At 30.9% G+C, this 539,661-nt stretch overlaps 20 protein-coding genes and 1 long non-coding RNA gene across 28 annotated transcripts; 6 read left to right on the top strand and 15 right to left on the bottom strand.

The window, feature by feature from the left end:
- Nucleotides 1-5,484: 5,484 nt before the first annotated feature.
- LOC141530091 (major facilitator superfamily domain-containing protein 9-like) lies at nucleotides 5,485-7,906 on the bottom strand. Its single transcript, XM_074246963.1, has 5 exons — nucleotides 7,724-7,906; nucleotides 7,495-7,626; nucleotides 7,232-7,361; nucleotides 6,942-7,151; nucleotides 5,485-6,280 (listed from the first exon to the last, which is right to left on the bottom strand). The coding sequence occupies exons 1-5, from the start codon at nucleotides 7,763-7,765 to the stop codon at nucleotides 5,577-5,579; spliced, it is 1,218 nt and encodes a 405-aa protein (XP_074103064.1). The 5' UTR covers nucleotides 7,766-7,906; the 3' UTR covers nucleotides 5,485-5,576.
- A 269-nt stretch (nucleotides 7,907-8,175) lies between these two features.
- Nucleotides 8,176-17,997, bottom strand: LOC141530092 (obg-like ATPase 1). Its single transcript, XM_074246965.1, has 11 exons — nucleotides 17,875-17,997; nucleotides 15,588-15,769; nucleotides 15,449-15,509; nucleotides 14,220-14,347; nucleotides 12,654-12,829; nucleotides 11,803-11,880; nucleotides 11,618-11,715; nucleotides 10,411-10,551; nucleotides 8,708-8,804; nucleotides 8,490-8,612; nucleotides 8,176-8,415 (listed from the first exon to the last, which is right to left on the bottom strand). Exons 2-11 carry the CDS (start codon nucleotides 15,766-15,768, stop codon nucleotides 8,305-8,307), a joined length of 1,194 nt encoding a protein of 397 aa, XP_074103066.1. The 5' UTR covers nucleotide 15,769; nucleotides 17,875-17,997; the 3' UTR covers nucleotides 8,176-8,304.
- Nucleotides 17,998-73,471: 55,474 nt separating this feature from the next.
- Nucleotides 73,472-105,226, bottom strand: Sp1 (transcription factor Sp8). 2 transcript variants are annotated; one of them, XM_074246959.1, is made up of 3 exons: nucleotides 104,777-105,226; nucleotides 75,705-76,686; nucleotides 73,472-75,636 (listed from the first exon to the last, which is right to left on the bottom strand). In XM_074246959.1, the coding sequence occupies exons 1-3, from the start codon at nucleotides 104,882-104,884 to the stop codon at nucleotides 74,690-74,692; spliced, it is 2,037 nt and encodes a 678-aa protein (XP_074103060.1). In that variant the 5' UTR covers nucleotides 104,885-105,226; the 3' UTR covers nucleotides 73,472-74,689. The 2 variants fall into 2 exon arrangements, with proteins under 2 accessions (XP_074103060.1, XP_074103061.1); XM_074246960.1 differs by lacking the exon at nucleotides 104,777-105,226 and adding an exon at nucleotides 97,347-97,923.
- Nucleotides 105,227-162,148: 56,922 nt separating this feature from the next.
- On the bottom strand, nucleotides 162,149-163,902 carry LOC141530093 (uncharacterized). The gene is made up of 2 exons (XM_074246966.1): nucleotides 163,784-163,902; nucleotides 162,149-163,289 (listed from the first exon to the last, which is right to left on the bottom strand). Exons 1-2 carry the CDS (start codon nucleotides 163,874-163,876, stop codon nucleotides 162,402-162,404), a joined length of 981 nt encoding a protein of 326 aa, XP_074103067.1. The 5' UTR covers nucleotides 163,877-163,902; the 3' UTR covers nucleotides 162,149-162,401.
- A 15,321-nt stretch (nucleotides 163,903-179,223) lies between these two features.
- Nucleotides 179,224-181,722, top strand: LOC141529757 (transmembrane emp24 domain-containing protein 5). 2 transcript variants are annotated; one of them, XM_074246447.1, is made up of 5 exons: nucleotides 179,224-179,361; nucleotides 179,454-179,937; nucleotides 180,799-180,995; nucleotides 181,083-181,149; nucleotides 181,441-181,722. In XM_074246447.1, exons 2-5 carry the CDS (start codon nucleotides 179,749-179,751, stop codon nucleotides 181,669-181,671), a joined length of 684 nt encoding a protein of 227 aa, XP_074102548.1. In that variant the 5' UTR covers nucleotides 179,224-179,361; nucleotides 179,454-179,748; the 3' UTR covers nucleotides 181,672-181,722. The 2 variants fall into 2 exon arrangements, with proteins under 2 accessions (XP_074102548.1, XP_074102547.1); XM_074246446.1 differs by lacking the exon at nucleotides 179,224-179,361 and having other exon boundaries at nucleotides 179,385-179,937.
- Nucleotides 181,723-182,290: 568 nt separating this feature from the next.
- Nucleotides 182,291-193,723, bottom strand: Exn (Ephexin). The gene is made up of 10 exons (XM_074246433.1): nucleotides 193,515-193,723; nucleotides 192,407-193,423; nucleotides 189,872-190,816; nucleotides 189,176-189,660; nucleotides 188,427-188,581; nucleotides 185,691-186,293; nucleotides 185,218-185,415; nucleotides 183,686-184,508; nucleotides 182,833-183,149; nucleotides 182,291-182,733 (listed from the first exon to the last, which is right to left on the bottom strand). Exons 2-10 carry the CDS (start codon nucleotides 192,827-192,829, stop codon nucleotides 182,516-182,518), a joined length of 4,167 nt encoding a protein of 1,388 aa, XP_074102534.1. The 5' UTR covers nucleotides 192,830-193,423; nucleotides 193,515-193,723; the 3' UTR covers nucleotides 182,291-182,515.
- Nucleotides 186,431-187,511, bottom strand: LOC141529758 (uncharacterized). The gene is made up of 2 exons (XM_074246448.1): nucleotides 187,186-187,511; nucleotides 186,431-186,966 (listed from the first exon to the last, which is right to left on the bottom strand). The coding sequence occupies exons 1-2, from the start codon at nucleotides 187,229-187,231 to the stop codon at nucleotides 186,626-186,628; spliced, it is 387 nt and encodes a 128-aa protein (XP_074102549.1). The 5' UTR covers nucleotides 187,232-187,511; the 3' UTR covers nucleotides 186,431-186,625.
- A 2,223-nt stretch (nucleotides 193,724-195,946) lies between the features above and the next one.
- LOC141529759 (acyl-CoA-binding protein homolog) lies at nucleotides 195,947-196,971 on the top strand. The gene is made up of 3 exons (XM_074246449.1): nucleotides 195,947-196,107; nucleotides 196,387-196,501; nucleotides 196,662-196,971. The coding sequence occupies exons 1-3, from the start codon at nucleotides 196,093-196,095 to the stop codon at nucleotides 196,793-196,795; spliced, it is 264 nt and encodes an 87-aa protein (XP_074102550.1). The 5' UTR covers nucleotides 195,947-196,092; the 3' UTR covers nucleotides 196,796-196,971.
- A 1,836-nt stretch (nucleotides 196,972-198,807) lies between these two features.
- On the bottom strand, nucleotides 198,808-200,287 carry LOC141529760 (uncharacterized). The gene is made up of 2 exons (XR_012479659.1): nucleotides 200,161-200,287; nucleotides 198,808-199,785 (listed from the first exon to the last, which is right to left on the bottom strand). It is a non-coding gene; the product is annotated as an uncharacterized LOC141529760 (long non-coding RNA).
- Nucleotides 200,288-200,514: 227 nt separating this feature from the next.
- Nucleotides 200,515-204,018, top strand: LOC141529751 (solute carrier family 2, facilitated glucose transporter member 3). 3 transcript variants are annotated; one of them, XM_074246439.1, is made up of 9 exons: nucleotides 200,515-200,650; nucleotides 200,909-201,016; nucleotides 201,084-201,160; nucleotides 201,463-201,588; nucleotides 201,662-201,935; nucleotides 202,152-202,442; nucleotides 202,508-202,914; nucleotides 203,533-203,804; nucleotides 203,878-204,018. In XM_074246439.1, the coding sequence occupies exons 2-9, from the start codon at nucleotides 201,010-201,012 to the stop codon at nucleotides 203,969-203,971; spliced, it is 1,548 nt and encodes a 515-aa protein (XP_074102540.1). In that variant the 5' UTR covers nucleotides 200,515-200,650; nucleotides 200,909-201,009; the 3' UTR covers nucleotides 203,972-204,018. The 3 variants fall into 3 exon arrangements, with proteins under 3 accessions (XP_074102540.1, XP_074102541.1, XP_074102539.1); XM_074246440.1 differs by lacking the exon at nucleotides 200,515-200,650 and adding an exon at nucleotides 200,671-200,815; XM_074246438.1 differs by lacking the exon at nucleotides 200,515-200,650 and having other exon boundaries at nucleotides 200,876-201,016.
- Nucleotides 203,820-206,533, bottom strand: LOC141529754 (solute carrier family 25 member 35-like). 2 transcript variants are annotated; one of them, XM_074246444.1, is made up of 5 exons: nucleotides 206,451-206,533; nucleotides 205,461-205,842; nucleotides 204,511-204,732; nucleotides 204,319-204,433; nucleotides 203,820-204,237 (listed from the first exon to the last, which is right to left on the bottom strand). In XM_074246444.1, the coding sequence occupies exons 2-5, from the start codon at nucleotides 205,803-205,805 to the stop codon at nucleotides 204,044-204,046; spliced, it is 876 nt and encodes a 291-aa protein (XP_074102545.1). In that variant the 5' UTR covers nucleotides 205,806-205,842; nucleotides 206,451-206,533; the 3' UTR covers nucleotides 203,820-204,043. The 2 variants fall into 2 exon arrangements, with proteins under 2 accessions (XP_074102545.1, XP_074102544.1); XM_074246443.1 differs by lacking the exon at nucleotides 206,451-206,533 and adding an exon at nucleotides 206,060-206,201.
- A 24-nt stretch (nucleotides 206,534-206,557) lies between these two features.
- On the bottom strand, nucleotides 206,558-209,219 carry LOC141529753 (solute carrier family 25 member 35-like). The gene is made up of 6 exons (XM_074246442.1): nucleotides 209,138-209,219; nucleotides 208,880-208,979; nucleotides 208,076-208,457; nucleotides 207,786-208,007; nucleotides 206,865-206,979; nucleotides 206,558-206,787 (listed from the first exon to the last, which is right to left on the bottom strand). Exons 2-6 carry the CDS (start codon nucleotides 208,903-208,905, stop codon nucleotides 206,561-206,563), a joined length of 972 nt encoding a protein of 323 aa, XP_074102543.1. The 5' UTR covers nucleotides 208,906-208,979; nucleotides 209,138-209,219; the 3' UTR covers nucleotides 206,558-206,560.
- A 134-nt stretch (nucleotides 209,220-209,353) lies between these two features.
- Nucleotides 209,354-211,485, bottom strand: Gas41 (YEATS domain-containing protein 4 Gas41). The gene is made up of 4 exons (XM_074246445.1): nucleotides 210,972-211,485; nucleotides 210,432-210,713; nucleotides 209,714-209,894; nucleotides 209,354-209,638 (listed from the first exon to the last, which is right to left on the bottom strand). The coding sequence occupies exons 1-4, from the start codon at nucleotides 211,035-211,037 to the stop codon at nucleotides 209,469-209,471; spliced, it is 699 nt and encodes a 232-aa protein (XP_074102546.1). The 5' UTR covers nucleotides 211,038-211,485; the 3' UTR covers nucleotides 209,354-209,468.
- A 139-nt stretch (nucleotides 211,486-211,624) lies between these two features.
- Rpt6 (26S proteasome regulatory subunit Rpt6) lies at nucleotides 211,625-214,142 on the bottom strand. Its single transcript, XM_074246441.1, has 4 exons — nucleotides 213,984-214,142; nucleotides 213,689-213,833; nucleotides 211,955-212,868; nucleotides 211,625-211,888 (listed from the first exon to the last, which is right to left on the bottom strand). Exons 1-4 carry the CDS (start codon nucleotides 213,999-214,001, stop codon nucleotides 211,748-211,750), a joined length of 1,218 nt encoding a protein of 405 aa, XP_074102542.1. The 5' UTR covers nucleotides 214,002-214,142; the 3' UTR covers nucleotides 211,625-211,747.
- A 1,018-nt stretch (nucleotides 214,143-215,160) lies between these two features.
- LOC141529750 (putative inorganic phosphate cotransporter) lies at nucleotides 215,161-220,303 on the top strand. Its single transcript, XM_074246436.1, has 5 exons — nucleotides 215,161-217,080; nucleotides 217,870-218,749; nucleotides 219,198-219,517; nucleotides 219,600-219,844; nucleotides 220,111-220,303. The coding sequence occupies exons 1-5, from the start codon at nucleotides 217,047-217,049 to the stop codon at nucleotides 220,297-220,299; spliced, it is 1,668 nt and encodes a 555-aa protein (XP_074102537.1). The 5' UTR covers nucleotides 215,161-217,046; the 3' UTR covers nucleotides 220,300-220,303.
- A 51-nt stretch (nucleotides 220,304-220,354) lies between these two features.
- On the bottom strand, nucleotides 220,355-224,175 carry Ate1 (arginyltransferase 1). Of its 2 annotated transcripts, XM_074246434.1 has the most exons (9): nucleotides 223,859-224,175; nucleotides 223,632-223,758; nucleotides 222,837-222,988; nucleotides 222,213-222,700; nucleotides 221,980-222,135; nucleotides 221,675-221,847; nucleotides 221,184-221,454; nucleotides 220,959-221,073; nucleotides 220,355-220,609 (listed from the first exon to the last, which is right to left on the bottom strand). In XM_074246434.1, the coding sequence occupies exons 1-9, from the start codon at nucleotides 223,959-223,961 to the stop codon at nucleotides 220,500-220,502; spliced, it is 1,695 nt and encodes a 564-aa protein (XP_074102535.1). In that variant the 5' UTR covers nucleotides 223,962-224,175; the 3' UTR covers nucleotides 220,355-220,499. The 2 variants fall into 2 exon arrangements, with proteins under 2 accessions (XP_074102535.1, XP_074102536.1); XM_074246435.1 differs by lacking the exon at nucleotides 220,355-220,609 and having other exon boundaries at nucleotides 220,894-221,073; nucleotides 223,859-224,172.
- A 2,818-nt stretch (nucleotides 224,176-226,993) lies between these two features.
- On the bottom strand, nucleotides 226,994-238,409 carry Swip-1 (EF-hand domain-containing protein D2 homolog Swip-1). Its single transcript, XM_074246339.1, has 4 exons — nucleotides 237,772-238,409; nucleotides 227,820-227,967; nucleotides 227,428-227,562; nucleotides 226,994-227,351 (listed from the first exon to the last, which is right to left on the bottom strand). Exons 1-4 carry the CDS (start codon nucleotides 237,939-237,941, stop codon nucleotides 227,217-227,219), a joined length of 588 nt encoding a protein of 195 aa, XP_074102440.1. The 5' UTR covers nucleotides 237,942-238,409; the 3' UTR covers nucleotides 226,994-227,216.
- Nucleotides 238,410-241,118: 2,709 nt separating this feature from the next.
- On the top strand, nucleotides 241,119-242,695 carry LOC141529489 (splicing factor U2af 38 kDa subunit-like). Its single transcript, XM_074246033.1, has 5 exons — nucleotides 241,119-241,279; nucleotides 241,369-241,456; nucleotides 241,573-241,639; nucleotides 241,877-242,165; nucleotides 242,286-242,695. Exons 1-5 carry the CDS (start codon nucleotides 241,236-241,238, stop codon nucleotides 242,524-242,526), a joined length of 729 nt encoding a protein of 242 aa, XP_074102134.1. The 5' UTR covers nucleotides 241,119-241,235; the 3' UTR covers nucleotides 242,527-242,695.
- A 12,805-nt stretch (nucleotides 242,696-255,500) lies between these two features.
- Nucleotides 255,501-433,731, bottom strand: LOC141529831 (uncharacterized). Its single transcript, XM_074246547.1, has 2 exons — nucleotides 433,316-433,731; nucleotides 255,501-255,618 (listed from the first exon to the last, which is right to left on the bottom strand). The coding sequence occupies exons 1-2, from the start codon at nucleotides 433,501-433,503 to the stop codon at nucleotides 255,501-255,503; spliced, it is 306 nt and encodes a 101-aa protein (XP_074102648.1). The 5' UTR covers nucleotides 433,504-433,731.
- On the bottom strand, nucleotides 390,151-432,778 carry LOC141529336 (uncharacterized). Its single transcript, XM_074245835.1, is given in 4 exon segments — nucleotides 390,151-390,630; nucleotides 390,633-391,053; nucleotides 432,568-432,693; nucleotides 432,755-432,778. Coding segments are annotated over 4 exon segments (1,005 nt in total). The 3' UTR covers nucleotides 390,151-390,196.
- Nucleotides 433,732-505,647: 71,916 nt separating the features above from the next.
- Nucleotides 505,648-529,600, top strand: Ed (hemicentin protein echinoid). 2 transcript variants are annotated; one of them, XM_074245867.1, is made up of 7 exons: nucleotides 505,648-506,468; nucleotides 521,521-522,985; nucleotides 523,413-524,641; nucleotides 525,590-525,755; nucleotides 527,810-527,994; nucleotides 528,583-528,858; nucleotides 529,440-529,600. In XM_074245867.1, the coding sequence occupies exons 1-7, from the start codon at nucleotides 506,396-506,398 to the stop codon at nucleotides 529,598-529,600; spliced, it is 3,555 nt and encodes a 1,184-aa protein (XP_074101968.1). In that variant the 5' UTR covers nucleotides 505,648-506,395. The 2 variants fall into 2 exon arrangements, with proteins under 2 accessions (XP_074101968.1, XP_074101969.1); XM_074245868.1 differs by lacking the exons at nucleotides 527,810-527,994; nucleotides 528,583-528,858; nucleotides 529,440-529,600 and adding an exon at nucleotides 525,950-526,368.
- Nucleotides 529,601-539,661: the final 10,061 nt, after the last annotated feature.

Raw genomic sequence — 539,661 nt, 5'->3', positions numbered from 1 at the left:
AATATAAAAAATAATAAAAATAAAATAGAATAATAATATTTAATATATATGTCGGTACTTAAAAAAAAAAAAAAAAACTGTACATGCGTTGAAAAAACAAAATACCGCGACATCAATTTCGATCCTCACGTTTTCATACCGTACTTTTGTGAATCTCACGTGCAAGCATTTGTAGAGAGAAAAAAATAAAAAATATTACATGCGGTTATTTTAATATATTATTGAACATGTGATTGATGTGACTATCGGCTGTTATTGAGTGTTATTTAATAATAAAAATAATAATAATAATTTAGTTAAATAATATTTATCGAAACAAAATAATGATTGTTGAAATGGTTTGAAATATTATATTCATCGAATAAGATAACTTGAACGAATAAATGTAAAGCTATTTTTGATTATTAAACATGTTAATAGAGCCGAGACATTTATTTAAAGTTTTAAAATAGAGATCGAGTTGAAGGTGGATTTGATTTACGTTCATAATAGGGTAATTTAAGGGGCACACCTAGTGTGAAATTTCGAAAAAGTCGATTTTTTTTTTTTTTCATATTTCGGTAGATTACACCTTTAAAAATAACATATTAAAATTTCAAATCGATATATCAAATAGTTTTTGAGTTATAACATTTTAAAGAGCAGCCGCTCGGCAGCTAGAGTGTCATTAGCTGCGAGACGTACCTGAAGTATTGTTCAGAGTCTACTGTCTCTTCTAGCCCCTATAACACGATTCCAGTTTCTATTGTTGGCTCTCAGGTATACAAAAATATATCATTATAATAATTTCTACAAATTTCTAGAAATTTTTCGTTTACTGCCACGTAAATTATTTTCGGAGCCAGACACATTTAGTCTCATTGTGATCGTTGTATCGAGCGCATCATAATTTTACACGTGCTATTTTCTTGAAAATGAGTGATCAATCTTCATATTAAAATAAAAAAGGAATTCACAATGTTCCTAAGCATCGATCAATTGCGAAAAAACGCAAGTTTACCGGAAATAGATTTACATTTGAGCAATCTACTGCGAATACCAGTACGTCCGCAGAAAAGTTATTACAAAATAATGACAATAATGTTGTGATTGACCCATCTCATGGATATTGTATTTTGCAATTTTTATCAGTTTTTAGTGCAATTAGTAATTTAGTGGTGTGTAAAACCTGTCAAAAAAAAGTTACTTTCAATCAAGTAAGTTCAAGAGGCCTAGGGTTCAAAATTGCTATTATTTTTGTGAATGTGGCAATTCGTATATTAATTCTGGACCAATGATTAATAACGCATTTGAAATAAATAAACGTATTGTTGCTGTGATGCGTCTATTGGGCATCGGAATAAATGGGATAAATTTTTTCTGTGGATTAATGGATTTAGCATGCAAATTTTACGACCAAACTTTTGCGGGATGTTTTACGAATTTACAGATTGCAGCCGAAACTGTTTGTAAGCTCAGTATGCAGCAAGCTATAAATGAAGAAAAAGAGCTTACATTAAAGAAAGAAAATTCGGAGACAAATTTGACTGTTAGCGGCGATGGTACCTGGAAAAAACGTGGCCATACTTCCCGTTTTGGAGTAGTTACGCTGGCAGGAAAATACAGCAAGAAAATTCTTGATTCATGCGTAAAATCTACATATTGTCAGAGTTGTGTTTTTGGAAGAAAAAAAAGATAGCGAACCTGAAGATTATGAGGAATGGCTATCATTACACGATGAAGAATGTGATGCCAATCATAAAGGATCTGCCTCAAAAATGGAAGTGGATAGTGTAAAAGACATGTTTGGTCGTTCCATTAGTAAATATGGTGTAAAATATACCCGCTATATTGGTGATGGTGATAGCGCTACCCACAAAGGACTTATAGATTTGAATCCTTATGATATTCCTGTTGCTAAATTGGAATGCTATCTACATGTGAAAAAAAGAATGGGAACACGTTGCCGAAGTGTAAAGAACATTAATAAGAAATTAGGAGGAAAAAGTAAAATGTATTATGAGGAATCAAGATAATGTAGATGAAATGTATAAAGCAATCTGGGCAACATTTTATCATTTCTGTTCAACTGACAAAAACCCAAATCATAAAAATTGTCCAGAAGGCGCTGAAAGTTGGTGCGCTTATCGCCGCGCGGAAGCTGAAGGAATCACTAGTACATTTAAACACGATTACCTCCCACTGGATCCAGAAGTACAAGAAGCTATAAAACCTATTTATGAAGACTTATCTCTCGATATGAATTGCTTGATAGATGTAAAGGTAACAATACTCAAAACAACAATGAAAGCTACAACGGTTTACTTTGGCACTTTTCACCCAAGCATCTTCATAATGGCTTCAAAACTATTGAATTGTCAAATAATTTTGCAACTGCAATATTTAATGACGGTTATTCGTCAATTTTGAAGATATTCAATGTAATGGGAGTGATAGTTGGACCTGCAGCAAGAGATTTTGCGGCTCTTAAGGACGACACGAGAATACGAATCGCTGATTATCGCCAAAGGGCTTCTTCAAAAGAAGGTCGATCATCTCGAAGAAAAGCTTCTTCAGCTGAACAAGCCCTTTTCGAAGAAGAGGAAGGTGTATTATATGGCCCTGGAATAGCAGATTAGCTGTAAATATGATTTTAAACCACTTATAACAGTGGAAACGATCATTTTATCTTTAAACGCGTTTTTCTCGAAACAGCATTTTCCGAATTTGCTGCAATGATTACTCAAAAACAAATGATCCGATCACTATCGAATTTTTTTTACATGTTCTATATATAGTTCTCCGTACAATGACCTATCGATTTTTTGATCTGATCAAAAATCGAATTTTCGCAGGCCACAAACGACCAAAATTTTAGGTAAAATTCGACTATTTTTTTAAAACGCCGCCATATTGTCAATTTTTGATTTTTTTTTTTATCGTAGGTCATTGTACAGACAATATTATCTAGTTTAACGAGATATTTTTTTTTAGATTTCATCCACGGAGAAGGCCGGAATCACTGCAGCAGTGAAGGAGCTTTTTTTTTTCGCGCCGTTAGAGATCGACGATAACTTAAAAAATATTTAATTTTTTTCTACAAAAATTTCATTATGTATTCTTAAAACATGTATAAATATATTCTTAAAATTTTAAAATAATTGATAAAGTATTTTTTTTAATAAAAATTCCCAAAAATCACGTTTTTTTTAGGCCGTTACACTAGGTGTGCCCCTTAAAGATTGAGAACGGCGATGCGGCTCGGCGAACGCGTGAATTTCTTAATATGTGTATGAAAACTCGATGCTATTTCAAAATATAAATATAGATAGAATTTGAAGGTATGTGTGTAAAAGTGTAAGAGTGTAATGAAGATTTGCAGGTATTTATAAGTACGGATATTTGTATTTGTACAAAGAGGTAATGCAAAATGTGTGAGTGTATGTGAATCTTACTATTTAACGTATTTTATATCCTCCGGTGAGAAAACGTAGGTGTCTTAAAAACCAGCTGAATTATAAAGGTCTTGCCGATGATATTATGCTCACTTGCTGGTGTTATATCCCCATGGAGCAGACTTGATGCACCCACGAGTCGCACACGTGCGAGAACTTGATAAAAAATTCATAATTTCGCTCTCAATAATTCACCAAGTGAGAGATACATGTATGAAGGCAGCCGCTGGCGTATGATGTTGTATGAGAGAAAGAAAAATTTTAATGTCGCCTTTTTTTCTTAACATTATTTAGTTTTATGTTATGCAGATGTTTTTGAATTCACACCGATTTATCAATCGTAATTTATAACGAGGATATAAAATTATTTTAACAGTTTTTCTTTGAATTTTAATAAAGTACTTGTAAGAAATTTTTTAAAGAAGAAGTTTTGTCCAAAATATTAAAATCTGAGATTTTTTAATTAATTCTTATAGTTTTTTACAACAAATTACTAATTATTTTACATTTTTTTTTAAATTGAGTTACTTACGCGATCTACCGTCCAAGTTATCAAGTTCTGATTCAATTACACTAAAAATCTTTAAATAAAAAAAATGTCAATTGAAGATATTTTCACTTTTATAATAAATTATGATCAAAATTAATAAAAAACAGATATAAAAATTTAATTGTAGAATTTAAATAATTGTAAAATTTTTGTGGGCAAGAATGTTTCCTACACACAATTTTAAAAATTTCTTACCGACAGAACCATCTCAATAATGCCGGGTTCTTTTTTATTTTCAGAAGACTAAGTACCTGCAGTTAATAAAATACAATTCTATTTTATTAAAAAACAATCTTTATTTTAGTTCATTTTTTTAACTAAAGATTTCGGGTACCAAATAAACAATAACATCTGACACAGTACCAGGTACGTAGTAAATTTCTACTTATTATTAATCTTAACATCAAAAATAATAATAATAAGTTTTTAGTTTGGATCAAAAACATTGCATCTTAACTCGTAATTCACGAGTTTTTTTCAAAAATCAAATACATTTATTGATTAAACTGGTATGTACATAAATATTCTATATAAGTTTATTATCAAAATAATTTTTTTATTTTTATTATGTTTGAAATATTTATTAATTTTTATTTGTAAGATATTGACATGCAAAAGTCAGTTTTTAATATTTTATAACTAAATTATGTACTAGCAACCTTGCAGTCACTATGTGACCTCCGTGACTTGTGAACTATAAAAAATAAAAATTTGGCTTTATTAAATAATAATTATTGTTAAATTGCACTGTAATTGCTTAAATATTGATGTTTTTGAAGATATAAGCTCATCCCGATGTTACACTCATCAAGAGCTTTTATTTGAGTACCCACATGCATGTTTGATATATTTTTCATATATTCATATATATAAATATATAAAATATATGAAAAATTGATGTGGGTACTCAAATGAAAGGTCTCGATAAGTATAACATCGGGATGAGCTTATATCTTCAAAAATGTCAATATTTCACGATATAAAAGGTCATTTCTTAATTATGTATCTAGGGATACAATAACACTAAATTTCATTAAAAAAACCGATTTTATTATAAGGCTATCCTGGATACAAAATTTTTCTTGTTTTCTTTACAATGCAAATTTAAAAAAATATTTATTAATTATTTAATATTCCAGATTTATAATGGGGTGGAAATTAGAGATCGTAAAAATGGCACTGTACATTTCTTTTCCCGTTGGATTGTTCCATTGGTTCAACACATCAGGAACATTCACAGAATCCTTACAAGAAATGCGAGTTGAGTGTGCCAAGCAGCAAGATTTAGACGGTAAGAAAATTTACGATTCTTTTGTGGACGAGCAAAATAAGTTACAAGCATTGCTGAAATTTCAAGAATAAAAATCCTTGTAATTAAATTTAAAAGAAGAAACTTGTAAGATGTGGTAAAAATAATTGCTACACTTTCTTAACAGTGCAAGTAATTAATATTGTAAGAAAAATTACTTTAGACTTAAAATGTAAATAAAAATTATAAGCTTCTTTAGTATTTTTCCGTCTTAAATTATTAATAATTTATTTTATTTTATCTATGGTAAGTATTTACAAATTTCATTATAAAAAACAAAAATTTATTGACTTTTCGGATGACTTCTGCTTATCCCCAATGCAATAAAAATTCCTATACTCGCAACAAGGGCTGCCAAAAAGTTAGCGCTGTTGGTCTCCCAGGTGTCTTCGAAAACCCCGGCGACCACAGGGGTAACCAGACGCGCCAAATTCGAGACACTGTTTGACGTACCGACAACAGACCCGGTTTGTGAAGGTGGACATTTTCGCATCAGCATATCAGTTAAAATTATCCTTAGAAACATGTGGCTAGTTTTGAGAACGACTGTCCAAAGAAGAAATACCCTCAAGCTGCTTGCAAAATAAATCCCTAGGTATCCAACAACCATCAGTATGTAACCATGCATATTCCGCTTTTTGTAATCCGCATCAGAATTGTACAACTTGTCATTTATTTTAGTGACAAACAGTCCAGTAATAACACCGACGAAACTTTGAAACGCTATTGTATATCCTGAAATTTTGGGAGTTATATTAAATCGCTCTTGTATTTTCAAGTTGTAATTAGAGTGGTACAGGCCCGCTGACATGTCGAGGACAAATTTTAACGCAAACACTTGGCCAAACAGGCGCCAATTCACGTCTGCAAGACTATGTACCGCTTCAGTGATTTCTTGACGCAAAGACTTTGATCTATGTTCATTTTTTTTTTGCTGTTCAGACGCATCATTTTTTGTTACATCATCGAGATACAGGTATCCAATTACTGTAAATTTTTTAATTGTATAATTAATTATTGTTAGTACTTATTTACTTCATTCAATAATAAAATGAATAATATTAAGGTAAAAGACTCATTTATTGACACTGGCTTAGTTGTTTGACAATTTTAATTTTATTCTAATTAAAAAAAAAAAAAAATTATCTTAAAATTTATAACTGAGTAGCTGATTTTCATATTTTAAAGAAGTAGTTTTTTTTAACTTTTAAACATTAATTACTTCGAGAATTATAAAGATTCCTAAACGAAAATCGAATTGTAACTTCATAACCGATAGCACTTTATAGCAAAATTAAAAAAGTTCGATAAAAATATTTAGAATTGAAGATAACCAGTTTTTTGTCTCGATTAATCAAAAATGAAAAGATACCCTTTTGAAAATCAGCTCCTCAACTCAAAAATTATATTTGTTAATTTATTAGAATTAAGTTTTTTGTTTTTAATTAAAATAAAATTGCAAGTGTCAATAACTAGGTCTTTTACCTCAATTTATAATTAAAAAAAATAATTGAAAAATATTACAAATAACAAATATTGAATTTTTTTCAATACTTATTGATATAAAAATTAAATACTTATTACTCAAATAATATTTCAATACTTATTGATAAAAAAATTATCAATTTTTTTGAATTATAATACACACCGCTGTTCAAAAACAATAAAAATCCAGTGCAACAAGCAACATAACGGAATCCTCCGTCTAATTCAGATAAATGCCCGCCTATCGCCGGGCCAATTGTAAAACTTATTCCAGCAATCGATTTTAAGTGTCCAAACAATGAAGATTGATTTTCTATCGGGATCTGATCAGTAACTATTGTACGAATTAATACCTGTCCATGTTTGAATACTCCTGCAAAATTTAAATATAACTTTTAGAGATTTAATTTTATTTAAAATAAATTAATTTAAAAATAAGAAAAAAATTGTTACCGATTGCAGCTCTCAGCAATAAAATAATATAATATGAGTTGACTAATCCAATAAGTAGATAACAACAACCGACAATTAAATAAATTGTTACAAATAATTTTTGTCTGCCTATTTTATCGCTCCAGCTACCCTGGAAAAAGTCTTATTATTAAATCAATAAGTAATATTATTTAATCCAATTTGAAATAAATTTTGAAGGTGGATGATAACATTTTTTTTTTAAATTAAATATTAGGTATGAAAAAAATTTTATAAATATTTACAATTACTGGGCCGCTCAATAGTTGAGTGAGAGCGTAAATAGATGTCATCATTCCTATCATAAAATAAGAAGCGCCTAATCCTTTTAAATGCGCTCCCATTGATGGTACTATTAAACTAACGGCGAATAAATCCTGTAAAATAATTTTTTTTTAATTTTTACAATTACGCATTACTTAATACAGTTTATTATATAATGAATATTATTAATTCATAATTTTTATAACTTACCAAAAATGCCGCCAAATAAATCCATTTTACTTTAGCGCTCATTGTTAGGAAAATAATTAGCTAAGTTACTGTACAAATAAATAATAATAAATAATATATTTAATAAAAGCACATGTTGAATTAATACGTGTTGAATCAAAACGTATACACTTCCGTATTACGTATCCAACTGAGGTAATATCTCAACATTTTGATAGCATATTTGTATCGTCATCCTAACAGCTGGTTAGTTGATAATAGATTAAATAATAATAATAATAATGAACTATTACCTGGTGAGTCGTATCAATTTTGACATAGTTTGAAAGAATGCCGATAGATAACGCTAGTAATATAAAGACTGGGATTTCTTGGACTATAAAAAAAAACTTATAAAATTGGTAAGAAAAAAATTTATTATCAAATTTCAAGATTTAAATTGATCGACACTAAAAAAAAAAACAATTGAAATATTTAATTGATAAATTTATATTTTGTATAAATTGTCGATATAAATATCAATTGACGCTCGCAATGCAATACCAAAAAAAAAAAAAAAAAAATTTATGTGTGACATAAACGTAAAGAAGAACAGCGTGTTATCATTTTTTCTTGGCATCTTTCAGTCCAGCGCCGGCGTTAAATTTAAATAGTATGATATCACCATCATCAACAACGTAATGTCTACCCTGCTGTCTGTATTTTCCGGCTGCCTGTAATGATTAAAGATATTTCTGTAAGCTACCATTATTTATTTATTTATTTATAATAATAATTTTTTAAGTACCTTGACTGCAGCTTCGGAGCCTTCGTTTTTAAAGTCCTCAAATTTCATGACTTCAGCCATGATAAAACCTTTTTCAAAGTCCGTGTGGATCCTACCGGCAGCTTGAGGCGCTTTTGTTCCTTTCTGTAAATTTTATCAATTATTATTACTTTTTTAGAATTCAAATTGATTTTTTTAAAAGTAATTATTGTTAAGAAATAATAAAAAAAAAGGCAGACCTGAATTGACCAAGCTTTGACTTCATCATGTCCAGCAGTGAAGAAATATTGGAGTTGCAAGGCTTTGTAACCCTGGACAATGATTTTCTCAAGCGCGCTGAAAAAATAAAAAGCAAACAATTGTTTTTCAATCGATTGAAAAAGGAAACATTTTAAATGTAAAAAGACTCATCAGTTGAAATTAGTAAAAATATGGTTGGTTCAGTAATAAAAAAAAAAGGAGATTGAAAAAAAAAACGAAATGAGGGAGCGGTAAAAAATTTTCCTTACTATTTAACTGGTAAGTCTATTGCAAAAGAGCAATAGTTTTAAAAGCGAACTGCTTGACCGTGAAGTATGATTGTCTTGGACTAAACATCGTCTAATGACAGGGTATACACCCTACGGAGAAAGATAGTGAGAGTGAAAGGGAGCGAAAAAATATAGAAAAAAAGGAAATAATAAATATCTAGAGAGAGAAAGAGAGTAATTGAATGCGGACCTTTAGACTTCGGGACTTCAGAGAATACACATAAACCGAACGACTTAATACTGCACAATTTTATCATTCTGACTAGAGGTTTTTGAATCGCGCAGGGAATTAGTAGTATTTGAGGGTGAATGGGCAACCCAGTGATCTTGTGGTCTCTAAAATAAAATCATTTCAGTCTTATGATTACTAGTTACTGTTGTCTTAGTCATAGAGTCATTTTTGATGGGCATCAGTAGGCATTTTAGCTCGAAAAATAATCTTCATTCCCCTTTCGTAGCTTCTTTAGTTTCATTTTATTTTATTTTATTTCAAGACAAAAATTTTACCGTCATTGGTAGTATCAATTTCCGTATTGTTGAATTAACTTTAAAACGTAAAATAAAAAACAAATAATAATAGATGACGAATATCAAAATTTAGGTTCTTAATTTGTTAAACTACTTCTTCGAATCAATTTTATAATTATTTTAAAACTTTAACTGTAATAGTATTTGACCTATATTTTCAATCGAAATGGTCAGTTACGTCGGGAATTCGATCGACATATTACTCATAAAGAGTTTAATAATACTGACGGTAAAAAATTTAAAAAAAAAAAAAAACCGAAATGGTTTTTAGAAAAATAAATCTGAATTTGAAAAAAAAAAAAAAAAAAAAAAAAAAGGGAAAAGGAAATAAGTAAAACAAATCGTACATTGCAACCCTCTAGCTATAGATGACCCAGTGTGGATGATGATTCAGAGACGGCATTAAATGCATTATTATAGCTTTCATCGCGAACCACTCGAGGTTTTTATGCAATTTAACAAGAATTTGAATAACACTGTGTGCTAAAAAATATAATGCTTCTTCTTCGCGAATAGCGAGTGAGTAAATGATCCTGGTTTTATAGATTCTCAACGAAAGGGATATATAAGTCTAGACATGATCTGAGAATAAGAGTATAAGAGTATAGGGGAACCCTTCCATTATTCACTAAGCCGGCAGTTCGTAAGTATGCTCGACGAAGATGGTGCTCACTTAGAAACTAAGCTCGAAAAATTTCGTGGGAACTCATATATATGTTGCATATTACATATTATACATTATATATCTGTATGGATATTTTTATCAATTATAATTTATGGAGTAAAAATATTTTTATTGACCGTTTTGCGGCCATCAAACTTTTAAATTGTCTTGTTAATTTTATATTTTTTACCTTCGCGTTCAAGTACTTTTAATGACTCACCTCGTAACTTTGGATTCCTCAAAGTACTTTGCGCGTTCAGCGTCGTCCATATCGATTACTTTGTTCTCAAAAACACCGCTGAAGGGTATCAGTGTTGCACCAGGGTCATTTTTGTCTACCCACTCCTTTATTTTTATGAGCCTGTTCAAATAAAATTACAAAAAAAATTATTAGCAATAATAATAACTGGGAATCTTGCAGTCACTATGTGACTGTCGTGACTTGTTAACTATAAATAAATAAAATTTTGCTTTATTAAATAATGACTTGTTAAATTGCACTGTACTGTTCTAACTATTGACGTTTTTAAAGATATAAGCTCATCCCGATGTTACACTCATCAAGAGCTTTCATTTAAGTACCTACATGCATTTTTGATATATATATATATATATATATATATATATATATATATATATATATATATATATATATATATATATATATATATATGTGAAAAATTGATGTGGGTACTCAAATGAAAGGTCTTGATGAGTGTAACATCAGGATGAGTTTATATCTTCAAAAATGTCAATAGTTCATGAGATACAAGGTCATTCCTTAATTATGTATCTGGAAATATAACATTTTCAACTGTAGCCTTTTTCTTATTCTCTTAATAATATAGATTATTAATTGATTTTTTATTAAAATAAAAATTAATAAAGATTGACAAAATAAAATTCCAAATCGACAAGAAAAATCAATAGTATCATTTTAAAAAATTACCAGCTTTCAAAATACTTAATGAATAAATATAATCGACTGTTACTGAACTACTGGTTCTAAGCGATTATTATTATCAATTGTAATTATTATTTAGCTGTATGATATCAGTCTAGTATTTATATGTATAGCAGAATAGTGTGAAACATTAATGCACGAAGGACGATGGCACGACATGTTTTCAAGTTTCGTTGAAAACCAATAACGTCGGTATAAATAGTATATATTCTATGTAAAATACGACGCGTGCGTTTTAAATTGTTTCGTGAATGCATTTTTAACAGTGTACTCACGCGGTTTCGGGTTACAAAGCTTTTATGGCGACAAAACGCATTTATATGGGTATAGTAATAGTAATAGGGCAGTAAAAACGTTAAATAAACCTTCATACGTTGCGTATTGATTCTATAGAGACAACATATTAACTTTTACATACGATAAAAATAAATATAAAATAGTTAATTATATATTTTTGACAAACCATTTATTCTTCTTACGAATATAATCCTTTTCCGAGAGATTCACCAGGTAAATTACGGGCTTCGACGTCAAAAACAAATATTTATTGAGCACGTCGATCTAAAATAATTATTAAACATCAAAATAAAATTTTGGATAAATTATTAAATTAAATTAACTTATTAATTAAGAAAAATAAATACGTACATCATTAACACTCCAATCAGCAAACCTGACTTGTTGTTTTTCTTCTACCAAAATTGTTTTGACTTTTAAAAGAGTGTCCTGCAATGATTAAAAATTATAATTTTATTTAGTGAATTTATATTTATTAAAAGGGTAATTTAAATAATTTGGTAGTTGAAAAAAAATGTAAATTGATCTTGATCGACTTTCAACTCAAGATATATTAGTTATTATGATAATAAGCTCTCGTATTTATTCGTACAGGCTTATTGAACATGCGATTCTCCACAGTTGAGTAAGTGTCATTATCTTTATAAAGTACCGATTTAACCGAGCGTGCAGGACTAAAAGGTGGGGCTTGTATAAAAAAGCGTTAACTATCTTCAAGTGGTTTATATTTTATATGTATGTAAATCAGAAAAGTATTGTCGAAAACTTGGAAACAAACTGCAGTTGTTAACGTAAGCTGGAGTGTATTCTTAAAGTTGATTAGTCTAACATTCTATTCAGAGTTCAGAGTTTATTAGTTCCGAGAAGCGTTGAACGCCACCCTCTTAATCCCGTACGAGGTTATTTAGCGCACCATATTTGCGATCTATCGAAGAACTTGTTATTTCAGAGTAGCTCAAAAGGGATGTACTATTTATTTAGATTTGTTTTCGTTTTTTTATTAGAAAAAAAAAAAGATTGGAAATTTTATTCGTGATCTACTGGCATTACTTTTAAATTAGCTTTCAAACTTTGTTTTTTAAACTTTGAGAATTTAATTGTTTTGTTGGGGATTTTAGTTGTTGAAACATGTTTACTTAACATACTACAAGCATGAACAATAAAAAAAAATACTGATAATTAAATACAATCTGATTACTTACATATTCAGGCTTAAGTTTCTTGTCATTACCACGTACGACTAGTTTTTCCAACTTTTCCAGATGACCATTGAGCATTTCGATATCCTTGAGTCGCAACTCTTCACAGATTATCTCAAGATCTCTTACGGGGTTGACTTCACCTTCGATATGGGTAACATCGTCGTCTTCAAAAGCTCCTAAAATAATTTTATTAAAAATATTCATTTTTAAATTATTATTTAGAAATTTTTGGGGTTTTTTAAACAAGTAAATTATTGCAAATAAAATTTAAAAAAAAATCAAAAAAATTATTTCATAAAAAAACTATGAATATTATAGTAAAAATTTTTTTTTAATCTAGATTATACTGCGTGATATCTAGATTATACTCATTATAATCTAGATTATAATCATTATAATCTGGCTTATACTCATTATAATCTAGATTATACTGCATGATATCTGGATTATACTGCGTGATATCTGGATTATACTCATTATAATCTGGATTATATTAGCTTCTATCTAAATTTTTTTTTCACTTAGTATAATCTATGATGATATCCAGTGTCATCTTGTTCTTCCCGTGTATAGATAAATTTTTTTTTTTAATATTTCCTGAGTATTAATATATTTTTTTAAATAAAACAAAAAAAAATGGTCAAATATCAGGTAATTGTTAAAAAATTTTATGGACTTCTATTCCAAGTAAACTTTTGGTAAAAAATAAGATTGTCTTTCCAAGTAGACAGTTTAATTATTTAAACAGAATATCATAAAACTGAGATAATGGATAATGGCGGTAATGAGTAATAAAAATAAGGTAATGAATATTAAAATAGACAAAAAGGAAAAAAATTGACAAATGGATACAAATAACGGAGTCGAAGAGAAAACATCACGCACAAGAGACTCGATCGTATAACCACGACAATTAGACTTCCAAGTGACACGCAACCGTTATTGACTCTCTAATTCAATTACTCGACACGTTTTCCGCACTCGTATTTATCTTTTATTTTTTTTTTCTACCCAGTATAATTCCGCAAGTAGACACTAATAACCCGTTATTTCAATAAGCAAATACGTTCCTTGTGATGTGCGTCGAGTTCATGAATGTGCAGTACGGTACTACACGTAATGCAACTCGAGGGGTGAGTTCTTTGCGTCTAAACCTCGACGACCCTTGTGCATTGTCGGAGCGGACGATCGTGCAAAGTTTCCACATGAGAATTCTACTGGCAAATGAAAACTTTTTATGAATGAAAACGATCAATATCGACTGGATATGACAAATTGCAGTCTACTTTAATTATACACCGTAATTGTGGTATGCATAATTGGATAATTATTATTATCTACCTCATTTCTCCGTAAGAGATCTATATACAAGTTTAGTTTTAAAAATTCGTTTAATTAATTCAAGTATTATCTGCTGTCGATTTACGTTTAGTAATGCAATTATCATCACGAAAAATTTAACCACCGCTTGTTTGTTAACTCAGAAAAAAAAAATGTATTATTTCGTCAAAAATAATTTTTTGTAATTTTAATAAATACTTAATTATAAAAAAAAAAACAACGTACTGCATAAATGATAGATCGCATCACAAGCATTGATATGCGAAAGAAAAGCATTTCCTAATCCCTGTCCTTCGGCAGCACCTTTGACAAGCCCAGCGATGTCGACGACATTCAAAAATGCCGGAACTTTGCTGGAAAAAACATCAACAGTCGTTAATTAATTACTCTAAAATAAAGTATCAATGCATCAAAAAGTAAAATTACTTCTCAAGTAACATAATCAAATTTCAATGCCATCATCATCACATCCACCCATCGGGTTACTTTATAACTGAGATCAAAGGGCCGAGCTGACATGTGGCCTAGATTAAGGGTGTCGTAATATAAGAGAGAGCTTGCGCTGAGTTTAAATGCAGTAAGAGAGACAAAATGAGTTAAATTTGCAATGACAATGCATTTAAATGCTAATGTTGACCTCATTAAACAATTAGTCTTTGAAGACAAGCCTCAGTATAGTAATAGCTCAGTATGTGATATGTATAGCAAGGATGATGGGTGCTGATTAGTTGGCTTTTGTTACGCTGTAACATTCTACAACACGTGGCTTTAAACTTAAATAACTGCGAGAATTGGGCGTTAAGGATAAAGTAAACTTTAAACTATCACATACATTTTATACTTTGATCTGCTGCTGATTAACATTATTATTTATATTTTATTATTATTATTTATACTTTTATTTTTAAAATCAAATAAGAGTTTACTCAAATATTTACTGCTTACTAGTCTTGTGTAAGCTTTTGATTTTGAATAATACTAAAATGTTTAGCTTGACGTTTGACGTTCAAATATTTAAACACGCCGTTAAAAAATTTCAAAATGTCACGATTAGATGTCTTCTGCATGACAATTCTCGGTGATCGGTGATCGGAAAAAATTAGTATACAGTGGTGTTGGTAGCAGCAAAATTTATGCATGTATTTGTCGATACAAAAGTCGGCTCTGATGGTATGTATATCGTATATTTTGGAGATGAAATTCGGGATAATCTACATTGCAGATCACGTTTTATGGAAACGTGACCCTCACCCCCTCTGCTGGGCTGGATAAAGGCAGTCGTAGCAAAGATGTATGGAAATTACGACAGTTATTCCGAATAGTTTCCTCTACAAGGACTTTAGCATGCATATGCTTCACATATATTTAGTTTATTGATTTATAACTTTATATTTTTGTTTAAAGGATGTTTCAGTTTAAAAAAATAAAAATTTAAATAATAAAAATAAACTCACCTGACGGGTTTGTAGTACTCGCACAGGTAATCGAACCTCGCATCAGGAACTGGAACGCGACGTGCTAAATAAATATAAAAAGTTAGAAAAAAATAGAAAAGTAAAAAAAAAAAATCTTTAACGCGGAGCTGATACTTATTTTCATTGGGATCAATGGTGCAAAACGGGAAGTTTTCGGCAGCAGCTTGACTCTTTGTGAGGACATTGAAAAACGTAGACTTTCCGACGTTGGGAATCCCAACGATTCCAATCTTCAGGTTGGTGCCCACTCGCCCGATTAGCGGCTTCCGTTCTGGCTCCTCGACTTTCTTAGGAGGCATTCTGGGAATAATACACGGACAGCCTTTTTATATTTAAGTAACAACTATTTATTTATTATAGGGTGTTTCAGACAAAGCAGACGGTATTAAAAGAACCATGGCTCGAAGCAACCTACGAATCAATCCCAGAAGCATTTGGACACTACTTTACTTATCTAGGAATCCATAACTAAAAATACGAAAATTATTAATAATTACAGTGGTATCAGTATAGAAATAATCGGACAGCATCGGTTGCATTGAAATCGGCTACTTATATACCACATACCACTGTATTATCGTAAATGAATAGATGCGAGCTCCGTCACTTTATTATTACGGCCGCTTCTGTTGCCAATTGATGCAATCGTTTCCGAGATCATTTTACGATTTTAAACTAATCACCTCCGGCATTATTTTTACCTTTAATTTTTCTCGTTTTATTTTAAACTTATAAATTTATAGTCTTATACTAAAGAACGTAGTTTACTTCTTTAATTTATTTTTTATTATTAATATTTATATTTTGAAATTTTTTTATACAAAAAAAAAAAAATTACTTGCATGAAAAAATTCTTCGGAAAGTTTTTGAGCGAAAAGAAATTTTTTAGACTCCAGAAAAAATTTTTCTTTCAATCAAAAAATTTTTCTCCCAAGAAAAAATTTTTTTTTTAATCTGTTATAATATGAATAAAATTTTTTTTGTAATTTAGAACGATTTATTAAATTTGTTAACGTTAATTCATACTTTAAGCTCCAGTATTTTTTTCCACCTCAATTTCTTTCCCTTTCTTTTAATATATATGTATATATCTAAACATTTAAGTATATATGAAATACCTAGGGGGTATATAAAAAAGCAAAGTTGACTGAATACGCGGTTTTCGCTGTATATGCGCTCGCGGTGACTAATTATATTAATGCGTACGGCATCGAACGATAGCAGTGTTTACCGCAAGATTACCGTTGGTATCTCTGGGGACCGCGAACCAACAGTTTGCATCTTCTCTTGGGTATCAAACGATAAAACCGTGCAGAGGTTGGCTGAGGATATACAGGACGGAGCTGTTGCGGCCGCGGGCGCTGCTATCAAAGTATAACCCGAGAAGAGAAAAGGACGGCAGACCCGCCACCGAAGAGTGCACCGCCGCGATTTACGTAGTACATAGGGCCCACAATAAGGATACAATGAAATAAAAATACTACGAGGATGAAGAAGGTTACACGGGGGAGGAATATGCCGGGTAGAGGCTTGATCACTGGGCACCGCGACCACGAATCACCGGCATCACGCCGAGAATCCGCAACCAAGCCCCAGGCTCCCAATCGGCCACCGTCTCTTGTGATTCACCGGCTTCTTTTCTCCCCACAAATTTCTTTACTTTTTTTTTGTCTGTTATTATTTTATAACTTTTATCAACAACTTTATGGAATTTTGTGTTTATTAAAAATTTATTTTTTTATTTAATATTTAAGTTATAAAAAAAATTTTTTTTTTGAATTTTTAAATAAAATTTTATTTTTTTTTAGGAAAAAAAAACTATTTTCTATTGAAAAAAAATTTTTTTTCTTCAATTTTGTTTTAAATAAAATTTAAATTAAATTATTAAATATTAGTTAATAAGATAAAAAAAATTGTTTATATTTTCTTAGCAATAAAATTAAAATAAAATTATTAATTATTAATCAGAAAAATAAAAAAAAAATTTTTAGTTGTTTTTATTCTTAAATTTAAATTTATTTATCGATTGAAATTTTTAAACTGTTTTAATTCGCGGGCAACCGACTCAAGCGCGACCTACCGGATAATTCAAAAAATAAAATCACAGTGCATTCCACCAGTACCACAGTCCAGATTGAAGAACATAACCTGATGTTGCAAATAAAAATTTAATAGTCTAATTAAAAATCCTTAATGTTATTTTTATTTTTATAAATTAATACAGCAATGATAAAATAACAAAAAATTATTTTAATATAAATCAATCCATTAAATATTACATTTTTATGAGATGAATATCAGTACTCCGTATAAATTAATAACAATTTAATTTTTATTTTATTTTCTTTCTGAGAAAAATGTAAATGAGTAAAATAATTAAATAAGTAATTTAATATCAAAAATACCTGGTATAAAAACTAAGTGGACACCGGCAATTGTAAGTATATAAATATATAAATGCTCAACACAACGTGTGAGGTTTCGACAGCACTACACACGGCACGGGAGAATGTGACGTCATGTACGAGGTTATTTTAGTTTTTATTTTCTGTTCACAGGATTCGGTCTTATCCACGGACATTAAAGAAGAATCCGTGAAGATAAAACAGACAAAGTTCATGTTCTCAAACAGATATGAGATATATATTATAGTATTATAGTAAGTAGTAAATTCTTCATTTTTATTTATTGCATAATTTTTTTATTTTATATTTGAGGTTAATTCTTTATTAAAAATGAAGCTTCTGACATGAAAATTAAGTTAGCCAACAATGACATTAAAATTAGCCGGCGTTCAACAATTTTAGATTTTTTCTTATTAATTAGATTAAAACAAAAAATGTATTCTTACAAAATTGCATGTATAATTTTTAAAACATTCTGCATGTTAAATTTTTTCAATTAATTTTTTTTTTAAATAATTTTTTCAATAAAAATAACTCTAAAAATTTTTTTTATCAAAAAAATTATAACAAAAAAATAAAAGAAAAATTTCATTTGTAAAAAATTAAAAAAATTTTTAAAATTAAAAAAAAAATAATTTTTTTTATAATATTCAAATTCGAAATCGTTCAAAAAGTTTAAAACATTGTAAACTGCCAGTTTATTTCATAAGTCGACATCTCAAAATTTTTTAAATTAAAAAAATTATTACAAAAAAATTTCGCATGTAGAAAATTAAAAAAATTATATGTACAATTTTTTTAAAGTATTTTTTTACTTGTAATTTAATTGATGAAAAAAATAAAAAATTGTTGAATGCTGGCTAATTTTAGTATCATGTTTATTTCAATGCAAATTTTTACAATAATTTTCTTGGTCTGAAATTCTAAGTAGATATTATACATAGTTTAAATTTTATCTTAGAAATATCTCCTTCAATTATTGAAAGCAAAAGCATCCCGATGTCTAGAAATTTCATTAAAATTTTTCAAGCTACTAAAGTACTAAAAATTTGCAGTAAAAGTTAATGAAGATGATAATTGTTTTAGAAGAAGTACATATAAATCTAAAATTATTATAAATATTGTTGATGGCACGTAATATTTAATAGATATTCCCCGTAAACAACTGAGACAAATGAAATGAGTTCGTGGAAGTATTAAAGTAGTGGTTTGATCTACTAGAAAGTGGTCATCAAGAGAAGTTGATTGCGACGTAGTCGCGTTCACAGAAACTATAAACACGCACAATCCTTTACGTAGGATATCGCGGCGCGACTGCTCAGTTTAAAAAAAAATCGTTATTTTTTATTTTCCACCTTTGGCTTTAATTTGTAATAAAACCATTTAAATAATTATTATACTCATTAACTTTCTTCAGGCAGTTGTTTATAGCAAGTACAATGACATTGAAAACATTATGGCTTATTATTCCCACAGAAAATTACGTATATAATGAACAAACTGGATTAATAATCAAGTGTCGGTAATTGGGGGAATAAAAAATTAAATAAGCAATAGAAATTATACAATATTGTTATTTTTATTCAATACACATTTTATTTTTATATAAGTGGGCTTATTTGTATTCTTCTGGTTTAGTCACTCCGCAAAGGTTTCTCCGAATTTACGCGCAATTATTTACAATTCGAGTGAGGGATAATATTTAAATTGCGAGGGAATTAAATAAAAGAATAAAATATGCCTGATGGCATCGGAGAGTGTGTTTAATGCCTGTCTTGATATTAAACTCCAGACGCTCCTTTGCTTTTTTTTTCGTTATTATTTTATAAGTACATATGTACGTATATGTACACTGTACTTTTTCTGAATAGTAATAACTTTTATTTTAATTTATGAATTATAATAAACATAAAGAAAATATTAATACTTTTGGAACGAATTAATAATTATTTAATCAGTGAATCGTGAATCCATAAATATAAGTAACAAAAAAAATATATTTAATTTTTTCCTTGATTAATTTGTAAAAAAATTTTATCTTTTTATCTATAAATTATTTTTTCACGATCAGTAAATTTGAAATTGTAGATTAAATTTTTCAAATAATTTTTTTAAATAAAGTCAGTTGAAATTTTAAAGCCAAATTGACACCTCAGAACATTTAAGAGCCAACAAAACGATTCTTCTCTTTGCAGTTATGAATATTGACCAAGTTAAATATTTTATCACCTGCGATTAGAATTCTCAAATGATTCTGCGGTTGGTCAAGATCACAGCACCAGGCTTGAATTCTGAATGGCGCGTGAGTAGTCCTTGTGGCGTATGATTATTTCAATTATTTTATTACGTACCTTACCAATCTTGGCCCACATAATACATATAATCATACGCCTATTCTCCAGAGTGAGTGAAGTAGTGAAGAGTTATTTTCTCTCACATCTTCCTTGTATACATGATCCACAAACTTGCTCATCGTTTTAACGATATTGTAATTTCGCAACCGCAGACTCATCCCTTTGAAGTCAATTGTCTTCATATATATTATATATGCATAACCATAAATATATATAAACATAATGTAGCCTTAATCGTTTTTGAAGAATTTTTTGTCCATCATATAAAAACAATTTATTATAGAATTTCTAAATAGAAAAAAAAAAATAAAATAAAATGATTACACTTAATTTATTTGGACAAAATTTTCACACGGCTGTTAAATATCAATAATTCGATGGTAAATCTTTAACGACCTAGTCGATGTAGGTATAGAAATATTGAATGTAATGCATAACAAAATTCACTAAACTACGTCGTAATAATTTCTCGGCGACTTTAAAACTATAGACATAATGGGCCATCGGATGCATTAAGTGCTCCATAAACTTGAAAATGTAGCCTCCTTGTTGCCGCCGTTTTTACACTTTTTATAACAAATATTACGTACAAAAGTGAAGACTGCACATCCGTTGTTCCTTATTCATCAATCTTCCAGCTCTTACAAAGATCTGGTTTTCTCTCTTTCACAATTTTTTTGCAACTCATAAGCTTAGTTAAATTAGCATTAAAGTATATCCGTTTTGCGCCGAAGGCTCAACGCCAGACTCTTTTATCTTTTCGTCTTTCCATATTTAGCCAAGTACCCTCTAAACTTTTTAATAATCCCAATATTCTCCAGACTATCTCTAAATATATTTCCAAATGGCTCCAACAATTATCTTTTTTCTCAACAATAAACCTTTTTTACCAAACACTAATTGCTCTTCACCAATATCTTCAGCCGTAAAATCCATTAAATCCATACTCGGCGAGCAAAAATATCCTTCCTCGCAGCAGACACATCAACGTCGTTTAAAAGAAATTCAATAATTTCAATTTTATTGGAGAAATAATTTCCCAAAAGTACTTTTACAACTCATCAATCATCCTTCAAAGTCAATAAAAAACAATATTCAATACTTTGGCTTTGTAACTTCTTCAGAAAAAAAAAAAATTACAATTCACATTTTATATATCAGTGTTTTGAAATTTCTTGCTCGTAAACATTATGAGTAAAGTAGCGGAACCTCCATCAAGTAGTCGAATTACTCTTGGGTTCCGCCCGTCAATTGTTACCAATTGTTACCAATCAGAGTAATACGTGTGATTACTTCGCAAAGGAGAGAGAAAGGTGGTCATTGAAAGTTTACTACACTCCTTTGTACATATACACGTATAAAATAAATATACACGTACATATTTATACAATAAATAATACGCTAATATATCCATGCTCTGATTACACGACACATCCTTTTAATACACCCCGTTAAATGTTGACATTTATCCAACCACCAATGCTTATCATTATCTCAACATTTTTTTTTCCGTAGTACAAAAAACTTAGAAATTTATAATGATCAGTTGGGAAAACTAATGAAAAGTATGTGCATTATAAATATGTACACAACTTGCTCACCTGTGCTATGATTTTATGAATGTGATGCACTGCTAAGTATTCATCAGTTTTATCAGTGATCATTATAATTTATCGACAAATAATTGTATGTAGTTTGTGGAAAAACTTCTACGGTTATCATTTATTCATTTATTATACACTTCTATCAAAAGCGTCATTTATCACGTTTATCACGAATGCATATAATAATCTCAGATAAATATAAATTAAAAAAATATTTTTCAGGTGTAGCTGAGACAATTTATACTCAAAGTCGTCTGATGAGTTCTGGGATCGATAATTGAGCATGGTGTGCATAAGAGGTGTGCAATTGGTTGGTGGTGCATTGTTGCAGATCGGCTAGTTACTTTAGCCTAAGGACATCAAGACCGATTAACGTGCTTAATATAATGCGTATCCAGTAAAAAACCTGACCGGCAAGTTTGGTACAAAGCTTCTGAGATGTTATGTGTGGATCATCGTGGCAAAATAAGAAAACGAGTAGTGCGTTCGTGCATCGCGTGGCTAAAACGCGAGAGTATATTCGCTGGAGTTGGTTATGTGGTAGCCACGCCTCCTGAGACAGCCGCCAGCCAACAATTAAGATTTGATCGGCAAAAATGGTTGAGCCAAAATGGCGCTGGCCACTGCATATTTAATATATTATTGTGATGTGAGCTACTTGATTCAAGGATCATCATAATCATGATCATCAATATATGCATCCATAATACAACCCATTAGCTATCCAAAATTTTCATACCGGCAATTATTAATGATGATGATGATCAACAGCAAAGAGGAAGAGGATCCTGGCTTGTTTTTGCGGACTTTTATTTGGGTAATTAAAAATCATAAATTATTCATTCGTTATTATTTAAAATTTAATAATTCACAGTAATTATGCTGAAAAAAAATTCGTTCCGTTATGCTAATTTTCAGTTTTAGAGATTATTTTCGGTAGACTTTTTTAATGCAACCCTATAGTATCCGGCAGATGATCCGTGATTATGATTACAGACCGTATTTTTAAAGTTTTGTCTTTACACTTACCTGATTTTAAGATTTCTTTTATCATCATATATAACCAAACGAGTATATACCGCGAATAATACAATAACTGAATAACTTTTGTCACGCAATTGTTTTCTTGTTCATTTCCGTGATTTATTTACAAGGATAGTTTTATTCGATACACGAATCTTCGTGCTCAATTGGCTATTCCGGATAGTCTGGTGATTACCGTATAAATCGTCTTGTACAGTCTGTATATGAGGGGGATTTTTCTGTGGCTATTGAAGAAGAATAAGAAGTAACCCCTTATCAAATCCAACCAGTATAGATAGTACATCCTACCTATCCTATACTCTAAGGGAAATAATCAAGCAAAAAACAAAGTAATCCAGAATATATAAGCCTTATATCGATAATAGCCTACAAACTCTTTTTTAACGAATTCAAATTGCAAGTGCAAGTGCACGCTATTCATCCATGTTCACTCCAAAAGAGAGATAGTAATAGAATTAAGTATAGAAGAGCTTACCTCTTTACCTCTACACTCTGAAACTGAGATTGAGTTAACTTTTAAAAAGATTTATTCTTGACTCACGTGTTATCTTAATATTATTGAAGAGAACTCAATATTGAGCGGAGTTGAAAGCACTAATCATCATCTATGGGCTCTCTACAAGGCTACTGTTCAGCTCTCACACTTACAACTCGACCGGCTCATAATACTAACTCTTTTATTCCCCATAATCGGTAGCATGCTAGTTAATGTACCCCTAATAATGCCTGGAATATTGCTCTCGGATGTTTGGTTCCTTTAACACTCACTACACTCTTTATTATTATTTTTTATTCATCCATAAATGTATTCGTATTTTAATTTACATCTTCCTGATACGATGATTACTCAGATACCGATTACTTTCAATCATTTACTTTTTTACAATATATCTCTTATATTGCTTAATATAACTGTTAATTTTTTTTTATTCAATGGAAGTTAACCATTTAAGTAAAATATAAATTCCAGTCGTTTGCGATTCGATGAAGAGAAACATTAAAGTAAATTAATGACCATTGAGAAAATTTGTATCAGGATCGGCACAGCATTAAACAAAAAGTATTGAGGCTTGCATTAGTAGGGCGGTTTTGATCGTTTCAAAATAATTGATCGGAGCAATTTAAACCGATCTCGCTGAATGATTATAGGAATCTGCTTCCTCGAGACATCAGAGAGGAATGCCACGAGTTATTCCCTCTTCTGTGTATAGTATTATATCTGGTTTCTGTTGCAAGCTATCTCAAGCCCAACAAACACATCTTTATACCCATAACTTGTAACTTATAAGTATTGTATACATATCTATGAAGGATGCTGCTGTATCCGATACTACAGAGAGTCAGTCCTCTCTTTCTGGAGCGAGCGACTTATCATTAAATGCATCTGATAATATCCGATGAGAGCTTGCTCGAGGTAATTGTTTCCTTCAATTTATAGTGTTACATATACATATTCCTTACCTAGATTCGACGATGATATCTCAGCGTCGTTTCATGTTTCTTCAGGCCACGCGATTTTCGTTAAAATATTTTCTGTTATTTTTACAACGCTTACATTATAAATAAATTACCATAATATTTAGCTTGAGTAACAATTTAGTGGCATTATTTTACAGTTAATGATACATTACTCGGAAAAAAATCCAGTAGCCATCGACAGATCGGATCGACATAACAATAATGATCAATCGTACATATTTTTTTATTTATATTTTTTTTTGCAAAATTTTTAGGATGAATTTAAGCGTTGGAGCTATTCATTACGGGTTTAACGAGCTTAGAATATATTCAGAGCCTGGGAGTTTGTCGGGGTTGTGCTGCCGCGTTGAGGGATGAAATTAGCATCGTCTAGCCTACACGATATGGAAATCCACGTGGGTAATAACAGCTCACATCAGAGTGGTGGATGGTTTAGTGGTGTGTTACAAAGTCGAGGTCGCGATGCAAAGTATTTTTCGCGGAAACCTCTGGTGGATGGAATGCTATGGTAGTATTATGGCTATATGGGTTATATTATTTCTGGTGGTATCATCTTAACGCATATATCGTGGTTCTCTTTTCGGCGTATCGGGAGTCGTGGGGCATTTTTCGGTGGTCTCTTTCTCTCGGCAGCTAAATTAAGAGTTCTGCAGGGCGGCACACTGGTGAACGGACCTATGGTTTAAGTCGGATCTCCATGCAAGATTGCTGCCCCCGGGGGTGGTAGTTCTTGTTCGAAGGCGTATACCTCTTTCAATGCCCCTCCATTAAATCTCTCGGGCGGTAGACACCAAGATGATGCGAAAACTCGTTCTTTTTATGATAATATTAACTCTATGTATTTTTATATATTTTTCGTGTGTATAGGTACATATCTGTTAATATTACTGTGAGAATAGTTTTTATTGGTTCTTCTAAAAAGTACCGAATTACACTCACATATTATTACCAACATTTTTACGGCCAAATTTCTTTCAATTGTTAACACAAAATCTTAAACTCACTATCAATTACAGTCTTTTAAAATTTTCAAGATTGGCTCTTAAAAACTCTATAAACTTTTAACCGTTCACCTTCACGTTCAGTAGTTTTTAAATATTTAAACCTAAACCCAAAAAAATTTTTAGATATCTATCCACGACGTCTATATAGAAATTCTCGCTTTATGAAAAAATTATATGGATCCTCGGGTCAAAAATATTTTACTCACATAGAAAAAAAAATTTATTTAAAACAAAAAAATTTTATTTTATCCAAATCAAATATTTTTTTGAGTTAAGAAAATTTATTTTAGAGTCAAGAATTTTTTTCTGATAACAATAATATTTAAAAATGTTGTTATTATTTTTCAGAAAAAAAATGTTAATGATCAGCAACTTGTGTAGCCATGAGAAAATCTATTATACCAAAGCAGCATCTGAAAATTAGCGGCGCAACAAAAATGTTGACCCTAAGGGGTGTGTCGTAGGCGTGTGGGGATGCCAGCTGGTCTGCACGCGTCGCGTATCTCAAAAATCCTGCTCGCGTCATACAGATAAAAAAAAACTACTCGGCACTTTTATTTTGAGTCTTTTATCTTGTATAAACAATACCTGCATCTGTACATAGCTAACCGAAAAAAGCGCATTAAAAATCATAATCATAAAGCTTCTTACAATGATGTAAGAATCTATCAACCGTGATTTTTATTTTACTTGGCGTTTAAGCACCGGAACTCGCGAAATCTGAGCTTTGAGATCTACTTCCTGCTACTTTTTAGCCTCATTCTTCTCCGATTTTTCCAAGATCCAAGGTCTACTCCTCCCACCGCCTCATCAAAGCGGCTCCTTTTCTCATAAGGGTTGTTCTGATTCTTTAGGTCTTTCACGACAATGAATTCACGATTTTATTCATATTTACCAGAATAGAACGTATTTAATAAAATAGAACAGAGGACAAATAGCAAAATAGGGTATAGAGTGGATATAAAAGTCTTTACAATAATAAAGGTGGGTGTTAACGCAACGATTCTCGTTGTCACTGGCCCTATGCACACCATCAACCCCAAACGGGTGTGTGGTGTGCTCACGAGCCCCCGACTATGTGTCATTTAGTCATTGTGTCAATGACTACTGTCACGTGCTGGCTTATAGGTTAAGCTATGAATGCTTCGTCGCCTTCGCTGTCAGATTCAGAAGATTTGCTACCGATAAATTAAATGAAGTATACACTTTTAAAGTAATAATACTTAAATATATAATATGCTCATGCGTATAATTACGTAAATACAATTTTTTATACTTAGTCCAAGATTTTTTGATAGAAAAAAACCTTAATTGAGTTAATTATATGTTTTTTATGTGCATTAATTGCTAGTTATTAATTTATTCTCCAGACTTTTATGATTATTGATCATTATTTACGCTGGTTATTTTAATTATGTACTTAATCGGTTGTTGATTCGGTTTTTATTAGTATCAGTAATAAATTAATCATAAAAAAATTAATAAATCGTATAATCATATTCTGTGAAGTTTGAACGTACGTATATAATGAAAAATAATTAAAGTTTTTCGAATGTTTTTTTTTTTTGTATTTAAATTGACTGATGTATTAATTGACGATCAAGTTAAATTTCAATGCATGCATGGTGTTTTATGTGTAAAAAATAGAGCGGTACAATAAAATCGAAATGAATGGCTAGATCAAATTTAAACAGAATGAAAATATGGAGTAAAAAAGGTGTGTAATAACAGTAATCAGTCCCATGGATATCTGATTCGGGCGTACACGAAAATGACCGTGCAAAATGATCAGCTTTTGAAGTAACTTTTTAAAATATTTCTGATTTCCGAGTTTTTTAATTTGCAGGTATACTTCGAATTTTATAGCCGAGAATTACAATGACAGATGTTATGCATGTATTACAGTATGCACGAGATGTTATAAAAAATACGTAATGATACGTTATTTATTTTAAAGATGCTGCACTCATTGAGGATGTGATTACGATAATATTTAATCAACCGGTGTTTTTATATTAAATGTCCAGAATTTTTTGCCAATTTTTTACGATATATTAATAAGAATTCAAAAAAATTTATTAAACAATATTTTTAAGGAGATTATATAAAAAATAGTTCTATTGAAAAATTTTCGGCACGTGCATAAAATCAAGATCAATAACATACAAAACGTTATATTATGTTCACCAAGCAATGACATACATTATGTATCTTTGAATACATACATGCATGAAAATTGAATAGTACCGTAGAATTAAACGCGTTTCCTGTAATAGAGAAAGATTTCCCGTGATCAGTTATGCCAGTGCAGCCATGTACACACGCCCATCCTACACGTCTTTAAAAAAAACTTCCACACTGGTCTCCTTACAATATTATTGTATCGCTTCCTGTTGTACATTTGACACATTAACTAGTCCCATGGCCCATAACCTTTAGCGGTATGTTTTCTTCAGCAACTCGTGTTACGTTCGATGTTCATACACAGAACACTGATGTGTGTATCTTATATATGAGATTGGTCTAGTAAATACATCCACCATACATCTACAGTTGTAGTTTTAAAGCCTAAAAGACCCGAAGAAATATGTCACAATGACACGAGAAGGCGTAACCGATTGCCGCGGAAGTGCAAAGTTACAAAAGAATAAACGTCGTCGAGTGAGCTACTAGTTTTCTTTCTTTTTCATACATTATATTGTTATATATTGGATTTTAGGTACAGTATAAAAGTTTAACATTTGTATTTATTGAAGAAAAATAATAATGAAAGTAGAAGAAAAACCGCTAGACGTTTTTAAATGACTCACAAAGTGCCGGAAGAGTTTTATTGGTTTTAAAATTTAGCGAACGTATTTTCGGCGAGCTTTATAGTTTATAGTTGTCGTACGGTTTTCTTTATTGTTGAAATGAAATATCGGAATTTAATGAATAAGAGCTTTAGAATTCATGAAGGCACTGACCATTGAATTATGGATATTGTTAACTGGTAATATTTATTGTTACAGTTCTGGAAAAATATCGTAATACATCTTATCTGATAGTACTGCAGACAGATTCAATACAAAAGTGAATTTTGTATGATTTATGTGTTTTCTAACTAAGAGATACGTTTGGCGATAAATCATAATGACTTATATTTTCTTAGTGTTGAATTATTGTCAATTTTATAAATCATCGAATTTTATTTTTATTTAATTAAACTTTCAATGAAAATAATACAAAATTTTCTCGAAAATACTCTTGTATATTTTCAAATAAATATTATTTTTTCATTCTAAATAAACATATATGATGAGTCACAATTATCTCGAGATCAATGTCACAAATTAACGAAAGTGATCTTTGCAAATACGCTTTATCCAGTGAAACCTTCGTCAAGTATCCTAAAATTCTTTTCAACAAGCTCACGTGCGAGAAAACACTTGAGATAACATCCGTTTAAAGCTGAAGGATTTTTAAGGGTCATTACAATCGTTTAATTTTCAATAGCAGTCATAAAAAGTAAACGAACGAATAGTTACGTACTTTGAACTCTAAAATCAGAAAAAAATGTTGTAAAAAATTATTATCAAGGTTTTTTTTTTAATTCTTGATTAAAAACTATTAACACACAAACAGAAAGAGTTTGTGTCTCTATTTAATGTACCGCACCGTATAGTATAAAATACACATGATGAGTATGTACATAAATAAACGAATGATGATGCTCAGCCAAGACAGCTATCAAAAGCAGTTACTGAGTTGGATGATGGATGAAAAGAAAACGAGGATTCGAAAACGATAAAAAAAGCCGTCGGCGATGGCCGAATAGTGACTTCTTCTTGACTTGTTTTATTTCATCTGCTTCTGTCCATTAGCGGCACAACCTCTTTTTGGTCCACCATGACCATCTGTTTTTTCTTCGGCAGTAATTTTCCTTATAATCGCACTCTAAAAGCTTCTTTTAAGTATTTACCTGAAAAAAAAAAAATGAATAAAAAAGTTTAAAGCTACTACCTAATTCTGATAGTTGGATTCCGTGAGAAAATAACGAAATACCATATAATATATAATAAATTTATATGTGTTCTAAGTGCGTATAAAATATAATGATACTCATTAAAATAGATAGGGCATAAAAACAAAATAATAATTTGAAAGAGTCATTAAACATTGTCAGCTCGGAGTTTATATTCCTTATTAAGGATTTTTAAATTTAAATTAATGATCTTTTTGTCATTAACAGTCTTGCTTTCTACTTTGAATAAAAAAAAAGCTTTAACCCACAACTAAAGCGCCAGAAACCGGAGTTAACATTAGTAAAATATATAAGATTAGTTCCCGTCATTAACATGATCGATGAACCTATATCCTGTTTGTTTACCTTCATCAAGCCGTTTCAAACTCTGGTTCTGGCCTGCTCATTGATGATCCAAAGGTTCGTACACACATAGAGCATCAAATCTCGAAAACTAATCGATTTAGTAACGAGTCTAACGATTTCACTACAATTTTTACGGTTTTAAAGGGCCAAACTTTAAATTGGTTCGACTACGCCTCCTGAGGACGGAAGTAATCGTCTTTTTTCAATCGTTTAACTTTCAACTTTTCCCATGGTTTATGACTTGCAGAACTGAATTTATAATGCTCGAAAAAAAAATTTATCAATTATCTCAGATTGAGTTTTTCTGACCTAATCGATTGATTTTCACCGAATCGCGAGATCACTTTTGACTTTCGCATTAAAGTACTTATAATACCTCATATTCTCTTGTTCTTGTGCAACAGAATACAAGTAGAGGGAAAATAAGAAACGTGAACGTAAACAGAGAAAAGGATTCTCTCCTCGAGTCCTTGGATTGAATCGGTCGGCGAAGAGAATCGTGTAATGAGTTGGGACAGGTCTGGCGCCGGTGGCTTCGTCACGGCCTTATTTTGCTAAGCTCTCCTTCTTTTTTATCATCTTTTCCTCTTTAAGCCTCTGATTGTCTTTTTGGCACACTCTCGTAAAAATATGTTTTTAATATAACCCAGAATTTAAAAAAAATTTAATGTCTCACTAAAAGAAATTAATTCTTTGATTTTTAACAAACTTTTGTGTAGACAAATATTAAATTTCAAATTTAAAAAGAAAAAAAATTATGACAAATTCAACTATCAGCTGATTCAATAAATTTTATCAATGACCCTTCGAAATTTTGTAATATTTCATCATCCGGTCATTCTGGACCGGAGATTGTCTTATAAAGGGTGTCTCACTGTTTAAGCCTACGTCTAACACCATTAAATTACATTTTACAAAAAATATATGGGTAAATGTATATAGTAGCGAAGTTATGTTATGTGTATAAATGTAATATATATATTATATATTTTTGAACGGCACAAAGTGTCCGACGTATCTCGATAGATGATCACGTCCAAAGACAAGGGTCTGACTGCTACTCGATTGTCGGCTTCTTTTACCTGTCGCTTCTCTCACTAAATAAAAGGATACCACTAGTAATGACTTTTAATTACTTCATAATGAAATCGTGATTCGAGCTCTCGGCGCCAGGTTACAGGTTCCAAATCACTGTTCATTGGATTACAGCTTTAACAAGAAAGGAATAAAAAATTATAAATTGTGTAGTATCAAAAAGTATACTGAAAAAAAATTTGATTCTAAGGAAAAATTAATGAATCAAGTAAAATTTTCTTTTATATTTTTCGAAAGTACATATATTTACAATAAACGGACAACTCCGTTTATCCGCTGTTTATTTATATAAAAAATATAAAAAAAAAATGAAGTCAAATATTTTTTGTGTTATTCAAGAGTGTATTGAGTTGAATAAAGTTTATATCAATATCTATAATAGTTTCTATGTAAAAAAATAATGAATGTTTGCTTTTTTTCGAGCGTCGGAACTAGTAGAATGATCCTTTAAATCGAAAAAAATTTTTTTAATAAAAGAAATTTTCTACTAAAATCAACACGATGAAGCTCTACAAAATGATTCTTTTGGTTCAAGAATTTTTTTCTAAAATGAAATTAATTTTTTCAGTCTACATACTATATATAGTAAAGATAAAAAACTAAAATTTGATTACCGGAGTGAATTAAAAAAATGAACGGTATGTCACCGTAGCAAATGAATATTGAATATTTTTTTTGAAGAGAAGGCAACCCCAAAAAATTTTCAACAATGGATTTGGTAAATGGTTCAGTTGAACAGTCGAGTCCAAAAACTTGACGTCCGTGACCAATTAGGGATCGAGAGCAAGTAGCTTATGAGTATGCCCGGAAATGAACTCACCTGCATTGTACATTTATTTGGAACCTGCACTGAAAGGTTTCTAGTGCAAACTTTGAGACGAGGCTCTAAAAGCTGAAAGTACGGAGCGAGTGGCATGCCATCAGTAGACAAGAAGAACGAATGAATAGTGAATTACAGAGAAACTCGTCAACAAGAGAATAATAAGAGACAGCTAGCAGAGGAATAATCAGCCTAGCATACCACTGCAAGAGATACTGATTCATCTCCACTAGTTGGAGTAGCACCGACTCGCTGCTGGATCACGGTGAGAAGGGAGTGACTAATGTGTCTGTGGCTACCTGAAGAAGCGGGCAAGGTTCAAAGGATTCACTGGCGCCGTCACCCTCACCATCTCGCCACCTTTTTTCCTCTTGTGTGTGATCTTACAGCCCGTTGGCACTCTGAATATGCCACCAAACGATCTACAGTCTATATACAGGTCTCAAGTCTACAGTCTACATCTTTCTTCTGCTTCTTTATTATTATTTTTCCGACGTCAAAGACTTTTTTATAGCACGGTCACCTTAGGATCTGTTTAAGATAAGAAAACTAATTGGCTTATACGATTTTTATCTTCAAATATGTTTTACCTATTTTTAATGCCGATGGTTATCATTATGGCTTTTTAAACTGTTTGTAAATTAACTTTTACATTTAGCTTCTCACTTTTTAAATTAACTAATTTTTCGGTGGTTCTCGAATTTAAAATTTAAATCTCTAAATTGACTTCACTTACATGGACTTTTAAAATAGTTCAGTTGCAAATTATATTCGTCATATGCATACTGTCTATTTATTTTCTTAAGGCCGTAATGCAGTAAAAAGTTAAGACAGTCATGCAAGGCACTAACGATAAATTAATTTAGAAAAACAATACGTATAATTTTTAGTAAACTCTACGGCAATAAAAATTATCCGCAATTTTACTAATTGCGACAAAACCATTATTTAATTTAATTAATTAACGAGATGGTGGTTATTACTAGTAATCTGATGGGAATCGGTGTATATATTTAATTACATTGTATTACATAACATTAAACATGATATACATTGTTAAAAATACAGTAGCAGAATGTAAAATAACGATATAATAACGAAAAATTTTCTCGTGCAGGCACAAAATAATTCGCAAGAATAATTCGAGTTATAAACACAGAGAATGAAAAACCTGTAAAACTATTGTTATTAATAAATATAAAGCTTCTTAACTATTTATCTTCGTTCGTAATTACACTTACATTTGTATTTATACGTATCGTATAACATATCATTTTTTACGGCTCATGTGCATGAATTATTACTTTCGCACTTTGCCTTGAAATTAAACGATCACATCGTAGAACGATTTTTTTTCATTCAAGGGTCTATAGATAGATAAGTAACAGATCATAAAAATGATTCCTTTATGATAATTGTAATTTTATACCTAACAATTTTTTCAATTTAGTTTTCAGCAATTAAACTTTTAAAAATTTCGATTTTTATCAGCAATTGTTAATTGTCCAGAAAAAAAATTGAATTCGGTCAATAAAAAAAAGCTTATTTTTTTCTGGAGCGAGAAAAAATTTTTTGATTCAAAAAAAATTTTTCTATGACGAAACATTTTTTATTTTAAAAAAATTAAAAAATTTTAAGTGGTTGATTTACCCTTCAACACTACTCATACATTATGAATTTTCACAATTTACAATTGATAATATATATTGAACGCATCGACATGATTTGAATCATATAAGCTTTGGATAATATAAAATAAATTTGGTTCGTGTCTATAGCTTTCGTGTCCACCCTAGTGCAGATTTATCAATTATTGACGAAGCTTCCCTATTTAAACTATCATTGACGTATATTACACATAAATGTAGTATGGTAACATATTTGATGCTTAGTCGACGAGTGTATTCTGCATATTGTATGAGGGCGTAGCCCACATGTATGTGCGTGGTACGAGAGATATTATTATTTAAAAGACATAGTGACTTGTCCAATAGTTTATAGTTGATAGCTGATAGATATATGTGACGATACATTAAAGTTGTATCGTAGTTTGCAAAGAGCTAGAAAGGAGTACACACACCCATATTCTATTAGCATCAAAAAGAGACGGAACAAAATTTACGTGATGCGAAAACAGAGCAGAAGCAAAACCGGACCGTATCATTACCACCGTAAAATTATGCGATAGAGAGTAGTGTGTACATGCAGCTTGAGTATATATTCCCTCATCAATCATTTCTGGAAATTCCGGGCTGACTGCACGGAGTACATACATCGGGATACCGTGCTGGTACCACTAATCATTTATTCTAGCATATACGCCATACGCTACACATCGCACAAATCAAATGGTAGTATCCAGAGCGAGTAAAGCTTTCAATATAGTAGTCTACTATGCAAACGTATATTTCAACATTGCATACAAACTGTCAACAGAATAGTCTATCAATAAGTCTGTAATTAAATTCCATTTCTGTTTTCGGTTATGTAAAGCCCTCAGTTCAATATATTTTTATTTATATCCCAATCCGCACATATGTATTCAAATAACTGACAATGATTTTTTTGCCCTGTAAAAGTCCAAAAAATATTGTTCAAAGTCCGTAATCATTTTCCAAAATTCAATTTCATTTAATAAAACTACTCGTGGAAAAAATATCAGGCTCTGTATGACAATAAAAAAATCATTTTTCAATTTTTCTAAAAATTTATATGATTATTAATATTTTTTATTTAAAAAAAAAAATCATTTAGTTGGTCAAGTTGATCAAGCCAAAAATCAATGTCAGATAAGTTTCTAAGGAAATAAAAAAAAAAATGATTTTTATTTTAAAACAACACTAAAAAATTAACTCCTTTGTAAGGAGATGGTTTACCGTTTATACCTCCCTCGTCAGAGATTACCAAAATTATCTCAGACAGAAATATTATCTATGAGTATATATATGAACACATCAGACCTGACATGGGTACGCAAAGTCATAACGAAACATATAAAATCATACATATGCCCTTTTATGGCTATATATTTGGACATCATAAATTTTTGGACATCAGAAAACAGAGCATATGCAAACATCATAAAAAGACCACACCGCATGCTTAATACTTTTGTTTTAAACGCGTGCGTTTAGAACTTTAATATCCGGCTCGTAAACTCTTTTCGTGGTTATAATGCTTAAAACGGTGAGCATTTGGTCGTGTATAAGCCTTTCGGCGACCACTGGGGCTATAAAAGGCCAAAGTGATTTGGTAGATGTTATTCTGCCGGTTAATGAGCCATGTGGGTTTATGCGTCTTTGCAATCGGCTACCGGTTTTTTTGTTACCTAGCCTAGTGTAGCACTAATTACAATTTATTGACCGCTGCAGGTTCATCATAAACATCGCGCTCAGAATTATTGTTCCGGACAAAAAATCCGAAGCTACAGCTACCAGCCAACATATACACATTATTCGATATAACATCCTCGCTCCTACTCTTTTAATTTAATTCTGGACTGTTTGTTTCGCGCTGCTCGATGTCTGTCAGCAGATTGCGACCCATAACATAAGACACACATATATGTAATGGGACATTGAATTAGAAGTAGGTTGAATGGAATCTGGTCTAGTTATTATTACTTCAGATGGGTCACGGCGCACATCCGAAAAATATGACAAGTCTGTTCCACCCAACGCCGCCCTGGACCACCTAGGGGTCGTCAGGGGCGGTTGAACGGGTGCCCTTGGTACGCCTTAACGCGTGCTGAGGCGCTACACACCACACTGCACCTTGGGGGCCAGCCAGAGAACGCGCATTACCGCTCAAAGAAGATTACACCCTTAAGTACGGGCTGGAACACTCACAACATCATGCGTGATTCAAGGCTCCAAATTATCTCGGCGGGGTCGTGGGCGTAACATGTACTCGAGAATACAGCTGCTTTTGCTGATGATGTCAAAAGAGCTGAATCAAAATTAAAAGGACGGTGGAGGCAAGGCCAAAGTTAAATAGACACAGCATACATGCTGTTATGTGACAAAAAGGTTTCAATCTGTATTTAGTTTCATGGATGCATGTCCTCCTTTAGTTTTATTTATAAAAGTGTGTCATTTTATAAAAGTATGATCGCGTCAAGAAAACGCAGACAATTTACTTTAACGAACCAGCCAGTTGTCAATTTAGATTTTGTTTTGCTTGGAATTAATTTTGGACGTGCTGATGATCAGTTCATTATAGGTAGGCGTTTACTTGATACACGTGCCAGTCAAACCCTTGGGGTGGGATTCCAATTCTTCTCTTATCAAGTAAAGATACAAGACCCAAGAATAAATGAGGTCTTTTACGTAAAGTCCCAACTTGTACTAATCATTTCTCTGATAATGATCAAAAGAAACGCTCGCTGGTACTGTTCGGTAACACTTGAGGACTCGAGTCTTTAGGGAGAGTCTTGTACGTGACATTTTGGTAAAACATAAGAAGAAAACACTCACAAAAGGAAGAAAATACTCAAAGCTACTAGAAAAAATATTAATTGGTCTTATAATTAGATTGAGTTTTAAAAAATTGAAGTTATTTTTTTAAATAACTCGGTAGTATTTAAACCTTTTTAATAAAACAGACAGAAGTAGGTGTATACCTTGTAATAAGTTGAGTAAACTAGTTGAAAACTTGTATTACATTCGAAGCATATAAAAGTTAGAGGATTTTTTATTGTTTGTAAATAAACTGCCACAAGAGAGTCGGCTTATGAACAAAAGAAAATTCTTGCCTGGATCCTGTCCTGGATGGATATCCCCAAGAGCTCCACCTCTTACTGCTGTTATTGTGACCATTTTTTATCCGTTTCTCTTCTGTGGGCAAAAATATTATTTGGACCGCAATCTCAAAGATTGTTTTCTCTTAAATCGGGTTTTTAAACGTTTTAAAACACGTTGAAACAAATAAAAGAAGAAATATGTGTATCTGTTTCTGTGCTCTCTTCTAAGATACATAAGTTACAAAACAACGCGCCACAGTTGGTGATGAAGCCACCTGTCAGCGAGACCATAGGAATTCCGTTCTCCATTCGCTCTTGAATTGTGTTCGAATGTTTAATTTTTCACGGGTAGTGTATTTTTGAATTCTTTAAACATCCGGATCCACTCCTTGGGCTTACGACAAGCTTATTAACTTCTCGTTAGTAAGAACCAAATAAAATCTAAAAGATCAAATAAAATAACAAAACACATATTATACAAACAAGACGAAAGACCATAAAAAGCTCGACTCGTCGCTGGTTTAAATTAAATTCAACAAAAACATAAAACTGAATCATAAAAAATAATCGAGCCCGATGTTTGTCCTGGTTGACAGATGTTGGATGCATCATGGATGATGGCTCCAAAGGACCAGCAAATTGCCGTCATCTGTGAGAATGTAGGTAACAGCTCGAAGCTTACACATGTAGATGCGTTAAAACTTATTCGGAGAATATTGGAAGCATCAGTTGTAGACTTGATTCTCAAGAGCTCTTGTTAGAAATTCAAAATTTTTTTTTGCTTTGGTGTCAGGTCTTACGCCATAACTTTCCCTCCTATCCGATCCTCTGTCTTCTATATCTGGACTATGGCCCATGAACTGCCAGCTTCCGCTCAATTAGCCCATGGAGCTCAAGCCGTTCGATCATCTCTCGGCGCTCATCAATCATACTTATACTTGCGACACTATTTTTTTGAAGCAACTCCTTAGGGTTTTTTTGCGACGACCCCTCTCCAAAACTATAAAAACCACTCGATGTATTTTGATGCGCATATGAACTGGTTAGGTACTAGCTACTATATTTATATTGTATAGTAATAATTTAACGAGAGGGAGAGAGGCTATAAAGACTTAAACAACGAAGGGTTCGGCAGCAGTTCAATAGCCAAAACGGTCACCAACGTACTTACATATTATAAAGTAAGTAAAATAAAAATTCTCTTTGATATCACGCGTAATCGGATCCTCGGTCCCATATCTTCACGGAGCATTCATTCTGCCGGCTCCCAGCTGCTTCCGGTGGGCGTTAACGTGAAAACGGGTTCGCGATTATTTTTTCTCGTCCTACAACTAACCTGGAGGTTACAGCACAGCTCTAAGCTGTAATAACCATAACTATACACCGGGGCCTCATTGTCCTCCAAAAAAATGCCTGTCAATCTCAACCGTGAGCGTTCTATCTCCGCTCGGCTCACTGGGATCATGTAAAAGCGCTTAAAAAAGTGGAATACAGAATAAAAAAATGAAAAATATAAATTATCGCACGTGAAGTTTGGTCGCGAGGCCAAAGGGTGCCGCGCGCGGCTCCTATCTCAGGGGCGTAACTCAGCCCGCGGTGATGACGCAACGGGGGTCGCCGAGGCGGCAGGACTCGTAGAGCCTCCACGCGAATTATCGTCCCGGGTGGTACTCACAGACTTTGACGACATCAAGTAAATGATGTTATAAAATAAAGTCGTGATGGTGATTACTGATCTCGGGTTTCATTTACTGGCTTATGCCTGGATCCAGGAGCACGTGCGTTTATGAATCAAATGTTCAGTGGTAGAGCGTTTATTCCGTTGTTTGGGTCCCGCTGACTTTTGAGTTGATCTTTTGCGCCTGTCTGAGCTACTAAGTTGTGGTTTTTTTATTTTTGAATTTGTTTGGCTTATAACATTATTTTAGTTATGTTGAATTTAAAATTTTCTTCACCTCATACACTAAAAAAAAAAAATAATTTTTTTTGTCAGTGTAGTTTATAGCTTACGATATATTTTGATCTTATTCTAAATTGAATTTTGTAAGTAGAGAGAACGATGATTATCCTTTTTTGATGAAAATGAAAGTTCAAATTTCTAAATAAAAAATAAAATTCTTCGATAGAAAAGTAATTTTCTTGTCCTAAAAAAAATTTTTTTTGCTCCAAAACAATTTAGGTCTTTTGAAAAAATATCTTCATTCATAAAAACTTTTTTTTCTTTGTATAAAAAATCGAATAAATTAAATTAATATTTGGATGAAGGTGAGAAAATTGATGCAACTAATAAATTCTTTAATAAAAAAAAAAAATTTCCAAACTTAAAACAAGTAGTAAAAAATATTTAAAAAGTATATGTGAGAAAGAACAAATAATAATAAATATGGTAATTATTGTAATCTGAAAATCGTGGGAGGACAGCTGGGAGGCTCAGCAACTCTTCACCTCAGCCGTGTCTAAAGTTTGATGTGCTACTACGAAATTAACTTCTCAGGAGGTCCATTTTTACTTAATTAATATCATTATTACGTATCTACAGTGGCTTTATTACTTGGTAACGCTTAAAATATTACAAAAATAAACTTATCATTTCCTATTTCATTTACTCCTGAAGAACTAAACTTAATAAAAATAAATACTATTTATGTTTCCTAGTCTCCCTTTGTTTTCAGTGTTATAAATAGCCACCCTCTTGCAGACATATTCGCGCTTTTTTGCAACATTGAATCGAGCTTGCTTAACACTCTCTGGCTATTATAAATTTATGCTCCTATTGTAGTTTTATTGAGTACATTGTACGTATGTACACAAAAATATTGTGTGAAAAAAAAAAAAAAACAAATGTCCACGTGGTTCTTAGCTGAGAAATCGCGGTTAAAAGGCTTTTGTTCCGCCTCTCAACGTTATTGGCCGAGACGGAGAAACGCCTCCTCACCTGTTATCCAGGTAAAACCAGACAGTGGGAAGGCTTTACCTATCAGTGTTCAAATTATACATGTATATAAATATACATATGAGGTCATCAAGTAAAGACTTGAGCTAATACAATAAAACTTTTATGAATTGTTTATGCTCAACCAAATCAATCGTTTTGTCGATCTTATGTCATACTTTGATATCAATCCTTCAATTATTTATACGTAAGGTATAATAACATTACCCAGAAAATTAATTTCCCTTAAATCATTTATTTCCATAAAAATTAGTTTCTAACTTAGATTTTGCACCAAAAAAATTTCAATTACGATTAAAAAAAAAAAAAAAAATGAAGTAAAAATTAAATTGAAATACCGTAAAAAATAAATAAATAAATCCAGAGGACGTCGTTTGGTAAAATGGCGTCGTTAATATTAAATTACGTCCATTACATACATATACATTATGGATGATGATCTGCGTGCATTGGTTGGTTGGTTGCTCCGCGGTGCAGAGCAGAGCGTACCCTGGAGCTTATTCCGGCCAACGTTCCCGTCAGGAAAATTAATGCATACATGTTATATGTTATGCGCTGCAGTCAGCAATACAGTATCACAAAGTTGTTACAGCGAGTGTATTATATATTTATAAGATATAAGTTAATACTATATACGAATAAGAAGGAGCAAGACGATGACGACGAACAGAATGAGAGAGGAGAGTAATATAACGTGAGCAAAACATGTCAGCAACATTGCTGTTTGTCATGCGACCGTGCCTATCGACGACTGCTATCATTTCGAGTCATTTCATTCTAAGGGTGTGACCGTAAGGTAATTTTAAAAGACCGATTAATCAAAGATTACCGAGCGATACGGCGCCATTAGGCCTCTACAGTGAGTCTCGAGAGGGTAATGTATGCTGTCGACTCTGTATGAATCCAACTTTTTCCAATACAGGTACCTACAAGTCTATGTATATGCATTTCATAAGTATCACCATATTCAGAAGAATGAGAGAAAAAATTCAAGCTAATTATATACATGTATGCACGCATGAATTATATTTTATATTAGTCGAGAATATATTCATTGATTGAAAGGCGACGGAGAGACGAGTCATTGATTTTTATTGCTGCTCTTTTAATTTAACCGGTTGAAGATAGGACGCATGAAGACGCGGGAAATTTGAATCCTGGTTAGGAGAAAAGAACGTGAGTTGATATTGGACTGAGTTTCTAGTTTTTGGATTGAATTCTTTGGGACAAATGAAATTGAATAATATTGAATCGAGTGTCTTTTATATTACAGAAGTAAAAGGGAATGATGTTTTATCTTTTTTCGCGCTCAACTCTTTTATTTTTGGTGTCTTTCTTGTGACTAAGTCTTCACACAGAGCCTTCCCCATTGTGGCATGTTCACTCGAGCAAATGCACATCGCCGGCAGTTTTGTTCACGCATAAATGTGTGCCTGGTTCCTGGTGAGTATATTTGTGTGGATGTGTTATTCAGATCTTTGGTGGCGACGATCCTGGATGAATTTGTGTGGGTATCCTGCAGTGCGTGTATTTACATATCAAAGTGCCATCCCTCCTGCAAAAGATTAAGCGACTCGTTGACATAATGCCTTCCACAAAAAATATATGGATGTCAGAAAGGAGTAGAACCGATTTTTTGTGCTAATACGATGTCTGGTGGTAGTTACTACCTCGATTTCAAATTTAAGACTATTTGCTCTCAATGTCTAGTGGATTAAATCATCCAAGAGTTTTACAAAAAATATATCAGATATTTGCATCAAATTTTAATTTTAAAAAAAAATTCTTTTTATTCATTGATTAAAAAAAAAATCAATTAAAAATTTATCAATTTTTATGGCTGAAAAAAAAATATATATAGGTGGGTTTTACTTATATGTAATTATAAAAAAAAAAAAAAATATACATTGCCTCGATTAACTTTGAGTTAGGATAATCTGAGAGCGTTCGTAAGTTAATTAAAAAAAATATTATGACACGCGTTGAGAGTATCAAAAATTTAATCAATCAAAAGATGAAATCTGAATTGATCAGATGTGAATGTATCAGTTATCTCAGCGAAACTAGAGGTAATTGATGTTTTAAAAAGTAAAAAGTTTGAAAGCTATCATCGCTCGATCATCGTGTAAATAGGCCCGTCATCTCTTGAACCCTATCACCGCATCAGTGAATGGAAAATGGCGTATCTATCATCTTAGCTTCAGCTCGGCTCTCAACACAACACGTGAAATTTGTCAACGCGTACACGTACGAGCTAACCTTTGAGCACACGATCGACTGATTAGCTATGGGTGTTATAAGATAAAGAGAATGAAGCACAATGCATATATATATATATATATATATATATATATATATATATATATATATATATATATAGATATAGATATTTATATAACATATCGTTCAGAAAGACTGGGTAATATCGGTAGCTTGACAATGCTCAATGCTCCCCCATATTTCCCACGTCGTGAGTAGGGCACGTCGTCACAATGGAATTGTATGACAACCCCAAGTGACGAACAACTCAGACGTTTACTCTACTCTGTCAGTGCATATTTATATATATAATGTTATATTATACGAAAACGGACAAAACAATTTTACTTGTATGTGTCGCTTGTAAATGACGACTCTACACTCTATGAATTTTTAAGCCCCCGACTCTGATACACTTGATCTATCCGATAAAACTCATAATCGTAAATGTACACAGTTAATTTTTTATTTATCAAATAGAATTTCATTACAATACTCAAGTATATTTCTAATAAAGGTAATATTAGTAATAGAAAAAAAAATATGCTGACTGTTGAGTGTTGACTTTATAAAAAACCTCGAGTTTTGAAAGGAGCTACGCTTTCTAAAGAAAATCTTGAATTACATCGGGCTAATTTCAGGTAATGTCTAATCCACAATAAAAACTCCCTGTTTATAGATTTTTTTTCTGTTTACAGCAAGGGGGGTAATTTTCGGATGAAAGAATATAATTTTAAAAAAATCGCTGGCTCTTTTACGCATAAAAAAATCTGTCAACGTTTCCCGGAAAGTCGTAACTCGTAATAGGAATTTTTTTTTAGTATTGCGGATGCAGGAATGACATGTCGTTAAATTTAAATGCCTTGAATTAAAAAAATAAATTTTAAATTCGCGTCTCTATTGTAAGCTAAGCTGCACGCAAATATATGTGCCTGCTTATTAAAACTAATTATTGTTCTACTGACATTTTCCTGTCGTTGAACGTTCAGCGATAAAAAAATTTTTTTTTGTCAATATATATATATGAAAATTTTTATTAAAGTAAATCGCTGGTTGCTTTTTCAGAAAAAAAAAAAATATATTTTTTTTTCAATAAAGAAAAAAAATATTTTACTTTTGTGGGTAATTATTAATTAATATCTGTAATTTTAGGAAACAGTGGTTATTATTCCGCGGCATTTATTTATCATTTTATTAACGACCTGCTATGCAGTCGGGGTCAAGGTAGGCATTTGTCGGAATACTGGGTTTTACGTTTAAATATTCTCGTGATCGGATAAAAAAATATTAGAACGACTTAATAAGTCACGATTGCTCGAGAGACGATTGCTTCAGCCGCACACTGTCTGCTGATGTCTGACCATTTGCATATACGATTATAGACTCAGCCTCAGCAGTACACAGCTGAATAAAAATTATAAATTCCCGCGCCAACAGGTCGCGCCGGGTGATACGCCAAAAATGCAACGCTACTTCTCCGTTTTTCTCCATCGTGAGATTGTTTCTTGCAATAAAACTATTATTAAATTAATAAATCGGCGTTTAACTCTTAAATTTTCCATTAATAATATTTCATTTTGATAAATATCCACACCATAATGGCTTTGAAACTTGGTCAAAGTTTTTATGAGTTATGTATCTTGAAATATTTTTTATTTTTGCAGTTAAACATTATTTAAAAAAAAAAAATTAAAAAAGTTTAAACGTTACAGTATGACTCAAAAATAAAACGACAAATTCGAGTCATGTTACAACGTACAAGGTAGGGAATAATTGATAATTCAAATAGTAGTATATAATTTATAGTAATCGCGACACGATAACAAATATAAAATTTAAACCACAAAATAACAACAATAATATGTCGGTAATATATGATTGCGTGTGTTGTAAACAGTGCAACCAATCGTGTACCAGGTTGTTTCTTTACCTCACATGTTTATGTATATATATATATATATATATATATATATATATATATATATATATATATATATATATATATATATATATATATGGATGCAATAATATCATAAAAGATTGCTCGCTGTCATTGCGAATTATAACCCACGGTTTGTGAATCTAGTAAATATCTAGCTGCATATATTTTTGTAATATATATCCGCCGGAACAATATTAATTCTTGTGACTTTCCATACTTATTACATTGATAGTTATAGTTATAATATTTAATAAATATCTATTAAAATATATTTATTGCAATAAAAATTTAGTATAATTTATAAATTCAGTAGTTCAGTACATCCTCAAAGTTACGAATTATTTTTATTTCGCAAGTGCTTCGTGGATCAAGTTATCATTTAAAAAGAAAAATTACAAGAGGTTAAGGCACTTGATATAAAAATGTTTTAATGGTGAATGTATACCTATAGAATAGAGAAATAAAATTTAATAACAAATAATTAAACCACTTGATTTTTATTGCACGAGGTCGTTATGAGTTAATGATCGTGTCGAATAAGTGGGTATTAATTTTTCTAGAGTAGCTTGTTATTTTTAAATTTATTTTAACGGTGTGTATGCCTACACGGAGGATATGGATATTATTCGTGCCAAGGGTATGAGATCTGAATAAAAGAGCACAGGAGCCATCGCGATTAAGATGCTGCAAAAGAGCAAGGATTGCGGTATGAAGCTTGTGCGGAGTTAATAGTTGTGATACCCGGAATAAAATATTGTTTTATAACGTATTAGATACAAAAATATATTGGATACACGCGATGGATGTATAACGGTTTTTTTATTGTGATGTATATGTATATTAAGGGAGTCTATAGCCAGTGCATGCATTGCAGACAGGAATAGTCGGTATATTTTTGGATTCCGCAGTATTGAATCCAAGCGTGATGCTCGGCTTGATTTATATGATAGAGTATAAATTATATACATGAATTTATGCGCGCATTTATATGAAATATATATGTATTATATGAGTATATCTTGTACTTGAGTTGCCGCGAATCAATGTTGGATCCGAATGTAGTTGCATATTACAATTTATATTTAACGTTTATGTAAAATATATTATTTGGATAATAATTTATTATATAATATGAGTTTCTTTATTGAAACGAGGTGTTAGATTTAAATAATTAATTTTTATAGTCTTTCACCTCAATAACGGTGCAATAAAAATACTTATTCAATCGATTTTTTATCGTTAGCAGTTGAGTATGCTTGGGTAAAAATAATTTTTGCTTACTGAGGAAATGTAATAATTTATTTTGACAAGTCTTAATGTTAAAAAGTGTATTGTCATCTTTACTTTTTAAGTCAAATTTTTTTTTATAGAATTTTATTTATTTTATCAACATGGAAATAAAGACGAGTTATTAATTGGTAGAACCAAACATCTAATTAGGAAGATCTAGATTCAATTCCTGACTTGGATCAACCTTAATTATTTTAAAAAATCTTTATTTTTACTCAGTAAACTTTCATCTTAAATTAAATGTAATTAAAAATTAATATTAATTTTTAGAAAAAAAAAAAATCATCTTGTCAAGGAATAAAAAATCAACATTAAAGATTATATTCCAATTTTATTGATACAAAAATTATATATTTATTTCTTCTAATTTAATATTTTTGACTTTGATTAAATGAATATTTACCGATCAAATAATACTTGTCTTAATAAAATTCCAAGCAATGATTAATTTAAAAAAAATCGTTAATAAATAAAATTTTTATACATTTTTAAGACTCTATAAAAGTAAATTACTATTATTAAAATAAAAATTAATTGAATTTTATAAATCCAAGCCGGAAGTCATCTAGAAAACGAAAGACAGCTAATTAAATTTTCACTAGCGTTTACGACAAATTAAAAAGTTAAAAATCGGCGGTCTCAGCCATTACAGCGAGTATTGCTACAGGTAGAGACGTAAGACGTAAAATTCCATGTCAACTGGACCGCAGATCTACGATCGTATACCACCGGGGTCCAGAGACCAGGGAAGATTGTGACCAGAGCGGCGAGATCAAAAGCATCGAGAGCGGTTCGTGCGGGTCCATCATAAGCTTTCATGAGCATTCGGTCTCGGTTCGGATCGAAACGTGACGCGGGCGAGGCGATTTATTTGCCATTGCCGCTCCTCATTTCATCGAGACGTGCGCCGCCGACATCGCGATCATGTTCAACATTAATATATATAAAATCCAATGACGACTCTCTTACATCCGTATACATTTTCATCTTCAATCTCTCTAAACATATACATTCATTTTCATCTTTAATATTCAAATTCAATCAATAAATCACAGTGATCGAACGTTATTTTCTAAATTTCACTCACTTATCCAATAATTATTATATTTTTGAATATAAAGGTAAAAAAAAACACGCGGAAGGGCAAGTTGATTAAATTTTCTTAATCTTCATCAAACAAATAAAATTGCTTGATTTTATTTTTCATCATCGCTGTACCTCAGAATAAATTTTATATTTTTATTTTTCATTGTACATAATGGGCATCGCTTTAATATTATTTGACCCGAGCGTACCAACCCTTGAATTTAAGATCCTGAGGCACAGTCCTTGTCATCACGACGATGACAAAGATATTTACTCTTTTATCTTTTGTAGACCGATGCTCAAGCTCTCATCCTCTTTTCTCCGCCTATCCACGCGACTCTCCGGCACCGCGAACCGCAAGAGCTCTGTAATTCACGTGATGAGGCCGCGCGCGACACTCAAGAGACAAAATGCCTCTTATATTATTCTAATTGAGATTAAATATTTTATCTTACTTCCCCTCTCTTGCTTTTCTCTTCTTACTTGTTCTCGCAAACTCAATATTGAATTTTATTATTATTATTATCATAATTTTTTTAGAATCAAAGTTTATTCTAATTATTTATTGGTAATATATTAAAATGTTTTTTATCAATCTATTTATTAATTTATAAAATTTATAACAATAATAAATAAACAAAATATTTTATTACAACAAAAGTTGGAGTATCTTCGGCTTATTGTTAGACTGAATCGGACTGTGCTGCCACCTGGGCCTCAGAAAGAAACTACTCTAGCTAAATCGTCGATTAAATAGTAATATTTCGCGGTTAAACTGCGGTACATAGCGAAAAAGAACTTTGATGCTGTAAAAAAAAAAAAATTACCTGAGTTCCCGTTGACGTGGGGGTGGGCAATTGCGTCAGGAATGTTAATGATCGAAGGAAGAAAGAGCTGTCGGTGGTCCAGCAAACTAAAATTGTATCTTATTCCACGCAGGAGTAAAAAGAACGTTCTTTATCTTTTTCTAAAAATAAAAATAAGAAAACACTTTTTTTATAATACCAAATAAATTAATATTTTAGCTTGTATATAACAATACTGAAACTTAAACACAAATTTAATCGTGTATACCTTGATGCAACAAATAAATAATTGACGCTATTATTACAATGGGTGTTGAAAAGTGAACCGCAAATCGTGTCGACGTTAATCGAGATTCGATTTATCGCTTATTCAAAGGAATTTAGCGAGCTGAGGAACTCGAAGATGAGGTTACGGAAAAAATAAATAACTTAAGTTAGAAGAAGACTGAGGAAAAGGTGGATGAAGGAATGGTGTGCACGGTGGACGGTGGGGGTGGAGATAAAAATCAGTAGATTTACGGTGAAGAAAAAATATTGTTGAACTGACCAAAAAAAAAATTGTTTTTTCGGCGCGTTAACGAGGATCGTTTTAACGACGATTAACCCTCACCCTGAGTGACCTGAGGATGGTTGAGTGTTTGCGGGTCTTGGTCGGGAATTGGTAAGAGCAACGAACCAATTTCCGTAGATTGGCCTTTTTTTTACGGATACAACTTACACACTAAAACCCACACTGATGTACTGTAACTTCGTGAAAGTTTAGTATATAGTATATAGAAATAAAATAAAATAAAATAAAAGTAGAGAGTCTGTTGCTATCGCCATCACACTGCTGAGAAAGACGAAAGAAAAAAAAATCCTTTTTTGGTCATCTATATACTATATACTATATACTGGCGAGAGAGAGAGAAATAAAATAACAAGCAGGCGATATTGAACCGGAGCCCCGTCGCGTCGCTTACCCCAAATTGTGTAAATTTGCCGGGTAACTATTTATCTTTATGGCCCGGTCAGCATCAACTGACGACGAAACCATCACCAGAAATTCCCAAAAGACGTTAAAAGACTTTTCGCGGACTCTTAGGAATAAACTCGAGTAATCCTGACCACTTTTATACTTTTTTTTTCTTTTCTTTCTGTAATTTTTATCCTCTACTCTACCTCCGTGAACGGATTCACAGAAAAAAATGAAGCTTGAATTCGCATTGATTCCTGGAGCTGCTAAAAGAGGCTGTAAAACCTTGCCCAATTTTTTTTTAACGATAATAGTTACCGTTTTTCATAATTCACCTCTTTGGGGCCGAAATTCTTGAGTTTACCGCGACTATGGGATCCAACGTCTAATTCAACTTCCAAATGTTTAAGTTATTTTTACTTATTCATCAATAATGCATTAGATGCATTTAATTAAAGTTTAAAATTATCGGAGGATCTCATCTGCTTTTGTTAATAGACTGATTTTACGGCTCTTCAATTTGTTCCACGCGTACATGTACAATCACAAAGTGTAGGTTGAAAGCCACGTGGCGAATTTGTCTGAAAAATTTGGACAATACCAAAGTATTTGGGTCCTTGATGAATCTGAGGGTGGGACTCGATTTGGATTTATAGGGTTCGCATCAAATTCCGAGTAGCTTACCCTCCAAGTAGGATTCCCTACGGATGTATTAGTTTTATGATCAATCCGTACTCTGATGAGAAACGGAAATGGACTACTGTTGTTTTTTTGAACTACTCTCACTTTTAGTAAAGCTACCTCTATTCAATGTTTGATTGTCACTTATTTATTTATTTATTTTTTGATTTCTATAATCCGATAGCAAAACTAGTCATCAAATATTGCACAATAAAACAAATAAATAATTTTACAATGTAATCAAACTTTTAATCGATAAATATATTGCAAAATATACAATAAAATGTTGCACATTCGTGGTTATATAAAAAATAAATTAAATTACGCTGAAGGTTATGATAAAGTATTATATAATACAATAAAAAAAAAACCTTGGAAAAAAATCATGGACAGATCTTAAAAAGTTCCCTTAAAAGGCAAATAATAATAAACTTTGGTGCAAATTTCGAAGAAAAATAAAAAATTATTATACTAATGAATGAAAAACTTATTTGAGTATTTTATCGAAGATTAACCAAGAACTTTGGATTTCATAAGCCAAATTTGAGGTGAGAGGTCAGATGCATGGAAAAAAAAAAAGACAAGCACATGGAACAAGAGCCAAGTTTAAGCCCCTCGAGTTTAGTTACACTGAGAGGCTGGTATATGGTTCTGGTATAATAATATATGGCGTGTAGCAAGTATATGGTATAGAGTACCGAGTATACCAGACTAGATGGCCGGGGTTCCAGGGAAACCCTTCGGGTATCCTTGAGTATCGGAACGAATGATATTTATCGAGCAGGAAAATCAGCAGTCAACTAGAATCCCAAGGGTGGTCTTTACGTCTCTGACCCATCGTCTATCGATAAATAATACCCTCAGGCTGGCCATAAAGTGAAAATCATACCAAATACGAGAATCTCTATAAATATTTTTCGATATTATTATTCATACTTGTATTAGATATTTCCTTGTATATTTTATTATGTATGAATGTCAATATAATACGAATAAAAGTATTATTTAATAATGTATAGACTCTTTTAACTCTTAATTTTTTTATTTTTAAAATAAATTGATATATAATAGTTCAGAATTTAATTTAAAGATGATTAACTGGATTGCTGGGTAATTTATGTCATTTAAAGTCTTTTAAATCTCTAAAATCCTCGGGGCAAAGTGAAATTTAAAAATACGTCGACATCTGAGAAAATAATAATAATTTTGGCATAATCGTCCTCAGAAGGAATGAGAAGTATAATAATAATAATAATAATAATAATAATACGTAAAATACAGTAGAGCAGTTCGTGAAGAGGACGAGGAACCTTATGGTTTCCCATGAATTGGATATCACACGATGCAACGTATAACGATACATTATGTTATCCCGTGAAATTCTAAGTAAGCTGGATCTGGCTCTGAATGAGAAGCTAAGACTGCCAGAGCCATTAGCGCTGTCCTAAATATCCTCGAATGAATGAATGGTCTTAGTCTGGCAGTCTCTTCATTGGAACTTTTTACAGGTTGCATCCTGCTGGGCTGCAGCCGCGGGCTATTTTACACAGGTTGTTACACAGAGGACCGATCTATCGACATCCGATACTAATTGCCCCAGTTAGGCTTCTCAGGTGTCTTTTATTGCTCTTTATATTTTCTTATAGCGAATAGTAAACCTTTTGACGCACGTATATACTTTTCTTCTCATGCTAGGCTTCTATTTAATTTTTTTGATCCAGCCAATTATCACTCCAGAGTTACAAAGGAATACCTGTTTGATATCTGATAGTCTTACCCCATTTTATACTTTTTTTACGCTCGATTTACTCGATTTATCCGACGACCCAATTTAAAATTTCTCATTTTAGATCTTCCATATCAAGTTTATCTTCTTTTAAATTATTTTATGTAATATCATCGACCATAAAAAATATATCTTTACATCGGACTTTATTGTATGAGAAGTTTTAAAAATTTATTATCCAGTTGAAGGTAAAAAATATCAAACTTCTAATAAATAAAGTGATAAAGTATGATTGGAAAAAAAATGTTGATGTTTAATAAAATTCAATATAAAATATATATACTCTATAAATATATAATGAAGTAGCCTATAAATAATATACTTACAAGACAGCATCAAATATTAAACATATATAGAGTGAGTGATTTAGTTTTATGACTTGATAATTTACATTGCAGTGAAAAAACAGCTATAAAATAATTATCACATTCATAACGCATCATGCAATTATTGACAAACTATATTCTGTTAAATAATTTATAAAAAAGAGCCTTATACTTATCGTTGGTATGTATTCAATCACACGGAAAAAGAACAGTTTTATTTTTACAGTTTGTAATGGATACATTTCAATAGTTTGTTGTCCCTTGCAAAAAATTATAGTTTTAAAATATAATTTTAACAAACAAAAATCACAATTTCAAACAAAATTTTTTACTGTTAAAAAAAATAAGTAATTTATGACCAGATTTATTACTTTTTAAATTCTATGTTAGAACATAAATTTATTAAAACAATTTTCATAAACGAATATTACATATTTTTACAAACTCCACTTTGTAAAAATACAAAAGATAGGTTCAATTAAAAATCTCATTTTATCTACTAGAATTTTGCAAATAGATATTAAGGTTACAAAAAATGTTCTTAAATAAATTGCAGTAAAATTCTTTGATTGTAATGATAATTTTGTAATAAATTTATTCTACAGATTAAAAAAAATTTTTGTAAAACTACTATAAAAATTTTAACATGATCTGTAATTATTCAACTATTTTTTTTCTGTGTATTAAATTATTAATGACTCCGATTCTAGTATCCAAATAATTTTGAGAAAAAAACATTAACCATCAAGATTGACGCCTCACTCATTTGCTAATAAGTATTCAGGATATAAAAAAGATTTAATAGCTGTGAGCTCTGAAAAAAATGATTAAAAGAGCCATAACAAGGGAAGTTAATAACCGCGCAATTCACACTTCTCGAAACAATTATGTGTAGTGTGTCGTGTGTGAGACATTCCAAGTCAAGCATATATATCAGCCCGAGTAAGTATTTAAGAGTAAGAGTAAGGATACGCCATAAATACTCGAGCAAACCACTATATCTCTTTCGTTTTGGTTACCGCCCAAAGCACATGCTCTCGCAAAACTGAGCAGAGGCGATCCAGTACTGGAAAAAGACACAACTCTGATACTAAACTGTGAACCCATCGCTAGTTACCAAAAGCAATCATTCCTTTCTCCCTTCACTTTTTTTCTTTTTCTCTTTCTCTATTCCGTTACACCCTTCATCAGCATCTTCTCGACGTCGCTACTCCCGATTGTCTCACACTAAAAGCATCCCTCTTTAGTCTCGGAATCATTATAAAACAAAATTCCCCGTATTCTCTTGTTTCCAAGCTAAAGCGTAACTGTAGCTGGTTTATCTCAATAAATTTTTTAGTCAAAAATAAATTTCTCGATATGACATTGTGACCTTTTGGTCGTCTGTCACCAAACGCAACGCCTTACTCTGGTACTTTAAAAACTATTTATTTTTTTTTTTTAAATATAAATAAAATAAGTCCCTAATTCACCGGTTGCAGCTATGATGTGAGTCTTTTATTAATTTCAAAGACTTTGTAACCAGTAAAATAAAATCGATTTGGCCATAAACAATTTTACTAATGTGATACACAATCTGTCAATTTTCCACCTTCATTCAATGACCGAAAATTGCTAAAAAAAATTTATAAAAAGCTGAAAAAAATAGTAATTTGTCAGTTTTTCACTTGTCACTAATATACGATTTGATTTAATGATATTTTTTATCAATAATTTTATAAAAAAAAAATTATCAACCAAAAAGTCGGGAATAATCTTTCACAAATGATAAAAAATTGACAAATTGTCAAAAATTAGAATAAAGTAATTAAAATCATCGAATATTTAAGAATACAAAAATGCATTACAGGATTAATAAATCAGTTGAATATCAATGAAAGTAAAAAAATATATTTTCAGAATTGTGTGACAGAAAATTCAAATTTTTTTTTACAATTATCTTTATCAATCTTTTACCGACAGGCTTTATCAATAGATTTTATCTTTCACGCTTGCAGTTTGATCCATTGAAAGTCAGATTCAAATTTAGATATTGTGTCTCATGAATGGATTTTGTAGTTAGAGCCACGGTTAGTAACCTATGAACATTTGACTGTAATGCTATTAAATTTTAAAGCTCACAACAGGACATTCTGCTCGAGTTATGTCAGAAATAATTTATTGGTGTTTTATATTTATGATAAAGGTGAGTTGTAACTTCATCCGTACGAAATAATGTTATTTAGTACACTATAGACTGACACGATAGGTATAGGTAAAGATATAAATATCTCCCTTAATAGATTAGTGTATGGTGCATGGTATGTGTTGTAATGTGTGCTATAAATGGTAGACAAAGAAAACAAACTATTTACTTGGCAAATGTACAATCCATCAATTATGTTTAGGCTAAATTCCTTAAAGGGCCATAAAGCGCAGATGGACCAGAAAGAATAAGCACAAACTTCCTTCTGAACATTGGGTTCGCTATAAAACAAACTAACCGCCGACAAAATCTTAGCATTGCTTGTACCCTCTCTCTCTCTCTCTTTTATTTTTATTTTTTTCACTTTTATTCTTCTCAGGGCGTGTTACGAGCTCAGACTTTATCGCCTCGTGAACTCGTAACTCTTGCACACAGTTTTACGAACGAATTGTCGTCGATGAGTAAAAAGAGTTTGTGTTGCTCGCTTTTCGTTGGTTTGTATCACTCATTTTTGTCTTCCAAAAACACTTTGTTTTTATTTTTATTACTCGTATATTTTTAATCAACTGAAAAAGTAATTTTTATTATTGGTTATTTTATTATTTTTTTTTTTTTTTTTTTTTTTTTTTAAAAAAATTTTCACGACACTTTGTGACTCTGTCTGGGACGACTAAAAAGTAATTTGTCATCGTGCGGCATTGTGGTCGCGCCTCTTAGACGCAAAAAAATGCCATGATAGAATGAATTCCTTCAATTCCTTTGACGCGGTAGCGCTCCAAAGAATTATCCACAATCGAGATCCACTACATAACACTAGACTAGACTACAAAGTAAGAGGTAGAGGTAGTAACTACAAAAACGATCTAAAGCACACCGATATCATTGTTACCTCGCGGTCTGTATACGACGCTTTGATTTATGTATTCCTTTTTTGTGCAACAATGCTAACACAGCCTCCGAATAAAATTTAAAACCCTGGGCAAATGAAATAGGATGACTTTACAAGGGTGTTATACACTATTAAATCCAGTAGCTTTACCCTGTAATATATATTTCTCAAAAACCCCCGTTTTATTATTATAATACATATAGATCGTTGGATACACAAGAGATTAGGCACCACGACTCGATCATCTGCTAATATTTGTCTTCTATTATCTCCTAACTACATAAATAAGTCTTTATAGTATATATTCTATTTAATTATCTCTCATTAATCTTTTTATACTTGACCAAAATGATAAGTGATAAATTATATGTCATTTTTATAGAACGTATTATATATAATAAACCAGTGTGACATGTAATAAAAATTAATGACAGAGGGTCAAAAATTTTTCAGCTCAAAATTCCATTTTGAGAAATTATAAAGAATTTTATCAACTTAAAATCGGCAAAAAAAAATATTTTTAATTAAAAAGATGTTTTTGAGTTAAGTTACACGGAAAGAACGAGATGACACTGGATATCATCCCCGATTATACTGAGGGAAAAAAAATTTCAGATAGTAGCTAGTATAATCCAGATTAAAATGAGTATAATCTGGGATGATATCCAGTGTCATCTTGTTCTTTCCATGAACACTTGGAGTAGCATTTACTACAGAATGTACTAAAAAAATTGCTTCAATAAAATATTGAAACAGGAAACAGTTGTTTAACTTATTCAAAGTCAATGGGTCAAAAAAATATAATTAATTGAAGTGGCTTAAGCCAATAGCAGGGTAATTTTATCCACTTCAAAAAATAATATTTAAACTAATTGACTTTGAAAACTTTCTCTTTACGTATGGAATCACCGCATAGTTTATAATAAAAAAATACTTGTGAAGGGTGAGTTAAATTTACCCTGACATGGTCAATATAGCCTTTGTTATTGATTGTAATTATTTTAATAAATATTAAATTTCACCGATATAAAGTAAATTTTGATTTTTTATCAAAATATTTTCATTATTATGAAAGCTATGGTCATGAAAAAATATTACACTCGCTAATACATATATTTATAAATAACTTTTCAGTTAAACTTGCTTATTAATAAAAAAAACGGATGTTAAAAAAACAGAAACACGGAAACTGTCAAAAAATGCACAACCGTTGCATGCATCATTTTTTAACCCTCGGTGTTATTATCCCTTCAGGCATATGTGAGACATGTATTCATGAAAAAACTTTCATTATTGACAAGTACGTACGTGTAGAAGGCCCGGAGCAAGTTCTTCCATCTGTCAATAACTTTTTTATTTCTCTCATTTTTCTAAAGATTAAATTTTTTCTTCCGTCAATTTTTCTGCGACATGAAAGCGTCGAAGGCCACAAGACCTTACAATCTACACATATAAGTACCCAAGGTGATTGGTTACTCAAGTGTAATGACCCTTTTGAATACACGAATGTCATTCAAAAAAGCTTAAAATAAAAGTTAAACGTCATTCATTCGAAAGTTAATCCATTATTGCCTTCACTTAATTATTTACATAATGTAATTGATACATCGTGTTTGAAACAAGAGTTTGGCCCGGTCTATCGTTATTTATGCACACCGTGGCAGAATGAGGAATGCTCCGGTGCCTCCCTGACCCACCTGGAGGCGGAATCGCGTACGCCCTTGCCGCCCTCAGGCGTATGGGGGCCGCACTGTATACCCGCGACTATCGTCACTCTCTCGAAGATGTAATCCATGTTTCTTTTTTAGCTTTTTTAATTTGACCCCATACGAGTGTACTCCATTGTCGTCTGCCAACAAAATGTCCATTAAAACTCTTACTACTTTCACTTACCGTCATGCAATAAGATCAAAAATGCCGTCAATAAAAAATATTAAAAATTTTTTAACATAATTTTTTATACAAAGTTACTCTACACAGAAAGTACTTGATTGCAAAATTAATTTTTATGACTCAAGATTTCTCAAAAAATTTATCTAAATTATGATAAAAAAATCGGAAAAAAATTCTACTTGTAGAAATTTCAAAAAGCCATCCATCGAATTGAAAAAAAAAATTTTTTTTTAAATAATCATTTGCCTTTTTCACAAAATTTCAAGTACTTTATTATTTTTTCTCAATACATCTAATACACAGAAAAAAAAATTAACTTGATTCAATTAACAAGAGAAAAATTCTTAAATCAAATGAAATTTACTTAAACCAAGAAAAATTTTTCAATTTAAGAATTTTTCTATTCAAATCAAGAAGATGAAGTTCATCAAAATTATTTACTCGATTCACGTTAACTTTGTCCATTAATTGTATTGCAAAACATTGATAACCCAAGAATTCATAAATATCAAAGTTAAACCTAAAAATAAAACGATGTTTAAAAACTGATGTGAGGAGTGACCAGCAATCTATAAAGTTTCGAAATAAATCCATAGAATTGAAGAGATGAAAATAAAACAAACTTTTCATCATGATCATCAATCTTTGATGGACGAGCATTAATAGTTTAGTTTGGTAAAATTGACAAACCATGTCCACCCCAAATACCAAATCGAGGGATTCGGTTGCCAAATGGTAGGCGTGTTTGACCAAAATCTTTACTACTGAATAGTACCGGTTCTCACTGGCATATAACATAAATAGTGTGACTCTGGTTACTATTATGGAGGAAAACTACAGTAGCATAACCAAAAACTATTTAATATAATGTATATCAATGCATCTGCCCAACATCCATACAACAACAATAAACGAAACTCGAAAAGCAAAAAGTGCGAAGAAAGCTGTGGGACACGCCACTGAACCATTATTGTTTAAAATAATATAATGTAGCACGCGTGAATATCGGGGACAGAGGTCTAGGCGTGTCACATTAGTTACGCGGACTATATAGACTGAGGCTACGGCTAAGGCTAGGTAGAACGTGTCCTGGTGGCAATTGTCCTCCGGTGGATCCAGTAAGCAGTAAACCAGCACCTGGGAGTGAGCACCACGCCCTGATATGTAAGAGGCTTCAAATCATGGATCGTGTATTATGTGGGGGCAATTCAAGCACCCTCATGAGTACAGATACCTCGCATTGCTCTTATTCTGTATATTCATCAGGACATCCACGATATAGTATATCGTATTAGTACGTCCTACGTCGTACATCGGATTGCGGCAATAGAATTCTCCTACCCTCTCCTCAGCTTGGATCTATAGACGATATGATGACGCTTATATGACATACGGATCATGCCAGGAGACACAATACGTCTCGTTCATGTTATATATTATGGAGTACATATGTCTGTCGGCATTGTTCAGATGCCGGATGCACCAAGCCATCAAGGGCAACTAATATGGCCACGTAACATACCCAACCGGTTATACCCATCTACAAATAAAAGTATGTGCTCATATGCACGCATCTTCCTCTTCTTGCGCTAAGTCGACATGTTCAACATCAATTTTTCTGGATAAAAACTCGCTTTATATATTTTTTAAAAAATTTTTTTCAATTTACCGTCGTTATTTTTATACATGTGCTCATTTTTTGTTCATAAAATTATCAAAATTTTTACACTGAAAAAAAAATTAATTTGATTCAAAATAAAAATTTTTGAATTGAGAAATTTTACTTTTCACGAATTTTTCTTCTTATTTAAGGCAATTAAACTCTTCAAAATTATTTCATTGGTTGCAAAATTATTCTCTTGAATCAAGTCAATTTTTTTTTTCAGTGAGTTTATATTTCTAAATTCATTTTTATTATTTTTTTTTTTCTAGAGTTTAAAATTTAAACAACTAAACACTTAAAGCTACAATTCGCGTTTCTGAAACTTTTTTTATACGACCGTTTTTCTCCGAGTTACAGCCTGCTGAAACTTAAAGTATTAAAAAATGGAGTAACACGGAAAAAATCTGCAATTATTGTAAAGCTCTAAGAGAATTCATGCATCTATGTAAATTATAACAAATTTGTCAGATAAAATATTTAAACGTCCATTGATCATCAAATTTCGAATTATACAGTTCAGTAAAAATTATAAAACTGACTTTGCAAGAGAGTTGGTTCTAAACTACCCCTATTTAGATCTGACGCGCATTTATTTCTTTAGCGTTAACTTTTTTCTACACACATGCACATTTATAGCTTCTAAATTCATGAAAAAAAATAGTAGATAAAATAAAACGATGTACAAAAATACAAAAGTCGAGGTCCATCAGAGGATTGGTGAAAAGCAGATGCATGTGGTTAGAGCCCAGATGACTTGCAAATGACCGGCAGAAAGAAGAAGGCTTGCTGGCATATGCTATACATTCTCATCCTGTTCAGTGTTGGTGGATGGTGTGCATGTCGATGGATCTGGACAATTGATGATACAATAAAGGATCTAAAAATAAAACTCTTTCCTTAGAAAAATGCCATGGACTATTGATACTTCATACACGTGTTCGACCACAATCACTCATCGTATTCTTCAACTGACCCGGTTTTTTTTTTTACGCATTGACGCTGGCTGCGAAGTCTGTCGGGTGTATAGTACGGAAAATAAAAGAGCTACCCCGGCGATTAATATAAACCGCGAAACACCTTATGCTCCAGTTGTGATCGAGACATTGAACGCAGACTGTGGAGTAGAAATAAATATATATTATATGTACAACCAGTAAGTTGTGTGTATGTACGGTGGTAATACACTCTCATCGATCAGTCACTTTCGAGATAAATTTTAACGCCTTCGAAGTTACTTTAATAACAGTAATCTTGCTGTATATAAGTATATATGTGTAAGAATATATATGTTGGTCGTAGTACTGTGGCGCGTGTCCCTAACATATAGGTTTAATTTTAGAATTCAATGGGGGTTAGAAATGTATACTTACATTGGATAAATGGAAAAGTTAAGCAAGAGAAAGGGTAGCGAAAACTTTAAACTTTTCAAGTACCGTAGATAAGTACATGTTTGATTTTAGGAAATAGAATCATTCCTGGGAAAGTTTTTTTTTTTTTTTTTATTTAATTTTCTTTTTCTTCATTTTAACCCCAAATAATAGTTTTGAGCTATTACACTATCGGAAAAAATTACTGGGGGAGTAAAAGAGATTTTATAAATTTTTCAGTGATTTTAAAGGGTTATCTCTGAGTAAAACCAATTCATAGGTTAGTTAGCTTGAACGATTGTTTATTTAGCTTCAATTTTATTTTTTTGTCTCGCGGGAAGAATTTCACAATAAATGATTTTTTTTTTAAATAAAATAAAATTCGTATAAATATTTATTGGAAAAAGGATATTAATATTCCTGGGAGTTGAGAGTAATGAGCTTGGAACCGGGACCGAGTGGTTGCGAGTGTCGAGAGCGGTTATATTCTTCTTCACGACATCCAAAGCACTGTAGCGAAACGTGTCATTTCTAGTAATGTAACGTAAGTACGCACGTAACAATAACGTATAGACGTTTAATTATCATAGAGTAATGTCTAATAACATATATTATAAGAACGGGTCGCCATATGGAGAACCTTTGTGTCCGCCATAATAACAGTCGCGCACGAAAAGAGTTGAACACGCGCATGCGTGAAGAGTACCTCCTCTTTCCTCGTGGTTCTCCGATCCTTGCCATTGTTTCTCTTTTCTCCCTTATTTTATTGTGCATTTTTCTTTATATATTATTATATTATTTAATATTATTTAATATACACACATGTGTGTACAGACACGTGAATCATACGATCGCGGACTGGGACTGGGACTGCGTGCCACTGATTACCGTAATTCTGTCATTCCTGTTCCGGTATCGGCTGCTAATTATAACCATCGATTTCCAACGCCACTTCCTTGGTTCTGAGTCGCTTAATCGCGTGCCAATAAATTTCACCACGCCAGTTTTTGCCTTTTTGTCAGTTATAAAACTTAAACACTAACGAATATGTCTGGATTGCTTTCCGGACTGCATACTATAACTAACTCTTGGGAATTTTTAGCGCGCAAGGATGTTGAATAGCAATGTGGGAAAATTGAAAAATTATGGCCGACTTGTGTCTACTCTGACAAAAGAAAAATTCAAAGAGATACAAAGTATCTCAAATAAAAAAAAAAAAATTTATATGAATACACTCTCACTCTTCTTATTGTTCAATAAAATGTTTGCATATGCAACTAAGTAATAAATAGCCAAGAGGCTTTATAAATTTTCTAGAGTAATTTTTTAAGACTTTTCATTCATGAACAAAGTAGCACTTATATTATGCAGGTCAAAATGTGGTCTACCTCAAGCTGTTCTCAACGCGTCGATCTGGAGGGTCCTCTTGTGAAAACTATTGTCATTGTCACTGTTGTTATTATGTGCTTGTGTGCATGCATAAAAGACGCAGGAAATAATATTGTGAAAAGACCAAAACAGTGGTATTATTTTGACCTCTAAGTTATTATTGCAAGCCCTCAGACGCTGTTATTATTTACGTCAGAATACAAACAATCCAATAGACTGCTGCGTAAACGATACTTGAATTTATTGATCTCGAGTTTTCAGAGCAAACATCGTGTCAACTTTACAATAGTTTTTATTGTTGGTAAATATTAGCAATAATGAATAATAATGATGACTTTTGTTGACAAATTTCCATTCATTTCATGCTTCAGTTGCTGTCATGTTTTATTATTCCTCGAAAATGACAATAAGAGTCTTTATCTTAGAAATTTCTCCATCTGCTTGATTTTTTTTTTTTCGTACGTATATTTGTCAGATTAAATTTGACTGCAGTGACAATTGAAAAATTTATGAATTTTTATTTTCAGAAGCTTGTGAAAGTGACTTAATATTCAACAAAAAATTTTTTTACATGAATTTATGATAAAAATCTTTCAATATTCGAGAATTAATTTTTATATAAAAAAAAATTGTTTAGTGGTTTAAAAAAAATATTTATCATCGATTATTGTTTTCCTTAGGAAGCTTTTTAAGAGTGTGTGTTAGCCTGACTCGAAATGAAGTAGTTTACATAGTAGTTATTACGGCGTGAGCCTATAGCTGTAATACTCAACAATTCCATCTGCTACGTATTATGTTTAACAAACCTTAAAATTATGTTATCAGTAAATATTTAAAAACATAATAATACTTAATAATTATGATGAATAATAAAAATAATGAAAATTAGTATGAGTACGTAAACGTTATTTTAAAATATTTACACGGTGGTTTACATTGTTGATATACATGTCAATATGTCACTCGGACTGAAACAGATTTTTTTACAGCCAAGTTGTAGTTATTGTGAATTATTTATTTACATCTAGACGCTATCACGTAAATTATCAATGATAGGCTATGAAAAAAATCGAACATTGAAGCATCAATATCAAAGTATCAATATATTTATTTTAAAGACCAACATTTATGTATTTTCTGTTTATCTGCTGAATAAATATACTAAAAAATACGTGTGAAGAATAAACGGGAAACACAAATGACTATGGACTGGATGTTACACCCCCGAATTTTTCCTGCAAAATGTCGAATTTATTCAACAGAGTCGATGATCATGCGGGAAAATATTATTTCTGTAACTTTATTCGAAATCCGAAATCTGCTGTAATATGACGAGCTTATGACAATAATGCATAAGTAGTAGCATTATATTTACGTACACGAACACGAGGATATAATAAATAATAATGAATATAAAATGTAAACGTATGGATACAGTAAAATGCATGTATGGAAAGTTTTCATCAGAACGGCAGCCATTGGGGAGCAATTCGACTTTATTTAATACCAAAAAGTGGGCGTGCATGACCGCCAGATTCGCCCCAAATGTTAAATCACTCTTGAACCATGTTTACCGATGACGATGACAATGGATTACATACAACCGAACATAACGTCCGTGCAAAATAACCCCGAATAATAAAGATTACAAAAAAAAAACAACATTTTTTAACCCATTTTATAATGTCATATATTATGCAGTCTATTGATCTTGCGACTGATGTATCTGCATATATATTGCCTGTGAAGTAAACATATATGTTATATATTATATAGGTAGAGTAAACTATGAACAGATGAATGTATTTCAAACGGTTTAAGTTATTCATGTAATCCCGCATTCACATTGGAAAAATAACAATGTTTAGAAGAGATTTTGCTAATTTGGTGATAACAGAATATTGAGATTTGATAAACACACAGAAAAAAAAAATTTCTTGAACCAAGAAAATTATAAGGAAGACCGAAGTTATTTTGGAGTAAGAAGAAATTTTCTTGGCTTAAAAAAATTTAACTTCGTTCAAGAAATTTTTAATCTTCTTCAAGATTTTCTTGATTTAAGAAAATTCACGCTTGACTCAAGACTTTCTTTCTTTCTGTTAAAGAGTTTAATTGCCTTAATTTAACTCAATAAAATTCTTCAAAATTATTTTGTTGATTCAATTTAATTTTTTTTTCTTTAAAGAAAAAATTTTTCTTGAATTATTCGGTCAGTTTAAATGACTGTGAAATACATCGTGTAAAATTGGTGAAAAAAGTTTTAAACAGACAGACCCTTTGAGGGTGTAAAATAAATAGTTTCGGGTCTATACATACCACAATCAACAATGAGCAAGTTAATAAAGCCGTTCGAAGTTAATAACTCGTGCGTCGACGATCGTCGAATGAATTGCTAATTCGCAAGCATCGAAAAGCGAGTCAAATTGAATAAAGAAATGAATCCTCAATTCTCTTTTATACTCTTCACCCATCAGTTTATAACTACTGCCGTGGTGCCGTTAAAGAATTTAAAGATATAGACGTCAGTCGTGAATCATACTAATTGCCAAAGTGATTAAACGCTCTGTTCTAAGAAGTTTAACCCTCATTCAGAGCTTCTTGAGCATTCTCACTCGAAGAAACCCTAACAGTATTATTATAAATGTATATATAATAGCAGAAATAATAACCCATTGAATTCTTTACTTATTTCACTAATGCTATTATCCTTATTTAAATTAAAAATACTATTTACGCTTGTCTTTGTCTGTTTTTCTTTGTTTCGGTCCTTGATAATACAAACACTCGTTTTATTACCTTGCAGTAAAAAATGCTATGTCTAAAACAGGCCACGCAATTCTTTCTGGTCTTTGCTGTTAAGATAATTAATTTCGATGAGATATGCGCTCCATTTATTTTTTTATAATTTTAATTATTAAAAACACTCCCTTCTTATTCTTGCTCACATAAATTAAGCTATAATTTTTAATATAAATAGTTGAAATTATTTTTTAATAATTATTTTTAAAAACAAATTATCGATAATTTATTATTTTTACTTAAGTCAGAATTTTAATTTAATTTTGATATAAAATTGTAAAAATTAATAAACAGTTTTCATGTATACATATGATATTATTTAATTGTATGATTTTTATTTATTCATATCTGTCAATTTGATGGTTTATCATCCATAAAATTTTTTTGCATGTGCTTTAAAAAATATTAAAAAAAAAAAAATTTTTACAATAATATTTTCTTAAAAACTGAAAAGAAAAATTTCTGTAAATCAAAAGTTAATACACTAAAAGTGAAGCACGTGTCTAGTGTCGGATATCATTTAACGACACACCCGCTTCAGGTCAGAGCTTTCATACAGACTAATGATCCCCGTTATTGAATATCTATGGTCTTTATGTATTGCCTTACTGTCAACTCTGCCACGCCAACGTGTCAAACCTTCAGGACCTCCTTCGATACCTCTTATATATATATATATATATATATATATATATATATATATATATATATATATATATATATATATATATATATATATATATATATAAAATACATAAATGTATGCTTACACATTCTGTATTATGAAAAAAAGCTAACGTCAAATATCGTACGCCCACCCAACACCAATTCTATCTCATAATAGACTATACAGTATAATGAACATGCACTTACTTAAATTATTTTCAAATATTGTTACAAAATATTATAATTCATCAATTTTATTTCAGAAAATTTGGATATTTATATTTTTCAGAGTGCATTAAATTTTCCCCTCACATTGTACAATTTGAATTATTAACGGTAATTTTTAATTGAAAAATAAAAATATAACGGAATCAGAAGAGAGAAAAGAGTGTTATGTGTACAGCTTATGTCCTCCGACCGACATCAACCACATGCGAGACATCTGGCATAATACGTGAATATACTTACATGAATGAGAATTTTATATGGTTTGTACTTTCGACTGTACAGAGAGTAGAGTCAAAAAGACGACGAATTTCTGCAATACCTACCACGCCTTCTTGTCACATTTTTGGGCTTATATGTATGTATATATTGTGTTAAAGAGGGTAAAGGGTTTCGTTAATTGAAATAAACGGTGAATTTATTTTATTGGGCCAACAACTATTAAGGTGATTGTTTTTTAATTTTGATGGTAATTAAGAATCAATGTGATCACTCGGCTGAGAAATGTGTTGTGATTCGCGAGAAAATACACGCCGGGAACAACAAAAGCTACCAGAGCGTGTCAGGCATCCTGTGTGTGCATTAATAAAATATAAGCAACACAGAAAAAATTCTCTTTAGTTTATATCATGAGATATGGAAGAAAAAATAGAAAAAATTTGTTTTAATATTTATCTTGATTTCTCAGTCAATTTTTTATGACAGTAATAATGCAAAATATTAATTACTTTATTATTCGCAGTCTATAAAAGTAATAAGATGAATAAATTACTAGTACTCAGCAGGTAAAAATTTGCATTTTTATTCTTGAATATCGATTCCGGGTTGAAGTGGAATTTATAACGAGGAACTGTTTTAAGTTGGGGATAAATAACTATTCCAAGGAGGTGTGGCTGTGTATTAAGGCGACTATTGTTCAGTAATTAAAAGAAGGATTTAGCACATTGTTCAACATCACCTGCTTGTTTTATTTAGCTTTGTTTTCTTCTTTACACGCTTATAGTTTTATTTAGGCTTGTGGAGTGACCACGTGCGATTTTACAACTCGGTGAATCTGTCAAGAGACATCTCGTCAGGGGATCAATGAGATTCAGTGTGATATTTTATGCGAAAGCCGTTGATTTTAACCCTTGAACGATGTGGCTGTTATTTTTTGTAATTTACTTTATTATTATTATTATTATTATTATTATTATTATTATTATTATTATTATTATTATTTTTATTCTCAATAAATAATTAAAATATCTGCTTATAGTTGTGTAAATCGATTTATCGAATCGCTAATAATTTATAAATGTAAAACATGATATAAGAAAATGATAATAAATATTAATCAATTCAAATTATAAAAAAATAATATGCATTTATTTTATTATTCAATATTTTACATAACATAAATTAATAAATTTATCGTTCAATATTTTTACATTTCAAGCAAATAAACAATCATTGCAAGCTTGTAACTCATGAGTTGTACATCATAAATAATAATTTTCATTGAACTATTATTGAGTACACATATACCTCTGTACACCAAGACGAAGATGAATGCTATGGATAGTTCAATATCCGTTGATTCAAATAAATGATGTAGTAATTGAATTATCTGATCAAATCTATCCTCGGTTAATAAAAAATAAATTCAATTATCGTATGCAATAAATAATAAAAATGAAGATTGAATTTACTGCTGACTTTAGTCTATACAAACTTACAAATGCAAATAAATTAGTCGAGTATTTACACAAATCGTGACGTTAATTTGATGAGTTTAACACAAACTTGACAGTATAATGTTGATATATACGAAAGCACATATGTTATTTATATATTTATGTTATGAGCTGATTATGAGTTCATGTCAGTAGGCTTTGAATAATTTCCATTAGACGCTCTGTATCGATTCAATACAATGTTAATGCATTTGTCTTGTTGTTTTGTCATTTATTAACTTTAAGTCTTTTGACTACTGACGCTAGATTGTTGTGTTGTATGTTATACCATACATAGATGCATATGACTTGAATAATCTAAAGCAATGCTCAATGCTTTTGATATTTTAGTGAAAATGTAAAGACAAATGTAAAGTAGATGAGCTATATTGCGATAGATTTTTCATGTATATGCTTACATACACAACATGAGCATCGATTAAATTATAACAAAATCGAATTTAGTACACTTATAGTCTCGTTTAAATGACAGTAATTTAATACCATTGCCCTGATAACTTTCTATTGACAGCAATTATATGTCGACATTAATATTAATTTAATAAACTTATTTCAGAATATGTAGAGTTTAAAGTTTAGAACGGGTTAACATTTACCGTGTATTTCTCCGAGGTTTTGCATTTATGTTAATGTTATGGTTTTTAATAGTTTACTGCGTATTTATATAAAGTGATCAATATAGCCGCTGACTTTGTGATATATTATTTTTTTATCAAAGTTTTAATTTATTCGATAATTATTTATTGATCTTTTTAAGTTAAATAAAGAGTTTAAAATTAAACTCTCATTTATTATGGTTGCACTATTGATCGGTAAATTATGGTTACTTGTATTGAAAAGGGTTCTTTTTTTTTAAACTGAATTTTTCAACTTTCCGATATATTTAAGTCAAAATTTTCATGGAATATTTTATAAAAAAAATTTTTAAAGTAAAATTTTAGATTTCTAATCACTTCAAAATTACTGTATGAAATTTTGAAGTGATTATAAAAAAAATATTTGTGATTAAATGTCAAGTTTTCTTAATATTTAATGATAAAAACTGGATATTATTATCATTTACAAACAAAACATTAAAAATTATTTCTAAGTTACTTTTACAAAAGTTTTATTTTCACATTAAAAAGAAAAAGTAAAGAACTAGTCTAGTACTTATAAAGCTTGCCTATTTTACTATTATAGATATGATTCGCAAAAAAACTTTGACAATTCAAAATCGATCCAACCATCGAACAAACTTAAATATACAAATTGCCTAAGAATTATCCACAAGACACACAACGTAACTAAACTTATAAATAACCTAGATTTATAAAAATAAAATTTTCAACTTCCGGTTGTATTTTTAATTCCAGTATTAGTTTGAGTAATTTTACTCATTTTTAATAGAAATGATGTGCCGAAACAAGCGCGATTTTTTAGCAAGCTAAAGATGCATTGCATGAAGTGAAGGGTGTTAAATATATATAACATATTTCGTTGGCAAATTCATTTAGAACTCCAAGATGTCTACTCGCCGGAAGTTGTAAGCTTCTTTTCCCTCTGTTTGTCTTTATTTGAATTCTTTAACTTATTTTACTTTTATACTTACATGCATATTAGACTAAAATCATCATAAAAAAAAAACATTCTAATCACAGTAATTTTATTAAAAATTTTTTAAGTTTAATTTTTTATAATAAAAAAATTTTTATTTAATTAAATAAAATTTTATTTAAATATTTAACACAAAATTTTTTACTGTGTATACTTACATGTAAAACACATGTAACATATTTAATGAATCAAAATTTTATTCATCATATCATATGAAGTTTATTCATTGTACTTTTATTTTCTTATTCTCAGATTATTAAATTAGATATACAAGAATTGTTGAATTGATTTTTGCTGGTCATTCTTGTCAACAATTTTTCATACACATACACATAATTCATCTGAAGACATCGAATGCATGACGAATTATGTATTCATGATACCATTATTGTGATACTTAAAAAAAATAAATTTTTTTTCTTTTTTAAATAATTTTCCATTATATTAATACATAAGATATCAATCCTTCTGCGTCATGTTCTATACACTTGATATAATATTATTAAGTCACTTTAGTCATTATAAATACGATGGTTATTATCATATAAATATGAATTATGAGTTGTGATATATTATATATGTAACATAAATTAGCCTATAAATAAAAGCATTACTCAACTTATGCAATAATACTTATTATTATTAAAATATTTATATTTATACATTTATACATATTCATGAGAGTAGCAAAAAATGATTTCCATGTGTCCTAAAAAAATAATTTTTTTTATGCATTGATATGTATTTTTTAAATTGTTTCTTATTAACAATAAAATAATTAAAGTAAATAAAAGTAGGTGGTTTTTTAATCTAGTCCTGTTACTGGTTGTGAGCTACGAGTGTTCGTTTGATCTTGCTGTTGATGACGGTTGACGTACGACGATAAATCGACGTCAGTTAAATGCCAACGGGGCACTTTTACTCACCAGAAATATGATGTAGTGTCGTTAACACGTCTGTTAAATAAACATTTTTTACTTTTTTCAAATTAGGCTAAATTTAAAAACTTTAATTTTTTTTTATAAAAGTTTATTTAAATAATTTTATGTTTAAAATTTACAATGCATAAAAAAATTTAAGGATTAAATAATTTTATTTGCAGTTATAAATAATAAAATATTTTTTTTAAATGTCAAATATTTAACAGTTAGACTCTACAAAATATTAATTTAATTTTTCTTAAATTTAATGATCTTTCTCTGCTTTATTTCACTAATTTTTTTTTCAATTTATTATGAATATAAAATTAATAAATTTACTTATTAAATAGTGAAAAAATTCTACAATAAAAGTTTTTAAAAATTAAAAAGTTCAAATTAATATAATAAATAATATTTTTTATCGGCAAAATATTACTTTTAATTTCTAGTCAAAAATATAAAACTTTACCAAACTTTTTATTAATTAATTAATTAAAAAAAAAAAAAAAAAGTAATTTAGGTTTATATGTATGAAAATAATCGTCTTTCAATAATAAAATAAATAATAAGGCAATCAGAGTATCGGGTATGTAGATAATGGCGTCTAAAGAAGTTATTTGAACTCCTGGGTGGCTCGATTGATGTGTCCTGAGGGCGAGCGAGTATAATTCAGTCGGTAAGGGATGTGACCCTCCCCCATTCCAGCGATGTATGTGAACAACCAGACACTTTAATGACCTTTAACGATCATCAATTAGTTTCTAGTGGCAGTAATGATATCAGCTTTGTGTTACACCACCGCTGACCAGTCACTCGACTACGTCGTTTGAATTAAGACCATAGGGTTGTCATTTCGGTGTTGGGTGATCATTAGCCTGGTTAAATTCTTCGGCTTGGCCATCCTCCTCCAACAGTACAATCCTATAATTGAGAATTATTCAGTGACCTAATGACATTTTTCTCCACGTAATACCGACATTAATTCAGACGCGGCTTTATAATTATCCACTATAATTATAATTATAATTATCTCATAAATAAATTAAAAATAACAAATAAAATTTTGGTAATTATTACTATAATTATTGTAAATTATAAATATCATAATTTTCATTTAAAATTTTTTTATTTTTTGTCTCATTTAATTATTACATTATTTTAATGAAATTGTTCAAAAATATGTTCGAATTTGGCGGGATTTATTGTATGTAATATATATATTTTTTTTTTCGTATGTTATACTAGTGGTTCTTGGTATTGAAGCTCTGATCCAAAGTAAATTTCAAGTACAACCATCAGGCATCAGGCATCGGATACTTCTGACATTAACTGTTGACTGTTGGCTTCTTCATACAAATTTTGTCTGTGATGGTTTGGAGCCGCCTACTCATATTATCCCTTAGCAGGAACCTTGCTCTGGGTCTTCCGTCCTTACTCTATCCAAATCCAACTATATAATATAATACTAACATTTACTGTTTAGTTAATACAGCATAAGTAGACCTATACAAACTCATCTCAATTCTCGAGTAACATAAGTATATACAAGCAAACTTGAGATTTTGAAGGGTGGCACTTTGGTAACAAGACGCGCGTGCCAGACTTGTTTCTGTTTGCTCAACTTGTGTCAGTTAAGATTTGATGAATTTTTCTTTTCTCATTTTTTTTTTTACTGTTCAAAGAGCTAAGTCGATGACTATGTTTATTTATAATGCAAATTATTGGTGTACAAAATATACTTTGAATAAATAGATCGAATTAAGAAGTTACATATTTTAGATTGCGTATCAACCAGATGGTGTCTTTTGAAATTAATTTATTGTAATTTTTATTTTTGTAAATGATAGAGCTTGAGACTTGGGTCAATAAACTTTTATTTGAATTTATGTTAGTTATTTAAATTTTAATATGATTTGTTTTTTGTGAAGGGACCATTTTTAACAATTATTTCTTTTACATATATTTTGAATTTATAATTTTTATTATGAAAAATATTAAATTTATTTTTTATTAATTGTCTTAATTTTTATTAAAATTTGAATGGTGCTTTTTGTAAAATAAAAAAATGGATTTATCGTAAGCGTATAAATTTTAAAAGTTTAATTTTTGAAAAATTTAATAAAATTATATTTTTTATATTATTTAAAAAAATTATGAACAGTAATTTTATCAAATAAAAATTATAAATTACTCAAAATAATGAACATTAAAAACTTTTTCTCAATAACAAATTTTTTTCGACAAAAAAAAGTAAACATTAGGATATTTTTGTTAAAAAAAAATAACATAATGATGTATTAAAGTTAAACAGGCGTTTTTAGTGTCTAAATTGAAACAAAGGGGTTGTTTAACCGTACATCCTGTACCATCTACTCCGGAGGTTTATACCTACTACACATTTAGCTACAGTTAATTTTTTAACATCAGAACTCTACAATAAAAAATAAACAGAAGGGTTGACATAATGATACCCTGAACGTAAATTAATTTAAATTCACTTTAAAAACTTTTCATATGGTCTGACTATTGTAATAGAGGAAAGGAAATTTTTTTTGAGCATTTAATTTCATAATAATTTAATATCATGGTATGCTTTTCAATATAAAGGTAATAAATAAGGATCACTTCTGACGCTTGTATCCGGCACGCAGATTATCTGGGTCACTCGGCTGGCATAAGAAAACACGTTAACGTTTAAGAAAAAAAAGAGTTCTTAGTTTTTAATTTTTTTACTGTGTCCTCTAGCCGCGGAACAGCTACGAGTGATGCAGATACAGCTTGTGATACTAGATTTTTGAGTAATAAAGCTGCAGTGTTGTTATACAAGTGGGAGTGGGATATTTAGATGTGAGAGGGAGAAAGAGACGGGAAACGTGTAAAAGAGGGAAGTTAATAAAAAAGGCATGCGTCGGTACGACTTTGGTAAAATGAGAGCTTAGTATCCGAGAGTATGTGGGATTAGTATGAGTATATGTACGTAAGGATGTGGGAGAAGTCATGTGAGTGTCACAGGGTTTGTTAACTACACCCAAGGGTCTTTCATCATCGTTCATCGTGTGGCGATCCTGCGGTACACTTGTACGCTTTGTCACACGCCGACGTCACACTGATACATTCAAATGAATTTACACTAAATCCTCATGATTTCATGAGATACCTAACACAGACAGCCTTGAATAGGATCCATAACACAAGCAATCGCCACCCACGTCTTTTTAGTCTTACTCATTCATTCGTATCTTGTATATCTATCGTTAACTTTTTAAGTCTTTCTGCGGTAGTACTAGTTAGTGGCTGTGATTGTCACTTTTTATGTATTTAGAGTTTTTTATAGCTAGATATTTTTAATGAGTGCTTTTATTTTTACGATACACATTTTTATTTTATTTTAAATTATTTTCAGTTAATTCTTTTATTAACTGTTCATTTTAATATACTTTCTTCCAAGATTTTTCTGTTTTATTTATTTAATATTACTTAGACTTAAATTAATTATTTTAAAATGTTATATAATTATATTTTTTTTAATACAAGTAAAATTAATTATAGGATAATTTAAAAAATAATATTTGAGCATAATTTTCAAATAATTTACTTGCGATTAGCCTTAAATAATTATAATTAAAAAAAAATTTTTTTTAAACTTCTTTTATTTTAATTTTCAAATAATTAAAATTTTTTTATTATTTTTATATAATTACATTTAAAAACAAAATAAATTTTTTTTTTCATTATAATTTTTCAAAAAATTTACTAGTCATAAAAATTTTCATTATAAAGTTTAAAATTTTCAATAAATTATGAGTAACTTTTTTTTTTTTAAATAAATTTATCTTATTTTTTATCATCAAAAGTTTTAAATAATTTACTAACAATTAAAATTTTTTTTAAATTATTAAAACACTAAAAAAATTTCTCAATAATTTATCTCGAATTAAAAAAAAAAAAAATTATTTTTACGATGAAGTATAAAAAATTGATGTGTATTATTAAATACATTTATGATAAATTACGTTAGATTTGAAAGTGTGAGAATTAACAGAAGCAGTAAGAAATAACGAAACAATAAAGTCTTTATTTTAGACAAGAAAAAAATAAAAGAAAATAATAAAAAGTGAATAAAAAGGTGGTAGATGATTTAAAACCGTGAGGGGTAATAACATCAGGAGTGCGATGCGAAAACGACAGACTCACAGCTCTGTTATATTAGTCGTAGACTGATGTGTGATATACATATATATATTTATATATTTATATACAAGTATAAGACCAACAGTGGCTGGTACGAGGTACGATGGGGCTCCAAATTGAATAACAAACGTGTTCACCCTCCTCAGTTAAATTACCGAATGGGCACCCCGTCTAGCGAGCTGATCGACATTAACCGCACCCCCCGCGAGTCGTTGTGGCGATCCCCAAGCCAAAATCAACTCCTGCTTCTGCTCCTGCTCCGGTCGTTGCTTTGCATAATGATCTTACTCCGCAATCTCTGGCATATTGATCCTCGTAAGAAAACATTCGTACCCTCTGATGTGAAATCTGCTAGAACCTTTCTCTAAATTCCTAAATAAAGAAAATTCCTAAATGATTTCAAACTTAAAAAAAATTATAATTATTAAGTTAATAATTAAGTAAATAAATAAATAAATAAATTAATTAATAATGATAATAATAATAATGAAAACTTAAATAAAAATTAATTATAACTATTTATATTAATATTTATGTTTAACGTTTGCTAATAAAATTAATGGCTGTGAAAAGTATTATTTATTGCGGAAGTGGTGTGTAAATGTTCTCGAGATGCAATGGAGATATAAATATATACGTATATATTTACATGTGGGATTTTAGGAGCATCGGAACGTGTCAGGAAGCTTTTGAGCTGAGAGAAGATCAGAAAAATAAAGTATTAAATGAGAACAAGAAAGTCGTAGTGCTAAGAACTAAGAGCCGAGTCATCCCCGCTAATAATCTTCAGTTACATACTTAGGCTTTTTTTTGTACAAGCTTTACTTGGCCCGTAATCATCACCATCATCAGCATTAACATCAACATATAATCGAAATCTAATAGACGAAATGATTAGTAAGACCAATAGAATCGAGTCACCGTGACTGACTATTTTAAAGCCAATGAATTTTTTTTTACTCCCTTTTTCTCTTGAAATAAATTAATCGAATCTTCAAAAATAAACTATTTCGTTTTTTTTTTTTTTTTTAACTCTATTAAAAAATTTTATGAAGGAAAATACAGACTGTTCTTTTTTTTTTATTAAAATATTGATAAGAAATTTTTGTATTTTCTCGCATAAAAGTTAATGATTTAATTTACTGCACTAAATGTTTTGTGAAAAATAAAAATTGTAAATGGAAGATGCTTTTTATATCCTCAAGCTTTTAGCAGGTTTTAGAGACTAGAGTGATTTTGATATTAAAAGTTTTTAGTGACAACTAAAGAGATGCCATCACCGTAAGTTAAGCGGCGTGATATCCCAATGGATGAAAGAGAAAAAGAATCGAGTGAGGGTAAATTGAAAGGGGAGACAAGTTGCATCATGGGAAATGAAAGGGGGCTTATATATATATATATATATATATATATATATATATATATATATATATATATATATATATATGTTATGATGGGACATTTCATGGCTCGTAGAGTTCGGAAGCTAACGGGCCATGTGATATTAACCACAGCAAAAGCTCCCCTCGAGGTTTAGTTTTATTTCTTTCCCACTTATTTATTTTATTTGCTTTTTATGTTTATTGTTTGCCCGCGAGCTTGTTGTTTGATTTTATACCAATGTGTCTTTGTAAAAGCTTGTACAGTAAATAAGAAAGAAAGAAAGATTTATTAATATAAATGCATCTACGAGTTCCGGAAAAATTAAGGGATTAATGTACATGATGATGGGAAACACGTGATCAAAATAATGATAAAAGCTCGATTCGTACTCACAAAAAGCATCGTTTATTTTGTTTTTTTTTTTTATCTCTCTCAAATGAATTTTCATAATCATCTATAATACTTGAATAATAATTCATTAATAATAATAATAATTAATAATTCATAATAATAGTTAACTAATAATAATAATTAATGAATTAATTAATTAATAATAAGAATTATGGTAAAGTAATTTGATAGTAATTTAATAATAATAATAATATTAGATAGTTTAGATTTATATACGGGTGGGCGTGATATGAAGCTCCATCCGAGTACAATTCCACGTTAATTTGAAATATTACAACAACGGGGAGTCTAATACGAAACAAAGATTCGTCTAACAGAAAATAACTCTTAAAACCGTCCACCCGGTCGAGAGCCCATCTGCGATTGGCCCTCGACGCGTTATATATATATATATATTTATATACTTTGTTTGTATTTATATTTATATTTATATTTATATTACATACATATATATTTATATATAGGTCGATAATTAATTATACATTCGCGTCGAATCGACCGAACATGGAAACTATGATATCGACAATGACAATTATTGTACAACTAATAATGTATGTACGTGTTTTAATTAAATATACGCAATATATATGTATTTAATATTTTTAATATTTAGAATTTAATTTTAAAACTTTTCTAATAATCGTGTGTGTCTTTATACAATATTATATCACTATAAATATAATATCATTTAATATTTCACGCGCTATGTATAATATTTACAATTAGAACAATAAATTTAATAATTAATTAATTAATTAATAAACAAAGACGAGTGCATTGAGACGTGCCAGCAATGGCGATAAGTATTCTGTGATTAAAGTGCGTTATTATTATCATTATTATCATTAATATTAATATCAATATCAATCATATATTTATATATAATAAGAGTTGTGTATAGGGGGAGGGATTTAGATATTATGTACAGGTGCAGGAGATGCAGGGGAGGAAGTTTGGGGAGTGCCAGGATTTTGAGTAAGAGTGTAAGAGTTTTGACGTTGTTGTTGTTGTTGTTGTTGTTGTTGTTGTTGTTGTTGTTGTTGTTGTTGTTGTTGTTGTTGTTGTTGTTGTTGTTGTTGTTGTTGTTGTTGTTGTTGTTGGTAGTGATTGTGTCGTTGTTGTTGTTGTTGTTGCTGTTGTTGCAAGTGGTGTTGATTAATTTGGTGATGTGTAAGGACATTGACAGTGTGGTGTTGCTGGTGCATGAGGTTCAGGTTGAGTGGGTAGGATAGTGGGGAGCCCAGGGCCGCTGTGGTACCGTTATTGCAGGAACCGGGTCCGGGCCCCACCGGGCTCAGTGCATGCTCATCCCCGCGTGCGGATGATGATGCGCCGCCGCTGTTACAGAGGTTGCGTGATGATGAGGATGATGCATTAGTGGCGGGAGATGGGGGTGGTGAGGATGGTGAGGGGTCAAGGGGGGAGGTGTCATCTGCATTGGGGTCATGGGAGTTGTTGGCTGTTGGAGACCGGTGGTGGTCTGGGAGGTGCCGTTGGCGTCCTGACCCACCTGAGGGCCCACTACCACCGCCAGGGCCTGCTGCTGTTGAGGCTGCTGCGGAGCCTGGTGCTGACCCTGCTGCTGACCCTGAACAACCTGACCCGGCACCCCCTGGGCCACCACCGAGGTGGAGCTGCTGCTGTTGGAAGTGGGACTCTGCTGGCTCCCGTTGTCCTCGCTGTCTGAGCAGGACTCGGCTGAGGAGCTCCCCGCTCCCCCCTTGCCCTTGCTGCCGCTGCTGCTGCTGCTGCTGCTGTGGGTCTTGACGTGCTTCGCGAGATGGTCGCTGCGCATGAACCGCTTGTTGCAGACCGGGCAGGCGAATCTCTTTTCTCCGGTGTGGGTTCGAAGGTGCCGCTGCAACTCATCCGAACGTGTGAACCGCTTGCCACAGAAAAGCCAGTTGCAAACAAACGGTCGCTCACCAGTGTGCCACCGCAAGTGGGCCTTCAGATGTGACGTCTTCCCGTAGACCTTCCCGCATCCGGGAATATGACAGCTGTGGATGTTCTTCTTCCGGAGGTGGACACCGGCGGGACCGAGTCGCTCTGCTTCCTGGCAGTTCGGGCAGTCGCAGGTCGCCCGCCCGGTGTATCGTCGCTGGGATCGAGGTGAGGGTGCTTGAGTTACCACCCCAGTAGCACCTTGAGGGCTACCAGCTCCTCCGGCTCCGGAACTCGCTGCGTGGTGTGCGTGGAGTCCGAAACCAGGAGGCCCGCCGGGTAGCATTGACTTGTACGTGTCTTGGAGCAGGTTGTGGCTGGCTGTGGTAGCTGAGCTCAGCAAGTGGTTTCCAGCCAGGGCCAGACTGGTTGAGTAGTCTGCCGAGTAGTTCGCCATCTGAGCGTGAACGCCAACGGTACCGCTTACGTCGAGCCAACCTCCAGTAGTGGCACCGTGGACGTCCCACCACCCGTCGCTGGCTTTTATGCCACCGTGGGTGGCCCCAGTCATCGTGTTGAACGGCCAGGACTCGTAGGGGTGTCTGCCGTAGACCGAGCTGAGGGTCGCGCCCTCGACCTTGCCCAAAAGACTGCTCTGGTGGTGGTGCGGGTCACTGGCTGGTTGGACTGACGCCGTGCCCGGAAAGTACATGTCGCTACCATACTGGGGCGCGGTGGATGCACAAGAGGTTACTGGTGCTCTTGCGTATCCACCACCTCCACCTCCTCCGCCGGTGCTTCCCGCGCTGCTGGTCGCTGTTGGCCTTTGAGTGACTCCTGTGGTGGTGCAGCCACCGCCTCCGGTGTGCTGTGGTGAACTCCCGCTGCTCTGCGGACTCTTTTTCCATGGATGAAAACCTTTCCCCACTGCGGCATCCGCCAAAGGCGGAGGGCTCTTGTTGCTCAATTTGTTACATTGTGCAGCGAGCATCGCCAGTGGGGTACCGCGAAGCCCGGGATGTTCCTGCAACATCAGAAGTTATATTTAGATTAGTATACATTTGTATTGATTTCCTGGTTATGGTTATGGTTATCGTTATGGTTGTATCCTTTATTTTCGATACTAATCCTAATTTAAAGTTATTCAACATCCGTGACCAAGAATGAGGTTAATATTAAAACCGGTAAAACTACCATAGATCCGTTATCCGTAATCACGTCGTCTAAATTGTCGATCTTTAAATAAGTTGTCGTTTCCGTTCTGTCGGGCTTGGTTGTTACCATATAGTTTATAAAAGTTTATAAAAGCTAAACTGAGGAAAAAACATATTAAAACAAGTGCAACGAGCCAAAAAAAAAAAAATCAAACTCGGCTTAATGACACTAAATTGATGTACAAGGTATAGGCTCTACTATAGCGGAGGCCGACTAGCTTTTATATGTTGGACTAGCTCTTGGAAATTTTATGAAAAGTAATGATGTGTAGAACACTCGACTTTTATGTTAATTCAACTGAGCTTAACATATCTGAAAAATACTAATCATAATAAAACAAAGTAGACAGCTACAGGCTCCATTAAGTAATACATTTTTCATCCTCATAAAGTCCCTAAACTATTATCAAAATAGAGGGTTTCGAAAAACCAAATCATAATTTCGTCAAATTTTTTATATTTACGTAATCATAATTATATCTACATGCTGATAGTAAAAGTATAGTACAGTAATAATAATAATTAGAGCCAATAAGAAAACAGCAAAAACGACTGAGATAGAAATGAGGAACGGATGGCAACCGAGAGAAACTATTATACATAGGAAGAAGGAATTACGAATAAGTTAAAGCGCACCATCCCGCAGACTACGGCTACGACTACGACAGTTTCGAGGTAATGAGGCCGGAGGCAAATCGAGCGGTCTCATCAAGACCAGTTTCATGCAAATTATTAGACTGGTGATTCTGTTATCTTATTCTCTCTGGCTTCTGGACTTGCTCGTTTGGTCCACTGGAAACATTACGGGGGCGAGGCGAGGTTGTCAGCTACTACACCGACTACTACTCCACCAGAAGTAAAACGAAGCAACATTCTAGCAGACTGATTAGAGCAACCGAGAATGAGCCCTAGCCGTAAAAAGCTGGATGACCCGAACCCGATGGTGCTGGTTTGTTAAAACGAACGAAGTTCGTCTGAGCAAAGGGAGTGAAGATACCTTTGCCTTTACCTTTCGAACAGAACAGAAACCAGAAAGGCATTGTAGAAAACCAAAGCCAAAGCCAAAAGGTCCGCGCGGAAGCGGCAGGAAATTAAAGTCTGGCGGCCCGCGGCCATTAGTAGCCGGCGCCATCGAGGCGACACGCCCCCCACGCGGTTCCAAGCATCTACACCAACACAGTCAACTCACACACGGCAAGTTACCTTCGGACACTCTCATCATCATGTAAACCCACAACCCCGACCAACCTGAGAATGGTACAAACGAAATGAGGTTACAAAAAGCATCAGCTCTTCATCATCATCTCATCTTCCATTCACCAGTTTTTATAATTTGTTTTATATGTTATGTCATTTATCACAAAAAACTACAAATGTTATTTTCATTTTGATTAGATTTATTTATTTTTTCTGTTCATAATAATAAAAAAAAAAAAAAAAAAAAAAAAAAAAGTCAACTCTAATAAATTAATAAAACCTTTGGAGTAACTTTCAATCAATAGTTAACTATCAAAATATTTAAGAATTTTTAATTGAGAGGTTCTTTTAATTAAAAAATTTTTTTGCAACGTAATAAACTCTCTAGATCTTTGAAAGCTCAAAAATACAACAAGATTCTATTTAGAATTTTTTTATCATCATTTTATTTCAATATAATTTGATGACATAAAGTCAAAACACTAAAAAGGACTTTGTAGGGATCAAGTTTCTTTGTTCAAGCATATATAAAGTAAACTTATATATATGCATTACACACGGCAAAAGTAAGCTAGCACGTAATACATAGTACATAGAAGATAGAGAATAGTATATAACAGTGACTCTGGTCTGGCTTTGAATGACTAGACGCAAAGACAGAAAGTCACCCCATTGGGGTTGACGATTGAGGCAAGAGGGTGAAACACCGATGAGGATAGGAAAGCACATACGGCGTGGAACGTATCTCCGCTGATGGTGCACGGGACCACGCCCTCTTCAAGCTCGGTCGTAGGTTATAGGTAGGGTAGGTATTGATCCAGTGAAACTACTACAATACGACGTGCCCTCCGGAGACAATGACATCTCTCAATTAGCCATCGAGGAGCTAGATCCACCCCCGAGGACCAGGACACATTCCCCGACTTCAAACCCGTCCTATCCCGGATTGTTCGATTCTGATGCATGAACACCACAAAGAGAGGAGCCGACAGACAACGCGGCTAATAAATCCAGTCAATGCTAGCTACTCCACGATATTATGAATAATTGCCTCCAGATCCGTCTCCATTAGTGATTTCAAAGCTCACTACTACTCAACTAGTAGATTAGACCATTCAGAATTACTTTATCACACGTCAAATGTCAAATACGTTAACAAAGCTGTTGATATTGATTGCTAATCGATTTGCCAAGAAGTATCACGTGTTATGCTTTAATTATAGATTTGGTAAAAAAGAATAATTGATGAAGTTCTTTGTTCCGGTCGTAGTAGTAGCAGTTAATAGTTTGCTGGTATTACATGTGCAAAAGTATAATAGTATATAAGTTATAGACTACTAGTCGCCGTTAACATAATATAACTTGGGTTATTTAATTCACAAGTTAACTCTCCGCGCGGTTGCTTGAGTATTCCACTCATACTGTCTTATCTCTTTGATGGCAGATGAACACGTTAATTATCGCAACAATGTAATATTTACAACTGAGCCTCTACGGCATAGTAATTGCTTACGCACGCGATATTTTCTCATTATATAGACTTTCACTTTCTTGGAAGTTGAACCTAGCATCGTGTTTTTGAAGAAAATTCAGTTATTCTTCTTACTTTTTGGCTTTCAACCATGAAGTCGAGCAATTAGTAGATTGCTAATTTATAAAATGAAGTTGTTACTAGGTGATAATAATAGCGAAGCCGGCAAATCAGCACATCCAATGAATAAGAGCAAACTAATCCACAAACGGTGTTTGAGTTAGAGACTTAATTAATGCTAAAAATATGTAAATGGATTAGACAATGATAAATCTGTTGTCGGCAGGTTGTAAAGACGGCTAATGCTGGAAAACGTGCCGACTGGACTCTTTTGTCTCAGCATGGCATTTACCAGTGCCGTAAGAGTATTATAGCTGGTGTAGAGACCCGTATGACGTCATGGGCATCATAGAGACCGACTAGGACTAATAATAACGCCTGGGGGCGATGCTGAGCATAAATTAAAACCAGAAAACTGTTTTCTGTCTTCGTTCCTCCTAGATACATCACACTTAGCATCTATCTGCCTTCTGAGAAACCCGCCAACCACGAGATATACTAGCATCCAGCGGATACGGTTAAAGACCGGCATAACGCAGTGCTTTTTTAGCCAGCCTAGAGTTTGCTAGCCTAAGCCTAGGTCCATCAAGCCACAGACGTTCCAACCCAAAGAATTAGTCAATTAATAATACCATCTTTTTACTTGTCTCATTATCCAACCAAACGTTTTCTTCATTTCTATTTTAATTTTTAAATTCACTCCTAAACTTTATTATTATTATTTAATATTAATTATAAATGAAATTTTATGTGATATCGCTGCTCTTTTAATCAATGCCGCAACTATACCATATTTTTTACTGCTCACGCGACGTTTCCCATCAGCTATCGAACCAACAAAATGGTATCCACGATAACGTCGTTAAACTGATGTTAAGTTCAGAAAAAAAAAATATCTTCCTTATCTTTGTGGCATTGATTCAAACATAACTAAAAGGCCGTATCAATATGATAAAAAATTAAATTTTTTTTATATCCTTTTCGATTGTTCTCTTCAGCAATTTAACCGGTAACTAATTCCAGAAAATACTTGTGTTGTATTAGTATGACTACAGCAGTAAATGTCTATGATTATGAATGTAATTGAAATAGTAATAAAAAAGACAGGATAAAGTGTTGGCGTCAGTGGGCAAACGTCGGGTTACCACAAACACGTAAAATGACAGCTGGTGATGAAAATAAGTATGTATAAAATACAAGTGTGATGGAGAAATAGTATCAGCAGCTATACTACCCAGTAATGTCGAGTATTATAGCTGGTATAGTTTTATACAGTGTGGTATAGTTCATTTAAGTACTCTTGACTCCCTTTACTTTATTTGATAGAATATTCGACACTACTGACAGCTCGATGGACAGAGTGTGAGGGTGCGAACGAGGTGAAAAACCAAAGGGTGAGTTTAGTAAAACCCTGGTGATAGGTTGCTGTTGTGGCAAACCACAGCTGACATTTCTTTCTTATAAATATTATTTGTATATTTCTATTACTATTGCTAGTAATAGTATAGAGAAAAGTTAACAGTAAGCTCTACTACTATTGTCCGTTTCAAGCTGCTTGACTTAATATGTATTCTTTGATGTTCATATTATAGTATGTATTTTTTATTTTATTAAATTGTGGTAAAGCCAGCGCAAAGCCGACATGCAGTTGGATATTCTATTACACAGGTTTTGATAAAAGCAGCATTCGTGTTGTGTGTTGTGTGCTCAGTGTGATGTAAAAGAGTCCAGAGTGTAGAGTCGAGTAGATAGAATTTATAATATACACGCTATGTCCACAAGTCGTCACACCCTTTCGCTTGTATCTTAATAACGCTAATGCGAGTCTTGCGAGTCTACAAAAGGACGCGCTTCGCTGCAAATTGATCTCGATGAACACGCCGTACACCGTACAACGTACTACAGACCTGTAGTATATCATATACGCTCAAAGAATTATAAAAATAATAAAAACAATTAAACGCGTAGCAAGAGGATGGAAGAATGTTTTATGGGCTACAGAAATTAGCTGTACAGTGCGCTGTATTTTTCTCGGTTCGGGGATTAAAAAAATAGATGGACTGACGGAGATGTGGATGATGAAGGAGAGGTAACTGAGGAGCAAGAGGAAATTGAGGAAGTTATAACGCAAGGAGGGGGAGGAAACAAAAAGATAGAGGAATCGAAGCACCTGCTGTAGAATTTTGCTGGGCGAGCTTTTGATTGGATTCACCTGCGCCGTTACGAATCCACAAGTCAATTGTGATGCGATACCAAAACTAAAGAGATTAGGTGATTTTTTTATTCAATTTTAATGCTAACTTGACATTGCGAGAATATCAAGTTCATGTTTTTGGTAGTCTTTCACAATTTTGATTTTTGTCAACTTTCAAAAGTTATTCTGACAATTGTCAACATAAATAAAAGAATTTAATTAATCCTTAGTAGAAAAATTGATTTGATCCGAGAGAAAAAATTTTAATTGAAGAAAATTATTTAAAAAAATTTTTTTTTTTTTTAATCAAACCAAAAATTTTTAAAGATTTTTTTTCTTGGATCAAGTTAATTTTTTTATCTGTGCAGTAAATACAAAATAACTTTAAATTAAAAAAGAATCTCATTAATATTAAATACTTGAGTAGAGATGTTTAAAACATCACAATATTTTCTCTGATTAACTGATAAAATTAATGTGGGTAATTTTAATGCTAATTATTTGTTTTATCTGCGCATTTAGTTTATTTGCACATTCGCATGCATAAGCATCGATAAAATCCGAGCGACTTGCTTGAGATTTTCTTACAAATAAAATTCTTTCCCATCTTCTTCTTTAAAGTCTATTTTTTGCTTTTTATTTTACTTGCTTTTGCGTTTTACTTTCTTTCGTGAAAGATAATTGCCAGAGTAGAGCGATTGCAGTATATATACCGTATATACGGAGTGGACTCGTCCTCAGCAACCGTCGCTCAACGTTAATGACTTTGGCGAGGATGTCGAGCAACCAGGCAAGGTTGTAAAGTGCTTACTTAGATACACATCCAACAATTTTTAAAAATTATTGACATAATTTAAAGTTTTATAAAGTGTCTGGCTCAGTGTACCGGTTGAAAATACAAAAACCTGTATATATCCATATCCAGTTGCTGTTTATAAATATATAAAAGTCCCAGTTCTAAGTTTTTGAACAGCAAAAAATGATGGTTTTTGCAGAGAAATATTGAAGGACATACAAAATTCTCGAAAGTGGATTTTTAAACTGGTAGTTATTGGGATTAATAACGTTATTCATGAGAGAGTGACCTGGGGCTAGTCTGCATCAACACCAATACACCTTTTTAAAAAAGATAGTATAGAATATATTCTCGAGCCGAGAAATCAGTAAGGCAGTAGTGGATGCCCATCGGATCGACGCTGTTAATTCCCACCATGAAACCCGGCTACCTGTTACCCTTCTTCTAAATTATGTTTTTTAATTAAATCCATCGTGAGAGCAGAACAGTGAATATATACACGAGAATAGAAGGAGAAGAAGAGGATGAATAAAAACGAGAACAAGAATGAGAGGAACACAAGAGTGAACTTGCACCATCAGAAGCAATCCTAATCCATCCTCTCTCCTGTGCTCTTTTTATCAGTAGACTCCATCCTATTTACTGATGATGATGATGATGATGATGAGTGTGCAGTGCGTTACCAAAACAGCCCTGTGTCTAAGACTGGTGGTCATCCTAAGTATCCCGAGCCCGAGTGAATTTTGCCGCGTGGCCCCGGGCCAACGGGAGCCGAGATTTATTCGGTCATCTCTGCTCGGGCGCCGCTATTTTATTTCTCTAATCGAGGATGAGCTTTCTGCTCTCTTCTCACCATCACCACCACCAGCTTCTTACTTAAATATTTATCATCGCATCTGATAAAAAGAAAACAAGAAGAAGGTAATTTAAACAATTCTTTGGATCGTGTCTATCTACAGTCGGGGCTAATTTATTTTTCGGGTACAAGCCGACGTGGGAAATTCCGATAACACCGGGAGCTACAAGAGAGGAATGGGAGTAAAAGAAAGTTTGTTGGGTTACAGACCACCTCTGCTTATTCATATACATACACTACACATGTTGGATTTATATATATATATATATATATATATATATATATATATATATATATATATATATATATATATATATATATATATAGAGAGAGAGAGAGAGAGAGAGAGAGAGAGAGAGAGAGAGAGAAATGTCAATTCATTAGCACTCGTAAATCTGTCGCGCTGGCAAACGTTGAATATTAAGCGAGTTATTTCACTTACTGACCGCTATAACTCCTTGCCAGTTAACGTGGTTACACCCTTGTCTCTTCCTTTCACTCTTTATTATTACCAGTATACTTGCTACACCACTCACCGCTTTACTTACGCGTTTAGAAATATATAACTTTTCGTTTATTTTCTTTAGAATTTTCTTTAACTTGTTTCTCGGGAGCTTGACGTGCCGATCAATGTGTCTAGGTGATTGGTTATCATAAAAATTTTATTTTGCATTAATAAGATACTATAGATTGCAATTAATCATTTATTTTTACTCAATCCAATCACGGTTTTTATTAATGGACTTTTATTGTAAAAAAAATTTAATTATTTTCTTTATTAAGAAGTTTTTTTAAAAAAATATTAGATTTTTTTTTTCTTTTAAAATTTAATTGTATATTAAGCAATATGATTTAAAACTTTAATAAAAAAAAAAATGTGTAAATAATGAAAGTTTAAGACCATCTGTTGTAAAAATCTAAATTACAGCATTTTACTCCAAGAGTAAAATTTATTAGTTGATTGGTGTTCAGAGAACTCCCGAGGAAAAATGACTTCCAAGTAACATCTCGTTATAGCGAGTAAGTTTTAGTAAGTACTATACACTTGTAGGACAAACGACGACTAATACTACTACCGAAACAATTCAAGATTTTTTTAACCGAATGAAGTCTTCATTAGGATAATGAGAGTGATATAAATCTTGTACAGAATACGCTTATAAACACGATGAGTATTAACTAACATACAGTATATTTCTCGGATAGCTCAACTCAGATGTTGAATGCAGATGATTGTATGTATCTATAGACGGCTGTATGTTTGGTTTTAGCAGTGAATGGAAGCTGCTATTTAACTATATACCACATATTGAAGCAGCAAAGGGATATGGATATATATTTAAAGCATGTAGAGGGTGAGACGGAAGCGGCTGTGCATTTGCATGAGATAATTTAGTGATACATAAAATTCAGCGGCAAATTAGCGCCCGAGTGTCCAACCTATCGCCCGGCATGTGTTTTATTATAATCTCTCCAAATATGTATACTGTATATTTGTTACCTCATCTCGGATTAATTCTTCTAAAATACCGACAATAAAACCGTCAGCATGCCGTTCCTACTATTCGTGAATTTTGAATTCAATGGTAATAATAATAATAAGATTCTATTAATACTTTTTTTAACCGATTCATAAAATATTTTATAAACTTCAATGTCTCTAATTAAATAATAAGCATTTTTTTTTAATTCCAATTAAAATTAAATTCCATATATTTTAATTTTTTTTTTTTTTTTTTTTTTTATTAATTAAATGTCACTTTTTGAATAAAATTTTTAATAAGGTAGTAAAAAACTAATTTATGTAAAAAGAGTGTTAATATAAAAATGAAATAGGTAGTGAATTTATAAAAATAAAAAGAAAAAAAAATACTATCGATCGAAGAACAAAACTGATCGTTCAGTTCTTATGAGAGTAAATATATGTGTATAGACATGCATAGGTGGAGGCGTAAAGGAGTATATCGGTAGCCTGATGCATTAGCATATAGAGGGAATAGCCCTGAGGCCGTGTTCCTGTGTTATAAACCCGCCCGACGGGCGTAGCAAAAGGGCTCGCGTCCTTGTATATTTATTAACCGAAAATACATTAAAATCCATCACATTTAACCTCTCTCCGTCTTGTTAAGGACCCACGGTCTAATTTACACGACAACCATTTTCATTTTTATTTATTTCCCGCTGTCCAACACCTCAGAGCTCTACTCGTGAGACCCCAGAGACATCAGACGTCAAAATAAAATAAATTTTTAGTAATCAAGTCTCCTCGCTTTATTTTTGGTAATTTGCTAAATCTATTGTCCGGACAAAATATATCAAGCACTTTATTGGATTTGGTTTTTTTTCAGCCAAGGTGGTCTCTTAGGCGGCCTTCTTTCAATTATGAAAAATCTCCAACGGGTCATCGACGTGTAAATAGCGTCAAGTTAGGTAAGGACGCATTTTTATATATATGTATGTTTATTGTAAATGTATGTGGATAGTTATTTATAGAAAAAACTTAACTGCCATAGAGCGTCGAATTCTCAGGCATCGAAAAATATTATAAAGAGATAAATTGGGCGGAATATTAGCATTTAAACGAAGGTGCTATCGGACAAAAAATTTTAACATGTTATAAATTTATTTTTAGATGCATATATATATTTATAAATGTACGTATTTCTAAAGACGTGTTTGTGTCAGGTTCTTCTCATGCTGCATCATCACGCGGGTCGCGGATCGTCTTATGCACTAATTTGTTTCTCAGAAGACAACCACAACGAACTAAATTAATGTTTCGAAGAAAATTCCGATTCTTATCTTTATCTCTGTCTCGTCAATGATGGATCAATTAATTAATGTGCCTTCAATTTATTTATTTATATAAAATATGTTTCCCATTGTAGTTTTAATTGTAAATGATTATTGTTTCGACATTAGCAAGGTTTTTTGAGTTATCTAATGATTAACCTGATAGATATGTTTTCTTTATATATAAATAAAATTTTGATGATAAACAGCTACTGGTTTTACACGCAATCCAGCTATTTCCTCATCACAGGAATTGCCTTACCAGGTTTACTTTATCTGATCTATAATTGTCACTCATGACAATCTTTCTATGCAAGATTATTTTGTACTGACTGACATGTTTTATTTTTTTTTTTTTTTTTTTTTATGAGTCTTAATTTTTGCATTCAATACCAAAATAATTAGCGCTGTTCTCGCCTTGTCAATTATGAAACAATTAATAAATAACTCAACAAAAGAATTGTTTTGTATAATTAACTGATGAGTTCTGACTGATTTACAAACAAAAATTTTTCATCGTTATAGTAATTTAATTTAAAAAAATTAAAATAATGCATATACATAATAAACATGAAAATGTAAGAGTAAAAAATTTTAAAATGAATTTATACAAAAATATGATGTCGGGTTCTTTAAATAAAAATATAATTGCCAGAAAATAATTTATGTTAAAAATAATTGTATGGTAAGTATTCTTTATTTCAATTATATTAATAATATAATAACATGTATATTTACAGATGGAACTGTACATGCAATGTAATATGAATTGATATTTTTGCAGTGAGGTGCTAAGTGAAGGTCACTTTGTGGCGAGATAAACGCACATGTATATTGCAGGCCAATGAGGGTTAACTCCGCTGAGTAAAGTAATTTCTTGAGATAAATTGTCTGTAGTCTTCGCGTGAACAAAAATATTTATACTCGAATCGTGTAATTTTTACTCTTACACTTACACGTATAAATATCTATAAATGTATGATAATAATAACAATAATAATATTAAATAAGAAATTCTTACCCAGCCAACTGTTACAAATAGCACTAACAATAAAACCGCTACTAAATCATCCTCATTTAACTAATTTCAGTGGTCTAATCCTCGGTCTACAATAAATATACGTGGTTATATTACAACCGCAGAATATATTAAAATCTAACATAAAAAATCGGATAAATCAATTTTTTCATCGATTAAAAATTAAAAGACCTCTGAATGGTTAATTAAAGATAATTTAATTTTATTATATATCTAAAATATTTTTCGAATGCCTGCGGAGGTGATACATGATCTAACGAACTAGACAGACTTTTAGGTTCCAGACTGAACATCGCAGTATTATATCAAGTGTCTCTTCTGCATAATTTAATATAATACACATACACATACATATATGTAATACAATCGGGAGTTCGTTCACGCTAAAGCTAACGAGACTCAAAGTACATGCTTACCGCGACTGTGAATTATATTCTTGATTATAGGCATTATGTACATGTAGCGCAGTAAACGGCTCGAAGTAAGTGCATCAGGATTCACGTGCACTAGTGTCATTTATTTTAGTATCGTCATATTTAATTTAAAGCCTTTTATTTTGTAGAACAAAATACGTATGTATAACTTCTAATTATTGTTTATGGGTTATTTTATTGCCTTGATGACGATTATTGCTTCTGTCAATTGAAATTTAATGTCTTTAGATTCAGAGAGAACCGTAAAATTGAGTAAATAAAATCACATAATTATATATCATGAGTCTTAATTATTGTAATTCTAGTAGTTATTTATAAACAGGAAATTCTATTTCCTTCGAAATAAATTTTTTATTTTGACCGTATAATTATTTATTAAAAAAATTTTAAGTATAAATTGAATTGATACGAAAAAAATTTAAGATTAAAAGTAATAAAAAATTAATAAATAGAGTAACTATAAATCAGTTGTTGAATTATTAACAAAAGCTAACAGATAACTGCTAGCTCAATAATCTGCATACACTCGTTGACTTGACAGTTTATTAGTGATGTGATAGTTTCTCTGGACAGCTACCAGCTATTGCGATATACTATACACAGATATCAATTCTCAAATGAATTGGTTCGCGTGTCTTCGTCGGTGTGCTGAATTTATAGCTTCATCGCGTATTGCACCCGCGTTTTACACTCCGACACTCGGGGGTGTACATCCACATACACATACAAGGGTTTATATTGCGCGATATCAACCATAGACCATACATCGTCAATAGAATGGCTATACGGATCTCTTAGTAATCTCGCGGTGGGATACGAATAACTCATACGGTGATTTCTGTACACGACACGTACACACCAGAGTATGTATATCGAATGGTTGGTTCTCTTGATTAACTATTCTCTGCGCATCAATAGCCATATATTTATAAACATTGATATGTACGTAAATAAAGTATAAGTTGATAAATATTCTATCGGCTTTAGGTGTGAAATGTCAGTTAATGATAGTGCGTCTATTTTTTTTTTCTAGGCTTGAGAGTAAAGACTGAAGACTGTTTTCAATCGATACATTTCGCCACGTGTTACATAAACATGTAATTTGTTGACTAAAGATTTACTGCGAATTTAAATTATAAATTTACTTTGATGCAGTAAAAGTAATTTAAGGATTTTAATAATAATAATAATAATAATAATAATAATAATAATAATACTGATGATAAAGCCAGTAAGGGAAATAATTGAAAGATAAATTGGTAATCCGGCAATTTTCGGATACAGTAAATAATATATTTATTAGTTTTAAGTTTATCAGATGATCGGTATTGAATCAGTCCATTAGGAGATCCCTAGCTCTTCGTCAACCCTCGTGGCCCTACGCACACTTTTACTCTTTTCGAGATCACTGCAACAGACTGTGACATATTAGGCCACCCCTCGAGGACATCATCACCGTATAAGAGACTCGAGGGTGACTCCGCAGTTTAATTTATTGTTTCGTTTGCTATCTAGTGCCCGGTAGATGTGTGTGGGCTTGAAAATATATGTATGTATGTGTTTTTGTGACACAGTCGTGGGAGACAACTACCCTTATTCTCCAAGAGAAACATTCTGGAGGATAAATACGTATAAATTTATCGTTTTTACCGAAAAAGACCCCAAGTTAATAAAAACTCGTAAATAAATTTCACTTGAAATGCTTTCGTACACTTGATATAACATTCTTGTGAATTTTCATCACACATTTTATTTTATTCATTCAAGTTTAATTTTTTTTAACCGTACTATTATTAAATATTAATGTTTATTTGCAAAACGTCGCGATATCGTGAAAAATTCAAGACTCGGGACTAGGTGATTTATCTCAGCAAGTGTTATAAGTTATATATAAGTAACAGACGCAATTACAATGAGTTATATGCAGCGAATCGTTGGCAAAATAGGCGATAATGTGGCTATTAGATGCAACGATCAGACTGCGATTATCCTGTGAAGAATGAGCTGTAACTGTACATATTTTTTTATGTTCCAAGATAGGGTTAAAAATCATCGAGAAAATTGTTTAAAAAAAGTTTGAGGAATAAAATAACATATAAATAAGTGTACGGGTAAAGTATTATATGAATAGCATCAATTTCATAACGGTGTCGAGATAGATTAAAAGTGAATAACTGAAATGTGTAGCAGCGGCGAACGACCGTTGCGCAACTTGCAGCTGCATAATTTTTAGCCTCAGGCTCTCAAAAGGTATCCAGTACTCCTTATATGCGCTCAGTAACTTTACCAATGCAGGGTACCAAAGTCAGGACTACGAAGTTGTCAACACACCGAAATGTAAATTAACTTATTATATGAGTGAGCTTGTTGCCGCGTTCAGCAAGGACGACCAATTTTTAACGATAATTATTCATTTTTGTTTAACTTCTTTGACAGTTGGCTTTTCGTCTTCCATCTGTAGGTTTTTTGTTAATTGATGTACATATTGAAGTATACACACTAAAAAAAAAATAATTAACTTGATTGAAGAGAAAAATTCTTGAACAGAGACATTTTTTGTGAATCAAGTAAATTTTACTTAAATCAAGTTAATTTTTTTTTAATAAATGCATTAATTAAATTTTATAAAATTGCAAAGTTCATAAAATAATAGATTGAAAAATAAATCCGTTTGCGAATGATTAAAAATTATTGAATAATCATGATTCATGATAATGTTAAAGAAAATTGTCTGAGTAATAAAAAGACTGTAATGTACCAAAGGAAAAAGTTAAATAAATAAATATATATAAAGTAATTGTTGACAATAGAAAATCAAGGGGTTTTCGGCTTCCACTTTTCATAGATGAGATTTCAATCGATAAACCCATCTCGCGGACACAAAACGGTAGATAATGATACTTTCCAATGCAGTATACAGCCGGTTATCGTAAAGGTCGTGCAATTATTATATTATATATTTATACGAACAGGTCTTATTATATGTACGATATATCGTACATACACATATACATATACGTGTGTATTTATCAACTATAAATATTATTATCATTATTATTATATATTTATTATTATAATATACAAGTGTGTGTATGTTGAGGGAAAATAAGACGAGAAAGTGGTTGTGTAGACGTGCATGACTCTTTACTTATTCTCTTCTCTTCTCATCTTTACTCTGTACTGGCAGCTTCGAGCAATCACGACTTTACTAATATAAGTTTTTAATATAATGCAAAACAACAGCAACATGATCGCCGCATAAACTCAAACAGTCGATGTAAATTGTCCAATAACCATTTTATACAAATAAACACCTTGAGAAAAAAGTTTAACATGATGCAAAAAGTCGTTAAGTGTATATCGATGTACTCACTAAATCTCAATGTCTGTATTCATTGTTTTTTTAAATAATTCTTTATATATTTAACCTCTAATTCTTCAATTAAATTGTCAACAATTATTAATTTTCAGTAGATTAACAAAATAGTTTCTTCCTAATTACATTGTATATTTTTTTTAATGACTAAAATCTGTAATTAATCTTCGCATTAATTATTTTTAATTATCACCCGCGATAATTGGACAAAATTTATTACTGTTGTTATAAAGTAACGTTTTGTCTGTTTTATCTTAATCGCATCATTTATAATTTATATTTTGATGTAAAATATCCGATCGACAAAACATTTCAACTATTTTATGTCAATAAATTATTTTTATAATAAAATGTAATAATCTTTGAGACTGTCAAAAGTTTAATGATGGATTAGGTGTCAATAAATTTATTTACATTGCGTCAACAAATAAATAAAAATAACAGTAAGCTTCAGTCGAAGAGTGATATGAAGAGAAGTATAAATTTAAATGCATCGTCTGTCACACCCGATCAGACACATCACCGAGCCGATAAATCAAACACACGTCTGGTCTGCTGTATAAAAACGGTGAAGAGTATGAATGCAACGTTTATGACGCTCACAATCAATGTCGGCGATGTTTTGGCTCGCGCCACATGATTTGGCACCCCTGCAGGGACTCCCGACGTGGCAGCACCTCGATTCTCGGTGGAACTCGTGAGAGGGCCGTTCGGCAACGGTCGTACTCGTGCGCGCGCACAAAGTCGTTGCCTGGAGCTTATTCAGATTCAAGGGACTTGCTTTGCCTTTAAACACACTGGCGAACAGATCGGGGCTCTCATCTTGTAGGAGTTTTTTTTAAGGAATTTTTCCCTCGCGAGAGTCATCCCAGTCTCGTCGGTCCAGCTATTTGTTGAGACTAAGAGCATGTTAAGAGAATAATAATCTTGATTCTTTTTTTCTCTTAAGAAAACACTCGACTATGACGATCCGATGATGCCAAGTCCTGATGATAATACACGGTAATTCAATGTACGTACCCACGTAGAGTACATACATTGTTTACAAGGCCCTCGAGTCTTTCAATTATCGTCGATCACAGAGGTGCCACGATTGACGCTCCATGATCCATACTCGTGGAAAATAAAAACTATTTTGCTGAAATGATACCTTTCGATTCGATAAAATGGACAAACAATTGTTTATTGTTGTTTTTTGTTTTGGGTTTTAGTCAGATAAAAGGCTCTTATGGTTTAAATATTATATTGAATAAATTTTTTTAAAATTAAACTAAAGATAATACTCTCGGCTAGAGAATTACACTGGAAGCAAGAAAAATTATTGTCCAGATAAGGATTTATTGGCTCAAGAATTTATTAAAATGAACCATTTAAATTTATTTATTTTTTTTTTTTTTATTAAAGAATTCTTTAGTAAACAAACAAATAGCTTTGTTGGATTGAGTAAAAATCAATTTAATCGATTTGATAAATTTTTCAGACAAAAAAATGTATTCTTAATAATTATCATACGGAAAAAAGAATAATTAAAAAATAACATTTTTTGTAGTAATAAAAGGAGCTCCGAACAAAAAACTGGAAAAATTCCAGTTTCAAAGAAACATATTATTATTTACAAAAAAAAAAATTCCAAGTATTGTTTTTTATAGTTTTTAAATGAAGTTTTTACAGACTTTGTAAGGATTCTATTTTCTTGGTTTTTTTTTTAAACCATCAAGCTTTTATGAATATTACTTTAAAATGTAATTTTTTTTTTTCACATTGTATTGTCTAAAACACATTGAAATATGGTACATTAATTGAATTTGGTAAAATAATATTCATATTAATTTTGTGAAGAGCTATATCATTAAAAGCACAGATTAGAAGCATGACTCTTGCAGTCTCAAGAGTACTACTTTAATAAGTTGGACGATTTCTATTAATTAAAGTAATTTTACCCGTCAGTAATATTTTCCAATTATAATATTATTAAAGTCTATTAAAGTGGAATGCAACAAAATACCAGAAATCGCAAGTACGAAAAATATTAACAGTGAGACATTGATGAATTGACAATGACATATGTAAAGCATTTACGGCTTAAAGTGTCAAGAGAATATATATGTGTGAGTCTGTGTGTGTGTATGATATACGTTGTTCCTACGATCCGTCTCAAAGGTATCATTTTAGCCTACGTTAGAAATTCATTTACAAACGCATATAATATATCCACATACATTTCCTGAGCGCAGTGTCTGTGTACGTTGTCGATCAATCATATCTTCATGAAACATGGTTCTTGCAACTCTTGAAAGACGCGAGAACAAGAACGAGTGGCAAAAGCGCCTCAACTACATTTACATTACTACTGTACATAACTTATATTATTTATATTTAACATATTAATATGTACTAGTGGATAGTAGTAACAACAACTTCTGGCAACCATGGGCTTTGTACATTTTGAACATCTGGCATTTGGTAACTTGATTCACTACTCCGGAAGTTGGAAAATCAGTATAGGTGTTAAAGTAACGTAAATATGATAAATATCATTTATATATTTATACATTAATGTAAATTGGTCAAATTGAAATGTCAACATGTAAAAAATAAATTTTACTTTTTTTTTTAAAAAATTTCGTATTCTATAAATTTTTATTTAATAATAAAAATTTGTTCGAGGAAATTTTAAAAAATTTCAATTGGTAGCTTCAAATATTTCCACCAACTAAAATCCTTTAAAAATCCGAGTGCAAAATGTCAAGGGCTTTTTAAATTTCAGGTAAATCTTCCACTTTATGTGAAACGACAATAATAATTGACGAATTTCAGGAGCTAGGAGTCCTCATCGCTACACAGGAGTGTAGTTTTGGTTGTTTGAAAAAAGGACATGCGGTCCCTTTATCCCCCGTGACGAACGACGGATGGGCACGTTACAACAAATGTTCACTCGGGCCGTTCGCAGTCCATTGTTGCTCTTGAAAATGTCAACGGGCGACTACGACGGCAATCACTATACGGTTATTCTAGTTTAGTGGCATAGACATAAAGTAAGAGCCACGGTTGAGCATAACCATACTCCAATACTGGATGATCTCGAGTACTGGATGGATAGTCCAACTAAATACAAAATAGAACGTTTAGTAAGTACATAAAGGCACACTACTGCACGCTATGCCGCTGAATCGGATTATGGGATCAGCCGCTTTTAGGTTTATACTTATTTGTGTGTCCCAGTCTCCAAACTTTTTATCTAATGCTCATATTATACTTGATGCCATTAAAAGTGAAGTGGAACGAAGATTTTTCGATAGGCAAGAGCAGTAGGCCACTTTTGGGTTTATTCTCATAAGTTTTTCAACATTTCTTTTTCTTCTTCCATTCTATTATTATTTTTATTGTTATTATTATCATTTGTCTATCGATGCATCATGCAAACAAGATTTTTACGCAATGTGACCGATGGTCTGTCATCATTTTGGGTTATTGGTTTGACAAATTAGCCCCCATTCATACGTAATCGGATAGTATTTTGACAACTGAGCTATACTTTGCTCAAATAAATATTTTTTTTATACAAAAATCCATTTTTGAAATATTTTGCTCCTCTGTTAAACTTGAAATAGAGTTATGAACTAGCTCTTAAAAAAAATAATAACAAGACAACAATAATTTCCTAAATGTCAAACAACGAGGTAATGACTTTTTTATAAATATATAAGGTATAAGTTAAACTTGCAATTATAGTCGCGAAGAATTGTTGGTGATTAATTATTTAATGAATACGTGTGTATGAACCATCGAATGTACGTACGAATAGACGTGAGCAGTCGATAGCAATAATGACAAGGATATTACACAGTATTATTTATTTATATTTATATTCGCTTCACCGTCTGACAGCTAACCATTTAAAACTCATTAATCCCATCAACTCTTTTATCTTTTAATAAATTACCGCGCTCATTATTCATTACTCATTATTATTTTTATTTTTATAAATTTTATTGATGAACGAGAGTATTAATTTTTTATTGAATAAAAATATTTTTGAAAATAGAGAAAAGAAGTGAGTGTTAAATATCGCGTCGCATCAAGGAAGTGTAAGTATTTTATTACATATCCCACGCATCCTATCAAGTGAATCCTGTCGCACAAAAGAATCTGAGATAAATAATTGACTCACCCTCTACTCAGCGGCAGGTAGTCTATAGTCTACATCTATAACGACATCCACCTTTATTTTATTTTATTTTATACAATTCTTTTATTTATATTCGAATACTTTTTACTTTTTACTTCTTTATTCTCGAAGAAAAACCTTGTGTCAAACATTTAAAACCCGAAAAAACGATACTCGATACATTTAGATTTTATTCCCATATATGACACTAGAATTTTTTTTAAACAAAAAATTTCATCCACATTTTGGATAAAGATTGTTAAAACTTTTGTGTGTAAGAAATGGATATTGATGTAAAAAATAGAAAAAAAAAATTTTTTTTTCAACACCAAGAAATTGTTAAGCTATATATTTTAAATAAAAATATAAATATGGATCGATGTTTATATATTCAGAGTAAAATGTTGAATACCCGTAGAACGGGTTATAGTGTATTCGTGACTTTAAATGTCAAATATGTATATAAAAAATAAAGAGTTTAACAAAGAAAAAAAAATCAACTCTAATAAAACGGAATTTTACTTTCAGGTCGTGCAATTTAATGTGAGCTACATTTACAATCTGCAGTCAGTGTGTTATATTTTTCTGTTTGAAAGAAATATCACGCACGTGTGACGTTACCGTCGATTAATATAATTTTTTAAAAATAAATTTACATTGAAAGAAAATAATACGCTTGGCGATTCTGCAGTTAGCAAACTTATAATTAATATTTAGATTTTTTGTTTGTAAATTTTGGTTTTGTAGGCTGTACACTGTATGCTGTAGTTTTTTTTAAAATCCTGTGAATTTAATAACTTTTTTACCGTCGTCTCGTAAATCATCCGTCGAGACTGGCGGCACTCTTTGCAGTCGAGTCATAAAGTAAATTTCTAGTGTATATACCTACATATTCAGGAAGGAAAAGGGTTGAGTGGATGTATGGTATAATATTAAACTCATGTTATATATTATATGAAGAACGTTTTGATGATGTTATGGGTTATGTCTTATATTACGAAGTGTAAGAGATCAAGTATCGGTGTGAGCTGGCGACGGGTAAAAAATTTTTTGGCCCACGTGCTGTCTTAGATAAAAACTTTACTATTTGTCCTTGTGAATGGATGTATTTAATTTAATTTAATGTAATAAAAAATACCTATATATGTATATATCAACTAGCACAGTATGTATGATGTATTTGTAGGAGTAAGTGTGGGCATTTAAATGTATAAGAGTATTTTGGCTGTCAAAACAGAGACCAGAAAAGCCCGGATGATCCGCCGGCTAATCCTCGACAATAGGAGATTACCGGGATCTCTATATTCTAGCCTCACTAAATTTTATTTACGGAGCATAAATAGCCGGAAGTAAATTTATTTATACAAAAATATTAAATGTGTGAATACCGTTGAAAATAAATTAATAAAAAACATGATTGATGTTTGATGAGTATAAAAATTACGAGCAATAAATAAATTATATAAAGTGAAGATAAAATTTGTTGACTTAGTCGATGACGATCTTGAGATAAAGATAGAGAAAGAGAGAGAGAGAGAGAGAGAGAGAGAGAGAGAGAGAGAGAGAGAGAGAGAGAACAAAGGACCGAAATGAATTGTCAAAACGAGGACTAATTTAGTCGTTTAAACGACAAGATCTTGCGATGTTATCTGATGATGACAACGCGGGTGTAAGCTTTTTTTTACTACCAAGACTAGTATCACCGTAGTCATACTACGGCTGCTACTTCAGAGTTCTACTACTTACTCGACGTTGCCTGACATTACTCAACATTTGAGGCATAACCCACAGGACAAGCCTCAGTAGCACCTGATCAAAGATTATAAGATCCGAAGTGGTGAATGTACCTGCCGGATTAAGATTTTTATCGCGTCAGACTGCCAATTGTCAATTTAAGTACCATTTTTACTCCAATTTAAGTATTATTTTTGAGTTAAAGTCTCCTAATTTATCTTTATCTCTATCTTTACCTTGACCATACCGAATTTTTGGACTTATCACAAGACTTATCTGTATTGACACTCACCATGTGATGAGCGGGCGACTTAGAGATGGACTGAAGCTGCGGATAAAGCTGACCAGCCGCGGCTGGTGTCATGTCCGTCAGCATCTCGACAGTATCTGTGCGTTCTTGCTTCACACAGACCTCGAGGAACTCGCTTTTTATGTTAATTATTGTCAAATAATTAATACACACTCGTAAAAAAAAAAAAATATAAATATAAATAAATAATTAACTAACTAAAACACCTTGAGTTTTCGTACTTTTACTAATTGGCAATAATTTAAAAATTATTTCACTCCAATCACGTCACCGTTATCATGAATGATAATATCAATAATAATAATAATAATAATAAATACTAATAATAATTAATAAATGTAGAACAACTAATGCAGTAACTCTGAGCCGTGCGGCCGCGATCGGTCCGCGGTGCTCGGGATGTAAAACTTGAGAACCTATTGTAGCAGTTGTTCGGTGTGTACAACACAATACAATAGAAGATTGTAAAATAAAGAAGGTGAGAACCGGTTAAACAAGCAACGTGTGGTTCTCGTTCTTCGCGCGGTGACAGACTGGCCGGCGAACCGATCGGGGTTTGAAGTCGATGGTGATACGCCACAAGAGCTGGGGAATGCCGAGCTACAAGAGTAGGGAATGCTATACACTCGCTATATGTGAACTGTACACTTTACACCACATACTGTACTGTACTGTGGTACGGTGGTGTACAAACTGTAGAGCTTGGAGTAAGGGCACACCGTGGACAGGCACACCCGACTGTGGATCTTTTCCCCTTCACGTGAGCCCGGGAAAAAGGGGGCTGTACAAGGAGGGCGGAATTGACGTAGATCTGGTGCCCGCCCTCGACCGCCTACGAGCCGAATCCACTTCAATTTTTGCTGGTGGGGCTCTGTACTACTCTTCACCAGGATTAAACACAATACTGAGGCTCTTTCTCCCCGTGGATAAGATAACGCTGTATTTACTCCACTCGTTCAGCTGTTCTCTGTTTTGGGTATATCTGTCTCTCTATCTGTTTCTATCCGTGCTAGGATTTGCTGGTGTTTGGTGTGGCAGCGAGGATAGGGATAGGATTGTCCCCGCGAATAGAGTCCCCACTATTGTCACACATCCACTGTACGGTGGTACGCGGACTATGTTGGGGATTATCAACGGTTTTGTGCTAGAACCGGTAGTGTAGAGTAAGAAGGCTTGCAGCTATACCGGATCCTGTACAGGATTGACAAGGATGAAAAATGGTATTGAAAGTGGAGGATAGTGGAGGAGAGTCTGCTGATGTAAACCGTGAAATGCGCGCGCAGATATACTCACGCGGTTTGTATCAGTTGCTACGCTGATATTGTATGAGAAGTAAGGTGGTCGTGCTATGAATTACCCTTTCTATTGCACAGTGTCGCGATAGGCAGACTCTACTACTTAACTGGATAACTTCGAGATGCCACTGCGGCTGCCTAAACTCGATTTTATGATCGGATAATTTTTTGCTGTAGATATATGTATATATATATAAATGTGCATGCTGTTTGATTTTTTTGGCTCCTTTCGGAATTTATGGCCTGGAGTTTGGATCCTTAAATCGACGAGTACGAGAACTTTTGAAGGATGCAAATAAGAGAATTTGCTTTGGCTGTATGGTAATTTTTTTTATGCTCAAGTTTAAGGCGACTAGGAATTTTTTTATGGATACTTAAGTGTTTTATGTTTTTCAAGTTTATGTTCAAAATTTTTTTTAACTATTAAATTTAAGATGTTTTACTTTCCAACGTTTGCCATTTAGTTTTTTCGAGATCAATTTTTTTTTAAGTTGGTCCAAAAAACTAACACATGAAGTATGTGTTGACAATATTTAATTATATACATAATAATGATGATTATAATTTTAATTATACATAAAATGTTATGCATATGTTTGGAAGTCACCCAAAAGATTGCATGTCCTCACATGGATACTAGCGTTTTAATATGATTTTAATCGGAGAGTTTGAATTTCAAATATTATCGACTTAACTTGGACTCTGTGTAATAAAACGGAGCGTATGGTGATGTGCTCTATGTAATAATGTTAGAGGAAGAGTAAGGGTCAATTATAAGCTCTCTTGCCGTAACGATCAGTGCTATTGAGTACTTCTGGTCTGACGTAATCAAGTACCTTGAATATGTTTGATGCTATTTGTATTTCAAATTCTCGGATTAATTAAAATAATGATTGATCATCTTCCGACAATTTTATTTAATGATATATACCAATCAAAATAGAAAAATATAATTTTATAAGATATTTACAAAGATTCAAAAAAATTTTGTAAAAATTTTTGTGAAAATTTATCTTTTAATTAATTTAAAACTAATAAATTTTTTCTGTCAATTATGGCTACGAAAAAAATAAAAAATACATAAGACTAAAAATGATGTATGAATAATAAATCAAAAACTGTGAAAACTACGGCAAATTTGATGCATTAATCACATTATCTAACCACCCCCAAGTAGAGCGACGGTGGCAAAGGCGATGAATTTGGACATCGCGTGCCATCCTGCCACAAAAGGTGTAGTGTTCGATAGCCGGGCGAGCTGATAGAAGCTTGTTCCTGGTATGCATAGCCGCCGTCGGATACAAGGGGGCGGCGAACACGAGGCGTCGTTGGGCGCGAGAAAAGGGGTGTTTTACAATGACTCGCATGATCTTCTCTCTCTGATAGATATTAGCCCACGCACCTACTACAGAACCGTGAATTTTTGACGCGATGAGTAAAGATGCGTGACAGGATTAACAGATAAACGATAGCTGTACACATAACAATAATAGTCTACTGGTAAAAAACGTAGCAAATAAATGGCTCTTTTGTGTAACAGATATCTCGTTCCTGATTTGAAAGGCTAACTAATATATGGTAGTACGTTTTTTGTGATTTATTAACTCCAGTTTTCTATTATTGAAATATGTTTTTTATTTCACGCTTTTATTCTTTTATTATGTGGATTTATGACTACTGTCATGCTTATTAATTTTTTTCAATTTATTTCAATAGTTTTTTCTCATTAGAAACTATCATTTTAACTTTTTAATAAGTAATAAGCAAAAAAAAAAAACTAAGATCAATTTAATGAAAAAATTATCGAATATTTAATTTTTTAAATAATTAATTAGTAGTTAAGTATATACTTAACGGCAAAAAAAAATGAACTGAATCTTTAAGGGATTTGAAAAAAAATTTTTTTAATCCTTAAATTAATAACAATAACTAAAATAAGTATGTAATGGTTGTTTTAACTAGTAAGTATTAAATTATAAATAATAGTGGGTATTTAAAAAAATTTTAAGTGTAAAATAATGACATGGAACAAGTGACTAATTAGTGGCAAAGATAAAAGTTGTCTATGCCTATATTAGAAAGGCAAATGACGTGACAAAAAAAATGCATAGAAGTAAAGTAGCTGACAGGTTTACACAGTTAATGTGTCGCCCTCGATAACTTTTTTTCCTTCATCATCCATTTACTAATTCCTTCACTTGTTTTTTCTATTATTGTTATACATAATAAATATTCTTCCGGAGCTCGGAGGATTCTCGCCGATTCACTCACTCTAGAGGACGACGTAATCTATACTTATCGGCTTCTGTGAGTATGGATCGACTACTCGGGCTGTGATCGACTTTCAATGATGGATCGTTGATTGGCAGACAGAGACTTCGGGGTTGAAAGGGAAATGGGCTACGGGGGCGGATAATAACAGAGCGGCGACGAAAGGACCTGAGTAGAGCTTAGAGCGGAGACAAAGACGCTCGAGGAATCATCTCTCTACCACGAAAAAGACAGAGCATACACACACATACACACATATAGACATACACATACGCTTTTAGCTGAGGATAAGGATCCGATCCGAGCTATATGCTGATGCTTTATAAAGACTTTTTGCTCTGGTGTTTTTTCATTGCCATGTGGTCATCGGGAGAGATGCTGATCTGGTCTCGGTCATAATTAACTGAAAAACCCTCTCTGAAGATCCAACATAAGATCCATCATCCAGTTCATAATTTATCCATTTTTTTAGTTTTGCTAAAAGCTCTCGATCTTATAAATATAAATTCGATCTCAACTCTTGATTATATTATAATATTTTTAAAAAGCAATATTAAAATTTAAAATAAGTAATATACACGTTCGTTAACGCGGATAAGAAAATTGGAAAAAATTCGTTTGACTTTTAGCATGTACAAACATTGACAAAAAATAAAACAAAAAAGGAAAAACTCGTTCGCGGTTGATTTACGCGCACATAATAACGCCCAGCAATGATTTCGTCAGCTAAGAACGTACGTACACTCGAGTCTTGAGTCTTGAGTCTTGAGTCTTGTCTCGTCCTCCTCGGCAAACTACTATGTACCATACGGATATATTCACGTGTATACCGGAGCAGGATGACGGTCGTGCTGTAATGGGGATGGGACACACTAGACGCTTAGATTTATGAGATCTTCTCGGGGAATACTCCATAACTCATTGTCACTTTTTTTCAGCAACACTTATTCTACACTCCCGTCTTGTTGGTATTATTATCATTATTTATTATTATTATTGTTATTATATTTTTCATTGAATATATAAAACTCACATAGTTAAGAAATACTAACGGCGGTTTTATGCATTACTGCACTTATTTACTTAAGTCATAAGGACGTTAGAAGACACCAATAAAATAAAGTGTGATGACATATTTAAAGATTAGCTTTCAACACTTACGACTATGTGTTCTGGTGTGTTGATTAACATATTTATGAGTTTATTTATTTGGAATATCGTTGAATAAAATTACTGTTAAATAAATAATGATAATAAAATAAAATAACAGAATGGGTATTATAAAATTTGATTGGTATGTTATTTAGCGAGGTGATGAGAAGTTGGATTTGGGTTTGGGTCTGGCCTGATAAATTGAATATTTACCGGTAATATTTGCGGTGTAGTGGTGACACGAGCCACTAATAATAATTATTTATATTTATGAATATAATGTGTCCTTAAAATTAGGTAAATGACGGTTAAAATAAAAAAAAAAGCTGGCGTTAAATTAACGCGCATGTACCTAGGCCTGGCTGAGGGAATAAGTTGAGATTGCAGAATGACGTGCAAACTGAGGGACGCCCTCGTCCGCCCCCTGGCAATGCGGTAATCACTATAATTACGTATCGAGCCCTTATATTAATATCCCCCAGCAACATCTCTTTTCCTTGTCGATTTCGTCCTCATCGACGTTCATTCGCCTTTCTTCGTGAAAGCTACTTCTTCACAACCTTTCACGCGAACCTATCAACCCAGATTTAGTGGTTCAACTTGGTATACATCTATAGAGATACATATTTATAATACATACAATATACAATATTATATGAACAACATCTCGGCATTTATGACCGACATTTCCACACCGCAATATCCATTTTACGTAAACGTCCGTGTTGCTTCTGCTGCTCCTGCTGCTTGTATATTTTTATGGTCCATCTTACTTTTACAACATTGTTAAATATTATTTTTTTCAATATATATATTCGTCTATATTAAAGAGCTGTTATCCTTAGCCGCATAATGTCTTCAGGAAAATATTAAATTTAAGTGGATTATCTATTTTTTAAATTATTAACATTTTTTTAAATTATATTGAGAAAAAAAATACTTGTATCAAGAATATTTATGTTCTTGAAACAAAAAAAAAAATTGGTTGAATTGATTAAAAAATTTCGATTTAATCCAAATAATAAAAACACATCAATATATTTGTATAATAAAAAATTAATGTAGTAAATTTTTTTTTTTTTTTTTACCAAATTGTAGAGTCAAAAAATTCTTGGACATATTTTTTTTTGTCAATGCAGCAAACAATTTAACTTTCTAAAATTGAATTTTTTATTCTGTAAAATATATGTAAGCTAAAAGTTAAAGTCGACTGAAGTTAAAAAAAAAAGTATTAACTGGACAAATTGATTGAATACAAGTGTAAAAGGCACATAAAGGCACAGTTGTAAAAGTTTCCGGTAGTTATAAGTATAAGCTATTATCCAGCATATACATATATGTATACGTGTACATGTGAGGGTTGAGGTAAACAGTACAGCGATGAGTACACAGCTCTAGAGCTGTAAAATTGCCCGATAAATTGAATTTCCATTGGCGAATTGGCAGAATGCGTAGTCGAAATAAAACGACAGCTAGTTCGATTCGATACGTAAGTCCGGGATGATTTTTCATTGCTTTGCAGCATATAAACTGCGTACCTACCAGGACTAGACTGAAAGGACTAAGAGGAGAATTAGATGATACGTAGTTATGCCGGTATTGGCCGTTATGGATGCCGGGAGATGAACAATTAATGAAGGGGTGGTTCTGTAACGCCCCGAACGCCGTCGCTCTAGGACTCATTCAGTCGATCATCGGTTGATCTTGTCAAATATCGTTAGGGACTCACGCTTTACAAGTTTAAATTGCGGAAGGCGTCTGTCGACACCATCCCCAAAAGGCACTTGCTCGATTGGTGTGCGTGAATATTTCTATCAAGGCCTGTCTTGTTCGAAGCGAGGGTATCTAAATATTTCGCTAAATAAGAGTCGACTTTGACGGATAAATTATTGACTCGATTTAATTATTGTTTCAGGCTATTTTTATGTTATTATTATTATTTTTTTTTTTTTTTATATATTCAAGTGTCGTTAGTTGCTATTAAGAACAATAATGAACGCATATTATATCTCACTCAAGATGACTGTGGTATTTTGTTAAGAGAGTCGTATGTGATTAAAGTCACACGCTAACCTCGTAAATTTTCTATAAACAACAACCTCAGGAGAATTTGCGTCATGATGATGAGGAAAAAAAAAAAAAGCTGCATGAAAGAATAAAAAAAATTGGAGTAAGGTACAACGATGCAGAGTGCAGTGTTAACAGCAATTTCGTCGAGTGGAAAATTGGATTCTTATCGGGTTAAATTTTCATGAAAACCCCTTTCTTGCTCGAGAAGTAATACTCATTGACTGGACGTCCTGCGTCCTATATATTATACTACATACTGCGTCCTACAACCTATCACCGTATATATGTATTATTTATACGCGGTCCGAGAGACTTTATAACGCGTGATAAAATCATTTGCATGGCTTACAGCTCATCGTGCCACTAATTACCGGGTGTGCATTGAAAAATGTTTTACAGCATGCGAGAATTTAAATATACTTGGGCTACTCTCACTACTCACTGCTCTGATAACACCGTACCGGGTCTTAAGTAAATCTTGACGGTTTCATTGCAAAACTCTCGGGCTAAATTATTTTTTCAAGATTTTAACTACTTCAGACTTTATTATTATTTTTTTTTTCATGCTTTGTTTATTAATTTGTTAGTTTTTAAAATAGATATGTACTTTTTATATAAATTTACCTCAAGGTATTCCGTGTCTGTTGACGAGAGATGGTTTGACTGTGACATTTGTGTCATTACCACACTCTGGGGGTGAGCCGGCTGAGGATACTGATACGCACAATTCATTTTAATAAATTACAGTCTGATTTTTTTTTATAAAATTAATTTAATAATAAACAAAAATTTAAATAAATCCACTTTTATTTTTATTTTTATAATTCACTTCTACTCCGATCACCCTTATTGTCAATAAATTCCTTTCAAATTACATGATAAAATAAAATAAAATCACTGATAGTATTTAATTTAAAAATAAATTCACTTTACCTCAGCACGTGTGTTGTTAAGTGTAATAACAATGTACGAAACTAAGAGTTTAATGATACGTATTAATAATCGGTGATTAGAGAAGTAATGGGGCCTATTACAATATCTCGAGAGAGCAAAGCAAGCAAAGGATTGGATATCGATGCGGCACTCATCAAGGAACAATTATAACTGAGGTTTTTCGAACGGCGCCGGGTGTCGGGGGCTACAGAGCTCAGAAAAGAGAGAGAGAGAGAGAGACGTAGAGAAGAGAGCTGAGCGGTCGTTCGCTCGCGCGGAGGCGGATCATTCCCGCGACTCGCGTGTGTTCACTACTCGAGTAGAGGATTTAACTCTCTCTTACTACTCTTTCTCCAGCATGGTGCTTAGCTATACACCAGACTCTTTTTCTCTTTCACTCTATCAGTATTTCTCATTCACGGTTGCGTGTGCGCGGAATAGGACACTTGCCGATTCCTCGCCTTGTATTCATCCGCGACGTGATGCGTGGGCCCGGTTACGGTACGACTGGGCACTAATACCCGCGAACGCTTAACGAATCTAACTCCATACATGTTTGTGTTATATATTAATATATATGAGCTTTTATGCAGGGGAAGGTGTTGCTGTTGTACTGGTGGGGTCTCAGACCGCCCTCTAACCCGTCTTCATCTTCCCGTCTTCCCTTTTTGTACCCCTTTCATCTCCTCTACCCCTTTTTTACCTCCGACTATCTCTGCCGTGAGTCTGATCTCCACCAATTAAAACTCAAGCAAACCACGTGGGATATTTAGTTTTTTTTCCATATCGCGATTTTTTTTAGGTCAAGTATTCTCATTAATATATTTAGAGACTTATATTTTAATCGAGTTATTTTATTATAAAATTGACAGAGATTATTTTTATAGGAATTGTTTTTCAACTTTTGTTAAAAAATTTTCAAAAAGTCAGTTCCTGTAATTATACTGACAGATGTTTTGGAAAATTTTTTTAAGTAAGTCGTTTATGTTTAAGTGTTTAAAGATCTGTTAATTAAATCGGTAATCGGTGTATGATTAATGCAACAGCAGCTGAGTTTGGTCTTCAATGCCATTGTCGTTATAATACAAAAATGTAACAACCTTCTATAAATTACAAGCTTGAAATATTTATAAATAATAATAAATTCATATATTACACTCGAAAGAATTTGTCGTCTTAAATTATCCGATAATTTCGATTTATTAAAATAAAAAAACGATTAAAGACTAACTTTCACTTTGTTTTTATCTTTATAGTTCAATGTTAATTTTAGAAATCTTTTTTTGTCAAAAAAAAGCAGATGTTTAAAAGATGTCTAAAAAGGTTAAATTTTATAAATTTCATTGTAAAGTCAGCATAATTTTTTTTTAATTATATGGTTTAGTTTTTACTTTTCATGTACCGCTTTTTTCTTTAAGTCAAGGAAGTTTTATGCTTTAAAGTTTTTTTTTTTAGATTAGAAAATATTAAGCTTTAATAGAAAGGAACTTATTATTAACCTTAACATTTATAAAAGTCTCAAAGCTTCAGATTAAAATCGTAACAAAAATGATGGATTGATAAAAAAAGTCATAATATTACAATTTATACGGCGCATTAACTTCTGAAATAGGCAAACAGAATCTCGTTTATACATCAAAGACATTATGTATGCTATTAGCTATTATATATCGGCAAGTGATATTTCATAATTCGTTTAGTCAGGCATAAAATGTCAGACTGGTACAAAAAGCCACGCGTGATTAGCCAAGACATTTCAAACAAAAGTAACTCAACATATAATAATAAAAAATAAAATAATAACTACAATAAGTTAACTTGAGTTTAAAGGTTTTAGATAAAAACATTACACATTATACAGACTGCAGACGATTTTAGCATTCAAACTTCGAACATACTTTGTTAACAGAACTCAGAATGCTTGTTACGACTATGACGTACATAACAAAGTCTAGATTGGTAATAAATCGCACATATATCACGTGATGCTTTATTACTTGTTAAGTTAATACATAATAAAATATTGTTGGATTTATGGAGTAATGCGGTACATTTGTACAGTATATTATCATTTAATTAGCTTTCGTTCTCTGTATGAAAATTAATTTAAGTAATAATCATTATCAATGACCTAATGATGATGATGATAATAATAATTATAATGATAATGATGCTCAATGGAAGGTATTTAATTCGTTCACCGTGAAAATGAGGAGCCATTATAAGTTTACTGTATGGTATCTGATTGGAGTTGTCCAGTGTGACGATGAGTACGATGAGTATGTATACGAATATTGTACAAGTACAATAGTATGAAGAACAAGAGTACTTGTATACAAGTAAATTAGTGTAGAATATTCTCAGGTATCGACGTGGAAAATCTAATGACCTTACAGTACACGATACGCGTGCCTGTTACGCGCAAGGACGCATAATTAAGTTATTAACTATATTACCACAAATCATGTATTATTTAACTATTTTACTATTTGTGTGAGTGCTTAAACATTTTAACATTCTTTTAATTTTTAACTCAAATATAATTTCGTCGTTATCTACCGTTACGCTATAAAAAAAAATTTTTTGTGATTTTTAATATTAATTACTCATCAGAAGAATAGTGAGCTTATTAAAGATCACACGAATTTTTCAGTATAAGAACAGATTATTGACCAAAGATGAAAACAATGAAATGAAACTTGAAAAATTTTTCCAACTTGAAATTATTAGTTAGTGTATTTGAAGTTTCATCTAATATAACAAGCTAGTTCATTTTCTAGTGGATTTAATAGGTAATCATTTCATCTACTTGGATCCCGTTAATTTTTTTTTCCTTTTTTTTTTAATATACATTAAATAATCCGTATTCACTCTTCGAAATTTCTTAATAAATAATACAATCGTTAAAATCCAATTTTAAATGTTCAAATGTCGCAAATGGTAACACCCACGATTACGGTGCTCGTTCTCCATGTTTGATGATGGTTAATAGAAAACAATTCGTCTTTTATGATTCGTCAGTGAAGCAATGAATGAACGCACGAGTTTAAGAACAAACTAGTCGTTTCTACTTCATCTTATGTCTCTGAACTTGTGTATCCACATGTGTGTGTGTGTGTGTGTGAATGGATGGATGTGGGTTTAAGAATTTAGTTTTAGTAGAGAATGAACGGGTAAATAAACGAATGAATGGGATGTGAATTGTTATTAGAAACGAGCGTATAATAGTCGAGCTTTCTTCAAATAGACTGTAACTCGATGCACTGGGAACCTACGCAGCCCATTCTCATTCATCTATTTCGAGTTTGTGTTTATGAGTCTCTAACATTATTAATCATTTATTTTTTCATTCATTTCTACCTCTACCGGAAATGATTAAAGATAAAATTCTCTATTTTTTGTTCTTAATCGTCAAATTTAATATCAATCATTAGACAATTACTAAGTTAAATATTTTCATGTTAGAACTAAAAAGTTTGGAGTAAAAAAATATTTAAAAAAGTATCCGTTAACGTTAGACTAATGATAAATGAATTCTGAACAAAAAATATTTAATTTGTTCAACAACATACTTTAAAAAAGTTAAGCGACAAGAAAAATTTCTTACCGTCACGTTAAACTTGAAAATAAACTCATTAAAAATTCTTCTAAATTAATTATCTCGAAAAGAAGGACGAGAAATTTACGCCCTAAAATTATCATAATTTGAGTAATACTAATGCGCGTCTAAAAAATTTCCTTGAAACGAAACCTTCGCCCGTTAATTGCATTCTCATTATATTAGATCTCGTCGCCAGTCGGAAAGAACGACAAAGCAAGAGCAGTTGGTTTATATATAAATAATACGTAGTGTATATATTTAGCACAATACAATTTTTTGACTGAACTTTTACCGAGGAGAAACCTTGCCCGGTGCCCAATGAGATCGATCTTCTGATAAACACCTAACCCAAAAATAGTACGAAACCAGGTGCAGATGAAAAGAGGGTTTTTCTTTTGGAAAAAGGCCGAAGTTGGTAAAAGTGGGTGGATATCGCACGTGACTAGTTAAGGTTAAGATAAATAACTCGAGGTCTAATTGTGGGCCAAATAAGTTGTAGTTTATGTATACAGCCGGTCGATATAAGAATAAGAACTGCAACTACTATATATATAATAGGCTCATGCAGGCGCGACCAAAAATCGTAATAGGGAGCAGGAGAATTTTGGATAATAAGTGAAGCGAGGAAAAATAATAAGAAAGAGGCGGCGGAAAAAATTAAAGAATTCTGTGTAGGCTGTATTTTATATAGTGGCTCGTGTTTTCAAGATGTGAGAACTTGAGAAAAAAGAATTGGATGGACGACGGCTGCGAATGAGACGGTCAGTGTTGAGCATCAGAAATGTTGAGAAAGAAAAGAAGAAGAACGGCCGTTTTCTTTGAGCTCTTAGATGAACGCGCTCTGTTATTATACATACATCTTTCTCGTGTTCTTTCTCCGTCTGTTGGTCGTGTTATTTGATGGCCAAAGAAGTGGAAGTTGGTAATGCTCTATAGGTATGTAGGAGCAGAAGGGTATGCATGTAGATGTTTAGAGAAAGAGAATTAAACGCAAGATAGTTGAGAAGTCGGGCCGTTACGCGCTTACTCGCGAAAGAAGAGAAAGAATAATAGCCTCCCCCTACGCAGCCTGCAATTAAAACTCAAAAGTTGTATACTCTTGGGGTTCTCTTGTAGAGTAAGCGGCCATCATGCGCCTCTGCAGCCTCGTACACCGCGGGCTTGCTGAAGAACTAAAGACCAAAGACCAAAGAAGAGCCCAAAGCAAAGCGAGCCGTTTTGTTTCACTCTGTCTAATCGATTTAACTCGCGAGAAAAATTTGTAATAAAGAAAAAGATAAAAGGTCGTGGTGCCTGCGTGGAGATACTTTAGTTATAAGCGCTGAAAAAAAAAAAAAAAAAAAAATATATATATATATATATATATATATATATATATATATATATATATAATAGTTTGGGATGGAGGAGAACCAGAAGAAGTAATGATAAAAAAAAAATCTTGAGAAAATGGCGGTGTTTAAAATAAAATAAAAACTGTTGAACAAAGTGTCATAAATTCAGTTGCTCTAGAAATTCTTCCCAGCACTCTTTATACTCGCGCTGTGTATATAATAATACTTGAGAGTTCTTCATTCGCGCCTTCACTTCGGCACGTGCCGATAATCTTTGCTGAGACTGAAGAGAATAAGCGAGAGTGTTTAAGTGCCCTCAGGATCCAGCATCTCGAGCAGATTATTTCCCTTGTCGCTTTTTTACTTTTCTGAGCTTTTTGTAGATTTTTTACTAGTTTTTGTACTATTATCTGCTACAAAGTAGTCAGTAGTCCCTTTTTCCGGCCGGACGGGGAAATGTTTTTTTACTTCTGTTCTGCTTTCCGGAAATGTAAGAGATAAAATTTTGTCCAGGGGTGGAAAGGGTGAGCTAAAACGCACATGTGCGGACGTAACGCTCCATAAACGATATCTTTCAACGTTTCGTTTGATATTATTCCGATTTTACACAAAAAATCATGATACAAATCTTCTACCTACTATTATGCACTTTTCTCGTACAATCTTTATTCAAATAATCGTTCTAATTTATGATTATTATTATTATACATTGGTTTAATCGACTATCTGTTCTAAATCAATACTAACAAAAAATTAAATTAATTTAACAGAAAAATTTTAAACCAAAAAGACCATTTTGAATCAAGTAGAAAAATCCTTAATCTAACAAATTGTTCGCGGTCCAAATAAACTTTATTTTATTAAAATTTTTTTAAATCAAGTAAATTTTTTATCAGTAAACAATGTGAATTTTGAAATTAAACGAATATTGATGTGATAATTTATAAAATTATTCTGTATAAAATTTTAAGAGACAATTTTATTTGCTCGAAAGAATTTGAAGCATTGAAATGCTGTAACCAAAAGTGATAATAAAATGTAACTAAACATCATAGTCATAACATGTTACATGGGAATTACTGTTTATGAAGAAACTACTGATTAAACGGGGAATGCATAAATGTTTTTATCTGAAATAAAAATGGTAGGTTTTAACAACAGACTATTAGTAATGTGAATATATGTATGTATAAATACATGTATAAGGGCAGAAGAAGATGAGGGTGCGATGCCAACGGTGGCAGTGACTGAACTGGCATTACGGGTTACGCAGGCGGGGTAATCACGATGATTCAAACTCTTCAGATGGGTCATCATCTCGTCACTACGTCACCTAAGGCTAGAGGCGTACGGACCATGGGATTACACCCTGACCCTGTCATACACAAACATAAACATATACATTTGGACTTATGAATACATACATATAATTCAACGTCAAAACATAACAAATGTGGACCAAAAATAAAAATCCAGGCGAAGAAAAAGGAAAGGAAAACGTCATACGAGCATTTGACTCGAGTTAATGTGAAGTATATTACACTCGGACTATTTTTCATAGGAATAAGGTATAAGATATCAGTGTCTCTGTCTTCCTTACAGTGTATTGTATACATTAAATATACTATACTGAATACCGACAGTGTATAAGAGTCGATGATGCGGATACCCGCCAAAAAAGGAACGAATGGTTTATGGACTTATCAATCATTTGGTAGCCGCTTTTGAGACCGTGGTACGTTCTTACCGATGCAGCCTGTTATTAGCGACGATTAAAAGATTCCGAGAGACGTGAGAGGACTGTAGTGGGTAAGAATCCTAAAAGAGGATATATATACATATACATACATATATACATACATATTACTGCACACATACTGCAGAGAAAGAATGAGCTTTGCTTGAGGGAGAGGCTGAGCTTATACGCTGCAATTAAAAAAAGTTTTCACATTTAGATAAATTGTTTTGAATGATTTTTTAAATATCTTTTCATTAGCCTCTTACAAGAACCTAGTCACAACATTTGAGCATGAAAAATGATTTTACTTTAGAAGAACAGATTTTTGATTCGCTTCATTGAATAAATTTACGAGCGTATTATAAGCAAGAGGAGAATTAGGGGTAGATGGAAGAAATATTCACGATAAGAGACATTATCGCGAACCTTGCGTTGAGATGAGCTTATTTATTGCGCTAAGTAAAAATAATAATGATAATGAAGAACGGTAAGATTGTATTACATTATACTGTATTACCATACATGCATCACGATTATTGCATGATGCTGTTAATAACAAAAAAATAATAAGTTTATTTACAAGTGACCTTTGACTCTAGCGAATCAAATAAAAAACAAACGTAAACATTGATGAAAAGGATTTATGATTTATCGACACATTTTACATTGATATGTATGTTTTTAAATTATTATTTTTTTGCTGTACGATGTGATAGTAGTGCATACAAGTTGTGAATAACGTAAGTATGTGTATGTGTGGGAATAAACATGTTTGTAAGGGTAAATGATTTATTTAGCAATGTTTTACGGAAGATGCATTTTGATTTTTAAGATAAGATTATCGAGGTACCAACATGGCGGACTCGCCAGTCGCGGATCGGAGAAGGTGGGCTGCAGCTTACCAAGGTGATATATGCTTCGTTCGTGCCTTTATACCGGTATATATACTACTATACGAGCATACTTGTGTGAGCCGTCAAGAGCTCGGTGTAAGTGGGAGAAGAAACGCGTAAAATATTGCGTGGGTGAGAAATAAAATGGTGGGTATATATATTCGCGATATCTATGATGTAAATAATGTATGTTATAGAATATTCTGTCAATTTTGATAAAATCAAAATATTTAAAATAGATTTATTTTTAATTAATAACGAAAATTAATAAATTAATATGGAAAAAATTTACGACAAAAAATAATTTTTGACAAATAGTCATAATTTATTTATGTTTATATGCGTTGTGCTTATATTTATACTGATCCCGAAGAGCAAGAAAATGAAGAAGATGACACACATGAGAAAGATATTTTCAGAAAAAAACAAATTTAATGCATTAAAATATCATAAATTAATGTTAAATAAAATTGGGCAAGTGACAACGAGATGAAAGTAAAAATATTGCGTTATAAAAGTCCATGAATGCTATTACGTATATTATGTACTTGCATTCGATTTTTGTTTATATATGTATGGATGCGAATAAATAAGAATACATGTGTGTAAAAAAATATGTACAGCAGAGTGGGTAAAAAGTCTCTGGTCCCTGCAGTACCTGGTCCCCGGTCTCCGTTCTCTGGCGGAGAAGAGAGAAAAGAGGAACTGCGAGGACGTAGAGAGGGCTCTCAAACCCGGTAATTAAATAGCTGAACCCTGCAATTAGGGCCACTAAATCGTGGCGGGCCCTGGACCCATCGAGAAGGGCCCGCCAGACAGAAAAAACAACGTCCGAACGCTGCTTATATCTCACAACACACGGTTTTACTTCTTTACTCACTGCTACAAGAGCCGAGTAGGTCTTAAACTCTACCTTCACACACACATATTAACATTTATACATTTATACATGTATATAAGTCTCGCGGGGGTGGTTTAGTTACATGTGGGAACCTGATCGAAATGCATTAGATGTTCTCGTAGTTTGCTAAAAAAAAATTTTCATATATACTATTTTTATTTTCTTTTACAAAAAATCCATCTCAAATCTAAAAGGATTGTTCCTTTATATTTTTTGATTTGATCTGGTGAAATAAATTTTTTTTCTCTAACTTTCTCACAATTTTTTTTTTTATATCAGAATAAAATAAAAATGTGGAGTGATACTTAAAAAAAATGAAAACATGTCATATTTAATGGTTGTAAGAGGTAAAAGTGTAAACGGTGCTTAAAGAGTTGAACGGCCGGGTATTCGTGCCCGAGTGAAGAGTGGATGCATGTATGCTAACCGAAGAAGAAACAACTTTGGATTCAGCTTACTTCGTGGTCAAATGGTTGATTGTGTATGCATGTAGCGGCGGACACGATTGAAGATAATGGTAACAAACCGTCTTCCTTCCTGAACAGAACGTCCGAGCATAGGAAGGGGCCCTTAACCTTTATTTCTTGTACGAAAGGGATGGGAGGCCTTCTTGGTCGCGATGCATCGTGATTTCCGTATGCAAAATTGAACGTGCGCACGCACCCGCAGATAGCAAGACAGTACGAGGGTGAGCTGGATCAAGAGTGAGTGAAATAAGGGGGCTTACCAGTTGAGGTTTTGGTGCTATCAGAAGGTGAGAGGGAAAAAAGGACTAGCTAAGGAGTGAGATGGATGGCCGAGCATCACGCTCCTCACCGTATTAAAATATCACCCCCTGCTCTCCACATTCTCTTTGCCTTTCAGTTAAATCACCCTCCCGTTTATTTCGCGGCTATTTTTTAGGCTCATTACCGTCACAATCTTTGGTATTTTATTACTAACCTGATAAAAAAATGAAGTAAAAAAATTTTTGAATAAAGTCAAATTTTCTGGAGTCAAGAATAATTTTTTGTAGTTTAAGAATTTTTCAAATTCTTAAAAATCATATTCTTGATTTAAAATTTTTTTCTTGCAAATCAAGTTAAATTTTTCATCAATGTAAAGGTACAAGCTCTAACTGCATACCAGATAAAAATTTTTTTAAACAAAAAATTAATTTCTGTATTTTTTGTCAATAAAAATATTTACTCAAGTTTGACCTGATGATGTCTCTGATCAAGAAAAAAAAAAACTTAAGTAGCTTGTCCAAAGTACACCGTCAATAAATTTGAATAAATGAATACTAATAAATAATATTCAATTTCAGGTAATAAGAATCTAATTATTTCTCATAAGTACTAACAACAATAATTTGCATGCTATTAAATATAAAAATTTTTTCTAAACACCTGCAATTAAATAATCATAAATAATGAAGCCATAAATTAAAATGAGAAACTAATTGCTCGAACGAAAAAAAATTTGTCAAAACATTTTTTTTTAATTAATATATTTTAGAATCTAAGTATATCAAAGTACTCTGTAATTAAATAATAAAAAAGTATTAACCTTTTTGCAGATACTAATTGCAGAGAAGATCTAAAATATACAGAATATATATAATTTAAAATTAAATAACTAATAGCTACTTACAAATTACATAAAATTTTTTTATTCTACACTACACACTCTACACTACCGGCAACATACATGGAAAGAGATGATTAGAGGCAAACAATTTAATTTTATAATTAACGTAACGTGTCTTCAATCACCGATTATCTAAAAGTAACATCTCTAACTCGAATAACCTGCGTAGTTTACAGTAACCTACTCTTACACAAGTGTATCATGATACCCGTGGATTCATGAGCGTTAATGGATCTTGCTCGCGGCAGCTTCAATCTAAACTAATCTGCAATGTTTTATGTTTTACGATACACTGAAAAAATATAAGTAAGCCTCTGAGCAGACTCTGGGGGTTAGAAAACGCGTGATGCAAGTTAAGGCTCATCTTGTCGATTACTCTCTCTTTAACGCAACTGGACGGCGAATTAATTGATTCTCTTCATATAGGGGAGCAATAATGCGTGCATCTTCTCAGTAATAAATTTAAAATTTAAAAGTCAAGTCGATATTTATACACATACCTATATTGAGTAAAGGGACTTATTCTCTTAACTTTTGAGCTCAATTGAACATTTGTAAATTTATTGATTAAGTTAACCTTTCGGTCTGTATATTTTACATTCAGACTCAGGCTCATATTTATTACACAAATATTTCCCATTTAAATCGATAACCTATCGCGTTTGCCAAGAGCTAGCTCAGACGCTACTTCAATTCACTCAATGATTAAACATGTATACGTAAGATATATATATATATATATATATATATATATATATATATATATATATATATATATATATATATATATATGTATGTATAAGCAAGTATTATCGCTTCCTATCACGTTTACTCGACGGTTATAAACTACGTTAATTACAAAGTTAATTGCAAAAAGTTTTAACATGCTTCCTCTGGATAATATAACCCAACAACTCTCGTGCCAAGATAAAACCCTTTATTTTAAATTAAATACTTTTATTATACCTCGGGTTGTGATTAAAAAATGTGAAATTAAAAAGATTATTTTAACTTTAATTAATAATGTTAATAAAGTCATGGAGTCAAGTATTCTGGCTCTGTTCACTTAGTTTAAATATAAGAGTACATATTTATACACTGATAGAAAAGTTAAATTCATTGAAGAGAAAATAATTTTGAACCAAGAAAATTAAAAAAAATAAATTAATTTAGTGGTCAAAGATATTTTCTTTTCTATCAAGTTAATTTTTTTATCAGTGTACAAATTTTTTCTGACTGATGGAAGGAATTTTTACACAGAAAAAAATTTCTTGACTGGAGAACAAAATTCTTGGCTCAAAAAAATTTTCAGGTGCCTGAAGGAAGACCGAAGTTGTGTTGGCCGAAGTAAAAATTTTTCTTGAAATTTTATTTTTGGTGGAAGTAATTTTTTTTAAATTCAAATTATGGTAAATACTTGATACAATAAATTTTTATACTTGATCAAGATTTTTATCAAGATGTTGATTATCAAGAAATAATTAGGAAGAAAAATATTTTCTTGGCTCAAGTGAACCTTTTTTTCTGTGTAGTTGCGCATAACTGTTTGGCTGGCGAGTGTCTTTTTTAGTCAGTAAATAAAATGTTGCCTGGGGTGACGATCAGCGGGATTTTTAAGCGGTTGAAATTGTATCGAGAGGTTAGTGGATCCACTTGAGATTTTTAGTATTTAGTTGTGCTTTTTTCCGTCTAGTTTTGGCTTTATTCACTTGGTCTTGTACTTAATTTTAGTCTCATGCTCAGGATCTGGACGTCACAGTCACGAGTCTTGAAATAAACGCGCCACGGGGTCGCTGTTATGTACTGTATAGTAGTGGATGAGAAGCGAGTAGAGATGAGGAGGGTAAAGAAAATAAAAAGTCCCGTGTGGAGAGGTGCCCGCTGCGATCGCACGCTGAGAGATAACCTTCGCCACACACCTCCGTGACATATTATTGAGCTCCGGGTGTTAACGACTTTACAAATAGGCTAACTAATAATGTATTCCACGTGTGTTGACGCGATGTCGTGTGCACTTACAAGTGTGAAAAAAAATTTTTATGTAATGTAATGTGAGGTTCGAAGTTTTACGACTCACTTCAGGTAATGCTTTTGCGAAGCTGGTATTTGAATTTCAGATTTCTCACTCAGATTAAATTGCGTAAATTTGTATCATTATTTTTACTAAATTTACAACTTTAACAGAAAAAAAAATATATTGTTTTATAAAAAAAAGTAAATTAATATTTTAATTAAATATTGACTAATGACATGATTAATTACAAGAGAAATCGAAATAATAAATTTAAGTTTTCTATTTCAAAGAAAAACTCTAAAAAAATGAACAAAACAAAATAACTGTAAATAAAAATTTTTTTGGAATAAAAGACTTTTTGTTCCCTAACACAAATGTACAAGAGTCCTATTTTGTCTCCAGCACTTATAAATTTTATAGTGCTTGAATTTTCTCAGAAATTCAACAAAAGATCCTTTGCCCGGATTTTCCCGAAACAAATGACAAAAGTTCTTTAAATAGAAATTTTTAATTTATTTCCAAGGGTTTTTATTGTGAAACTGTTAATTGGAAGTTATTGTACTGCTGTTATTTTTACTCAAGTCAAACTTTCCAATATTTTTTAATTGAGATTGTATTATATAAAAAAATTAAATGAAATATTTTAAAATCAATAATTTATGGAACTGTTCAATTAATATCGTTTTAAAATAATAAAAATCTAAATTAATTTTTAATATCGTGTAATTGATTGAGTTAAAATTTTTTGCAACTTATAAAAGTTAATTCAGAAAAAATATACGGCTATACTTAAAAATATATAAGTGTTTCAAATAATTTGCACGCCTAAATATTAAAAAAAAAAATACATATTCAGTAAAAAAATATTTAATGCTGTGTAATGACGACGAATGAAGTTGAATATGGTCGTCTTTGGAGAAAGAGAAAATGAAGATAATGATTGCGATAAGCAACTAAAGTATCAGGGTGTTAACGACGTGGCACTTATAATCCATACAACATACAAGTATAAACTTTGTACACCATTTCGTCCCAGAGTAAGAACGCGTATGATCGACTCCTCTCCTCTATCAGGCAGTTACTCTCGAAGCTGGGTTATTTGAAATCCATCCGACTTTTCTCCTCGTCTATCTCACATAAAATATATAATATACAATATATCTGATATCTGGCGGGACCGTATCATATATATCTAGTAATACATATCACGCGGTATGAACTCGCTCCTCTCTTCGCTTCAGAGAGTAAAGTACAGGCATGCAGTTAGAGTCTACTCGCGGTTACCACGTGGTTATCAAGTTAACCCTTTGGTTGTTGGATATCCCGCGAGCAAGAAGTCTGCGGCTACACTGCTGACCAAGTCAGTGGAGAGCCATCCAGCCGTAAGGTGTGAAACCACTCGAAAGCAAAGAGCCCAGAAATTGCGTCCCATTATCCGGTAATGCCTCGGCGTGCAATCGCTTCTACACTCTTTCATCCTCATCTTCTTCGTCTACATTCTGCTCGTCCTCCCCCCTCCATCCCCCTGCTAAGATTTACACCACTTGATGCACATGCACTCCAGACACAGTTTAACTTACTCGCTGTTTCTGCACCGCAATATAAATTCTCTCTTTCTCACTCTCTCGCTATTATTTTTACCCACTCTCTGTACAGGCTGTCGATACCCATTCGAAGAAAGTTCATCATCGCGTACGGCTTCTTTATTTTAAAATAACCGCGTACTAGTTGCCCTGATATGTATACATGTATGTATAGTGATATAAAAAATAAAAAAAGAATAAAATAATAAGAAATCGATGGTGGATGTTGAATGAGAGTTTGTACTAACTGTCGATGGGTTTTTTGACCTCGATTTAATTTAAAGACGTGTATCAAAGGTATCAGATAATAATTATGATGTTCAAAAGTTAAATTAATGAATAAAACTTATATATTATCATTATCATTTTGCATACACGGAAATCAAATGAAATTGTAAATATGAGAAGGTTATTTTAATTATAATTAAGGTGATAAAAAATATGGATGAAATTGCGTGGTTAAGAAAGTTTGATGAAGATTAAATAACGATTCTTAAGTTGAATAAAAAAAAGGACTCTCAAGGAAAAACTTGAGGGTATCATGGATAAAATATATTTCATAAGTGGTTGGATAAAACGCTTGTGAATATCGTTGGATTAATATATATACATATACGTGTCTTCACTGAGAATTATGACCGCATTCGTCTCCATTACCCGGGTGAATCATTGGACGAGCTGAGCTAACCTTAAGGGTGAAACTCACTCCAATCGGGGTTTTATAATTACGCATCAAATGCTTTACTTGCATGACTTTTTTTCAAAGTAATTTATTTCAGAATTGATAAATTTAAAGTTTGAATTAATATTTATTTAACTAAAATTAAACTTTGATTTTTAGTATAAATCTATTAGTATAGAGAAATTTTGTTTAAATAATGGCGGACGAGGGTAGTGCTAGTGGAAAATATAATGGTCTGAATCATTTTGTATCATTTTACCGGCACACGCGGCTGGCTGATAAATCATCCACTCGGATGTGACCACTGTAGTGTATACGAATTGTCCGTATTTACCGACATACATGCTCGTGTACTATTTCCATCACTGTTAAAGTGTACATATAAATATCTACATACACCTACACACTACCCAGGTTACGAAGTTCTACTAACACTAGCACTAATACCCCGGGGTAATTTTAGTATAAATTTCTATTCCCTCGGTCGAGACTGCCGACGCGTTATTATTTCGCTCCGTGCGTAAATTTAAGCCGTACTGTTGTATTATATTCGATTGCGGATTACTGGATATGCTTTGCAATTGCGGTACAATACTGCAGACCATGCCCTCGACATTATAAGTAAATATCTAATGGAAGTGTTGGATACTTTGACGCATACATACATACATACACATATGTATTTACATATTTATAAATATTAAATTTATATTATTGTGTACTTTTATTGTGTTGAGGTTCGTGACATGTTATAATACAACGATTTGATCAGAATGAACACCTGCAATAGTTTTTAATATTTTAATATCTTTTTCCATCGAAAACAGCCGACTTGAATCAATTATGTTATTATTTTTATTACAGATTATGTGATAACAAAGAATTTGTTTAATATTTTTCCAAGTAAAATATTTACAGAGATACATAATTGTTAACTATTTAAATACGATGTACTACAAAAATAATTATTTAAAATGTATCGCCGTAATGTTAAAAAATAGTTTTAAAAAATTACTGGAATAAATTTAACTGTTTTTTTAAATAACTAATGTATAAGTGAGGCTTATTCTTATTACGTGTCTCTAACTTCTTAACTCTTTCTGCTCGGTAAATATTTAAGGCAAGCTCATAAAAGTTGAGCCAGACTTGTGCCTCACGTGTAAGTATTCTATTTGGAATTATATACAATAACGAAATAATAACCCGGCACTTATTCGAGTGTGTCAATTACAGCACAAGTACTGTATTATGTATAAGGTAATATCCATTAAGAACAAGAGAGGAGAGCTCTGGGTAAAGAGGAGAAATATAAACTGAGTATACTTTCAAGAACAAATTTAACTCGCTACTGCTAAGCACCATTCGTGTTTTCAGTCTTCAGTCTTATAGTCTCTCGCCTCTTATTGCCAAGGTGTATATGCACTACTTAAGTCATTTAATAAAACATAATACAACAGTAACATTAACATCAACAATAAGAAATGAAATAAAGATAAACATAAGGGCTACTAATATGTATGTATATACGAGAACGTCAGAGTAAAGCTCACTTTAAACTTCAACGCCCTGTAAATTATTGTCATTTAGAGTTCAGAGATGCTCGTTTAAATTTTTAACGGGTTGATAATTAGAAAATAATGCCTTCGTGTAAAGAAAAATACTCACTAAATTATGGACCGTGCGGTTTAGTTTTATTTCGCAAACAGCCTCCCCAAGATAATTCTGTACAAGTATTTTTGTTTATTTGTTTGTTTATTTTTCTTAACGTTTTTTACGGCGAGACTATTTGTCTTTCAGCATTACTCAGGATCCGATCGAAAAACCATTCTATTCAAAAGCATTCGAGTAGTAGTAGTCAAGAACCCAGAAGTTAATCTCAATAATGTTCGCGAAAAGCGGAAATCCAAGTCGTAAATCCACGAACTGAAATTTCCTTTTCTCCCTATTTCTCTTCTCGGAGTTACACGACAACGCGTTTTAACTCACCCTTTTTCAGCCGTTTCTTTCTTTACTTTCACTCCAATACTTTTATTCCCATTTTTTGCTCCAAAAGCCTTTTTTGTTTTAGCTTTTGTTCAACAATTTGAATTTTTTTGCTTTTCTCATTACAAAAAAATCACAACCCCTTTAATTTATTTTTGACTTTACTTAATTTTTTTTTTTTAATTATTATTAATTATTAATCAATTGAAATTTTCCTTTCTAATCACGAGAGTAATTAGAAATAAATTGTTTAAAATTTATAAACAGAAAAATTCTTTTTTTTTTTTAATCAAATGTACTTGAGTAAGAGAAATAGTTAGTGTGCATTAGAGTATAATACTCTGGATGTCGACACGTGTAAGCAAAAAGACATCCCATAAATAATTCATACAATTAGTACAGAAATGTCTGACTGGTTAACTAAAAACATTATGCACCCATTAAGCGAGAAAAAGCTCTCAAAATTTTAATTTTATTGTTTTTTGCTTTTATTTAAATAAAATTATAAAATTATAATGGATAGAAATTTCCCGCTTTAATTAACTTTATATTTTGTCGAGAATAAAAATAAAATAATTGGTGAAGACTTGAACGTTTGGATATTGAAGAAAATGAAGGTATAGGTGAGTGACGCAGGTATCAGCCTTTATACAGCTATATACTGTCACCAACATCGAGAACAGTAGTACGACTGTTGCTCTGTAATCGTGAGTCGCGCGGGAATAATTATTACCTTTGGCCTGTCATCAACGAGGACATCGATGTGCTCAACTACCACCGCTATATCGGCACTACCACAAGTAAATCGGCTGGGGTGAACTCATACTCTCTATCTCTACTTTCTATGGATCTTTTACTCGTATTATTATATATAGCGGAATTACAACTGTATAAATGTAGTTGAAAAGTACCCTCGTCAAGCCGCATTGTAGCAGTAGATTTCCAACGATTTTGTATGATAAAACTATTCTCGTTATACTTGTTATGTTTTTATTCATTTTATTTTATCGTAATTTTAAAAGTTTTTTTTTTTTTTTTGTTCAATTAAAGAAAATTTTATCGTAATTTTTTAAGTTTATTTTCTTAATCAAGAAAATTTGTATGTTAATTTTGATGATTATATAAATGAATAAAATTTATAAGTTCGATTGTCGATCTGATACAAGCATAAAAATATTAATTTATTTAGTATTCAAACTCAAATTACTATTTCAATTTTATAATTAAATAAAAAATTTTGATATTTAAAATATTTAAGTTAAAAATAAAATTTCTGATTATTTTTAAGTCAAAATTTTGGACTTAATAAATAAAATGGGACAATTTTATTTACGAAAAAAAAAAAAATTGTATGTTATTAGAAAAATATAAATGTATTTATTAATGAAAAAAATTTTTTGTAAGACTTTATAACATATTTATAAAAGTATAAAATAGCAGTTATTATTTTTTATCGTTTATAAATGAATGTGGAAAAAAGTAATTGTAATGAAAGATTGCGATTATAAATGAAGTTAAAGATATAATAATAAAGGTAAAATAAGAATTAATAGTGGAATTTAGATATTAAGCTGAGATAAAATAGCAGTTCCACGTGGATAGCTATGTAAGACGTATTATAAGAAAACCACTAGCACTCATGTATATTACTCTATACCTACAATACAGATTACTCTGCAGAGCGATGCAGAGAGTAGGCTATACATACAACACAACAGAGAGACTGATTACCAACGCAATGTCGTAGACCTCCTTGAGTGGTGTGTGCGGTTTTCCAGCGCTATTAAATAGCGATTTAGCCGGCGCGTTAGCAGCTGGTAATATCCTCATAATGTACCGCGTATCTCTTACATTCACGTCCTTCTTACGACTCACAGCATTTACATATAAGAGAATGTGGCGCTTGAATATGTTATGAGTGTTATGACTTTCGTTTCGGAACAAAAAAAACACCGGATGAAAAGTTGTTGACCTTTAAAAACGTCCTACGGCAGGTCAACAACACTCGGTACCAAGTGTTAACAATATCAAATTTTTAATAAATAAAAATCAGAATAAAAATAACTCAAGTGCGGCAGAAAAAATTTTCTCACAGACAACAATAAAGAATTAACGACGAATGCGTGGTTAATTAGAGTTTGCCTCGAGGCCACAATAACTGATTGTAAGTCACCAGCCAATTCAGATTAATGCAATTGCATTATTTCCACTAGCATCATTATTCATTACAAAACTCCCCCCACATTTCTATATTGTCTGATAGCTGATGGAGAATGACAATTGAACCCATCTAATTCGTTTTATTCCACGTCAATTGAGAGACAACGATTGTATTGTACAATCGCCATTGGATCGAATTATAGAAAATCATCACCAAAAATAACAGAGAAGTCCGGAAAATTTCAGGTAAATTAAACAATTGGATGTAACATTGTTGTGCTGAAAAATTAAACTGAAAATTTTGATTAAGATAATAATTTTCTGCCGAGCTTAAAGCCAGCTCAGAGTTTAATTTTGCTATAATTACAAACTCTGATCCAATCCATGCAGTTTAAATTTCTTATCCTGCATTGACTTGTTTGAATCAAATTACAGAATACAAAATTTATTATAATTACTATAACAAATGCTACTATATATATTAAGCATAGATTCATTATATATATATTTTTTTTTTCGGAATAATTTTTATTTTTGTGAATAAATAATATTCCAGCGTTGAGAAACTATAACTCAGCAATAATAATAGCAGGCCGCGTCTGTTCGGGAGAGATTTAATTGTTGGGCTGTGCCAACCGTCATGAGAAGTGTACGATATGCGTTGGACGTTAGCAGTATTATAGATATAGATATAGAGTAGTACGAAGTAGAGAATCACATAAGAAAACAAAATAGAGCACAAGTGTGTAGGCTCTTGCACAAAACTCGCAAGGATCATCAGAAATGGCTTAAAGAGATATAGAGAGAAAAACATTTGTATTTTCAGCGTAACGCCCATATCTCTTTTTCTCAGTCTTATTATATTCGTCTTCAGTCTCAGTCTTCCCGGCATCTATCCACCCTCTTAGCCCGTATCTCATTAATTTAGATTTTGTAAGTTCTGAGTGATTAATTTCGTTATAACACTCTATTAAACATTTAAATCTCAATTACCCTCTAATTAAATAACAATCAACGGTTTACTTTTCAACCAAATGTTTATAATTAGGTAAATAATCAATTGCTCTGAATATATTGTTAATTTTTCGGCTTTGAGGTTTTCCGAACTTCAACTGGAGATGTCACCCATCGTAACGAGATCCGGAGATGGACCGCTCGAAATAACGCTTCAAAGCCGGTAACTGCTGTAATTGTCGGTGATTAGAGGAGTCATAATTACCGGGCTAGGTATAACGTTACCACGTCCATTCATTCTCGGTACACTTCTCTCGTTCACGACACTGAATTCTCGGTTTCTGTCTTCCGCGACTATTTCTTCATCATCATCATTATCTTCATCATCATTATCATCAACGTCATTATTATTATCATCATCCACGTCATACGCTTTTTCATCTCGTCTTTCATTTAATTCTCTTTAACTTCTATGCTCACACTCGTATTAAATATAAAACATAAACGTCAATAACCTCTTAAATGCATAATAACAATTTTTAATTAATTAATATCAATTTTTATAATGTTTTACTGATAATTTTGCTTTACAAGTAATTTTTTCTTTTTTATAAATTTTTCTTAGATTGACAAAAAGATAATTAAAAAAAAAAAAAAAATCTTGCATTAAAAACAAAATTTTTATTAATCAAGTAAATGTTTCTTAATTAAAAATATAATTTTTTTGATTTAAGAGAATCAAACTTTTCAAAATGATGTTTTCGGTTAAAAATTTTTCTTAGTAAAAAGTTTGTGAAATTTTCATCTTTAATAGCGATCATAATTCATGAAAAAAATACGTATGACTGCATTTGTATTTTATGATTAACAAGTTAATTGCAGGTAAGAATAAGTTTTAATTTTTTTCCATAATAAACATTATTTATTCCGACATAAAAACAAGGAGATTATGACACAAGATTAACTAAGCGTCCTATCACAACTGCAGACGTACAAAGAGATATCGCGGAAGATAAAATAAAAAACCCTTTAATAACAGCCCTGACTTTAAGCTATTACTGACGTAGCTCTTACCATAGATGAGCCCCGAAGGCTCTTGGCGCTAAAAAAAAACTTCGTGACCCGAAGAAATCTTTTACTCTTTATTTCAACTCCGAATGACGAGGGTGCAGTTGCTGTTGCTGTATATAATATTTTTTTTACCCCACTAACCCCAAATGTTTTGACGTTCCCGTCGACCGCAAAATTATACACACACATTTGTATGTCCATGCAGAATCGGAATAAGAGTAGAAAAAATATCCTGACGTCTCAGCAAACCTTCCTGAGCTCGCTGCCAGTTTTACCTCCGGCAAAATACAAAACGTGAGAATAATGTTACTTTTTTGATTTTATTTTTAAAAATAAAATATGTTATTATTTATCTTGTGTAGATCTTCAGTTGAGACGCGATCTAAGCTTGGATTCGTGATAAATCACCGAGGCTGAGTGTCGATAATCGCTGGGATATTAATCATTAATAGTTTTCAATATTTTATTTTATTTTTCGCGTCTCTTCGAGGCTTCTCTTAAATCTCCTTACAATTTATTTGCACACACACTAAACTGCGAGGGGGTAAATAAAGTTATAAAGGCGTACTGAGAATCCAGTTACACAAGATCCCGAGGTACAACACGTGTTAAGTTGTCTTAAGTTTGCGAGTTTATCGCAAGTTCTATCGAACAATTTTCTCGATAATTAGATATCATATCCACTCGCTTTGTAAGGAATGCAGTGAACAAGCATACGCAGTATGAAACATACACAACACAAGGCTCAAGCGTAAGTGTAAAGTAATGAAAATCTCGTCCATCGAGTCCTGGTATTTTTTATACATTTACATTTTTTTGCATACAAATACATCGATAAAAAATTCTTTTCAAATTAAATTTCTAAAAAATAGCATTTATTATTATATGATTAATATAAAAGATACTGTGATTATTTTAGCCATCTAACATTTTGCTACCAGAGCAATTGAACAAATGGTAGGAATCTCTTAGAAGGTTAAAGAAAAAGGTGTAAGGGTTCTAAACAGTGATCCCGTGGGCTGATAAATTTTTAGAGCGATGGTGGGAGGCAGCTGCTCTCTTAAAGTTACTATCGATTGCTATATACGTATATAATATAATATAATCTTTGTATATTTATTGTGAAGGTTGTATATCGCAAGCATAGTCGGTATAAAAACTTTTATAAGTGTATAATATACCTTTAAGGAAGATTTTATCGCTCAGCTGCCGCGGACTGAACTTCATATCTCTCAATAGTATGGCGCATTATCTTTCCATTGTATGTACTATCGATTTTTACTCGCAATGATTTTACATCGATCGTAAACCTTGTATTTTATTTAAAAGATTTTTCTACCGTGTTAATTAGTGAAAAAATTTCCGTTTACATATTAAATATTTCATTTAAAAAATTTAATATAGATAAATTTTTCTCGATCAAATTTTTTTGATAATGAAATTTTTATTTTAACAAAAATAAAAAATTGATTGAGATTAAAAGGCAGAAATGATGGAGTGTTTAAGAAAACATTGAATATATTTATCTTAGATATAATAAATTGTTGAAAGAAAAAAAAATAATCGAAGAATTTATATTCTCCCACGCGTGTGCTGAAAAAATTCTTCAGATAAAAATCACCTCTTTAATTTTTTTTAGACCTCTAGACTAATACATTTAAAATTAGCCTCATTATTAGTTCTAAAAAATATATATTCACTATCTAATCATATTTATCGTAAAATGAAAGACTAACTAAGCTGATTTTGAAAAGATATTAAAAAAAAAAAAAAAAAAAAAAGAAAAAGCTCCGATTTTTGGGAACTCCAATCTCATTATATCGTCAGGATAGTTATAGACACTTTTCTTTGCTGTCAGGCTTTGGTCGCAGTTTTAGCGACGTTAATCAAGAGCATCGCCGTAGGCGTGGATGATCCACGCCGAGGCCGAGGTTAACATTAACGCTCGTTAATGAGCCAGGGCTAGATAATTAGATATTTCGCACGTTGTTTCCGCGTATAGAACCCGTGGGGATATTTTTTCGTAAGGCATCTATGTCTGAGAGTTGAGACTTTATAATATTCATCCTCATACTTGAAATCAGATTTTAGATTTAATAAATGATTAATGCAGCATAAGTGTTTTGAGATGATGATACATATGCCACAGAGGCTAGCTCGTTTGACATGCACCGATGCATTCATATCAATCCGCTCTACTCATGAATATTCATCTGTTACTTTCATGAATACCTTCATATTTGTTTGTATATGTATGTAAGTATGTAATAATAAGTGTGTGTTTATGGATAGGTTATAGATAAATATAGAAATACTATAATGCTGTCGCATAAATTTGCCAATGTGGGCATGCGTTACCGTGCAATCATTAATTGCTGCCTTCGGCACGAAAACATTAGATCGAATCAAATTGTGTTGGACTCAGATTTATAGATACAATCACAATTTATATATATTATAATATATATGGTGTGTGTAATAGTAACAGCAGTCGATATTACATTATTTTATTTTATTTATTTTATACTGGACTGATTGATCTCGCAGGATAGTGGATAATGCTTGTTTATACGCGCAGGAGTGCCAGACCAATAATTGTTCGATTTAAAAAAATGACAACTAATTGTTTCATGACGTTAAATAACTTGTCAGTAAGTACATCTGAAAGTGCAATTTATTATTTTTATTATTTTATAAATGAATAAATTTGATTGATTGATTTAATGAATTTTGCTGATAATAACAGCAGCCATAAAGCCGATAATTTATGTATTTAATTAATTATTTACTGTGGGGTTAATTTATCTTGTAATTGCGAATAATTTTTAACGTTGTAAAGAGCACGATGGGGGGTGCACTAATAGAATTTCAAGTGAAAAAAAAAAGAGATAATGTGTTTTAGCGGAGTGGCTGGCACAGCTGTCCAGTATCTACTACACAGCCCGACCAGACAAGTTTATTTTCACTGACATATCGCGTGCTGACTTTCTTAACCTAATTTGTTCACTCCAATTTATCCTACAAATCAAATCTAGATTGGTAATCAGTTCCTTTTTTTATCATTTACTCTTCAGGTTACAGGAAACAAGTGTAATTATAAATTAACTAATCATTTAATAGAGTACAACTGAAGTGTTTAATTTTTAGGAGTGACTATTTATACGTGTATAAAAGTCTTAATAAATTTTTTTACGTTTGATTATTTTGAATCAAGCATAAAAATTATTAAATCAAAAAAAATTTTTTATCAGCATGTGAATAAAAGTGTCCTAAATTTGAAATACTTTCAAAAACGATAACAATAAATTTTTAATATTATCATTGTAATTGTTATGTCGGACTTAACGTCCGACATTTTTATTTTATAACAAATAGAATTTAATTATTCATAAATAATTTTATGTTCTTACAACTAATTACATACATTTATTTTATTTTTAAAATTTTGTTATCTTCAAATTTATCAATAGCATTTTCAAAAGAAACTTATTTGAAAAATTTAGTTTTAGTTGGGCCTGACCATACTAAGGGATTTGAGCCTGAACAAATACCCTAATAGAATTTTAAACTTTGTCGAGATCCGAAATAGAAGTTTTCGATAACAAAATAAATGTATATATAAACAATAGTTTAAATAAAATAAAAGTAAATAATGATAAAAGAAAAAAATAAAAAGGAATGTTATGATAATTCTAGTATCAACAGAAAAAAAATATATATATATATATATATGTTGATAATTTAAGGAACAAAATTTAATAACTATAATTTAAGTTTAAACAAAAAAAAATAAATAAATGTTTTCTTTTATTTTCGAATAAAATAACGTCTTAAATAAAAAGAAAAATTTAGATCTAAAAAACTAATGACAATTTGTAATCTATGCACAAATTAATTTTTATCTAACTAATTTAATATAAAAATTTGGTCACAGTAAATAATTTAATGTAAAATAGTACACATGTATGTCTTTGTCTATGCATAAATGCGCTTACGTATACACAAACACATAGATGTATAATAGAGCATAAGAGTAAAGGAGAAGCGATATTGTACTCTGACCCAAGTAGAGGGGACTCATGCAACATTATAGAAAAATCTAAGAGAAAGGGCAAGGGCTCAAGGAAATAGAAAAATAATTGGACATTATTTCTCCCATCTAGTAAAAATAAGTAACGCCCTAAAATTTGACACCTTTACGATTTTTCAACAAAAATATCTCTCGTTGTCCTGTCATCCAAGTTTTGATGAAACCACGCGTCAGATTCAAAAAAAACAATTGTTAGTAAAGTAAATTTCAATTATGTAAAGAAACGGTAACAATGACATTTAAGTAAGTTCTTAATTGAGATTTTTATGTTTGTTTTAATAATTCAAATCTTTGTATGATAATTTTATAATATATTTATTAAATTGAATTCATTTTCTTATATTATAACTTCAACCCCTTCCCATAAAGCTTCAGATCCTTATCTATTAGCCTAACGGCTAGGATAAAAATAATTAAATTTTAGTTGCGTTTTCGACGTAACATAATTATAAAGTGTAAAAAATTTCCCCGAGTTTCTTTTGAATATTCATTCAGAGCAAAAAAATAAATTTCTACTCACAATTATATCAGCCAATAATTAAATTTTCTTTTAAATATGTTGAATGCTGGTTACTTACAGGCTGAAACAAAAAAATTTCATATTAATTTATGATCATTGAAATGTAAATAAAAATTTCTCTAACATTAGCTCATTGAGGGGTTGAATAACCCACGAGTAAAATATTAGTATTAAGAAAAGTCCATTATAAATTATTGATAAAAATAAAAATATTTTTGTAAAAGTAAGATCTGTTGGTATACGTGGAATGTAAGTAAGCTAAGTTGAAGTATGTACGAATTACGGAAATAGTGGTACTTGGTTAAAATAGGAGGGTTGATATGCTGTAGTCCTGGGTTATATGGTACACCGCCTTGACGGTGCAAGTTTTGGAGAGACAGAAAGACGTGATCGATGCTTGTGGGATGCGAGGGCGTTTCTGGTGCGGGAGGCGCTCGAGACAAATGGACGTCGCGCGTCTCTCGACCACGCCCTCTAGCGGGTGAAGAGCTTTACTACTCTCTACCAGAAAAGAACCACGACTGAGAATAGCGTAGCAGAAGACAGGAGCAAAAGCAAGAGCTGCACATCCAGATCCAGAGACAGAAGAATCGCTAAGTACAAGAGGATTTTACGTCTGTGTACGTGGATCTTTTGCTGTGCTGATGAATACTCACATTTATGCCCGTGTGCTCGCCAATAATATTCACTGACTACAAATGTTCTAAATAAAGGACAATCCAAGATTCGTGAGAACGTTCTACGTCACCAAAATTTCAAATTATTCGACGCACAACGTAGGAGAAAATTAAATTATGAGTAAGGGATTTTATTCAATATTAGAAAAATAAATTTTTCATTAATGAAATTTAAATTTAAATAGCTTTGCCTGTAGATTGTTTACTATTGAATGAATATTATATATTTATACTTATTTATAAATATACTTGAATGCGTGACACGAGTATATCGAAGATGATTGGTGTGATATCTGGCGTAAGATCTTGATAGCCGGTATATTACAAGAATCACTAACGGATTTGTTAACAATAGACCGCGGGATCGCGTCATGGGTACAAGACGTCCCATTGCGAGACCACCCAAAGAGCATAGCTGTACAATGTCGACGTATCATCGAGCTAAAGTGTCTGTAAACATGTCTAGTGTACACGTATATAAGTATAAGTATTTATACTTTGTACTGTACATGTGGGTTATGGCGCAAAAAGTAAAGCTGTGTGTCAGAACATAACAGCGGGATTCACAGCATCGAGCAGATAACGCCGCAAATGCAGGTGTTTAGTGTCCGCCAGTCATCACATTGTCATTACTTACATTAACGTAATATAACTTGGACACATGAGATCTGTACCTGTGCAGTAAGAGGTGAGGCATCGGTATACATTATGTTTATTATATGTGTATATATCTGTATAAGGTGGGATGTACGTCCTGTTTATCGCGACAGGGGGTAAGATTATGTACGAGACATACTTTTCATTCAGTGGATAAATATCAAAATATTTATACTTCGAGTCACAATAAAACACAATATTGTAATTATTCAATTATTATTTCATTTTTTTTTGTTAAAAGTTGATTGAAAATTTTTTTTACACGATAAATGTCTGATCAAATTAAAATTTTCTACTTAAAAAAAAATGTTTAAAATAAAAACGTATGTATGACATTTTTGTAGTTAAAAAATAATAATTGTAAAATGAAAGAGATAAAAAAAAAAAAAAAAAAAAACAAATATCTTAGAGATAAATTAATGGGTAATAAATATGAGAGACTAAAAGAAAAGCACGAGGGAAGTAAGGCAAAAGGCGAGTAAGAAGTATATAACGAGAAGTCTTGACAGGATAATAGTATCTATTGAGACCCATTGAACCCGCGTGAAATTGTTCGTCTCTCAATAATCGCGCCCACGTTAATAACAAGAAAAAGGAGTTTAAAAATGTATATTGTAGAGAGACAAACTAAAACGTAAATCGCTGCAAGCGTCGTAAGTGTAAGAATAAAAAAACATAAAAAAGAGACAGTGCGTCCATCTCGATAAAAGACGCGCCCACGACGTTTTGCAGTTTGCAGGTACACGTACAACATACGCATAACAATGATGTACTTCTCAGTCTTGGCCGTATACAATGCGAGGGAGACTCCTTCGATAACGATCTCGATTCTCGATACTCTCGCGTGGGCTATATTATTCCTCAGTGTTTCTACCAACGGCATCCGCGCGATGTCCATTCAATTCAATATTTCTTCGACAGCCGCCCTGTGCGTGGGTGGACGAATGCACCTATACACATGTGTATATATCTTCATACACGTATATAAGCATTTTTAAACATATCAGTAAAGTATCTATCTGATGGCTCGGTAAGCCTTTCGGAGCGCCTAATAATTTAATATCATGACTTAGTAGTAAATATTTTCATGATAATGAATTATTCACCGTGTATTTTATTTATTTTATCTCTTAGCAGATCTGATAAATTTATTAAAAACACAAACTCCATTAGACATAACAATATATATTTTAAATTCAAATATATTCTGGTCCCATAAAAACCAGACATGTCTGCAGACATATAGAAGAAAAATAATAAAAAATAATTTCCTTTTCTTCCAAGACAATTATCATTCGTGCAGAGAATTTACATGCCGGGAATAAAAAAAAATAATGGGACATTGAAAATTACATTTTCCCGGGGTATTCTCGTGTCCTTTTCTGTATACCCTGCACAGATCCTCTCCCGACTAGTACAGTGAATATACATGTAAACAGACAACGAAGGAGAATGGAAAGCCAAAGAAATAACAAGAGCACGAGATGAGAGGGAGGATGGAAAAAAGAGGACCGTAGATGTTCGCGTTTGCTACGACGTGCTCGAATTATTAATCTCGTCACGCGTCACCGCCCCAGCATCCGGCGTTCGCGGGGCGCGACACGAACCCGGCGTATATAGCAGGAGCGAAGCTGAGTAGTTTACAGGCGACGACAACCTCGCTGACGACGACGTCGCCTTGATATTCCTGATGATCAAGTAAAATAGAGCTTTCAAGTCTTGTCTGTAGAATGTACTACTCTTATTAGTGTATGTATTACTCGGTACTAGTATATATATATGTATGTATATACTATTAAAAGGTTACATTAGGACCGGTGATGCGCAAGAGCAATGAGAGTATGTATACTATGTAGAGAAAGTGCCTGAAGGCGCACGCGCGCCCAATATAACGCGTGTGCCCTGTGTCACGCTTATGTAGCCCCCACGCGTGCCTGTGTGTGCACACGCACGCGTTTCTTTATCATCCTCTGCTCTCTGATGATACTTTTATCGTCAACATCCCGAGAGACGCGCTAAGACGCACTGCTAAGTCTTTGAATAAATTGTTTCTACATACATGTTAATATATTCATGTATGTGATTGTAAATTTTTAGCATGTGTGAGAATTACACGAAGGTACAGCTATGCATGTGCGTCACGGCTCTCTGAGTTTATGTGCCACGCCCATCGCGACCAAGCTCGTTCATCCGCGACGAGAGCAAAGACATTGCTCGAGGACAAGATAGCAAACATGATGTCTCGTGGAACGGAGAATTAAGTTTTGGTGCTCAAGGGTCAGCCAAAAATATCGGGTAAAATAAAATTTATTTATCTCTCAAGATCACATAACATCGAGTTTAAGTAAAGAGATACACTTGATGTGGTGTCGTTGTTTTTTTTACTTTTTACTTGTCGGCGCAAATAGTTCAGTAGAAAAAAATAAATAATTTTTTTTTTAATAGAACTAAAGTTACGGAACGCGAAGAGACGATGAGATCAAAAACGAATGTATGGTATTATTTTTATTCAACTGAAGTTTTAGGCTCGACGATTTTGATTTGATTTTATATAAAAATAATTGAAATAATTGGATTCGGAAAAAACTTAACGAAAAAATTCAGCGAAATCAGATAATAATAAAAATGAGGAGTAATTTTAAAAATTTCCTTTTTATTTATTATGTATAGTTGGCTTGCTATCTATCTTGTTGATATGTTTTTTTTTTTTTTTTTCACCGTTACAATGTATGTGTACGCTCGGAATCACAATGGTCCTCTTCGTGTCACTGAACAGAGCTAATTATAAGCAGGAACTTATATTCTCTTTTTCATCGCAGCGAGAGAGATCAAGATTTGTAGAAAACAAAATTACCTGCCAAGTGACCGAAAAGCCACAATGCAATAATGCCCCCGCAATAAGACACGAAACAAATACACACTCGTACCCACACTAATAAATAATACTTATTAAAACAAACGTATTACTGCAACATGCTTGTGTACATATCATCACACACACATTTTTATACACCTGGCAGGAAATTCAGAAACAGAAACCGGATACGCTACCACGAATCTTTATGCACGGATTCACTAAGTTATTACAATTGAACATACATTCTACATCTCACTTTCTTACATATTTAGTACCGTGTCTTATTTAATTTTTTTCCTCCTTATTAATATATTTTTTCTCGCTTTATTCTTATTTATATCTTATTTTTAATCACTTTATATTAAATTATCACACCTCCTTAAAATTAAATCTACTTCTCATTAAATTCGTACATTGTATTACAATTATTCATCTATTGTCATTACATTACTTATCTCTCTCAGTAATAACTTGATTATATATTAAATTATTAAATAAAATATTAGCAGACACCCTATAAAAATTAACTCAACATCTTCAATTTTCATTTCATTGTAATACAATCTTGCATTCCCTGTCATTACATATCATCACTTATCTTCCCCAATAATAACTTGATTACATATTAAATCATTAGATAAAATATTTACCAACACTCCACAAAAGTTAAGCCAATTCCGTTACACATCCATTCTTTGTTACATTGTGGTGCATTTATTTTTCTTTATTTTTACTCTTTTTATTCTCATTTATTTGTTCACTCACTAATAACTTGATTGCGTTGAATCCTAAATAACAGCGCAAGTAATAGCACCCTATATAATAAGTTGTCTTTATTTTTTATAAAAATTAAATAAATTATACGATTGAGTGTAAGCAGTAAGCATGCAGATGATTGTGATTTTTTTATTACTGTAGGACCTTATAATAATACAAAGTTTCAAATACGCCGGTAATAACAATAACTAATAACATCCCATAAAAATTAAATAAATTATATGATGAGATTGAGAGTAAGCAGCAAGGATGCCGAAAATTATTATTTTAGAATTTTTGTAGTAATCTGGATTTTCAAATGTACAAAAGTAATTACACCTTACATTGTATAAAAATTAAATAAATTATACAACGGCGATCAAAAGTGAACAGTGAGCATGCAGATGATTATACGAATTTTTGATTATTGTAATAATCTGAATTTTCAAATGCAGGTGTCAGTTGCTTTTCGCGCGTGCAGCTGCGCTGGCAAAAAATCTCTGGACAAAGAAATAAATCTTATACAAAGTACCAGACATATAAATACAATAAGAATAACTAATACTTGTTTTAAGATTGAACATCGTATCATATCAGAATGAGGATGAGGAGTTCCGGCAGGTATGTATCCTAAGTAAAAGATTACATTTGATTATTGTTGAGCTTCACATCCACATCAGGAAGCGGATAAAGAATATATCTGAGCTGAGATTACCCGGACGATACTGAGGATGTACATCTACAAGTACCGAGTACAAGAAATATAATTGCGCGTTCATGCTCCTCCGAGAAGATCTCAAGAGGTGGATGAAACTTAAGAGAGACGCCTCCCATGACTCCCGGTTGTAATTATCGAGTCCTCTCCTTATACTCTGTAACTCCCTCTTACTATTCATCCCTGAATTAACACAAGTAACCCCGTCTTCAGTTCCAATCTCATCGCAAGCTAAAATCGTCAACGAATGAAAAATAACGAGTAATTATTATTTGAGAAAGATACAGTTGATATGATATGCTTATTTTTATTTTTGTTTTTTTTTTTTCATCTTTTTATTTTTTTATCCTCATGCATAATTGTGGTGTTTTGTTCTTGGTCTTGATCTTCAGCTCGTCGGAAGTATTGACGCGAAGATTACTAGAATTAACCAGCCCTTACACCCGTGATCCACGCTTGTATAATAAGAATAAGCCTCTGTATACTTTGGTATACTCAACCTGCTTGCTCTTGTATTCGAAGCGAGAAAGTGCTTTTTAGTTAAACCAAAGTCAGGCACGGACCATTTTAACATAATCTAATTCTGGTCAGGTAGAAGGATTTTCTGCTCTATTACCGTTACTACTAGCCACTCTGTCACCTTTTTTGACAGTTTCAAATGCTAAAAGATTTCATGATGAATGTCTACAACGGTTATTTACTACTAAGGTTTGTTATTTTTCGTTGTTATCAGTATTATAATCTTTCATCTTTTACGCTTTTTTAAAATGCCTCGCTTAAATTTGAAATTTCGAACATTCGAGTGTTTATTTTTAATATCTAAAGTTAAAGAATTTTTTAAATGCCCTAAGATTGAAAAGTGAAAAGCGAAGATTAAAAAATGACAAAGGTATTTTTAAATTTTAGCTTATACTTTTAATAAATCATTGAGTAGCATTGTATCTCGGGAATTCAGTGGGACTGTACTCAACAGTCGACTCGGAATTGCAGAGCGCTATTAGTTATACAAAGAGCAAATGAACTGGACATGAACAAAGTGCAGTGAATTGCAATCGGGCAAAAAATTACCAGGACACTTTAATTGTTTAATAAGTAGGCTCAAGGCTTAAGGACGATTATATATGTATGAATGACGATAAGCATTGCCCCGAGTGACTGCTATGAACTTCTTGATCTTGAAACTAAGATCACGTGAATGAAATGATTATCGGTTTTATCTCTGCTCTGAGATGGCAACTCGAGGGCGGGATGTATGTATGAATGCCGCTTCAGATATGGTATGATACGAGTGTGAGTAATATTTTAAACAACTCGATTCAGCCACAGGCTAGACTAACTTGTCATTATTCATCATATATTTCATTTACGTACGTTATTTAATCATTTTTGCTAAAGCATTTAAACTCCTACTACTCAAGCTCAGAAATATTATGTATTTTAACATAACTTAATAAATAAATATTTGTAGCCCAGAGTGATTGAATTTTCCAAGAAGTAAGTTAAAAAAATGATATTTGAAGTAAAACGGTCTCATTTAGCTCCGTGTTTTCTTTGATGTTTAAGATACGAATCAGTTCTCACGGATTTGCTTTTTTAACTTTTTGAAGAATTTTCCCTAAAAAAAGTAATTCATCATTCGCCATCGATTTTCCCATATTACTCGAAGACCTAGCACCAACTACTACCAAGTCTAGATCCATTGAATCCTCGTCATCAACCAGAGCAAAAATTAAAACTAAATACCGATTACTAAAGGACTTGAATTTACGTGAAGATTTAGTTCGAAAATTTCCCAGGAGTTGGATTTGCCCTAAGATTAAGAACAAAAGATTTAACGACCAAGTGTCACAATTCTCAAGTCAAAATGCACCTGCAAGACCAAAAGATGCTTTCTTTATCTCCGACAAGATCGCCGACGATTATAGATGTAAATAGTTTAACCAAAACTAGCTTGCATTTACATTTTACGTACTTCCCAAACAGCTTACTAACTTTTATTCCTTCAGAATTACAATAAAGTATAATATTAAAAATCAATCAACCTCTAATTTTGAGCATCAATCAGAATATTTGATCAAACAGTTTATATAACTAAACTTATACTTATTTTTATATTCATATAACACATTGCTATCTACATCTATACGTATGTAAAGTTGCAGTTTGTACGGGAAAAAAAAATAATATTGCGATAAAAAAAGTCAGCGTAAAAAATAGAAACGTGTCATCAACGTGCAAGGTGGACTGGGTGGAGGTGGAGTTGTGCTGCTTCAGGTAATACCACATGTCTCTTGATGGCTACGAAAATCATAGGGTGAATTCTTTTTCTGCAACCGCGTAACAATTCCACTACTATAGGTTATGGCTATTCACACAAGGACGTGTCATGTGTCACCCCCGTGTATGTAATATGTAATATTCCATCAGTACTTTGAAAAAGATAAAAAAAATGATTTAAAATACCTACTGGACAAACCTTAACATTAAAGTTGGCTGTGTTTGTGTGTGAGGTATCATAACGATGAGTAAAATTATTGTGTGTCGAGTACCGAGTCGACAAATACATAATAAAAGATTGGGTACCACCATGGCATGGACAGACAATGAGAATAGTATAGAATTATTTCAACACTCTTTACACGGCTCGAATTCGCGGAATTGCAATAACATGAAAAATAAAATAGACGATAAACGAGTATAAAAGTGTATAGTTTAGCGATAGATAATTGATAGTAAATTTGCAGGTGATTTATTGTTGATAATAAGGGGTAAGTAATTTTATGTTTACCATGAGCTGTATTCTGTGTCCTTTTTTATTGGACTATTGTCAGTGTCATCTTCAGGAAAGACACAAAATAGCAATAAATAACTCCAGCCACCCTCGGTGTTGTGATTATATTACTTTCTAGCATAGAAACCACGAGCGAAATGGAAATGTATTACGGATGCACGGGATAGGAGCAATGAAGCAAGTCAACGATATATATATATATATATATATATATATATATATATATATATATATATATATATATATATATATATATATATATATGTATATGTGTATTTATAGTGTAATGCTAAGGGTGAAATGTCGGGATGAACCGAGAGAACCCCTCTGGGGGTGCCGACCCCGCGGCAGATTAAATCTCGCCGGTTAGCGTTTGATTAAACTCGGGATTGAGACCAATGTTAATGCTCGGTTAGCGCCCGATTGCTGCCCGGAAAAATTGACAACGTTATTTAACATTGCGACGTTGCGAGTTATAATAAAAAATAAATTTTATTTTATTTTCTGCGGTGAGAAAAACTTAATAAAAATAAAAGTGATTGGTAAAAATTTTATGTTACACGTCTAGTTGGATTAAATTAATTTTTTAGATTGAAGGAAGTCGATTGAATTTACTCTTAGACTCTTCTATTTTTACAAAAAAAAAAAAAAAAAAAAAATGATATTTGTGAGTTTTATTGTAGACTGGAATAGATACACGTGGATTCAAATGGGATCGTTGTAAATAATTGATTGTTGGTATATTAATTTCAGACGAGGATTGTATTAGCCAGGATATCGTGTCAAGGACCACCCGCAGCGAGTGTTCACCATAATACACTACTCGCTACTCACTACTCAGTCTCTCTACTCTTATAATACATACGTATGTATGGGTATACATATAGACGAGCACTTATGACCAGGACACCACAGCACAACACACATGATGGTGATCAGTCGAGAGAGCAGTCAAGGGAGCCCACACACAACTCACGTACGTTCTTCTCCCCATCCGGGATTTTGCTAATAAATTATTAAAGGACAGCAACTGGCAATGACGCTGTTTATATTGCGGTGAGAACAACCGCATCTAGTCACATATGATTGTTACTTTTATCCATATCATTGTATCACCAAATGATGACTGTAAAAAACTCTTTGATTCAATTATGAATCAATATTGTATGAGTGTGAGATAAAGAATTCATTGAAAAAATTTTTTGATTAAAATCACGATTGTAACAAAATACCAAGATCCATTTTCCTCATTTGTAAAACGGACAAACTTGACATACAATTGCACAAAAAAAAATTTTTTTTATTGGAAAAATAATTTTTTTGATGTCACTAATTCAAGCAAAATTATTTAAACTAATTTTTTTTCTTTTTACTTATTTTGAATGATAGACGATGACGTTAAAATATATTTCTGAACATTGTAAAAGTTTTTGAGGGAAAAAAATTTTTTCAGTTGTCCCATTTTACCCTCCTTGCCCTGTTTTGCATTTTCCTACCCTCTATATTACACTAAATATTAATTTTGTTTTAATTTACCCTTTATTCTAGACTTAAGTGACGTTGATCTTCAACTTTTGAAAGGCATAAAAATAAACAACGAAAAATTAAGAAGGGTTCAGGGCAGTGTTGATGGCGCCATGGACCAAAGATCCTTTGTCTTGCCAAAACACCCACGCCACGTTAGTATAAACTATTATGTATACCCATACTAATCCTAAGAATGCTAACTAAAGCGATTCCTTTGCTTTACTCTTTCTTACTACTCCCTTTCACAATTCATCCAGGCGGGTCATCCTTCACTATCTCAGGTTTCAAGCTCCGTCTGAGCTCCAATTCGTCAGTGAGCGAAAAATTGTTGCATTTTTCTTTGTTATAACAAAGAATAATGACACCCTTGACTGTTAAAAATTATAATTAAACACTTGCTATGTCCTCTCATTTTTAAATCCAAAACCAAATTCAAATAATTAAATAGACAGAAGTAGTAGCTTAATTATTTAATCAATTAAATTACACGAATGAAATAAATTAATGAACTGATAGATTTAATTGATATTAAGGTCGGTCAGTGGAAGCAATTTGAGAGGACAAACGATTATTGAATCGATAATTGAAGGAATAATTAGTAAATAGTTGATTAGCATACTATCCAATTGATAGTGGATTGGATTTATTGAGGTAGAAATAATAAATTGATTATCAATTAGTATGTGATGTAACCAACCACCATCAGCACCACGATGACAACGAGAACGAGGAGTATTATTATGTACATGATGGCACGATCAGTCGAGCTGATAGTTGATGACGAGCAGGAGTAGTGTTGGATGCGCCAGGAGAGCAGATGAGGTAAAGCGCTGCGTCGACGTCGATGAGGTAAAGTACACGTAATTTCCGAGGCTCTAATTTGTCAAAGCTTCATTACGTGAAGCCAGAGAGCAGAGACCCATACTTAGTGTATAGACGTCGGGGTAATCATAGTTTAAATTCGGGTCCCATCTATTGAAAATCAGTGGCTTCGCAATCAGAACTTGAACTCGAGCTTGAAAAGGCGAACAGGGGATAGGGATACGTTCGCTCTGTTCATGCTCTGTATATAAGGGATGGAAGTTAAAATTGAGAGTTGAGAGTATTATATATATTGGGTTGAGGTGGATACAAGAGAAGGCTATCATAGGAATAGGGGCAGCGAACATTTGATCCGCGGCGAGTCATCAATATTGCATGAAGGGGCCCCGATCAGCACGCGTCCAGATATATACTGTTATGTATACTGAGCTACGATCGGTGAGAGCACTTTTATAGAATCAAAATTTAGTGACTAGATTGGAGTTTATACTTTTAAATAGTTTTCTCCGATCTTTTATTTGTAGTGGTGTAGGAATAGAACAGAATCGAAATTTATGATACTTACAAATTAATTAATTCGAGGAAATGGATTTCATTTAAATTACATTACTATTTTCGAGGCTTCTTTTTTTTTTACTAATTTATTGTGATTAGTTTTTATTTTAAGGGCCTGAAAAATTAGTATAATAATTATTCGTTGTTTGAATAAATTTTATATTTTTCATGATCTTGATTTAAAATTTTTTTACCAGCATAAAATATTAAGATATATTAATGAATTAATATATATTAATGAAATGCCGAAAAAAAAAATAAAAATAAACTGTTAATTTAGTCATCAATAAAAATGTAAGGAATATAAAAGTACTTTAGTATAAAATTGAAAAAATAATAATCCTCAGAAATCGCGTGGTTGTATCACGAAATCAAGAAGAGGAGGAGTTTTGAGTCATCTACTTTCCGCGATAGTCGTAACGTCCACAGAATAGAGCTTACGATTATATATACTACGACTACGATAGAGTGGTTACGATGATGATGCTCTCGGTAACACGTTTTACGATAACACTGAGTTGAAATAACGCACAAGAGGTTCCACTAAAGTATTATTTACTAACTTTTTACTGCTTCCACCCCTTGCCATAAAAATATTCTTTCAATTTACAGTCTGAGTCTGCTCAATTTTCACATCACAATAAAACGTAAAATAAACCAACTTTAATTAAATAATTAAAGTAATAAAAAATAATAACCAATCAAACATACGCTAATTTAAATTAAAGCAATTATAAAAAGGTTAAGGGGTTGAAAATAACTTTACAAAAGTCATCAGACGATACAGGTTTATAAGGGATTCATTTGAAATTGGTGGCGCCTCCAGAAAATTAGTTTTCTGTCGATATCAATCAGCTGAATACTACTCTCCTGACTGCTGACCTTCATCTCTGATCATCATAATATTTTTTTATTCCGGTTCTGATCACCTTATCTTTCATACACACAAATAAAACCTTTATGTATAACCCCTTGAGAGGTTCAGGTATCCCAGATCGACGATCGACCATCCACCATTCACCATCTACGAATACAAATGCGTCGTGAATCACTAAAATCACAAAACGAATAAATGATTTGATAATAAATAAATAAAACCCGCCCCTTTAGAATGGAGGTAGAATTAAATTCTCGAAATGAACGGTATATTAGCAGTACTTCACAACTATGAATAAATAAAATTCAATGGTTGTAATACTTATACATACAAATGATTGAAGGTACATTGAGTACGCGTAAATTGTCTTACATATATGCTACATGTGTACCTGCAGTATCTCTTCCAGTCAGAGAGAAAATCTAGAGAGCTCTTCGGAGCGGGTGATCTCTTCTCTTATAGTCTTACAGAGAACAGAGTGGGCAATCGGATCGACCACCAAAGTGGCGAAGATTGCAAAATAAAACGGGCGGATACAAGTATGGAGATGCAAGCATGGAGAAAAAGAGATATGGAGACGATGGAGAACTTTATATAGGTACATTAGAGAGGTACACAAGATGTCTGAAATAAGAATAAGAATAACAAGTAAGATAGAAAGAGAACAAGAAAGCAATGAAGATGGAGAACTTGCTGCTCTTAAGACTCATACTCACAATATTACCAAGACATGTGATATAAGAGTTGGTAAGCTGAAAGCTGAACAAGTTAGAAGTTGATGAGAAGGCCAATCATACGTGTATGCTATGACTTTTAGTCTTTATGTCGTGATGTTCTTATTTGTGCTTGATATCTCAAGTACGAGATGCTGGGGCGGAGATGTGCATGGATGGGGCTAAAATTGAGCACGTGTGTGTATGTGTGTATGTATGTTCAGCATCATTAACGACGTAAATAAGATGTGGCACGCAATAAAACTGAGATTGTATAAAATGGAGCAAATCCTGCTTTAACAGAACCAGACTAAATATACACGACGTTTAGTCTTGTAGATTTGATTTTACTCGCCCACACTCAATCAGCTGAGTGTATCATCGCTTTGGAAAAAACGAACTATGCGTTATATATTATGTGTGCTAGCTTTTCGAGTTATATTCTATGATAGTGATGGTTGATCTTGTATGCGCTAAGAAAATGGATATGCAGAGCCAGCTCTGATGCATGGATGAGGCTGTCTTAATCGCAAATAAACCAAGCAGATCGGACTCTTGAGCATCGTGAGAGTGCACCCATGATTGCTGGATTAATTGGATGCTTTGCTGAGGGTCTATATAGATATACTCCTGTTTGATGGTTGTACACAGGAGCGTGTACGAGCATGATCTACTCTAAAAGACTCTGGGATGCTTGTTATTCCTTTTGTATGGGTAGTATAGTAGGATAGCTGCTTATAATTTTATTTAATGCTTCCACATTGTGATTTTTAATAATATTTTGCTGGTAACCTCCAGTCACTACGTGAACGTGACTTTCATAACTATTTAGCTAGCTTCAAGATTCATGCTACTTTAATCATGTAGAATGCAGACGTAGACCAGATTCCCACTATTCAAGAGGTCTAATACTTATTATGGTCATTATTTCTCGGTACGAGACAATTGTTTGAGTATATATCATTCATTCATTACTTTCTAAGTATTTAAAAAAATTTTTGATAAAATTTTATCAAGTTCAAAACACAGATGCTGAAAATTTTTTTGACCTTTTTTTCACGTAAAATAAATTTAATTTTTTATTAATTGAGATTAAATCATTTTTTCTTCTAAGAAAAATTAAAAAAATTCTAACATATTTTTCTAACTTTCTATAAAGCTAAATTTTGTGATCTCAGAAAAGAAAGTTTCTACAGGATGAAAATGCTGACTTTAAAATAATTTTTAGAGCTATTTCATGATCATTGCTGTGATTCGAGCTGACGCGATGAGAGTAAGGCAAAGACGAGCTGAAGAATAAAGCTTGGAGAATAAAAGTTTAAGTGAAGAAAGGGTTTGGTTCTTATAAACGACGTGACCGCGACGAGAATCGATGGGTTTGGCATTATCCAGTACTCAGTGGACCCATGCGTGACTTTTATTAGCTGACTCGAGATTTTTTTAGATTCCGTTTTATAAGACATCAAATCTCTATTTTGAGGTTTATGTGTTTTAAATTTTGTTTTAGACGATCAGATACATGAATAGAAAATAAATCGAAGGGTTATATTATTGTTATTTTAGAGCGAAGAAATAAATGGTAGAAGGTCGAAGAGTAGAGGGTGCACGGGATTTTTGATAAAGCCGAACCCTGGGACATGGAGAACGTAAATAAAAGTGAAAGAGTAAATAAATAAATAAAAAAAGAGCGTGAAAACGAGCCCCACTCGATTGGAGAGGACAAACAGCGCCATAAAGATTCTTTCTTTAGCTATGGATGAATGGACCTACCGCAGAGGGGAAATGGACATTCGTCGCGAATACAGAATGGAAGAGACAGAAGGAGTGCAAGTAAAGAGCGAAAAAAAAAAATATCCTAACCGGTGAATATGAAAAAGTCCACTTGAGTTCTCAAGAGATGTCTGATCATTCGGTTTTTTCCCTTACAATGGCCCCTCAACTTCAACTCATGAATATCTTTGTACCGCTTAATAATATACGAAATACCACACCGAGTATCTGCAATAACGCTTTCCATATTTCTACAACAATAAATTGAAAATATTTTAATACTTTTATTTATAAAAATGGTAATAATAATTCCACGACAAATATCGCACTCAATAAAAAGATTATGTAAAATATCCGAATTTTTGTTTGTTTTTTGGGAATGGTACATTTATGATGTTGCGTGTCTGTCACTCAACATTTAAATTTCTCTTGTACGTTTTTAAAAATTCATGAATTATATACAAATTTTTGAATAATATATTTTTAAAGAAAAAATATTTTTTCGATAAATTATTAAAGAGTTTAAATAATTGTTTAAACTTATTTCAATTATTATAAAAAAATCATCATAAATAATGCATAAATTAAAAAAGAAAATTTGCAATAAGATTTTTCGAGAATTTATTATTCAATAAAAAAATAACGCAACACCTTTTTGCATTAGAGCTAATTGCATCCACAAGCTACGAAAAAGAGTATGAATTAATAAATTTCTAGAAGCAGCAGTTGATTATTTCTTCTTCTGCAAGTAAAGATACTTTTTTAGTTTTAAAATAAAAATTATACTTTCGCTATCTGTAATCTGTAAGCGTTTGAGAGTGAGCGTAAGTAAGTAAGCAAACAAATAAATAATAGTTTCCAGTAAGTCTCGTAAAATAGTTTAAAGATATTTACTAAAAGAAAAAAAACTATTCCCGCGGTTAATCATGTCCGGACGGCGAGAACTCGAGTCGTAACGCCGTAAGCAAGGTCGACATTCAACATTCAGCAAAGAAACACTGCAACAAACTCAGATCTTCTCTCTACTCTACTCGTAAGATCGCGTGCCGTTGTAAGTTTTCGCTTGTTGAAATAAACCGTGAGTATAATAATGACGATATTTTCTGTCGGCTTTTGCGCAAAGAGTCACGATCATGTCGACTCTCTTGACTGGTACTGACCGGTAACCCTATTACGCGGAAGTGATACAGGTATCTATATCTTAGACTACAACTAACTTTAAACTTTGTATCTTCTTGGGATCCCAAATTTCACGCGATGGATATTTCATCATATATCTTCGTGTCCTTTATTATCTTTTTTTGATTTAGCTTGATCGCTTTAGCGCCATACTTTTCAAAAAACAACAAAGCAATGATATTTCACATCCTGTATACTCAGATGAACAATTAAATTAAGTAATAATTTTTAAACATTTCAAAAAATTGAATCGAAAATTCTTTCATTTAAATCTTTTGATAATTATAATTTTCAGTAAATTACAAAGTTTAATACAATTAAATTAATTTCTTCTAAAAATTACTAATTTTTGATCACGAAGCGTCAAGCAGACAAAAAAAGAAGGAAAGTCCACCGTCGCACCAAAAAAGATTTTAAAAAATTTTAAGGTCAGTAGCTCTGCTCTAATTTTAGAAATTTAGGACTTAATAATTTTCTAGGTAGCTAAAATGCAACAGGTTTAAAAAAGACAAAAATTCTTAACGGTCCTAGAAGTCACGAAGTTGTGGTAGTAAATTTTTTTTGACAGAAATATAATTGACTTGTATTCTGACAACTAATTAAAAAATAAAAAGAAAATTTGTATTTTACAATAATTGATTTTTATCACATCAATTAACAACTTTATCAAAATATTTAAATTTCATCTTAAAAATATCTTAATTTATTATTCAGTAGTCTTATTTTTTAAAATCAAACTTGTTTTAAACTGTCAGACATTTAAGGTCTATGAAAAATAATTAAAAGTCGGTAATAAATATAAAAAGTATATAATTATAAGAAAAAGTGTATATAGTTGAATGATAAAATAAATAAGAATAATAATAATTTAAAAACAAGTACTTTCGTGCAGTATGTGTATGTAATGACAACGTTCTCTAAGGCAATTTTGTTGAAAGTTAACTACCGTTGACCCGGCGAATAAAAGTGTATACTTCCCTAACAAGCAAAACAGGTTCACAACACAGTGCATAGTATTCAAAATCACTTAACTAATTATTAACTTAACAAAAGTAATAACTTAAATAATAATTGTAATAATAATGATAATTATAATTACTATTATATACAAGTACTTTTAAATCAATATTTATTTTTAAATTATCACAAGCACTTTTTCCTTGAAAATAAAACCAGTAGTTTTAAATAACATATATATAAATAATACATACATATGTTGTTTATGATGTGTATAAAGATTGTCACAGTATGTAATTAAAAAAAAATATGACAGCTACGCACGCAAGATTTTAAATACACTTTTATTGTCATTATTATTATATACTTTTTTTTATTTATTATGTTTATCATTTTCTATCAATTATAATTATTATTTTGATCCCACTGTTGCTATTGACGTATTAATATTCCTGCACGCTTGACACCAATTTTTAGTGTGCAATCAACGACCTAGCCGCTGTATTAAAACCCCTTTCTGATTTAATGTCGACTTTTTCCGGTCGACTAGTCCCTTCGTAGAAGAGAATTCAAGTCCAGACGATCGCAGTTGCGGAGAATATCATGAAAAAATTTGTGAAAAAAAATTAAATATGAATTAAGTTTCTTGTTCCCGGGGATCTTTTAATGGTTCCAAGGTCATTTAGGATGCACGCGATCAGATTGTGAGTTTGAGAAAAACGAGTCTCATGATTATCATTATCATGATGATGATGTGTATTAAATGGGTGGCAATAAACGAATACATTTTAAGATAAAATTATTTCTTTAACTCTGACACAAAAAATCTTTGATGATTTACTTTCCTCAATTCATTGTCATCTTTATTAAATGGTTCTGAAAAACTTGTTGTTGTAATTTATTCTTTATTGCTGTGGATCAATATATTTAAAAAAAAAAAAATTAAATATCAATTTTTATCACTTAGAAGATAAAAAGTTTTTAAAAATTCTAAAGAATTTAAGTGAAATTTAACATTCCCTGATACAAGCTCTTCAGAAGATGTAAAAATTAATAAATAATAATAATAAGAGCGTTTAAATCGATTGATACTTAAATATTATAATTTTCAGACAGAATTAATATTAATAAAAAATTAAATGTGTATTTTATTGTTGATATAAAATTATCCACGCACTATTTAATAAAGCTCATTGAATTTAGTTGATGATGCGGACTATTGGAAGAAAGAATGAGCAAGAAAAAGAGCTGGCCCCATCAAGCACAGCTTCACAGAAATGATGCTCGAGAGCGATTATCGTGCTATTACTGCGACCACACGCGAACGATGGTCGTTTACATCAACCGCGAGATTAACAGCGAGATTAAGCGGCCGCAGGATCAACTCTGACGATGAGTGTAAGCACGGAAGATATCTACTATGCTTAAACATGTATCAGAAATGAATTTTATTTCGCCATTATAAAATATGTATATTAAAAACTACACAAAAAATTTCTAAAAGCAAGTTAATATTAATGATAAAAAATCCTTTTAAAATTTATGGAAGTTAATGATGATACGTCAACCGCGATCAAGATGCTGCTCAGTAATGTTTTTAGTAAACGAACAATTAAAATGTAGTCAGCGTTATCTCAGATTCATGTGCTGGGAGGTAATTAAAATTTATCATCCGATGCACATGCATCACACATACACTTGTCATCGTTACGTTTTATATTTATGTGAAAACGTTTTCGTGATACATACGCGGTGATAAGCCAAGGATAGGTGACACACTGACAGTATGAAGGTGCTTTGAATATGCCAATAAAAAATTCTATTGTTATTACTAATGCATTTTTTGTGACTGATGTCGTGTTGTCATATCTCATATAAACGTATGTTTATTTTAATATTTTTTTTTTAATTTATCAAGCGTGAGTTTCAGCAGTTACATTAGTCGGGATTAATCTATTGATCCATATTTTATGGTTAAGTACTTGTAAGCTTATTTTTTTATAAGGTTTAAAAAAAGATTAATTTTTAACTTCACGCTTTGAAAATTAATAATTTTTTTTTTTTTTTTTTTTTTTGATACTAAGTTATTGATTTCAGAACGATTTTGAAAAATTAAGTTTTCATCAGATCTCTACTTTTTGAGATCTAAGATAGCCATTCTCACTATTCCTTGCTGGACTCAAACGGTTGAGACACGCAACATGGCATTCGAAAAGGTTTATTGAAACTTAGATCTGATTAAGTTTAGTCTGTTTCAAAAATATCAAAAAATAAAAATCAAAAAAAATTTTTTTTCTAAATAATTTCCAAGAAATTAAAAAAAAAAATTTTATTCTGAAACAATTCTCAGATTTTAAAGTGGTGAAAGTTAAAAAATCATTTTTAACTTTGACTAGATCTTTTTGATAATATTTATGATCCTAACTACTCTCTAAACCAATTGAAAAAATAAGGAAATTGTTGAAAATAGCAACGATACTGTAGATGCAGTGATGCCAGGACACATTATACTTGGATGCAGGGAAGGGTCAATTTTATGACCTGAGGTACCGTCCGTACTTTTTGGGTTGCCAGCGGTCAGAATTAGTGTCAACTGAACTTCCGTGACAATCGGTCCACCTTTGTATTATAATATTATCGATTACCTACACTGTATAAAATCTTTAAAGCATTTGTTTGTGTATCTTAGAGTAGTTTATTATTAATAAAGTCAATAAATTGCAACAATATTTTTCCCAAATAAATCCTATATATTATATCATCTCAACCTTCCAACCACAGGTTCCAATAGAAATCGTTGATCAAAATTTTTATTTAATCCTATGAACTTTAAGTAAATCATAACTCAATAAATCTTTCAACAACCGTTGACATTAAGACTGAGTAATAAAACTTAAAAATTCTCCGCTTTCCAGTAGAGAATAGAGTCCACTAATTTATCAAAATTATACTTCAGAGAGTTAAATATGCCTAATAAAATCTATTTATTACAAAATTATTGGTGTATAATAAGCCATAGACATACAGCTAAGCAGTGTATGCAATTTATGCACTTGTCTTAAGAGCAGTAAGTCTCGTTTCGTCATATCAAAACGGGTCGGCCAGGTTATTTAGAAAATGGCGGGTGGTGGCTGGTACGCCTAGAGGCTCGTCGATTACTCAGGAATGAGGAGATACCGGTATCGCGCGGGATCGACGAGGCCCGTATAGGAACCACAAAATCAAACCAGCTGGGCTGCAGCAGTGCATGTACCTTGGGCCCCACTATTTGGCGCCTTATTTCGCTACACCCACGTGCTAAAAGCTTTCTCTGTGTATACCTCGCTGCAATGGTGTCTTGAAAAATATTATTTAGCAACCAACGTATCAAATATTTAAATTTTCATTTTATCTAGTATCATTATCATTATCATTTTCGCTCCAGTGTACATAATTCTCTTCTCTGTAATCTACTAACGATTTAACATGCATAATGTCCATGTTATAAGTTATAAATTATTCCAAACCTATTTATATTAAATCAAAATTTCAGTCTAATGATCTCTGTATGCAAATTGACCAACTCCAGTATTTAAAGAGCAATAAAAGTCACTTTTTATCTATTAATAATGGACATATGGTCTCATTCTTCGGATTTCAATAAATTTTTTATCTTTGTAAATTATTGAAACAAAGTAAAATATGTTTTGAGCAACTGTAATTTTTTAAAAGCTAATGTTCATAAATTAAAAGAAGCGGAAGGTGATTCATATGTATCTGCAAAGTTCTAAAGAACGAGTTCAATTTGAAAAACTTTTAAAAATGATAAAAGACACTACATATTGAGCTCCGGGAGTTGAGTACACATAATTCAACAAGAACATCTTTGAAAAACCGTTATTCGGCCATCTGTCAGCTAATAGTTATTGTATACCGTTCGATTTATACCTAAAGGCGAAATAAAATTAACTTTAATAATTTGAACCTAGTCGGCTTCCTTTCTCATCGCGGTCTCTCGCATATCGTCGACAATTTTCTAATAATTTCTTGTATTTTAAATTTCTATTATATCTTTATGAGTTAGGGTTAATTTTGAATAAATTCATCAATGCGAAATAACAAGTTTTTTTTTTTTTTTTAAATAAAAAAACAAAACAACATAGCAAATGTTAAGTTTAAAATAATTTATATAATTTTAAAAAATAATAAGCCTACTTTTGAAAATAATTTTCTATTTCAAAGATACTGAAATTCTAAAAATTTTATGAAAAAAAAAAAAATGTAAGGTAGCGTGAAGGAATTCAAAGTCAGGTCCCTCTATTTCACAAAACGGAAGCTACGTCACGAATTCCTCATAACTGGCGATATTGAAATCAGAAAAAATAATAAAAATTACAATAAATTAAAAAAGTTAAGAGACGAGATTTAATAAATAAAACCCGACAAGTTGTATTGAAAGGGGAAAAAAAGTGATCTGCCAGTAGCTAATAAATAAGAATTAAGATCTCGTGCGTTAATAGATTAGTTTAGTTGCCGTTTTTCTGAGATTTCCGAGAACCCAACCGGAAAGAACAATAAAAATAATAAAAACTTCAAACAAATTTTTACCAAGGCAATAATTCTTAATGTACATTCGTCGCCATTTGTTTTAATGACATCTAATTGCTTTCCAGCGTTGCGCACAGAGAAACACACCGCTCGATATGCTATAGCGCGCACTTAATTTGTACAAACATACGTCCGGACTATTATATATCCTACATAATTCATACATGTACTTAAAATATTTGTAAAAAAATATATAAATAAATCGTTAAAACTACATTTTTATGTTAAAAATTTTATTATATTTACTGCATTCCAAAAAAAAATTTTTTTTTTATTTTTAGTAAACAATAGAATGCTAAAGTGGACGAATAAGTTAGCAGCTCTCACGATCGAAGCCTCGCGTGGCGGACGTAATTTTCAAACAAACTCGGGAATTCCTCGAAGCGCGATCTACAACGTCCAAACAAAACGATCTCACTCGACCTGTCACTCCTGCCTTTATTCATACACAGATCTGAAAAGATGAAATTTTTTTCATTTTTTCTATCGGCCATTATCATTATTATTTTTATTACCACCATCGCGCTATTTGATTCTCTAAATCATGCAATCTAACAGTAGTTTCAAAACCACATAAATTTGTCCGATTACCGACAATCATAACAATTGTTTCATTTCTGTAAAATCTTTAACCTAAAAAAAAAAATCTTAAACTCACTATTTACACGCGATAAGGATACATATTATTATAATATATATGTCGAGATTGTTCATTATGTTCAATATTGTAATTTATTATAAAATAATACAGAGTTGTATTTAAATCATAAGTTAAGATATTACACGCGCGCGAGTTTATTTTATTTTTAATGTTACTTATGTATGCTTTGTTGTTTACTAGCGTCAGAGGAGAATTATTTATTATTAGGTTAATATGGATTAACTTGATAACACTGAAGATGAAATATTAAGTGATAATAGTTTTTTTTTTTTAATTATTGCTTTCTTTGTTTAATCAGATATTTTATAATTTATGGCACTAAAATGTTATATTGTGTAACATTTATTGTAATATTTAATTAATTTTAGATCTAATTATGATTTCAAATTTGAGTCATTCTTTCGAATAATATTTTCATACCTAGAAATTAAATATATAAGTATCAACAACCGTGTTGTTGTATTTATTTCAATATAACAAGAGGAGGAAAAATAAATATCTTGACAAAAGCTAATAACTATAGTTGGCACAAAGTACATAATATAATGTATCCATATTATTATAAATGCTAAGAAAAATCTGGTGAGTATATTTGATCGCGTGGAATAAAGTAATGCACCGTGGTTAAACTTATTCAGCAGAAAGAACGAACGAGAAAGAGAAAGAGAGAGACCCCGTTGGCCTGTCTCGTTCGTGACCCTTCGTGTCTCATTCAAATCGTTATCTGTAGTTGTAATTACCTCGTGATTATTTCTCTTTTTGCTACTCGCAAAATCAGCCGATGATAAGCCTAATAGTCATACACCACGCATTAAAAACAAAATTAAAAATACACATGTGTACGTATATGCTCGTATGAATAAATAACCAAAATCACTTAAACGCGACCGATAAACGTTCGATAAAAATCATCATCACACATATTATGGATTTTTAAAATTACCATTTCAATTTTCTTTTATACATATTTAATGATACCATAAAAACAAATTTTTAATTACCAAAAAAAAATGAAATCTCATTATATATATTTAAAAAAATAGATAAATATATAACAGTGACCTTACATGTCATTCATTATCATAATATAGTTAAAAAAAACTAAAATGTCATTTTTATTCCACAACAACTCATTAAGTCCTCGTTTTTTTGTCCATTAGATTACCTAATAAACTGTTCTAATAAATACATATATATTTCATAACATATCTTAATGAAAATATAACAATTCTCAATAGATGTATATAAAACGTCTACAACAAAAATAATAATAAATGACATGGAAATAAAAGTAATTCCCCGAGTAAAAAAATTTTTTCCAGATATAGTAACAATAATGGAATTAATAACAGAACATTTAATTTTATAGTCTTCAAATTAGTCGTTAATTATAACCATAGTTATAGTACTAATTACTCCACATAAATGTATATACTTACTGGTTATTAGATCCATTACATACATTGTGTCTAAATAACATTGTATTATCAGCGGAATAAAATTAAAATTTTTTTATTATCCCAAGTATAATTATTATCGGTATACAAATTGCCGCCGGAAAAAGGAGCTATATATACGATACGCGGCTAGCAGTGTAGTGTACAGGATTTGTACCAGATATCTCTCGCGCAGTAAACACGCCCGTGTATTCTTTCTGCTTACTTGGCGTGAACTGGCACGAGACTAGTAATTATTGCATACTTGTGGCACGTCCAGTAATTATTAGTGATCCGTTTACTCGTACGTTCATTCGTCTATGTCGTTTCATTTAATCGTGCCTTTCTTACCAGACATACACTAAAAATAGCTAAACTAAACTTCAGAATGTACCTACAAAGTACTGAATCTGATGTCTGAGTTGCCGCTGATCGACAGCTCTATAGCATACCTTTAAAGTTCTTTAAAAAAATTATGAACTTATATTATTATTATATTAACATTATATATACAGTAGGAAGGCTGTGAGGATATTTCATACACAAAAATTTATAATTTTTATTTGATTTCTTCTTCTAGAGTCGCGTCTTGTTCAAAGATAATTTTTTATTTTATTTTTTTGTATCTGCATTTGTATACGTAATATGCATGTTAGATGAATATTGTGTGCTTGAGTAAAGTCAGAAACTGTTTTGGCTGGCACACACAGAACACCGAGTCCAAGAGTAGAGACTTCGCAGGTAATTGCTAGGCCGACGGGTCGATAATGAGCCTTGGCTTCGGGGAACCGATTACACCCGGCCCGACCAAGAGCCAAAAACTAAACCTGGACGATATGAACCATCCAGGATCATCACAAGCATACTCTCACACACATGCTGAATTTTAAGTTTGCAGGATAGGAATAGGGAGATGATGAGTTGAGGACTGGAGAAGAAACCTCGACAAAAAAATTTAAAAGTTACTCTTTTGGTCTATGAGGTTACACGGGCTAATGGACGAAATCCTCGGTTCCCACCGAATCCACCGAAATTGGATAACATTTTTTTTCACTTTTTTTGTTGGTGACCCATACCCTTTTTTTTATTCAAGTGTGTGATGATGATAATGAATTTATAATGTATCATAAATATGCTTGTAAATAAATAAATAAATAAATAAAATAGGTGTGTGGCAAGCATGCACACGACAGGCGCAAAACAATTACAATATATTCATAAGCTCATCGGATTACTCAATCAACGCTTGTCTGGTTTTAAAGACTCGAAAGTCAATTATGGAGGCTGAAAAAGGTCGAGGGGGTTAATTCTTGCAAGATATACGCCACACTGTATCCACTGTCTACTGAGAAAAAAAATAAGTAAAGTAATCGGTCATGATTTCTCAATAATTCTCACTGATCTCTGACTCGGTTCATGGTGCTCGAGAGTTTTGCTAGATAGGTGCATGGTTACCGTTGGGACAGGTATAGTCTAGGTTACTGTTTTCTCGGGTGTCAAGCGTCGTAAAATTTAAGTATCTAGACACTATATAACCGAAGGGATAACTCAAGCCCAGACTAGTATAGTGTCTGGAGGTACTCGGAAATTTTTCAAATTCCAGACTGCAGACTGGCGACAGTACTTCAAGCCTTTTATTTGACTTTAAATACATATTTTAAGCCATTAATACACAAAGGATAATTTACTGTTCTTTTCTGAAAGAAGTTTTTGTCATATCCGGTATTTCCAGTCTGATGTTAAAGTTAAGTACAATTCAATTATCATCAACAGGGATATAAATGAGATAAAAGGATTAAAAAATAACATTTCGAAGCTGAGAAACTATTTAGGGAGTTAAATACATACTGAAAAGTCAGTAAGACTATTGTTTGGATGTAATTTTTCAAGATTAAGGAATAACAAAGTTATTATACTAAGAATATCTTTTAGTCCTAGACTATTTGACTTAAGCAAAAAGATTTAAAAGGATCAAAAAATTATAAATTAAAAACATAATTGCATGCAATAAATTACTATTGCCTCCAAGTCAATTTGTCGCTTCATTAAGTAAGTATACAACTACGCACGGATTTCTTGGAGCTGGAGCAAAAAATCATCAGTATTAATGAATGAAAAAGAAAAATTCTTTTTGTGATAACGGAGACGAGAAGATAATCATAACGGTTAAAACTAGATCAAGTTATGGAAAAAATAAAATTATGGCAAAGCATAAATATCTTTGATCTAACTTTATCGGTGATTTTTTTAGCATATTCTCACTCTTCCGCGTATACAATTGACACTAATTACTAAATTATTGGTAGCGAAACAACACTAAAAAAGATTTAGTTTGTAAGTATAAATAGCGAACAAGTACAATAAAAAAATTACAAACATCCTGCATGAGATCCGAGCGGACGTCTATGTATCATCTGAAACAGTTCATACACACATGGGTAAATTTATATACATGTGTACATTGATGTTAGTTCTTCAAGTTGAATGCTACTGGGATGAGAGATGGGTGATCTAATTTCCCAAGCAGTCGTGCAGAAAATGATCGTCGGGTTTCATTACGAAACGGCTTCCAGTCTTCGCCTAAGGCATCAACAACTCCTAAAGTTCTCTTCTGCTTCTTTTAATTCTTTTTTATTTTTTTCCTCATAATCTCATACATCTATATATGTATGTGTACACATTTATACATAAATGCACATAAATCTCAGTATTTTGTTCCTTATCACATTCATTCAACTCGTAACGAGATCGTAATCAAACTGTCTAAATTGTTCATTCCTAATATTTGTTCGTTTTTGTTCCTCATGATGATGACAAAAACAAAAGGAGGAAAAGGAGGAAAAAAAAGGAGGAACAAAAGGAGGAAAGAAAAAAAAAACATACTCTTCTTAATTGCGGCTTTTAAAAGGAATCATGAAAGCCAGGGTTTCATACACGAGCAGAAATAAATTTTTGTAAAAATAATAAATTATTGGTTTGCAACAAAGTAACGATTTCACGAAACTTAAACGCTGCATTTGAGGAAATTTTATAAAAACGGAAAAAAAATAATTTAAGTATATATTTATCGACCCACTTTATCATGTAAATGATATTTTTCTGAATGAGTGGTGCAGCTATTAGTCTCGCAAACATTTCGCTAAAGGGTCTTTATGTCTCAACAGGGTTATGATGGGTTTGCACCTGCATTACATTGTTGCCACTGCACGAATCTGATTCCCAGGAACGTAAAAAATTGAATACTCAGTACTAAATTGCCTGTCGGTCGTTCACTGTGTATATAATATTATTTATACAGTAAACGTTAAACGCACAGTGAGCAAGCGATGAATGTTGGATATTAGCGACCTTGCTCGGTAGGGCGGTTTATTTTTTCGAGTATGCTCAAAGCGTATTTACTTGTAATGAGATATTGGTACGCAGCGCATCTCTTGTATGCAACTCTGCTCGAGTAGATCGGCTAAAACTCACATGCATATGCTCACCTACGGCACACACCGCGACCCTGATAATGATTCCACTTTATCACACCGACAATTATCATAATGAGCCAGAAAATTTAAATATATTATAGCATATACCGTGATGCTAGCTAATTGTGGACTTAAAATTGGAATTTAAATGACCGGTAATCAGTGTAAATTATTTGTTAAACAAATTAATTCTTCGATTCGTGTATATGTATGGTTAGTCAATTTTTAGTAGAAAATAATGAATGTTAAAACTTTTTTTTTTTTTAATTCAATTTATCGCTCGAATAGTTTAACCAAAAGTTATAAATAATAATGACTCAATGCAACAGGGAGGCTATTGATGATCTCTGATGAATCTTTTAGGCTATTTTTTTATAAATATAAATGTGCATTCAAAATATGATGTCTCAATTTCAGCGGCGTTGCATAATTCGGCAACAGCTGTAACGTCCCCTCGAACGTTTGCCGTAGACTTGCCGGCAATACGGCGAATTGGTTCCATCTGGTGCGTGCCCTGATTCCTGACCGGTAGTTTCTGCCTCAGGGGGTTGACGTCTTCGGCGATAGCGATATCGTTGTCGTTCTTTGATAATGTATACAAATATTAGAAGCTTCCTTTTTTATTTACAGGTGTACTATTACTTTAATAAATTTTATGTACAAGCTTTATTTTTTCCGAAAAAAATCTAGTCAATTATTGGATAAATTTTTTTTCTCTGAAAACGCTGGAAGAAAAGTATATCGAATGGATGTTTAAAAAAAATTGAGATTTGATTGAAGATACAATTTTTTTTCATATTCAGATACGTCTTCTCCTTCAATAGAAACCCTAAAAAAAACCCATGTAATTCGACGCTTTTGATGTTGAGACCTAAAAGGATGAGGTAATTGTGTCAAGTTTCTTAAATATCATTTTTAATATTTTATTACATTTCTTTTATATTCTTCATCTTGTCGTAAAATTTTTTTCAATTGTAAACTTTACAAAACTCTTGAAATCCACCTTCCGACGGCAATGATCAAGACTTTCGTTTCGTTTATTCGTTCTTGAGAAAAAAAAAAAAAAAAAAAAATACAAAAATATACTTTTTTCAATAAATTACAATACTAAGTAAATTATATAACGCATTTAAAAAAAAAAAATTTCCGTCTAAAAAGCCAATCAACTGTATTGTTTTTTATTTTTAAACTTTGAACTTTGGCTCTCGTGGCGCCTCACTTAGATATAAATTAATTAGATTTGTGTGGGGGTGTGTCAAACCTTAACCTCGTGTTGGCTGTTCTTTCTAATACCCTGGCATCTTTCTTTTAAAATATATTATTTAGTTGGATTTTTATTTATTATTTACTTCTTTTTTGAATCCTTCCCATCTGACTAACCGAACCCGACTGGCGAATAAATATAAACTCGAATGCTCTCGATCTTCGGCACTTTGCTCGCATCCAAAAGCATAAGCTTATAAATTAATCAACGCCTCTCAACCCATCACTGAACATTAAAAACAGTTAAACAAATTCATTATTTATAAAAAAATTTTTTTAACACAACCAGTAAGCCAATTTGTCACACGACAAATTAGGTGTGTAGATCTTCTCGAGATATACGATTTTAATTTTTAGTTTTATAGTTTAATCTGCAATTTGTATTAACATTGATTCCGAACAGAAAAACATAAGAGTAGGCGAAAGGGGCGCTGTCCGCGAGCAGGTAAAACCGTGAAGGATGTTTGATGTATAGGGGGCGTATAACCATTCTAACATAGTAACGTTTATTATATTGGCGGCGTGTGACTTTTAGCAGAGGCGCTATATGTATACGACTCTTAACTGAACCTTTGAACAAACTTTTAAATCTCATCCATACATATATAAGAAGAAACAGTTCAGAGGGTTAAAACACCACAAAAGGTCGCTTTTGCTCGAATGGATCTACTCGTAAGAATATTTCGTCTTCCCTCTTGTGCTTCACCTATCCGAGAACTCGACACTGCACAAACAAACTAATACACATCATATGTATGTATTGTATATGTATGGGACGTAAACACAAGTGAAGACCTTTAAGAAGTTATCCACAGAAGAACCGCGTAAATTTACGATCACGTCGGCGAAGATTGTTAAGAGAAACCAAGAAATCATTCTCCGCAGTGTTATATACGTTTTCTAATAAACAGACTATGAATTACTATCGACTGTTAAAGATACTATTATTGTTGTTATTTACGATTATTAACTAACAATGTATTTATTAGTATGTATACAGATAAATTTAATCATCAAAATATCAAATTAAAAATAATTATATGATTATATATTTGATCAATTAACATTTATGTTAACTCACGTTTATGCTGATTAAGGGTGGACTGACACCCCGGCGGCCTCCACCGCCCCCAATTTCCGCCTCCAGTTTGACGGGATACGTTTTTATTTATTTAAAATAACAACTTTGTAATAAAATAAATTACTTTTTTTTTTGTTTTTTTTTTTTTTTTTTTTACCACAGTAAGCTAAACAACGTGATCAAAAATAATTGTAATTCAATTTGTTAAATAATGACTAATAATTTTTCACGAGTAATATAAATATATAACCACAAATATTATTGTAAATTCAGATAAAAATTATCACACTTATCGTAAAACATATTTGATAAATAGTTATAAATAATATCGACACATTAATGACTCGTTAAATAATGTAATAACACAATATTGTTGAATATGTAATAACAATAATAGCAAGTGCCGGGTATTATTATATGTATTATATAAGCTACTGACTATTGAGTGAATAAATATATATAAATAAACAAGTATTATATATAGATATAAAATAACACTGATATGATATTAATAGGCGACTCTGAGCACATGGAACTCAATATATAAAGAGACTTATCGACGACGAGCGCGATGAGAGCGCCCAGGAGAGAGGACGGTCTTGCTCTCTCCCACTCTTATGTATCAGAAGGTTTAAAAGTTCCTCCAGGTGCTCCTCGCTCCTCTCTCAAGCACATCGCATACGAGCAATCGCCGATTATTTTCTCCTTTCTTTTTACGCTTTTTTATTGCATGTTGCAATTTATCGCGCGCAGCATAACAGCTAACAGCGTTACGAGCAGAGTGGAGTTCTTTAAGCTGAGCCCGGTATATATGGCGCTCGAGCAGAGCCCGCGACCGACGCAGGTGCGATTAGATTTTTTTGAAACTCAACCGTGAAAGCAATCCGCGAATTAACTCTTAAAGCCGTCTGAAAAGGCGACAACCGTTCTCCATATAAAGAGGACCAAGATATTTCAATTAAAAAAAAAAAAAAAAAAAAAAAAACATGTGTATAGTGTTGAAAATAATAATTTCGCTTTTGTCACCGCAATCTTTCGCACGGAATTGCAAACTCACGTCGGGAGTAACCGAGTGGCCAGCGCTCTCTTTGAATCTCTTGCACACTAACTTTGCGTTCCGCGGGTTCCGCGTACTTGGTTGAACGCGACTCTAGAATTACCGTGGCGCCACCTCCTCCTCCTCCTCTTCCTTTTCCTCCTTCTTGTGATTCACCTCTTTTACCGCGTCCTCACTCGTGTGTACGTCCTCCTCATCCTCTGTTTGCCCCTCTTTCAGCACACCGACTCTGTCATGACTCTGCAAGCCGTTTTCTTTGTCCTTTACCTTTATCCTCTCTCAACTCTTCTCGGCTCTATATATAGACATATACATACAATGCAAAATGTACGTACTAACATAATACAACTATCACTGTATGTACTTCTCTATCTATTGGTACACGCAGCAACGCAAGGTAGTGGTGCTGATCTCTCTCAGGTGGACTCTCCCGCTTGCCTCTTCGTCTACCGGATTTTTCCCTGTAATTTACTCCGCGGTCCAATGCTTTTTTGCTTTATTTTATTCATTTTACAGTGTGACTACTCTGCTGGTCTCTCTTGCGGGTCTCTGCTCTGCAAACGCGCCAGCCATGAATCTTTGCCGGAGCTTCGGCCACGCGCAACGCCCATTTAATAGCACCCTCGTGGCTTTTTCCATTCACCCTGGTGCCATCTGTTGAATTATTCGCTTACTACTCTTCACAACTTGCTCAGTATCCAGTATCGTACAGACATCGCTTGGGAACCCCCGAATTTTATTGAATCCGTTGATTTTCTTTTTACTTTACCTTTCCCGTAATCCTCGCCCTGATCACCGTGACAAATCGTTTAGAGCACCGAAAAATACTTTTAATAATTTTAATAACTTATGATAAAAGAATTTTTGTTTGAAGTTGAAGAAAACTCTAAAAAATGAGCATATAAAGTTAAAAAAAATAGTTTTTTGACTATTTCTTCAATTATTACCCAGGCAATTTTTAATATTTTATTTTTTGAAAGCTTTAAAAGTGGAATGATTAAATTTTGATGTAATAGATTAAGATGGCTATTATTATATACTCCTCCGGTAGCAAGAGATGAAAGAAAAATGATGTTCCTGATTTGTTGGAATCGTGGCACCTGCAGGTAAAAAATACCAACATCTATCCCATGAACTGCTTTTTGAACTATCCCTTGAGTTATTTTATTGTAACCCCGCGGACACTTACGTACGACTATCTCTATACTCACACATTTATGCTCCTAAAGGTAGACGTATACATGTAAAAAAGAGGATGTATCGGGTGACAGGAATATTTCAAAATGAATCTGATATATTATACATATAAGGGGATGATTCGTTAGATTTATAAATGAGAAAAAAGTTCCCAAAGATGTATATATTTTTTTTTTCAATTCAGCACATGAAAAAATCTAAAGGAAAACTTATACTTAAAAAAAAAAAATTTAATAAATTATTGTACGTAAAATAAATATAATTTTATACTTTTTTTATTTATCTCTAAAGTAATTGTCGCTTTTAATTAAGAAATTCTTAATGGACTTAGTTAAAATAATTACTTTATATACTGTTTAATTATATAATTAATTACTATATAATATATAATATTTACAATTTATTTATACAATATCTTAAATATCAAAAATTAGTGAAAAATAATTTTTAATATGAAATTATATATACACCCAAGGCAAATTATCACAGTACCTCTTATCAGTCAATAATGATGAGGTACATTACATTACCTCTCTACAGTCAGTCGAATTTTATTTATTGATAGTAATATTGAGCAGGAATATTTGATACAGCAGCAGCTCCCATGATCGGCTGCTCCTGGCTAATCTCTTGAGTTACAGTGGAAGACTTATTTTCCTTGTTCTGTTTCTTAGCTTTCTTCTTCTGATTCTCGTGAGTCTTAATGTGTTTTTTCAAGTGATCACTGCGCATAAAGCGTTTGGGACACAGTTGACAAAAAAAACGTTTTTCCCCAGTGTGAGTCCTCCTGTGTCGCTGAAGCTCATCGCTCCGGGTGAAGCATTTTCCACATCCGTACCAATCGCACTTGAACGGGCGCTCTCCAGTGTGCCAGCGGTGGTGAGCTTTCAAATGCGAAGTCTTTCCGTATTTTTTTAGACAACCTGGGTAGTGGCAAGTGTGCAATTTCTTGCCATCGCTGTCGAGTTTGCAATTGCCATCGGGGATGCAGCTGGGACACTGGCATCTGGTCAGCTTTTTCTTGCGCTTCGACTCTTCTTCGCTGGACCAGTACTGAGGACTCAGTTGCTCGTACGAATTTTGAGACAACTCTGATAAAGTTGGAGACTGTCGGAATGCAGGCATCGGTTGCATTGCTGTCAATTGCGGTTGAACTGCTGAGTAGTCAGGCTGATGCGTCGGCCAAAGTGTCGCTGCTGTTGATGTCGACGGCCCAAGAGTGGATGGAAGATTGTACGACGTCGACGGTGTAGGCTCCGAAAATGTGCTGTATCCGGAATAATGCTCTGGACTCCAGAGATTGGGTGATTGATAGGCTGCATGAATTGGTTCATGCTGGTAATGATGTGTGTCGTAGCTAGTTGAGGGATAGGAGTGGAAGCTTGACATTGGATTTGACATACCAGCTGTCATTGGTGTCATTGGTGTCATCATTGACATGTTCTATAAATATAATTAAGATTGATTTATTAATTCACTATTTTACGACCGACAAATTATCAAAATTTTGAATGAAAAAAAAAATTTATTGGTTAAAAAAGTTTATCAATTTTTTTATGAATTAATTTTATCCTTTTTTTCTTTGAATTAAATTTTTTCCAATTTATAATTTAATGAATTCGTTTTGAATTGTTACAAAATTGGTGAAAACAAAAATGAGTAAAAATATACTCCCAATATATATTAAATGAATAAGAAAAAAAAAGTAATTTTTGAAATGATCGTAAAAAAAAATAGTTATTGAAGCGATGAAAAAAAATATAACACGTTATAAGAAGATACTTGAAGTATTATCAACTCCATATAACTATCACAAGAACCTCACGCTTCGAATGTAATATTACGCCGTCAAATTACTATAATCACACACGAGCACCGTGATAATTTGCCGTAAAATTATTGTATACTGTTGTTGTATTCTATAGATTATATCGTACCTGTGAATAATACATGCTCGGTGGCATCACTTCACACTTTTCCTCTTGATTGTTGTAAGTAGTCCTTTTTTTGCTTGATAAAACTCCTGACATCTGATTATTCACTTGATGATTCTTCGTGTTTGTTGGTAATCAAATTATTGTTACCACACACCCACTAAATATAAGTATATATATATATATATATATATATATATATATATATATATATATATATAAATATAAATACATATATGTGTACAATAACACTTATTAAACTTGGACCCGTTGAGAGTTAAACGCAAGGACGTTTCAACGGAAGCCGAAGGACGTTTTGAGAACACACGTGGCACGATAAACTTTCTTTTTCGTTGTTAGCAATAATAACGAAAAAGTGTAAGTAAAAAAAAAATTTTTCCCGAGTTGTTGGGACGAGTAGCGGCCACAGGCGCTTGCAGATAATTACTACTTGACTGCGTTCCGTCCGATTTAATAACTATGTGGACGAATGTAGAGGGAGGACTATATCTATGACGACCAGTTCTTGGTCGCTTGAGGAGGGGGTAGGCCTGTTTGGATCCAATGAACCAGAGGGGACAAACCGATGCGCATGCGTTCTCCCCACCACTAGCACATAAATCAACCCCAATCCTACGGGTTTAAGGATGACAGAAAGAGATAGAATTTAAAGGTTTGATGGTGTAGGAGCGGGAAGATGCTTTTTAGTTCTACTGTATGGATTTATCTTACTCTTACTCTTACAATACATGTATCTATTTGTGTGTATTAGCCTCTAGACCTATAGGAAAAAGTATTTTCCTACCCTTGATGCTTCGTAGTCAGATTCTATTGTAAACTTTTAGGCGTTTCCCTCTCTCCTAAATACGCAAAATTGATTTTGTTGGAGCTCTTGCATCTCATTGCATCTCTAATTTTAAAAGGCATATAAAATTTTATTTTGCTAAACACATTAGACTCACTCTTATTGAAAGATTGTTTTTATTAAATAGTTATGAAAATATGATGAAAAATTTATTAAGTGTGATTCAAAATTTTTATATAAAGTTATCTCAAAATTTAAAGCATTCTATAGAATATATGTTTGGTAGAAATTTAATAAAATTGTCATTTTTTACTGTATTAATATTAATATCAGAAAATTTCAGATAATGTTTCTTTGAAAAATTGTTTCTTCTTGGACCTGAACACTCAAGAAATATTACAGGATTTTAATTTGTCCCGGAAACCGACGGAAAATAATTGGTCTCATTTTTCATTTTTTTTTCTTTTGAGATGTATTAACAAGAAAAATTCATCTAGCCGAAAAACTTATTAAAAGAAAAAACATTTTGTAAAACGGTGGAAAATTTTTTAAAATATTACAGCGCATCGTACACGTAAAAAAATTTTCAGTCAAAATTTAAATGCATTAAGGTGAATACGGAAACTCCATAAAATTAAAAAATTTTTAGGTTTGCATATAAATTTCTTTTCATAATGGGAAAATAAAATTATTAGCCAAGAACAATTAAATTTTAACGAAAGGTACACAATTAAGTGGAAATTTTTAAATAAAAGAGAAAACGTTAAAAAAATTAAAAATCAATCACGAGAATCAGAGAAATTAATAATGTTTCTAACTTCCGAACTAGGGGAATAAACATAATAAAATAAAATAGACGTTTTATTTTTTTAGGCATCAAGAACACCGAACTCGGAAGTCCGCTAGTAAATCAAAGTCAAATGTCCTTAACACCGGACACAAGTGTCTTTTGGTTTTTCTAGTTACAGCAGGGTGATGTATTAGTATAGCAGTGTAGGTGTAGAAAGCAATGCCCGAAATGTCATAAATTAACGGAACAGTAGTAGGCCTGCTTGCTCTAGCAAAGGACGAGAGTGGTCTTACAATACCACGAGACCCATAGTGGGCCCTGATGTGCAATCTTAAAGCCAAACCAAAAATGACGTAACTTTTCAAAGTGACTCGTTTATACAGTGGCTGTAAAATGATCATCGGTACACACAGAAGTGATGACACGCTTTGGCTACCGATGTTAAATGTACGTCTATTATTACTATTATTACTTTGACTCGTCTTACAAATGCCGAACCACCAGCAAATAAAAAACCATCCAGATCACAAGCTACTGCTTATTGGCTTTCCCGTCTTTTTTTTCACACGCTTTTTACCTCTGTAAAAAAACTGTTCCGCTTTTTCAGAACAAGTGTAACAATTGGGTGTCATTTTCAGAATCACAAAGCTATAAATGACCAAAATTATTGAGCGTAACCGGACATTCAAGCTTTTAAATGTTTTTTTTTTTTTTTTTTTTAATAAAATCTTTTTTGACAACTAAAAACTCGATTTCTACGTATGCTTTGACACGATAAATCGAGAGGTTGTTTGTTCAGCAGCTTAAATTGAAAATTTATCAAGACATTTTGAGTTTGTGTAACGTGATTATGTAGATGTTTATTTTTTTCAAGATTGTACCCACATGTTACCTTATTATCACGCATTTCCAAGAAAATTTTTTTCTTGGTGCTTCTATTTATCGCATAGTCAAACTAGTAACATATTTATCATGATAAGTTTCTTAAATATAAATATTTCAAAAAATTATTGCCTTAATAAATATTACGTGAAATAAATAATAAATAAATATTTTGTTTTTAATTAATATTTAATAATTCAATTATACACACTGAAAAAAAATTAACTTGATTAAAAAAAAATTTGGAACCAAGAAAATCTTTTTAAAGAGCTTTGTCGACTTTTTTTTCTTGAATGAAGTTAATTTTTTTTTTTTTTTGTATAATTTTCTCCAAAATTACTTTGTAAAGAAATCAATTTTTAAATCCGGAAATATTTTCTGTTACAAATATCATATTGCATAGTATATATGAGAAAATATTAAGAAAGGGATCGCGTGCTTGATTTCATAGAAAAAAAGGTCCATCGATCATTTTTTCTACTCCGAATCTGTATACAAGAGAACAAAACTCAGACAACCACATAAGCGATTGTTCTAAGTCTCTTGGGACAAATATGTTATTTTTACTTCAGTTTGTTTGCTGGTCAATTCAATTCAATAAACCAAACAGAGTATCTATACGTATATGTATAAACATATACATTTACAAATATACACATGAATAATACTGGCCTTAGCCCAAAACCTCTAGCCCGGTATGGTGGATTATCCATCTGTTGATGATCTGGACGTACCGCTGAGATACATGTGTCTCAGATACTTAGTTCCGTTAAGCTTACGCACGTTTAGTAGTTTAGTAGTGTTGTAAATCTTGTGACAGTGTCGAGCTGAATATTCTCTGCTGTCTTTTACTAAAGGGTGAAAAGCACGCCAAATCCAATCCTTTGGTCTTTTTCAGTTACCGTATCCTTTAAATGTATTGTTGGGTAATAAGCTGCTTAGTGACTCGGCAAGGGGCAATTTTCTGCCCCCGTAAATAATATACCCATCATTTTTTCAATAATCATGTTATGAACTTTTTTTTTTCAATAATGGAACAAGATAAACTAACAAATTTTACAAAAACAAAACAACCGAGTTATTTTTATCTTGTGAATTAAAAATCAATACATTTTTTATATAAATTTACGATTAAAAACATTTTAAAACACGATAATAAATTAAATTTTAGAAAAAAAAAATTTAAGTTTAAATTTCTCTTTATAAATTTTTTCTCTCAAGATGTTTCCTTTTAAAGTAATAAAAAATATTTCTATTGAAATTGAAAAAAATTTTGTAATACTGGATAAATGATGTCTCAAGTAAAAAAAAATTTTATCGAGTAAATTATTGAGGCAACACACAATTTTTTTTTTTTTTTCGTTGAATTACAATGGGCTTGTTTAAAATTTGAGAGGTTCGAAAATTAATGTATTCTAATTACTTATCTCAAAAAATCTGACCAAAGCACTAAGTGTTAGACTTGATGAAAAGAAACATTACCGGCAACTTTTCTGCGGTATGCTTATCGTAAACGATAATCTCCGATACGATAGAGGTAGAATAGTTATATACTATATTGTAATATACACGTAATTTTAAAGTCAAAAAATAACAAAGAGGTGAAACAAATGACCTAATAGATGAAATAATATTTGACAACTGGGTGCCGAGCGGGACCTGCAGAGTGAAACCAATTGGAGTAAAGTGGGATAGAATTGTTATTCTAAAATAAAAAAATGAAAGCAAAAATGGCAAAGTAAATCTTTTGCTCTGTGCTCTATGCTCTAGTATACAGTGAACTACGACAACGACAATGCACAGATCTGTATGCTAACTGTTGGGAATTCGATGCATGATATATTATACCAGTACATAACTATTTCTCTAGAGGCCACGAGACTTATTGTCGAAGACATTCAGACGCGCTGGAGCGATGCGAATCGCGGGCCAGCTCAGGTCAGGGAGTCCCCTCATTTTTTTCTTTCCTTTCTACGCTTCTGTATGTATTATATAGATATTTGTATACATGTAGAACAATAATATCACTACGACAACGTGGAGAGAATACAAGAGACAGATCGACCTGTTCCCAAAATCGATTACCTGTTTTTCCGAGATAAAACCGTCAGGTGTGTGTATTTTCCAAGAAGTTAGGTGTTTGCAGAAGGATTGTCTCATAGATATAGATACAGATACAGATACAGATCCCCTACGAGATTAAAGTCAATAGTCCAAGAAGTGTAGTGTTATTTGTTGTAGTACTACCGTTTTGTTTATAAGTTATTCTTAAATTTACTATTAATTTACTATGCATAAGTGATAGCATAGTTTTGGAATTTCGAATATTATAATTTAGAAGATTCACATATCCACAAGACAGTGTTGAATCAGTGGTTTATATATTTTTTCGGCTTTTCTTTGAAGGAACGCTGAACGAGCATATAAATATAATTCATTGCGGCTGAGCCTGCCACCAGTGGCTATTTTCTTTATAGAAAAAATATAAAAAAATGCCATACGGTACCCAAGTTGGTCATAACTCAGAAAGTTTTATAGTCTGCTGGAAATATCAGCCGATGAGTAAACGGAGAAAGAATAAGTTGATTTTTAAAGGTTTTTATATATACGAATAATTTTTAAAATATATTGACTCGATAAAATATATATATAATTTTTTTTAATTTGCTACCTTTATATATATACTTGAGGCTGTTAAATTGAATGTAAATTCGAGTGTGATTTATAAATAAAAGTTATTATATTATAGTATTTTTTATATTCTTCGTTTCTATTTTCAAATAAAATATTAAAACAAAATTTATTTATCATTGACTTGAAATGGCAAATTTTATTATTAAAAAGTAATATAAATAAAATTTATTTCTTATTTGACAAAAAAGTCTTTAGGAAGCAGATGCTGGAATAAAATAATTTTTTTAGCAGCTAATTAATTTTAATTTCGTCACTGACGGTACATGACTAAGGGCAATGATTAGTATTTCTGCATCAAGATTCGTTTTAAATTTTTGGATCATCATCAAGAGCGAGAGCGCGCCTACGAATAACGCTGAGGATGACTAGGTAAGAATATAAGAAAAAATAAAAAAAAAGAGCAAAGGTAAGATACCAAGACGACGAGGCATCATCCTGATCCTGACAAAAGTTTCCAACAATATGAGCACTTCTTAAGAGCTAATGGAGCAAGGATCTTTGCGCAGTTTTCACACGACAAAGTCTATAATAATACAAGATTAGCTCAATATGCCCTCGTTGTACAGGCCAGGATTACTAGACTGGATGTAGTAAGAGAATCGAGATTAAATCTGAGACGATTTTAGATGAATAGAGATATATTTATAGGCGAGATTTTTTAGCCAAAGTGCATGTACAACAATGTATTTTTTTCTAAAATAAATAAATTTATTGCCAAATTGTTTGTAATCGCTTTAAGATTAAATCTAAAATGTAAACAATAACTTTCGGAGCATTGTGTGTTGAAATGTTGGTGTTTGATTTTTTACATTGATCGATAGGGACGGAAGGCCAAAAAAAAAAAGAAAGGATCTTCGATCACTAGCTCATTATAAATAGCAATCGATCATGATGACCACGAAGAAAATTCTTCTGTTCTTAACAATTGTGTAGGCAGCCTGGAACCATTCTTAAACAAACCAAGTGCCGGCATACCGATAGAAATGGCTTTAAATTCATTAATCAAAAATTTATATGGTCAGAAAATGAGCAAAAAATATGTTTAAAATAAAACAACGCCCGAAAATGGATAATAGATCTACTGCCTTATTTATTTTTGCTTCACAAACTAGATTTCGTTGCTTTAAAAAAAAAAAAATAATTGAAACAAGAGGCACACGTTCGAGTTTTCTCAAAAAGTCATTAATTATAGAGAAAGTTTTTTTTTAAAAAGTAAACATTTTCCGTGAATTAGAAAGGATCTAGATTATTTTGGGATGTCAGCTCAAACCATTATACATGTATATATATTTTGTATTTTTGGTTTATAAATGAACAGAAGAAAATTCTAAACTTCTGATCAGAAGGAAATAAAGTATGTAAGAAATACTGTAATAATAATTATTTTTACAAACAAATATTGAAAAAAATGAAAAAGTAATTTAGGAATATAAAGAACTGATTTATGAATTTTCGTGTACAGAATAGTAAAAAAATTTTAAGGCCTTTTTTTTCCTATTGTTGTTATACAATTACAAATTTAATCGTATGCTAGAGTGGTGGTGTGAGATCGATATTAATAGCTCCATCATAAAACTCAAAAAGTCATAAATTTGCGTGATGCGCGTGGATTGAAAGTTGTTTTTTATTTTCAAAGTGAGAAATCATTTTTTGAGCTGAGATGGACGCACCAGACAGCTAAAAAACCAAAAGAAAGGCTCTTATGTTAGAAAATTCGGTACAAAGCTCTAAAGAAATGAAATAGACGGACGGTTTGGTCGTCACAGTGCGACCTGTTGCGTCTTGGGGAGAAATAAAAAGGCAACGGGGGTGCTAGTATGCTCATAAGTCCGTGAGAATCTCGGAATCAAAGAAAGCCGTCTTATTGTAATGTGGCTCCATTACGCAACCTGACTTGTGTTATGGTACGCTCAAAAAAGGACACCCTGTCATACGGCGCGACCATGTATGATGTGGTTTCATGTATTAGGAAAAGCATTATGATACATTGAGGGTGTTTTTGGTGTCGATTAGGTATCTTGTTTTTTTTTTTTTTTTTTTATAACCTCACCCCAAAACCATCAGGGAAAATTCGTAATTGTTTTTCCCATGAAAATTTAAAAAATACTTTTGAAGAATAAATTTAAATCTCTATTCAATTCAACCCTCTTCTTTCTGTTTTATATTTTTTTTTCATCAACTGGGAATTTTAAAAACATCAATACTTGTATATCAAATATTGTTAAATGCCTCCGGAGACCTCTGTACACTGATAAAAAAATTAATTTGACTCAAGAGCCAAACTCTTGAACCCAGAATACCATTTTAAAGAAAATCATTTTCTTGATTTAAGAAAATTTTCTTATTTCAAGAATTTATTCTCTTGACTCAAAAAAATCATTTTCTTTTGAGTCAAGTTAATTTTTTTATCAGTTTAGGCAATTCTCAGTTTCAAAAGTTAATTAGAGACAATTACTGTAATTACTACGATAAAAGAGTTAAATCTTTTGCACAAAGCAATAAATAAATCAATAATCCGCCTTTATTAAAATTAACCCTGAAATAAGTGTTGGTCATTTTGTGCAGATAAGAAAAGTTAATTTATTGCAGACAGACTTATTTAGATAATTATAGAAAAGCCAGACAGGAAGAGACATCATTGACAAAATTTACTCATTCATTGAAAATTTCAAAATTTAGGTACTCGTTCAATAATAAGATACATATTTTTCAAAATATCTTGACTGCTGGAAATGTTAATCCCAGTCATATATATAAATGTAAATGAGAAAAATCCTAATCCAATCGGTTTAAATCCTTAAAGTACATACTTTTCTTTAACTGTTTGAGTTTAAACGATATATCTTCTTTTGAATATATATGTCTTAGACTCTTTAACTACATATATATTTTACAGGATTCACCCTTTTGTTTTCCACTTCGTCTGCAGGTAAACGGATTATTTCTTTAAATGACTTTTAAATTTCTCAAATATTTTCAAAATAAATATACAGACTAATACATGATCAAAAAAATTTTTATATATATTTTTCAATATGAAATTTAAAATTTATAATAAGAGATTTTATTTTGAACCTCAAAAATGGTTCTGAAAATAAAAATACAAGTTAAAATACAAATTCCTTAGTAGTGTCAAATTTCAAAATAGACAACTCAATACACGCATACTTAGTATTCTATTTCTTACTGAAAAAATATTTGCAATTCTTACAAAAGATCAACTCAACAAAAGCAACTTTGAGGTATAAGAAAAATAAATAAAAAAAGAATCTCATCTCATCATTAATAAAGATCATTTTTAAAAATGTTACGGATTATGTCAAAATTTATAGAAATATAAAAAAGCATCTTGTTTTTCAAGTGTATTCTTTACGGAGTCAAGTTTTCATAGCATCTTCTACCCTCGACTCGTTGGTTATTCTATTATATTCTCATATTTACTATCCACCGGATTACCAGACATACGGCATAGAAAAAATTATTCAGTTAGAAAAACCACTAGCAAATCCATCTCTGGAACAACTTACTCCGTGACTTCTTAATCCTGTATCCAAGAAAAAAATGCAACCCAGCGTTCGGAAAACACCGCATCTAATGAGATTAATCCCTACTATTTTTTTCGTTAATTTTTGGAAAAAAAACAACATTACATTCCTAACATTTTTTTTAAATTCATGGTTTCTTGTTTTGTTTTTTGTTAGTGTGTATTTCGCCAGAATCCATAAAGAATATTTCTAATTAATTAAACCCCGGAACTTAGGCCTACCAAAATATATAATAATAATTTTTATTGTTGTTATTATTATGATTAATATACGCGATAGAAATAAAAAAAAATTAAATCCAAAATATTATTAGCTTTTATTTTAATTAGGTTGACCTAAGCTAATTTGTTACAAAAGTGGCGCTTGTGTGATCTAGCGGATTAACTAGTGAAGAAAGAACTCCTGGAGAAAAAGTGATTGAAACAGATATATACATAACGTTTAAAAAAGCAATATAAATATATAAATAAAAACAAAAACTCTAACGCCGAAAAGATAATGATTTGTGTATCAAGCTCCGGGAATTGACCGACATTTATTCAGTTTTGGTTTGGCATATAGTTTTATCTCCGTATATTATATATTTATGTATATTTGTACGTATATGTATACAAAAATAGAATAGAATAGAGGAAGATCGAAGACCTCGAAGAACGACCAAGCAAGGTCGGACTGATCAAACAGTTCTTCTGTCCCACGTCAAGTCGACGGGAAAATTAAAGTGGATATAATTACTTGTTGGCGAACCGCGAGAGACCCAAGTAGTTCCAGGTACGGTCGTAAAGCCTTTTGATATTAAACTAACGAATCTGTTACGCTCGTCACGAATTTCATCTTGCGTATGATAAAATATTGCGATTAAAAAATTTTTGTGGATATTATATGTATGCCAGAAATTTTGGGCAACTCTAATAAATTTACAGACAATTTTTGAATATTTATAATTAAGCTAGCTCAAGATTAAGTAGCTTCGCATGGACATGGAATATTATTTTAAAACCTATCTGTTTAATTTTGTCAATAAATATAAATGTAGATATATAATAAAATATTAATACTTTTGTTATTCTAATGTAAAGAAATGAGATTTTTGTCAAAATTTTGGAAAAATAAAATCCAATATTTTGTTTGTTTATTTTGTTAAAGCAGACATTTTTTCTGGAGATGTAAAAATAAAAATTGCTGTTTGGTTTATAGTTGCATGTGGATATGTATACGTTTACAAAATAACAATAGTTATATTTTTGACAAGTAAAAATTTTTGACATCGCAACTGAACATTTCCGAGAAAGGTAAGAGAACTACGAGACCTGTGTTGTATTGTGTGGTTTTATCTTTCAACGGCCTCGTTTGTTCATCTTGACTCCAACAGCGTAGTTGATCCTACGTCAAATGGACGTTGGATTTTCTTAACTGGACAAGTGTCTAGATCATCTGCATCATCGCGTCCATCATCTAAATTTTATATTTTATCATTGGATTTATCGTGAAATTTACGATTTATTAAAAATTGACAAAATTAAATATGAAAATAAAAATATTAACAATCGTGTATGCTGTGGAAGTAAGTTTATGAAAAAATTAGAAACGGTCTATCTAAAAAATTCAGGAAAAAATCAGCTGTCAAACTTTGTGACATCCTGGATCTTGGAAAAAAATTTTTTTGACATTTGTGCTTTTATAATTTTGTAAAGAAAAAATTCAGAATATAATCCAAGTAATAAAATAATTTTATAAGAAATATACTATCTAATATTGAGCTGTCAATTATTTAAATTCAATAAAATCAAAAATAAACAAACCGAATAAAAGAATTACAAGATTTTGAGAAAAATTTAAAGAATTTTCAAAAGTAGGCCTTCTTGTCCTAATTTCTCTTCTTCGTAAATAAACATAAAAATTGAGTTGCCAACAATGAAAGTGTACGTATATTTAAATTACATCTAAGTTTATAAAATAGTAAATTAAAAAAAAAAAAAAAAAATAGAAGAATAAGAAAACTAATTTATTACATTTTCCATGTATAGGACAGTTGTTCACAGTTAGTCTTTTTTTGACTATAAACCGAACAAAGTCGAGTAATTTAAGTGTCTGAGGCAAATTTGAAACTTATATAAAACTATCTAAGACAACTTGGGCCTCCCGCATCGTAAATGACCCATAGCAAATGAAGATCATGGAAAAGCTCGTAAAAAATCTCACCTGACTTTATTTATTTAAGTTTTAAGTTTGTTTATGAGCGTTATAATTTTTGGGAAAATAGAAAAAAAATTTACAACCCGATTTATTACACGCACTCAGGTTCATCGACATGGTGATTCTTGGTAGAGAAACAAAAATAATAATAAATTTAGTAGAGATGTAAATATAAATTTATAATCTGTTACTTTCACGGTTTTTATACTCTATATACAGTAGTCGATATTACAAAAGTCAAAAGAATAGTTTTTTTCTGAAAAGTATGAAAAATCATCAGAAGCTAGTTCATTTATAGATCTGCTCTATATAAGGTCAGCAGATTGACATCGGTCCGATCAAAGTTAGCCCCCTGTTGAGACCAACAAGATGCCGACGGTTAGGTACATAGAAGTCAATTTTGTAAAATAGATGGCAGTCGTTATAGTTCAAGTTCACCGACAGATATGTACGCTCTTCAAAGAACTTTATGCCCCTATGTGGGGCCCATGTGTTTGAAAAATTAGTAATGATCTCTTTGCTCAACATAAGGGCTCGCCGAAAGATACATGAATCAATCTCGAAGAAAAATATTTTTTTTGTCAACCTTATTTCTTACAAAGTCAAACTTATTTTACTATTTAGTATATTGTATTGATGCATGTATATCTTCATCTTTGTTATTTATTTTACTAATATGTATCAGCTAAAATAAATAAAAAAATTTCTGGCCTGTTACTGAGGACTACACTGTAAATCCAAGTGTTTTAACAAAACACACATAAAGTGTTTTGTTCCTATCTTAAAGCATTGTAATCACTTTTAAAACACTTCCACGTGTTTTAATTTCCTATGTTAAATGCCCATTTGTAGTCACTTTTAAAACACTTGGATTTACAGTGTAATGATAAAATATTTATTTATTTTTGGTATTAAGCCAATAATAGCTTATGGATGAAAAAATTTCATGAAAAAAAGAAATTTCTTATTACAAAACTAATCTTCTTAGTTATAGAAAATATTTTAAGAAACGAAAATTCTATTGGCTCAATTGATGTTTATTGAGCTATGAAAACTTTCTTGTCTCAAGAAAATTTTTTCTTGCTCAAAAACAATATATGGGTCTTCCGAAATATTTTTTTAGTTTTTTATAAATTTTACACCGAGAGAATTTTATACCATTATTTCACACTACACAGCCGTGTTAAGTGCTCCGGGTTCATTATTATACCGAAGTTTTTTACAGTGTGTGAGAATAATAAATCATTGAAAGTTTTTAAAACTTCTTATTCACGTTGATCTAAACTTGAAGATACGAGATAAAGAGTAAAACTTTATTCCTCAAAATAATCATTGGAAAATTGGATTTTCTCAAATTGTTCTTAATCTTAGGTATCTTAATCCAATCTCTTTAAAAGTCAGTGTCTCGGGGTCTAAAGGACTGGTAATAAATCAAATTTTTCTACGTGCATACTATGACCTCATGCTAGGAGCAGTGAATTCAAAACCCAACTTTACCCTTTCGTCAAAGTACTTAGCTACCTGAATAGAAATTTGAATCACTGCAATATTGACTTTCTTTAGTTACAATGTCATTTTGGGGTAAAAGATTAACAGCGAAAAATTAATAGTATTTTTTGAGAGTATAGGAATATTATCAGCGGTTACACGGATGATTCAGTCATAATAATGAATCATTATTACAAAAACAATTTTCCACTATACTAATAATCTAAAATTTTGTCTCACACACAAAAAACAAATTTCTTGCGCCAAGAAAACTTTAAGGAAAACAAAAGTTATTTTGGAGCAAGAAGAAATTTTCTTGGCTCAAGTAATTTATCTTGTCTCAAGAGACTTTGACTTCATTCAAGAAATTTTCAATCTTCTTTGATGTTTTCTTGAGCCAAGAAAATTTACACTTCAGTCAAGAATTTTTTTTTTTCAGTGCAATAAAATTCCAGTTTATTGATGTTCGTTGAAAAAAAATAAAAGTTTTTTTTTTTTATCTGATTATTGACATCGACATGGCAATTATGATAATAACCAACAGTCCTAGCATTGATTTAATATTCTAATTCTATGTATGCAGTCCACTGAAGCTTCACTGCAATTCTAATTGTATATGACTTTACTATAATCAATGACAATAGAAAATTACTCTGGCTTTGAAATTTTATTTTTAATGTGCTCTGATAGTTATTCGAATTTAAATTCAATGTATGATTTCTTCCTATTCGAGAGGCATAATTCCAACTAAAGTAAAATATTAGGATATTTTTTTAAATTTCAATATAATTCCTATGTTTCAATTAAAATTATTAACTATCGCACTTCCATTTGACTTTTTTAATTGCATTCAGAAAGTAAACAAAAATTAAAAATACTAAGATTATAAAAAGAATAAATATATTTACACTGAAAAAAAAATTAACTTGAATCAAGAGTAAAATTCTTGAACCAAAAAAATAATTTTGAAAAAGCTCATTGTCTTGAATCAAGACAAAAAATTCTTAAATCAAATAAAATGTACTTAAACCAGGTGAAATTTCTTAGTTTAAGAATTTTTTAACTCAAACCAAGAAGATGAAATTCTTCAAAATTATTTACTTGATTCAAGTAAATTTTTTTTTCTGTGTAATAAAAATTTAAAAAATAATTATTTACGTTAATAGAAATAATTTTATGAAGAAAAAAAAAATCTTAAAAACTTAGTAATTGAATCCTAGAATTCTAATAATTTATATAAAGAACTTTAACACGTCGATGTTGATCAACAAACATTATTATAAATAGATAAAATAAAAACCAGCATTTAATAAATTTTATCAATTGAAAAAGATAAATTCTGACTTACCGGCAGCGCTCCATGATACTGCTGACGGACTAGCTCGACTTTCTTATAATTGAATTTTGAATTTGGCGGGATTCCCGATCTTCAAAATGGCTGACTTCCAACTGCCCGAATCACATCAGTATCATTTTGTCACATCAGTACAACACATAACACAAAAAAAACACTCACACTCAATCACACCACTTTCACTTTTATTAATTTGATATCTAAAATCAAAACATCATAAATAATTAAATTACATTTTAAGAAAAAGCTTGAAAAAATTCAACAAGCTAACTACGTGTATGTATATACATCAGGCTTAAACTTGTTTTAATTGTTATTTTACTTCTTATATATTTACCTCAATTAAATTTTTACATGAAATCATGTCTTGTTATAATTACTCGGTATCTTAATTACTTAGTTTTATTATTATGTAGATATTAAATACTAAAAAATAGACATTTCCGCGGGACTGTATTGCTGGCGCCGGTGGACTGTACAGGAATGAAGTTGTTTAGTTCTAACCGACGTTGTTTCTGATTACCCCCACCACCGTATTTTTAAATTTTAATTCTTATTGGCCAATTTTAACAAATTCGTTATTTATAAATAAAATTAAGTATTGTTAATATGAAAAAAAATATATTGTATGTTTAATTAAATTTTTATAATACTTTGAAATTTGTTTATTCACAAAATTAAAAATTATTTTTAAAAATGTTAATAAATTAATATTATAAAAATATTAATAAATTAATATTATAAAAATAAAATATAATTAATATTATTAATTATTTATGACACTGTAGTTAGCAAACATCAAAATAAAAATAAATTTAGCAGATATTTATTAATTGTAAGAATTTTTTTAAAAAATAAATTATGGTAAAAATAAATTAAAAAATAATATGACATGTAGAAATTTTAATAAATTAAAAATGAAATTTTTTTAAAAATAATTTTTAGAACAAGTAACAGCTAACTTTAATGTCATTACGTCAAAAATTTTTGATTTTTTTTATTAATTAAATTACAATTAAAAAGATATTTATAAAAAATTACACTTACAGTTTTTCAAGTTTTTTACAGGTGAATTTTTTTTTTTTAGTTGTTTAATTGAAATTTTTCCAAAAAAAAATTTCTAAAAATTTTTAAATGTCAGCTAATTTCATTTTCACAATTATTTCGATATATTTTTATAAATAAAGTAAAAATAATAAGTTTTATAACCCTGATAGCCTTACCTATAACTTACTGTCAATCTACGTCCGCAATTTGAAGCAAACTTGACGGAAAGAGTTGGCAAAGCGAGCGATTACCTATTAGTTACCTATAACTTACTCTGCAAATAGACGTCAAAACTTGCTGTACAAGTATTTCCTTCAAATTTTAGTAAAATTGAAAGGAAATTTAACTACAAGTTTGATTGTTAACTTGTATTCAAGTAGCGGTCGTAGATTTCCGTCAATTTGCTTACAACTGTTGTTGAGAGAAGAATTACCGCCAACTTGATGTATAAATTAACCGTAACTGCTGGAAGTCAACACTTACTGAAAAAGCGCTGGCTGTCAGGGAATTTTTTAAAATAATTACAACCAGTTGCTGATAAAATAAATGCCGACAAAAATTTACCACTTAAGATACTAAAAATATTTAATTGAATTAAATATAATAATATAGAGTATGAAGTAAAGATAGCGTACTGAATAGCTGTATTGTTTTTAACCTGTCTTGACAACACAAAAACATAACTACAATCAATTATGAATTTTTAACATAAATAAAAATGATAAATAACAAACAAACAATCAACAATAGAATTGTTTTGTTGACAGCTTAATAAACTAGGTTATGACAGTAATAACATTGTCGACAATGAAGTTTGACGTCCCACCAGAATTACTAAAGATTAATAAAATAATTTTGCATAAAATTTTCAGAGTACATTGGAGCTTGGTTACCGTCTTAAGCACCGGAGGAAAGGAAAGGTAAGGAGGGAGAAAATAATACGCTTAATACTTTCTCCGGCTGTCCGGCTGGACCTCCAGATCTAAATAACGGCTGTGCTGGTATGGTGGATACCCAACTCGCAGCACACTAGGCACCAGTCTAACAGCACTTTTTTTTCTGTCTGTGTGGAGGATCACATGTCAGTGTACTTTACAATATTTTATTTTATCAACTGAACTCAACATAACTGCTCACCAATGAGCGAATAAACAGTCATAAGTTTAAATGAATTTAGTGAGTTATTTATTTATTGCCGGGACATTTATTGTCCTGGCGAGCTGTGATGATTCAAGACCTTGGTATGAAACTCTTCCTGCTGTTGCGATGGACTACAAAGTGCACATCGATGCCGGGAAAGAGGATTGTTACTTCCAGTATGTAAATCCTGGAGCTACTTTCTTCGTCAGTTTTCAGGTTAATTTTATTTATTATTATTTTAATATTAGTTAATATATTTATGGTATTTTTGAGAATAGGTTGACGGATTTGCTATTCCCACTGCCACGTCATGAGTTTAAATACCCCACCATATGTTTATTTTTAAGCGGCGAACGTCGAACCATAAAATATCTGCCGGATGCAGAGATAAAATTTTATTATATTTTTATAAAATTTTTTTTTTTAATATTATTTTATTTTTTATAAGTGGTTAATTAGATTTTAATTGTAACACTGAAGTTAGTGATCAGCTGTCAATTTTAAAAATTTTTTAACAATTTAATTACAATAAAAAAATTCATGAGTTAGCAGACACTTGACAATCCTTTGATTTTGCTTGGAAAATAACGAAAATTAAGTTAGCCGACAATTAAAAATTTTAATAATTTATTTTATTGAAAAATTATTTAAAAAAAAATTTTAATGGAGAAAATTGTAAAAATTACACATGCAATTTTTTGAAAATGTTTTTTTGTTATAATTGAATAACTGAAAAAAAAAAAATCAAAAAATTACAAACTTCGTCTAAATTTGGTATTCTTGAAAAATAAACTAGGAAATAAAAAATTATTTATAAAAATCTAATTTATAATTTTTCAAAGCTTCTAAAGATGAAATTTTTCAATAAAATTTTCCTGCTATAATTTGTTTGTTAAAAAAATTCTAAAAATGATCAGATGAAAAATTTTCACTTGTAATTTTTATTAATTTTCACATGTGAAATTTTTTAATAAATTAATTGCTATAAAATTCTAAAAAAAAATTTTTAATATCTGTCAAGTGTTATTTTTAATTAATTATTGATAAAAATAATAATGAACATATTTTTATTGCTAGGTGCTGAGAGGCGGTGATGGAAAGGCTGGATTTGCAGTAAGAAATCAAGCAGGTGAAATAGTACTTCCTTATCAATGGCGGGCTAGTGCTGATTATCAAGACCAATCAGGGACTGGTGGTTACTACAGTGTGTGTGTTGATAATCAATTTTCACGTTTTGCTGGCAAATTAGTCAATTTATATATTACTGTTATCAGGTAAAAATATTTTTTGTGATCGATTTTAATTTTATTCTTATCTTATCTGATACTTTTATTGTTATTTAATTGTTATTCAATTTTTAGGTATGACCAGTGGGATAAATTTACGAAAGAATTAGAAGAATTAAATCTCTCAGTTGAGAACTTTACGGTAATTTTTTTTTTTTTTTATTTAAATAATTCATCAAAAGTAGAATGATATCGACTTTGTAATCTAGTTTAATACATCGCAATCTTATTAAATGGATTTGAATTTTTGATTAAGTTATAAATAATTAATCTGACAAAACAATAGCTCGTTATTGACTTAAAAATTATTTTGTAATTTATACTTTTAATTTTTAATTTAAAAATTTCAATTGACAATGAAAAAAAAAATTTTTTTAATTAAATTATAAAGTCAAAATTAAAAAAAAAATTATATTTATTTTTTTAATTACAGAGTACGATTGTTAATGTTGAAAAAAATATTAATGAAATGTTACACACACAAGTTATAAGTAGAAGTCGAGAAGCACGTGATTTAAATTTAATAACAGATAACAATTCGTATGTTCAAAACTGGTCTGTTGCACAAATTATCGTTATTATTGCAACGACGATATTACAAGTATATTTTGTAAAAAAATTATTCCAAGAGCGACCAACTGGTTCATCGAAAATTCGCATTTAATTTTTATATTTAAGTTCTCGTTCATATTTGAAATATTTAAATAACTTAATGTTGGAAATTTGGACAATAAATGAAAATATTAAATTATAAGAATTGTAACAGAATAAAACAGAGATAAACTTCTGTTACATTAAAGAACAGTGACGTCAAAACGAATGAAAAAGTAAAATTTCATTAAATCTGTCTGAAAAAGTAAGTTATTTTTGGCCTAGATACAAATTCCCAAGATTAAGTTATTTAATTTTTATATTACTAGACTTACTATTGTTTTTGTATGTACGACTGTCTTACTTTAATCACGATCACTTATTTTCATCTCAACAAATTGTATACTCATTTCATTATTAATTTTATACATACACAAAATGACTGAATGTTTATAACATACTTATACATTCTAAGTAATTATATTTTTCCTTCCTTACAATATTATTTTTTAAAAAATTCATATATATATATATATATATATATATATGTATTTTTTTTTTTTATTGCAAACCAGTAAAGTCTAATCTATTTAAATTCTTTTACTGTACATGAAACTATTTTTATATACAATGTATTTTTCTCTATGTAATTATTTTATTAAAATAAAAACAAAAGTAATTAAACACTTAAATATCAAATAACATTAATATATTTCAAAAAATTTTCAATAAAATTCAAAAATAAATGTTACAATTTAATATCTCATATATACAAAACAAATTTTTAAAAAATATTTTTCACCATTTTTATGGAGTAACAAAAATTGACATTAAAAAAAATTTCAATTAGAAATCTAAAAAATTTATACAATTGATTTTAATATTTAGAATAAAACAACAAAAAATATTATATCACATCATCGATTAATACAAACCGATTGTTTAGCGTACTGTTGTAAAAGGCTCTCGCTGAGTGCAAGAAGTCGATGTCTCTGTCTCAGATTTTTAGCACGTACATGCTCAGAAGCAACTTCTTTAGTATAATTACCAGGAAACCAGCCTTGTTCACCACCTACTAGTTTTTCTCCGAGGTTCCACCCATCAGCCATCTTTCTGAGAACGTTTATCACGTCACCTATTTGATAAAAAAAAAAAAAAAAAAAAAAAAATCAATAATAATCATCGTTTTAGATGAAATAATTTTACTTAAAATATATTAAAAGAAAATAATCACCTGGTTGAAGCGATAATTCATCGGGTTGTACTGGAGTGTAAGAATACAAAGCCATAACTTGTGGACAATCCCATGTTTCATACAACGTTTCACCAACTAAATTTGGTTTGGGGGGTGACACTGCATCAAGCCATCTCTCTCTTTCAGTAGCATTTTGACAAGACAAAATATATTCGACATGCCGACTGCAGTAATTGTCGAGTAATGTTAAAATCATCGCATGTCGTCCAGCGAAAGGCGAATCATCAGGAACTTTTTCTAGTGCAATAAGGCTTCTTTTACACGAATCAATCACTGAATATACTTCATCTTGATTACTGAAATGAAATATTTAAATCAATGAAAAAGTTATTGAGATTAAGAATGTGAAAAATAATAATAATTAGAAACCTTGCAGTCACTATGCGACTGCCGTGACTTATGAACTATAAATAAATAAAATTTTGCTTTATTAAATAATAAATTTTGTTAAATTGCACTGTATTTTCTTAATTATTGATCTTTTTAAGGATATAAGCTCATCCCGATGTTACACTCATCAAGAGCTTTCATTTGAGTACCCACATGCATTTTTGATATATTTTTCATATATTTATATATATTACATATATGTATATATGAAAAATATATCAAAAATGCATGTGGGTACTCAAATGAAAGCTCTTGATGAGTGTAACATTAGGATGAGCTTATATCTTAAAAAATGTCAATAGTTCACAAGATACAAGGTCATTTCTTAATTATGTAAAAAAAACCGATTTTATCATACGACTATTCTGGAGACAAAATTTTTCTTATTCTCTTAATAATATAGATAATAATAATATTAATAGTAATAATAATAATAACTCACTTTGACTTTAATTTAGCAATAAATAAATGATCTGTTAACAGCAAAAGATAAAGCGGAGTCTTGTGAAATTTTTTTCTAAATGTCAGTACATACTCAGTACCAGGCTTAGCGAGTATTTGTGTAACAGGGCCGCTTCGTACCAGATACCTATCACGCAAATCAATAGACGGTACCTTAGTCGTGTACTCAATTTTTTTAGCCAGTGAAGCCATTTCAATTTGTCTTCCGGCGACTCTTGCACCTTCATTACACTCGGTAACGACTCGCCCGAGTACAGACAGAACTTTTTCCCAATCGAGTCGTTCTTCATGCTCCGTCGACAGTTTCGACAGCACCGCATCGGCGAGTAATGGCAGTCTTGTAACTCGTTGCATCGGTAACATTAGAAATGAGTGAAGCGACAAACTCTGACAAGCTGGATGGGACTCTATTCGAGTAACGGTTTCTACGAATTTTGATGATTTCTTAGAACGAAGTTCTTTCAACGTCAAGTCAATGCTCACTTGATTTGAGCAATAGTCCGTGTATATTTTGGAGCAACGTTCTGCATGTTTAAGTAACACTTCCGGAAGACCTTTTAACATCGGATCAGCACGCCACACACTCTCTAATTCTGCTAAAAGTCTTTCCGATGCTATCAAAACACTCGGTACACTGCCAAACAATTTTTCACGGTCTGTTGCTGACAGTGCTTCGTAGACCAGCTCATGGTTTATCAGAAACTCATTAACTAATACTCGCAAAGAATTTAAATATGATGCTTCAGAAGTTATTATTTCAAATTTGGCTTCTTGTAATTTTTTTTCATCACTTGTTAGTTGCTCTGAAATTTTAATAATTCATAAACTTTTTATTTTGTTTTAATTAACTTTAATAACTTAAAATTAAAATAAACTTTTCAATTTATTGTAACTAGCAACCTTGTAGTCATTATGTGAATTATAAATAAATAAAATTTTGCTTTATTAAATAATAACTTTTGTTAAATTGCACTGTACTTTTTTAACCATTGACGTTTTTAAAGATATAAGCTCATCTTGATGTTACACTCATCAAGAGCTTTCATTTGAGTACCCACATGCATTTTTCATATATTTTTCAAATATACATATATATAATATATATAAATATATGAAAAAATGATGTGGGTACTCAAATGAAAGGTCTCGATGAGTGTAATGTCGGGGTGAGCTTATATCTTAAAAAATGTCAGTAGTTCACGAGATACAAGGTAATTTCTTAATTATGTATCTAGAGATAGAGCATTTTCGAACACAGCCTAAATATTTATTATCATAAATTGACTATTGGTGAGAATGATATGAAACCATGAAAAGTCACAACTCTAGTTCAAGACTTTTCCAATAATATCAAATTTAACCATAAAAATCCATTTTATCATACAAATACACTGGCCACAAAATTTTACTTATTTTCTTAATAATATAGATTATTGTAAGTCTAATTTATAAGTAAAAAATAAAAGTTTTTTTTTATTTAAAATTTTTATGTCAATAAAATACTAATCTCACCTAGTAAACCACTTTTAATAACTTGAGGCGTTTGACTCCAAAGAGTCCTACAACCAGGTTTACCCAATTCAGAAGCTGACGGCAATGAATCTTCGGTATCACCATAATTGTCTGAATCTGACTGAAAAGCACCACGGAATGTCGAGGCCGCATAAAATTGATACAGCGGTTCTTCCGATAAAATATTGTAGTCATCAACTAAACAAATCAAAATTAATTATTATTATTTATTTAATTATCAATTACGATTGCAATGATGTACACTATGAAAAACTATAACTATAATTAAGCATTTAAAAGTGAAAATAGTTTATCATCACTTTCTCTGTCGCATAAATTCATATACGGCTCAAGTTAACAATTTTATTAATAAGTTTATCCGTATATAAATTTATCAGATAAAAATTAGAAAGGAATATTTTTATTTAAATAATAAAAACTAAAACAGAGTAACATTGAATTAAAACTCTCACCTGCATTTCCATCACGTTTTGAGTAATTAGCATTAATCCAATTGCTATTTTCATAAATATCATCGCAACTAGTACTGGTACTCGCACTATTATTATTATTATTATTATTATTATTATTATTATTATTATTATTATTATTGTTATTATTTCTGACACTTGTATCATTATCATTGTCGATATAAAATGTTGACATTGCCGCACTGGAGCGTTGAAAATGTTTTTTGAAGTTAAACATTTGACTCGATTTGATATTAAAGTCATCCGTATTTGAGTCTGTTTCCGTAGAACCAGAAGTTCTTCTTCTCATGCGTCCTAAGCTTCCTTTAGTAATACTCCAAGTACGTTTCAATATCTTCATACGTTTCCCAAATGTCCCAGTGAGACTAGATTCTCTTGGCGGCGGTGGTACCGGTCTTAGTGGAGCACTCGAATTAATTCGTTCTCTCGTTGATTCATCAATTAAATCCGCAGTTAAATTTTTATTACTTTTACTGTCTGATGAATTGAATAATTGACTTCCACTATTAATTGGAGCCACTTGATTAGAGTCATACGGCTCAAATGAATACAGTGTCTCGTAGTTTGAATCGTCTGAGCCCGTATCTGTTGATAAATTAATTTTATCTTTAATGTTGTTATCTTTAAAATAATAAATCAAAATTAATAGTAAAAAAAAAATAAATGATAAACTTAATAATAGATTAGGCATTTATGATTGCTGTTTTTTAATCAAAGAGACGTTATAATAATAATATTTTATTTAATAATAAGGACCTTTACATTGCAGAGTAAAAATTTTTATGTATTATTGAATAAAAATTAAGTAAAGGTTTTATAAAATTTAATTAATAAGCAGTAATGTTGCTTGTGACTGATTACTGGTAAAACTACTGGTAAAAAAAAAAATAAAAAAAAAAAATTAATGAATTTAATTATTATGATTTTTCTATTCTACTCGCAGAAGAATCTCCTTCGAAGAAACCTTCAAGAACGTAGCAGGATGTCTCCTGGATGTCCACGAGTGCTTCATCTCCATCTTCGCTCTCAACAGTTCTAAGCTGGACCAATCCTTGTGCGTTGTTTGTAGTAGAATTTGTGGCAGAAGATGAAGTACAAGTTGTCGTTGAGTTTAGTTGATTTTGAGTTGTACATTTCAGATGATTGACATCCTTGAGGTTCGTTGGTCCACAATCCCTCCACGTCTGTGGATTTGTTTCTTCCCCACTCGCAGTTGGTCCAACGATGAGAACCGATCCCGTACCAAGGCTGACAGCCACTTAAAATCATTCCCAAGGTCAATAAAAATCTCTCTTTTAATGTCTCTCAATGTAAATATGTTATCAACGTCATACTCGATATTTAAATTAATATAAAAAATTATTTCGCAATATTTAAAATTATTTAACAATAATTAAATACAGGTTGTGTCCAGTAATGACCTTCTTATTAGTCACGATACTGTAAAATAATATATGACGTAGTTACCAATAGTTACCTTGGGTATTAGGACGTCGTGACAATGTTTTCAAGCCTGATCTCATCCTGATTATTTACAATCACTTGTTTTAAAATTCAAATAAATAATATTATTTAAATTATCCGTGTCATTAATATTGCAATTACTTGCAGTGTAACTTAATTGTTATTATTTGTATGTAAAGAAGAGAATTAAATACGTGCGGGTGCCGTTGCCGGCTCGCCCGTGACTGAGAGTGAGAACATTGGATATACCAACACGCAATATGCGCTTTCACCTTGCTAGTACTTCCAGCCAGTCACTCTTGTATTCTCCATACTCCATACCACATATCCAGCTCCAAGTTTCCTCCATCTTCCTTTAATTATCTCTTCTTATCTTGTGCTGCTTATTTCTATTCAAACATTATGTGTATTAAATTAATAAATAATATTCTCACTGATTTAAATAAATTTTTTTTCTATTTACCAATTTCTTATTTAAATTTATTTCCTCTTACTTTTTTTTTTTAATTCCCATTGAAATTTCTCTTCCTCAAGTTTATTAGTATTCTATTCACAATCGAATCGAATAATAATGACCGATAAATGCACTACCAAAACGTGATCTCATCTTCAACAAATTCACTTTTTTCACTCAACAATAAATCCTTTTTAAACTCTACGTTAAATTGTTGTTGCGCAATCGTAGAAAAAATAATCACTCTAATAAGTTTATATTTTATAAAAATTATTCAGTCGATTAAATTCAACGATTTATTACAAAATTAATGTGAAATTTTAACAATATCTTGTTACATTTATTACTTATTTATTTAAATATTTTTTTTATTATACTACTTATTCAATTTAAAAACAATGATAATTACAGTAACAATATAAAAAAAAATATATTGTATTAATAACAATATATATTAACGGAGAAAACTTTTACTTTATAAAAGTTACCGTGTGATCACGTTAAGAACAATTATTACATGCTCATAAAACAGTTGTTGTTGTTCTCAAAGAAAAATATGCTTCCGTAATATGAAACAAGAAAATAGTTGTAGTTTTCATAATAAATAATTAGGTATGTATACTTATTCACTTAGATATACAGTTTAACGTGATGCACTCGAGCACATATTTCAGGTGGTTATATCAAACCTAAATCCTTTCTTTTTTATTCCAGCTCCCAACTGCATGTGCATATATAAGCATCTATCGTACGTACTTACAGTTTAAAGTCAAAATACATATTTCACGATACATACTTACCAGAGACAGTGGACGGTCGAGATACTCGGTTGGTCGAGCGTGCTGAATTCTTTCGCGATGCTTTCGATCTTTGACGACGCACTTTCCGCGTACGTCTTTGTCCCGATTTCTTTTTATTGCTCCACGCATTTTGATTATCAGATGCATTTCTTAATCTGTAAATTAACATAAATAATTAAAAACTAGCAACCTTGCAGTCACTATGTGACTGCCGTGACTTGTAAACTATAAATAAATAAAATTTTGCTTTATTAAATAATAACTTTTGTTAAATTGCACTGTACTTTTTTAAAAATTGACGTTTTTAAAGATATAAGTTAATCCCGATGTTACACTCATCAAGAGCTTTCATTTGAGTACCCACATGCATTTTGGTATATTTTTCATATATACATATATATAATATATATAAATATATGAAAAATTGATGTGGGTACTCAAATGAAAGGTCTTGATGAGTGTAACATCGGAATGAACTTATATCTTTAAAAATGTCAATAGCTCACGAGATACAAGGTCATTTCTTAATTATGTATCTAGAGATAAAGCAATTTCGAATGCAGTTTAAATACTTATCATAATAAATTGACATACAAGATATTGTAGCAAAATTTTGGGAGAACTCTAGAGTTTCTCATCGAAATTCAAATAAACATATTTTTTTTATTTAATTAAAAAAAATAGCCAATCAACAAAATTTATTTTTGTTTTAATAAAATAATTTTATCAAAAAAAAAAAGTGAACTTACAACGCTCGTAGATTTTTAGACAATCCGTTTATCGATGAATTTTCATCCAAATCCTCCCACTCAGATTCTTTCGACGGATCTAGTTGACCAATGTTAATGGAGCCAGCATAAATACTATTAACACGAGATTCACATAACACAACACCTACATCATCGTAAACAGTAACCTCATCATCAGCATCCTCATCTACTGTCGAATAATTATTTCTCATGTATATTAAATCGTGTTCTTCTTTATATTTTTCTTTAAAATTTCTTCCATTTACGACTTTACTCGCTGAAACTTTATCGGCATTCTTGTCATGCTCATTACCACTACCACTACTGCTACAACTACTACCACTATTTTCTTTCTCAATTGTGGGTACTTTAGCTGACAAAGGATCACGTACAAGCATAACATCATCGTAAACTTGCTCGTCTTCATAATTCACTGATCCATTTACACATAATTCTGGTACGCCCACATCGTCATACGTGTCATCCTGATAAAATATAATATATAACAATTAATTATTATGAATTCTATTTATATGAATATAAGTAACTGTCTAAAAATTTATCTTAGATTAATTACTTAAATAAAAACAATTGTTGTAATATTAAAAAAAGGAAAAAGGTCAGTTTTGTTCTTCAGCTTTCTATCTATAAATACTTAATAATTTTTAATAAAGTAATAAGTGATTAATAACTTACAAGAACATGCAGTGAAGGTGATCCAACATCGTCATACTCATCATCGTTATCATCATAATTACACAGCTCAACTCTTTCAAGTTTTTCCAGTTTCTTATTATTATTATCATTACCAGAACATTTAGCAATGCGGCTCCATAAAAAACTAGCATTTGCTTGAAGTTTCGACGAATAAACAGCTGATTCGTTATTTATTTTAACGAGATGTTCGTCAGAATTTCTCGTAGAATTCCCAGTGATAGATACCGTTGTTTGTCTTTTATCAAAAATCGTAACAGGTTCGTTAATATTATCATCAACTAGAGTTTCCGCCGATGAACTTCTATTACAAATAAATTCATCGTCATCAGCCATTTGTACAAAACTATTCTTTCTTTTATCGCTTATCAACGTTAGAGTCGCACATTTCTCTTTATGATTAATAATTTGCATTGAATTATCATCAACATTTTCTAACCAAGACCATCTTCTCACACCTGCTACATGAACAAAATTTGATGGTAATGACACATTACGTTTTGGCCAATTGTATTCATTATTATTATTGTTTTGTTTATTAATATTTTTATTATTATCCTTGTTTGTGTCTTTGTATTTATTTATGGGCAATATATTATTTATTAATTTCCTAGTACGTTTATGTTTGGGCACATAGTGTAAAACAGTTCGGGTAAAAATCCATCTTGGTTTAACAATGAACCTTTTTTTATTACTGTTGGATCCAAATTTCGATGACTGGCAGTATCTTTTTGGGCGTGTTATTGTAAATTTATGATCTAGCTTTGTCTCAGTCTTATTTTCCCACGAATCATCACCATCTTTATAATGTATATCATCTTTAAAGTCAATGTCCGCTTTATTTGTAGTAGTATCATCAACTGCAGACTCGACAGACTCGGTTGAGATTCTTTCTTCTACATCATTGTCCTTTGTACTCTCCAACTCCTAAAACAGACACAAAGAGTTTATGTTTATTATATAATATACAATATTAAACTTATAATTGTAATTATAATTAATAACTGACATTGAATTAAGTATACAAATAATTAACCGAGTATGTAATTATAAAATTGTTTTGGCACACTTATTAACATGCTATTAAAACATAATTAAGGCATTGCAAAAAAAAAAAAAACAATGATCATTTATAAAAACAATATTTCGCTCAATTATATGCTATGAATAATTGTTGACATTTTAACATACACCATTGGATCCGGTCTTAAGTCTTCTGAATACTCAATCACGACAAATGAAAACCTTGAATGATTGTCAAGTATAAACTTAAATAAAATAAATAGTGAAAGTTTTATTTCCAATTATAATTTTCCATATTACGCTAACTGAATACAAATTTAACTTCTGTATTTTAAATATCAGCGAACGGTATATTTTTATTTCTAATGTAAATTAAATTCATTTATTGATAAAAAACTTATCAGAAAATTCTTGGAGCTATTAAAGTTTAAAAAATACACGTTTAACACATTAAAAAATTGATAACTAGATTTACCAAGCATTCGAAGATTGTAATCGTTTTATTGACACTTTTAATGTTTATAGGTAGCACGAAAAAATTTTGTTAAAACCTTATTTAATAATAATAATTAATTAGTGTGATCAAACATTAAAGTTAAATTGTTTTTTATTTTTGTATTTTATTTACTTGGTTTTAATGCCAAGGTGTTAAGCCAAATGGTAAATTTTATATGCACACATCAATCAAGTTCATCTTTAGATAATAGATAAACAAGAGAATAGCTTTGTTTAAATTAAGTAAAAATTATTTCAATCAATTTAACAAGTTCTTGAGCTAAGAATATATATTCTTGAAAATTTTCAATAATATAAATTCTTGTATCAAGAAAATTTTAATAAAAGTATTTTTTTTCTCAGTGCATAGATAATGTTCAAATAAGTACAATAAATTTTGGAGTATTATATTATTTTTAATTATTCATTACTTAGTAGAAAATCAAATAATTTAATTTTGAAAGTCTCTAAACTAAGAACGTTTGAAATTTTAATTTTTCAATTTCAATTAATCAATTTTTTCCAGTGTTGTAACAAAAAAATTTTTCAATTCCGTAAAAGAAATTTTTTATCAATTTTTTTTTTTAAATAAAAATTAACCATATGTTTGATAACGCTGAAGTAGACAGACTTTAAATTTTTTTTTTAGAATTTTTTAGCAACTAAATTATTAAAAAAAAATTTTTAATAAAAAGTTTCACATGTAAAAATTAATAAAAATTACAAGTGAAAATTTTTAGAAGCATTTTTTTTATCGTAATTGATTTGTTAAAAAATTTTTTTAATTGACAGCTGACCGCTAACTTCAGTATTATTATGTTTGATGTTTGTATTATCATAAAATAAAAAAAAAAAAAAAAAAACTCCCTATCATTTTTGAAATGTTTTTTTCTCTTATCAATTATCGTAAAAAAAATAAATTTATCAATAGATAAAAATGACCGATCATTGGTGACTCTAAAAAATAAATAATTTAAAATAAAACTTAAAAATACAAACCTTTGAATCCAGTTGGGAAACAATTGAAGTCGAGGAGTCATAAACAGAGAATGAAACAGAAGAATCATTGTCATCACTTATAAAATCAGTATTATTATCAATGCAAACAATATCATTTGGCACCAACTGGAGTGGTAAGCTGGCTCTCCTCAGAGCTAAACTGTCAATTGTATTTTTGTTATTATGCTTATCATCACTGACAACGACAATATCACCATGAAGAAAACTCCGATTATGCAATATCGTTGAATTAATCGTCCTACTTCCCATTGTCTTGCACGCAATATTATTTAATAACAATTTATCATAATGATTATTATTATCTGAATTGGCAACGCTAGGTATCCGTTGAAGCTGCATAACCTCACAAAGTTCTTGCTTTTTAAATATTTTAATTCTTTCAACTCCAACGTTAAAACTCATCCAAACTCAATTAAGCATTTAAACTAAAAATAATAACGACAATAATTAATAAATGACGGATAAAATTTTCACCACATATTATTCATTTGATGATAACAAAAAATGTATTTCCGTTTCAACTCAGATTTTTTTCCACCATCAGCACTATCATCATTTATTACTCACTTACTTCTGAGTAGTTAATTAGAAATGAAAATAATAAAAAACATTTTTAATTAGGAAGTTTAAATTCCATTGATTAAGATGATACTGAAAGTTAGCCGTCAGCTGTCAATTTAAAAAATTTTTTAAACAAATTAATTACGATAAAAAAAATGCTTCTAAAAATTTTCACTTGTAATTTTTAATAATTTTAACATGTAAAACTTTTTAATTAAATTTTTTTTTATAATAATTTAATTGCTATAAAATTCTAAGAGAATTTTTAATATCTGTCAACTTCAGTGTCATTGATTAAGCACAATAAATCTGTCAATTAATCACCACTGATCAAAATAACCGGCGTTTTAATTTAAACTAATATTCGCGCGCTCCATTTTAAATTTTAATTTAAATCACATCACATTTCTCTTCAGTCACTTTAACAACAAATTCCTGTGAAAATATAATTTCCAAAGATTAATAAATAATAATTAATTTAAATAAAATAATTAAGATTAATTATTGTAATTATAATTAAAAGTACCAGAGTTAGTTGAGCAAGTGAAAAGTATTATTACATTTATATTTATACTGGGGAAAAACGCGAGCAAATAAATCGAGCGCTGCGAATCGTCTCTTGGTACCGACTGACACCAGACACGTGTGTGAACGTCGTGTTCTGTAGAAAGACCATTTTACAACTTGTAACTTGTATACGTACATAATAACAATAACATTATAAGGAATGCGCGCCAACAGAATACAACAGTGGTAATATATAAAAATATAAATATATGTATATCGCCGTATATTTTTATTTGTTTAGAGTAGATAGAGCTAAGCTCACTTTTTACTGTTGTTTATTCTTCCACATATTTATTATTATTATTATTATTTATTTAATTGGCCATGGAGTCGAAACCCCTTGCGGCCATCCATAATTGATACAAAAATTTACATATAATTATATAATATATAAAGCAGTTATTTACAAACATCTATCTAAGTATGTACATATTTATATATCCTTATTCCAAACTCAAACCTAAAACAAAATGAAAATGAAGTTAGCCGACATTTCAAAATTTTTAGAAATTTTTTTTTTTTTAAAAAACTTAAATTAAATAATTAAATAAAAAATTTGAAAAACTATAAATGTAATTTTTTAGTTGTAATTTAATTAATAAAAAAAAATCATGACACTGAAGTTGACAGATATAAAAATTTTTTTTAAATATTTATAGCAATTAAATTATTATAAAAAAAATTCAATTAAAAAGTTTCACATGTAAAAATTAATAAAAATTACAAGTGAAAATTTTTAGAAGCATTTTTTTATTGTAATTGATTTATCAAAAAAATTTTTAAAATTAACAGCTGACTGCTAACTTTAGTATTATAAAAAGTCCAAAATTTTCAGACGTCTGCTAACTTCAGTGTCATAAAACAAAACGGTTTAAAACAATAATACGTAAGTATAAATAAAAATAATAATGTAATGTTAAATAAAAAAAAAAAAATCGTACTTAAACTTTAAACTCAAACAATACGGACAGTTTTAAGTTACAGACATAATGCAACAGTCAAGCACGATTGGTCAGTAATTGTAACCTAAACTCAACTTAAACTGGCAGGCAGAAATTTTTTAAAGAGCCACAGTTCCAGGCCTAGAGCCCCTTCAAATCCTTCAATGGAGTGGAAAGATGAAAGACGTTGTCAGAGGAGGAGACCAGTACCGCAAATGCTTGATACAATCTTCGCGGGGGGATCGGCAACCTTCGGTCTATCTCGGTCACATATTTCAGGGCCGTATTTTTTAACTTGTTGCTTTTGTTTTTGTTTCACTTAACTTGCGACACTCGATAAAACCCACTGTCAATAGTCAATAGTTATAACAGTGATGATTGATGGTCTGTTTAATATTAATAAGCCGATATCTGCTACTGTACTCTATTAAATTCCTTTTACTTTACTTAAACTTACAGGCACTGATAGCGTTGGAGTTGGAGATAGACTTACTATTAGACTTATAAGCCTAGCTGTTTATAACTATAACTAAATGGTAAAAATGGTAATGATATTGAGCATCGGTATTGGAGATATTGGAGTTATGTATACATGCGGATACTGTTTCTTGAAAAACGTTGAAAGGAAGTTGAAAGAGACTGAGTCATCTCAAAGAATGTTTCAGAGTCTCAGCCTCGCAGGTGGTACCTGATTGCTGATGAACGGAGATTCCAATGATGTGGCCGTTCTGTACATTGGCCTCATTCAACTCCCGGATTTTTGACCGCAATTTTTTTATTACACATGTAATGCACGTATATATACTTAATTGTCGGTAAGAATTTTTTTTAAATAAAATATTTTGATTAGGGATCAACATGCATAAGTCAGGTGATAAAATATTATGACATTAGAGTTAGCAGTCATAAGAGAATTTTTAAATTTTAAATTTCATTTAATTAAAAAATGATTTTTAAAAAATTGGATTTTTAATTTTTAAATGTCAATTTTTTTTGCCATAATTTATTTGTTGAAAAAAAAAATTCTAAAAATTGTTAAATATCTGCTAAATTTATTTTCATTAAAATATTTATTTTTTTTTACCGGAGAGATGATCATTACAATTGATTTTCTTGCTTTTCTATACCATGTCTTTTATTAGAATTTTCATTACTGATTAATTACTATTATTATTACTATGTATTCATTTATATGTAAGGCCCTTAGTAAGCTAAAGGCTTCAGGTTTTAAAAATTTTGATAAATAAATAAATAAATAAATTTAAAAATATATAAAAAGAAAATAGCATTACTGATTACTGGTAATGACTTAATTAGACGCGCACCTTTGACTCAAGACTTTTGATTGGTGTATAATTCTGATGCCTTCGATTCTGTTTAATCAATTTATTTTATTACTCGGATTTAGTAGGACTTTGACACTTAGTGCCTGCTAAGCGTACCAGCAAAGTTTACTTGCTACTTGATTGCATAAAACTCAACAGTTATTACCGCGAAGTCAGCGAAGAAGAATCTGCTCTGCACTTGTCTGTCAGAAAGCATATCAAATTTTTAAAACATTTAATTTTATTCCTCGGGATATTAAACTAACGGAAAATGTCGCTAGATCAGGTATTCCTTGTTTACGTTTTATGAAAAAAATTTATCTTTAAATTATGCAATTTAATAATTTATTTTCATTGCAATATGTTAACAATTTTTATCATGGTACAGCAATCTTACATAATTCGTTGCTTTTTTAAAACAAAAGTTATCGGATTATTTAATATTACTTTGTTTTCATAATAATCGAGCGTGTTTGCGTTTAATTATACTTTTCTTAAACAAAGAAAAAAGTCAGGTTGTTTGTTTTGCTCTAATTTTTAATTTTATTTTTAAATTTATTTACAGGAATTTGAGCAAGCTGCTGAAGATATTAAATCTTTGACCAAGCGACCATCAGACGATGAGTTGTTAGAATTGTACGCACTTTTTAAACAGGCTACGGTTGGTGACGTTAATACTGGTGAGCTAAAAATCATACGATTTATAAATTATGTATGAAATTAACTTTGCATTAAACTAGTTTTATATTTTTAAATTAATATTCCTAATAATAATTGTAGTTAAGTTGATTTTTACATTCATTTATATGTATGTTAATTAATTATTAATAAATTTTCCAGGTCGTCCAGGAATGCTCGACTTGAAAGGCAAAGCTAAATGGGATAGATGGAATAGTAAAAAAGGAATTTCAAAGGATGACGCTAAAAAATCATACATCGCTTATGCAATGGGATTGCTCGCAACGTATAAATAAATTATTTTACTTTTACTTTACATCTTGATGTATACGTCATACTTATTGTGTTATTTCATTTAAATTCTTGTAGCAAAATCTGAATAATTTTCTCATCCATTATAATTTATAATAAAACTAAATTTTTTTGTAAAATTATCTGATGTTATAAATAAAAAATTGTTTAATAAAAAAAATTTACTCGGACTTTTATAATTAAATTTATTCATAACACAATTTGTTTAATTTGCGAAATTTCAATACTTTAAACCAAAATATTATGTGCAACTTACCAAATATTTGAATAATTTAAACTCAAATATTTGCCAAAGAAGAAAAAACACGTAAGCGAATTCCAAATATTTTTTTAACAGCAGATTGTTTGATTTTCACGATAAAAAATTGCTGCAAACGCTGAACACAGATGTTAAGTAAATAGTTTTTTTAAATTACTGTAAAAAATTATCTCAATATTTTTTTATGAAATTTTTTTAATGAATTTTAGGCTTCATTTATCAACAATATTATATCAGTACACTACTATCAGAGATTTTATCTATGTACTTAAATAGATCTAGAAGTATCCTCGATAATACTTATTAATAACTATAAATTTAATCAGCCACTCATGCAATTAGTAATTACAGAAAAAATTTCTCATGATTAAGCGTACATTTAGTATATTATTGCTGAATAATTAAATACGAGCGTTTAAATTATAAATTATTGATAAAAAAATCTATTTAAATGATAATTCACCAGAAGAATAAAATTAATTGCTTTAATAGATATATAAGTTCAATTATTTTCAACGTCAATCAAACTTACCTCAGGTAATTTTTTTCTTAGCTTCTAAGTTATAAAATGGTAATTATTGTTTTAATTAGAGTAAAATGATAGCAAAATAAACGAAACTGAAGATATTTATTTATTTCTTCTTTTGGTAGCTAGTTTTACGTATGTTTATATACACACTTGTCATTATTATTATTATTATATGAAAATTAACTTAGCAGATAGTTGATAATTGTAAAAATTTTTGTAACAAATAAATTATGGCAAAAAAAAATTTATAAAAAAAATTGACATTTAGAAATTTTAAAAAACTACAAAAATAATTTTTTGGAGCAAATTTATTTATTAAAAAAAATGACATTAAAGTTAGCTGTCACTATTATAATTGTTTTATTTTTTTTATTAAATAAATTTGCTCCGAAAAATTAATTCTGAAAAATTGCATTTTTTACTTTTTTAATTTTCTAGATGTCAATTTTTTGTTCCTATTTTTTTTTTTTGCCATAATTTATTTGTTAAAAAAATTTTTAAAATGAATTATTATCTTGTGACAGGGAAAACTGAACTTCCCATGGTCGTTATCGACCACTTTATTGACGCCACGATAAATGAGGGTTTTCCCTTACCGTTCGATTTTGACAAGTAGTTCAGACTTGTCACCGGGCGTGCAAATCGAAAGTCCCCACTGCTGTCCCCAAAAAACGAAGCGGGGTTGACAATAGGAAAGTTCGAGAACTCGGAGTCAAGGGTTATAAAAGATCCGACAAAAGAAACATCAAGGCTTTTTGAGCCAGGCCCTGGAACAAGCAACACTTTTTGACCCAGCCCCTGGAACAAGTAACACCTTTTGAGCCAGGCTTTTGAGCCAGTGACGCTTTGAGACAGTGAGGCTTTTGGCAAAACAGTGAGTCAGTGTAGTGCTGTGTAGTAAATTCTGTCATCAAGATTTGGGACCATCAAGAAGGAAGTCAATGGACGATCCGGGATTGGGAACCCTTTACTTGGAGTCAGATAGTTCATTGAAGACGAGAGAGAGAGACCAATCAGCCGCTGATTTCGCCCGTTTCCACCGGGACCTCACTTAACGTTTGGAGAGTTGTAAAAGTTAAGTCAGGTATTATTATTACAATTATTTCAGGCCAAGCTTGAATTTGAAAATTGAGAGGCCGAATTAACTGTAATAAAATTTGTCAATTAATGATCGCTATTGTCTCAGATGTCACTTTTAATTTAGTAGATTCTTTTATAAGTAAATTATTCATAAATGTCAATTAATTAGTTGTTACAAGCCTTTTAGTTATGGGAAATTATTTAGTTAAAATTATTTGATTAAGTTGAAATAGTAGAAGCATTTGTGTAATTTAGATAGTCAAGGTCACTTTGGAATATATGCAGTTTGAATATTTAATGAGGCTTGTTAAATTTGTAGAATTTGAAATTTGAAATTTTGTAAAATTAATTCTAGGCCGTTGGGCTGAATTTAATTAATTTAGTAAATCTAGTAAATTAGTTTATTGAGAAAATAGTTAATGACTTTAATTGAATAATTTTGATTGATAAAATTTGGTAATGAATTAAATTAGTGAATTTGGTAATTGGTATTAAAGAAATGTTAAGCGTAAAATTCAAGGAATTTAGATAATTAGTAATTCGAAGAAAATTGAGTAATTAGAGAAAGTGTGTATTAAGTTAGCGTCCGGTGGACGATTTTTGTATGGAATTTAGTGAGTATTTAGAAACGTTGTATAGACGCCCGAGTCGGGGGTACAACGGATTAAGTTAGGAAACCGCTGCGTAGACGCCCCAGTCAGGAATAGGTTTTAACTGGTATTCCGTCAGGTTGACGAGGTAAATTATGTTAATTGGTATTCCGTCAGGTTGACGAGGAAATTAAGATATTGAGATATTCCGTCGGAGTGACGAGGTTGAATAAATTAGTTAATTAGTTATAGGAAAAATTGGCAAGGGCCATTTAACGTAGGTGAGAGGTTCTCACAATTAAGTTAGTTTTAAGGAGATTGTTAAGTTTGTGGAGTTGGTTAATAAATCAGTTTAATTTTTATAAATAAATTTTCTCAGTTTTATTTACAGCCTTTCTCGGACTTCTCACGACCCTGTCTTTTCCCTCTCATGCTCCTCCGGTTTCTGGGACACCGTGTCTAAAATCCCAGTGGCGCCCTTTCTAAAGAGGAAAGGGGTAGCTAACTGGACCTGGGCTAAACCCCAATGGTTACAATCTGATAAATTAATTCTCATAAAAAACATTAAAAAATTGTTAAGTGACAGCTAACTTTAATGTCATAAATTAATTTAACACATATTCAATAATTTTAAGAATTTTAGCGACAAATAAATTACTGCAAAAAAAAAATTGACGCAAAAATTTTAAAAAATTAAAAATGCAATTTTTTAAAAATAATTTTTACGAACAAATTTGTTTGTTAAAACAAATTTTAAAAAATGGTCAAGTGACTGCTGATGACTTTAATGTCATTATTATTACATATAAATTATCTAAATTACAAAATAAATTTATCTTCAGTACAACTACAATTTACAAGCAAATAATAAGATAAACATAAAAATAATACCTCTTCTTCGATCTTGACCCGAACTCACATAGTTTTTCTTCAAACAATTACTTGCAAAGAAATTCTTTTACGTAAATACAAACTATAATTATTTTCTTAATTACATTTTCGCAAACATGTATTTTTTCTTGAATGTTAATTTTTAATAAATAATTTTTAATTCATAGATAACTTTATTTTGAATCGTCGGTAATAATGAATGCAACTTTCTTTTCTTGCAATTAGTGTTGCATTTTGCCGCGAATCGAACAGAGCAAAGTATTATTATTGTTTTTATCCAATCCATTTACATACATGTGTTTATTTTTATGTCATTCAATTTAAAAATACTTTCTGTACAAATAATTATTCATATAAATATCTAATCGAACATCCATAAAACATGACGCATAATCGTTGCTTGTAAATTTTGTATCAAACAAAGAGAGTTGTCAGAAATAGATAAGAGCTGTTTAATTACTTTTTTAATTGCTAGACGTTACAACATAAGGTAAAAAAAACTTTACAATTGTTACCAAAAACTAACGCCGAGAATAGTTTCAAATTGTATATCTGAAGAAGAAAATTACTGTGTTTTATAAAATATAAAATATAATGGAGTAAAAAAATTAACCAGGTCAAAAGCCATCATTTATTGAAATCAAGATAGCCTTTAGTCAGTGATTTAATAAAATTTTTCTGTGTGTGTGATAATTTTCTATGTCACTTTATAAATATTTATCAAGTTCTGTAATTATTATCATTTCAGTAAAAAGTATTTTAATCCGTTGGACAGTTCCTTGTAAACAGTAGGTTATACATTATATACCTATGCTCTATACCGTCTGTATATATTAGTAAACAGTAACCATGGCAGGTGAGAATTTTATTTAGATTTTTTTTTATTTTATTAAATTTTAATAAATTTATTTACTTATTTTTAGATACAGAAGCAATGAACTTGTGCCTTCCAAAACCAAAATCACCAACTTTTATTCCAAAACAAGAGCTTGTTGACGAGGTAAATTATAAACAACTTATACTAAAATTAATGACATTAAATTTAGCTGTCGCTTTACAATTTATTTAATTTTTTTTAATAAATAAATTATAGAAAAAAAAATTATTTAAAAAATTGACTTGTAGAAATTTTAATAAATTAAAAATGCAATTTCTTAAAAATAATTTTTTAGAACAAATTTTTTTGTTAAAGAAAATTAAAAAATTTAATTTAATTTAATGTCATTGGATATTTTTTGACTTTTTGAATTTATAAAAATTATATTAAAAAATTGCACTTGGAATTTTTTTAATTATCTTCAGAAAGAAGACGATGGTCCAGAAGTAAGTAAATGGACTCCGTTGCTGATGTTAGGAGGAGCAGTTGCTTGCCTTGGATCAGCAGTTCCTGCAGGATTTAATATAGGAGTCGTAAATAATCCCGCGCCTGTAAATATTTAAAATTTTTTTTCCTGATCAGTCTAATTAAACAAAAATAACTTGAAATTTTTCATTTATTTAGATTATTAAAGAATTTTGTAACGAAAGTATTGAAAAAAGGTTTGACATAAATCTGACAGATGGATGGCTAAGATTCACGTGGTCAGTAGTTGTGTCAATATTTTTAATAGGTGGTATCATTGGGTCACTTATTGCAAGTGTAATTGCTGATAAGTACGGAAGACGATATGCTCTCGCAGTGGGAAATATTTTTGGTATTCTTGGTGCTGGGTGTTTTTTGCTTACACCTACGCTCAATTCCGTTGAAGTTATTGTACTTGGAAGACTTTTTGTCGGTAAGTTTAATAAAAATATTCAATTATAAATAATCATAAAAAAAGGCCATTCGGCAGTTGAATGGAAGTAGATTTCATACTGAATAAAAAAAAACAGTGCAATAGTAAATTTTATAATTTTAAAGTTCCGTCATGAGGATCAATGCAATAATTAAATTTCTATGAAATCTACAAAAAAAAAAAAAACAAATAAAATCAATGAAATATTACTCATAGGATTTTCCGGAGGCATGGCCACGACATTAGTACCAATCTATATGATCGAAATAGCATCATTGTCTCAGCGAGGAGCCGTTGGTGTATTATGTCAATTAGGAATTACCGTCGGAGTATTTTTGGGACAAGTTGCCGGCTTAGACAGCGTCCTCGGTACCAAAGAATCTTGGCATATAATGCTTGCTTCTTTTGCACCACTTTGTATCATATCTTTGTTGTCTCTGTATATTTTACCGGAGAGTCCAAAGTACTTATATATCATAAAACAAGAAAAAGAGAAAGCAACTCGTGGTGAGTAATTTATTCTATCAATTAAATGCAATCCTCGAACAAGCTATAATTTTTTAGTCTTTCAGAACTCGCACGATTTCGCAGTGTCGACGCTAGTCTCCTGTACAAGGAGATACAGACGCTTGAAAAAGAAGCTGCATTGCGTACAACTTTGGATGCCTGGTCTTTTAGCCGTATTATCAGAGATCCGTCTGTTAGACTGCCATTACTTTTAGTAGCATCAGTACAACTTGGACAACAATTGAGCGGTATCAACGCTATTTTTTATTACTCGCAAGATATATTCAAGGCTGCTAAAGTGAATGATACTGCCAGCCAGTTAGCAGTCCTTGGGACAGGGATTATTAATATTTTTATGGCTGTGATATCTGTTCGTCTCATGTCTTCTTTTGGTAGAAGAACATTATTTTTAATAAGTTCTTATGCCAGCGCAGTATGCCTTATTGTTTTGTTTATTGGATTAGCTACTATTGTAAGTATCAACGGAAAGTATGACACTGAAATTAATCAACCTATAGGTATTAACATTTTTCCATTTTTATAATATCTAAATTATGATAAAAAAATTTGATAAATTTTCATTTTCATTTTTTTGAACGAAATTTTTATTTGATTTTACTGATATATTTTTTTTTTTTTTTTTTGAAAAATACATAAAAAAATGAACAATTAAAAAAAAAAATTGATCATCACAGTTTTAACAAATTTAAAAAATTTTCAAAAAAATTTATTAATTTTTTAGAAAATTGTAATATTCAACTTTTTTTTTTTTTTTAATTGCTCGTTTTTTTATGTGCTTTTAAAAAAAATATATATATAAAAAAAATACAATAGAAATTTTATCAAAAAACATGAGCCAAAATTTTTTCTAATTTTTAAAGGCAAAAAAGCTATTGAAATTTTTATTTTTTTTTCACGACATTTTTTATCATAAACATTTTTTATAAAAAAAAAAACCTAAAAAATGTTAATTTTTCACCTAATGATGGCCCAAACAATTACCAAAAATTTTAATTAAAAAACTCTACATCAAAAATTATAATTAAATCTTAGTCAGTTAAAAAAAATTAATAAATGATATTACTTACAGGACAAAGCTGCTTTTATACCTTGGGTATGTATAATATCCGTCCAAATTTACGTACTTACATACGGAATCGGAATGGGACCGATTCCTTACTTTATTGGCTCGGAATTATTCGACGTATCACCTCGTCCAACTGCAATGGCTGTCGGTAGTATTTGTAATTGGGGTGGTAATTTTATTGTTGGATTATTATTTCCAACTATTGCAACGGCTTTAGGATCACCGACTTATTTAATATTTGTCTTTTGTATAATCGCCGTCGCTCTTTTTGTCAAGTATATAATTCCACATTTTATTTTTAAAAATTTTAATTTTTATTTACACTAATATCAATTAAATTTATTACAGATTTTATTTACCCGAAACTCGCGGAGTAAGTACACTAGATATCAAGGCACAGTTGAGTAGAGGACTCCGTCGACAGTCAACATTAAATTCTTAGCCAAAAATGAATTTTTATTTTTAATTATTAATCATGACAAATTTTTATAAAAGCTTTTATTACCGTATTTTTTTACTTCACTACAAGACAATAAATACGTTCTAATTGTTCGTAAAAACAGAAGCACAAAACGGTATGAGGACCTATCCTCATCCAGGTGGAAAAGACTCCTTTGTACAAGCCAATGAAGCCTTCTATTTTAAATATTTTGTAATATGCATCGAAATAGCTGCGATACAAGAGGCCTTTTCCGCTGGAATCTGTGCCTAAATAAAAATATCATGTTTTATATATTAAATAAAAAACTACTAGTTGGTTATAGGAAAATAAAAAATTTTTCACATTACCCTGATTGTATAGTCGTATCGATATAACGTCGAAGGGTTGCATAAAAATAGCGACACAAGTTCCACTAACAAGAGCTGAGCAAAATGTCAGTAATACTGGATTTTCACTGAAAGTCTTCCATTATAAATTACTCATTAAAATTAATATCAATGTTTTATTTATTTTTAAAAATAACTAATGGTTGACGTTACTTTAATAGGCTTTAACCAGTCGCCAACAATACTTAGAGTCGTCAACTGTATTGCAGCACTGTTAAATATCCTGGGAGTGTTGACAAAACACTGCCTGTACAATCCAAAAATTCCAGCTTTCTGCCAATGACTTTTATAAGCTGCCCACTCACTCGTATGCTGATGTTGATAGCCCGTTGTTATTGATTTTTCAGCAGATTGTGACTGCATTTGTGTTTTTACCTAAACCGCAAAAAAATTTTTTTAAATCATCTATATTATTAAGAGAATAAGCAAAAAAAAGTACAGTGCAATTTAACAAAAGTCATTATTTAAGTCATTTTCTCTACATACACAAATGAGAAATGACCTTGTATCTCGTGAACTATTGACATTTTTAAAGATATAAGCTCATCCCGATGTTACACTCATCAAGACCTTTCATTTGAGTACCCACATCAATTTTTCATATATTCATACATATTATATATATGTATATATGAAAAATATATCAAAATGCATGTGGGTACTCAAATGAAAGGTCTTGATGAGTGTAACATCGGGATGAGCTTATATCTTTAAAAATGTTAATAGTTCACAAGATATACCGTCATTTCTTAATTATTGATATTTTTAAAGATTTAAACTCATCCCGATGTTACACTCATCAAGAGCTTTAATTTAAGTACCCACATCATTTTTTCATATATTTATATGTATTATATATATGTATATATGAAAAATATATAAAAATGCATGTGGGTACTCAAATGAAAGCTCTTGATGAGTGTAACATCGGGATGAGCTTAGATCTTCAAAAAGGGTAATAATTAAGAAAATACAGTGCAATTTAACAAAAGTCATTATCTAATAAAGCAAAATTTTATTTATTTATAGTTCACAAGTTACGGCAGTCACATAGTGACTGCAAAATTGCTAGTTTAAATTCATTAAGAACTGACAAGAGTTACCATGTAAAAAGGACTTCCCAAAACAGATCCAAAGCATCCAGATATTCCGGATATCAATATTGTTCTCGATACTATTGTCTGTTCATTTTCATCGACAGTAATTCCACGAGAGCGAGCCGATTTATAAACTCCCACTTTAATTCCATTAAGTACAGCTTGAAATGCCAACGCCGATAGGATTCCTGATTGCAATCCAGCGATTCCTTCGTGTGAAGCTATCACATAAGCTGCGTGAAATGTACTTTTGTAAAGGGGTTTATAAGTTCCTTGGCGTAACAATTCACCTTGCATTTGAAGTCGCACTTTAATCACGTCGATCGGATTCGTGAATAGTCCTGCGCCCATCGCAGCTGTCGCTCCAATTAAATATTCCACTAACACTCTACAACAAAATAATTACTATTATTATTTATGCACTTTTTTAAAATTCCCGCCAAGCGCATGCGATTTATGCAATTGCACTTTATAGGTGTATTTACATTGTTGCATGTTACTATTTCAATATATGATCCAATTGATGTAATTACAAAATGTAAATAAATATTTTACAGTTTAATTTATATAAATAAAAATAAAAGGCTAAAATTTATATTACTTACGGTTTTTTTACTTCTTTTGTATTTTTAGACATCTTAAAATAACTAAATCAACTAAACATTTTTTTTATGCACAGTATATTAAATTAAATTAATTAAATAAGCTTACAATTGTTATTTTATAATAAAATTACAATAAAATATTTTTTGTTGTTGTAATTTTTTAAATAATTCCATTAATGATAAATTATATATTTATATTTGCCAAATAAACTTTAAAACAAATAATAGAACTTGTGCCGAAATATAAATAGTGATTACGCACGTGATTTGACTCTATCCTAACTCAAATGATAAAATCACTTATTATTTACATTTAAAAAAAAAAAAAAATATTAATATTGTTATCATTACTTGAAATTTTTTTTTTCTTAAATTAAATATTATCACTTACTTTTACTGGCAAATTGAAATAAATAAATTAATTATTAAATACTCTTTTCTATTTCTACTATTAAATATTATAAATAATTTAATCCCTGAATAAAACTAAAGATTTATAAACTAAAATTCTTCAGTGAGTAAAGTTATACTTTTTTTAGCGATTAGCTTATCATAAAACCTCTCGAGATGTTCATAAAAACATAAACATAAGACAGTATGTGGAGCAATCCTCATCCACGTAGGAAACGTTCCTTTATATAATCCATATAATCCCTCAGTGCGACTTATTTTAATTAATGCATCTAAAAAATTTTTATACAATACTCCTTGTCCTCTAGAATCGGAACCTGTAATGAAATAAATATTGTATGTAACTTTAAACAGAAAAAAATTAAATAAAAAAAAATATTTTTTATATAATTGCCTTGATTATAAAGTCTCGTAGCGACTACATCAAATGGTTGCATTGTCAGAGCAACCGAACTACCACCAATAACTGCTGAGCAAAATGTTAACATCAAAGGATGTCCATTAAATATCTGAAATTTTTTTTTTTACAATAATTATAATAATAACAACAATAATAATCTATATTATTAAGAGAATAGGAAAAATTTTGTTTCCAGGATAGTCATATGATAAAATCGGTTTTTTTTAGTGAAATTTAATGCCTTTTCAAGGTTTCATGTTATTCTCACCGATAGTTAATTTATTAAGATAAGTATTTAGGCTACGTTCGAAAATGCTCTATTTCTAGATACATAATTAAGAAATGACCTTGTATTTTGTGAACTATTGACATTTTTTAAGATATAAGCTCATCCCGATGTTACACTCATCAAGAGCTTTCATTTGAGTACCCACATGCATTTTTGATATATTTTTCATATATACATATATATAATATATATAAATATATGAAAAATTGATGTGGGTACTTAAATGAAAGGTCTTGATGAGTGTAATGTCGGGATGAGTTTAAATCTTTAAAAATGTCAATAATTAAGAAATGACGGTGTATCGTGTGAACTATTAACATTTTTAAAGATATAAGCTCATCTCGACATTACACTCATCGAGACCTTTCATTTGAGTATCCACATCAATTTTTCATATATTTATATATATTACATATATGTATATATATGAAAAATATATCAAAAATGCATGTGGGTACTCAAATGAAAGTTCTCGATGCGTATAATGTCGGGATGAGCTTATATCTTTAAAACAGACACATAATGACTGCAAGATTTCTAATAATAATACTAGTAATAATAATAATTATTTTTTTTTCTAGATTATAAATTACAAATGACAAATAGGCAATTTTAATCAAACTTACACTAAAAGTTTTGAGCCAATCTCCAATTAAACTAAATGCTGTTAACTGAGTAGCAGATCCAACAAATACCCGAGGAATATTTGCGTACCAACGTTGATAGAGTCCAGCTAATCCAGCTTCTCTCCAAAGTGACTGAAACGCAGACCATTCACTTGCATGACCGTGTTGAAACCCAACAGCTATTGACGTTTCAGCTGTCTGAGCTTGCATCTGTGTCTTTACCTACAATACAATAAATAGTAAGTTTTAAAATATTAATAGCAAAGTTATCATAGCACTAAATAACTTACCAAGTAAAATGGACTTCCTAAAACAGCACCAACGCACCCTGCTAATCCACTGACTAATGCGGTGCTCACGATATTCGTTTGTCCATCCTCGTTTACAGTGATTCCATAAGTACGCGATATTTTGTACGACCCTAATCTAATACCATTGAGGACAACTTGAAACGCCAGAGCTGAAGCTATTCCTGACTGCAATCCTCGGATTCCTTCGTGCTTTACTATCATGTACCCGGCATGAAAGGTATTTTTGTAATACTTTTTATAAGATCCTCGGGCTTCTAACTCTCCTTGAAGTTGAAGTCTTATTTTAATTACATCTATCGGATTAGTAAAAATTCCAGCTCCGACTGCTGACGCCGCTCCCAAGACAAATTCTGCACCAAGTCTGAAAAATATAAATATAATTAAATTATGAAATTAAAATTTGTCGACGTTTAAAAATTTTTTTTACTTTCCATCAATTAAATAAGTTCAAAAAAATACTTAAAAAAAATTTCACGCATAATTTTTCAAATTTTTTTTTATTAATTTTTTTAATAAAAAAAAATTATTAAAATTTTCAAATTTCAACTAATTTAATTTTTATATTTAAATACATTTTTTGTTCCCGCCAATGACATTGCACTTAAGAGAAAAACATCAATGAAATTTCCATCATCACATGATGATTGCGTAATATTACGCTTAATACTCGTTTGTGTCTATATTCTATTATGAGCGCAGTAAATGAACAAAATAGACAATTACCAATTTAAAATTTTAAATTCAATAATAAATTATAAAAAAAAAAGTTATTGAATAACTTACGGTTTATTTTTTATTGTCTCTGTCATTTTGCTCAGTTCGTGTGATTAGCTATTATTGTATAAATTAATAAACCACGTGTGTAGTTTACAGATGTTGACAACTGAATAAAATATGTATTTATTGTGATGACGTACAAGATTTTTTAGTTATTATTATTTTCTCCTCTCAATTTATTTTTATCGACATTACCAATCAAATAATAATAATAATAATAATAATAATAATAATAATAATAATAATAATAATAAATTATATTACGTGAAGATCATTTCAAGAATAAATTAATAAATTCTGTAAGATATATTTTATTAGTTTATAAATATAGGCCAAATACTGAAATGCGTATAATTCGCAACTGCAAGTTAAAATTGAATTCTCGAATGTATTACACGTATTATTAGCATAAAGTTAAGAGGGAGGAGAAAGATAATAATTAAGAGGAAAAATATTTAAGATTGTATCGCTGTTGTTTCCTTGTTTTTTTTTTTTTTTTTTTTTAATAAACAATATTTATAATTAATTAATTAAATTCTTAGAAATATAAATTTTTATAAAAAATTAGTTGTCTTATTTATTTTATCAGTCATTTTTAGTGAGTTCCCGGTAAAGGAGCTTTTGATACGGCGGCTATCTCATCTTTGAATTGCGCTATTGTTTCTTTAGCCAGTGTCAATTTTTCCTTATATTCAATAACCTCTTGACGAATTTTATTGCGTGCCTCGGCAATAGCTTTCAATGTGCTCTGTTTTTTAGCTTCAACTAAAATTATCAGAAAAAGATATCACAATTGATTACTCCAGTATTAAAAAATAAATAAGACCGAGTGATAATTACAATCAGTTTCATGTTTCCATGGACCATGGGTCATCGGCCTGGTAGTGCTGAGCAGATGTTGCATCAGCTGTGTAGGATCTTGAAATACTATTTCTTCGTAAAATTCAGACACTAAATTTTTTTTACCATTCTGTGCTTCTGGTGGTGATTGAAATAGCTTTAATATGTGATAAATAGTGACCTAAAAATAAATTTTCGCATTAATACTGATAAAAATACCTCAATTAGAGATTAAAAGCTCAATTTTTACGAGATTAGACAATGACAGTGAAGTTAGCAGACATCTAAAAAATTTTGATTTTTTTTATTAATTAAATTTCATCTATAAAGATATTTCAAGTTTTTTACATGTGCAATTTTTTTTTTTAATTTTTTAATGGAAATTTTTTTGATAAAAAATTTATAAAAATTTTTAAATGTTAGCTAACTTAATTTTCATGATTAGACAATAGGGTGTACCAAAATGTAAATTTCGTGATGGACCTCTAAAAATTTGAATTTTAAATTCTGCTTTTAATAAGAATTGTGTTTGGAGATTCCCTGACATATTTTGTATAACTGTTATAAGAATTATTATTATTTTATTTTGTTTCTTTTTATTTTTGTCAATTGCTATTATTTTCTTGAGTTGCAATCTTAAAAGCAGAGCTTAAAATTCCAATTTTAAGAGGTCAATCACGAAAATTACATTTTGGCACCCCCTATTGGATATACTTACCGGTCTTTCATTTGGATCATTGAAATAAATTTTAATAACTATTTCAAATTCTCCCCAACCAGTTTCAGTAACCTCATACGGAGGTTTTGTAACAATTCTATTTTGATTATTGTAACTCTCATGGAGTTTAAAGTGTACTTTTTTGACGTACGCCGACATATCCTCATTGTTGTATGGTTTTACATACACAGTCCACTGATGAGTATGACCATCTTCTTCACGTTTTTTACCAAAAAATCTCGCTACATTTCCATATACCAATGGTTTAACAATTGTTACGCCCTAAAACGTCAACAAATTATTATTTTCAAATAAACAGTACTAAATGGAGGATGATGCTAAAATAAGCAAACATCTAATAATTTTTTTAATTTTTCCAACAAATCAATTATTGTAAAAAAAATATTTTTAATTATTCCACGTGTGGAATTTTAGAAAAAAAAATTTTTTTTTTATTATAATTTAATTGTTGGAGAAATTAGAAAAATTATTTAGATGTATATTAAATTCAGTACTGTAAATAGAGGTTAAGAAAATTACCTTTACTCGACCACCAGAATCTGGGCCGAATTCGTTGGTGGTAGCAACTGCCATTACTTTGAACATTGATTGAATGTTATTTAATTGAACTCATTACTACTTAATAATAAAAATAAAAAATTTTTTGTTATTGACAGTAACTATTCGACCGACGGTACGGGGCACGGGACATGCAGAAAAATGGTCATTTTATGATCTGAAGTTGACAGACATTGTAAATTTTTGAATATTTTTATAAGAATTAAATAATTATGAAAAAAAAATTTGATAATAAAAAACTTTACAAGTGAAGTTTAAAAAAAAGTTATTCGTAAAAAAATTTTTTATTATGATTGATTTATTATAAAAATTCAAAAAATTAACAGCTGGCTAACTTCAGTCTTGTGGTCATTTTCACTAATTTTCACGCATGCGCACATGTCATCTATTTTAAGCGCCAAAAGTCACTAGATTCAAATATGTTAATTTAAATGACATTAAAGTTAGTTGTCACTTGACAATTTTTTAATTTTCTTTAACAAAAAAATTTGTTTAACAATAAAATTCCAAGTGTCAATAACTGGGTATTTTACCTTATCAGTTGAAGTATTAATTTTAAGAATTAATTACATTTAAGATAAAAAAAAATAATAAATAAATACACTAGTAAAATGTACTTATAAATATTATTTAAAATTTTTTATTGTATCAGTAGTTATAATTAGTTTAGAAAAAAAAAGATTACTAATGTATAATTCAAGTATTGTAATAAAAATAATAAAGAGTTGCAAAGCAAATTATTTCCACAATTTTTTAATGGACATGTTCTTTTCAGAATCTTTCTGCATAACCTTTGCGACTGCCATTTCAAAATCTTCTTGAGTAACATGAACTCGGCGTTCACGAAGTGCGTACATTCCTGCTTCAGTACAAACTCCCTGAAAAAAACATTATTATCAATTATTTAAAATAACTATCTTGCAAATAAATAAAAATAAAATTACCTTGACTTCAGCACCAGAAGCGCCAGGCATAAGTTCGGCAATTTTTCTCAAATTAATTCCACGGGTTAAATTCATTTTCCGTGAATGAATTTTCAAAATATCAAGCCTAGCTTCTTCATTTGGTGGAGGGAACTCAATTTTACGGTCAATTCTTCCGGGACGAAGTAACGCTGGGTCGAGGATATCAATACGGTTGGTAGCCATAATGACTTTAATATTTTTAGTGGCTTCAAAACCATCGAGCTGATTCAGTAATTCTAACATGGTACGCTGTACTTCGCTGTCACCCCCAGATCCTGATTCAATACGCGAGCTACCAATGGAGTCGATTTCGTCCATGAATATAATTGAAGGTGCGTGTTCCCGAGCCATGACAAACAACTCACGTACCATACGTGAGCCTTCTCCGATAAACTTCTGCACCAATTCCGAGCCAGATACACGGATGAAGGTACACTCGGTGTGATGAGCGACTGCACGGGCCAGAAGGGTCTTACCAGTTCCAGGAGGTCCGTACAGAAGCACTCCTTTAGGTTGGGCGATTCCTAGGGCGTCAAACAGCTCTGGATGCTTGACTGGCAACTCGATCACTTCCTTTATTTCCTTGATCTGCTTGTCTAGACCACCAACCATCTCGTAAGTTGAGTCAGGAACTTTTTCAACCATCATCAACGATACCAACGGATCAACTTTGTTAGGAAGAATTTTGTGCAGCGTGTAGCTTTCATTTCTCAATGCTACACGTGAATTTGGCGTTACGTCGTTAATGTCAATGTTTTTGTCCAAGTCGACCACGAATTTTCCCTCAGGGTGGACTTTCACAAGGACTTTCTTCTTGTCCATTGGTTTTACGACCTCTCCTACGTAAGAGCCTTGCTCTTGGAGGAGTTGTAACTCTTCACGTAACATACGGACTGTAATAGCAAAAATAGTGTCAATAATAATCCTTACTAATATTATAAATGTGAATGTAAGTTTGTTTTCTACGCTTTCACGTAAAAACTATTTAAGGTAGTACCTCCGCGAAAAGCATATTTTAAGAAACTTATGCACAGTAAAAAATTTTGTGTCAATAATTTAAATAACAATTAAATAAAAAAAATAAATATTGTAAGACACTAAATAAAATGTAGTTCTAATTATAACATGTCCATTGTTTACAAAATAAAAAAATGTTTAAAAAACTAAATTTTAAATTTAAAAAAATATTAATGTTTACAAAAATAATTTATATGCTATGTATATATATTTAAAAAAAAAAAAAAAACCACATAACACTAAAGTTGACAGATATTAAAAATTTTTTTGGAATTTTATAGCAATGGAATGATTAAAAAAAATTTTATTAAGTCTCACATGTGAAAATTAATAAAAATTACAAGTGTAAAAATTTTTCATTTTTAGAAGCATTTTTTTATTGTAATTAATTTGTTAAAAAAAATTTTTAAAATTGACAGCTGACCGCTAACTTCAGTATTATAAAACCAAATAAATATTTTTATTTTTAGTCGGTTAATATTTATAACACTGTTGGCAACAACTACTCTTGCAAACAATGAAACATGTCAAGAATGAAAATGTCATAAAGAAATTTTGAAATTTACGATTTAAATGATATATATATATATATATATATATATATATATATATATATATATATATATATATACCAGAATAAAAATTAAAAATATAAGTTATTAACAAAATAAAAAAAAAGTAAAAATAAAAATTTACCCTTGGCATTAAGTTCATTACGCTGAGCTTGTAATCGCCGTAAATTTTGACTTTTCTCCGAAACAATCAGCTGCAATTCTTCAATTTTTGTGATATAATATTGTTTAAATCCTTCACCATTATTAAATTTATTATCGACCTCCATCTGAAACATCAAAATTTTAATAAATAATAATTCAATAGCGATAAAAAAATAAAATCAGTATGACAGACAAAAATATAACCAAACTAATGAATTAAAAATATTAAATAAATGAATAAATCAAGTATATAAATTTATATAAAGTAAAATTACCTTGTTTAGGAGCGTCATTTTGTTGCTTTTTTGTTGACTTGTTGTTTATAATTATTATATTAGTCTAATAAAGTCAATATACTAATTATTCATTTAGCAGGTCCCGGACCAACAGATGAATGAAGTTATCTGCATATTTACTGAAAATGCTAGTCATCACTAACTTTTTTAGTTCGTATATTTATCCCTAGATGTCATTTAAATTAGAAAAATTTTTGATCTATATGGAAATAGCCTTGATATTTTTAAATTCTTATTTTACTTTTGGTTAAAATTAAATTAGCCGATATTTCAAAATTTTTATAATTTCTTTGATTGAAAAAATTATTACAAAATAATTTTTAAAAAAATTTTCACATTTAGAAGATTTTAAAAAATTGTACGTGCAATTTTTTTCAAGTATTAAAAAGTTTTACTTGTAATTTAATTGATGAAAGAAATAAAAAATTTTTAAACGTCTGCTAATTTTAGTATCATTTACTTATGACTTTAAAGTTAGCTGTCACTTGGTAATTTTTTAAATTTCTTTAACAAAAAAATTTGTTCTAAAAAATTATTTTTAAAAAATTGCATTTTTAATTTATTAAAATTTCTACAAGTCTATTTTTTTAATAATTTTTTTTTACTATAATTTATTTGTTGAAGTAACTTAAAAAAATTGTGAAATGACAGCTAAATTTAATGATATCATTTCTTTTTGTCATAGTCAAATAAATTTAAAAATTTTTATTTAATTTATGAAATTAAACTAAATAAAAATTTCTCATTTCGAGAAGTCATCGACAAAAATGTTGATCAATTGAACAAGTTTTAAATAATTAATAAAATCTCCTTTAGCTATCTTATTAAGGTTTTCAAAAAACTACTTTTCGTTTTTTTATTCACAAGTAGAAATTTTAAAATTTCAAAATAAAAATTTTTTCTTACTCAATATTAAATTTAACAATTTTTTTTTCTAAGAAACAAATATATTTTTAATTAACTATAAAAATTATTCGTAATTATTTCAATAAATTACAGCGCATTGATAATCTTTGACATGGAAGATAATTCATGTAGTAATCAAGTTAAATAAAATAATTAAGTATCAAAAATACAAACGTCCATTGTAAATCGTTCAATTATTTTTATAAATCAATTCTATTAGTGTAATTTAAATTAATAACAAATGCTGGTAGATTACTTCGGTGATCAGCAATCTGAAGAAACGCCATTACTTTATTCTTCTAGAGAAAAAAAAAGTTTGTATTTTTATTTATTTATATTTAATCAAATATATACAATCGTTATTAATTTTTAATATGAATTGGTTAAAATTTTTTTCAGTCAGAAAAGTTTTAAAATTTTAAGATAAAAAAAAACTGTTGAAGGGCTTAAATGATAATTTAATTTGATAGATAGTATGAAAAAATGGTAAATAAATTTTAAACATTTTAATTTTTAAATTGAAAAAAAATTTTTTTGAGAAAGAAATTCATATTTTCTGCCCTTTAAAATATAAACGATATCCAAATATAAAATATAATTTGTATTCTAAGTAATTTAAAATTTATTACGGTAAGATACGAACTGTAAAGTGCAAATGACTCAGCTTAAGAAAATTTTATTTGAAGAACAGAGGGCCACTCTATTTCAAAACTTTATGTTCGCTTCTAGGATTAAATATGAAGTGTATAATTCTTTTCGACACAAGAAAATAATGAGAATTATGATCCAGCATCATCTATTAATCATTATTCAATTGTAATCCCGATTACTTGGTACGGCTTGTACTATATACAGATTGAAGTATTAGTACTGCGTTACTGAGTAGTCGTGGTTGCTTCTTCATCGCTTCAAAATTTTCCAGCATCAATCATTGATATTCAATACTTGCAATTGTAGTTCCTGGGTAAAGCTAGTACTGTATAAAAGTAAAATAGAGTACTTCCATTGCTCAGTAACTATGATTGCTGCTTCATCGCTTCTTCATTTTTAGCATGCATTATTGATAACATCAAATAACTTCAATCACAATTACTTGGTATTGGATGTACTATTTTTTAATTAAAGAATACAAAGGCTATTGATATCCAAGTTTTAATAATGTGTTTTAAGAAATTAATTTGTTAGAAATTTTCAATAATTCTATTTCTTAACTGAAGAAATCAAAATTTCCTCACAGTAACAGTGACTTTTTCTTGAAAAAAAAGTACCAAAATTTAAATGCAGATTTTTTTCTTAATTGCATTTTCATTCTATTTATCTAGATTTTTTGGAAAACTAATACTATTGCCAAAGCTTAACGCACATAAATTTTAAAGACTTAATTAAAAAAATAATTAGGCGTTATAGTTTTAAATTTTATTTCGATACCGTGATTAAAGGTTTACTCATGAAAATTTGTTGTAAATAAGAGAAAAATAAACATTTTGATACTTGTAATAAACATTAATGAAGTTATATTGTTACTATACCCGCTTATACACCTCTTCAGTCGATGAATTACTGTTGGTGAATTTTTATTGAGTTATGTAAGCAAACAAATAATTTTAAAATACAAACAAACGTTGATAAATATTCACGCATTATTTTAGCGAGGAAATTCGGATAAATGTTTGGCAATAAATTTTACTTTTGTGACTAACATGCACCTAAATAACCCAATTTTTTAAATTATATAAGTTATCTACGGAAAATTAAATATATGTGTCAATGAAAAGTAAATAATTTAATTGCGGGTTTTTTATTTATTAAATTATTGTTTATCGTAAATGAATAAATTTATTAATTATAAAAAATATTCACCACGATAAAAAATTTTTAATCCTTTCAAATTATTTTTAATCATATTTTAAGAATTAAAAGTTTTCCGCAATATTGCAAATATTTTCCTCCAATGATATCCATCGGTTATCAAGCATGCACAGACGCTAACGGATGTAATTGCACCTCAGTTCGCTTTCGATCATCAGAATTAACACACCGCGGGTTTACTGGATTTTAAACGTCGCTTTGACAGTTAAATGTTTTTTTATTATTTTTATAATTCATTCAAAAATTATTTTAGCAGACTTGGTAGTGATGTACAAAGTATTTTTGAATAAATTTAAATCACGTGAGTTTAGCAAATATTTAATCATTTTAAAAATTTATTATTTTAAATCAATCATGATTTGTCTCATTAATCAATTCCGGATCGTAAATGCTAACATGATTAATTTGCCACATTACTAATTAGTCCTTTTTGTATTTTTTTATTACTTATTAGTTTTTAATAAAAAAAAAAAAAAAAAATGATTATTTTTTTCGATAAAAAATATAAAATACTATTTTTTTTTTTTTTACGTCGCAACAATATTTGCTACAATTTAATTAAATATCAACAAATGTCTAACCTGCGGTTTATAGTTACAAGTCTTAAATTTCCGTAATAATAAATGTCGAGTTACTAATAGAATTATCGTTCATTTATTGCTATTTTTTTGCTAACCGATCGCATTATGTAATTTATTATCGCATAAAAAATGCTAAAAAAAATTTTTTAAATTAAAAAAATTCGATTTTTGTCACCGTTTAAAATTTAGTTGGCATAGTAATAAACATTTATTGTTTCTTTGTTTTTAATATATTTACTTAAAAATAATTTCAAATGAAACTATCAAATTTTACTTATATCGTCAAAAAAACTAGTCATAATATAGCATTAAAAATTAGTGACAATTGTCATGAATTTGATGAAATGGTTGAGTGAGTAATTTTTCACGTCAATCTAAATAAATAATATAAAATAATTTAAAAATTAATATCGATTGTTTTTAGTTTTAAATAAAAAATTATTATAAATAATTTTTATATTTAATATTTATCAAAAAATTAAGTCCTCATAAATAATTATAAATTACAGAATGGATACCAACACGCGTGATAATATGCATAATGATGTTCACATGCTGCTGGACGAGTTACATGTGTCGATTGCAGATGAGTATCCTCGCAGTGCCAATGATAAAAACTTTAGAAGATCAGCAATTATCAAATGGAGCGTGTGCAGAGACTTCAAAATCGCGAAGATCTGTTTTTATTGACAGCGAAGATTCTTCTGAAGAGTTAAATAAAAATGGAAACTTCACTCACGTGTTGTTACCTCGGAAAATAAATACGACGGATACGGTATTATTATCAGATGACAATGATAATACGTATTACAATTATACGGATGCGCTGATACTAGACACGCAAAAGTCAAAAAGAACGGCGGGATTTCACCTGTTTTCAAACGCGCCCTTCAAATGGACGCCATTTATACGTGGGCAGTTAATATCTGCGTACGCTTGGGGCAATGTTCCGGGTAATTTTCTTGGGGGGGTTCTTGCTCAAAAATTCGGCCCGCGAAGAGCTGTTCTCTGGTCCTCAATTCTTGCAAGTTTCGTGTCGTTGGCCACGCCGATACTCGCCCAATTGTCATGGATAGCTTTGCTCATATCACGGGTAATTATCGGCTTGACTGGAGGCATAACTTTTCCGGCGTGTCATACTCTTGTGGCAAAATGGTCACCACCTGACGAAAAAGGGAGGTTTGTTTGGACACTCCAGGGTGGAACTTTTGGCTCGATATTTTTGTTCGGTATTATTTCGGGAATCGCGGAGAAAATAAATTGGGAATCAGGTTGGTATATTCCGGCGTTGTCGATGATGGTCTGGATTGTTTTTTGGTGGTTTTTAGCCTATGATTCGCCGGAAGAGCATCCTCATATCGGTGAAAAGGAGAAACAATTTATTGTACAGTGAGTTTTTTATATTTGCGAAATATTGATGAGAAATTGTTAATTTGTAAAAATTTTAAGTCCTAATTTTTGATAAAATTAAAAAATTTCTCATTAATTTTATCATTTTTGATTTTATACTCCAAGTAGAATTTTCTACACGGAAAGAACAAGATGACACTGGATATCATCCCAGATTATATTCAGTGATGTCTGTGGCGAAAAAAAATTTCAGATAGTAGCTACAAAAATTCCAGATTATACTGAGTGATATCTGGATTATACTCATTATAATTTAGATTATACTTATTGTAATCTGGATTATACTAGCTACTATCTGAAATTTTTTTTCATTCAGTATAATCTGGGATGATATCCAGTGTCATTTTGTTCTTTCCGAGTACCAAGTTGAGTTTTTTTTTTTTTTTATGTAAATTAATTATTTTATAACAATAAAAACTTTTTATAGATCGCTATCAGGTACGGTCAACGTAGAAAAACCGTCTTTCAGCAACACGCCGATATTAAAAATACTAACATCAATTCCTTTCATTTCCTTGGTCCTCTGCCATTTTGGAAACGTCTTTTTACTATTTTTCTATCAAAACGGTATGATGTTGTATCAAACAAAAGCTCTGGGGTTCAAATTAACCAAAGGAGGAGTTGTCTCAGGATTACCCTGGGCAAGTAGAGTTTTATTCGCTTTTATATTTGGCTGGATTGGCGACACGATTAAACGAAAAGACAAGTTATCTGTTACGGCATTGCGGAAGTGCGCAACAGTATTTTGTAAATATTAATAAAATTATTTATTTTCTTGTCAATTAATTAAAAGAATATTTTAAAAGCATGATAATGTTTAATTTTTTAGCTCATTTTTTGCCGGGAGTTTGTCTTATAGTGGTCGGTTACCTCGGATGCTCGATCGTTTGGGCAAACGTCTTTCTGGTACTCGCATTAGGATTCAACGGCGCAGCGTCAATTTCAAACTTATCAAACAATCAAGACTTGTCACCTAATTACGCTGGTTTTCTTTATGGTATTATGAACACAGTTGGCTCGTTATCGGGAATCATGATTTCTCCGATTGTAGAAGAGGTGGCTGGCAAGTGGGGGGTAATTATTTATTAATATTTAAAAAATTTTTTATCAGTTTAAATCTCATCTGCTGCAACTTTATCACGCAAGTTATAAAATCTCAAAAATTTAATTAAATCTGCTACCTTTCGTGTCTGTCAGTGATTAAATAATTATAGCGCGTAACTTCATTGGTGACTAATGTCCGTGTCGCAGATATTACACTGCATGCTATCATCAATATTGACTATTAATTATCAATTTAAAAATACTGATAATAATTACAATGAATATTTTTAAAACAGCATCCAATCGAAAAGTGGCAAATACTTTTTTGGATAGGAGCAATTGTTTGTATTACTTGCATGGTAATATTTATCATTGGCGGAAGTGGAAAAGTTCAAAGTTGGAATGAAGTACGATCAAACAATCCTCATAGATCTAATCCTTCAAGTTCTAATCGAGAAGAGACAACAGCAACTACAAAAACTTGAATAATTTGTAAGGATACTTAGCAGTTAAATGACAATAATTATATACAAAAAATAATAAGATATTGTATGTGATATATAATGCGACTAAATAATTTAATTATTTTGCAAATTTAATAAATTACGATAAAAAATGAGTTTATAATTGGCCTGTGCTGTGCATTGACAATGGTTTCATTCGCGGATAATATTTTTGTATTTTTTTAAATCCAATAGTACGACAGGAAGCATAGGATGATAGTTTTCTCATTATATAACACATGGCATATTAGCGTTATATAATTATATAGTTGGATATATAATAATACCCAATCTGTAACAAAAACTCTTGGAGTATTATTACGAAGGACACTTATTACGCTAATTATAATCTAATAATTTACAGATAATGATTTATGCTCAAGTATATTTGTTGTTTTTTATAATTGTATCTTCAAAATCTTTATATATATATATATATATATATATATATATATATATATATATATATATATATATATATATATATATATATATATATATATATATATATATATATATATATATATATATATATTTTTTTTTTTGAGGCATAAAAAGCAAGTTGTTAAATCAAGATACTTGAGTAAATAATTATATTAATTAAGATCGTACTAAATACATATTGTGAGCACATTTTTTACCAACTAACTCCGCATATTCTTTAACTTCATTACTGTCATCCTTGTTATCGCTAAACATTCGTCTTATTCCCTGGACATTTCGATATGTCATTTTCCCGCGATAATAAACGCGTACCTATAATTAATAAGTTAGTAGTAATTATTATTATTATTATTACTGTAAAATTATGATTTTTACAGATCTGATTTAATTAAAAAAAAAAAAATTTAATAATTGAACCATACCTGCATTAATGCGTCGGTATTAATTACACCGTCTTCGTCGAGTGCATTCAAATCATCATTAAGTCTTGAGTATTTGGTTTCATTTAATTTAGGTATGCACTTTTCAATATCAAACCACGAGTACGTTTCCGGGCACAGTAATTTCGAGGGACGCATTTTAGCTTTGTAACGCATTTTCGGAATCGTGTGGATGTAGTAACCCATATAATAATATTTCAAGTCGGGCGCTGTTTTATTTAATTCTCTTACTAATCGTACTTCCATTAGAGAGCTGTAACAATTACTTGTTATTAATTTTATGGATAATTAAAATTACAGTTTATTCAAGTTGCGTAATCTCGGTAATAATTGCTGATTTGTTTAAATAAGTAGAACGATAAAAATAATACAATAAAATTTGTAATTCAAGGCAATAAATTATTGATTGATGTTAAAGAAAAAAAATTATCTAATGGGATGAAAAAAAAATGAACATTATCTTAAATAATCACCTATAAGTACCGAGTGAAAGAAATGAATATTCAGGATCATAGAAAAAATAAACACTTGACACACATGATGGTAATATATCAATAACTCCAACGGCCATTAAATTATTATTAAGCCAATATTGTTGGTGAAATGAACCGTATCCCAGTGGTGGTCCAGATTCTGGCTTCCAATGCTATAAAATTAATTTATCATTAATAATTGTATCTGTATGCAATAAAAATTATTTTTATTAATTTCCAGCTTTTAAAAAATATTCCAAGCCAAAAATAAATAAAGTACGATTAACAAATGATAAAATAATTACTTTTAAAGGAGTTTTCCCTAAAAAATTAAGGAATGACTGTTCATCACATTCGTCTTCCTCATCATTATGTACAGCAATTTGATACTTTTTAAATAATTCTACGCTTTGATTCAAAGTTTCCATAAATTCTTCTGATGACACTCGTACTAATTTCACCTTAAAAAATAAATAAATAATTTAAATAAAATATTCTTAAAAATAAATGGAGCAAAATATAAATAAAAATAAATTACTTGTAACTCATTAACACCATCGGAAATATTATTTAATAACTCGTCGATAGTTTTAGTTTTATTTTTATCTTTTTTTTTTTTATAGTAAGATTCAATCTCTTCCAAAGTCTTTCCTTTCGCCAGTAGCCGGCTTCTCGCTCTTTCAATTCTAATTAATTTAGCCTTTCTCGGCAAGTCGCTGTCTGAGTTACTCGCCGCTGGCTCTTTAGTATTTACTTTATCACTTTTGCTACACGAGCAATTTGCTAGACTGTTAACAGATTCATTACTATCTTGGACCATTGTCACAGGTTGCCATTGAGTATTATCAATTTCATTGTTTACTTGTTGATGACTATTGACATGATCATTATGGTCCAAGATTTGAGTACAAGAATCACGTTTAGTACCACAATCAACATCTACAGACATTTTTTCTCCTTCTAAAATATCTAATTTATTTCTCGTTGTATGCTCAGCGTAATCTGGCTCCATTATATTACAAATATCTAGAAAAATTTATATTAAAAAACAATTGTCAGCTAAGATAAGAATAGTTTTTAAAACTAATGCTTCATATCTAATAAAAATTATTATATCTATTAAACAAGGTTAATCGTTATTAATTTAACAATAACAACTTACCTATACCATTGGGATTATTATGATGAATTTTAGTTCTTTTACTTCTCTTTTCATTGTAATCTTCGTCTTTTTTTCCTTCTTTCAAAAATTTTGTTACACGTTTTATTATTTTTTTTTGTGATTTTGTGACAATAAAATTTAATGCTTCACATCTGTAATTGAATAAATAACGTGATAATATTAATTACAATTAACATAAAGATTCATCGATAATTATTCTATTAAATATACACAAGTGTCACTTTTTAAACTTTTTTATCCACAAAGAACAAGTCAAAAATTTATTTAAAAAAATTTTTTTTTTCTTTCAATAAAACAAAAGGCCAAATTTTTATAAACAATGAAATTAATTAATTCTTCAAATAAAATCTGATTCTTGAATTAATATTTATCAGAAATCAAAAAGCTGGAAATTTTTCAATTTTGTTGATTTTTTTCTTTTGCTAAAAAAAAACTGAAGTTAGCCGTCAGCTGTTAATTTAAAATTTTTTTTTCAACAAATCAATTACAATAAAAAAATGCTTTCAAAAATTATCACTTGTAATTTTTATTAATTTTCACGTGTGAAACTTTTTAATAACATTTTTTTATAATAATTAAATTGCTATAAAATTCTAAAAAAAATTTTAATATCTGTCAACTTCAGTGTAATTTGCTAAAAAAAGTTTTTTTAGAAAATTTGATTGTTTTAATTTTTTTATACGTATTTTTTCTTATAATTCAGTTGTTTAAAATGATAAAAAAAAATTTTTAGATGCTTTATTAATATAATTAATTAAAATTTGAAATAATTACTTAATAGTATACATAGGACAGCATGTTTCATCGTTTAGTGGCTTGTAACAATAACAACCACTTCTTCTCCAACCTCTGTCTATTAACGATTGATAATCCTGAACTGTCAGTGAATGGGCCCACATACCTAAAAATGAAAGTAACATATTTTAATTTAAAAAAAAAAAAAACAAAATTAATAAATAAAAATTCTTTTAAGAATATAAAATTCATAATTGGTTAATTACCATGTCGCTTGTAAGAATTGCGTTTCTTACAATAGCCACATGAATATGTACGAGATACATCAGTAAAATAATAATCAACAACGCTAAACATATTTACTGCCATAGTATTTATAGAATAATTTTTTTCTTATTTATCAGTATAATTATTAACTTAAATAAATATTTCTTATATTTTTGTAAAATAGAATGACCAGATGTACAACTTATCAATATATTATTGTATCTGTCATTTAAAAAACGGTCTAATCATGGAAAACAATTAATTAATACACACACACATTTGCATCGCAAACTGCAGAGAATGAGAAACAGTAGAATTTCTTATTTTATTTTTTTTTTCTTTATTTATTACGGTTGTTATTGTTATTATTATAAAAAAAAAAGACACAATGACGCCATTGTTCCTAGGGAAAAAATTAATTACTAGATTTTAACTTTAAACTTTCTTTTTTTTAACCAAACTTTTTTTTTGTCGAAAAGTTTTTAGAAACAATAACATTTTAGTTGTTTTACTGAGAATTTCATTAATAATTGTAATCAGTTAATTATTCATATTTATGTGAGTATAATAAACAAAAATTATTTCAGATAACAGTCTTACCAATTATCGGTAAGAAAATTTTGTAAAAATGTGTACTGGTTAATATGGCGACGCTGATTGTAAATGCCTTTGACTTATTATTACATTAACTAAGAAGCTTTTTAATAATTTACGTGTTTTTAAATGACTGAGTAACTATACAATTGAAAAAAAAATGTTTTTGTTAATTATCTTTTATATTTTTCATCAATAACACGGATTAAGTTAATTAGAACATAAAAAAATCACCGTCAATTATTCAAAGCAAAATATGGCGCCGTAAGTTTATTCTAATTACAAGAATCAATTTTTAATTTTATAATTCTTATAACAAAATTAGTAATTGCAATTGAAATATTAATATTTTAAAGCAAAAAATTAATTTTTAAATTTAAAGAAAAAATATAACTTATTTGAGTTACGCGGGAAATCACCGGATCTTGATCCGTTAAAGTTCGAAGTTTCCCGAAATTCAAGCGGGAGTTGGTGCACAAAATGGCGTCAGCGGAGTCGTTACTACCAAGCTGCCCGGGCCTCACGGATGTATTTTCAATGATTTTCATTATTGATTTGTCATAATTTATAAAAATATACATATAAAAGCAATCTTTAGCTGCCGAGGATCATTTTGATGTATAAATTTTATATTTTTATCCTTAAAAAATATCCGATGTCATGGATTAAAAATTTTTATTTTTGCTATGCGAAATTTCTAGACTTGTTGGTAAATATGTTTTTAATTCTTGATTTTATTGTCAATATCAATGAAATTATTCATTATTTCGAATAATAGAGTGACTATTTAAATAGTCAGTAATTAATTGAATATTTCGAGGATGAATTGCTGAATAACATGATGAATATATATACATACACCTAGGTGTATATATATATATATATACATAGATGGGATCCGAGGTGGGTCCCGGGAGCCATAAAGGCATACAAAAAAAAATTTTTTTTTTCGGAAATTACTTATTTTTGTATGAAACGTGCCTAAATGCAAAAAAAAAATTTTTCCTAAATGCAAACTAAAATTTTTTTTGGACTTAAAAAAAATTGAATTTTCAAAAAATATTTTCATTTTGAAAAAAAATTTTTTTTATACGCTCCTATGGCTCCCGGGACTCACCTCGGATACCATAAGGGCGTACAATAAAAAATTTTATTATTTTTTCCAAGTCCAAAAGAATTTTTAGTTAAAATAAAAATTTTTCTTTGCATTTCTGCACGTTTCATACAAAAATACGTCGGTTCCAAAAAAAAAATTTTTTTAATGATAAAAAATAATTTTTTAATATGAAACTCAGTGGATCTGGAAATATTTTTGTTTCGTTCGTAAATAAATATCAGGAAAAATATGATCATATATTAAATAGTACTGCAGTTGAATAATGATGGTTTTAGTTTTTTTTTACTAAATATTGATGATTTATTAAAAATCAAAATTTTCATTCGGAGAAATTCAACAATTAAAATTTTTTTAATTGTAAAAAATGAAGGATACTTAAAAAAATCCTCGTCACGTGAATATTAGATCTTTCAATTCATTCCTCGTGGATATAAGGCCCTTATTTTTAATCGATAGATTCATCAAAATTTTTTAAAGTATAAATAGTTACTCATAAAAATAAAAAATCATGAATTACTTATATCGTAATTTTCTTTGATATAATTTTGTGATGAATATTGAGAATATTTTTTTATATATTTGTTTTTTCTAAATAAATGATCTTTTTTTATTTTAAATAATTTAGTAGAAAAAAATCATAAAAATTATCATATCTATTTTTATTATCATGGTTTTGTCGGTACTCTGAATTGTTATTATGCATTGGTAAACATTTAAAATACATCAGTGACAGATAAAAATTTATTTTACAATTTTGAACAAAAAAAAAAAACTAAAACTGAATTGTGATAGTAGTGATAAAAGTTAAGGTGAAGTTTTAATAAGAGTAGTGAAAATTAGTAAGTAGTAAGTTTTAATAGTGAATAGTTTAAATAGTGAATAGTTTGAGTAGTGAAAAGTTTGAATAGTGAATAGTTTTAATAGTGAATAGTTTGTGTAAAAACAGTGGTTAGTGACATTAACAATCAAATAATAGGCCATCAAGTAGAGCAGCGCCACAACAAACCGATGATCATCACCGGTAAGTAAGAAACTAATATTATATTTTTAAATATATTTTTTTATTAGAACAACAATTTTACACATTATGTGTTAATATATATTTGTATATTTCTTATCACGACGCTTAGACATTTACAAAATAAAATATATGATTGGAACACTTATTAGGTACATTAATGAAATGAGATTGCAAATTAATTACACAAAAGCGTACAACCTTTAAATACAAAACTTAACTAAAGAAATTTTCTTTAAAATAATTAAAAATCTTTGAATTGCTTTTAAAGAAAAATTAATATAAATAATACAAGTAAAAAATTAATCATATAATAGACACGCGTTAATAAATCTTGTAGCATTGAGAAAATTTACAAATTAAACGCTACTATAAAAATACTTTAAAAATTTATCTTAAAAGCTATAAAGACGAATATAATACATTTATATATTTCTTGCGAGTAAATTTACGATAACAATGAATAAATTCTCCAAATAATTCAACGAGGATTTAAATATTTACCATGTCAATTGATATATGTGTAAGAATTATCTAAACAATTTTTTGTTAAAATTCTAACCAATCATTCGTTCTTTTAATTCATTATTTAGTTATCGTAAATTATGGTACTTTTTAATCTAAAAAATTAGTTATTAAAAATAGCAGCCTTCTGACGGAATTGCGCACGTCTCATTGCTTTATCTTCTTCTTCGCGTTTTCTTTCTTCTTGCTCCATTCGTATTTCGTTTTCGAACTTGCTTGACTTTCGCAATTCCTCGATCTGAAACAAATAAAAAATTAATCGCTCAAGAGTGAATTTGTAATTAAATTTTATTATTTCAATAGCGAAATATTACCTTTGCTTCAAAGAAATTTTTAGCACCAGTTACTCCGACTTCATCGACGTTTACTTCAGTAAGTCGAGCTAATTGACCAAGCCCGGAATCTTGTTCCAATTCTCCGGCACGTGCTTTGCGGTAGATTAGTAAAAACTATAAAAAAAAATATTGGTTAATTTAAAAATATCTTTTTATCCACTTTAAAAGAGATTCAGAAATTATAAAAAATACTGGTGATTAAATTGCAGAATTTATTTCCTTATTGGTCAAATTTAGTAAATTACATAAAAATTTCGATTGTAATAATTTTTTTTTTTTTATTTAATTATTACTTATTTATTAAAATATTATAAAAAAATAAATATTAAATTAATTATCAAAAATATTAAAAAAAAAAAATTAACACTCACTTCGCGGAAAGAAATACGACCATCATCGTCTTCGTCAACTTCTTTGATCATCGCTTTAAGTCCCAAATGAGTTTGAGGTGCTCCTAACACCTCCATCATTCTTTTCAGCTCAGCTAAATCCAGAAATCCATCACGTCCATCATCAAATCTAGAAAAAAAAAAAAATTCTATTAGTAACAAAAAAAAATTACAAAAACGAATCTCCTATTATAGATTAGAAAGTCTCAGTATAATACACGGAGTAAATTAAACAATAATGATAAATGACGTAACAGATTAACGTGAAAGAAATTGATTGACAATTTTATTGTAAAGTAGTCCGAAGCGATCACACGTAAAATAAACCGATAGCTAATGTAATGTAATGACGAAAGAGTTCAATAATGCGAAGTACAGAGTACAAAGTAAATATATCTCAGATCAGTGATTTCTGTAAAAGGTTCCAGGTCTCAAGTTTCAAAACGTTTCGCGTACTTGCAAAAAATGTTACGTAGTTGTCACTGAAAATGTGATCTATATTTTTCTGTCCATAATCGTACTGTTTAGTTACGTAATAACGCGAAGTTAAAATTGATTAGGTTTTATTTAAAAAAAAAAAATAATCATTGAGAGGCTTAATTAGATTCAGACAAAGGATGAAATCTTTAATACAAATAAGATCATTAAGAATTTTACAATTAAACCAACAAAGATCACGATAATGAAAATAATAGAGGGTATTTTAGAATATTTATCCATGACCTGCGGGACACCGATAGCTCGCGAAAATAATTGTACTGCTTTTGAGGTAACTCACGCTACATCGGTAATAGCCAAGTACTTGAACCGTTTAATATTCCGCTTACGTGTTTTGCACAAAACCAGTTACCTTCGCCAGCAATTTTAAAGCCACTATCTTGCTGGATTTATATAAATAATATAAATTCATGCAGCATTTATTTATTTATAAATTCCTTCATTTACTTTTTAGTTTTTTTTTTTCATTTCTAAAATCAAATATTAACTTTACACATTTATTTATACATACATATTCTTGTTCGAATTAACATGTATAATTAAAATTTAATTATGAGTTTTACGACAACAGCCACGAGGATTAATTCCTGGTACCACTCGCGATTAATGATATATTTGTATACCGCTTTTTATTATGTCTTATTATTCCTCGCGAGTATATAAAAAATTTAAAACATGCACTGCATCATAAATCCTGTTTGCAGACGTAGACAAATTTTTTGTTTTTCTCATATCATCTTTTAATCCACACCTTTTATAACTGTAGTATGCGATGTAGTTATCTAATGCATTTTTGTAACGCTAGTCTTTCATTATTATTATTATTATTATTATAAAATTTTTTAATTTGATACGAAAATTTGAAGATTCAAAAAAACAATTTATTTGTGATGAAATGACATCAAATCAGTAAAGTTGCATTTTAAATGAGTTTCGAATAAACTTGACCGAGGAACAGAACCGGCCGATGTAATGGGTACATAAAACGTAGGCAGTCATATCAGCTATAAGTAACGTGTATATAAATATATACATATTATTTGTAAGTGATCGATAATACTGCAGGAAAAGTTGGTCCCACGTGTAGCGCGAGTGCAGCTGTTGAGTTATGTTTTTTTTTTTTTTTTTTTTTTTTTTTTTTTTTTTTTCGGACTTAACACCTACTGAGTAAATATTTTTATTAGTAGAAATCTTTTATTTCATTCAACTTCCCGATGATGTTGATAGCATTAAACAATTTTTGTTTTTATAAATAAATTACTTATTGCATATTATTTGATAAAATTGACCTTGAGATTTTTTTCTTTCTAATATTTCGTCACCACAGACTTGAAGAAGATTACAGAAAAATTCAATTGAAAAAATTTTAACCTGAATTTTTTTATAGAGATGCAATCACAATTAAATTTGAACGAGTGTTCAAATATTGATCGACCTATTTTTTTTTTTTTTTATTACATTCTTATTTATGAAAAGTAAGACCCTATTGAATATCCTTTCGATCATATTAGTTAATTTTTTTTCAATAGTGTCTTGAGTATTTTTTCCAATTTACTTCGATCTTTTATCAATTTGAACCTTTAAGACGCGTATCTATATTAAAGATTTAAAAATTTTTTTAGCTTTTGCTCTGTTTATTCAAGTGCATTAAGTTTTGTATCAGATCTTCTCACCAAGAAAATATTAAATTTTTTATTACCACTTTATGATAATCTAGCAAGTTATATATCGGTAGAAAATCTATAATCATTGTATAGATAGGTAAAATATTTATTTATCTTATCGTGTTCAGTTGTGTTAAATACTGAGATAACATAGAATAGTATAAATTCTACGATGGTCCTTTTTTATGCACTCAGTTTTTTTGTTCGAATGTAAAAAGGAATTTAATTTGAAAGGTTATTAAGATAATAATAAACAAAGTGCATCACGGTAAACGTGGTAAATAAAAGGTCTCGGCACACATATTAGCTGAATAGCGAGAAGGGAATCGATAAGCCTTGGAAGCCTTGAAATACCATCGCGTGCATTGATTTTCCTTTCATTTTTCTTCTTGCATTGCATACACAGGAAATAATTTAACGGGAACTGTTTTTTAATCAACTTTATCCTAAAATTATTTCGTTAATATCTTTTATACAGTATTTTTATTTTTCCACAAATAAATTGTTATATCTTTTTATCTAAATATATAAAGTAGAGTAATAATTACAGATACGCTTGTATTAATACTGATACACAATCACACAATATTGACTTTGTCGTCTGGACTAGTTTTATGTTACCGTAAATGTAGACTGATTTTATCTGGTAAAATGTAAATATTTTTATTTTCGATTATAACATAAAAATACGTTTGTATTTTTTATTGGAATTGCTAATCACGCTTGCGTGAATACGGAGTATTTTGTATTGATCGCAAAGAAAGATCTGCAATGAGAGAATCCTGAGCAGATTATATAGATTTAATGTTGATGCTCTCAGAACTCGGTCAAGGTGGACTCTCGGTGACGTTGGTTTGTTGGTAAACTTCTTATGTATCGTAAGATTCTAATATAAAGGTTTTTCTTTAAAAAAAAAAAATCTAATAATTTATAAACAATTTATTTAACTTTTTTTTTTAATTGAAAGGAATAAAAAAATTTATTAACTATTACTAATGTTAATTTTTAATCATTTAGAAAATATTCTCATCATACTTATAAAATTTACAAGAATGAAAATATCATTTAACGTTTAAAATTTAAGTGTTCAATTTCAAGTCATAGAAAAAAAATTTCTCTTTAAGTTTTGAGAAAAAACTAAATTTTTCGATAAATTGGCTAAGAAAATTCTGAAAAAATATTTTTCACCAACCAGTTGAGTCTCTTTTATTAACTACATATCCTCAAAATTATTAATCTATCTTCTCTGAGAAGATTTATCACTTGGCTTTTTAAAATTTTTTATATTTTAATTTTCCAAGAAATAAATGATTAAAAATGAAAATTGACTTCCAATTTTGGTAATTGAATTAAATTTTTCCGGTATGATTTCCAAAAATTGTACACAGTTCTGTATATTACATTTATAATTAAAGGATCTATGTAATAAAAAAAAACGATCAAGATGCAAGATCTTATTAGATGACTTTTATAATTAAACTTTCGATTATCAATTGCGTGTAATAAGATGCTCAACATCATCATATTGTTAAGTATAAAAATTTCACTACAATAAAAGTGAAAACATTCAATTACTTCCGTTATTATTATGCGGCAATTTGAAGAAAAAAAAAGTGCCGTTTATTTAAAATTATAAATTTATCATTCGAGTACTGACTAATTTATAATCATCTAATGTGTTGATTTAATAATGCAAACACTCTACTACGGGTTATAATATATATTATTCAGAGTATAAATTATTCAATATTGCACTCAAGTGTTTCATTTAATCAGTTAGCTATTTCCGTATTATATAGAGGAACGTAACTCCGGATTTACTCTGAACTTTTTGTATTACTACAAAATATAAATATAAATAAAATGAATCATTGATTTCGGATATTTCATTAAAATTGAACAATAGTTTACTGTAGTTTTTTTACTTTTCCAACTTTGGAATGAAACCATTGCCCGGAGTTTTTAATTAGTTTATGGAGCACGCGAGTCTATAAATCGCTAATGGCTGGAGCGTACATAATAAGAAGCGAGTATCTAAAAATGGAAATATGAGTACGTGATATCCTCGGAAGACAATAGACATAAAATGTATACACATATTAAGCGAATGTGATCTCACCTACACCCAAGAAAGTAGAGAAAGAATAAAATTGTTTTTATTTTTTTACATACAGACACAGACTCAATGCAAATTATATATTATCTACATATATTAGTGTACATAAACATGAGGGCAATTACAACAGTGGGAAGAGAAAATCTCAAGAAAAAAATTTTAATAATAAAATGATAGAATTTTTCTTTTATTGGTAATTACATTTTGTCCTTCGGATTGACAATTATGGTCATACAATCGTAAAAAGTCCATTATAAAAATATAAAGTCGTATTTATTGTCGAATTTATGGCTCTATCTCATCACTACAAAGACCACAAAGCCCTTAAATGATATTTTTACTTTGAAATATTTTTATGCAAATTGGGGCACTTAATTTTATTACTATAATAATTTTATCATTATCTTAAATGTTTTGTTTTCACTGACAGATCTTACTTCGACTAATAGGATTTTTTAATAGTTAAAAAATTGCTTATTAAAAAAAGTAGCATTGAAAAATTTTTTTTTCTTAGTAAATAAAGTTTTAATAAATCCGACTTATTGCTCCCAAATGAATTCTCTCAGTTAAAGTGTACTACTTATTGGATTTCTCAAAAATGACAGCAAATAGTAGGCAAAAGTGGATGCAATCTCACATTACAGGTTTTATGTATCCCGTTAGTGTAAATGGAAATAATGTGTAAGTTTGGATCTTTTCCGGTTTCTTAATTTTAACGTTATCTCTCGTCAATTTCTCGATTGATTAAGTGAGTACATGCGATGGACGTCTATGTATATTCCCGATTCCCGTCGACATGACGAGATAAGATATATTAAGCCCATACGGGTGTACTTTCATTTTATTTGTCGTTAGCATTTAATTCACGTTGCTTTGTTCTGTATCGTACAAAACTCATGAATAGAAAGCAAAAACGAGAGTTACTTCATGTTTATGAATGCGAGGAAAGTCATTGCAACAATTTATCATTTTTTTAATTTAATTACTTCAGTGTACTTATAGGAATTATTCATTAACACCTGGTATAATGGATTTTAATTGTTTTTTTTTTTCTTAATGTTGCGATGCTATTAGTTATTAAAACTATTAACGGTAATGTCATATGAACATAACGAGTAAATTCATTACATCGATTAAAATTGACCGTCACACATTACACATTGTCACCGGTGTAATAGTAATATGGAGCTTTTTTATATATTAATTGCGACCGAGTTTATTCTGGATGACCAAATTTAGAGCGGGTATTATTACATACAGTAGGAAGAGATGTATGTGCTATTTACGTGGTTTAAAATTTTCGTGAGCTCACGGCAGGAGAGCTTCGCGTAGGTAAATATGATACTATTTTAATTTTAATGCACTTCCAAAATAACCGGAATTATTTTAATACTTTCTTGCGTCGAAAATATTTACGAGAGAGCAGATCAGTTATGAAGGTTCTATTTTGACAACAAAAAATAAATAAATATATATTTATAGAGATTATTAATTTGTAAATTAATCACGCAATTTTTAATCATTTTTATTTGTTTATTTATGTCTTGTATTTTAAACTTTACTCTATTTATTCGTAGGCCAAAAATAGATTGGCACTAAATCAAATTTTTTAAATACTATTTATAATTCAAAGTGCATAAATCGGTCTTATAACGGAGTAGACTCACGCTGAGAATAATTAATTAACATTAAAATTGAGATTGATATCACTATCGTTCTGGGTATTACAAGTATAACTGATATACATAGTTTGATTGTTTAAAGTGAGAAGGATAATTTTTTTATTACCCGTATCAATGACAATGATAGTTATTGTTTAATACACTATTTAGGTGTGATTCGATGAGAAGGGAAGTCAGACGTCATGTTGAAAAATCAGGGCAAACAAGGGGAACGACCTGATTGCAGCGTTTTAATTAAACGGGACCAGGAAGTTAAGCGCCCGGTTCGTTGGTCGCCGAGGTCAGGGAGCCAGTCAGTCGAGTTATAGATCTTGTTAACACAAACAGTTGTCACTAATCGTTATTTAGTTTGCCGCGGTTTAACATCGTCCGGGTGTGTTGATTCACCTGATTAAATTCTTTGCTGGCGAAAAAAATACTAAAAATTTTTATTGATGATAATAATAATAATTCACGGTAAAAAATTTTCGGAGCAGATAATTTTTAATTGATTCAATTCATTTGGAGTTAAATTCACTCGGAATAAGCGTCGATTTATATTACTATCATTAAATAAAAATAAAAAAATTTTTTTTTTCTTTTTCTAAGTAGAATTTTTTATAAAATTCTCTCTGTATTAATTTATGATTTATAATTATTATTATTATGGACGACGATTTCAATTAAAACAAAATGATAATTGATGTTAACTAGCCATTGATTGGTGACCGTGAAAACAAGAATAGCGAAAATTAACGTGATATAAGATATACGGAAAGTTTTTTTTCCGTGTGGGTGTACTTGAGAAAGGATTAACGACAACAGGTTTTTACTTATAAGAATAAGTGGAAATAATAATAATACGCGCTTAGTTGTCTAGATGACTGGAGCTGAGCAGACTGAGTACCCACATGCGTACCAAGTTTTAGCACTATTATTGTATGCAGCAAGCTTGACGCAAGACACTACTGAGTCTTCGGATGTTCAGATACGAACAGAGTGTTTGATTGTAGGGTATTATGTGAGTGCAGAATATAACTTTGACGGTGTTAATCTGTCATATGATAGTTTTATGTTATGAATCTTAAATGTGTCACATTTCCAAGAGTAACAATGAGCTATAATAATTTTTATTGTACGCAACTTATAAATACTAATGCAACTACTCAGCTTGTATTGCGATATCAAATATCACGCACTCACGTTTATTGGAGATAATAAAATTATTTTGAGTTTTGTACGAGTAAAGAATATATACTATGCCTTTTGAAGTTAAAGTTCAGGAGAAAACACTAAAAATTTCTTTGGTGATTATTTTTACCAAGGATATTTTAAGATCTTCAATCTTCAGTAGTAAAACTTTCATTTGAAGCAGACAACAATGATCCACAAGATTTTTGTCAGTCAGGTATATTTTTAGGAATTTGGGAGTACAATACTAAATTTTTAGCCAGGTGTTTCCTGCGATTTTTCAGAATTAGAAGATGACGTTTAAAATCTTTCTACCGTAGTTATTTTTAGTCACTAAACATTTCAACGGGCATAGTTTGGACTATTTTGCAGTATTGATTAAAGTTACTGGCACTGTTATGAAATGAAATGAAAATTAGATGAATTATATAAATATTTCTGAGTCATCAGGGTAGAGTATTTCTAGAAGTCCAGGTTATTGACCGCCCAGGGAATTCAGTAATTTAGTATGCAGATTTCATGTCGAGAATATTTGAAATTGGATTTACTTTTTTATTAATACCGTTTGACATAAATTTGACATCTGAATTCGTATTTTTTTTTTAGATTTAAAGTGACTGATCATTGCGATGTGAGAGATAAAATTTTATAAATCTTGAAAGATACCATCGCGCTTTATCTTGAGCAAAAAATATTAATTATGAAAGATATCTTATTAACACGAGCAACTAATCGATATTGATGGAATCTTTAATTAAATCAGCCAATTTTACGCAAAGTTATCGGGCACAATAGTAAATCTGATATAGTTGAATAAAAAAATAAATAAAAGATAAAAGATCTGACAGTTAATCCACAGATAATACGTATTATATAAATCGAGGTGTTCCAATTGAATAACTTAAATAAAATTGAATGCTTTGTAAAAATAATTCAAATCTCATAAATTTTATAACGGTTACAATAAAAGAGTTATAGTTTTACATAAAGCTAGTAATTTAAATAAATATAACTGCATGTAGTATAAACATATAATAGCAATAACTATCCGGGGAACAATCGTGTATACATTACAAGAGCGGTTAGTTATTGTAGAAAGTTTAGGGTGATATTAAATGTAAACTTTAATTAGCAAAAGAACTGAATAGACAAGAGTTTATAGACTTGAACGTATATATTCATGCGTTGGAATGAAGCTATAAACATATCATTTTTCGTAAACGAGCTTTCGACGAATTAGAGTACAGTAGGCAAAGCAGACAGCAGAGTAAAGAGCAAATGCTAAATAAAAGTTACGAGGGGATCGGGATTTATTTATAAATAATTGTATCGGTTGAATTGGGTCCGGTAACAGATACACTACACACTGTCATGTGTAAATTTAAGTGTCTTTTATCTTGTCAAATTGAGAGAAAGTATACGAAAAACTCGCGTGACACGTTTCTTCTCATCTTTTATCCTTATACAATTAAATTTATTTGCTTTCATTCTTAAATCAATAATTTAAATTACAATAATAATAATATTCTTAAAAAAAAAATTAACATTTAATATTTTATTTAAATTAAATTTATTTTTTAAGCGGCTTTTAAATTTTTGTAAGCAGTTTTATTAATTTTGATGTTCGGTATGTAAGTTAATTTAAATATAGATTGCAAACAAATTAATCCGACACTTGCTAAAGCTAGGAATGTGCTGTACAAATACGAACGTGGATTAATTAATTTGGGAATTTATAATCACTTATTTGTAAGCGTTAGAGTCTTTTGGTTCATTATATCTGTTGAGGCATATTTATAAATAATAAAAAAAAAAAAATTGAAATTTATTATTGTGGTCAAGCGGAAGAGAGAGAGAGAGAGAGAGAGAGAGAGAGAGAGAGAGAGAGAGAGAGAGAGAGAGAGAGAGAGAGAGAGTAATGCATTACATCTGCAGAAACGTGTCCGGAAGCTGAACAATAATTGAATGTTTCAAAGAAATTGCTAAGAATAAAGTATACCTACAACAATTCCAAGACAATGATAAGTCAGCGGGTTAAATGGAACAATATACAAAGCAATAGTCGACCTTCGATCTACAACACCTGCACAGATCTTTGTACTGTACGGAAGCTATCGATAGATATTTCAACTGTAATACATACAAAAAAAATTCAACTACTAATTCTGTGTTCACAATTGTTGAGCTCAAGATGGAGTAAATACTACTCTACTATTTCAAGTTATTTATTATTTAATAATAAATTACTGACCGTAATAAATAATACTTAAAGAAAATTTCTTAGTAAAAAATTAAGTGTTTTTCTTTACTTGTTATTTAAATTAAAAATTACTCGTTAAACTATTAGGGAAAAAAATTATTATGAAATATTTTTTAGATAAAACTTTAATCTTCTGAATCGTTTTTAATCAGTATTGTGACAAGTTGTTTCAAAACATTAACATTGCATATGTATACAATGATAAATATCCACTAAATATACTATCAAGAATGTTACTTAGCTGGAACACAAATTTTAAAAAATTAATGACACAACACTGATAAAAAACTTCATGAAAAAATCTTGAACCAAAAAAATTTTTACTAATTTGAGTGAATTTTTTCTATTTGATACCAAGTTGTAAAAAACTCTTAAAAATAATTTTTTTAGTTTAAGATTTTTTTCTCTCGAATTTCATAAATGTTTATTGCGTAGTTTTTTGATGTTTGATTTACCTGACAATGGTTCACACAATGCATGTTTTTTATCAAAAAAATATCTAGTATTAGGCAACAGAACAAAATATAATAAAATGTAAACATACCTATTGAAGGTCTGCTCGTACTGCTTTATCTCTCGGCGTGATAACTCATGGAACTCGGTGTATACGTTGACAAATTTGTACTGTTTTTTAACTTCTTTTCCTTCTTCTAAGTCCTCGTTAATTCTCTGCCTTCTGCTGAGGATATTGCTGAGCTCCGCGTCTGCCGGCATTATAATAATTTAATCGTCCCTTTTATCGTGATTCGGCTCTACCGAATTCAAGAGTCCAGCTCCTTTATCTTAATCTCGGCTGACACCCTCTCCTCCTCTTGTCCTGGTCCTAGGCCAGGCTCTCAAGGTCGCCCGTGAATTCTTAGCAGTCTGGAGCGCAGATTCTAATAAATCCGTGACCTTCAAACAAGTCAGGGGACCTTTATATCGATTGTCACTCCTCTTGACCTGCAATTTTTTACAACCGCAATCTCTGCGCGGTGAGAACTTTAATCAGCGATATAAAGTTGTTTGTTTAAATAATTTATTGACTCGGATTTATTTTTTCAAAGGTGCTTGTTTGCTTTAATTATTTTTCGATACTGATAAGCTTTGTTTTTGTTTGTTTGTTGTGATTTATGATTTGTGTGTGCAGTCAATTGACACAAGTTTACGTGTTCACACTGCAACGACCGCGCGTGGACTAATAGACTGCTCAGCTCTCAGCTGGCGCTTGAACGCTGACCTCCCCAGCTCGCAATTTCCCGGCCCACGGGAGCGCCTGCGCCTTCTTCGGGATCAGCTGCCTATTTATTTATTTATTATACTTTATTGTTATTTATTATTATTAATTTTTTTTCATCTCTATTGTGATTTATGTTAATAACAACATTTGGGAAAAGTAATTATTCTTTTTCTTTCAAACTGTTCTTAATTAAAATAAATTTCACTTGATTTGAAATTTTTACTCTTTAATTAAAGATTATCAAACTATTTAAAATTGTGTTTTTAGCTCAAGAATATAGCCCTTGAATTAACTTAATTTTTTTATCAGTGCATTAAAAATGCTCTTATCAAAAAACATTAGCTGAAATTATACATTTTATTCTTGATTGTTATTTCTATTGCTAATGTCTTATGATTACACATTATACTTTAGATAATATATTACAGGTTACAAAAAGCTATGAAAAAAATTAAATTTTAAAGAACCATTGTTATAGTTAAAATGAAACGGTGCCGCGATTAGTCATATGCGGTCAAAATTACCGCGACAAAATGTTCATGAAATAGTAGTAACCGAGTATAAAGTAACCGTATGTTACGATAATCATGACAAAATAAGTGTGCTAGATTATTCGTGCGACTAAATATTCGAATGATAATAATAATTAAGATTTAAGAAATTTGAACTTTTTCAATTAAATTTGAAAATTTAAGACATGAAAATTTTTTGAATTTTTTTTATTTATAAATTTGGAATCTTCTCAAAATTTATATGTTGACTTTTAAGAGGTTAAAGTTATTTAAATCACTATTATAAATTATAACGATACATTTGTGTTATTAATTGATTGACACTTTTGAATCTCTGAACAAAGTAAATTTATACGATATAATCAATCATAGAACCCACTGAATCTATTACAAAATTTCGTAGCGTTATTTTTATCTACGTAGCCCGTATATTCGTCGTCGATCTTTATATTTATATTCATCTCAAAAATTTTATATTCGTTATTAGAAAATTTGACCTAAAAATAATAGCATTTGTTAAAATCAACTAATATAACAATAAATTATATTAAGTGAGTCACTTTATTTTATAAAAATAATCACGCCGGACTTTGACAAGAAAAAAATCACTAGAATTTTGTATTGTGACTCTAATCAAATTATTTAATCAAAATAACTAAATTTCGAAGAAATAAAGAACGATAAATTTTCTAATTGAAATATTATTGTGTGAAAACAAACTTTTTATTATCTTCCGGCACACGACGTTTCTCTTTAAAACTATCCAATACTATTGTTATTGTAACTACAATTACTTTTAATTATACATTTGCGAAAACAACGTTTACATTTATGTCTCAACTTTAAATAATTACATTTCCGCGGTTTAGGTAGTTTCGTTAAATGACAAATCGGGCCACGCGACCGTCCTTAACAGTTGCGTTGCTGTTCTAAAACAAATCTCCTGACAATTTGATTCATGAATGCAATTGTAAATATAAATAACTATAAATACACACTACGCGGAGTATGGGTGGAAAATTGTACGCTCGTGAGCAGTCGAAATAATTATACACTTAACTGTAGTAGTAATTAGTTACTCTCGTCACAATACCAAGCACGTTGAATCATTCTGTTACTGTACAAATGTATTGTTGTGTTTACTCTTATATTACTTTGTATTTTTATTCTTTAAATATAACTTCAAGCATTATATACGCACGTATGGCGCAGAGGACGAAAGCGCGATAATTGATAAAAAAATCTCTATTGCTCTTGACACATGAGGTTTATATTAGTCAGCTTTTGACGAACGATAAATTTACATTTTATCGGTCAATGTTCTTGTTTTATCAACTGTGTTTTACTAAATAATTTTTTATGCAATCTTTTCATTCCTTTAGAGCAAAAATTTCATTATTTATTTAGTTTTAATTTTTTATAAATATTAATAACAATTCTCAAAAATTAATTGATTATTTTGGAAAATTAAACTTTCATAAAATATTAAAAAAATAATTTTTTACCGTAAAAAATTAGTAAATTTGATGATATTATAAATATTTTTTTTTTTATTTTTATTAAAATGAATAAAATTTAATTAGGGTCAATTTTTTATTTTATTGATCGGAAGAATATATAACTGGCTAGACGGTAAAATATTTAGTATGCAAATAAAAAAAATCGATTATGTGAGTCATGTAGAGCATATACGACCACCCTAGATACAACTTTTATCATTAACAATTGTCCGTCATCATGATTCAAACATCTTTCTCGTGAACAACCCCACTTATAAAGCTCGCTAAATGAAAATTGTGAGTTACATCGTGCAGTAGCGTGTACACGCTGTCATAATACAGATTCGCTTTAGTGATGAGTCATCACAACGTTCTGCAAGTTAAAGTGTAAATCAATGTACTCAGTGCAAGATAACATATGTACATATTACACATATGTAAACACCTGCATTATATTTTTCATTCAAAATTATCTTATATTGCGCTCGATACCAAGTTGGTTGATAAAGAAGTTTGTCGATGGCTTGTTTTGAGTTGCCAGCGCCATCTAAGGTCCTGTTTTAGCTTCTGGAAGCGATTTCTCGGAATCTAGGGTATTTTTCGGCGTATTATTGTCATTTCTCGTTGAAAAAAAAAACATCAGTACGTTGTAATAGACATTTTGGCGTCTCGGCGCAATGCTAATTTATTTGTATGCATTATTCTTGGACGTTTTTTAATGTTTATTTGTAAGTTCTCTAAATCCAAACGAGTGTGAGTGTGAAATAAGGCTTAAATTATGGCTGAGTATCTCGCCTCAATTTTCGGTACCGAAAAAGATAAGTAAGTGTACATTTGTTATGAATTTTATTTTTTATACTAATTGATGAGGTTGTGAGTATTTTTTTTTAATAACTCTCTTAAACTTTTAGAGTTAACTGTTCCTTTTACTTTAAAATCGGAGCTTGCCGTCACGGCGATAGGTGTTCACGTATTCACAATAAGCCGACATTCAGTCAGGTAAAATTGACAACTAGAAAATTAAAAAAATTTTTTTAGTTATTATGATCTAGATCATTTAGATTTAGACCATTTAGCTGAAATCAATTTAAAAAAAATTATTTTTTTTTATTTAGACATGTTTGCTTCAAAATCTTTATGTTAATCCACAAAATTCAGCAAAAAGTGCCGATGGATCACATTGTAAGTATTTAAATATTTTCGAGTAAATTATGAATTTACTTTTGACTTTAGAAAATATTTTAAATTAAAAATTAATTTGATTGAAAAAATCAAATTTTTCTATTTTGAGCAAAAATTAATCAAATATTTGAAAATTAAAAAACTAATTAATTAAATTAAAATAACAATTTATCGTTAAATATTTAAGTATAAAAAATTAAAAGAAAAGTTTGTAATCATCCATAATAATCATTTTAGTGGTTGCCAACGTGAGTGATGAAGAGATGCAAGAGCATTATGATAATTTTTTTGAGGATGTATTTGTCGAGTGCGAAGATAAGTATGGAGAAATCGAAGAAATGAATGTATGTGATAATCTGGGTGATCATTTGGTTGGTAATGTTTATATTAAATTCCGGCGTGAAGAGGATGCTGAAAAAGCTGTAAGTAATTTAAACAACCGGTGGTTTGGAGGTCGACCCGTTTACGCAGAATTATCTCCAGTGACTGATTTTCGAGAGGCCTGCTGTCGTCAATATGAAATGGGGTATTATACTATTTTCTTTGTTTATAAATTTGTTAAATTAGCATTGTAGATATTTTTACCTTTCAACAAAATCAAATCAAATGTTATCATGCATTTGTAAGATAATTGTTTTCATTTTAGCGAATGCACCAGGTCAGGGTTCTGCAATTTTATGCATTTGAAACCGATTTCACGAGAACTGAGACGATACTTATACAGCCGCAGGAAAGGTGGAAAAGGTCGATCGAGATCACGCTCAAAATCGCGCGGTCGGGAGCGAAAACGGAGGTCACGATCGCGAGAACGACGATCACGATCGAAGGAGAGACGTAAAGGAGGCAGAGATGATAAGGGCAGAGATGGACGTTCCGGGAGATATTAAGCTCAATAATTGGTTCAATGATGTTTTTCAAATGTATTGACCCATAGATTTACAATTGGGATTAATTATGCACTGATAAATTTTTTTTTTTCATTGTGATGGATTATATTATAGTTATTGTAATACCTGATTACCTAATAATTGTATTAATAAAAGTATCAGAAACATATACTTGTTTAGTAAAATAACAGTTTATTATTGATTGAAGGAGCTCGGTGCGATATTTTTAATTATTTTCTTTCCAAAATCAAACATTGTTCAAAAAACACAAAAACAAATTGCGGCAGTAAATTGCGGGAAAGTATTTGTAGTATCAGGGTAAATTGATGTACACAAGCACAGATAATATAGGCATTTTCTCTAGCAGTTTTGTCAGACCTGTAATCGATAAGACGAAACATTTTACTTCTGTTGGTAATAGAGCATGACACAGACGTGCGTCATAAATTTTTTGAACACACGGTGGCGCCCCTTGGTCTTTTGAAAGGTTTATTAAACTTTTAGCCGCATCGCGACTTTTCAAACGTTTCTGTGTTTTTTCATTTTTCCAGTAAAACAAAAAAAAAAAAAAAAAAAAAAAAACAAGAAAGTTGACTAAACTTTCCGTAGAATTATTATGACGCTTAATAATTATTCGTCTACCATTACTCTAGAAAACAATAATTCGTCAAATATCATTCACATAGAATATTCTGAACAAAGCTCATTATTTCAAAGTTTCATTATTTATTCCCTCGGATTCATTTCCAAATGTGGGTTAGCATTCAATTTCGTATCGATAGCAGTGATGTTATCAAATTTGAGAACGTCAGTATCATCATTTGAATATTTAATTTCCGAGCTATTAAAACTGCCGATGTGCAGAAACGAGAGAATTTCATTATTATTTATGTTTGATGAATTCGTAATTAATATTAAAAGCTGTCCTAATTTTTTTAATTTCTTCAAAATCTATTTCAATATCGATCATTGTCTCAAGGTTGCAATCATTTTTTTAGTTAAAAAAAAAAATGCTTTTGAATAAATGATTATTTAATCTACTTTTTTTGCTCTGGTTCTCGGTTCAATAACGTTGACTTTGTATTTTTCATGGAGCTTTTAAATAATTTAAATTATTGATTCTTTATTTTTAGTGAAATTAACTCTTAATTTTTTTTTCAATTTTAACTTGCATAACATAATGGAACTACTTTCCTTCTATATTATTAAAAAAGACATTACATAAATAAAGGTGCTTTATAACCATTGCATAATTTGCGATAATCACAATAGTATTTAAAAATTTGAAGAAAAAATGAGCACGTGTTTTCAAATTATATATAATTGAGAACTTTCATGACAATGAAGTACTACTAGTGCATGTAGTATACATAAGATTCGCCAATGAACAGTAGAGTATCTTTCAGCAGCAGATGTTGGCCGTGATTGCAGCTGCTACTGGACTAAAACACCTGCCGTTACTTTTTCGTCGAGTGCATGGCGATACTGCGAATCACTGTTAAATTATCTCTCGCCTTTTTTCCCCACCCAAAAGCAACGCTAATATATATATACATACACTTCGATACTTTGCCAGATTACGTGCGAAGAAAACAAGCCCGGGTTGTCATAAATCCAGATGTTTTTTCACCTTTCGAAAATAAATTTGTTTGTCTAATTCAAACTGAATTTTTTACCTTTTGTCTTATCTATCATTTACAAAACTGTACTGATCGACGATGTATACAAAGATGTCGGTTGATAGAGCTTAGTCTGTAGGCTACTTATTTTTACTTTATTATATTTAGAAAAACAGTTTTATTTACTCAAATTTCTGTTTATCTTTTAATCTTGATGTGAGATTATATCTAGTAAATGAATGTTTAATTGATAGTTGACACGGAAAAAAAAAATAATATGAATAATTACAATAGTAACATCGTAATCCAGGACTAGTCTTTCAATATCATAATTATGATTTTATAGTATTTCATCGTAATTTTTCGTGTAATTTTCTTTCCGTGGATTTACAAATTCGTTGTTTATTAGTGCAGCGAGACGTAAAAAATCCAAACTGATTGACCGCTGTCTCGCACGACTTGCTTCCAAAACCACAACCCTCATTGACAGGTGGTAGTTATAAATCGACATTCTACAATTGCATCAAATTTAATTACAAATGTAATTAACGAGCGCGAGGAATCGAGAATGTTTTTTTTTTTTAATTATTCAATTTTATTGTTTTATAGCTCAATCAAATATTTTATTGAGGTCATGCATATACGTTGATAAATTCAGTTTGATTCAATAAAATTGATGAATATTTTTAAAATATTTAAAAAAATAAATTTATGGTAATGAATATTAATTAAGGGGGGAGACTCATGTAAAATTTTCAAAAAATCGATTTTTTTTTTTTTCGATATTCTGAAAGTATACTATGTTGAGCGTGTACTGACCAGCCGGAAAAAAAAAATCTCGAATATTTACAAAGTTATGGCTAATACAGTGGAGCGGGTCGGAGTACGTATTGTCAAGTAACGAGCCAGGTAGTCGGGGCGCTTGAAAAGGACCTTTCTATTATAATACCTAGAAATATTTATTTTGTTCAACTACCGAGAATCCCTTTTAGTATATATATATACATACTTTTACATTCCTGCACACGTGTAACATTAGTACACGAATAACCGTTAGTATAGAAATATATTTAGTTTAGCTGGAGATTTCTTCGTGTTCAGTCGATTTTTAAAAGCAAAAATGCCGAATTATAAAAAAGGCACACGTGGCAATATTGCACGAAATATCTCCAAAAAACGAAGTTATCAGGGTAATCAGTTCACCAATAAAGAAGGTGAAAATTTCGAAGCCAATACACGCCACAATGAGAGTGCCAGTGGCAAAAAACTCCATACCCGTGATAGTGAAGAAATTATAACAAATCCTTTACACGGGTACAGGATAATTGAATTTTTTACGGTGTTCACAGCTTTGTTGGAAATTGTGAAGTGCTCGGTGTGTAATCAGAAGATAAAATTCAGTGAGTGTGGTTCCAGAGGTCTTGGTTTTAAAATTGTTATCACATATCCATGTGGTAATAAAATAATCAATTCAGGTCCTTTCATTCACAACGGATTTGAAATAAACCGGAGAATAGTGTTTATCATGAGACTTTTGGGTGTTGGAAGAGAAGGAATAAATGTATTTTGTAACCTGATGGATCTATGCACTGGTTTGAGTAAAAGTTGTTACGCTAACATTGTGGAACACATTTATAATACAGTGAAATTATCATTTGAATTTCTATCGCAGAAGGCAGTGAAAGAAGAGATGGAAAAAATGTTGAGCAAGGAAGAGAAAAAATATTTTAAAAGTATCTGGAGATGGTACTTGGAAAAACGTGGTTTCAAATCAACGTACGGTGTTGCAACGCTCATAGGATATTATTCAGGGAAAGTTATTGATTTGAAAACAAAAAGTAGTTACTGTCGAGGCTGTGTTTACTAGAAGAACAAGACTCATACAGAAGAATTCCGTAAGTGGAGTGAGTATCATGAGGATGAGTGTCAACAAAATCACGAAGGTTCGTCAGGAAAGATGGAAGTCGATGCCATGAAAGAAATGTTCTCGACTTCAGAAGAAAAATTTGGAGTAAAATATGGTAACTACATTGGTGACGGAGATTCTAAGACATTCAAGGCTATTCTAGATTTAGAACCTTACGGTAATGAGTTACCAGTAGTGAAGAGTGAATGTATTGGTCATGTAGAAAAAGAATGGGCTCTCGACTTAGAAATGTAAGAAAAGAAAAGAAACTTTCGGGGAGAGGAAAACTAACTGATAAAGTGGTAAAAAAATTAACAAAATATTATGGTTTAAGTATTCAGAGAAATGTTAACAGTGTTGAAAATATGAAAAAAGCCATAATGGCTACTTATGATCATATTTTTTCCACTACAGAAAATCCCCAACATGATAACTGCCCTGAAGGCGTTGATAGCTGGTGCAAATGGCAGAAGGCTATTGCTCTAAATCGAGATCCTCGAGAGGAAAATTTAGCTCCATTACTTGGTGAAGATTTAAAACAGCATCTTTTACCAATATATCAAGATTTCTCCAAAGATGATTTACTTGAGCGATGCCTTGGTGGTCATACGCAGAACGCGAACGAAAGTTTTAACGCTACAGTTTGGCGATTATCCCCAAAACACCTGCATTCCGGACTAAAAGTAGTCGAAATTTCAGCTTACATTGCTGCTGGGATATTTAATGAAGGTTATACTTCCATATTAAGAATAATGAACCTTCTGAATCTGAATATTGGCACTTATGCTAAGATATTTGCGGATAGTACAGACGAAGAGCGAATAACCCGACAGAATCGTAAAAGCCTTTCAGAGACCAAAGAAGCTCGTTCAGCTCGCAGACAACATCAAATAGATGAAAATCAACTTTTGAGGAGGCAGAAGGACTGTTATATGGACCTGGAATTGCAAATTAGTCGGTAAGTAATTAATAATTCAGTAAAACTACTCATTTTCCTGTACTGAAACTTTAAACGCGATTATCTCGAAACTACTTTTTGAAAAACTGCTCGTGTTGTAGCTCAAAAAATTATTGACCGATTTGTTTGAAATTTGGTGAGGCTTTTCTCTACATTACTACCGGAAGGATAAACCTGAAACTTCAGGTATTTCTGATTGATTACTAATTTTTTTGGGGGTAAAAGGATAAAAAAATAGCCCAAAATCGTAACTTTTTTTTAAGGCTGATTTTATATTGGATTTTATCCTTTTTTTTTTATTTTAAAGGTTTATCCTTTCCGTTTATATCTCCTGAAAAAAAAATTTTTTTTTTTTTCAGATCAACGGTTCATGAGTGACAAATAGAGCAGTTTCGGACCTCGCGTCGGAGGCAGCCTACAAGACATCATGCTGAGCCGCCATTTTGTATTAAAAAAAAAAAAAAAATGTTTTTTTATAATCTTAAAATGTTTAATAAAGTTGTGTTAAAAGTTCGAAACAATGAAATTATTTTATCACTGTAAAAAAAAATGTTAAAAAATGACCGATTTCGGGGCATTTACATGAGTCTCCCCCGTTAACCGTAATGTCATGTTGAATTATTTATTAGAAACAATTCTCTTACACTAAAGGTATTTTTACTGACATATTATAAAAAACTTGATAATATTAATTAAATCATTCGTTAACGTCATTCAATTTAATATATTTTAATCTCATTTTATTAAGACATGAGTTGAAAAATTAAAAAATTTTTATTTTAGGACCGATTTAACGTAATGGATGTTTATTGTGAAGCGAAAATTATTTTTGAATAATGGTAAAATTTTACTTCAATAAATAAATGTTTCTATCGGTGTATTTTTGGCTGCATTTCAAATTCAGCCAAGTATATAGCGTCAAATCTTACACCAGATGATGTTAAAAGTATGATAACTTGACCTAATTTTTTTAATTTTAACATTCATATTTATTAAGTGATCAATAAGATGTGATTTTTTAATTTTTTGTACCAAATGAAAAATTTTGATAATTTAATCGAAATAAAATGCAAAGTCAAGAAGGCAGTATAATGAGTTGAAAATATTTGATAGCTTTGTATTGTATTATAATGGATGAGAAAAGCACTTGGGTTTATTGGGGAAAGAAGGGCGTGGAAAAATAGGTCATAAAGAAAATAAAATTAACGATAAACTATGACGGCAGAGTATCGCCAAGTGAACAATGGACTTTGCGAATGAATAACGAAGAATTTAATGCCGTAGCTTTAGGGCGTATTTAATCATTTAATCAGGAATCTAAGGTCTACTTTTTTTCAGAAATTAAACCGTCAGCTTCTCACCTCGTCGAGAGTCTCTTATAAAGTTCTCGAGAGGATTGACTATTATTTAAAATTTAAACTTTTAATTCAACGATTATGATGATACTTTTTTATCTTTTTACTTTTTATTAAAACTTACACTCTACAGTCTCGTGCAATTAATAATAATCTTCTTAAGAAATAATTTTTCATGTTTTTATTAAAATAGATTTTTATTCTACTCGCTAGTTTTTGTTTAACCTTCATGCGGATTCCCACGGATTTTAAATTAAAATGAAAAATTTTAATTTAGATGTAAATTTGCAATAAAAAAACAGCGTTTTTTTGTGTGTCTGTGATTTTTTTTTGTTGCTTACCTTTTTTATTGAAAGCTATCGCTTATTTCAATTTAAAATACTGACGTATTACCGAGTAGATATGGTGAATGTTTTTTTAGATAATTTTTCGTTTGTTTAATTTATTTTTTCATTATACTCGTCGTGTATATCGTTGTTGAAAAATCAAGTAGATATTTTTTATCATTATTTTCAATTCACTCACAATGAATGTTGCATGCACGCTATGCAATTCAACATTTCTAGAATCAAATGCTTTAAAATGAAACAAACGCGAGTCCCAAGGCAATTGGAGTGTACGTCAAATACTTCATGTTACAAATCGATTCTTTCCTAGCATATAATGAAAAACTACGATGAATTGCAAGAATAATAATTTTGATATCTACATTTCTTGTCGATCATATGTCGGGAAAAATAGCAATTTTAATTGAAACATAGATTTTTGACCACAGCGATGAAATTGTACTTGACTTATTTAATTCATTGTAAAAAAATTTTGGTTATTTATAAATTTTCATGAATTTATAAATTTTTATAATAGTTTTTTATAAATTTCGAGTCACTCTACAAAAAGAAATTTTGTAGAAAATTTCAAGTAATATTTGAAATAGAGAAGTAAAATTAGAGATAATTGACGTGAAAACGCTGATGCACTGAAGATCTTAATGATATGAGTAAGTAACTTTTAAGATGAGTTCAAGTCTTGTTAGGTGGTAAATGATGTAGCGAGGCGGAAGTCAAGCATTAGCTAAACAACAGCAAAGGGCCACAGGTGATGCTGACTCGACTCAAGTGCTTCTTTCAACCTACTTCGTCTTACTATTTCTCCTTATACTCGTGCTTATCACTTAACTTTGCATTATACTGCACCTACACTACAATCATACTTAATATACGCTGCATTGGTATTTTCTCAAAATTCGCATACACCAACTTTCGCTAAATATTATTATTGGTCAGGTTTTATTTCTAAAACAAGGAATCCATCACAGATTTACTTGATCTTCTAAATTTTAGTGCAAAGATATTTATAACCAAAACCAATTAAACGTCCTGAATTATTTAATCGGTGGTCGGTTCAATGTTCGTTTATTGCTCGGTAATTATCCATTAGAGATGATTCTCGAAATGGTACTGAGATTTTCTCGCGTTAACACATTACTTATTTACAATTAACACTCTGACGATTTACGTGCAAAATCCACTAAAAGATAATTCAATTATACAAATTGCATAATTTCATTAAATTACTTATAATAACGTTTCTTAACGGTACGAGATAGGTATTTTATTGATAATTTTATTACTATTTATGTTTATCTTAACATAAATGAATTTTTTTAGTTCTCATTGAAATTATAACAATATGATGCACCTTATAAAAAAAATTTAGGGGTAAAATAGTTTATTAACTATTCTTAAATAAATATTTTCATCTGTCATTCCCTTTTAAAAATAAACTGTTTTTACCGTCCACTGTAAAATTTATGAATGTGGGTTACGGCATCTTAGAACTTGGATATCGAAGTGTCAAATGTCGAGACTCATATTTATCAAGAATGAATGCCATTGAAAATATCCAAAATATTGGATCAATTGTCTGGCACAGATATAAAATAAAAAAGGAATAAACATTTGAAAAGTATAAGTTACTTCTAAGAATAAGTCCTCGAGGTTCTTTAAAATATAAAGGCAACGGTTTTCAAGTGCATAAGAGCGTGTCGTCAACGGTCAAACGGATATGTTGGTACCAAAAAGTCTTACACGACCGTTGGCAGGTGCTTCAACACATTCTTTATTTAATTCAACTCACATTAAAGCTATTTACTGGGAAGTTAACGTTGTTCCACTGTTTTGTATGAACTTCATACATTTTAGTGTGTTTAGAACATCGTGTAACCCCTCATCCACGGAAGCATGACGAAGACGGCGGTAGAGTGACTTCCTACTTGGCACTACACAGTACAGGTGAATCATTGTAATCATAGATTGTCATCACGGTTGACGTCTATAGAAAGGATTATCTTTCAAATTCTATGCCTTTGACGTTTCACACTGCCACTCTGACTTGATATGTAGTTAATTCGCTGTAATAGACACGTATACGTAATAGCTATTAGACTGATTACTTCAGACGTGTGTTATTAACGAAATCAATGGAAGTTTACGGCTGGTACACGTGTTATCATCCTTCAATTTTAATTATCCGTCTTCTTCTTCTTCTTCTTCTTTCATGAATAGAAATTGAATTGTTTGTTTACCGTGTGTTATGTCGTTAAATAATTTTCCTTTGTGTTCTTCACAATGACTAATTCTGTGAATAGTTATTTATCACCTGTATGTATATAAATAATAGTGATAATAATCATAATAATATACTCCCTGTATCTAAGAGTAAGGATTATTTTTTGTTGCAATGATAATAGATAAAAAGTTTGGACAAAAGCTTGAGAAGAGAAACAGAAGAGTTGTGACTTTGAAACCCTTTTTATGAACCACAGACCCACGCACTCTGCACAAATAATCCAACAAAGGCTACTTTTCTACTCTGGATATATATATATATATATATATATATATATATATATATATATATATATATATATATATATATATATAGGTGTATACGGTATATTTATGTGTATCGGTGGTGGTATTAATGGAGGGCTTAGTTTGTATAAAAAAGAACTTCACTCTTTTACATAAAAATTTATTTTTATATGAAAAGAATTTTTTATGTAAATTTTCTGAAGTCAATGACCTTTGTTGGTCACAAAACTTTTAGCGTTATATAACTAACGCCATTTATATCAATTCTTATATATGAGACATGTGAATTTTATGTTATGTTTCACAATTTTTCATTTTTAAATCTTAGTTTATTTTATAGTCGAGTTTTAAATCGAAACAGAACTTTATTGTTTATAACTTAAAACTTATTTTTTACGTATTTGAAGAGCTTAACGACGCTGAATGACTCAAAAAAATATTTGGAAAGAAAACAATTTATCTTGGATGAAGTACAATTTTCTTGAGTAAAAAAAAAATTTCATATCTTGGAAAAATTTCTTCTTGCTCCAAAACAACTTCGGTTTTCTTTAAAATATTCTTGGGTTAAGTGAATTTTTTTCTGTGTATTTGAAACTTTCTACTAAAAAATCCTTTTTTTTTCTTCCAATTTTAAGTGTCTTGGTAAAAAAAATATAAAAGTAATAATTGAAAAATAGTTTTAAATTTATAATGGGAAAAAATGAAAACAATTTGTAGATCACTAATTTTCTTTTAATTCTCTTCACATAACTTAAATAAAAAAATTTTTTTTATTGGACCATATTAATCCCAGTATAAAGCGAATACATAAAAGACATCATAAAATGTAAAAATACCCAGAAATTTAGCGGTTTTTACAGAGTTTTGTAATTGGCCAGTCGAATGATGAGACAGGTAGTATATTAAATGTCTTTTATACGACTTCCTTAAAAAACAACAAAATAGTCTAAAAATTAAACGAATTCTAAAACTAAAGATGAAATAATACAACGGAAAGTAAACTCATTGAAGAAATTTAAAAAGTAAATAAGAACAATCTTGAAAAGAATTAAAAATGCCTGAGAAAATATATTTATCAGAGCGTCATTGAAAATAGTAATAAAGATGTAAAAAATGTAGTGGTGGGTAAGTGGTATATTTAAGGCGGTACTTTTTCATCATATTTCATTCAAATAGCTCCTGTATAGCGCTATAGCTCTTAATGCCTTTTCTCAGAAAGTCTATTGTCGTCATTGGAAATTATAATATAAATCTCGAGGGGTAGGACTGGTTTGTGTCATACGCGGCGAATCTTTACTCTAAGGCCCATTGCTAAGAGCTATAACTATCGCTTAAACTTTTTTATTATTTTCTTTCATTATTCACTCTCCGTACTACTGTCCAATTCATTTAATTCGAAACGGAAAACTCGGTATTATAAATATATAGCTATATATAAAATTATATTACACAGTATAGATATAATACGAAAGAGCTTTGTTCAAAAGTCGAAAAGTGTGTTTTATAACCCAAGGCATCGGCCCGATATCCTTGTGCATTCCAACTTTAACGTTGAGAATCCTGACGTTCAGACTGAAATAGAAAATGGAATAGGAGAATTGAGAGTGGGATTGTTAAAGGAGAATAATGAGGTTGGTAGAAACGAGAATAGAAGAAGAAAGTGGGCCATGAGTCTCGCGGTTTATTGAAATGTCGCTGTACTTTTTGAAAATCTCTATTCTTCCTTTACATTTTTTTTTCTTTTATTTTTCATTTTCCTCCAATCTACGCTTCTCCATTATCCTCTCTTCTCTCTACTCCTCTTCTGTCTCATTTTTTTCAATTATGTAATTTTACTTTTTTGAAGCAACTTTTTTAATAACATTCCATTCGACTCTTTCTTCGACATAGACTACCTTGCAAGGAATTATTAGTATATTTTTGTATTAAGTGCATTCAATTGATAGAAAAATTAACGATCGAACTAATGGAAGGATTTATCTATAAAATATAAATCAGATTTATTGAAACTATTGTGAGATATTTTATCGACATAGAAATGCGATTTCTAAAGTTTTATGTTTTGCTAAATTTCAAAATATGATTTCAAGATAATTCCTATTGAAAAAAAAAATAATCTTTATTCAATGACTTATTGATACAAGTGCTTGTAAATATTAACTTGTGCATATAGTTTGATAAACAATTTTGTAAATTATTAAACGTTAAAAGATTTTTTCTATTTAAATAAATCTTTGTAATTTATACAGTTACGAACTGTTGAAAATAATTCAGTCTTAGTTAAATGAAATACCGTTTAATTAAATGATTTCACTCGCTAATGTATGTATATGCCTGCTAGCTCGAATCAAAATTCACTGTTTACAATTCCATTGTTAGTTTTACTGTTAGTCTTGTAAAGGAATTATTAAATAGTGGTTGTTATTATTATTACATATACATATTTTCACAGTGATTTTGTAGTACATTTTATTTTGAATTATTTTCACCAGAATTTTGCGAATAAATTAATGTTTTGTTTGTGACGTATAAAGTTGGATTTATTCCGTGGTCAGAAAAGTTAAACCAACAATATTAACAAAATTATGCATGTACCTGGTATAAATTTTATCAACAAAGTTAACAATGGAAAAGAAAAACAAAACATTGTTATATCATGATTATGAGTGGGGGTGTGGGGAAGAATTGAACCCTAAAAAAATGAAATAACATTCCCAGAAAGCTTACGAGTTATAAAATACAAAACAAACAAGCATTAAGCCGTCATTGGGATTAAATGAAGCTTATTTGAAACTGTCCTCCCGTAAGGAATTATATCCCTCGTCTCATCATAAACAAGTATATCCCCCAACTGACGTCCTGATCAGTGATTTGGAAACCCTAATCCCTTTGTCTTGATAAGTGAAACAAAGTTATCTTATATAAGTACTATACTATTGTGGAATAAATAAAATCTGATGCTTTTGCCAGTGATGAGAATTTAATTTAATTTTTCCAACTGCGACAAATTCGTTGTTTCGAATTGAACAAAAAATAAATTTATTCCCTTGATGATATGACGATGTATCCTGGGGGAAAACAAAATTCTGATTTACTGAGGTCTGTCGAAAAGGCAAATTATTATGTTATATGCTGTCGAAATGTATTTTTAATATAACAATACTAAAAATAATAACGCATTTTTTTTTATCAATAAACACGAATTTTGATTTTACAGAATTTCGATTAAAAAAAATTTTTTAAATTCATCAAGTTTATCGAATCATTTAATTAAAATAATTTGTTCCCTTATTCGGAGCATTTTTAGGGAGCGTACTCCGTATAATTGATTTTATCGACATTTATATTTGTACACTGTAAATTTAAATGAAATTTGTGATCCATAAAAAGTCTATCGTGATTCTTTTGTTGTATTTAATTTAACTTTTTAAGGGTTTTATTGGAAAAAAAACAATCCATAAGTTTTTTAGCGCACGGTTGAACGCTTGCAGCAGTGTCGCCAACAGAAGTCACTGAATTGCTCGGGACTATTTGTGCATAGCACATCGAAAGTCCGGGAAAATAAAACACGTAATACTTTCTATGTCTGTTCCCTATATCTACATACGACAACAGGGAAGCGTGTGTGCAGCGGATGTAAAATAAAAAGTGAATCTAAAATAAAAATATTGAGTCAAGCGAGCAGAGGTCAGGGGAAGAATATGCTACCGTCACGTGTTCCTATTTGCCAGTCGACTATTCATTCTTTTTCTCTTCTCACGTGTCTGCTAATCCGGTTATCTATGATCTATTTAGATTCATTATTGTCCTTTGGTTATTCGTGAATTTATATTAAAAGATCCAACGAAACCGAACAAACAAATAATGTGGATCAAAAAGCGCCCGATTTTTTCGAACCCGAGTCAAAAATTGCTCAGAAAAAATTTATAATATATTTTGCGTATTTTTTGTACCAAATGTGTCGACTAATTAAACGTCTGCTTACTATTATATATAGATATTTATACTATTCTCTAAACAAACTACTGATGTGTATTTCTATGTACCGACCTACATTCAAATATACACAGAGTTGTATAGAACTATAACTATGTAGACTCTTGCTCGCGTTTTAGTAAACCTTGATAAATAGAGGAAGTTTGGTGCAACGTGTTGCTCCCCAGTGATGCGCCCGGTAGCGTTATACGTGGTGCCTAAGTGCCGGAAACTTTGGCCAAAATCCACCGACATTGGCCTGCGGGTATTCAACGACTATCGTCCAAGTCATTGGCTAGATGTACTATCAAACATTGTTGTAATGCTGCTGGTGTTTCTGTCTCCTTGTTGTCCTCTTTGTTGTTGTTGTTTTGTTGTTACCACTGTTTGGATGACGTACCATACCCTACAACCAGAACAAATATCACCAGACCGTTTGTCATTATAATTTCGTGGCTATTCTTATTTTATTTACTTCCATTATTTGATCGTTAATATTCAATGTGAAAAAAATTTTTTAAATTAATATTTGATTGAAAGATCCGGGATATGTGGGATGAAGTAAATAAAATTCCTAGAATTATTTATGTAATAAAAATTTAATTAATGGGAAACATTTTTTACATACTGTACAAATAATTTGGTGGGGAATTTTTAACAAATTAAAGAATTATTATAAATTAAATTTTAGATAAAATATTGACGATGTAAAAAAAATTATGATATCCTTTTTGTAGAAAATTCGATTTTTTATTTATCATTGACATATATCATAGATTTTTTATTTATCATTGACATAGGTCCAAGATTTTTCTCCTTGAATCAAGTTAATTTTTTTATCAGCGTAAACTTTCATAATTATGATCTAAAACATTAAATTTTAATTTACATTGGCGATTGCGTGTTTTTAAACCATAAAAATTTAATTACAAATTAAATGAAACAAAAATTTTACAATCCAATATTACTTTATATTGAATTAATTATTTAAAATTGAAAAGAACTATTATCTTACCAATTTAGACAAGTCAGTAAAAAGTAACAAAAAAGAGCAATTATAAATTTCAGTTACACGCAATCAATTTTTAATAAACAAAAAACTCTTCGGGTTTTATTTCTTACAAGAGTCATTAATGTTCTGTTATATAGAATTTCCGGGAGTTTGAAATGCCGGTAGTCAGAAGGAACAAGCAATAAAGAGGCGTACAAAGGCCTAGAATTTGAGTACTGATGTATATGTAGAGTACATGGTACATAACTGAAGTGTGGAGCAGAGAATGCGGGTTAAAAGGAGGGGAAAAAGATGAGTTGGAGCAGTTTTGCCTCCCATCCAGCATCCAGCATTCACTTGCACAGCACGGAGAAAATTAAATGATAGGGTTATCATACTAAATTTGTAGCTCCAATCATCTAGGATGATTAAAACATTTTTCAATGCAAAGATGGTGCTATTATTTTTTTGTGATAGCAGTTACCATTTTTTTTAGTAACAATTATAATCAGGGTGATAACAGTCACTATCAGGATGATTATATTTAGGTACTATCAAGGATAAGTTCAAAAATGCATATGATAGTATTCACTACGATCAGGTTGATGGTAAAATTTTTTACCATATCTAGAAAGTAACTGCTGTTATTTAATTTTCTCCGTGTGGCGTTATATATTATATATTGATAGGCAGTTGGTGTGTAACGTTATTCTCGTGCGAAATTACGCACTGAGCTGAGTTACCAGCGAGAATTGGTAGGGGTAGGCTTTCCTATCTTCTGTGATGGTGTATTGTGTATGTAGCACAGAGCTTTATTGTGCTCCCTTGAGAGATGAAACGCCGGTAGTATAACAACGTTTCTAACTCAATTGCCAGTGCGATCTTTTGAAACCCTACTGGCTGTTTTCTCCTTTACTCCTATTATAACTTCTGTCTCTATCTCTTACTCTTCGTGGTTCTCTGTGCTAGTGATTTTCCGATGCGATATCACTGTCGCTCCCAGCCGCTGTGATATGCTCGGCGAATCGGGATGCAATTCTACGAGGGGTTTTATCACATCGCGTTGCGTGTCTACTAGAGTAGTTAAACGTTAAAACGTCGGCGATTGACGTTCAGCTTTTTGAATTATTATTTAACCGTTAAGATCGAGGGCTATGTACTCTCTTCTCTAGTAGATTTATAGATGTAGAGATGCAGACGTAACTCCTAAAGAGATTTAACAACTCAAGAGCCATTTCTCAATTGAAATATCCTTCATAAAACTCGGCTATAAAATGGATTTCAATTGACAAACTTTTTTATTGGGAATTTAATTGAATTACGACGAATAAATAAAGTATTTCGCAGGATCTATTCTTCTGTTTTATTATTGATTAATGTGACAATATTTAGGTGGTCGTGAGTATGAGTAATCACAAGTCTTAATGGGTAAAAAGCATTTAGGTATAATGATATTAATTGTGAAGATAATACCTGTTCAAATATAAAAGTTACTTTTTTAGATTATGAAAAATTGTTTGATGTTAAAATTTAAAACATTTAGAATATAAAAAATTACTCTTATCATTTTTATACAAATGAAAACTCAATAAAAAATTTAGCCTAAATATTTTATAAAAAAATTTTAATGTCTCATGTTAATAGTCAGATATATTTTATTCTAGTTGATAAATTTTTTTTTATTTTCTTTTGTTTAGATGTATTTTTTGTATGCACCTGGGCCTGGGTACTTAACGCCAGGTTATAGCTATTGTAGGGTATTATCCGTTCGGAAATTCACCTGTCGTTTTAAAACACGCCTCCTATCGGCGTAATCCGTGCAAACACATAAATGCGTGTAAACTACACTCTGTGTTTTACAGGCTTAAAATTTTTTTGGTTCTTAGATAAATGTTTTTATTGCATTTAATTATAGTTATTTTCTTTTTTCGACGAGGAAATAAAACTAACTGGTAGTGCAGCTGCGAATAACGGGTACTAGTAGATGCAGAATCTGGATTCGGTGTGGAAGCTTGGTTAACCAACGTCCGGTGGTCTTTTCAATCAATATACGCACGTACCTACGCACAAGTGCCGCGATATTTCAGCGAGGATAAAATAGAATATAGATAAAACTAAAACGAAACAATGAACACGATATATGTAACTGTTTGACCGCGTGAATAAAACCGAGCAAAAAAACAATACACCCGAACTCAAACGAGTGGACAAAATTCAACTCCTAGTGTGTTATTCATGACTGGAAACATCTCGGGATTGCTCATCCCTTCGGTCCACTGCCTAGGGCAGCTATTTCTTTTGTACGAAACTCGAATGTATTAGTATCGTGTTTCAATCGATAGCTTTTATATTAATTGATTTTTCTCTCTTTTTTCCTCATAATTGCATCAAAATTGTATTCTTCATCCTTCATTGATTTTATACCCTTTTCATCGAGATAATTTTAAATTAAAGTAATAAAATATAATTGCAGAAATAGAAATATACTGTTGATTATTAATGAATGGAATATTCATTAAATTTTTTATTTATTCATGATAAAACTTTTAAAAGCTCCGATTTGTTATTCTTTTTTTTTTTTTGAAGTTGTCAAATATTCTATTGTTTAATTTCAATAGAAATAATTTTCTTATTTTTTATCTTATTAATTAAAATGAAATTTTAATTAATGAAAAAAAAGCTAAAAGAGATGGTTCGCTTTAACGATTTAATATTTATTTATTCGACTTTTTCGGATCGAAAGTTAATCAGATTTTTACGGTATCAGTACAGGCTCATTCATAATTTTTTTTTTTAAATTAGAAATTCGATTTTACCAATTATCAATAAAAAAAAAAATATAAAATATTTTTTCGTCAATTACAATTTTTTTTAAACTTTGATTAAAATATATATCATCTCTCTTCGAAAACCAAACATCAAAAATTTAAAAATCCTGTAAACAAACCCATTTTCATTATGAAAGTCTAATCAAAAGTAATTATGTGTGCATATCCCGCAAGACGATACTCGCGAGTTCTTTACGGCGTATATACGTAAGAGAAGCACACGTGTGCCGCAAAAGCAAATACATGTTGCAGGTACCGTAGCGTCGTAAGTTGTAAGCCGTAAGTCGTAAGCATCGCACATACGCGGATTCGAGTGTGTTTAGGTAACATGAAGCCTGGTCGCAGCGAGATAGAAGAGCTTACTAGGTCTCAAGTTTTAACTTCACTACAATGCACTATACTCTGTACTATATTGTCTATACGGTACCAGCAGGTTTCTTGTGGTCATGAACGTGCTCGAGGTATGTTGCAGTTGTCATCTCTCTCGCGCTTAAACTTGACTCGTGAGATACGATCTTGCTGTCTTTTGATCTCTTAGTCTGCCTAATATTATATCCTCTGTCTTATTCATCGTTGAGTCTTTGTCCGCTTCATCCTGACCTCAGTTTTGCCAGCGGGCTGTTGATGTAGTAAAACATATCCTAGCGTTGCTTGTTCTAGTCCTTACGAAACACATTACGCCAACTATAAATACGACCGCTGTATCTACTATACGTACTTATTGTGTGTACACGTACATTTACTTACCCATCAAAACCTACACACACACACACACACACGCATACATGTATACAAACACAGACACTATAGCATTTATACAACCATACAAAGATAACAGAGGGATTGCAGAAAGTTTAATGAAAAAACTCATTGCGATGTTTGCGTTTGACCGCGGTCGAGAGGTCATGACTGTGATCACTAGTCGCACTGTGGGAAAAAATCTTTGCCGATTTTTTAAATTTAATTGCAAAAAATAAAAACGACTATATTTTATTTCAGTATTACGCATAAAAGAATTTTTTTTTTATGAACTCGACATGAGAAATAGTATAAAAATATATGCGCTTGGTAAAATATATTGAACTAAAATAATTAATATGTATTTAACTGGTAGATTATGGTTAAAGAAAACGATACTTTAAACAATTCGTGTATTAAAGCATTGTAAAATTTTTATGGCTATGTTTTTTTATGTTCACTATTGTAACAAAGTACTCTGGTTACTTTTTCTTTCACTTTATGAATTTTTTTACTTTTTATTTTGTTCTTCCATTGAAAGTAGTCGGACACATTGGTACGTTGGTCACAGACACAGAAGAAGAAAAAGCAAGCTCATAGACACACATGGAGGAGAACAATATTACTGCGTTAGCTTTATCTATGTTCTAGGAATAAAAAGACTCGAAAAAAATCGAGACGAGGAAATGATGAAAGAAAAGGAATGAGAGAGGTGCACGCGAAACTCATTAGATCCATTGCTACTCATATGTGAGTTCGTTGAACTTTGGTCCATAGACTCCTGAGGCGACGCATCCGCTTTTCTCCAGCCACTTGTTTCTTCGTCATTGTCCTGCTGTTTCTTTTCAGGAACGAGTATCTGTGAGCTATTATGTACCTTTGTGTGATACCCGTCGGTGTGTATCCATCTATCTACCGCCTCCACTCCATACCGTCTTTTTACTCATATCAACTCAACCACTCGTTCTTTTTCTCTGATAAAGTATCAGTGGGATAAAACAACAAATGTACTTACATCTTTTCGCCGCTTCGGTCTTTTAATGAAAGTACTTTGAAGGTAATGACAAAATCACAGCGTTATAATGTACTTTTCTTGTGACAGCTTCTTCAGTTCAAGGAATTTTCTCAGGGAATTTCTCGAAGAATTATATTCATTTATTTTTAATTCAAGTTAATGCAAAAAGTATTATGATGTTGATTAAATTAAAAGCATTCGCTAATGAGCATTTAGTTGCAATCTTGTAAAATTTATAAAATGATTGTTTTTAATTTCGCGTGGATATTATTATAAACGACAAGCTTTTTAAGCACGTGCTTTACGCTTTACTATTATATACTACTGTTACACCTGGTGCATTTTCTAGTAAATCCTCTCTATATATGTATATGTAATATATATATATATATATATATATATATATATATATATATATATATATATATATATATATATATATATAATCTCTCCTTTTTAAGAAATAGGTTCACAGTAAAGTGGAGCATAACCGAATATACGGTAATGTCAGTTTTCCGGACAAGCAAAAAAAAACCAAGTGGTTCCTTATACTCTTACTTTGTAGAAGGTAAGAGTGTCGAAACCTTTTATAAGACAACACATATATTGCTTTGCTGCAAGGTGTTAGCAAAGCTTCTAAGTGGATATGAAAATCTCAAGTTTTTCATTTTTAAAAATATATTTTTCACTCAGAATAATCTGACCCGCTAAATTTTAATCAGCTCAGAAAAAACACTTGTGGTAGAAAAATTTAAAAGAAAATTTTTTACATTTATTACACATTTATCTATCTGAACATGTAGATATTTTTAACCAATTTAAAAATTTTATTTTCATCCGAAAAGACGTGCATTTACAATGTAATTAAAAAATTTATAAATTTATCATATTTTTTTTAATTATGAACTAAAAAGGAGAATGTCATTTTGAATTTCTCGAGTGTTGTAATTTTCACATGCTTTTTCATACGACATCAATAGTGTTTATTCAAGTGCTTGCATGAGTAAAAGTTTATTTAATTATTTCGTTTATTTGAATTCACAGTATACTTTTTTAGACATTACCCGAATAGAATCTGCGCCAGTAAATAAACGAACAAATTCTGCGATGGGTAATTTTTTTATCGATTAAGCATTATTTCATTTGCCAGAGCATGAAAATCAAATGATTATTCGAACTTTGTTGTTTAACTGAATAAAAAACGATGGGGAGTTCTGCGGTAAAAATATATTTATATAAACAAATATACACTGTAGAGTATTTGAACTGGCACAAGTATCACTATATTCGTAAGTTGCTTCGTAACCCACGTATTCGATATTCATACTCGCTTCACATATTATCGCATGAACAGGATTATCCAGAGTCTGCTCACGTTCCCATGACCCCAAGCGAGATTAGCTGTGGACATACCTCGGAGGTATATCCGAAACTAGCTCGCAAAATTAGTAATATCATCTCAGTGCGACACTTCATACCGGTACTACCTTCGCTTCCATTACTGCAGCATGAGATCACATTTAATCGAATAATTATTTGTCGCCTTAATACACTTTTTTACCTTATCACTTTAATCTCATACTCTTTTTTATCTTTAATTAAATCCTGCACCTCTTATTATTATCATTGTTGAAAAAAAAGGAAAAAAGGGAGATATGATAATACTTGAATAATAATTTAAATTAATCAACGATCACGAGGAGTTATTATAAATAATTAACCGAGTGGGTTTGTGAGTTTAATTCCGCAGAGAGAAATCAATGAGATTCATCCGTATTATATAGTCTGAAGTGCTACACGTCGTCTCGTCTACTCTTGACGTTAAGTGGCTCTTCCAAACGCAAGGTGAATCGTTGAATATTAATTGGATAAAAGCAAGATGTGGCGAGGAGAATACTATTTCATTGTAGACTCATACATATCGAGTATAGTCATATATATTCATAGGAATACAGCCGCTTTTTTTATACATAAAATTTTCAGAATTTTTTTTTCTTTTTAATTAGATAAACTATCAGAAAAAAATTATTTAAAATTTTCACGTGTAGAAAATTTATAAAATTGTATGAAAAATTTTTTTTTGATATTTTTCAAAATTTTTCTAATAATAATGAACAACTTTCTGGAGATTTTTCAATTATGAAAAAGTCAACTAGATTTTAATAAAATTTCAAAGCGAGATCATTTTGAAGAATTTTATTATCTAAAAATTCTTGATAAGAAATTTATCTTGATTTAAGAACATTTCTGTTTGGTTAAAAATTATCAAAATCTTTAAAACTACCTTGCTTAAAGATTATGTGTTTTGAATCAAGTTAATTTTTTTTATAATTGCATAATTTCAAAAATAAAAGCTGTTATTCTTTTATTTAAATCTGACATGTAAAGCATCAGGATTGATATCTAAATAAAACGCAAACTCTTGTTAACGTTTCATTTTTATTCATTGGTCCTGCAGCAAAGTGAAAAATGTTAGTATACGTAACCGCAAGGATTACCGGTAGCTGAGAGTAACTGGCTATAAATATCCATACGAAGCTGGAATATCAATTGGATTGAGACTAGATCCCATCGGAAAAGCTCGGGAGTCACGGCGGGCCACGTGAGGAGGCAATAAATGCCAGCTAGGGAACAGCTACTGAACTACTGTGCTCTGTACTACCCTTCGTTCTCTCCCATTTCCCCCCTGTCTCTCTCTTTCCTTCCCCGCTATTAGACTGGAGCCAACTCTGGTAAAGGGAATAGCTGGTGCATGCACACCAGCGCTAGATCCAGCGCCAGCAAAAAGAAAAAGAACCCCAGTACAGTGAAATAATAAAGACAGTAACTGTAACTTTTCCGTCATCTATGTATGTGTTTGTATATATATCTTTTAACTGGCAAATCCCCCGGAAATCCATAGAAGCGATACGACATTATGTGTGGCCAACAGTGGGTCTATATCACGGAGCTTCTAGCGCAGAGTCTGTTCATCCAGGTCGTGCGTTTGCGGGCCAGTTCATCCCCAGTGTCCAGTTAGTGGCTCTTTCCTTCATCTCAATATACGTAACGTGTCGTCATACCAACTTTATCCTGGCGACAATCCAAAAACTCTCGAGTCGAGGCGAGACTAGACGAGTTGAGTCGAGTCCGTGTCACCGAAAATCCGAATAGAAGCCTCAATTCTACAGGAGTCTGCTCCTTCTGCCGCTCTTCTTGGTTAGAGTGTAGAGTATGGAGTATGGAGAGGATCTTCAACTCTTCCTGGTAATGTCTGGTGCTTGGCTGTGTCACGGCGAGACAATCCGAGCCTCCCCCGGGAGATCCGGCTACCCGACAAGTCTACAGCCGGATTAGTTAACCATGAGTGACTCTATCAGTGATGCAGAGCCATATGCGGACCGTCGCCTTTAGGCTTCGTTGAATCCTCTGTTCATAAGTTTTAAAGTTACTCACTCACTTTTTTTTCATCCCTCTGATGTTTTTCTCTTTCTTTCACTTTTTTTTTTTTTATCGGGCATATAAATTCGTATATAAATTGTTCGGTAGATCAGAAAAACACCACTGGGAAAAAAACTTTATTATGAAAATTTTTAGGAATTTTATTCAAAGTTTTAGAATTATTTTTTTCTTTAAAGTAAGCTGAAAAAAAGTATTGTTTAGTCATGGCAATAATACGCTGCTAAGTATTGAAATTAATTAATTATGGTCCACAATTAGTTAATATAATAAAAAAATTAATAACCAACATTTCGCTAATTATTCTATTTTTATATGTCGTCAAGGTACTACTTTAAATTACAGGCATTAAATTCTAACATTTTTTTTTTTTTTTTATCAAAAATACAATTCAATGTTAAGTTATGAAAATTGTATGTCTTTTGTACTGTAATTTAAAAATTATTTTCAACAGTAGAAAAAATATAACGCACGAAGGAGCAATATTCACCGCATTTTAGCTGCTTACGGTCAATTACCGCTGAGATTGCTTCTCTTCGAACTTTGTTGACTATTTTCTTCAGCTCCTTCATATTTGTATTATCTATATTTTTATTTTCATTTTTCTACTTGTTACATTTTTCCGGGTACATACTGCCGCGTATTTCGTTTTGTCACATGCCCCGAAGCAGTGCTTTTCTCTGGTTCTCGGCATTGCTGGTCAGTACATCCGAGCAAGGGAACAGGGACAGAGCCCCTGGACTGAACATGGATGAAATGAGATTATAGCTTGAGACACGGTCTTTTATCGACCCAAGCGACCCTCTAGAAGTTTAACGTTCAGTACGAATCATCGATAATGAGCTTTCGACGCTCGATTTTCTTCCTCCGCTTGTCCGCTTACTTTCGCTCTGTTTTCGTATCGAGTGTAGACATTATACTGTATAGTACTATACTACTTGTGATACTCATACAGCAGTTACGAGGGGTTACATCTCACTCTTGTATTTCTATCCCCTCGGCAGTCGCGTGAAAGATGCGTCAAAGGTTCCGAGTCGTTACCAGATAACGTAACCTAGGCCTAGGTCTCCTGTCGGCGATCCATCAAATTGGGATCACATCTGATACGGGTTGTCGTCGATTCTTCTTCCGTCTGTCAATAGCTTACAGCTCATGGGAATAAATTACCCAACAATACAGTCGACATCAAAAATAGCTTTGTTATCAAAATCAAAGCCAACTCAATCGACCCTCATGAATAAAAAGGATAAGAAACTTTTCTAAAGGATGTTGGTTAAAATTACTTAAATAATATTGTAATTCAAAAGACTGTTGATAAATCAATTATCATTTTAATTTCATTATTTTATAATACATAATTGATATTCTTTTGTCAAAAAATTAATTAATTCAAATTGTTAATTTTAAAATAATTTTTTTGCTTAAGATTATTTCTTTTAAACTATAATATAGATGAAAATAATAACTTTACAAAACTCAATTAAATTAAATCCGTAGATAGTAATACTTTTAATCTCAGTATAATTTTGTTTAATTAAAATGCTTGACTAAAAATTTAAAAGATTTCATGTGTTGAGAAAGCAATAAGCTCAATACTAATTATTACTCTTTTAAAGTTAACTGAACCATTCCACCTCATTTTCTCTGTGTATCTCTTTATTTAAAATTTTGGTGCATTGTGCAGAACTTTGTCGTTCCAAAAATAATATGAGAAGCCTCATATAAACTAGTAAGCTATTCGTCGTAAGCGCAAGGAGGACAATAGAGTCTTATGATTTCGTAGGAGCTGGTAATCGGGAAGGTTGTCTTTATTTAGTGCATAGAATATAGCAGTTGTAACTGTGTGTAGCAACCAGCGAAACCATGAAACATGTATTAGTGTAGTATAGAGGTGAGGCAAACTTTTCTATCGGACTCTGCGGCTTGGCATTGTCTCGGTACACTATCGAAATACTAGTTTGCGTATAAAACTCCCGTCCTCTCTATATATATTTATATCTATATATCTTTATATCCATATACTTGTGTACCACAGTAGCCCACACCATATCACCGGATAACGCGGAGGATATAGAGAGAAAACTTCCGCCCACGTTCTCAATCCTCTCTTCTCCGCATTTTCATCCCTGTTCTCACTCAATGCAACGATATACACATACCTACATCTATGCATATATATATATAAAGGTATATGTATTGTTGTATCATTCGTTTAATAACCATCGCTAATCCCGCTTTGTTTTCCATGATTGTGGTTTCACTCTGCTCCGTTATCACCACCGTAAAGGTCCTTAATCCTCTCTGCAGACAATGTGTCCTGGGTAATTGTTTTTCAAGCCGCTTCAGTGTACTGCGATTTGCCTTTCATAATGAAAAAAAGTTTTTGTTAAAAATTTAAAGCTCTAGAGCTAAACTAGACTGTACTGAAAAAATTACGATATTTAATACGGTAAAAATTATTAATATAACATACATAACATGTCTATATTTAATTGGACGCATTTTTTATAGTTTTTTGCTGGGTAGTGGCTGTCGTACATTTATAAAGACAAAAAATGCCAAGTTAATGAGGTTCACGGGAAAGACACACATGAGATGGCAAAGAGAATTTATTCCACCGTACTGTTACCCTCACCGCAGACTGTCGAACGACTGCAGCTGCTCAAGCTTAAGCTCTATCTCCAGCTCTATCCTAGCTTCGGATATTGCTGAGGTTGAAAATGGATCTACGCGAACAAGACCTCTTGACTATTTCTAGTTGATGTGTCCCGAAACCACTGTCGCATGTTCCTCATGAGCAAGTCGGATTTATGTTGATACGCTATAATTTTTTTTAGCTAATTAAGGTTTTATAAAAATAATAACTTTATGAGGAATAATGAGCTTATATTATTTGTTGTTAGCACTTTTTTAATGCTGAATAATACATAGTAGATATTAATGATTGTTTTGGTAATTCTGTTATATTTGTTGTGTACATAATTTTTTATTTTATAGAGAAATTATGGCTAAATAACTTAACTCTACTCACTTTTCAGTAATCAATGAGCTAATGATGCTCTAAATTGACTATTAAAGCTTTGAATTTTTAATTTAGGTAAAAGCTTTTAACAATCGTAAAAAAAATTTTTTTTATAATCAATTTTTCATACGAATGTAAACATTTTGAACCTCCATGAAATTGAAATTTAAAATACTTGTGATTTCTAACAAGGAGAATTCTAATTGTTTCAGTGATATTAAATCTACAAACGACTAATTTTCGTAGCGATCAAATTATCCTTGTCGACTAACTGAATTTATCGCTTTACCTGGTCAGTCGGCTCATTAATAAGATCACAAAGTGAACACCTGAATTATTTAAAATTACAGGTTAAACATAGTTATTAAATAACAGAACGTTTATATTGGATAAATATTTGCTTAAGTGTAATAACGGTTAACTTAACATAAAAGATGGATGTTGTCGGGTAGAAAGATCTGATGTTGCATCGTGGTGTGGTGGCGGTTATGCGACATCATAGCGCCACAAAGTGCCTAAGAATTTATGGCATTTCTAGTGCAGTATGTATTCATAGCCGTGGTGTACCTAACCATCGTGCTTGTGTATAGTAGCTCTACTATAGCACAGTACAGAGGTTGAGAAGGTAATCGCGCATGAGGTAGAAAAGCTATATCTGAAGCACGAACGAAAAGCCTACCCTTGAATATTACGGTATTTTGCTTTTAATAGCGTATAATCCTTATAATCATTTTTATCGCTGCTGCAGTAATAAAAATTAATCACAGTCGTTAGACCGAGCTCATATGTACATACATGTATATATTTAAATATATCTATTAAATGTTTAAAACTTTTGGAGTTTCATTATCGGTAAAACACTGCGTAAGTTAATCCAACCCGTCGAAAAATTTTCTGATATGTTTAAAGTTTCTGATATGGCTTAATATGAAAATTAGTATATATGTGGCTTGATGTGTCCCGATATGCCCATATCGAGTTTTATATGACAATATAAACCCATATGTACAAATTTTTGATTAAAGTTAGTTTTGAAATTCTCTAACAGATAGCGCATGGTAACTTTGTCTTCTCCGTATCTGATGAGCTTATCTGAAATTGGTTTTGGCTTTATAAATTACTGAATCATTTTTTTTTTTCATTACGACATGTTAATCGATGTCCAAATTTCTAAAAGAAATGCGAAATTATAATAAATTATTTTTCTTCTTTCATAAATAGTCTGATGTGGCTATATATGATATCATAAAATGTTTTGAGTTATAAAACTCATGACTCGTGTTATATATTGTTTCGACATCAACAAGTCTCCATTTTAAAAAAATATCTATCGGTATTATCATTTTTTTCAAAATACTGTACTCTTATGTACATTCTTGAGTATTAAAACAATAAGTACAATCGATTACTCAGTCATTGTAGCTTAGAACTATTTTCTGATCTTGTACTCTGACTTGGTTTTCACATTGTCATATAATTGATGTAACAGTACCAAACAATGGATTCGATGTATAAAAAAAAATTAAATAGTTCAATCGTTGAAAAAAATGCAAAAATGATCTTTTGTAAGGGAACCTAATTAAAAAAAAAAAAAATTTCAGCATTTCAAATACTGATGGTTAGTTTTAAAAAATGAATATTGATTGTTTCACCGAAATCGGTCAATATGTGACGGCGTTACGCTGTTAATTTACAATTGAAATTAATATTTTTTTTTTTTTTTCGAGAGTGGACTCTGATAATAGATTTCATTTCACTTGAACGTAAAAGCCGTTGTATATTTTAATAGCGAGAGTTAAAGTACTTAACCTTTTTTTTTTATATGTATATATATATATATAATAAATATATTTCTTTTTCCTCATCAAAAGGCCTTTTCTGTGCTTTTAGGACTCACGGATCACTTTTCTCTGGAGAGGCGAGTAGAAACTACAGCACGGATAGACTCAATGGCGCCTGAAATGTAACCCTCCCAGGAATGCAATCGTTTTACCCTTTTTCCCGAGCACGCAACTTCTTTCCATTAAGATTAGAAGGTTAATGGCGCCATGGCGGCTACTGCATACCCACAAGAAGAGAAACATGAAGAAAAAATAGATGAGAGCTGTATAAGTATATTTTAGCAGAAGAAGGATCGAAAAAGAATTAAAGATGAGAGCAGCCGAAAGTAAGTCTCCTTAAAACTTTTTCCCTGCCATCAACTTGTCATTTTAATACTAAAAGTTTATTAATTCCCGTTAAGCAAATAAAAATAATAAAATGTCACTATTGACTGGCCGGCAGCTTGTCAGCCAGTCTATAAAATTAATGTCTGGTGAACTAAACAATTACCGGTATTTTTGTTACCACAAAACGTTCAATTTTACTTTTCGTGGATACTATTTATCCTTCAGGCGTTGTATATTTTCAAATTTTAAAATCACTGGATGTCTTTTTTTATTATCAATGTGCACATTTAAATGTCGTTTGTGGCTAGTACTCCCATCACGTGATTCCATCGGGGGAATGAGTAGAAAAATAGTTTATACGAGAAGAAAAATCGATAGCCAATCTCTCGCTGGATGCAATGACTCCCGTAACCGCAACCGCTGCCAATTTTCGGTCGTGTCCTATTGAATAGGATCCCACTGAGTTCTGTGCATGTGTATCTCCATCCAGAGCATGTTGAAAAGTCTCTTGCCACTTTATCGGCGAGCTCGTTGAACGCTCGTTAAAGGCGCAGACCAATATTCCAATACCGGCATTCCGGATAGTACATACAAGGCGAGTAATCAAGTGCAAACATAATCCAATGTTCTTGTGTACTTGCTTCGAAAGTTATGATCGCAAATGGTTACATTTTCACGAGATAATCTCTTTGTTAAGTGTAGGGAATAAACTGTGAGAGAATTATTGAAATATCCATTTTAATTAATAAATTAAAATTTACACTGTTGAATATCAATTTCATCATGGGATCATGGACAATATTTTATTTAATACACAATATATGATATTAATTACATAATTATAATTATAATTTTTTTTATGCATTTAATGAACAACATATAAATGATAGATAACAATATTAATGGATTTATTATTGTGTATAGGTTTCAAAAATTAGTGGAAGTTTGCGTTATTGTAAGTTACATATTTGGATTATAATATAATCCGCTGTTTGTTGTGTTTAATTTCATCGGGTGTAATGCCCTGATTTCATCTAATTTGGGTAATAATTGAGTACCACAGAGTATGTTGAATTACCCGTCGTGGGATTCACGGCTGGGATTTGATGAATTGATAATTCGGTACTCGTCATTAGATCCCTCGATATTTTATTCACTAATTTCAATACTACTCAAGTAATCAGCTTAACTGCTGTATAACAATCTGTATTTATGATTCACGCGACCGATATAATTTTTAAAATAAATTTTATTCATATTAAAATGAATATATTCAATCAAATAGAAAATGTATGAGTATAAATAATTAGAGAAGTATTTAATTGATGCTATAAATTGCTAAAAACATGGAATATATTTTTGTAAAAAAAAAAAAAAAAAAAAAAATAATATAACTCGCAATATTTTTAATGACTTATTCAATTCGTTCGTCTGTCAATTTTAGGAAATGACGTTTAATATTTTTATTTTATTTTTATCTGTAATACAGCTATTCAGCAAAAATATTACACTATCGGAAGTTCCTATAAAATTGAGAAAAAAAAACAATCGATTTTTAAAAGGAAGGCGAAAAAAAGTTGAAAATGAAAAGTTAGTAAAATAGTATCCGATAGCAAAAAAAAATCATAATCTCAAAAAATCACGATCGGTATTGCGATGAAATAGGTTACACTTTTTCATCAGGGCAGTAACACACCCACATCTCTGTCTCTCGCGGCGTCAATGTGATGTGCTTTCCTTTTATCTCACGTGCAATTCACGCTTAAAAATTGTTCCTCTATCAGCACTTCATTTTTCTCGACAACTCGTTCACATTTTATACAGTTCTTTTTATTTTTTTATTAACTTGATCACACTGCGCTGCACTCTAAATTGTTTGTTTATGATACGTCGATAACACTTAATTAATAATTTCGTTTTGCGATGATGAAGCACCTTTTTTTACAGGTGCTTTTTTTTCGGTTGTTACCTTCTATTTGTCATGAATCAAAAACGTAATAAAGATACAGAGGTATAAAATTTTTTTATACTGAAAAATTAATCTATTCGCATAGATAACAAGCTTTTGGTACATCTCCATAAGTGGACTTTCCATAAAAATTAAAAGTAATAATAGTAATTGTTCGATTTTTTGAAAATCAGGTATGGAAATTTTTATAGAACCAGGCATTTTTATTTTTTTAGATCAATTTAGACTAATTTTCACATTATTAGACTATTTTTGGACTCTTCTGAGGAGTTTAGATTTTGTGAAATTCGTTTTCAGTTTTATAAAATACAAAATCAATTTTTGTTTAATTTTACATGGTAATTGATATAAACATTTAAAAAAAAAATGTAATAAAATTTTTTTTTAAATTATAAGATCATAGATTAAATGTAACATCTTAATAAAACTTCAAATAGCAGGTATAAATGGGCTTAATCAAGCTGTGAAATAACAATACCGAGGATATTTTGTCGGTGTATTATGTGGAATAGAAAAAAGAAATAGAAGCTAACGAGCGATTCGAGATTGGCAATTCTACGGTATGTGAAATGTCTCAAGTACATAACCAGTGTAAAAGCAGTAAATGAGGTCGTACCTAAGTTGCTCGAATGGATATAACCGGGGTCTCTAGAACGCGTTAGAGTAGACTAAGACGTGTGTAACAAGTCTGCTCTCTTTTCCTTCTTCAGCTTTTGGTCCCGGTCCTTCTCTTAATGCCTCCCAAGTATAGCAAGGACGTTAAGGTATAGCAAGGGTCCTGCACATCTTACAGCCACTAGCTTTATCCCCCTAAAGTATTATAGATAATAGCAGAAACAGGGGAGTGTAGAGTGCATGGACCTTGGGCTCTTCTCTTCTCCTCTCATGCTCATGAGTCGAGTCATTTCGTATCACAACGTTATTACGAGGCGCTACGTCAACCATATACGTTAGTGTATAATGCCTCTTCTATATATCAGATGGGGTTACATTTTACTCAGTACGGGTGTTCATTGTGAAAATACGTATATGAATCACGCGCCCAGTGTGACCAAGTAGTTTACGCCGGAGCAGAGCAGACCAGAGATGAGAGTATGCTGCAGAACACATTGGTCTGGGGATTACCGACTTCCTCGTACTTTTCCACCTGCCATGCTTTGCCATCCACATACACATATACACATACGTAGCTATTATATTATCTGTGCTGATGTTATATATTTATTAAAGCTGTATTGTACATTTTGAAATACATCGAAAATGTGGTTTGTACACAAACAAGTTATACTATGCACATTTTCCGAGTTTATTTCACATTATGATGCATATGTATCGGATTTAAATTATGACTGAGTGACATTGTGGAAAATTTGCTAAAGCCGAACGATAAACTTTTGGTTTATTACCATATTTTAACATTTTAACATTTTAATGATAATAATTTATATGTACTTTATTTTCATCATACGGATATAATATGGTTCAAGTATAAAAAAATATTAATAATAATAATAATAATAATAACTTTATCGAATAAATATGAATAGTTGGATATTTTCACTTTTAAATATTTTCTGCTGGTATGAATAATTCAAACTTTTCATTGTCGAAGTTTAAGCTGGATGAATTTTTTTGTTAATTATCGTAAAGCTGAAATTTAACCGTTTGCATTGGTACAAATCGTGGAGCACTGTAAGCAGAAATTCAGGCGTGAGTTTGTTAATTTTTTCTCTGACAGAAAAATTTCATACAGCGTTACAGTACTAAGCAAGTATGTCCGTATGAGATAGCAAATATGAAAGTTTTACGGATGACAAAAGGATACCAAGCTGATGAGTGCGCAGTAACTGGAAAAAAACAGGAGCGAGTTTATTGTTTTTTTTTTATCCATTGGAATGAATGAGGGACATCAGCGCGGTATTAATAAGACACGAGGTATGAGGCAAGCTTAAACTTTGACTCACATTCTGGGCAAAAAATAATGAAAATTATTGAAACACGGGCATATTGTTTTCTTTTTATTTATATGATACGGTAACTTAAAAAAAAATTTAACTTTGAAACCATTAATTGTAGGGTAAATTTCATACCGTTTTTTAGATCAAATATTCATCTTATTACAATGTCAATATTCAGAAAATTATTCATGTTTGTTCTGAAATATAAATTTTAAGTTTGATAATACTTCGATCTAATTATTGTTTCATGTTGATGACTACTGAACAATATTATCGATGCTAAGCCATTTACGAATGAAAAGCATCTACACCGCCGAAATCTGAGATGGAAGAAGGGTATAACTGAGATTTCATCAGTTTCGCAATTATATGCATCCGTCCGTTTCGAATGTACCCATCATAGGATTCAGTCTGTAGAATCACCTGCGGAAATTAATTAGTGATAAGATTAATTAGCTGTACTGCAGAGTAGTGAGAGTGTCGTCCATTCCCGATATACATATCAAACACATTCTCATCTACATCTATGCAATCCATATGTGTTCATATATACACAAATAAACTCTTATTGTGCAGATCTCACTGAATATCAGTGTTTGTATTAGTTCAGAGAATTCAGTGTTATGCCTGGAGGTAAATTTCGATTAAATCTCTTTAGTGATTGACCATGGCACTCGGCTTTTGGAGATCGGTAATCCGTATTCACATAACGGTTATATATGGGGTAGGATGCAGTAATTAAAGCTGCTTTAAATATCCAATCGTGCGTAATGGGAGCATTACATGTGACTACATCTGTACAAAAATATAAATATTGTACATTGCAGTTAAAAGTTACCAATTTTATAGCTGATCACTGATCACATATGAGCAATCAGAATTTCTTCTGCTATAAAATTTTTCTATGGATAAATTTTTGGGATAAATATTGTCATACCAGTATAAAAATTTATGATATGTTCTTTAACAATATTTAAACAATTTCTTGAGCACAAGCTTTATTATTTTCAATAATGTTTTATTTAGTTTGAGTGGTTCAATGTTTGATCGATGGAATAAAAAGCCATTCAATGAATTAAAACTCAAATAAAATTACTCCAGCGTGAAGTTTTAATATTTATTTTGACATGAAATAAACAGAATATTATTTACTGTACAACTTGATACAACTAAATGAGGAGTTGAAAGTCGAACGGGTGCTTTTCAGTTCTTTTTTTTTTTTTGTCAATAAATAACGAGTTTGCTCATTTTCAAACAAAGTGTTGTTGATGTATACACCATTTTATATCGGTACTGCAGTTTTATAGGACAGATTTTTTTTTTTTTTTAATTTTTCATTAGATAAATTTTTTATGTGCCAGGTAATTCATACGAGACTTTAGAAAGGGTTTTGATATTATCCTTTGATTAGAAAAGTGAATCACTTTCAAGTAACTATTGTGAAGTTAATGAAAAAAAATTCTCAAAAAATTTTTTCAAAATTAATATTTTTTTTTAGAGGAAAATATCATATATCAGGCTACCTATGGAAGTAAAAAATTGTTTTTGTTTTAGAACTTAAAACCTTAGACTTAACTATTCTATAATGAGACAATTTAGCGGTCATGCGCCCTCTGTCGGAATTTTTTAACATAACATTTGGCTGAAAAATTTACGAAATGGTCATATATGACCATGTCGTAAATTTGTTTCATAGAGATGTAAACATTTAAATTTTTTGTGATACACCGCATATTTACTTAAAAAATAAAAACGTTTTATAAAGCAAGTTTTTACAAGATTAATTCATGCTTTGAGAGTTTCGATGAGCAGTGCAGGACAGAGTTATACGCTTGGAGGAAAGAGAACTTCTGTAAGCAGCTTACAAACGAATCCTTCTCTTATGGCAAGAGAATCTCTAAATAGACATGATACGATGTGATTCGAGGGCCTTTGTGGTATGGATAGAATCAGAGGCGTTCCCTAAGACCGCTCTTGCCATCAAATCTGTAAATTTCACAAGTAGAGAAGATTCATCAGTATTACGCATATAGATTGAGTGTACATGATATTGCTATTACTGTTTAATGAGGATGTACCCGCAGTAATTTCCAATATGCCGTCCTAACAACAGCTTATGGACTATATGAAGGGGAGATCACTTCAGCCGTAAACTCTACTGGGGTAGTTGAAGAATTTATAGTATACATCGTCGCTACAGGTCACCGACTCTTCATTAGCGTGTTCGATTTATTATATTAAACGAACGTGACCCTCAGGTATACACCCTGTGTATGCTCTATCACTGATATACAATCTATTATAATTTATTATATTATTTATGTATAACGTGAAATATTTAATACATTGAAACATTATTCTGTATTTACGATTGTTAATTTCACTATTAATATATTTCTAATTATTAATTGATATTTCGTAATTTACTTTATGCGTCAATTAATTTAGTGACTAGTTCAATACCGGTTGAAATATTTGCAAACATATCCAGTTAAACGGTATTTGAAAATCATTAGTTTGATATTGTGAGGGTAAATTTGTGTTAATTTAATAGAAATTTCTAGTTAAAATAAAATTTCTGAATTTGATTCACAGCGAATTAAATTTTTGGCAAATAAAGAATCTCATTATTTGAATCAACTCATATCTCAAATATTTATATTAGAATTTGGATGCTTAATTTTTTCTCATAGTTTATGTCTCACAAAAATTTATAGCAAAATTAACTTGATAACTTAATAAATATATTATAAAATAAATTCTCTGAATATAGAGAATACCTATCAGTATTATATATAATACTATATAAATTAATATAATACTTTATATAAAGGGGAAGGGGTCTGGGCTGTCCAAATTACTTTTTTCAGTTACCGACAATTCCTACTGAGTAAAGGTCCTCCCCTTCCCCTTTATCCTTTATTTCCCAAATTCCCAAATTTGTCTTTAATGACAAATTTAGCTATTATATATGGCTAACTATATAGTTAATATAGTTAACAAAATATTTATTAAGCAAGATAAATAAATTCATCATGAATTAAATTCATATTAAAGTTTTAATAAATTTTCCTTATTGAATCTCACTGAAGCTCCAGAGTGTCATTTAAAAGATATTAATTTCGAGAATAACTAATTTTTTATTGTATAATTTATAAACACTACTCAGTGAAATAAATTTATTCATTATCTCAGCACAAGCAATCGTGAGAGATAAAAAAAATATAAATGATCCATACATATTAACAAGTCGATTCAGTGGGTCAACATCTTTCCAGCTTATGTGTCTATTAACACGCGCGTGTCTCTTATGAAAAATTGCGAGAAATTAGTGATATAATCTTAACAACCTGCACAACATGACACGAAGTGAATGATTAGATTTACCCTAACGAATTGTTCATACGCTTAGAAAAATTAAAGGTTTCTCTCGTGATTTAATAGATAAAAGATTGCTGTTGCTGATCACTTACACCCCCACACTTCTTCGAGCTGCCTCTACTGACACTAATAACTTTAACGTTAAACAATGTGCCGTTAAACGAACACGCACATTTACATATGCCATTTTTTATATCCAATACTAATGAACTTTAATGGTTTCTTGATTACTCTGGACTATTTTTTATTTATTCACAGATTGTGGTCCGTAGATTTTCTTTACATTTTTTCATTAATTTCCGTCGCCGATCCAGATTGTTACGAGCTGATAAAACTTGAGCAATAGATTTTCTCATATATACAACTACAACTACAAGTACAAACACGAATACATCGAGGTATACACAAAACATATGCTTGGAAGGTTTACCAGCATTGTGTACAGAGGAGTGAATGCTTCAGGGTGTTTACTTCTTGTCTATCTTTATTTCTCGTTGCCCTTTGTATTTACTAAATACTTCAAGTAAATTACATTGTTGACACTTTGTCCTGCTGTTTTATCTTTTATTTTTTATTTGTTTTTTTTTTTTTTTTATTTCTCGGCTTTATCGAGTTTTCAGTTCCGCAGTTTAATTAAAAGTGACACTTGTCAATAATACAATGAAATAATGTCACTCTGTATACAACTTCTTTAATTTACTTTTAATATAATATGCATTACTTGCAACTACCCACTAAGTTGATAAAGATTGTTTTATTATTTAGTCGCTCAAATTCAACTTTGCTCTACTTTGACCCAATACTTACGATGGCTAAATTTATAATAATCTTTGTTGAACAACTTTTATAAATTTTAGATGACCAAATATTTAACAATCGGGTTTGTTCCATTAATTTCAGTTTTTTGTATTAAAAATGATTCGTGTTAGAAACTTATTTATTTTTACACTCTACAGAATAGATTTATTAATTTCTAAGATTAAAATAGCAACTTAAATAATTATATTTATTGAAAGCCTCATCCGAAGAAAAACAATTCAAGAACGTATATTAAACTCAATTCCTTATCTGTTTTCAGCTCGGTAAATCTGGTTGCGAAATTAAGTGCACGTAATTTATGATCTAAAAAATCTTAAGCTGCGGTATTTTATTTATTAAACTAGCGAGTACACTGCGATGGAAAATTTTTATCCGAAAATGAGAAAATCTGGAGTAATAAAACAGAGTAATATATCTTTTATTTAACTCAGTTTTTTTATCTTATTCCCTCGTTTACTCTAGTACAGTAGTTGTTACTCCGATGGGACTACTGCCCTCTCAACTTACAATACCAACCAATTGTAGACGCTTTCCTCTCTCCACAAGAAGATCGGTGGATTAGCCGATGATATCGGGTTTCTAGGTAGCTATAGAAAACCATCTACCATCTACCGAAATTTGCCTCAAACTTCTTCCCTCATTTTCACATGGAGGTGTAAGATCCCTCTATTTACGTTCCTCTGGGATCCTGGGTAATATTCTTATCGCTTTCTCAAGATATTCTTTCGCGTTACCTTTTTTTTTATCCTCACTTATTCTTCCATTTTGACCTTGATATATACATTTATATCTTATCATCCGATATAAGATCACTTTTTTACAACTTTTTTTTTTTCAATTAATTTTTTTTAAAAGTATGAGTTATAAGTTTGAATCTTATTAAATACTCGCAGGAATCACATCAACGACACTCAAATTGACTCTAAACACTCTGTTCATCGAATTTTTTTTTTATTTTGCAACAATTACTGATTGTGGAATTTTTTTTTTTAATGAAAATTTCAATTGTTTTACAATAGAAAATAATTTTTTAACATTTTACTTAAATAATATATAATAGTTCATTGTAATTCCTGCGACATATTTGGCTACGAATAGGAAGAAAAATCGATCTTTAGTAATGAATGGTTGAAACTGTGAAAACTCAGTAAGATAAGAGAGTGATGGCTCTTTAGTAAGTAGATGTTAAGATAAACACTTAGTATTTTTATTCATTTAAAATAACTCTTGGTTTTGATAAACAGTAGGTTTTTATAATATAGGTTAATAAAAACTAAAAAAACTTCACTCGGCTATAACGAGTTTATACGCGCTAACGAACAAACTTTTTTATTACCCTTATAAAACATTTATTTTTATAAATCTTTTTATATACGAAAAATAGCACGACTCGTTATATCTTTTCGAAGTTTCTTATTTGTCCGTGCGGAAGAGCTGACTGCTGACTTTTTTCCTATCCCTACCGTCAGTGTACACAGAGCACCATAAACTCAAACAAAAACAACTCTGTATTTAAAACTTGACTCTTTTTTATTTATTCTAAACTTTTAACTCTATTAAATTACTCGTGTATTAAATATTACTTTTGCGTCTGGAAATTCATTTAATCTGCCTTCATAAATTTTTTACAAATTCATGAATAAAAAATCCATTATTCGGTTTCTATTTTTGTTATTCACCAAAAATCTTTCTTCTCTTATGTCTTTTCACTTATTAACTATTTATGTCATTTCCATTTAACTAGATTAACAATTATGAGTTCCAAAAGCCAACTTCACCGATAAAATACTACGAGACTTATTATCAATTGAAGGATAAATTTAATCTTGAATTGAAATTTCTATTGTTTAATTCAGACTATCCAGTAAAATTCTATATTTTTTAATCACAATCCTGTGGTTCTGTTGACCTGGTGAACGAAATAAAACCCAAATTGATTATTCACTAACCAGCTGGTAAAGCTTAACCTATCAAAATTAAGAATCTTTATCGGAATAATTTAGCAATATCCTAGTTACAATTTAATTATCATTAAGTATTTTTAAGCTCGCACAAGAAATTTAAATCGTTTATATTATTAGCTTAGCTGAATAAGTAAAATTTTGATGGGAGTTTTCTGAAATAAATGGAATAAATTTATGCGATCAATATATCAAAAAATTATTTTAACACTTATAGAAGGAGTTGTTTGAACATCATTATATTCGATTGTGATTATCCATTGATTCAATATCGATTCGTTAAATATAGATTTATAAAGTGTTCTTGAATATAATTTCGGTAACATGAATACATTTCAATATGTCAAGAGTTTTTTAATGGCACACAAAAATTCATTTAGGAAAAATTTAACAACACTAAACATTTTTTTGTTTGTTTCAATTAATTATTATGAATGAATCTTCATAGTAAAAATTAATATAAAAGTTTTAGGATATTCAAGATAAATACAGTTAATAAAATAAAAAAATAAATTATTGTTATTCGATTGCTGTAACAATAATTTTGGTGGGAAAGCATACGATTAAAATGACACTGAACCCTGAGTAGGTAGTTGAGTTACAATATACGAAGGTAAACGATAATTACAACGAATCGGGCGGTGATAATGCGAAATTATGTGTAAGCCGAGTTAAAACACGAGCAAAGTCCTGGACATCAGGGTGATTTGTGGTCCACAAGGCACGCCTGCACGCCGGATTGTCGTAATAATTTATCGGCGTAAAATACCGTCCCGCGACACCGGCATTGCTGCATGTAGCCGCGACTAGACGCGGATTCTGCTGGTGTTGCTACTGCCGCCCGTTCCACTTGTTGGAGAGAACGACAGGCATATAACACTATATATAACACTAGTATCGCTATTAAATAAAATATCTTCCGTCGCGTGTTCCACGTCTTGTCTTGTCTCGTCGCGGAACATAAAATCTCAACAACTAGATCCACATAGGCTATAGTATAATTTAAGTCGATATATAAACCGATCAATCAACTAAACTGGGCATAAAAAGTTATCGGGTATTTATTTGCGATTATTAACTCGGAATAGTCAATAAATTATGGTAAACTTTTTATCTCGGTATTGTGCCAGCGGAAGATATATCGATGTGAAGGTTTGCAGGTTAGTATACTGTGTACCAGCACTAGCCATACTCAGTTTCGTCAAATGCAATTTCAGACGTAAGCCGAGGATGAGAGGGAGGAAAACAGTTAGTATAGGAGATAGTCGAAGCCTCTAACTCATTGATATGGAAACGAGCGAGCAAGAAATTACAACGGGGACACGGTCACGGATAGTTGCAAGACCTGTCTGAATAATGGATTCACCCCGACTCTTCGAATAACAATGATCTTTTCACGTGACCCAATTGTGTCTTTGAAAATAAATCGATAGACCGCAGCAGCTCTAACGGTAATAGTGCTCGTAGTTGTAGTACTACCTTTGGTAATAGTAATAAGAGAAGTTGTAGTAGTAGTAGTAGTAGTAGTATTAGTATTAGTAGTAGTAGTAGTAGTAGTAGTAGTAGTAGTAGTCGTAGTAGTTGGAAAAGGAGAAGGAGGACGAGAAGCAATCCTCCGGTTAGTGTCTTCTTTCAGTACAGCTTCCTCAGAGAATCACCACGGCCCGTAGGGTATTGATAATTTTCTTTCAATAGTCTCTTGAGCTTTCCGGCTTCTACAAGAGAAACCAAGATTTCCATTAATCTCTCACTGGGATAACAACTGATGCAACAAATTGGTCTACATTTAAAATTAGCCTTATGTTTATCTTGTCGTCATTAAAATCCTCATCACTTTCGCTGGGAAAAAAGTATTTCTATGTAATTTTGTTTGGATAGTACCGAGGAAATAAAAAAACTTTCTTTCTTTTCACATTATTTTATTCTTTATGATTCATTATCTTTTCACTTTTGATTAGTAGAGTAAAAAGAAGGTATGTATGGTGATAAAAAAATTAATTTAATCAAGAATTTTATTGCTTGATTCAAAATAATCAAACTTTTCAAAATCATGCTCTTATCGATTCATGATTTTTTCTCTTAAATCAAATTAATTTTTTATTAGTGTACATTGAAAGAATAATTAACTTGATTTAAATTCATTAATTTTTTTTTAAATTATTTTTTCAATTCAAGTTAGTTAGATTAATTTCAATTAATCTTTCTATGAGTGACATAAATTTAATGAAGTTTAATGTAATTGAGTAAAAGTATTTTTTTTTCTCAGTGTAAATATTAATTATTAAATTTTATCAAATCCGATTTAAATTCTTCTATCCCTGAAAGTATACAGAAACATAAATAACGGGTTAATGTGTTGTGTAAAAAATAAATAATATAACGACCTAAATGATAAAGTAATTAATGAAGAATGAGAGATTCGGTGTCTTGAATTTTTTGCTAAAATAAAGTACTTTAATCTCGGAGAAATATAAGTTTGTTTTAACGTCATTATCAAGGTTTTAATTAAAAGAGAACAGTGTGACTCAAACTACACTCACCAGTAACTTTTATCTTTCGAAATAATAAGCCAAGACGACAACGACACAACATGGAGGCGAGCGATGTCGTCGCCCGGAAATTCATCCGGTGACAGGAAATTCATCCCCCGCGCCACCGAGCCACCACACCCTTTACACTTGCTCTCTCTCTCTGTCTTTCTCTCTCCTTCCTGGTTGTACATCACGGTGGGAGGCGACGGCAGTTGGTGCTTACACTCCAATGAATTCTCGACTCTTGAATAAAGACGAGACTCGTCCGGAATATCGTGTTCCCACTAATGATCTAAATAAACGGCTGTTCGGATGTCCGCACTCGCGATTAATAAAGTAATTTGATCGGCAATCAGGCACGCGGGCTAACGAGTCACACGACCGGCTTCTCGTCAATACACTCTTAGCCACCCTTCAGTTAATTTACTTCCTCAACGTTTTTTTGGACGTTCAAGGAATACTTGAGATGTATAAACAATCGTGACAATAATAATAATAATAATAATAATAATAATAATAATAATAATAATAATAATAATAATAATAATAATAATAATAATAATAATAATAATAATAATAATAATAATAATAATAATAATAATAATCAGTCAACTATTGATGATAATACCAGTAAGAAAAAAAATTCAAGTTAAACTAATATAAGGGATGAAAGAACGAAGTGGGATTATTTATATTTTCAATAGATATAATTGTTTTTTTCTCTCTCTTGTGTATGATAAAGATTTCTTTGTCTCTAACAAAAGTAAAACTCACTTTAATTAAGATTTTTAATAAATCGAGTTTATTACTTCCTTAAAAATTCTTCCATCAGTTAAATTACAGCAGAAAGTAATAAAACTGTGATATTTAGTATTTAGTACTTAGTACTTAGTTCTGGGGAGTGAGACCATTAGTGCCACGACCGAAACAAGAAAATATATCACACTTATCCGCAAATTATCACTTCCTATTATGAACAGCGCAGGGGTTGCGCTACCAAGCGGGGACGTGGATTGGATTGTATTGGATTTGATAGTAGACTATATTAGTGACTGTATGCCGTTACATACATTTCATATAATTATCAAAATAGCTCGCGGATAATAAACAGCCACCGGGCTATTGCATACACATGCATACTTCTGTTCATAATGGGCCTCCTCTGGCGGAGGGTAAAGTAGAATAAAGTAGTGGTATACAGTGCTTATATTTAGAACTGAACAGTCTAGCCCGCTCGTAAGTTCTATTACCGAACGATAACGGCATATTAGTGGTACAGTACGCAATATTTCGGATAGAGTTGTAGTTTCGAACAGTAACAGAATGGCCTACACTACTTCGCTCCATAGACTGAGAGATTTAATGAAAAAGCGAGCAGGGATGAAGTGGATGCGTGTGGGCCAACAGTGCCGAACCCCTGGGGGTTTCCTGGTTCTGCTCCCAGTGTCAGGGGGTAAAGTGTCTGCAACAGCAGAGTATAGTTCCACCCTCTTCGAATCTGAGGCATTTGGCATTTTGTTTTTCTTTGTTTTCCGTACGCCAAAAGAGAACTCAGACCTTCCACTAGTTACTAAATTTATATATAGATATAGATATTTCTATTTGTGCGTGTATATATTTATACTTTTCCCCTCATTTATATCCCTCGGAAGTGCCACCAAATAAATTTCTCTTTATTTCGGGATCCATACTTTGTGGAGCACGGGCTGTCTCACTTGAAAGCAATAAGATGCTTATAATAAATTTATTTTTGAAGTACTTGAATACGTGGGATTATTTCGTGGTTTAAATATGTTGGGAATTTTTTTGTTAATAATTGTTGGCTTTCTTTTTAATCATTTTTATGCTGTACACTATTTACATTACACAATTTTCATTGTTATAAGGAGAAATTTTCAATTATACTTATAATAAAATGATCCTTCGATGAAAAATAAAATATTTACGGGGTTATACGCAATGGCAAAGCCGAAAAAATAAATTTTGGATTTTTAACTAAAACTGTCTCGTGAAATTGTTTAAAACAATCGAATGATAAAAAATGTCATAAACACAATTGTCAACGAGCAAAACGAATAAAATTCGTCACAAAGTATTTTATTTCTCAGCGTCATTAAGAACGTGTTTGTAGGAATGGGTATACTTTGTTAACAGAAGGAAAATCACGAACCGCAAAACGAGATTCAAGTAATAGTATATAATATGTAATCGTCGGTGTGCGTCCTAGGGACTGTCAGCATATGTAGGAGTACGTACTTCTGTATGAGTATAGTATATGCACAAGTAGTTTATGAAGCTTGAGATTATGCGATTTTACGACAATACGAAACATTAATAGGATAGTCCACTATGCACCCGTTCCAAGTAGAGCATTTCTTAATGAGATCTGTTCAACAGATATCAAGGAAGGAAATTTACCAACCCTGTGTGGTTTTGACGGCATTATTTATTGCGTATTATGAGGCTCTGCAGATTCGAGACGTTTAATAACTGTTTTACGATACTTGCAGTTTAATGTTAATAAAATTTTTATAAAAAATTGACTATTAAATTATACATACTTTGTATTTATAAGAAAAGTTTCATAGTAATAGTTTCGCTAGAAGCAATTTCTTTGTTTATGAGTAGTTAAATATTATCGCAACCTCTCAATTAAAATTTTATGTTTTTGTTCATTAATTTTCTCCATCGGTATTCCAGGGGAGGAAGCTGTATATTATTCTTTCATTTTATTCTAATATTATTTCTAGTTCGTCAATCAAAATATTTTGATTTTTCTTCATTTATTTTTTTGTAATTCGCGTTTACGTTTTGTGTCAGCATCATTTGTTGGTTGCGCTTTGAAAATATTTCCCGAAAATTTGCAATATACTTTGACCCTAAGTATGTTGTAAATTGAGCGTCAATCAATTGATTGAATGGTAAAAGGTCAGGAAAATTACAAATTCGTTATAAAAAAGTTTATTTAGGCTTAATTTAATTTGAAGCTGGGATGATTTAATTTATTAAATTTAGGAAATTTCCCACCGTGATTTTTCATAAAATCAATATTTAATCCGATATTCTGTTGACTATTTTATTAAAATAGAGCATTGAATTTATTTGAGTTCTGTTAGTGTATGACAGATATAAATTCAAAGTTGTTCGTGAGAGCTCAATCTCACAGTCAAATAACAATGCAAAACTGACTAGCCCTCAGGGGAAGAACTGGTTCATCGATCAAGGGGTAAATCAGCTTTTGCTATTCCGAGTGTACACTGTTTGAGAAAACAATGGCGGCGTAGCAGTTTAATATATAGGCAGCCAGGCAGGAGTGAGCTACTGGACTTGAACGATATCGAAATTAAGCAGGGGAACACACCCCTTTTAAAAGCAATAGCAGCTCGTTTACTTCCACTAGCAAACTCACTGTGTTGTAGTAAGTACTGTTACTTTAATTGCCGAACCACCTCAGTTACTAATGCCTTTTATGTTAATGATAAAAGATTTATCGCCCGAAAAACTAAAACATGAGACTCAAAAAATGACTTTAAAAGAGTAGTTTACCTCGATTAACGTTATCAACTCTTTTTAATGTTAAACCACGCTTTCTCTCCGTCCTCTTTGAACTTTAAATCTCACTTGTAAATCTATTAAGCTCTATATATCTTTTCTTCAGTCTCTAAAGTCATGAATAAATTTACATTAACCGCACTACTCTTAATCTCAATCATGTCTTTTTAATATTAATACGCTATTTCGAATTACCTTATTTTCAGATTTTTATTTATTCTGTTATTTATTTTCTTATACATAATAAACAATGATTTTAAGATAAATACAGTTTAGTTGAAACTTTAAAAAATAACAAATAAATTTTTATTTCTGGTAACTAACTCTTTCAATCAAAATTTTCTACTTGTTATTGTCTGATAAAGTATTAAATAATAAATAATGCTTTTACAATTTTTATTCTTCATTTTTATTTAACAAAAAAATGCTGTTTGTTTCATTTCGCTCATCCGTATAAGAAATAAAAAATTTTTCATTAAATGAATTTATCGTGTAACAAACTAACTCCATTATTTGTGAACTCAATTTATATTATCACGGGGATATGATAAAAAGATAAAGCAAGGTATTTAATTGCTGTTTTCAATAGCCATTGTATTACCGTACTCAACACACGTAGAATCCGTGCTAATGGTTATAGGTAATTCCGCTGGAATTCTCCGAGCAAAAGGTCTTTCGATGAAATTCCTATTTCGACGAATAGCTGCAAACAGAAAATACTTCAAAGTTCAATTCAAACTTGTGTTGTGTACACTATGCACTATTTATACGATCGCAAATATTAATTTCACTCTTTTTCCTCTTATTTCTGTTAGCTTAATCGAGTTGGAAAGCATCCTTTGATCTTTTTTATTTAACTATGTATAATTAACAAAAGTAAAGTTTCATTGATTAAATTTGTTGCTTGGTCTTCATTTTGTCAAGTTTTTCACCCACCGATAAATTAATCTACTAACAAAGTAATTATCTATCCAATACACGTCAAAATCAATGTTTAAATAAACACACTCATGGTATGAAAAAAAGTTAGCTTGTAAGATCACAGAGCATAAATTGTTGACGCGTATGTATGGTAAATAGCGTATGAAATCTAAATATTTATACCGTCGTTGTATTGTGCACATGACGTTAAATTTTACCCTACTCGAGAAAATGTTTCCATACATGCAGATATTTTACGCGTGATCTTTGAATAAAAATGATAATAATAAAAATATAGTTTTCCGGTGTCTACTTTTCAGATACAACTATTCACCAAGGATTTACATAACTCGGAATTTCCCATCTCTTATTTCAGCGATTATTTTTTTTATTCCCACATTTTCTCGCGTCAAGATCACGGAAAATCGAAGTATGCCCTTTTGCTGGTTCATTTTTCTTGGACTGGTTAGCTTCTTACTCTCAATCTTGTGATACTTTTCACGATGGACCGCTTGGACAGACAGTACGTTGGATTACCAGAGATTTGCGAAAGCCAGACGACTGTTACGATCCACAATATACAGCCACTATAAGAGCCTCGAGGAAAGCCACTAAGGGGATAGAAATCGACTCCACAAGATATAAAACACAAGCTTTTCTCAAAACGGCATTCGAATACTTGAACGCATAAATTTTTTACACGTTTTTTTTTTTTTTTTTTTTATAAAATTCTCACTAAAAAATGACTATATATTTATGTTTCTCATTTATTTAAAAATTTGGATATACAGGCTTAAATTATCGAATTCGATTTCATTCATATTTTTAAATACAATTTTCGATTTAAATTCATTAATAAGTTGTTTGGTTGTGGTTCAAATAAACTAGGACAATTCATAATTATTGATCACGAACATTGCAGTTGGTACAAGTTTATGAAGCCATTTAAATATAGTTAAATAAGACCATAAAGTTTACACAAGCTTACCATAAGTTTATAATTTTGATTTAGGATATAGTCAGGTTAATCAGAATGTTTTGACACTTTGGTTAGGATGATAGACACATAGCAATACTCTTCAGTAATCCACTCTTTATAATTCAGGTGAAAAATATAAAAATATATCATGTAAGCAAACTATTCGCAAACGTATACTATTAGTTCATATAAAATATTTAATTGTCACCTTAGAAAATAGCCCCAGCTCTTGTAATAATTCTTGTTTTAAGCCTTAAATATTACTTTGATCCTGATTCTGATCGATGACTTGATTACTTGATATTTCACAATGTATACTCTCCATTTGTCAGATATCACTTGGTGTTTTCTCCAGTTTTTGTGTTGAATTCTTCAATCCTACACTTAGCTGGAGCAACGACCTCATGTCCATTTTCCAGACGCGCCGCGAGATGTTTACTGTGGACCATTCATTACATCGACTATATTTTATGCGGTTTCTCGTAAGTTTACTTGCCCGTCTTATTCACAACTAATTCAAAACTACATATTTAATTCTCAGTAAACAGCGTGTTACTAACAGTAACAAGTAACACAAAGAGCTCTGTGCCACAAGGGACATCCCAGAAAGAGAAAGCCGGGTTCTGTGACTAAAAAAGCTCCATGTTTTCAAGCTCTCAGTATCCATGTGTTTGTATATGTGTTTATGTGCATGTGTCATGTTGGTTCTGGGCTGTGATCAAGTGAAAAGACGAAAAATGAGACACTTTGTTCGCTCAGAAAATGGATATTTTTTTTCAAATTCTTTCACTCACTATGAAAACACCAAAAATGATGATATAGAGTAAAAACACACAAAAAATAGTCTGATATACTCAGCGATATTCAGATGTTTATTTTCGAGACTTTACTCTAAGTTGGTTAATTTATTTTTACTCTTTAGGATCCGTATGGTCTTGGCAGTGTATTACATATTCAAAGTTTGTTTAACAAGAGAGTAAACGCCGCATTTTCTTATTAAAACTTTCATTATCTCTGCTATAACGACTGACAGAATTCTTAAGTGATTGATGAATGCTCATTAGTTTGTTCTTACTTGTGCTCGTATACTTCTGATAAACTCTTGTTATCCTTACGTACATAGATGCATTATTTTGGGTATATACAGTTTAAGAGAAGTTTAACTACTGTACGCTAACGTTATACCAGTACTTTGCTGTACTTTAACATGCTACTAAGACACTCTTCACTCTTATGTGGTCTAAGAACAATAGCTCAGATGTTTGCTTACGTCAGAGCTTACGTTGACTGATAAACTTCCGCTGTTGATTGTAGATCAAACTGACACCGTATATAAATAATATTAACCTATAATAATCCACTTAATTTGATCAATAATTTCTTGGTCACAGCTACATCAAGACTTAAAATCCGTTCCCCCCACTGCTTATAGGGATTACATTTAAAATTACAGAATTGAAAACATTAAAAATTTTAAGGAAAATTTTTTGTATAGTAAGAAATTTAATACTGCTTATTGTAGAAAAATCCATGAAAAAGTCAAGGAATGTCTTTGTAAATTTAAGTTCCCTAGTAAAGGTCTACCGTTTTCCTTATTTTTTTTTTTTTTTTTTTTTTTCAATAAAAAGTATCCTATATTATTTCTAATACCTGCAAGAATATGTGTACAAAGTTTCATGATTATTAGTTGAGTAGTTCTCGCGTGAAAGCGTAACAAACAAACTTATGTCCACATTTATAATATTAGTAGGGATAGTTCCCATAATAAATTAGCCAACCAATTCACGATGGTTCTTTTTCTTTCTTGGTTGACAAATTTTTATTTTTACCTTATTAAATATTTAAAAAAAAAAAAATAAATCAATGATTCATGGTAATAAAAGCAACTTGGAAATGCTTCAATAAAATGTTGAGCTTACAGCAGCATCGGTTTTTACGATTCGTCGCGATTCAAAGAGATTTTTCAATGTATACATATGACGTTTGCACGCATTGTACACCTAGTCTGATATGCAGAATGTTTACTAACTTTACTCATTTTTATTTTTTATTTTTTTAATCTCTACTGGTGCACAAAAAGCCACAAAATGACGACGAGTATCCAATATTACGAGTATTGCAAAGCTAAACCCAACGGTACGCATTAAAGCCCTACAGAATATCTATAAAAAAAAATATTTATACACATCTAGGCCCTATTCTACTAAATACACAGGACGCCGTTTCGTGGAAATATTTTCCATTTCAAATATTTCAATAGACAGTTATCTATTGTGCAAATGTTAACAATATTTACCTCCGTGCTCTTGAATTACATATAACAAGACGTATTACCGTATCTATTTTTTATTTATCACAAATATTATTTTGACGTACTTCATTATCTTCTGAGAAAGAAATTAGCACTTATGATCCATTTGTCAGTTTATTAATTAATCTCGTTTTCAGTGAGGGTCTTAGTGCCGCTTATCGCAAGCTAATTTATGTATAATAAGACCAGATAAGACCGCATCAAAGAACGCGTAGCATAAATGAAATATAATGGTTCATTGAATAGCTGGCTGAGTGTTCGGAAGAGTGACCACGATCACTGATTTGAGATATCAATAACCAGCGATAATGTAAAGCTGGTATTAGATCGAGTGAGGAAGTGCAGAGACTAGAGGTTATATGTATAATGTACTAGAGCAATAAGGGTAAGATGTGCATCAGAGTATAATGTATATAATACCAGACATACATCTATAGAATCCCGGCAGACGAATAGACAAATAGGCGAATAGCAGTAGGTTAGGCGCATGGAAACAGTTTCAGAGATTAGTCGGGCATTAGAAATGGATGGTCAGGTCACGTCGATTCTCCTGAATCTTCGGAGGATTAGATAGGATTACTAGTTGGATTAGACGTTCGATCCCGGCGATTCTCTGTACCGATCAAGATTTAACGGTTGTCCAGTGTGTCTTCTTCCTTCCCTGGTGAATTGTTTCTCGTAAGAACCTGTACCGTTTTACTGCCGCTACCGGTGCTATATACCCTTTTCTCTCCCTCTTCTCTATACACTTTGAGTTTCTATATGCGTCAGCTTTTTATCTCGATCACCTAATTTTTTTGTCAATCTGGAGCTCTGTTTTCCTTCTTTGGCTCAAAGCTTTTTTGTTTTACATGTACGATCCTTTTTCGTGTTTTTTGTTATGCCTTCTCATCTGTTCTCTTCATTAGCTAGTCTTTTGTAACTGCCACGTCCATTATCCTCTTAAAGTTAAGCTTTTTTCCCTCATCTCTATTCTATTCACTTTTTTATCAACTTGTATACTTTCTTTATTTATTTCTTATTTTAGTTTTTTTTTCTTTTTTTTTTTTTTACTTTATCCAAATTAAATTTGTCGAGTAATTTATTTGGAAGCCCGCTTAAATCTCCGCAAGCAAATGAATTAACACAGTGGATGGAGTGGTAGAAGGATTTATTTGGATTCAATAGAATTTGTTAATATTTAAGAAGAAGTTAACAAGTCATTTACTAGAAAGCATTTTTCAATACGTTATTAAAAATTTTTAATAAAAATTTATTTATTCTACGATGGCCTTCGACAAAATTTGTCGAAAGAATACTTTGAAATTTATTTCAATTACCGACAAATGTTAAAGCTGTGCAAGGTTTCTCTCGATTACCGTGATTGTGGCGGTAATTTTTATTGAAAATTTCGATCCGTGTATTAAATGATTTATCAATACTTGATAAGCTTCTCAAACATGTCTTAATTTAAAAATCTACTCTCAAAAGCAACATTTCTTTGTAATTATTAGCACCCCAAATAACCGAGTTGATAAATCAATCGCTCAATCAATTGACACGGCATAACAAGAATAATAATGATAATAACGATAATACTATATCATACCCGCAAAGCGACAATATTGCGAAAAGATCATACACTGTTCACAATATACCTCTGTGTACTAAATTAAACCCGATATTGGATTCTCGCATGCCGTGAAATAGAGCCGTTGCTTTTTGTTACCATCAATTGACCAGCAGTTTGCGTGAGAAGCTTTAGTTTGCACATAGATTTAAAATTTTTTCAACTATTTTTTTCGAGCATCAATAACGAACGTCAATGAATAAACCAAATATGTTGCTCTCTGGTATTATGACCATTAAGTACATGTATATGGGAATTTTATTCCCGGTGAGAAATAATATCATCAGACGAATCTCCGTTTCGTGTTTGATAGTCGTCTAGGCAAATAAACTTTTTCTTTCTTTGCTTTGCCTTGCTTGTACTCCTATTTTATTTTAGATTTTTTTTTATGTTATTTATTTTTCTATAGTGAAAAAAGGTCGAGTATTTATTTGCTCGTCAGCAGCGAGCTATATTCCCCTGAATAGGGATAATCATCAGGGCTTTGAGGCAGTTTTTCCTTGCCCCTCTATGCAACTAATTCCAAACCCGTCTCTACATCTATCTATATATTTTTATCTATATATATTACGCAGATATAGTTGTAGAAGAAACTAGATAGAGCCTTCCGCAGAATGTGTAGCGTAGATAAACGTCTGGTGTGTAGTACTAGGGCGGAAAAATCAACGGCACTCTACGTAAAAACATGTAATGTGCAGAAGACTTTTCTCCCTTGTATTTTATTTTAGGATTTTTATTTTTTACACCACTCATATATTGCCAGATAATGATGTCTGCGGGTTGTTGATGATGTATAGTTCACTATATACTATAATCTAGAAAACCCATTTGTCTTTTAACGCCGGCAATAATAATATAATTTTAATAAATATTTTTAATGAAACATTTTATTACCTAGATTGTTGATGTCTCACTAAAATCGACACTACTTTTTAAACACTAGATTTCAGCATAAAATTCTACTTGTATGTATCTCGTGTCATATTATGTCGAGCGTGGTATTACATAATCTGACTAGGGATCTTATTTTCAGATATCATCCGAGGCGTCTTTATACGACATTTTTATGCCGATGGCTTACGGTCCTTTTTACGGATGCTGATGCCTGGAATTATTGCTGGCTTGTTAAATGCAAGAAAGACACAAAAATAATACTACCGCTATTATGCTTCGCCATTCCTTTTTAAGACCAAGGATTATATCCTTTTGATAGATGATTTTATACTCTTTCGTATGTCCCTCCAAAAAAAAAGCAAAGCGAAAAAGGCCTTTTTTTATGCTAATTTTTTTTACGAAACAATAATCCCCGTGCTGACGACAAGCAAAAAATGACACTGGATTTTTTGCGACACGCATTACCTCTACTTGTTTCGCCAGCGACTAAAAGTTACGTCAAGTCATTAATTATTTATTTTGTCTTCTTGTTACAAAGTTAAGCCAGAGCGAGCTCTCTACATTATGTCTACTAGGAAAAAGGAAATTTATTCAATTATCCTTCTATTAAGTATTAATGATTTGTCTTGGGAGCTTTTCTACAAACGCTTGATAAATTTATGTGTCACACTTGAAGTAGAGGGCAGAATAAAATGCTCACGTAAATTTATAAATTATTTTACTTTTAATATTATATTTATTGGCATTTTTCTTATTTTAATTCTACTATTCTCTCAATATAGATTTTTATTGTCATGCAAACTTACGGACGGCATTTTTTATTTTTTTAATAGCGTATGATGTTATAATTTTTATTAAAATTAATTTACAAAAGTTTTAAAGTGAAATGCTCTTAATATAGTGAAATTTTTGCTAAAAACTTTTAAAACAACTTAAATTTTCTTTAAAAAACAAAAAAATACTTTTAATTCATCTAATTTAACGGTTAAAATCATTAACGAAAATAGTTTTTGAATGTCGGAGATGACTTGAACATTCTTGAAGTGAGTGACGTTAAAAATTCCAATCTTGTGTACACTTAGCCATCAAACATCATTAAAATGCATTGATCGTCAGTCAATACTTTGGACGATATTGTCAAGAAGTTGCATGAGCGGAGTGAGAAGACAAGACGATAAGGGTCAAATGAGTTGCGTGTTCATACCACGTAATGTGCTCGCGACTCTCTTGTTGGTCAGGAACTTCCTTTTAGTCCCTCAGGGTTTTGTTGTTACGAGGAAAGAAAACATTAGTGAAGGTGATCGCGTACAACTCGTTAGCTTTTCTAACATTACTTTATTATCAATCTATCTTATTTTTTTTTCACTTCGTATTCCCTAATGTCCGGGTGTTTTAGTGCGCGTAAAATGACATTAGTAATGTCTTTGTACTCTTACACGTAGATCGTGTGTTATCCTTAGTACAACAGAAATGACTTTTGTTAGACCGTATATACCATAGTTAATATAATTCTTCGAGTTTGTACTTGAATACTTTTGTTTATGAGTTATAAGGAGATTATTAAGAAGACAATGTTGTAAAAATTTAAACAAAAACAGCTATTACATTTAATTTTTTATTTTAATAGAGTACAATAAAATTAAAAAATATAATTATTAATCAATCAATAACTTTAAATTTACCAACACATTGCAATATGATTTTCAGGGAAGTAATCTTTGAAAATTAACGCTTTTAAGCTGCAACCCAACTATTTGAATAAAATTCATATTTATAAAACTATCACCGTAATATCTACAATTAAAAAAAATGTTTACAATTTCCCTTAACAATGTTTATTTTCATGCTCAGAAAATACTGCAACAAACAAACGGGCAATTAAAATTATATATCATTTATTTTTCACTGGATATGGTACATATTTTTGATAGCAATTTTCACGACATATGGTCTATTTTTGTTCATCCAAAGTATTTAAATATTGGAATCATGTATTTCAATGTTTTCCTCTCAATTCATTCAATTTAACAAACAAGTTTTTAACAGAGGAGAAATATAAAACCGCCTGGGGGATATCACTCGACAATTAAATAATACAATGTGAAAATTCACATAAAACATCCAGATGAATACGCAAGACATTTATGTGAAATATTTATCAGCGGTAGTAGGCAGCAACCCCTTTTCAATCAACTGTTTCATAACGATCATTTTAATTCCCATCCTCATTCTCGTCCTCATCATCACCGTCCCCGCGATCGTCGCCATCGTAATCATCCTACCGAGAGAGAACATAACAAGCTTTATTATTTAAAGCAACGTCCTCGGGGTGTGCTGGTTCCTCGTTTAAATAATTGGCAAGGCTCTATAAGATTGTATCTTCGGACGTAATTACAGCAAGTCCCGCAGACTTAACCGAACACCCACATAAAAATCAAAATATACATACCCACATGCTACCCCGCGTATGCTTTTACAGAATGTATTTATATTTATATTCTGTAACGGGTGCAATCGGATACACCTCGTTCTCTCCATGCTTCTCCTGGTGCTAAATCCTCGGGGCAATAATATAAGAAGAGAAACAAGGCCGGGGAATATGCTGCTGGAGCTATTGCCCATGGGGCTCTTGCCGACGACGCCTCGATAGTATTTACCAAGTATATGCACTCTTGTGTACATAAAAAACAAAAACAAAAAAAAAACAAGACCCGGGACCTGAGCGAAGAAGTGGGTGGCTGATGAATGAAGAAGCGAGGGTAAGGAATAGAGAGAGTACAAGTAGGTTGAGTGTAATGTTACACAGGGTAGTATAGAGCGTAGAGTGTAGAGTATACCCGAAAGCTTTATGCGAGCAGGTCTGCTTGGAAACACGCAAACGTTGGGGTGGTGATTTTCGCATAATGTCTTGCCATGAATAGTGTGTACTGACGCCTGCCTGAAGGCAACTTTACGTCAGAAGAAATCCTCTATCCACCCTACTGACATTCGGCGGCTCTATAACCCTCAAGGATGAGGGTTGAGGGGACCTTGAGCCTTGAGTTGATATTCACTACAACGGACTTGTTAAAATCGCATGTACACAACTCTATGCTTTTATCATAATATTAAACGATCCTGGGTCGTCTATTGTTAATCTGTCTTTTCGGTTAGATAAATCTTCTCGATGTTTTATTTATTTCACTTACCTTGACTAGATAGTAAGAGAAATTCGTATCTGTTATTGAAAATTAATACTAAATAGAAAATTCAGATTAAAAAAAAAATATAACTCCTGAATTGTTATAAAAAATCTCTCATTATTAAAATTTGAACAGTTTTGAATTAACAATATTTAATTTTGAATATTCTCATATTAATCTCTTTAGACAAAGTGGCAATTTTAAATTATCAATTGTTTCTTTCCCTAATTAAAAATTCTTAAAAAAAAAAACTAATTCATTTCCGGTTTGATGGAACGTTAATTATTCAAAATTGTCAATAAATGTCGTATAATTCAAATTAATTAATACTGATTGTATTATTGGAGCAATTGAGAAGATTATATAAAGACTTATATCGAATAATACAATTAACATTAGCTTTCTTGTTGTATCACTATAAAAAATTTGACCCATTTAATTATCGATTGCAGGAAAATAATTTTTTTGATTTTTTATAACTGATGAGTAAAAATGAGTTTATGGTCATGAACCGGTCCAGAGAATTATAAGAGCAGGGGTGTGGTGGTATTAAATTCCTGTGGGGTTTAAATCTTATATTATATACCGTCGCTCCTGGTGGTGGCCTAATATCCGCGAGTTAGTTAATCTTCCGGTTGAGGCGTGGACTACCGTATAAATTATTAAGTGAAGCTTCCCAGAGAATTCAGGATTAAAAGTGACAGATAAATCCTTCATAACTCGATATCAAACTATTAAATCGGCAAGCTAGATAAATATGCTTATAATTATTTTATTGAAATAACTTCATTGCTTAATTTACTCATCACAGTGTTTTTTTTTTTTTTTTTTTTTTTTTCCACAAGTCACAGTATCATGATTACTTATTGTAAGTTTGAGGGAAGTGCCCTCAAGGTACAGAAAATTAAAATTTTTTCCATCGTATTTTCATTATAATGATTTATCGCATCAGACAGATTATGATAATACCCGTGTCAATGTCCAAACACCTAACAGAAAAACTATTCTATATTTTTAGTCAGATGAAAATGGTTTAATTGAAAAAGAGATAAATTTTAATTACTCAATTTTTCGACGAGAAAATTCTTGTTAATTTTTCAGACACGAGTTTTCCAACCTTCCTGTTAATAAAATAAATGACGGAATCGTAAAAGAAGTTGAATGACACTTGATAAAAAAAAAAACAATCAGTAGATTGCAAAAGTTTGTTGCACTCAGACCGTTCATTTATTTGTTTAATTTAAATTCTTTTTTGCAGTAAACCAATATTGATTTTAAATAAATAACCATCAATCAATTGGAAAAATGAATTCCATTCTATTTTTGTTGCAGTTCATTCTCAACAATACTTTTCAATCACTCAATGCATTCATTTTATTAACAGTGATATAATAAAATATTTAACCACTGTTACAAGCTCGGGGTTTAAACCAATAAGATGTCCAAGAAAAATGCATTAAAAGATTACTGGTTAGTTAATTTATTCAATAGTATAAATTATCTTATCATTAAATATTTATTTATGCTGGATCGGGATGTTGGAAAGAAGAAAGATGCTTACGCTAATTCGTGTTTTGTCATTTATTTTATAAAATATCACAGTTTAATGTATTGAACACATGAACTCTTAAAAATATTAATAATACTTTATTTAATTAACTGATTATTTTGAATCGAGTGTTACTATTATTTGATTAATATCATTGAACTAGAATTATGATTAATGGTTATTAATATACGTGACATCAAACACCGATATTAATATTGAGATTGTTCAGAGCGATGATAATTATTTGAGTTAACGAAATTAACATTGAAATTGTAACAAGGTTGAGTGCATGAATTAGTTAAGTTAATTATAACATTAATCACTATTAATGACGCGACAAATTATTACGAGCGATGATGCGAGTGATGAGCACTGATCGAAGTCTTTTCTGCGACTCTCAAAAACAAAATCTACAGTCACCAGGGAGAACAGGGGTGTCGAAGCATTAAGTGAATGCCTGGTGTTTGGTGACATCACCTCAGCCAGGTATAATAATGACTTTGTTGATTACTGAATTATTGTATGATGAATCATATCTTACTAACATGTTAAAGACGGATAAAAGTAATCCCTGGTGACTGAAGATTAATACTTAAGTACAAGGCAACAGTGGAATGCCAAAATTCCAATGGTTATCGGCATATGAGGTTACAATGGCAACATTTTTCAATGCTAATTATTTCACGAGTTTAAGATAAACATTGTTATGATTTACAAATAAGAATAGTACCTGAGTTGCCAATGGTGTTGAACTTCTTAATAAAACACTTAGTTGATTGAGTTGAGCACAAATAAATATAAATTTGGAAAGTAAGTTGATAGTACACAATGCACGTGATGTTAACTGCAGCGTGTAGGTTGGTGTGTTATGTCGGTTGGCGCGCCGGCACATGTTGACTTCGGGAAATGAAATGCAGAGTGCGCGTGAGTCGCTGCACCTCTGGTGAGGTTGATTGCGGACTTACCACACATTCTGGCGCGAACATGTGGTATTTACGCAACAAATAGTGTGCATAATTTTTTTTAGAATGTTTTTTTTTATGGACAAGTTAAAAAAAATGACAAAAATTTAAAAAACCAGAATATCTTCCTCGAGGATAGGACTAGGGAAAAAATTAAAAATAATCTAGTGTATAAATCGCAAGTGCAAGCATACGATAACTCATAAGAACTCGATATCTTCCCTAGTAAGGGCAGCATTATCGATATTTTATTCTTACTTACAGTATGTAGCTCCATATATATATTTATATTTATATATGTGTATTATTTTTTGGACCCTATGTAATTCCTTACTTCTATTCAGACGACTGTCGCGTACATTCATTCATACATAATGTACATAGATGTGCTCACGCGGATACGAGTAACTGAAGTCAGCGGGGAGATGATGCGAGCTGTACGACACACACATAGTGGGGTGTAACACACACCAAACACGATTCGCCGGCTTTTGTGGGGTTACTTTGATAGATGTCTATACTGAACACTTTTTTTTTTTTTTTCGAACTTCCTTCCTTCCTTCCTTCTTCCGTCTCTGTTCCTTAAACTTTCACAGCACTGAAAAACTTTCGTGTCACTACGCAATGAAATTTTTATTTATCTCTTTTAGGGCCCGTCCTCACGGTTCATGCGTTACGTCGTCAGATAACTTTCTTAATCATCCCATAAATAAGATTAAAAACGAGCCGCCTAAAAGAGTGCATTAATTAATTTAAATAGTAGAGGGGCTGTAATATTTTATTTAAATTGGTAAACATCACGACAGTCTCCGAAAACACCAAACCGGGTAGGGCAAACACCAAAAATCGAGTGCCGCGTGCCCATTACGATACTTGGGATAATCCAGAGCAAACAGTACACAGAGGCTTTTTATATATTTGTTTGCGCCGAGGGTTATATAATGACTACACTATAGACTGTAGACAGAGAGGATCATCGAACAGCAGTAGAAATAAACGCATTGATCTGCTCAAACAGACTCTACTCTACTCAAAAGTCCCTTACTATAACCCTACATTAGCTGCTGGCGAACGTACTGTACGCACTTTCAATAATTCCCTGGCGATTCACATCGACGTTTGCTTGTTTACCTACTCTACCTATTCTAAACGATATTTGTACCCTCTTTTGCACATCGCGACTTAAAGTACCGGGTAAATGTTTGCTCGGAGCAGATATATCTGATATCAAACACGAAAGTTTTTTTTTTTTTTTTTGTTTACTCGAGTTTATTATTTTATACTTTGAAATATTTTTTCAAAAACAAATAAATTTCGTACTAAAGAAATAGAATGTTCTAAATAACAATATTGCTGCTATGTTGTTTTAACTTGTCGAGTATTTACAAAGTTTATTTACAAAACTGTAGATGGATATTATTTTTGAATCTTCTGTGAATAAGTTTTAATAAAAAATAATTCTCAACTGGATTAAATGAACTGCTGTTAAAAATTTTTTAAAGTTATATTCGAAATACGGTAAAAGTGAGGGAGATCTACGGTATTTTTACAGTAGAAAGAAACTCGTGTGCATGCAAATCTCGATGATCCTGCTATGTTTAATAGATGCTACAAAATACATATTGTTGATGCGAATACACGTGACTGACTCTGTAATCTCTCCTCCTTGAACTTCCGCAACAGTCTGCAGTCCTAGAGGTAGACAATCGAGAGTTCTCTAAAAGCTCCGGAGGTTTCCTCGGTAAAGATTTTTTCTTTACTTCGCATAGTCGAGTGAATAGAAAATAGAATTGAAGCATCTCAATATTCATGTCAATTCTCCGTCACCTAACGCTTTTATCGTTTTATTGATCACCCAAAGCTTTTTAAAACCTTCGAAAGTCCGTCAGATTCATCTCTGTCATACATAAATTCAACAAATTGTCATGGGTCATAATTTTATGTGAAAAATGAATTATTGATTAGTATTTTATTGAAAAGATTTTTTTAATTTTGCCGACAAACTGTTGGAAAGCTAATGTAATTATAAATTATCAATGTTAGTGATTTGAATACACCCCTCGTAGTTCTTAGTAAAATAGAAAATCAATGTTAGGTGACTTGTTTCGACCTATGTTTAAGTTCAAGACATTCATGTATTTTTATTTAGAGGATATAATTTTTTTTTTACGAGTTTTCTATGAATTAAAGCACAAGACATTTTATTTTTAAGTAAATTTCGTTCAATTTTTATTGTCAATAAGTTATAAAAATAGTCCAGGCATTTAATGATGATTGTTTTGTTATTACAGAGAGACAAAGAAGGCGAAAAGAGATCCGGGGTGCAGTGCAAAGAGAAGATCGTTTTCTCAGAAGTATAAAACGGTGATAGTATGATCAAGGTACGAAACAGTGTGAGAGAATGAGGAATAAGGCGAGTGTGTCGGTATGAGGATTCAGGATTTCAGCGTAAAGGCGGCGGGAGGCGAATAACAGGGAGTAGAAGACAAGTAAGGCGAGTCCCGGGAAATTCTCGTGTGGAAGAATCAACGGAAGTGCTATTCGACGCGCTAGCAAGCGATGCGGCGTACATCCGACGTGCACCATTTTGCCTATTACCCACGGCACATAAAGTATAAGATACTACTGCTCTCGCCGCTGCTACGGCTGCTATTGTTGCAACTACTACTGCTTATGCTTTCGCTGATGCCGATGATAGTGTAGGTGCAAAAACCAACGAACCGAGCCGGTAATAAAAAGGTAAGTGCTTCAAATCTTTAGTTTTTTCAATTCCCAATTAAATCATGGTTAGTGTAATAACATTATAGCAAGATATAGTTTTATATTATTATATTTCAAGACTAAAGACTCATTCAATTTTTATAATCGGTATAAATAAAATGAGGATTAACATAAGTGCAATCAATTGTGTGGTGCAGATATGAGTAAAAGTTAAATATTATGACGATTTACTGCATCACGATGATAATAATTTATTTTTTATGGTTAATAAAATTTCTATCTACTGGATGAAACTCGGAATTAATATTGAACGGGGTGAATAAATTGAATGAATGGTATAATTGCTTGGGAATAATTATCTCTGTGATAAAACGCAGGGAATTATTATATTATTATTATTATTATTATTATAAGTAAAAAATAAAATAGAGATGTTATTTAATAGTTTTGAAATAACATAATATTTCTTAGTTCTCGGGAATCCATATGTTTATAGGTAATAGGTAAGATGACAAATATAATGGTGTAGAACGGGATAGAATGGGATAGGGGAAAAGTTGAGAGCGAAATTATGAGCAATAACATAGCCATCCGAGTTATTTCTTTTCCGGATTTTCTTCTACATCGTTCCCGCGAGTGCGGTAAATTGAGAATCTCTACCGCCGGAAAGCTCGTAGATTTTTCCACTGTTTTCACGGACTCAGCAAAACTATCCGGATTGTAGTTTGCTCTGGTGTGGTAGCTTGGTGTATGCATCTTCTTCATTATTTAAATGTACGTTTACACGCGATAGAAAGTTTAAAATTACAATCTCGTTATAACTTAAATTATTTCATTTATTATATTGTTATTATTACGTGGCCGATAGGTATGAAAAATGAAAAAAATATTTAAAACCGGGTTATCGTTTAATTTCTTCAAAATGATTATTTAAATAAAAATTTCCATTTGTTCATTTCACGGCTCGTTGTCGATGCAATCGTTTAAATTCAAATTATATTAATAAAATCACATAATTGACCTGGCATTTTTTCAGGCATGAAAACTCCAATTTTTAATGTTTTATTTAAAACGATATCTCGATGTTTCTGTTAATAGAAATTTTAATATAATTTTATTTATATCTTCAGGTTAATTAAATTGTTGTTGACTTGTAATTCATTTTTGTTTGGTCCAGATTTTTATAAATACGTTTATTTAATTTAACGTGGTCAAAGTTATAAAAAGCTCGGAAAGTCAACTATAAATTTATTCACATATTCACTCAGTATATCTGTTGTTATTAGGTCATTCTTTGAAAACACGAATATAAAACAGTAATTGTAAATAATTTATTTGCAAATATTAAAATTATTTTCTACATTTATTAATTATCATAAACTTTCGGAATGATATCATTAATTTTATAACTTGACATGGAAATGAAACTTTTTTTTTTTCATTATCTAATTAAAATAGAAATTACTAAAATATGAAAAATATCATTTTAAACTATCAAATTTTTATGGTTATTTTAATTTTTTTTTGTTAAATATCTGATAAAAATTTTTTTGTCTTGATAAATAAAAAATATCAATTTCTATGCACTCGTAAATGTTAAATACATTAAAATAATATTTTTCCTCTTTTAAAGATTTAGTTTTTTCAACTTTGAGACGCATTAATTACTAATTCAATTATTTTTCAATAATATTAAATTTTTCAAAACATAAATGCTGTGAAATTTTGTTTTAAAAAGACTAATCGGGTCCTGGATAATTGCCCCGTAAACGGTGTCAGTGTCGTCTCCTATTTACAACACAATTACTACTAGTAATAGCAATAGCGATAGCGATAGTAATAGTGATAGTATATAGAACCTCTCGCGCGATTTCATTTGCCTACCCCATTAACTTACTCCCTCGATTTTCCGCGTTGCCTTGGGCGTCATAATAATAGCACTCGGTGTTGTCGCGGCCCACTGCCTACGTGACTCGTAATAATTCACGGAGCGACACTCGTCGACATTCCTAATATCAATGAGGTTATTACTGTGATAGTCGTGGTGGCAAAATTAACTTAATACATATATTCACACATCCACATATACTTATATACACATATGTATATAGTGTCATTCTCAATGGATGCCTGTAGATATACCCAACTATCATCACCATAAACCATAAACCTTGAGAAACCTACGATTATATCGTCATCTTCTTCGGCAACCCAAGGGGTCACAGTCACTGTGCTGCAACATCTATAGTCATAGCAGTTGTCATTGTCGCCGTCGTATATCATATCATTGTACGACCCGGCAAGCTCAATTGCTATTTTCAACGAATTCTCAAACGTAATTTAACTGGACAAAACAAGACTGTGCTCTCTGGTATGCCAGACTCAGCTGAACATCATTGTCGCTATACAAGAATCACGTTGAATCCCCAGTGAATCACTATAACTTTCGAATAGCAATACTACTCTTCTCTATTTGCGTTTCTCATTTTCTGCTTTTCAAACGTACTATGTATGTCAATTTTAACCCTCAAGACAAACGTGACTCTTTTCGTATACATTAAAACTCTACAGATTGCTTTTTTCAATCATTTTTTATTTATTAATTTATTTATTTATTTTTTTTTTAATATTCATCGGTAGAAGTACAAAATTAAATTAAAAAAATTATAAGTCTCTATTTTATGTTATAGAGATAAAATATTATATTTCTCAATAAAATTATCGATTTTAATAAAAGTAGCATGAACTACTTCTTTTAATATCATTGATTCATTTATTAAATTAAAATTTTTCACTGTTAATTCATTAAACTGCTAGTTCGTTACAACTAAAACTTTCCACAGCGGATAGTTGAAATAATTTAAAATAAAATATGTAGTATAAATAATTCCATTTAATGTTTTATCACTCGAATCATGTCACAGAATTTCATCGTTCATAATGAAAGTTCACTACTTTATTTTCAACAATTTTAATATTGAATTTAAATTACATTTATCGGTCGAATTATAGTCCTTAAACTCTTGTTATATTTCATAATAAATTCTACATTTTATTGAAATTATTTCATTCGGTTAAATGTTAAATAATACAATAAAATGTCACAATAAATTTTTGTATGTATAAACAAAATTTAAAACGCTTCTGTAAATTCTCTATTACAAAGATTTATTTGAACCATTCATATATAATTATATATGTACATTGTACATATTCAAAAGATGTAATGTATTGCTAAAAGAGTGGGAGTTTTGTGTACACGGTACTCGTGTGATTTTATTTCGTTTGAAAATTTATTGAGTCGGAGGCTCCCGAGTGGTGATAGTATGGATTAAGGTTTACCAAACAACTCAGTACAGTGGAGTACAATACAGTACAGAGTAAATAAATAAGTGTCGGATAACGGAAAAACATTTTCTGGGTACTGGGCAATCTATGGTAATTGTTGACGGACATATTTGTGTGCTTTGTAAGATACAATCTACACTATATACTACTGTAGAATACGAGTAGAGTGTTTGTTATTTAGAAACAAAATTCCCTCGGGGTTATTTTGTTCTCGCACTAGTTATACTACAGCTAAAGGTGTTGAGTATCTCGACTCGATCGTCTTCGAAGATCTAGCATTTACTTCCTCAGTACGGCAGCTAAGCGCCGTTCGAAACTTGTGTAAGTAACGATAATTTTGTTTGCTACTATCATTACTTACTTTTTTTTATCGATATAACGGTATTTTTATAACCGCAATTTCACTTATTACTTCTTGTCTTTACACCTTATTTTTATTTTTGAAATTTAGCTGAACATTTACTAAACCGCGGAATGCAGTTTTCCGATGGAATAAAAATTTAAAGGTTTTTGTTCCTTTTATTTTGGTAATTTTTATTATACTCCAATTTTTACAATTTATTACAATGAAGTAGATGTTTGACACATATTTTCAAAGTAAAGCATGTATCGACACTATTTCGAACAATTTCAAGAAATTTTTCTTGGTTCAAGTAAATTTTACTTGATATCAGAATTTTTTATTTTGATTCAAGACAATGAAACTTTTCAAAATTATTTTCTTGGTTCAAAAATTTTTCTTTTAATTAAAATTAATTTTTTTTCCACTGTTTTTATGAAAATTTTAATTGAATTTAGCTTTTCGTACTAAATTATTAAACAAGATGAGACTTTTCCATCGAAGCAATGAAGCAGATATTAAATTAGCATCAAATACTCGACAGCCCAAGAAATAATTAATCTTTGCCTTCTATCTTCCTTGACAAACCTTGAAAAAACAACCAGTTGTTCTCAAGATACTTGACGCGGAATATCAAGAGATTTGGTGTTATTCTTTAATCAATTGAATTCAGATCAAACGGCACTTTGGCATTTATGCACAAATAATAATGAGTATCTCGTATCAAACTGAGAGGGTTACTTAATTCATTTATCGCGTTCCTCGATACGATGAACATATAAATAAATATACATATATATTTGCGAAGCAATAGAGACGAGTCAATACCCTTTGGTAAACATCTGTGGACCTTGTGGGATAGAGGGCATAATCCCAAGAGCACAACAAAACTATCCACTTGGGTATATACTAAGCCTGTGCTCTAGTTTATACTTAAAATCTCCGTGAGAATTGTTCCCTAAGATTTTTCGCAGCATAAATAACTTTTTTGAGTCTCGGTGTTATTATTGTCCTATATCCACTGTTATTATTTGTCTCAAGTTAAGGAACTATTGTCGATGAAATTAAATCTTGATTGTAAACAAAAAAAATTCTTCGTTGAAAAAGTAATTTTTTCGACCTCATTAAATATTGTTTCAACAAAATTTCTTTGCGCTTTAAAATGGTTTAGATTTTCCGAAAAAGTTTCTTAGTTTTTCTCAATTTAAGACGACTAAACTCTTTAAAATATATTATTGGTTCAAGAATTTTTCTCTTGAAACAAGTTAATTTTTTTATTATAAGTGTATTGATCTGAATTTAGAATAATATATCAAAAAAATGAGACTCCGATCAAAAAAATTTTATTCATAAGAAAAATAAATTTTTGAACTACAAATAATTTAAATTTAATAATAAATAAGAAATCTCGGAAAAAAATAACCGACTGACGAAATAAGCTCTGGGATACTGAATTTAATAAAATGTTGAATATTGCGACTGGTGAAAATATTAAATAAACTAGAATAGCGTACAGATAGTGGAGTACAAGTAATGTTTTGTTAATATAATTTTATACGACAGGCTGAATAATTAGCCTGCGGTCCTTTGTCAGTTGTGAGTGGACATGTTGGTATTATATTGTGTCGCTGCTAATGTCGGCGCGGGTGTTGTCTGCACTACTGTCGCCGGTACTATTACGTAGATGTAGACGTACACGTACTAGCTTCAACGGTACGGACGTTGAGATCCAAGAATCTCTTACTCTTACTATTCCTATTGCTATTACTATTATACGTTATATATATTATAAATTCTATATATATATATATATATATATATATATATATATATATATATATATATATATATATATATATATATATAGAAGAATACTCGCGGGACAAGATTTACTTAATATAACTAAACTTGTGAGTGTTAAGCTGTCAGAATAATCCATGGACAAAAGTAATAATGGACTTGAGTGCAAATGCGTCTCTTGAGTGCATGGCATAACTAATGTAAATAATACACACGTTTACTATTACTAGAGATACGCGGAGCCATATGTACCTACGTACGTACTTACACTGTTCTCTTGAACTTAATTTTACATTCGCCCTTCTAGTGCGACGGTGTGAGTTCAACAAATGATATATCGTTTGCATATGTAATATTAATTGCCGCACTGGATGAAAAATATATTCGTCTCGTGAATTATTTCCACCGGCAGAGTTATGTCATGATTTTAATTAACATTTTTTATTTACTTCTACATACTTTATGACGTATACACTCAGTACAAGTACTTTTGATATGAAATAACTTTTTAGTGTTTGTTCTGTGTTGTTTGTAATTAATTTTCAATTTTTATCATGCTTTGTTGATTGTTATTAGTGATAGGGGTTCTATCCGATGAATACCCTCATTTAAAAAATTTCATTTCTAAAATGTGTACTCTATATATTTATATATTTTAATTTTGTATATAAATATATAAAAATCAGCCAAAAGTTAAATATTGATAGTTTATTAGAATAAAATGATGTCCATCAGTCTATTAATAAATAAAAAATTATGACATTAGCGATTTGACAAAAATTCAAAAAAATTGGTAACCTACTTCAAGCTTCCATGAATTAGTTATCCTCAAAAAAAAAAACCTTTCATATTCATACAGTGTATGAAAAAGTGTTTTTAAAAGCCCAACGACGGTTGATCAATAGCTCTTCAAACAGACATATCTGTTAGTCGATTTTTAAAAAATACGATAGCAATGAAACCCTCATGTCGTTGAGCGACGTCGTGTCTCCTTCGCTGCTCATAGAGCACGAAATCATGATGAAAGATTGATGAGATCACCTGATATTGCGAATCTAATAAATCATGTCTTTTTGTGCATTACCTATATACTTTACGACTTATATACAGATGATACTGAAAGTAATAAAAGACTGACAAACATCGGAGTGGCTTTTATTTCTCTAAGACAGAATACGGTATCATTTCTTTATGTTTTATTCGTCGAGAAAAAAAAAATATTTTATTTCAATGTAATCTAAAAAACTCTCAATCTATACAAAGGGTTTGTAATAACATTTATTTTCGTGCTGCAGTAATGGATATAGAAATATCGAAAAGTTATTAATGCATCTGAAAATACACATCTTTTTTTTTACATTTCTATTTTCATTTATATAAAAATAGTTAGCAGTACATTGTTATTTATTATTTAATCCGTCTAAAAAAAATGCGATCAATAGATACGCAGCACTATTCATATATACATATGCTTGATTATTTTTCTTTAAAACAGAAGTGTCTCTTGCATTTTCATTTTAAAAACATAAATTTGAACATCAATTTTCATAAAATATTGTACCAAGAATATCTAAAGTAAGCTTCTAAAACTAATATGTAAATTCATGTATGTACCTTACATATATGTATCGAAAATACATAGACGATATGTACTTTTACTCTTGCGTACATTATGTCATCTCAAACCAATCTCGAGGTATATCGTCAAGGGTGTTAAACCCGTTGACCTGATTGCTACATTGCTTGATCTTCTACATTTAATCGTAGCTTATATTAGGCGCTCGCAAATATGGGCTCCAATATATAATATATATCAATGAACACACGTGCATGTAATACCTATTTTAATCAAATATCTACCAATGTTCGTACATTAGCTTAATAAGGATTTACGTAGCATACAAAATTATAATCATAATCATATCTATCATTTTTAACCTCAATTCCATTTTAATAATTAATTGATGATTAAATATTATTACAGCTTAATTTAATTGTTGAACAAACCCGTAAGTTCTATCCTCATATTTACAAGAGATAATTGTGAAATATTATGAATAAAAACGATTAAAGTTACTTATTTAAACTACTATCACATCAGGATCTGAAAATTTACATTTATTGAAATAACTCGTAGAAATAAAAAAATAGTATTATGGAGAATTACTTTTTTTTCTGATTTTTTAAATATTAATTATTAGCATCATCTTTTACTTGTATACATCAATTTAATTATTTTTTTTTTAACGATTGATTATACATCCGTTAAAAAATCTAAATTTGTTAGTATAATTCTCAATATCGTTTTTAAAAGTCCAACACAGAAATAAAAATAGCTTAATTAAAGAAAATTATAACTTTTGGATCGTGGTCGAAATATCCCCGTTCAAGAATTTTATTATTTTCACAAGGATATATAATTGGCCTGACGATTTTTCCTTCGGATTTGAAGCTGGTAAAATTAATTCAAGATAATTCTGACTTTTTTTAAGAATACGACATTTTTTCAATCAGCTTTTAAAAATTTTGAAGCAAAAATTTATAAACTGCAAAAAAAATTTTTTTGAAACAACAGAATCGGCTTTATTCATACGAATTTATTTATTTCAAGAATATTTTTTTTGAATGAAGTAAATTTTATTTTGTTAATCAAAGACTCATAAGTACTAAAAATGAAACGAAATAATGCTATATTCACAGAACTGTTTGAAAAACGATCAGCGTAAAATATTCCACGCATCACTTATAAAACATAAAATGTAAATCGTGCGTTTATTTGAATTGACAAACTGCGTAGATGAAAATTATGCATGCCCAGAATACTTAGTGATCGCAGATACAGTTTAACGTTCCAGTTGAGTATCATCAAACGTGTTGTTATTCTTTCAGCAACATTTTATTAAAATTTGTTTGCATACTCTAAATAAATAAATAAATAAAATAAACCAAAAGGGAAAAAAACAAATCTATGTTAATAAAATACATTTCACGATCAATGATATACACTTTCAATCGAGAATTCGCAATGAATATTGCACCAGTGAGACTAGTAGGCATGTTCTGTTAGTATCCGTGGATCTGTGTTTGGCTGTGTGCTATGAAAAACCACATTTTTAAATAAAAGGTTATATCATTCCATAAACTTACTTTTTGCCGGTAATATTTTTGATAAGCAAACATCTTATCCGTAATTTAGTAAGCTCTGCTGGTTACTGGCAATTAATCAACAGTACAAATATTTCATGTTCGTACATCATGTTTATTTGCGCACTAAGTATGTAGATATAATAAATATATAGAACGTAAAGGATATTTATTTATTTATGAAGCAGAAAACTAAAAGCAAAGCGTAGTCTGATGGATAATTGGAAGAAAGACTATGATTAAAAACATAATCAATATTTAGTTTTGTTATTTTATTTTGGAACGAGAGTGCAGCTGAACAGTTTCTAGAAAAAACTCTATTGAGTTCTGACCACAGTAACTCGGAAGCATTGAAACAAAAGTTTTAACTTGTATAGTCGAAAAAAATAAAAATGGGGTGAATTGTATATATTTAGCTTTTTATACTTATGTATATATGTATATAAATATATAGACGACGTCTGCATCAGTGTCGTTATCGTTCTCACTATTATTTGCTTTTAACTCCACCCGTCTCTTATTTAACTTGGTTGTCTTTCTCGTTCTCAGTTTGTTTAAATGCACAAAAATAGTTGGAGATAAAGAATAAAAATCCAGATGAAAAAATGAAAGAAAGAATGAATAAAGAAAGCGCGGCTCTGAAGAAACAAGAAAGTGGTGAAGAAAAGTGAGAAAAAATAGTATAGCTAAAATAAACAAAGAAAAATTAAAAAAAAAAAAAAATGGACGAAAACACAGCTATAAGCGATAGAAGAAACTTTTTCTTCAAGCAGAGGTGGGGGACAATCTTTCGAGTTAATCAGAGACCAGCGTGCCGAGGTACTATATAGTATATCTCTGCACCGTCTTCTCCACTTCCTCGGAAGTTTGTCCGCTGGATACAGACCGTCAATGTTTGAGGACCGGGTTTTACAGAAAACGAGTAGAGTTAAGGGAGAGAGAAAGTCCTCGTAAATGAGATTCAACATCTCCGTACAGTAAAGAATATTAAAAAAAAGTATTTGATCTAAGAATAAGTCCAGGAAATTTTTACATCCGATAAAAGGAGATCACGTGCGAAAACTTAAGATTTATAAAAGATTCTGTAGACAAAAAGTTTTACCAATCCTTTTTTTATTTTTTTACTATTTTTTATCGGCGTAATTACGTTTTCATAGCTTAATTTGATTGACTATTTAATCACTTAATGGTATTCAAATAGTCGGGTGGAAAAACGCGGTGCTTGCACTTTAAATGAATTATCATTTCATCGGAATATAATCTCTTAATAAATTTAAACTTTATCCAAACTATTACCGCTAATCATTTTAATTAACCATAATATCTCTCTCGCTCATTTAGTAACAACTTTTCCATCAACGCGTTTGTCAGCTAATCCCCGCGACTCGGTTTTAACCGCGATCTACTTTAAAGCAAAAGACAGTATAGGTGTATTATTAAATTCGCTTTACAGTTAAGGTTTACCGCGGTGAATTTAGTTCGGATTTTGTCTTGGTTATGAAATAACATAACTCAGGCTTGCCAGCAGCGGTAAATAAAAGCTGTATGCTGTGACATTAAATATTTATTCCATTCAACTCACGTACCATTTTCCGCTCTCTACGTACGCAATGTCCCTTCATGGTAATTTACTTATCCTCTACCCAGTTCTCTTGATCATATAATAGTCATTACATTTATGTTAATGACTCCATGATGATGACGTTATTCTCAACTCTAATGATCTGAGTCACAGATATTTATTGCTTGCACTTTTTAGAAGGGAGATTAAATAAAGGGAAGGCAAATTCTCATTCATTTTAATTTAAAACCTATTATTTTTTTAATGCTGTGTCTAATCAAATAAATTTTTGAAAAATTAACGCAAATAATTACGATTAAATATTTTTTTTTTTTTTTTTATTTTAGGATAAGTGATATATTTTGAAACTTATTTATATTTTGATTAAAATGAGTAAATTTCCAATATACTGATTAGCTTTGATCTAAATGATCTTTAGTTGTATTGAGGTGTTAAGAGCTATGAAAATTCCATGTACTTGATGTATTATTGCATAACAGAGTCTAGTTGATCAAGAAAATTAATGCCTTCTATAAGTTAACTGTGGTAGATAACCTAAATTCCAAGTCAAAACAAGTTCAACTTCCAACAACTTCGGTGTATTCATAATTTTGATTTAGTCTATAAGTAACATTAATGTAATTAACAAACTGAATCATCTGCTAAAATCTAATCAAAATAAAAAGTTCAATCATTTTTTTTTTTTTTTTGTGAAATTGACGGAAAATTTTTTACTGTACATAACTTGACAAAACTAAATTTTTCCTTTAAAAAATTATACATAAAGATTCTTAAATCCTCTTTTTACATGTCGAAGGAATTATTACTTATCTATGAGGTTTGTTAAGAAATAAATTATTCATAAATTCAATTATGATAAAACCAAGAAATTTATCGTACTTTTTCCAGCCAGTGAATTAAAGCACTGGCTTTGTGAGGTTAATTTTTTTTCATTAATCACTTTAGCAAGTGCATCAACATAAATTCTCCGCATACATATAAGTAGAGCTGGGTTGAGTTGAGTTAAATTTAGGGGTTCGTGGGGCTGAAAATATACATAAGCAACCCCGGTTGTCGTCACAATTTCAATTGACCCCCTGCCAACGCGGCAGATGCGACCGCGGCGCGTGCCGCGTCGAGATGAAAGATGAAACGAGTCCGACGAAATTCATTCTCCCTCGGGGGGTGTGATGAATAAGAAATAAAAAAGTCAGTGGAAAGGATAAAGGATGTAGGGCTCATAGGCCCTTCATAAACTAGACTAGACTAGACTGAACTAAAAAAGGTGAAGAGAAGAAGAAAGGGATGTTGTCCTGTTTATTTAGTTCGGTTTTGTATTTTATTTTATCAGAGCGTGGTCTATATAATGTAGTTTATTTTTATTGTCTGAGTGGCACAGGTTCAGTGGAACAGGTTCTCAGGGATGGCAAAAGCGTGTGCTTATTTCAATGGCATTGTGTTTTTCGGGGGATGGATACAATGTATGTTCAATATATTGTGGTTCGCATTGACCGTAAGCCATAAAAAAAACCCACTTGACTGCATGTACGTACGTTCGACTCTCATCTAATCCGAGTCATGTGAAGCTTTAAAAAAGGTCACTTGTATGACTGAAATTGATTATCCAATTTATGTCTATTTATTATACAATGTCTTCATTAAATTGACACCTTTCGCATCGAGCCATTAAACTCTTTCTCATTTTTTCATTATTCCCACAGATGTTTTATTTGATATTAAATGACTTGGTGCTTGATTAATTAACATAGAAGTTTTAATGATCTTAAATTAACAAGGCGTTTTAAATAGTGTCAGACGGATCGAATACCAACTTTCATTAAGGTCACCGGTGAATTATTAAGCCCATCACCGTCGTTTAATTACTGATCATTTATAACCATTTCTTACATATATTACATAACCAACGATTACCTTACACTGAAATACTTTAATCCTAAAATGTTTTATGAAGACTGGAATAATAATTATCTTAGATCATTTATTTGTACTAGCATTTTAACAACAAATTATTTCCTATAACTCACTGCGAAAAACGGTACTATCCTTGTTGCACTCATAATTATAGAGCTATTGCAGTTTTATGTTTTTCTCTTAAACAAATGAGAATTTTGAAAAAAATGCTCTGCTAAACAAGTTTTTTTTTATGTTTGAGGTTAGTAGGGCATCGTTCAATTATTAATAATTTGATAAAAATATGAAGAAAAAAATCCATAACATTAAGAATGAAGAGCAAGCTTCAAGTTCTGTCGATAAATTTTATTTTTTTTTTTTAGTGTATTACTGTCAGTATTATAGAAGTAAAATTAAAAGCTTAAATTAATAAAATCGAAAAAAAAACCCGTGCATATTTTTTTTTTATCAGAATTGCACCGTAAAAACAAGCAGAATAAAAAAAATTAAAAAATGTTAATTTTTCACCTAGATATGGCCGGAAATAGGGTGGACCCCCCCTGTAAATAATTACTAAAATGTTTACGGTGACAGAGTTTTTTACTATTTTTATTTCACTATCATAACAAAATTTCACTGTAATAATTATTCTTTCTCTTAATTACATATCATTTTATCTCGATTTATCGTTGTTTATGTGATATAATGTATTATCACTGCGCCGATTGATGTGTCAGTGAAGAAACAGACGGAGAATTAATTCTATAGGTGTCAAAGCATTTGAATACTGTGTTGATGCTGTTGGTTTAGAGTAATCTGTTCCCTTGTATAAACGCTATTCCAATAAAGAGGGAGAGAAAGAGGAATAGGGAAAGAGGAAGCTTTAAGTACTCAGCAGTTGGCGTGTGAGCTGTCGGTGGTTGCAACAGGAACAAGGGTAATATGTAATATGGATGCATAATGTATGTTTCATTATAGTAATGTTTGATGTCGACTTATTTTCTACCTACAATCGGTTGAGTAGATGAAAGCTCGCGTGACACTTAAAACCTTTTTCTCTTTCTCTTTAGTAATGTATCGTATGACAGTTTTTTACATATTGAGCTTTTCATGTTGTGTCGATCAAATCTCGCTAAAAGTACGGTAGTGTTTCATTATTTTTATGACCTTCTTATTATATTTTATATTATCATTATATTATCAATCAAATTGCAAATATTTTTACTATTTTTCATTAAAAATTCAACTTTTGTCATTTTAGGGTCTAATGTTCGTCAAACCCTTACGTGAGTCGAAATATTCTGTACAATGAGGCTGTCGTGGGTTTTGTATTGCGGCGAGAGGTATAATCGAGATTTAACTGAGCGTGTCTTGTGGCATTACCATATACGTGACTAGAAATAAACCGACAATATAGACCTAAGAGTCGCAATTAGTCCCGATTTATCAATGTCTAGTTTCACTGAGCTTATTGAATTTCCAGCTTATCATCACGCAAAGTTAGAATCCTAGATCTCGACATTTTCTTTAATAACTTGCTCTTTATCAAGACAATTTTCAACTCTTCCGCATTGCTGACAATTCTACAGAAGATTCATATCTGTATTAAAAGTTTCTTTGAACTAATATAATTAATCATGCACTTAGTTTGAAATTTCGTGATCTTATGAATGAAATTTGATGGCTCTTTTGGATTATTTATTCAGCACATTCAAAGTCAGATGTACATTAACATTGAAAAAAAAATTGAATGAATCAAAAAATGTATAACCTACTTTTATTTAAAATTATTTATTCAAAGAAAAATATTTAAATATTCACTTGTTAGTGACAGAAAAAAAAAAGATAAAGTAATTAATCGTGTACCAAATTCACTCAATGTCAAAGTTGTTTAATTATTGATGGAGGAATATTCATTTCAAATATTTATCAGACGAATGGAGAAAAATATTTCATTCGTTAGTGAAATTTTAATTATTTAATTATTAAAAAAGATTACTTGATTTAGCGCAATCAAACGCAGGATAGAGTGCTTGAAAAAATGAGCGTTTTTATGAATTTTTTATTCTTTACGGATAAATAAAGTAACTTTATTGAATAATATACTCACAATTTCATCACTTGAAATCATTTCCGATAGAATTTTAAATTTAAGATAAAATCAGGTCACGTCAATCGTAGTGTGATACAACTTTAAATTAACCAGGTAATTTTTCAAGCGGAATGTTAAATAATTAACATTGTGATAAGAACTGTGAGCGATAATTTTAGCTTTACATTTAGTAAAATAACATTTTAGTAAGTCACAAGTTTGTTCTGATAATTAATATTTGCTATTTTCACGTTTATTCATTGATAGTAAATGTTGCAACACAGTTTTATTTCAATTTAAGCCAAGCGGTATTTAACTTATAAAAATACACTGCAGCTCTTTTTTCAACTAATTTATTCAATCTATTCTGAGGATATTTAAAATTACAATAATTGTAATTTATTATATTATTCTTTTTCTGTACCAACTTTACTCAATATATTTTTGCATATTTATCTCACCGTATTTCAAATCCCTCAAACAATGAACTAGAGCTCTACTTATATTTAATTTAATTAATTTTATATAAAATAAAATTTATTTATAACATTGTTGTTAATTTCAATCGTAATTTACGATTGATTTATGAAAGCAACAATATTTCTCAGCAAAATTGAAAAGTATAAATAAAAAATGGCCGTAGCCGGTATTGACAGCCGTGAGTCACGTGGATTTTATTGGAAGACATTTGGGCCATTAGTACACATGACCGAGTCTGTGCAAAATTAGTCGCTATATATTTCAAGTGGCGAAGTGTATTTTTATTCAAGTGCTCACGCACGCGACTTACCCTACGTATTTGTCGTGTTGAGTGTTTCTCCCTCATATTCGGTTGGCTCATTCGACTCTCAACACTTAAGCCAAAGCTTACCGAAGCTCAGTCCCCATCAGTCTTCATCACTCAATAATACTACTGTACTGCTACTATCAAGTATAAGGCACTACACACTTTGCATTAGAGCATTCAATGTCCATTAGCGCCGGATCCGTTTCGTCATACGTTTATACACACACTTGAGCTGACGGAATCTTTTTCCATGTGCATATTACCCTCCGGGGAATGCTTAAGCTAAGCTACTCCAGAGATTTAGACGCAGACGCTTAAAAAAATATTTATTTCGTTGTCTATCTCGTTGAGTAAAACCGGCTATTTATTAAAAGATTATTGCCGAGAAACTGCATACATAAAAGAGTAATTAATCTCAGCAAGTGCATTCTGTATACATTGTAAAAAATTCGCGGAGTAAACATGGATTGATCGCCGAAAAAGATTAATTTAAAATATTTATAAAAAAAGTTATCTGGTGCTTTTTGATCGTAATGATGAATTTATTTAAGTGTTTTTCATATAAATTTACCAAAAATTAATTTCTTAAAAAATAAAAAACAAGACGCCAGTTCTTTCACAATTTTCGTCTGAATAATGTCAACAATAAATAAAATGTTTTACACCCTCTTTGGATGTAAAAAATGTCCGCGTTGATGTCATACTTTTCCGTGTGATCAACGGGGTTGTCATTTTTTTATGGGGCGTCACATGAATCAAAGGCAACGACGCGTCAATAGATTCACCCTCAAGTCATTTCTTATATTTATAAAAATAATACTCGCCAGTTTATTCGTTTATATATTTAAACATCGAGGTTCATATTTGTTGTTATTTATGCGTAAGCTCCATTATAATGTTTGCATTATAATGCTCGGGTTACTTTTTTCTATGTGAATTTTTTTTTATCCCACATTTGTAAAGTGTTATTGTCTGAATAACAGGATTATTGATACCAGAGACGTGTTTTTATTTTTTATTTTGTTTTATGGCCGATGAATTTTTTGTTAAATCGCGAATACCGAAAATTATAGCTAGGGAACGAGGATCGTTGAGCAAATATAAAAGTTTAAATTTACGCATGGGCACGAAGGTGATTTCCTATCTATCAAAACGATTTTACATTTACCATTTTTGAGCTTCCTTTGACACAGAAGCTTCAATGTGTTATTTCCCTGTTATATTTTATCGTATGTCTCTATATAAATTCCGGGATCATCGGATCTATATTTTTTACACATAAGCGTGACAACAATTTTCGATTAAAGGGCTCAAAAAATTCTTGGTCTTTAAAAATTCAGTATTCAAATTTTTTTTTATTCTTTTGATAAACGCATACTACGTCACATCTCTCTGCAACCGTACAAATCTATCCTTACTTTTAAGTATTTGCCATTCGTAATCATTTATTTAACATTATATTCAATAAAATTTATTTTTGTATGCAGATTCATGAATTTTTTAATTCCTCAAGTTCGAGAAAATTTTCTTTTTAATAATTAATCATTTTTCATAGAAAATTATTATTTTAAATATTGTAAATCTAAAGTGCTTTACTCTTGTAAATCATTGATAATTCAAGTTACGAGAAACCATGGGATAGGTATCTTAGAATAACTGATAACTTCCTTGTCAAAAAAAAAAAAAAACGATAATAGATTTAGATTTAAAGATAAAATAGAAATGAATTTATAATTTCCACATTTGACATTCATATCATCTATCAGAATTAATTTGTTTTATAATTTAATTTAAACAACATTAAAGAATGATGGTTGATTGTAAATTAGGTTATTATAATTCATAATTAATAATATAATCTCCTTTGATTCTGGAAAACTGATTCCGTCGGATTTAAGATAGAAAATGAATAATAAAAAATAATAAATTTTTACTTTCTTAACTACAGATTATGCGAGATTTGACCAAGTGGAAAAGTTGGTTGGTTGGTAACTCGTGAGTTAGCGTCCCATAGGCACGGTATCGCACCAGTAGAAATAGAAGACAAATAAAACGGTGCGACAACTTTTAAGAATATAGTCCTCGCTCCGGCGACTTTTCCTCTTTTCACCTTCTCTTATTTTCTCATTCTACTGTTACGACTCGACGATTCACGCTAGAGATCTCGAAATTCAATTTAAATTATAATCATAACTGTTGTATAGTCCCTTGCGGCCTGCCTCGAGTAAATTTAATTAATAGAACAGCAGTGGCTCTGCTGAGAGAAGAAACTCAATGAGATCGCTATCTCATTAAATGAAAGTAGTTTTCGCGTACCACCATCGGGATAAATATTTCTATTTTCTATTTCTATTTTAGTTTACGTGTGTCACTAATTATTTACAATAATACGAAGAGCAATTTTCTATAGTGATTTATGGATTATTCGTACTTCAATTTATAGCCAGTTTAAATTTAACTACTCATTGTTAATTCGATATTTTAGTGTCGGATTACAAACTGATATCATCTACTGATTCTTATCGCTCAAAATTAAATTACTAATTAATTATTTATCAGGAAATCAAGTGTATTACTTAATTTTAATCGTTACACAATTTCAGATAAAAAATCTTAATTTAAAAGTTAATTTCTTGACCCTTTACTTTAATATTAAAGAAGAAAAAAGTTAATAATTTTTTATAAAAATTAAATACTCACCTAAAATCTGAAACAAAAATTTTTCAAGTCCATTATTAAAACAAAGATGTTCCTGATAGAATAAAACTTGCAGCTTATGAGAGCAAAATTTTTTTATTATTTACTTCCGTTTTTCCATAAATAATTATTGAGAACCGGTAACATGAAAAATAGATTTAGTTCCGGTGTTATTTATATTTTTCAGTTGAATCACTGAATAACTATCGGAAAAAAGCTCCCCAACTTATTAATTATTTCCAATTTGAAATGAGATTCTATGGCCGCCCGAGGGCAATGAATTTGAAAATCCATACTAAAAGTAAGGAGCAAAGACTAAGGATAATTAGTTGATTGTCTGCAAACGACAGCGCATTTACGCGAAGTATACCTAACGGCAAACATAAAATATTGGCTTGGGGTCAACGCCCACCCAAGCATATATCATATATGGAGCTACGTAGATGATCGTTAAATAGCCAAACAGTGTGAGATGTGTCCCTTCTCACCGTTCCGGGAATATCCGTATACATCTATATACAGGTACTCATGTTAAGCGATTAATCCCGCTGATTGAATTCCAATTAACCTGCTAGCGACAACCCGTGATGCTACATATTCAATTACATCTGTTATGTTCGATTTCACTTTTTAATCGTTATTATTATTATTATTATTTTCAAGCTTTATTTAATTTATTTCTCCATTCTTATCTTCTTCATTTTAACAGACTGGTGGTAGCGTCAGCTCGTGGTTTTACAGACACATGTTTTAAAAATAAAATCAAATTACTTCTATACTTCCTTTGATTTAAAAATTTATTAAAACTTCATTATCTCTCAACTTTTACTTGTTCTCTCAAACAAAGGTAATAGTACTTATAAACAATGAGTTTAATGTTGTATTGTTATCTGTGTTCTGGGGAAATAAAAAAAAATTTTTTCATTCGCAAAAAATACTAAATACATGTCTGCAGTAAGTCCACTTGATAATTACTTCTCGCAATTAAGTTTGACCCACAAAAGAAAAAAAAATTCGTCCTGCTTTTATGGAAATAAAAGTTCACTACTTGTATTTTTTTCATCAATACCATTAAATTTATTTATATAGTTTTTGTCGGTGACTTTTAAAAATCAATAGAGCAATATCAAGTACAGTAACAAGTACCGAGTACGGAAAATAAATAACAATTGATTGATGAGAAAAAATAACAAAAAATTGATGAGAAATAAAAAGGGAATGAGAAAAAGATGAATAACAGCGATTACACGAATATAAATTAAATTCTTAATAATGCAGTATCGATTGACTAACAATCTGTAATTATCGATCTACTGAGCACATGAGAGTATGATTACACTTGTATTGACAGAATAATGGATTGCATACTCTAATTAAATATCACGGTTCGTTTGGAAATAAAATTTCTGAAATGAAAATAGTCGGAAGATACGATTTTGTTTTTTTATTTATTTTAATGACTGTATTTCTGTTGATTGCTTTTTACGGGAAGTACTCCGAAAACCAATCAATTATGTGAGGTTTGCCGTTGTAAAAATAAAACTATTAACGTATACAATTGGAAATAATTTTTTTTAATTTTTACAAAAATAGTTGCTATTAAAAATGTAGTAACTGTCTATAAATTTTTCAGACCTAATTCAAAATTTGAAAATAATTAATTACTTTTCATGACAATTGTATATATTAAAAAAAAAGTTGTAGAAATGTTGTATTTCCAACATTTGGAAATTGTGGAAATCTTTTCAAGACCTTTCGGGTTAATCAAAAGCTCACTTATCGTCTCTAAAAACTTTCGAGATAGTATTTTTAAAACGAACTCGAGACTTTAAAAACCTCTCGAATTCAATCAAAAACCACTTGTTCCTACACCATTAGCTTAACTTTCGAGGTACTTTATAAAGCTTATGGAAGGCTTACGCTATGAATCATATTTATTCCCAAAAAATGAAAAATCAGCAAAAAAGTTAGTAGAAAATTTTTGTTTGAAACTTTAATAATTAAAAATTTCTGTTTAAATTTTAATTTTCTTTAATTATTTCATAAAATTTTTATTTTTATTTTTGAAACTGACTATTTTCCGTGGTATGAATTTAATTGATATCTTTGAAAAGTATTTGATTGTTAAAAATTAAATCAGCAAAAATCTAAACTGGACATACTTCTCTTACATATTTCTATTAACCCCCCGAATTCACGGTTGAGTTGACATACAAGCTTTTATTCTCCATCTTTGTCTCCTTTCACGTGACAGCTGTCGAAGCGACAAAGGAAATGCTTGAAAATCGGCAGCCTCGAATTGAACCGCTGTACGAACATGCATCGGATTTTTCCAGCTGATTTTACACTATCGGATAAATCATTTTATCCAGAATTTTCAACGATAATTACTAACAACTTTACTCTTGTGAATTACTTTATTATTAGTTAGGTCACGGAAAAATTTCAATTATCTTCTGTTTTTCTTTTTTGTTTTTTCAAAATAATGTATGTATTTATCGTCATTATACTTCTGGTTAGTGATTTAACATCCAATTTAAGCACGCAGCAATGTTTAATTTTTGACATATTAAATTATCATAACGACAATACTGTCAATTGTAATGCGTGACAAAATAGCAGCATTAAATTTAATTTAACATAACGGGAAAAGTATGCAATAAAAGATAGAAACGAAAAAAGTGCAAAATAAAATAGAATGTAGCAAATAAATAATGAAATAGATACGAATCGAGCACACAGGTGACAGCTGAAAACGTAATTCATACTGAAATAAATTATTATTTGACAAATATCATTGTTTGATAAATACACCGCGTGCAAATATTAAATTAAACACAAAATATATATATAACTGTGAAATATTTGAATAGTGACAGAGCCGTGTGTGTTGAATCGTCTATACATGACAAGAGAGTGTTTTATTTACTTTTTTTATTGAATTTCGGTAAATTCAAAAACAAACACTAGTAATGCAGTTAATTAAAATCAAATAAAAGAATAAACACTGGATAAAAAAAATTATAAAAAATAAATAAATTTTCGAAAGCACTCTCTACTTCAGAAAGAATTAAAAACATAAAGCGATTTAGTTAAAGTCAATTAAAGAAGACCGGAACACGATTTTCTAGCTGAAATTCCTCTAACGCGAGTAACCTTTTAGTCTAATTCATTGCATAAAATTACAATTAAAAGTACTACAAAAGCACTATATACTGTAGTAGTTGGTTATGTTTCGAGAACTTGAGATTACGGTTAAGCATTTTCTTGCTCCATCATTTTCTCTTTTCCTCGACCCTTTAAGTCATTATGCCATTTTTACTCTGTTTTTCATTGTTCTTATTGTATTTTTAAAGTCTGATTTTCGTGAATTTACCCTATAGTAATGAAAGATAATGTAGGGTAAGTTTAGAGATAAAAAAAAACATTATTAAAATCAACGCATTCATTATATAAGAAAGTATAGAGTACATAAAAAAAATAATCCTATAACTTTTATTAATATATTTTATATATTTTAAAAATATGGAAAATATCATATATATAAAATGTATGAAAAAAATCGTATGCGTACTCAAATGAATGGTCTCAATAAGTGTAACTTCAGAATAAACTTATATCATTAAAAATATCACCAGTGGACAAAATACAGTGTCATTTCATAATTATTGAAATTTTTTAAGATATAAGCTCATCCTGATGTAACGCTCATCGAAACCTTTTATTGAAGTACGCTTCTGTCAAAATGTTTATCATCGCAGCAAGAACAAGATCTTTTATACTAAGTTTTTGAATGATAAAAAAAAATAAATCTATTAGACAACTTAAAAATTATTCCAAAGCTTGCTTCGTTAAAATAGATTATATACTACGTATTTTTATTTGAGTCAAATGCTTGTCATTTAATTAAATAAAATCAAACGCAAAAACTGAAAATGAAGTCAACAAACATAAATATGTAAGCACAAAGAATAGAAGAGCTTTCTAGAACTTAATTTATTATCAACTGAAATACAAAGAATCTGCATTATTTTTCCGGTGGACTGGAGACGAGACCAAAAGATTCGAACCGTCCGACCGAGTACTTATTGCTACCTCTACAGTGCAACAATGCGTGGACCATGAATTTCCCTTTACTTGCTCAAAGGGCACTATCAATTTTTTCTATCTTTAAAGCATGTTTTAGTATTGCTTCACATAGATCACTCTATACCTGATTTTTTATTTTTCTCTCATTTATTAAATTAATATTCTGTATAAAATTGGCAATAAATTTCTCTGTTCTTTAGTTTTCAAATAAATCAAATGAACTCATACTTTCTTAATTACTTCACAGAGCTGATAAAAAAATTGCAAGATAAAAAAATTGTGTTTATAAAAACATTGCAAGATATGAAACAATAAATCAATTTTTAACTTCCCGCTAAGAAAATTGAAAATTTTCAAAAATCGGGAAGTTAAAAAAATTTCAGTCGATAAATATTGAGAAATCTTAAAAATAAAATTTCCAAAAACATTTAGATTTCGATTTTTTACCATCTTATTCGTCGAATTTAGCATCGCTTCGAACTATTTTTTTGTAATGTTTTTCCAGCGATAACAATGCTGAAGTTTTCTCTCAATAAAGATGTATCCTTGCAACTATTTTCTTCTCATTCAAATCTCAGCGCACTTGAATGCACAGCACGAGTTTTCTGAATAACGATAACGTAAAAATAAAGCTAAAATATATTCGCAAGAGGGATAGAACAACAGCGCGATATAAACTTCGTTAACGAAAGATGCAAATCCAATCGTCAAGACCTAACTCGCAATTAGAGTTTTACCAATTTAATTTTAGAGTAATAACAATTAGTCCGATAAAACTTTGCCTTTTATTTAAATATTCTTTTCCCGTCTTATTATTATAACTTGTAATCAACTGAAATTATTTATCATTTTATCGGAGAAGACTAAAAAATTACTGTATAAACTCGTAAACTAATTACTCAAAAATCACAATCATCGTAATTACAATTAACAACCAGTTACTTTACTTTGCTTTGCTTTACTTGAACCAGTTCTTTGTTTGGTTTTATTTTGAAATCTCGTGTTTTTTTTGTTATTAATTTTCATTGTTGTTCTGCCCGGTATCGTCTTTACTTGTAAATTGTATCCTCAGTGTCAGTGGTGCCTGCGTGTACAGGTCGTGTGACCGGACGTCTTCGTCACGGCTGGGCAATCTGCTGTTTAAAATGTATACCAGCAGATCTTACCAGAGACAATACACGCTCATATATGTTTAATATTCTCCATTTTACTTTATCTGACACAACTTTCTCTTTCATCGTTCCTCTTCCATGACTACGCTAATAATCTCCAGTTACTATTTTTATTTAAATAATACCGGATTGAATGCGATTAAATTTAACCATCAGTTTAATCAACAGAAACCATGTTTATTTTTTCAATCTAACTATAATTTTATTGTTCCCTTCAACAAAACAAAGTGAAACAAATACCGGTTATTTTTACATCGAGACTCCATTTAAAAAATTGATTGGTTGATGAAATTAATTGGGAAAAATATATCGAATACTTTGAACAATTGAACAAAAAATGTTCTAACGCTTGTACACTTCGATTTCAATTGATGCATTTTGTTTTTTCTAGTTAAAAATATTTCCAAGTTTTTGAAAGCTTGAAATTCATTTTCAATAAATCCGAAATTTTAATGAAAAAAAATGTTCATTGTATTGATGTATAAAATTATGTGATATTGTCAATGTCAGAATAATGAATATTAAAAGCATATAACGTTCATTTAATTAAAACAGCCCAATAGGATAATGAGGACAGTTGTGACAACTCTCCATAAATCCCCTAACTGTCATTAAGACGTATTATCTGAATAATCGCCTTTGATGTTGAGAGAGTGATATTGCTATTACGCGCGACTCAATATTAGCAATCCAAACTAATTAGTATTGTAGACTATGCCGAGTTTCAAGTAATAAGAGAATCATTTGAAATTAACACGAAAATCATCTGTTGTTGATATTACTCACCCTAATATTAGTATTTGAATTAAATTTATGTAATGTTTCTAATTTATCTGAAATTATAATAATATTCTATTTACACCAGAAATAATATAATAACAGATATTTTTTATTATTTAGAAAAATTATTTACGCAAACATCTGGATATATAGATATTCGATGATCATGCAAATAATATTGGATGCTTGAAAAAAAATTTTTCCGTAGTTTCATTATAAAAGGAAAAATGTTAATGATTTTTAAAATGTTATCAAGTAAATTTTTCAAACAATGAAAATTTTTTAGATACAAAATTTTTTCTTTGAATCAAATTAATTCTCTCAAATTCTATTACTTATACAATAACTAATAACACAATTATATTATATGAATAAAGTTACGCATATGCGGATCTCAATCCTATTAAATCCATCGACTACATTAAGTGGACAGTAATGTATACATCGTCCTTGGATAACTATGAATTTTCAGTTGAATTTGGCTGTAGTACAAGAAGCTCAGGGAAGAGGGAAGCTAATAGAGTAAGGGATTACATTGAGGAAAAGCATAAGAGAGGCGTAGCCTGAGTCACAAATTTTGATGGTACTTGGCTTGCTTATTAACTTTAAGTGCCTCTTCACTGCCAGACCCTCGATATATACATGTATATATTCCGGTACCGTAGAATCTATCCGACGTTATTTTTAACAAACTACACTTTTTATAAATACTGAATATTTTAACCTCCTTCCTAAAGTCAATACCCGACAAATGTTTATTTAATACTCTCCAGCATTAAGTTGAGTTCGAATCGTGCGTACATAATTATTTCAGTGATGTATAACGTATTTATTGTGTACAATAATGGGTGTGAAGAGCATATGCACGAGTCTGTTCAGTACGTGGCTCTGCATTATCACGATTAATTCACAAGGGCAAGACCAACGGCTACGGCAACGGTCGAACCACACATGCTCTCATACCCCAAGAACTACGCTAAACCCCTGGCTGATCGATTAAGCTCTGCACAATCACAATGCCAACTACAATAACTATTACTAATATTTAGTGCCTAAATTCCATCTTTTTACAGTATTTTGCACTTTTATTAATAAATTATTATTATTTTACTTTATTTCATACTTTTCAATTTACGCACAAAAGCTATGATTTATTATTATCCAAAAAATAGTATTCAATTACGTCATTTGAAAAATAAAAAATATATTTGAAAATTTGAATTTTTTTCTTGAAAACAAAAATTTTAAATTATTAATATACATGTAGTAAATTAAATATTCCATTTTTTACTCATTGAAAAAAATTATCCCTTAAAAACAACATAATTTTTGTGAAAATATAATTAATTTTTATAAATTTAAATTTGAGATAAATTGTTTGAAGTATTTATTAGTACTTTGATATATGAAATCCATTTTAGTTGAATAGAAATTTATTTTAGTCCAATAACTTCTTGCTCGGATGTCTTTTGGATTTAAGTTCATGTTTACTTCCAATTTTTTATAGCGTACTTACACAAATTATATTAAATTCAATGTACTTTATTATTGAGTAAAAAAGTTTTAATAAAAATTTATCTGGTGGTTTTTGCGTGATGCGCGCACAGTGACAAACTTTTATATTTTATTTATATAAAAGAAAATAAAAGTTAAAGATATTCAAATTTGAATTTACCAAACATGCATTTGATTCTATGTCGGTTAACGACTGCTCAATTCACTTTATTCATCAACACTATAAATATAAAATAATTAAATTTATGGGTGAATGTGTGAATAAATAGTAAAAAAACGGGAAAAAATTTAAAATCGATTTGATATAAATGCAAATATAAAGTGCAAAGCAATTTAACATCAAAATGAAATGTCATTGGATCGTCTAAATCGAATATTCGACATTTGACGTGTCATGACTATGTCCATGTATAAATTTATTTGCGATCTAATTGAGATTAACATCTTCGATCTCTCATCATACGGTACAAAGGGGTTCATCCATATCTACATCTATATCCGTGCATTGTAGTGTATATATGAGTTGATGCAGTTTGTCAGCAAATAGAACAGGAGCAAGATGTCGTCAGCACAATACATCTTGGCTCGGTACCGATTGCACTGGAGATGGAGCCTTAGAATAAGCAACGGCAGCACCACCAGGAACACCAGCGGTCAGACAATGGATCTTAATGTTGTGTTTCATGGTTCTGGGGTCTAAGGGTATAGATTTACTCCTTGTCAAATGCTTTATTCTCAGCTTACTCTATATCTAGTACAACTACAGCTACCGTTCTCCTTCCTCTATTACTTATCTCTGTTGACAAGTCAGTGATAGATCACATAGTTAAGCCCATGCCTATAAGACAAACATTTATCTTCACTCAAAATATATTTATTCACACTTTAATTGTGTTGATCTCGACTATATTTTTCTTGCAGGAATAATTTTCTGCATTCTTTCAACTGAACAATCTGCTTTGAGGCTATGTATTTATTGTTATAAATTCGCATTCTAAATTCCAAAAAGCTCTGCAAATAAAATTAGATCAAACTAATTTTTCTGATTCAAAATTTTTCTCGAATCAGATCTCTTGACTCCGATTATCGATACCTTATTGATGAATATTCGCTCGATAAATCGAGCTAACTGCAATACTTTTATCTCAATTTCATTAATTTCACTCCGAATTTATTAATTAGTTAAAGTTATTACTATGTTAATCATCCCTTAGTCATTATGTTTAGCGAATGGTAAAAAAGGAGCAGTTGACAAAAGTCTGCTTGCGTTCTCAATTTCGAAAGAGCAAATAACTCCTGAAAGATAGGGCAATGTACCAATAAACCGCAAGATAAAATTTTTTTCCACAAAAGAGCATGTCTTCTTTTTTATATTTACTTGTCTAGAGAAAAAGTTAGATAAAGTTTCTTTCTAGTCATTGTGTACGTGCAACAAAGAAAATTCTCATTCAGTCTAAGGTAAAAGATTAAAAGAGAAACTGCTATAAAAATATTGGAGAATTATTTAGAGAAAACGAAGAACCGGACAAAATCAAACTTAAGTTACATTAATTGGAAAAAATAGTAATGCTTTCATAACAAAAAATCGATTTTACTTTTTTCGAATTGTAAATTTGACGTTTAAGACAGAAAATAAAAATTGAGAATGTAGTCAGTCATAAATGACCTGAAAATTTCATCACTTACTTTTCATAATTTCCTTAAAATAGTTTTAATATTATGATAACATTGAAAAATTAATTAACAATTTTCTTTCTATAAGATCATATTATCTATTTTTCCATTTTGTTCTTTCAGATTACTTATTTACTTACGGTAAAATTGCGCACAAAAATTCTTATAAATCTCCAACTTAATTCAATTGATTGTATTTTAGAAACAGCAATATAAAATTTAATATTTCTTCGGGATTCATAAAGCTATAATCATCTCACTTGAATGCATAAAAATTAAAAAAAAAAAAAAAAAGAGGTTAAAACTAATTCAGAGTTTCAGCTTTGGTTCATCTAAAAAAATAATTTGATCAAGTTTTTCTTTATCAACGTAGCGTAAGCGTACTAGTAGCAGATTTACGTGCTTTCGCTTGAATGTAAAATGAAATGAAATAAAAAAGTAAAAAAAGATTGAAAAAATGAAGTATGAAATAATATTTTACTATTTTTTTTTTAAGTATAGAGAGCTGATGCAAAGTAATTTAAAGTTACCGAGAATTTTAATTTATCATGTCTAAGATAGCCCGACGACTATGAATCCTCAATGACAGACAACTCGCTCTAAGAACTCGACGTAGACGTACACATAGACGTAGACGAGGAGACGGATAAAGGATGAGAAATGTCGTGGGCCCACAGCATTTTGTCTCTGCCTCCTCCTGCCGGTGATCGGCGTCTATACTGTTGATTGAGTATGCAAGCATCGTTGAAACTTTTCCAATCGGGTAGAAACTTTGTTCCGGTAATTAAAGCTGCATGAATACCCGATGGGCTCATCTATGCTCACCGCTCACCGCTTTCGCTGGCTGGTTGATCGCTTTTCGTCTAACTTTCTCTTCCCGACTCGACTCTTGCATCTGGATTCTCTGATTTTTGATGATTTTTAAAATGCAAATACTTGGACGCTAAAGGCGACTACTTCGTCTCGATCGGTAATAAACTTTTTCCACATGAATTCATCTGCATCCCTTTCGCCGCTAGTTCTTGCCTCACAGACTCCTCAATTTAGTTTATTTTCCACGGTTTAATATATTACACGGTAATTATTTAATTGCCTGTCGGAGTTTATCTAGAAAATAATAGACAAACATAAACCTCAGTAATTGTCTGCTATTTTCAATTTGTACAATTTACTGGTAATTATTTATAGAGGCTTTGTATGCTTAAATATATATATATATATATATATATATATATATATATATATATATATATATATATATATATATATATATATATACATACTTGGGTTAATTAGTCAAATTAATTAGTCAAATTTGTTGTTGGGTTATGATAATTTAAATGGAGTTACGCTAAATGATATCTTCGTATAGTTATATACTGTTCCAATTATTGTTATCGTTATTATCTCATTATATATTTTTGACGTATGTATTGTTTTATAAATAATGATAATTGTACACGTATTAATATTTCATTAAATATTTTTGTCACACGAGTCCAATAAATTTGTGTCAATACATTATTTATTGGTATATTAATTTGACAAAAAAATAATCAGTGGCCAATAACTCATTTGCTAAAAATAACTTTTCTAATAAAACATCCACATTTATTTTTAGATTTTTCTTTAAAAAACATTCACAAGTCTTGAGGGATTACATAGAAATAAATATTGATTTAAAAATTCACCATAAGTGATATTAAAATTGCATCTTGATAGTGGTTAAATTTTAGAATTTCAGTGATACAAAAATTGCATCACTCGGGTGTGAATTTCATGTTAGTTTCTAGCGCATGCGCTAGCCAACTGTGATTGTTAGTCAAAGCACAGGTTACATTCTACCATATTTATATTCCTCATAATTATTCTTAAAATAATTATAAATAGCCAACCTAAGATTTTGAGCATTTAAATCTAAAATAATGTTAATTAGAAATGCTAGTTAACAATTCACATTTAATATTTAACTTAATAATATTATTAGATACAGAATTTTAAATCGACTCGATTAGCACTGTAGATGGTACTGATGTTTTTTAATATTCAATTCGACATATCAAGATTCTTTAAAATTAAATTTAGTACTTCATAATTGATTTATTCATTTAATGACTTGTATGAATAATTTTTATTTTGGTGTACAAATTAAGTAGACCAAATCTACTTAATCTACATTTGGTAACAAATCTTCGTTATTTTAAAACTATTAATAAATGTATGTTTAATTCAGTCAATTTTTATGGAGACAGATTTATTTCATCCCGATTAATTTATAAAATCATCCGAAACTTCAGCAAGCTATTATTACATTCATTTAATTAAATGAATACATCAAAAGGATAAACTGTAAAAAAATTACTTTCATAAAACGCGGTAGTATTTTAATAAAATAATGCACAGTAGAATTTATAGTATTTTTTCCATTACTCCTGAACTATCAGAGAGGAGATTTGTAAATATCTAATGGCTGCTAAATGATTCAATTCGTTAAAAGCGGAAAGCCGACATACCTAACAATTTGATCAGAAAAATACTAACGAGAAAACTTTCATTCCATCGATGTTCGTTAGCTTAATCGTATTAAACTCCAATGACAATGCGTGGATTATTAAAATACTAAAGTATTAAGCATTTTTATTTCAAACTCTGCTCTTTATAATTACAAAAAAGCTAGTTATATTTTATTTGCTTTAAATATTATTCTAATAATAAAATTAAATCCATTTTGAATAATTTAAAAAATGTAGTCGAAAAAATGTTTTGTTAAAAAACTATTTTTTTACTTGATGAAACGAACATAGTACGCAATAGATCGTTTAATTGCATTTGTAAGAGCATTTTCATTTTTTAAATAAAATGAATCGATCGTAGTTGGTAGAACGTCTGTGATAATAGAATGAAAAATTTTACAAGTGTAATAAAAATGAGAAGTGATATTTATTACAAGTCATTATATCACATTCCCATCACCTGACATGAAACCTCTTTCGTTAATGTTATTCCTTCGTTGTGCTACACAACACCAGTATTCAATTGAATAAGTAAGAAGCTAATAAATTTAATAAATGATGAGGATAATGCATTCAATTTTTCATAAATTTCCCTTTTTTTTTTTTTTTTTTTTTTTTTTTTCCCAGTTATAAAATTATCGCAGATGATACTTTATTCTCAATCCGGGTTTAGTTCAAAAGGTTAAAAGTCGGGACGCAAGCCCTGAGTCGGTGTTGTCAGACTGTTGTAAGGAGATAATTAATTCAAAAGATCATTCTACTCTGATACACTCAGACAGATATTATTAAAAGTATAAGATCGTTCGGAATAACTAAAGATTGATGATATTTATATACTCCAAATTGTCTTACTCGAACAAAGTAAAATTAAACGCCTTGACAATCTATAGCTTCTTAGTATTTTAAAGAAAATTTTTTATTATTACCAGAACAATTGAATTTCTATTATTGAGGCAAGTAATAATAACTTTGAGCTAATGCACTCGAGGGATCGATTGGTGTTTAAATGTTTTTATTTTCCACCCCACACAGAAAATTATGGTTGTGTGTAGACATACATTCTTCTACTGTAAAAGCTTCGAAATAATTGAGCACTTGGAATTGAAAAACTGCTCACGTTATTGAAGTGCTCAAACGTGCGTGACGAAAAGCTTTGCGCTAGAAATGCGGCTTGACCAGTTCGCCGTTTACGCGAATAACTCCACGTGTATCATGTATTTATAACACTTTGAGGATTCAAGACTTTTATACAAAAAACTAGAGGTTATTTTTGTCGAATAGTTATCATTGGAGCAATCTATAGATTATTGATAGAAATTTTTAATTTATTTTTATTGATGACGCAAAAATGTGTCCAAAGATTTTCTTAAATTTAAAAATTGTTGTGATATTAATGTGACAATTGAATGAACAAAGATACGTTATTTTGGACCAAACTGCTGCATAAAAACGGTGGCCTGATTTTATTGCACAAATATTACGTATTAATGCAAATGACGATTTGTGTGCAATTAATTTATTGGGATTGAAGCACGGATATAAATTGTTAAAAATCAATTATTTGTTACAAGAGAATCCTCGTTCAGTTGTACTGACAAGTAAGATACATTTGTATTTATATTAATTTAAATTTCTAATTAAATGGAATACCATTTAACGTTTGAAGTCTCACTGAAGAGCAAAATGAAAGATTAAAAATTAATAAATACAAAATTAACAATGGCATACAAATAATTAAATTTGGGCTTTAAAGTGAATATTTATGTTTAATAATTTTATTACAGATCCCTAAAATGCGCAAATACGTGATTCTGTTGCTGTTAATTGTAATTATTGCTTCGGTTTGTCAAGCAGATACAGAAGATTGTCGTCCAAATGGATCAATTGTAAGATTGAAACTTATCAGTTTTTTTTTTTTTTTTCAGTAGTTTTCATGAAAACTGTTTGTCTCATAGCACGATATTCTCTTTTAGACCCTAAGTAATATTGTACAATAGTTTTTTTTTTCAATTAAGATAAATTCATTCATTTATTTCATTATTAGTATACTGTTCATCTAAAAATCATTTGTACTTAAGTTCCACCAAATAAATCATTGATTTTATTTTATTGTCTATAGTGTGAAACAGCTGTACAGTGCTGCAGTGTATTTTGTTCTCAAGCAAGTGTTGATGAAGAATTAATGTGTGCTACTCCAACGTGGGAAGATTAAAGTATGCCAAAACTCTCGATTTCTCAAAAAAACTGAACTATAATCGACTCCATATTATTTAAATATGTATATCGTTCGATTAAAATAAAAATAATGTTTTTTATTTGTCATTTAAAAATTAAAAATTATAATTAAATGAAACAAATATTGTTATCGGAATTAAAGTTTTATTAAAAAATAAAAAGAATAAGTATAATTTTTTTCTCGAGTAAAAATAAATCAATACAAATACAAATTTTGATTTTTTTTAATTGTTAAATTAATATCGAAAAAAGTAAATCCAATTAATCGATAAATCTCAACTTGTTAAAATATTTATCAGGTTATGCTTTTGATAAATGTTATTCAATTATTCAATTGCTTGTACCGAAATTGCTTTCATTAGTATAAAAGTTGAGAGTATACTTGACAGTTGCGACACAAATTGTCTGTAATACAGTTGTTCAAATATTTTCAAAAGTTATTGATAAATTTTGGCATGTTTGCCTCAATGATAATTTCAAAATCAAATTTTTCAGTTGAATGCATACAAAATTTTTTGCAATAAGAATTTTATATTATTTGAAATTTCGATGGTTGTTTACGATAATGTTAAAGAAAATACAATTATTTATAAAAATACACTTGATTCTTGAAAAAAAAAAAAAAAAACTAAGCATTTGAGCGACCTCATAAGCGTTACACGACGGACTTACTAAAAACAGCACGTAAATGAAAATATATTTGAATAATGCATAAAGGAGCAATGTATCTTGAATGGTAATGTTATCACTTTTATATTCGCATCATCGAATAATCTTCGAACGGAAGCCTGACGTCACGATACACACTTTTTGTAGTATACCACAAACATATGATCAGTCGTCCGGTCTATTACTAATAAAATAAATAAAGCGACATTCCAGTTACAGCGGAAGGAAAACGCGTTTTTTATAACTATTAGCGTAAGCGAAACATTAATCACATAATGTAAGATAATTTACTCGCTATTAAATAAAACATCAGGACTGCATGTTACAAAATTACAGATTGCATTAAATATATCCAAGAAAAGCGAAGGATAAAATGAGAAAAAGAATAAGAACAATGATGAAGCAAAACAACCAATTAATTGAAATTATCTTTCAATTACTATTGAAGTGGGAACAGCAATTGTCATTCTATCAACCGCGCAGAATGTTTGTATCGAGACCAAAAAGAGGAAACAGTCCTGTTGAACTCGACAGTTAAGTTCTCTGTAACACAGGACACGGAGAATTACACGGCACTTGATAACATGTAAATTCGAGGCCCCTTAGTTTCTAAGAGCAGAGATCTGCTTCAAAGGCGACTTCAAAGACGTTGGATAGGAACAATCTAAAGATTCTATTCGCAGCTGAGCTCGCCCAGAAGATTCAAAGCTTCATAGTCTCTGACTCGGGTAGTAAAAACCTATCCTACACTACATCCGACGTCTACATCTAAGGTCTTACTAATTCGTTACTTGTATTCACAGAGTAGACTATGGCGGCTTAAGATCAGAACCGCTGGAGTACAATTGTTACGATCTGAATGTTGAAAATATCAAAGACTCCAGTGTTCTTGAAAGATATGAATATAAGATATTTTGTTTTACCAAGAAAACTATGAATATTCGTGGTTCATTTTATCCGGAAAGGAATTGCATTTATGAGCTTTTATTATTGACGTGATTAAAAATGGTTTATATTTTTCTTCTCTCGCCCTCTATTAGACAAATGAAAGTATTTTAGTCGCACTTGTTCAAAAAATGAAACCTTTCTGTGATAAAATTTTTTAATATGGTCAAAATTGTTCATTTATAATTTTTTGATCAAACATAAAGTCAAATTTTGATCGAAATGTTGCTTAACATGAATTTTTTAAAAATATTAATTAGAAAAATAATAACTTAAAGTAAACAAATAAAAATAATAACATAAAGTTTATATCAGTGTATAAAACTCCAATAAATATGATGGGTGACAAAAGGAAGAATTATTTTTCATCGTTCCAGTAGCATGACCTCAGTAACAGTAGCAGAATTTCTCATCTAATTACAGTAGCTGAATTGAAAAACATTAAATCAAATGAAGGTTGTCGAAGCACAAGCACAGTGAGACTTAAGACATATATAGAAATGAGGCGACACAAAGGACATAGTTAAGCTCATAAATCAGAGAATCGAGTGTCGTAGTTGTGTGTCGCGTGGAATGAGGGTGCCTGGAAGTCGATCCTGTTGTTCAGCGGTCAATAATTAAATTCCACGGACGTCTCGTATCTTATCGGACGAGTATGCCGGGCATTGCACTCCAGGCTGTGTATGTGATGAGCTGTATAGAGAGAAGGAGATGAGAATTCAGCAGAGAGAGAGAGAGAGAGAGAGAGAGAGAGAGAGAGAGAGAGATCTGAGAATGCAACATGTATGTCTCGGCGTTACACTAAATTCTGGGCCGCGTAACACTCTATGTTGCTCATTTTATCGATACAATGACTATCCTTGTTTAAGCTTTTGCATAAAAGCTCAATTGATGTTGAATGATTTATTCTTTTAGTAGCTCATTTGATTTTTTGATGACTCATTAAGCTTTAATTGGACAATCAATTGAATGAATATCATTTGTAATTAGTATTATAATTTTAATAGAGCTTCAAATAGTAAAATTTACTATTAGTTAATGTCAATTATTATTGTTATTATTATTATTATTATTCAATAATAAGTATATACCTCTGACGCTAAATAATTAATGAGCTCAATAACTAAATAATGTATTCATAATTTTTTGACATAATGTCAGAAATTAATTGTTAATTCCTTGAATAATTTAGTTAATGGATTTTATACACCATTTTTCGTTGTTTTAATATTAAAGTTATTTAAGTGCTAGACATATTAATTCAAAAAATTCATTATCTATTGCAAAAAGCTCATTTTAAATAGAATATAATTTACATGAATTGAAAGTATTGCTAAATTATTTTACCAATGCTGAAGAAAATTTTAAAATCATAGTAATTCATTTACTTACTGTCAATTGTAAAATTCTGTAAGTTCATAAATCATTTAAATAGTCAAAAAGTTTTCAGATTAACTTTAATAACTTATCATGTCATAAAGTATATTAAAATTTTAAAATTTTTATTAAAATGTAAATATTCAATGTTATCTTTTCATTCAGAAATAATTTTGAGGTGTTAATTTCAATCGTTGTTTATTAGAAAAAAATTCTCTTTGGTTCCTTCTTCGTATTTACGCAGCCGTATAGGCAATAAATATGAATACATAATCTGAAAAAAAAAAAAAATAAATAAATAAAAATAAGTATCGCAAAAGAATAACAAGTGAGTAGTTAAGTTTGCGTGTCGGTAAGTTGGCAAAAATTAAACCCAATTTAGCAGATGCAGCTGCTGCACCTACAGCCTCCTCGGCATTAAGATAATATTCTCTTGTGCAGTGAGATATATGTCCCTTTCGAAGTTAAAAAGTAAAATATATGTATAGGTATGTAAGTATATTCGTTGTTCGTGTTGTCGAAAAGACAACACCTGCTTTTCTTGCGGCCTTTGTTACGTCCTTTATACATATTTTCTCGTATTTTAATATCATCAAAGAGGCTGCGTGCACATGATACATTCTCTCTACTGGTTATACATGTTATAACCAAAGGCCAACTTTCTCTTTTGATATTTTTTTTTGCCAGGTTTATTTTATTTCCAATCATAAAAAAATTCTAATATTGTAATAATAAAATAACCAAAAGTTCTTTAATTTAAGACTTTTAACTGATTTTTTTTTCTTTTATTTAATTTTTCTTTGTTCTTTAAAACTCAATTCGTGAATACAGAATTTTCCTTTTTAATTAGTGAAAAATCTACTAGTTAAAAATATGACCATTTTTACTAACTTAAAGTTTATAATTATTACCAATTACTAGTAATATATTTTAGAAACTTCAAAAAAGTAACGATGAATGATTTTTTACTAATTTAATATCAGAAAGTACTTTTGTAAATGTTCACGATTATATAAACGATTACATACCTGTAATATTTTGATTATTATTAAAATAATAATAACATAATCACAAAAATTGGACGAAGTGATAGAAAGAGTAGTAGCTCAATAAATATTTCAACGATCCTCAATCTTGAAGACATGAAATGAAACTACTGATAACAATCGATTTATCAAAGTAAAGCATCTCTATCTCTGTGCATCACAGCCGATAGAAAATTTTTCTCCCCTTTAATTTTAACCTCTCAGCAGCATTTCTTGTTTTTATTCTTATTCTTATTCATCCTCGCATTTACTAGTTTTGCCCTGGGGATTTCTTTTTGCTGTGTATTCATCTCAAAAGAGATCAGACATTGCATCAGAGTAACGAGTTTGCCGATCACATTTTATCCATCGACGATAGTGCACCGGCTCAACATCATCAACTCACTCTGTCGCTCCAAGCAACATTCTATAGTTTTTTCCTCTAGCTTTTCCTCAGCTCTATTATCCGTACTGCTTTTCCCTCATTTTTTTTAATTTTTAGTATATTTCAATTTTTCCTATTTTCTTGTGTTTCTAAAAGTCCTGAGTCATTGATTGTGTATATAAAACTTCCTAAACACTATGAAAAATTATTAAATAAGTATGCAATAATTAATAAATGTATCGACTCATTTTGGAACCAAGTAAGATAATAATCTAATTGAAAAAATGTCATATTGATAAAATAAAATGTCTTGATTAGCTTGCCGTCTACGCGAATAACTCCACGTGTATCTTGTATTTTTGTCAAATCTTTATCATTTTTAAATCAATTAATTATTGATAGAAATTTTTAATGAATTTTTATTGATGCCGCAAAAATATGTCTAAAGATTTTTTCAAATTTTAAAGTGGTTGTGTAATTAATTGGATAAATGAAAAAACAAGAATAAGTTACTTTGGATCAAACTGCTGCATAAAATAATATGATCATTAAAAGAAAATAAACATTAAAACAATAACCTGATTTGAATGCACAAATGTTACGTATTAATGTAAACGGCTGTTTATTTTTAATTAATTTATTGACATGAAAGCACGGATATAAATAGTTGGAAATTAATTATTTGTTACCAGAGAATCTTCATTGTAAGTTGTACTTACAATACTGACAGGTAAGATACATTTTTATTTGTAAATTATTCTTTTTACTAGGTTTTCAGTTATATTTCAAACAACTAGTGAATTTAATTTTAATATATTATATTATATTATAGTTGATACTCAGATCAAGTACAAAAGCAAGCCTGGTTCCTTAAAATTTTTTTTAAGATGATTTTTGCTTTCAATAACAAAAATTGTTTTAGAAAAAATAAGATATTATATCCGGCATCTAAGTATCAAGTATAATATATCCTGAAATATAAAATTGATCGCAAATTTAAATTTCTAGTTATAATCGAAATTATGGATCTTTTAATCAAAATAATTAAATTAAGGTCTCAAAGTGAATATTTATTTTTAATAAATCTATTGCAGATACTCCAAAATGCGCAAATACCTGATTTTGATACTTTTAATCGTACTTATTGCTGCTGTTTCTGAAGCTAAGAAGAAGTGTATTCGAAATGGATGGGACGTAAAAAGAAAAATTATTAGTTTTTTTTTTTATTGGTCCCCATGACAGTTCCATATTTTTAATCATGTTTCTGTAACATTATGCATTTCATACTCCATTTCTGATTTTTTTTCTCAGCTGTTTATACTACAGCACAATATATAATGTAAAGATAGCCTGTCGTAAAGAAAACTGGAATAATTACAGTTTCAGATTGTAATTATTACATTGAAATGTAAATATTACATTCGACAATGTAATTCTTATAAAATTTGTAATAATTACAATTTGAAACTGTAATTGTTCCAGTAAATTAATTAACTTATTTCATTATTATTTTACTGTGGATCGAAAAATCATCTCCTTCAATTTCACGATGTGAATCATTGGTTATATTTTATTGTTTATAGTGTGACAATTCAGAGCAGTGTTGTAGTAAAATGTGCACCGAGACAGTTATTCACGGAAAGCAGTGTACTATCCCAATGTGGGATGATTAAAGCATGTCTCAACTGTTAATTTCTCACAAAGCCGATCAAAAATAGACATCATATTATCAAAATATGTATATTGGTTAATTGGTCTAAAAAAAAATTTTTTTTTTTTTTGTGTAAAAATGTATAAAATATAATTAATTGTAAAAATATTGTTATCGGCATAAAATAAAAAATCACTCTCTTCTTGCTTTTCAATTATTTTATTTAATAATAATTGCTTAACAGGTCCATATTCTTAAAAAAAAAAAAATAACAAGAAAAAATGGAAATTTTTTCGATCTAAATTTAAGACTTGAAATTTTCTTTAATTAAAAGATGTAAATATTTTGAAACAAAACTAAAATTTTGAAGAAAAATATTTACTCAAACCAAGTTATTTTTTTTGTGTTTTTTATTTTTCTTTTCATTTAAGATTTGATTGAGCGATAAACAAAAAAAAAAGCTTCGCATCTGGTTTGTAACTTAAAAAATGTTTGCGAAACGAAATGTGTAATTTAAATAAATGTAAGACTTAGAATGGGATAATAAAAAAATATTGTGATACGTTTGAGTTTTTGTCGTTGTAAAATATCAGACGTTGAAATTGGAGTCACTGGAGTACGGGGGTTAAAGAGAACTACTGAGATATCCTGGTGGTCGCCGGCTAACACCAGTAATATATTGGTGTCTCCCGTAGGTCGGAGTTTCAGAGTTTCGAGGATGAATAGAAGTAACCAAGGGTTGCTGGGTTACCCGAATCTCAGAGAGCTTTCGACCCTCGGAGTTTATTGAAAGGCACGTGGCCGCAGCTTGTTTAAACGGCAAATAGCTTGTACACTCACAAAACGTCCACCACAGTGTCATATGAATACTCGGTGGCAGAAAAAATTGAAAATCCCATCTCACCCTCGGCAACTTTCCTTATTTCTTACGTGCTTCGGGGCTGACAAAATAAAACTTTTCTGTCTACAGTTTTATTCCTCGGGGAGGCCTCTGCCCTTGTACCTTGTTCTATTGTTTTATTGGCTAAAAAGGTCGAGTAAGTAAAACATGGAAATATTTGTTTTTGTGATATTATGTCGATTAATCACTTGAGAGAAAGACAATTAGGTTCATTATAATGATCATCATTCTTTAAATGTTTTTTTTTGTTGAATTTCTTTATAACATTAATAAAACTATTAGAAAAGTTTGAAAATTTATCAGAGTCTATTTTTACGTAGTTTTCTATTTCAATTATTTCATGATATTTCCGCGCATAGAGAAAAATTAATTTTGTATAATATAGACGATAGATCATCGCATAGGTGTAAAATAAATAGCTAAGTAGGAACAAATAAATAGATTAGCTCAAGACAAACAAGTTCGTATTTATTCACCCAGTGTAGGTAAAATAAATTAGTAGATCGGTGTGTACAAAATGAATGAATATCTTTTGTTCATTACATGTACCATACGGAATTTCCCTTGCAACGTGGAATGCAAATTTTGAAAATTAGGACTACTTGGGAATTCAACTGGGCAACGGTCAACAATTGAATGTCGTAGTTCTGTAGTCCTATGCTGGTCATAGCAATAGTCAACCAGAGTGAGTGTACATCAGAATGTAACTGCAGAGCAGATGAGAGCAGAGAAACAAGTATGTCCTGTGTGCACAAGTGTGGATTTATGTGTGTTTGCGAAGGAATAAGAGAAAGAATCGTAAGTAGAGAGGAACGCATATATATATATATATATATATATATATATATATATATATATATATATATATTCTCATGCTAGTTCCACTTTGCGAAATAGGACAGTGACGTGATGAAGGTAAAACCACGAGAAAATACCTGCCGTCGAAACTCGATCCGGAGTTCTCTGGATATCATTAGAGAGTTACCGCCACGCTGAGGACGGGCTGAAAGTTGTGCGGCTGTAACGATTCGCTGGAAGATATCGTGAAAGGTCCACCACGGGACACTTGTATAATAAACCCAGAAAATAAGTAAACAAAAAACAAAGGCAGACAGGAGCGAGATACTAGAACAACCAGCGCTCCTATCGAGAAAAGCCGGGTGCGGTTTGCGGATCGGGATTTGAATTTCTCGGGGACTATAAGCAGCAGAAGCATCCCAGAAACTTGATAATTCTCGTTTTTTTTTCCTCTTTTCTCAACTCCTTGGCTTCCTCCCTGCACACTCTCTTCACTTATTTTCTTTTCTTTTCGTTATTTTTTATCCCTATTATTCTCATTTCTTCCCCTCACTGTCACGATAAATCGAGCGACGCTGATATCGCTCAGCGATATTTTCCATCGGGTTTTTATCCCGTCTCGTTTCTTGTTCCTCCGGGACGGATCATTATCCGGCGTTTTACTCCCATCTTATCCTCTCTTACTTTGTGCTCGCTCGATATCCGACAATCCCGTTGGCTCGTTCTAAGGATCCAATCATTGTAAAATTTACCAATAATCATTTTTCCCGTTTGCTTCTGTTGTAATTGCAAAAAAATCAAGATACATAATCCTTAATCCAGGATTAAAAATTAAATGTCAATTTAGCTTTTAAATTTAAATTATATATATATATATATATATATATATATATATATATATATATATATATATATATATATATATATATATGTCTCAGAGATGGATATTTTATAAATTTAGTGGCCTCTTTTTCGTGAACTCATCGAATCACATGAATTATTTAATTTTTCATCGCATATTTTGAATTCTGATGAATTGAATATATTCATAAGCTAAAAATACATTATGTCATTAAACGTGATGAGTTTAGAAGACATTAAATTATCAAATGTATTTCAAATTAGCTATCTTGATGAAATTGTACATTTTATCGAGAAACGTCGATTAAACGTTAAATTTAAAATTAAAATTGGCGGTTAAATTATTCTGTTCTACTTTAAAAGAATTTGAAAAAATTTGAACAATAGAGGTTATAGTTCATTAAGCTTTATAACATTTAAGAATTGTGAAGCTTATCTTCAAAATCAATTATTTTTTATATTTATCAACTCTGCTGACACGTGTTATCTTCATTCTTCCCGACAATTTTGTTTAGTGAAGTAAGAAAGTTTAAATGTCTATTAATCCCTTTTAAACCGACTAGAATATCGAAGCTTTTTCATGAAAATAAAGTTAACTTGACAGGACTTTTTTTGCAAACCGAGACACTTCCATCACAAACTTTCATTTTTTACAATTTAATTTACTGCAACTATTTATTTTCAGCGACGTTAAAGTCGATGTCAGTATCTGTCTATCAGTATACCCCTCCATTGTACCACAATTTGTACATAAATATAATTGTATCCAATGCCTTCGTTCCTATTTTATTTTCTCTCCAAACAATAAGAACTTAGATTAATAAAACATTGTAACAGACAGTTCTATTTATTTGGATACCTTAAATACATTTTCACCTCAGTGACAATGATAATCGCTGCTTGTTAATGACAACTGCGATTACCAAAATAATTTTAGAAATTTGAATATTTATTAAGGATTAAGGATTCATTCCTCTCCTGTCACGTAGAAATTTCGTTAGACAAATATACCAACAATTAAGATAGAATTTTCTCAACGTTCTTTCGTGCTGATTGCACGACAAAAAAAAAACCTGTCTAAATGTAACCATCAAATTTACATTTTTAGATATGTTGAATTTAAATGAAAAAAATGTAAGTTTAGCATTAAATAATTTTTAAATTTTACATTGAAACAATGCATCATATATAAAACTATATAAAATAAAAATGAACAACCTAAATTTTTATATGATTTTATGTATAAAATCATCAAATTTATGTATATATCTATACAATTTTTTTCAATAGTTTTTTTGTGATATAACAATATTCAACAATTTAATTTTTACATAACCATTTTAGGCCAAACAGTTGATTAGTTTATTATTTTTTTAGAAATTTAGAATTTTTTATTCTATTTATTCGCGTTTCCTCGCTGCGGTGTGCTGGGGCGTGCTAGGCTTTAAATTAAGTGTCGATAAATTTATTTCTAATGATTGTTATATACCAATCGATTCGTTTTTGCATTTCCTACAAGATTATTAGGCCCAACTTTTAGGCACACTCCTAAACATTTATAAATATTAGTAAAAATAACAAATACTGAAGTAAAACACCCTTTTAAAGGAAATTTTTCGTATTTAATATCACTCCTGACTTGTGTTTCAAATGCGCAGCGTTTTTTCGAAGTCGATAAAAAATTTTCCGTTGTTCACTGAACCGAGAAGCTATTTGGACTCACAGAAGAGCGAGCAAGCGGGTCGCGGCTTTGATCTCCAAGAAATTTCATAACCGTCACAATGAAAACCTCGTTTCGTTGTTGCTTACACGTGGGGCATATAGGGACTAGAGTAACAAAAGGTTAGAAGTACTGGGCTTATCAGGTGCAACATAAACACCCCACGTATGGCTCGGTAGAAAAAATAATAAAAGTTCAGCATGTGCATACCTACCACTGCATAAAATTGTACGTTTTTTTTTTTTTGTTAATAAAAAAAATTTATATGCGTGGTTATCTACATATGCGGTGCTTTTGCATGAATGTCATGGTGTTGACCTGAATGGTATCAACCCTCGCGACAGAATAGTTGTATTGGCTTCATTTAGACACAATAGCTGAACATTGTGTCATTGCAATACAATGGCCTCCGATGGACAATTTCTAGCTCGATCAAAATAAAAGTCTGCTTAAATTTACAGTTAAACTCACTGTCAACATACATGCACACATACCGCATCTGTCGTAAATGTAAAGGAAATTTTTAGACCCTAGTATGTGGGATAATTATTATAATTATCACAAGTATTGCTTGTTTCAAAATGAACAACTATTTTGAAGCTAATAATCGATTGTTCAATTCTATGAAGTACGGAAATAATTTTGAAGAATTTTATCTTTTAGATTGGATTAAAAAATTTCTTAAACTTAGAAATTATTCAGGGTCTAAGTAAATTTTACTTGATTCAAGAATTTTTCGTCTTGATCCAAGACAATAAAACTCTTCAAAATTGTTTTCTTGATTCAAGTTAATTTTTTTTTCTGTGTAAATATTTATAAAATCATATAATATTAACAGTTCAAAAATCTTATCAAATATTAAAAAAATTTTCATCAGTGTAAAAGTACACAAATTATGAAAAAAAAAAAAACTCTGGAGCATTTAACGACTTAAAAAGCGCAAGACAATTTATCAGATATGAACGAAAGAGCAAGTATTGACCGACCAATTATACAGTAGTCAATTGTATTAAGATCAAAAGCTCTTGTTAAATTGGCTCTGTCGTGCTGAACCTAATCCACTACTTATCAGTACTAGTACTACAGGCTACAGGTAGTAGTGAGTAGAGAGTAGAGAACAGAGAGCATTGAGTCGTGATTGTGACCCACGATCGATATCTAAGTGACGATGCAGCTGAGGATTGATCGACTAATCGCGGACAAGGAACAACCGACGACTAGAACTGGACTGGGATGACTACCACGACCGAGATACCAGTATACCGTCCAGTCCTTTTGGATCATATATATGTACTATATATGTACCACACTAGGACCTAGTGGAGTTAGGATCGAGGTGGAGTGGCCAGAGGCCAGGTCACGCTATGGCACTTGCCGATGGCCTCCACATCCAGAGGACGATATATTTCACCCGTGGAAACAGTGGTCGACCTTAGACCGCCGGGCAGTATCTAATGGGTTTCTTAACGTAGTGGGTGTCAGCGTTTCTACGTCGCGCGACGCCCATTAATATGCCTACCGACGGGCGTCGGTTACGTGGCACTGAACGACGTGAAATATTACCGCGCATTCCATTGTGACGACCATCAACCGCTCTCTTGCTCCTTTAGACGTCTACAAACACCCACACGCTCGAGGTTACACATAAGTGCACACCAAAATCAACTGCGTGTGATATGCAATTAAACCGCACACCACGCGATAAGAATTATTTTAAATTAATAATTTTATAATTATACAGATATTTTCATCACGATTATAAATAAACTTTTTTTTAGTTTGTCAGTTTTTCAATTAGTTTGAATTTTAGTTTTCATATTAATTGTTGTTTTTCTACAACTTTATATTGACAAAAATACATTATTTTATAATTATAGTTTACAATAATTAGTGTTACTTCTGCAATGATTTCTTTAAATTTTTGATTATCTTCCACTCTCTATGGATAATGAAAATAACAATTTTTATTTTATAACTTGAACCCTTATAGACTGAACTCTCTTATAACAAGATTCAGCGTGCGTGCGCCTCCTGTCGGAGAATTTCAACACTACCTTTGATCGAAAAATTATACATGGGCATTTATAACCATATCAGAAAAATTTTTAACGAGTATACAATAATCATCAAAATCCGATGAAGACCATAATAACAACCTCTTCAGCATGCAAATTAAGCAGCACAGCAAGCAGTTGTTTTCTATCAATTGGCTTTTATGCTTGGATAATAAATTTTATTTTCTCATAGCAATCAGTAGTGTTTAATCTAACTCGCGTGACTTGTTTTATTCGATGTCGGCGGCCTATCATAGTTTACATCAGATGTGTACACACGTTCACCCATACTGCTAAGTATATAATGTAAATGAACCCCTTGAGGCTCACCCGCCCGCGAAACTGCTTAAGAGTCGAGTTAAACCGCAGCGTACTGCGCTCTGACGCATAAACCAGAGAAAACTGGTGCCGAACTCTTTTTGGCTCTTGACACGTTCCGAATGCCATGCAGACTCTTTGAAATGACACGTCAAGAACAAGAGTCGGGGTTGGGGGCAAGGCTAAGTACGGAGACAGAGAGTCTCCAACCTCTAATAGAAATATAACGTATTCCTTGCCGTACAAGTACAAGGAGGAAAGATGTGACGCGCCGTCGTTGTCCTTGTCGTCGGAAAAGGGTTCAACCGTCATTCAGACACCACGCAAGTGTGTGCATGTAGTATAGTATTATACAGAGATTCAACCACCATGACTATGACTATTGCCACTATACTGAGAGAGCGAGAACCGAATACGAAGACGGGAATATAAAGACGGGACAAGTAGAGCTGCGACGCACGCCCACACCGGTACCAGACCATACAGAGCATTCAATTCAGCGGCGGCATTGTGTTTGCAAATCAACCGGTTCGAATTTACATTAAATTTATAGCATTTCCTCTCTACGTCATTCTCGATCATGCATAAACTGACTTTTCCGTATAAATCTAATATAATATGTATTATCTTACTTTGCGTCAGCCATGAGCTATAAGTACAATCAAACTTACATGAGATATCAGATAAGCGGCTTTTTATTTAAGGGGTAAAAATCACTCATAATTTCGAAAAAGAGAAAAAATGTCAATGTCACACTGATGAAAAATTTATTTTATGTAGGTTTAAAAATTTTAACATTTTTAGGTAATTGTTCGGCTGCTCAATTTCAAAACACAGTAACTAACAATTTTAAGATTTTTAAAAACTTTTTTTATTAAAAAATACAACAATACCAAAAAGAAACTGGGTTAGACAATCTTGCAAGTTCTGTGTTCTGAAATGGGACAGTCGACGTATTAGAAATGAAAAGAAAAAGAATTTAGGGTTTGTTTTAGGTCAATGTGATTGTTTTATCACCTTCAAAAAAATTCATAAAAAATAACAAAGAGAATTTTCCCCTTCAATGATAATGAGTTAGCTATTTCCAGGATTTTATTCTATTCAATCTGCTCTTTCATCCTCTTCTTGTTCTACTCCAGAGTTTTTATTTTTGCGCGTATAGTTTCGGGAAATCGTTTTACGTTCATGTTAAAAGTGGCCGGCTTAAGTGGGCTACTCCACTAGCGTTCAAGTGTGGACATTGAAAAAAGATAGCGCAACGTCGAGTGGATGCGTTATGTACTGTTCTACTATACTGGAATATATATGCTATTCGAGAATGAAGTGTCAGTGCATAGCAATGCACTACTCTGCGATCCGAGGTGTCTGAATGTTATGTAAATATTCACGTGCTGTAGCATGCCGCTCCTGGCAATTGTGACAGTTAACTCTCTCTCTATTCTCGGGCTGTTTGGCCGAGCTAGGTAGCGCCCAGTAAAGTAGTACAGCCGTACCACTAGACTGGACTCTATTTCAGCGTATTTATATGTACTAATTCTCTGGGTTTTAATGAACATACCTTTGAATTTAATTTGCTGCTTTGCATAATTTCTTATTTTTTTTTTTTTTTTTTTTTGTTAATGATCGGTCTTCTTGAATCTTGTACTTCATTTTATTCGCTGCGGTTTCGAAAGAGTATTCAATTTAGCCATAACTATTCATTTTTTTAATTGATGGTTCAATTTTAGTAAAAATTAAATTTCTCATAAATTAAGCAAAACATTTCTCATAGTATTGAACATTTTTAAAATTATAAATCTATCGTCTGAATTAAAAACCACATTGAAAGTATTATTATCATCAATATATACATAAACATGTCGAGTAATAACTTAAAAAGTTTTATATTTGACCTGAACTTTATTGGCTTCAGTATAATACTTTTGTGTGTGGATAACAGCGTGTAAACACAAAAAATAGTTGCATAACTTTAAGAAAACATCGAAGCATCAATTTGTTCCATTCCCTATTACTCTGTGCGGGTGTATACCAGCTCGGTGCGAACATGTATTTATCCAATGCTCGACAATAACCAGCAAAAGAGCCGAAGCAAGTAGTAGGTGCTGGGAGAGTGAATGAGCAGCGTTAAAAGACGATCGATACACAACACCCCTACATCGTTTCCTCGTAGTGCTGGATATAGAAGGCATTGAAATTCTCGTTGCACAGAGAACTAGTGGGTACTTGGAGCAATAAAGTACACGTTAGAGTTAGTTGCTTTCCTTTCGAGCCGGCTCTTTTCTAATATTACAGGACCAATCAGCCTGTAAAGAAACACTCTATATTTTCCCCATCTTTTATCTCTTATCTCTTATCTCTCCTCTTATATCTACTCCACGCGATTAGATCTACCTATCGCATGCCCGTAAGTAAATTTGGATATAGGTATTATCCGGAATTATTGGACGGTGGAGCAGCGATGGATCTTCATAACGTGTAGATTGATCTGAATTCGGACCGGCTAGTACCGTCGATTGATGGTTCGCACTGTCCATCACTAATTGCTGACCTTAAATAAATCCGTCAAATTCTCGGATATGTATATGTAGCGTTCGTTGAAATTTAAGAGTTTTTCAGCGCTACCTGTAAAATGCATCACATGTTGACCTAGTCAGGTTATCTATGTGCTTTGATGTAACATGATTTTCGATTAAGGAACTTAAATGGTTTGTATCTCGAATGTACACTGCAAACTGCTAGTGACCTGTTTAATTAACCACCAGCATTTAGGCTCACGATAACATCTTAAATATATATACACTTACTAGGGTACATTGTTCTCTGTCTTTAATATTTCCGAAAGGATATTAGATTCCTGATTAAAGTTATTTTGAATATTTATTGAGATTAATTTAATACACGAAAAAAAGGAAGTAAAATAATTACAGTTCCTACAATAAATGTTGAAATTTGAAATTATTATCAAGTTTTATTTACAAAAAATTAAAGACTCAATATTGCTTTGATTTTGACGATAAACATATTTGTAGATGCAAATGATTGATCAATATTTGTAGATGCATAACATCATAGATGCTCTATATTTCCCAAAATATGGTATCTGATTTCTGAAATAGCTTAATTAAACTTTTGCTTTTACAAATATTGCTCTGACGCTTTTGTTGATTAAAAAATTAATTAATAATTATAATCGTTCAATATATATTCAATTACTAAAATTTCAGTAAGAATAATTGTTAATATTAATTTTGTAATTACAAAATTACAAACAATTTTTAAGTCATATTTTCATAAATTATTCGCAAAGTTAATTAAAATCTTCTTGATGCACAACTTAAAAAAACACTCTAATTCCCAAAGCAATTTTCTTTAACAATAAGGATAATTATTAAAAAAATTAATTTATATTCACATCAATAGGCTTATTAAATCAGTGATATACGCATTCATCCGAGTTGTCGCTCCGTGAGAAAAAAACATTAATATTACCCCTCACGTATTAATATCTAGTACATATATTCCCAACTTTTTCACATCATAACATCCATCATTACATCGTAAATAATTAATTAACCCGTTGCATTGAATTATTTAAAATCTGTGAGCTCGTATTCAATAGACTATATAGTTAATGCAAAGATTTCTACCGGCTTTTAGCAAGATAGCATTAAATGACGCAGTAACTTATAATTGAAAATTAACAAACGGAGCTACGAATAATAAATTAAATAAAGTTAAATAAATTTATAAACTTTTAATTAAAATAGAATGATAATTAAATATCGAAAGCAGTTACTGCATAATCATTTTTTATACTTTTGAACAACCCGCTTATAATTTGTTAGAAAAATAAAAATAATAAGATGAATCAAGAGGGAAAGCGAAGTGTGTCAGAGTTTCAAGTGCAACCCACGTGGTGGTGCCGCGATAAATAAACCCGCGAAACTTACTGTCTCGTTGTCGTTGATACACTCTACTTCAATGACACAATACAAGTATATTACATGCATTTCGCGTTGTATATAAATATAAATACAAGCTATGAAAATCCGCGAGTTGCAGGATAAGTAAGAGTAACAAAAAAAGCGATCGGGTTTGCGCACATTTGAAAGCCTGGCGAAAGCTACTACTCCTCGAGTAGCGTAAATGTTATTCGCATGCGCGACTTGCCGCTTTTATAATATACATATATACTTGAAGTTGTTGTCTCTCTCGTGATTGCGGTAACTGACTCGTCGGTCTGTTTTCCACAGTACGCGGTAGCTCCCTATCGTGTCTAAAAGCTCTCTTGTACGTTGCTCTCACTTGACCGCCGACAATCAAGGTGGTAGCTTTAAACCGCCCCGTATTCACAAACAACACGATAATAATATTAATTTTATTATTAAATATATTTATCGTGTTCGAGTTCACTGATCTTTCGCCCCCGCTACCATCCGAGGAATGCCACTGAGGTGACTGACTGCTCAGTGTTGTTTACTTTTTTAAATGACCACGAGATCCAGGATTATCAGTAAATTGTGATATGCCGAAATTTTGATTATCCTTTTTTTTTAGTGATCAAGCGAAACAGTGCTGTGCTGTTTTATTAATACCTGTATAACTTGTTGTGTTTATTGTAAAATTTTTTAACGATGGGAGCAAGAGAAGAAATAAAATAATATTGTGATCATAATCTTCACTAGTATTATAATTATTATTTATGATTATTTTAAATGTTTTAATGCTATAATTTAATAACGTGCAGGTGCAGAAACTTTAATTATTTAAAAGCCCAACTCTATTTAAAATTATTTAATAGCATGTGTTTTGATAATTGCTCCGCGAGAATTAATTACATGAGTAGTACAACCATCGAATGTTACTATTACAAATTTATAGAGTTATAAAGTAATTACTTGGGCTTTATGAACTTAAATGCTTGTTGCTATGTTTGTAAATAATTTTTGTTTTCTAGCGAGCATTAAGCAAACTTTTACCGGTAAACTTTTACATGTGGTTGATTAATTTAGTGATACACTTCAATTCCCTGTACCGAGACTTATCGAGCTTTTAATTATGCACTTGTTTTTAGTTATTTTATGTGTTTATGGTGGAACACTCGAATTTCGAATGTGAAGTATTAGTGGGGATTTTAAAAGTTGAGCTTTTATAGAGAATTAGTCGTTGATTTATTGATACGCATTTATTGACAGCGAGGGGACAAATGCTTTTTTAACGTTTATAATTATGTGGGAATTTTTATTTGTCGTTAAGGGGATTTTGAAAAGTTGCTTTTAAAGGATTTAACTAAAATAGTGAGTATTTGTGGGCAAGTACTGGAAATAATCCGAGTTAAATTAAGAAGAAATAGAGTTACGATGGCGATTACCGAGCGCACGTGGAGACTTTGGAGCTTTAGCTCGCTTCTGAGGATTGTATTAGGTAAAAAAAATTATTTTCTTCTCTTTACTTTCTTGTCTTTTTAGAGGTGAAATAAGATTTTTTTTTCGACATACGCTCTTATTAGCTAGAGGTTTATTAAAAGCTGTTTGATATTAAAAATTTTTAATTTGTAACTTTTAATTACATTGTTTGTTTTCAATGTCATAACTAACATATATTTAATATGACTTTCCCATTTTTATGAATGCAATAGTAGCTGTGGCAATAATACCTCAACAAAAAAATTTCTGAGCAAATACATCTAATAATTATATTAATTATATATAATATAAATGAAATATCTACACGTGTAATAATCATGATAAAAGTATTTATAAAATCTATATGCCTTAGTATTTATAGTCGGAGATATTTTTGACTGAGATATAAAGAGAGTTCACCATTTATTTAGTCATCTATATACATTCTGTGCTTTATTATTGGAACATTATTTGTACAATATTAATAAACAGATAATCGACTGTACTTGTTGAAAACATTAATTTAAAAATAACATAAATCAGACGTATTATATATAAATCTCATAATATACCAACAATATTGATTGTTTTTTATAAATATATGCAAATATTAACATAAAAGATTTTTTGCATATAATCAATTTCACATTATGAACAACACTCTACGGATTTATCAACATTCATTTATTATATTATTCTCAATCAAATGCATGCGCTAAATAAATCCCAGATTCATATTATATTATTGTGACTATATTTATCAGCGTATTTGTACACAGTGACGTACAATATTTCAAGTATTACGAACGAGATAAGTAGAATTAATATCAGCAAATTAAACATCAGAATATTGACAAACATAGAGTCGGCATGATAGCTTAATGAATTATTGACATTAATGAATAAATTTATTACTGCTTTAAAATAAATGATTCTCCTATATTTGAGATTAAATTTTTTAATTTAATGGTTTTTTTTCCTTCGTATTACTCGAGACTTTTTTTTTTCTGTGTGATTAAGAGAGAGAGTGTGAGACAGTAAGGTAATTGAGCTCCTTGATAAATATTAGAATATGTCTTTCATCGGAAGACTCGGAAGCTCAACAGGTTAAGTACACGGTATTGTTGAACTAATTGAATTTACTTAGCTCACTTCTGTTCTCTTAAACCACTCGCTTAACCTCGACTAGATGATGTCATTGTCGATTTCATATGGATTAATACCAGTAGGTACACACGAAAATTATTAACCGCTGGAATTAGACGGGAATTAACTTGAGGTTTCGTCAATTTATTCCAAGTTTAATTACTCGTGGCTTATAGAGATATCATTATCATATTTGATAATGATAATTATAATAGTCACAATAATAATTATAATAATAATAAAATTAATTATTAGAAATCTATAAGTTCCTATGTGACTGTCGGAAATTATCAATTATGAATGAAAAAACTCGATCGTAATGATTTTTTAATATTTTTAATCACAATATAAATAATTTGAGTAATTTAAAATCAGTTAAAAATTTACTATGGCTACCAAATAAACAAGTGCTGATAATTTAATGAATAAGGTGACGGAACGAACTTATAGAATTAATAAACAATTTAAAATTTTTCTAAAAATTTAACATAATAAATTGACATAACACCAAAAACAAATATAATCGAGAAAAGACACATTTTTACGTTAAGACTTTTATAATGATACCAAATTTAACAATATAAATCCATTTTATGATAAAGATGTACAGGTCAAAAATTTTTCTCATTTTTTTAATTATATAAAAGATAATCATAATAATTTTAATTAACATTTTTATGTGAACTTCTTCACTAATAATAAGTAAAACTGTATTGATGAACTCTTGTACTAAAAAATGAATTTTTTTGCTTGGTCCTGAATAGATAGTAACTTATTTTAGCAGCTCAGTAATTGAATTGAATTTTTTTTAAATAAATAGCCGGTGAATGACACAATAGATAAAAACTTTGAGCGACCTTTATCATTTCGGTGAAATTTTTCTATGAACTAATTGTTACATAAATAAACTTTTAGAAACAAGTCCATTAAAAGTTCTGAACAACTTTTAACATCACAGTTATTATTATGAATTTAACTCAAAGTCCAGAGAGAACAATTTATTTTTTACTATAAATATTAAAAATTTTTAAATATAGAGAATGTAAGGATCTCGAGTAGTTACTTAGCATGCTAGAGTACTCGGTCAAAGGATTTACACGCTGTGCTATTATGTTTATAAAGTGCTTTTGATAATAAACCCGCATCTCTTGAATTATATTCATTTACAAATTATTATATTATGAAATTATGTTGTATTTCATTAGAAAAACTCACTTGCAATTAACATTCGAGAATAGGACGTTCATTCGTTAAATTAATTTTCGTTTTAAATCTTAATACAGCCGCCCAACTTTTTAAGCACTTTGTTAATTTATTGCATTTTTATTTAATTATCATTAATGTTAAAGAGAATTTCAAGTATAAATTTGTAAAAGTTTTTTTTGACAAAAAAAATTTTCTCGGCTCATAAATAGTTAGAAAATGTGCGCTTATATAAAAGAAAATTTTGTTTACAATTTTTATGCCGAAGAACACCCAATTAATTGATCGTGAATAAATTACTGAGCTTACAAGAATTATTTTCACAAAAATTTATGCGAAGTTACGATGTATATCAAAAGAATATTTTCTTCTTATGTTCATTGCGACATGATTGAAAAAAATTTCCTTCACTGAGTATCGAAAAAATTTCAATATCAAACTAATGTGCAACAAGCTAATTCAAATTCCAATAACTTTGCTAAAAAAAATTCTTTCACGTCTTCTTTGTAATTAAATCCTTCCCTAAAAATTTAAATTTATTCCTTGAAATTTTCCATATTGACTGTGATAATAAAATTCTTTACAAAGATTTTTAGCAAATTAAAAATAACTAAAATAAACAATTTAATAACATGAAAACAAAGTTGACAAAGAAAACATTTTTAAAAAACAAGTTGATCATATCATATTCTATTATTTCTATTTCCATCTCGCGTCGCATCTACACGCGATATGAAATATTACTTTACCTGTTTTGTTTCATTTTTTACATTTCTTGTATTGTTTATTTTTTCTTTTTCGCTATTTTTTGTTCCTCTTTAAATGTCGCATTCATCCAGCTGTCATCGGAAGCGATTATCAGCTGCGACAATACAATTGCCATTAATACTACTGAACAAGTTGTATATTATATTATATTTATACAAAGAAACAAAAAATTAACTTCATTCAAGAAAAATTTTGTTGCTTTACGAAAATCCATAGAAAGAAAATTAATTTTATTACTTCAAGAATTTTTTTTCTTGGTTTTTAAAGAAAGGTTTTGAATGAAAATTTTTTCGATATTCATCTAAGAGTGATAATTTATTCATTTAAATAAAACGTTTTTTTTTTTTTTTAAATTAAGATATGGAAGTATATTAAAACAAGACTGAAATTAAAAAAAAAATCTTTACTTGAACCAAGTTATTTTTTTTTTCTGTATAGGTAACTTAGTTTTATAACATAAATTTAGTGAAAAGTTTGATTTTGTTTGGAAATGATTAGTTAGAAATGTTAAAAGACTTAATCAAAGTTTAAAGCAACAGCTTACGCCTGAAATCTTGGGAACATATTAAAAGTAATTATAGACTGGCGCAACAAGTACAGATGTTTTAATAAAACGAAATTAATAACTTACAGGACTTTTATCGTAAGCTCAAATTTACACAATAGACTACTTAACTCACTAATTGCCGTGACCAGTTAACTTTCGAAGCTTTAGTTTAGCGCTTGAAAATACGCGATGGTGCGAATACTAGTGTAGCGAAAAGCACTGACTAGGATAAAATAAAAAGCTTTAAGTTTAAAAACCACCGACTGGTCTCAAGGGTATTAAAGCAATTTAAGAGATCATACTCTTCTGTACCGAGAATGAGAAAAATGAAAGTCTGAAAAAGAGAGCGAAAAAAGCTTGTTCCCATAGGTGGTTGGAAAATAAAAAATATAAATAAATGAATAAAGTAACGAAACGAAATTAAACTGGCAGAAAAGATTAAATTATTAAATGTTGTGTTTTATTCTTTTAACTACTACCAAATGAACAAAGAATCAAAAAAGAACATCAAAGTAATGAAAATATTTTTTTCTTTAGAATTAATGTTTTACAAGATTAATTAAAATGAAAACCACGTAGTGTAAACGAGAGGTTAATTGTAGAGATTTCTCGGCGTTAAAAATAAATACTTTTTATTTATTACTTTTATTTTACGGAACTTAAGTACGTAAGCGCATTAAAGTGAGCCCGTATTAAATGGTGTCTCGTAAAGATGGTATGAGCTCAAGCCCCGAAATTCACGTTATCTCTTAATTAATTATTCGAGATTTCAATCAATAATTTGTGTAAATGTAACTTAATAATCTACTCCTATCATAAATTGCTCGAGTAAATTATTCATAGCGCGTAGTGCGTCATAAATCGTTCTCGATTTCAGTAATTCTATCAGTTTCAATGAGGGGGGGGGGGAAATATGTATTACGATAAAGTACTCAAAGATTAACGCCATTGTTTGCCATACTAATTCATGAATATGTACGAGAGTTTATCTGAAAGGGTGTCCGGTGTGAGTTGAGACTTACAATAAATTGTTTTGTATTAATTTTTTATCTTGGATTTTCGAACTTCCATGGAAATTTTTTTATTTGTTCTTTAAAATGCCATTATACATCTATTAAAAATAAACTATGCAAATACAATTTTTATCTCCATTTTTTTCACAAATTTTTATGTAATCATTTTTTGCTCTACGAAAATTTAAACAATAGAGCTCCTGTGTGAGTATTTATGTTGAATCAACTGGAAAAATTTCCAAAAAGTAATCCAGAATAATTTACAAACTGAAAGCTTTCATTGAATTTCTACAGTTTTAATGTCCTAAAAAAAAAAAAAAAAAAAAATTCATTTTAAATAAAGCTCACTAAAAATTTTTTTCGATGAAAACGAGATTCGTGAATTGGATTTAAAAAAGTAAATTAGCAATGACAGTAAAAATGTCTACCCTCTAAATGTTCTCTTACGAACACACTAATTTTTTTGGTCTCCCAATTTCAAAGTATCGGAGAATCGATTGACAATATGTTGAACATATTAAAAAGTAGTTAAAAGTTTACAATTACTTTGCGGGAGATTAGCTTCAGTGCATCCTTGCGGTTAAATTTTCATAGTCATTGAGTGAGTCCCCAGAGAGTTGCTCAGGATCGAACGGAAAGCGACGTTATAATACGCAAACTTAAAAATTCCCCTAAGGGATGTGTTTGCAGTTCCAGCATGACGATAAGCCTGCGGCATACAAACTCCCAAAGACCATTGGAATAAGTCCAAACGGTTATTGGCCTCACAAGATTTTGCATCAATGTTCAAGTAATGTCGGTCGAAATAAAATATTAGTTGATATCAAGAGTAATACTTAAATATTATTTTTACTATCAATAGTCTTTTTATAACTGTAACTATTGAATAATTCGACGATTCGAGGTTGAATATGAGTTAGAATCATTTTATGCTACGAAATGCTGTTAAATTTCATATCTTTATAATTTGCTCTAGGTTATATTGAGCACATATATTTCCCGATATTCAGATGCAAATAATTTGTTTATTTATGGTAATCGCTTCGATGGATTAAGCTCGGATGCATTGTTTATCATTCCTATTTAAGATCGCGGAAAATATTGAAACGTTTTTATTATTGATTAAAAATTTATAATTTTGTAATTTTACATTTGTTATATAAATGTGTGGGTCAATTAACATGTCGAATTTTATAAATCAGGTGAAAATTTTTCCCAGAGACGCATTACTGAAATTATAAATAATTTTTCCAGAAATGAAATAGTATAACTTGAAATCACAAAATTTGCATTATTATTTTTGTTTGCTAATCTTTTAAATCAGAATCAGGGCCCATTTTTTCAATTAGTATCGAGAATGTAGATACTAAACTAACTTTAGTCATCAATTTTATATTACAGAATACGCAGCTAAAAAATATGTACGTCTAGATATGATCAATTTTTTAGCTTACACATATATGTTCGAAAAAAAGTAGTCAATATAGAATTGATAAAAAAAAAAATCAGTTTCCGCCATAAAATTTATTGAAAAGAAAATTATTAACTCCACATATTTCAAAAACATACCACTGCCAAATAGGCTCCTACATTATGAAAATGACATTTTTACTGCACTGCAGGAAATTAATTTTAATAATGTACACGAATACTTTATACCAAGTCGGGTAATCTAATTACATTAAATGCATAATTCTATAGAAGCCTGACAGCGGTTTCAAAGTACCGTTATTAGAGTAATTAAAATTAAACAGTAACTATCGGCCATAAAAGAAGAGTTACTTTACAGCTTTTAATCATTAGTATTACGCGGTTGTCTCTGTAAGTTTTAGGGGTACATCTGAAATCGAAATAGTTGCGCAGTTGGGTCGTTTCCGTTTCCGAAATGCGAGTTTACTTCCTTGTAAGACAAGTACTATACTAGGGGAATTAAGAAGATGTGAACAGTTCAGAGAGAAGGAGAAACAGGAAGAGAGAGGAGGTTGCTGAAAGAGGAAGAGAAATTGGCGGCATGCTCGAATAATCCGTAGATGCGAACTTTCAACGAAATTAATGAATGCGGCATCGATTGGTGTGATTGCTCTTTCTACTATCCAGGTTCCATGTTCCGAGAGTTGATTTTCATTCGAAATTGTTAACTCCTTCAACAATTGATTGGCTATATTTACTTAGTGCTGAAGTAACAATCTTATTGATTGACTTGTTGAACAATATCTCGATAAAAATAATAAATTACTTTCTGAGAAATATAAGTCCATCATTAAATCCAACTTACAATTGGAAATTACTTCTTTGACTAGTTGTCTTCACTTGTAGCGAGAAAAATTTTTTACATTTTGATGTTTATTAGTCAATTAATTAAAAATTATTTTTATTAATTAATTAGCCAGTAATTTGGATCGAAATTTGGCGCATTAATGTCTTCATATTTTAAAGTAATCCTAATGTGTTTGGCTTAGCCACATGCATTGCTAAAAAGCATCCAACCGTGGTAATTTGCAAGCATTTAATCCATAAACCACTTGTTCATTATTAACGAGTTTTAAATGGATAAAAAGCACACAGCGAAGAAATTAAATGACTTTCGTCAATTAAGACTGCTGTCAATGAAATTTCAAGAGCTTATTGACTGGTGGGTTTTAATGATTTTAAATCAAACCGGTTTATCAGGTCAATTCTCATTTAATCAATAAATTAAAAAAAGAACAAGCAAGATGATCCAATTCAATCCAATTATCTTTAACATAAGTGATTGGTTAAATCAAAAGATGAAAGCAAATTGATCATTCCTTTTGAATTGAGAATCGTTTGAGTTTGCATTCATTCTTAAGTACTCAAGAAATCAAGGAGAAATCGTATTCATGACGAGCTTAGAAAAAAATTATAATAAAAATATGATGAAAGTAAGTTTGCTGAAACTTAAATTCAGGAAAAGTTGAGTTGGCATCAAACTCAGCACGATTTCAATGCACCGTTTCTTGACAATGACTTTTTCTATGCTCGATATCCGTGTAATGCTGAGAGTATGCATCATGTGTGTGTATGTGTGTATGTACTCGTCGAGTTGGAAAAGAAATCCACGAAAATCCGTAAAATGGTATTTCAAGCCGTCCCAAATGCAACTCTACTTCACTTGTCCCTGCATTTGTCGACATCGCGAAATGTCAAGTGTCGACTTTTCCGACCTTCTTGAATTCCAGATAATGTTTACTCCCCACAAGGATGAAGATATTATACCACACTCATTTTTTTTTCTTTTAGTTCTATTCTCTGCTAGGTACTTCAATAATAACAATTTTTTCACAATTTTATTTTTATATTCATACAATCGTATGATGATCTATATAATTAAAAGAATAAGAAAAATTTTATCTTAAGCGTTTTTGTATGATAAAATAAGGCTGTTCAGTTGAATTCGGTATCATTAGAGAGGTTTTGACCTGAATTTGTGCATTTTGAAAGTTTTATTTGGTTTTCAGCGATAGTTAATTTATTATGATAAGTTTTCTGAGTTGTTTTTATTCTAAATAGATTCAAATTTGACGGTGGATCAAACTTGTTTATTTATCTATTTTGCCTTGTTCATATGAATGTAGATATAAATTAAATTTTAGTCATTAATTAGTTTTAAATATTGACCCTGTGATAGTAATATTATTTTTTGAATTTATTTCAAAATAACCTAAATTATGTCTATGATGATAAAAAATGTGGGAAAATGATTAAACAAAATTTTTTTTTATTCTTAATTTGTAATTTTTAATATCTAAAAATAATCAGACAGTAATTGTAGGTTTTCACTTATTATTACATGTGTGTAATTAATTCTACGCCCCAATATTCTTCATTGTTTATTATAATTTCTGCACTCCAGTTTAATGCGTGGTAGTGAATCAAATGAAAATTTGAATTTAATAAAATTTTGCAATTAAATGGATTAATTTAATTTGATAAATTAGTCCATGCTGATGGATTCGAAATGTCAGGGAGATATTTGTCAGTCCAATAAATTAAATTACTGAAATCTGTATACATATAAGTACAATGTGCAGTGTACAGTGTACAATGTAGAGTAGAACGAGTGAGTATTAGTGGTAATATCGTAACCACGTGGTTATATATTGTAAACTTGAATAATATTTCTGTAGTATTGCACAGATATGCAGCAGTTTAGCATTTTGACAACTGACCGTTATGCCTTTGAATCACGAGGTTGCATGTCGCTCGGGCATTAATTTCACTGAATGTATAACACACTCCGATGCCTGCACATGTTATTAAAAGTGTGAAATCAATAATAATTGTACAGTAGATTAATCTATCTTATTGTTAGCATTTAAATAAATGTTAAATATATTAATATGAGATATGTAATTAATTTGAATATTTTGTTTGACCGAATGCACCGAACATTACAATCATAATTATGATTAAATAAAAACGGTGTATTAAACAATTAAACCCCAAGCGGGAAATAAAGTAAAACCGGCGATGGGAAGTGGAGTCGTTGCTGTTATACTGTTGGGGGAAAAAATCCAGAGGAAATACTTGACACTCGAGAGAAAACTCAAGAGAGTGAGAACAAAAAAGTAAAAAAGTTTCTTATAAAATATAAAATAGGGAATACAGATGAAGATGAGACACAATGTGTGCTTTTTGTTAATGTTAATATTACACGAGGAGACGTATTCAGTAGTAGGCGGGCGACAGGAGTATAAACGTATAGAAGAACTGACAACGTGTTGCTGGATTGAGACACAAAAGGAAGACAAATGTAGAGAAGGCAAAACGACACTGTCGGAGAACCGAGAAACCGCTTTTATCACGTTTTCCACCATTCGAGAATTTACTCTTGTCACACGTGCGCCAAATTGAAGCAATTAAACTGAAAAAGAAAGAGTTAAATAAAGAATTTAACGAAGATAAAAACGTACTAATGGAGCCAGTGAAGTTAAAATGTGTCAAATTGTTAAATTCGTTTTGTTAAATCTTTTTCCCTAATAAATACTCAGCTCCAAAGTTCCATCGGAAGCGACTGCAGAAAATTCATCAGTAGTTTTTTTTTTTTTTTTTTTTTTTTTTTAAATAATTTTGCTAATTGTTCCTACCTTTGTGTGTCTGTCTGTTCTTTTACCGGTGCTTCAACTGTCCGAGTTATTAACTTTTAATTATCGGTTAAATTTTTTTATCAATTTTCCGAAAAAATTGATCACCACCAAAACGACTGATGGTTGAACAGGGAAACTATTTTATTTTTAGTAATTAAACTGTCGCTCAGCTTATATTTTTCAAATAAAATTCAATGCTGCAACTGTAGCTTGTTTTTTTTACTCTACATAAATTTTTATTTTTTTAACATTTAATTATAAATAGTGTTTTTTTAACTTCAATTATCTTTTAAAAAATGAGTTATAAACTATTTCAAATTTTCTCAATTCATTTTATTTAAAATTAAAATCATATAATATATCATTAGACAGAATATCATTAGTAGATTTGCAATCGGAATATCCGGGTTCGTTCGAGTCTTACTCAGTATCCAAAATTTATCCGAAGTAGTCTCAATTTTTTTTTTTAATTTTAATCAGTTAAACTAAGAAACAATATCTTAAGTCAAAAAAAAAAATTTTTTTTTTCAAATTGAATATTTTTATAACTTATGACTTATAAAATTATGAGGGTTGTAAAAATTTATAATTTATAGCGCTCGATCAATTTTTATAAATTCCTAAAAGAAAAAATTTAATGTCAAAAATGGTTAGAGTTTGAAATCTGAACAATCACCATAATTTCAGTTAACAATCTAAGTATTAAAATAAACGATCTAAAATACAAAGTTTGAGCTAGAGCTCGTAAAAGGAGAGTTATTTTTCAGTGGTTTCTTTTTTTAAAAAAACTAAAAAAAAAACTATAACTGAGAATGAATTCAGTTATAAGAATAGAGCACTATGAATTATGACCCCTATTTAACGTTAACGATGACGATGAGTATCGTAAAGTTTATTTCTTAGGTATTGTAAGAGATAAAAGCTTCCTGGTGCGTGAGTGCACTAAAATCGGTTAACCTGCAATGAAACTGGATTACAAGTCATGCCACGTATTTCACATTGAAATCGACACCTCGAGTTAGCTCATGCATCTACCGCGGCAGCCCATGAAATGAAAATAATTTTACTCGCCGGTACGGGTTAATTTTGTTTTTTGTTTCAAGTTTGCATTTTTTTTTTTACGAACAGTCTTAGCAGATTACAATGTCAATTGAAACTTTTAATGAGTCAAGTTACATTTCCGCGTTCTTTACAATACATTTAATATTCAATAGAATAAATTATAAAAGGAAACTTGCACAGTTGTCAAGTTCTGAAAGTTGAATGGGAAATGAAAATAAATATGTAGTAACTGGGTGAGTAGCTGAGCACTTCAAAATGTTGAATAGTTAATATTTTAACGTATCAACAACTACATATACTTTTAAGAAATATATATAAATATGCGAAGCCATAAGTAGTATATCCCTTTTAGACTTTTACACATGTAGGTCAAAATTTATGTGAAATTCGCCACCATACTGCTGTGTTGGTAAATATCCACGTTGAAACCGCACGCCATTATGTGTTCCGTGTTCTCCAGCTCAAGCTTCCTGGTTAATGCATTTTAGACGGCTGCTTCTAGGTATACTCGCGCTTCTACGAATTTATGAACTTTCTTCGGCCTCTTTTGCACTCTCCGTTTTACTTTATGTTCATATACATATAATACATTGTTGCGAACAAGCTTAGAGCTTTTCAAAGCGCGAAATTTTGATGTAATATTCTTGAACATTTTTTTTCTTTGTTAATAATTTTCGAAAAAGTTAGTTTTTAAATTTCGACTCGGAAAAATTCGTTTTTAAGTTTTGCTAATAGTTAAATTTTTTTTTTAATTCAGAACACTTGGAGTTGTCAACTACAAAGTATTATACAACTCTGTGAATTTACAGGGATACTGCTTTGTAAATTCAGCAAGAAAAAAATATTAAGCTTCAAATTGTTAGGGATAGAATGTTTTTTTTTTTTTATTTTAAATATTTTTTAATTAACTTCAAAAATAATATAGTGTGCATAGAATTTTTTGTTCTATAATTATTTGCAATAGAAATTTAAAGTACTGTTTCTTGGGCTCTCTAAAAAAAATTTATTTTTATCACTTGCCATTTACTTGAATTAAAAAAAAAAAAACAAAAAAATTATACTATTATTTTTTTGTAAAAAATACTCAGCAATCTATCTTAATTAAATTTACATATTTTTCAGTAACTTTAATTAATTTTCAGAAAGTTAACTGAAATTAAATTAAACTCTACAGCAATAAAGTTCTTGTGTACGGTCAACGAATTTTTATTCATTTAATTATTGCGCTGCAATATAAACAATTCGAGTTTTTCATTGGTTAGAAAAAAATTAATTAAATTGTTAACAGTAAATATTTATTCTGTATGAGCGAAAATATTAATTTGTTACAAACATAATGTGAGTTAAATAATTACCGGGATTTCTAGTCATAAAAAATAAATGGATATTATATGGAAGCGTACTAGTATAATCAGGATATTGCGAAAAGCACGATGCTGATACTGTGAGATTGTGACGATCGTTGTAACATTTTATTCTAAAAACTGCATAAGCTCTCGGCAATTTATGAGATAATGTTTTCCTTCGAAAAAGGACGCTCTCGCTTAGCTTGCATTTGTGCAGTTAGGAAAAAGAGGTCAATGTTTAGCATTAAAGTGGCTACTGACTTTTTGCTAATTTTTTTTATTCTTTGCACAGAGTAAACAGGACAATTGTAAATACGGCATGTGTGACAAACAAAGGTCGTATTTATTTACGGAAATTAAGTTTATGATCAGCTGTAAAGTGTGGAATCCCAACACGGGTTGGAGTTTTAAATGCAAATTAAATTTACGTCTACTGGACGACGGATCCATATGTGGTACAATGAAACTTAAATTAATCATTGCTGTTAAAAATATTTTCCACATGAAAATAAATATTCAAAATTTTTTTTTCTTGCAGATTTCGAGTTTATTGAATTATTGACGTACATTAAAAATATGAAGTAGAATTAATTACTAATTCCGATCAAAGATATAAATTTATATTATCTCTTATTTATTTTCTAATTTTTTTTTTTTTTTTTCAATTTGTACGTAATTTTTAAAAGTTTAAGATAAAAAAAAATTTTAATATTATTTTTTCTTTTTACTATCAAAGTGTAAAGCATCAAACTTTTTCTTGATAGCAAGAATAAGGCAAGTAATTTTTAATGATTATAAATTTAGTTACTTATGGCCTTGTTGAATTTATTGAATAAAATTTTGGTATTAACTTGTTTCAACGGATAACTTCGACATTTGATGTAACGATAATTTTGATTTACACAGCTCAGAGCTTTAATCGTTATTAGTTATTAGTTACATAATAACTATAACCTCGCACGACCGTGATCATAAAGCTGATTCGAATGTATTTTAGAGGAATTATTGTAAAAGTTCTCTAGTTAAATTCTGCTGTTATGAACCTATTTGTCAATAATAGCGCGTATAAATTATATAAACTCAAGCCAACAACAAATGATTGTTGACTTGTAGGTAGCTATACATAAAAACCATTTAAAGCAAGAGAAAATTTTTAAATTAAATTTAATATTGTATTTCATGCTAGAATATATTCACAAATTTAAGAACTTACGATTGCCCAATAACTTGCAGGCTTATTGTACAGTTAAATTAATAGTGGTGTGCGCGAATTCTCTCGAAAGTTAGTAGCGTAGTAAACAAAGTTGTTTCAGATTTAACGCTGAAGAAATGTAGAATGTGAAACAACCGCGACATTTAAAAAAAAATAGAGTGGATTTTATTTGGTCAATTTACTCGTAAAACTGGTAATTACGATTCGTTGTTTGTTATGACTTATGACTGATGTAACATTGGGAAAAATGTGAAAGTATTGAACTAGAGTTTTATTTTAAAATTTATACAAATATATCCATGTATTTATAGTGAATTTGATGCAAAAATCAGAATATAAAAAATAATTGGACCAATAGTGATAAAAAATGCAATTCTCCAAAAAACATGATTTGAGATTTAGAGAAATTGGCGCGCAGTAACACATTTTAATATCAAAGGACGTTAAATTAGGACATTTGTACATTTGGGTGTTTTATTTCTAATAATGCCTACATACAATTTATGAATATAAATATAGCTTTGTGTCAAATACAATGTGATATCGTTTGTATGCCAACGTCAATCTCGTATTGCATCGATGAATTTATCGAGAACAACGCATAACGTAAATTGTGAACAATACAAACGATAGAGACCCGTAGTTAAACCAGAAATATTCTATCGCTCCAGATGTCACATGAATCGCCGATGAAATTACGACTCGAAGCATAGCATACCAGTCCGATGTATGGAATAATAGCTAAGTACTATAGAACCGGACCAGCAGAGCTATAATGAGAAACAGACTTTAAATCACCGTTTTTGGATTAGATTCTCAGTTCAAAATTATCTTTTCCGGCGCTTGGCTATTCTTTGCTCTACGCTGAGCTAAATTCGTACCGAGTATCATATCACATGCATAATTTTGGACATCTATAGGGACATTGTATCTAAGTTTAGTGAACATACTTTTATATGCGGTCATGAATTATTCTATATTCTTGCTTTTGGTCCAAAACCTTCCCAGTTTTTAAAACAAATTTTATTAATTAAATGAACAAGTCTCGCATCATCGCAAATTCAGTATTAAATTCTATACAATACACAAGCTTAAGTTTATACTGGAATAAGTATCACGCTCGATGTTGATAATTGACTCGACTAGTTTACAATTTCCAATTACTTGTAGATGCCAATTAAGAAAAACTAATTAGACTGAAAGTGTTACACATCCAATTCGCTGGATAATCCTTGTGAGCGCATTGCAAAATTTAATCTGGCCATTATCATATTATCTGGAGGTAACTAATCGTTTAATGGCGATGTGTATGTGCCTCGATATCTTCCTATTCGATTCTCAAATAATAAATGCTCGTATGAGTGTGCAGACATCACTATTGTGTCGTATTGTAGCTTTAATAGTTTCTATAATTGCGTTACATAAATTGTTTGCGTTTAGTATTCTGTACTGTTAAGTGTTGCAAGTAAAATTCAATTTTATTATCTGTTATTTCATTGGAATTCGTTAAAGGGTATGAATTTTAAAAACTCGGGCATAACTATACTCATGAGAAAATTATTAAATTCAGTAATTGAATTTTTTTTTATAATTTTAAAAATTTGGCGTTCTGAGTCTAGTTTAGAAAATTATTAATTTTAAAAACCAGAAATTCAAAACGGTCGATTTTTTAACCAAAAATTATTATTTCGATCAGACTTAAACTATTAGAATTATAACTTATTAGAAGAATAACTTATTAGAACTTGAAAGAATTTGAAACTGTCTCTCTAGTTTCAATGTAAATTTTATCTTCCAGTAGAATACTTAAAAATAAATTAGACTGTATTTTCGCCTGTTCATTCAACATTCTTGGACTATTATATTATTCATTCTAATCTTTGACACAGTACAGAGCAATTGGAGCTGAAAAACCACCAACAGGAATGTAAACTCATTGACGTACTGCAGTATTTAAACGTTAGATAAATTAATACCTAGTCGAGCAATTAACATTTATTATCCATTAAAACAACGATAGCAATCCACATAACTTATTTGTAGATAATGACCAGAAATTTGTAGATTGTTCGTTTAGTTGTCAGCATCGTTAGCAACGTACATACATTGAAGCTGAGTATGCAAAACATATACTACAATATGTCGAAACTTTGAGGCTCTCGACGTTTAATAATTATTCAAAACAGTATATTGCTGCGTAATAACTTTATTTTTGTACAGAATCAGCAGACAAAACATTTATGTCTAATATGCAATAACAACGATCATCAATTTGTATTGTCTTTATATTATTAATATATATATATATATATATATATATATATATATATATATATATATATTAATTTATTTATGAGGGCGTATATAAAAAACTGAAAAATGGGAAATATAAAATTTTTTGATACATCTTAATATTTACATATATTAACGTTTACCCGAGATTAAATAACTATAACGGCCATCAAACAGCAAACTGATGTCACTGATGTAGTTTACACTATTTGTGATGAAATAAACTGATAATAATTATGTCAGTACAAAGATAAAATGCTAAAATTTGATTTATATCTAAATAGTGTATCACGCCACTTTATACCAGTCGGTGGTTACTTGTACACACGAATCACTCTAAATGGAGCGTAGTGTCGAGGTAATAGAGTTTATATGTTGGATAAATACTCCTGGCACTATATGTATATACAAACATAAACATAAATATAGAGCATGTGGTATGCAATGTAAGTCACTTTTACATTGCTCGACGATACATCATCGATAACGCTAAGGCGTTTGTCGGTTTCAGTCGTTGAGAAAAATGGCAAGCTTGCACGGAAAAAGAGAATTAAGTCAAGGGGATGATCTTACTAAGAATTATTATTTTTTTTTTTAAATAATTAATTTAGTTTAAATTTTGTTGCTCTAAGGTCCCTTTTTCCTTTTTTTTTTTTAATTCGTCAAAATATTTTTCATCATATTTGTTTGGCAAAAATGTTTATTTTATCAATTTGGATTTTTTTATCAAAAGAATAAATTCTCATCTGGGAAAAAATTTTAAAATATTTTAACATAAATATATTTAAATTTACTTGCATTTACAAGAGCATCGAAAGTAATTTATTACAAAAGTTATAAAAAGGATGCGTTTAGAAACTCAAGGTAAAATAAATTAAACATTTTTCAGGTCACAGACGCCATTTATTATTAAACAGTTCAAAGAGTTAATTAAATGTTTTCTGAAAGTTGAGGAAATATTTAATACTTAATTGTATTTTAATAGATGTTAATCTGTCTGATAAAATCGGCATTTATAAAAAAATCAATCTATCGGGACGAGAACTTTTTAATTTATTGATTAACACCCCAATAAATCCCAAATTGAGTTTATTATGATAAATGAATAGAAATATAGCTCTTAAAATATGTGCTAATAAATATGATTAAATTATCAGTTTAAATAAATTTGGCTTATTCTCATCTCATATCGTATGATATGATATGAAACTCGTACAGCATACTACGAATCCATTTTCGTGTCCCGCCAGGAAATAGCCAAAGTTAGTTTTCGGCTCATTGATTGTACGAAAGTACTACTGGCGCCGATCAGACATGGCTCGGATTCGTTAAATGTGTATAGTACCCATACATTATTTTATATAACTACAATAGACTTAGACTGTAAATAAACACGTATAGTACGTAGAGACATAAAAAAATGTGTAAAGAAAGTTTTGTTAAATTTTTTACTCCGCGTTGTTAAATAAAAGTTTAAATTCAATTTTTATGGATAAATATTTACTGACTATCATAGAAAAGTTACAGGGCTAAACTATTTAATGTTGTGTTGGAGTATTATTATACAGTGGGGAACTATTTTTCTTGGCTTTTTCACTTACCGTTGATTTTTTTCACTTTAATTTAACTTTGTAATGCTGAAACATTTTTTTCTCTAAGTAATCGATATCATTAGCCTAGTTGTTTTTAAAAAAACGCAGTAAAGTACGAGGTCGGCTGATTTATCGATAAGAAACGTCGGCTCTAGCTTGAGACTCGTTATTTTAAAGAATCAAGAACCAAGACTGCTCTCGATGCATTGTTTTCACGCTTTAAATAATATTTAACCTTCTCGAGTCTAGAGTCGAGCGATCTGGACAAAAAGCTTTAATCATAAAGCGATTTTTTTTTTTAACAATCATTTATTCTAACAAAAATGACACTATTGTCTTAATTTCAAACAAATAAAAATTAACGAATAAATCACTCAAATTTTAATTAATCCATTCAAAAAAAGTAAATAAATATATTATAATCCAGTTAAGGTGTCTGCGGATTAGCATTGGGTTTTTCATAAGGTAAATAATTAAAAATAATTTTTATGTGATTACAGATTCAATCTCTTTTCCATAAAATTAAAAATCCCTCAGCTCAGTCTCAGTCGCGGCCGATAATTCAGCGGCGCATTTCCATATTCATGAGCCGCTATTAGCCGGGATTTTTCCAACGAACATTTTGCTTATTTTAATTCAGTATACACGCTGCAAAAGATGCACGTTGAGCCATCAACCCTCATTTTAATAAGTCAATTCCTGTCCGCGGTACTCCACTTTAATTATTTAACGTCCCAGTCATTATTATATTAACGTATGGTCAAATAGCGCTAGAGCTTTCAAAGTATTATTTTTTCTATTTTTTACTTGAAAAATGCAACGAAAATATCTCACGATTCGTCAGAGATTTTTATGATAACAACTAGCAAAATTACCCGGCACTTTTGATCCTCTACAAAAAAAAAAAAAAAGTCAAATGCTCTCCTTTTGAGATGTTTAGTTCAAATAAAATCAGAATCTTATTAATTCAGTTACTTAAAATAACTATTAGCAGTTGATTATTACTTATTACGAATCGATTATTTTTCATTACAGTTTACTTTTTTCTGTGTATTATTGCTAATTTCAATCATGTAAAATCATACGAGTCTCTATCCATGACACCTATCTAGAATCCCTGGGGGTTAAAATTCTTTATCCATAAATTGGAATTTGCTTTTTGACCCGGCATAAAAGTATTCGAAGTGAAAAAGACAAAGCATTGTGTAAATTTTTCTATACTTCACCCTACATAAATATCAATGTGCTTTGTTCTCGATGCAATTGCTTTTACATCAACTTACATTATATATTGTATACATATATTCGGAATACTTTCCAAGTACTTTTTATCTCGAAATAACATCAACTCTTTTTATCCCACGTAATACTATAAATTTAGCTTTTGCGTTATACCGCAGTTACATTTCTGTTTCTTGTTATTGTTCTCTATCAACCAACACCGAGAAGAAAAATAAAATCATAAAAGGAACGTACAAAGATAAACGTAAATAGATAAATAAATAAATAAGAAAAATAAGTAGCAGAATAGAATAATGCAAACTGGAGTAATATCACAAAAACTTGGTATCTTGTATCTTGGTGGTGAAAATGATACTGTAGGGAGGAAGAAAAAGTAAAGTGTCTTTTAGTAGCACGGAGAAACAGCCCACATCAGTGATTGTTGGTGGGGCATAGCACTGTTTATTTTAACAAAGAAATATTCAAATTCGTAACGACAATTCGAATGGGCAATGTTCCAAATCTCAGCGTTGAGTGATTTTTACTATGCTTGCATATACATATATTGGACTGTACAGAGTTTTTTCTCAATGTCACGTGAGATAACGAAACGATAGTGGCACATCTGGCAAGCAACCTTATATAGCTCATATACAGCGAACGAGAGCTGCTCGATCGTTCTTAGTGAGTAGAGTGAATATATAGCTGATCGTTAAACTAGTAGGATGTCATGTGCACGAATAAAGACCCCGGGAATATCACTGTAGGATAGAGTTAGAGCTGAGAAGAGTAGAGTAAGAGAAAATACAGATTCTCGGTACAGCGTGAATAGCTCCAATAGATGCCAATACGATTGCCTTACTGTCGTTGCTTTTTCCCCGCTCGGCATCTTCACTCCGTACCGATCTATACTCACATACACTTGTCATTTTATTGTGTGTCTGTGAATTTCTCCTTTAGAGCTACCGTAAAATGGAAAATTGGGTCTATCAATTGGGTCTGTTTCGTTTTATTGTTTATTGTCCATCAATGTAATGCACCGATGATTATCCTTGTTGAGTTATGTGGTTATTATTTATTCATTTCGTTTTTATAAATGCGTTATAAAGGTGAATTCCGTTTGGATTAATGCTGTTGAAATTTTTTCTGAAAATTACCTGAAATTGTTTTTTTTACTAAGACAATTCACTTTTGTTCATAAATTTGTATTGAATTTCCTTTGGTAAATAGTCAAAAATAATTCGAGGGTCTATTTCCAAATGATACTTTCAATCAATTCAAAATACAATTAATATAACAAACACATGAATCGCAAGAAGTCCTTGTAATAAATGTGTGCGTAGATAAGACATTTTAGAGCATAGATAAATCTCCATCATTCTACAATAGTCGTTTTCTATTAGTGTGTATGTGATTAATCACACACCTATTCTTATTGAGAATATATTAGCAATTAATTTAATCAGCCATATAGTTACCTATGAAATGTATAGAATAAGATAAATAATAAATTTATCAGTTGAATTTATAGCGTGCATGTACTGTTAAAAGTAAATTAAACAACATTCGAGTTAAGTGTTTTTTATACAGAAAAGTAATTGAGTCTCTAATTTTTTTACAGTAAACATTAAAGTCACTATTGCGTTAACCTATATACCAAGAAAAGAACCTTTTCTTTGTAAGATATAGACCTCTCTTTATTTGTATTAGTTTAGTATATAGTATAGTTTAGTTACTTACACCTTACCACACCGCGGGATCAGCGTAATTCAATACATTTATATACACAGTGTCGATTTTACTTTCACCCATACAACTTGAACGAGAATATCGGGTGGCACTACTATATACTAGCAATTACACTGGCGATGTACTCGGTCAATATACGGACGGGCGGAATGTATACCACGACATATTCCCGAACTTGACCGGGTGTAGAGTCACTGTTATCCATGTGTGTTCATCTTGGAATTGGAAAACAGTAAAAGTTCTCGGGTAAAATAGAATTTAGTGTCGTTATATAATGCCTTTTTTACTGTAGTACTGTTACCCTTTTTTTATCTTTATTTTTTACCGCAAGAAAATTACGAGCTCTCGTATCATTGAATTTTATCGGCCGAAAAAATATAAATTAACCAACAGCTTATAAATTTATAGAAACTCCAAAACGTTAAATTGATCAGAATTCGTCGCATTTCAACTGGAAAAAAAAAATTTTAACATTAAAATTACAAATTGGATTATTAAAATATTTTTGACTTTGAAATAAATTGTTTGCATTAAATTATTTTTGATAATTTTGCAAGTGATGGAAATTTTCTGAATAATTAGAAACATTCAAATTTATATAATAGAATATCAAATTTTTGAAAATCTTATAAATTTAATAATGTTTCAGATATTAAGTTCCCTCATTTCAGTCGAAATCGATACGCTCGAAACTTTTTTTAGTAAATATTTGCATGCAGAATGCCGTCTTTAATGTAAACGAGTCGAAAATGAAATACACTTAAAAGAGAGGACTTAAAATGGGTAAAAAATACTGTCAAGTTCTGAATGTACGAAATGAAAAGAGGACGGAAGAGACGCATGACTTGGAAAAAAGTGATCGATAGTTTCTTATCTAGCTACCAGGATCATCAACCAGATTACAAATATCCAAGTACGAGTGGAGTACGTTATGCGAGACGAAATGTTTGCACGCAAGCTGAGCGCGAAATGAATTCATACATACAAATATGCATATATATATGTACAAAATACATTGATAAATACTTGCAATACTTAAAAAAATGTGTATAGAATACGCATTTATGCCAACGAAAACGCGATGTTAATTCGCATGGTTTGCTAACATAAATTACATTTATAGGTTCTAACGCCCACTTCGTCGTTTACTTTTCGTTAGTCGTTTTAAAATCACAGTAATTTAACTCTATTAAATTGAATGTTGTTTATTCATTATCAAAATATATTTACTTGCAGAAACAAAGATGGTTTCGTATAACATCCATGGAAAAATTTTCCATCATTAAACAAATTTTTTTCGTAAAGTTTTTATCTAAATAATTATAAACCATGATACTTAGCAATTTTATAGTATATTGTGCCACGAGGGACGAAAGTACTACATTTTGTCCCGCGTGTGTGATTGCCACCCGAGCCGAAGGCGAGGGTGGCAAACACGCGGGTGAGGATGTAGTACTTTCGTCCTGTGTCACACATACTATTTTTTCTCCTGCCAAGCCGAAAATTCGCGAATCTTTTAATGCAATAGCATCGTAGGTAATCATGGAAGGGGTCTAGGGGCGAAGCCCCGGCGGGGGGTTGGGGGGGGGGGGCCAGTCAAGAAAAAATACAATTTAAAATTATTATTTAAGTAAAGATATTAAAAAAAAATAATTAGTGTTATGAAAATAACAGAATAATTTTTATTATAACTTTAAATAATCATATTGATAAATATTAATAGTAATTATAAGTATTCATTTCATAATAATTATGGATAATCTTAATAATCATATTAGATGATAATTTTAATATAAGAATAATTCTAGTGACTTGGTGATTTAACATATTTTATGTAAATCAACCTTTTTTTGGTACAATATGATAATTTTTGAAATTTTCAAACTATAACATTATCATATCACAGTTATAGCATTATATTACTCTTATAACATATCACTCTAATATTATTTAGTGTAATTTATTGGTTATGTTTTAGGCTTCTCCCTCGATATCTCTACCAGCCTCGTCGTTAGTGTCACTTGAGTAGGGACTATCTGTAGAACTCATGTTTTACGACGAATTTTTTTTATTTAAAATCAAATCACTAAATTACATTATTTTTATTATAATTATAATGCACTAATATATTGCACTAATGACGCAACATCAAGTGCTGACGGAGAAATTATGTGTTAGAGAGAGAACGTACAATGCGTGAGAGCCTATGTAGGCACTATTGCGCGTGCGCGTTCATTTATTCCGAGGATAGAAACTGCTGCTTTATTCCGGCTGCAAGCGGAAGGAATTTGAATTTTCGGCTTAGGCAGGAGAAAAAATAGTTTCCATCAAATTTTGAGAGTACATTCCTACATCTAGCTTCCCTTACATGTTAGGTGTGTAATTTAATATGAAATCGATACTATACAATAGTTAAAGTGGACCTGAGTCGTTGAAGTCGTTGAGTGCTAGACGTCAAATGAAACACTCGCGTGTAGGTGTTGATGATATGCGCAACGGAAGTATACTCGACGAAATCACTCATTTGATTGAGTGCAGTAAGTATTATCCGATGCACATATATATGTATATAGACCTACCCATACATACAAACATACAAACAGACATTGGGGTATCTAATACTACAGATAGAGACGTGTCTTATATGTCGATGCTCATCATTTGGTAAAACGCTACAATGATTTACGGGTCAATTTTACAGGTGATTTATCGATGCGACAGTTCCACTCAGTTATTTGTGCAGAAATGTTTATAACTCACTGACGGAACAATTGAATTGAATTATTTGTGAATTAGCGAATTGTTTCAACAGAAAAATATCATACAACTCAATGGCAATAAATTTTGTATGTACGATAAACTTTGTCTGTGAATTAAAAATTATATCCGGTAATTTATAATTAATAATTATCATTTATTATATATTATTTTAGATAAAATACTTTGTATGAGTAGCGGTATACTTTAATAAATTATGCGTGGGTACGTGGAAAAAAGTGTTTGCTCGTGTAACATGTATGTATAAGTGTAATATTCTCGCGTGCAGAATATGGAAATGAATGAGAGGAAATAGAGGGATAGGCCGCAAACATTATGCGAGTTAGTATAGTAATAGTAATAGTAATAGGAATATCGGACAGTACACGGTACGCTTTTATTTTAAAAACTTTTAATCTGTAAATGCACCCCCAAGTCTGGAGAATTCGAGCTCCGTGGTCGCCGACATCAAGCCGAGTTAACTTTTTACCTAAAATCGCCCCGATGGTATTTTTTTTCTCCACCGCATAACATATCTGCCCTCATATTTATACCTGTCTCGGCAATCCACGCACATCACAACTGATTAGACGGTGTATTAAATATACTTTTGCAACCGGGAAATATCTATCAGTTTTTCTATCCAGCACTCCCAGCGCATAACCAAATGAAATGTGGTTTTCGGTTTAATTTAACCATCAGACAATTCAACTATCAAACCTAAATAATTTAAAAAATTGAATGGAAAAAATCACAAACCTTCAATCCGATATTCATTTCAACCAATTTTTATCGGTTTTTTATCAATTTGTATCTATTTATCTCCCTTTCAATTATTTCTTTTTTATTGATGTTTATTGCATAAAAAAAAATTTTATTGAAACTGATTTTTGATTTTTATTTCTATATAAAAATTTAATGGAAATAAAAAATCACGACTGAAGATCAATAATTTAAAATGGAAATTGGAAACTCTTTTTTTTTTTATTTATCAAATTTTTAAACTAGAATAAAAAATTAAAACTTGAAAATTTTTGAATCTTTTGAAAATTGGATAAAAAATTTTCAAATTTATTTAAAATGAACAATTTCAATTTTATGCAATTCACAAAAAAATTAAGAGTGATAATATTTTAGTTGAATCTAAAAAAGTTTTTGAGTAGGAAAAAAAATTATTTTGTCATAAAAAAATTAAAAACCCAATTTTAAAATATTTTTTTATGATGTTTGTTTAAAAAATATTTTTTAATTTAATTTTTGCGATTTTACTCGGTGTAATTATACGTAAAAATATGTTAATCACATATTTATAAAATAAGATTATGTCATATAATATTATTAAAAGCATAAAAATATTTACCTCAAGCTTAAAAAACTAAAAATAACTGAGTTTGCCAATATAAACTTGTCAATAGAGACGATAATAAATATCACTTGAAGTAATTTATATCAGCATAAAATCTGTCAATATTTTAGCCATTGACGTAGCGTGAATAAAAGTACTGTAGTATAGATAATTTAAAATATTTTGTTCAATATTGATAAATACATAACAGCATGAGGCAGTGGAGATAAAAAAAAATATATCATAAAAACTCGAGTGAAATTGTGAGTTTCAACGTCTCTTTTGTCTCGGCCTATAGCCGCAAGTTGGCCATCGGCCAGGAAATATTTTTGCTCTTCTCGCTCTGCAGCCTTCTGCACCCTCACCCACATCTCCTGCCCCCTACCCTTACCCGTGGCTTCATTCGAGGGGGAGTAACTCCTCCAGTCGAGTACTCAAGCCTTATAGAGCATGCATCGTGGCACCCCATATATATATATATATATATATAAATATATATGGGGTCGAGTAGATTGACTACTCGAACTACTTAAATCACTTGGAACGTACATCGTAGATCCGTGTGCCAGATTTTAGGTGAAAAACCACCCCAATGCACGTGAGAGGCTCCGCACACGAAAAAGACCACGGAAAGCCTAACAATAACTGAGGAAGAGACCAAGACCAAACCGGATCTATTGAGTCAGACAAAATATCAGCTCTTTCTTCTCTTCGGGAAATATAGAAAACAAATTTTTAATAAAAAATATATATTCCAGGCTCCATGTTTATGATTATATATTTCATTTCAATCATGTTACATTTTTGACATTATAATTAATCAAAAGAAATTAATTATTAGTATAATTTTTTAGTAAGTCTTCTCATCAGTGTCTTTATTAATTAAATAAAAATGAATAAAATTGTCCTACTTTTCATCAAAAATTACAAATATTACAGATTACTTTTTTTTTTTTCAGTAATATTTTTAAAATTTTCACAAATCACACGGGGAACCACTTTTTATCTAGATTAAAAATTCGTAAATATTGTAAGCATGCTTGGTTCACAACTTCTATGACTTGTATTTTCTTCTTTGCCAAGATTATTTTACCTTACGCGTAGCAAAAGTTATCTGAGTCTATTTCACACTTTCATGAGGACATTTTCAAGCAAAATAAATTATTTAATAATAGATACACGCAGCAATAACACATAATGAGATAATAATTAGAAATTTCATACTTAGCTAAAAGAAATTTCCTTTTTTTTGTAACGTAGTGTTACTTTTTCCTTTTAAATGATTATTTTTCTCAACTCATTAATTTTTAATAATCTTACGTTTTTTAGACATGGGTAATGATAATAAATATTAGATAAAAAATTTATATATATACATAATGTCGGCACATAAATATACATACCGATCCCATGATAAAAATTGATGGAATATTTTATCAGAGGTATTTATAGTTTAAATTTCGATATAGTAAAACACTCTGGTGAATTAATATTTTATTGGAGCTCTTAGTCTCACGAGTGGATAAAATATTTCAATGATGTAGACATATATATGTACAACATCACGGATTTTCAATCGAAAATCCAACTGTCCTGATCCTTACTCTCGGTTCTCGTCTCCTATTCACGCTCATGGGAAAACGTTTGAATTAATCGAAATAACGGAAAACGGATGAGAATGGCCCGAATGGCGATGGAGACCTGCGAGAGCCAATTTAAACGATTTTGCGGGTGATTTGATCGACTACTAAAATATTTTACTTTATCACAAATCTCTTTTATGTCTCTGTCTTTATTATTATATTTCTATTCTTCGGTCCAACTGCTTATTTGAGGGCTGCTTGACAAAGTATTTTTACATGAGCTGATTGATATAGAAATAGATATAGATAATTGTATTTTTTATATATAGATATATGTGTGGGTATATTGAAAGATATAGAGGTAGAGATATATTTAAAGTGTAGGTACACTCTTTTAGAACTTGGCACACGAATTGGACATCAATTATTCCCAATGTGAAATTCAAGCAATATCTTAAGATTTATCGGGAGCCATACGTAAAAAAATTTTATCATTTTTCTTGGGAATCTGTTGGGATCAATTTCGTCGAGTCGTTTTTTCGGATTCAATATATACTTTAGTATGAACAAGTTCGTGGATGAAACAAAGTTTTAATTTTAGTACCTAGCTTTTTTTTTTTTTTTTTTTTTTTTATAAATAAGCGGAGCGAAAAAGTTACGTCGGTTTCGGGATTTTTCGTAACTTTTTGGTAAAGTGGCCAGTTTGATTCCGTTATGTGGTGTAGTGTAGAGGATTATTAGTTTGCAGTACGGTCTAAATGATTTGAGCTGAAAATTTCGAGTTTAAATTATGTAATATTCACCCTAAAGTCAATTTTTTATCGTTTCATCCACGAAAAAATATGCATGTTGATACGTATGAAAATTTAAATAATATACAAGCATATAAAAAGTTCATGTCCACACATATCTATTTTGTATGTATTTTCGCCAAAAACGTACATGGACAATTTTTTATCTGGGTCATTCATTTTATTTAAAATAAAATTTCCTGAAAATTTTGTCTTTAGTATCAAGTCATTTAAAAGTGATGGATTTTTTAATTTCGTCAATTTGATTTAAATTTAAAATTTGAAGATAAATCATCATAGAAAAGCATTAAAGTTTAAAATGATCAAAATTGAATTCCCGGTAAATGATGATATAAACAATTGTAACCATCATTGCATACACAAATAAAACACCTGACTGCAATGTTCATTCAAAAGTAAAATCGCGGGCCTCAAAGTAAACAAAATTTAAGTTGGCACGATATTTTCTCTTCGCTCTGTACTGAAAAAAAATAAATAAATAAATAAAAACCAAACTGCATTGCCGTAAGTTTGCCAGCGAAGACGGAGAGACATAAGAAAACAGAACAGTGCGAGCAAAGAAAAGGGTCATATAAAAATATGGACTGACTGACTCGGATAGTTTACACGAACGGTGGAATACTGCCCGGTTATTTATTTATAGGGCCCGTAAGTTTACGGTTTTATGCTGGTACTGACGGGGAAAAATAGTATAAATAGACCGCTGAGAGGAAGGTGTTATCGACGTGTCAAAAGAAAATAACCAAGAGGTCTGTCCTCTATACTTGGGTGTGGTGGACAAATAGTGTGTATACATAAAAGTAAAGGGGATTCGAGAAAGCAACTGAGTCCTAAGTCCAGGAGATTGAAAATTGGAGAATGGAAAATAATAAGACCATCAGTGGCCATGAGTGCAGTAACTCTACTCCTTTACTTCTAGAGCTTTAGCCTTCTCTAGCGGAAGTCAAAGCGCGGATAGGATCGTCACCAGGGAATGGAAAAAAATTGTATAGCCAGAGACGAGACAAAGAGTTCCTCTGCTCGGGTGTGACAACTTAAAAGGATTTCACTTTCTACTCGGTGACAAGAAACTCACAACACATTTAATCTATACATTATTTCCTCCTGATCTTAAATATTATCGAGAGGAGATTTCGGGGCTTCTTGGGAGCAATATTTTACCGGATTTATCGTGTATTGCATTTACGTAAATTTCACTCTTCCGCGCTTTGATTGCACATGTGTGATACAACATACAGCAGCGTGATGAAAAAAAAAATGAAAAAGAAAAAAAGGAAATTTCCATCAACATATATTTCGGCCCTGATATTGGAAATAAAATCTAAAAAATATTTACGACGTATAATAACTATTAGATTTACTCAACTCAATATTCTATAACTGAATTTAACCTTTTATTTTTTTTACAACTATTTTTCATGTACTTTTTTAATTATTTATCTCTGGCAGTGATACACGTACGTATGTGTGATGTAAACGAATTTTTACGTGCAATTGAATCGCGGTTGGCTGAAAATGACGATAATTTAAAACAAAGAGATAACGAATGAAAAATAATAATAAAATAGAAAACAAAAAAAAAATAAACTAAAAAAATAAAAAAAAAAATAGAGCGTCGGCTCGGTGAACTGGTGCCATCCGTTTTCATACCCCAATCTCGTGTCGTTAGACATGCGCATTCAAGGGAATTGCCCGTGCAATAGATAAGCTGGAAGATTTGGCATTGGAAATAAAATTAAAAAACTGTTATAAATTTTATCGGCCATGTGACCTTGGTGGTATCGAGCTTTAAGTGCTAAATGTGCTATGGGAATTTACATTTGTGATAACGTGTTTTCGAGGTTACTGCTTTTTAGATTGACAGCGTTTGATCATTTGAATCATTGGAAAAGGCACAGTGGGATTGATTGCTATAAGCAAATATTGTGCTTTGGAGGAATAGGAATTATTTTTCATCGTTTTATTAAACAAAACAATTTCAATATTTTAGTCCTTTTACTAACAAGTCTTTCAATTTTCTAAGTAGATTTTTTTAGTCATTTATAATCTTTAATTTAAGCTATTACTTGCCTATTTTTAATAATTTTTCCCATTCATTTCGAAGCTTGAAAAATTTGTAGAAATTATTCAATAATCAAATTATCATAAGCCTTCTCTTTAAATAATTTTCAAAGATGATAATAAATGCCATTTTTTTTTTTTTTTTAATTTTTCATATTCATCTGATAAATCTACTGATCTGCCTGGGGTGTGGTCGAATAGCATTTTTTTATAAAATGGTAGACATTAAACAGAGACTACGTAATAAAACAGCATAATTAAAAATTAAATTAAGGAGATAAAAATATTATTCCATATATATGTGAAATATAGTTACAAGTCTTTTCTGTTTATTAACATTTATTAATTAAAACAACGTAAGCGTCATGTAGAGATAACTTATGATGGTAAAATCATACCATACTTTAATTAAAATTTCATTGAAATGGTATTACTATTGTGTATGATGTATTGTTTTTCCTAGCTCGGTATTTTAAACTTGCTCGTCAATTCACCTTTTCAGCATTTGGATAAACGAGCTATTCGCCCAATATCAGAATTCCGAAAAATGGTACACGCTATGTTGGTACCGAGCAATGCATTGAATCTAAGAAATTAATTAAATAAACACCAGCAGTACGAAAGTGTTTTTAAATTTTGACGTAGAACGCCGGGCAAAATTTCCGGAATTTTTATTAAATTTCCATGACTCTCATTGCAATAACATTAAAAAGCTTCTTCCACGGTTTCTGTTTCGCTTGATTTCAAGTAATGGTAGTGTAGAATGAGCAAAAAAGCAACAACTAAAGAAAAAGAAAACAAGGAAGAAGGAAAAAGTTATAGAGAACGTCGCCGATCACGCAATCCGGCAATCATACGAGGCTGGATAACATGCACCCGCGCTCTTATCGTCTAGCGCAAAGTGAAATTATTTCACGTGAACCGCGCTGCTGATGGAAAGGGTCATTGTTGCTCTGTTTCATTTTGTCTTAATTTTTTTTTTTTACTTTTTATTGTATTTATTCAATTTTTTTAATAGAGTGGAAAGCTTTCGACGAGCACGTGAAGTTTACCTAGTTTGCTTTATATACCCTATATGACGACTATTATATGTATAATTCCTTTTCATCTGTACTTGTTTTAATTTTTTTTTTTTATTTTATTTCATTTTGAATATTCGCACGAATGTTACTACGTGTATTTATATCATCTCCTCTTCCGAGCATGTCCATTGTAACTGGACAATTTTTAAATTGGAGCATGCATTAATTTCAATGGTCAGCTGTTTCTACGTTGAATCAACGATCTAAAATAAAATAAACTTCTAAATATATATCTATTATTAAATGTAAATAATATGACCACATAAGAAAAATTTTTCGCGTGGTTTTTAAAAATTTTTTTCCAATTATTAAAAAAAAAAAAAAAAATTAAAAACTGTGCTTGATCTAGTCAATAAAAATTAATTCCAAGTGCACGTGTCTCTCTACACTATAAACAAACAAGAAAAAAATACTTGTTATTCGTTTAAGAATTATAAAATACATATTTCTACAAGTATCATTTATTAATAAAGTCTCTTTGCAATAATTTATTTCATAAAAAATTCTAAAAATTGATGAACTGTTTTAGTAATAACTTTTTATATCAAATGCTCCACTCGTAATAAATATGAAATCAAAGAAGTTACTTAAAAAAATGTTTATCTATTCAAAATCGATTTGTTTTTCCAATTCAGAGCTTCTAAAATTTAAAAGTAAAAAATTACTAGACAGAATACATAAAATATCCATCAAATTTTTTTATACTTCAAAAAAACCATTTACTCAAGTTAATAATAAAAAGAAAAAAAAACCATCTAACAAAAAGCATTTTAATGAAGTTTTTAAATGTTTATTTCGCCTAACAGTAATCAAATTAATTAAAAATAACCGTTGATAAAGGCATATCGAGAAAGCAAACAGTAAGCTCACTGTGATTACGTCGAGAGCTCTATTGTTGATCCGATGACATCTTTAATTGCGGAGAGATTACCTCGTACTAACTTATATTAACTCGCATTGTGCCGCGTATTTAACATTTAACGCGTTAATTTTAGTGTTCCAATCTGAATACACTAACACAACTCACGATGTAAATTCAAATTAACCTGTCCCGTCTTCGATACATGTATACATATACCATACCAGTATCCAAAAGCATTAGACAAATTAATAACAATAGCTCCTCTTAATTAACAATCACCATGAGTGATTAAAAAACGCCTCGATATAATTATAATTACGATTATTAATTACCAAGCTACCTCTGTCCCTCAAACTGCCATATGCTATCTCGTAATTAAATACCAAGCATTTACGTGGCCAAAAATAAAGATTATTTTTATAAATTTTCTATTACGCCCCATTATCGTGGTAATTATCATGATAAATAGGTAACATATTTACATACTGAGGCCATAAAATAAAAAAAAAAAAAAAAAAAAAAAGAATAGAGTAAATGAAAATTGGCTTGACACTGTTTGATAAGATCGTTCGATTTTTCCGTCAGATAAAGACAGATCGTGTCGGCATTCCTTAACGAGGGTGCGCTTTTTAGTCATTAGCCGATAGCTATCGACTTAACCATTGTGGTTATACAGCGACGGACGTCGGAAGTAAGAGAGCCTTCTCGTGCTAACGATTTAAGTTTTAAGTTGTCGAGGGTTGTCGGTGGCAAGAGAGTAGCTCGGGGGTGGTTAGTGGGATGAGTGCCTTTTATCCCTTTAGCTCAAAGTTACCCTCTCATTTCACTCACCACTCTGTCGTCGAAAGGCTGGGATCTGGGATCTGGCTCTAGGCAGCTCTAGACTATAACTTAGACTATGACTGTGACTATGGTAAATGACCCGGCTCTTAACCACGTATACATGTAGATGAATAAGGAAACCGGATGCGCGCATGCCTACAGCTAATTACACGGATATAATTATTAATAAGAGTCGCCGTGACTTTCGTGTTATCGAGCGGGTAATAATTTTCTTATTTTCATAACTGGACTACTATACGGGGTCTAAAGCAGCCTACCTGGGGGTCGTGTGCCTCGAGACTACTTGCGATAAGACTCGTTCGTTTCCACTTAAAAGTGCATATAGATTTACTTACTGTTTCACCACACAATATTTAACCCGTCTTGGCAAAAAGTCACCTCTTAAAAATAATTATTGCTTATAAAATATTTCCTTGAAATAATAAAAATATATATAAAGATTGGGTAAAAAATGTTTTGTTAATCGGGATATGCATGCATAACTGGTTATTTTGTTGTGAAAATAAATTTTATAAATAAAAATTGAATTTTAGAAGAATTTTTTATCAGGAATTTTTTCATTTAAAAGTTTTCTATGAGCTATAACGTTGAAAGAAAAAATCACAAAGAGATTGATATTGATAAAATTAATTAAAAATTCTTTTACTTAAAATTTAGTCAGTCTGTAAAAAAAAAAAAAAAGATTTAATAAGGCCGACTCTCTACGTAAAAAACGTCATTTTCAAGTATAATTCTATTGACTCTCCACCAGTGCTGCTATCTTTCGAAACTCTTGAAAAACATACCAACTAAAAAAATATAAAACTCTCAATTATAGTCAGACAATACTCAATGGAGTATATTTTAAATGATGAGTAAAAAAAAGTGTCATATTGTATGTACTAATTTTTTATTAAAAATAATCAAGCATAGTCTTTACCCTTCGTGTTAAAGATTTGCAAAAAGTAAAAAGTGTAATGCACGGCGAGTTTTATTATGAAAGTATTTGTTGAGTAAATATTACTTAGCGGGGTGATGGTGAAAAAATAAATCACCAGGTTGTTGAAAGTATGAATTTTAAAGTGACACTTTGCTCTAATTTCAGGAGAAAAGTTAACTCTTCTGGAATACAGATAAAGGCGCAGCTAGCAGTATCTACACTGTTGGATGTTATGTAAAGAGTGGATGAATAAAGTGAGAGAAATAGGAGGCAAGGAGATTTAACGTCGATTAAATATAGCAAAATCAATAGCGAGCAGGGCAGCTTCCTTGTCAGTGAGGCTTCGACACTTGTCTTGGTTATTTAGTTATATATAAAACAGATAAGAAAAACCAGGCCAATGGAAATTATTGACGGAGGTCGCCTGAAAACTCAGTTATTACCTTTTTTCTAGAATATGCTCGTCAACGTCCTTTTCAAATTGTTTATGCCATTACTTTTTCTTTTTTATTCGCCCGATGTCTCAAATTGGCTAAGATGCTGCTTAATATAATTTAATAAGTAGTGACGTAACATCTCAACATTTTATCGACCGAGGCTTAAATTTTTTATGAAAAACGAAAATGTTTTATTTTTTGTTCTTCTGCTGGTGAATATTCAAAAGATGCGCATAAAATACAGTTCAAACATCAAAAATAGATTCTATAAGCGCAGTATGTTCAGAAACTTTACATCAATCACTAGATAAACAAAAAAAAAAAACAAATTGGAATCCGCAAAAAAATAAAAAAGAAAGCATAGAAATCTCCTATAGGTACAATAAAAATTAAAATTCATAATTCACGGATAAAAAAAATAAAATCTAAAACTTTATAGTAACTGTAAGCCTTTGACATTGTTTTTTCAATAGTTTTTTCCAATAAATGCCGGAGGTTTTACAGATTTCTCTCAGCTATATCCACAGATTCGCAAAAGTTGAACGGAAAATAAAAAAATTTTGGCTTGATGCCGAAGTACCGGTGGCTTGTCGAGATCATTGGATTTTTATTATATTGTTTTTTTCATTTTATTTATTTATTTATTTATTCCGTATTTAGTTTTTGACGTCCAGAAATAAACACTAAGCCAACTCCGATGATTGAATATTTAAAAAAAAAAAAAATTGATGTAACACCGTAACGATTAATTTTAATCATTTAACGCAATAACTCTGACACATTTTTCTTGTTGAAAAAAAAAAAAAAAAAAAAAAAAAAAAACTAGTTTATTATTTGATTTACTGATTTTACCCGTAATCGCGCAATAAATTCCAGTAAATACGTCGATAGTAATCATCCGAAATAATGCAATATCGATTGTATTGCATGCTTAAATAATGAATTTGGAAGAGCTACTATTTTAAATAAAAATATCCACCGAAGATTAATGTGCAATGGAAAATACTAAACGATTTAATAAATTTAAAACTCAACCTAAAAATTTTTAAATTCAATTCATTCAGATTAAATTTTTTTTTCGTTCTTTTTTCTCTTTGATACTTCTATTCATTTGGTCTTTGCATTGGGAAACTAATCCAGTGACTAAAGTATTCCAGATCGACTAAAGATAATTCGCTAGGAATTTTAATCTTCCAGACTCTCATTGTTAAAACATAAGTATACAAACTATTTATACAAAAGCGTAAAAACAAATTGCCGGTTTGAAAAAAATATGTATTTGTAACAAATGAATTTTTTAATAAAATGGGGAATTTTTTTTTCTACTATATGTTTATACATAATTGGAGAGTAAGTGCCTGTATTTAGTAGTGATCGAAAAACGATATCATAGACTTATAATTGAACTATCGAATTACAATTTATAAAACATTTCTAGGGTGCAGCATTAAAATTATATTTTGCCGACAGTCATCATCAATAAGAAATAAAAATTCCGGTCTTTATTAATACAATTTGCCAATATTGAACGTATTTTAGTTCTTTTATTAACGACTAGCGTTTATTAAAAACGAATGCAAAATTAATTTAGAAAGGCATTCGGATAATTTCTTTTTTTTTTATTTTTTTATTTTTTATTCACATTGATACTTTTTTTTTCCTCTCTATTTCTTCTGTCGAGCATTTAATTGAATCTCAACTCGAGTGTGCAAAAAAGCTCGGGTATTTGTGCCGATATACACGTTTGAATGCTAAAAGAAAGCAGATAATTTTCTCGATGCTTTACAGTCCATTCCAAATAGTTTATGTACCTCATATGAGTATTTTTTTGTTGTCTCATTAATAAAAAAATCGATACACATTTTTCTGTTTTTGCTGAGTATATGATTCTCTTAATGTTTGAGTATCATCATAGAAAACAAATATTTATATTGATTGTCAGATTTATATTTTATAAAATTATTTTTTTTTTTTCAAATCTCCGATTAATTTTGTACTAATTAAACGTGTCAATAATCAAACTGTTCAATTACACGATTAGTATATCTACTTAAATTATTTTACTGCATTACTTACTTTTATATTGTATTTCAGCAATATAAAGTTAACATTAAACCTTTACATAAATAAATTTAATATTGAATTCAAAATTTCTTTAAATTCTTTCTCATCAATAAAAAATAAAAAAATGTTCTTTTTATTTAATTGAAATAAATATCTTAAGATAGAAGTTCTTGTAATACAAAAATTTTTCATTAAAAAAATTTTAAAAAGTCAACAAAGAAAAATTTAATTCAAAAATCTTATTACGAATATTTTTGAATTTTTTTTTTTTTTTTTTTTTTTTTTGATAAAACGTTATTTAAAAGAATAACTTAAAAATTCCCGTTAAAAAATGAAGAGATTTGTACAAAGGATTTAAATTAAACTTACAAATTGAAGACTGCCCGGGTAAATCACGGGGAAGTTAAGCATAAAACGGGTGTACATCACTGAAGAAATAAAGAGAAGTGGATCAGAGACTCGGGAGTTTATGTCCGCAGAGAGAAAAAGTATCAGTCCTCTGCTCATTCTGGGCAGAGTAGCATTGCAAATGTGCAGCATCGACGCTTATTTCCCCCGGGACCGATGTACTATTCACAATTGCAAACGTTGTCCGGAATTACTGTCCATGAGAAACTTTAATTGGCAGTCTTGCAAAAGTTCAGGATTAACAACTGGTTGAATACTCTAGACCAATTGATATTCGTCTTTGTAAAACAGCTACGTATTGTTTCGCCGAGTAGAGTATAGTGGCTATGTGTAGTACTTAGTAGTTCTTACCTAGTAACTATTTCTAGTGCTTGGCGAAGCTTTGTACCTGAGAGTAACCATTAATTATTCAAAATTCTACGTTAACCATTCCTTAAAAAAAATATTGACTTTGATGTTTATTTTTTTCATAATTGAAGCAAAGCCTCTGTTTTTCAATCAAAGTCTCAAAACAATAGGTTATAATGTCGACACATGTAATTGAATTAAATACAAGTACGGTGGAAGCAGTAATAATGGTATAAGTATCATTGAAATATGCTTTGAACTATTTGTATTTTTAAAAACAAAGAAACTCATTCAATTAAAGGCAAAAATATAAATCAAGTGGTGAATTTTACGCAGTTATTTTCTTTACATTGCAATGTATGATAAAAAAATACTAAATAAAACTTTAAAAGTTCCTTCAATTACTTTCCTAGCTAAATTTTAAATTAATTACAAACTTTAGGTTTCATAACAAAATTAGTTGTTTACGGCACATTCGGGTGCTAACTTTCACTTCTTATCAAATATCGAGTTCACGGGGCACGGAAATGCGCTGCTAAATTGTCCCCGAAGTGTCAGCTATGAATCTAATTTTGTATACGTAAATAATATATGAAAGTATTTATTTGTCTACGTTTGCTGGCTGGACGTGATTGACGGAAACGTGACACAGAAAGTCAAAGGATGTTTATTATTATCAGAGTTATAATTTATGCAGCTACTGACAGTTGATTCAGACCTTATGATTATCTAATAGTAATAATAATCGACAATTAAAATATATTTTATATTACACTTTCATTTATATTACCAATAATTCAACCCAGAGCATAATAGTCTCTTGTAAAAATTTTTAACGGCTCATAGGTCATTAATTTTTTTACTGCGTATTATATGAATATAATGGAGTAGTATTTTTATTTTTTATTACGGCAGTTAACTGTGTTTAAAGCTTACTAAGTGGCCCTTATTTGTAATGTTTGTAATTAAAAATAATATTTTGAATATAAATATTTGAGCTTGTATTATTTTGAGAAAATATTTATAATTTTTTTTTTTTTTGCTTAGTTAAACAGTGAGAGAGACAGTTAATGTCTGAAGGGTGAAAATAGTTTTTTATTGAAACTTTTTATGAATTATTAATGAGAAAAAATATCTTCAGAGAAATATTCAAAGAGATCTCGTTAAAAATATTGTTTAAAAGAAAAGCATAAATTTTCATAATCAATAAATTATTTTAAGAAAAATTTATCTCTATTTTTATAATTGATATTTTACTTCATTCAAGTGGAACTCTCTTGAAGAAAATAACTACACAAAACATAATAGTTTATTCACAAAAAAAATTACTTATATTTTGAAATATCTTATGTCTAAAAAGTAAATAAAATTTTTCTATGATGTCATTATTTTTAACAAGCTCATATCGACTCAGGTTATTTTTTTTTAATAACTAGTTAATTTTCGATAATATGAAGAATTGAGAATTTAGAGACTTACAAGAAAATATTATAAGGCAAATGTATCCAGCATTGAAATTTTTCCGTTAAAATAATGTACATAAAAAACATTATTAAATATTTAAATGACTGTAAAGTTTAAAGTTAACAGTTTGTAATAGTTAATACTTAATACTTTTATGTTTAACAAAGCATATTTATATCTAGAGGGATAAATTTTTCAAAAGTTCTTTTTATCTTATTACTTAGACAGAGTCTTAAATACACCTAGCCAGTGAAACTTTCAAATTCCAATAAATATTTAAGTTTTCACGATCCGCCTTTCTCATACTCGACTCAACTTTTCAGAAGCCTCATTCGTCGTTGTTCGCGGACTTGATAAAACGTCCAGGATCTAGAGCCTTCTATTTCTCACTATATATATATATTATGCTTCACCCTGAGCGAGATAGAATGACCTCAACTTTTATTCTCGGTCGCGAAATCTGCGACCACGGTTTGGTTATTTCTTAACGTGGAAGTGGAGGATTTTAAGATGCGAGGGCTCGCGTTGAATAATAATAGTATTATATAATACTAGATTCAATACGAGCTCAAGCTCAGTACTTTTATAAATTCTACTATACAGTATATGCAGAGACTTATTATTGGAAAATCATTTGAGTCGGTCCTATACTGCCTGAGTTTGGCGACCAGTACGCCCGATAAATTTTCGATACACTTGTACTTTATATTATCGAGGTATTTTAATACATGGAACTAACTTTTTACCTCGATTCCATGCTGGAAATTGTTTCCATAAATAGAAAAATATTTTATCTGATTGAATTTATTTATAAAGTCCGATCGGGTTGTAATTAACTTAAAGTATATTAAATGTCCTGATTATTTCATTGAAAGGCAAGTTTATAAATTAAATACGAATGTTTGACTAATTTATTTAATTATTACAAAAGTAAATTTACTGTCCGTTGAAGTTTGCATTAAATTTTCAGTATTAATATTTCATTTCCTTTAAGATTTCTGGTAAATTTTACTCAACTATAATGAATTAAAATCTTAATATTAATGAATGATTCAATGATGAGTATAAGATTTTATCAAGAGCTCAATAAATTTCTGAACAATTTTTAAAATATGAATAATGTTAATCATTAAATTTAAATAATTAAATAACGCCAGAAATTCGAGATAAATCAATTGCGTAATCCTTAAGTCTGTTAATAACAAAGGCAAGAGTGAAATCCGTGGAAGTGTAAATAGATTTAAAATCTGTCACTGTACAGTTTCGAGAACAAAATTATACGCTCGTGACAGACAGTTTCTCGTGTAATTCAATAAAACATTAATTCACAAAATATAATACCATGCTTGTATAATTACCAACATTTACCTGTCCATTTCAGTTTAAATTTACTTTTCATAAATAAGTTAATTTTTTTATCCTTTTAATATTTAATCGTTAATTAAATGCTCGTTCACTGAACTCTATTTCCCCGGAAATATCTTTTATACTGTCAGAAGAAAATTGAGCTCCTTTGCTTTAATTTAATTGCTTAATTATTTATTGTCAATCTTTTCATGCTACCACGGAAAACATCTTGCTTTGAATCTTAAGTGCTTTGAGTCGAAGAAAAGAAATCGCAATTAAATCTTACATAAATAATAACTAAATAGAAATAAAAGTAAATTTGTGGAAGCTCAAAAATAAAGAAAAAAGTTATTGAAGATTACTAATAAATAAATTAATAAATAAACAAATAGAAACTCGGCTTTAAAATTCAGATTGTCAGCGATTCATTTAATCGGACTAACGTCACTAGACTAAAGCATTAGTATCGATTTGTAAAAGGGGAAAATAACCCCTTGCTAAAGAGAAACTGCGATAGAGAGAATGCGCGAGTTAAAGGTCGAGAGAGAGAAAAAATGAAGGAAGGTAAGTTCTTCGCCTTACCTGTCTGTGAATGTGAGTTCTATAAATGTCGGTTGACGTAGGTCGAGACCGAGAATTCGGCGAACAACCTTCTAGAGCTTTTCCACAGTGGTACTAGTAATACGACAGTTACGAGGTATATGGACTATATTTATATATTTATTATTAATGGTTCTACACTACTCGAGGAAAAAGTAAAAGCTTTCTCCGTCAACTTAATGCTTGACGATGTAACGGCAAATTAAATTAACCGCTTCATGTTGACTATCGTCGGATGAATTTTAAAATCTTTTACTGAATACATAAACTCGATAAAGTATGTACCAGTCGCATCACCGAGATCAGATGCTCTGAAGACGTGAATAAATAGAATAGAAGGAAAGACTAAGTTAAGCAAACAAAGTTTCAAACGATCCGCTTGATTGTCAAATTTTATTTTGCTCGCAGCACTTGGGAGAAAAAATAATCCTCACCAAAAAAAAAATAAAATAAAATTTTACAAAATTTAAATTGATTCGATACATTCATTCAAATTAATCAAAATTACTAGTAAAATTTTTTACGGTCATTCATTGAGTCTTTTAAGTGCATTCTTCATTTTGTCTTGATACAATTTCATATTTTGTATATTGACCGCCATATATTTGTTATAATTTTCCATACAAACATTTTTTTCAACCTCAGGATGTGTGTGGAAAGAGCATATTGTTTGCTCAGGAGATTCTTCTTCACAGACAATTTCATCTAAGGTAATAAAATCGTAGGAAGCAAAATTTTCAATAATAGTCGACAGTATATTTTTGTATTGATAATTTTGAACAAAAATATATTTAACAGCAGCCTTGCGGAGGATGTTGTTAAGTCTATTATTGATTTGCGAAGGCTTGTAAGTACCAGCTGTCCATTTAATTCCATAATTTTCGTACAAAAATTGGTTGTAATGATCGATAGTATCCGCCGAATTGAAGATGTAGTGCGGCGGTTCTGTTACATAAAGTTGCGGTAAATAATCAAGCCCGTGGCGTTCGGACCGTAAACACACAGCTCTTTGAAAATGAATTTATTATTGTCTCCGTTGTAGTAGCCATTAAAATTGACAATCACCTGCATGTGACGATGAGATTGTATTTTGGTCAGTGTTTTCTGTAGCAAACAATTTACCATTAACAGTGCATTGTCGCCCACGCAGTAATTTTCTAATTGATTATCGTGATTATCATCACGTAGGATTCCGTAATAGGCATAGTAGTCTTCATAGTCAGCAATGTTCTGCGGATCGTTAGAATTTACTATTTTTGTTACGATAAAACAATCACGTACTACTTGTATGCCTGATACAAAGTACATGCAGAATTCTTTTATTATGAACTCGTTATCTTGGAGATAAGAACTAAAGTCTATGACTACTTTCATTTTGATAAAATTTTATCGTCTAATAAATAAAACAAAAAAACTTTTTTTTTTTTTAATTGAAGAAAATTTTTTCTTGCTCTAAAATAACTTACGTCTTCCTACACTGAGAGAAAAATTTATTTAAATCAAATGAGACTCGTTTATTATAAAGAAATCTCTTTCTTAACAGTAAATGTTATCATTTTGTTTGAATTGAATGAAAAATTACAATTTATTGTTTTCATATTTTAATAATAGTGAGAAATTCGAAAATAAATGAGTGTTTAGAAACTAAAAAATACTTTTTGAAAATAAACGAAACTAAAAACTATAAAATAATTTATAAAGTTCAAACCACCTGATTTATGTTTGCGACAAAACGTAACTTTTTAATGAAATAGTTACAATGTCTTTCAAAATATACAAAAATCAATACCGTTATTGATTATCTTTGTGAGCGTTTACATGTATGTATATATAGAAGCGAGTAGATAAACGTGAGCATCAACGAGTTTTTGCTATAGTAACAATGTATGCAAATTCACATCACATCACAAATACAATCGATATCGTTGACCAGGTATATGATGAGAGAAGTGCTATAATATTTAAATGAGCTTCAAATTCTTAATAATATTGTTTTTTTTTTTTTTTTCATATTTATAGATAGTTATTTTTATTATTATTGTCATTTTTATTATTATTACTTTTTTAGCACATCATATTTCTATACCAGTACTGCAAAAAGTAAAACTTAAACAGAAACAAAGTTGAATAAATATTTTTTTTTCAAGCAGGTTGTTAAAAAATCCTCGGTATTATTAAATCAAAATTAACTTAACCAGGGTTTGGAGTTAATCTTAACAAACAAGTTTATTCATTCAAATTGTTCAGAAACGGTTTCTGAGCAGCTTCAGAGAGTAAATTTAGAAGTATCACATTGAGAATATCGAGAATGTTTAATGAGAAAATAATAACAAGTTCGTTAAATTAATCGGTATTCATGTAATTTAATATTAATATAATACCGGTCTTATGTATGATGCTATTAGACATGCAAAAATAACAGTGTTCAATAAACTTTTACGCCTTTATAATTTACGCGGAAACAATCTTAAATTTTCGAAAATTCAAGTAAATAAATTCAGCTGTTCATAAAATATATTTCTACCATGCAAGGATAATAATAATTATGTGTGCTTTTTTTAAATTATTTTTGCATAACTTAAGCTTGAAATACGAATGTGCTCTGAACTTGCTAAAAGTCATGTTAAATCGTATTTGAAATTCATATTGTATGGATTCAACACGTATAATATGTTGAAAATTCAATCCATAGAAAAAGTTATAATTATTTTAAAAAGTATCTAAAATTTTTAATAGAAAACTTGCTGCGTAAGATTTTTTATTCATGAAATCGATTATTTAAAATTCATTGTAAGCTAAAATCTCTCATTGTAGTTCTTACTATGGAAACTCTGCTTAATTTTACTATTTCATTAAGAAACTCTGTTAATAATCACAATTTTTCAAATAACATGTATTATTTACACTATCTCGAGTTTATATTAATTTTAAAATAGCGGGTGCCCAATTTAACTTTAAATAGCTTACGCAAAAACTTTTTTAAAAAATCATTCCAAGCAGTCTTTGAGAATCCCCTGTAAATTCTAGGTAGGCGCGATTTTACGACTGGGAGAATTTCAAGCGTATAATTACGATTTCATCCACCATAAAATTTATATCCTAAAAATTACATGAAAATAGCCCCATAAAAAAAGTTATTTAGATTTTCCTATCAATGCCTCCTGGAAATTGTTTTCATTAACGAAAACGAGAAAGTTTTATAAAACTAATTAAGAGGCCTAGTTTATTTGAAAAAATTTTTTTATTGACTCGTATTTTTCGTCAGAAACCCAAACTACACGCACTATAGATTTATCGATGAAAAACTTTGGATAGTTATTATAAAAAGTATTTCTCTCAAGGGCAGACTTGTTAATTAGTGACGACGACTCTTTTCGATTCTGATTAAACGAACTCGTTGACTTGTAAAAATTAATTCCACTTGGGAACGTTTAATCACAATTCAGAGACTAAACTTTCAGCGTAATCCTTGGGGAGTATCTGATGTGAAGCTGGAAATAATAATAAAAGAATTTCTTGCAAATAAGCGGAAAAAGTTTGAATTTTTTCCTTCTTTGTTTTTATTATTATTTATTTTTACAGAGCACTTAAACTGTAAATTTGTTCAACACAATACCGAGTATCAATGCATCACAACCGTCTTATCACAACAATAAATTTGTTGAAGTGAAAAACTTTGCTCACTGGTTAATTATATTATCTGAAGAAGATTTCTTATTGCAGGTTCTTGTAAATTATCTTTCTCTATTAAACGTCATACTAGGAAGTTAAAGACTCGTCTACAATCTGCAGTAGTTATAATTGTACCAAAAATAGTTAGTTATAATTAAATAAGTAAGTGAACCCTCAGAAAGTGTATAACCTTAAGAGATAATACAGTAATCTTATAATTATAACCGAATAGTCTATTCTGTCAGCGGCATTAACCAAAAACTTTCTAAGTCGACTGACTTATTCACCAAACATCTGAACTGATTTATATATAGATATATTTTATCAACTATCTCTTTATTAAAACTTTCACAATTCATCAACTTTTGTCATTATACATGTATACATTGAGAATAGTTCGAATTACGTCATCTGCTTGGTGTTATTTACAGTTTTAAAATAGAATCGAGAAAAAGTGTAATAATAAGCTTTTGTTTCCACAATTGAAAAGTTTAATTTTCCTGGAAAAGTTTCTTATCACCTTATATCTTTCCGCAACTTCCTTTTAACGTTGAAAACAAACCTCGACTTGGAGACCGAAAAATTCAACTAAAAACGCATTATAATAATTATTATTGTTTTTGTCCTACTGAAAAATGAAAAAATTTAATTATACGTATTACGGCAATTACAATGACACTTTAAGCGGTTTTGTTTACCTTTGTGTAGCAAGCTTACTGTTAACTTTACAACATAATTACGACAAAACTTTTTCGTTACTGAAACAAAGTGCATTTGTAGATTGCATAGTAAGAATTATTTAACTTTGAACAAAGTTATTGGCACACAGGAAAATTTTATTTCCGATTCGATTTGTTACTTTAATGTTCAAGGCTAGACACACTATTATATTAGATTTTTGATATTTTGTGATTGTGAGTAGAGGTAATAAAAAGTTTTTCATATTATATTTTAGTTTGCCTTAATTTTGGAATTATTTACAGTAATTTTCTTTTGATTGAGTGCGCTTTTGGATGCAGAAACAAACATTTGCAACTCCCATTGATAATTTGTTTTTTCCTGTTGCTTCTGAGAATATAAGGGTTTTTTAAAAATGATGAAAAATCCATTTTTAATTTATCATTCAAAATTGCATCTTTCTTTCATTTAACTTTTTCAATAAATTTTAAAAAATAATTTTGATCTAATTAGATTTTTTTTTACTCTGATAGAAAAATAAAAAATAAATTTAGATAAAAAATTACAACTCTAAAATTTTTTTCAAATAATTTAATCATTGAAGATAAATTCTGTTGAAACCAAAGATATTTTAATTGCCAATAATTATTTTGTTTGTCCAAAACATGTCAGAATTATTACAAGCTATAACTTGTAATAATTCAGAATACCAACTGAATCTTGAAAGTTAGCACGTATAGTTATGTAGTGATAGTATGTGACGCACATCAACAATCAAATGGCTCATAACCGCGGATAATGGTGAAAGGTATTCAGCATGGGTATATTTTACGGTAAATGCCTCTTCGTTTTGCGCTGTCGATGTTAATGCATCGTAAACGTGCACGCATGTGTACAGCAATACTCATACAGAATGAGCAAACATCGTTATTATCGGATCCCTCTTTAGAATACTTATTACATGCGTAACAAGATAATACTAAAGATATCTTCAAACAATTACCTCCTGCTTGTTATCGAGAATTTTGATGCTCACGTTGAATTTCAACGCATAAAAAATAAACGTACAGTATATTATATCTGTTCGTGGTTTGATAGAGTAATCGTATATTTATGCAGTGAAAATTTTGATATAAAAAACTCACAAAATTCGACGAGTGATGATTTTAATGAGACTTTATTGAGTGAACTATATTTTCCACAATTTTTCAAATGCATGAAGAGAACTATTAATAGCAAAAAAAATTCATTAATTTCTATTAGATATTTTATTTTGGTTAAGAAAATTTTTTTTCATCACCTTTAATGTAGTTGATGTATTTCAGTGTATTATTTATATAAAAATAACTGTATAAATTTCAATGACTCTCGATGGCTTGTTCCCAAAAGTAAATCATTTTTATGCTTACTAGGAAGTGCAGTTGGAGTAACGGGAAATAAAGATATAATAATAAAAAAAAAGAAACTTTAAACGTGAGAAGTCTAAGTGTTGTCTAATATTTTCGATAGTTTAATATTGTGTTCAGATTTTATTTAGTCTCGTAGTTGTGAGAGCTGTAGAAAATTGGGCCGTTAAATTTTCACAGCAATCCTGTGGCATTTTGTGAATTTACGACTTGCCGCGATGGATGAAAGCTTCCTATCCAAGATAACCCCACTTGGTAATGTGATTTGCGGGTGCAATGTATATCAGTATAAAGAGAGTGAGTCGGTAGCCCACACACTGAAAACGGTTCACCTTACAATCAAATAGTTTTGCTGTCTGGACCAACCGATACCCCCGGGAGCCAGATAATTCGATAATCTCTCCTATGTCCTATCGAGTGAACACAAGTTTTGTGTGTTTTACTTTCTTTTGGCTCATACACATAAAGAGACTCGATGGAGGCCACGAGCTAATCAACTGAAACTTAATACCCAATTCTGAACCCGAGTAATTCAATTTTCTGAAATCCCTAGCTGCAGAATCAGAAAAGGAAATCTTGCATTAATTATTTACTTTTCCTGTTTATGAATTTTTTAACGCTTTTATTCGCTTTTGCTGATTAATTTTCAACATTAACACTGATTCACATTCATAAAGCCGAGAGTTTTTACTTTTTTGTCATAAAATGAGCAGAGTTAGTCACTTAGCTCTAATAAAGTACCGGGAACGTAACGGCGCACTTTTAACAACTTCTGGTTCTCTCAAACTACCACTGCTCTCGCTACTTGTGTTTTTTCAGCCCTGGAATACACAAACTGAGATTTACACAACTAGAGAAAATAATAATAGTAAAGAGAATCAGTCAGACTGTTTCACAAAAAAGGTAAACCGAGTACACGTTTGTCATACAGTTTATAAAATATTTTTTTAGAAATATTGATTAAAAAAAAAGTTCAATTAGCAATTTCATTCAGACAAGTAAAAAATAATTCTTTATATTTTTTATACTTTTTAAATATGCTATCCTAATAACTTATTGTTTTTCACTTAATATTTATTTTTTGAAGTAGAAGCGACGAAGATTCCATAAACTTGTCCATTAAAGTCTAGAAGTGAGAGAATGACACTCGATAATTAAATTTGAAGGAAACGGCAATCTATATCAGTTAATGTGTGACAGTAATTACCACGTCGACAGATTGATAAAAAAAAAAAAAAAAAAAAAAGAGTTCCTGTACATAACAGCGCTGGAATCGTAATGGCTGGGCTTGAACACTTTCTTGACCTCGTAATTTCGATAGGTGACCTCTGGTTTAGTTAAAGAGAAATAAGCTCACTGAACTCGGGATACTTGGGTTCACTTGTAAGGTAATGTACGAGGCCAGATCTCCGTTAGGGGATGGAATAAAATCGACAAGCTCGTGACCGGTTTCTCGGGCCATACCCTTACCTAGACCGAGTAGAGGTTAAACTGCAGAGCTCGAGATGAGACGCTCTGTCCCTTTCGGTCTATCGTGCCAGATAGTCGTAAAGTGCTTGTTCATTCGTTCGTTTTCCTTGGATTTTATTCGCTATCTAGATCCTCTTTTCAACCCCTTCGGCCCTTTATGCTCTCTTTCTTTATAACATTTACTCAACATCACCGCTTGCCTGCTCGTTCAATCGCTTTCTATATATTCTACGTCTCTTTCCATCTCCGTCTCTTGCCATTTTATTTTTCTTCTAAAAGTCTACCCGATAGGAAACCTGGTTTTTCCCTCAGGGAAGTACATTTCGTTGACAAAACCCGATTACAGGCTGACACGTGGACAAGAAACGACTTGAACAACTGGGTGCAGATCTAAAAGGTTAAAAGTAAACGAAAAAGCTATTGCTATGATAGAGATTATAGTTAAGATCATTTTATCATGTTTTTACGCTCTCATACTATTCTATTCTTTATCAAGAGACACGGCAGTGTTTTACGCCAAAGATATCGTTATACATGTGAAATTATTTTGTAACATTTTAAGCAGCTGTTAGTCCCCCGTGAAAAAGTTGTCTGATATGGCTATTTATAGTTGGGAAAATTTCACATTAGGCTATCTGAGAGAATAAAAAAACAATTTATTTTTATTTTTTGCGTTTTCCACAAATGTTTAGGTCAATGAACATGTCATATTAAATAAAGATTAGCTTAATAAATAATTAAACTAAAATTCAAAATCAGATAAACTCTTTATGAGAGTCAAAAATGATTTTTATTTTATCACTTAAAACTTCAGACTTAATTCTGTTGTAATGAGACGATTTAGCAACCATTTGCCCCCTATCGAAGATTTTTAAAACCAATTTTGGAGCTAAAATTATTGATTGGCATATGAGACCATGTCAGAATTTTTTTTTCACGGACAAGAATCTTATTGAAAACATAAAAGCTATTAAATTATACAATGTCTAAAATAAATGATTATCCCATCACATGAAATTTTTTTTTTAGATGTCTCGATAAATGTGACCGAAATATTATTGACCACCAATATAGCCAGTTCATTTTCCCAACTGAATCAAACTTTACATTATTCGAACTGATTAAAATATCCAGCTTTTGAAATATCATTTCATATGTTTCATGTTCATTCGCATCCACTGTGTGTAAACTAGCTACGTATGCAATATATAGTGAGGTAGATTTGAACTCTGCATTGAGTTGAGGGTTAAACATGCCCCTAGATATACTGGCATGGAAGAGGAGAGTTAACACATGGCATAAAGTGGTAACCAGCTCCAGAAATAGTAATTACGATATAGTTCCAAGTTCCAGAGTTGAGTAGAGGGCAGCAGCGTGTTTATTAGACATAACTTTTTCCATTACAAACGAAAACTGATTAGACTTTGGTACGGACTCAGTTTTGCAAAATACTTTACTGTTATTACAATCCTGCATATGTTTACAAATACAAACAAACCGATGTCCAAACATCATATCAACTAATATCTCACATTTTGCGGTGGCAAATGTATTTGTATGATATGTATCAAACTTTGGTTAGCCATAATCCGTAAAACTATATAACTTTGGAAAATAGAACCAACTGTGATTGTGATTATGATTATAATTTGTATTCCTCGAGACCACGTAAACGATTTGGAAAAAAGAGGGATTACTGAAATAAAAGCTCAGCGAATTCGACGTTTAAGCGTGTATCGATTCAGCCTTTTCCGGCAGCACTGCGAGCGGACCTCGGTGAAATGAATGGAAGTAAAAAGATTATTCTGCTGAAAGTATAAAAAAGAATAAAATAAAATGAAAAATAAAAAAGTTTCTGCGGTTTTATTTGGATGTATGCAGAATAAGTTTTGAAGCGTCTTTCCGTTCCTCGGAAAACGACACTGCCGAGTTGACTAAAGACGCTAGGACGGCCGTAGGTTAAACCGGTCTATCGATTTCTCGTTTAATACAAGCTCTTATTCCTTTTCTCGTATCGGTACAGAAAAACAGACAGAGAGCGGATAGAAGCTGTACAGCGAAAGCGGGAACTGGCATTGGGCGCGCATCGTTTCACGTATCAACGAACTCACAAGTGAGTTCAAAGTACACCAATTTGGATAACTCTTCGACCCTTTTCTCGTGTGGGAAAACGTTTCTCTCAAGATTGTCCGATTATTTTACGGTCCATTTGTTCGGCAAACTTGGAAAATTATTTTGGTTATTTTCCTTCGAGTTAAACTTTCTGTCGCCGAAATAAAACCCCTAAATTCGTTACTTACACTTTACTTGGCTTTTTTATTTACCTTCAACAGTGAATACAGTTAACATACTACACCTTTCTTCTATTTTATTATATTATAGTCTGTTCTGTTCTATTTTCGCGAGTATGTATTATATGTAAATAAATGTACAAGACTCTGTACTTACTAGCTGTTAGAATAAAATAATTGCACAGGTGAGAAATCTTTACAACTCTCTTGAAACTAAGACTACTAAAAACGTCCCGTCGTAAGACTATAATTCCTAGGCCTGCTCAGACTTTATGTCGCGAACAATGAACACGTACTTGGCATAACGCATTACAGGATTTCACTGCGAGCTTTACGTTTTACTGTTGAAGAAAGTAAATAGGTTGAAAAAAAAAAAAAAAACTGAGCTGTATCTAAGGGACAATTTAGAAAACACACTAGACAAAATAGGTTTAATTTTCTTAAATAAAATAAATTAATCAAATTTTTTTATTTTATCAACAGAAGAAAAAAAAACTTGAGCCAATAAAATTATTGTAACAGATCAAAATAGTCTTGCAAGAAATATAAATTTTTTTTTATGTCTGTCCAAATTTTGTATTTTCTTTTGAAGAATTTATTTAACTGTTGCAATTCACTTTCAAATCCACGATATTTATTTTTGAATTCGAAGTTTCAATCTTCATACTGATTTATTTATTTAGTTTAAAAAATATGTCAGAAGTTGATGTGGTTATTATTTGCCAGAAAATTTATTATTCAGTTTTGATCGTTAATATGTATTTTTTTTCTTAATTTTGTTATTCAAGTTATTTTCTATCGGGGTTTTATGAAATTATTTATTGAAGAGAATCAAATATTATGATGAAATCAATTTCAATTATTGATATTTATTTATTCTTTCTCTGTTTCTGAAATGACTAACTTCTTTATATTTATTTATCCACAACTTTGTTGATAAAGTTTCGGGCCACAGTACAATTGAATAATCTATGAAAGGTCCAGATATTTAGTTCAACCCTTTATATTATTCGTGAATTTCGATCTCACAATTAAAAATTTATAATAATTTCAACTAAGTTCCAAAAAAGAGTAAAATATTTGAATATTGAAAATAAAGTTTAGAAATAATTAAACAAAAATAAAAAATAATAATTTAAAACATCACTTGACATTGCAGGCGTAAATCTAGGACTTACTCCATGGCGAACAGAAAGTACATAATATTTATTATGTATATATTTATGAAATAAATATATAAAGCTTAGTGTGCTAATAATTTTCCAGATTCCGCCAATTAAAATGAAAAACCGTCGCGATAAATTAGGGACATTAACTTTATTAGTGCATTAAAAAGGGAATAAAAATGACAACCTTGGAATAAAGTACATACTAAAAGAGAGTAATTAAAAGCCACACGTTTATGATACACTAACTTGACCCGGACAATTTCGCTGTTACTCCAAACAATCGGGTGACCTGAGCGAACCGACGCCGGTTTTTTCTCCTCAAGATCCCGTAATCATCGCACATTTTGCTCTCGAGGAGGTAAAGAGACTGAAGGTACGAGGGGATAGAAGTACTGGTGATTTGCGCGAGTTTTATGAGCTCTCAGCTCTGGAATTATCTCGTGTTTTTTGCACAATTTTTTGTAAGCATTTTTTCCATCAATTTCGCGAAAAATGGTTCAGTTAGATTACGAGGGCGTCTCGCTGATCACTCGTGCCTGTAAAGTGCCCGGAAGTTTACGGCCCGAGCGAACATTAAACAAGACAACACGTGCGCAATGGATGACGATCGGCAACTAGGTAATGCACTCACCCGTAGTCGTAAACAAAATGGAAGCCGAATAAACTTACACGAATTTATGGATTCGTTATTCGATAAGTTATGAGATACCCTAAGTACGGACATTGAATTAGACTTTAGGTGAATGTATTATGACAGAGATCAAACATGTGTTGACTAGTTTGAGTGTGGGGGTGTGAGTAAGAATTCGGAAAAGGTATTTTCAAAATCTTCTTTGGGAGAAACTACATACATGGTGGATCATTTTCAAATTTTGAGTAAATATTTATAGAGTATTCACTTGCATATATATTAAGTTTAAAAGCTTGAAAAAAGTTTAAAAACTTGAAAAATTTATGTAACATAAGATTCACTTGAACTCACTTAAGTAAGGTTACGTTTGTTTCATTTTAGTTTTGGTATTGATTAAAGTGAAACGATATTTTGCTACCATTAGTATGGCTGTAAAAAAGAAACTTTGGTATTGTTACTGTAAAAATACAAGTTTCTTTTCTGGGGAAAAAATTTTACTTGTAGGGTGTTGTAATAAATTTGCAAAAAAGATATAAAATCTCATTATAAAATACCTTACGTGAAATAATAATTGCGCGATAAATTTATTTAAGAACATGTAGGACAGGGAATATTTGAATTTTGAACAAAATAATAGGACATTTTTTGACCATGCAATTATTGAATAAAAAATCATGAAATTTGGCAGGAATATACAAATGATAATCCTTCGTAAATTGATTCTTTAATTTTTAAATTTAATCATTGAATAAAAATAACAAAATGATAAATAAATAAATATAGTTCGCTATTAGAAAAAAAAATAATTATGATGATGATCATAAAAGTCTGATCCAAGACTTTGATATCAAAACGGTAATAATGATCATTCTACATGAATTAATAAAAAATTCAAGAGTTTTTGATTTATTTAGGACATTCGAATGTATTTAAACACGCAAAATGAAGTTTAAAACTTGCGATAGCTAGAGAGTCTTACAACTTAAAATGGTATGTTATTATATTAATTAACGTTTCGTTTAACTATCAAGTATAACCAAAGAAATATTATCGAGTAATTTATGACAGGAAAATATGTAAGCGTATTTTGTTGTTCGCCAGCAAGTGGAGTGTGTGGCTTTATAAAGTATTAGTAGTGGGAGGAAAAGTGGAAGTACACCGGGTGCTTCACCAGACCAGTTATGGTATACAGTATCACATCGTGAACAATATACCAAAAGCTTATATAATGGATTCTATGCTAATTAATTAAACGATGTGCTCGTTGGCATAATTAACCAAGTACTTTTCTCGAATTTTAGAGTACGAAGCCTCCGGACGCGACCTCATGAAAACCGCGCAGACTCTAAGCCGATGAACTGGATTACTCTAACATAGGTATATGTGTGGAATCATATAATAACCGAGTGATGGAAACATCCAGATTGTTTATAATAGAAAATAATTTCAAGTAGAAAGATTATTTGATATGAAGTTAACGTCGGTAGATTCGATTAAGTGATACGCCGAGACTTTTAAAAGTATTGAATTAAGGGAATAGAATGTGAATAGTTCAAATTGCTACTAGAATTCCAAATAACTCGAATGATACAGATTCTGAATGAATTTAATTTGGTTGGGGAAAAATTACCAATGTAATAATTCGAAGTTATTTCCCGAAGCGAAGCTAATCAGTGTTGCATGCTAACTGCAATGATTATAATTATAATTGTAGATTATTGTTGCATAAATGTAGAGTCAGTGGATGTAGTACAGAGCATATAGTAAATCGTTGTATTACCTGGCGTTTAAACAGTAAGTACAATTTAGCATTTAGGAATTCGGTGGAGTAGAAGCTACCGAATTATATTGGGTGACCGCAGATCGTTATTTGCGGAATTTAGATTTGCTTGTGAAATTAAATTGCCAACAGGCAGAAGGTGACGTTACCTCTGCCAGTGACTGCGCTACTCGGACAGAGAAAACACAAATTACTGAATTATATTCATACTCATACTCATAGTATTATATTCGAATCTAAACTTCACTATTAGGGTAGACTACTCATTAATTATATTGCATTATTATTAATTACATTCAATCATATTTAGTTAAATATAGTAACAATAACTAAAAATATGTTAATGGCTTTAATATCTGGATTATTTTCAATGTATTTACATTTAAATAAATAAATCCATCTTAAAGGTAAATTTTTCTGCTTCAAACTATTTTATTATTATGAAGATTTAAAAAGCCCGTGAAAAAAATTTTAAATTGCCTGATGCGTCAAAATTTGGTCTTAATTATTTGAAAATTTGATGTATTCATTTATGGTTTGTTATAAAAATTAAAAGAAACGAATTTTGTATCCATTCCTTAAGTATTTACCTGCAAATAAATTACAAACAACTTATTTTTTCAATTTCTACAAACGCTTTGTACAATTTAAATTTCACTCGAGAATTTGCCACGAGTTGTTGCAACTCACAACAAAGAATGAAAAAAAAAAAAAAAAAAAAAACTAACAGAAGATATTCGCTTTTATCTTACCATTTATCATTATTTTAAAGCAATTTTATTTTATTTCTTAACTCAGTCTATCAAAGAAACAGGATATTATTTCGACTACTGCAACTGCACCGTGCATAGTACAATACACTTTCTGTGATGTTCCACACACTTTGAGCAAGATTGTACATTCGTACAAACGTGACGTACGTTTTAATTCAAGAGTTCTGTTGATATGCCATTCAATAACTTTCATTTATTACTTTCTTTATGGTAAACTCAGCTTAAATAAATCCAACAAAAAAAGAAAAAATAAACGAAAGGGTTTAGCACAGTGCACACTATACTGCACATTTCCACATTACAGCCCCCAGCCAAGCTAAGTCTCTGATGAACGAGTTTAGTGAAATCCCTGAGGGACTATTTAGCCTCCAGGGATTTGTTTGATACTTCTATTCTATTCTATAACTATATAACTATACTTACTATCTGTGTCCCTGTAATATATAGCGATCGAGGAGGTTTACTTCTATTGGTGGTGCATCCTCAACCTATCTACACCCTTAGCGTCTATAACTGTAACTATGTATCTATATAAATATAAGTATAATATGAGATATATAGACAAATAAAGAAAAGAAAAGTGAAAAAAAGAAAAATGAATGGGAAAAACAGTCGATGGCAAGTCTGGATCTGGATTCTTAGTGACTTTTTATTTGTTTATGTTGATATTGATGCTAAACTTGTTGTCAAGTGAATCTGACTGAGTTTTATTCGTTTGATCTCGCAATTGCGTTTCACTCGGCTGTTGTTTTTCATCATGCTCTTACTCTGTACATCTCAACATCTCTATAACCTTCTCGATACGAACAGAAGCCGACATGATTCGCTTTTATTCGGCTCTTGTATATTTTAGCTGTCTAGACGTCGGTCTCAATCACAGGTTCGAGAGCTAGGATTATTATTGTATTGATGCACTGTTGTAAACAATCTGTACATCTATAGTAAGACGTAAGACGTAAGAGCTTGTGTATATACTATATCAATGTGTATATTTTGATCTTCCGGTTTTGAGACTCAAGACACAGACGTAAGATGTAAGTTGTGCGACTGCGTTTTCAGAACCACGTGCTATTACTACTGTATATTTGAATGCACTTGCACGTTCGCTACGTCAAAGACTACACTGAGTTTCTCAGATGGCTTTTGTAATTTTCTTTATGATCCGTGCTTTCAGCGGAGTGAACAAGAGTCTTGCTTTGATGTATTTGCACTCAAAAGAGTATTATGTATTATGTACTGCCAAAAGTGAGTGCCAAATCATTGTCTCGAGTTTCATTACTAGTAAAGATGTTGTAAGAGTTATATCGTTCTTTATGATGCTTCTTTATTAAAAATGATATAAGCAAATAATTTAAATTATTAATTTATAAATTGATGTCATTTCTTCATTTTTTGATTTTTCGCCTTAAAAAAAATTATTTTCTTAATAATAATAATAATGGTTTCATTGGAATCGTTTTTTACATTTAATTTTTTTAAAAGATTTGTTTGTTTTTCAAAAAATAAAAAATAATCATTATTTGAATTTTGAATCAAAAAGAATACTTCTGTGTAGATAATTTTTATTTTCTAAAAAATGAAAATATTTCCGATTCAAATAATTTTATTCATTATTTGAAACTTTTTTGAATAAGATAAAAATTTTTTATGTAAAGAAAATATTTATTTGAATGTAAATTTTTTTCAAGAGCTTAAAAATTTTTTTTCAAAAAATTTAAAAAGGGACTTATATAAAATTCATAAAGTTAAGGAAGATTAAAATTATAAATGATTTGATAATAACAAGAAAAATTATGAAAAAAAAAAGAGGGTCAGAAGGATAAAAGACAATTAGTATTAAAAAAAAGTCAAGAGAATCTAGTGGATATAGATGAGGATAAGGGAGTAAAGAAAACTAGGACCGAGTTTTGTCATGACACCCGTGAGAGCTAGCCTTAATTTTAGAATACACCAGGTGGATGTGTTCAGGCAAGCGTTAAAAATATTTTAATATTATGCAAATGTGATTAAACGCATTTCACTGAGTTTAGCCACTAGCCCACTCCTTCTTTCTTTTCTATATATATATATATATATATATATATATATATATATATATATATATATATATATATTTATAATTTTTTTTTTTTTTAGTTCATTACTTTTTGAATATTTTTATCTTCTTTGGACTTTTCTCTGCGGCCACTTATCGCTTAACTTTTATTTCTTGATCTCTCCGTCGGTCTCATAAATTATATCCACCGCTGTGAATATTATTTCCATAATACAATGGCTTAATACATATATAAATTGACCAATGGACATCCGGCAATCACTAATGACATCCGCGGATTAGAAAAACCTTTTTCCTCATACATATCATCTCTTCGGTCATGCATATTTATTAGGAAAAATATAAACGGTGATGAATAATTAAAGGAACGATATTACGATTGGAACTAGATGTTACTCCATATCGACAGTTGATGGCATTATGTGCTACAAATTGATAGATAGATAAAGAGCTGATGAGATTTGCTGGCTGATAAAAACATTGAAAGTCCATTAGACTCGATTCCGGGCCGAAATACGCCGAATATAATCGTAATCGATTCCTGAATTCACTCCCGGCACAGTATAGGCTTTTTTTGAAATACATACAGAAGGAGATACAATAAAAGCCTTTTATCTTTTTTATTATTAAGCGGGTTTACTTGTGAAATATCTTCCTTTCCTCTGTCGAGTGTGTCTTGTTTATTTCATAGGCAAACTTTATAGCGATAAATATATAAATTCCCAGATAAATGTGAGAGGTGAAAAATTCGATATGGAATCTTTAATACCAAAGTTATGCATTCAATAGTTTGAATTTTTTATCAAGCTATAAAATATTACTACTTTTTTTCAATATTTATTTTTTATTATTGAAGACTTTATCGTATTGAATTTTTTTTTAATTATAAAAATTTTACAAGAGCTAAAATTAATTTTTTATACTTAAAATTAACGATATTGAAATCGGCAAACATTTGTTCACTTTCAATTTTTTAAACAAATAAATTACTATTAAAAAATGTTTTTAAAAATGGTATCAATAATTTTTCAAATTTTCTTTTCTCACTTAATTATTTTTATCTAAAAAAATGTTCATCTAATAAGATTCATTTTTTCTGTTTCAGGTAAGGAAAAGAAGTTCCCAAACCAGCTAATTATTTTTCAAGTAACGATGTAACATTAAACGTAAGAAAAATTAATTAAATAGAAAGGAAAGTTATTTTTTCTTTCAATTTTATAATATTGAAAATGTTTAATACAAAGTAAAATTTTTTTAGTAATTAATTTTTTTTTTAATTTATCTCTACGGCAATAATAATTTTCCTTGTGTATTGAAAAAAATTTAATTAAATAATATTGAATTACATTTTATTTTAATTAAATTTAATAAAAAAATGATGAAATTGTATGAACTTAAATTAACCAGACAGTTTGGTTGATAGAGGTTGAAATTACAGCCGAAGCATGAGATATTAATTCGGTAGGATATCGAGAATAAAGAGCAGTTATTGATAAAATGATTGCAATTGTTGTAAAGTATAGATTATTACTGAGTCTTTGTGGGGTAGTGTAGGATCGAGTAGACATTGATTGATACTAAGTTAAACCGCACTCAATAATAGGTATCGGTCAACGGTTCATTAGAGCTCACGCGAGATATTAGAATAGCGAACATTGCATAGGTTTATCTTGCATCCAGACTGGAGAATGATACACACGTACACAGACCCACGTGTCGCATAACATAGGAGGTAGATCTATGCGCCCAGTGACCCCCGGGCAACAGAATCAGTGCTCCATAACCGAAGCCTCAAATGCAGAGCATTACTATACGCTAGCTAGTTATAGTGCAGATTCTGGTACAGCTGATTTACAAATCAAAATTACGCTAACTTTACTGCAGGAGATTCAATGCTTCACCTCCAGGCACATTTACTACTACCTGCCAGTATATATAATGCTATATGTTATAGTAACTTCCTTCTGCTGTCCCACTGAACTTAAATGCCCATACGGATCTAATATTAACCGATCGCATTACGAATTCTCAATTACGTTAATTGGGACAGCGCACAAGCCCGTGAGCTATTTCAACCTTGACCTTAATTTGTTAAATTTGATGCATGATATGGTAATTATTTTTTATGGCTTGTTATTGGCTTTTAATAGTATGAAAAAATTATGATACTTTTCGCAAATAGAGAAAATTTTTTTTAATTTTAAACACACACAAATTTAAAAAATTAACTTAATCCAAGAAAAAATTTATGAGCTGAAAAAATTATTTTAAAGAGCTTCATCATCTTGTTTCCAGTGAAAATACTCTTGAACTGAGAAACTGTTCTTGATTCAAGTAAATTTCACATGATTTAAGAATTTTTCGACTTGATTAAAAAAAATGAAACTCTTGAAAATGATATTCTTGATTCAAAAATATTTCTCTTGAACCAAGTTAATGGTGTTTTTTTTTTTTTTTTTTTTTTTTTTCAATGTAGGTGAGCTTAGTTCATAAATCACACGATGCTTTTTATTTGATATTTGACACTTGCAGTATCGACAGTACTTTTATACCTTAACGTTAAATTTCAAAGGTTGAATGTAAAAAAAAAATCAATTGATAATCGCAGATATTGCTATTTTCTATCTTCAAAGTTTCCTTCAATTTTATTCTCTAATATTTTGTTTTCGTCTAGACATTACTAGACAATACTAATGTTCAGAATCTCTTCATTAAAAATTTGATAGTGAAAGATTTCAGTAATTTGCAATATTCAATAGCACATGAGTTAATTGAAAAGTTTAGCATTTGCTTACTTGAAAATAAACAAAAATAAAAACAAAAAACCAAATGAACCGAAAAATATTTGTATACAATTGCAGTGAAAATAGATTAATAACATAATACTCGAACTATAGAGACAATGATGAATTTTCCTTGTTCGAAAATGCAGGACTCGACGGCGTATAAAAGTTTATATTTTTTTCCGGTATCGAAACTATCACAAACAATTCACGAGAATTCAGAGCAACTCGGATTTGGCAACCGGGTAAATGTTACAAAGCGAGTTATACAAAACTTCGAAGAGTGAAAAGGGGCTGTGGATCGTGACGTATATTCGCCGCACAGTAGTCGAGCGTATGGCGAGTACTGTATGTAAGTGTGGGTGTTATTTATGGGAGTGTGTGTGAATGAAGAGTTTGGGGTGCTGACTGTCCTGCAATTCCCGAGAGATCTATGCCGTTGCGTGCTCCATCGATCACTTGAAAGTACTGCGCTTCTCTCATATGTGACTCAAACGTATACGGACGAAACATTACCGGGTCCCAGGACATTTAACGATCGAGAGACAGCGGACGGTGATTTCGAAATAACCGTCCGAACGGAATCGAAACATTGCTGATGATGCTGATTTTCGAAGTCCGGCCATCGACGTATATATTATATATAAGGTAAAAGCCCCCACTACTTGAAAAGGAAATTAAAGGAATTTTTGCAATTTTTTTATCGTAATTTATCTTATGTAGAGTTTTAGTGGTAAACTATACTTTCTATATAATAATTATTAAAGTCCAATACTATAGAGCAAATTCAACGATCATAAAAATGGACTCTTGACTTTTTTCATCTGTTCATAATACACACATCCGTCTCGTTGATTTAATTGCTGATATATTAATTATTTAATTTATTGCTATTAAAGGCAATGTGATAAAAAATTAAAATCCTTATTGTCACTCTTATAGTGTCCATAATAGTAGGGTTTTATCTTAATATTAATACCGAGCCCGATAGATCACTAATACGTATCGGTTAATGAATGAGGAAACTCGATGCCTCTGTAAAGCACGTGCTATCATTATTGTCCCTTGCTTTAATCTCGCAACTCTCTGCTCTCTATGCTCAATGCAGTACAGCAGGTCACAGTGATGCATTTATAGTATGAAGTAGTGCACACATCTGTCAACGCAATAGAAGTTTCCCAGTAATCACTGTGTACACCATTGAACACGCCAGTTGATATAACATCTGATTAATTAATCCGCATAAATTATTCCTATTCCTTCTTGTGATTGATTATGTGCGGTGTAGATGCGAGTTATTGATAGACATATTTATTTACATAACCACCCAAGCTCGTATTACTTTATCACTCATTGCTGCGCCGGGTATTAGTGTATAATCGCATTAATTTAGATGTTCGATCGATTGTTTGTCAATGTAAATATGTATACTGCAAAATTATAGCTCTTGGATTTAAAGTACGCATATAAAAGCATTGGTTTTACAAAATTTAATAAATAATATGTATGAATAATTTGCAGTTAGAGAAAAAAAATTATCTAGGGATAAAATTATTTTAAATTTCATTCTAAAATTAATTTTTTTTTAAACTTAAAAAAAATCAATTTTTTTATTTGTTTTTGCGGATGAAAATTTATATAAAAGCTCTGATTATTAAAAAAAAAAAAAAAAAAAAAATATGAAACTTTTAACAAAAAAAATATGAAGATCATTATAGAATTTTCTAAATCACTCTCATTTGATCAGAATCTAAATGTATATTTTAGAACTTCCTATATCATTGTAGACCAATGATAGTTTCACATTTTTAACATTGATCGAAGCACTATGAATTTAATTAAAAAATTCCTTATGATTATTTAATTTTAAACAATAATCATGCTATCGAATTTTTCCAGCGTTGAATAGTAATCAAACGATATTGCATACCTTCGACGCTTCATTTGACCATTCCACCATTATTATTACTAAAATTATTATATACGAATTATAAATGATGCATCATATTTCCGAATTAAAAGAATTTGAAGCAATAAATGCCCGTTACAAAAATTATATAAACATTTTATTGAATTAATGGTACAAAGAACAATAAAACCCGTACTAGCAATGAAAATTTTTATTGTCTCACTTTCAGCTCAGAAGTAAAAGTACTGTCATAAGTCATAACCTTTTCATTTTCGTCCATTAATTCTATTCATTCTAAATAACACCATATACAAGTAAAGGATTGCTCTGTTATATTCACAAAAACAAAAAAAAAAGTTAATGTAACTAAAGTGAATATTACTGTAAATATTACTATGAAAATCAGACTATAGATACGTCTATAAGCTCGTTATTTATTGAGTGTAGTAAGGCGCGATATTATACCGCAATATCCGTGACATTTACGCAAAGTTGCTTCGATAAAAGTAACTGTAAAAGTCAGGTGTTATAGTCACGTTTTACCTGGGTAAATTTATGTTAATATACTTTAAACGAGCACCCTTTGAGGAAGATGTTGTACGTTAACAATTCGGCTTGAAGCTTCAGCTCAACAAAAATACACGACCACGAAAGAGGTTCTGCGCCGTAACATTGCTGTTACCGTCAACCAAAAAATGAATAATACCGGCAAAAAGAAAAAACTTTTCTCGTCATATTTTATATCCTTTTTTCTTATCTCTTTATCCATTCCCAACTTCTTTCCACCGCAATACACCCCCCTCCCATACTACTCAGATCTTATTATTCAAGGAGAAACAAGAACCCGCAGAATCCCTTGCCCAATGTCCGGATTTGAAAACTCTTGAAAAATTTTCCCTTTATTTTGTTTTATTTTATTATGTTTCATTTCATTTCATTTCGTTTCATTTATTTACCTTTTTTATTTTATTTGCACTTCACGAAAAAAATATATAAAAAGTATCATACAGAGTCATGAGTACATAAAACGTTATAATATTGAGAAAATAGAATACTTTAAATATGAAAAATAAAAAAGTCACTCGTCAACAACCCATGTATAGTTCTTATCATATATATATATATATATATATATATATATATATATATATATATATATATATATATATATATATATTATTCGCTTTGAATAAAACTTTTATTCTGGCACTAACCGTTTACGTGGCAGACTGCATAAACGTCGTTATAAATTAAATATAATAAAATAAAAACAGCGTTTAATTAAAATACTTAATTTATTCTCCATATGAATATAAATACGAGTGTGCATAAATAAGTGCAGTGGTTGTATATATATGTAATAATTACTCGTACGAGAATCTTCATAAAATTTACGACGTCTGAAAAAGTTACTGGGACGAATAGAACAAAATAAAATAATTAAAAATGAGATTAAAGATTAAATGGAAGTTAGAGCGGTGGAAAGTAATAAGTAAAAGGTAAAAAAGGTTTTTAGTAGAAGTCGGGGGTTGATAAATCGCTCGGTGGTGAGTCGACTCTCATCAGAGGGTCAGTTTCCATTCTGGGTATGGTATATTACAGCATAGTATAGAGAAATCAAATATCCAGCGATAACGCTTCCCAACCAGACAAATTAAACTCGTATATTTACCAACGCGATTTTACCTTTATCTGTCAATCGGGTTTTCCGTCGTGTAATTGCCTCAACTATCCCTTCAAACACTTTGGTGTTAGCAATTATATATACATTCAAAGCGAATATAACTTTGAATCGCGGGCTTGAATCGAAATTGACTGTGATATTATCGATTGCGATATTTATATGCAATGTGGTTCCCAAAAAAAGGACACTTAAAAACAGATATGAGCCCGACGTTGATACATATTAATACTTTGACAATATTTGTATATGATATATACTAATATGGCGTTTTAACTCCATTAAACTATTTATTCGGAAACATAACGATACTTATATAAGCTCCAAACTTATACGAAGTTTCCCTATCAATCCCATCACATTCTATGAATTATTACATATAAATTTGTAATAATGTAATTCTCTGAATTATTCAATTTATTTTAAGATTAATAATTACAATGCAAGTAACAAAGTATCTACGCACAGTTGGACTGATAATATAAAATAAGTTAAGCTCACAAGTCTATCTCAATTTAACATGTCACCGTTAAGCAACGTAAACATATGCGTGAATGGGTACGCTGGAACTTTTTCACCATACTAACTGTTGACTTAATAAAGTATTATACACAAAATATAAGCTCTATACCAATACTGAGTATTGTGATGATTCAAATATCCATATTAGTACCACACAAATACTTTTTTTTTCTTATTAGTAAACCAGCTCGTTAAAATATACGCCTAGGACAGATTTTTTTTTAAATCCATGCTCGTGAATTTCAAGTCTTTGCATTTTGACTTACTAAATCTAATACAAGATTTATTACGTAAAGAGTTTCTCCTTAATAATTATTCTGGGCGTAGAAAAGAGGAAATAAAATAAAAAAAATACGAGAGCTTTCGGTTTACGCGATCGGTCGGCGAGATTAGATAACGTGCTGAGAACTTTTCCGGATCATAAAGAAAAAGTGGGCGAAGGTAAGGTGTAAAAGAGGAGGAAGAGGAGGAAGCAAGTACTCGAAAGTCAGGGCACAAATCAAACGTCTACTCTAATCTGCGTCGCCAGAAGCTATGGATTTCAATTATCCTAATGTAAGGCGATACCCAGCATCATGATGACTCGCACTTTTTTCCAGGGTAGTTTGCCAGATATCCACACAATGCATCCGTTGTACGTTTTGTCGGAATTTAAAGCATTAATAATCGTGAATGGGACATATGTTTTGTGTCGGAAATTAAGATTAATGGCTTTAAGGTCATGGTCGTTATTTATTGACACTCAACACTCAATGGGGCTGTAAGAAGTGGATTATAATTGATGATTATGTTCCTGATGGACATTAAAATTAGATTTTATTTTTATTGCGGTTTTATTACATTAGGAAGTAAAAAAGTGGTTGAGGAGTACGGAATCATTTTTTTTTAAATAATAAATTGATTACATACATTTTTTAATTTGACTTCCATATCCTAGATTTTGATTAAAAATTTCATTGTTAGCCCTAAAAATTGAGTAATTGAGAAGTTTATATAGTAATTGATAAATACAAGCAAAGAAAATCATTAATTATTAATGCAACCTTTTCAGATCGTCGTCATTAAAAATCAAAACAGAAAAAAATCAATTAATAATGTATAGTTTTTTAGTTGTTAGGTGACACTAGACTCAAGCGAATTCAAGTATCTGTATTTCTAGATCATTAAAAAAATCTAGCCGTGAAGATATTTCTGGTCTACAAATAATGGGAACGTGTCTGTTTCACTCTGTAGTTGAGAACTGTGAGCAGAAAGACCTAAAATCGTAGCAAGGGCTGATGAAAAGGGTGAATAAGGTCGCCTGTCGAAATGTAACTCGGGAATAGAAGGGACTGCCCGGATAGAAAAATCTTAAAGGCACTTGGACTGACCACTAGAGAGCCTTTACTCCGAAGAGGTCTTCGAACACATACAACAGCTGCAGGATGTCTCTACTTATCGTGTGTATACGAATAAAATAACTTTGAAATTCCTCTATAAATGTGAAAAGCTTCTATACTATCCTACTCGGATTTTCCATCCGGACCTTCGATATACTATGCAAACATCTTTACTTTTTTATTATTTATCTCCGCATTTCTCTCACTAATGGCATCTTTTTGCACTCACTATTTTTTCACAGAAGATAAATAAATCCAACTTTAGATTTAATGAATTTATCGATGCTACATATTCAGTAGAATAAACAATAATGGATCGAGGAAAAAAGTAATATGAATAATTCATGATTTTCTTAAATATTTTTTTGAAATTTATGCTCTGTAACTTGTAGTCTATGAAATTTTCTTGAATATCAATATCAATAGCCGTGGAAAATTTATGATATTGCCTACTATGTCTGCATATGATTATATGAATCAGAATAGCATTAAAAATCTCCCGATAGGGGGCGCATGATCGCTGAATCGTCTCATAACAAGAGAGTTAAGTGTTAAGAACCTCAAGTTCTAAAATAAAAAAATTTTTTTTTACTAATAATTAATATAATTAGGTTTTTAATTAAATTTTTTTCACTCAAAATTAATCGAAATTGTCTATATTATTTTTATCATATCCATAAGTAATTTTAGAAACAAAAAAAAATTTTTTTCGGGAAAATAGATGAAAATTGAAAATTAAAAACTTATATTTAAGATTCTGTTTTTTTATTATCATATGTAGCCTTATATGACAAATGGTTAAATCAAAAAATTTTTTCACAATTGTCAATATATTTGAATTCAGTTATTATTTTTAAAAATTTGATAAAACAGAAAAATATTTACCTTCAAATTCAATAAAATTATACCAGCATGTACTGTGAATAACAGCTGGAGGTGAAAAAGTAAATAATTTAGCAAGAGCTTAGCATGATACAAGCTCAATTTAAAAACAAAAATACCTAGGACGCACATGACTCCTACATTTGTTTTCAAACGCTATCTCCGTAGTTGTTATCATAGGTATACATATGTACACACCTAAAAACTGCGAGACGAGGATAAAGAATAGAGGATAGAGGAGCGTCGCCGAGTAGAGAAGAACCGGGATTGCTATTTTCTCAAGTGAAAAATTCTTAAAGTACGCCTGGAGAATTATGATTAATGTACGTCACATTGGCTTTTATTTATTCATTTATTTATTTATATTTTCATTCCCTTATTTATTATTCCTACTGTAGATTCTTTTTACTTAAATTATTTTTTTTTCTTGTTATTCATTTTCCTTTTTCCTTGTGGCCTTTATATTACATTTATTATAAATAAAAAAGTATAAACGGTAAACTCAAATCGTTTTCGTACTTGAATAAGAATAAAAGTGCCATTCATTTCTTGAGGATAAAAAGATAAACGGGAAGGACCCTGCTGGTGGATTGATCGTATCCATCCAACCGAGATGAAACGAATCACGAGACTTATACTAGTACAAGAGTGTAGTATTAGAAGTAGTATAGTAGTACAGTAGTATTGTAGTGTAAGTACGTCTCTCCTGCGCTTCACGTTTATCTTATATCTGCTCGCGCTCAAAGAGAAGACCTCTGGCTCGAGAAATTGAATTCCTGGTTTAATTGAGAGTATCCACAGTGCTGTGGTGCGCGAGGAATGAGCCAAGATGGTGAGCGAACCTCCAAGACGACTAAACCCACAGCCCTGGAAGTGCCAGTGATAGTGGTTGGCTTGCTACAATCCGGTAATGCAATAAGATGTATTTCGTTCCTCGTGCTTCCATCTTAGGTTTTAACTTATCTTATTTCAAGATTAATTTAAAAGGATTTTAATATTTACAAAAATATAGACTAGAAAAATTCGTTTACTTGTAAATTTTTAATCAAAAGAAATTTTACAAGTTGAGCGGCTTCGTCTACAGGTTATGAGCCCGATGGACAAACTATTAGACTCTATGCAAGAGGATCTATGTTCAAATCCCGACAAAGTAAAATTACTTTTATCAATTTCTTTAGAATTTTAATTTATCAATTTGATTACTGATGAATTTATTTATTAATATTCAATAAGCTTTATTAACTATTAATAAATGGTTTTATTAATTTTCATTAAAAATTCATAAATAATTTATTAAATGCAATTTATTATAATAGTTGAAAAATTGTTTATTTATCATAATTTATTGAGTATAAATTTTTATTTAGACTTAATAAATATTTATTTACTATTAATGAGTATTTATTTGAACTTAAATTTTATTTAAAAAGAAAAGTCATCTGTTTTCACTCTCTAAGACATTTAATCCCCGAATTCAGACAATGTACCACGTACCATAAATTTATCCGGATAAAATAGCAGAACCCTAACATGTTTACCCAAAAATTTGTAAAGGAATGACGTGGTTGACTTGCTCGCTTCCAATCTCCGAGCAAATTGAATTTTTGTTTTCAAGATCAAAGGCCTTAATATCGGGCTTAGGTACACCCCGACATACAAGTTAAATATAACTCAATAGAATGTTTGCAATAAGTCGAGCGGACGAATCGTTCGCCGGCTCATGGATAGATCGGAAGTCGGTAACCTCGTCTTCGCGGTAGAAGAAGATGCGAAAATAGTCTCAGTACCTATATATACTAGGACTACACAAAGAATGAATACATAAAGATCCGGAGGTTGCTGAGCAAACTGAGCTAAGCATAATACAAAGAGAAGTAGCGAAAGCGATCGGACGCCCGCTAGAGAGGGTAAGACGTCTAGACGCCCTTCAAAATTGCTCTTGCGGATGAGATACAAGACTAAGAATTTTAATATCGCTTTTCATCATCGACTGGCACTGCGTCACCTGATCCCGCTTTTTACTTCCATCTATTCTTTTCTTCTGGCAAAATTTTATATCCTTCAACTCTTTTCCCCAAGGAGCTGGAGTTCTGTGTTATTTTCGCAAACTAAGAAACCCTGAACTGCATTAGAGATGAAAGGCCAAAGAGCGATGCGTTTCAAGGCTCTAAGAAGTCTTATGCAGCACAGAGAGACAAAGAAAATTTAAAGATGTATATTATTAAGTATGGAGAGAAGTTTGCACAATCATTCAAGACAAATGCTGAGGATTAAATAAGAAGTAAGGTTAAAGCAGAGAAAGACGTAAACTCGATTGCGCTCTTGTGTGAAACCATAATGAGGAGGGTAAATCTCTTTATTATTTTCTTGCACTATTATATTGTTTTTTTTTGCACAGTGGATTGTCGTGTACCTGTTTTATCTTTGCGTCTGTTTTCTGCGGCACTGAATAAGAACGAAACGTATGCAGAAAAGAAAAGAATATATATGCTCATTCTTAAGCCGATGAGAAGTAGAACTAAACGCAAAGTAAAGCAAAGGCATATAATAGCAAAGTGGAGCGTGAACATCCAGTCTGGTACCCTGGAGTTCGGCTTCTTGTTCTTGTTCTTCTTGTTCTTCATCTTCATCTTCGTCTCGTTTGTGCTTAGCATAATATATTTAGCATACAAGACACAAGACTCGGCATATCACATCCACCATCCAAAATAGCGGTCTGGCTCGCGAATAAAACCTTAGCTTCCTCTTATCCGTTCTTTCGTTTGGTGCTTTGCAAAGACTCTGGAGACGCTCTTCAGTCTTCAGATCTCTCTCGTTTGGTGGTTGTGCTCTGTATTCCACGTCCCACGGCTCCGTCTTTTATCTGGTGGTTCGTCCAGTCCCAGTCGGCGTGCTCACTCCTTTAATGCCGGTCTTCACTTTATTCTCTCTCTGAATTTCTCCACCTCCACCTCCCGTCTATCCATCCACATCCCACAAAACATATAATACTAACTCACTCACTCACTCACTCTCGGTATCCGGCTTTATAACCCACACTTTACTTACACAGTACCAAAGTACGAGGATGCTAGAGCTGCCGGCGTCGACGTCGACGTCTCGTGAATACCGTCTGTTAGTGGGTGCATTGTGGCCGCACCTGCGTGTACCATAACAAAGAGAACGAACGTGAGACTTGAAATGGAAGACACGAAATAATAAATTGAGGCGCGAGTGCATCTACAAAGACTTTTTAAATTTATTTCACTCGTTGAATATTATCCACCCCTTTCCTTTGCCTTTACCTTTACCTTCATCTTTTTTGTTTTCTCTGTTTCGAGTAAATATAATCCATTAAAAACTTTTAGAGATTTTTATCCACAAGATTATTTTTATTATCTCTATTATTATTATTTTTAATATTTTAAATAATTTAGTGTCAGTAAAAATTCTGTTTAAAGCCTTTTATTTTACAATTCCATTTTAATCATGACAATTGTAATCATTCGACAAATTTTATTAGCTTAGAGCGAATAAATTATTATTATTGTTATTTAAAAAAATTTTTAATGAGTATAATATTATAATGTAAAGGTGGATGAATTCGGGATTGTGGTTTGGTGTTTTCTATGAACCGGTTCAAGTATCTAACCCAAAAGGAAATAACCAATTTGCAAAAGTGCAACCAACCACTCCACTGGAGCCAAGTCAAGAGTTGAGAGTGAAGAGATAAAAAATCAAGGAACTAGAAAAAGATTTTGCCAAAAGTATTCTCTTAACCAGCACCCAAATACCCGAACAGCCATCTAAAGATTCTGCCTCATATAATATTTGATACCTCTGCTCAGATGGACCGATCTCGTTAATTAAATAATCCTTTCAGAGCTGAGCAACGAGACGTTAAATAATGCGCGGTTCTAAATATTAAACCACATTATTTATTATTATTATAAACGTATATATTTATATATTAATAAGGTTACTTTTATTCGGGATACAGAGTTAAGTTATTATTCAAAGAAATATGTAAAAAATAACTCGGCTGTCTGATGTACGAGGCCGGGTTGAAGATGAAAATTTAATGAAATTATACATGCGATCGATTTTGAAGCCCCGGGTCACGGCAAGCTACCGAGAAAAATAATCCACGTAACCGAGTTACATTTGAATACGGTCACCTCGAGCTTACTACCACCGTCGGCTGCTGTTGCTATTATTATATTTCATATTTTAATATTTAATATGTTTATACTTGTTTCAACCCGCGATAAATAAAATAGACAGTTTGCTAACTAAGCATGTGCAGCGGAAAGAACGCGATTAATCGCAGTTTCGTTGTAATTGCGAAATGGGAAAAGAAGCAAAGCTTTTTATTAAGTTAAAAATAAAACGAGTCAAATTAATTTTTTAAGTCCTTGCAGCTGATGTAGAGAGCACTGTTGATTCTATGCAGTGTGTATTGTCTAGTGCATAATGAGTAATTCCATGTAGCATGTATCCCTTTACTTGGCGAGCTATATCGTGAAAGCTGTTCGATTAAAACCTTTTTTTCTCGGTCTACCGTACGCTGTACATCCACTCTTTTTTATTGTCATCATTACAAAGAACGGATTCGTGCGGATCACAATCTGTCGCGTCGCTTTATCCTGTCATGTTCTACTGAATCCGTAGCTTCAGCCACGGTAGCTTTCATATCTATGTACATAACTATCTACTATATATGCACCTCGGACTGCTGTGCTCCGTTTAAAGGGTTGTTATCGTACTATATACAGTTCAAAAGCTCCAGTCCACAAAATATCCAGGTATGAGACAAATATAAATATTAAATTTTTGAGATAAAAAATAGAGTTTCATGTCACTAACAGACAGTCGTAAATTTTTTTATACAAGTCGAAATTAACTTTTTCAACTGGTATTTTATTAAAATATTCAGTGTTTGCATAAGGGTGAAATGAAACGATACATATATTTGATGGGAGTTTGTCTTCTTTACATGGTTTGATATCAAAGGATAAACTGTAATAAAACTCATGTCAAAAAAAATATAATTATTATTAGAGTCTCTTGAGAATTTTTAATTAAAACTGTTTTGCATTAATTCAAAAAAATTTTTTTCACTTTGCAAAAAAGATTGAATTTCAAAAACTGCATACTAGATATATTAATTCAAAAAAAATTTTTTTTTAACTAAAAACTTTTTTTTTTTTTTATTAGAAGCTCCACTTTACAGAATTTTTTTTTTTTACTTTATTTAAGAATTTTAATTTAATCTGAGGAGAATTTCAATGTCACAAAAAAAAACTTAATTTTAAATAAAATGTTTTCGTGAAATACATCTACTCAGATTATCATAAAAGTGCAAATTGGTTGTGGTAGAGCCAGTTTAAGAGCAAAAAATTACTTGACCTTGACGTATCGATAGTGGAGCACTATTCCAAGCGATTTGCGCTACAAGGCGTGCAAAATCCAAAGGAAAAAAATTTTTATTTATTAAAAATCAAAATACCACTGGGCTAAATCGAATTTTCAACACAGTATATCAATTTCATAAAATTTATTCTCACTCAGAGCTTTAAACTAACGTGTCCCATTTAATTCTGTATTCCTCTGCATTTATATTCATACACATATTTACGTATGAAGTGTAAAAATATTAGACACATAAACCCGGCAGGCAATGTGCTGATTTTTTACTATCTAGGTGAGACAAGAATACACATGGTCCCTGAAAGCGACTAAACGAAACGAGAGCGAATGAGCTCGAAAGAACGGTCAGAATTTACTCAACCCTCGTGTTATTATATCCCAGAAGCTTATTTCTCTTTTCGCTATTTCAAATACAGCCGCGATATTAACTTTCTCATAACTTGTAGCTCGTTGTTTGGGAACGGATGTCCAATATTCACATCTACCCTCACACTCTCAATTTAAAATTTATAAACTTTTGCTCGCATTTTTATCCGGCTCCCTTCGTCCAACATCCGATTGTATGTTTTAAATTAACGACCGTTAATTCTCTGGATTTACCATGTAATGCAGACATGCGTTAAACACGCGGCGCATTGAGATCCGCGAGTCAAGGATAATTCGTAATAATAATGTTATGTTAATAATTATTAATGCACAAGGGGCTTTTGAACGATCGCGGTGTTTTAAATTTTTATCTTCCAAGTAGAGAGCTTTTGATTAATTAATTGAGGTTATTTTACAGCGAATACTTGGTTATATGCTTTAATATTTGCCCATTATTGTTTAATATTACATCGCTAATAAATTAATTAATTAATTAGTATTGTAACTATTATCAATTTGAAAATACGAGCTCTAATTACAAAAATATATTTACTGTGTGTAAGTGGTGAATTTCATGGAATAATCGAATTAATGCATGCGAGCGTCACTTAATAAATTTTGTAAATATATATTTAGACAAAGTGAACACTCGACTAACGACTAATTAAATTGATACATATGAACACATTTTCATGTTTACATTATATTATATAAAGTTTTAATTAATGTAAATATACACAGAAAAAAATAACTTGATTAAAGCAAATATTTTCATTCAAAATTTATGTCTTAAAAACTCACAACAAAACGAATAAAAAATGACAAGTATCGTCGGTAATACGATTGTTGTTTGTTGACGAGTTGTCTGGTGTTTAAATTTGTATTTATCCCAAGAAAATATTTTTTTGTTAGTTTAAGAATTAGATTTTATAGAGTTAACAATTTTTGAACCGAGCACAAACAAATTTTAAAGCCAAAAAATTCTTGAAGCTATAAAATCGGCTCTCTTCCTAAAAATTTTTTTAGTTTAAGAATATTTTTCTTAAGTGACGTTAATTTTTTTTTCTGTGTATATATAAATTTTCTATTTTAATGATAATTAAAATAAAGGCATAAAATTTTTACGGCTATGCGTTTATTATTCAATTCTTGGCAAACTTAAAATGTGTATAAGGGTATAAGAGATAAAAGTCTGCAACAGAGAGAGAGAGAGAGAGAGAGAGAGAGAGAGAGAGAGAGAGAGAGAGAGAGAGAGAGAGAGAGAGAGAGAGAGAGAGAGAGAGAGAGAGAGAGAGAGAGAGAGAGAGAGAGAGAGAGAGAGAGAGAGAGAGAGAGAGAGAGAGAGAGAGAGAGAGAGAGAGAGAGAGAGAGAGAGAGAGAGAGAGAGAGAGAGAGAGAGAGAGAGAGAGAGAGAGAGAGAGAGAGAGAGAGAGAGAGAGAGAGAGAGAGAGAGAGAGAGAGAGAGAGAGAGAGAGAGAGAGAGAGAGAGAGAGAGAGAGAGAGAGAGAGAGAGAGAGAGAGAGAGAGAGAGAGAGAGAGAGAGAGAGAGAGAGAGAGAGAGAGAGAGAGAGAGAGAGAGAGAGAGAGAGAGAGAGAGAGAGAGAGAGAGAGAGAGAGAGAGAGAGAGAGAGAGAAAGAGTGATAACGACGTTATATATATATATATATATGGAGAATTTAGTGCGTCTGCCTGCGCCAGATTCGACGGAGGAATTCCGGGAGACTCGCGGATATAATATACCGCAGTGGCTAGCACGAATTTTAGCCTTTGTGCTTAAATATAAGTGTGAGTAGGTGTGTGGGTGCGTTGGGTATATTATATATATAAAATATGCAAGTGTGCTCGCGATCCCCTCGCATTTAGCTCCTCGGCATTTTCTTTCCTTCCGTGAGGTTTTAAACAGCATCGCCCAGCATAAACATTATTCGCGAACCATATTAACGACCCGTGAGAACACCCGTGAGGGTTAATGGCGCCTTACAAGTGTGCACACATTGCTCCTTTATTATATTCTACTGCTATACGCTTTATTCTACTTTTATATCGCTGATCTTTTATTTTGTTCTGATTGTATTATAGGAAACAAAGCCAAGAGAAATCTAAATCTAATCTTAACCTTAACCCTTATTATTATTACCTTTGTGATTTCAAATAATACATATGTACTTCATACAGGGAGAGAGTTAAGTTCAATGGATACGCAAAAAACTGATAATAATGGACTATGAAATTTAATATACAGAATTTTTGTCTGTTTGAAGTAATCTCGCAGACTAAAATAAATATAAAACTGCTGAAAAAAGTATTTCTGAGTTACCAACGGTTAATATGAAAATTTTTTTGTTTAGTTTCTTTTTCTACCATAGAAAAAATTCTGGCTGAGTTTCTCTTTCTCATATATATTTTTTTTATTCATAATTAGAAGAATAATTTAAAACATAAGTTGAAAATAAATTTTTTTTATTTCATTATAGAACATTTGAAGCTTTTAATTAAGTGAAGTAAAAAATATATACTTGCAAAATAGAATAATGAAAAAAAAAGTTTCAAATTTTTGATTTTTTTTCTGCATAAAAATTAAACAATTACCAAATTCTGAGGGAAAAACCATAAAAATTTTGACGCTAAAACTAATATTAGATATTAATAAATAATCAATCAGAGGGCAATCGATATTCTTTCTTTTAAGAAAATCTCTGCAAGCATGAAATTTCCTGAAAATAAAACAAAAAATAGGAATCAATAATGGAGACATATTCTGACATTCTAATGGAATGAAGCATAATGTTCATCAATGACCTGGCGACTTCACTTGTGGAGCGGCTAAATAGACTTCATGCCAGGTCGCCACGTTTTCAATTAAAAGCATAATTACAAATTCGATGGTATGACCACAGGAATAATGCGTGCAGCACGTGCATGCGTGCTTATCTGGCCAATTAGAGACCCGATATTTATGTCTCCCTGGTATTAAAAGCAGTGTCGCGTTTTATACTGTATTTCATACCACCACGGTTTCTATATGCATGCATATTTACACATAGATGTAGAAACAGGCGGGGGTATGGTCTATGGTGGAGAAACATATAGACGGACGCATTTACTGTGACAATCAATTCTCCCAGAGGAAAATAATCAAAACACATTTGGTTATTTATTGAAACTGTAGATTATCATGACTGCACAATTTATTTAAATACAAAAGCTAAATTTATTTTATTAAATTAATAAATTTATTCATTCTCTCGAGTTTAATTAGATTTTAATTTATAACAATGCTAAGTATATGACAGTAATATTTTAGTTGAGAACATTAAATATGAAATTATATAGTTAAATAAAGAAATCGCTGTTTTATGAGTATAATAATTATTATCATTACCATTACTATTATTATTATTATGTGAAGAATTCAACTGCTCTCGAAATATCACGAGTAGCTCTTGTAATTAAAATCACTTACCAAATATTCGAGCAAGAGAACACACTCTTCTCGCCTCGACTGAAATTTTTGCTTGTAAAACATTTTTTTAAGCAGTTTTATTTTTGGTAAAATTCTTCAGATGGCTTGTAAGAAAATACAGATGGAAATTAAGAAATTAACAGCACCTGGAAAACGTTAAATATAAACTGTCAGTCAGTCTCACCTGTTATCGATGGTGAAATTTTGTTAAGTACAGAAATAAGATTCCAGAATGGTTTATTTAATGAATTAAAATAATTTCAATTACTTCAAAAAATCTGACATTTTTTTTTTTATTCAAATTTCATAAGTAATAAAAACAGTAAGAATTTATTTGTGATTATTTTTTAGTGGTTAAATTAATAACAATTTATCAAAAATTGCATCCATTTTACTACTTATTAATTTTTCATCACTGAATTTAAAGTACCAAAGAATAATGAGGCTTAGTTGAATGGAATTTTTAATGAAATAAAAAAATTTTTACAATATTTTCTCTCGACAATAAAAAAAAAAGAAAACGTCAGGACATTAATAAATAACTTTCATATTCTGGTCTCTTTACATTTACCCATTACGAAAAAAAAAAAAAAAAAAAAAAAAAAAAATCAAAAATATATTTTATTCATGGCACTTAAAAAGCAATCGAATACAATGGACCACGCGCCTGTGTATCGCAGAACGTCCCTTTCCCGGGTTTTATCCTCTTGACATGCGTCTCAGCTGGCACATCGAAGGAATAAAATGAGGATCCGATGTCAATGATGAAAGTAAGATAAAAAAACACATATGTGTATGTCTGTACATGAATACTTACATACATGTATATATAATAATCTAGCACCGTGAAGAAAAATGAAGGCACGAGCAAAAAAGATTCGGGTCCAATGTATGTAGGTTCAATTGGGGTCCGTCGACATCTGCAGACCGCGTGCCCAACCCAAAACCAATAGCGCATACGTCGACCTATACATCATTTTATTTAACACACACATATCTAATATAAATATAAAAAAGATATATGTGATATAAAATATGGCGCGCGCCGGAAGCTTAGACCGCGTGGTAGTCCGTTGAAGGATTTCTTTGTTTGGCGACGTGCCTCGCCAAGCCGTTCTAAGATTACAAATTTTCTGGGTTCTTCACAATTCTCAACTCTTGTATGCAGAATACATCAGAGGTCTGTCAGTATAGTAGCGCTCTCTTGTATCGTATTGTACGATGTAAATGCACAGCAAGCATAAGTATAAGTAAGGTATTTATTGAAAGAAACATTCGGCACGTACGAGTCTCACACCCGTTCCTTTCGAATGCTAATATTTTTCCTTTATTTTTATAAATATTTTTTTTTTACTCGAAATAACATTCCAAGCTAAATATTCATGCCACGGAGATAACGTTTTTTTGTTTAACACAATGCTATACGCGGTACGATTCACCAGATCCAGTCGTACACTTCTAGTAGTTGGTAGTCGTTAAAAGTCTAGGCAGAAGGTATTTGTGTGCTTGAAACAGATGCCAAGAGCGTAAGCTTAATTTAACGTATCGTACTTTAATAGAAAGTTTAAGGCTTGGAAAATTTACTGTGTAATTACGATTATAATTAATATCTACGACACGACTAACCAGTTTCATATTGCTGGATAAATATTGTTATTGTAATAAAAAAAAAAATAATAATAATAGTAATAACTAAAATTAGTTTCTCTATGGATAACTGTAAAATACTTAATGAAATTTTTGACAGAATCGATTTTAAGAAAAAGAAAGTTATCACGTATCAATTCTTTCTTTGTTATTATCTAGTTCATATTATTTAATAATTTAAATTTAAAATCCTTTATTAAAAAGTTGATGTGACGTTTTTATTGTTGTCGCTTTTCGATATTTTCTTATTCAAAGGATAATGAACTAATTAATTTCCACTTTACGAAGTTTCGTAAATAAAATGAAATGTCATTGCATTGAGCTTATAAATAATTCATTTGGACCAAAAATATCCGTCCAATTTAATAAGTACTCACATGAAAACATCCAAAAAAGAAATTTTAGTGAAGGATTTAAAAAAGACAATCAAGTTAAGTATCTACTAAATGAAAGAAAATAATAATAATAATAATTACAATAATAATAAAGCATATCTTGATACTCAGAGTGTAATTATGACTCGTACATTGCTCCCTGGATCTTTTACTTTCTTATACTTAGAGTAGAGCTTGTAAGTGAGAATTCACGTATGTAGTCGGAAACGACTCCTCACACACGTTACGTATCCCCCATATAATACCACGTGTGTGTACCTGTAAGTGTACCTAGATGACCCGCCACCGATCAACGGTGCAAACCGGTTTCTTCTGGCGTTCCGTAGCTTCTTCGATGTTCAGAGAGATCTATAGTTGATGTTATTAAACTCCGTAACCTTTAAATTTTAAATCTTAACATATATGTTATTGTATTTTAAATTTAAAATCTGGTTATTATTATTAGAATTATCCATCAACCTTATCCAGTTATTCCTTGACTAATAATATTGAATAAATAAAATTGAAATAAAAATCAAAAGCGTTTAAACAAATATATATTGGGTTATTTTAGATACCAAAAAGTACACTGATGAAAAAATTTTTTAACTATTAATGAATTTATTTGTTTGGAAACAATTTATTCATTTATTAAATGCTAGCAGCCCGCCCCGGCTTTGCAGGGGTATTTAAAAAAATTTGAAAATATAATATAGTCCATGTCACTTGGGGATAGTGTAGCTGCCCAACAGTGAAAGAATTTTTCAAATCGGTTCAGTAGTTTCGGAGTTTATTCAATGCAAACAAATAAACAAATAATCAAATCTCTCCTTTTCATAATATCAGTTTAAACAAATAAACATTTTTTACTGTATAAATAATATTTTTTAATTAATAATAAATATTCATTAATTGTTAATAAACATTTATCAAATTTTCGAATATTAAAAATGTATTTATTAACAATTAATAAGACTGATTATTCGTTAGTAAATCATTCTATCAGAGTATTTTATGACAACGTATTTTAAAAATAAGAGGTTAATATGAATATTTGAGCGAAAAATGTTATATTACATTACAGATAAGGTAAATGTGACCAAAATGGGATCTTAAAATTTATCTGAGAGCAACGGTTTCAATAATGTACCATAAATCAGCCGAAAGGAACATAAAGCAACTATCCCGTATAATAATAATAACAATAATAATAATAATAATGAAGTAAATCTTATACTGAGGGCTCGCTCCTCGCTCGAGAGTATAAGACACGATCTTCTCCTGTAACCATCTCCATCTACGGAGCAGAGGCTCCAATCGTCTGGTAGCTTGGCGATTACCTTGAGCTCTTCCAGTACCTGGAGAAGGGCAAAAGCCTAGGGCACCGGGTCATCGCTCCCAGATTACACTGAGTTAGCGTAATCCTATTACCCAAGGATTCCTACACACTCTTACTCGGTCCTGCGACTCCTACAAATCCTGATTATCTAAACATTCATCCTATCCATCAGATTTGAGATTCGAGATTCGAGATTCCAGATCCGATCGAACCTGTTTATTTCCCTCAGTCCCGCAACTCATTGTCATTCAATTTTCAATACACCTCTCCAGTAACTGATTCAATATACCACAATACTATCACGGTAATAACCTTATTGTATTATATTCATATTCATCGTCATCTTCTTTTTGATTTTTTTCTAATCTCTATTCTATAAATTATTCAGGTTTGGATCTATACACCGAATTTAAATTAAGTTTTAATCAGAAAAATATACATTTAAAAATAATCTAAAATTTATTTTTAGCTACAAATTAGCTCGAGGCTAGAATGGAAAAAAAATTTTTAGACATAAAATATTTAGAGAAGTGATTGCGTAAGTGAGATTAACTCCAACAGACTGTTTAAAAATTTCGAGGAAAAATTATTTTATATCTCACTTTCTGAGGATTTTGTTTTCGAAAAATATAAATCATTTGGATTTAAAAATAATTTTATTTTTATAATTATTGTTTCGAGAATTTTCATAAATAAAATTCTAATAAATTCTTAGCATCAAAAAATTTTTTTTTATAATCTTTCAAGATCTTACATTCAAGTTATCAATAAAAATTTTTTTAAGCACGATTGAGAAAAAAAATGTCAAATAGCCAAAATTTAACATATAAAATAGTTACTTTCGATAGATGTGAGCAAACACTGGGGATTTGGACATTGAAAAGACGTCATAAATCCAATATGATGGTCGACTATGCATAAATGATCATATCAGAAAATTTTTTCACGGGCATCGAATGGAAAAACCAAAAAAGTTCAATTTTAAAAGTAATTTTTATTAAAAACTATCCTTGGCAAAAAACAACAGATATTTTATTTAAAAGAATACAATGAACCCAATGCCATTTTCTCGTTGTAATTAAAATCAATTACTTGTTCATACACATGTGTTGTGTAGTCTCAAATGCCGACGTCAATCGAGCTTTACTCATATTCAGCGATTCATAGTCCAGTAGAGTATAGAACAGACTTTCTTTCAGTGCAGAATGAATACTGCTTTGACTATATACTTTTCATATCACATACATACATATTAATGCGGCTAGCTAACTATACATCTATACGTCTACACTCATACTCATAAAGCTTTAGTAGACTCTAGACTCATGAAAGCGAACCTATTATAACGAAACTATTAGATGCACCTCGAACCCGCGAGCAATTTCTAAAAACCTATTAACAAGCTGCCCACCTATCAAGAACATACGTCCCGCGGAGGAATATAAACTCTACTACCCCTTTTTACATGTTATATTCCACCCCCGTCCTGGGGGATCAACGTTACCCTGCTACCCGCCTCTCTTTTTCTGTCTCTTCTTCTATATTCTACATGTCCATACTCAAAAGCACCCTCTATACACTACACTACACTCAGACCACATTTCCAAATACAGCGCTCCCATTCACGCCATTAATATCCATAAATTCGTGAGTGTTCGAGTCTCGCGGGGTCGAAGATTTAATATCCGAAGCTCCCGCGAGAGGAACTAATTACCGCGGCTTTTAAATCCGCGGCACTATTCCATTCCCTATTTTGCAGTTTCCCGGGATTCTCGCCATCAACGACACATTCGGTGTCCACTGTATATGCATATATATGTATGCATAGTCATAAATGATGAACTGAACGTGAACTATCAAGTGTAAAACGAATTGCAATTATCGTATATGCAGAGTACTGCCGTAGGTGCTTTTAATCGAAAGGTTCAAAGCACTTTTCAACGAGTGTAACTGCCTTCATTTGCTCGTTACTTATTTAGCCTTTAAAAACTTTATTTTATACTGTGGACTGTAAAAAATAAAATGCTCGTGATTGTGTCTGGCATTTGGCAACTTTATTGCATTAAAAATTCAATTTTAACTTTTACTGAAATTTTCAGTATTACAACACTTCAATATTTACAAAAAATGCTTCAATTGAAGTATTCCGGTGAAAATTTCATAATAATCACAAGTTAAACTCCTCTGAACCAACGTTATTCTAAGCAGATCAGATCTAAATGAAAAATCACTCCCCCGCAATTAATCCATATTTGCTCCGCGAATTTTCTCGAGTATTATCATCATTATTCTCTTGCATTTCATTCCTATCGCGAGTTTTAACATAAAAAAATAATTCCACCAGTAAGCTCCAGACGTATCAACGAAAAAAGTAGCGGATGAAGAAATAATTAAAACCCGGATTTCATGCACACTGACTCCCGCTTAATAATCGTGATTCGTCTGAGGGTTTAACATACATCACTAATAGCGGGACTTGGCGAGTAATCTCGCTATAATTTTTTCCTCCATAAAATTCTTATTGTCTTTTATTTTCTCTTTGTATTTATATTACGCTCATGCATGTTTATGAGCGACCATTTTTTTAACTGGACTGGGACAAGGATCAACAAAATGATGACGGGATGATGACATGAGCAGTATAACAAATAAAAGTATAATAAGAAAGCGAGGATAAAATGGCAAAAGGATGAGCAAGAGAATAACGCGTCTATTTCGGGCTCGAGTTTGAGAATAATAGTCCAGCGTGGTTCTACTCCTATTCTGTTCCAGCGGTACTTATCCCGGGATGAAGACAAAGATAGAGACAGCTTTTTTAAACCCAGGAATAAGAGTCAGAATATTGAAGTTATAATTTCCCGTATTACCTCGTGAAATCGGTGGAAACGATTCTATGGATTGCTTCGCTGCATTACCGCCTTTGTGTGTATGCGTTGTTACATCTCCCTACGTACAATCAAGGACGTGTGCGGAGCGGCACCTCGAACCTACTCGAGAAAATCACCGCTTGTAACTTTAATTCCTCGATTATCCTGCATTGCCCTGTTAGAAGGTTATTGCACATGGATAATACTGAATATCTCACGTACACACCACACACATGTGTTAATAGCGCCGTCCTGGTCCTCGTCTAAATTTTAAAGATACTTAGTTTATTTTTTTTTCTTTGAATATAAAAGAAAGAAATTTGATGAGCACAATTAACGAACGGCAAGGCAGAATAATTGTTTGCAGAATAAGGTTATGGACAGCAGTCTGTTGATCTTGTTCTCGGTGATTCTCTCGAGCTCTTATCGGCGTGTCTTAATATAATCGAATCGCTCAAGGGGTTGGGTAAGAACATTGAATACTTTCAGATAGTGCAGGGTACCGTATCGCAATGGCCAAGCAGATGCAGATTGGATCGCTTTCGAGCAAGAAAATTAAACCGGCTATTCCGATTATTGGCTCATTGCACACCAACGGCTCCACGGTTTCTCAATTAAATATTCTATCCTGTCTGCTCGGAATTGTCTTTTTTAAAATCAAAGCATTGCTTTGATAGGATTGCTCTTACTGTTACTGTAAAAACGTGCGGGGATCCGGCAATTCGAGTTTTGATTTTAATATTGCTATTTGTTTCAAGATGCGTCATGGTATGATTTTGAAGTAGATAAGGTTTAATTTCTTAATGATTGACAAAGCTTATTTACTTTGTAGATAATAAATATGATGTATTATTATTTTTAGAAACCTGGAAAATTTTATTTAATTTTAGATGTATGCAAACTGTACCAATAGTGTTTAACCCTGTTATACTTTTTTTCTATCCGCATATAGTATTTATATTTATAGAAGTAGATACAAGTGTCTGGAAATGCTCAGGCATAACATCTGGTTTTTAGACAAACCACCCAAATATAATATGTATCGGTAGAGTGAAAAGTTTAAAAGTTTGTTTGCAACATGACAGTCTTTTCTGTTTGGGATGAAGCATACATACACCGAAAGAAATGTTATCGAACAGTAGATTTATGAAATTTTTATGCAGCAAAAGTTTCCGCTTAAAACTTAATACTTTTGAGTCTTACTTTTTTTCTAATGAGTTTGAGTTTCTACACCACTTGAGTATCGTATCATCACTAGCACCTTTTCGACGACTTTTGTATTTGAGGTCACATCACCGCAGGTTGTAAATCACAATAAATTTCATAAGAAACCCGAATCTGAGTCTGGGTATATAATATCTCATCTCGTTTCTCGTTTCCGTGATATTATTATGCTCAATGACATAATAATAGTAAACGAGATGATGCCGCAATAAAAAGTAGAAAAATAAAAAAAATGTTGAACTAGAAATGGCCCGAGTAATCTATCCGGGAGATCTTAAATGCTAACCCTTGAGATTATAATCAGGAAAAAACTCGACATCAGCATTTTGTTACCAAATATTTTCCAAGATTCCGAGGGCTGATTTCCGCAACTTGCACGGGTATAATGTAAGCTAAATAAAACCGATTGGGAATGAAAAATAAAAAACCCTTTGCTTGAATAATAACAAGCCTGAGATAAAGATAAGATAGAAAGAAGAAGAAGACGATGAGACGAATAAGAAAGATTTTGAATACACAGCGAACGTAGAGGTTACATTAGGCAGTAGTGCACACCCTGGCACAATCTCAGAGCAAATTCTCTTCTGAGCTCGTTTCCAGAAATGTCGACATTGCTGTCGATGTATTAGCGGATTATACGAAACCGTACAATGGAAAGATTCGCGAGTCACAAGGTTTCCTGTACGGTAAGTGCCACCGGATTCGGATAAGCCAGAGGAGAACGAGAAATGATACAAGTAGAATAACATCATAATGTCGAATCTATTTTCAATGTACACATTACACACATGTATCATCTATCATGTGTGTTTATGTGTGTGTGGATTTATCCGGGCACATTTATCGTGGCTCAACATAAGCAATATTGGCACGAGTTAAGCTGTAGCTCAGTGAACAACGAGCACGTTATAGAGGCCTTACAATTCTCTCACAGAAGACCTACAAGATGACAGTTGGTGGTATATTGCTGATGTGTCTTTGATAGTCTATATAATACGCACTCAATTCACCACACTATTTTTGTCAGCTCCACTGCACCTCGAGTGCCCGCTTCGACCCAAAGCCCAAAATGTTCTGCTGTATTGAGCATCAGTATGAGTATGAGGAGATCCAGATCCAACATACACAATTCACAACCAGACCCTCTAAATCTACAGCACACGCTTGAATTTCTTCAACCAGATAAAGACTCGACATAAGTGCTCTTTTATATCCCAACTCCGCAATAAAAATACTTCCAGGATTATCAGGCTGGAAGATAAAATTAATTTACTAGTAAAATACTTTTTGTGTTAGCTTTTGAACAAATTACTTGCGATGATGAGTTATAACACATATTCAGTTTTTATTCAGATTTTATGTTGCACGTGAAGAATTTTATGATATGGCTTAAGATGTCCATATTCAATTTTTCGAGAAATTAGTGTTATAAATCTCCAATAGATGGCGAATAGTCGCTAAACGTTCTTTGTACAAAAGAGTTAAGATTGAGGTGCTAAATTTTAAATTGAAAATCAAATTTTTTTATTCATTTAAAGAGATTTTTTGACATTTGACTATTGAGTCAAGTTTTTATCGAATGCAAAATATTTTTAAGAAATTAAAAAAAAAAAAAACATCGATAAAAATTAAAAAATGGCAAAATTGTAAAAAATTATTTGTTGTCTCATACGTAACTTGAGATGGAAATTTATCAAAGGAAACTTTTTCACTGCAGCATTGTAGAATAAAATATTAAGAATTTTAATTTTTAAGAGATTAGATTTAGTATAAAATATTACAGTCCTAATAAAATTCCGTCATTGAGTTATTAAATCCATGTTATCTCTATGTGGGATTAATTAAATGAAAATAAAAATATTATAGAGCGTACCAAGTGTCTTGGTTCCCATCATCACCTTCATCAGGAGAATCATGAGAATACTGATGCATTAGTGCGTTGCCTTGCATTAATGTATCATTGTTACAGGGAATTATTATAATAACAAGGTAGTGTATATGTAATATAAACTCGACATAGCACTCTGAGACGTTATTTACGTCCTTCTTCACCCACTCCATATCCACATTAACGTCCACATCCTATCCACGCATTACATATTGTATACATATACGTATATTGTTACTCTTATTATTTTCGTCCATGCACAACCACATGATGACAACTCACACCAACTTGTCTCCTTTAATTTCCTTCTACCTCTTATTCATCAGTATCTACCCTTCCTTCACTTCAAGTATTGAATTTCGATGCTCTGGGGCAAAATGTGTACCACTACGACATTAATACTGTAAATAATAGTACTGGGTACTGAGACAATCGCTAACTGGAATAAGTAGCTGTCCTTGCCTTGATGAAATGGAAACACGAGGCATCACATCATTTTCGATTAACATAAATGTGCAAATATTATTGAAAAGAAAAAAAAATAATTGATTTATTATTATTTGTACTGTTATTTTTAATTCAAAGTTTTTTTTACTGAAATTAACTTTTTATGGCAATTTTTACGAATTATTGACAAATAAATTATTATAGCGAGAATTTATTAAAAAGTGCTACTTGTAGAAATTAAAAAAAATATTGATACAATTTTTAAAAAATATTACTACTTACGTATTATATCAAACGACTCTGTAATTATGCGTTTTATAATTTTCAAGCGAATAATAACTATTTTGTTATTTTTTTATACAAAAAAAAAATGAAGAATTTACTCTCTCGAGTTTTTTTCATTTATAATATAAATAAAATTTATCTCGGAGGGAATTTTACTCCGTTGGGATTAAATCAATTAAATATTTTTTATACTGTAATTTTATTGTCTATTTATTATTTTTTTTTTTTATTAGAATCTAATTAGAGACTCAGATACTGGATAGCAGATAAATATTCATGGACAGCAGGTACCGGTGCTGTTAATTATGTGTAGACAAACGAATGGCATACAAAGTGTTAGCTAACAATTTAATTGATAGAGTCGACGGATGGGAGATGATAGTATTGACGGTGATCAGGCGGAAGCTGATGATCTTGACACGAAAATATAATAATGTAATTGGGTTACGGTTATACACACATATATATCTGCAACTGGCAGCGAAACTTTTAGCTTGATATATCTAGAGTACGGCCTGTAATTTAATTAGTATATTGAAGCTGTCGAGCATCTACTCGATTCATCGTTCGAAAATTTGATTATTGGCAATCAATTTGAAGAAACACGGAACTATGATTCGACTGGTAAAACGGGGATATCTAAAAATGACAAAATTCAGGACGTCGAGTAGTGAGTACTAAGCCGGATTTTCTCACATTCTTTAGAATAGTCAAAAAAAATCAGGGCAAAAGGTAAAGTTTAAATCAAACGGATAACGAGCTGGTATTTCTGTTTTTAGTTTAAAAAATCACCTCTAAATTTTATTTCTTCCTTCATAAAAAATTATAATGAACAGATTTTAGTGTGGATATCGTTCGTCGAGTCCATTTAACTGCAAATGGAGCCCGCTTGCCGGAGGCTAATAAATTTTGATATAGGTTTAAAGAATACTTAAAGTTATTTTTGGTTGACTTGTTCATTTCTTCTTCTTCTTCTTCTTCTTCCGATCCTTCTTCAATACGACTATATAGCACACAAGTCCTTTAACATACACATCTATGCAATATATATACTGTAGATCATATATAATATCTGAGTCTCAAAGAATGCGTGAGTAATGCCTCAGAGAAAACGAAACGGGACTCATATGGGTCGTGTTATGAACTTGAGAATGCGTGAAAGACCTTAACTTAATTTTTTCTTTAACTGCTTATATATTATGTATTATAGTTGTGCCATGCGTTAACTACGCGGCAGTCTAATGTAACAGTCACCGAAATTTGAAACTTTATTTATTTCACGCCACGTCATATCCATTTTTATGATGATTATTGTTATTAATGTAAGGCGGTACAGAATGTTATATATGTGGTGTAAGCTAAAGAGCTTAACAGCGTGTTTATTGTACATATTTTTTGTTTGGTTTTAACTTGTGTGTTTAATTATCTTGGATTTCGTTTTTAATTGGCTCTGGCTTCTTAGAACACCGAGGATATTTATTTGCTGGCTAAAAAATTAAATGGAGACGAGAAAAGGGAGGAGTTTTATTTATATTATTATACTTATAAGAAAAAAATCTCTTGATTGAAGAAAAATATTTTTGATTTGAGAAAATAATAGAAAGTCTGCTTCAAAAATTTTAGGAAAGAGAAATTTTACATGTTGATCAAATTTTGGGTGAGAGGTAAAATTCTTGAACGAAAAATTTTTTATTTTTTTTTATTCAATTTCAGTGCCAAAGCAAATAGCCGAATGGCAAAAGTATACATAAGTTTTAAAATAAAGTACACGTGTATCAATATTGAATATAAAAAACTGATATTTTTATTTTTTTGATTAAATCTTCGGAATAATTTAAACTCAATATCTGAAAGCAAGAGTGAAATTTTGAAGAAAATGATTTTTTTGATCAAGTAATTTTTTGTGTGAATACATCAATTTTGTTGATATTTTTTGGTAAAATTTCTTGTAATTTCAACACATCTCGGTGAAACATTACAGGTAGTTAAATATTAAAACGGATAAAATTGACTGAGTAAAAAATGTTAAATAGAAAGAAAGAGATAGAGTATTATTTTATGATGGCAAATGTCGGGCAAGTTTGAATTTCATGAAATGCTCGGCATCATGTCAAGATGAAGGTTTATGTATAGAATATATATGGATATAGCGAAATCGTATATATAAATATAGATAGACGTATGTATGTATGTCAAATAAAAAGTGAGACGAAGAGATTGAGGAGAGTTCAGGCGCGTGAAAAGGAGAAGGTCTCAGTCAAGAAATAATTCACCGATTCTCGGGCTTCAAATATACTTACGTTTCCTCAGTACAGAGCAAGAGCCAAAGATCGAGGAAATGAGAGAGGAAGATAAAAGTGTAGAGCAGAGAGCCATACTAAGATTTGAAGGTGAATTTCTCTCGGTCGATTTTTCTCCAACTTTAAATAAAGTATTAAATGAAAAAAGGAAAATGTCATATCTTAACTTAATAATGATGAAAAATAAAATATAAACCGGTACGGCTGCTAGAAAATTTTTCCAGAGTAGAGGTAAAAATTATTTTTAAAATTGAAATATTTATTGGATGATATATAAGCGCGGATAAATATTTTTCTTCAGCCAGCTGATGTTTAATTTTAATTTCACTGCGGAATGCTTCACTACTGTACTTCATGTGCGATACATTTTCTTCCACCAATAACTAATAAGTAATAAAGTAAATGTTTAATTTTTACCTTACCTGTAATTTATTTCTACAGCCGATAGTATTGCTATTGAAAAAAAGGGGTGAATCAATAACTATACAGTCGTAAGTTTAGTTTAGTTCTCATTAAAAGGAGGAAAAAGGAAAAAGATAAAGATAAAAGTAGGAAATCTTCTTCAGCTGTTTCTCTAAAGAATGAAAAGTATTTGCAAGACAAAGAGTTTAAGTTTATCTTTCATTAAAGACAAGTATGCGGTGATTTTTATAATACTCCCTTTCTTTTTCTGTTATTAAAAAATACGTTCTATTGCTTTTCTTTTGTACACATTTTAATCTTCTCTGGCCTACATAGATTCTATTTTTTTAACAAATTATGCGGTAGCCTGTTACTGGCACATTTGTTGGCTGACTTTATTTAACAAATTTAATTTTTAGTGACTGATTTGTTTTTTATCAGCTATTGAAATTGTTTTCTTAATTAAGAATATACATATTCAACAAATATATTTTATTTAAATATGTTGCGTCACTGACAAATCAATCTTAGATCGCTGTAAGCCAGAATGATTTTTCTATAAAAAAATGAACTATCAACAAAAACAGTTAATTCGTTCACAATGTTACACAATATGATTGACAGAACAGGTTTCTTGGATTACAATTTTTTCAGAATAACCTGCTGATGAATCATGAATTGACTTCAAAGGAGGTCAGGATTTAAATTGTTGATTCATAATATTTGATTCATCTTAGTTCTATTTATCGACAAAATTTAAACTCAGTTACAGAACATTTTTTGAAGTTCAAAATTTATCGGACTTTTATTTCCCCGTAAAAGAAAAAAAAATTTGAATGCAGTTTTACCGCACACATGGAATATAATTGTTATTGGGCATATTTTTTATTAATGGAATATTATTATCATAAATTTTACAAGTATAATTTAAAAAAAAATTCTTTGCTATGTGGCTTTCCGTTAGGAGGCGTGCAATTAAAGAAACTTAATGTGGAAGCTTTCGAAGGCAATAAGTCACTGATCTATGGATTATTACACATTCTAGAGTTAATATAAACCAGCAGTGAGTAATTGAGTCGAATTTATCACTCTTAGTAGTAAAAATAATGAGGGTAAGATATGATACCAACATGTAGACGTGTATTAGCAGCCAAATCCCTCCTTAGGTTAACTTCATCTGCTCTGCCATTAAAGTATCTTATAAACAGATTAGCGTACTCGATGTGATAGCTTATAGCGTCCCCATTAACGGATAAACGACGACAGTAAAAAATACTGTGGAGGTTGTTGATTGTCGATGATAAAATGTATCGGAAAAAACCTTTTTCATTCCTTGTCCTATTTCGGAGTGACTCGTTGACAATTGACGATGATACTCCTTATTTCAGCTCTCGGAAACAGATATATGTGTAACGGGAAGGTTTGACACCGGGTTTTTATTATACATAGTTTTATTATTGCCTTGACACTTGGCTAAGTGACGGGTGACGTGATTGCAGCCCGGAAAACTGGTTCTCGCTTATCTTATACATACTAGAGCATATAACATGCTGTGCATGGCCGGAGGGAGTTAAATATTCCTCGGGAGAACACTCGGAAGAAAGATGGAGACGGCTGTCGTCTTCGCGATGAGATTTGCCGACGGGTAAAGCGTTTAGAGGATGCAGGAAAAAGGAAGTGAATAAAAAAAAAAAAAACATTGAAATAAAACGGAAACTCTGAAAAGGAGAAGGAGAAGGAAAAACTTGGGGTGGAGAGGAGGCTGAGGTTTAGAATAATAGGGACCAAGATGGTAAAGAAGGAGAGGGTGGGAAAGGATAAAAAGAAAATGGAAAAGAGCCTGGCGTTTTAGATTTCCATTCGATAGCCTGGAAGATTTAATTCTGACGAGTGGACCGGACGATTTGACCCGATGTGTCCGCTCGTTTCAGCAACGTCCAGAGAATTTGAAAAGTCGAGACGAGAGAAAGGTTCCTACACCGGAGGTTTCCCTTTGGGAACATCAAGGGATTGAGGTTGAATTAAAAATAAAATAAAAATATAAAATTTATATAAGAGCTTGTGGAGGAAAGAATGAGCTTTGAGAAAGAAAGTCAAATGACAGATCGATGTCAATAAATTGAAGAAGGTACTGTGTTCTGTGCTTGTGCTAGATATATATATATATCTATATATATGCTTGGTCGTAGTTGGGTAAAAAATAATATTAAGGAAGGAAATACGTCAGCTATTTTATCTAAGAATTTATTCTTTTACTGGAAATCTCGCTTAGTCACACATTTTCCGGTAATGAATTTTTAATATGACCCTCAGGCAATACTGAGCTTGTGTATATGGAGAATGAAAGTATGGAGTAAATAGAATGTAGGGTATTTATTGCGGAGAAAAGGAAGGAGAAAGAGAGACGGCGACAATAAGTTTTTGCAAATACTTTGACAGCCGACCTGAAGTGGAGTTTTCTGAGATAGAGAGGGGCTAGATTGTAAAATGAAATAAGGAGCGGGTGGAAATGAACGACAAAAAAAAAGAGAAGAGAGGCACAGACTTGTGATAGTGAGAAGGGTAAGAGAGAATCGCGCTGCCACCAAAACGATGGCAGGAAAGTGTTTATCCTGGAGATTGGACGTCCCGAGAGACATCTACGTAATCCCCTCGCGGCAATCTCGTAATCCTCCCTATAACTCGGTTCTTTGCTGGAGACTGTGTGTGCTGGAAAGTGTCGAGCATAAGACGACCATTTTATTTTCCGAGCAACCTCATTCTGCCCAAGACAATATTATTCATTCATTTTACGTATTAAATACTCGATCATCTGGAAAACAGTCGAATTAGGTGGAAATGAGTGAATTTGTTTGGATCGCTGTCGCTGTCAGAACGATGACCCACCTGATTTTTTTGGGGACTGAAAAGAAAAATCAATTTTTGTTAAATAAGGTTTGAATTTATACGGCGAGTTTTAAAGTAAGTCAATTTAACATCAACTTCCTGTCTCAAACTATTGTTTTATTTTGGATCAGCAATTTTTTGAAATATTTAACTTTGCGAGAAATTGACTAAGCGTCAAGTGATAACTCTTAGAAAATTTCTTGTGATGATAGAATCATTTTTTAGTTAAGCTTTTTAATAATATATTTAAAATTTTCTTCTTTATATTTTGACACAATTCAAATAAAACTTTATAGAAAATAGTGTTATCATGTGTCCAATTTCTCAAAGGTATTTTTTTGTATTATGGTCAATTATTTATCAATCTTAAAGACTCAAATATGACCATTTGTTATTTTATTATTAGAATATTTTTGAAAATGTTCGCACATGTAGGCTATTTTTTTATAAAATATTGGTTTAAATCTTAAAAATACAAATTTTATTGCTATTATAAGTTCTTAATAAATATCATGTGGCTACATAAAAAGAATCAAGATATTAAACTAAAAATTTTATTTACAGCAAACATGAAAAAATAATGAAAAAAGAATAACAATGTTATGACAAAATAATTCAAAGTTAGAGCTGAAATTAAAAACAAACTTAGTCGGATATTTTTCAACCCTTTACAACTTTGTTGATAAATATAATTTTTCTTGTCTGTTATTATTTTTTTTCACGCTTATAATCCAACCTCATAAAACGTTTTGCCAAGACGTTTAATGCTTCCCGAGAGTGCAACTTTTAGTTCGCCTTTTCCACTATTTTTATTTTTCATTTATTTTTTTCCTTTTTTTATTTTTTACTAACTCCGATTCCCGCTTTCCTTCTTTCCTTCTATCCTTTTCCAACGTCAACTCTTCTTACTTATACTGGATTCTTGCTGTGAAAACGAAACGAACCGTTGCAAAAGCGTGTGCATCATCCGGCTTACTATACATCGCACACATACAAGTACAGCGACGGTACTTAGTTTACATAGCATAGATACATAGAGAGTTTACAGAGGCCATAACTTGTGGTGGGATATAATATGTATATGCTGCTTGTAAACTTTTGGTCTCAGCGAGTAGAGCTAGACGAAAGCCAGTCAAGACTTAGGATCTTTCTCTTACGCTTTACGCCGATATAATATAATTCCTTTTCTCGGTAAGGTAGATTCGCTTTGCAAGCTTTTTCCGCGGTCGAATTCATTACAAACTTTTTCACAGCGTTAAAACGCCGAGAGATGAACAGGAAAAAGACCGAGTAGAGCTGAGCGGAGTAGACGCGAGTCATGTAGACCAAGTTTTTATAAAATCTCAAGAAAAACACATCCCGGAACAAAGATACACTCTGCATACATCTGTTAACTCAACGCGTCTAAGGGAAATTTAAATTCAATGTTGAAATTGCAATTTTCAGGGTGCCAGCTGGAAAAAAAGAGTACGATAATTCTATCGCCGAGATGGGTAGAAGAAGAAAAAGAAGGAGAAGGGGATAAACAACTTGCGTATTACACATTTATAAGACAGTAATAGCGAGATAATAGTGAGGGAAGACAATATAATAAATAAAGGAGCTTTATATACTTATAACTTTCAGAACCAGTAGAGTGTGAAGCGTTTACGTGCACTAACCAAGGTACTCTGTCTATAAATAACCAATTCAACTAATATTATTCCAGTGTAATCTCTATTTAAATGTTTTTCAGCGATATCCCAGTAACAATAACCAGACACAACGTACCAGAGGCTACACTGCATTTGAACATAAATAAATCTCAATTTAGTTTGATAAAACAATGTTTATACTTTTGAGGTATAAAGAGTACTAATGTTTTGAGAGTATTCGTATTTTATGATTGGTAAGAGAATCAATTGATCTTAAAACAGTTATTTAGTGATAAATTATATTATTTTACAAGGTTTTTCGGCTATAGATTACTTTCTCCTCTTCAGGAGACACAGAAAAAATTTTTTTAATTAAAATAGAAGTTCTATACAGTTATTTAAATATTATTTGTAATAATATACTTTAATAATATTCGTGATTTTTTTCAATTATCAAATATTATTCTGTATATATTTTCTAGTGAAATAACAAAAAAAAAAAAAAATTAATAAAAATTTTTTTTTGAAATATAAAACCTACAAAATTTGCAATAATAATATTCCATTGATAACAATAAGTCCATGAATAATTCAAATTAAATTCTTAATTGTATATCAAGAAGCGATTTCAGAGGAACGAAATTAGCGAGATGAAAATGAAAATAAATAGAATTGTTTTTATAAGATAAAAGTCATAACGACCTCAAACAAGCGTTGATAACCAAATACGAGAGCATTTATATTCAGCTCACATATGTCTTAGCTCTCGGGTTATTTTCCAAATCTCTATATCAAATAAGGAACCTGGATTTCATGGGTTACGAACACTGGTATTATGATTGAGCACCAGAAGAGTGCCTCACTTTTAAGAAACTAAAACTTTTTATTTGCACAACTAACTTGACACCATAACTTTTCACTCATGCATAAATTGTAGCATCGCATCGTTTCTGCAGATAGACGAGGACGCAAAGTGTGCCGCACTCGAACTCGAAAAAGCTTCTCTGTTTGCTCGTTGATGTGTATTCTTTGATGCTAAAACTTTATACTCAAAGACACTATTTGACAACATCATTAGCGGGATTAGGATGAGCTGAGAACTATTGCACTCAAACATGCATAAGACTCGTCTGCAGATGTATACATTTTAACAAACTTATAATACTCATACTTTAACCTTTAATATATAATATAATAATGACAAATATACATTTATATCTGGTTATTAACAAGTACACAATGGTTATTCTTGTTTTCAACTCGGAACTGAAGTTTCTCTTTTAAATTCAATGCCCGGTTAATTAATTTCGTCATATATTTATTCATACCAGCCGTACAAAAAGTTATGTACATATTTTCGAAGTGAACCTTCACTCAAACGAAAAAATTGGCTATTAACATATTATATGTATTTACTTTGTCGAGTATTTTAAAACGCGGCATTCATACTTCGACAATAGTGACATTTCTTTACTAAGCCATTTAACAGAGTTGTATTTATGAAATCGTTTTCTTCGTAACTTTTCCTCTGAAAAAAATGGAAAAAACACTTCATTCAGAGGTAAAGGTACAACAACGCCGACAGTAATGGCATAGAATACGGATTATTCTTAAAATTTGGCTGCCTGGAGTATCTAACTTTGTTCAATATTAATATATCTACTATAAAATATAAAAGTGAAACGCCCCAGTCTGAAAGTATACAAGTAGTAAAAGAAAACTCGGACTTAGACTCTAGACTTTTTATAGTATATTATCTTGCACTGAAGGCGCTATGCCTCTCAAAAATAACTCGGAAAAGAGCGTATACGTAACTTATGGTGTATCGACCACTTATTATATGACACAATAGAGCTACCTGCTGTACTTGGTCCGATACACGTGAGAAATGCTTTAAAATTACAGACCAACCTGTCACGGTAACTTATTGACGGTCATCCCCATGTCTCTCTTTTCTTTCTTTCTTGGCTTTACTTATTTTTCATCAAAGGAAAGTGACATTCTTGCCTTTGTTCCCCTCGGGTTCTTGGAACAGAATTTAATTTTTTAGTGCTGGTAAATATCGATAAATAAAATAGACGGCGACAATCGGCTTAAAACGGGAGCTAGAATATTAATATAACTATAAACTGTAATCTGAAAACTAAAGACTTTTTATAAAAAGATGAATTAGGTTGATCTGACAGATTTTATTTTTAATATATGGGAAAGTACTCGAAAGAAGGATTAATGAATATCATCGAAAAATGATATTTTTTTTTTTTCTAATAACTTAGAAATGATTTTTTTTTATCAATTGGAAATTGTTCACATCAGAACATTTTTCACAGGTAATTAATAGTAGAAAATATGGATATCTTTTTATAAATATGAACGTAAATCTCCGTTATTTTATTATCTCTAATACTATAATGTTAACTTGAAACCAAAGACTTAAATGAGAAAAAAAGGCAAGTTGATTCGATCTTGTCGTAAACGTTTTCCGGTTATTTAATTTTTAACACCAACAGTATGCAGACGATTAAGGAAAAATTCTGTTAGAAAAAGTTAAACGTGAGATGTTGAAAGTTCTCGAGGAGATCGTAACGATTGCTCAAGCCCTTACACTTCGTAAAGAGATGACAATGTCACCGAAGACTTGAGCAAATCGACAAGATCCTTTAAATTTCAGTCTCTTTTATTCTATTTTTCCACTCATTTCGACACAACAACTGTACACGTACATGCCGTACATACACTACATACATCAGATATAAGGAATAAGGATATATAGGTATAGGAATGGGAAGTGACGGGAGACTCCTTGACAGCGCAATCTTCGATAAGTAAATCCCATTCCCCGAGGGCAACGAGGACGCTGGAAAAACGAGGAGGAAAAATGGCCGCTTTCCGTGTAAGAATAAAACCGTAAGTCGGCAACGGCCGAGTCAGCGCGTGCCATCGGGAAAAAGAATCGTCTGTTCTTTCATCGTCTACTTGGCTTTTCCTCCATCCTCAATCCTCGATCCTCACACCCTGGCAAATCCTAGTGCCACCATACTGTATACCGTATACCAGCAGGAGTGTAGACGTCGTCAATAGAAAGTAGAACGACCTTAGTACGTGACTGGAGAGATTTTCGCCGAGGATTCTCGTCATTGTTGTTATGTGTGATGATCCAAAAAACGCCAGCTAAATCGAATGTCTGTAACTCCCTTCACTCTGTGTCTTTTAGTGATTCTGCTTTTATCTTCTCTGCTCTCGATACCTTCTCCACTGCTTTTGAAATTGCTAAGGAAAGTGGTGAAATAAAATAAAATTTATAAGACGTGCGGTATATTACGCGATAAAAATAACTCTAAGGAGTAAGTAAGTGTCCAACAATATCAATAGCTAAAATAAACGATACTAAAAATGAATGATTAAAAATTAAAAAAGGAAGAAAATTTTATTTATTTCATTTTGATCGATACTTTGACTCTATTTTAGGACTTATGATTTCTATTTTGAAAAATTACCTCTTAATTCAGGAAATTTTTAGATTTCCAATCATTTTAGCTCGCAGAATATAAAATGTATTTAAAATACATTACAATATTTTTCCACCTGGGTAAAAAATATTCAACAATTTCAGATCATTTTTACTTTTAAATTTAAAAAATGATTTCTAATCGGTTTGAAATCAAAATAGAGTAACCAACAAAAATTTATTACATTTTTTAGATAATGCAAAAATAAAAAAAATAATTATTACACATATACTGAATCGATACGATCGATATTCAATTGCAGTTTGAATTTTAATGCCCAATGAACTCAAAAATCTAGGACAAAACAATCTCCTCCCATCTTGGATATTAAATTACCTTTTTTCATTATGTAATTGAAGATTATCTCTCAACTACATACATTTATATATACAAAATCAAATACATGAAAACTCAACGAAGGACATCTGGTATGAAATCCGTCTTTCTAAGAACTACGTAGAAAACTCAACAAATAAACATTCGCTAAAAAAATTTTCCATCCGTCTTACACTTCGTATCAATTATCAAATAAATAATAAAAATAACAAAAAGGATGTCAGGTATGAGTCAGTTGGAACGTGCTTAGTAATAATTAACAAATAGTTTTCCACGTATTCCTCGGTAAGCGTCAAGCCAAGACTCAGTGAATGTCCCTGAACATTGTAATGATAATTTATTATTTATAGACTGTCGAGCATAAGTATGAGTATTAATAAATATTTTATCACATTACCTGTCGAGCCAACATTCTCTCTCCAAGGTCAGCGTGAAAAATTCCAACGCCGGTCTCATGCATTTACAGGACTTTTATTTTCGGCAGGGACCAAATCCTCATGCATGCATGAGAAAAGACGATGTATGGGAAACTATCTGGGAAACTATTCAGTGTGTCTTATGTATAGATGCATGTATTCCGTCCCAAATACAAACACCACATAGGACCTTTTCTTGATGTGATACAAGTTGTTGTTACTATAAGTGTTAGTGTTGGTGGAGTACAAGGATCAGAAGAAGAGACGTGGGAGTAGAGTGACCGAGAGAATCTCTTGTCGAATTACTTTCTTCCCGAAAATACGATTCGGTTCTCCATCTTCTGTTCGGGCTAGTGGTTGTATTCAAGTACTGCATGTATTATAATGTGTAGACTTCGTTCTCCAGTACACCGTTACTGTTGTTATAATTGTTGTTGTTGTTGTTGGTATTACTGGATGCTAGATGTATGTTCGTATCTAGTCTTCCGATATACTGCGGCTAGGCACTATACGAATGAGTTTACCGTATATGTAATGCTTCACATGTACATATATAAATGTATGTACATATCCTGAGACCAAAACGCCGGAGGGGTGTCCCCATTCATCGGAACCCGTGAAAAGAGGTCGACGTTTTCATTCGATGGGAATTGAAACAAACGGAAATAATAAAATAGTACCAGTAGATTGAATGCGCATCAAAGCCCACCTTGAATTACATACACGACCGACTCATCACGACGTCCTATGAAAAATCCACTTTGCCCGAAAGATTCACGTCGTTTAGATTTAGATAATCTCTTGGGTTCTCGTCCTTGATTTTTTGTAATAACAGTATGGAGTAGAGGAGGGTCTTCTCCGACTCAGAAATTTCTACGTAAATAAACAATCACTTGTGTTGGTTCTAATATATTGAGATTGGATCGATATATTTTGACTTCATCAACTTCGGGAACATAAATACAAATACAAATATATACAAAGGTTCAATCTTGTACAATGGATTGTTGGTTTTAGTAACTTCACCACTAAATTGTAATTGTCAATTCCAGTAGAGTACACAAACTAGTGAATTATTGGAAATTGATGGCAACAATAATGATTAATATTGAAGATTCAATTTTATACTTTTGAAAAATTTTGTCTCTGTAATCAGAGATGAAAAAAAATTAATTTGATTACAGGATAAAATCTTGGGCCACGAAAACGGTTTAAAAAGATTTAATTATCTTGAATCAAAAATAAAAACTTTTGAACTAAGTAAAATTTTCCGAATCTAGGAAAATTTTTGTGATTAATTCAAAATAATTAAATTTTGAAATCTCAACTTATTAAATTCCTACTTATATTTTTTTTAATTTCTACATCTGGAATTTTTTTCACAAATAATTAAATTATAAAAATTTCCTTTTTTTGTTTCAGGTAAGGTCCAAAAACTTTGAGATAGTTAAATAGCAGCAATTTATAAAAAAAAATTAACAAATATTTTGTGAGTAATAGAAAAATGCTTTATTAAAAATTCATTTTAATTATAATATTTATGGTTCAAACATTATGTTTAATTTTGATAAATATTTTTTTAATGTTGACAGTGATCAAAAGTTACGAAATTATATATCCCTATAATTTGAACCGTAAAAATTATTTTTTATTCATATACGTTTTCGCAGGCTAAATTATTTAATACCTATGTTACAAATATTATGTTACAATTATTTAATACCTAAGTTACAAAATTCAAAAAATAATTTTATGTCGATAAAACATAACAAATACACTATCAGATTCAGATTCCATTATCTATCGAACAAGTAATTCTACTTGTTTATTTAAAAAAAATATTACACTCCGGTCTTTTCTATATATACGTCCTTTAGAGTTGCCATTATCAGTCACTCTATCCTAGCTTGCGTAATTCAAAATAAAAAAAATGTCACCGAACGATGTTACTCAGGATCCGGTGAATTTTTCATAAAATTAATAGTCGCGATTTATTTCTGAGGCGATTTTAAAATAGCAAATGCAGCTGGAGCTGAATGCATTGACTAGAGCTCCCGGCTAGGGGCGATCCCGAGAGACATTCCTGTTAAGTTATATGTTTTCGCAAAAAACCATAATAAAACAAGTCGGCATTTATTTCCAGCTGTTCTAATGGACTGAATATTTCACCTAAATGTGACACTCTTCGGCTTCGGCTTCAGAGTAATCACCGTAGATCAATTTGTAAAAAGCAAATAAAAATAAAAAACTATCTAGGAACAAATCTTTTAAGTTAAAGAATTCCTTAATAATTATTTATTTAACTTAACACTCTGATTAGTTGCCGGGCAGTGACAGCTCTTTTTAGCCCACTATCTCTTCTTTCTTTCGATGAATTCTTACGCTTTTATTCGATTGAGCTTGACTACCAAGTCATACATTTGCTCTTTACTAATCCGTACAAATACAAATTGAAGTGCGAGTACAAGCTCAAGTTAAGTGAGACTTAATGGTAAAACACAGTAAAGTTGATAAGAAATGAAAATACCATTTGAAAAATATAAAAGATCTTAAATAAAATAAATAAGATACGCTCGACAGGCTAAAACATCACGCCGTCATCCGGAGATCCATTCTTGGACACTCGATAAATTAAACTCTCTCAGTAAAACCTGGTAGTGGTTCCACCAGCCATTACATTGACTCACTAAAAGAAAACTCTGGTTAATGGACTCTAACCTACGGAAACATTGTCGGGAAAAAATAAACTCAACAAAATAATGAAAGACTGAGTCAATATCACGTATAGTACAGTTATCTTTTCTATTACGTCCTGTCCCGACCTACTATTTCTTCTTAAAGAAAAACACTCGGATCATTGATTCATTTCTTCGTACATTCCTGAGCAAAATTATCATCATTCGTACTACTGTAGCGCAAAACCTAATTACTAGACTCTCTGCAGCTATTTTCATTTTATTGTCTCACTTAAGCGCGATTATTGCTGAAATGGAACTTTTTTACTTTCACTTTCTTCCAGGAAATACTTTTAACAGTTTCAATAATACTGATGATAAAAAAATTGCTATTTTTATTATTATTATTATCATTATCATCTATACAATTAAGAGAATGAGGAAAATTTTTTCTCCGGTATATTTATTTATATTTGTATGATGAAATAGCTGTTTGAATTAAAATTAGTAAAGTTTAAAGGGTTGTAATCTTGATATATGTTTTGGCACGCTTTGATATTTTTTTTGGCGAAAGTCAATTTATCAGATAAATAATTGAAAGAGTAAGAAAGTTTTTTTTTGATGGATTTCAAAACGGATTTTTTTAGTTAAATTTGGTATCATCAGAAAAGTCTTGAAGTTAATTTGTGATTTTTCAGGATTTTGAATAAGTTATTGGTGATAGTTAAATTTTTATGTTATCTTTAGATTTTCCATTAATGTGAACTAAAAAAAAATAAATCGATTAAAAAAAATATTTCAACCAAAAAAATAATTTTAAAAAATTTTATTTTTTTATTCAAGGCAAAAATTTCTTAAGTCAAGAAAATTTTTTTCTATTAAGTTAATTTTTTTTTCAGTGCATTAGTAATTGATTCCGTCATAGCAATATTATTTTTAAAATTTATTCCAAAAATACCCAAGCTATGAATAATGTAAGTCAGATCCATCAAACGTTCGTTTAATTCTAAATTTCCGTTATTCAAAATCCGAGTTCTCTGATTTGAATTAAAAGCAACGATACCGATAGATTCTAACGCGAGATAAAATATATAACATGTAAAATATAATAGATATAAATATCAATCTATTGAGAATGCTCCTCAGACAATGATGTATCATAGAAAGTATTCGATGTTCATTATTCATTTATAAGCATAAGCAATCTATACTTTCTATTAAAGTACAGCATTGCTGTGAGGTCTTGACGCCTACAGCTATTTTACCTCTAGTCAGTGATGAACAAAATAAATATCTGTCATGTGTTACTATGTTTACTACGAGTGGGTTACGCCTCCACCTCTTCCTCAATTTCAGCCTCCACCGCGGGCACACATGCACATTAAACCCGTACAATATCGTATCGCAGAGACGTTGCTAAATCATATACATGTATATAGTAACACACTGCATCTCTCTACAGAAAGAGAGGATCCGAGAGAACAGTACATAGCGGATACACTAGTGTGTATGTACGAGTATGTACGAGCGCGACCTAATGAATGTGCGTATGCGTCTCAAATGAAAACTTGAGGATGCAGAGTCCAATTTTATGTATGGAGTTACCTCGTTAATTTTGTAAAGCTGCGTTTACAACAGTCGTTATTTTGTTTAACAACACCAGAGTTATTGGATTATTGTTTTGCAATGTTATTAGTATTTATTATTTTTTAATTAATTTAAAAACTGATCCGTATTGATATTTGTTTGAAAAAAATGTAAGCGATATTTTTCGTTTATTATTTAATGGAACGGGTTTTTATTTGTATTGAAGAATAATAAAAGAAAAAAATCAGTATTTTAGTTGGAATTATTTTCATTAAACAATATAATAAAATATAAATACATAAACAAAATTGGAAAATACAAAATTACACGCTTGTAATGCTCGTCTTGTTAAAAAATAATTTGATAGAAAATATTGTAATATGATATAAAAAAATTTGTTAATATTGTATTTATAATTTAAAAAAAAAAAAAAAAAAGATGTTTTAAATCTCAGTAAGTTCATTCAAGTATTTCCGTAGCATTTTTATTTCCTAAGATGTTTTAGTAAATCAGTCTTATAAAAATTTGAAAATAGAATGAACTCTATAATTGAATACTATTTACTGTTACTAGTCCTTCAATAAAAAATTTACAGATAAATTTTATTTCTTTATATTTAAACTTGACGCGACTAAAGCCCAGAATCGAACAATAAGATGCGAGACACTCGAAAACATACGAAGAATGTTTTTTAGTGGGAAGTGTTCGGGGTAGCCCGCAGGGTCGATCGTTTTTCAGACCTTTTTTTAGTGCTTACACCTCTCATTATAGTCACTGTTCATTTATTTTTTTGAATGAGGATGGCAAGTTCTGTTAGTTCTTTCAAGAATCGTAAATCGAACATTGCCTTCTTATTTTCTATCTTTGAAATATATTTTTGTAATGTAAAGAATTGGTCTTGGACTATTTTCTGACAACACTTAAGATAAAATAAAATAGATCAATTACTTAAAGTGTGGACGATTGTTTTAAAATTTCAAGAGACAAATTTTTAACCTCAAAGTGAAATAGCCACTTTTAATTTCGGCTCCATGTTCAAAATCTTTGAGACATTAAAAAAAAAAAAAAAAAAACAAGATATTTTTACCGACGCTGCAGTCTAATTATAATTTAAATGAGAAAGGAAAAAATCACTAAAATCAAATCAGGACAGCCGATTATGACTCGTGAATATTTCAAACTTTTTACTAAATTAAATCTCCAAATAAGCTGAATACTTAAGAGAATAACGATCGATAACTTTCTCACTCCACCGTTCAATTAGTGGCTGCTTATAACTCATACGAAACTTGAGATGATTGTTCTGTATAATGGCGGATATTTAAAAGCAAGTGAGGGAAAATTCGAACAGCTTTTGCAACAAAGTTTATTCCTTACTCTAGAGCAATAGAGGTAGAAAAGCCAAACGACTTATCGTCAGCCGGATTATCATGAAGCTCTGCCGTACAAACTCATAGAATCTATCAAGACTCCGAGACTTTGTGAAAGGAGCTTAAGACTTTAGTTTACCACCGAGACCGAGCACATGTGAGTTTATAAGTACGTATTTTTCTTCACTCATATTATAAACTTACACACTTGTGTTGAGAGTGTGAGTTCCTCAGAGGAACAAGGAAATCCGGATCGTATTTATAAACAGAGAGAGGGTAGAGGGAACTTATCCACGCCATACGATACAACTTGTGAAAAAGAGAAGGTGAGAGAGAGAGAGAGAGAGAGAGAAATGCATTCAGCGTGTCGGGAGGAAGTGGGGTAAGGAAAGAGGAGATTGAGGTAAAAGAAGGTAAGGTGAGTTGAGGTATAACGGCATGGTAGATGGGTAGATGGTAGGAGCGCCAATAACCGGCTGGACTCAACTGGAAACCAATGGCGTGGAGAAGAGCATAAGGATAAACTGTGACCTCGATCAAACGGCCCCCTGGCTATTCTGTAAAGCAGTGGTTATACCCGTTCCTCTCGTGTTATGTCGAATGTATATGTATACACATTCGATGTCCAAGTCTCTGCATCGCTGTACTGATGCGACAAGAAAAGCCATTGCCCTCTACTTATGATGCCCGAAAAAATAAGAGAATAAGAGCAAAGAGGAAATAAAGTGCCTCGATTTATCTTTTAAGGAGTTTTAGATTCAGTTGAGAGTACTCTAGATTTTTTAATGAGGGCTATTTTTTTAATGATAGTTTAGAATCCTCGAGGCAATTAGGGAGGTGTAACGTTCTTGGGATTTGGATCTAGTGATGATGTAATTACTACTCTCTGCTAAAAAATCTTAATACATTCTTAATTTTATATAAAATTCAGATTTTTAAACAAGTATAACTTTGTAAGAAATTTGGCATAAAATCATTCTATTTTTCGTATAAAAATGTAGAAAAAAAATGATAAGCTGATTATAATAAAAATTTTAAATTCAAAAATTAAAAAAATTATATCACCGTTCTTAACACATTTTCATCTATTTAAATTATATAACTCATTATTTATGTATACTAATAATTAATGAATTCAAATATAACTTAAAGACCCGATTTACTCTTCAAGAGTCCAACTGGATAAAATGAAAAACAGAGATTAAGGCCAGTATGAATAATTTAAGCCGGCAAAATAAATTAATGGAATAAATAAATAATTTATAAAACGCTTAGAGTTAATTCTTTTATTTAAAGTATATGGTTGAAACAGTTTTAAGTTTTTCTTGATGTATTAAATAAAAGACTCTCTTACTCGAAAATAATTAACTTAAGTACTAAATGGCTGAAAATACTTAAATGTATAATGAAATAGCAAACGATTTATTTAATACCATAGACTTGAGATGTAAAGAAATAATGATTGCTGCGCCACTGGTTGAAGTGGGACCGGTGTGACGGGTCCGCAGATGTGAGGCCCTCGATGCAAACTCTACACACAACACAAAGTCTGCGTATCCTGGATAACATGTGGTCTTGGGTTGCTCGGTTGATTGCTCGGTAGCTCGAAATTCCTTGTTATTACTGTACTGTCTCAGCCCGAAAAAAAAGAGCAAAAAATTCAAAGCTTCCACTCTACTTTACTCAGATATTTTAAATTCTGAGATAAATCAATAACCGTTTTGATTATCACGGTTAATAAAAAGCCATGCGCTGAACTTAAATTACTTATTTATTTGTATTTTGAAATTGGAGGGAAAAGAAATGGGAGAAGCTCGTTATTGGTACACGGGTAAGATTTATCGGGCAAAAGAGAATGTGATAAAGAAGACAGATCGAGTTTCCGTAAATGTATTTCGATTTTTATTTGTTTGTTCAAAATAATCGCAAAGAATAAGAAATGAAAAATTCAGAAAAAAAGTAAGTCTTAAAATCTGACTTTCAAAATTTTTTTGTTCATTTTTCACCCGTTCGAAAAGGGGGGTAAAAACAATAACTTCCTAATTTTTGAAAATTTTTAATTTTATTAGCGGGAAGTTAAAAAACTGCCTTGTGATTTTTTCGCGTGTCCAAATTTTGACTAGACTGTCAGTTTGAAGAAGTTCAAGTGCGTTTTTCATCTAAATAAATCCTGTAAAATAAATATTTTACCGCCGTCCATGGATTGGAGTATGAATACATTGCAAGTGACTGACATGAAACTTGTTTCATCCTTCTTATTTAAACTATTATTATTGCAAACAGCGCGTGCATCAATATACATATGCTATGTGGTAGATGTTATATTTATATACATGCTGGCCGTGGTAGAAGTGTGTGTCAGTGACAGAGAAGGGTGGGCGTGGGCGGTTTAAGAATGCGAGCGCAACCAAAGCAAAAACGTGCAGAAGATAAATAGAGACAGCCAACAAGATTTAAACTGAAAAAAAAGATAAAATACCCTTGTAGGGTCGAGAAAAAAAGGAGCAAAAACCCCATTCTCCAGGCTGTGATAGTAGTATAGTATAGTGAACTGGAGAGTGTGGTATAGCATCAGTTTTTGGGATTTGATGGTGTGGTATACGAAAAATATATACTGCCCTGATAGCTGATAGCTGATAGCTGCTAGCTGTTAGTTGTTGTTTTTATTTTTTGTTCAGCGTTCTTTCATTTACCCGAGCCCGAGATCGAGTCGTAGTCGGTACGTTTAATTTACGAGACTTGAATTTACGGAAGAGGAGGACCAACGCATAGCAAGAAAAGGCGCCGTGTCGATGTAATGCCGTATATGCGAGGAGAACAAGGAGGGACTCAAGTGGTCAGGGCTGACCCCTATACCAAGCCGTCGAGAACCCACTATGCTACGAGTAGAGGGACACACATTCTATATAAATGGACACACCTATGTATTTATGTATTACATATAATACTAAAGAAGGAAACACGTGTACATAAGAAAGAGTCAAGAGTTATGTGTCGGGAGAAAATGAGAACGCACTTGCGACAGAGACGGATTATAACTGTTCTATTGGCCTGAGTGAAACGGAGATAAAGGAGGAGTGCAAAGAGGCTAGCTGTTTCCTTTTCAACGACCAACAAGGACTAATCGAGACGAGTACAGGATACCGAAAAAATAAATCTTTAACGTTTGTGCAGCAACTTGTCTTATGGGGAAGGGAAGATAAAAGTATATGTATACTGGACTAGTACTTGAAAGAAAAAATATACTTGTGAAAAGTTGAGACAAAGAATGACAAATTTTTTGGTTCATTTAATTTGGTTTTATAGTATAATCCATTCCTTGGAATTTTGCGCACTGATTTTTACGACAACTTAAAAAAAAATTTTCTGATATTTTAATTTATGTCAATACATATATATATATATATATATATATATATATATATATATATATATATATATATATATATATATATATATATATATATATATATATAGCCACACAAAAATACAAATTCGTGATTCTAGAATAAATTTTTTTTTTGATTGAAAAGAAATATTTTGAAAGAAATAATTTATTTTGGATAAAGTAAAATTTTTTTTAACCAAGTAAATTTTTTTATCTTATAATTTTTTGACCAAACTTAGTGTTGAAATTTTCCGACGATGGTGCATGATCGTTGAATTCTCTTCTTATAGAAGAGTTGAAAAAAAAATTTCTATAAGAAAAAGTTAATTATATCAATATTCAAACTTTTGAAGTCGAAAATTGTAAAAAAATGAATTTATATTAATTTTAAAGCTCAAAAAAAAATTTTTTTCAATTTTACATTTCACTAAGTATTACAAATGCAAAGATTAATTAATTGAAAAGAATTAAACATAAAATTTTAAAGTGTTTAAGCTGCAGAAAGGCTGTGAATTTTCTTCTCGAATTACTCTTACAATTAAAAGTGTATTTGAGCTTTAAGCTCTCTTTTTTCTTTGGTAAATCTTCTTATCTCCGCTCTGGAGCTAAAGTAAATTAGGTAATTTAATGGAGATATTTTGCGAAGATTATCTACTTTTAAAACTATCGACAACTCAATAAGTTTTGCTGGATGAATTTTTGTTCCCAATATTTAAGAATTATAGTTTTTCTGGTATTAAAGCTGTTTTTAAAATTTGAAGGGTGATGAGCGATGTATTAGCATTTATGCAGTATAAACAAAAGGATGTTTACTCAGTTTGAAAGTTGTTTTTGGAATGACAAAAAAATAGTGGATGGAAAAAGTAAACACGCACCTTCCTTGTGTATTATCTTTTATTTCAGTGTTTAATATTAAATATACCGTGGTTGTAAAGTGGTACGACAGGTTTGCTGAGCGATCAAGCGGATGCATGAATAGATTTAATGCTTGATATATTTTCTCGACACAAGTTTTCTTATAGAATTTTACCGGTGAATTTTTCTCTGGCTGACGTTTTGACTCCACTCCCTCCTTTTTCAGTGCGTCAGGCGTGTAATATTTCAACTTAATTTCTTTATAATCTCTTTTTTACCACCGATAAGATATACAGTGTCACTAAACGAGAAAGGAATTCGACGCGAATGAATGCTCGGTCTCGGATTTATTCTAACAAAACACCCGATATGGATAAATAGATTTTTTTTTTTTTTTTTTTTTTTTTTATTAATGGTTTAGGAAAATTCAATTTCAAATTGATTTATTCATTGAATGCAACTAATTTTATCAATAATTTATTTCGAAAAAATACAATTTTTCAAGCGGCATGATGGCCGAGCGGACTAAGTCATTATCCCGTTAGTTCGGTCGCACATCATGCCGTGAGGCGAGGGTTCGAGCCCCGACGGTTGTTAGAATAGTTCCAACACCAACCATCGGGGGTCGCTCCGGTAGCCGAACTGTACTGGCAATGGATTTTGTCTGTGGTTTCCCCATCGCCACTATTCCAACAACCGATCGAAAGAGGTGAGGAATAAGATAAATGCAGTACAGAAAGCACAAGTCGGTCCACAGCCGCATCGAGAGTAATGAAAGATATGTGCAAGAATAATATATTGATAATATTGAAAGAGAGTGCAAAAAAAAATGTTGATAATAAAAAAGTGGAGAATATATTGAAATATGTTGATAATAAAAAGTGAATGAGGGTTGAAAGATTGTGTTGAATATAAAAAAAGCGAGGAACATACGATGATAATAGAGAGAAAAAACTATACGTGAAGACGCTGAGACAATCAGCCTTGTAAAAGCCAAAATTGGTATGCAAGTAAAACTCATAATAATAATAATAATAATACAATTTTTCAACCAAATTATACAATCTTTAGGTAAAATATTATTTCAAATCCATATCTTTTAAAAAAATGAGAGTACAAACCTGTTTATCACAACTGTAACTTCATATTACAGTGACATTAGATAACATGAATCAAAAAAACTTAAAAATTATAAGTAGATTTTCATGTTTTTTTTTTTCTTTTTTTAAAATGTTTTTCAACATTTGTGGGTCATTTTTATCTTAGTTAGTCTAGATAAGCCATATTAGATCAAATTTCGATTTAACCATCTATTAGGAATTCATTCCCTGTCTGGTAAAAAAAAAAAAATTTACTCTATTCATTTTAATCTCGAATTAAAAATAATTATATTCTCAAATAAATAGAAAATTTAAATTCAGATTGCTTCAAAATTGTGAACACGATCAATCAGAAATTATACGTCATCCTATTTTTGATTGGCCTTTTTAAGCATCAGATATTCCTTTTTTAAAATAAAAATGATTTTATTGTTAAAGTTAAAGTTAAGTTAAAAAACCGACTTCAATTTCCAACTTTTCAACTTGAAAATATTTCAAAAGGAATCACTGAAAAAGTGACATAACCATTGGACTATCGCGAAATAAATATCTCGAGTGAGGAAAAAGTGGGTAATCTGAAAGTTTCTTGGAGATAAGAATGAAAAGGAGTAATGAGAGAAGAAAGTTATCGAGGGCTCTGAAGAAGCTTTGATGCCAGCTCGTGTCTGATTGAACATCAATAGTAGGAAGGAAAAAGGTAACGAGAGTAGACCAGAAATCGTTACAACTTAGAATACCCTTTTCAGATATGACATCGCGAAGTAGTTCTTAAGACCAGAACAACGAGCTAGACATCAAGAGGATCCGTAAAAGGACCTGAAGAATGAGACTCTAAATCACGTGAACATCGACGTCGTACTGTGATTGTCCTGCAGCCGGTCTACAGTCTTCGGTCTTCAGTCTTCAGTCTACACTCGGAGCTCTCTATCTCCAAAAGTTTCTCTCCGACCAGCCAGCGACTAACGACTAACAACTGAGTCCTTAGTGCTGACAAGTCTCCCACCTTTTTATCATTTTCTTAGTCTCTTTTTATTTTACCCGCGGCACTCATTAAGACGGACAAAGCCCGCTCCGTTCATTCTTCTTCACTCGATACCAGAGAGAGTGCTTCAAGATGAGTCCATGGTCCAGTCGAGTAATTCTTGTTTCAGAGGAGTACCAAGGCCAGAAGAAGAAAAATATCGAAGTAAAGAGGACCAAGAGAGTGAAGAAACGTGTTGAATTGGAACAAAACAACTAAATAATAATGTCAATAGAAATGACTTTGTCGTTTTACAGTTCTACGAAAAATCTCTCGGTCTTTTTTGACACCTTTGCGGATGGAAGAGTTTTTTTTTCCTTTCTAAATAATGTATGAGAGTTGTTAAACCTTTTTAGGGAAAAAAAAATATTTATTAAAATTAAATCAATAGACGAGAAAAAAAAAAAAAATAAATTTATTTAAATTTTTTCTAACAAATTTTCTGATCTTATAATTATCAGACATTTGATAATTTTTTTTATTATGAATAAAAATTATTAAAAAATTTCACTTGTAAAAATTATAAAAAATTATTCATGGTATTTTGATAAAATATTTTTTCAATGATCAGATGTCAGTAAATTGAAATGAGATAAAATTATTGCTAAAAAGTTAAATTCGAGTAAATCTTTCAATCACTGCAGGAGTCAACAAAAATGTTTGTAAAAATAAACAGAAAGGGCTTTTCCGCTAACAATAAAGTGTAAATACAAGGTCAGCTAATTTTCGTCGGCAAATTACTTGCTTAAATTGGTGATACTTGTGAGACCGGTTAAATGGTAACTTTTTTTCTCATCCAGTGTACCTTAACCGTAGCAGTACGACCCCAGCAACTCTCTTTTTCACCTTGAACATCGCCGCACCGATAACAATCTCGCCTGGTATAGGTATGGGTGTAAAAAAAGTGTCGAACCGACGCTGTCTGGCGACACTAGAATTACCAATGATCGTCGTTATCTTTTTTTCCGGGTATAGAAGTACTTCTGATCCCGGTATGCTAGTTCTGCTGGTACTCGTGCCTTTTTTCAGCACGTCAGCCTTTTCATTTGTCAATAGAGGGTAAGGAGTGGAGCAAAAAAATAACCAAGATCCAGGATCCCGAAAAAAACAATCTCACAAAAGTTAATTCTATTATCAAATTCCTGTGGCACAGACAAAAAGTTAAGTTTGAGTGGGAAGACGGCGAGAGAGAAAGAGAAGAAGGAGAAAGGGGAAATTTAACAATTAAGCTTTAAAGCGAACCACACAGTTCGTGAATTAGCGATCGTTTACAGCGTTCTCAAGTATTTTTAAAGTTTTCCGCAGCCAGCAGCATTCACTTTACGACACACTCTAAACCACTTTCTTGGGTCTCTACTTTTTTTTATTTTATCTTTCTTCTTTTCTCTTTTTTATGGCGTCTATACTCTAACTCTACTCGGCTATATACTTTTATGACATATAAAGGTCAATAAGTATGCCGTGCTATCTAATTCAATAGACTTGTATCACTGACAATGTCATTATTTTTAAGTAAAACTGATAATTCGATTCTATTGTCCCTGCATTCGATCTTTCACGCTCTGCTTCAACTAATAGAAGTATAATAACAACATAAATCGTTTATTTGAAGGACTATAAAAAGAAACTATAATTTAATTTAATAAAATTATAATTTTTAACCAAGAAAAATGATTTTTTATATCAAAAATTTCTGTACTAAGTTGCCTCAAAATTTTTCAATACTCACCGTTCTTTTATCAAATGAAAATTTTAAGGTAATGTAATGTTTATTAAAATTAGCATGAGCTATTCTTGACGTCAATTTCGACATTCATACAATTTTATCTTTTTTGACAATTTTACAATTTTTAAAATATTATTTATAAATGATTTTAATTTAATTTTAAATATCATTATTTTTTTTTTTTTTTTTTTTATGTTTTTGACACTAGAAAAATTTTTTTAAAATAAATATAAATGGATGTATCTTCTCAAGAAACAATAGAAAATTTTGAAATTAGAGAATAATTTTTTAAGAGGAACATTTTTTACTTTTCTTTACAAAATTCACAAATTGTTAATTTTTTGAGTAAAAAAAGATAATCATTCTAAAATAAAAAAAAAGTTTTTAAATAAATGATAAGAAAAAATGAAGTGACATAAGTTATGTCGAAAAAAAATCAAATTGGTCCATTTTTTACAGTGAAAAGTTAATATACGGTGGAAAAAGGCGTTGATGAATATAAAACTGTCGTATTATATCATAATAATAATGCATATCATATACATAGAGCACATAGTGTGATATGAGTGCACATACAAAGTAAAGATATAATAATGCAAACGGAATATGTGGAGAATATACGTGTGTAATATGCTGAGACATACTGTTGATGTTTAAATTTATATAGTCCTCGACTTTTCTCTTTCTCTGTCTCTGTTTCCTTCTCATATAATTCTCGTTGCTCCCGACTTGCTCGTATCTTATCCGGGTGTACCGGCTCTGCACCTATTCGCGACAAGGGGTGAAAGGTGGCAGTTGAACGAGCGAGAGCGTCGCTGCGGAATAAAGAAAGCGAACCGTCGGTGAAGGCTCAAGGGTGGAAAGACTGCCGCAAAATAAAAGAGGGTGAAGCATAGTCATGGACGGGAGACAGAGAGAGTAAGCTAGAAATCCATGCAACAGGTGGCGCCGACGGGTTTTGGTACAGTTTGGTTTGTGGTTTTTCGAGGCCGAGAGAGAAAGTTCACAGCGCAGATGTACCGCTGGTGCACGGATAGGATCGGGATGCGATTGCGATTGTGAGAGGTGTGATAAAGGTATACCTTCGTCCAGAAAAGTTGCTTTTCTTTCGTTTGTTAACTACATACTATATCTGTCTAGTCCGATAGAACAAGAGCAACACCGAGCTTAACGCGGGAGTTGATTTCTCTAATTGAAAGCTCTTTCGTTTCACAATTAACGCGTGTTTTGCTTTGAGCTACAAATTTTCACTTATTTCTTTTATTTTTGATGGTAATTTATTACTTAATTTTATAGAAAGCGACATCGAGTGTCCAAAAAATTAATTTTATAATAATAATTATTCTTATTGTTATTTTAATATTAAAGACTACCAAATTCTTTTAGTTTGACATTATTTTTTATCAATAATATTGATTTCAAATTTTTTTTAACTCTTTAAAAAACATAAATTATAAATGTAGTTTATATTTTATAAATGACCAAAAACAGCAATATTGTGCTTAAAAATTAAATTATTATTATAAATTTACCAATTTTGCCCCCAATAAAAATGATAAAATTTATTATTATTATTTTGTTTTTTAAGTTACAATGTTACAACACTTAACAATAAAATATAATGAATAAAAAATAAAATCTCTCCGACATAAATAAGAGTTTTAAAATCTTAGATTATTCTTAATTACCTCAATATAATTATCCGCTTTTGTATATATCTTTATTCACAACTCATTATCCTACATGCTTTTATTTACAACAATATCTTCGATGATAATAAAAGGTGAATGAGGCCAACGAATAAATAAAAGTTATTATTCAAATGGCACTCGAACTTTGTGAATTTCAAACGGTTAATTATGATAATGTTAGTTAATAAGCATTTTATAAACATTATTACACACTTATATATATATATATATATACACAATATAATAATGAGAGTTTGTATTCAACGGACCGATATGCCGGGACCGGTACAGAGATTTTTTTTTTGTTAAAAGTTAGATAGCTGATATAAATTCTCAGCGGATAAAATATAAGAAAGATGTTGAGGATAATCCCGAGTAGTCTAACTTTTTAAATTTTTTCAACAAGAATAAAGATTATGAGTGAAGAAGAAAAAGAGGAAAGAAAAAGAGAAAGAGTAAAGAAGGCCAGGCGACATTTTATAATATTGCACTAACCCTTGAGATTTGTCATATTTTTTTTATGTTTATTCCTCGTCTCGAGAGCCGCTATTCGTTTCCGCGATACAAGTTTTTTTCTTTCTACTCGAAAAGAGATAGAAAAAGACGGAAATAGATGAGTTGAGAGCTGAGTGTATAAAGAAAACTCGGCTCGTTTACCGTCAAGACGCTCGTTAGAATTTAAAACGCATTTCGCCGAGCAGAGACGCTCAAGAGTTGATCGAGAACGGAATGAGAATCGTTCACATGCTTCCCTTACCTTCCACGCTTTATACACTTCTATTCCTTTTCCTCTTTTATATTTACGCTTATTCCTCTCACACTATTTCCGAGTCCCTCAACTTAAATCGGCTCGTTTTAAGGGATACTTAGTCTTTGAGAGATTATCCACTCCCGGGAGAATTTTCCGCGGATATAAAAGACGATGAGACTCTGAACGACAGACTCAGCTCCTTGGCTCAATTTCTTCTTCTTCTTTCTTCTTTCTTCTTCTTATTCTTCTTTAGAGTACAATCAGAGATTACGAATGAAAAATTCTAACCACGGGAATAGATAAGCATCCGAGCGTACTCGGTATCTACTGACTCCGATTCTTGATTCTCTAATGACCACCATGTTCAACATTTCTTTTTGAATTTCCATGAAATTTTAACTTTAAATTTATTCGTCATCTCTCAAAAATTTTTAGCCATATAGTAAAAAATTTTGCATCATTTTACACACAAATCGAGTTGAAAGGTAAAATTTTTTACTGTACATAATTATTTATATTAATCTCAAAAATTTTAAATTATTCTCAAAAAACTTTGCATGTATTGTCAAAGTTATAATACAATTTTTGCTCGCAAAGTTTCGTAATCTCATTGTTACTTCACAAGGTTCATAAACACTATGATTAACTTCATCATATCACATATTTGCTTCGTCATATTTTAGTAATAACATTTACAGTGATTACAAAATCATGTAATAAAAACATTCAATGATATTTAAACAAAGAAATTCACTCGATACTAAAAATTCAACATGGAAAAAAATTATTATGTATTGAAATCTTATGCTGTTTACTACTAAACTAACAGCTTGAAGTCACTGAAGTTTTTTTCTTGTTAACTTTATTTTAAATTTAAAATATTTTACGTTTAAAATTTTTTTTCATCATTTTCTCGATGAAAATTCAAAATTTTTAAAGAAAAATAATTACCATCTGGTCTTAATTATTTTTTTTGTTACCCAAAATATTCCCACTAAATTTTCTAAATTTTCTATAAAATTGCTGTTAAAAAGCATTTGATAGATTCAAAATTTTCTTTCGTCATTAATTTTGTCTCTAAAAACTAAAAAAAATTAATATCCTAAAACACAATCTTTTGTAAATAATGAGTAAATTTAAGCGTATGAAGAAGTAAGTCGGAAGCGCGATTGTGCGAATAAATAAAAAAAAATAAAATCCAAGGACGAGATAAATAAGATTGTAAAGAAAGACTTAGCTAATGTAGTTGCTCGTAAATCTTTTTATCCATCAGGTCAATGACTGACCTTTATCTCCCATCTGCAATACAATTTTTATTTATTTTTTCTCTTATAGAATAAAACTCTAGTAGTACAGCGCGAACGCTATTAAAACAAGTTAATCGCAATTACGAGCGATGGCTCCAATTAATTAGCATTTAAAATGTTTGCGAATTAAAAATTGAAATTTAATTGTCTAAGGCGTGTATACGAGTGTATGTATGTATGTATGTGTAAACAGGATAATACGGTTAGGTTGTCTTTTTATAAAATAGCTGCTGGTACTGCCGGTCTCATTACTCATTACATATTACTTGTTATTATTACTCATACTCATTATCATTATCCATTCCTCTTTGAAAGTGTAAGGCGATGTTTGCTGTGAGCTCTCCTCATCATCACTTACACACATTGCGATTGCCAGTACTCGTACTGAGTCGTTTAAATAATAAATATATAGTACATAATACTTTCCAGGTATTAATGTGTGTATATGATATTAATGTAATGTACTAGCTGATTTAACAGTCCTGTACCGTGCGAAATACAGAGGAAATGGCGGTCTTGTGGAAAAAAGAGAATAATAAAGACGACCAAGAACAACTAAGGAATAAAGAACTAGAAAACAATGAGGGAGAGCGTGGGACAGCAACCAGTGCGTGTGTTCCATCCTGAAAAATTTACAACTCAAGAATAATCATACTGTACGCAGTTTTACCTTCTAAGAGTGTCAAAGATCTAGACGCTTCAGCAATGCTCTTTTTATTTTCTTTATACTTGTATTGTTTTTAGAAAAAAAAAAAAAAAAATACAATTTCATTATACTAAGCTATACTAAATGATCGAGCAGTCTGAATCGAGCTGCGTATTTATTTTTTCGAGACTAACTCTCTTAGAGAAAGTTTATAAGTTTAATGAACAATTTATTTTTACTGACATTTTCGCAGAATAAATGTATTGTAAAACTTTTTATTTAAATTTTAGGTTAAATATTTATGACAAAAAAAATTTTATAAAATTTTTTTAAAGGATATTTACTCTTTTATAAAAATGTTAGTCCTCAATTTTTTAATATTTATCATTTTTTAATAGGAAATTTAATTTCATTTCCTTTTATTAAAGGGTGGAGAATTTTTTGAAGGGATAACTTCAACAGTGCTCATTAAATAAGAATCAAGTTGAAGCACTTAAGCCTTTTCAATTTTCAATCTAACGGAATATATAAATAATTGATTCCCTTAAATTATTTTATAAATTATTCATACGGCTTTAATCTACTATATTTATATACTTTACTGGGTTTTCATTTCTCAAGTGGATCGAACAGTATTTCAGTTCCATTCTAAGATATTGATTATTAATATTAATACATAACAATGATAATAATTATTATAACATGAGGTATTGAAAAGGAGTCATTTAATTGAACGGATGGAAATGTGTCGAGAAATATAGAATGGGTTTCCTTATATTACAGACGTCGATTATTAGTGATGAGCATTACAATTGTCATCGGAATTTATTGTGTTGTACAAATAATAATAGTCTTCACAATAATAATAATAATAATAATAATAATAATAATAATAATAATAATAATAATAATAATAACATAATGAAATCATCTGTGTTTGAAGAAGAGTCGACTTGAGTAAAGCTGAGTCATGTCAGTTGCAACAAGTGAACACCAATAATAAATTATATTATTCATTATTTACAAATACCGCGGATCAAATTATTAAAAATACCAACAACAATTATAAATAATTACTTCGATAAAAATACTTGAGTAAGCGCTGATAATGTTAAGATAAAATTACGTACAGCAATGAGGGTAAACAACTATTTTAAACGGATCTGTAAATAAATTTAATAGCTGAAAAAAGTGACTGCGCACGGCAGTAAAATAGAGCAAATTGCCGGGCAATTGAGATAGAATAGAAGACGGGAAATAAGTCTGATGATGTCTTCTTAACTCTCGTGTACTCCAGAATAAGGCTTGAGTTTCAAATCAAAGACATTCTGGAAAGAGTCAAGATAAGACTAAGATGTACTCTGATACTTCTTCTCCGTTTCCGGCTTTAACTTGATAAAATATTCTTTTTTTTATTTCTATTCTCATTCTCAGTCTTTATAAAGAATCTTCTGATACACATACGACATAATACAATATATTACGAAAGTGTAACACTCGCTTCATTGATATTATGTCTGTTCTTTTTATTCATTCAAATTTCAATTGAAGGAAATTTAATGGGAAATATAAAACCAGAGGAAAATGAATATACTGAACTTATACAGATTTAACTTTTTATATCGCTGGTTTTTCTTAAGATTTGTTTTAAAGTTTTCTCTATCAATTTTTTTGTGAAAAAACTTACATTGATTTTCTGTAGATAATTTTTTACTTTTCTTTTATTGGTAACAATTAATAATTAATGAACAGTTTTTTTTTAAATATCAATTATCCTAAGGAAAAAAAAAATGTTTTATAAAGTTCGAATTAATTCAGGAAATTTATAAGTTGAATTAAGAAAATAATACAAAGAGGATTAATAAATGTAATTATTTTTTAACTAAATAAACTGACCTATTAATTTAAAAATTAAAATCTTCTAAAATTCAAGTCCTATCCGTAAGTTTTGAATTGTTTTCTTGTTTCAAAAAATTTTTACTCAAAGAATTTTCACTAAAAGAAAGCTGCCTTATAAAATTTAGAACTTCAACAAAATTAACAATACAATTTAAACAGTAGAACATCGAATTTCACTCGAAGCGAAGACAAACGTTGAATGTCCGATAAATCAGCTATTGATTGTAACGTGAATAAAAGAGCAGTCTTAGCGGACGAGTCGATGGGATAAATAATTAATTGGCAATAAGAATAAAATGATGAATATTAATTAATTTATTGAGCAGTAGCAGCAACGTGGAGTAACATTAAAGGCAATCGGGTAGCTTGTACCAAGCAGCTTGAATGTGAATGTTTACATATATGTTGGTCGGAGTCTCGGTCATCGTCGTATGACCGCTCGCGCTAAATTTAGCATACTGCTCTCTTCCCCGCGACACGCCATACCAGTAACCAGTCTCTCGACTAAACAGGGAATACATGTATAGTTGGGTCACAATATATAATACATAATATAATAATATAATATAAGTAAAGAGTACGCGCGAGAATCGTTGAACCCACGATGAGAAGAGTATGCACCCTTTGGCCGTGTCCCAACGAGAATTCTATCCTACAGTAAAGCTCATGCAAATATACCCGTTTATATTAAGACGCATGCATGTAGACGTGTAAATATACATATATAGTCATAGACATGCAGATATGTATGAATATAAGTAGCAAATGCACATAGACTGAACGATAACCTCTAGTTTGTTGACGTATTTCCGCTTCAGAGCTTGGAGCCAGCAAAATAAAAGCTTTAGGATAAGATAGAGACCAGAGTGGTTGCAGATTTTCTCTCTTCATCTTATTTAGAGACTCAAGGCATCCATCGGTCTCGATTTCACACCGCGAGCCCCAGCCATTCCAGTGTGTGCCGTTATCAGCCACGTGATATTTAAGTTTTATAGTTTCAAACCGTTTGAGAGATACTCCAGCATAGGTAGGATGATTTTTATACTTTTTACTCCCTCTTGTTCAACAGAATTTTTATTATCAAGAGGCTTCATGAAACCGCTTAATGAAAGAACTCCTTGTGTAGTTTTTGCTCGTTTTTATCTTTATCTTGCGTTATGTTTTATTTTAGATATATTCTTGTATTTACGCCACTCAATTATGCCATTTATAATTCCGATAGTTATGAATTATTTCAATTGTTTTTATTTATCGCATGATAATGAATGAGCTTGATATATTATGGCTGATAACAAAGAAGGTTGAACCTAGAGTAAATTCATGTGACCTTTATGAATTTAAATTGAAATTATCATGACTCAGTAGAATTAGACTAGAATGTAAGTCCTTTATTGTAAGGTATGTTTATGGTAATGGTTATCTAGCTTCTAGTGATGAAAATTAAAAAAAAAAAAAAATTGGTACTCCAGAAAATTTATTGGACAAGATGTACTTTAAATTGTACTTTAATCTGTAATTTTTCAATTGTTTCTTTATTGGTGTTCAAGAAAAAAAAATTAAAAAAAAAAACAAAAAATGACTGATACTGCGATAACAGTAAAAAAAAAATTAATGCAATATAATTTTATAGTTATAAAATTCTATTAACGCTCACTCCTCTATTTCTCGAGAATTTCGGTTACGAATCTTTTAAGTGATTGTAAATTTAATTGAAGTTTATTAAGTTCCTATAAGTTTTGCAAGTTATCGTAAGTTTAATGTAATAAGTTATTATTATTATCATTAGTTCAACTTCAGAAGTGATAGCGAGAAGATGTTTCTTCATCTATTTAAGAGATTGCTGCTTGTTGGGATACACAAAGTTAACTGTTTACTAAAAAATCTGTAAATCGATTAGTTTCGTTGAAATAACTCGAGGATATGAAATAAAGATAACTAAAACTAAACATTTTATTGGGATGAAAAATAGGTTTAAGTAATTCGATTTAGTGGTTAAAAGGATTTCAGATTATATAACCGTATAACAGGCGGTCGGATCTAATCCCCAGGATAATTGAAGGACCACGATACACGCGTGCAAGTGAATGGCTATTAGCGCGAGTGGAGTAGAGACTCCAGGTTTTGGCCGATGATAACGATGCCCGTGATTGCCAAACGATCCTAATATAACCAGGACCCACGTTTTCATATTACAAATATTCGCCACCATCTATGCATACATTTCACGCCCTACATGATTGATAAACATTTTACCCACCTCAACTCATGTTATTTATTCCATCGCTCATGAAACGCTAATAATTTTCTCAACCGAAAGAACGTGAGTAGAATTTTTTCTCCTTAGAAATTCAAATTTGTCAATCACAATAATAGTCAGTCTTCAAAACACTCAGCCCACTTCCGTAGTTATTTTTTACTGTGACAAATTTATCGGCCGCGTGGTGTCAACGCCTTCTGAAAATATCAACACTGATAGTGTAAAATTAAAATTCAATCGAATGAAGGAAAATTTATTAATTATTTTACAAGTTAAAGTCACTTAAAAATTTTTTAAAAACGTCACACCTCAAAATCGAGAATAAGAAATTTTAAATTGAAATATCTGGGTTAAATATTGAAGATATAGAAAAATCATAATATATTTTTGTAAATATTTAATTTTTTACAAAAAAGTTCCTTATCAATTTTATTCTATATCTAATTGTTTGACCAGAATTACAATAAAAGTTGGAATTTGAATTATTCACAACAATCAAAACAATATTCTTGACATTTTAGAATAAAAAACTAATTGTTATGAAAAAAAAAACTTGAGTATTTTAATTAGCGACGTACCAAGTGATATGCGCCTAGACTCCAAAGATAATTAAAATTCTTTCCTAATGAAACATGACCATTAAATAATAAGTTAGTTTCAAAAATTTGCTCAACGGCACAAGAGTATTGTTAATAAATAAGCAAAATGGCGAGAAAGCCGTGAGATGTATCACGAAACCCGACTGACTGTGTAAGCATAAATAAATGAGGATAAATCTCACGAGAGAATTATTGTAGTACAATTAACAGAATAATTCGGCATTGTTAACGTCGTCGTAAAGTTTCCACGAATATCTGCATTAAATTCCATAATATAAAATAAAATTTCCCAAGAGACCCAAATGGAGGGCTCTAATTGAACTAAATCTACAATCTAGAGATAAAATTACCACCATCACATGATGGTACAAGAAACACTACCTCACCGGTTACTATTTTATTTGAGTAAGAGCAAGAGCGCTAAAATACATGCATAGCGCTGTGCTATAAATATATTTTTCTTGATTAAATATACAGCTAAAGGAAGTGGGTCAGTGAAATTATGTAGTAAATAACGGATACGATTTGTTGATTTTTCCCGAGTAATTTCACGTATTATTGCGACAGTATTTAAGATCGTTTTTAATTAGTTGGGCGCCACATTTTCTTGGTTTGCGCTGCGTTATACAATAATAATAATAATATCACACGGAGATACACCTAGATCCAGATGAGGTACACAAACCTACTCGTTAACCTTATCTTAGCTTCACATTCAGCCGGATTGTCGGAGTAACTTTCAGCTGAGATAACCCCGCTGAAAAGAGAACCATGGGACAAGCAATCTTCAGCCAAAGCTACAGCTAAAGATAATATAATTTATTTGCTTTCTTTTGTATTTTTTTTTTTTGGACAAAATTGAAAACATGGATTTAATTTAACTTTAATTACATGTTCCAAATGGTCTACTTAAATTTTTAAGTGCATTACTCTTAAAAATTTACTTAAACCAAGAAAAATTTCCTAGTTCAAGAATTTTTCTATTCAAATCAAGAAGATGAAATTCTTCAAAACTATTCACTTGATTCAAGTAATTTTTTTCTGTGTGAATAAATAGAATTAAATTAAATAAGGGCTTACACTTGAAATTCGGCATAGTAGAGATACCTTGCAAAGCAACATTGGTCACTGCTATATTGATATTTAAATTAATTTCCAATGTCTAAAGAGCTCGGAACAATGTAAAGTTTGAATTTCAGTAATTCAAAATTATTTTTATAAGTTTCCGGAAGTATCTGTGAATATATAATAATAATAAACAGAATTGTATTATTTCAATTTCCTTACATCCTATCCTTTCTACCTTGTATAGTTTTCAAATTGAATTAAAAAGTAAATAATTGGAATATAGCACAACATTATATCTTAATATAAAATAAAATATCAGAATCATCAGACAGGAAATGTGATCTCTTGTATGACAATTCTATTGAATTGAAATTTGGCGTTACTCCGCCCTTTTGTCTTCCATTATAATCCTTTATCTCCTTCTCTTTGAATGTAGCACAATGTAGGCATATACATACACCTAGAAATGTATACAAAGTAACACCACTATAGCTATACATGATGTTAAATGAAATTATTTAGCTTAAAACTAAACAAAAGCAGTCGAAATAATCTGCATATATTACAGAGCTTTGTGCAAACGTTATTTCTAAATATTTTTTATTTACTCTTTCAGCATTTATTCTCATTTGCCTGTAATTACAATTATTGCCAGCAATTATTATTACTGCTACTATTACCATTCAGGAAGTTAAGGAAAAAATATAGGTATAAGTATTTATAGTAAAGTTCTCAGTAAATAGCTATACTGTGAAAAATAAATAATACTCTCTGGACATTTATTATAAGCCAGCCGGGAATAATTTGTCGCGAAAGCCAAGAAACATTATATGGACTTTTTTCTCGATCCCACTGGACTGAGTAAGGAAGGAAGGAAGGAAACTGAGTAAATCGGTTGAACAATGAAACTACCGACTGGAAATAACTAGAAAAAAATTCATACTGTGTTTAAATTTTGTATTATTGCACCAAAAATTCCGTGTTGCAATTTAGAATTAGATAGTGCTTTTTAATCAATTAATTGTTAAGAAAGATCCAAGAAAATTTTGTTATACTTTGATTAATCTTTACGTGAAAAAGTTTTCTCATATGTCCTAATATGACGATATGCTTTCATCAGGCATGATATGATCATATACTTCAGTATATTTTTTCAACCGTAGACAGTGTTGACAATCGCTGACAGAGTGTGTATGATCGCTAAAGTTTCTTCTTAAAAGTTAAATCTCAGGTGATGAATTCTAAAATAAAAATAAAATTTTCAAACTACAAAATCAATCGTTTTAAAAAATACAATTTATTTGTCTTTTAATGATTATTGTTGCTCGTTAAAAGTCTTATGACTAAAATTAAATTATAAAAAAAATTGTTAAAATATATTATTAAACTCTGAAGAAAAAATTTTCATTGAAAAACTTATGGTATATATTCTTATCTTCTTTGCATCTTTACCATTGAATTGGAGCTTTATATGATATCGAGTCTATTGTCATCGAGATCAAACTGTAAGTATATACTGCTCGATGAAATGATGGAGATATTCCACAAAGAGCAAATATACTGTACAATAAAATACCAATTGTGTACAGAAGTACATTTCATTTTTAACTCTCGAGCTTGAATCGAACAAGATAAAAATAAAAGATGTAACTATTTTGTATATTCATTCACCCGAAAATAAAATGTTCAAATTCACAAACATTGTGCTTATTTTAAAATACTAAAAAGTTCAATTTTTATTATTTATTACTTGTTACTCAATAAACAATAATATATTTTAAATAATAATAAAATAATATATGACTGAATTTATACGCTGAAGCAAATGAATAAATTATAAGACTTTACAAGTAGAAATAGTCTCCACTGACCTTGGCAAAGACTACTGCTATTATATACTATTCAAATGACAAAACGAAAATTGGTCACGATTGACGTAAAACGTCGTGATCTTCTCGAGAATATAAAAAAGCTCGGGGAATAATTTTCACCTCCTGACACGACATGAGAGTTGATTCGAGGCTTACACGAGGACAAAAGAGGTCACGAACCGGCATCACGACATTATAAAACACGTCTTATGTTATCGAGTGGGGGCCAGAAGTGGTCGGGCCAGACAATGGCGTCAGGGGCCAGCCGGTTCTTGACACGCGGCGTATACTAACCTATACTGTATGAGACTGCTAAACGAACGATACTGTAGGTGTAGGTGCAGTATACCTACAACAAGTCCCAATACAAGTTGGGAGCGAGTCACTGTAAGTGTGAGTATAAGCATAAGCATAAGTTGGTACGTACCAGGCAAACAACCAGCAGACCCGAGTAAAAGCCATGTACCAAACTATACCATGAGCGATCGAGTAAAACCGGACCCCGTAAAAGTACTCAGAGGTCCATACAGCGTTGCCAAGTCAGTTCTCTGTTCTCGGTCTACCTTTCCAGGTATATAGCAACTTACGCGTTTTACAACACTCTCCTTGACTCTTTGCCTCTCTGCTGTATTATATGGAGTCTGGATATATTTGTAGAGAAAAATACAACACGCTGTTGTTGTTGTAAAATATGCTGGAAATTTTTGTAAAATTCTTTGAAGGATTTACAAATGCAAATTGCGATTATCAATGGAAGTTTTTATGAAATGGCTTTAAACATTTGCAAGTAGAATTTACAGTTGTAAATCGTCGATGGAAATTTATTGATATTAGGTACAACTTTGTCGTCGTGCTCATTAAAAAACGGATAAGTTGAGGTTTTTTTAATTTGGGAATATTCTTACACTGCCGAAAAAGTTGGAAGTAATACCTGCTAAAATTAAAAAGAAAAGAAATAGTTTTCTCATGGATATTAGAAAATATATTAAAGAAAAAAAATTTTAGCATTTGAAAGTATAAATATTTAAATTTAATTTAAATTTAAAATTTTGTAACAGAAAATGTCACGTACGATTATTTATTTTAAAAAAAATTTGTGAAATTTTAAAACATATGTTAGTCGAAAAAGTTTTTTTTTTTTTTTGTCCACAAACAAATATTTAAACAGTTTTTCCATTTATATATTATTTTATTTTTTTTGTAACCATTTATTTGTCGGCATGAAACATTTTCCAAAAAATTCATTGACTTAATATTATTGTAGCAGATTTATTTGGTATAAACAAATTGCAAAAACGAATATTAAAAATTTTTTTAGATGAATCTTAAAATAATCATCCTTACTTTTTGATAGCAAAAGCTTAACGTAATTGAAAATAACAAAAATTTGAAAGCGAATGGTCGTTAAAATCACCTTATTTATATTTTTATACCCATGAAGAATATGAATAGTGTATCTGGAGCACCGGTCTCAATAGTATATTCAATAACACCATTTATGGCTATTTTCCACTCAACGTTGATAAATGGGAATTAGACGAAATATTGATACCGTTTTAAGCGTAATTGGAGTATCCTTGACTGCGATAGGAATAACTGAGATTATTTATTTTATAAAAATTATTCAAGTAGATAAATTACCGATGAGTGAAAAATTTATCTATGATACTAAAAATGAGAAAAATTATTTTTATCTAAATTAAATAATTTGAGAATATTTTTTTTTTTATGTTATATTAAAATAAAACATCATTATTATATTGAAATGAAATAAAAATAAAATTTTGAGCTATTAGACTATTAACGATGATTGAATTCGGAAATCTTCAATTTTTTGAGCCACTTTTCCATACTTTTTTTTTAAATCCACTTTTTCCAAGAAATTCAAAAATTCTCAATTTTTGGTAAAAAAAAAATTTTATTTCAAAAAGATTTTGTCTATACTTTGCACCAAATTTCAAAACTCTTCAACTTACTACAAATTAATAAACAAATCCTTCTATCAATGTTCTATTAAATAAACGTTGAAATTAAAAAAAATTTGCCTACGCTAAAAAAATGAAAATGAAAAAATACATTAGCAGTAGAGTCAGCTTTTCACCAAGTATACAGAAGGAGAAAATAAAAGTGGGAAGAAGTATACACAGAGATAATTCGTGAGTCTCCTCATGTAGATGGTACACTCAGGTATTCCCGGTTGCATAGACGGGGACCAGCGTTGCCGCTCATCTTATTTACCTCGACCGATGAGATGGGACCATCTGCCTCTGAGGCCCTCGGGGCTTTGAATCTTTGATGGCTCGCGTGACTCGGCAGCTATGCCTGCTGAGTGGTATCCTCTCTCCTCTCTCCACTCTTTTTGCCATCTCTTGCGCTCCTATGCGATTCTCTATGCTCTACACGATACACATCACACTACTAGTTCATGAGTACGAGGATGCAATACGCACAACAAATCGCATAGCATGTACTTGAAGAAATAAAGGCATCACCGCGTAGAGGACCGAGGGCATCAACTATGCGGCTAAGAAAATGAAATTCTAGTCTTACGTGCTGCTGCTGCAGCGAGTAATATAATGCCAGATATATAGACACATGGCCGAGTAAGAGTGAGATTGGAGATGAAACACTGGTGAGATTAAGAGAGATCGAGAAATTACGCTATACCAGTCACTCGAATCTCCGAGGAACGAAAAGAAAATTGCCATCTAACTCGCCATCACGCGAAATCGCTAGTGTGGGAAACAACCCGACCACCAAGAAATCAAGAGACGGCTGGTATAAGCGTTTGAGAGCAGCATATGTCGGGTTGTCGGGTATTAGAGAAAATCAGCTTCTCATGGGAGTTGGAGGGACAAATATCTCGTATTATCTCTACTGGCAATATCTTTTTGTCCAACTTGTTACTTGATGGGAGTCAAATTGCTAAGAATGGATACATACGACTGATTTTTATTTAATCTTATGCTAGATATTAAATATTTTCTGTCATAATCATTGATATATCGATAACTAAGTTGTTATTTATAATAACAGTTTATTTTTAACATTTATTAAATGTGATTCGATGGATGAAAATATTTATTTAAGATGAGCTGCATAAGATTATTGCATTAAAAACAAAAAAATATTATTTAAACAAAGATTCTTGATTTCTTGGCTCAAGAATTTATTTAAACAAATTGTTTAATTTACGAATTTTTTGATAATAGAACATCAAGATCTGTCGTCTTTATGATAAGTAAACATTACTGCTTCTCATTCTTAGTTATTACAAATCCAAAAAAAAAACATTGCACAAATAAACTAACTAAATTGTACATAATTATATTTTATAAATAGATTATGATTGCCGTTAAATAACACCGAGATTGTTAATTAATTAAAATATTTATTCAAATATTGTAATTATAACCGTGGGGTATTTTCTGAGTTTAATCTGTCGGATCTTTTGTCACCTAAATAAGCGAATAATTAACGGTAAGAGTGAAATTAATTACTTCTCAGTTCTTAACAGTAATTTACAGTACGTAATTTTCAGTGTACCGAGTTTTCCAGTGTCTCGTGTACTGCCTTTGATAATAGATGTGTTGCTGTTTAATTTACAAGGCAAGCTGCATGGCAACATTCAGAATAGTCGTTCTCTCAATATTTACAAACAAAGAGAATTAACGATTTAAAACTTCTCAATACACGAAACTTATATAACCCACAACAAACAACCAACAATACTGCTCCAATTTCCATTACAATTATTATCATCACAATTATACTCACAAGGTAAATTTTTCCACATGAACAAAAACCAGTATACGGGCGTTGAAAATTTTCGCGGAGAAAAATGTACAGACACCCGAGGGACAAAAAAATTTTCCGAGAAAAAACATTGCATTAGAAGATAGAGTAAAAGAAAAGGCACCGGTACCGGCTCCACTATTCTGCAGTACAGCTCTGCGCATGGGGAGATGTAACGTCAAAAAAAAATAGTTTTTATCATCCTATTGTTTGTAAGACATTATACTCATCTTTATTTTTATCTTCATGTTTGATAATATAAAAAATATATATAAAATAAAAACGGCGAGTTTCATGCAAAAACTCTTTAACTATCTGGTGACGTCTGCTGATACTTTTTTTCAAGCCGAACCCGTTTTCTCGGTCCAAGAGTTCGCTTTATCCTTAGTACGGCTTTTTTATGAATATAATTAAAAGTATATATATTTCTGGCTTAACAAATCTATATATATATATATATATATATATATATATATATATATATATATATATATATATATATATATATATATATATAGATAGATAGATATTTAAAATGTATTTACATATTCAATGAGGTATATATGGATATATTAACCGAGATATTCTTAGATCGAAAATGACAATCCTTAAACTCGAATATATATATATATATATATATATATATATATATATATATATATATATATATATATATATATATATATATATATAGATGTGTAAATCGTCGCCGAAAAATATCTAAGCGATTTCCGGGGCTTATGATAATTTTTTTACGGGGTGTGAACACACTGCCGCAAAGAGTGAGAGGCTGGAGAACTGAGAAAGATAAAGAGCGGTATAGAAAAATAAGGCGAATTGGGTGGCAAGATATTATTCTCGCCTGAGGCCACCAACTAACGTGGCAACAAAGTCGAAATAAGAAAACGGGTTTAGAATGGAGATAGAAACAGAGGACGGAGGATATAGAGGCATCTTCTCTTCACCTTTTTTATTTATTTTCGTAATTTTTTACTGTTTTTAGTTCTTTTGGTTTGCGAAGATGCAGAGCTCTGTCTGCCTGATTTTTTATCCTTAAGCGGTGAGATAATTTAGGCCTGCTGGAGACTGGAGAATTGGTGGCGCCTTTTCAGTAATGATGCTTGAGTTTTGGTTTTTTTTCGCTGGTAAGGGCACCGGCCAAAAAATTCGATGAAAAAATTAACCAATTTCACATGTGTGTAAACACCTTTTGTTATTGATGGCCTATAGAGCTCGTAAATCTTCGCTATCAGCTAGTGGATCAATAGCTCTCGAGTATGTGCTCTCTTCGTTTTAGTCTAGATTGCTCGCGGGCAGGGCACGGCTGAATATTTATAGTTTATAGCGGTTTAAATATGTTGAGATGATGAAGTATTAACTACCAGCAGAGGTTGTAAGGTATTCTTGAGTCTGATAATTAAAAACGGAAGCTGGAGAAAGAAATTTTAGATTTAGATGCACAATTATGTCACAAAAATTGTCAATTTGAGCTTAACTGGGTTATTTAAGTTTAGAGTCATTTAGTAATGTGTTTTTCTTCATACCTCGGTCGAAAGTACGTACTTTCCTCTCTAATGGCAGGAAAGAAAGTTCAACATTAACCCCCTGTGAGAAGTACACGCGCGCCCTTTGTAACGGTGGGAGGAAAGAATTTCTCATGCGTAATTACACTTATAACTAGGGACTGTTTATTCCGTCACTATAGCAAATTCTTAACTGCTGTAATTTCTATTGCTACCTTTAACCTTAAAAATATTTATCAATGTTGTTTTGTCATCTGTTAAATAAGAAAAATTTCTGAAAATAATGTTCCTACCAGTAAACTATCATCGGAATAATCATCTAAAAATTTTAATTTGAATAATCAAGTTATGAATTATCAAAACTGTATACTCAGTGGAGATATAATTTTTAACTGCTCCAATATCAAGTTTGAAAACTGTGTATTTTATGGAAGGATTATTAATAATTGCGATCATTCAAGAGAAAATTGAAACGATTAAAAAAAATGCAATAAGAGTTTTTCGCTTATAATATGTTTTGTTTGAGAAATTTTATAATAAATAATATAGTTTGTTAAACTAATGAAAATAAATACATCTTTGAAAAAATGAAATTAATTTATTTTTAAAAAATATGACCAGACTTGATTCTTCGAATGTATTTGATGCCTGACCCCACGACCAGCAGCACTCGCTTCGCTTGTGCCGCAAATGTCGGGGCAGGCATCAAGACATACTTATCTGTACTTGAAGTTAAAAAAAGTAAAATTGATAACGTACTTTCGACCGGCTATGAAGAAAAATCGTATACACTACACAGGCCAAAAGTTGAAATTTCGGTCCTAGTAGTGTAATATACTATTTATTTCAAATGAAGCTGAGAACAGTGTAAAAAGTTCTTTTTTTTAAATTTGTAAATTTAAACTTATCTTAATACGGTGTATTTATAAATATGTATGAATCTAAGTATATTTCAATATTAAAAATTAAAGTTAGTTATTTCCAAAGCTATGAAAATCTTCGAATTTATTTATAAGCTGCTACATATTTAAAAATCCAATGAAATGTACCAAAAATAATCTTAATTTAAACTACTTATTGATTCTTATCGAAAATAAAAGAAAGTCATCTTTTGATTTAAAGTTCGAAAATTGTGATTAATTTTAAAAAATTATAAATTACAACTTAATTTTGCCAAAATTATCTTTTGATAATTTTCAGTTCAATTTATCCAAATCTTTTACATAAAATTAATTTTATTAATGAATCTCATCAAATACTCCTCAGTTGAATTTTTGTAAAAATATTAACACCAATTCGAACATAAATATTTTACTTAAAAAAAAAAGTTTCTCATACAACAGTTTCAAATTCAAAGTATTTTTATCTAAAAAGAAATTCCAGTTGCTCATTACCTACAAACCAAAACTACACTATTATCTCCGCATAAAATATATTTATCACCAAAACAGCTTGAATCGTTATCTAAAAATCATAATTGCTTCCACTTGTTATTAGTGTAAATTTTTGATAAGGTAATTACAATGTGCTCTATGAGTTCACTTGATTAAAATTTAATTCTCATTTCACAACAAAGCGTTTTGTATAATAACAATTAAATGAGTTTAATTAACGTATCAACGTCGAACAGACAGCGCGAATTTACTGATGACTATGCTTTATATTTTAGGATCTATATCTATATCTACATATACACACATAATATCATTATCATTATCATCATCATTATCATTACCATACGGTAAGATTTAATAGAGTAAATAGCAACACACTCATTAATAGGTAACAGTTCACTCTATAAACTTTTTTGTTCTAGAATTCGATTACGAGATAATAGATAAATTTTAGATAATTATGCTAATGTGTCGGAATAATTCAATATTGAGAAATTTAGTTATCCTTATATAAAATTGAGATGAAATGTATGTGGCATCAAACTATTCGTAACGTGATTGGTCGAATATATCATGAGCATGAAAATATATGTAAACGCTATAGTAAGGCGCGCGCAAATTTGAATTCTAGTTCAATTATAAATGAGATTTCCCATGAATAGCCACTGATTAATTGAATCAACAAAACTATTAGAATCACTTTAATATCTCAACGTTGCTACGCAGGAACATGAGTGTGTGTGAGTATGTGAGTGTGTGTTTATACGTACATTCGACAGCATAACGTTTGACTAGTAATAATATATAGATCTCGCCTCTGTACTATGCGCACAAAGGGCCTGCAATTGACGTGTACAGGATCAATGCCAAAGGGCTTTTGGAATGATGACAATGAGTTTGTGAATTTGCTGTATGTATGAGCGTTTCCTCATAAAGCTGCTGTGCGAATTTACAATAATTGATTCCGCTGATACGAATAGAATCAACTATTTCAATCAAGAGTAGTCAAATTTCGCCAGGGAGTGTCATCGAATACTTATGGTACTTATGCACCGTCTGTGACCGCAACGCGTTGAATCGTTTAGTCGGACGCCCGAAAATGCGTTTAATGAAACGAAAACAAATCGGAATGAATGACGCGGCGCGTTATCTGTGGGAATAATTAACATCTGTTTCGGAATCGGAATGAATTGTTTTATTGGATATCGTATAGTGTATGTTGTATTTTGTAGATGGTAGATGGTGGATCGAGATATTTCGTTAATGGTGGTACGCAGAGCATCGGGGTATCGTTTCTGCTCGAAACAATTCCTCGATTTAACGAATAGAACACGCATTTGTTGAATGACGGCTTTAAATTCAGTAAACGGGTTTTATTTTTGTACATTTTCGGTTGTTGGTTGCAGTTTAAAATTGAAGTAATTAGTTGATTAATTTCTGGAAAATTAATCTAATATCAGAATTAATATCAGAAGAATAATTAATTTATGATGACTGTTTGAGAGGTTTTATTTAATTTAAAAAATGTGCAAGATTTATTTGTGGAAGTTCATTGGAAAATGTAGAGCAGATATTAATTATTAGTTCACTTGACAAAGGATATTTAATTAACAATGAACATCCGCTGAACATTATTGGCATTTTTTTATTATTTGAATGTTTTATTAATTGTGGTAAAGATAATGTAATTTATATTTCGGATGCTATTTTTGTTTGAAATAATTTATCTGCTCATTTAATGATCGGTTAAAAATCGAGAAATGGTAGTAAAATAATGTTAATTTATCGATAATTAAAAAAAAATGTTACAAATTGTTATAAAAAATTTATAGTGAAATCAAATTGATTCTAATAGTCCGTAAACAATTGATCGTACTAAGTTATGTATGGAAATTAAATAATAATTGATGATGAATTTTTAATTTATGATTTTTTCTATAAATTTTATTATTTAATCTGACTGCTAATTTTTCTATTAATTGGGTTAGATATCAAATAAAACTTAAAAAAAATTAATAGTGGTTGTATGTCTACGATTAGAACAATTGTGTAATATTAATGTTTTCTATTTCATGAAATTCATGATTAAATTGAAATTAGTCCTAAAATTACCAAATTATATTTAATCATCGAGAAATATGGTCCGTAATCTTAGATAATATCAGTAAATAGATTATATGGATAAATAATATAGTAAAAAGAGATAGAATAATTATTGTAAATAAGTAACTGAATATAAAATTTCTAGACAACTTTCGATTTGATATTACTTGCATAAATTATTGTAACTATCATCTACTCTGACAATATCACAAAAGTATTAATTTTATTAATAATGGATTTGAAGTTTTAATCTAAAGTCAGTCTGCATAAAACAAAACTGTTGAGAAAGAAAATTTTTACCACGACCACAGTTCGGTTTGTTAGAAGTAGGAGTGAGTGAGAGAAGACAGCAATCGATAGTCGATACCTCTTACACGATATACTTGAAATACTCTGGAGTGGTACCGCAAAAAGTTTCCCGACGACCAAGTAAAAACGTCGGCGATGGGCAATGCTTCTGCAGTTAGGTACCGTGCAACCGCTATATCTATAACTCTCGAGGAATAAAGTTCAGAAGTAGTCGAAGGCTCGTCGGAAAAATAATCCGTGGACCGCGAAGCTTTTGGCCTAGCTTTGCTTCAGGAATTCAACTTTTTCCAATCCTTATAAGAGGTGAGTGGAAGGAGTCCTAGATGAAGAAGAAGATGAAGATGACAGAGAAGAAGGAAAGCAGTATGGTTCAGATATGTAAGAAAGAAAAAGTTGGGAGAAAGGGTTGAAAGTATAAAATGGAGACGGAGGCGTCAAACTACTGGAGAAGTTGGAGAAAGTAGAAATAGAAGTGGAAGTAGAGGCTGAGGGCAAAGTATCTAAGACGGATGAAAAGAGAAAAGATGGGGTAGAAATCTGTCGTAACTCAGGACGAGTCTTTCCAATTAGCTAAGGAAGCTGCTAATCGCAGAAAATAGAGACCGAAGGACCAAAAGAGTTTGTAGAGACGGATATAAGTTGCTCTTTAACCAACTCTTGAAAAATAACTTTTTTAGTTCAATGTTCAATGGTATAAAGTTTGTCGCCTCTTCATGTAGAGTGGACGATTTCTTCGTTAATAGATAAGGCCAAACAACAACTACTGCTACTTTAGTGGTACTCTGGCTTTATACAAGACAGTTTATGTACTTATGGAGCTTATTCACGACAGTCAAGATACAGATAAACAGTTAGCGGTGTAACCATGCCAGGACGACTGGTTAATTAAATATATACAAGCTACTGCTATCACAAGTTTCACGATTTTATAAATTAAACCTGAGATACTGTGTGCAACGAAGGTTTTCTTTAAGGCAATGTTCTATTTTCGAAGCTTGAAAAAATATTATTAGATATATATTAACTTTCAAAAAATGTAAGAACAAAATTGAATTTGTTAATAATTTCAAAGTTAAATACTTCTTAATATATGTTATTATAAAATAATCGTATTCATTAATTTTTTTTCACTGAAAATATTTATACCTCTGGTTTGAATTTTAAATCCTAAAAATTTAAATTTAGGCAGTGCTTTTCATTCAACATAAATGTGTTTTATTTTTGGGGCAGAGGGTTTATAAAATCAACGCTCGAGGGGTTGCGAGGGCGTAAAAGATGAGAATACTCCCGTTCTTCAGCTTCAAAATAAAAATAGAAAAAGCAATCATCAATTTAAAGAAAAAAATTTTGGGTTTTCAAAAGATTAAGAATTTTTACTCTAATTTCCTCTATTTATCTAAATGTCAAAATCATTTCCTGGAATATTAATATTAAATTTCATTTGTATTTTTTAATCTCAAACCATTTGCCTCTAATGAAATGAGAATATAATGCAATAATGGAGTTTATTAATTCATAAAACTTCTTTGTGATGGTATTAAGCTCGGAAATTAACGATTCAATATAAAGTAAAAGCTGGGATTTATATTCTATTGATTTAATACTCAGATGATTTTCCGAATTAAAAATTTATGTGATGAAAATATTAGTTTTTGAAAAGTATGGAGGCGGATTATAAATAGAAAAAAACTAGAATAATCTTTAACTGGATTACGCGGCATGTTTATTGGATTTGATAGCACAACAGCGTCTGTGATAACAATCATAAATTTACTGGCTCATCCGGAAATCTGATATATGATGATATATATTTATTTTAACGTTTTACTACAGCCATATAAAAGTGAGAAAAGAAAGGTATTAGATCGACAAATGTGAGCCACTTTTTATATTACGTTACATTCTATTATGTTTTATTATTCATAACTTCGATCCTATAAATTATAATAAGTGGAATGAATTGATTTCGACTTAACGTTTATTTATTATTCATCCAGAGAAAAGACTCGCTTAAGTGAGAGCAAATAAAAAACTTCGTAATAAATTTTAATGTTAATCTTTGTAAATTATTTTTTATGATTATCTTTTTTCATTACGTTATTTGTTTAATTTTATTACAAATATAAAAGAAAATAATATTGATAACCTTTTAATTTAAAAAAATTTAATGTATTTTTTTAATTTATTTGAAACAATTTGATACACTGTAAAAATTTTTTTTTTTAAGTTTTAAGTATATATATATAACTTTGTAACTTGCCCCAAAATTTAATTTAAAAAATTATGAGCTAAAATTTATTTTTTAAAAAAACATTTGCAAACTTTAAAAGCCTCAAAAAAATTAAAAGAAATATTAAACTAAATGACAGTTACATTTCCAAAAACTGATCACTATAAACTTAACTATAAATTGAAAATCATAAAATCTAAATAAAGAGCCTCTTAAAATTGAACATTGTCACCAGACTACCCATCTTAGAATCTTAATATATAATAACCGCGAAGGGAAAAAACCTCGTAGTATTTTTTCGTCCTCATTTCACTTCTGTTTGCTTCTACCCAACTATATTTCAATGAAACATTTTATGCCACAGAATAAGAATAAAATACCCTGATATATGAGAGTTCTTATCAAACAATAAAACACTTCGGAGATTATAAATAAAGGAGATACTTGTACCGGCATCGCCTTCGAGACTACTTATTTAATGAAAAATCAATACCCTACACGATGTTAATTTGAGAAACCAATATCGCGATACTTTGATACACGTATCCTCGTTAATATCTGTAGAGCATTTAACTATATCAATATATAACCAAGTGTATATATGTATATATATTGATCGACACCTAACATCGTATGCACAGCATATCCCTACAATCAAAGCAACTACAATACAGCCAAGTTTATGCGTAACCGTACATATCAATATCAATATACACATGCACATGCATATGTATGTACATCATATCCATGCATGTACATATATCTACGAACAAGTACTCGATATGGGTTATCGTAGTTACGCTAAGCTGATACATTTATCCGAATATTATCTCCATACTTAACCGCAAATACACCAGCTCACAGCAGTAGACGTGAATATCCGAGATCCGAGTACGTAGAAGTCGCGTATTGTAATGGTGGGTGTAATAGAAGGAAGGATGTAGTTATATGTGTACATACATGGAGAGGGTTAGGGTTATAACGGCAAGTCAGAAGGTCTCAATTCGATCAGCCTAATGTAATTGTGTATTGATGATACACTGATGGATATTACATTTATACAAGGCGACGCACAATAATGTTATCTTGGTCCTTCGTGTCATTCCACCACGATGACAGGCCTGAGCCCAGGATTCCGATGTATGTATTCCGATATATGTACATACAGAGTATGTAATAGTATGTACGTAGATATAGTTTAGTATTGTATTCTATCGTATTGTACTATTATATATGTACAGTACGGTATGCTCACTTTAATGAGCTCCCTAACCGTGATGCATCGACACTTATCTCTTGTTATATCCACTTAATGCATACCATTACGGAGGTAGCTTTCGAGTGCGTATGTATATTGTCTTATAGCCTATTTGTTATAAGTTATAGGCTGAACTATTAGATATTAGATTAGTTATTGTTATTGTTATTACTACAAGTTTGTTGTTTTTAAGTAGTTATTTTTATTATTAGTTATGCTATCCATCGGCTGTTCTATACCACTCTGTCATTATTGTGAGCGATAGACTGAAGGTCTATTAAAAAGTACTTAGCATACTATGCGGGATGAAATCACTTGATGGAATTTTTTAACCGAGGTTTTAGCTTTGCTTATTAATTATGATGAGCTATGACGTTTTATGGCCCGTAATGGGAACTGTGATTTACTGGGTGACGTTAACTCGTTAAATATTATTTATAAGTTTTTTTTTTAGGGCTTACGGTACAATTTTTTAGGCTGACGTTTATTGTATTTTGTAATTTAATTTTATCAATATATGTTTTCTCGATATAAATATACGAAATTGGTAAAATTATTTTTTTTTTTCGTGAAAATTTCGATAGCTGGTTTTTCGAGGACCATTTACTGTTAATTAACGAATAATTATAAATTGGATTGGAATTTTTGATTGATAATTTTATTATAAATTCAATTATGCTCTTCGAAAGCAATTATTTAAATTTTTGAGTTTCGATTACTAAAAAAGTTTGGGAAAAATCAATTATTGTTTTCAGCGTATGAAGTATTTTCAATTAATTACTTAATTAATTCATCATCATTTCTATATGGATATTTTTCAATTAACTTTGCTGTAACGTTTATGCATAATTTGAGTGAATTGTAATTTTAAAATAAAAAAAATTAAATTTCAACAATGTGTAGAGTAATTTGTCAACGAATTGATATAATTTTTTTTTTAATCAAATTTAATTATAAATTAATTTTTTAATATTATTATCCCCAATAATAAATTTATTTTAATAAAATATTGAAATAAAGATAAAAACAAAATTTTCTTTTTTTTTTTTTTTGTACGTCTGATGCATATAGAATAAACTTCCTTCCACATTAATAATTAATAATGTTTATTTTCTGTAAATTTCTAGTGTGTTTAAAATAACATGTCAATATTTAAATATTTTACTCGAAACATAAAAAAAAAAAAAAAGAAATTTTATCTTCAGAGAAAAACAGACCCGCATGAACTTAATTTTTCGATCTTAGGTATTATATATCTAGTACAGTGAAAGATCACCGTTGGGTTCCAATTTCGGGGAAATCTTAACACACAAGACAACGTGGGCTGAAAATATATCTTCAATTTTAAGAATAATAGCTCGTAAGACCTCCCTATTAAATACTTTCTCAAAACCAATATAAATACAGACCACTCCAGACAAATTTTCTTTCCGATTATTTCAGCTAAAATACTACCATTGCTTTCATATCAGCAAACAAAATTTTCTCTCATCCAATCCACAGAACAGAAAGCCACAGTAAAAAAAAATATTTCCCCGAACAGAAACAAGTAAATTGAAAGTACCGTCAACTTGTTGAAAAAATTCCCTGGCCATACCAACATCCATCTGTCGTTGAAATAATATTATTCCGTTTGTATTTGCCAAAAACAGGCGAACCACTATGCACACTATATATAAAGATTGATATATGTATATCCGATACAAAAGACACTGTTAAATTAAGAATAACTTGACAATCAAAGTGATGAATTAGTTGGCCGCGTATATCGGTAATGGTAATGCCATGTTGCTGTCAATTGTTGTGAGGAAGTTTTGATCACCAAAACACGACCCCCCGATAATGGGGTTATCCATGAGCGCGAGTGTGAGTGAAAATCCGCGCGAGATAAATGATCAGAGAGATGATGTCAAGTTTCACATATACCCACATATTTTCACATATATAAATGTATCAATGTGTAATAGCATCGACAAGAGTGGAATTCCACGATCCAGCAGAATGCTGGTCAGAGAGAATCGGTACAAAGGGACTAGACTGGAAATGACGACACTGACACGTTAAAATCGTTTCGGGAACACACAAGACCGCGGTACGGAATTACCGATTGTCAATTCATATGTATATATGTATATATCTGTCTCTGTCTATATCACTTTAGATCAGTCGATCCATACCGATACTGTTAACGATCCTGGTCGTCTTTTTTGCTTCCAAGTTTGATACCGATGACGATATTCCATTTGCCTCTCTTTTTTGATCGCGGTTGAAACTCCGATCCAGCTAACCGCTTGGCGTACTGCAGCGCCGCTCTATATCCGCGATGTATAATATCGTGTTATATATAGGATATATATGTGTATACATGTATATAAAGGATATTCGCGGTTCTAAAGCATCAGAGACCAACGAGAAAATGCTTTGCATCCTAAAACTGAATTCACCTTTTCCAAGTGGCAGGCTATTTTTATTCTAGGTCGCACCCTTTTGTGGTTATACGCCGGGGGTCAGACTGAGCAGAGGAAATACATGCGAACAGACCGAGTAAGAGAGAGCATATGATGAACAGAACCTCCTAGGCTTCCTTTTCTCATTTCAATTTTTATCTTTTTATTATTGTTGTTATTGCTACTGTTATTATTATCATATTCCCACTTCAATGATCAGAGGGAATAGAACATAAAAACCCACTAGAATATATTATAACCCGTACCAAACAGCCGCTTTTTCTTTTTCCGGGTATCAAAAAAATGCTTCGAAGAAATTTTTTATTGAAAATTCACTCCCGGTCAAATATTTACCGGGCGACCTACTAAAACAAAAGTTTTTTCTTTATTAACAATAACGGAGACAAATAATCCTTCTGAAAGCTTTTCGAGCCGAAGATAATTCAACTAAAATGTAATTCGAGTTTTTAAACTCCAGGCATACTAATGCTCTCTGTTTACTTTTATATTTCTTATATTCTTTTGAGTTGATTTTATTACATGGAGAGTTTGTTTTTCACTGAAGTGATTTAAATAGAATAATGAAGTTATTTATAAATATTTCATTTTTCATTCATATAATAAATAGTTCATTCAACAAAGAATTTTATTATTTACAAAAAGTTTCGAGTCCTGAAGTTTTAATTAAATTATTGAACTTTGATATTTGTATGGGTTTATATTTAATGGGTGCAGTTTTTAGTGAAATGCTACATTATAAATATGTAATTCAGTAAATTATTCATTTTAATTAACAATAAATTTTACATTGTTTTTTACGAAACATTTCATTAAAAGTTTGAAGCTGAAATAATGGATAGAATATTATGCATTGAACAAATAAAATTTTTTAAAATTTTGGAAGAGTTTGAATTGAATAACTGTAAATTTTATACTTTAGATAAAATAAAAAAAATTTTTTAATTAACAAACAAAAATTTTACCGTCAATTTAATTGGAATAAAATTCTTATCTAAAAAATTTTTTTACCGTGTTCATTATCAACAAAAGAAAAATTTTTTAATAAATCAACCTCCGTGGATCCTTTCAAAATTTTCTCAACGTGTCTCTGAAAAGTATTTTATGAAATGCTTGACCTCCGGCAGCGAGCAAAGTTGATTTTACCGCCCAGCATGCCACAAACGAACTATCCTCATTTCGCATACCCATATCATTTGAATAAAATTTTTCACAAATCCATCTCATTCGCAGGTCCAGACTATTACTATTAGTCATGTAAATTTTCCATATTTTAATTAAAAACCAGAGCTTACATGCAATTAATTAAAATAACCTTTGAAGTAATGTTAAAGTGACGGGACGACCCTTATATTACTTACTTTTCAGACGTAAAGATCTAAATGTGGAAAATAATTCGCCGAAGAAATGAATGTACGTTATAAAATACACGTACAGAGTATGCTAAAGGTTTGCTTTCTAGTCGTGGATACGATTTTATTAAAATTCTTGGTGAAACTCTGACTCAGACGATTCTAATTAACCAAGTACATCCGAGATAATTCATTGACTTCGTGAACTTTTTTCAAATATTTTTCCATCTCTTAGCTCTGTACCTAAGTATTTTCTCGCCGAGAATTTAATGCAATCTTCCTTTTATGTATTTGTATATAAACAACCAGCAGTATTCACTACGGACAGTGAGATAATCATGGTTAACTGGAAAATTTACAAGAATACACCTCAATCAAAACAAAGGTTAATTAAACTCGATAAGGAATTCTCTACTCGGTGCAAACTGCTGTCAATGTACATTGTTCTTTTTTGTGTACTTTTTTACTTACACAGAAAAAAAAGGATGATTTGAACCAAGAAAATTGTTGCCTTTAATTCACTACTCTTGACTCAAATTTTTTCTATTTCTAAATTCAAAAAAAAATTACTTAAATTATAAAAAAAATGTTTGGATCAATTTTTGTTTGTTTTGATCGAAAATGTTTATTCTTAATCCTAATAATTTTTTGAGTAAAAAATTTTTTCAATTTATGCAACAATGTTATTTTAAATAAAAAAAAAATGTTTTTCCACACAGAAAAAAAAGTTCTTGAATCAAGTATAGAATTTTGAAGAAATTTTACAATTTAAAAAAAAAAGTATTTCTTATAAATAAAATTATATTGACTTAATAATAAAAAATCTTAATCCAAAAAAAATAATTTTCTTAACCTGAGAAAATTTTTTTCTCCAATCCAAGCTGCAGAAAATTTTTTCAGGATAAAAAAAAATTATCGAGTTAGAAATTACTGTCGAGTTTATTTGTATTTATAAATAAAAGGATAATTAATTAACGAGGTTAAAATAACAGTTTTAAAGGAAGCTTAAAGTTTTAAAGTAATGTAATGATATCCTTGATGGGGTATGCAGTTTGAACAATTGTAGTTCTCGTACCGGGAATAATCACAGTAGGCATTAGCGTCATAAAGTATCCTTAATATTCAGCTGCATGCGTGCCCGGATATCGTAAGCTGTGCCGCGGCACATTCGTGCCAGGGCGATATTATAATGTGCGACGCCCACGAGAGCAGACTCAACTCTACTCACGACGTAGAAATCTCTCGCATAATATTCAGCCGTTAATGAGAGCTCGTGCGCGTTTCTGCCCCGCACTATTATGTACACAAAGCTGCTTGGGACTAGTATGTATAATATACATTGTATATCTAATATAAGAGAAGCGGTGGTGTGGGTCTAGTCCATACTATTATATAAGTAAGGGACCAGTTTAGCTCTGTATATTTATGTTTAATGCGGAGGAAATTTAGTAGTGTCGGTGTGTATATAAACTACCGGGGGGTGTGCTACCACAGAACTTAATTGTTGTCCAGTGGGTGCTCGATTAATTAAATGCCTGACTGTACTTAAATTAATTATCACGTGATTACGCACTAATTCTGGGCCGTTATTTTATCGGCTAATTTTTATTTATACGTTTTTCACAGGAAATTTATTTTTCAAATGTAAATAATAATTTTGAAAAATCCGTAATAATTTAATCAATCAATATATTAATTAAAAGTAAAAAGAGTTATTAAAGTTATTAATAAAAAAAAATTTTTTTTAACTTAAACATTTTTTTTTAAAAGCGAAAAATTCAATAAAATTTTATTTCTTAAAATTTCAAGAACTTTTTGAAAAAAACTTAATAGACAAAAAAATAATTTTTTATAACTCTTAAATTTAATTTTTAAACGCTAGAATTTCCTCTAAAAAAATTTCAAAAAATAATTGCCAACTCAAGTAAGAAACTGAAATGAATTTAATTCAAGACAAAAAAAAATCTGAATTATTTTATTATCTTTTCAACCAGTATGACGCCGTATAAAAGAAGCAAAGTAAGAGTAAGCGTATATTCGCGCGTACGCCCGTCGTTTTCTCGCCCGGTGTAATGCCGCTTAGCATCACAATCCGTGCAAATTGGTCTGCTCAATTTGAGCGAATTGCTGAGCGACTCGGCTGCCGTGCTCCTCCTGCCCCCTTCCATTTCATATATATTCATACACACCTACATATATATACATATATATCCAGATTCACACCTAACACCTTCCCCCCACTATCCACCAGCGTCATCTCGTTTACGCTCGTTTTCAATTCTCCAGCCGAACTCTCAGCCCTATGGGTTAATTCCGCTACCCCTGTTCTGTGTATAAATATGGAAATTCCGGATAGGAGGTTGCTACTGTTGAAAGAGAACTCAGAACGAGATGCATGCATACAATATAGAACACACAATATACAATACATGATATATGATATATGATGTATATAGCCCAGCGGAAAATAAGTATACACATGAATTACTTGTACATAATTTTGTGCAACGCTGAAATTTTTCTCCACGTTTTTTATGGCATACATTTTATTCAACTCTTTATTCCCGAGAGACGTGTCATCATGCGTTCTCCTGCAATAAACTTTTAAAAGTAATATATATATATATATATATATATATATATCTATATATATATATATATATATATATATATATATATATATATATATATATATATATATATATATATATATATATATATATATATATATAATTTATAACTATACACATATACACAAATACAGGTACAGATACAGACGAGTAGACAGAAACTGCCAGGACTCGTGAAAATAATGCGGAAAATTGAAAACACAAGTAAAGTTTCTTTCGCATTTACCTCGACACACGGCTTCAACTTTAGCTGCATAAAACTACCACTGCTATTACTATTCCACAGTTCTGGTTCCGTGTGCATCGAGATTCAACAGATGTACCTCCGGATCATAAATCTATCCTACGCTGCCATGAATGTTGCTTGTATTTGGATCCGCGTAAGGTTACACGGGAAAAGTTTTGTTAAAATCGGATTGGATGCATATGAATGTGCAGATGTTGTTTGAAATGAAAATAATCAGTTCTATTTAATAAAGACTAATAGAGAAATTAATATGGTTATAAAGAAAAATTTTTGAACTAAAAACATCATTTTTAATGATTTTATTGACTTATGAAACAAGTAAAATTTAATTAAGTCAAGAAAAAGTTTCTACGATTTTTTTCTGCTGAATAAAATTATTTTTTTCTCTCATACACTTATATAAAAAATAATTTGATTAATTAGGAATGATCTTAAACGATGATTTTTGTTTTGTAAAATTTACTTGAAACGAGAAGTAAAATTGAAGATTATTAAACTCTTCAAAATAATAATCTTAATTCAAGATTTTTCTCTTTAATCAATTTGATTTTTTATCAGTAAAAAAAAAATTTCAGCCCCGTTTTTTTTAATTCATTTATTAACCAACCAAAGTAGTTTTCTTCTTGTTTTTTCTGTACATGATAATGTCAATCACTCGGCTGAAAAAATTACCAACAGTCCTGCAATAAATGTCAAAATAGATTTTCCCAGTTTTAAGCGGTAGTAGAGTATAATTTTGGCGCTTAAACCGCACAAAAGTTTGTTTAAAAAAACAACAAAGCACTTTCTGATAGATAAAGCAATTTATGGATTTATGTACACCTGTACCAGACTTTGTTTGGCTGGTGATTGTGGGTGGGTGGTCAGCGAGCAAAGCAGAGGATATAATCTTGACTGACATTCCTCGGAATTAATAGTGGATATTTCAGTGGAATTTCCATGTTCGTAATTTCTGAGCAAAGTGAATGTATGTCCATGACAAATCAAAGTGAACGCTCTACGTGGTATCGTGATACCACATCAGTACACACCAGCAGGCATCAAGTAACGAGGCGCGTAATTACAATCCAGGCTTGTGTCTCAATGAAAGCAAAATGTACATCTATGTACGCCAATGTCTATCTACATATGTATGTATGCATGTGTGTGTGTGTATAAACTGTGTATGCGTCTATCCAAAACCAGGACAAATGTTCATCCGAGGAGCGTCAATGATTCAGATGCGTTGCGTCAATATGTGCTCTTTACTCGGAGTGGACCCCGTCACAGATAACACCCACCGTCAGAGGATGCGTGTGGTGGCTATCATCAGATTAAGTACATCAAATTCTCTATCCACCTAAACCGCTAATTAGTATTATCTTACCGCGTGATTTATCACTGTCTCTATTCGATACTCCTGTGTTAAACTTCCTCTACCCGTGTTTGTCACTATTTTCAAAAATGAAACAATGCAGTCAGTCCAGCCTCTGAATCATTCGATATTCTCTTTGTACTGGTTATGGATTCCTTTTGAGAGAATTTTGCAACATCAATAAAATTACAATTTGTGTATGCACTTCCAATTAAAAAATTTATAAGATTTATTCATTTAATTTTTTTCTAAGGTAAAAGTCTAGTTCACTTTATTTTTAATTAAAGAAACTGAAAGTAGAAAATTTTTTTAAATGACATATTGCAATAAAAAATTTTTCGAATATCACATTGATTGAAGTTATTTCCATGTAGTTGAATATGTGAAGTTAATTGCTGAAATTGGATCAGTATCGTCCAATTTGTGTTTATGGTAAAGTTATATCGAAAAAAAAAATCATTTTTTTTTATTTATTGAGTATTATTGGGTTAAATTGAAGGAAGGAACTAAAATGTAACTGCAATTTTTATCTAGAATAAAGATCAATTAAAAAAAAAAAAAAAAAAAAAATACTCCACGGAACAATTAAAGAAATAGATTCTGAGGAAAGATTAAGTATTGTGTTATGGTGTTATCAATTTAAAGTTATTAACTTCAAAATTTTTTGTAACTTTTTAATTTTTTACATCATAAAATTATAGTATGACACTTAAAAATTAAAATATTGATAAAAATAATGCTAATAGAGATTCTAGAGTCAATTTTAAAGCTAAATATCTGATTTTTATTAATTATAAAATTTTATGGAAATCGAAAAATGACGAGCATTGAATTTTTGAAAACCAGATGATGTAATCCGATCTAAGAAATAGCTAATAAAGTATTAAATGGATTTTTCATCAGAAGTGAAATTTTAACAAGCAATTTATTTATCAGCGATTTGAATGAAAATAACGAAATTTAATCGTTATGTATCATAGGAATATGATACGAAATAAAAATTTAATAATAATAATAGTTGGATACATAGATAACATAATCAATGGAAACTCAAAATCATATTTTTATATCGAGTACCAAATGAATGAGACTTATCAGAGTCACGGGCTGGTTGATCACCGAGATAAAAAAGTAATTAAAGTATCAAAAATTAATTTTTCACTTTTAACTACCGAATGTCGATAATAAACTTGTAAAGTATCGATATCAAAAACAAATTATCGTCACTCTTATGTATCACCAGCTCAATTAAACCCGATAATTTATAACTTTTTGATGTTCTTAATGCGAGCATGCGTGAACAAACAAAATATGTTAATGTGAATGAATTAAAATTTTTAATGCATAGTTAATCAACAAGCTTATTATCCAAACACCAGTAATTAATCAAACAGATTAAACTGTAATTAAAGCATTAAAAATTAAGGAAATTAATTGTCAAATAAAATTAAAGTTTAACTATGCTGATGGATAACAATAATTCCACTGATGGTGCGGGCAATAATTTCTGGTATTTAACCGAATTTAATCGTAACATTAAATATCGGAAATTACTGGCAATTCCACTGACCTCTGTCTGAAGATTTATTTATTTTTTTTTTTTTTGCGTTCTTTATAAACGAATAATGTGGAACATTTAAAAAGGAATGATTAATGACTTCACGGAAAAAATATATATCTTTAACATATATGAAATCATAAAAATTTATTACCATCCATGTATTTATTTTATAAGTATTTTTGCTAAAAAATGACATAATCAATTTTATATGAATCATGTTTACTTTTATGTATGTTGGATATACTCATTAATAAATAAGCCATTCCAATAACATTCTATCTTCAGACTTTAATATTGTAGATTAGATTTGTTACTGCCAAAAATTATAAAACTGAATACTTACTTTACTTAGAAATTATAAAAAAAAAATATTTTTACTTAACAAAATTCAAAAATTTTGTACCTAAGAAAAAAAAATTAATATTGACTTTCAATTTTTTGAGTTTTAAAGTTCTGCAAATTTACCATTTTTTTAAATGTTGTTTTACCTTGGCAGGACTTTGTTTTTGAAAGATGATAAACAAAAACTCCGGACAAAAATTAATCTAAATCGATTTGACATGAAATTACCCATCTAAAAAAACTTTCAAAATTTTCCAAAAATCGGGAACAAATAAATGTCTCATTCAAACTATTAACTCGCAAATTTCACTCGAGTTTCAACAGCATATATTTATGTTTCTCTTATGTATGAACGGATATATCTAAAAAAGTATGATTTCCATATATATTGCATATAAAAAATTGTCCAAATGTATTTTCGGCAAAAATACATATAAAATAGATACATATGTATCCATTAATTTTTCTATATATTTGTCTGTTTAGCATATAATATATATGTATTTTTCTGTAGAGGTAATTATGGTTAATGATGCGAACTACAAGTAGTACAATTTTGTTCGTGGATTTCGCGTATAATTTCGACGTAAAAATTCAGAATATCTAGGGGAAAAAATCTAAAGCTCATTTCAGTAACTAATTATTTTAATTTCAACTAAATGAGTGCTTACTTGGATTACCAAAACTTTTTTCAACTACAACTGAACTCGCAAGTACATTAACACTTTTCGATGGTATTTAACTGTGTACTCTTCAACGATACGCTGACTCGGGTCCGAGGTAGATATACATAGATATATCTGTAGAATATTGTATGAAACCCAGTGGCATTCGGTCAGAATAATAATAAGTGCGCGCGTGCACGTAAGCACTCAGTACAGGTAGATCCGTTACACTACAGTTCCCGGTAGCAGCTATATGTATTCAGTGTATTTTGTACAGATATACAGATATAAAGTGGACTTTACTCTCTCCACTCTGGTAATGCGGTTTTAGTTCGCTGACTCAAACAACTAATTTCCGCAAGCCACGTGACACGCTTGTCAACAAGTGCATTTAATAGTACGATACTCAAAATCACGCCCCAAGAATTATCCAGCTTTTTGCCGAGTCATGTACTGGCATTTATAATACACTGCTGAATTGTTGATACTATCTCCAATCTCGAACTCTTCGCCGTGATACGCTCACCTTTCTTCATTGTATTTGTTTTTTCTTTTTGCTTGATTTTGAACACATTTGGGGCCAAGAAAAAATTTCAATCCACACCTGTCTAGATCTGGTATTAATTCAGACCTAGTTTACATTCGTGCCACAGTAAAAAAAAATTCTATTGACAGAGAATGATTTTTGGGACTTGGGATTTTAATTGGATTTGTATCGTGAAGAATGTGAATGAGAAAAAAAAATTGTTTATAAACTTTCCAATGTTAGATCTATTGAAACTTTAAGAAGAATGGTGGATAAGTAAATGGAAAATTAAAACTGAAACACTATAATATTGCTGAAAAAATTTCACGCTTATAATTGTAGCTTTTCAATATTTTTAAAGAATAATTTTTCTATGTGCTTTAATACTGTTTCATCAAAATTCAATCCCATCCTTCTATTACTCAACACGCATACAATGCCTCTAAAGAAGCACAATGCTATTTCACGCGTATTATATCCATTAAAAAAAAAAAAAAAAAAAAACCAATAATGTTTCACACCAATGCGGCATTTTTAACTTAAAATTGTGAGAATTAAATAAAATTGTGAGTTTTAAATAAAATTTTCTAGATTTGTAAATAAATTTTGTAACTGTAAATTTTACGAGTAATCGTAAAATAGAATTGTATGTTGTAAAAATTTATTTGAAATGTTTAGTTTTTATAGAGTACTGTCAAAATTCCTGTTAGAAAAACACTAATTTTTTTTTCTCGTTCAAAATTCAGCCTATGTGGTTATTGTTTTTTTTTTTTTTATTTTCATACTAAACAATTTTTCACTTCAATTTACACTTCAAGTTATAACGTTATATCTTTATTATGATATTTTGTTGTGTCAGATCAATTATTTCCAAGTGTATCTTCTAAAACAAAATTTCCAAAAATCAAACTTGACCCATTTCTTGTCCGATCTTTCACCTTATTTTATCTCTTCCTTCAACCATTCCCAAAAAGAGCATCATTATAAAATTATTAATGAATTTTTTCAAGTATGCCAAAGCCCCTAAAAAACGGACGGCAAGAAAGAGGCCAAAAAAGTAATTTTAAAATGAATTTTGTTAATTTCTAAGCGTATATATACGTCTATAATAACAATGTAATATAAGATTGTACGATGAGGCAACTGGGTTGGAAATGGGCGTCATCGTTGAACGAATCGCTGATCATTAATCATCACCCGAAGCTCTTGTTATTAATCTCAACGCTTCGTGGTCGGACCGTGGTGGCCAAGAAACTAATAACCTAGCCGCTTGATATGAATTCCAACGCACATTTTTGCTGATGCTTTTTTATTTCATGGCTTCTCTATCAAAAACTTATGCTAATTAGCGTGAGCATTCTGAATCAACAAACAAGAGAGACTAAAAACATTGTAAATAAAACAATTTAAAACACGAGAGGCCATGAGTTTTAAATATAATAGAGGTATGAATAATTAACTAAAATTTTTAATGCAGTGAAACTTGTATGGATCTTTTTGTTTAATATTTTGATGAAGAAAAATTTTTATTCACACTTGCTTTTTTTTTAATCTAAAAATTCCAAATTTTAACCATCAATTTTTTTTATGGTAACAAATTTTTATAAATTATTTAAATTGAATTTTTTTATCACTACACATTCAATCTCTTCATCAATCATAAATTTTTAAATCAGTTATTAAAAATTCTTTTTGATGGACAAATTTTTTTTTTTTAAAAAATATTTCCGGTAAAAAATTGAATTTAATTAATTAGTCTTTCAGTTTTATTAAAAATTTTACAACTATATGTTTAAATATAAAAGCGTAAAATCTGTCCACAATATTTAGTGCATATGCATACCAAAAAAATGAAATTGATCATCATCATGAATAAATTATATATTTTAGTCAAATAAACAAATAACTTAAATCAACTCTTTTATTTATTTGTCATAAAAAAAAAATTCAAAGAAAAAATAGATTTATGTGAGCCAAATATTTACTTTTTTATGTAGCAACTAAACATAACATTTTGTTAGATAAGAACAGAGGATTTATCTGTTTTCTGTTTCTCTTGTGAAGAGTAAAAGTAAGATGGATCATTTTATTATATTGCAAGTTAAACTATGATAGTATATTAAGAACCAACTGAAAACTGGTTAGATATATGGTGCAGTCAACATATATAGGTTTTCGGAGTTCGAAGGACTGGAGCACACGTAGACACAAATGAAACCCCGTATCGTCGCATACCGTAAATTTTTGTGTTCACCGAGTAGACGGAGGATTTTCCGGGCTCACAAGCTTGAGAGTGTTATAACGTGACGACTAAAAGATACTCTCTCACCCGGTCTAGCTCTTTCACGATCTTGTCATGCGCATCTTCCAAATAATCCGTCGACACGACGACCTGCCATGTTAAATTTAATTACTTCTCTAATCGCTTATAGATATTTTACATACATGCGTATATATGTATTTACCATTTATGATCTATAACGCAACGCCGATCGTTCGTTTCCCGTCTGAAAATTACTGCTCAAGCGTCAGGTATTTATGCTGCGTCGTGTAATGTTGACAGAATCTTAACTATCTTGAGTTTACATTGTACGAAAATCAGCTCGGGTATGCCGTTGTTTTCAAATTTAATTTTATGCTGAGTGATTTTTGTGCAGTGAATATGACAAGATACTTTACTCGTTACGGCTTGGAATTGTAACGAGAGTTCTTGGATTCACCAAATAATTAAAGTGTCTCATTATTTTATTAATAAATTTACAGACATTTGTCAGTTAAAGCTTCTGACAGTTAATTAAATTAAATTTTAGGAATTTTAAATAATTGTTCACTGAAAGATATTAAAATATTTTAACATTTATTTTTGATACTAATGGAGGATATATTTTATTGTCTGAAGAACTAATTGAAGTGATCAATATATTTGTTACTTAATTAAAATGAACAGTGGTAAAAAAATTATCTTTATTAAAAAAAAAATGTCTTTAACTAAAAATATAATTTTAAAAAATGTTATCATCTTGAAAAATGAAAAAATTAAAAAAAAAAATTTTGATGTAAAATAATTTTTCACACTTCACAAAATTACTAAAAAAATTTTTACTTATTTAAAATTAAATTTCCTAAAAAAATTATCTCTCTTGAATTTTTTTAATCGTCATTATTTAACCTGTAATTAAAATTTCAAACCTAAAAAAAATTCACACTATAAATTTTTTTCACATTTATGTAATAATTGATAATTTGTCATCGTAAATTATAAAAAATGAATTAGTTAAAATGGAGCAGAAAATATTAATTTATTAACAATAAAATCCATCACGTATTTATATCTGTCTGCTGAAAAATTTGACCCATTAAATATACAGATATTTAAAAATTAAAACTCGATACATTAATTAAAACTTCAGACTTCGAGTGGATTGTAGTAAAATATTCTCTAATACTCTCATGTAGAATGGATGAACGATAGTTAATTTAATATTAAATAATATCTATTATTTATATTGACTTGTCTGCAATTTATTTTTTGGTTAACTGAATCCCAATTTTCTAATAGTCAACTACAAAAATGTTAAAAAATACTTATTTTATAACTTCCCTTCGTTCAAGCAATGTTTAATATCTTTTCTTTTATTTTACAATTAAATTTTTTATTATGCATGAGCGAAGGCTTAAATCTTCGATTACATTTTATAGAATAATTTATAAAAAAAAATTAAATTATTAAAAATTAGATTCTTTTTAAAACTATCAGTAGTAATTCTCCTTAAAGACAATGATGAGCCAAATCTATAATTTCATCTATATAACACAAAGTATAAAATAAAAATAGAACGTAGGAATTTTTAATAAAATAATAATTAGAGTTCTCTGGGCGTAGCCTGGCTTCGGGTTATTAGTGGTTGGTATGTGCTCATCAAAAAGTATCCCTAAATAGAAAGCAATCCATGCATTTGTCTGCTTATGAATATTTAATACTAGTTGTTATTCGCCCGCTTCGCTGGGCATTTTATAGAATTGTATTTTTAGATTTAAACTTGAAATTTAATTAGAGTATTGTTTTGACTTTCACAAATTCCAAATTTCATCGAATTAGCATATACCTTTTATCCATGTAATTATTCCAGCTAATATTCATTGTAACTTTCAATGTGCAATCATTATAATGTTTGCGTGGCTTTTTTTCAAAGATGAATAATAATTGACACGAAGAAAAAAATTTGAAATGAGAATTTGGAGCCTATAGGAGCTATAGCTTGGAAATTAAAAAATTTAAATGTTAACACCCGCCTTCGCAAACCCCCGTGAGGTGAGCTATCATAAAATTTGCCCATCGACTTTTTCTACATCTCTTACAGAAGATTCCTACCAAATTTGGAATCGACAGGAGCTATAGTTTTAAAAACGGGAATTTTTCATTATTAACGCCCCCGCAACCCCCCTTGTGGGTGGAATTCCGTAAAATCCGTTCTTAGCTGACCTCTACTCGGCGAAAGGAATATTCCTACCAAATTTCAAGTTTCTAGGTCTGATGGTTCCCGAGATATCGTGATGAGTGACTATATAGATAGGAATCTCTTATATATATATAGATAACAATAAAAAATAATAACAATAATAAAAATAAAAAATAAATAAATATGTGGGCTCGTTAATCTCTCGTTAAAGAAGAAGTAAAAGGGTTTCATTTCAGGCTTACCAGTAACAAGCACCAGGCAAATGATCAGCAGCTGCCGTCTTAGTTAGTTTCCTATAGATCTATCTGGTGGAATTAATATCGAGCCGAAGATTTAAAAAATAGTTTAGTTGGTGGATAGACGTCAAAATCATAACTTGAGATTGTCTCAAGAGAGGAAAGCGTTGGTGGACGCCAAAAAAACGGCAGATGGCCCGTACCTTCTTCTTCTTCTTTTTCTTCTTCTTTAAAGGTGCGTCGAGCCTCGATTCAGGTATAACATATATTTTAATATATATAGAGTGTAATATAGTATGTAGTATAGTGTAGACTACACATTATAATACAGCCAGTAGATCGGAAGCCGGTGATCGGCAATAGTGAGGCTACGAGAATTAAAAACTAAAAAAAGCTGAAAGTAATATAATGCGAAGAGAAGAAGGAGAAAAAAGAAGAAAAAGACAACGAAATAAGCACCTGCTCAGATAAGATACGAGCCCTTGAAGGCACGGTGAGCTGGAAATATTTAAAAAGACGGTACGGCGTATTCCAGCAAAGTAAAGTAAAGCCCTCAGTATTTTTTCGCCGTCTCATCAGGTTAAAAATCCACAAGACCGGAATATTCTCAAGTTAAATGGTTGCAGATCGCCGAGTGGAGAATCGAGTGGAACCAGTATGCTGTATAGCGTGGACGAGTTGAGCGTACATAAAACTCCTCTCGGGCTTGGGCCAACCAGCTCTTCTCTTCTCTTCTCTGCGTGGCAGGACATCCAGCCTTTAATACTTCGAGTCAGAAAGAAAATTGCCTCGTATCGCGCGGAAGGCCATCAAGGCCCCAATCATACGGCTTTTTTCTTTTTGTTCTCGAGCTGCTATCGACCTCCGATGCACACCATATGTCGGCTTAACAGCGCCGAATTATTTCTCTTCAACCCTTGTTTTATTTCCTTTTTTTATTCGTCTCTATATGTCTGTTTGTATGTGTGTATAAGTGTACTTGGAGAACAAATATGTAATCCCCACAGGTTATTTACGAGAGCAATCATGTGTGAATTTTTTTTTATTTTTGAATTTCGGGGATTATTGACTATTAATTGCACTGAAAATTGTTGTTTGAGTTTTTCGAAATGCTGAAAATTCAGTTTTGTTAATTAAATTTATCTTTAAGTTTTCAGCACTTTCTTTATTAACTTTATTTAATTTATTATTCTAACGATTAACTTCAATTCTGCTTCAGCTTTTGAAATTTTAACAAAATATTCAAATTACTTTTATGAGGAATAAATTTATATTCGAAAAATTTACGTATTTTAATTTTGTAGAATACGTGCCTTAGCTCATAGAAAAATCTATGTATAATATTATATTTTCTGTAAGAATTGTACGTCAATAATCTCATAAATAATATTTGTAATAAATTTCTGAAAATATATCAGCACCGACATATATTTTTTTTTCTCTAAATTGTAAATATACATGGGAAGAAAAAAAAATGCATGGGAGAGCGAATTTTCTTATCTAAAAAAAAATTATTTCTGCTCCAAAATAATTCAATTAAAGTTTTTTTTACATTATGTTAAAATTTATAAATAAAATAATAATCATAGTTGAGTTTTTGAATTGCAATTAAACCATTTTTAGTTTAATAACTTCAATTTCAAAGTATAAATTTAGTCTTTTGAATTAATGTACAAATTCTGCTGCTCTATTTCGAATAAATCCGAACTAAATTAATGGTTGATCGATCTCAAATTAGCATCTACTGATTAAATCATTTAAATTACACAATATTTTTTAAAACATTAATTACAAATTTTAATGATATTACATTGAGAAAAATCGTTAATGAATTCGGAGTGAATATGAATTTAATCCGAAAAGCATACGATTTTTTTATTGAAATCAATAAACTGTAATTTTTATGATTTCTTGATGTAATTTTTTTTTTAATTAAAATTTATTTGTAATATCAAACGATAAGGGAAAAAATTACATCAATTTTAAAAATCTCTCAATAGGCATTTCGTAATTTTAAAACGAATAAAAATTTTTTATTTTTGTTCAATAAAAAAAAAATAAATGAAGAATTTGCTTTGCTGAATTTTTATTAATAATATAAATAAAATTTTTTTGGAGTTAATTTCACTCCGGAAATAAAAAATAATGATTTCCTTCGATTTTTTACAGTGGATATTGACTAATTTTACTGAAATTTATCATTACTTTTATATATATAAATTCTTCTAAAGTACACATCAAATAAATTTACTTTTCAAAAATTTAATCAACGATCATATCAGCAAACCAAGCGAGTGGCGAGTACGCTTCGTTTCTTCATATAATATAAATATATCCAAACAGACGGTGAAATAGCCATGCACGTATGCTACCAGCAATGTAAAATATAAAATATAAAAAATATATATCTATATTATAGTCCGGTAGCGAATATATCTCTATCGAAGGTGTCTGTCGATAGCATCAGAAAGTTTCACGTAATATTAATGCAGAATAAAAAGTTTTCCTCTTTGACAGGAACAACAACAGCGAGTAGAACGGATGAGGGGAGTAGAAAGGGGAGTGTGAGAGATATACATAACACAAGAGTGAAGAGCAGTCGCTGTGTCCCTAAAATATATATCGGCATCTCTTTTACCCAGTTAGTAGATGCCTAGCTTCGGCTCAGTTTTAAAACCGACAACCGGAGCGGGCAGTGTATGCTAATGCATTATTTACATGCGATCCGAGTAGAGGCTCGTCCGACTATCCACGAGGGGACGGCAGGTGCTCAACAAAACCCACCGAGAATTATGAGCCCTCACGCTGGTGATGTCTCTCCTGGTCCACGTTCACGTTCACGACACTGATTTTTGTATTCTGGTTTAAAAACTGTTTTAATCGGTACAATAATCGCGCATTCAGATAATCCGCTCGGCTGTACATATAAATTCTTTTTACGCTGATACCGATTTTTAATCTTTTGAGGATATAAATAAATAAATATTCAATATCAGGGAATCCGTGTACGAGCTTTAATGCGTGATCAATACTCAAAAAAAATCTATGTTTATTTATAACGATAATCGTGATTGAGGCGTAACTGTTATTAAATGATTAAAATTTTTTTCTAAATATTTTATTGTGTTGATCTTATATATTGAAGACAGAAATCACTTTGATTTTCAAAAATATGTGTCAAATTTGACAATAAAAAAAATAATAGTTTACTGCACTGAAAAAAAAATTAACTTGATTCGAAAGAAAAATTCACGTACCAAGAAAATAATTTTAAAGAGAGTAATTATCTGGAATCAAGATAACTGAATTTTTTTATCTATAACAATAAAATTGCATTGACATTTTTTTTTATTTCTACCAATAGCATTTTCTGATAAATTTTCTCTACAATAATTTATTTGTAAAGAAATTTGAAAAACTGAAGTAATTAATTTTATTTAATTGAATTTAGTAATGTTAAAAATTCATTATTTTTTACTGTAGAGTGTATCTACAGTATATAAAAGTAAACAAAAATTATAATCAATATTTACAAAATTATACTCTATATAAATTGTTTGGAGTATTATTATAAGTAATTTGACATATAAAATTTGTTTCAGTTATTCAAAATTAATTTTAATCTAAAAACTTCATACTCCGAGTTGTGGGAGTAAAAATTAACTCCTGAATTTTTACTGTGTAATAATGAAAATTATAATAATAATAAAAATCAAAGAATGAAAATAAATTAATAAAACACGTAGATTTAAATAAAAAAAGTGAATCTCATTTCATAAAGCATCATCTCGCTTTGAGATCGAATGCAGCCACGCATAGACCGTTAATTAGTTAGGTAGTTCGCAGGCTTCTGATGATAGTCTATGAGCATCAAAACATCAGAGAGTCGAGGGGAGTAGATTAATTTCTCCATCGGCTTGCTCCGATGCACCTGCTGATCTAACCTACGTGTATATAATACGCGCGTACACCACGTATTCCCATCACTTTTGATATGATGCTTCGGGTCTCATTATACCGTCAAAAGCATTCATTTTATTTTCTGCGATTGATCATCGATACTTCAAAATTCATCTACAGGTTTCATTTTCTATACAGGCGTTTAATTAACGAAAATTTAAATAAAATCACGGAAACATACATACCTATTATACACAGTAAAAAATTTTGTGTTAAATATTTAACACTTTTATGTGTAAATTTAACATTTATTGTGTTAAATTAACACAAAAAAAGTGTTAAATATTTAACACAAAATTTTTTTACGCATTGACGCAAAATTTTTTACTGTGTAATTACGCCGGTATTATTATTTGTCGAGACCACTTGATACATCCAAACAGATTGACTCAAAAATATGTTAAAAGATATCCTTAGTTCAAAAAATTGTCTTTTATCTTCCGAAGATTTTGTTCCTAAACCAAAAAGTCTTTTAAAAAATTCGAAATTAGAGTAAATTTCTTAGTTTAATTTTTGAATTTTTGTACAGTCAAATTTCAATTACTTTGAAAGGGGTAAAATGAATTAGTGCAAAAGTTAGATTTAAAAAAACACCCCAAAAATGAGTAAAAAAGATAAACAAACTAAATTTATCTAAAAATCTAAAAATTTTAAATTGAGCCCTCAAAGTTATAAAAAACACCCAGCCTCAGTCTGTTTATCAAAACCAACAGCCCCGTTCTTCTCGAGTTCCACTTTCATTTCTACTTGCAAAGCCATAATTCCTGAAAACCAAGGTTTTTCCCTTCCAAGGAGTACCCGCTATAAAATATGTACCTGGCAGTATCTCATCGGCATGAGCCACCATGCCAGGTCCGGATAAGGATCTCCGTACGTGAGTGCCTTTTCGACTTAAAAAACAGCCGGAGGACCTCATCCGAAATAACAAACCAGCCCGTGTAGAATTGTAGATAGACATACGGAAGATTGTTGATCTCTCTAAAAATTTATATTTAAACAGCCACCAAAATACTGGAAAACAGTCAAGTTAAATTATAGCCAGGTATACGGATGAAAGGTAATATAACTAGCAATAGTTCGGGGGAAAACGCACGCAGGGGACTTTAAATACAAAATAGTCCTTTCGATCCGATTCCCGGGGCGTCAACAGCCGTGGAAGAAGAAAACCACCTGCCTAAGGGCTCCAACGAAACTTTAGGGCACAAAAACGGCTGTTTAGTTTTATTTCCCCCTTCGGATCTTGATGTTCCGGGCCTGGCTCACCTTCTACATTTCATTTTATTTCATTTTTATTTCAACATACTATTAACCATACTATAGACAGTTTTAGTAAGCAAACCGGTATATCTAGTCCAAATTCGAAGGTGCCGTACAAACACCATCTCATACTACTTCTACTATTATTACTACTACTCATACTCAAACTATACATCCTGCTTCTCCGTCGATCACTGGTGTATGGTGTCGTAGCCATATCTTTATGTTTACTTCCTATACATCCATCCGTCTCTCTCTTTCCCATTCTGAGTAGCTCCCCACTCCTGGATTTCCTCTTTGATGGTAGTAGTACGAAACCAGTTAAGGAAACGTCTCTTAATCCCCTCCAAGATCCTATACTGTTGAACTGGAGGCACGCATCCCTCTCTAAACTACTGAACAGTGTACTTCACACAGAGATATATATATATATATATATATATATATATATATATATATATATATATATATATATATACATATATATGTGTGGCCATACAGCTTAGCGCACATTGCGCTGCGAATGGGAGAGAGTGAAGTAAAAAATAGGGAAGTAATGCGGTGGGGGTTGCACTGCTGCTTACGCGTCCCAACGCTCAGTTGCCGTGCGACCGTTGAAAGGCGCGAATGTATAACATTCTCGCATGTATATTTGCTCAGTACAGATATTTAACTTAGACCTTTCGCGCCAACTGCCAAACTATTTTATTGTTATTATTTATTTAGTTTGTTTTATTGTGCCAGTCCACGCAACTGAGGATCTTAAATAAATAATTTAAATTTGCATTTGATATAATTAAATGCAATATTAATTATTATTAATATTTTTAGTGCAATTGGAGTGAAAGTGGTTGGTAATTTATTTTTTAACATTCCACTGGATACTGGATACTTTTATTTATTTATTTTTTTATATTAATAAATGAATGTGCAGTGTGTGGTGTGACACCAACAGTGCCAATATTTTGACGTATGGATAACAATATTGTGCTATGATTTATGATTTTTTGGCAAAGAGTGTGATTGATATTCAATATTAGATTTAGTATCGATATTGATGAGATTTTTAGCGAGTGGTGTATGATAGCCGTAAGTGATAGAGCAGTGATTGGGCAGACAAAAAATAATGAGGTACGATATCGTGCGGTGAAATAGTTCCCTTTTTTGGAGTATTTTTTTCAGTGATTTTGTGATTTTTGATTTTTATTTTCTAAAGCAATAAAGGGAGTTTATGTGCGGAACTTTTGGTTGGATTTTAGCGTGCTCGCGCGTGCTAGTTACCCTCGAGAGCTGATAACATTTTTACCACCTGTGCCAAGTGGATTACTTATTCCGACGTGGATGAGATATTACCGCGGTCATTTACGTCAATATGGATACAAGACAGCTGTCTAGCATCATGCAACCCGCCTGGATAAACATAATAATCTTGCTCTTGTGCTACGGTGAGTAGATGCTAAGGGATTTTGTGATATTTTACCAAGTCATGAACAGAGCGCTTAGGAATTTTCATTTTTTTTCGAGTAATTGATTGGATAAGGAGGGGAAAAATTTTTACAGAGATTTTTAAAAGTTTAATTATCAGATGTCAGAGTAGTCAAAAGACGGAAAGTGTGAAAGTATACGATATCCGAGAAGTTTTCAGGACACACAATAAAGTTGAAAGAATTTGATATTTTTTTTTTTTGAATAAAAAAATTAAAGGGAAATGTTTGAAATTTTTATATCGGTAGATTTTATTTAAAAGTTTCTATATGTGCTTTTTTACCGAATATTCTTGTTAAAACTTCGATTAATTAAGGAATAAATTTAAATAGTAGATTTTTATAAATTTTTTTATTTTTAAAATAATTCAAATTTTTTTTACAAATATTAAATTCATTTTTGAAAAAATTGGAAAAATCAACATTGCACTAAAAATTTTTTTTTTGTAATTGTATAAAAAAAAATAGAGTTGAATGTTGTTAATTTTGAAATATTAATTAAACACAATCATAGGAAAAAAGTTTAAAAACATAAAAATTATTTTTACGATAAATTTCAACTTTTTCATTATTCGTCTCATTTAATATATATTTAAAAACAGAAAAAAAAATAGTTACTTTCATAAATTATTGACATTCAATAAATTTTTAAAAACAGTTTGGATCATTTATTTATAAATTTTAATTTGGGTAGTACGTATATTGTCACGATATTTTTGAAAAATAACTCGAGGGGATTTAAAATCGATTGAATAGAGAAAAAGTGTGTATAAAATAGATTTTATAAGGCAAATACAAACACAAATGTTGAAAAGCAACTTATGCGTAAAACTAAACGGAGTTCAGCTGGATACGGACGAAAGTAGTGTACGTATTGTTCGTTTCGACACGGCTGAACTGCCCGAAAGAATGTTATCTTGTTGTTTTTTAAATTTATGAACGGTAGTATCGAGGCTTAGCAAACATCAAATGGTAATTGAGGTTTATTTGTTTAAACAACTGTCATTTTTGTTGGCGCAAAACGCGGTTATAAATTAAACAATGGCATTCGATTTAATGTGAAAACTTTTATCCATAAAGTTTCGGTGATAAACTTTTAAAAGTTACGCATAGTACTATTTTTAAAACTTTTAAATATAGTTATTTATATTGATTTTATGGTTTGTTTAAAATAATCCCTCGAGATAAATTTTATTAAATAAAACTTTCTCAATATGGAAAATAATATTCGAATTTAATATTTAGATTTACATATTTCAATTTTAATTAAAAATAATAACAATTCGTGTTATGCGAATTGTATATTACTCACGAATTTATGCAAATTGAATTGATAATGAGTTTGATTCAAAGTTAATTAATAAATCGCTTATTCAAATAATTTTATTAAATTAATTTATATATTTTAATCTGCGAAAATTGCAGGTGATGAAAATAAATATTAATTATTTAAAATTTGTATTAAAAAGTCGGATTTTACTTTTAATTAGTTCAGAGATAATAATTTATAATATGAAAAAATTTAATTTTTTGGTCCATAAATTTTTAATAAAATTGAGGTGGAGTTTTTCAGGAAGAAAAAAAAATTTAATTTATTTTAAACTCTAAAATCCGTTGTCATTTAATCCTATTAACTATTGTAATTGAACAAAATGTAATGACATTTAATTAATTAGCATTCTAAAACTGACTATTAAAAAACAAACTCACTGTATTTACATATATTTTAATAAGTTAATTATTTCGTGTCGTGTAACTTTATAAGCTACAATAATAATAAAAATAATGATAATAATGAAGGAAATTTTTTTTTATAATTTTTTTCATGTTTATTTTCTAAAATACAAAAATTACTTAATTAAAAATGAATATATATGTCATAAACATGATAGAAAAAAATATTCGAAAATAACAATCAAAACATTAACGGAAACAGTCAATAAAAGTTACTTTACGACATATTAATTACATTTTCATAATTAATAATAATAATAATAATAATAATAATAATAATAATAATAATAATAATAATAATAATAATAATAATAATAATAAATCGCCTTTCGATCTATAAACTTTCATATTTCTCCCAACATATTTCCTGATATATTAAGTAACATTTCTCTGTACTTAACATTGAAAAACTATTTATGAAAGTATTTTTCTCACATAAAATATCAATTTCACAATATTAATAACTCTAAATGTCAAATTGGTCAAACATAAAGATACCAAGAATTAATCACTCGACCAAAATGAAAGGAGCAAGAGTCAAAAGAGCCTAATAAAAAACTAATGTCCACCAAAAAAAAGTCTAATGTTCTCGAATCCCATTTAGTCATCGATCTGCAGCATTAGCTTACAAAAGCTCAGCTATAGAACAAACCACAACAATATAACGCAAAGCATTGCCATATATTAAAAGCGATCAACGAAACATGACGCATATGTATCAGAAAAGTTATTCCGTACAATATAATATTAAGTCAAGCTCAACCGAGTCAAATAAGTTTTGCACAGTATAGCAATGTAGTATACAGAGAGTAGAGGTTGAGTAAACCAAAGCAATCCAAAGTAAAGCATATAATATAACGGCAAGAGCAATGAGCTAAAGAAATAACCAGTTAGCGTTAGTGTTAGTGTTAGCAAAGTTCGATCGAGCATTAAATCAAGGCCGTGAAAGTAGCCCGAGTGGCAATACAGCAATAGATCTAACGCAGAAACAGTTCACCTATCAAAAGGTATTGTGCCGTAAGTGCGATCAGTCGCCCACGTACCGCCTGAGGATACGGCAAACTGCACCGGACGTGTGTTGCCAGTTACCAATACCCGGATTTCAGCCAGCCAGCCAGCCAGCTGCAGAACCTCCGACTATATATATGGAGATTCTGGTCCATGGTTTCGTGGATCAATTTCCGAGAAATTGCCCCGATGTGTAAAGTATGAACCACGTGGTTTGGTTTTAAGCGGTCAGCTGATTCCATCAGGGAGAGCTAAATGACTATTTAAATGCCCTGATGGCCTATTCAAAGTCACTATCACAGAACAACAGAGCTCGCGGGTATCTATGTTAATTATTTAATTCAACGTTTATCTGGACAAGCGTTTTCGTTTGATTTAACGGGCAGAGTGTACGTCCCAATTACGGCGGCTCTTTGTATCTGTCAAGCTTTTATCATGTCATAACACTCCGACGGTACGCCCAGACCACTATTGTTATTGCACATATATGAGGATACTTAAACATAACAATAATAATGGTTCTTGTCTTTACTTGGCTCTTGTGTCTTTTGTAGACCACGAGAAGTGCCATTTTTGCCGGCTAGGCGGTACGCTGTTCTCTACTTGCGTTTACCTTGTTACAGCATTTAGCTGCGTTCTACAAAGGCCGCTATTAGAGACGTTACCAAAATTATTTGACGCTATGCCGGAGCTTCGGGAAACTACAAAGCACCTAACCACACCTGAATTTACCGGGGACATATTTTCTGTACTTTGTCAGTCTCGTTCTCCAGCAAAAAGTGATAGGGGTGTAGTAATTTTGTGGACGGATGGATGGATGTGTGGAAAATGTGATATTGTGCCTGGTTAATTTAATGTAATTGTCTGGATAATAACGGAGTTGGTTCGCGGGCAGCAAATTTTATTTTATATCTTGACGATAATGTCCGCGGACATTCATAATGTGTGCATGATGAACTTGATATTAAATATTAAATATCAAATGCGTGACCCAGAATCGTTATTGTAATCGGAGATCATTTTCCCGCCTGATATTATTTACTAGTAATAATAAAATGATGATCTGTTTTGCTTCTATTTGAAAATTTTTTAATTTTTATATTATGGAGATAATTTTTTTAGATTTATTGGAGATAAATTACACACAAGTGTCAAGGCTGGATAAGTCAGTAAATTGTTATTTCGATGAATTTTTATGACGTTAATTTATATCTAAAGTTTTATTGTTGTAAAAAATTGCAATTTCATGGAAAAATAATTCTTTACATTAAAAAAATTTTTAAACTTTACTAAAGATTTTTTTTAATTAAAAAAATTCAAATTTATATTCTTAAAAATTGTCAGAATAGATTTTAATTATTTTGAAAATTAATTTTTTATTGATAAGTTGTAACTCTATTTTTTCTCTGACTGGAGCCTCCAGATGGCAGCACTACCCGAGACATTGAAACATTCGACTCGATGCATTCACAATATCTTAAACTCTGTTTTTAATAATAATTTACGCTAAAAAATTGTTGATCATTAATCACAAAAAATAAATTACTAGGTTAACAAAAAGTTTAGTATTTTTTTAGTTTTTAATAAATAAAATTAATTTCATACATTTCGCGGATAAACGACTCAAATGATTTATTCTTCATTTTTTTATTGCTTCATCGTCTTATAAGCTAGACACTTTATAAATTATAAAAACTAAAATATACATATCTATATGATATACAAATAATACCCCATCAAATTTAATAGTATAACTGTATATATCATTTCCGACGAACATTTCCAACTAAAAATTTGATTTATTTATAGCATAATTTATGTATGTATCATTAAGCAGATTTATATTTATTAAAGCTTCACTCTAATGTCTGTTATTATTCAAAAAAATATCTATCATCATTAATAATTTACTCATTTCACAATAATAATAATGGTAACCAAAATAATGATGAAAATAATTCCCATGACTATAAGCATAGCTACGCCGTTAAAATTGATGACGATCTTTCTGAAATAAAAATAATGAATAAATGACCTAAATAAAATTTTTTAACTTTCACTAAAATTTTATTAAAATTTTTTAAGTTTTACTTTTTAATTTTAGTCTCGGCTAAAAATCTAAAAAATTTTTTTCATTAAATCCAAGTCCATTAAAGTTGAATAAATATAATACAGTGTAGGTTAATTATTTAAACTCGGAACTAATAAAAGAATAATTGAATTTTTGCCTTAATGATCGTTTTTGGGTTTTCAATTACCTCTCTTTCAAACTTAAAACCACAAAGTGATGACACGGAAAATACCAGGCAACGTGCTTGTCAAGCTATATACTGGATCCATTAAACGCATTTTAGTACTATAGCATAATACAGACTGGAGTTGCATTAACTTAACCGCATTCACTACAGATCTGACATTCACCAATGCTAATATTTATATACTTGTTATTATTATTATTATTATTGTACTCATTGGCATTCACAGAAATCTGTGAATTATTTTACATAATCAGGATTATAATTAGCTATTTATTAAACTGGGTCCTCGCCAACGGTTTTCATTTAAATATCCAATAAGTACTGATCGAATTAAGGTATTTAATATTTATTGTTGTTAATTTATAATTTACCTATAAATTGAATTTATTAATATCGACTAACGAGATTTAACGCTCCGGTTGGTCTCTATTCTATGTCCGATTTACAATCAACGCTTGCATAAGCTTTCTCAACAATATATTTCACTATGATGAATAGATAGATATCTATCATTGAATTGTGCACGATTGACAATAACGACCGGTATTATAAGCTATAAGCTATATGTAGTGGGTATACTGAATAGGTAAAGTATTAAAACGGTAATAAAATAAATATCGCTTGCACCGTTTCATTTCTTCTTGCGTAACTTTTATCGCTTGTAAAAAAAATTACTGCAATAAAGAGCTGTCATCCTTGATGGATTCCGTTTATGTGTTTTAAATCTAAACTCTGAAGCCTGGTCACGCTTGGCCTCCATTTTTTTTCTATACATGTAACAATACCTCCCACATGTGCATGAGATTTTTATAAACCAATAACAACACAAATTTACTTATTGCAAGACTATCGCAGGTTTTTCAAGGTTGGAAAATCCGCTTTTTTATTACATTATTATTATTATACATTATATTATGTATACAAGCATCGAGAAAAATATTTTAGAAAGTACGAGAATAAATAAAAAATTCTGTTTATATTATATGCATACAATATATTAATAAATTAATTAATTGTTGACATAATTATTGATTTCAAGCCTTTTTTTGATAAAAAAAAATGGAAATTAAAAAATGAAAATTTTGAAAAATAGTTTCATTTAAACTATTATTAGAAAAATTATGAGCAAAATACTGAATAAAAATTTTTTTTTTAATTTTTTGAACAGATAATCGAAAAAATCCCAAAATTTGTCATAAATAAAAATCTTGCTCCGTACATTCTTTAATTATTATAATTTAAATTTCATAAAATCTCAAAAGAAGTCCAGTAAACAAACATTGACGTGTTAGTTTCTCACAAGAGGCGATAAATTGAGTAAACGCGTGATCAATTCTCGAGTAAAAATCCGAGGATAAGTCACTGCAGTGAGCAATGAGTATTTTTCTCAGTCACGTACCGAGGAGGTGGGTTGTCGAGCTCAACGAAAAATGTGAGTTTCCGGTCCGGGTATAGTGGGTTAGTCACATAGGTGAGCTAAAAGGTCCCGATGGGAAGCGTCCTCTGGTGAGAGGTGTGCTACGTTCAAGTATTCTTTTTATTTTCCTCTTCTTATTCTACTTTGCTTGTACTACTTCTTCTTCGTATTGTTTTTATTCTGGTTCTGGTTCTGGCTGGTTCTTCTTTTTATAGAATATTTTCTTGGTATAGCTTCTTACTCTGTTCTGTCTTCGACATACTTGCCCGATTACTCGTCTTAGGAGGAAAGAATGTAAAAAAGTCTAAAAGACGAGTAAGATCGAGAAATACAAGTATAGTTTGGTTTTTGGAATTGTCGACGGGGAAAAAGATTCGCGGCATAGGACGTACTGGCTAGTGTGTAGAGTACACAAAAGGAAAAGCATCGCACGGTGAAGAAAAACAAATGGAACTAGTATAGTAATTATAAGAAACGTGTGACTATTTCTTACAAGGACTTTTATTCTGCTTGAGGTGCACTTATAGTAGATACACTCACTGTAGATCCAAGAATACGTGTCTCGAAGTAGCGTTTACGATCGTAAACTCGTGTAGAGTTACTTTACTGTACACTCTACACTCTAGCGTACGTAACAAGAAAGATCTTTCGCCACCGATCGTATTCAGCTGCAGTTTGCAGTGTTGAGTTCCCGCAAATGCAATGTAAAACCGTCCTTTCAATTGTTACGACACTTCAATCTACACACGCTCTTAAATCTTTAATGCGCAAAGTCTAGTCACTGTGAGTTAATTTGCTTTCCAGGGTCCTTTATAACGATATTCGTGCTGAATTACTGCATAGAAAGCGTCGTTGAGGTCTTATAAAAAAGTTTCAAACAAATAAAAAGTTTATTTATGGGATAAATATCGGAGATACGCTTTTTTGTAGGAAATTTTTTTCTCGACAAAAAAATGTCTTCACAAATTTTATCGAATTGATGAAAAATCTTGACCAAAAATTGCAAAAATATAAACAAGATTTATTTGAAATTTCATAAAGTTTATTGTTAATCGCATGAGACTGACAAGCATTTTCACACCCAAATTTTTTACTCCATGTGTACTATTAAAGTACAGACAATGGATGTTGAAATGTTTAACGCGAAAAGGGGTTTAATAACACAAGAAACTTGTGTGCCAAAAATAATAGAATTTATGTAGCTCGACAGCCAAATGCATATTTCAGCACATAAATTAATTAAATACTACATACAACAATACAATACGTAACGATGTAAATCTGAGTTGAGTAAGCACCGGCGATGACGCTGAAGTTATATATCCTCAGCTATAACCGCGGTTGGAAAAAGGGGTTGAAATGTAAAATGACTATAAGGTCTAAGTCTACCTTTCCAACTTAAACTCCTTTCACCAAGTTACTCACCGCTCTAGGCTACGTAATATTTTTTTTCCTAATATACATCGCTCTTTACATACACATATGTCCGTATATTTATACACACAACTGGTAAATGTATGGGTGTATAAATATATAAATAAAAAATACCAGCATAGTTTAATCGATAAAGACTTATTTAGGTCCATTAGGTTGTAAAAAAGTCGATAAGACGACAGAAATAATATAAAGAGAACGAAGGAATAATACTGCAACGATACGACTAAGGGCAAAGTGAAATTCACTGTTTCAGTACTAGTACGCCGCTTACGAATATAATAGAATGGAAACAACCAAACTCGCGGGATAGGACAAGGAAGACGAGTGTGCTCGACCTGGTGCTTGGCACGCTACGACAATTCAACGACCAGTTTGCGACCTCTACGAGAAACACATACATACGCACACATACCCTTAAATACATTTACATTTATTTTATGCAAGTATATAAGCAAGCAAAGGGTTTAACTCTCCTCCCAACCTCCACTCGGACACTCTAAATACCAATAGGAAGTATATAGGCAGATGGCAAGCTGACTGCTGCAGACCTATTGTGCAGTCATTGCCAATACCGATGGCCATACGTTAAGTATTTTTATTATACAGACAAGCTGATTATATATTTTTTTGTTCCTGTTTTTAAAATAGAAAAATGTCAGTAAAAAAAAATTTTTTAATCATTTTGGACTGCAAATTCATGAATTTGCCACGATAAAAAACAAAATAGAAAAAAAAATCAGATAAAATTATTTTTTTGATTTTCAAAAATACAAAAATTTTGGTCCGAATTTTAGCTTTTAATAATCATGTTAAAGTTTGCCTTAATTTCTCTCTTTTCTATTTAAATAGCGCGGAAAAAAATTTTTTTTTGTTTTGAATTTTTTTTAACTTTCAAATAGTCCCCCAAGAAAACCAAAACAATTAAATTATCTTCTTTTAAATTGAACTAAGAGTTTTTTTTTCAATAATTAGTTCAATAAATAATTTATTATAAGCCATAATTTGCAATTATAAGAACCTTTATATTTTTTAAAAATAACCAGCGAATCTCATCAGATTAATTTTTGGTCACCATCGAAAAGAAAAAGAAATTTGATTTTTTTTAGATATCCTAATATTTATTATATATTATACTGCGTATGTTCCATTCCACACGACAGTATACTATTTTTTTAACAACTCAAAAATTTTTTGTCCCTCAGTATTACATGGTCGTTAGCGAAGCACGCAGGTTGTATTCTAATGAGGATTTTTCATCCCTCGATATGTATCTGTGCCTCACATGTATCCATATAAGATATCCAGGCAAGGGTTTGTATACACGCTGATTTATCTCTGATAAGGAGGAATATGAGTCTACTTGTCATTCCGAAGAAGCGAGACATATCCTGCCTGTGCTCTATTATATCTATATCAAAATATAATAGGAATAAAAGTTATATTCCGTATAATATACGGATACGAGGATTGCAAGCCATTACTTTTATTTATTTCTTGGATATTGTATGTATAGAGCGTCCTCGAAACCGTTGCTACTGCGTACCAACACGTACTGAATGATGAAATGTTGCCCGGAGGCAAATTGCTCATCGAAGTTGGCCAATAATCATCTTCCTATTATAACGCTGTCATTGCCTGGAGCATATGTATTTACGGAGTCTCAGGAATTCCGATATTCGTCGTGTTCCTGTTATTTTTTACTTTTTAACTTCCTTGGGGTATTGTTAAAAAAATAATTTTTTTTAAATATCTAGTTAAATTTTTCTGTTATTATAAGCTGAATTTTCGATATTATTGAAATTTTTGGCTGTGTGATGAAACATTTTATTAATTAGTTACTAAAATATTCATTCAATTATATAATTATAAAAAATTTTTTAATAAAACTGACAAAAAAAAATTGATAGTTATAGTTTTTAATTAAAGAAATTTTTATTCGTTCGTAACTATCCTAATATATCAAATTCTTGAAATTACAATACCAGATAATTTTCCAAACATTCAAAAAATTTCGAGGTTTCTACGTATGCGGTGTTTGAAATAGATAAGATAGTAACGAAAATACACTTTATGTTCTAATGGTTTTAATTCCCACGTAGAAATTTTATTATAAAAATACTTTCAATTATAATATCAATCGAATTGTCACGAATAATTTTATTTCAATAAAAAAATTATTTATTCTTTGAAATCATGCCAGCATTCAAATAATTCAAATACATACCCATTTCCTCTTATTAAAAAAAAAAAAAAAGAAAATAATAAAATTCCCACGAAATTCAATAACCGTCACTAACAGATGTTTGGTAACACATTCACCAAATGTATTTAATTATTGTAATCCAAGGAAGTAAATCCGTTGCTTTAGTGACAAGTAATAAATAATTGACCTTATTACTTATGAAAAATTGAATTTAAATGATTCAACTAGACAATACAATAAATACTAACAATATAAATGAGGTTGCAATTAAAAGATAATACAAGTTAGCACAATAAAATGAACAATAGTACCAAGCGGATTCTCATTGATCTTCAATTGGAATTGTTCACTTGACAATAAACGGAAAGGAAAGTAAAGATAGTGCTGATGCGACGATATCTATTATATTACTTTACCTACACCCTGACATGCTAACAACTGTCTACATATAAACTTCATACAAATGAAAACATAAATCGGGCCCTCTATTTATGGGAATAGTACACTGAAAAAAAAAAAATATAAGCTCGACGTCGATACGTTTTGGTACTTTGGTAATATTTTTATAAGATGTGTACTAATATGTATGAGCTCCATTTTTAAACGGATTTCTTGAAATTGAAAAGTAAAAAATTATGATAAAAGACATTATAAAGAAAATAATATTGTAAGCTCTTTTAAGTTATTACTATTTGCTACGAAAAATATTGCAATTAATTTATTAACAATTAATTAATGAAATGAATTTTTGACATATTAAAATTTTTGAAATCATGTCAATCTCGCTTTTCAAAGTTTATTTGGGGAAAGAATACTCCTATGTATTTATTTATGATAATATAATTTTTTTGAATCATTCAATTTATCTTAAAATTAATTACCATGCAAGTAACAAAGTATCTACTTGTAATGATTCAGATATTGATATTAGTGCCACATGAATACGTATTCTTACAGTAGAGAAATCAGCAAGTTAAGATAAAGTATAAATTTAACATACACTAAAAAAAAAAAAAAAACTAACTTGAATCAAGAGAAAAATTCTTGAACCAAGAAAATAATTTTGAAGAGTTTGATTGTCTTGAATCAAGATGAAAAATTCTTGAATTAAGTAAAATTTACTTAACCCAAGAAAAATTTCTTAGTTTAAGAATTTTTCTACTCAAATGAAGAAGATGAAATTCTTCAAAATTATTTACTTGATTCAAGTAAATTTTTTTTTCTGTGTACAGTCATATAATTGCGTTGGCAACTCAAAATACCTCTAATACCTTCGGCCGGATATGGTATTATTATTATATGACAACTGCAACCTACATTTATAGACATACTGTTAAATGCAGCAGTCTATATTACGGTGTCACGTGGATATGCATTTTCCACGAATCACCGGTCAGTCGATCACTACGCATCCTGGATGAAACCAACAAACATTCGTGTCCCTGCTGCTCATATAATATAAGGTACAGCTACAACTAGTGGCTACAGCTGCAGTTACAACGTGCAATTCTCGATGACGATACCAAGTGGTTAGGAATAGATATAGACATAGACAATAGAGTCATAACCCGCGGTAACGGTACTTTCGTGTTAAGAGACTTGTCGTAAAATTCAACGTGGATTCTCGTCTTCACTTGGAGATGAGAATACCCATACCACTGCAGCTATTATATGATAATAACAGTACCGTGATCCGAATACGCTTGACAAGTCGCGTTTTATCATCGTATTATGACTTGGCCTGTGTATGTTGGCTGGATGCATACATATATGGATTAATGTCTTCTCAGGTTTAGTTGTGTGGTGTCTAGTCATACTTCTGTAGATATAATACGTATGTATAATGTATATATGTATGGATGGAAGTAATACACGTGGGATTTGATGTATCGTGGATCGTATTACCTAATATCCAATGTAACGACAAATGTCATATCAAGCGTTTTCATGTCTGATATGTCTTCCTATAAATACTATTAAATATCCTATCTCTTCGGCTCTTTTATATCAGTAATGTGTATTTATATGTAGGTATATATATATTGTCAATTGATAATTCCAGTTGATATTCATATTAAATGTATGTCATACTATTTAAAATATCGTTTATATTAACCTTATGTTTGATGGATAAGTCTTCAAAGATATTTTTATCTTCATGTAGAAATACATTTTCTTTTTAAATAAAAACCTCTAATCCATTACAATTTTTAAATAGGCTACAAAAATAAGTTTTTAAAATAATTTAGTTAATTTTTATAATAGTTACGTCGATAATAAAATTTTAATAGTATTTAAAAAAAATTTCGGTCGATATGTTTATCATTGATGACCAACAGATGGCGTTTAGATTTTTTTCTGTCCGAATACTAAGACTTAATAACTCATATATTTATATATAGACTTTTGTGAGCATTTGTAATTTTTGATTTGCAATAAAAAATGATGAAATTTCAGTTTGCTTTCTTAGTTTTATCCTGATAATTATTTATTATTGAAATTGTATTTATCTAACAATTAAATATCATTGATTAAATAAAAAATAAATTGAATTTTAATTTTAATTTTAATAAAAAAAAAACTAATTTATCATTTTTAGGATTTTATTTAATAAAAAAAAAGTCCCATCCATTAATATAAATAGAAAATAAGCATCATTACCATTGAAATCAACCGAAACATTTTAATTCAATAAGTACTATAAATTAATTAAACTACTCGCGAATAGTCAATAAAGGAACACCACATTAATTCCGTAAATTTTTCTACCACATTGTAAAGTACATATTACATTAACTAATATAATTATGCAGAGTTTACTCAGCGACAGGATGACATGCATAAAGGTATATAATACAGTATACATTTCCGCAGTGTTTAATGTTTTCACTTCATTGACATTTAAACGTATCGTTAACAATATACACGCTTATATTTAGTATTTATTTAGTGAGTGTCAGGGGATTGTCCCGATAAAATCTAATAATGTTATGTTTAAAATTATACGATTCATTATAAAGTTAAAACAGGACTGAGGGGAAGAAGAGGAACGAGGCGCTTGTTAAAACTAAAATATATATTTACAGAGATATTGGTATTTGTGAGGGTGAGGGGATTCAAATAGACTATTTTATGGGGTCATTTCGTAGTAAACTGCACACGGTAAATGATGGGCTTGTCTGTTCTTTATTGTCTGTGACTTCTCCTGCAAATTATTGGGAAATAAATTCAAATATACAACAACAATATCTTGGCTTTTGACAATTCTCCGCATTTTCATTCAATTTTCCTTATTCTTCTGGCTGATACGAACTCTCTAGTTATTTCCTCCATCCGAATTTGATTCTGTATATAAATGTACATTCATCTAGCGAGCTGCAGTCGCATATATTTGTCCCAGTATATTTCTATCTCTATTTCTATCTCTGTCCTCCGTACTTCGTCTGCTATAAATTGAATTATAATCAACAAAACCGAGGATTTCATAAATGATTCGAGAGGGTGGCACTAGCAGATAGCTAGAGAAGAGGCTGCCTCAAAACGAGAGCTTGTCTTATTCCACCAGGAAACTCCTCAATACCTTTGCGGGAAGGAAAAGACGGTGGATGAGCAAGTGACGTCGTTACACCAGACGAGGAAATAAAAACAAAACGAAAAGAAATGGAACAAAATAAGAAAAGTTAAAGGGAGTAAAAAGACTCGGATAAAAGTCCACGGGCCATAGGTTAGAAACAAGAATGAAAGCCATCCTCATGCTCTTATTTCTATCTCCTATTGGCTCAAACAATATCGAGGATATAAGCGTGATATTCTCCTCGAGTCGACTCCTTGGTAAAAATCGACAACCAGAATGTCTAGTAGTATTCTTTATAGAGCACTTGGACGTTATCATCCCCTTTTCTAAGCTCTCGTCAACATTTTATCTATCTATCGCGCTGTATATATATAGACAGCTAATATAAGAACTGAGAAAAAAAGTTGTAAGATGCCGGTACGGGGCAAAGAGCAACCAGATGTTTTTATCGCGGGCATAAACTTATACCAAAGTCTCTTTGATTATGAGTTGGATCATGATACTTATTATTTGTCTTTGTTTTTTATTTCTTGTGATATGATAGCTGTTTTCTGGTAAAAAGTTTAGTAACTTTATAATATAATTTATTCCCGGTAAATTTTCGAATTTTAACTTTTTTTTTTTCAACAATTAAATCTTAATGATATGTTGAGCAGCTTAAAGGTCAAATTAAGGTCTATTTACTATTATTTGAGACATTTTTAATCTTTCTAACGGTAGTAGTGACCTATTTTTATTGGAGAAAAAATTTAGAGTGTCGTTTGAGAAAGTCAGTAACGGAATGTTTTTTATTGTTCTGGAAATTCGGGTTTAGAACGGTACAATGATACTTAAGAAAGTTATTCTAGATGTTTAGAGCTCAAATATTGAGAAATTTTATGGAAAGTTGTAAAATTTTTTAATTAAACTGATGAATTTTATGAGAAATATTATAGTAAAAAATTATATTTTTAAACAAAAAAAAAAAAAAAATTGAAGTTTAACAATAAGAATAAATTTTTTATGAATTCATTTTCATGAAAAATTAAAAAATCTACAGTGATACAAAATAAATTATAGTTAAAAAAACTAAAAAATTATTTTGAATTATTTTTAATAATTGTTTAGAATGAAGTGGATAAAATCAACTTTCTAATCTATATTCATACCTTTATTATATTAACTTTTAATAACTAATTGTAAACCCTACAATAATAAATAATGACTGTTGTATAAACATTTTCTGTCGCAATCATAAAATCATACAATTATTTCCCTAATCAAATCATACGTATAATTCCGAAACTATTGCCAATTACATGCCTCTTGTTCACTGACAATTATCCATAAATAGTTAATAATATAATCAAATAAATAATAAAAAAAATAATTATCTGTTTCAGCTCTATCACAAGTGCAAGCAGCCGAGGAAATCCAAGTAGACACGCACGAAGGGTCAACAGTGATGCTGAAATGTCGGTTCCCGCCAGTGCAAAAGAACGCGACGAGTTTCTGGCTGACTCACACGAACAACGTTCACGACAACGCCGCGATCGATGACAAGGCCCTGTCGCCGAACTACAACGTCTTCATGGACCTCTCCCAGGGTATTTATGACCTGAAAATCCTGAACGTGTCCTACGAGCGCAACAACGGAAAATATGAGTGTCGCGTGAAAATGACCGGCAGTGGGGAGAATCTTTTCCACCGGAACGTCACTTTGACGGTACTTAGAGCCCCAGGTCCTCCGTCGATTGCACCAGCCTCTACCGCGGCTACTGAGGGAACGGAGCTCCAATTACACTGCAACACCCAGGGAGGCAGTCCCGAGCCAGAAGTTAAGTGGTATCGCGACAATAGCCAGCGGCTTCTCCACAGCGGACGTACGTACAAATTCACACCTACCAAAGACGACAACGGGGCAATATTCCGGTGTGTAGTCCGAAATCGCGCGATGCCTGACGGCGAAACGCTCAACGCTTCCGTACGGTTGGACGTAAATTACTTTCCGCGGGTGACAGTCGGCCCGGAAAATCCTCTGAAGGTCGAAGTAAACGGCAAAGCCGTCCTGAAGTGCAACGTCGACTCCAAGCCGAAGGTGAACATGGTCAGGTGGTTGAGGGACGGAAGCTTCATCGCAACCAGCTTTGAGCACACCATCCCGCGGGTCGCGATCCAGGACGTCGGAAAGTACACTTGCGAGGCAAACAACGGTCTGGACAAATCCGGACAAGCTTCTTTGTACCTGGACGTGCTGTACAAGCCGAAGGTAACGATTGAGGGCGAGTCCACACGAATTGCCGAGGTCGAAGACACGATAACCATCCACTGCAATGTCTCCGCAAATCCACCAGCATCGATTATTGAGTGGACTCGCGAGGGTAGACCAGAATTCCGTGAATCCGGGCCTCTATTGCGGCTGAATCGCGTCACCGCGGATCACGCCGGGAATTACACTTGCCAGGCGATCAATATATTGCATCCTACGGGTGGTGAGAGCAAGAATTACTCAGATCGGGCTAGGGTTAACATTCGCATTCGCCACAAACCAGGACCCGCCAGAGTTACTCCAGACTCGCCGGTCGCGATCGAAAACTCCCGAGTTATACTGACATGTATGGCCAGCCCCGCGGGCTATCCCGAGCCTGAGTACAAGTGGTGGAAGGAGGGCGATGACCAGGGCCAACAGATGCCTATTGAGACCACCGGACCGCAGTTTGTCATACCTTCTGTCCATCTAATTAATGACGGCACTTACAAATGTCACGCACTTAATGAAATTGGAACTGGAGAAGCTGCTTCTATTAAACTTACTGTCAATCAGCCGCCCAAAATTCTCACTAAACTTCAGCCTCATGTCACTAGAAAGTGAGTAAAGATTAATATTACGGTTTTTTTCTTGAATATTGTTTTTTTATTTTCAAGGACAAGGAATTTAATTAAGAAAAGCCAATTTTTTTTTTCATGGAATTTTTGATATGAATGATTTATTTTTTTTTTTTTTTAATTTATTAAAGAGTTAATTTCAGAGTTCTTTTTTCAAAATATTTTTTTAAAATAAATTTTCAGAGTCGTTAAATTAAAAAAATTATTTATTACAAAATTAAAATAAAAATTTTATTATAATAATGAAAAAAAATAAGTATCATTTTTAAAAAAATTTAAGTGAGTCAAAAAAATATTTTCTGTTAAATTAAAGTTTGTAACATATTTAAACGTATAATTGAAAATTTGCACCCAAAAAAAAAAAATACTTTCCAGTCTACAATAAACTAACCACCAAAATAATTTACAGAGTCGGGGAATCATCCTTCTCGGTGATGTGTGTCGCCCAAGGAAAACCAAAGCCAACAGTTCGCTGGTTAAAAGACGACGAAGACTTAACCGCAGACACAAGCCTGTACAAAGTAGAAACGCGAGAGTCATTAGGTCACGGAAACGTGATCAGCGTGAACTCAACTCTAAGTTTCCTCGGTCACGCGCGTCCCCAAACTGACAAAATAATCGCTAGCGACCGCGGAAAGTACACCTGTGTCTTCAACAACGAGGTGAAGCGCGTGGAGTCCCAGATGATGTTGAAAGTAGAACATGCGCCTATAGTCCTTCACCGCCACAACAAAGTCGCTTATGACCTCGGAGGAACTGCCGAAGTGACTTGCAAAGTCCAAGCTTGGCCAAAGCCGGAGTTCCAGTGGAAATACGGCTCAAACTCGGTTCCACTCCAAGGGTCATCCAGCGACGGACACTACGAAATTTGGACTACCAGCGAGAACGACGACATTTACACCTCAGTCCTGAAAATCACTGACATCAAAGAGGCGGATTACAACAACTACAGCTGTCACGCGATTAACGCCCAAGGAGTGACCACTTCAGTGATAACCCTCCAGTCTAAAGGCGCTCCAGAAAAACCAACTGACCTCACGGCCTTAGAGATCGGGCCGACTTACGTGGCCTTGCAGTGGGAAATTGGATTCGACGGGGGTCTAGAGATCACCAAATACTTCGTGTCTTATCGGCGAATTCCCAGTGAGGATGAAACTATCGCCCCGGATTGTGCGTCCCCTCGCAGCCCAGCCGGTCAGTGGATAGAGCGCGATTGCCGACGCGCTAATCCCTGCAATATCACGGACTTGGAGCAGCACCAGAAGTACACCTTCAAGATAAAGGTCTACAACACCAAAAACCACTCGGACTATTCAGACGAGAAAACTTTCGTAACGACTGTCGCTAAAATTCCCGCGCCCAACCGTGTCACCTTTGATCCGGAAAGCAGTAATTTGGTGATTAATGTCGGGCCGACTTGTCTCGCGGTGGTTGCGTCTATCGAGAGGCTGGACAATGGACCGATTGAGATCTGGAAAATCGTCGACGAGTGGCTCCTGGAAGTTCTTGGCAGCTCACCTACTACCAAGGATGGAATTCTCAATGATCCAGATATGTCGAACGTCGGGTCACGACTCAGAGTTAGACTCTGTCTGCAATCGGACAAGCAAAAGTGCGGTGATTGGACCGAAGCTGAAGGTACGGCTTTGTTTTTTTTTTTTCATATGGAAAATATTAATATTAAGTACGGTCGGGTTTGATATTATAACAGTGTTCCCGTTTGGTGCTCGCTGGAGGCATGTCGCTATTTTAGGGTCCTCGGTAATGTATTCAAAGGTTATTATGTGATAATATCTACGATAATATTGTGGCGTATGCTGATTTTATATGCGCGATTTTTATAGAATTTTTATATGATGGAGAAAAATGATTTTTATTGAATAATAAAAAAAAACTTTGCAATAGTTTAGGTGTATGATTCTTTTTTTGGCTAATTGATAATAAAATAGGGTAAAATCATTTTTATTGCTAATTATTTGATAGATAATTTGATGTTTATTTTTTAATCTAAATTTCGATGCTTTACTATTTATTTATTTTTATTTTTTTTTAATACAATATATTAAGAAGTATTGAGTACTGATAAAAAAATTTAACTCAATTGGCCAATAGAGGAAGCATTTACCTTATTTATATTTCCGTCTGAAGTAAAAATTTAAAACCTAATCTAGCCAATAAATAAATTTCTCAATAAATTTGTAATCCCACTTACCAAATTATTCAAGATTTTCTACTTTCTGAAATTGCGAAATATTCAAGATCATAAAAATTAAAAATTAAAAATATTTGTAACAAAAATTTCAACTTCATTATTTATTTTTTTCTACTCAACTCCAAATTTCTAATATGATAAAATAAATTTTAAACTTATCATATGTTTCAATAAAATAAATCCCATTTAATCTCTACCAATTACATTTCCTCTAATAATAATTATCATAAACGAGTTAATTTGAAAATGAAGATCATTCTCTAATCTTAATGATGATTTCTTAATAATTTTACGGGATAGTCGATAAAATATTCGGGAGCACTGTTCAATAAAATAAAGTACAATTTCATTAAATAAATTAAATTTTTGAACAGTTGGACCGTCTTTAGTTCAAGCGAATGCAATAGCAACGCCAACATTGATCGCGATAGTAGTCAGTGGCGCAGTATTCCTCCTCTTTGCAGCTTTATTACTTTTATTCTTCCGATGCAAAAGGAAGCACACTGCTAAAGCCAAGGACTACGAAATGGATTCCAGCGCGTAAGTCATTTTTATTATTGCTATTACCATTATTATTATCATTATACAGTTAACTATACATAACAATTTATACTTTTCGACATGAAACAAAAATTACACTCGGCTTAATATATTCAAAGCGGCAACTGGCTCCCGTATTACTTTACTTGAACTTTAAAGTTTATTTACATTTTTTTTTCTGCTCACGATTTTAGTCTCGGCTATACATAGCATGTTGGCTCTCAAGGCATCGTGATACCGTAGAGCATGAAATGAAGGTCTCTCTGTACACTGCTCTTGTACTTGTAGTCGATCCGATACAAGAAAGACCGTCGCCAGTCGCAAGCCAAAAGGAGTATACGGATTACGGAGCTAGGGGTGACGGCGGTAGCACAAAACAACACAAAATAAATCCTAGTCGGTCTTCACTTGTAGCCTGTATCAAACTCCAAAGGGTCTGGCCGTCCCTCGACTCATCGCGTTTTTGAACAAAAACCTTACGCTTACCTAGAGCTCGTTCAAGTAATCTTCCCGGCCAGTGAACGGTCGAGTGATATAATGGCTAATGGATCTATGACACCGGGATAGAAATAGAACGGACACACTGAAACTAGATCTTACTCCAAAGACAGTCTCTTGTAATATAAATTTTCTTAACTCTGTCATCCTTGACAATTAAAATAACTCTTGATCATTGTTTTACTTAAGTGACTAACAAGCTCCTTCCATTGCCGGTTAATTCGAGTAATGACACTGATAAGGATGTACGCTTAAAATTTTGTGATAAATTACTACGACTAAAAATTAAATAACAACAATTAAGATACCAAATAATTTAAAAATAAAATTTGGTTTGATTGCTAAAAAAATCAAATTTTGTACAGATTTTTTATTTGAAAAGTCCTCAAATTAAAATTCTGATTTTTGTTTAACAATTTTAAAGTGATAAATTAATTTTCTAAAAAGTAGACTGTCTTAAAAATTCTATTTTTTTTTTTTTTACTTGAATGTATTAAAAATTTCAATTTTGCATTTAATTAACAATGAAAAACTTTTAAATCGCTCAACAAGCAAAAATTAACTTTTTTCTTTCTGAGTGTATCAACATGATAAATTATTTTTTTGACATTCAAACATATAAAATATAATATCAATACAGAATTTTATAAACTTTTAATGGACGATTTTCAAATTAATTATTAGATTTTTTATTATTGAAAAATTGTAATTGATAAATTCAAAAGTAAATAAAACAAAAATCCAATAATACTTCAATTAAAAACTAACAAGCGATCGTTAAAATAAAATCCTCAGTGTGACTGAAATTCTAATAAAATCTCCTTTCTTCTTTTCTCTTTTCTCTTGCCGAGAAAAACTCTGGAGGATAATAAAATAACAAGGCTAATACCTTAATATCCATCGGTCCTCATTACTCATCGCAAAAATAGACAATAATCCAGCATTGTACATCGCCCCACCAGGAAATTTAACCGCAATCCAATTTACGTGTGCATCAAAAGTTGTGATGTTGTAATGAGAGCGGGAGATGAAGAAACCGAATGGAAGGCAATAGTAAGAAAAGAACACTTGGCCATAGACAGACTCTTTTATTCAACATCCGCTTGCCGGATTTTCTTCCGGGATCTCATTAGTGAATTTAAAGTCAGATACTACTACGTAACGCTACCTCTGCACGTATAATTTATTCAAGCTTATACAGATGTACATTCACGCACACTCACATCCTTACAATTCAGCATACTTGGAAACCCTTGCCCAGTTTGAACCAAGGCTGGCTGGTCGCCTCCTCCACTATTATGCAATCCGCCTATACCGGTCTACGATTTTCACAGCACACAACTAACGTCAACTTGTTATTTCTGGGTACTCGCAACTAGTTATATATGCCAGTCATCCTTGTTAACTAACTGGACAGTCTAGTGTCGACAATAGTTATAGTTATAGTGATAGAAATAGCAAGAGCAATAGTTTTGAGAAGTAGAAATAGAAGTAGTAGCAGTAGAGGCAATAATAATACTGTGAGGTGACAAACGAATTTAACGTTTATGATTCAGAGTACGACCAAGTTTGGTCACTGGAAATGGACAGCAGACCCAAGCTCCGCCACCCTACTATTCAGAGAACAAAGCTCTTGAGCATAGTCTGGATCGGGCACTCGCTATGGAGGATTCTAAAACACCTGCTTACGCTCAACCGGCTTATAATTGGCGTCAACCCAATCACATCAACGGGGAGAACGGTAAGTTTTCAAATGTCAATTTAATTAAGGGTTTATTCGTTGTTCAAAGGGATCAAAAAGGAATCAGACATTTTGATAATGTTTTTTTAATTAATTCAGCCACATAAAAAAAAAAAAAAATTCAAAATTTTATTTTTGTTTCAAAATATTCAGCTCTTTTAATTTAAAAAATTCACTCTGTAATCAAGAACATAAAAGTCTTGGATGAAGAAAAAAAATTCTTAATTAAAGAATTTTATAAATTTAGCAGAATTTTTAGTTATTTTATTTTTTGAGATAAATTTATTTTAAAAATTATCATTAGCATTATTTTAATCAATTTTTTAAAGTTGACTGTAAAAGGATTTGATGTAATTTTTTCTCAATTATAAATCATAATTCATCGGGAATTAATTTAGTGTCTACACTTTTATCGGTAAAACATAACGACGTTATCGAATTGTACGGTTGTAGATATCAGACAGTATAGGTCCTAGTATGTGTAGTTCAATTAGTGATATTGCTAGAGTTATGTCGAATGGGTCACACAATATGTCGGGACTATTGCAGTAACATTTATCACACGATTCTGGTATTCTTGTTTGCCAGGTGTCAACATGGGGTACTTGGACAACAGCTATTCCAATTCAAATAACGGCGGCTCCGTAAACTCCCAGGACTCTATTTGGCAAATGAAGTCAGCCGCGGCGAACGCCGCTAATCCCCCTTACGATCTCGGTGGGTACGCTGCCACTGAGTCTGATTACCCGGCCCACCCTCACTATCTTCCGCAACGTGAGGATTATCGAGAGAACCACAACCTCAGTAGACAGCAATTCTGCCCTGAGCCTTATCCCAATGTTGTCAAATCACAGAAACATATCGGTAAGTTTGTATTTTTTTTTTTTTTTAATTGTTTAATTGGGTGAATTTTATTTTTAGAAAAAAAAGAGGACTTTTTTTTTTCAAATAAATAAAATATTCATGCCATCAAAAATTATTCAAAGAGTGTCAATTTAATTAAATTTTTCATGATGAAGAAATTGTAAAAAATTATTGATGAAAACTTTTAAAATATTATACGAAAATATTCAAAGGTAATTGGTTAGAAAACGAACTATCTAAATAGTTCTCTAACTAGCTAAATTTGTTACTAATTAGTTGCTCTAATTAGAATTTTGTTCATTAATTAGGTTCCAAGCAATCAATAATAGTGTCAGTCAATGCTAACTTTACAAATATTTTATATCCCATTACTTTTGAATATTTTCGTAAATTGAATTTTTTCGATGGAACTAAAATATCAAGTAATATTATTAAATAATTTATTTTTCAAATAAAACCAATAAGCATTCAAATCTCTACTGATTCCAGTAACTTGAATAAATAATTTTTTACATAACAATAAATTATTATTACTGCTATTATATCAAATTTTAACAACTATTTTTTAATAACTTTCCCAGATTCCCCGTACGATGTATCAGGACTACCATATCAAGAAGCGTACGACGAGGACGCAAAACCGCCTCAACAAGTGAGCCTGTCCTACGACGAGAGTCTGGAGTCCGGATACTCAACCCCCAACGGCCGACGGCCGCGAATAATAAGAGAAATAATTGTCTGAGATCAGCCTACTGGCTCGCGAGCCAGTAAATCGCGAACCACTTGGCTCTAGCAGCAGGCCCCCCACCACCACATGGAAATAGTGATAGAGAACCCGACAGACAGCAGCACCCCAATAACCCCAATCACCAACATAAACCCTAACTTCGGAACTCTGCCAGGCCCTCACCGACAATCTTACCGCGTCCATGGAATCGACAGCGCGCCTGCGGATTACTACGGAACTCTTCCTCTCCGAGCTCCTCGGCACATAGTTCCAGTTTCCCCCGCGGAATTCGAGCCCACCCAAATCCGCCGAGTCGACAAGTCGGGATTGTTAGAAATAGTAGAGCCTAGAACGCGGCACCTCACTGGAGCGGAAAATTCGCTGGGTCATCCCACAGGTGTTGGAGGTTCTGGAACGCTTAATCGACGGATCGACCGTTCCGGGCTCCTTGAAGCTGTTCCAGAAGTACCTGACCAGCTGCTGCTGCCTCCGCCAAAAAGTCCTGAGACGTCATTGAAGGTTAAAACAAAAATTAAGGACGACTCGGCTTCGATTTCTCAAAACAGGTCGATATCAGAGCGGCTTCTTACGGGGGCGGAAATCGACAAGAATATTTCGCGGGCAGGATCATTGAGTCAAGATGAAACCCCGTCCATTAACGTCACTCAGTCCAACAGTCCGTACGCGAGGCGACATCTGATCAATCAAAATCAAACCGTCGATTCTCCTTCAAATGTTAACAGCAGCAATGTTCCTTCGAAATTTTTGGACCCAAGAATCGGCAGGCAAACGTACGTTGACCTAACCGGCGCGAGTTACACCCGAGTTCCAGCACCCGACTCCAGTATTTCGAATACGAAAGAGGAGGTGAAAGAAACAAAACACCCGCCAGACTGTCTTGGAAGACTGAGTCCAAATTCTCGCGATAAATCTCCGCTTAAAGTAATCTCCTCGATTCCTGACGTGATTGAGGCCCACGGGTCGAGATCTCTGGTGACTGGGGCTGGCAACGAGGCAAAAGGAGAGAGAGCCGACAAAAACGCCCCGAAAACAGCCGCGGGATCTATCAATAAGGGTGAAGCGAAAGAAACTCCAGAAGGTGAAAGAGCCGAAGCAGAGGGCTGCGAACACACTGCCATTGAAAGCCTTGAAGAAACACGAGTGTCTTTCAAAGCCTCGAACAAGCTTTTACACAACGACAACATCCAGACTCTTAGGGTGATCATCCTCTCGGAACAATTGTGAGAACGGGATAACACTTATCCTCACGGGGGAAAGTGTACTCTTATTTAATATTACGGGGTAAATTTACCAGTGGTGGTGATGGTTATAATTATTATTATAAATTATAAATATAAATAATTAATTAATTATACATAAATAAAATGGGGTAAACTTGTTGAAGCAATACGAACAAATTTTGTTTACGTACAAGTTATATAGTACGCGATATTTTTTTTTACGTCGAGTACTTGTACAGAGATACGATTAGTTATTATATTATAAATTATAATTATTTTAATTGTAATTCTAATGTAACTTTAAATGTAATATGTATGTGTACATAGGTATGTATTAATTAAGTGAATGAGTGTTGAGCGCGGATGAAAGTGACGTTGATAAAGGCAACGCCAAAAGAGGCCATATTTAACAATTATAAATTTGTATTACAAATGTATGCGTAAGTGTGTAATTTAACGGTACAATAGGGTTGTTAAATGATAGTATAAACAAACTCGCGGTTTAATATTTAATTATTCAGTGACATGGCTGGAGAGATAGATACTTAATGTATTTTTAAAACCAACTAATTTTTATTCGCTTATGATGTAAGTAAGACGATAGCTGTGTATAAATAAAAATATGTCTAATGAAGTTAAATTATATAAATATATTAGATTTTAAGCAAAAGTTTGTGTCAGACAGGTGGGATTGACTATAATGGACTAGTGCTTTTTTTTTTTTTTTTTTTTTCAAATTTTGAACTAAATATTAAAGATACGAAAAAATAGTAAGAAATAATTTTTGTAGGGCATTATTTTCTATAAAAAAGCTTCTCATCAATTTTATCGTATTTCTTATATTTAAATTATTTGTTCTCCTTATTTTTTAGATTTTAGACCGTAAAATTTTGTAAGTCACAATAACTTCGATTTAAATTTATAAGCTAGCAAAGTTTACTTTTGTGAACACTGGCTTAGATAATAACAACAAATTCACAAAATTATTCAGTTAGAGGAACTTTGGTTGGCGATTTAAGTCGATCGGTATAAAGTTATAGGTAGCAGCTTCACACAGTCTGATTAACAAAGTTGATCGGCCCGCGGAAGATATTCGTGGCACTCGGAGAAACTTTGTTAAACTAAAAGCGCGATCCGAAATATCTATTATCTAAAATACCTCAGCGTTAGTTTCGTAAAAATAATAAAATAAAATAGTTTTGATGAAATGTTAATAATACCGAGTCGGCCAACGGAATTCTTGCTGGCACTGCCCCGGACAACTCTTATGCGGACGATATAATACGAAAGTTAAGTATTATAAAATATATAAAATATATAAATTTATAAATTTTTATTTAATTCAGTTTATTAAGGAATTAAATGTCGAAAATTGACAGCCAAAAATTTTTAAATAAAAAAAAACTCGGTGAAATTTTTTATTTGATTTTTATAGTCAAAGTAAATAACTATTTATTTACTTTTAACTGTTTTTTAATGAATTGAGGACCTTAAATTGAGGATTACTCTTTTAGCTGTACTGGAATACTATGTACTGTTGTTGTTGTTATTATTATTATTATTGTTTTGATTACTATGATTGTTTTTTTGTTTTCCTGTAAATTTATTCCATTTCCAATTAGCGCAACTCAATTTAGTCAATTCCACTTGACAATTGACGCCATCAACCAATTGAATTATTGATGTATTTTATACTTTTATATTGTGAGCGAGTTAAATAAAAACTAAATGAAATAAATATAACACACACTGTGACAGATGAATGATTGTGATTTCGTGTCGTGTCATTATTTTAAATGTTATATTTACGTCACGTGATTATGAAATTCAAATGAAATGAAAAATAATAACAATTTAATTCATTAAACAATTACTATGAATTATAAATAAATTTATATACATAAAAATATAAAGATATATATTATATAAATATAAATAAATGTGTATATGAAGATATCGCGTTATAATGGCCGAGCGTCATATTATAATAAATAAATAAAAGTCTTCTTGCGAATCTCACGTACTCGTTCCATAATTTTTATTGTACACAGGAACAAAAAGTTAGAGTGTAAATATAGCCATAATTTATCAGTAAGGTACTTAAATAATTAATTAATTAATAGAAATCAATGTGTTCTATGATTAATATAAATATTTAAACTCGGAACATGTTATTGTTTCTCTGACGAATATATAATTTAATTACTGAGTAAAGACGTGATACTGAAAATAGCAGAAATCGATACTGAATTTTTTTTTTATTTATTTATTTTATTTTATTTTTTTTTTTTATGGAAATTATTTAAATATTGTAAAATAAAATTATTATAATAATGATAAATAAATTCTGCACGTTTTTTTTTTATTTACAAAATTTTGTCTGCTATTTTATGTATCATCTGCGACGGTTGAAAAAGGATTAATGTGCGTTGTACGTGTTTTTGATTTTAATAGATGTAATATTTTTAAAAAATTGTAAAAAATAGATCTGATGGCACAGCGATTAGTTTATTTTTGTATTTTTGTTTTATTAAAAAAATTATTGCTTAAGATAATTTAATAATTAGTGATTAAATATTACTATAAAAAAATTTACAATTGAAAAAAAAAATAATGAATGGTTAAATTTAAAAATACAATGAAAAGTGTAGAATTTTTTGAGCTTTAGCGATTTTTTTTATGATAAAGAAACGATCTGCACTTTTTGATCTCATTCGCTGTGTAGCACGAATTTTGAATCTCCGATGAGATTTTCAGGAGAACTAGTGATTATAGCGCCATTCACGCACATAAATTTATTATTAAACGAGAATATATGGATATATATATATAAATGTATATTGTAATAAATAGAATTTATATTTAAAAATATAACGATGTGGATGTCTAATAATTTTTAATAATTGTTTAAATGAAGTACTGTCATTATATTATTATTATTACTATCGAGAAATTTGCACGTACACACACACACACAATGGGAACTTTATTAAACTGTCCTTTTAAACACAGAAAATATTAATTGGATCCTGTCTATGCTCGTTGAACACTTGATATTAATATTAGTTATTATATCCAGTATTTGTAAATTCCAGTCTGATGGAAAATATTTAAATAATTAAAATGTGTCGACGTTTCTATGAGCATGAAGTTTATTCAATTTGAAAATCTGGTCACTCTAGAAATATGTTTTTTATTTTAAATAAATAAAATAATTATTTTGAGTTAAATACTGAAGATGCGATAAAATGATAGGACATTTTTTTGGTAGAAAATTAAATTTTCTATGAAAAAAGTCATGAATTTTTTCGTATCTCGCATCCTTCAGACAAAATTTGAGAAAAATCTTGAGGCCAGATTTTTCAAAAAATTGAATTTTAAAATTAGTGATTATTAAAAATTACATTTGTAAGTTAAATATTAACAATACAAAAAAATTGTGACATTTTTTTTATAGGAAATTTAATTTTCTGTAAAAAAGATTTTTATCAATTTAATTGTATCTCTGATATTTTCAACAAAATAATAGTTTAAAAATAAAAAATAAAAATATCCAGATTTAGTAGAATCCATTATATTATATTAATCAATTAATGTATAATATTAGAGATTGGATAGACTGAATGAGTCGGCGAAACAAAGTTGTCGTACACCTGCGACCAATTAGTTTTGAAGAAATAATAATTATATGGTATATAAGAACGATAATAATAGCAAAGTGAATGAGAGAAATGAGTTGAGAGTTGAGAGTGGAGAGAAAATGAGAAAACGAGAGAATGCGCTTAATAGAAAAGGGATAGAGAAATAGAAACGAAAACTGAAATATTTTTGCATAATGAAACCTTAGAGGACGAGGAACTAAAGGAAGAAAAATGAATAAAAAAAGGTTATAGCGAAGAAGGAATATATAATACTTATGTAACGGGTGATTAAATTTAACGAGCGTTGGCAGGATCGTCTACTTTTCCCACCCACTTGCCTCATCCAACCGACCTTGTATAAAAAACGCGAGTTTTTAAATAAAGAAGCAGCTGAAAAAATGTAATACTGTACATAGAAAAAAAAAAAAAAAAAAAAAAAAAATGAAAATTAAAGTGAAAAGAAGCGATGTAATGGTAAAAGATACATAAGAACATACTAGTATTTATCCGCATTATAATTAAATAAGACAGAAAGAAGGAAACATTACATTACACGGAGAACGGAACGAACGGATAGGAAATAGGAAGTTAAGAGTTAAAAGTAACTTGAAAATAAAATAATATACGCGATCTCTTTCACAGCGATAACAAGAGTAAAGCTGAATGATGACACATTGTCATCGAGACTCTAATTATTTTTAATTAATACACTTAACATTTATTTTTGTCTTTATTTTTTAATTTTATTATTACTTTCCTACGCATATGTTTTATTAATGTTCAACATTAAAACTTTAGAGCCCACGTGATTAGGGTGTCACCGTATATAAGTACCGTTGTTTGTAACATGGATGTACATAACACTTCCCACCCTCATAAAATTATAAATATAAATATAAATATATATTATACATATATATTAATTGCCTACTACTAGTTATATGAAAATAAAAATAAAAAAAAAAAACATTTATTATTAATAATTGATTATTATTTGTACAAATTTTATGTTCCAATATAAAATGAACAAAAAAAGAAAAATAAATAATAAAACGAATTTTTTAATCATCGTCTCATTAACTTCCTCATTCCTTTTCACCCATTAAGTTTTAAGTTTATTGAAATAAAAATTTAGGTTTAGTCTTATAATAATAAACAGTCGACTTTTAGATTCTTCGAAACAGAAAAGAGGCGTACTTCTTTTTTCTATGTACTTTTTTTCTCGTATTTTTCTTGTTTTTTCCGGAGGCGGGCTTTGGAGTAAGTGCAAAGCGCGACGAAATGAGAATTTTTATGTTAGAAATAAAAAAAAAAGTTAACTTGATTCAACAAAAAAATTTTTGAACTAAAAAAATTATTTTGAAAAATTTATAAGCATTTTTGACAAAGTTATTAGCATTTTTGTGGAGCACCAAAAAATTCTTTTTTTTTTTTTTTAATTTCACAATGGCTATTTCTTTTAATAGGTAGTACAGGATTTTTTCTGAGACTAAATTAATTTTTTCATTAGTGCAAAAAATTGATTAGTTCAAATAAAATTTACTTAAATAAAAAAAGAAACTTTTTGATTAAAAATTTTAGTAATACTGAAATTTAAAGACATCTGATAACTTTTTTTACAAATAAATTATAACAAGAAAATTTATCTAAAAACTTCCATCTTTGTAAGCTCTAAAAATTATGAATAAAATTTTCTAAGAATAATTTTCTAGACCTAATTAATTTTTAAAGAAGAAAAATAATAAAATTGTCAAGTGTCTGTTAATAAATTCAATTCATAAATTTCTCTATCATAATGAGGACTCTTGAACAACTTGTGATTTCTAAATAAATGTAAAATAGACTGTAACAGTTTTACCTGCTCAGGTTAGCCCCTAATCAATTTTAAAATTAACTAACAAAACTAACAACATTAAAAATTATCAGGGCGCCACCAGGATTATTAATCACGGTTCCTGGAACCGGTCCAGAGCCGAGAAAATCCCATCTTAGGGTAGAGAGAGTGGAGGAAGGTTGCTGTTAAATAACAAAAATTTAATTAACAAGATCGATCGATATTTATTAACAATAAAAATAAAACTTAACAGAGTTGGCTTAAAATTAGTTAACAAATTTCATTCACACACACACTAACCACACTTAACAATATCCTTATTCTCGACGAGCCCCTTTCGGCGTCTACCCGTCGATTTCTAACTTATTCTCGACGAGCCCCTTTCGGCGTCTACCCGTCAATTTCTAACTTATTCTCGACGAGCCCCTTTCGGCGTCTACCCATCGATTTCTAACACGTGCCCCTTTCGGCGTCTACCCGATTTCTAAACCTACAATCACCCGCACAGAGACGAATCATATACCGGGCTTGTTGACTCGGCTCACAGGAGTAACAGCCCAGCGACGAAACATAGACCTAGATACTCCTGCAACTCACACATAACCCACACTTGTCTCACACTCACACTACTAACTTGACTCTACTTTATAAATTTTACTTTAATAAAAATTGACTGTAACTAATTTCAATTAAATATTCCAAATCAAATTATTCAATCATTAGTAATTTAATAAAACGATAATTTTCAATTAACAATCAATTTCTAACTAACTACGACAATTCTCAAATTCCAATTGTTAATTTTAATTCTATTAAAATATTAGATGGATTAAAACTCCTCAGTAACTTATAGTCATGGTCTTAACAATATAACAATAACTATTTAAAACAAAAGGTCTTAATACCTCGGATTAACTTTTGATAATTAAATAAATCACAATATAAAATTCTCAATCACATTCAAAATTATTAACATAAGTTTAATTAATTAATTCTGACTAAATTTTTACTGTGACAATTTTTGACTCAATTAACTAATTTCTAGGACTTAATGTCCACGCCGATAATTATCAAGTTTCAGTAATTTCAATTTGACTAATTCACGGACTTAATCCCAAAATTATTAAATTCATACTTGATGGAATAATTTTATAATATAATATTCTCAATAATTTTCCACTCTATATTATCCTCGATAATTAATTCTTAATATAGAATTCTTAATAATTAATTCTTGATATAAAACATTATCACTAGCGTTCTACTCGTCTTATATCTTATAAAAATTTGACACGAGTCGAAATAGTCAAATTTCAATTGCTAGAACATTCGCTAGCTGTTTTTGCTTGACCTTGGGTATTGGAATTTACTGCGACACAAAACTGACGCTTGACCAAAATTCCACGAATAAAAATTTGTCGATTTTTTTTCAATGACAAAAATTAATCAATTAACTTTACTAAGTTAATTGTTATAAAAATTACAACAATAAAATTAACGAAATTTTCGGATGTTAATTTATTAATTGATTATTTCTAGTTATTAAAATTTCCCCGCAAGGTCGATTGAATGATCCTCGGGTATAAACCCCCATGAAAATCACTAAATCCAAAACTAGCAAATGTTTCACTATTAATCTATTAATAATCGTCGATTAAACGATCCAATTGATAAATAATTAGGAGAAGTAACTGGGCATTGGATAAACCGCGGTCCACTTCCTTCCCACAGAGCAATAATTGACACTTTGACGAACAAAACGATGATCTAACTCACTCGTTGAGGATGAAGTCCTAGTTGTAGTTGGCTTCCTTCGTCTCGTCAGTACTCTCGGGAACGGTCCTTTTTGATCTCCGTGGCACTCAGTCTGGCGGTCACACTACTTCTCCCTGTTCCACTGCACGGCTCACCTATTTTAACCCAAACTCACCCCCTCCTATTCTCCCTTTAGGCCCGAAGATCGAGACGCGCCAGTGCTATGTCGAATAATTATCGATATTCGGTTACTTATCGATTAAGGGTAATTTTACCCTGTTACAAGACTTTTTAATCAAACTATATAATTATCTCTTTTCAATTCTGAACGACTCTTTTCTTAACAAAAATACTATTATAATCAGCCTATTATTACACAATAATACCCCAGAAAATCAATCACGAATTGGTAGTATCTGGGTTATCGATTCTCAATTGTCATAAAGCCGCGGCAAGAGCCCATAGCAGAAGAGCGTATGTCAAAAGAAGGCCTACGAGTTTTATGACCGAATTAAAAAAAAGGCCGGCTAATTACCACCCAGGAGCAGTATGATGCCCAGACACGCCGGATGCACTGGAATAGACAATAGCTTCATCGAGGAGAACTGAGGACGCGAGGTCGCCAACCGTTCCCACACCAGCGTATACATAGTCATGTGTAATTATGCTCAGTTTATTTTCAATGCTGCGTATATCGTACCGCTCGATATATACGAGAAATCCGGACACATGGGAATTATTTTCCCATAAAATAAAATAAACCAACTTTTAAAGGCGTGAAAAAAAATTTACTCTCGAGTGTCTTCGAGCATCCTCTTGAAGCGCATCCGGTCGCTTTATTTCTTTGGGGAAAATCAATGGAAATGCTGAGAAACAAAAATCACGTTCGTGATGAAATGCATCTCGTTAAATTTTTATCAATTTTTAGATTTTTCTTTGCATAAAATATTATAGAACTTTTAATAGACTGCTGATTGACAAATTGTTAAATTCTGTGGTTTATTTTAGCCGAAAGCTTGCTCCTGTTTAAATACAAATCAATGAGTCAAAAGCAACTGAATATCATTTCCTGTCCATTTATGGCCGGTTATTTTCATTATGAATCTATACAGATATTATTCAAATAGCAGCATCAAATCAAATATTTAAATATTAAATATTTGCTTATACCCGGGGGGTTTTAATTTTAGTCTCTCAAAAAGCGCCATCTAATGGCTGAAGGCGGAACTTTGACTTGTGAAACTCGCTTGATAGTTATCTAACTTACCTTACTACCTTACCTTACGTTGACTATTGCGAAAATTTAAAAAATTTTCTGCAAACAACCCTGATAGCCACCTTACCTGTAACTTACTGTCAAACTACGTCCGCAATTTGAAGCTAACTTGACGGAAAGAGTTGGTAAAGCAAGCGATTAACTATTAATTAGTTACCTATAACTTACTCTGCAAACAGACGTCAAGACTTGCTGTAAGAGTATTTCCGTCAAATTGTAATAAAGTTGAACGGAAATTTAACTACAAGTTTGATTGTTAACTTGTATTCAAGTTTCGGCCGTAGATTTCCGTCAATTTGCTTACAACTGTTGTCATGTAAAAAATTACC

Source organism: Cotesia typhae, unplaced genomic scaffold (assembly GCF_013202065.1).
Source record: "Cotesia typhae breed Kobodo isofemale line unplaced genomic scaffold, CoteBio_Ctyphae contig_48, whole genome shotgun sequence".
Lineage (NCBI taxonomy): Eukaryota > Metazoa > Arthropoda > Insecta > Hymenoptera > Braconidae > Cotesia > Cotesia typhae.
The sequence above is the reverse complement of the archived record's forward strand: the minus strand, read 5'-3'. Positions and strand labels throughout refer to the sequence as shown.

Bases quoted from the DNA above. Each gene is read 5' to 3' on its own strand.
- LOC141530091 (XM_074246963.1), bottom strand. From the start codon at position 7,765: ATGAGCGCTAAAGTAAAATGGATTTATTTGGCGGCATTTTTG. The intron at 7,627-7,723 runs GTAAGTTATAAA...ATTATTTTACAG, and splicing joins TTTATTTGGCGGCATTTTTG to GATTTATTCGCCGTTAGTTT. The intron at 6,281-6,941 runs GTGTGTATTATA...AAAAATTTACAG, and splicing joins TTTATTGTTTTTGAACAGCG to TAATTGGATACCTGTATCTC.
- LOC141529757 (XM_074246447.1), top strand. From the start codon at position 179,749: ATGAATTTAGTGAGTTATTTATTTATTGCCGGGACATTTATTGTCCTG. The intron at 179,938-180,798 runs GTTAATTTTATT...TTTTATTGCTAG, and splicing joins CTTTCTTCGTCAGTTTTCAG to GTGCTGAGAGGCGGTGATGG. The intron at 180,996-181,082 runs GTAAAAATATTT...TTCAATTTTTAG, and splicing joins TTATATATTACTGTTATCAG to GTATGACCAGTGGGATAAAT.
- Gas41 (XM_074246445.1), bottom strand. From the start codon at position 211,037: ATGTTCAAAGTAATGGCAGTTGCTACCACCAACGAATTCGGCCCAGAT. The intron at 210,714-210,971 runs GTAATTTTCTTA...TTGACGTTTTAG, and splicing joins ATTCTGGTGGTCGAGTAAAG to GGCGTAACAATTGTTAAACC. The intron at 209,895-210,431 runs GTAAGTATATCC...ATTTATTTTTAG, and splicing joins ATGATCCAAATGAAAGACCG to GTCACTATTTATCACATATT.
- LOC141529759 (XM_074246449.1), top strand. The intron at 196,502-196,661 runs GTGAGCTAAAAA...TAAATTTTCCAG, and splicing joins GGTTGGTGACGTTAATACTG to GTCGTCCAGGAATGCTCGAC.
- LOC141529750 (XM_074246436.1), top strand. From the start codon at position 217,047: ATGTACAAAGTATTTTTGAATAAATTTAAATCAC. The intron at 217,081-217,869 runs GTGAGTTTAGCA...TATAAATTACAG, and splicing joins TTTGAATAAATTTAAATCAC to AATGGATACCAACACGCGTG. The intron at 219,518-219,599 runs GTAAATATTAAT...TTAATTTTTTAG, and splicing joins GAAGTGCGCAACAGTATTTT to CTCATTTTTTGCCGGGAGTT.
- Ed (XM_074245867.1), top strand. From the start codon at position 506,396: ATGGATACAAGACAGCTGTCTAGCATCATGCAACCCGCCTGGATAAAC. The intron at 527,995-528,582 runs GTAAGTTTTCAA...CTTGTTTGCCAG, and splicing joins TCACATCAACGGGGAGAACG to GTGTCAACATGGGGTACTTG. The intron at 528,859-529,439 runs GTAAGTTTGTAT...TAACTTTCCCAG, and splicing joins CAAATCACAGAAACATATCG to ATTCCCCGTACGATGTATCA.
- LOC141530093 (XM_074246966.1), bottom strand. From the start codon at position 163,876: ATGTCAGGAGTTTTATCAAGCAAAAAAAGGACTACTTACAACAATCAA. The intron at 163,290-163,783 runs GTACGATATAAT...TTATATTTATAG, and splicing joins CGAGCATGTATTATTCACAG to AACATGTCAATGATGACACC.
- LOC141530092 (XM_074246965.1), bottom strand. From the start codon at position 15,768: ATGCCTCCTAAGAAAGTCGAGGAGCCAGAACGGAAGCCGCTAATCGGG. The intron at 15,510-15,587 runs ATAAGTATCAGC...TTTATTTAGCAC, and splicing joins CACCATTGATCCCAATGAAA to GTCGCGTTCCAGTTCCTGAT. The intron at 12,830-14,219 runs GTACGTTGTTTT...AAATTATTTTAG, and splicing joins TGCGATCTATCATTTATGCA to GAGCTTTTGAAGACGACGAT.
- LOC141529753 (XM_074246442.1), bottom strand. From the start codon at position 208,905: ATGACAGAGACAATAAAAAATAAACC. The intron at 208,008-208,075 runs GTAAGTTATTTA...ATTGTATTGTAG, and splicing joins TAGGAAGTCCATTTTACTTG to GTAAAGACACAGATGCAAGC. The intron at 206,788-206,864 runs GCAATTATATAA...ATTTCATTACAG, and splicing joins TACGAGACTTTATAATCAAG to GTTCCGATTCTAGAGGACAA.
- LOC141529489 (XM_074246033.1), top strand. From the start codon at position 241,236: ATGGCTGAGTATCTCGCCTCAATTTTCGGTACCGAAAAAGATAA. The intron at 241,280-241,368 runs GTAAGTGTACAT...TTAAACTTTTAG, and splicing joins TTCGGTACCGAAAAAGATAA to AGTTAACTGTTCCTTTTACT. The intron at 241,457-241,572 runs GTAAAATTGACA...TTTTTTATTTAG, and splicing joins ATAAGCCGACATTCAGTCAG to ACATGTTTGCTTCAAAATCT.
- Rpt6 (XM_074246441.1), bottom strand. The intron at 212,869-213,688 runs GTAAATTTTTAT...TTGCTATTACAG, and splicing joins TAATGAACTTAATGCCAAGG to TCCGTATGTTACGTGAAGAG. The intron at 211,889-211,954 runs GTAATTTTATTT...TGTTTTTTTCAG, and splicing joins CTTCTGGTGCTGAAGTCAAG to GGAGTTTGTACTGAAGCAGG.
- Exn (XM_074246433.1), bottom strand. From the start codon at position 192,829: ATGAGTTTTAACGTTGGAGTTGAAAGAATTAAAATATTTAAAAAGCAA. The intron at 188,582-189,175 runs GTAAGTTCACTT...GTTAATTTACAG, and splicing joins TCTAAAAATCTACGAGCGTT to ATTAAGAAATGCATCTGATA. The intron at 184,509-185,217 runs GTGAGATTAGTA...TTAAAATTTCAG, and splicing joins TATTAAAAGTGGTTTACTAG to AGCAACTAACAAGTGATGAA.
- LOC141529751 (XM_074246439.1), top strand. The intron at 201,161-201,462 runs GTAAATTATAAA...AATTATCTTCAG, and splicing joins AACAAGAGCTTGTTGACGAG to AAAGAAGACGATGGTCCAGA. The intron at 202,915-203,532 runs GTAAGTATCAAC...TATTACTTACAG, and splicing joins TTATTGGATTAGCTACTATT to GACAAAGCTGCTTTTATACC.
- LOC141529758 (XM_074246448.1), bottom strand. From the start codon at position 187,231: ATGAGATCAGGCTTGAAAACATTGTCACGACGTCCTAATACCCAAG. The intron at 186,967-187,185 runs GTAACTATTGGT...AATGATTTTAAG, and splicing joins ACGACGTCCTAATACCCAAG to TGGCTGTCAGCCTTGGTACG.
- Ate1 (XM_074246434.1), bottom strand. From the start codon at position 223,961: ATGGCAGTAAATATGTTTAGCGTTGTTGATTATTATTTTACTGATGTA. The intron at 223,759-223,858 runs GTAATTAACCAA...TTTCATTTTTAG, and splicing joins CAATTCTTACAAGCGACATG to GTATGTGGGCCCATTCACTG. The intron at 222,136-222,212 runs GTAATTTATTTT...TTATTTTTTAAG, and splicing joins ATGGTGTTAATGAGTTACAA to GTGAAATTAGTACGAGTGTC.
- LOC141529831 (XM_074246547.1), bottom strand. From the start codon at position 433,503: ATGGAGTGGGTGAAGAAGGACGTAAATAACGTCTCAGAGTGCTATGTC. The intron at 255,619-433,315 runs GTACGCTCTATA...TTCTGGTTGTAG, and splicing joins GATGGGAACCAAGACACTTG to GGTATGGTACGTCATCCAAA.
- LOC141529754 (XM_074246443.1), bottom strand. From the start codon at position 206,091: ATGTCTAAAAATACAAAAGAAGTAAAAAAACC. The intron at 205,843-206,059 runs GTAAGTAATATA...ATTTTGTTGTAG, and splicing joins ACAAAAGAAGTAAAAAAACC to AGTGTTAGTGGAATATTTAA. The intron at 204,434-204,510 runs GTAACGTCAACC...TTATAATGGAAG, and splicing joins ACTGGTTAAAGCCTATTAAA to ACTTTCAGTGAAAATCCAGT.
- Sp1 (XM_074246959.1), bottom strand. From the start codon at position 104,884: ATGAATTGTGCGTATCAGTATCCTCAGCCGGCTCACCCCCAGAGTGTG. The intron at 76,687-104,776 runs GTAAATTTATAT...CTGATGTTGCAG, and splicing joins CAGACACGGAATACCTTGAG to GAACATCCCGGGCTTCGCGG. The intron at 75,637-75,704 runs GTGAGCGACCGT...GATGAGTTGCAG, and splicing joins CCACTTGCGGTGGCACACTG to CGGCACCTTCGAACCCACAC.
- Swip-1 (XM_074246339.1), bottom strand. From the start codon at position 237,941: ATGCCGGCAGACGCGGAGCTCAGCAATATCCTCAGCAGAAGGCAGAGA. The intron at 227,563-227,819 runs GTGAGTGTTAAT...TTTTTTTTATAG, and splicing joins GTCGTATTTCTTTCCGCGAA to TTTTTACTAATCTACCGCAA. The intron at 227,352-227,427 runs GTAATATTTCGC...TATTTGTTTCAG, and splicing joins AAAATTTCTTTGAAGCAAAG to ATCGAGGAATTGCGAAAGTC.